We start from the raw sequence: 439202 nt of genomic DNA on the forward strand, positions 1-439202 counted from the left end.
ACCTCTTAATATTCTACTTGCGACTTGAACACTGAAGTGATTTTTGAAGAGGATTAACGTTTTCCACCATTTCCCCAAATGAGCTAGAGCTCATTCAGTGGTTTTAGAAAAGCAACAGGTTTAAAATAAACCAAAGGCAGTAGGTTTTAATATAGAAAGTATTTATACTGTATAACTCAGTGTTCCAAGACATCAGGGAGGCCATAAGTATAGACAGATTTTCAGAGGGAACACAGCTGTGGTAATTATTGAGGATGATGGGATATAAATTTGCCTCAGAAAGTTCCTGAGCCTCTGATCTCGGGAAACTGGGCAAGCATTACATGTAAAAGACATACTTTTTCCTAAGCAGCCTCTGCCAGCCGTGGTCAGAGAAAGACTATGGAACTCACCAGATTTTTGGCCAGTACTTTAGACAGTTTTCAAGTTATTTCTTTTGTAGCTGCGAATCTGGAAGAATTAAAACAAACAGTTCAAGTTAATGGAAATGGAGAGGCAATCTTCTTAGCTAAGCAACATGGAATAAAACTTCTAGAAGTGTGTTAGACAATTGAAATACATTAGTAATATATTAAAAAGGTACACAGGCACTTGAAAGCCAAGAGCTAAGTAAGTCCTTTGCTCTATTGCTTTGTATCAAGGTTGCAGCAATTAAAGAATGGGACCTGCTTACAGGTAAAGGCTGCAGGACTTCCACAAGGGAGAAAGCCATTGCACTGTGACCTTTCCTTTTGTTCATGAGGAAGTGAGAAGCTGGAGTCCTGACTGAATAACTGATGGCATTGCCCACAGTGTGCCTAAGGTAACTGGGGACTGAGTCAACATAGCATTTTCTTTCATCAGGCCCCACCACCTGTGGGCTCACCAAACCTCAGTTATAGCAGTTGTCTGTGGTGGGAACGCAAATGGAAATACAGCAGCTGTGGCATAAAATACCCTTGAAGAGAGAGGAGTTCATTCTAGAACAAAGTGCTTCTTTGTTCAAAGTTCAAGCTAGGATAACTTTAACCTCTTTGGTTGTGTGGGTATTCAAAGCTCATAGAGAGAAAAGAGTATCTAAATAAAAATATTTTTAATGCAAGAAAAGTGAATGCCGAGCATGCATCTGTACAATGAAATTTCCTCAGAAGAGAAATTCCCCCAAAGTCAAAACACCCTATGACTTCTCATGTTCTGCTGAATAAGATCCCATTTATTTCTGCAGTCTAGATTTCCTGGCATTAAGTGTTATCTGTGTGTCAGCAGAGAAGTCACTGGAGATGTTGCAGAATAACAAAGTATGAATGATGATAAGCATCTTCCATTTCAGCAGAAAAACATCAGTGCAATCCAGAGGCCAAGTGGAAATAACAAGAGGGTTTTGAAACAAGCACCAGGTGATAGTTGCAGCTAACCCTCCCAATCTCTGGTGTCATCCAATTCACCACAGGCTGGTAATGCAGATAGTGGAGAATCAGGTAAAATGCAGTGCACTAGATATGATAGTACAATGAATAGTCAGAGTTCCTCTGGCAACTCCACGGCCATTATACAGGTCTTAGTTTTAAACTTTGCATAACTTGCTTAAAAAGGTTCTTCTCAGGCCAAGACTTTCCTTGATCCAAAGACTTATATTATGTGAAATATGTGAGCTAGGACCTACATCCATATGAAAGTAACATTTTCTCACACAAGGGCCCTCATCTAGCTCTCACCAGATCAGTGAAAACTGAAGCAGGCCCTAAGCCACCAAGCAGACTTTGTACGCTTGTGTTAAGACTTAGGGAAAATGCGTTGTCTTCCTCTACAAAGCTTCCTCTTACAAAGCTTCCCTGCAGCTTGGAGCAGGGAACAAGGACATGGTGCTGGTAGGGCAACAGCAGAGAAACTGCAAGCAGGGCAGGCTCGTTTCATCCTAGCAATTCTACCTGACGTGTTCTATGGTTTTCTTTTCAACAGCATGAGTTCCTGCATAGAAAAACTCAGGAGACCAACACCTGCACATAGAAGTTCAGCTCTTAGGAGAGCTCGATAACTTTCTGAGGTGACCATCTGGCTCACTGACCATGGAGTGACCATCAGGTGACTAGACTGCTGTTTCAAATGCCTCAGTCAAGTGTTTGTAAGTAGATGAGATGAATCTGGACATACGCAGGCAGGCTTTCATGATGCTTACAGATCAGAATGAAATATAAAAATCAGTAGTAAAGTAAATGGATTGTAGTAAAAGCACATAGGCTTTGCAGAAATCTCTTCTCGGGCAGCTTGTTTGACAGCGCTTCTATTTCAAAGAATGCATGGAATGCATGGAGCTCTGCCTGGGGACAGGTGAGGGGCTAGCTGAGGACTTATGGATCAGGATTTGTGGGCAGACCAACATCTGTGGCACTGTAGTGGCTGTCTGCTGTAGACTGCCTGATCACGAAGAAGTAGACAAGGCTGTCTTCAGACAATTGGAAGAAGCTCCATGCTTGCAGGCCCTGGTCCTTTTGGGCAACTTGACCACCCTGACATCTGCTGGAGGGACAACACAGCAAGGCAAAAGCAATTGAGGAGGTTTCTGGAGTGCATTGATGACAACTTCCTAACATAGATGATTGAGAAGCCGATGAGGAGAAGCACTCTGCTGGACCTCATGCTTACAAACAAGGAGGAACTGGTCAGAGATGCACAAGTCGGGAGCAGCCTTGGCTGCAGTGACACTGAGATAGTGGAGTTCAGGATTCTGTGAGGAGGGAGCAGGGCAAAGAGCAGGATCACAACACTGGACTTAGGAGAGAAGATTTTGGCCGGTTCATGGACCTGCTTGGAAGAATCCATTGGAATATGGCCTTGGAGGAAAGAGGGGTCCAAGAGAGCTGGTTGATATTCAGGGATCACCTCCTCCAAGCTCAAGAACAGTTGATCCCAGCAAACAGCAAATCAAACATGGGCAGCAGGAAGCCTGCATGGCTGAACAAGGAGCTCCATGTAAAAAGGAAGTGTACAAGAGGTAGAAGCAGGAACTAATAACCCAAAAGGAATATGCAGACACTGTCTGAGCATGGAGGGATCAAGTGAGGAGAGCTGAGGCCCACCTGGAGTTGAAACTGGCGAGGGATGTGAAGGGCACAAAATGGGCTTCCGCAGGGACATTAGCAACAAAAGGAAGGCTAGGGAAAGTATGGGCCCACTGTTAAATGGGGCAGGGGCTCTAATGACAAAGGGCATGGAAAAGGCTGAGGTACTGAATGCCTTATTCACCCCTGTCTTTACTGGTAAAACCTGCCTTCAGGAATTCCAGGGTCCTGAGACCAGAGGGGAAGTCTGGAGCAATGAAGACTTTCCTGGGTGGAGGAGGATCAGGTTATGGAACACTTAATCAAACTGGACATACACAAGTCCATGGGCCCTGATGGGATGTATCCACAAGTGCTGAGGAAGCTGGCTGATGTCATTGCAAGGCCACTCTTAATCATCCTTGAAAGGCCATGGCAACTGGGAGAGGTTCCTAAGGACTGGAAGAGAGTAAATGTCACCCCTGTCTTTAAGAAGGACAAGAAGGAAGATCTGGGGAATGACAGGCTGGTTAGCCTCACCTCAGTGGCTGGGGAGGTAATGGAGCAACTATTCCTGGATACTGTTTCCAGACACATGAAGGACAGGAAGGTGATTGGGAGTAGTCAGCATGGATTTACAAAGGGGAATTCATGCTTAACCAACCTGATACCCTTTATGATGAGATGACTGGCTGAGTAGACAAGGTGAGAGTGGTGGGTGTTGTTTACCTTGACTTTGGTAAGGCTTTCAACACTTTCTCATATAACATCCTCACAGACAAGCTGATGAAGTATGGGCTAGGTAGGTGGTCAGTGAGGTGGACTGAAAACTGTCCAAACTGCTGGGCTCAGAGGATTGTGATCAGTGGCACAAAATCCAGCTGAGGGCCAGTCACTAGTGGTGTCCCCTAGGGGCCAGTATGGGCTCCAATACTGTTTATCATCTTCATTAATGACCTGGAAAATGGGACCAAATGCTACTTGTTCCCTCAGCATGTTTGTGGATAATACAAAACTGGGAGGAGTGGCTGATACACCAGAAGGCTGTGCTGCCATTCATGGGGATCTCGACAGGCTGGACAAATGGACAGGGAGGAACTTCATGAAGTTCAGCAAAGGGAAGTACAAAGTCCTGCACCTGGGCAGGAATAACCCCAAGCATCATTGAAAGCTTGGGGCTGACCTGCTGGAAAGCAGCTTTGCAGGAAAAGACCTGGTAGTTCTGGTGGACAAGTTGAACACAGGCCAGCAATGGGCCCTTGTGGCTCAGAAGGTCAGCGGTATCCTGGGGAGCATCAGGAAGAGTGTTACCAGCAGGTCAAGGGACGTGATCCTTCCCCTCTACTCAGCCCTGGTGAGGCTGCATCTGGAGTGTTGGGTCCAGTGTGAGGCTCCGCAGCACAACGGAGACATGGACCTGCTGGAGCAAGTCCAGCAAGGGCTACAAAGATGATTAAGGGATTGGAGCTCCTCTAGTATGAGGAGAGGCTGAGAGAGCTGGAACTGTTAGCCTGCAGAAGAGAAGGCTCAGGGGGATCTTATCAATGTGTATAAATATCTGAAGGGAGATTACAAAGAAGATGGAGCCAGACTCTTCTCAGTGGTGCCCAGTGACAGGACAAGAGGCACTGGACACAAACTGAAACATGAGAAATTCTGTCTGAACATAAGAAAACACTTCTTCACTGTGAGGTGGCTGAACACTGGACCAGGTTGCCCAGAGAGGCTGTGGACTCTCCATCCTTGGAGATATTAAAAACCTGACTGGACATGGTCCTGGGCAACCTGCTGGAGGTGACCCTGCTTGAGGTGTGTGTGTGGGGGGGGGGTTGGACAAGATGAAATCCAAAGGTCTCTTCTAACCCCAGCTATTCTGTGATTCAAAGCATATTCCCAGCCCATTCATTCCTACTGTATGTTTCCACCTGCTTGGTTTGTTCAGCTTAAAATAAAGAAAAAAAAGAGAGAAGCAAGAAATAATGTTAGCAGCACAGTAGATACTCTGCTGGGGTAAGTCCAGTAAGAATCATGTTTGCAGTTTTCCCAAAGCCAAAGTAATCTCTATTTGGGCAGTTAGGGCGAATGATATCTCTGCCAAATGCTTCTGTTTTTTTAAAATATTTGAAGAGACTGGATTCCAAAGAAATGAAATTGAATTGCATCTGCACCTGGAGTACATACACATGTGCTGGGGGCAGCAGTCAAACTGTGCGGAGTGTCTGCACATTAGGAAGGGTTTGGACATGGCTGCTAGAGTGTTGCATATCAGGCACATGGATATAAAGGAATAAGAAAGGAGTCCTTTCTTCTGTTTATGAGGGCAACAGAGGATCTGTAGCCTGAAATCACTGGTGTTTCTCAAGGCATTTTTTTGGCAGTAGTTATGAAACCTGCAGTGTTTCAGCAGTGTTTATTTCCTGGCAAGAGGCTGCTGATGAACTACACCCAGCAGAAATGGTTATGTTTTGTGAGATGTTTCTCCTTTTTCTGGACTGATGCTGAAGTGGGCTTAATACCATATGTGTTGTCAGTCCAAGTGTTCCCACTGATGTGAACAAAATATTTACAAGAGTAGGGGTAAGCGGAGATCGGAGCCTATTTTATATATATGAGGAAGACTGCAAATCAGAGAAGGAAAACAGGAATTTGGGAGGGATGAGAATTTATAAAAGCATACAGGAATGGCAAGAACACAGTCACATGTCAAAGATTGTGCCTGCCTCTTCCCTCGCCACAAACTTGACATCATGTCATTAAGGAATAGCTCTATCTGTTTTAGCAAAGATTGAAAAAAAGCCTTTAGAGGTTTGATGATAATGCATGCAGATTAACATCTTATTAAACACCTAGAGAGTTCACTAGAGTCAGACCTCTTTATAGACATTTCTATGCCATCCTAAAGAATTTTGGAGGAGAGGTGCCACAGACCTGCATGACCCAAAACTTCCATAGCAAAAGTATCCATATGGTATCTTCTAGTGTTTTCCTCAATGGTTTCCTTTTTTTCCTTTTTTCTATTCCTTTTCTATATTTTTCCAGTCCCTCAGGCTCAGAGGTGAAGGACCATCTCTTCCTGTCACATCTCTTAAAGAGTTCTTTAGTCCCTTTTGTCATTATCTATTCCAATCAGGGACAAAACCAGGTATCTGCTCCCATCTCCATGGGTTACATCACCAGGGTGGAAACCTCTAAATCCTTGCTATGGTCTCTATTGTGTAGACCAAACAATATTCTGCACTATGGTCTCTGAAATTACCTCATATAAAAGGAGGAGCTCTGTCCTGAGAGTCAGGGTTGTAGGTTCACCCCTTACAAACTTTTTCTTTATTCAGTTTGTTTGGCAAAAGAGCCAACACAAGGACTGTTTCTGGCTACAGTCCAAAAGCACAAGACAGCACGCAGAGGGACTTTTTGTTTTCCCAAAATGTCTGCTGAAGGTACGGGCAATCCCTGAGCAAGGCGATTTCATCACTAGTTAATTGCTGTTATTAATCTCTGTTAAGGTCAGCATTTCCAAAGAGATCAATCAGTGAAAAATTTCTGCTGACTTCAAAGAGAACAGAGTGCTAAACTCTTGAAAAGCTTGACCTAAACTGGGAGATTAAATGCTCAAATTAGCAATTTGATATCTTTTCTGAAAAGCTAATTTCAATAAGATGACACTATTGCTCCAGAAGAGACCTCACTTGTGACAGAACATACATTTGTGTACAGATGTACATGTGTATGCTCTACATTCCTCATCTACATCCTACAAAACAGGAACAGCTCCAGTGAGACGGTGCAGTCCAGGCTGAATAAGGCAGTAGCTGGGGGGCAATGGGACTGTGTTCTTATACCAAGAAGGCCATCAAAGATGCAGGATAAGCTTGGGGAGGAGGGGGAGAGAACCAAGAGAAAGAAAAAGTATTCTGGAAAGCATCTCAGAGAAGTTTCAAAGACAATTAGGAACAGAAGATCAAACAGAAATTGCTGTGGATTCCCCTGGGCTTTTTGCTGGAGAAAAAAGGGCTAAAACTGTACAATTTTTAGATGGGAGAAAGGTGTTGGGGAATCGCTTGAGGAACAGGGACACAGTCCTATGGAGATGCTTGTATAGGTGCTAGCTTGAGGAAAATTACAGAGGTTTTGAACTTTACTTGACCTTTAGTTACAGCACAGTGTAGGTAACAAACAGCACACCACTAACGGACAGGAGAAGTCCCTGGCAGTCGGCCAAGGGACTTGTCAGGAGGGCGTGTACAATTCTTATCCAATGGATGTGCGCCAAGTATGTAATCGAGAGTAGAATGAGCTATATAAACTGTGCTTGTTACCAATAAAGTTGAAGCTTGTTTATCACCCGTATTGGGTTGTCTCTTGCTTGCCTCGTCCGACCTACCCCAACAGAAAGGCCCAAGACTAAGCCTGTAGATTCTGAGGTGTAACATTGAGAAGGAGATTTCCTGCATGGTGTAGTCCATAGCTGGTAAGAGATCTGCTTTATTGTCTGCCCTGAGGGAGCCATGGACCTTGGACCCTGTGACACTGCCCTTTTCCCAGGATGTGTAGTGCCAGATCTTCTCATCAGGGTCTCTTGTGCAGGGTGTGGAGTACAGGTAGGGTGGGGGAAGGGGCCTTCTCTGCATCACGCCAGATATGAGCTAGAGCTGTGTTGGAGACTCACAAAGTCGCTAAGGCTGGAAGACGCCTCTGGAGGTCATCCAGTCCAATCCCACTGCTCAAGCAGGGTCACTTAGAGCAGGTTGCCCAGTACTGTGTCCAGATGGCTTTTGAATATCTCGAAGGACAGAGACTCTACAATCTCTCATGCAACCTGTTCCAGGGTTTGATATCCCTCACAGAAAAAAAGTTTTTTGTTATGTTTAAGTTGAATTTCCTGTCCATTTGAATAAAATGAGAGCTTCACTGCACTTATTTGTTGCTAAAGTCAAACAGGACCCTGGCTAGTGTAAAAGGCCAAGGTAATAATACCCGCCTATCAAATGACAAATTCTGTCTGAGATGGTATAGCAAAGGGAAAAGCCGTTATTCCTCAAGGGTGCATGCTCTCATGACAGGCTTGACAAATATAAATATTTGATAATAAATGAGCTGTCCATACCCACTCAATTGAATGCTATGTGGCACTTGTGAATTTAGTCATTTTCACCTGGTATTTAACGTTTTTCACCTTGTGGAAGATCTAATTTCACTGTGCTGTTGTGGAAACTGTAGTAGAAACAAAGCATATTCGTTATTGTACAATATCTGTTCTGCTGTAACATGGACATGGATCTCCAAATCGCAGGTAAATTACAAGATTTACAGTCTGAGATGAATTTTCAGTAGCCTGTGGATAACTAAGGTAGGATTAAGTCATTTTTCTGAGGCTGTAAATAGTGTCCTAGTGAATTAATTGTCTTTCATTACCACCTATTGATCAACATTTGATTTCTCAGAAATGAGTTTCACTTGACATCTTCATAAGTAGTACTTTTTTACACAAAAGGAGTTGAAGGTCTAGCTGTCATTTCTGGCACCAGATGTAAGGAAAGATTTAGGATTCCATTAGTAACAGTTTTTTTCCATATTCACCATTTGCCTTCTTAAACTTCCAGCATTATTGCTTGTGATTTGAGTTTTAGCTTTTTTTTTCCACTTGCTTTTTTGCTTTGTTAAATCTAATTTCTTAAACTGCAGTTCCGTATTTTCTGTGTTCTGGAGTTGAGTTAATTCAATTGCAATATTTTGACATTTTCTGGTTTTATTTCTTTTCAGACTGGATGAAACACTGGGTAATGTACTACTAGGACACAGTAGCGTGAGATGGCCCAGCTCATAAGCTATATGTTTTAAACCACTGAGACTGAATTTACTGGGTCTGAACAGCTTCTTTCTCACACCAAGGGGAAAATGTCAAGGTTTCTGTCAAGGGGAAAGAAGATGTATGGCTTTCCATGAAGTGATGAGTCCCTCCAGGGGTGAGACCCTCCAGAGTACAGATGTTGATATAAATCTTGTCCAAACTTCCTGCAAATTTCTAGTCTTAGAAATGGGACCTGAGATGTGATTAGGGACCAAGTTCCACTGCTGGCACTTCTTGCATTTTACCACAAACCTCACAAAGTTCATCTTCTGTCTTAACTTAAAATCTTAGCATTTATTTAAAATGCTTCAAAAGTCTCTAACTTCAGGGAGGGTGAAGAAAAATTGAAAACTGTGACCTGAAACACACACCTCCTGAAAGCTGGGGATCACAATGCAAATAAACTCCACAACAGAATAAATTAATATGTGCTGGTTTAGATTTCAGTTGTCGTATTATTTTGTCTCAGGCCTGATACATGATTTTTTTTCAATGACAAAGTTGTCAATAGCACTATCTCTTGCAGTGTTTCTAATATTTTTCCATATCAGAGGAGTCTGATTTTGGGATTGCATCCTGTTCCCATTTTAGACTTCCTATAGACCTGAATGGGCATTGAATCAAATCTGGAATACTTTTCTTTTACAGTCTAGAAATGGGGTGGGGAGAAAGGTCTAGACAGCTAAAGCATGTGGTAGCTGATCTCCCGTTGATATCAGTGGGAATTAAATGCTGACATATCAGGATCAATAGACACATAATTGAAGAAAAAAGCATACTTTCTCACAGTTTTAATTTTCTGTTGCTGAGCTATTCAGGGAACACATTAGTTTAATCAAGCTATTTTTCTCGTTCTTATAGTTCAGAGTTTTGCGAGCTCAGCTGGGACTGGCCTTGCTATGAAGAATGGGGGAGTGCTGCCTGGTCCCAGGGGAGCAGGAGCAGTTGTGCTGCCTTCAGTCTCCAGGGTGTCCAGAGAAGGCAAACAGTGTTCCTCAGCTGTCCTCACCTGTGACTGCAAGGTAACAAAGGCAGAACGCTTATTGCTTAAGATGTTCTTAAGGCACTCTTAAGAATGCATTTCTTGAAGTTTCATACAGTCTTGCTGCATCTGCACAAAGGATGAGAAGACTGCACATGCCCACTTGGTGAGTACACATAAGACCTTAGTGCAGCTTTTAATCCTTGATATCTTTGAACAACCCAACTATTACAAGAAAATGTGCTAATTAGATTTTGCATTTCTGCCTCAAGGTCTCTTGCTAGGGAATTAAGCTAAATAACTGAGCTAGAATAAAATCTGCTCAGTTCTGTTTAGAAACAGTAACAAGGGGTTGTGTTCAGTGAACAGATCTTCAGCTATGGGTAGAACCAGATCTTGTGAATGGTCTGGCCCTTTTCATCAGATAGCTGATGTTGCCATCCTTAAAGCGCTTCCAGGTTGGTCCTGGAAATGTGGTAGGTTCTGGTTTCGAATGGAGTTTTTTGCTAAGTTGGAGTCTATTCCACCTATTGTGCCTGTGGTACACAAGCTCTTCAATTCACCTCACAGACATCTGTGAGAATACTGTCATTGTCAAGCACTCTTTAGAGGCAACTGAGTGCAGCAGACATTGGGACTACATGTCCAAGCAGGAAAGAATAAATGAGCCATAAGGAAAATTCATTTGCAAGCTGTAACTGCTGTCAGTTATCATTGGGCTGAGAGCAGTACCTCCACATAAATGCTTCGCTGGTGAGAATAGCATAAGACAGAATGAAGGAAGGAGAACAAATCAGGCTGGCGTAAAGCTGTACCCTTTGGTCGTTTATAGAATTATTGTACGTGCTGTGCAATATCTTGCTACACTGCACTGAGCAATCATTTGCCCTTTGAATGTATTGAGTAATTGTCCGTGCTTTGTAATGCTGTTTGGGTAATTGCCTGCCTGTGCAATGGTTTATTGAACATCTGTCTTGTGATATTTTATTGAATAATTGCTTGACGGGTGTATTGTTTTACTGAATAGTTGGTTATTTTGCCTGGTGTTGCCTAGAACTATTTGTAGGTTTGAATGGGGCAAGCCTTTACAGGAGTGGGCTCTCTGGAGCCAGATCTCTACAAGTTTGTTCATTTCTTCATCCAGAGACTCTTTTATCCCATAGCAAACTTCACTGCCCTGCTGCTGGCACTACTGCTAGTATATTCTTCTTTGAGGGATGACTGTTTTGCGTGAGTCTTCACCCATTCACTTAAAGAAGCTGAGCCTGCTTTTTCTATGAACCTTCTGGAGTCACAAAGGAATTGCACTCATCAAGAAGCAGCTCATTATTATTCTATATTATTTTAGCATCTAGAGTCCTCACTTTTGGGGTCCAGTGCTTTACTGTGTAGGGCACTCACCACACATACGACAGACATATTTCCTGACTGGAACAAAGGGAAATTCAGAGCTATTTCTTTCATACCTCAGGTCTGTGGCAGGTAGCATGCAGTGCTGCCAAGACAGGGGTGTCATTCGTCACTTCCTATTAATTTAAGATACGATACATTTGAAATGGCAATATGCATTACAGGAAAGAAGTTTTTCAACTTTACTTTTAGAAAAAGAGCAGTCTTTTCTAAAATATGCTAACTACCACCCATGCAGCTGCATGTTGCTAAGTCCTTCTTGCTATTCTTTGTTACCCTCAGGGCTCTGGATAAAACTCAGCTTGATCCATTTATGTGTTATTTGCCTAGACAAATGCCCTGTTAAGTTTCAGTTGGATATATTCCTCTCCCTTGCTCCCTCTCTTTTCTGTTCCCTTTTAGTTAGTTGCAGTGATTCATTTCAGGGATAGCTCACCTCTAGTGATGATAAATACACAGAGATGCTTATATATTTCTGGCAAAATAAGGGCTGTAATAGGCAGCAGAGTACTAACGAGAAAATAGCTAACGATATATTTTGAGTGGTGATGAAGGGAAGCAGTCTGTCCACTGTCTGAGAAGTTCTATGCAGAAGTGTCCTCTGTTAGACCCATTGTGAAGCTGGAGTGCACGCTGCCTCAGATCTGAACTGATACATGGAACAGAAAGAACAGAGTTCCTACCTGATTTGGGGTTGTTGGTTATCCTCTACTCTCCAGGGAGAACAGCTGATGCTGTCTCTTGTGTAGATGGCTTAAGCAGGACCCATTTCACCTTCAAGAGTCTTGTAAAGAGCAATAGGTACGATGTAAGTATGCACTGTAAGTATTGCACTTGGCCCTAGCCTTGGTGGCATTGGAATATGATGCTGAAGGAGAGCTGGGGCAAGCATTCAAGGTTGGCTGGATAAGGCTCTACCTCTTTCTTTGTTCGAGGACAATCATAGTACGTGCTTGTCTGCGTCCTGCACTAATGGGAATGGAAGTAGCCATTAAACATAATTAAACAAACTCCTTTTGTGGCAGAAAGCAGCCAGAATACCTCTAGGAAAAGAAAAATCCTATCAGTATCTACACCTATAGCAGCCAGGTAACTTAAGGGAAACTGATATGCTATGAATGAGATACATTGGTTTATCCCGGGAACAGTGTAGCTAAATGCAAAAGTCAGTTCTTTTATGAACTGAAACAATTTCTTTCATCTTTAGTAGAATCAAGAAAACTAGCAGGAGTGCATGGACAGACAAGTCCAAAAGTTGCTAAAGGCCTGAAGGCAGAAAAGGGAGAAGATGCACAAGTTACATATGTTTCCTGGGAGACAGTGCCAGGCAATTCTGTCTTTCTTTCTAACCCGAAAAAACCTCCCCGATTAATGTTTTAAAAGTCCCACTGAAACACTATTGAATATTTTATCAGGTGAGGTGATTCTCTTTTATATTTTCCTGGTAAATATTTTATTTTGTTCACATGGATTCTGCAAGTGAGAGAGGTTCCTATATTTCTTCCCCATGTGTTATTGCTTGTATGAGCTGCCCCAGCTTTAGCTTTTGACAGTGGTGTGAAGGGGTAAATTCTCCAGTCTCTTGACAGCACCACTGAAGTGGGAGTTGGGAAACTCCGCCAGGCCACTGAGTCTTGTTCCTGCAAATATCAGCTTTAGAAACATCCCAGTTTATGGGATTTCAAACAATGCCCATGAAAGACTGCTGCCAATATCTCAGTCTAGTCCTTTATCCTGACCTTAACAGGAAAAGGAGAGAATTAATACAGTACCAGAATGTCCCCTGGCAAAATCCGTTAAGGTCTTTGCAGGTGAAATCCAACTTTTCTCCTGGAAAGTTTCAGTTAACTTCTATAAATTCTGCTTAATCCAAGATATTTAGAGTAAATCTGCAATGAGCCATTACTCAGGGGTATCTTGCAGTCTTTTTTTCCTGTGCCTGCCTGCCAGTTCTCACTTTGGGAAAGCTTTGATGCAGTCACTAGTTGCCATGTGGATGTTGCTTTGATCTTGACCACGCATATTCATGCAGCGCTTTATTTCTGTATTTTTACTTGCTTATGTTGATATTCTCCCTGATAACAGCTAGATGCATAAAATGGCATAAGCATTGCAATACTCAGTGTTTCAGTGTTAGATGTCTACTCTCTATGGGCATAAACAGACTCACAGACCCAAGTTAGTCCCCTCAGTGCTTCTATTATATGTAGGAGAGGTTAGGTGCAAAAAAAGGGCAGCCTGCCTGAGCTATTGGATGTGCTATCTGGCTCACCCATAGGTGAGAGGAGGATGGCTTAAGACTCACCCCTTTGGGCAAAGTAACTGCCATTCCCAGGCCCTAGTGGAGTACAGAAATCTGAGAGAGGTACTTAAGGCCGCTAGGCCGTATCCATCAGAGACTTCAGAATGGGATCCTAAACAGCCAGCCTGAGGGGCAGAAATGTGCATAATTGTCCTATCCCTCTCCCCTAAACATCTGTTCTGGCTTTAATGAGGAGCTCTCCAGCCATTCAGGATCTCTGAACCCTCTGCTATAGCTTGGTCCTTCAGCACTTACAGTACTCGTGCAGGAGAAGACCTAGCTGAATTTCATGGGATTCAAGCCCATATTTCTCATCATCTGGGCTCTGTCTTGCCCAGATGACCCTTGGCACATGTTCAGCCCTTTGTGCCTAGTCTGTGCCCTCCTACTGAAAAAAAGAAAAATAAAGAAAACCAACTCAACCCCCTGAAGATTTACTCAACCAACAGACAAAGGACTTCTGGTCTAAGACTACCTCCCTGTTTTTTCTAGTAGCTACTTCTTGTTAAAAGACTGCTAGAGGTAGGGACTCCATTCCCTTCATTCTGCTATAGATCAATGTTCCCTCTTGTGTTCTGCCTGACCACCTTATTCTCCTGAAAGGTGGGTTTGAATCCCCTCAGGCAGGAGAAGGAACTGAGACTGTCTCTCTCTCAGGCTGAGTGGGAGATTATAGGCTCTTCCAAAAGGGAATGCTTCTGCATCTTCCTTCCCCTCCATTTTTTAACAGAAAGTGGCAGCTGCCACTGTGTTGTACAAAGGTCTCACCTAGCAGTGTGCACTGAACACGCTCTGAGCATGTTAACCTGTCAGACTCAACAGGGTATTTAGGCAGAAAAACATTCAGTTTCTTCCCCTAGAAGACTAGGCACAGGCATGACTAGGTTCAGGCATGACACTGCCAAGGTGTTCCCACACCTGGGCAGAAGCAAGTTGGTCGGTGCCTGTGATATGAGCTTCAAGTGGAGCTCCTGCGCTGAGAGGCTTTGGGGGCCACCAGGTGGGAGAGGGCACTGCAGCTATGCGGTAGGAACGGATCTAATGCTAAAGCTCAGGTGGGATTTGGGGTTGTATTTTACAAGTGGCAAGACAGTATACAGTGGAGGTTTAGCGAGAAGTGGCTCAGAAGCAGAGCTTGGTGAGAAATGGCTCAGCAATGTTTATATCCTTAGTTTAGGAAATTAAAAATATTTTGTAATTATGAAGTACAAACTAAAGTTTTAGTGTAAAAAGATGAAGGAAAACAATGAAGATAAATTTACTGATACTCCTGAAGCTAATATGAAGTGCTGAAATATTCTATTCCTTTGAGATCTCAGAACTGTAATACAAAACTGTACAGAAAGGGGCTAGTAGAAAATAGAGCCATAATATTCCCTACACAGCTACTGTTTAAAAAGCTAATTAAAAAATGTGAGTGAAATGCAAGTCCCTTTGTCAGTATGAAAATAGATGGAAATATATTCAATGCATTTATGGCATAGGAAAGGTTTTATTTAATGTTATCTGGTCTTGGCCTTTAGATGAAATTTGCATTTCGTTTTCCAGTGCGTCTGTGAATGCTCTACTTCCTGTTCAAAAGCCTTTTTAAATCCTGAAGCATGCACGCGTTATTGAAATATTGACCATTTTATACTGCTGCTAAGAACTTTTTATGACTTTATAAAGTTAACTATTGTTCTGAAGTGAAATTTTGAATTTTGTATCCAGTGGAATTACACTGGGAATAGACTTGTTCAAAACTGAGACAATCCTATGCTATAATCTATCTGGGGAGAGTGTGTGTGCTCCTTCAGGAAGGTCCGTCATTATGTCCTGGGCTTTCCTGAGTTCATGTCAAGACATAGCCTAAAAAAAAAAAAAAAAATCTACCCCAGATTTTATATGTTGGGTACAGATTAGACTATGATAGGATGCTTGACGTTTTATTTTGTGATCCCTGTGCTGCTGAGATGTATTAAATAGTATCAGTCACTTATTCAAGACTCACATAAGAGAGAGAACTGAGGTTCTTGTTTTAGGTAGGTGGCCCAGACTTTCTGGGAAGTTATAGTCCATACCAAGAAAAAAACCTTGCCACCACACTCTGCTCCACACTGTCAGTTTTCCCAGTGGTCCGAGGGGACTAGCTTCTCACACAAGGTGCAAACCCTGACCTTTCATTTCAAATGCTAATGAAGGAATGAACAGCTTGCCCAATTCTAGCATCATTTTTTTCCAGATCACACATGTAAATTGTCTCACCTCAGCTCACTTGGTTGGGCTGGTATGTGATTGTTGACTTTGTACGGTTAACTAGCTGGCTAGTATTTTTGCACTTGGTATTTCACCTGTGTACCACATGCCTTCATGCAAATGGGTGAGACTGAGCAACCACTCCATGCCAGAATGAACCCAGAGAAGCGATAAAGGTCAGAAACACCCTGCTACCTGTCAGAGAACACTGTTTACAAAATAGCTACTCCATGTCTTAATGCCTTCTTCATAGGACTCCTATAAAACTTCTTCAAAGATGAGCCTAAGCTGAAATTTGTAACTCCCATAGATACTAAAACTCATAGACTTAGTAGTGATATTGGCTTTATGTCACATTGCAGTTCCCCATGCTGTGAATGTCAGTGCGCAACTCCATGTTTCACAAGGAGTAGTTCATTCCTTCATTCCTTCGTTTGTAATTTCTTCTTATTTTTTTACTCTGTCTCTCTCTCACTCTATCTTCTGTAGAGTTTAATAAACTTATTGACATCTTCACTTTAATGCCACCTTCTCATTTCACTGGTCTAACAAACATACTCAAGTTAAACTCAGAACAGTCATTCTCTTATTTAGCATGAAAACCAGCAAACTCTGCTTCAGATCTGAAGAAAGGCTTGCATTCCTTAAGCTTTTCTGCTTTTCCCCAATCTTATCAGTAGCAATGTCTTTTAATAAAAGATACTGACTGATTTATTAATCATTGGTTTTAGAAAGTGAGACGGCACGATCAGGACATCACAATGAGATTAGGTAGTGCATCTGCTCACACACAAAGTTAGCATTCTTTATAACTTGGTAGTCTCGGGTCTTTTAGTTTTCCTGCATTTTTGGAGCTATTCACACATTCATCTAGGATAGCCTCCTGAACACGTGTAGACACATGCAGGTGAACACACTACATGGTAATCATAGCATGCCTGTTCCATGCTCCTCCTCTTCATTTTTATGCCAAAGCCAGAGCAAATCAGAAGAAAGCTCAAACCCCTGAAAACCAGTGGCTGAATTATCTCCCAGCGGAAATAACAATGCATCATTCTGCAGCAGTCGTTTCAAGAGCTGTATGACACATTTATTAAAGCATTTTGAAATATCTTTTTCTATTCATCTGTGACCAAGATACATTACTCAGTTAAATAATGATCCTCAGTCCTCTTCAGAATTAGCAATTTGATAACCAGCATCATCAGTGCAATGAGGTTAGAGGACGGCTGTGTTAGACAACAGACTGCATCATCTACATTACGCTTGGGTTCACTCGCAGCTCATGAGAGGAAGAGAGGTGTTCTCTGTGTGGAGGCCTCAGTTCAGAATCCATCAGAAATTAAAATGAAAAGTTGCATAAAAATGTCAGAAATGAAATATTGTGCTGATAAGCTCAACTGAGTAGTGTCCAGAGAATTGCATAATGACTAATGCAGGTCAAGGAACAAGGGGAAAGAATCTCTATTTAATAAATGTAATCTGTGATTACACACTATTGATAGCCCTAATTGAATAACTTACTCAATACATATTCCTAGGACTCATCAGATTTATTTTCGCAAGAACGCATAAGCAGTATAGAGCTTATATATAAAGTCCCGCAAAGCTATTTACAAAATGTATTACTTGTCAGGGTAGTCATATTTGCTGAATAATGCAAGCATAATAATTTAACTATCCTGAGCAGGAAAAAGCAATTCAGTTGAAAAAGTTGTGCCATGTTTTTAAAGACATAGGAATATGCAGGCTTGTCACTAGTGTCACTAACAAAAGCCGCTTGGCAGAGAAGTCGTATTTAAATTGCAGTGGTTAAGGCTGCCCCTGTGCCGTTCCAAGACTGTCCCATGAAAGGACGACATAATGCAGTGCTTGCTACAGGACAAGGCCTAAGTTGCTTTTTCATGTGGGAAATTGTTTTCCACTCTGTCTTTAACTTGGAATAACTATACAGAACCTGACCACAGGAGGTATTAAAACAGTCAGCGTTGCCATAACCAGCAATCAGATGTCCCCCTGAGGGGGTAGGATTCACAGAGCTGAGTTAGGTGTTGCAATTCTCCATCAGTTGAATGGGGAAGATGCAGGTGGCTTGGGGTAGGCTTCATAAGACATGGCACACAGGTGGGCTGGGATAGCCATATTAACTAATCAGAAAAAAAATGAGAAGATGTGTCATATGGTGGGGACATCTGCTTTTTACATTAATGTCCCCCCAACTAGTTAGAGCCCTTGCCCAGGAGGTGAGGAAGATGGGTTCCCACCTTGCTTTGGCCAGAGAGGTTTGCCCACACATTTTCTGGTCCTGGGAAACACCTGATCTAACTGGCTGTGAGATGCTCCATCCTGCCTGTTGGCACAGGGCTAACAGGGTCAAAGGCAGAGGCCTCAGCTGGGTGGGTGAAGACCTGGGGGTGACCTTGAGTTATTTCTGGATTATATCCTATGGCTGTCTCATACATAAACAGACCAGGGAGCAGGGACTGATGCCAAGACATGTCCCTTCTAGTAGACATTTCATTGCTCCAACTGTGTTTACTGCTTTGCCCCAATCTAGTATATAAGAACCTGATATGGAATGGCTGCTCAACGCTATCTCCCATTTAATGTTTTTCATTTCAGTTGAATCAGCCTCATTTTGAGACTGACTTTCACCAGACAGTCCCTCTTGTAGTAGGTGCAGCCCTAATGAACTCCCTAAAATCTTTACATGGCACCAGTCTGAAAGTGATTTCTATCTTCCTCATCTTCTAAAGTTTTTGTCCGTCTTCTGAAAAAAACCCCACAGCCTTCCCCAAGCCCCTGATCCCTTCATCATGCCACTTCACTTTTGATTGTTCCAGTGGAGCATCTTCTATACCAGGATGAAAGATTAACAGGCATTAGCTCCACTCTTCCCTACATGTTTCACGTCCCTTCCCCTGACAGGCAGCATTGCATCCTGCACTTTGGGTTCTCCAGCAATCGGCCTGTCAATTCTTCCTTTTCTGGTGTGAATCCCTGCTCTTCTTCCATCTGCTCTGCCTTCTGCTCCCTTTCACAGTTGTCTCTATATTATCCCTGTCTCTGCTTAGCCTCCTCTCCTCCGCTATCTCTTCTTTTTGCTATCAAGCTTCTTTCAGCTGCCACGTCGGGGTTAATGTGCCTAGCACATCTTCTGCATCCTCTCTCTTATCACTGCCCTATCTTGGATCTCTATGGCTTAGCTTCTTCTCCTTGTGGCTTTTGTGCTACAGAAAAAAAACAAAACCAAACAACCTCCCGTGAAAATTCCTACTTGCAGTTGTCCATTCACTGCCTGCCTTCTGTTGAGCTTCAGCACATTGCTACCACTGACATAATTTTTTTTCTTGTTGCAGCTGACTGCACACTTGCTTGACTCTGCACATCTTGTCTCTCTGACGTGTCACCCTGCCCACAGACACTACAGGTTGTGTAACATCAAACATAAATTAGGAGAGGGAAAGGGGTTGTTGCTTCAATATCTACTGTTCCTTTTTCTGCTGTTTGATGCATGAGAAAATAACACATCCGAAGAACAATGTGCTGTTGGTGTTGGTTGCCAATCTGGAAAAACTACTCATGTTAATGAACTGCTGCTGTATTGGGAAAGTAGCAATGTTATCATTGGATGAAACTGTGCTAAGGTTTGTGGAGATATTTGGCTGGATTAGAACTAGGCCCTGTTGTAGCTGGGAAGAAATTAAGAAGTTAAGAAATTAAGAGTGAAAAAAAAACCAAGCAAACCCCCCAAAACTGCTCAGCACTGACACATGTTCTCCTTTTAAAGCTCAGAAGAGCTTTTCTAGTCATAGCACTATTTCACACGACACAGTGGCCCAGTACTAGCACTTAATTCCCCAAAGGGAATGGAGATTAGTTTATAACTAACAGGCATATGCATCCTTCCAAAAAATAGTGAACTATGATACCCATTTCTGACAATATGGAACGTGTTCACAGGCTCAGTGTTCTTAGCAGAGCTAAAAAAAATTTCAGTATATGTACAGGAAAAGGCAAGATACTACTAAAAAATGCACCTCATTCTCTCTACATTCAATTGCCCCCCTTTTAGAGTCACTGCAGAATAGACACCTGGCTAGTGACTCATTTTCAGGGGGAAGTGTGCGTAGTGTATCTAACATTATCTTCAGGAAAGGCTGAGTGAATCAATCATATCAATTATTTTTTGCTCGCTCACTCTCTCACTCTTCTCAGTCTTCCTCTCCCTCAGGAATCTGGCTGCTACACACACTTTACAATTGTATGGATGTTTTTCTAATGCCAACAATGTATATAGTCTGTATGTTTGTCATTGCTGATCCATGCAGTGTAGCAGAGCATCACTTACAGAGGGGAAAATCACAGCAGTAATAAAAAGCTGATTTCATTTTCTTCACACTTTCTCTTTATTAGTTTATTTTTCTCTTCCTCTGTTTCACTCCTTCCCATTTCTTTTTACACTGATGCAAAGTGTTCATACAAGAATACTTCACAGACAAAAAGAAACCCTGTTATGGCCACCACAGACAGTTTTTTCTCGACTGCCTCAGTTTTTCATTCTAATTGGACCATTCTTTGGTGTGCCTGGCTTTTTGCCCTTCCTTCAGTTATCTTTCTTGCTCCCTGCACTCTTGGCAGACTCCTTTCCCAGCAGCACATTCTAGAGCCTGTAGCAACATAAAGGTCCTTGAGATGGATGTAATTGTGCCCCATAAAAAGCAATATGAGAAACTGGGCCTGCATTCAGCATCTAAGATTGGCCAAGAAGTGACCAAGGGAGAGTTACAGAAGAAGATGGCTGTTATCTGTTGCTCTGACTGCTAGAAGGAAAGTGGGAAATGTGACTTCTGGACCCTGCAACCTCTTGTCTGGAGTAAGAAAGAGCAAAGCCAGCCAAGGTGGCATGCAGATCAGAATGGTGGATGTCCTACAGGAGACCTGGGCTTTCCATACCAATCTCACACTGGGGAGAAACTGTGCTGTGCCTGCACTTGAAGGCAGTCTATTGCCAGTCAGGATGGCTGTTAATCAAGAAACCTGTTGTCCTTTCGCTGGCAATGACATTGAAGTAAATTCCTGCTTCTTCACATGCTGTCTTATTTTCATGATTTTGGAATGAGTATGTAGTAAAATATATTCACCTGTGTACAGGAAAGCTCACCATGAAAAATGCAGTTAAGGCATTGCCTGCATATCATGTGATACAGACATAGTGTCAAGGATGGGTATCTTTTTCATTTTCATGTTGCACTGGAGTCTAAATGTCATGCTTTTGTCTGCATTACTAATAAGGACTACAAAGCTAAACAGAACGATGAGTCTCTGTGAGAAAGTCCATTTTTGCTGCAACCTGTGAACATCTGCAGTAAAACGATGAAGCAAGATACAAACCAAATATTAGTGTTACCACACTGTCAAAGGAGTGGATTTATGCAGGCAGTCCATTATAGGAGAATGGTGGGCTTATTCTTTAAGCTCTGAAAAACAGATTCAGGGTTGCCCGTGAACAAAGCCGCCTTGCGTCTCTGCTCTACCTCACTGAATTCATATCCCTGATTTTGGGGGAAACCCTCAATAGACAGCCTCCTTCTTTCCAGCCATAGCAAGTATGTGGCAACATCTGGGCCTAGCTCTGCGGCAGATGGCAGCTAATGCCTGGCTGGAGGGAGCCCAGGGAGCGGAGGCTGCTGGCAGCACGACCAGACCCGTGTTTGTGCTGGCAGCAGTCATGGAGCCATTTGCCGGTGCCTAGTGTCTCTGGCTGATTCCCAACATATATGTGGCAGCAGTTCATCCTCGTATGTCAGCCAAGCCCATTTTAATGAGGCTTCCCTGCTCTCACCTACCTTTACCTGCTCTACATTTGCTTTGAAGAACCTGTGTGATTGCTGCTGTAAGCATTAATTTTAAAAGGCCTCCTTAAAAGCCCATGGCTAGTGGGAGCCACAATTACTGCTTTGAAAATGTATTACGAAAGGGAGTGCAGCACTGGGCAACCACTTAGGTCAGTCTAACAAGGTGCAGCCTTTTAAATACTTCTGATACACACTGGGTAGGTTGCCATGCTTAACCTATTAATATTAGGCTATTAGGTAAGAATTAATAGAAGTAAGCAAGTATATTAATAGCCTTAGCAATTTTAAGGCATGGGATAGCCAGTCCCCTCTTTCTTTACTCTGCAATTGGCAGGGCTGTGTAATTCAGCCCCAGATTGTTGCTGGAGACCCTCTGCACCATATGTACATATAAATTATCCTTTCTTGGTGTCCTGTCGAGGTAGAGAAATAGTGGGGGATTCGGCTGTGTAGTTTGAATTTTGAATCATGTATCATCTTGATTTGACCAGTTGACGTATAGGGTTGAAATGGCTGGTGACTGCACCTGAAATTCCAGGTTCCCCAGTGGCGTTGCAGTTGCTGCTTCTCGTTGCTGAATTTGGAACATCCCCTTCTTTGCACTTGTGTATGCTTAGGTCCTGGTGGGGACTGAGATCTAAAGCAGCTGAAGTTCATTGCCAAGGGTTACCTCTTACTAAGCAAACCACAAATGATGTGTCAAAACCTTTTAAATCACTAATTTCAAGGAGAGAGGGATCATCACTAAAGTAGCTCCAGCTAATAGAACTTGTCAGTTAAAACTGTCCAAACCATGCCAGGTCTTACTTGAAAATATGCTTTATTATTATTCCTGAAAAAAAAATGTCTGAAATAGCTAGGATATATAAAAACAAATTAAAAAATGTCCCATGTGAAATCTCAGAGAAGGCAGGACCTTGCTCCACAAATCTCAGCAAAACTGTTCTGTTGGCTGTGGAGCCTCCACAAACTGTTACAAAGGAACCTTTTTGAATCTTAATTGATAATGGCTTTCTCATATCCTGGCATCCAGAAAGGAATTGTTCTCTCATATCCAAATGAGATGTTTCCTGAGGAGTCAAAGCACACTGTGAAAGAAATGGCAGTTAGAGAGTGAAGCCCATAATGGCAATAGCTCCATGTGTACATTAGTCTTGCAGCTGCAGAGAGAAGTTGTTTACTCATTACATTTTAACATCTGACCATACATTACTGCTACCATAATCTTTTTAACAAAGTTTTTAAACAAAACTTTATTTGCTGTAAATTGCTTTAGTTCCATAGGTTTGTGTGGAGCAGCACTGATTTATACATGCAAAAGTGTTTATATATCATTGTCACTACCCTTGTCTCATTTCACAGTCAGAAGGGATGTAACAGAGGTTGTCTTTTGTAAATCTGCCTGGTTTACAAGTGATATAATGGATATCAAATCAAAAGACTTACAGGCATGAATTACTCAGAGGTCATACATACTTCAAGTGCTGTTCTCTTTCAACAGATCACCTCCTACTTTATCCCCTTTGACCACTAATTGCAGAGAGTAGTTCTGAGTTAAATAACCTGCAGGGAAAGAATTATTTATAAAAGATTACAAGTATGTAGACTTTGATGAATTTTTTAATGCTGTATAGACAAGAACACTAAACCCTGGAAGAGGCGGTTGTGTCTTTAATTGCAGCTTGAAATGCATTTACTGTAATAGGTGACACAGGGTATCCCAAATATCAAATGTACAATATTCTTTTTGTACTTGGCTGAAACTAATGAAATCTTTGAAAATGCTGAGAGGCATACGCATGCAGAAATACCTTTGCCCTGAAACTGCGAGTCTATAGAGCGTTGCTGTGCACGTCTCATGTCACGTCCTTCCATCATGAGAAGTGGGTACCTGCGTGTATGCGTAAGCATACGTGTGCGTGCGCACATATGTGTGCATATGCTGGAGGGAAACGTCAGTTCAGACTTTTTCTTAGTTTTCCTGTGACTGAGATAAACTCTCCTCATCTCCTGCTGTTTCCTGTTAGTAGACTATCAGAGGGAGGATATTTATTGAATGCCAAATATAATTTCTTTTTTTTTTGTCCTTAAGGATATGTTTGTTGTGAAATTTAAGGAGGAGTTTTATCATCCACCAGAGCTAGAATTTTAGTTGGTATAAATTACCTTACAGCTACTGAGGTCTGTGGAGCTGCAGTGCAACAGATCCTGAGCTCTTTGGTATGGGGATGCAATGATGAAAAACTTACTTACATTGCAAGCTGGAAAAAAAGAAAAAGTGAGAGAGAGGGAGAGGGAAGAGTGAGGAATTTCTTTCCTTAGAGGCAAAAATAAGTGTCTCCAACATTAAACATTCTGAGGAATGAGGAAATATTTGCATAAGACTGAGTAGCTGATCTGAAAAAAATAAGCAGGGGAGCCTGTCCTCCTTCAGTAACCAGCTGAAAAGAGCAGAGATGGAGCGTGTGGAACTGATAACTGCGAGGGTTGTTCTGGGAGACCTCCTGTCAGATTAACCAGAGTGAAACATAGTTCAGTCTGCAGCTGCACAATCAGCTGTGGAGCTTGTTAGGATACCTCTCACGCTGAAAGACCTGTCACTCAGAAACAAGAGAAAGACAAGTTTTCTTGCAGGGTGCAGATGCAGGCACCACATGTATGATTCACTGAAGCTTAGAATTCCCCTGGCTTACCTGAAAACAAATTTTCAGGTGAATCTCAACAAATTTAAGAGTTTTGGAAGTTATACAAACTCAGAGTATAATATGGCTTCCTCTTAAAACTAGGCATTTGTGATGAATTCCATTTTGAGATGATAAGTAGAGCTGAGAAATGTTTTATGAAATTTTGTTTGAAAGAGTTGATCTTCTGTATCCAAAACTTTCTATGAGGAGGCATCAATTGAAGTAACTTTTCCACTGAAGTTTTGAAAAGAAAATGAGTTTTAAAGCTGTTTAATGTTTCAGTTCAACAGTGCTAGAATGTAAAAGTTGCAGGTTTTCCAAATGAAAAAGAAAAAAACCTTGAAATGTAGTTTACTTTAAGAAGTGGCTAGCACTTGAAACTTTCAAAATGATTTTTTTTTCGGTTGACCTTACATTGTTATTTTATTTGGGTTTTCACAGAATCACAGAATAGTTGGGGTTGGAAGGGACCTTCAGAGGTCATGTCATCCAAGCTGCTGCTCAGGCAGGGTCACCTAAAGCAGGTTGCCCAGGACCGTGTCCAGATGGCTTTGGAGTATCTCCCAGGATGGAGACTTAATCTCTCTGGGCTACCCAGTCCAGTGCTCAGTCAGCCTCACAGTAAAAATGTGTTTTCCCACATTCAAATGGACCTTCCTGTGTTTCAGGTTGTGCCCAGGGCCTCTTGTCCTGTCGCTGTGCACCCCTGAGAGGAGTCTGGCTCCACTGTCTTTACTGCCTCCCTTCCGGTATTCATACACATTGAGAAGATCCCCCCTGAGCCTTCTCTTCTGCAGCCTAAACAGTCCCAGCTCTCTCCACCTCTCCTCATATGACAGGTGCTCCGATCACTTAATCATTTTAGTAGTCTTTCACTGGACTCACTCATTAGTTCATTCAGTTCATTGAAAACTTTTAAGAGTTTGAGGTTTCATCTTATCTGTGTCGGAAACATTTTTGTTCATCCAGAAGCTCATGTAGAATGGGAAAAGTTCTTTATCTATTACTGCAGTTATTAGCCCATCTGTTAAATGAAACTCAGGGTTTGCCCCAGCAATTGGAAACTTACGGCTTGACAAAGCTCTTTAATACTTCTTATGCCTCTGTATCTTCCCTTTCCGTGAGTTAGAGAAACAGGCTCCATTACAAATGCAACCAACCTCTCCTAAGCATTAAAGAGCAAGAAAAGTCAGAGTTGTTGGACTGGTTTCATTTCTAAACTTACACCCTCAGATCTGTCTGGTAGATCCTCTGAGTAGCAGGTGGCATGGGTAAAACGTGTTTTCCATATGTTCTTCTATAAGCTGGACCCAGCAGAGTGATAGCTACATTTCTGAGTGTTTAGCCTTGACCTGTCCCACATCCATTCCCAGTTATATAATTTAACAAGTAATTACAGGAGGATGGTAGTTAGCCTTGAGTTCATTCTAGATGGAACAATCTCCCTGTTCCTGTGGGCATGTTTCCGTGTTTATGTGGCCAGTATTCGTACCCTTGGTTTGAAGCGATTGTATTCTTACCATGCCCTGATGAGCCTTTCCCATTGCCATTTTAGCCATGAAAGCTGGAAATAGCGAGTGTTGCAGGTGGTGAGCAGCAGGGTTTGATTAATCCAAATTCCATTTTAGCATTATTGTAAAAGGACGGGGCAAAAGGAATGCTCTGCAGCTGAGTGTCAAACGTACTTAGAAACACTGCAGCTATGGGGATGATGATGATATGGGTCATGCAGTAATTATTTCGAGCCAGGAATATAAAGTGAGACCATACCAGAGATTCGTCAGAGATCATTGCATTAACTCATGGTTATATAAGAGCTCAGTGAGAAGGCCACACTGTCAGGCAAGTTAAGTGACTTTTGCCCATTATTACACTAAAATTTCACTGGAACTGTGCGGACTTACAGGCTGTTAACATAATACATGGGATTGACATGAATTGGGGAATACTTCAGCATCACAAGATCATACCACCCTCCATGCAAGCAGAAAAGTAACTGCTGGCTGCAAATTATGGTATTGGAGTGAAAACAAGTATAAAATCCAGAGATAATGATGACTTTCAGAAATAACAATGACAATTTCATCATTTCCTCATTCCTATTTGCGACAAATTTGGTGGGTTTGGCCTTTTGGTATGGGTTTCTTTGCCAGACCAGTTTAATCCTGGATTTCTTATTCTTCTAGATCCTTTGGTCATTTGTGTCATAGCCTTGTAATTCCCTACAGTGCTCCTCTGCAGTAAGGAGGTTTCACTGGTGCCATCTCACAGGGGGCTGGGAGGAGGGCATGCCATTATTTAAAGGTGGAACAAGATATTCAACATGTATGTGAAACAGAGAACAAGATTTTATTTCTCTGGTGTATGAATTTTATGAATTTCATCTTTTCCATGGGTTAGAGGAAAATGGTAGAAGTAAGCTCCAAATAACACTGTTCATTTCTGCATTGTTTTGTCCAGAAACAACAGTATTGAAATTCTGTTACTGAAATGCTTCAGCTGAGTTTTAAAACTCACATACTTGCTGTGAAAACACACATACACTTGGGACCTAAAGCACTGGGACAGAATTTTGTCTAACTGCCGGAAGCTTAAAATTGTTTTAAAATGCACTCTTTTATAAAACTTTGTCCCATTTACCATCTGCAAAGTAATTCTATGAGCATAAACAACCCAAAATGTAATGGTCCTGCAAGCTCAGACGGAGGCCTGGAAATGCAAGGTTACAAAGTGTCCTAAGCCAGAAGAGACTCTTTGAAGAGAGTAACATTTGATGTAGTACTTGCAAGTGCTTCTGAAGGTGAGCACAAGCCAAGATAGTGTAACCTCAGCTGCCAAGACCGCATGCCCTGGATGTGAGGGTGATAAGACCACCGCTGGAAGGCAAGGAAGCACATGGCTGTATCTGCCCAAGCAAACAGGTCCTGGGCCCAGCAGGCGCGGTGGCACACTGTCACGTCTCACAGTTTTAGCCTGTGCTGGGCAGCATCTTGCAGAGGCTGCCATCACGTGTCTGAGGGGCTGTTCCTGACAGTCAGTCTGGATCAGGCCACCCTGTTTAGGGGTGGGCCTGGTGTGAGCCTGCTTGGGCCTTGGGGCAGCAGGCAGGCCGCGTGTTAATTTGTGCACCAGGTGAGACTTAGCCAGTGCATTCCTGCCCCTCATGGTCAGGGCTGGCATTCCTCCCAGGGCATTTTTCTTGTATTAAACATGTAAATTGTGCAAGTAAATGCAAAGAGGCTTGGGAATGCCGGGCAGCTTCAGGGCTTCACAGCAGTGGTGGGAACAGGAGGAAAAAGCTGTTCTGCAGGGGACATTTTCACTGGTGGCTGGCCTAGGTCTCCTCATGTTTCCTGGCAACGTTTGGCAAAGGCACCGCACAGTACTGAGCGGGTCCTCTTCTCTAAGCTGCCCTGTTCCCCATAGTGGAGTAGCCCTGTGCCCATGCCCTGCTGCCCTCCCATCTGCATTGACCAGGGCACTTTTGTGCAACACTGGTTGGGTGCAGATATTTCTTTCTGGGCTTATGTTTAGCTCCAGCTGTCGGTCAAGTGACTAAGCTGGAGAGCAGCTTGTGTACTGGCACAACACAGAGCAGCAACCAGCTTGTCTCTGTTCTACAGTATGATCTTTAAACAGCTTATTTTCATTTTGTTGGTAGCTCCTTTTCCCATTAATTGGTTCTAGAGGCACGTACTTTTGGCCGTCTGCACACGTGCTGTGAGAAGGAGAATGAAGAAGCTTTTAATGGGCACTATTATGCTTACCCTGTAATGTATTTTATGGACTTCTCTTCCCTTCCTCTTCCTCTTCAGCCCGGACTCAGTTTTAAAGCGGTCGCTTATATAGGACAGGAGTCCTGCAACGCGATCCCTGCCGCTCACTCCGACTCGCATTGTGCTGTGCTTGCACCCAAAGAGCACGTCGTGCTTCTGCAGACCAGCCTAACACTGGTGTCGCCCAGCACTTTGCCAGAATGTCTCAGTGATCCTCTAACGTAGGATCATTTCCTGCCCTTTTCACCCCAGCTGTGGAGCGTTTTTGAATCTTTAAAACCAAAATGGAGAAACACGGCGCCTGCCCCACCACCAGCGTGGCTGCAGTGCGCCCCAGTGAGCCAGGGAGTGGTTGTAGGGAGCAGGGAGAAGTGGCTGCAGGGGGTTAATCTCTTTCCCGGCACAGTTGTAGCTGAGAGGTGAAGTTAAATCAAACCCTGGTAGGTGTCAAGTCATTGACTGGGGCTCTTTATTCATAAACATGTATATGTATATCAAGTAGGAGCCCTGCCTGCTTCGCACGCAGCAAATAGGGAAGGAGGTGAGGACCTGATGACCGACAAACGTGGTCCACGAGCTACAGACCTGCTACATTAAAAGCAAAAAACTCCACTTCCTTGCCCTGCGGAAGCTGATATAACCTGGGAAGAGTCCTGCAAGAGCTCCCGTTTGGTGGAATTTTCCGCTGAGCGTGCACACATATGCATGCTCAGGGCCGCTGGGGTGCTGGCAGAATGGATGCAGGTACTCCAGAATGTGTGGCTGCCTCAACGCTTTAAAATACAGAAAAAACGGAAAAAATAAGGGAAGAATGATTTAAAAAAAAAAAAAAAAGCTCATGAAACCTGGCTATTGAAAATGTAAAATAGCATTTAGTCTGGGAGTGAATGGCAGAGTTTCACAAAAAGACTTTATCTGAAACCCAAGATACCAAGTTGAAATGGTGATTTCTGTTTTTATTTCAGCTGTTTGCAGTCATTAGCATTGATATAATGGTAAAACGACCCTTTTTGACGCTGTCAGCAAAGAGTGACACTTGAATTTCTCATTTTTCTGTGAGCCAACCAACTGGAGATCTCCTCCCTAGGGCAAGAGAAGGCACATGTACTGTCTGAGTGTACTGGGGCAAGATGTGCGCTGTGGAGGGGGCTGATCCTGAGGTCCCACTGCCCTGGCTGACCTGTCCGACTGAATCCCAGAGCTGCTAGAAAAAAAATAGTCACCACAGCTACTCCTTGATTCTTTGGCTGTGTTTTATAAATGATAACTACTTTTAGGTTTCTGACTCCATGTGGGTGTTAAGAGCTGTGAAACCCAGGTAGACAAGTATCTCCTTACTGAGTAAAGTATATGAACACCAGATGGAGGAAGGCAATAATATAATTCCTGTCCTTACCTATTGCCTGGAAAAATTGTTCCCTCCTTAACATGCTGACTTTTATAATCTCCATTTTAATTCTTTCTCAGGCATCGTAAGGCAAATCTAGGCCCACGGCTTGGTTCATAAATGTCTCTACGCAGCCAGGCACATCTTAGTGTATTGCAGCAGCTGCAGCATTTTTCTAGGCTCAGCCCTTATAAGAAGGTAAACTGGAATAAAAAAAGAAATAATTTTTATGACTTCACTATGCATGCACCTCTTTTTGCGCATTTTTCCAGGTCCATGCAGGGATACTCACAAGTTTGCTGTATCATTAGGGTCTCAGGTCCAGAGCCTCATTGCTGTATAGCCAGAAAACTATTTAATGGGAGCAGCCCAGCTCCCCCAGGACCCTGCTTACATCTTGTTGTGTAAGCCAGTATCCAGTACGACACTGGTCGTTTCCTGGCTTGCTAACCAGAGAAGCAGTAATAAAAAAAGTGATACTTGTGAAATGATGCATCTACCCCATTGTGCCCAAGTTTGACATGAGAAGGCAACTCCAAAGCTGAATTTCTTAAGGTAAGCCTTTAAAGCCATCTGTGCATGCAGAGAAGAAAGGTGGCAGAAGGGGACTGAACTTTACCATCTCCCATTGATGTCATCTTTGTTTCTGAAGAAAGGTCAGATTAACTAGGAGATGTTAAGTTTTAGTTTCCTAAAAAGTTTCCTGGCAGAGTGCTTCAAACATTTTTTTTTCTGTTCTTGCTGGTGTTTGGGAGCCCCAGCTCCCCCTTCCACTTTGCTATAGATTAAAAAAAAACAAAAACAAAAACAAAACATGCTACACTTTTCCCTTACTGTTTCCCTTGTTATTACCAGAGCTATAACACTTACTTTGAGTTCATTTTTCCTAGATTCATTGCTAAAAGCTCTAGAGATGACACATTATAGACAACAAAATCTCTGCTGTTTAGAGCCAATTTTGCATATTCAATTCTGTATGTGCAAAGATTTAAAAAACTGTGAGACTGATCTATAGATTATGAGATATAAGAAGGAAAAAAATAAAATTGGAGTCTTTAATTTGTATTCTGTTTCCCTTTTTTTACTCTTGGTGGAGAGAAAAAAGTGGGTTTTTCTTTTCCTGATTTCAGGGACCAGAATTATTTTTAATGAGAAAAATGGGATATTCATGTGATCCTAAGACATTAAAGTAGGGCTTTAATTAACGTCTATCTCTATATACCCATTTCCTTTTGTGAGATGTATATAAATATATATCTAGCTCGCATGATATAGAGATATATACTTTGTTATGCATTGATCTATCTCTATAACAAGATGCGCTGTGAAAATGTTATGGATTGGCAACACTTGATATTCATCATCCACTTAGAAACAAAAAAAGTATATTGTTCGGTGTCCATCTGGTAATGTGGGACTCATTATATTCAATCATTTTCAAGATGCTCTTAAACTGTTTCTTTCAGCAGATCTTTAAGCCCTTTATATAAAGAATGGCAGTAGAGCCTTCAGCCCCCTGCAACATGCCTGTAATTCTAATGTCACTGTCAAGGTCCTCAGCTTCCGTAGTCCCTACGTATTACAGAAGTAGGATCTATCAAAGTATAGATATGAAAGTAATACTGCAGGTATTTTAGAAGCACAGATTAGCCAGAGGAAGATTAATGGAATTTGACAGTGTGACATAAATGCCACTGCACGAGTACATCCATCACTAGGCTTTTTGTTATGTACTACTGTGAAGGAAACAGTCGCTGAAGGAAAATACCCTTGTGATGAATGTAATTTGGTAACAATTTACAAAACATGATAATGCACCTCCTTAATTCAAAGGCAGTTGACAGAGATATCTTGACATTTTTATTATGGGAGCTGTCAGGAGTAATCTGGAGGAGGAAAAGAGTCATATTGGAAAATGCCTACTTGTCTTCTGTAATCTGATAATCCAGTAGCAGGGTCAAGTCATTTTTTATGATGCAGCCTTTAATCATCTATCAATTACTACTTTTTATTACAGCCGAGCTGTTGAGATGTATAGAGATCGTCCTAGGGAGAAAATGAGTGGTTGGAGCACTGCTCTGAGTAGTGCTCTATTGCCGAAGAGCCAGCAAGTCCCATCTGCCACCACCACCCTCCTGTGAATGAAATGGCTGCAAAAAAAAAGGTGCTGAGCCAGTTACATGTAAGGCTAAAGATGTGGTTATGTCATAATGCATATCCATGAAAAAGGGGATGAAAATTGCATGGGAAGTTTTAATTGTGGCTTTTCCCAGTTTATAGCTGCCTGACTTGTAACAGTTCTATCTAGTTAGCTATGCTTATAGCTGTAGAAATACCTACATAAATATACATATATATGTATATATAGTGTATATTTGGACTAGGATTTTTTTCATACAGCTTACTGGCCCCTTGAGAAGTTCTGCCCCAGGTAGCAGAGAGCACTTTGTCCTGGAGCCACACATGATCCCTGGAACTGTTTTGGAGAGCTAAATAAAGAAATACAATCTTAATATCCCCAAAGTCAGGATTTCATAGCCCACCAGCCCCCCTAAGAAGCTGCAGTTCCCCCTTGACTTCATACAACAGATTCTGCTGTGCTCCCTGAAGGCTGTGCACTGTGTCTGGCTGCTCCTCAGTGGCCCCATTTTTCACCGTGGGTGGGTAGCTCTGGATGTTCATAGCACAGTGATGCCCTAACAGATCCTGCAGGCTAGTACTGCAGGGGTGCAGCAGGGTTTACAAAAAGGAGGTGAACCAAACCCAATGTTTTCACACCAAATGCAATGCTCTATATGGGACATTTCAGCCTAAAACAAAGATGCATAGAATGACCCTGCAAATAGGATTGGTGTAATTCAGAAAATGAAATTAATTTGTCAGGCCCTGGCTTTGCTTGTCACTTAACGTCACTGTAGTCTCTTTTCATCTTCAGTTCTTGCTCCTCTTGGTTATTTGCTATAAAGAGTTTTATTTAGAGAGAGAAATAAAAAGAAGAGTATATGCATCCATTATTTAATGATGGACAGTTTCATCCTGGGGGTAAATGGGCAAGAAGGATTCTGATGGCAGAGTGAAGTGAATTAAAGATTGGAAAATTTCCTAAATTTGGCTGGCAGTTTATGATCTAATTTGAATAGCTCTGATTTTAATGTCAGTGACTTCCTTCCTGCTCCATTGGTTTTATTTTTTATTTTTTCCTTTCAAATTCAATTGCTTGTGTATTAATTTTCGCACTTCTGAAGCCAGCATTGCTGCAAGATCTAATTTAGGGCCCATATTTCCTCTTTGGAAAATAAGAGACTATTTCATGAAGAGAAAGAAATATCGAGAATAATAGCATCTTTGAAATAACATGCTAGGAAGAGCATTTCTTTTCCAGGGCTTCTTAGGAGGGGGTACTGTCCTTACAGGAGATTTGCCTGAGTACAATTTTCAGACTCTCACTAGGCAGCATGAAAGGCCAGACAAGGCACTGCAGCGTTGCACAAGGGGTACAACTGTGATTAGGCCTGCCTGAGGCAATTTTACGCTGCTCCACCTCCTCGCTCGCTGATGGTTCAAAGAAAGAGGGGAATAGCCTGCATATAGCTCTGTTATAAGAGCAAATAAATTATAAGGGCTCAGAGATGAGTAAATACAGTGTGCTCTTCTGGGGAAGGTTACAGGTTTGTCTACAGAGGGTATGGATTCATCAGCGCATTTGTTTTCCAAGCAGAAGTCATTTTAGGCATAAAAATCAGGTGCCAAAAGTTTTCTGACCTGCTTTGAGCAGTGCATGCTGTCTGTCCGGAGTTGCTGTGCTGAGGCAGAAGAGCCGCACAGCTCTGGGGTGACTTTGCAGAAGCTGCGCCAGCTGCAGAGCTGCTGAGGCCCTCATGAACATGGGCCCAGGGGACATGGGATTATTACCCCACGAGTGAGCTGCTTTAATTCTCCTCCAAAATGTGCAGCCACTAGCAGGGAGCAGGGTTTGGGGCAAGCCGTGGGGCTGAGGCTCTTGCTGCGGAGCCCTTGTGCCCCTGCTGCGGGATGCTGAGCAGGGTGAACCAGCGCTGGAGACAGAGCTGCTTCACTTACCTGTCACCACTGGGCCTCTGCAGGACACAGGGGAGCTCCCATCCTACCCTGTGAAAATGTCTCTGGGCAATTGTGGATTAATGCTACTCAGTTCAGAAGGGCAAATATTGTTTGTCAAAATACTCAAGGAACTCCCTCTGGGGTCAGAGATTTCCATCAAGGCCATTTCTGGCAACAAAGTCAGGAACAAAAGCCCTTCCGAGCTGCCTGGGCACATTGGACTTCAGGTGCTGCTGCTCCCATTTCTGCCTCCAGTTTGTCCTGCTGCTTGGCCTAAAAGCACTGGGGTCTTGGCTCTGCCTTGTCACAGCTCCTGTTGCAGTATCATAAACCCCAGGGGGATTTAGGAGACAGCAGACCATATGTGTGCATAGGGATAGGTTGAGAGAGAATTTATTTTAAGGCCAATGCTTTATTTTCTGACAGTTCTGGGAGGCAATTCACACGCAGAAGTTATTCTTGAAGGGATGATGTTTGCGGAGCTGGGAACACTGACTCACTCCTGCCGTCCTCGCAGGCTCCAAGGCGTGATGCAGAGGTGAGGCAGGAGAAGGCAGTGAGCGATGTCTTGCTTTTGCTGTGATAGAAATATGGGTTGCTGTGTGAGTTGGCTCTTTTCCTGTAAACTTCCCGCATCAGATGGAAGACTGCAAATAGCAAATAGTTGGCTTCTGGTGCCTCAAACAGAAAGGCAGAGCTTTCATTCCCCTTGCTTTCAGACAATTGCCCAAAATATATTCAACCAGGCAGTCATCAGACAATTGCCCAAAATATATTCAACCAGGCAGTCATCAGGGGAAAGAAAGAAAGAAAGAAGAGATTGGTTGATTTTCACATGCTTTTGTCATATTAAATCAGCATGGTTAGAGTTACAAATGTCACCTTGAGACAAGTTGAGTCGAGACATATATACAAAGATATACCTATCGCCGACAAAGAGTTCTTTTGCTCTTTTCTGTAAATACCACATCTCAACTCCACTGCTGGATGGTATATCTGTGGATGGAAATGCTCTCAATATTTTCTGTGTGTCTCTTGATGCAAGTACTGGCCCATTGTCACTTTGCACCATTTTGAAGTAGCTCGGCTGAAATGAATGCAGTTACATTGGGATGCAGCTGTGTTTACAGCAGTGAACATGTGAAGAACTGCATTATTCACGCAGTGGAGGAAGGAGAAGTGAATTGGAAGAGCTATTTCCAAAGGTTTATGTTTTTCCCTTGCTTAAGTAAATTATAATTTTTACATATGCATACCAAAAAGGCAATTTCAATCTGTCTATGACTACAGGGAGACACATTTGCTGGAGTTATTTGGAAATATTTCAGATAATATTGGACACAGAGAAATAACATTCTAACACAAGTAGAAAAGGGATCAACCTGTAACAGTAATAAAGTCCTCTAATAATATCCTCACTGATGACTTAAACCTGAAAACTGGGGCTCCTTGAAATTTTTCTATCAAAAAGTTAGCATTTAAGTACAATCCGATTATTCATAAAGGTTATTATGCAGTGCAAATTATTCATAAAGCATACTCTGTCAAAATTTATGACCTCTCATCAAAATCCAGCCTGAATTTCTTTGTGTATTTGTCTGAAAACTAAAAAGTTGCATGTGGAAATATGATGATTCCTGGTAGCTGTCTGTTTAATGCCTCAAATCCCATTTTTGTTGGAGAGTTGGGTTACTCCACCAGACTAAATCTTTCGTATTGACTCCTGCAGGAGACAAGCTGAGGATGGAGAGAAACTTAACAAACCTGCCCTAGAGAAACCAAGTACTCTAAAGTAGTAAGTCTGAAGTATGTTTTTCTTTTCATTAGAAAGTTGATGAATCCTAAGCACATACACAGTGAATAAATGAAGACTAGCACAACACCAGAGATGCATAAAGAAGTGAGGAGAGTGTATCTTCCAGTGCTTAGCGTTATAAACTTAGCTAAAGGACACCTCAGCCTTTGCTGAAGAGTCATCAACCTACTACAGCTACTTTTCAAAAGGCAAGCTCCAAAGAAGGTTTCGGTGCATCTTCACACAGGAACCTCAGCATGAACAAGAGTTCAGTGTCAGAGGAATGATGTCTCAGGGTAGGACCATTCTTCTGTTTCACCGCTAGCAACAAAAAAGCCCTGGCAGACCCATGCAGAAAATTGTGTCATCCTTAGGATTCCCCCCCTCTCCAGCAGGTATCTCCAAATAGGCAAAGATCTCCAACTGCTTTACAGTGCTAGTAAGTCATCGCAGCCCCGCAGCAGCAAGCATCCTGGGCAACTGGTGCACAGGTTGCTCTGGCCTTAGCAACTAGTCTGTTTTATTCATCTGTGAATCAGTCCTTTGTTGCCTCCTGAAAGCATAAAAGTGGTATTAGAGCTTTGCCTTCACCTCACACATTTTAGAGCTCAGCTCAGCTCGACCATGATCTGAATATGTCTAATTTATCCAAAGAGTATTTACAGAGAGATTTTTAAATGCCAACAGAATTTAATGTATTCCAATACCACAACAGTGAAGAGTACTCTTGAATGGCATTTCAATGGGGTGGACCACTGCTGTATCATCTCTCTATCTATTTATGTGCCTACGCACACCCACATGCAACCATAGAGTAGTAGTCAATTTCTTATATTTCTAATGTGGCTTATACTTTACAGTTTATGAAAGGTAGGTTAATATTTGATCTTACATCAATAAATCTCACTATGCTAAATATATAAAGGTTATTCTGGAAAACTTGTCCTGTCACTGCCGATTTATTGTGATAGCTTGTAGTAGTACAAGTTTACAAGGAATATGAAGAATTTCACTGCACTTATGTGAAAATGTGAAGACAGAGATGGCAATCCTTGTTGCAGCTATTATATGTGATGTTACTGACACGTATTTGAAATATGTGACTTGTGAGTTTAAAATTCTCTCTTACAGATTTTATTTCACCATCATAGTAGTTGGATGGCATTGATTTTTTCCCTCTTCCTTTGCAATAGGGAGCTTATCTCAAGCTCTTTCATTTTGCTTGCCTTATTGATTTTCATGTTCACTTCATATGTTATCTCACCGGAAGCTAGTAGCGAATCTATGTGGCATCCTAAATATACACTGGGTATTAATCCTTCAGAAAGAGCCACTTACGGCTATCTCTATCAGAACACACTGAGTAGGTATTGTACACAGCTAAACATAAGATAATATCTTTTCCTCAACCCCACTGGGAGACCTGCGCAGGCTTTGAGCAGGTATATTTTTAAATGCTTGCCTTGATAATTGGGACTTACGAGGAAAACACTGGAGCAAGCTAAAGAGATCTCAGTGTGAGTCTTATATCTTAAGTTGTTCAATGTTTAGTGGCCCATTTCTCAATCTTCTGCTTATATGTCATGTGCCTTTCTTTCAACCTTTTTTTTTTTCTCTGTCATCTCTATCTGATAAGACTGAAAGCCTTTCAGGGCAAGGCTCTCTACTTACATTGCCCTTATTGCCTAGTTCTTAGCGGAAAGAGTCTCATTAAGACAGACAGGACACCTGCAATATAGATGACAGTAATATTAATTATGCAAAACAACCCCAGGTCAGCTTTGATTACAAATTTTTGTTATTTTTTCATTCCTGGTGTTCTTACGTCTTCAGGTAACATTAATACTTAATAGTTAGTTCATTCCCATAGATCCTAGCTGGCCTGCTGCAGTACATAAGGATATTAATATAGCTTTTTGCTAAACTGAGATGGGCCTACCTGAGGAAAGAGGACTTCTACATATGCTGCTTCAACCTACTCAGAGTAGGAACACGGGCAGCCAATTTCCACTTGAAGATGTTTTAAATGGGTAGTTGAGGAAAACGTAACACTGTCAATCATAAATACCCTAAGCTAACCAGCACCTTAGTGATAGAAATAGTATGTCAAATTCAGGGATTTCTTCTAAGAGATTTCACTTGCGTTAAACATTTACTTGGCTGAACAAAAATAGATGTATATGCTCATTTTTGGAGCTCTCCATTATGTGAGCAAGCACTTTAAGATGCATATATATAATGTCAGTGATTACTGACAATAGTTGTATGCCTCATTTTTTTGTAGGCCCACAAAAATTTCAGCCTGTTCCATGCTGAAAATAGGGCTCGGGCCCTTGTAGGGCAGAGACTCGTCAGGAAGGCCTCCACGGCCCTGGCACGCTGGACAGGGGAGTCTGCAAGTCTCTGGTTTGTGTCAGCTGTTTGTGTGCCCCAGGGGACACTGCACTGACCTTATTGCGTCTGGTCGCTCTCGCTACCAACTACAGGGCTCCTCGGCGGGATTAAAAGTGGATTTTTCAGCTATTGCATTGCCCGAGCAGCCTGCCTGGGAAAAGCCAGGTTCAGGGTACTTGAAAAGACCTCAAGGCTTGCAAAGGCTGAAAACACTCTCACTCCCATCTGACGCTCTAAGGGTCAGGCACCTAAAGGACCTTTCACAATCCTGAAAAAAATCATGAATTCACTGATAACCCCTGCAGGGCTTGCTTTGCCAGAAAACAGCTGCATTTTCTGTTCAAATGCCTCTTTCAGCTTGTCTGCTTCATTAGCGGATGCTGTCCTAAACACAGGACAGTTGGATTAAAATTCATGCCAAAGAGTACAGAAAATGAACTGCCAGCACAGAGCAAACATATGAAACCTGGATGAAAAACACTCCAGAAACAAAGAGCAGTGCAATGTCACTGCCAGGTGGTATTTGGCCTTGAAAAGGGTTCAGTTACCTGGGATTGCCTCCGAATTTCCCGACAAACCTTAAATAACACCAGCTCGAGAACCCAATTGGCTCCTTGGGAAGCTGCATGGGCTGGACTGGGCTGAGCAAAACCTCCTGGTGCCGCACAAGCAGCTGCAGCCCTGGCAGGGCTGGCCGTCCTGAGCAGGTCTGCCGGGCCCTGGAAGAGGAATCGGACGCCCACAAAACCTCAGAGCACGGACAAGAGACAGCAGCTTCACCAGGCCCTGCATCTCAGGCGAGTGGCAGCACAGGAGCAGGCTCCAAGGCTGTGGGAAAGACACAGCCCATCAGCATAGCTCACAGCAAAAAAGGCTTAAACTAGATCAGCCGTAGCCATAGGGCACTATAACTACAAGGAAAGGTATCTGGGTTTGATTTACATGCTGTACCTTGTGAAACTAGAGTATCTCCATGCTGTGAGTATCTCCATGCTGAGCCCCCAGGTATTTAGATTCATTCAAGAATTCATTCATTCAAGCAGGACTAAAAAGCTTACTGCCAAGCAGAAGCAAGCAAACAAAAAACCAGGATCTCCTGTACTTACTTGTCTGTACAGGCTGTTTTGACTTAAAAAACAAACAGAAAAACCCCAAGAGGCACCACAAGTCTTACAGACATTGCAAAAAAACTGTGGCAACATTTTAATTGCAATTTGGGCAACATTTGGGTTTGTTAGCTCTGCTGTGGATAAGTGAACAAATGGCTCATATGATTTTGAAAGATTTTTTTTTTTATCTACTCAGAAGCCCTTCTCTGTTTACAAGGCAGAGATTGTGACGCATTTGCCTTCCTCTTATTTGAGTGTATCTGTTATTCAAAGCTTCAATAAAGTTTCAACTTGAGGGTCTGACAGTAGTGTTGCCAGACCAGCAATCACCATACTTCACAGCTGTAAGAGTAATTCAATAGGCATCTTCTTTTATAGGGTGCTACAGGGAAATTTCAAAGCTCCTGTCATTTCAGAGGAGCTGACACCAATAGCCCTGCCACATGAATTTTGAAGACATTCATGAGCTAAACTTTGCGCTTGCAGTAAATTACCACCAGTGTTAAATGACCGCCTTGAAGTTCTTCCAGATGCTTGCATGAGATGGCTAATCAAAACTATCTTTGCTGAGCAATTAGTCCCCAGTCGTCTCTTAGGCAATTGCTTTGGCATGCTTAAAACTTCCAGTTGTACGATGTGCTTCCTGGCGACCTGAGCAGTGGCTAAGAAACTCGCCCCCACTCCGGTCCCGCTCCACTGCCTGCATTAGTGCCACTTCTGCCTGAACGAGCCCCTGAAAAGCATAGTTTTTACTGCCATCTAATGTCTACCCAGATGACATAATTTCCTGTTGCTGTAGTATATTAGACTAATGCTGTTAGAGCATTTGATACTTCTTAATCTAATTATCCAAAGCCAAGCACGTGGTCTGTGGCAGCCCGTGCAAGCCTCCTGCGCCGCCGCAGCTGCTCCCCGGCTGAATCCTGCTCGGCTCTTCGCGGTGTTACCCTGAGCTTGTGTTTCCCATGTTTCCCGCCAGTGCAGCTGGGGCTAAATGCACATATCATGTTTGCTCTGAAACCAGGGGTGGGCAGCGCTGCCACGCAGGGTCATTTTTGGCACTTTTTCATGCCGGGGACTGATGCTGCCTCGACGAGAGGGGCCGGGGCAGGCACACAATTTAAATGAAGATCAATGTGTTTTCATATATACACATATTATATATATATATATGCACATAAAAGCACTCAAAGAAAAAAAGAGAAAATACATGCAGCCCCATACTGTAAATACTCTCTTACTGAAAGTCTAGTTACTCATCCACAAATAACTCCCCAGGCCTAATAGTTGAAATAAATAAGTTACTTATACTACTAGGTTGAGTAAAACTATTCTGCTGCATTCCTCACTGCACCAGGGGATCTAAATTTTTTTTTTTTTTTTTTTTTGCATATGCTTTTCTTAATATTACATCCATCCCTCTAAAAAAGATTCTGGATTTCAATTAAATAGATGAAAACTGAGGTTGTTAAATGACAGTCACTGTGAGCTCAGCTTTTCCATGTTGCCATGTTGACTGACTACTTACTGGTGGGTTGACTGGTGGGGATGGGAGCCCATGCATCAAATGCCCATTTTTCTACCATAATATTTCTTCATTGTTACCAGACCAACTTTTTAAATTTGATATGCAGTACAAAAGCTGGCTCATCAGGCAGAAGAAAGATCAATGGTATTTATCGTGCAAGCCCTAGAATGAGGTCATGCAGGTCCCCTTCCAGATCTAATCTTCTCTCCCCTTTTTTATTAATGAACTCTGCAACCGAGATGGTTTTTTCAATCCCTTGGGCCTTGAGATGAAAGCCTTCATGGCCTCCGCCTATGCAAGAACATGAAAAATGCTTGATTTAATGCTAAAGAACAAATTCCTGGAGGTACAAGTTGCCGTACCATGCTCCCCAGAGAGAACACGCTTACTAAAACAGTTGCCTGTGCGGGTTTCAAAGCTGGATGCTGCTACTTTATGGGGGGAGCTGAAAATTGTATAACCCCCCTCTCTGCACGTAACAGTGGCTGGAGGCTGCAGCAGCAGTGACGACGCTGGGGAATAGTCAGTTTAGCCCCTTGCTGTCCTCTCCCCCTCTAGCCAGTAAATCCAGGCCTACATGGGGACACAAATTTTAACACGTGCCAATACCTGATGCCACTTTGCTGGCAGCACTGCAGCAGTGGCAAGGCACCTGCGGCTTTTGCCTGGCAGTAACCCCATGCAGGCAACTTTCTCAGCTGCAGTCGTTGCCGAACTGAGCTCATGGCAGACCGCACACTTGTCTCCACCAGCGTTTTGTTTCGAAGAGCAGGGTAGCTCACCAGCATCTGTTTGCCCCTTGATGAAACACACTATTTTTAACAACGAAGCTAAACTTGCAGGTAGGCAGGGGTTTGTGTGGCTAGGCCTTTTGAGAAGGGTGAAGAAGTAGAGTGGCACTTCAGTGCTCGGACAGAGAAACCGCCAAGAAGAAACCCGCTTTGGTCATTAGCCCACCGGACTGAGCAGCTATGCCACTGGCACCGTTGCTCTGAGAGCCAGGCTACGGCAGGGGTGAATTTGGCCCAAGAGCTGAAGATGGAAAGCTGCAGGCCCCCTGCCACAAGACGTTTTCTTTTCACTAACCGACCCACATGAGGTTAATGTGCAGAGTGCTATTAATCCTCCTACAAACAGATCATTTTTCAGTTCATTAAACATTATTGTTAAACTACTGGTATCTCTTCTTCAATTACTTGCCTCTGAGAAAAGCGGCTCACAACTAAAAAGGAACAGAACTAGCTGTTAAATTGTTTCTTCCTATGAGATTTCATGCTGTGCAGGATTATTTTTGTGGTTATTTGGTTTCTTTGGTGGAGGTGGATAGAGAAACTGATAGGGTTTGTCTACTCTGAAATATTTTGTTAATGTTGAAGTGATGGGTCCACTTGTCTCTCTTCCTCCAGGAATATAAGAACCCCAGCCCCATGCCTTTCCACCTAGTTCAGTGGTTCCCTAGCAGAGGTCTCTTGCAGACACACGAGGCCAGCATTTGCTTTAAGCCATGAGTCTGAATTTCAGACACCCGCACAGCATTGGGGTGCTGACAGGAGGTCTCTTCTGCACCCTGTTTTTTGCTGCTGGAGAGAGACAGTGGGGCAGGATTGAGGTTTGAAGGAGGTGGTAAAGGAAGAAGATGACCAGATGAATATTGTATTTCAGCAGACCTTTTCCAATCATGCCTCCAAAGGAAGGAAGAAAAAAATAAAATAAAATAAAAAAGGCTGCTGTTTCTGGTAAGAGAAGAGGGTATTGGGAAAAAGTTGGAGAGGGATGTCTAGGGCTGGCTAAGAAATGAAAAGGATCTTAGAAATTTGGTAAAATGAAAACATTTTTAGGCCCCACCAGTCAGGGATATTAAATGCATCTGGTTTTACTTGTAGAAGATATTTTCTCAGAAATTTGATCAAATTATGACTTTCAGATCCAGCCCATGGATACAATCCCCATGAAATGCCAATTTGTGGCCAGAGAACAGCTACGATGCCATGCAACCTCCATTTTTCCTCCAAACCAATAATTTGCAGACCTAATTTCTTTACTCACAAAAGAGCCGATCAAGAAATTCATTTCCAGCTAGGTCTCAATCACTCACAGTTATTTAAAGCAATGCCAGGGTCCTCAGGAGAACCCTTCAATTATGCAATACAAATCATTTCTGTCCTTCACTTGGAAGCACAGTATGAGTCTACGTGCTTTAGTGCTACTTTTCCCCCTAGTTATCAAAATTGCTATATGACTACAATTTTGGGGAAAAGGAATAACATTGATTTAGGTTTGTGTTACCGACTGTGGATCCGGTTTTGAAAACTTTCCTCAGTAATCTATCTTCAAGGCTGATGATTTGTAAAATAAAGTATAGGTGGCTTCCTCCTGAGATCAATGGAAAGACTCCAAAAGACAAGCTGATCCTGCCCTCTGTGCTTTCCAGTATTACAACTATCCCTGTAGGAGAATTTCCCTTCAGGGTCCCTGCTCACCCAGTCCATTGATCCCAAAGTCAGCTGCGGACCAGGCTCCTGCATGCAGTGACAATCTCCTGACGTCAGAACAGCAGCGGAGGCCAAATCGTAGCTGGTCTGTTTGGGTGAGATCTCTGTTAACTAACTTTAGCCAGCTGAATTTTATCCAACAAATCAGCTGGCAAGAGATACACCCTTCCAGAGAATAACCCAACCTGTTTTAGCAAGTGTTAAAATACCTGTCTGCCTTCAGCATTGAGTGAGGGAGCTTACACAAAATGCTTAGATGGCTAAAGTTAGATAAAATTGAATCCACCCAACATGTAAAAAGGCAGCACTTCCATTAAATTGACCCAAGCCACCATATAGAAATGGGCCTGCAATTCTTTCTGTCTGACATCTAGGTTGATGGGCTTTGTCCCTAAGTCTTGTGAGAGGTCTTTGCTGTGCTAGAGTTATATTTACAGCTTTAATCTTGACCAGAATGAAACTGATAAGGATTACACTCTGATCTGTCTGACCTGCAAACTGTTTGGCTTGGGATTCTGTATCTTGTAATCAATAAATCCCAGAATTAAGAGACATGTCTGCGTATCCTTGCTTCCTAGGGAACCTTTATGCCTTCCAAACAAACAAGCCAATTCCAATCATTTGTTTTCCTGAAATGGAAGGTAAGGATAGGATTAGGAGAGCTTTGGCTCAATATGGAAATATATTTAGGCACCTACAGTCCCACAGCAATCAATAGGTATTCAGGCACGTAAGAGCCTTGGTGGAGCCTATCCTTTAATAATATTGGCAGTTCCTAAAAGGTGCTCCAGAGCAGCTGGCTGGGCATATGGGCTGTATCCATTTCTGTGTGTGCACAGTTACCACTGAAGTCAGTGGGAGGGGACTGATTACTGAATTATGGTTTTGCCTGTGCTCCCCATGCCACATCTTAAATCATGCTGTGAGAAAGCCAGGTCCACCTAAAGCCAATGCCATCAAACCTGGAGGCTCTGAAATGAAGCTCTTAAACCCACATCCAGTGTTTACTTCTAAGCTATTTGGAGGGGGCAGGCAAGGGGATGGAGCGTGATGTTGTGTGATATATAGTACCACGGACTCCTGGTTTGTGTGGTGACGTCTAGTAGTGTGACTAGGAAGCTCAGCCCAGAAGTGCCTTGTAAGTCCTGAAAGTGACTCATAAGTTTCATTTCAGTGGCACCATATCATTAGCAGATTTTCCTGTGTCACAAAACAGTAGCTTCAGTTTCATGGGTTTATCAATAGATCAACTTTTTCCTTCTCTCTGAGGTAGCACGATGAGACTCTCCCTCACACGTTTGTGGGGAACAGCTAAATCTAAAGCTTTTGCTCTGTGTGCTTTCTTAGATGAGATTAGAACAAAACAACTCTTCAGGCTTCATCCAACCTCTGCAGAAGCAAGAATAGCCTCAGCAGTAGATCATTTTATAATATTTAGATGCATCTCATAAATGTCTGACTTCACCTGCAGTGTGAAAGGTAGGTGCGTGGCCCAAACTGTCAAGGATCCATGTAAGACTATTAAATTCTCCTAAATCTCTATTTAATATGATGCACTTCAAATAACGTATATGGAGGTTAAATCCTACTATAAAGCCACTCACCCAGAATTACCATTGTTTCCTAAGACCACTCTGAATGCAGCCAGGGTCAGCATCTGTGACTGACATGTTTTCTCCTGTTGGAGAAACAGTACTACTCCTCTTGGTTGTTTTCTTCTTCATTTTTCTTTTCAAACCTACCATTTTTGGCACCTTGCACTGGAAGTGGTTGGTGTTTCTGCCCTAGGAACAATTAGCTGCTGCCTGTTGGCCATGCAAAGGCAGCTGCCATTTCACAGAGCTATGGAGGAGGCCCCGATTGCCACATCCGAGAGTGATGTTACGCAGAATGGCCTGAACAACTATACCTGCTCACCAGCACCACAAGGAAGAGGCAATAAGGCATCTCAGCCAGAATAGGTGACCTTTCTTCAGGCCAGCATTTCAGCAGCAGCTGAAAATTTCCACAGTTATTCTTAATGAAATTAAAATACTCAGAACAACAGGAAAAACCTTTCAATACCTCCTTACACTGAGGAAAACACTATTGATTTAATTACGCCATAGGGCATTGGCAAGTTCTCCACATGTGAATTGAAGATGTTAGACTAGAGTTTGGATTTGAGCTAGTTCTTTAGTATGACTGGACAAATAGCAGCAGAAAGGCAGCTAAAAATCCAAGGTATTTTCTCCTGCTGGCTGTAGTCTCAGATCTTACTAATGCTGAGATGTCAGGGCCTTCAGCAGGAAAGCAACCCTTAGAGCTGCATTAGGATGTTTTCATGCAGCTTCCTTCTGCGGGGGCTGAATCAACCACATTTCTCTGGCAGGTGCACGAGAAGGGCCAATTGCTCTTCTGTTGTTGAGCCTAGGCTATACTCCTATACACCAGCCCCAGCAAAGAGAGGAAACTTATGTCTGTGCATCTTCAGGGTCTTGCCTGAAGTGCCTCAGACCAAGGCAGGTGCTAAGGCATAAAGGATGCATCAGAAAGAGAGAGATGCCTCTTCTGGGAAGCAGCACTTAAGCCTTTCAGACTAGTATTTTCAACTGCAAGTACTTACAAGCAGGAATTTTAATTCTGTGTTTCACAGTGCTACTCAACCATTTTGCCAGGAAAAGAAAAATAAAGTATTTTTCTCATAAGCAATTAGTTTTTGCTCTCACACACAATTTCTTGGTGCTAGAGCAGGGTGCAGACAGGAGGAAAAGAATGTGAAAATAAAAGAACAAACTCCTTCAGGCCTGGAAGCAAAAATAGGCTGGTGCACCTTTGCTGCACAGCATAACCTGCAGTCTTGTGAGCTGCATGAGATTGGGCCCTAAATCATCTCTGTCATCTGTCAGCTTTGGTGGTGTTTCCTATAGCTATGGATATCTGCCCGGTATAAATCGGACCAAAATCACTAATTGAATGAAATAAGCCACCAAACACAACAGGCAGCTGACAGTTTTCAAACATTTGCTCACTCTCAGCTATCAACAAAACCATGAAAGTCTCTGTTGTTTTTCACCATCCCCCCCCCCCCAAAAAAAAAAAACCCCAAAAACTTCCAGTGGAGCTTCTCAAGTCGAAAGCTGAGCATAGACTCAGTTGTGATATTCACTTTTTGCCTTGCAAGCCCCCATGGGCACAGTCATAAGGCAGAGGCAGGCTAACCAACACCTTGTGGAGGAAGGAGGACGATCTTCACACTGAGCTACTCTGAGATTGGCAGGAAAAGCCATGGCCACTTGTCTCTGAGCGAGCAGCAGGCAGTGAACAGTCTAGTCCCTTCCTGTGTGTAATGGACCCTAAAATCTAAGCAGGGTCTTGGCATCAGCCCAGAGCGGTTTCCTCCTCCCCACACTCCCAAATTAGGTCTCTCACTGATGTCATTAGGGCTGTATCCATTTGGTTTGGTTAAACAATGGCAGTGGTAACAATGAGCTAGAAAATTATAGAAATGAGCTAGATATGATAATGATAGCTGTGACAAGGAAAACTACAGAGGTGAGTTAGAAAACAATAGTGCATCCTACCATCAGCCCTGAGAACAGACATTGACATCCGGATGGTTGAACACATGCTAAGACAGTCCACGAGCATCTACAAATCCCAAGATGAGAGGTCAATATTCCTATATTGACCAGAAAATACAAATATACATACATTATTTTAGGAAAATGGGTTTTAAATTACCAACAAATTTCTTCAGAGACGCATCTTCCACATCTGTGCCATTTTCCATATGGCATTGATTGTGATCACGTGCCCACTGATCTGCATTAAGCTCGTTTGATGCAAGTTGATATAAGTGACCCCATTTGATGCAATTGGCTCCAGAGTTTCAGAAACTCCAATCTCATGGGCACAAAGTACTTTCTAATCTTGTAATTTTATCATGTCATTGCACTGCTGCTGTTTTACTCTTAAAATAAATAAAAAGGTTCAACTATAAGAGGGAGAGTTTCAGTTTTACAACACTCTCTTTATTTGCCTGAAGCCTGCTAAAGTCAACAGAAAGACAGCTACTTAACTTTTAACATTTACATACATACTTTTAACATTTGAATCAAGTGATGGATTAAAAATTACTCTTTATAAAACTTCAGTGCAGGAAAGAACAAGTTTCCTAAAAAAAACCCACCACCAACAAAAAAACACGCATTGACAAGTTTCATCCTTTCTTAGCAAAAATTCTAGAAGCAGTTTCCAACACTTGCTCTTTTTTCTCTTGAGAGTTTTAATAACAGTAGTTACAGTTTTGATCTTTTAGATGTTAAAAACTGGTCTCAGACTCCTTTCACGGACAAAATACCCACTGAAATCCAAAATATTGTGAGCATTGAAGGGCTCCATCTCCAGTGGGCTTCTTTGACCTCTTACAGCTGTGAGGCACAAGGTCCCCTGGGGATTGTCAGTACCCGACAGGGAGAGCATAGAGTGCCACTGGAAAGGATTAGCAGCCATACGAATTTCTGATCCCTGCAGAGACTTCCACTGCCATCTGTCATGGGTTTGACTGCTTCTTCAGTGCTGGGTCCTTAAAACTCTTTTCTGTAAAGGCCAGATCTCATGCACAGCCCCCAGCACAGTCACCCCCATTCCCTACACCAGCACTTCTCCAAGCCTGCAGACTTGGAGAGCTAAACTGAGAGAAAACAACTCCTTCCCCCCAAAAGCAAGTCGTCCCCTGCCAAGTCACTGCTCAGATGTGCTCGCTGTCAGCAACGGGGCAGTGTGAGCTGACACAAATGGGAGAGGCGCATGAAGGCAGGGCTGCTTTCCCATAGCACCTCACCCTTTGTGGATTTTCACCTGCTTTGACCCTCTGCAGCTGCCAGTGCCACCAGGAGACATCTGTCTCTCCTCTCAGGTGGTGCAGCCAAACTCTTCTCCCCACGTCTTCCATGGGGCGCTGCAGTAAACATGCATGAGCTAAAGGGCATCGATGGTACTGCACAGTAACCCTAGGGAAGGGGCATATCAAAGGACAGATTTCTCATCCTCTTCCTCTCAGGTTTTTAGGGTACAGCTGCACACAGGTTATACCTGTAACTACCTTGGGACTTAACCAAAAATCTTCCCCTCTGCATTCCCCCAGTCTAAATCTTAGTCTTTTTTTCTTCGCTTTAACATCACAAATTCTCAGCATATGCTGTCTTCCAGTGACATCTAGGGATACAGACTGGAAACAGCAACCCTACCAAATGGTAGGGTTTAAGCCTTATTAAAAACATTTAAAGCTGATAAAATAGGCCTGTTTGACAGACCAAATTTTTAAATTATGGAAAAACAAACAAACAAACCCAAAACCCAGAATTCCCCTGTCTCCCAGCAAAACCTTAAAAAAAATTCTGACAATTTGTATTCTTAATCTTTTGCTATAGTCTCATAAGTCAAGCTTATGTGTAATCTCTCAATAACTATCTGCGAAACTTCAATCACAGCACATACACTTCATGCAGTGGACACAAGACACCCAACAAGCCCATGCTTCAGCATACAACTGTAGTAAAGATCAAGGGAAAGGAATCTCACATTTCATGAAATGCACCAGAGAAAAGACACCAACTGACAGGAGGTTTTACTCTTGTACAGAGAATACAAACAGGATAAAAGCATTTCCATGAGGAACAGCAGCTCCATCCAGACAGCTTTATAGCTTGGCTTAAGGTCAGATGCAACCTCATGGTGCAGGAGCTGGAAGGAGTCATGCTCACACCGCTTGGAGCAACAGAGGTGAAAAATAAGCAAGCCCTGCTGCCGTGCCTCCTTTTCCTTACTGGAAGAGCAGACAGGATAGCTCCAGAGCACAGCCAAACAAGATCAGATAGAAAACGTGCTATGTACCCATGCAATAACTCACATCAAAGATGCAGGAAACATACAGGCTAGCTCCTTACCTTTTATGTGGACTGCACAATGACAGTCTGTTTATCCGCTCCAGATTTCCCCCTGTAAATTTAGCCTCTTGACTCTTCACAAGCCCCAAGAACAAAAGAATTCCCTAATTCCTGCACAGCCCTCCAGAGAATTAAAAAATAAAAATAAAGTACATCTTCAATGGCAGGAACATGGAATATATTCTCAGGAGAAGGAGACATCAAATTAAGAGAAGTGCTTGTGCACGTACCGGGGCTTGCATCTCCAAGACTGAAGTAGATTTAAACCTGCTTGCCTGAAAAATTAGCATGGAGAAGGAAGGGGGCGGGGGGGGGGGGGGGAGGGGACACAAACTCATGGTTTTCCAAGGTCTTTTGGCCAGATCCAAAGGAGCTGTGCCGGCTGAGGCCCAAATTTCAGTGAACAGGAAAATTCTGTAATGCCTACAGAAAACAGCTCACATTTCTGCACTGTAAATGTTTCTTTAAACTTGGCAGCTGTTAGTACCTTGCACTTTTCAAGCAGTACATTTTCTTTTCCTTTCTTAAACATTGATGGCTTCGTGGATGTACATTATTTTGGCTGCTACAAGCCCAGTTTTGAAACTATTTTTATATCCCACAAATAGAGCTTTTGAAAAAAAAAAAGTCAGTAGATGCTTTGCCAGCATCAGTACTAAAAGCTGTGACCCTGAAAATGCAGTTAGTATAATGGTAACAACTTCAGGCCAATTTCTCCAGACATATACTTGTGAAAGGACTGGAAAAAGGTCAACCCTTTTGCTCCCAGCGGCCACTTTGCCAGATCACTGAACTGCTTATAGAAAGCAGAAATTGCAAGTGGAATCTTTTGAGTCTGTTTTTACCATCTCTGCCATTTCCACTGTAAAGATGTACTGTTCACGAATTACAGCCCAGCGCGCAGAGCAAGTTGCAGGTGATCACAAGAACAGCGCCAGTTGCACCAGGCTTTGCAAAAGTTCACACAGCCTGGCCTGTGCCTTTTGCAGGAAGACAGTGCTCCTGACGGGATCATTTAGGGCATGGAAATAAACACAGCAAAAAAGACTCTTCTGGGCAGGAAATGACTTTTACAGTTCCTATTGTAACAGATGTCTCGATTTTAATGGTTTCTTTGCAGAAACATAAACACCACAAAACATCTAACTGTAGTGTTTTCTCATAGGGTCTCTTTATATCCAATTGATTCACATAAGCTTCCCTTTTAATGTCTTCCTCCTGAAACATACCTTAACAATCTGAATATTAGTAGTCTGAAATCAAACTAGAGCCAGCTAATAAAGACACTGGAAGCTAACAGATTAGAGATTACCTCCTATGGTTTAGAAGAGGGGGCTCACCAAGCAAACAGAACTGAGAACACAGCCTAGATGCAAAAATTGTCAAGTGACACATCCACTTCTTTGCATAACAGCATGCATAACCTTGGGACAGTTATATAAGCAGTATTGCTGTTTTAAGTGCATAGATGAGCACATCTCCCTTGCACTCCCACTGCCTGTGGCCTCACCCAGCAGTATGCAGCTGCTAGCAACATGGTGCTTTCTCTGTTGTATATAAAATCGTCTCCTCAGACGCAGTTTTTCTGGTGAATTTTGCCCTTACTGATATCTGAAGTTTACTTTTCTTTGTCATCTCCTCAGTGGACAACTTTGTAACTCCAACTCCCCTGAACAGGTTCATGCGTATTGTATCGGGGCTCTGCCCATCTCCCAAGTATGTCCAGTTTTCAGGGCCTCTTAGATCAGAGGAAGCACCATGTGAATGCAGTCATTCTTGCAGAGCACTCATATGATACACATCCAACAGTTCTGCATGAGCCAGGCAGTCCTACAAAGGACTACAAAAAAATTGATATCCTCACAGACATGTATGTCAACTCTGACAGTACAGAGTCAGGAGGTGTCTCAGAGCTGTATTAATCACAGCTCTAGGCTCCACATAGCATCTGCTACCAAAGTTATCTGGGGTTGTCTTCTGCCTGTATTCCAGCCTCTCATTAGCCCAGGAAATACAAATTTGGTTTGGCCAGATTGTCAGCATCTTGTCTGACTTTTCTTCTAGAATATATGATGTTAAAAAGCAATTCCTACATTTAAATTATTTTCCAAATGAAATGACAGATTTTAAAACAAGGTTGTAACAGTTCTTCTACAGTCATCACAGAATCTTGCAGTTGCAGAAGGTCCTGCTGTTTTGTTATGTCACTTGTTTATCTTTCCAAGTGTTATTGAATGACAACCTAGTTTCCCCATAACTTTATTCTAAGCCAACTCTGAAACTCACTTCTACTAGGAAGAATGAAACATCTTGAAGGCCCCAAGGGATGTCCCTCCTGTTGGTGCCCCAAGTATCCTTTAAAAATAGCTTAGCCATATGAATAGAGCAAGACAAAAGTGGGTGAGGATTTCAGTGTTCAGCTACTTTCAATGTATCACTATTCACAGTATTTTGTAGAAAGGAGAAGCCACTACTGAGCAACTGAAAATTTCTGCATGTCACCACCAAATAATTCCATCTTACGTCTGTTATGAAGGAAAATACTCTTGAGTATTCCCTATAATGACCTTCCTCATATTGAATTCTCATTCATATCAATTCTCTTGAATAATGCATGAATTCATTTTTAGCTTACTATTTGCTAAAGAAACCTGAAAATCAGTTTTATTTTGAATCTTCAAGTCCTAATCCAGATCTAGGCTTCCAGCTACAGCTGCTGTAGCACTGATAGGCATCAGTTTGCAGGGCTATCTTTTTCACCAGTGTTACCGAGTACAGATGTGTTGATACCACTAATGCTCATTATGGTATTCATAGAGATGTAGCCGATCACTGGGTATCCCCGTCAAATGAGTATCTGAATTTCCCTGTTCAGGAGTAGCTAAAGGCTGCTTCGTCTGCAATACTGGCTGCCCTTCAGTAGATTTTTTTTCCCGCAGGACTCTCGGGTATAGTCTGTTCTTAACCTTTTTTTTTTTTTTTTTTGCAGGACTGTTTCCATACATTTATGTCATTTGCTAGGTGCATGTGAAATAAGGACCTGCTAGTTCACATGCTGGACAGCAACTTAAGTCACCTCACTTCCACCTATTTCACAGGGTTGGCTGTCCCATCATTATACACAGGACTTGCAATCACCCTGCAGGAACAGCACTGTTTCCCTGTCTGATTTTGACAAGGACCACACAGTTAACAGCTAAAACCCTGTCTCGAGGAGCACGCCTATGCTACTTACAACCACACTGCAGAACTCAACTCCTGTAAACTTAAGAGACCTGTGCCACATTATGCTTTTTGCTACATAATCATAGCACAGATGGTTTAAAATGGAAAAACACATTTATTATATATATACACAGCTACTTCTATCAGATCCCAAATTAAATTTAGAAATGCGATATGATGCTTCACAGATGCAAGACATTCTAAAATAGCTGAGACACCAAACTTGAGCAAATAATACTGGCTTGATTTTAAAATACTGTGGGCTTTGCTCATTCAAGAGGTTAGATGATTCTCTTCTACCTAAAATTTCAGACCTCAAGGCAATAGTCATCATCGTGTTTTAGAGCTGTGATCATCTCAGAAGACATCACAGTATTCTTAAATCAGCTAATACAGTTTATGGCAGAAACTTAAAACAGCAAATGCAGCATTTCTTGGAAAAAAAAATCAGAAAGCTGATTACATGGGGTTCACATACATCGCCATTAAATACACCACTTTTATCCTCACCAAAAGAAAACCTTCCATAATAACTGCATAAAATTCCATTTGCTTTATAAAATATACATAAAACCAAATTGGTACAATTCATATAGGCATGAAGCATCTGTAAAGCAAATGCAAACTATTTCATTTTTCCCTTACTCATCTTAAGAACTTTTGATCTAACAATTCTAAAGTAACCCTCATGTTGCCACACATGGGACACACGTGTTCCTGTCTGAGTATGGATATACGCAGAGTTTTAGAATGAAGGCAGATTCTTAACACTTACACATGACCTTCTAAGACTTCCACTTCCCTAATGCTAGTGGCACAATAATTAGAAGCATATTCAGTGACACTGTAATCAAGACACTGAACATACCAGAAGTCCCATGTTTCTTTTTCTTTTTAAAACTGTGACACCAGTCACATACCTAATTTTACACAGCAAGATAAACTGTCAAGCCTCTTTTAAAAAAGCGCATAATACATGGATTCTGCACGCTACAGCTTTCAAGGAACATTAAAAAGAACTGCTGACTGGTACTCAAAGTGCATCTTCAGACCTATACTGTAAGACTGAGGAAAGTAAATTCTAGATAGCAGTACAGCAGATAAGGTCCTGTACAAAGTATATACACAGGGTATTGCACTGCAGTAAGGACACTGCCTAAATGATCTCTGCTTACTGGCAAGTTTGTAAATATGTCTCCATCTTTAGGGTAACAGCATACTGATAATCAGGATGGCAGAACAGGACAAAATGCAGAGCTCTGATGTTCTGTAATCATTTCTTGCTTCTCAAATATTTAAAGTTTAAGCTTCAACAGCTCTTCACAATTTTAATAATTTTTATAACAACATTTGATGCATTTAGAAGCTTAAATGCCAACCCCTGAAGGAAATTTAGTTAGAACAAAGGACTTTTAAATGGAGGGTAGAGGGAGGAAGAAAGGTTCAAGCAGAATGACTGTGGAGAAATGACTAGTTTAAGTAGTAAAAATTAATGGAATGCCATCTGAAATGAAGACTGACTCAGTAACACATGAGACTTGCTCATCATTCACTAATCTGCAATTCAAAAACCCACCAGCAGTACTCAGTTAATACTACCAGTGAAATAGGAGAATATACCACTTGTTTTCCCTCTTAGACAGGAAAAAAAAGTTTTACTTGAGAATGTTACTTTTTTGGCATTTGATAAAATGAAGACCACTAAGTGCTATATATCCCAAAGGATTAATCATTTTAATACCTATGGATCAGGCCCTAGGTAAACTTGTGGTACAATGATTTTATTCTGCTAATGTGCAAGACTAGCATTAGACTTTAATTCCATGGATTTGAATTCATCTGTGCTGACAGTTCACATTCTGCAATAGACTTTCCCCCCATCCTCCTGAACACGATACCTTAATATACTCTTTTCTGGAATACCCTTTCTCTGGAACAGTAAGATCAATAACATAGGAAGAATCAATGGAGACTGCAAGACAAAGAACAGACATTCGATTCTTATGGGTAGAATTCTTAGTTTAGACCAGCGAGAGTAAGAAATTGATGTATGAATGCTTTGTAATGCTCCCCTAATCACTGTTAGTGCCATAAAAGACTGTATCTGAATTCAGAAATGTAGAAGAGATTCAGATAAGATCTCTACAAGTTGATCATTACTGTTTTGAAAGGCAAGTCTCTGAACCTAAGTAGGGGCACTGCTAGCAGAAATACAGTCTTGCCTATTCTTGATGTCTACCTAGGTCACCATCAATTCCTTTTCTTTGAACAGGCTATTAAAAGCCTCAGCAGTAAAGAAATGTCTCTTTCTTCCTGTGAGAATGTGTGCTCTTGCAAGAAGTCTTTTAACATTTTCCACTACATTTTCCATTACGTTTTCCTAGCTCAGCATCTTCTGGATTTAGAGACAGTTTCAATGTCTGTCTCACATGGAAGATAGGAACTCCATGTTTCAGCAAATGGAGTCATTTTGTTCTGTAAGAGGATGTAGTCTAGTGAACAGATATCAGATGTCTACAGCTAACAAAAACTAGATGGAAAGCTTGGTAGAACAAACCTATTATAACTTTAGATAATACTGAATGAATAGTCTGACAGAAGAGTACGCTAAATTAACTTTTTGTTGTTATATCCAAACCCCATAACAAAACTTTCAGAATAACCATTAATCACAGTAAAACTTTTTACACCAAATTATTCCCATAATATTGAATTAGAGGCTGCAATGACATATGTACAAGAAACCTGTTAGTGCAGAGCCTGCTCCCTTTCTTACTTCCGCAGCTAACACTTAGAGCTAATTAAAGCAGTCTGCTTGCCAACATGAAACACAGTCATAGCAGAAGCCAACTTACGATCTTTCCCTTTCATTCAGTGACAGAAAGGATACAAAATCCTATGCACTCCCTTCAAGTGTTTTGGGAACACCATATGAGACCTAGATGTTTAGCATGTTCTTAGCAATAGTAGCTTTAAGGCCTTCAGCTTAGTTTAATCTTGCTATGTTTAGCACTAATATTTCAGTCACTGCAGTTCAGTTTAGAGGGAAGAGCCAGTTACTTAAAAACAATTAATGTCTTATCATGCTATTAAGATACACCTACACAAAAGATTTTAAAGCTCTAGTCTTACAGCTACAGCAGAAGATCACATCAAGCTCATGTACTTTTAATTAGCTAATACTTCATCACATAGACTTGACAGTTTGTTCAATGAGCAGTGAGCTACACTTGCCACAAAACATTTTGGATAATCTTTAGTAAGGCTGCTGTCCTAGTTTAAAACATGAGCTAAAGCATTTCAGATACCTCAGAAAATATAGGAATAAACTTTTATTTTTAAGCAGCAACACACAGTTTTAATACAACCCACACAGTTAAGTCAGGCGAAGAGCAGTAAACTGAACAATCAGCACTAAAACATTTCCATTGGAAATGCGTTAAAGTTCACAGTGTCTTCATTACCACCTTACTGCAGTTTTCTTATGTGTTTCTAGTCTACATACCACATGTTTCATGCAATCATGCAAATCTGAATCAAATTTTAAATGTTCAGGTAATAGGGAAGTCCATTCACTGCAAAGATTCATCTTCCACAAAAGAGCCAGCTTAGCTAAGTACAAATACTGCAGGATTCTTCATGAGAGTGTAAGTATTTTAGAAACCATGAACTTTCAGTTGTTCTTCCTTGACAATGCCAATCTAAAGGAAAAAAGCAACACAATTCAGTAAAGCTTGTAAGCTGATATCAAGTTACCAGAATCTTATGCTTTGATTAAAGAAATTTTAATATTGTAGTTATGGAATAAAGCAGTTTTCTAGTTTCCAAAATGCATTTGGGTCAAATAAAAGAATTCACTACACAACAAGGAAAATTCTTTCAGACATCTGACCTGTTACTTAGTCCTAGCACCTATTCTTTGATGATTTAAAACCTCAGTATCATGACTTACAGCAGTAAGCTAGTAGGTACTTTTGATAAAAGCCTCTTTCCTCTACAGTACTTTCAGTCTCAAAGTTATGATTTGCATCAATCACTTCATTTTACAGATGAAAAGCCTAACTTGCACTGCCAGAGAACAAATGATATGTTCCAGTAGGGCAAATACATTCCAAACCATTTTGATTCTTACTGCAGACTTACTCTCATTTAACAGTGCTGCAAGAGCCATTTTGCTTTTTGGCTGAAAATATAAAGAAATTATAGTAGACATCTTTAACAGATTAATTAACATCAGTGTCACCTGTCAATCTTTACTGCTTTCAGAGAGGTTTAGAATACTTCAAGGTATTTATCTGCAGTGCCTCACCTCCAAGAGGAATTGGCAGATGTTCTTCCTCTGGTCACCTTGAAGCTGGATAACTTCACCGTATTCAGGATGTTCAATCACAGTACCATTACAAGCAAATTTCTAGAGAAACATTCATATTGTAAGATATCTAATGTATGATTTTACTTAGTAAGCCTTTTCAGCAGAATTTTGTCACAGAAGCTGCTTATTAAAATTCTAAAACCAAGAAAGGCAAGGCTAGATCTATTCTATGCTAGTTTTGAGAGCAAATGGAACATATTTGGGGATGTGTAAAAACAAACTGATCTGCTGATAGTAAATCCAGTTGGGGCAAGATCAGCTACCATGCAGAAGTGACTGGCCAATACTCGATACAAGAATGGACAACAAAATCGTAAGATACAACAATTCAACAACACACTATTTTAAAATAGGAAGTAAATATGCTTTTATCTTGGCAGAACTCAAGATCTTTATTTCAACAGCAATCCAACTATAAGAGAACCAAAACACAGAAGAAATTCTACTTAAAGTTGATCTTATTCTTCACATCAATAATGCCAGACACCCATGAGATTTAAATGGAACACTTGGAATATATTTTTATTTACTGGCTCATTACAGGAAAGAAACATTTAGCCTTCTGGCAAAAATCACTGTCACTTGCACACTGACGAGTTTTGAGAAAAACAGGGAAGGGGGTCAACCTGAATATGAAAGTGATGGGCACTGGCAAGAAAGAAAAAAATATTTCTCCTCTTAAATTTAATAGGTATCATACTCCCTTATGTAGTATCTTTACTCTTAAATCAAAGTAACAACTTCACCTTTTTGAAGGCTTTCACAAGTTTCTTTTTGTCATAATCATCTGCAATTCCCTGAACAGTTGTTAGTGTCTTTCTTCCGTTTCGTTGCTGGATCCTTATATGAATGTAATCCTCAGTCCCCGCTGGGAGTAAGTCGTCACCCTTAGTTGCATCAGCAAAGGGGTCTGCAAGATGAAAAAAGTTGTATGTAATTCTCATAAAATATCCAAACTCAAAAACTAGCAGATAAGTTTCTCACTTCACTAAGGGCTTTAGGGGATAATCTTGCCATTTTTTTCCTGTTAAAAAAAAAACTGTTAAGATTACTTTTTTCTTCATTTGTATTAAGTCTAGCTAGCCTACTAATTCAGCCTATTAAGTATCTAGTTTCTTTAATAACTTATTGGAAATTCTGCTACAGTATTAATTTAAGCCTTCACTTTTTCTTACAAACCATAAATCCTGAAGCCCTGCACCTGAAAAAGTACTGTTTCCTAGACTAAAGTTATGCTCATTTCCAGCAGTGAGAATATTAAGTGCACATACGCTTGTAGCCCATCGTATGCATTTTAAGCAAAGTAAGGTTGGTATGGGGAGGGTATCTTTTATCAGATGAACTGATAACTACAGAAAAATAAAAAGGTCTTTCATATGCACTGCCTTATAGGTCCAAAACAGGAGTCTTGCACCATGATGACTACTGCACTATCAGCATTTAAGTTGTGGATGTATTCTTGGCTACTAAAGTAAACAAGACACAGCAACAGACACCAAGAGATGACAGAAGTTCTGTGTCAATCATCATCACTCTGCTAGGAGGTAGTTTCAGACAAGAATCATTATAATTCATTTATGCTTTGTCTACACAAAGTCCATTCTCTAATTCTTCCAAGCTTCAATTTTTCTAAAAGAGGTGTAACATGTAGACATTTACAAAGAAAGCATGGGTTTCCAGGTTATACTACTTATTTTCTATTCTCCACAAAAACACATTTAATTACGTATTTTATTTGGTAGGCCTACAAGCTTCCTGAACAGTAACTCCTTCAAATAAATCTTAAAGCATTAAGTGCTTTAAGTCAAGATTTTTATTTTTAACCTATCACTATTAATTCTGGATACTAATCAGCACGATATTAAAGAGACTGATTTTCAGAAAGAGTAAGTTCACCATTTTAAATGTATGCAATTTAAGATGTTCCAAATTTCCATCCAAAACTCAAATCTAAAAGCACAGATCAAGTTTTGACATCCACTTGAAACAAGTGCTGCAAAAAAAAATATAAAACTTGAGCAGGAATAGGAACAGAAGTAGTTCAGCAGACAGACTGCCCTAATAGAATCAAGAAATAGAAAAGCATGAAGGCATTAAGCAGCAAGAGGGTGCAAACACCACAAGAAAGAAAAGCAGCCTAGTTGGGGCAGATCAGCTCCACTTCTAGTGGGCATTTGTTAAAACATCCCAAATTTCACAGCTTGTAAGACAAACACTGATGGAAAATTTCACTCAAGGAAAGGATTAAAGGAAAAGCGGACTTGCACTTGACAGAGTTTAGGATTCTAGGTTGAGGTAAAGCTAGTGCATTAGGTGTCAATGTTGGATTACTTTAAACAAATCCTTTGGGTAGCACATTGCTAAGCATGGGACAAGTTCTCAAATCATAGTTACTACAACTTTCCCATACTGCTTATAGGTGCAGAAGATCAGAGTCAAAGCTGAGATCAAAAGCTTGGAAACATTATCCTTAAGAGTTACTTGCTCACTTCTGTTGCCTATAGATCAAGAAACATGGAGAACCACGGCCCAGTATGGTACAACTTCCTTGCTAATACAAGGCAAATGACCTACTAGCTATGTAGCTCAATCTGTAGAAATACTATCATTTGTAGGGCATAAATCAGGTTTTGGAGCAGTGGCTAATGATATAGATGAGGCAGTTTTGCAGCAGATCAACAAGCAAAGAGATTATTTACTGGGAATGGGGTAGTGAGGTGATTATTACTGTCCCTGACAGAGCAATATCAATCCTAGACCCCCTCACACACCAGAGGCTGCAACTGTGGGGCTGCAGAGTTGACAGAAAAGCCCAGCCTGGGGCCCTAACAGAGATTCAGGTGAAGGCTGCAGGCTGGAGGGGTCACAGTACTACACAGGGCAGCAGCTCCTACCAGAGGGGGAACTGAGAGGGAGATTATCCTCATATCAGATTTCCCTCTGCTGTATACACAACACACGTCCCCAGGCTGACAGCACAGGGTGAGCGATCAGGAGGACAAGGACGAGCTGACGGGGATCTCTTTACAGAAAAGCACAGGCAGGGCACGGGCTGGGAACATATCCCCCAATAACTGTTTCAGGGTCACCAGGGCAGGGAGGGGGTCCCCCAAAAAGGAGAGGGAAGGGCGAGTCGCGGGGAAGAAAAGGGGCAAGCAACAAGCCGGGACGGGCTTGGCGGGGGTTGACTCGCAGGAGGAGGGCGGCGGGGCGCCTCTTACCGAAGGACTGGAGGTTCTGGATAGATGACATGCGATTCTGCGGCGAGAGGCTGGAGCAGCGGGGAAAAGGCCGCGGATGGGTCCGCCCGGGTCACGTCTGCGGCGCTGCAATGCCAGTGCAGGGGGAGGGGAGGGCGGAGACACAGTGAGGGGAGGGATAACAAAAGCAGAGGGGGAAGGAGCTGAAAGGGAGAGAAAGAGAGAAGTAAAAGGAGAAGAAAGCTCAAAGGTGGAGAAAGGAGGAAGGAGAAGAAAAAAAAAAAAAGCGGTCAGATCCCCGCCCCCACCAGGCGCCCCCGCCCCGCAGCACACCGCCCCGCACTACCGCTAACGGGCAGCCGCCGCTGTCTCTCCTCGTAAAATGGCCGTTCGCCCGTGCCGTGCCAGGCACGTGATGGCCACCGCCGCCCCAGTGCTGCATCATGGGAAAGAGAGTCTCTTCCCGTCCCACGGCCATAGAGCACGCAGCGCCGCGCCGGCACGCGGGACTACAGAGCCCAGAGTGCACCGCGCCGCGCCCGCCCTCCCCCCGCCCTCCCCGGCAGCTGCTGCCCGCCGCCCGCGGCCGGCGTTGAGGCGGTTGGGTGCGGGTGGCGTCGGGGTGCTGCGGTTCGTTGTGTGTGGTCACAAATCCCCGCTTTCCCTGGGGAAGCATCAGGCGACTGGAAATTACTTACTCAGAAGCCTAGTTCCCCGCAGAAGCAGCCCCGAAGGCAGTGCGGGCACAGAGCTCGGGCCGGTGCCTCTGGAGGCCGCCCAGGCAGCGCGGCTGCCGGCCGGGTCGCTCCGCCGGCCCTGGAGAGGGCCCTGGAGAGGGCCCAGGCCTCGGCGAGGGCGGCCCGTCCGGTCCCCTCCCCGCTCATGTGCCTTCCCGCTGGCTGGTGCCCTTTCCTGGGCCTCCTGGGCCTTTCCAGTGCAGCTCCTGCCAACTGCTGCGCTGGCTTCCCAAGCTGATCTGAAATTGGGAGAGTGCATGTGCTTGCCCTTAGTCGTCCTCTTCCTTTCCCTTCTCTCCCCAGTTCAAACAAGCTGGGGGGAAAAAAAAAAAGGGCTTCCCTTACACCTGCCTCGCTGGACAAGATCCTGCTCAAAGCACAAGAATAAACTGGGGGGGAGGACAATCTGCAACATGCAAACCATCAGCGCCTCCCCATTTACAGGTAATTTTTCACTCACTGCCTTCCCTGCTAGACCTGCTAGCGTGGCAGAGCCGCCATGCTTTGGATGCTGGGGTATCCGCTGCGGCAGGCAGGCGGCGCACGGCAGGCACCTCTCTGGGAAGGGGCAGCCTCACCAGCGGTGACTGTCTGACTGACCATGGTGGAGAGGATGTGCACCCCTTTCATTTGGTACAATCTGTGGATCCTCATAAAATGGGAAGTCAAAAAATTTTGTTCATCATCATCTTCAAAAAAATCCTACAGTTCCCAGAAGCACATAGGAGGGAAGGGGATGTAAACAACCACCTTTTTACTTTGCTGTCAATCATTTTTCCACTGTTTGGAGTGGGGAGTGGACCACATTCCCCTGGAGTACTGAGGGGCTGTGGTGGGTGGCAATTTCACACTCCTTGTCACTGCCACCCAGTCCAAAGTATTTAGGCACTGTATAGGCAAAGCCAGCTGGACAGGTCTGGATGTCTGTGTGCAGCATACTGCCAGCTGCAAAGCAGCACACACCTGGATGAATTCCCTTATTCAATCAATAGCGTATGTCTATCACTGGAAACTCACAATCCTAAACTTCTGCTAACTACTTACACGTATGGAGAGCGTCAGTGTTGTTGGGGCTGCAAGGGTAAAGGTTTGCATTTAAACCTCCACCCTTAAAAAGATGTGTTTGTGCTGTAAAGCTTGCCAGTCCTCAGGAGGTGATTCATGGCTTTGCAGATATACAATAAGCTAGTTGCATTGGCACAACTGCCAGAGCATATATTTCCATTTTTTGGCTTTTATACTAAGCTTCAGCCTGCTTTAATCAAAGGGATATTTCTCCACTGTGCTCCAATGCCTGGATCAGCACTGCAGCAGGTTTATGAATGTCAGTGTGAATTGGTCTAAGAAAGTTCCTGCTCTTGGCAGCTTTTTGCAAGGAGGTTTTCATTTTCCCTTGGGGAAAACAGGGCAATTTGCCAAGGTACAAACCCTCCGCTTACCCTGTGCTACCATTGCTAATGATGCCTTTCCCTGCAGTGTGGATTGAATAGAGGAGTTGGCTAACTCTTTGCAGCTAGGCAGCTGCAAAGTGACAGAAAAGGCACTACTGGGAAAGTAGTGGAAGGATGGGGAGGCACTACTTACAAAGCTTGGGACAAACAGCTGCTTCAGTCACAGGGCATGCAACGATTTGGTCAATGTCTGTGGACTAAGGGCTCAGAGTGAGATACTGAGAGACCTTTTGGACAGTAACCCACCCGTAGCGTCATGTCCACCACGATGCCTTGAGCACCTCTTTCAGAGAACTTAACATTACTATTCAGTGTGGGGAGTTTGGGGCTCTGATGCATTTTTGCAAACTTTTCATCTCTCTGTAAATTTGTTGTTGTATCTTTTCCTCTCCCATTATCATCCCATGAAACTTTTTTTCTCTGCAATAAAGCAGATCTGTCACTCTTTTTTTTCCCCACAGCCACTAGTTTCTGTTACCTTGGCTGGGCCAGTACCACTGTCTGTGTGGGGTATTGTGATGAACTAGATCAGCAAACTGATTGTGTTAAAAAATAAAGGTTAAAAATCTCAGCTCCACTTCACTTATGTAAGGATAAAACAATCCTTCTGACACAAGCAAAGGGCTCAGTGGGAGGCTGGGGACTGGCCTGACCAAGGATAAGAGGACCTTGGGTCTCTTATCACAAAAACAAAGTCTGAGCTCATAGGTATAGGTATGTTCTCTGCTCACAGTGTCAGTCCTTGTGCTTTTTTTGAACCTTAGTACATCGTAAATGGTTTTGTACCTCTAGTTCTCACTGTGGTGTGAATCCGGGTCTACAGGCTTATTGTGCAGCTGTGGGATTTACTGTACAGTTTACAAACAAAAGAGGTTTGGTGTGTGGGAGACAACAAAGCTCCTTTATAAGTCAAGAAGATGTGACTTTGTTGTCTTTAAAATAAAATCAGAGCAAACAGTTCTTAAGTGCAAACCTTGACAACTGCAGAGGGAATGGAAACAAATCCTAATTGCACATCTTGGCATCCAATGCATAGCAATTAAAGTGAAGACTGTGGCAAGCATGCTTACTGTTTGCTAGGCAGCTTGGCTCGATGTCCACATCCATGGGAGTGGGATCTCTGAGACTGTGTCAATGTGAAGAGCTTTCTCTCAGCTGTCCTGGAGGGAGTTGCAGGTCTCGACATCCTTGTGTCTGTCGCTTAGGGCCGGCACAGTCTGTGTCAGCATCTTGCACCAAAACCTGGTAACTGGGTAGGCACAGGTGGCATCCTGCTGGAGGCAGGCTTCTCATGTTTTTTGCTCCTTTGAGGACTGTAAGTCCTTGTCCTGAGTCCTTCTCAGTGGTCATGGGCAGCCACTGCCGGGGCAATAGACCCAGGCAAGCCCTCGTCATGAGGGCTTCCTGCTGCACTGCCTGCCTGCAGAAGGGTCAAGCAGGCTTGGCATAGCTATAGCAGACAAAATAGGGAGGAGCAGGTAAAATACGCTTAAAAGCTGAGTGGTGGCAAGAGGTGTTGTCACTTGGGTACTAAGTTTCACCTTATGCCTAATCATTCTAGAGCCAAGGTTGGGGTTATCCTCATTCACTAACATCTGTTGGATTTCATTGTTAAAGCCCTGGATTGGGAATGATAATCTTGCCATTCCACAGCTGATGTATAACCTGGCAGTTATTGTGCAGGAAAAGAAGAGCATCATGTCTAATTACCTTGATCATGGCCTCAAGCTATTTAAGTGTAATAGTTGGAAGACCTGATTATGAATAGCAATTAGGGATCCCTGTGCTTGTCTTTTACTGTACCTCAGCTCATCTGTCATGCTGTATGTGAATCATTAAATGCAATTTGTGACTTGTTCAGGTGCAGGGATTAAATCTAGGGATTCATTATTGTGCAGGTGAAAAATATGACATCCTGGAGCCATAAAATACACTTTTGTGCAAAGCACCTGTATAATTCACAATCCACCTTTGCGAGTCTACTCTGAAGTACTTCAGCTGCCCTGTAGGAACAACGAGTAACCTGGACAGGTAGCAGAAATCTTATTCTTTCCAGAGAATCACTGCCTCAGAAATTTATGCTAGGAATACCAAGAGAAAGCTTTATGACAGGAGAGAACGAGCCACTCACATGGTAGGAGCTAAAGCCTTGCTTTAATTTAGGGCTCTATATGACATCTGTTCTTGCATGTCTACACACACATGCATGCCCTTGCCTTCAGCTTCTTCCAATCTTTTTAATACATACTGCAGCAATTATTTCCATGTGCAGCACCCTGATGTTGCAAGTTTTATTGCTTAGAAACCTTTGCAAAGCCAAAAGGTCTGTTTATTTAGTTAAGGACTGCTCATGTAGGCAGATCCCCTGGACCTGGTCTTGCTTTCTGCCGTAAGAGAACATGGCAGGCGCTTGTGCTGAACTGTCTGCTCTAACTGCCTGGAAACCTAGACAACTAGTGCTTGAAGCATGTGGTGTTCAGCGAGTTTCAGTTGCCTGACAAAGTGATTGTGCATGAAATCTCATCTATTCCATGAGCACATGCAAATGGCAAATAGCAACAGGAATTTCCATCCTGCATTCCAACAATACAATGACTATAAGTACAAATTCAGCTCCGCTCCAGTACCAGAAAAGTGCCTTTGCTGGCCTAATATTAGCAAACTTGAAAATAATGTCTCAGTGCTGGAATACCATGCTGAGTGCTGAGTGCTTGCAAGAGAGGGAAAGTATTTCCTTCCTCATTTTCTTCTTGAAATGTAATATCTTCCCTGCTTCTGCTGTGTGATCGTACCTACAATATCCAGCTGCATTTGGAAGCTACACATACCTAAATGCTGAGTGGAAGGCTGTCCTGTGGGCTTTCTGGCTGGGAGAATGAGTAGTGAAAATTTCAGAAGAAAAACTCTATCTGCACTATCAGCAGAATAGTTTTGACAATGCCTATAACCATGCCAAACTTGACTCATACTTGTTTTCCATCCAGGCGCTCCCTCTGTTGCAAAGCCTCTAGTGTGCTGGGAAAGGGCTGAGCTGGGGAAGAGTTGCTGCTGCCCATGCCTGAGCTGCCCAGCTGCTGATGAGTTGTTCCAGCAAGCATGTGCTTACTGGAGGAACTGGGCAGATCTGGAAGAGTGCTGGTGGTAAAAACCTAGATACCTAGTCTAACTTTGCAGAAGTCTGGATTACATACAGTTTGGTTTAGCTTCAGACACACTTTAAGATTTCAAGATAACTAAGTTTTCACTTGAAAACGGGGTGTGTGTGTGTGGGGGGGTGTTCATTTAGTGCCCTACAGTGAAGTACAGACCAAGAAGATAATTTCTGTTTTAACCACTAGATGGGCCTGTTTCTCAGAGAAAAACATGCTCCAAAATAAAGCCAGTGCTGTTTTTTTTTTCCTCTGGACTTGAATAATGTTAGTGGAGAATGGCTTTAATATAAAGGCACAGGTAATTACAGTCACGTGTAGTTGCTTGATTGACATGGTTTCCGGAATAGACTAAATGGAACTTTCTCATGAATCCTGCAAACTCAGTTAGTGCAACTGGGCCTCTTATCGATTATTGATAAAATATTTCCTAGTTGATGTCAGTTAAGAATGACTGTTTCCGGCTCCAGACAACACGAATGTCAGTGTTACCCATCCCTCTCATTCAAAAACAGGCAAAATCAGAATGGCAGTGTCTTATTTCTTCATTTCACACATAGACATCATGCTCTACATCAGTGCAGAAGGCTGGGCAGATTCACAGCTGGTGCACAGCATGGCATTTGTGAACTGTTCACATGCTAGTGTGTGAAACACTGAGAGTGGTGGGCTGGGAAAAAAATGCTTCTGTTTCTCCATCCAACTGCATTAAATGCCTCAGCTTTGATAGTTTTCACCTTCAAATTGTGGTTGGCTCCTTCCAACAAAAGAAATACAGAAAAAAAATGTTTCTGATTACTTACTGGAGTAGACCAGATTGTAGACTGTGGCATCAAAACTGTAGTTCCCTATTGTCTCTGCCACTCTGTTCCTCTATAGTAGACTCCCCAGACCTCAGCCTCTGAGGTCAGTCCAACCTCCAAGAGATACCTTCAGCTCCCCATTTCAACCATTCATCCTGCTCACCTGCCCAGGGACCTGCTCTCTCCTTAGCCTTTGGGAAACTGCTCTCCTTCCTGCAGCGCTTCACATCTGTGTTACTGTAGCCTTTCAAAGAATTTGCATCCCACAGTGTTTCCTTAGTCAGCCATTTCCTCTACTCCCACCGAGACACTTTGGCTAGCAGTGGGCTCAGCCCTGCTCCTGCTTCCATGAACCTATGCAGGCATTTTAAATGCAGGAGTTCTTGGTCATGTGTGGAGCAGGGATGTGACGGAGGACTGAGTTCTTGCTGTGGGAAGGGAGAGGGAAGGGAACAGGCCATCCCAGATGATCCAGGATCCCTGACAGCTCTCTCCCCTGTTCCTCGTAAGTCCAAACAGCTTTCACTTTTCTGTGCTGTGTGCGCTGCCTTGGTTTCCTCAGCCAAAGCATAAGGCTTGCTATGAATGCGATAACAAAATAAAATAAAATCGTGACTGCCTGAAAAGACCCTGAGAAGCCAGGGTGATTTATGTGAAGATTTCGAGTGCTATACATAGCACTTTGATAGCTCAATCATGGTCTAGCAGGAAGAAATGACACCTCACAGTAAATGAGAATGGAGTAAAATAGTACTTTGGTAAGAGAAATGCCTTATGAGGCTCATTTAAATAGACTGTCACATAGTTTAGTAGTGCTCATTGCTTAGACCTTTTTATAGTAGCCTTTCATTAAGACAGAAAGACTGAAAGTGAAAAAGAAAAAAAATAAGTACTTGAAACTGGTAAGTGGTGTGTCGGAACAAGCATATGGGCCTCCTTCTTCTTGCAGCAGGGGAGAGCTGGGGATGTCCTTGGCATAGGATTTTCTGGATGCTGAGAGTTTACACGAATTCAAGAAGCAACCATGGAAGAAAAAGTAGTCCATTAAGTCCAAAGACACATTTGGCTCAGGAATTCTGTGAACCACAAATCTCAGGGGCCTGCAGGAGTCGAATGCTGCCCTGTTTTTAGACTCTTCCCTAGATGTTCTCCACTGGCCACTGTCTTGAAGACAAGACACTGCAGTAGATGGACTTTTGGTCTGAATGAAGGCAGCTGGTTGTATTAGAGCATTAAATACTGGCTCCACTCATGATTATTTATTTTTGTTTGGCATGTTGCTTTGCAGGCAGCACTTACCAATGAACAAACCATATTAACATGAAGACATTGCACAGCTTTATTTTACATGGTAATTTTCATGTAGGTGGTAATCAGTGAAAATTATCCATGCTAATGAAAGGCTCACATTGCAGTGGCAGCAAAACTAGCATGAGTAAATAGGATGAGATTGGCTTTTACTTCTCTTTTAAGATGAGAGGATCACTTGACAAATCAGCCAGACAAGAAAGGGCCCTGCATATCTTGGGGAGAAAAAAGCCCTCACTCCAGCAATTGCATGCTAGAGATCAAGAAAGGATACCTACATTAGCTGGTCAAAATAAACATGGAGAGTAGTTGGGGGGGGAAAAATCTATGCTGCAAAGCCACAAAGGGTTTTACTTACTAAGAAGCCATCCTTTGCATGTGTATACATGCAATTAACGCAATGGAAGCACAGCCCCAGGCTGGCTCTTGGATGTGGATCAATTTTTAAGTAGGGAGTGCTCGTGGGGTTCAAAGGGAATATGCTAAAAGGAGGTTGCTGAAGAAAGCATGTATATACATTATTGATTGTGTCAGCTTTAGAGAGGCCTTTTGTGCTACCATGGACCTGAAGTGCTCTTAATATTTTGCCATTGTAATCTTAAGCAGGCTGAGTAAACTCTTGAGAACTTGGATGAGGAAGACACTTCGCTCTTACTGCATGGAAGCTGGAGAATGGAAGAACATTTTTCAGGCTTCTTCACCATTTGTGTTCATGTCTATGTCTGTGGAGGAACATACTACACACAAAGTAGAAATTTCTCTTAACCCCTATAACTAGTGATCTCCTTGCCCAGATGTTGGGAGGTCATCTACTTGGACGTGTGGATTGAGTAAGGGCATGGCAAGGCAAAATTTCAATCATGCTTCCTTGTACAGGCACCACGCAAATTGCCCCTTGGAAAAAAAAACCTGCTCATTTCTCTTGGGAGGTGGTTCCAGTGAAAAAGTGTCATTTTCACTGTGAAGGTTTTTTTCAACTAGAAGCATCTTTATTGGAAAACTGAGCAACAGATTTGCTGCAGAAATTCCACTTTGCTCTAGCAGAATTGCAGTATTCCTGTTCAGTCTCAGCTTATGGAGTCATGTCTTGGGGTCGAGTCACCTAAGTGCAGGTTTAAAAACCGTTTCTTCAGGCAGTCAGTCTCAGCAGGCACAGAGCACAACTCGGTGTCTGCACAGATCTCTGCAGCAGCACTGGTGGTCACCGGGCAGCCCGATAAAGAGTTGCATTTCTGCCACACCGCAGGATTGCAGTGAAACACCTGCCAGTTTGATTGCTGCCTCTCTGCAAAACATCCTGGTAAACATGCTCTTAGCTATTACAGCAGTGAGATCTGTAACAGCAAGGCTGGGATGGCACATTAGTCAGGAAACAGAGTTAAAAACAGCCTTGCTGAAGAGATGGCCGTCCTAGAAACAGGACTGTTTGAGGTATTGGCCTCATGCAGATAAAACTTTTCTCTGCCACAAAACTTCTAGGCATGCACTTCAATGTGCTGCTCACTCAGAAATGATTTGATAAGTTGCTATGGTGCTTAGCTGTGTTATGGCTTAAAACTTACGGCCTCACTTCAGCTGTACAAACCTCACACTTGATTAAGCGAGGATGCAAGTGCCGAATCGGGGCAGTGGCACACACGAACATCTCTGGTGACCTCCCTGGAGAGCCTGCTCCGCTCCTGGCTTCTCGCAAAGAGAAATACCCAGTGAGCAGTGTGGGACAGCAGGTTCCTCCTCTGATGAGGGGGACACAGGGCAAACGGGGGGTTGCTCAGTGCCCTCCCATCCTCTCTCATGCCGACAACGCAGCCTAGGGGCTCAGGGAGCCCACGGCTGGCTTGAACATCCATGTGCAGCATGGGCATGTTGTGGGTTGGGGCGCAGGCAGACAAGCACTGCCGTAACACAGGATCCCGAGCAAAACAGGGTGGTGGGATGCAGCCTGGCTGCTCCGGCTGTTGGCCCTCAGGGTTTCCCATCAAACATCTCATCTCTTTCTCTTGATGTCCCGTTGCTGGCACTGAGTGTCCCGTCTCTCTCCTCCCCCCCCACCCCGCCCCACTCCCTGCGGATATGCACTTTAGACAGAGCATCTCAGCTGGGCGATGTGGAGAGCCTGGCTCGCGTGCACGGGAGTGTCACAGCTGCTGCTGCTCCGGTCTGAGCCCCCGGGTGACAGGAATGGGGCAGCAGCCCCCTCCCCTCCAGTCTGGGGGGGGCTCAGTCAGGTGTCCTGCTGGAGCCCCCGTGCAATCCCTCAGTGCCACCTTCAGCTCTCGCACCCTGCCCTGATCAGTGTTTTTTTAATAAAGCTACAGGTCTCTTCTCCTCTCTTTTTTCCAATTTAAATTTTGCTCAGTAGCACTACTGACGTCCTCCTGGCCCACCTCTTGGCTCCCCCCCCCTTCAAGCCCACTTCCCTCGGCTATAAAAGGCGCTAGCCCCCAGCATCTGCCCTGGCTCTGCTGGGAGTAGCGGCTACCTGAGGAGCAGCCTCAGTGCAAATGGGTGAGTGACTCCCGCTAGCTGCTTCTGCGCTCAGCCTCACTCACTCTTGCTTTTTTTTCTTTCCCTTTCCCTTTCGGCTTTAGCTTTTTGCTTTTCTCCGTTAATGGACATAGCTGTGCTCCACTGCTTGTGCAGCCTTGGCGGCGAAGGCGAGGTGCCGAGGGATCGGAGCGAACCCCGCGGGCAGATTTGCACCACTGTAGCCGGCGCACGTGCAGGAGCTCGTGGCACGCGGCAGTGGTGCCTCTCGCGGCATGCAGCCCCTTACGAGCCTGGACCCGGGCCTGTGTTCACCCTGGAGCTGAGCTCTTGTGCAGGTTTCCAGCCAGGGCTCCCCTGCTGCAATTTAAAGGCTCTTTCCCATTTGGGACCAAGCGGAAAGGGGAAGGCAGTGGTGCCGGCTTCTTGCTGAGCTTCGGGAACAGGCTTGTTCCTGAAACTTTAAATTCTGTCAAGGTTTTTTGAAAGCAGTAAGCTTTTAAGGTTTTTGGTGATCATTTAATGGGAGAGTTGGAAACAGTGGTCAGGCAGAGTGACCGTCTGACTCCTGTTTTCTGAGTTTTCCCTTTGGACAAAGGCTGCGGGCTGCAGCCGGTCTGGGACCGAGGCGATCTCGGACCTCGCGACGAGGTGGAGCTGAAGTTAGAAGTGCTCAGCATCAGGCGGGGTCAACTTCGTGGCATTCACTGTGCCTCAGCTTCTCCCCACTCAAGCAGCAGTGGGACGGTTAGGAAGGAGGAGGAGGAAAAAGCCGGGAGGACAGGAGGTGCTGAGCCACCTGGCTATGAGGGATGGCTGGTTACTCACAGAGGTGCAGCGGGAGCCGTTTGCTTCACAGAAATCTCAGCCAGGTCAAGGGTCAGAACAAAAAAATTAATAAATAATGGCACTCTTCAAAGCGGCCTGAATCAGGCACAGGACCAGGAGGTGGAGACCGAGACACAGCACTGCTCAGGATAGAACTCGTGCTAAAAGCTTTTCCCACTGTTTCTATCAACAGCGAGCTCCAGGCAGGTTCTTCCTTTCTGTCACTCACTTCCCAGGGAAATAAGATACAAGCTGAGAACCTGACTGCAGCTGCGTACGCACAGGGGCGAGATTCCTCAGAACATTACCATTTTGTCTCTCTGAGTTTAAGGCTTTGCTAAACACAGAGTGACAAGAGATGCACACTAGTTTAAACTGAAGACTGAATTTATCCAATGCAGTTTTACATGCTGAGATCATTTAGGCCTGCTTGTCATGAGATAATTAAGGAGTTAGAAGAACTTAATTCACTGTTCCGTTAAAATTACCATTTAAAGTCACTTTCCTCTCAGCTGCCTGCTAAGTAACTGTCAGTGTGGAAAGAAAAAGAAAAAAACTTCACTGAATACCAGGCTTTGAGAGGTTTTTGACTTTGCATTTTGATGAAAGACATGAGCAGGTTCCCCGCGTGCGTTTGCTGCGCTGCCTGCACGGTGTGCTGGGGAGCGTCTTGAATCTAAAGCTCTTCGATCTGGCTCTGCCCGTACTGGAGGCTGGCTGAAGTTTTAGCAGTGCAGTGCCTAGGCAGCAAGGGGGGAGCATCCCCTCCTTACACAGGGAGACCCCTCTGCGCAGGCAGAGCCAAGAGCATCTCCTATAGCTCTGCAGCTGCACATCTGGCAGAAGCGATGCTTAAGCAACCATGGCTCCTACCCACTTCCACAGGCAGAGGCTCCAGGCTGTTGAACGCATTGCCAGACCTTGCGCACGCAGTGAGGTAGGCTGTCCTGGGGTTAAAGCTAGGAGGACTGATGAGAGGAAGGCTGGTCCAAGATGTCACAGAGACAGGAGGCATAGTGGGAACCAGTGTCCTGGATCCTTCAGCTCCTGGATCCTGCTTTCCAGAGCCGGCGCCCTCCTTTCTGCTCCCTGCAGTGTAGCTCTCCTTTTACAGCTCTTCTTTTGGGTGGGTTTTCTCATCAGGCCTCATCCAGAGCCATCTGCAGGATTGGGACATCTGTAAGTGGAAACCATACCTGGAAATTGTACTTTTGTGCACTGCCTGCAAAAGTGTGAGCTGCCATAGGAGGAACTTTCTCTTTCAGTAATCCTTTCTAATGCATTTAGTCGTAAAAAGATGTGTAAAATGCAGATGCTAAATATATTTTACAAGTGAAGAAAGGAAGACAGAGCTAAAACACACTTTGATGGCAAATGCAGATGACTACACAGAGTGCTCTGCAGTGTATGAACTCTGCATGCACAGATTAATCCCCACAACGTCTTTAGGGTGGGATCAGTGACTGAGTGACCCGCTCAGCACTGAACAGAAAGTCAGTGGCAACCACAGGGCCGGGACGCCTGCATCCTGCAGAGCCATGTCATGGGCTTTCACTGATGATGAGAATAAGCTTAAGCTGTGGACTTACCTCAGTAGGTGGTTCACTGCCTAGCCTTTGCCTTCACACAGATGTATGCAGGACATCCCCAGCACCAGTGTGTCACAGAATTTAGGCATGAAATGGCTTTGATATGAACATGCTCTTACAGCTGACACTTTCCTTTGCTGAGACCTTTAAATCATCTGTGCTTGCTTCTCTCCTCCCAGCCTTCCTCCACCACTGCACCATGTGGCCTGCGAGCTCGTGGACATTGTGTGCTCGGTGGTCGCCAAAGCACTTAAAGCTGGTCACCATCTACGTGCTGGTGCTCTTGGTGTTGCTCAGCTTTGCTTCAGGACAGAGCAGGCCATTTAAACATCAGATAGACAACAGAAGTAAGTATGAGCCTCCCCCACTACAACGTGGCAGACTCCCACGGGGAGACCTTGCAGGTTCCCACGCACCAAGGGGCTCCGGGGTCAGCTGGCAGGCAAACACCTGCAGCAAATCCCTGTGGATGTTTCTATGCTAAAAAGGTGGTGTGGGGTCATATTCTTCAACTTACACTTACAAGAGCTGTTTGTGCCATATGCAGACCTTGATCTCCATCTCGCAGCCTTCAATTAGCCAAAGGAGATACTGTCATTTTTGATAAATACATGAGAAGGTACTAAAGTACAAAAGGCCTGAGGTACTAAAGACACCTGAAGCAACTAATTTTAAGCTGTGTTCTGCAGACCTGTGGTGGTTCACAAAGTGCTTCTAAGGAGGTACAAAAAAGCAAGCACCAGTAGCTTGCATTCATTTTACAGAGATCTTCAGTTCAGACCATGAGTGGTCTGAAAGAAAAAATAGAAGTGGCTGAAAAACATCCATACTGGGAGAAACTGAGGCCAGCTAGATGTAGGACAATACTGTGTGTTCTGAACTAAAACTAACACACAATCCAAAAGGCTGTTCTGAAAAAATTTTTATCAGGAAATCTTGTCTTTCTCAAGGAGCAATGGCTGCTATTTGAATGTGGTATGGGAAAGATGTGGTTGTGGGGAGTAAGGTGCACGGGCTGTCCATGGCACATGTCTCCTCTGTCAAAGAGGACAAAAGAGCTGGAGAACCTCAGTTTTTAGGTATCAAAATGAAAGAAATGAAAGGGCTTGATTGTCAAGCAGGGCAGGGGAGTTAAGCACCGTGTGGAAACACCTACAAGATGCTTGCACAGTGCCCCACAAATTTTTGGAATGATATCTTACATTTATGGAGAAATTTACAGCCAAAGTCATTTTTTTTTTGTCTTTGGTAAAGCAGCAAATTGCACAGGGGAAAATCTTGCTGCCTTGCTTAGACTTTCGTATGACTTGAATGATGTATAATGTACTTCAATTGAAATCTATTCTTGTTCCTGGCATTCCACCTCCTTTGGGGGGTTTGGGCTTTTCTTAGGGTGTCAGCATCTCCAGCACTTCTGTAGATTCTCCCTGTCTTTTTGCATTAGCTATAGCTTAGTCTTTTAATACAAATATAATGCCTCTCCACACCTGCTCTAGAACTAAACTATGCCATAAGTCAAGTATAAGTGCACTTCAGATGCATTTTAAAAAAGTCATCCATATATAAAATAATTTTCTAACTAAAAAAAAAATTTAGCTAAAAAATTTAGCTTTTTAAGTTTCCCTCTCACACAGATACCCACTCTGCAATCCAGTGGATTTATTACCTTATAAAGGTAACATGTCTGGTGCATACAGTAGAAATGGAGGCTGGACAGGAGGAACTTCAGTTTTGCTCCCTGTACTGCCACTGCTCAAGCGTGCTGCGCCCTGGCAGGGTCTCTGGCTACATTAGAATTGCAGGTTGCGGCCCAGAGAGTTGAAAATTAATTTTGCATCTGAACCCTCTTTCTTTGGGCTCTGCACATGGCAAGCATCCCTCAAAGGCATCAAAAAGTTGTGTCTGGCTGCAGGCCTGCAGCCTTTCCCCTTGTTTTTTCTCCTGGGCTATGAATGACCCCTGTTGGACATCCTCAAAGTGTTCAGGAAATGCTGCCTATAAGTGCGGGAATAGATGCTTCACGGAGTGATTTGAATTTCAGGTCCTGAAATTGATCCTTTTTGGTATGTGGGACGTGGCGTTCGCCCCATCGGTCGGTTTGGGAAGAGGCAGCTGAGAAGCGGTCGTGGCAACTCAAGGCCTGTGAGCAGACGCCTGGATTTCATTCTGAATGCACTGTGGGAACAAAAAGTGTTGGATGACTGGTGATCCCTCCTCCCCGAGGCAGTGACCTAGCTCCTCTCTCTGAATTGCACCCTCCCCGGCACCTCACACCTCTAGTTCTGCTTTTGCCTAGCAATCCCGCGCTCCTTGTGCAAACGCCTTCAAAAAGAAACACATTCAGGGTAAAAGACAATGCATTGACACAAGCACTGAGTGCAACCATCCCTTATAAAAATGTTTTCTCCTCTCATCCCTCCCAATTCCTTCCCCAAGCCCTAATGATGCTGTGCACTGTAATGTTAGGTTTAGCCAAGAGCTAAACAGCTTTTGTGCTGGGATTTAAACTCTGCAGCATTAAGTGTATCATGAAACCTTCCTGTCATGTTTCAAAGCTAATGGTTGTTGGTATTTAAAAATAAAAAGCAATGGCTGGAAGAAAGAAAAAAGGCTCTAACTAATTTTTAGGGTACCTGCATTAACAGCATGAAATGCTGGTGCTCTGTGCGTGGTTTTCCTACAGATGGTTAACACCCCCTCACAGGAATGTAGTCCTGTACCACCTTCCTGTACAACTGGAGGGGTATATTAATGAACAGAAAGGAGTTTCTATCAAAGATATATATTTTATCCCTGATGAAGGGCAGAAAGTTAAAAAGCCATTGGCCGATCAAACTTGTTAGAGTAATTTTGTACTACTGCATGTAATCATGCACCACCATCCAAAAGGGTTAAGGGCCTAAACTACCTGATTCCCTTTAAAAAAATGTAATTGTTTATAACCACATTATCTGGTCAAGCTAAAGCTGCTTTCTGAAGATCATGAACAATGTACAATCCTACTGTATTAGTCCACATCAATAAGCCTGGAGTTGTGACTTAAAGTCCATGTTTGCCTTGCTGATTAACTTTGTTACAGTCATTTTATAAGAAGTATTATTTACAATCTTGATTAATAATTATTACCAGCTAGAATATTTGAATGCAGTTTAATCTGTGGCTTATATCCAAAAAAGATTGCTTATGATGTAGCTAATGAATGACAATTAAAGTCAGGCCATGAATTGTACTGCAGAAAACAAATTAGAACTAACTTCTATTTCTAGCTGTGTCTTGTTAGAATTACTACTAAAATTTAAGGGTGGTTGAATTAAGCATGGCAGATAATTTAATCCTTTTTTCTGTTTGTGAATGATCTGTCAGTAATGAGTGGATTTTTATTATAATAAGTTATTGTTAGTATTTATAACACAGGCTTCATCCTTTTCAGTAGGATAAATAGCTTGTAAGAAGAGATTTGAGATACCAGCTTGTTTGTAAGCCATTCTATTATCATTCACTATCTGCCTCACATGAAAGTGCTGCTGTTACGTTTTGACTGTAATACTGAAAATGGGAAAGAGTAAAGCAGAAACTTTGAGAAGTCAGAGAGAGTCAATGTAAAGAGTCCAACACTGGCAGTGCTGGTGGAGAGCCCTCCTCCCAGCTACGGCACCGTGAGATGTGGCCTTCCTTCACCACAGAGATCAGACACAACCCATCACATACCGGCACATCTGCGGTAACTACTGCGTTCAGGGTTTGCACCCCGAATACAATGTATCTGCTGAGCCAAAGTGGTATTTAAAACACATTAATTTAAATGAATGCCCCCTCATGTTGTAGAAATTATGTTGATTAAAAAAATATTCTGACTGGCATTAATCTCATGGGAATTTGGAAATTCTAGAATAAGGATTATCGGTAACCAGTTCTTACTCAGTTTATCACTTTGTAACAATCCCAGTGACAGTTACAGAAATTTTGCTTGTTAGAGGTTGTATTTAGCCCAACACACATAAAGGTTTGGAGAAGTCTAAACATCACACATTCTTCACTGGATCCCTCCCACGCCAACCGCAATAGACTTGGACTGAGTGCGTTTAGGTTTATTCCTCCCTTCAGCTAGCCAAGACCACTCTGCGGACTGCCCGACCTCCTGCGTTTTACAGGGAAGCGTTATTTGTGGGCAGGCAGGACCTGAAGGACCGCATGTGGCAACATGTTCTGCGTGTTTCCTGACTGAAATGCACATAAATCCAAACAACAGAGAATAACTTTTGTTTTTTCTTTATGAATCAAGTCCGTGAAAAGGCATTCTTTTCCATAAATTGCTTTACTCTCTTTTATAATTTCTCTTGACAATAATTCTTGGTGAGTATGCAGATAACAACAACAAGGCAAGCTTAATATTCACTCAGACTTAATCAAATAGATCATATAGTCTTCATTTTACCCATTAAAATATTTTCATTTATAAAAATTAATCTAAATATAAATATTAACACTAAAGATTGAAATCACTTGATGACAAAATAATTCTTTGTGTGCTATAACATATGCTTTTATGATTTTTTTAAAACAGTAAATTATATCTTTGCACATATTTGGCACAATAAACATTTGTAAAAATTCAAATGCCTTATAGCAGGTGGGATTTTTTTTTCTTTTTTTCTTTTTTTTGCAATGGCTACACAGGTACACATTTTTCTGTCAAAGACTGAGTATTTTAACATTGTAACACAATAATAGTTGCTTTTCATGCCTCTTATGGAAAACATCCTATTCCAAACTTTGTTTAAATCACACTAACAGAACAAAAGCCAAAGAGTTATTCTATTAAAATTAGTCATTTCTGCATTGATATTACATACACAATATTAGTTAATATTATTAGACGAATATGTAGACCAACCACCATTAATGACATTTCATAACACGCATACCTGCAAAAACCAAAACCTGGGATGTATTGTATACACACATGAGAAAAGTCAAGGGAGGAGGAGACTGAATAGCAAAAACTTACTAGGCATCCTACTCTGTTTAATCTCCTTTGCTGGATTGCATATATAAATAAAATCCATTTTTATAGGTATACATATGTTAAACAGAGTGGGCCGAATTCTGCCCTCACATCTGTGCAAACCAATTCAAGAGAACTAATGTTGTATGGGAGTAGGAGAAGGCATAATTTCACCCAGAACAAACATACTGGGTCACATTATTGGCAGATTGAAATTCATTGAGGAGATAGAGCAATGCTTTTGTATTGTACCTAGGAAGATGGCTGTATTTATTCTGACAGTTCCTTACATATAATTGGACACCAACATAGTGACAAGCTAAAATTGAAATGTGGCTGATAAATTTGTAACTGGAACTCTTTTTCCACCTTTCCCATCCAACCGATCCTTACCTGCCCCACCAAATCCCAGCCTGGTCAAGAAATTTGCCAGATTTTACTCATGTCCCTTCTCCACAGCCCCAAACTGCCAAGAGGTCTGCCCAGGTACAGGCACTTGATGGTCCTGTTTCCAGACTTGCCGAGTGCCACGGGGCTAGGTGTAGTGGTGCCGCGAGGCGGTGGGGGAAGATGGGGGCTGCTTCCCTGCCGCATGATAAAACACACAAACTCTACTAAGCAACATTCAGAGGCAGCACAGGGAAAGGACTGGCTCTCCTCATCCCCTGGTACCCATCACCCTCAGGAGAGCTCATCACCAATTCTGAAAATCAGGTTACTCTCTTCTCCCAAAAGGACTGAAAATTTGGAATAAACTATTTTGGAGTCAGTCAGAAATTTTTCAGTGTTTCCTATCTTGAAATTTCTGTATAATTTAGTAACCATCCTCAAAAAAAGACATGAGGTCAAACAGCTGTATCCTCAGGGCTCTCTAGGTAGGACTGGAAAAGGACAGAGACATCTCAATCGAGAGGGAGGTGTTCTCTGATCTAGAGCTCCTTAACGCTGAGGGGGGGAATTTGTCAGCTCATATCCCCCTTCATAGCACATTTCACATCAACCCAGTCTGCATTTGGGTACCGACTCTGCATTCAGTTTATAAGATACAGGATACACTGGCCTATCATCTCCTCTACCTTCCTCCTTTGCATTCCCTAGAGCAAAAAGCAACACAAATTGGCAAGATCCTCCCCAAAGAGGAGGAGGGGGACACTCTATAACTGAGTCTTCCCAAGGGCTTTCCAGAGTTTGGCTTACCTTTTAAAGCACTCAAAAGTGAAAAAAGAAATTTTATTAATCGCAATCCAACTCACAGTGGCTCAGTCACAGCGAGTGCACGTGACACCAGCGACAATCCCCAGCTACTCTATGTTGGCTACAGAGGAGCAGAGGAAAAGACATCCAGGCTGCATTTGCCTGAATTTGCCTCCTCCTCAGAAAAGGTAAGAAACAGCAGAGGGGAATCTCCTCCAGGTCACACCCACCCTACAATGACCAGCAAGTCTGCAGAGATCTAATCTACAATCATTTTACTTTTTCCAATCTTAAAGATTTGGTCAGACTTTATTCTGAACTATAGTGTAGTTGGGCGCTGCTAAGCAGATGCTGCTGCTGAAAATAACAAGACATGCAAAAGTGTTAGTTTTGCAACACTGTTCAGATGTGCCCAGATGCCAGGATTACAACTCAACAGACCTCTGGTTCCAACGTGCTGCTTACTATCAATTCACAGTGCAACACGACATTCATGTTCCCCTCTGCTGCCAATAGCTAGCTCTGGAGCTAGAACATCATCTCTGCCAAACGGACCCTCAGTGCACAGAGAAGTCTTTGCCTGCAAACCTCACCCTGCAAACTTCCTCAAAACTTCCACTGACTCCCGGGGATCAGAGTTAGGTACATTGGTTCTCCACGCCCACCGAGCAGCTGAAAAGCAGTGCTCACTGCACAGAGTTGTTCTTATTGCTCGATAAGACAGATGCCTACATGAATAGTAAGAGGCCAGCAAATATGGATCACAGGTCTGCTTTGTTCTTTCTTTTGTATGAAACATTGGCCTATAATTATGACTAAGCGTACAAAAACATACTGCAGTTTAAAGACGACATACTTTAGTACAATCGATGGGGAGAAAAAGTGCATCTTAAAATGTGGAGCCTTGCTTTTGAAACTCAGCATCCTTTCTAGAGTCTTGTGAGAACTTTAAGGCAGAGTTTCCATTAGCAGACCACAATGCTGAAGACTTGGACAGCTTTCTCAGTGAGGTATCCAAACGAAGCCCTGTAACTGAGGCATTGTGGGTTCTTGAGGGTCCATTTTCAGTTGGACATACACAATGGCTGTTAAGTAAAGGCACTCTAGTGTACAGCCTTAGGCAGTGTGTTATTGGCAGTAGAGATGTATTAGTTTAGTACATCACAGCAGATCCTACAGCAGGTTCCTAGAATGGGGAGGAACAGGAAAGAAAAAAAAAATTAGCAAAATAGAGTACAAGCTTCCTAAAGCTTCTGGAGAGCCAGGTTCTCCCTCTCCTCCACCTGCCGCCCCATATATCTAGCAGCAGAATGCTTTGAGAGATTCGGCTTTTTTGTTTATACCTCTACAGCTTCTCCAGAATAAATGATTCACAGTTGTATGGTGAAACCTATCTGTTCAAACCCTGCAGAGCCAATGCATGGCCTATCTACTCCTTAAATTTTACCTAGGCTTCCTTTGAACACTTCTCAAAAATTAGTGAGATTCAAGGTAAGTCTCACCTGCTCAGTTTACACTGTGCAGTTGGTACTGCAAGAGTCTTGGACAGAAGTCTGAATTGCAGGAGACTATTAATTTATTTTTTATTTTTTACATAAGGGTAATACGTTCCTGGAAACCTGGCCGCTGGGATACATTCATACAGGCTGACATTCATAAATTAGGGGTTAGACTGACAGTACATATAAACAACTTTCAGGAACACAGTGCTGCTATACTACAGTATATAGCCAGACAGCTTCCAGGACACTGGTCATATTTGTTCAGAGCTGGCTCAACAGTCAGTCTCTAATCTTTTTCTCCAAAGTATTAGGAGAAGTTTGTGAAGATGCTGAAATGTACCTCCCTACATAAATACTGCTGTATCTCTCCCTACTGCTTTTAATGGCAGTTTTAAAAACATTTGTTATGATTTTACCATTAAGTCCTTGGCAGTGCTTTTCCTCTCTTTAGCTCTTTGTGTTAGAGATCCTTGGAGCATAAAGTTTCTGTTAAATGTTCTAACAGTGGTTACTGAAGAACTATCTATTTTTTCACCTGGAAAAAATACAGAAAGGGAGATTTTTCACATCATAGATTGAAGAAAATGTAATGATACTCCTGAAGAGTCATGGCTTCTGGAGAGATAAAACTTCCCCTAGGATATGGGGAAAGCTGGATTTAATTTAAATGAAAAACAGCAGGCTGTGATACTCCCAATTTATTTTAGTTTGATGCCATGCCAATCCGTGGAGTTACACAAGAGTAACACTAGAGCAACGCAAGTTGAATCAGACCCTACAATTGCCAGAGAGAATGCACTGCAGGGTAAAAACAGAGCAAACATCAAAAAAAAAGAGCACTATATATTATAAAACCAACTCACAGCCATACCCTAACATACCAGGAGCACTGCTGAGCCAAATAATACAGACTGAATTCAGTGGGCATGTTCTTTATGAAAACCCCTATGGGTTGCAGAGAGTGGCAACTGTCTATCGCTAATTAACACAGTACAACTGCTTGGGTCTCACAATCTAACTCCAGACTCTCCAAAGCATCAGCTTAACTTTCGCAGGACAAGCATTCAGCATTTCTTGTTTGCTTTTCCCCAGCCTTCTGCTTCTGCTCCTAGTAATCTGCCACTGTCACAACCTCCACCGAAAGAGAAAGTGGGGATGCTTTTTAATGTGCCAGATGGGTATTTTATTTTATAAAAGTACAATGGGAAATGAGGAGGGTGGACACACTTAGGCTTGCTCTGTTCATTTTATAACTTAATCCTTCCACTACTTTGCTGAACCATACATTATATTGAAACGTTTAAAGAGAGACTGTGAAATAATGTACTTAACAACTTCAGTGCACCTTTTATTGGTGGAGCTGGAAGTTTTCTCCTCTGCTGTCTTGATGTGTCTATTGTATGCATCTGTAAACAACACACACACATTACTCAACTCCATTACAGAAAAAGAGGTAGGATTTCCCCGTATTTTTGAATACTACATAATGTTCTGGCACCTGGTTTGTTTGCTTTTGATCCCGTTTCCTTGTCAGGCGAACACATGGAGCCACGTTCAAGCCTGCAACAGTGAGAGCTGATATTCTGCTCTCAATATCTGAAATCTTCAAAGAAAATAAAAAAGAGAGACAGACAGATGGGGAGGGGAAAAAAGAAGTTTTAAAATTACTATAGATGCCACTACTAAAATATATCCCTTCCCCACTCAATTCCTCTTTAATAAAAAAATATAAACGGCTGATTTCTTCAGCACTTCTGACACTTTGCTTTCCTGTATTCTTTAGTCCTGATGTCAAAAGGGGTTTTATTTGTCAGTAAAGATGATCACCAATCAGACGGAGTAAAAGAACAATCTAACCTACCGTGTGACTTCAAGGAAGAAGCACTTTACTCCTTTTGAGGAAAAAAAGAAAGGAGGAAAGAAAGTCCCCACATCTGCCATCTCCCAAATACCTTTAGCTATGTAATTCCAAGCTTATTCAAGCAGGGTTGTTCAAAACCTACATTCAAAAATACCACTTGGTGGAACAGATTTGCTAATTCCCAATTATTTCCAAGTTTTCTGCACATACAAAATAGATCCTCTGTCACAAATCCAAAACTTTGATCTTAAATAATTATGCTATAATTTTGGTGTATGCGCAAATAAACACAAACATGCACAAAGGCATGCCACACTATATCAAAACACTCAATGGAAAACAAATTGCTAGGAAAAACAAAAGACCCAAGTAAATGAGCATTTTGGGAGAAAGTAGGCTGATGCTGACACCAGTGGAAACAGATGTTGCCAAAAAGGAAAGAACAGTCAGAAAAGCCAGACTTTAGCTGCACATATAACTTGACTCCTAATTTATGACACCTGAAGCTGTGCAAAAAGGCTTCAACTGAATCAGTTGTGTACCACCTTCTCTGTCATCTTCCTCTTGTATCTCAGGCCTGTCTCCTCCCTCACTCCTCACCCCCATTTACATACTTACCATAAAATACTAATTGAAATCAGTAAGATCTCCTTGACAGTTTGATAAGGCGTCTAGTTCTGCAATGCACTTCAGACATCAGGCTAGATTCTGAGATCTTTGCTCAGTCCTAAACTGAGCATGATCCCACTGAGTAAGACAAGCAGGTACTTTCCTGCTAAAAAAGCCTGGCACAAGGATGTCAGAGTGCCTCGCTTGGTGCAAACTGGTCAGTGAAGTCCTTGAGAGCGAGGGCATAGCAGTGTGTGGAGGTTGTTATGACCCTAAGGTCTGGCAACGTTGCCCCTTTCAACTTTGTGCACCACGTCAGGAAGTTCTCCTCTGAGCCTCAGACTTTCCCGGACCCACTAGAGAGACCCTGGATTGCAGCTCACATGAACAGTGTCCTTCCATTCAGGACAGGTACTCCTTAGCAGCTAAAGCCCCAGGGAGACTGGGAAGTGCTAGGTCTGTGCTTTGCTCAGTGGCTCGCTGGCCTTGGCCTTTATCAGTAGAACAATGACACCAACATTGGTTTCTTTTATAAAGTGCTCTAAAATCTGCTGATTAGAAGAACTACATAAAGCTGTATTTATTGTTGTGTCTAACAACAGCCACATGTATGACACAGAGCGCACCACATGATCCACCTGGGAGCAAGGAGCAGGTATAGTTTTAGGATTACAGTATTAGAATTGAATAGACTGTTTCATTCTCACGTCTGAAAACAAGCTTGGGGAAGAAACAAACAAATATAGTACGTAGGGCTGCGCTGAGTTACACAGCACAGTTAAGCTTTGCTCAGCTCCTGTTAGGCAGTCACATATCCTTGGATTATCAGTTCACTGCAGTACAAGAGAACATTGAAAATAAGTGTGCACAGACAAAACACAAGCGCTAGGCAAGACAGTGTGAAACCTGCAGGTAGGGAGGCAGCCACGGTCCTCACCTGAAGCTCTGCGTGATGAACCTGGGCGGCTGCTGTGGCCACCTGATCTTCCAGCTCGGCCAGCTCCGATTCTGCAGTAACACTGCTGATCTTCCGTGCTGCATCCTCCAGGCTGTTCAGGTGCCCCTCCAGACCATACACAGCGCCGGCTGTCAAGTACACCTGCAGGGCCAAGGCAGGGAGAGCTGTCAGTCAGATTTCTGCTTTGTATGCATGGAGGTTTGACCAGACTGCATCTTCCACGAGCATCTTCCACTACAATTCCAAAACAGAATTTTTCCAGATTCACCACCACCAAAAAAAAAGCTGAAAAGTTTGCTTAAGGGTTTTTTGATATTTAATTTCATAACAAAAAGTGAAAGTCTGCAAGGAGGAGCAATAGCTCACATCACATATAAATTTGTGTTTATTAAAACATGCTCTCAAGGTCCTCTGACAATCAAAATCTGTGTAGGAATAACTATACAGCAGCATATGGATACTAACATTTAATAGAGTAACTGCTTGCAAGTGTAGCACAGTGAACTCCCTCCCATCCCTCTCTCACTCAAATCTACAGCAGCCACAACCTTTCCATCTCTGGAAGCTTTGGAGTGAATCAGTGAAGGGTCCATAGACTGGACCAGATAAGAGAGAATAACACACCCCATAATTTAGAAATCTTTCCTAAAAACACACAACTCTCTCTCTTCAGTAACATTTTCACCCACCTACAATGCCTCTGATAGCTGCAGGTAGAGGGTTTGTTTCTCATATCCCAGTGTAATAATTTATGGTGCATTGTGTTCTATGGGTTTCTTTTATTTCATGAAGAAATCTAAAATACGCAGCTGGATGGAGGTCCACACTTTACAGAAGAGAGTAACTTACAAAACACTGGCCCTCAAGTGCTATGTTTAAAACCAACCCTGTGAAAATACTGCACATTCTGCCTATTTCTTAGATAGCCAAGAGACTGTTGTATGATGCTGGTAACAGGACAGTGGAAAGGAAATACAGATTCTGATTTTCCCCAGTGGCAGCCTCTCTTATTCTGGTAGCTGTAAAGACTGTGGTGCTACAAAGCTACTAAGGAATTAAATATATTCTGTGGCTAACTTCACGGTTCCAGGGGCAAGCAAACAGGATCTGAAGAAGATGCTTGAGTCTTCACTTCATGCACATTTCCCACTCAAGGCATTAGATCTGCCCATGACTCCTAGATGCTGCAGTCCTTGTAACAGTTCTTGAGATCATTTCTAGTCATGCTGTGACTTCATGGATCAAAAGCGATGGAGAACAACTAGAGTAAGATTTAACTCTTTCTTAATCACTTTTTATTATTTTTTGTTTTTATTATTTTTTCTTAATTGTTTACAAAAGATTTTTTGCTGTGCTTCAATCATTTCAGTGCATAAATTATATATATTTTTTCAAGTGCATGACTTTGCAAAGAAGCTAATGCACTACATCTAATATGAACTACCTCTCAGAAGAGGACAATCTTTAACTGCAAGGATAAAGTCCGTGAGAAATGTACCTAGAATGAATAAGTGACCTGATTTAATGTCTCTGTTGAAGTACCTGAGACACAAGTGGGCCTTATAATTAACATTCTGATTTAAATAAAAATTACTCCTTCCATTCATTTCAATGATACTTCTTTGCGGGGTCAGGGGCAGAGGTCTGAGAGGGGAAATGTTTGGGAGCAGACAAGGTTTGGAGGGGTAGGATGTGGGCTGGAAAGCAACCCAAGCAGGGCTCGGAGATCTGAGCTCAAAAAAGTGGGGGGTGAGAGAACCCTGGGAATCGCGGGGCAGGTGGGAGGTCTCTGGAGGACAGGCCCTGTGCCAGGAGGGCTTGCCATTGCCACAAGGTATCTCCCAAAAGGCCCCTAGCCTGGGGCTGTTGTGGGAGGGGATTTCTGCGACACAGACTGGTTTTAGCCAGGAAAAAGAGATTCCGGTTTGGAAAATTTTCAGGGGGCTAAAGGAGAACAGGATCTATTTTCGTGAATTGATCAGGATGTTATAATGGGACAGCCTGGATTCCTATGAGATCTTTAAAAGCTCCTAATGAAGGGAAAATCATCAAAATATAATCAGTTAAATGTGGAGAGACGAGAAAATCAAAAGTTACAAGTACACTGACTCCATTAAGTGGATGCATAAAAACTCCCAGTGAACAGTGACTTCTCTCAGTGATTCAGCATTAGATCTTCCCTTCTGATGACAGGTACTCCTGTGAAAGGATGGAAGATGTGAACATGGCCAAATGAATGTTTGTGTAATTCTACTTCTCCAGTCTGCTCTTTTTAAGAGGACAGCAGAGCGCTCTGGGTCCTGGGATGCCCAGCGCAGTATGGGCACATTGGGGAAGCGTGGGTGGAGGAAGAGCTCCTCTTTCTTGTCTAGGTGACTCAAGACCTGCTCTCTCTGCTTGTCCTTGCAATAATAAGGCTGTGCTGAGACTTGGAGATGTGTAGCTTCAACAAGGCATGGTGCAGCTGCAAAACTATTGAGATCCTAGGGGATTAAGTTAATTTTTAAGAGAGGGATTCTAAAATTACATATGAAACCAAACACATCCATCTCCTCTTTCCCCAAATGTTTTGAAGTACACATCTAAAGAAAAGGGATGAGCACTCCTTTAAAATAAGTATTCTTTGCTCTGTTTATGTATTTATTTTATTTAAATAACACAAAGTTAATTCTGAACATCCACTGATGCTGCCTAAACACCCTCCCGTTTCAGTCGCGCGCACACACACACACACTCGACAATTTCACACACTGAGTCACGTTCTTACGTTTTCTTCCAGTGTGGTGAGCTGCTCGTCGAGTCTGGCGGGGTCGGTCCCTAACGGGAATGTCCCCGTCCCGCTGTCGTGGAGGTCAGCTGGGAAATCACAGGGACCTGTGGACTCTGCTATCAGTTCCTCAGTGGCATTGATGACTTTTAGGACCTCTGTAGATATGTTGCAGAGAGAGACAGCAGAGTACTTCTGTTTTGTTACGAGAGTAGACAGGGAAAACAACAGCATTAAGTTAGCACAGGGGGGCAATATGCAAAATACCTTGCTTGTAGCTGTAGCTTTTAAACACGCTAAAACAGTACACCTAGCTAGCTGCCATGAATGGACACAAGAACTCTGTAACGAAAAGTGGCTGTGTTGGAATCTACTTCCCCTTTCCTGTCCTTTTTCCCATATGCACACTGATACAGCACCCAAAATAACATACACACACAGATCTCCCACAACACAATTTCTAGCAGACGGCTGAAATGATCAGGTTCAAATCTTATCCCAAATGAGCACAGACATACCCAGCTTTAAAATCAAAGTCAGCTAGATTTGTCTATTTTTGAAAAAGCATTTAAAACAGATTTTTAAAACACAATCTTCTTTTTTTTTGCATGGGCAGACAGATGTGGAACCATCCATCTCCGTATCTAGAGAAGCTACCAGATGGCAGCCACAGAAAAGAGAAAGCAATCTTCAGCAGCCCTATGAGAAGAGTAGTTTACAAAGATGCTTGCTATGAATTGACAGTCCCAAAAAAGAAAGGGCTATCATTTGTATTCTGAATGTTTTTGAATTTCAATTCAACATTTTAAAAATATTTATTAAATAAATTATTTCAAATAGCAAGGAAAAGCATGCAGCTTTATCCAGCCCTTCTCCCCAACCCTTTTTAACTCTAAATCTTATCAGTGTTCCTGATCTGTAAATTTTTATCAGTGGTCCTGATTCTGATGATTCTTACAAAGGCTTTAGGCTTCAGGACAACTGCTCTGCCAGCAATAAAATTTCATCTGAGGTACCCTCAGGCATCACATTCAACATCCAAACTAGACAGCTTGGAGATTGATCCCAAACTAGTTAAGTCAATAGAAATACTGTCACTGAATTCATGTGGAATATCTTCAATGCTGCTTTGCCTATAAGGAAGTGATGGAAAGCTCAAATATAAATTTAATTAATTCCCCAACCTGCAAATACTTATGCATGTGAATTAGGGGCCTATGCATGGGTAAATTTTTCCACAAACAAAATATCTGCAGAATCAAAACTGAGGAAACAGACAGTCTCTGGATTCTATACAGTAAATTTTGTAGTAAGGAAAAGTGTAACTGGCTAAAAATGTCTTTAAGAACAAAAGCCTATTATTTTAAAACTACATTAATCAATATGTCAGCTGGTCTACTTATAGTGGATATAGCAGAAATAAAGTTCCTTTGTTTCACAAAAACTCTAGTGGCTTTACCTGGAAAACCTCTTTTATCATATCTTTCCTGTATTTATCTGTTCATTTATATGATAGATAAGACTTTTACTGAAAAACTGCACTTCTTTGGCAGTGTGTGCTGAACAGTTGTAAACCGATACACGAAGGCATCTTATAGCACTGTTATTCCTTTGAATTACAAGAAATAATTAGATACATGAGATTAAAGAGAATGATAACAAAGCAAGTATAGTATGCTACAGCACACAGATCTTTAGCTTGTTACAAAAGCCAAATCAGTCCTGAGCAAGTAAGCATAGGACTCTGTTACCAAGAACAAATACTTGAACCCCATAAATAGCCTACTGTTTTTTCCATTTATTTTCACAAGTGCCAATTAGGTTAAAAACAGATCAATAATTTTATAGGATGGAGGCAGAAATCAATGTTACTTTGTTTTATTATTTGCTTTTACAAGTACCTATTTCTTATTCAGTTCTATGAGTAGTGACCAAAAAAGGATAGAGGCCAGACACTACATTGTTTTCATCATCTTTACTGATATATGTTCTGCATTTTAAGGAATTGTAGCCTGAATTTCGTGTTATTTCTTAAAAATTTGTATCCTTTAATGCTAATAACAGATTTCTAAAAAGGATTAACTTAAATTAGAAAAAGGTGCTCTTATCCCAGAATATGAGAATTCATATTGGCATTTATTACAGAACAGTTATCACAGAACAGGTTTTTCTTTTTCCTGGTAAAGTGTTCTGTGATAGGAAGCTTTATGAAATCAAAATTTCAAGGAAAATACTGTACCTCCTCAACATGTACCTGATTGGGGGGGGGGGGGGGGGGAAGAAGTTCAACAGGCAAGAAATACGATTTTTAGGATCTTCTAGAATTCTGACATAAGTCCTTAGTGGCAGATATTTGACTTTTAAAACCACGGATTCGCTTCACCCTGAATGTAGTACAAGGCAGCTAGATGAATGTTCATAAAGCATCTGCATCAATGAATGTATCTTGATCCTGGCCTGTTGGTATCTTTTCCTTGGATCAGAGTATACCTGAAAAGTAGACCTCCCCAAACTTAAGAGTAAAAGCAATATTTCAAAGGATTTAAATTTAAACTTTGTGAAAGCTTCCTGCTAAGGATATTTGGCACTTGGCTTTGCCCTGGCCTGTGTTTTACAGAGAAGCAAGAAGACATTAACGTCTGCCAAAGGGAGGCACAAAAACAACACGCGGGGAGTCTGGGGGTTCTTAAATTGGGTAAAATTGTCTACTCAATTAATGGTTTTGCATATATTTCTATCTGTTCTTTAGCAACTGTTAAAAGCTGTTCAAACAGCTCATGTTCCCGAAACATGTTCCGGTTTGCAAACTGAGTGGGGTGGAAAAATAATACTGGAGAAATAATTATTTAACATGTGTGAGAAAAAAACCTGTCCTGAAGTTTTTGTATGACAAGTACTTGTTCTGTGTTCATGGTGGGCCCCTAGGGCTTTTCCCCCAGCAGCTGCCAGAAAGAGGTGTTATCAGAGAGCCAAGCCACGCTAGGCATAAAGGGAAGATCCTGTGTGTGAATTCCTATCGGACATGGGGAGAGTGACCCCTAACCAGCCGTTTACACGGGTCCCAGAGCTGCAAACCTCAATGTGCAGAACAACAGTGTTTATGGCAGAGCCACAAGATCAATCTCCTTAAACGAACCAGCAAAAGAAAGAAGCAGACTAAAAGCTTCCCACAGCCCTCTCCCCTCCCCGCAACCACCCACGTCACACTTAGAAGTTATGAGGTTCTCTAAAAATTGCCTAAAATTCAGACACACGCACACCAAAATCATGCTGGTAGGTGGACATTTCAGATTGCTATAAAGGGCCCTCGGCTGTCTCATTTATCCTGCCCTTGCAGGAAAGGTCACTGTTAACACCTACAAGGGATTCAAAGAGACAGCTCTAATGCCTTGATGAAGTCTCACCCTCTGTCTTGCCAAGCAGTCAAAGAACTAATAAGGATGTGATTGACACACAAAGCAATCTCTATAACAAACATCTAGCGCAGTATAACTAAGCATAACCATTCTTCTGGAAACACTGGGATGCATCCTGATTTCAGTGATGCTAACGTACATCTGGCTTACCACCACCTGTCTCAAATGAAATCAGTGCAGCTGCTCCAAATCTGAATGTTTGCACTGGTTATTAGAATCTATTTCCCTACTGAATCTGAGACTAAGCGTTTAATGGAATAAGGAAAACATACTTTTTATGATAATTAGTGCTCATGCTTACAAAGACATTAAAGACACAAACAAAAGGGCATGCTCAATTTCTTGAGTTCTTTGTGGAAGAGTTTTAAAACTAATGAAAATATACATATACTGATATGCGTGCATGTATGTGTATATACAGAATATGATAAACACAGCATGTTGTGAGACATCTTTCCTGTCATTTCTATGTGTGTTTGGACTGACAAAGGATTCCTGTTTTGCTGAAGATAACATTTCAGTGGTCTAAGCTAGCTCTTAATGAACTTCAGCCATTTCCCTTCTCTTGAGCTGCCGCAGCTGGTATTTCTTTCGTTTTTATTAAGGGTGATACACTGAGACTGCTTTGTAGAACAGTATTTGCATCCTTGCACAAAAGCTAATGAGTAACAGAAATAAAGCAGGATGAGAAAACTGAAGCAACACAAGTGATCGGACTGCTGAGAGTGGGTGAGCAACATGTCCTTCTATGTATCCCAGCAGCCCACAACATCTCTGCATCAAGTTTCTGCTCATGAACATCATTTACTTTATGATGAATGTTCTTAATGCAGTTAAGTGACCCCAGAAGTCTTCTCCATCACTTGCACTATTTTTTTCTCCACATTTTACTCAGCCATTAGTATCTTCCCTTTTTGCTACCATAATATTATGCTATCATTAGGATCTATTAAACTGGCACTGGAGGCAGTGGCATGCTGTTCAATAGAGAACAGGTCACATCAATAGTCAGATCAAGAATTAGAGCAAGGGAAGTTTGCATCACTAGCAGCCCTGACAGCATTGACGTGTCCTTGATCACTTGTAGTACAATCGTTACTTGCTCCATTCTCAAGGCGCTGTATCATGCTCCCGGTGGCGTGCAGGTTTCTCAATCAATATCCCTCATCCTCTTCTTGTGGGGGCTTAGGGGAGGTTGGGGAGAAGTTTCTCTTTGCTTCTGGTTGATTCATCTTTTCAGAGTAACTGGACTGAATCCAGACTTGACGAAAACAACAGAAACCAAAACTGCTCTCCCACCACACAAACTTTGCACTGGACAGCTTTGAGAAGGCCCTGAAAAACCTATCAAAACTCCCTCTTCCGCACAGGTAAGCAAGATCTTGGCCACTGGCCAATTCACACTGTGGGACAAACAGAGCCATCAATGAAGAACCACCAACAGCAGTCTTCACTCTAGTCTTCGCATGACCTAAAACTGAGCCCTAACTGCTCTATACCACAGACACTGGGAAAGAAAGTTAACATTTGCCTTGATATCTGATGAAAGACAAGTCTACTCCGATAAACCATGGCACTGAGGAAGGACTCTACTGTGCAAGCTTGAGACTTGCCTTAAACATCAGTATCTTCATCTATGGGTGCTTGCTTAGAGAAAGCAAGCTATTGGCTTACAGAGTGAGCTCTTCTATAGATGTTGTCCGAAGTATGACATGGAGAGATGTAGTCTCTCTTTTCAATTATGCTAGATATTTCTCAACATTAGATTTTAACTAATGAATGCAATCCACTGTTCTAATGTAATTATAGATATTATCACTAATTATTTGTAACACTTGGTTTCTACAGACAAGTTTCCTACAATTATGAGGAAGGACTTTATTCTTTCAAGAGATGAAATAATATGGTCCAAGTTGGAAATGGAAATATTTCTTAAGTCTCAAAATCCACATGAGATTCTATAAATATATCTGTAATGGACATAGGCTTATGACATTGCACAAATAGAAAAATATTTTTTAAAAGATCATCCTTAAAGAAAACTAAGATCTAACAAGTGATTAAAATACAAACGATAAAACTTGACTCTGAGAGTAAGGAAGAAAAATAAAGCTGAGAGGGGGATTGTTTTCTTGAACTAATCACCAACCATTGACGCAAAAAAGTGGTTCTATTTTATGACTGAGAGAATCATACAAAATTAATTTGCTTACTCTTATATGAGAGATGTTAAAAATTTTAAAATACAAGGATGTTAAAAATTGTAAAATACAAGGTAAGCATTATCTGCTTGTGATGATTATTGAAAGCAGCCAAGAGAATGTGACCTGATATTTCCAAGAAAATACTCTGAGTTTGGGAACTCTGCTTGGGAAATGGGGAAACCTCAACATCACTTTATAGCATCTCTTACTATGTAAGAGATGTAAGAAAACACAAGACAAAATAAAGTGCTCTCACCTGCTGCAATACAGTAGATAAAAACTGCAGCTTTAAATGAAGATCAAAAGCCTTTTGTTTTTCCTAGATAGTGGGAAAGCAGTTAAATAGAAAGGCAGAAAAGATATGTTAACATCTACACAGGTTAACATTTATATAGGTTCAGACTTAGAATTTGGGGATGAACAGCAAGGATAAAGAAGCTCATAAAGTTTTGATATTACACACATTACTAAAATATTTAAAATAAAACAATGCCTAAGTGATTTTTGTTTGTGGGATTTAAAATAACAAATCTCATTAAAACAGACACTGCAAAATGACACGATATTTTTATGAAATGAAACAAATGAGAAATAATGATTTCCATCATCCCAAAACAAAGTGGCACTAGCAGTAGAAGTAGACTTCTGCAGCAGTGTGAAGAAAAAGAAGAGCCTGCTGTAGCTACAATTTTTCCCTCTACATGATTGCATTTTGGATACTGCATGTTTCCAGTCACAAAAGGGTCAGTACCTCACTTGTGCCACAGTCAGATGCTCATGTCAGAAACAGCTGGGCTGACTTAACATGTCTTGTGCCAAATCACTTCCTACTGTTTGCTGTCATCTCTCTCCTAGAGTTCACTGCTCCAAAAGGAACAAGTGAAACCCTTCATATTACCACTCTCCAGTGCCAAGTCAGCAGGCTTACCTTAATCCCTCTAATTTATTTAAGTCTATTTAAACTAAACTGACTGGTTTTGCCCTGAAGTAATGACACACCACAGTTACCCTGTTGGCTGTGCTGTGACAGAAGTAACATCCAGCTGAGAAGCAGCACTTTCTTGAAGCTCTTCCAGCTAGATCTGAAAGAGCTCATGTGTCACTGCCAAGTCTCTGGGCTGCTCATAAAAAAAAGACAAGATAATAACAACTTTTTTGTTACAGTCTCTATTTTCTTCCATTTTGTTTCAGCAGCATACACTATTATTTTTTGATTTTCTGCAACTGTATCTGTAAAATGGCTTTTACATTTACTTGCTAAGTAAATAAATCTTTGGTAAGAAGACAACTAAATGAGATTCCCATTTCATGCATGCTGGACAGGGTTGGCTTGGGCATGCATGGACTTGAGTATCGTATCTCAGATTAAATCTGAGTCTTGTTTACAAAGGTGTTGCATTCCCTATGTGAAGCCAGCTGAATATCTCACATTTTCTGCACCTTTCCAGGTGGATGCAGTGGGGGTTTGATCCAGTTGCTTAAACATAGACAGATGAGGTGCAGTTTGAAACAGCTCAAAGTATCTGAGGACTTCCAAACAGGGCTGTCATATATAACATGGGACCTGGGAGATATATGTTTCCTTCGGACCAGCAGCTTAAGGCCATGTGCGATACCCTAGGATATCTCAGACAGACTAGGCAGCCATACTTATGCAATGCTATTGAGCCCCAAAGGTATCAGAATTGGAGGAACACAAACATCATTGCTCATTTTTAAAAATAACTTTTTTTTTAATTTTTATGGTCTTAAAGCAACTGGATTTCTTGAAACCAAAGATTCGTATTTTGGCAAAATAAACCCAGGGCCAACTTAATTCTCCATAGTAAATACTAATAAATAATAGTAAATACTTGAGGGAAATCTATTGAATGGGATTTGTGTCCAGCAATTACTTAACTCTCAGTTTAAAACTGAACACATGCTTGAATGCTTGGCTGAATTGACAATATAAACTTTGGATCCATTAGCCCAGTATGAAGAATTAAATTTCATGCCTCTTTTAGAAAAACAAGCCATTGTTTCACCATCCTTGACCAAAATCCCTTTCCCCTATTGTCATTCAGTATCCTGTGGATAGATTAGCTGCAGTTCTTAAACGTTAAGGATCGTATTTTACAATGCTGCATATGTTCAGTTTTCAATTCTGAACTTCAGAAGGCTACCTAGATAATTAACATCTTAATAACAAAAGCCATGGCCTACCAAAATTCAAGAATGAGTGTCTTGCATATAAAAATGTGAAACAACATATATATACACATACACAAATATATCTTCTGAGTTTTGTCAGCCCAGGAAGATATGTCATTGTATTACACAGTTCAGTTTTCTTAGGATAACAGTAGCAATGTAAAAGGCTACTATACTATATAAAATCTCCTTGTTTAAGTGAGCTACGGGGTTCTAGCCCATTCGGGAACTTTTATTTAGTCATTTATGAGGCTTGCAGGCCTACAAAGCTGGATAGCATTTTGCTATAAAACCCTGCCCAGATGAACAAACCAACCAAAATTTTCAGGAGTTCCTCAGCAACATTTTCAGCTCAGGAAGTTGCAAGATAACAGTCAACAGAAACTACTACACCTTCTTGTGAGGACAGAGTATGCACTGGTACAAACTATTAACAGTTCATTAATAAACTATTAAGTAAAACGCAGTCAACAGGAGACATAAGCTCTCTCTCCTTGTAATGTTGCTGTTACAACACTGCAGCCATCCATACTGTGATGCTTTAACAGGTCTGTGAAACACAGGAGGGATCACCACCCTATGGATGTTCACTGCCATCAAGTAGCTTCGGACATCTACTTAATGGGCCATCTGCCTAAAAAGTAGAAAATAAGACTGAAACTGAGTGAAGCCACTCACTCACATTCACAAGAACAAATGTCTCCTGTTCCACAGCCTCTGGGTCCCTGGAAGAAGGAGCTATTCTTCAGCTACATAAAGGCCATAAGTGTATTTCTCTCCGGCAACCAAGTCCCATAAGCCCCCCCTTGCCTAATCATCCCTGATGGGCCCTAGCCACCATCTCCGTGACCAGCCGCCAGCACGGCCACCAACAAGCATGCCACACCAGGGAGCTGGCTAACTCTTCTGCTGAGGAAAAATGCACCCACACCCAGAGCTACAGGCTATTTCTCTCACTAAGGAGAGGTTCCAGTTAGATTTTCTAACAAATTTCAATCTCATCATACTGGTAGCCGAAATGTGCTGCTTTACCTGGTGAAAAATGGAGTAGTGAGTAAGATGTACTCTCTCAAAATAAAGAATACAGGCCTCTGGTGCAAATAAATACACATGAAGATGATACTGGTAGTTCACATTTGCCCCAAAACAAAGGTTTATAAAACCTAAGATGAGTAAAATGTTTCCAGAAAATGAAGGCATAAATATTTTATAGAATAATAGTATTCACACTATCAGGGGACTTGGATGTTTCACATAGGGAAGAGGACCTCACTGTGCTACTTAACAGACTTGCTTACAGGTTGTCATCCAGAAATTCATGTAATAAGACCAATAGAAAACTGAAGGATTTAAACATAGTATGACTAAGCCTGGGTTGTAAGATTTTCTGAACAGAGGTTCATGCATAAAAGGATTAAAGGAAATTCCTTAAGCAGACAGCAAGTCGAACACTGAGCATCAAGACAATGCAAAGAGGAGAGAAAATGAATGTTACTAGTGAAGTTTAACTCATTTGCTCATTTTCTTATCTTAAACAAAAAGCACAAAAATAGAAGCAAAAAGAGAAATGCAGGTAAAGCTTTAAAAATTATTTCTGTTTTCATGCTACATGGGTCAATTTAAAAAAAAGAATAGCCTCTGCAATTTTTGCAGATAACAATATCTCTATAATGTAGTTTATGATAAAGTGTTCACAATGATAGATTGTATTCAAACTGCCACATTTACTTAGATGCCACTGAAATTGCTTTCTAGAAAGTATTTCTGGAGTCTACTGTGAAATATAGTCCTAGCCTATTCATCTTCACAAAAATATTAAAGGAGACAAAGAGAAAAGAGAGCAAGAGCTAAATATATCCCATTTATCATGCTTGGCACTCTTATTATCGTTAAGAAACTCTCCAAGGGATTTACATTTTTCTTTTTTATTTAAGTATTTGGTTAGAGTTTTAGTGGAAAAAAATGGGGGAAAAATGTAAGGCTTAAGAACTGTGCAGATCACTGTGCTTAAAGTGAAAACCTACAAGATGTTTCACTATCACAAAAGTCGCACAATGTGATCATGGTTTGTTCACAGCAGAAACCTCGAGGGTCCAAGGCTAACTCCAGCCTCAACACACAGCTCTCTGTGGCCTTTCATGACACAGCAGAGACAGGTAGGCTTCTCAGGGAACTGCACACCCCTGAAAGACCATGAACTACTTCTGTAGCTTAATAAACACGAAAGATTTTCTATAAAACCAAGCCTGCTGTAAGCTTACATTCATTTGAGAGAGCTGCAAACCTCCATAAGACCATTTTAGGTGACCACAAACTTAGAAATGTCAAAAATGACTGCACTGAAGTCCTCAGGGTATTTAAGTCTAAGACACAAAATTAACCTGTGTTAATTAATACCCACCTAAATCTTCAGTAACCCACATAAAATGAATAACAAATTCAAAGATCAGCATTTTCAAATTTGTACCTTAAAGCTAGGCATATAACTATAAAGCTCAGCTTGAGGAGAAAAGAACTGAGAACACATAAATGCCCCACTTGAGCTAATTCTCCACTGAATACTTGGGGTGCGCCAATTCCTGCAGTGGATATAAATCTTAAAACAGCTAATGCCCCTTTTCAAGCACGAGCTCAACATGGGATTATATGAGATTCCCAGCTTCTATAAAAGAAAGGAGTCCAGACTTTGAAAGGTATAGACATGTCAGATTTTCATAAGCACTAGGTACCTAATTTCCAAGAAGATAGATGTTACTGGAAATCTTATCCTATGGCCAAGTGTACTGTAATTAGAAATTCCCAGTGACTTGAAGTTACTTATGTGTTCCAGAATAAAGCTTGAAAATAGGAGCACTAAAAGTTAGGGGGGAAAAAAAAGCAGCAAATAAAACTCATCAAGTGTACATCACTAAGCATACATATTGACTCTTAAGATAACCACTTGATTTTTGAGGACCTGATTCTTCCCTTCTGGGAAGCTGGGACTAGCAATACTGAGGATATTTTTAGCACACATTCCCTTTCCTGATTTGTCTTTGTGAAATAAAGTTTCTGAAAGAGCCCACTGTTAAAGTAAAGATGACTAAAATACAGTGTCTGATCTACTTTCAGAAGCTCAAAGCAGACTGTAGACACCTGAACTCTCATTCTAGTTCCCCAGAATTAGTGCTTGTGTATGCTCAATGTGAAACTTGATGCCCGGGTCAGAACTCTGGGTCTCTAGCTGAGAATGTTAAGTGCTAATATGAAAGATCAGTAATTCCCTAAACATGTATTCTTCAAAAAATGAGACATCTTAAAGAGGCATCAAATTGGGACATCCAGTTTTTGAGGCATCTGAAATCACCTGTTTCCTGAAAATACTGTTTTCTGTACTTATATCCATTGAGACACTTCATCTACTAATTTTAAAGTTATTGCATATGTTTTATGCATTTAGATAGCTCTTCATATTTTAGGTTACCGAAGCCACAACTGGCAACATACACTGTCATCTTCAGTATCTCATTGTAAGATGTTGGTCAGCCACCTTACCAAAGAGAAGCCACACGTCAGAAGATTTTAAATTGCTTTTAAGGACAACTGTCGAGAATAAGAATGAAAGTACACTGCTTGTTTCTCTATAGCTTGAACAAGTTCCACCATCAATTCCTCTGAAGCATGACCATGAATAGCATTGGGATATTTTGGTTTCTTTACTACAGACAGAAAGAATAAATACTGCAGCCACGAATGACTAAGACTCTTTTTTCCAACCAAGAACAATAAAGAATTAAGAACTCCGGGCATTTGCTTTTTTCTGGACAGGATATGTGTTTTATTTTTTTAAGCAGACAATCAATACTACTTTGTAGACTCATGAAAATGAATAAATACAACACAAACTACAGATTTGTCCCAATGGGTGGGAAATAATTCTGCATTTCGCATGTCTGGCACAATTCTTTTGAGAACATGATTCTGAGTGGCCTCCGGTCAGTCTATTCCTGGCACCTTTCTCAGGCACTTATCAAATGTCTGAAGCCTGGCTGTACGACAGGAAAATCTCACCTACCTAATATAACTGCTCAGCCCTAATACTGTCACCAGAGAGAGGTAGGAGTTTCCAAAGACCTGTGGAAGGAGAGCCAATCTGCTTATTTAAGTTTCCAAAGACCTGTGGAAGGAGAGCCAATCTGCTTATTTAAGCATTTCTTCTTTTCCACTGATTACACAATTGGGGAATTTCATCAAGTAGTTTTAAGCCAAAGATCTATCACCTCCATTCAGAAAAAGGGGAACCAGTTGGAAACATAAGAACAAGGAAGGAAGACAAAACAACAGCTACGTTAGTGTAACCATCTGCAGGTAAGAATACATATGAGCAAGGGGAGGGAGGTTTGAGGATACCCCTAGGAGGAGGTGGTTTGAAGCCATGTCCTCAGACTGTCTTAAGTAAGGGCACTCTCCATCCTTCCTGTAGAAAATGGGACATTCACCTTGGGCAGCAAAGTCAATTGGGTTTGGGTCCTTGCTTCCAGGAGGATTTCTGTCTCAGTAAGTGACAGTCTAATACAAGTTGTGCACACACATGACCAGTGCTGCCCCTTGCTAGTCAAGCACCCTTATCCTTCAGATCCACTTAGGCTTATTCTTGTCTGCTGTGTGCCTTGATTCACCTCTTGGTGTCTTGACTGCACAGCGGCTCTGCTTTGATGGGGAGTGTGGACAACACTCTAATGGGAAATCTGTTCTTCATCATTTGATGAAGAATATAAATGAATATAAAGAACTACTATACCAGAAGGTGGAAGCAGGATCAGTTGATCTAGGTCTATAGAGACACTGTCCAAGTGTGCAGGAACAGGGTCAGGAAAGCCAAAGCCCACCACAAGTGGAGTCTGATGAGGGAAGTGACGGGCAACAAGAAGGGCTTCTATAGGTGCATCATCAGCAAAAGGAAGGTGAGGGAAGACGTGGGCCCACTGCTGAATGGGGCAAGAGTAACACAGGACATGGGAAAGGCCAAGGTACTCAATGTCTTCTTCGCCTCAGTTTAGTGGCAAGATCGGCCCTTGGGAATCCCAGGCCTTTGAGACCAACAGCAAAGTCTGGAGCAATGAAGACAGACCCTCAACAGTGGAGGATCAGGTTAGAGAACATTTAAACAAAGTAGACACACATAAGTCCATGGAATCTAATGGGATGCACCCATGAGTGCTGAGGGAGCTGGCTGGTATCATTGTGAGGCCCTCTCGATTATCTTTGAAAGGTCATGGCAATTAGAGGGAAGTTCTTGAGGACTGGAAGAAAGCAAATGTCGCTCCTCTCTTCAAGAAGGGCAAGAAAGAAAATCCAGGAAACTACAAGCCAGTCAGCCTCACCTTAATTCTTGGGAAGTTGATGGAGCAAATCCCCCCAGAAGCCCTTTCCAAACATATTAAGGACAAGAAGGTGATCGGGTGTAGTCAGCGAGGGTTTACAAAGTGGAAATCATGCCTGACCAACCTGATAGCCTCCTATGATGAAATGACTACCTCAGCGGGCAAAAGGAAAGAAGCAAATGCCATTTATTTTGACTTCAACGAGGCTTTCGACACTGTTTCCCATAATATCCTTATAAACAAACTGAGGAAGTATGGACTAGATAAGTGGACAGTGAGGTAAACTGAAAACTGGCTCAACTGCTGGGCTCAAATGGCTGTGATCAGCAGCACAATGTCCAGCTGGACACCAGTCACTAGTGTCCCCCAGGGCTCAACACTGACCAATACTGTTTAACATCTTTATTAATGATCTGGATGATGGGACAGAGTGCACCCTCAGCAAGTTTGCAAACAATAGAGAACTGGGAGGAGTGACTGATACACCAGATGGGTGTGCTGCCATGGGCCAACAGAAATCTCATGAAGTTCAACAAAGGAAAGTGCAAAGTCCTACACCTGGGCAGGAATAACCCCATGCACCAGTACAGGCTGGAGGCTGAGCTGCTGGAAAAAGAGCTTGGCAGAAAAGGACCTAGGGGTCTTGGTGGCCAGTAAATTCTACATGACCAGCAATGAACCCTTATGGTTAAGAAGGCTAACAGCCTCCTGGTCTGCATCAGGAAGAGCACTCCTAGCAGGTCAAGGGAGGGGATCCCTCCTCTCTATTCAACACTGGTGAGACTACATCAGAAGTGCTGTGCCCAGTTCTGGACTCCCTGGTACAAGAAAGATGTGGACATACTGAAGCCAGTCCAGCAAAGGGCCACAGTGATGATTAACGAATTGGAGTGTCTATCTCATGATGAGAGGCTGAGAGTGCTACAATTGTTTAGCCTGGAGAAAAGGCAGCTCAGGGGGATCTTTTCAATGTCTATAAATATCTGATGCGGGGGAGAGTAAAGATGTCAGAGCTGGAGTCTTCTCTGTGGTGCCCAGTGAAAGGATAAGAAACAATGTGCACAAAGTGAAATACAGGAAATTCCATCTAAACATAAGAAAAAGTCTTTTCACTGTGAGGGTCACATAACAGGTTTTCATGAGCTAAGTTCACTGCTTTTGAGGAGGTTCTGGAGGCTCACAGAAAGGAAAACACAGGTTAATTGAAGTTTTACTCATGCAAGGGTGGCAGGCTCAGACCTAGTGTAAAGGACCTCATTTTTATTAAGCAACTATGTTTTATTTTCCAATCAAAAGTTTCTCTTTCTGGATTCTAGCTTTTACAGTGCTGACCCCACTCTTTTTTAATGACTACTTACCTTCTTTAACTCCTCGTGAATACTTTTGCCATTTTCATCTGAGGACAAACTCTCCTTCTGGTTCTCAGGATCTGTTTTAGGTTCTGACTCTTGTTCTTCACCAGAAGAGGTTTCCTTGTCACTCATTTTAGCAGCAAGCTGAAATAACCTGGATTTAAGCTCCTCTTCCATAGGGTCAGGCTTGATTTTATGATGCTGATCCTCACTGCTTATATCTGTTTCTGATAAGTCATCAAAATCCTGCACAGAAATTAGAAGAACTTATAATTACTGTATAGGTACAGAAAGGAAAGCAAAGAGCTTCCTAGAAAAGTATAGGTATGATTACTCTGCAGAGAATCTAGAAAGACACCACACTGTAAGCATGTCAACAAAAACAATCATGTCTTTGCAGAAGGCGGCCAGTAAACCCATACCTGCTGGATAATATTTATCATTTCTAGTTACTTTCACATTATGTAAAAAGGAAGTATCAAAATCATTATGTATCTGTGTGAAGCTAATAAAACAAAAGCCTAAATGGCATTTCTCATTACCAACACTGCATAGTCATCACTCTCAGTCGTGCACCAGAAAAAGAAACTAAAGTGTGGGAATGAAATAGCTTACCCATGGTGACCTGGCAGTTGTGCCCAACTTGCAGTTAAAAGCCATGCTCAAGTTCCCTGGTTGCTGGTCTTGAGCATTACCAGTGTTTTTCTTAAGGATTACTGGAAACTAGTCCAAAATGTCCACCTTATTAAGTGGACAAAAATGTCACACTTATTAAGTGCCTGTGCTTACCATTTTCAGTTTTCCCAGTGGATGTTTGCATAGCTGGATCCACTATGGTTACAATTATTGTCTAGATGCCTCCTTGAAACAAGTGCAGTCTTTAGGAGCACCTTCTTTTCTTACTTTTCAATCCTTAAAGGCAGGAAGTACTCAGAGTCTCATTTAACTATGGCGTTATAGGAAAAAGGAAAGGGTTATAGGAAAGGGTTTTACAGACCCAACCATGACAAGTCCCCTAGTTTGGAGACCAAACAGAAGAAAAAGCCAAATCCTTTCACAAGTCTGTTTGGTAGGTTGCCTGCCCAGCACTTAATGTGGAAAGAGGCTTTTTTTTTCAGCCCTCCCAGGAAATCTGAAAATATCAGATGGTTATACCAAAAACTAATGTCCAGATACATACCAACTTATTTTCTGGAGCTGTGCTGTCCACTTAGTACCCAATTTCCCTTGATTTCCTCTACAGTCAGTGGAGAGAGATAGGCATCTCCTTGAACAACCCAGTCCACCTATGGTGTTAACTGCTCCCTGGAAATGCTCTTCTCTCCCTGCCGACTGCTAAGAGAGAGCTTAGAATAATAAGGCACTTTGCTGCTTCAGTCAAGTGCATAAAGTAAGGTGCAATTAGGCTAGTTTTAAAGCAAAGAATTCTTTGAAACAGAACATAATTATGCAAAAACACCCAGGAGGAGGATGTAAAGAATCCAGTCTGGAGCCCAGAAGTAGTAATCACACTGCAGTAGGTCTAAGGAGAGGATTTGGAGCAATTCTTTGATAAGAAATAATTCTTACTTGTCTTACGCTCTCCTACGATGACAGGACCAGACACTGCTGGAGAGACTGAAAGCTGTGTTTTCTCTACCATTCTTTTGGAAACATATAAACAGCAGATTTGCTTTGTACGGCTACTTTGTCTGCAATCTCAGAATCAGTATTTACGGATGGACCAATTACCTCCAATTCTTATAGCAACTGGTAACCCTGACAATTTCCTCATAAATGTTGCCCATCAAGCTGCTCTTAATGGACTGACACATCATATTCTTAATGTCAATTTTCACTGATCATACAGTAAACTGTACTGTATTCTCCAGCACTCTCACAGCGATCTGGACAATTTTTGTCTGCAGTCACCTGTGAATCAATTACACAAATAAATTATTACTTTATACTTCACTTTCAGGATACTGAAGGCCCTTTTAGAAAAACAGGGTTTGAAAGTATATGATTAACTAGAATAAAAGGGGAGCCACAGGCTTATATTGAAATTTAAATTTTTCCCAAACAGAAAGCTTTTGCAGAATAAAAAGCCCTGTCACATCAACTTCCAAACTGTTCTGAATAAGATCAAGATCAAGACTTCAAATCAGTGTGTTTCCACTTGGATTTTATAATATGTTATGAGATGCTTTTAGATGCATTTAGAAGACTGGTGTCATTTTACTTTTTTAATTGAAAAATGTTGTCTATATTGTCACAATGGTGTTTCATCAAATCGTGCCAAAAGAAATGGTAAGAAATTTTTCAGACAGATCTTGCACTTCACTCAGCAATTCATTACAGCCTCCCCCAAATTTTGCAATGGATAATACTGGCATATTGATAGACTACGATAAAAATACAAAAGTTGTTGCTGAATGCATCAATTTGTACCCAGAAGAGAAACAACTGTAATTTATAGGACTTGCAAAATAGAGAGCATGGCTGGGAATGTCTAGGCAGAGGCAGAAAAAGTATGGTTTACCTTGGAGTTGAGTCTGCAAGGGAGAGAAGGCCATCCCATTCTATGTAGATATTTTGGGCAGATCAAATGTTTGTTATTCTTGTTTAAATAAGCCAGCAAATATGACTACAAAATCTAGTAGAGCAATGAGGAAGGCTGTAAGTTCAGAGATGCAAGTGTTCCCACACTGCCACCCCATCTGCTGCACCACGAAGTACTGACAAACAGCAAGAATTCACACACGATTCCTGTGGAGGCCTCCTATGCAGATCTGCTTAGCTTTTAAGTGCTTAGCAGCTGTATCAGAATAATGCACATGTACCATGCGCATTATATGTGCATGTGCACAATATGTGAATAATTATGCAAAGTACCACCAGTTACTGTAAGGAATCCACAGAGAGAATGGCAGAGGCACAACTCCTCTTGATCCTGAAAAGATATAGGTCTTCCAGATTACACACTACAACACCTATTAGGCTGATCTCTGCTGCTTGTACGCAAAGCTCTGTGAAATCACGTAGAGACCTTCAGCTGACTTGCCATGCATTTTGGATGAAGGCCTGGCAGGACAATGTAGCTAAATTGCCCAGCTTCAGCAAGATAAAAATGAGGATATAGTTTTATGAGGCAAGGTGAGATAATGTAACATCCCAGTGCTGCTGAAATGGAGCCATCCTGCACCCTTCCTTCCTTTCCTTGGCTGTAATGACTTATGTAGGCTCAGCAAAGGGGTCCAAGTGTGCCAGAGCAGACACAGGATGGGTATTGGACCATGCTGGAGGCAGGGGAAGGGAAGGCACAAAGGCAGATAGGAAGAAGATATTCCTCTTAGCGGCGGCAAACTACTACGTTACCTCAGCCACACGTGCAACCATTACCTGAAACATTCTCAATTCTAGCTTATGCTTTAATGCAGGTAGAGGAATTTTCCTAACTCACTACCATGGAAACTTGAAGAGCTTTTTGCTACATTTCCAACATAGTTGAAAGACATGAGTGGCCTTGGCATCCCTAGGCTTTTATTCTGCATTAGCTAAACTTGTGTTACGAATATATATCTTTTCCTGGGGGAGGACCCACCCCGAGGGAACCGAGTGTATTACAGCTGCATTCAGGTATGTCCATTAGCCAACTTTCTGCTTCCCAGCCTCCTTACAGTGAGCAGGTGGAGTATTTACATTCGCAAGACCCGTTAGCTCCTGCTTACATGCAGAGGTAATGATATACTGTAATGCTACACTGTGATTTTTGTTAGTGGTAGGTTGCTTGCCTTGTTGTCTTGAACTTTTTTGATGGTGGCAGTGAACTATTTGTGACAAGACGATACCTCTTTCATGAATTAATAGATTAAAAAAATGCATTAGAGTCCATGACAACAGATAATAAATACACTGAAAGGTACTATTATTATTTTTATATGCCTTATGTTATTTTTATATATAAGTTTAAGATGCTATCTTAAACTTCACTATTCTTGTTTACTGTTTGTGTTTTAGCTCCATCTGGCAAGTTTATGACATCTTTGTGTTTGTATAAATCATTGTCTAAGTTCTCATTTGCCTCTATCAGTAGCAAATAAAAATAACATCTGCAAACAAAAAGAAAGGGCCACCAGTGTAGCTGAAAACAGAGCTTCAACAAGGGCCTGGTAGAATAACACAGCCACAAGCCCAGTCTCACCGAAAGAAAATCAAGTGTTTCTAGCTCAAGGGTAAGCCCTTTGCAGGCAATGAAATAGGAAATACACTTTTCCCAGTGTACATTCTGCAAATCCTTGCATGCCTTGATAACTCAGTGTAATCCTAACAAAGAAAAAAGCTCCAAAATAAAGCAAAGTACTGGCTTGGAGGCCACAGAACCAAACCCATGTTATGCTAGAAAGCCTTGAGAGAAAGCACCATCCATATAGGAAACCGAGATTAGAAACTGCAGGCTTTAGAAGAAGATGGCACAAACTGTGAGGCTTGCAAGCAGTTCCTCAGTGAGAGCCAGTGCACTTTACAGGGATGCGATTTGCAGCAATTACACCCCAAGCGCCATCCCGTGGGGACTGGCAGTCTGACAGCAGTCACCTGCTGCCTGGCTGCAAGGCAGAAGGGGCAGCAAGACTGTAATTAACAGGAAGATCCTTTTCATAAAAGAAACAAGGTCATAATGAAGTAAGTGCCTTCCCCTGAAGCAATTAAGCAGCTCCACTTTCCATCCAAAATACAAGAATTACAGCTCCACTGAGCAACGTCTCCTTTCAAAAATATAGTGAGAGCCAAGATTTCTGCAGACACCGACTGGTGGCTTGAAGCTGCGCTTCTCAATTCAGATTCCATAGGAATATTAGTCTTCTATGTTATATATGTAATCCAGTTTTCAGAAACTTATTACAGTAGGACTTCAGTTTTATCAAGACAGTTTTCATGTCCACGTGCACTTGCTTCATGACTGCATTTACAGCGTTTCTATAGGTAACCCACTAAGGCAGGGTTATTCTTTTACCTACTATAAAGTGGTAAAAAGAGAAAACAACACATCTTGGTGTCTATTTTCTATTTTGAGCCTAAAATCTGTTTCAAAAATGCCACAGCGTTTTTCTAATCCAGGTACTGGATTGGATTTAGAAAAATCTAATTTTTAATAGAAATTCAATTGTGAGCTATAAAATGACTGCAATTGTTTCAGAATGTCACTGCTTACGATTCTCTAAATTTGAAGCAGGGAAGCTTTTAGACTGCAAGACTGAAATCCCATTCCACGATGCACATGAAAACACAGTGGTTAACAAATAATCATGTTATTACTGCAGTCCAGTAAAATAAGGAAAAAAGTATGCTTCTTCACAGCAATTTGCATATGACGAGTTGGGTCAGTTTCTGATGCCCTGATGCAACATGGTTTAGAAGAGCACTTTGCATGTTTTCAGGTAATTCTCTCTGTATAATCTCAGCATATGAAAATCTATGATTTATTTAAGACCTCACAAAGAAGCTTCCTTAAGTTTACGCTGCCTGCAACTTACCAGGAAGCGAGACTGTCATTTTGTACAAACTACTTATATGTTAGGCGCTCTCTGCTTCAGCCTCAATCATTTTACCAGGATCAATACATTACTGTGGAGATTATGTGAAACCTTGTCATCCCTTTTATCCTCATTTTTCTAAGCAGCATAAACAATGGCTGGTTAATTTATTATCATACCTCAAATCATATTCCCTATGCTCTGAATTCTTTTAATTGCTTTCTAAAATTTTACAATCCTAGCAACATTGTTGCTAGAAATTGTATGAGCCAGTCCACTCTTGCTCTGAGTAGTGCTTTACGTACAGGAGACTGGAATAACACTTCACTGAAGGTAGGCACCAACTGTCAAATCAGCGCGCTCGCTCGCTCTCTCTCTCTCTCTCTGTGTGTGTGTGTGTGTGTGTGTAAACACAGACTAAAGCAAACACACTTGTATTATTATGCATAAAATTCTTAGTTCTTCAGTAACTGGTATGCTTATCTTCTGTGCTGCAAGAGAATTTTAGTACTTCAGAAACACTAGTGTGATCTCTGCCTGTTTCACTGTCACTGAGGGAGCAGGAGAGCAGGAACAGCAGCAGAAATAGTCTCTTTTGGCCTAAATGGTAAAATGAAGGGGAAAACTGGTCAGAATCCCTACCCCTGCATTTTGAGCACAACAGAGAGGTATAAACAGCACTTAAGGTACAAGGCAACTCACAAGAGCACTGGAAAGGACAATCTCTTTTCTGCACCAGCTTGCATTTTGAAGTATGCACTGTAAGCTGCTGAAGGATGTAGTCAAGTATGTCTAGAAGCTCCCTGCCTCTCTGTATTCGCTACAGGAGGAACATCTCCAGGACCTTACCTGTGAGCTCTTTTCTGCTCTCTGCAGAGCAGCAGTAACTCAGAAGCCACAATAGGAACACAGACATGCATGCACACACAGAACATGGACAAATATGCAAAGGCATAAATGAAAATGTGGAAGTCCCTGTAGGAAGAATGGTCTTCCTGCATCCCTGGAAAGCTCTGTAATTCTGCCTGATGTTCTAAGAAGTCATTAATGGCCACTGATATGTCATTAGAGCATAGACCATACATAACTCCCCTTCAACAACTATAGTTCATAAATGTAAGAGGATATGACTAGAAATGAATCAGTACAGAGTGCCCACACCTATCTCCTAAGAGCAGGTGGAACAGATAAAGAATTAACAACAGTATACCCAGCATTAAAAACCTGCTGAAATCCTAGAATCCTAACCTTGACTTACAATCAGTTGTGTAGACATCTTTTTATCAGAGATATAGGCTAGCAGTCTAAGTAAAGAAAAATAATACCAGACATCCTAAAACACTCAGATGGCTTTAAGGACTAGATGAAGTTGCTTATAGACGGTGGCATGGGGAGCAGACAGCATTTATTTCCTTGCTTCAGACTCACTGTTACTCTACTACAGAAACGATCCTGCTACAGAATTTGAAAGTTAGCATATGGGAACGGGACGTGGACAAGGGGTTCCGTATTCTCCCTACCCAGATAGGTAATTACAGCTAGATGTGTGCTTGTAAGGCTAGAAAAGTTTTGTGGGTCAACTGGATCCCTTACATAATTTGAGTTCCAGACCTGAAGAAACTCTAAACTGAAAAGACTACTCTATTTTCTGGTTATCCCATACTTGTTGTTTAAAGCAAATGTTTGGGGTGTACTTTGCTGTCTGAAAGTTGTATGATGAATTTTTCCAAGTTAGAGCTGTTTTATTCTGCTGGAGGAAAAGTCTGCTTTCTAACAAACGACAATTATTTGAAATAAAGTTTGTAAACACTCATCCTCATACACAGTACTCATAATCAAGAGATCAATTAAAAGCAGATGTCACTTGGACCATATTTCAAAAACACCCCTTCCTGAATTTCTGCTCATTAGCTTTATCCCATACCAGAACATTTGCAAACAGCACAGAGTAGATTCCAAGCCAGGTGAGTTGTTTCTTATTTCAAGAAAAAGGAGAGGAGAAAAAAAAAAAGGTGATTACTCAATCCACCAACATTTGTTAGCTGTTTGCAAATTCTGACTTTCTTGTTTCAAGAACACTGTATTTTACAGCATTAACAATGTCACTGATCAGGTAGACGTGGCATATTTGAGAAAGAAGCAAAGACTGTTCATGGTATATGGAGCACTTTGCTTTTTCTTCTTCTCAGTTTTGAGACATAGGGGGATAAAGCTTGCAAGAACACTCCCTCCTCCTACTTCGGGTTCACATGTTACTGTCAGCACAGCTCAGCTGGTTTTGCCCAGCTTTTTCTGAAACCACATTCAGTAAAATCAAATGCAATTACCTGACTTGTGCTTAAACTCTTCTTGTTGGTTTTTGTGTGATTTTTTCCTTCACTTAATTCTTCAGAGATCATTTTGCTCTTTCTCCACCATCTTGATCTCTTTTCTAAATCATAGTGGACTTCTCCAGGCTCACTGCTGTCCGAATCCTCCAAGCTGGTTGCCTGTGGATTAAAATTCACGTCCAGCTCTCCATGGAAATGGTTTTTTTCCATTCTGGGCTTATCACCTTGAGTTCTGCTCTGCAGCCACAGAAGTTTGCTAGGTCCTTTCACTTCCTGGGAAGAGTTTACTGAAGATGTTTCAGAATCAGAGAACAGTGTCTCAGTATTTGTGTATAATCCAGAGGAAGGTGAGGTTACTGCCTGATATTGGTCATTGCCATAAACGCATTCAGTATTGTACTGGGAATCAGTATAATAAAAATCATCTGATAATCGCCGAGGTCTCCGACGCAGCTTGTTCAAGGCCACATTCCAGTCATAGTCATCCTCGCTGTCTGAGCCCATCTCATCATATGCAGACACAATGCTGGATTCATTCTCCAAAGCTTTGAATACTTGACTCTTTGGTTTAGCGAGCATTCGAGGACGAGGCAATGTGACGTTCTGCAAAGCTACCCAGTTTCCATCAGTGCTTTGAAAAACTGGAGGCGGATCTATGAAAATGAAATGAGAACAACCTCTTCAATTATCACTATGTTATCACAGCGTGAAAGGCTCATTTTCCTTGCCAGTTTCCAGTCAACCGGCCACAAATTGGAGGGTTCAACAAAAGCAATGAACAAATGTACGTGTTGCTGCTACATGAATTCTCTCATATTCTGAGCCATGCTGTCATACTCTTTTTTAAGAAGTCACCATTTACAAGTTATGGAGATGGCTATTTAAAACGTAAGAGTGTTTGGACCATGGCTTTGTTCTAAAAGGATTAGGAAAGGATGAGCTAACATCAATACACAGACATGTATAAATTCTATGTTTTGCAAATGTCTTCAATTCTGCATGCAGTTTCGGTCCCTCACCTTGAAAAGGAAAAATGAAAAAAGGATCCGAGAAGGGCAATAATGGATGAGCCAAGTTCTGGAACGGCTTCCATTTAAGAAAGGATTTAGTGAGCAAGAGCTCTGCAGGCTGGAGAAGAGAAGACTGAGACGCTACATGATAGATGAATGGCATAAATAGCATTGACAGGGGATCTCTTCCAGTGTAACTACTAGAGGTCATCAAATGAAACTAGTAAAACCTAGGTGCAAAACAAACAAAAGAAAGGAGGGGGGTGTAATGGGAACCAGACCTATGGAGCCTCTTGCCAAAGGATGTTACAGATGCTAGAAATTTGTCTTGGATAAAATGGAGATGGCTATGTATATGGAAGAGAAATCCACTGAGGACTGCTATATACAGAAAAACGCTTCCAGCTGAGGCAGTCCTTAAGCTGAAAGTGACTGGAGGTTGGGAGCATACTCAGAGGCAGCATACAATATACTTGCTCTTTCTTGTAATCGTTCCTAAGCACTTGCTTATGGCTATTGCTGCTGCTGTTGTTGTTGCAGTCTATATTAAATGGGCTTTTAGTCTGACCCAGCACAGTTGCTGTTATATTCTTAGACTTTTTCAGGGTGTTTTTTACAATTCTGAGAGAAAAAATATGCCACAAATATGGTCAAGAAGTGTTGTATAATTCACAGAATTTGCATTACTTGTAAACTAATTTTCCATTTCCAAATAAACTTGAAAAGTCTCTTAATTGGAAATGTGAATGTGTGATGTCTCTACCTCTCACAGCAGTTGAACAAATAAGCAATATTTACATTATTTACATATTATATATATACATATTATTTACAAGATTTACATAGTCATCTCGGCATGCTGAACCAGCTTCTGTCAGCTTACAGACTCCTTTCAGAGGCTCAATTAGCCATTTCTAAAACACTGTAGAAATACTAATTATAAACTATTAGTTTACTAAAATTGTAAACAGAACATTGCTATTTAAACATGGAAGAAGTAAAATCTGGATAGTGTTGTAGGTGACAAAGAAATATCACCTACATTACAAATACCTGAGCTCAAGAAAATGATTTTTTTTTTTTTGCTTGGAACTGTTTATGCAGAACACGAATATGAGGCAAGAAGTTGTGCTCTGAGTTTTGAAAAAAATGTCTGTGGAACACTACCTCCACCAAAACACCCACCTGAAAATAAAACGATAGTGAAATGGTAATTAAACATAGGAGCTGGGCAAGATTTAAAACAGTTCTTGTACTTTTTACTCATTTATGTCTGTTTGGCTTGTTTTCATTTGTCAAATTCACATCAATTCTAAGAACTTGGGAAAATGTGTTACTGAATTCATTCTTACTCCTGCTTAAAAAGAAATCAAATAGTAACAGTGTTCTTGTAGCAGTGACCAGCTAAGGAAATATGTGAGGTAAGGTGTGTGGGGAAAACTAATAACTCTTTATTTTAACAGCTGATATAGGAGAAAAAAGAAAAAAAGGAGACAAGCTTTTAGGTATGAGGAACTTCTGCTTGTTCACTTTTTCCAATTATACCCAGTAATTAAATATAGGATTACACATGAGAGAAAGACAAGCTTTTTCTAAAAACATTGCTTCTTTCAACAAAGCAAACACCTTTGGAAGACATAAATCTTCAACAGAAATTGAATTCAGCTCCACCACATTACACAAATGTAATGCAGTGGAGTTCCCCATCATTATACTTTCCTCTCTCCCAAATCATATCCCTTTATTTTGTTCAGCAACTACACAGAAGAATCAGTCAAACATCCTCAGCTAACTAAAGAAAGGACAGGATAGTAGTTGATCACATCTTGGTGGGCAAGCAGGGTGGAAATGAAAGTCATTGAAAACCTTATATCCAAAAAATTGAGTTAGTTTTATCTTAATTTCAAGTAATGTCAAACACTTCCTCATTTTCCAAAAACAGTACTTATATGAAAGAATGGATATTACACACAATTCTTTGGATACACATTATAATTTATATGTGTGAAAATGAGAATAAATTTAAGAAGTCTCACTATGCCTCTGTTGGTAAAGGGGGGAAAAAAGCTCAAATTCAGAACTTGGCTCTTGAGTCATCATTTAAATTAGTGTAACGTGTAATCAAAATGAACTGCGAACTTTTTCCTACATGACTAAAAGGCCCACTGATGTTACCACTCCAGACTCTTGCTTAAGGTTTCTTAGATTTTTCTGTATCCTAATATATCGCTACTTACTACTGCATAGGTGAGATCATGTTTATACATATTAACACAATCAGCTATTTAATATAGCTCAAAAGGCATCTCAATTTCCTCACAAATGTGGTTCTCAGATGAACAAGGCAAAGCAAATCCTCTGAGTAGAGCACCTGAAAGGAAAGTGGGTCAATTTGTGATTCTGCAATGGTTGAGCAATTGATAAGTACCAAATTGCTGAAGAGTTGACTTCAATGGGATTGAAGTGGGTGCTTAAATTTAAGCACCCAATTAACTTCTTTACTGAAAATAGGCCTTCGCCTAAAATGCTGCCCAGGAGAACAACACTTCTGACAGGAGGTTGTATGAGCAATTCACAATGTAATACATACTTAGTTAAGTCAGAATTTAGTACTATCGCATTATTCACCAAAGGGGGGTAGTCACACTGTCTCATTTGCAGCTTCCCACCTTGTCAATTAGCATTACAGATAAACTAATCTAATTGCTAGCTGCTGTTCAATGGGCAGTCCCACTCCCTGGTCCCAACTACACTCAACCATATATTCTGGTGACTTCTGTTTTGCCAGTGCCTAGTGAGTCAGCTGAGAGAGTTACACCACCAATAAACTCACTCGAAGTTTTCTGCTTGCTTAGCTTCCTCAACCGGTTTGCTACAGGGGTCAGATGGGCTCAACAGCTGGTACAAGAGACGGAACAAGAACAAGTAGCCCTGGTTATGGGAGGACAACAGCAGCAGGTAGGTCAGCTTTGCTATACCATGTCACTGCTGGAATGGGCAGTTCTGCCCTTTCCCTTGTGCCAACACAACCATTAGTGCAACTGTGGGGATAAAAACTAACTCTTCTGCATAGCAGTTGCTTGATGCTATACTCTTGTGACCTCATAAATATCAAGGCTAGAAGAAGAGAGGCAGCAGAGATGTGACCCACAAGAGCAGGATTCTCCCCCTTCTTCAATGACAGCCTGTACTTATGTCATCTAGAAGTAAGCAGGGAACTGCACTCTGTCCCAGGGTGCTGATTCTGGAAAAGGGTTGACTCATGAAGCTCTTCACTACCCATGGTCCACGGTCACAGGCATCTCTACCCCACACAAAGACAGAGGACACAGATCCAAGGGCACTGCTTGTCTGTGATGTTCCTATCCATAGAGATTCCTCACAGCTCTGCAGAAACAGCTGTTTGTAGGTTGGCACAGTACACTGCACTCGTGAATTCATCTGAGTTAAAAATAAAGGTACAAGGGGGAATCCTGAACTTGGATTCTTTCACTGTTCAGTTTACCATGTAAGCTGACAAGCAGATAACTCAGTGTTATCTGCAGATAGGTGAGGGTGACTGTGGGCAACTGCAAGCTCCTTCACTTGGATAGCAGATAACAAGCAACAATGTAGGCCCCCTGGCCTCTTGTGTCTTAGCAGCTCTGATGTGCATGCAAGTTACATGCCTAATGGTGACTAAAACTTCAAAATCAACTCCTCTAAGACCCAGTTTTTGAATCCTTACGTGGAAAAAAACAATGGCAGAGTAAGTAGTGACATAGCTCAATAAAACTGTGGTCACTTAGCATCACTGAATTCTCACAGACATTTGTACATGTGACACCTACAAACATGGAAGTCAGCAGAAATTTCCTGGAGAAGGGTCCTTGCTTTAAGTCTTATGTATTCCACAGGGGGCGAGAACCAAAAAAGAATAAAATTCATACTAGAAACATTTACTTGTTTCGTTTAGCCTGTCCACACTTTTCCAGCTGGGTAATGCAGACAGCTTGCGTTCCTTCTGTTTCCTGAATTGTCCTTTTTGCTGCCTCCAAAGAGCCTCAGTCACAGAAGATGCAGGGTCTAGACCTTTACTGGGCATGTCTTCACTAGCCAGGGAGAATGCAGACTGAGACCTCTGTGGGAATAAAAATCAGAGAGCATAATTTAAAAATAGAAACAACTAATTATTAAACTCTTTACCGTAATTAGCATGAATATTCAGTTACCCATGCAAGTGTGGGATCTGCCAGCATCAAGAGATGGAATTTAATGTGTTCAAAAGAATTGTTTTAGCACTAGATTGTTTATTTATGTGCATTTCTGATGCTATGCAAGGAGGTAGAAAATTTTTTGTACTATCAGGGGCCAGATGGAAAGAAGTAATTAAGGTGAAGTTGGTCTGAATATATATGGTGAGGACTGATATCTAACTGCACCAATTCAAGCTAGCCAGAAAGAGATCCCACTGTGGTGAGACATGATAATCTACTGTTGGCTCAATAGGCCATCCGTTGTAACAATTTTTGGAGGTTAAAAATTAGAAAAAAAGCAAACAAACAGCCTGTTCTACAGAAACAAACCTGCAACTCAACTGATTTTAATGCAGAATTCTTTTGTTTGCCAGGATATACATATTGCACAATATGCTGGGCAGTTTTACTTAATCTTGCTAATGAATTCAACAAATCCTACAACTGCATATCTATTTCCAATACTGTCACATTTCAAGCCAACTTGAGGTAAAATACTGTTGTGATTGGTTAATCAAGCCTGATCATTACTGTGGAGAAAGGGTTTTCCTCTGGATCCACACAGATAGGTCAGCCATTGTCCTTTTGACTTAGGCACGGGGGGGGGGGGGGGGGGGGGGGGGGGGAGACAAAGAGGTCATTAGCTGACCCAGTATCCAAGTTAAAAGTAAAATCATCAGCTTCGGACCTGAAATGTGAGACAGTCTAATGAATCAAAACCCAAACAAAGATATGAAGATCTACACATTCATTTTTCTGTCCTAAAATTAGATTCCTAAGCCTATACCTAAACATTTAAATTCGGCCAGATTTTCAAAAACTCTGAAAGCTGGCAGTGTCCTGCCAATTTCAGGAGAACTCACCTGTCATATCAGGGCACATGTTTAACTCTAGAAACTTGGCTACAGCAGCTTGACTGAAGTTTTAACATCTGACCGACAGTATTTTGCTGCAGCACAATCTTTTTTTTTTTTTTAATTAATAACTTTGCTTTTGATGACAATACATATCTATGCAACTTGAATGGCAAAACAGATCACTTTTTCAAATGACAATTTAGTTTTCTCCTATAAGTGCTTACCACTTAAAATGCTGCGTAGTCCTTCATTACCTCACTGGTAAGAGATTGCCTGTATACACCAGGGTTTCATTAAGAAGCATGCTTTCAAGTAGCTCAGTTTCTTTACAGAGGCCAAATTGGCACTCTCAGATCTTTGTATGTTTTAACTGATGTTCAAATTACAAATAATTAGCTAAAACAGTTAATCTCAAAAGGGCCAGTCTTTGCCTGCATCAGAGCACTGCTTTGTACTGTTCCAGATGTGGGAAATGATAACTTGACTTGAAGATATTTTCATGTTCCTTCATTTCACAGGACAGTATAAACACTGCTGGGAGTCCCCCTGGCCTGAAAGCAACACGCACACCACTTTTCTGGCTGCATCTCCTCCCAGCTGAAATGCTCCTGGGAGGACCAGCACACCATGCCAGAAGAATTAATTAACTACAAATCTTTCTGAAACCTTGGCTCAGCAGTGTAATTTCATAAACAGTTTCAGTAAAAAAGAAACACAACCACCCACCAGGGACTAGTCTGGCTTCTGAACTCTGGAGAAAAAGCCAGAATGATTGTCCTAAAATCAAACATTTTACATAACTGCCATGATCACATAACTTAGTTAATCCTGTCAATGCAAAGACACAGGTCCTAATGTGATGCATTGGACTCTTTGCTTTCAAATTCTGTGACAGGAACTACTGAAAACCAGCTTGTAGTATAGCCTAAGTTTATTCCAAGTGGTATTACATATTTACTTATATAACACAAAAGTGTTCAGTGTGTGATGTAATATGTGTAAGTTACAACACAAAACACTTACATAGTTAGATTACATCGAATAAAAAAAAAACTTTTAAATTCTTTTTTAAATTACAAATGCTGAATTCAATCTTCATGACTTTGGTGAATGTCACATTTTACTGTAATATCTGCTGCAGCGACAAATAATTGTCCCTTTGACAGAACTTTGTGCAGAGTCACTTTTACCTGCACGTTGGCTTCCCAGCCGAGAAGCCCCTTAGAACTAGCCAAGGAACGGGGTACTGAATCAACAGGAGGAATCCTTCAAATGAATTACATCCACTTCTACAAACTTCAGCTATAAACATAGGCTGTTTCAAACCTCAAACTAGACCTTTACCTGATCAAGATAATCTGAATATCTACTCAACTTTACTGTAGAAAGGTTAATAACTAAACACAATACAGACAGTTAAACACACTGTTTTGGTATACAAATTTGCTCCTTAAACTTTGATTTCATCCTGTTGTGTAATTTGGTGAAAGCCAGGATATATGAACGATATAAACAATTCTGCCACAAAGCTGCTGCCTGAACTATGCCAAGCTTTAACTCTGCTGTGGCTCACTTCACTTAGTTGTAAAGGAAGGACTACACAACTTCCCATCCTTATGCTCAGTTAGGTCCAATCCATGCTTGCCATTTACTCTGAAAACTTTGTGTTAAAGTTGTTACATACTGAAAGCAGCAAGTTGCTGTAGCTCTCACTGTTTACACAGTACCATGAATATTCCCCTAAGGCTCCTTCTTTGGCTATGTATAAGGCAGACACGGAGGGATAACAGATACTAGAGAACCCAGAAGAAGGAATATTCTACAGTTTAATCACTACTATCTATTTACCCTTATTACTTTAAGAATTGAATCATAAGAAGCTGAAAAAAGAATCAGGAAAAACTTAACTAGTGTGTTGAAAGGTAACCTGGGCTTAGACAGTGAAAGTAACGTTTTGCTTATTTATGTAAAATCTGTAGCTTTGACAACTTTTCTGGTGTTTTGTTTAAATGATAGCTTCTCACCTGCCTACTCACCATTTCATAAAAACCACAGGAAAGGTTGCATGACAGTAACGGCAGTTTCTGCAGTTAGCTTTCAACTAACTTGGGACCAGCTAACAGCTTAGCTATGACAATGCAGAATGCCACATGGGTGGCAAAACTCACTGGAGCGGCTCAGCAAACCCTGCCCTCAGACCTGTGCTTCTGCAGTGACACTGCTAATAGTACTGACAGAGCAAATTTAAAGTTGACTCAGATACATCTACACTGTAGGGCAGACATCCTTCAGACTGACTACTTCTACATGATAGCCTGAAGGATTTGAACAGGGAGAAGATTGGCACAAAGGGCTCAAAGGGACAAAAGGCACTGAAAAACAGGGAAGCACAGGAAAGACAATGTAGAAACAGTCCCATGTGGTATGGCAACATAGGATCTCAAAAAAATATACTGGAAGCTTGTCCCAGACAAGCTGATTCTTTTAAGTTGCGTGCTGAAACTTTAGGGTCCAGTCAGAGAGGAAGTTTACCACAGGTAAACCTGATAATTATACAAATAAGAAGGGTCAATACCTATTCCTGCACCAGGCTTGGGCAACAGAAGTATGCCCTCTGATGAGAACAAATCAGTGTACACTGACAGAGAGATGCTCATTTTTTTCAGAGCACAAAAGCAAATGTTTGTCTATGAGTTCATCTCTGATCTGTCACTGGCCTGACTGATGACTGTTACCTGAAGTGCAAATGACTCAAGATCTTGTTTCGTTTCCTTTGCAATTAACCGCAAAGATAAACTAGCAAGTAAGTCATTTGGTGTGGGTTATACAGCAAAAGCTCTAACCGAGGTTAGCACACTTGCACTAGCTTCAGCTCAGCTGGCATGGATAACTCAACAACTCTACAGCTACAGTTGCATGGGCTTTAATACGGCTACCAACTATGCTGCTGTCCTCACTGTCACTCTTACCTTGGCAGGCAGCAGTACGCATTCCCATGCTGCAGTCATGCCTCCTCTGTCACAGAGGTAAGAGCTCATCTCTAGATCCACAAGGGTCATTTTTCATAGAGGAAGCAAAACATTAGACATAAGGGAACAGACTTGAAGAGTGTACCTGAGGGCTCCATGTAGGTTCCCTATGCATGGATGCAGAGAGATCACAGAGGTCAGGCTAGCTACACCTATAGACTCTTGGATCAGCTGGCATCAGAACAAGGGGCAATTACTGCTTGGATGGAGAAACCATGGCCCTTAATCTTCATTAATTGCCTACAAACTTGAACAGCATGAAGATCTCATGTGTGAAGTATATCAGTGCAAACTTGACAAAAGGATTAGAATTCCCTGCTAGCCAACTTTTTCTAGTGATGCTGCAGTTTGATCTGTCATTACAAGCACCAATAGATGCTGATATTCAGATGTTTCGTCTTGGATTTTGTTCACTCTTGATTTCACCTTAGCATGAACCATGACCTATGACAAATATCTTGGAGGATGTTAGAATTTATTATTGCATTTGCTTACCTGAATTGCCCATCAATACATTCATTTTACAGCAAGCACTGCAGGGAAGATGAACGAACCCAGCACATTTGCCCAGACCATCCAAATACTACCACAGCCTAAACACAATTTTCAAAAGGAGGCAAGAATGTAGTAGCTTTGGTACCTACTTAGGAAGACATGAGAGGTCAAGATCCCTCCCCTTCCCCACAGCTAAAGCTACTGGCACCTTTTCTAACCAGAACTTCTGATTCTTCTGACAGCTAAAAAGCTGAGAATCAGCTGCTATTTCAGATGTACTTAGTTTCGATGAAGTACAAAGCTGCCCTGTACGTTTGCAGTCAGATGGATACTAAGGTACTGCAACTGTTGGTCACTGCAATAAATCACTACATCGGCAGATGGCACTGCAGCCAAGCAGGTCATTGAGCCATATGCCCCCCCCCCCCCCCAATCCTTCCTGGGAGGTATGCAGTACAGTACAGCACAGCCTGCAAAATATAGTTACAGTATCGATAAGCATTTCCAAAGACTTTGCTTAGATGAGCCTTTTCCCACTAAACCCATCCTACTGGCATCTGTCGTAAGGTGTTTGGTTCAAAAAGAAATTCTAGGCACATGATTATTCTCGATTTCTGATGTATAATTGTAACTGTCTTGCTGGAGAAAACTCGCTCTTCATCTTATACTGGGATAGCATTAAAAAGAAGGATTTTTCCATGTATACTCCTGTTTCACTGCTGGCCTGCAAAAAAATAATACGGCAATGTGGTTTCTGAAAATTAAAGAGGCAGTGAACAGAAAGTAATCCCATACGCCTCCTATCACTTAACGAATACAAATATTCCATCTCCTGAATGTCTATGTTGTAACATAATTTGAGAGTTCATGCTTTTGAACACTGAATAAATAAAAACAAAGTAAATAAGCTAATGCAAGAACAATGTTTTGTAAAAGACACTTAAGAATGTTAATCCTAAATTGATAATCTATGGATTAATTTATTTATCTTGGATAAATCTTTCATATATGTTCGAATATTCTTTAGAGAGAGAATATACCGATTTTCCTCTACATTGTTTCTCAAAAAACAGAAGTGTATCACCAATGGACAATTCCTCTTGGCTTCTAAATAGAAGCTCAAGTGGTAATCCAAAATATATCCCAGAAGCAAGTGACCGAACTCTACAAAGGCCATTCTGGATTGTGCATGCTTTTCTTCTCACTTCTCTCTCAGCTTCAGGTGGGACTGAGAGGCCTTGCTGCCCCATATGGTAGGACAGCTGCGAGGTCATCACTGCAGGAGCCCTTGCAAATGCCAGGACCGCCACAGTGGGGCTGCAAACAGGGAGGGCACCTTAGCATCTGGGCAGCAGCATGCTGTGGAAGCTCTGACCCATGGGGCAGCTGTTAACTTAGGCCTTGAAGACTATCTTGTTTATTTAAGGACGCAGCCTAGAATTGACAGCACATATAGAACTGACTTGGATGCAACCCTAAGCTTCCCTTCTCCTCAGCTGCAAATTGTAGGGCTATGCCTGTTGGTGGTGCAGCGAGAAAAATCTCACCCACTTCTCATCTGTGCTCTATAAATACAATCGATGCACAGACAGAACCAGCAGGTCCCACCCACCTAAGCCAATACAGTAGCAATCTCTAAACATCAACATCTAATGTATCCTTTGGTGAGTAAACTCCCACACCAGGAAGAAGACAGTACTAGCTTGAGAACAGTGCCATCCTGCCAGAGCATGTTTACCCCTGGAAGTGCTTTTTGCTCTGCTCAAACGTATGCAGTCCAGACATTTACCAGTGGGAGTGAAATATCGAGGGTTTCAAGCATCTGTTCCTTAGTTAATCTTGTATGTGGCAAAGTATCTGTTAGCATCCCTAAGGTTTCTGAAAAGGGGCAAGAACAGGCAGATGAATGGGAGATTTTCACATTCAATTGAAAGAAAACTCCCTTCTTTCATCCCCTGACTCAAACATGGTTAGGATGTCATTCCATCCTGAAATGCCACCTCTAGCAGCAGCATGCACTCAGGCATCAAGTGCTGTCTGTAAATGCTTGAGTAACAGACTGGGAGAAAGCAACATTAACTGCTCCATCCCCCTGCAAAAGCCTCAGGGCAGCCTCCTTCCATGGCCTGACCAAGCTGGCTGCTTGTTCACTAGTGACATGGACACAGCCTGGCTGTGCTTTAGGGGGGTTTACCATCCTTCTACCTGCCCCTCAGGTCCCTAAAAAAATCACTGCTGCTTCAAAAGGAGTTCCCAGGTAATGCTCAGTTAATCAGGAGGGGGTCTATCAGCAGTATGAATTACACAGGTGTGCAATCATATGTAGAGCCACATGTGGGTGTGGATTTGTTTTGATTTGGAGTGGATAGGCTGATCTTGAGGATCCAGAGCGTTATTGCAAGGAAGAGAGACAGGAAGTTTTTCCCCAGGAAACACACTGAGGCTGAGCATGCAAGTAGCTCTACATATTACCACATACAAGTATAACCCAAAGAGTTGATGGACTAATTTTTTTTAACTAATAAGCAGGCTACATACATGAAAATGCTATTGTTTTTTATGCAAGGAATTTGTAAGCTAGTAAATGAGGGATATTTAAATATTGGATCCAAAGGATGAGTGTAAGCATCCTTTTATTGTGCTTACAGAATCACAGAATGGTTGAGGTTGGAAGGGACCTCTGGATATCATACTTAGGTAGCTACCAAGTTACAAAAGTGCTAGGAGCAAAAAATACCTAGTTCAGTGTCATGGATGTATGTGAATAAGTCCATAAAAGTTGATGGTAAATCAACTGTTAAATACTTTGATAGGAATAAAGAGAAGATATAACAATGTAGTAGTTAAAGAGTGTCTTTGCAGGTACTCTTTATTAGTTTGATCGTTATTTCTCACCTGTTCCCACAGTGGCCCATCCTTTTTCCCTCCTCTTGAACTTTGAATTTTCTACTATACCTCTTCAAAAAACAAACAAACAGTGCAGATACTTTCCAGTTGCATAACATCTTCCATCCGAAGATACTGAGAGCTTTGTTAGTATCCTGTGATGAAAATATTACTGTATTATTTACAGATGAGAAAGCTGAGCAACTTAAGAGGCCAGATCCCTATTCTGGTGTAAAGCAATATGATTCTAAATCAGCAGTATTGTACTTCATTGGAAGAGTGCATGTGTATAAAAGGGTAGGGAAAGGAGGCGAGCTGGCATTTTCATCTCAAGTCTAATTGCAGCCTCACACATAAACTCACTTTTTCAAAAGAATACTCTTTACTGAATATGATTCTTCTTCTTTCATTAATTTCCAGGTTGCTCACAGCACTGAGCAACCTTTCATGTCCAGGTCTCATCCTTGTCTACAATATTATGATCAGCAGAGCACTCGCCCATCACAGACAATCACTGCATGTCCTACTCAAACACCTCCTTGACAGAGAGAGCTTTAAGTATTCTGTTTTTATTTGTTTCTTGCTGTGACAATATACACCATGATTTCATCTGAAAATAAAGCAGGATTTGTCAAGCAGCCTATCTCTGAGCATCACAGGTTTTAAATTAGAACTTAAAGCTTTGTAATACCCAGCACTGTGTTAAGATAGCATCATTAAAACAAAATAAATAAAGCTGAAATTGAAACAACAACATATCATCTAAATTCTTTCAAAATAAAATTGTAGGATGGCCATCTTCTTTTCTGTCCTCTTTTCTGTTCCCTCTCATGCCTTAAAAACTACCTTGGCTTGCTAGCAATAAGCATAATGCAGCTGAATTTAGGCCTGCATCTGTATGGTCATATAGCAAGCATCCTATACCATCCTTCATAATGGTCTAGAAAACTGTCTTCTTGGATGTTTGTCAAGTGCATGCACGGTGCTGTGTAACCAAGAATCAGTAATCTTCTGCTAGAGCTACAAAAACTTCAGAAGGACAATGCTGTCATGTTTAGTCTTGCATTGATTATTTAGCAGCCTGAAGCTTTAAAAAGCAATACTAATTGTCTGAGTCGGGATTGCCAGAAGCAGTTCTATTCTATCCTTGTACTGCAGTGGAATGAGGGATATCAAGCAGATTACTAGGGATATGGCTGTCTGGATCTGAAATGCACAAAGTGCCATATGGTCAGGTAATGCCAGATCACTTCTCCAAGGAGATGGAACTTTACACTGCATAAAAATAGTCTTCCACTGCACATCACAATCACACCAAGTCTAGCACATACTGTGAAAGATTGACTGGACACTGGTAGCTGGATGGTAAGGCTCTTGGTTCAGACTTTAAGATGTCTCTGTGATATTGGCACCAAAAATGTTGAATATTCCTGCCTGCACGGCTTTGCCATCTTTGGCTGCATTTGCTGGTAATGACAGGCTCAAATCCAGGAATCAGAAGGGAAGAAAAAAAGAAAGATTCCTTTATAAATATCCTAAACAGTTCCAGGACATGCAGGGAATTTTGCACCTGCAATGTCGGCAGGTTACAGCAAGATATGTAACCTAAAAAGTACTAAAAGGAAGGAAGATCTTCTCATTATAAATATGAAAAAAAGACCCATTATTTTCTAAAGTACCAAGTGCTTTTATCTATCAGAGTTTACTGTTCTTTCCCATTCTGTGCTAGGCTGTGCAGAGAAGAAGGTGCTGCTGTTGGCTTTTAATGGAAGAAAACAAGACAGTGACTAACCTACCAGAATCCCTCCGATGGGCTTCCTGGTAAGTACGCACCTGCCTCACTGGAACTAGGGGCACAACCCAGTACCATCTTGCAATATTCTGGTCCCAGCTCATGTATAAAAGCTAAAACCTCCATCTTCCATATGATGTGAGATATTTATTAATTGGACATAAATACAATGTTTCTGATTTAGAGTTGTTGACAAGTGATAGGTGGTGTCAGCTCGCATGCCCTTCCTACAGTGCCTCCCTCATTTGAAGCAGTTTTCCCACCGCATCATATGACTGCTAAATGGGATTCCTCCTCAAAAAGGTTCTCTTCAAATATTTGCTTGGGACAACCTACAAAGGCACAGAGCACCTGCACCTTGCAGTGATTTCCAAAGCAGTGTTGGACCTCAGGCTTGTGGAACTTTCTTTTTAAAACAAATCAAAGGAAAGGGAAAAAAAAAAGTAAATAACTCTCAGCATGTTGTGGACCTCATTATTAGTTTAACCAGTAAATTTCTCTTTCCCTTGAGATGCATCATAATGTGAATTTAATGAAAACCTCCTTTCCCTATATCCCTAGCTGTTTTAAATACTTTAAATTATGGATGAGCTTCTGTTTATATATGCAATCTTTTAGCTGTAAAATAAAGACCACTAATACAGCACTTAAAGCACACCAGGAAGTCTGCATTCCATCAGTGTATAAATGGGATATAATGTGCCAACTGGTCATTTGCTCTCAGTGGCAGTGACATACAGGATGGAAATGAATTGACAGAGGACAGAATCATCCATCCTTTGCTCTAAGCTCCTCCTTTCTTAACATCATACCTCCTTTGCATATCAATAATGAGAAACAGATGGCACCATCCATCCTTTTTTATGAGATGGGGAAATAGAATATTCAGCCTTGTATCAGCATTTTTAGCATGGGCAAGGGATCTTGAACAAACCTAAAAAACATAAAAAGACAGTATCTATAGCTAAGGCCACCCCATAACACTGCAGTTTAGCAGTCAATAATATATTTCAGGAAGACATAGGATTTTTTTTTTTGTTCTGTTAATATGGAGATCAATAGATCTGCTCCAATCAAGCAGGTCTCATGCAGTTGCTCTCTTGGCACTGTGCTGCCCGCAGTTTCTACAGCTCAAGCTCTTTGCGTATAGCAATTTACTTTTACACTACAAAGAGGTAGCTTAACTTGTTTAACAATCATTTCAAAGTGATTCCAGATGAGCGAGAGGTCTTGGAGAGCCTCTAGAGCCCACCTGAATTTTCTGGCTGATATGGATGAGCTGCACATAAATAGCAATGATTAGAAGAAAAATTGCTTGCCAGGAATAATCAGACAGTTATATTTTAGATTAGTAAAGCTCCCCCTTCCCCTCTCATTGTAAACAAGGGACATCGATAATACAAAGCAATGCAATAATAAAAACAAGTTTCTAATGTCCTGTTTTATAGCATGCAAAGTTACTAGCTTTATCATGCTTGCTAAACCTGATGTATTATCTTTTGCACAGAAGAGATACTGAATTATTTGCTGTAGGACAGATTTCCACTTTTACATTATGAAAATGTAACTGCTTTAAGATTTGCTGCCCTTACTTCCCTTTTTGTCTGCATGCCTTGCTTTTGTTAATCATGTTTCTGCTTCCCTTTGATTTAATCTGTCCTGCCTCTGCTTGTGCCAAGCAGTAATTTGTTTGCCAGATAACAAAGAAAGTCTTAAACAGAGAGAGCTCTATCTAAATAATCCTAATTGGGAAACTGGTCCATGTATATAACTCTGACCTCAGTAACAGTCAACTTGAGCTAACTTCGAAAGGAAAAATACTGTCCTGTACACTGTCCACAAAAACCTTAGTTATACTAGGAGCATCTGCCCTCATAACTCTGCTGCAAGAGCCCCCTTGTTAGTATGTGGCACACACTAACAGGAAAGGGTTTTTTATCATTATAGGCAGATCTCTGCGCAAATTAAGCCAACAAACACAGCTCAGCAGTAAGGTGCATACACAAAAATCAAGGGTTTGGGGTTTGTTGTACTGCAGCAACAAAAATTTGCTGTTACAAGCTTGGACTCAAAGTTCCAAAATCCACCTGGGAGAAGCAAGAAGCTTTTTCTGGGAAGGCCCAATGCCGCTGGCCCATGCCAATGGAAGCTTCCAGTTTCTGCAGAATTTAGGCTTTTGTCTTGGAAAATAAAAACATTGCAATACTTATCGCAGAAAAGGTAACTTTCTCAAATTATAAACGTAAGACAAACTGATGCAATTCAGCCCTCCAAAACAGCTGACAGACGCACGCTTACTATTCACAGTTGACTGAAAGCAAAAATGAAAGGAAAGCAAACTCAGCTAAGGACTTCAAGTCATTTCAGTGCTGTTGCTCAGAATCAAGCAGGCAGTAACTGCTCTGTGTTTGCTCTGCATGAATTGCCTTTTAGTACACTTGCCAGTAGACACTTTGTTAGAGCCTGTATGACTATATTTCTGTTAGGCTAATAGGTTAACATAACTGAAGCTGCGTTAGCTACTGGGGCAACTAGCTTTCCAAGGGTGTCCACTTATACTAAGAAAATTCTCTTCTATTCAAAACAAAGCAAAAGTAAACACATGCAAGGACAAAAACCAAACAATAAAAAGACCCTAGCAAAGCAAAATGCAGCACTGCAGAAACTGAATTTATTGAAAGGGTGAGAGAATCCAGAACACATGGCCAAATTCATTCATGTTCGTTAATGCACTATGGGAAGACAATCAGATCCAGCTCTGATGAATGTGGCAAAAAAACCCCGAACAGAGTGGAAAGTTCTTATAAAGTAGTGAACGCATCTGGATCTCTAGCGTTGACTGATGGCTGCGTAAGATCTGATGTTCACTGTGCCTGTTCCCACCTGTGCATGCCATTTTTCCTAAATATTTATAATAATTATATATAAGTATTTTCCATAAAGTCTACTACTTCCCAAACCAATGGAGAACCATTTCAGAACAGAATTTCAAAATGTGTTGGGTTCAAGTTTAATTCTCCAGATCAGAAGAACAACAAGCTCTTGAGGTAATAACTGAGGATTTGAACAGTGTGTTCCCCTAGGTCCTGACCTAAAAACACCAGGAAAAAACCTCGGTTAAATCAGAGACAAAATCAACTCTCTCTCTTGCAGCTGTTAAGTTCTACAAGCAAGTTGCCTAGGTGCTATAGAGCAAGGTGCTTAAACATGCTCACTCTGAGTTGTGATCGCTCAGAAAAAAACAGCAGCTTAAAGGCATTACTGCCACCAATTTGGAAATAGGCGGGGGAAGAGAATGTGTGTCCATATCTCAGCAGTTCCAGTCCACAGTCTAATATTCTGAGATAAATCTATTTTCACTGGCAGTGTAAGCCAGCAAACTAAGTTGGGAAGTGAGGCACAGCGCATATTCAATTCCAAAGGCTCTTCTCTGTGGCAGGGAGGGGTGCACTGGCACAGAAGCAGGACAATTTGAAGCAGCAGCTTAAACCACTGTAGCAAAATTCACTGGGACTCATCTGTCACTGTCCTCACACTCCAACTGTGAAATAGCCTATCCAAGCTTATAGCTTGTTTTCACTTCTTTTCCCTAGCCACTCTTCCTAAAATGTTACTAATGCAGCTTGTCAGATTTTCTTCCGCTTTATAGCAGGAGCTAAAGGCATTGTGCTGAGATAAAGTGAAAGAAGGAGGAAATACTCTTCAGTATAACACAAGACATAAGTGGTGCTCTACAGTTGTGTTTATTTTTTTGTTGTTGGTGGTGACTTTTCTTTAAGATGGCTAAGGAACAAAATGAACACATTAGAGAAATCTAATGCTATACAAAAAATGAAAAAAAACATTCAGCAAAAATCCAAATAAAAGCTAACTGAACATAAAAATTATTTTAAGGAATAGACCCTGAGGCATCAAGTCCTGTTAACATTCATATTAAGCAGCAAGACTGCCGGTAGCCTGACTAGTAAGAATTTAGCCCCCAACACAATCACCAGTACAATACAATGTCTGTGATGTACTTCCAAAGCCAATGATGTGCTACAGAAAGCATGCAACTGAGTGACATGCCTGTCCACACACAGGTTTAACACCAGTTTCCTGCAAGACTGTACATACCATTCCAGGAAGTGTACTCATACAGGATTCCAATCTTCTAGTTCTGTGCAGCAGAAAACATCAATAGTTGTGCTTAGTCACTCACCCATAATGTGTAAGACCCCCTGCGACTCCCTGGAAAAGTCAGCATACTCTGATCGGAGACAGCAACAGATGCCAGGCCACTGCTCCTGGATGGTGGCCATTCAAAGTCAGCTTCAGTCTGCTCAGTTTTGCTTTTCTGCTTCTTTATAATCTGTAAGATTGGGGAAAAAATGATACTTGGAAAATACTGTCTGAGCCATATGGAGCAAACTATATTAACTCTGTCTCAAGACAAACTGCCTGGGAAGAACATTTGAGTTTCCCTTTGCTTCTGCTCCAGTTCATGCAAGGATGATTCTGACAACCTGCAGGCATTTCTTCTCATCTGAAGTCACACTGCTTGCAAATGCATAAGCATTGATACAGTAAATCATAATAAATGCCTGTAGGAACATCAGAGCTGAATTAAATATATGTGGAAACCTGCTCCTACCAATAACACTTTAAACTTTAGCTGTATTTAAGTGTAAGAATTTTCTCAGATAAGCATGTTTGCAAAGAAACATAGAATACCGGATATGAGGGGAATTTCAAAGGCTCCCATGGCATCTGGACACATTCCCATTGAAAACAAAGAGGTCCTAAGCATCTAGGTGCTATTTTTGCCTTTGAAAATCTACACTGTCTTAAGAGAGAGAAGATCATATCGACTACTTATCTCCCTATATTAACAGATTGTTTCTTGCCACACATCATTTCCACAACTTTTCTGATTCCAATTTAAAATAGCTACAGAATATTATTCTATGTCATAAAAGACCTCATTGTTAGACAGCTTTTGACAAAAGTGGTAGCAATTCAACCTCAGCTGAGATGGCCTCTGCACTGTCAAAGACCTCATAAGAAGAATTAATCTTCTAACATCCCTGTTAAAAAGAAGGCAGATTATAACCCATTGAGCTGATACTCTTCTGGCTTTTCTTGATATCGTTATAAGCAACATGTTCTTTTCCTGGTGTGATGTCCACACATTGTTAAATACATTAAAACAGATGTGGTAATTAGCTTAATTCACATGGAAGGAGACAGACCAAGTAGATTGATCACCTTACTGATCACTAGAGCTCAGCAGCATTCTGTTCCTGCTCCTGTTTTGCCTTACTCCAGACTGTCTAGACAAACTCAAGGGGGTTTCATTCCCACTTGCCCCCCATTTCTGCACTGTGTCAGTGCCAACTGCCAGCTTTGCAGGGAGAAGAAGGAACTTTCCAGAAAAGGCTGCATAAATCAGACACACACAGAGTTCTGGGATCTTTTGGGTCTCTCTCATAGCATCACTATCGGAATCATATTTTAATCATCAGTGTTTTATTTGTAGTTGTTGTAGATGCCAGGGTTGGTAGAGTTGGTATGCTAAAGAGCCCTGCTCCTTTGCACTAGAAACTTTGTACCTTTGGGGAGAGAAGTACAGACATAAACTTCTAGAAAGCAGGAGCCTCTTCTTCCCAGTAAGTGCCTCATGGACCTGAGAGAGTGGCATCTCAGCTCTGAAGGCAGAGGCCATCAGTTTAGGCACTGGATTAAGGTTATTTATAGACTGATCTCTCTGTCAGATAGAGCTGATTAGGCCTAGACTGCGATAGTTAAAGTTGCAACCTATCATTTACTTTGTACTTCCACACTGGTGTCATTCTTTTACCTGTTAGCTAATACAGTCAGTCACCATACTATAGGACTGTGTTTTGGCCATTAAAACAAGCCATGGCAAAAACATGGAGCATACCTTCTGTACGATGGTTGTGGCCAGCTCTTCTATGAGGTCCTCCTTGTGTTCTTGCAAATAACAAGCCTCGTTCTGCTTGTCCTGCATGGAAATGGACATCTACAGATACTAAAATCACATTAAAATAGCCTTTCCACAAAAATGGTATAGATAAGGAAATGAGTAATATCTCCTGTTGGCAGGAAGAAATTACAGGTACTTACATTGCATGTCACTTTTTGAAATGCAACATGCATCTTGAACGCAAGTTCAAAAAACCCACACCACACCTGATAAAATCACTTTTAGGTGATGTATGAAAATAACCATTACTTCTTTATATTTTCTTTTATAGTTACTTGTCTTTCTGCCACTATTCAAATTAGAAGAAACAGAGTTGTTCTATACAAATCAACAAAATGTTTTAGAAAATGTTACCAGACTGTCACTGTAGGTCTCTGCCTTAGAAATAGCTTCTTCCACTGCTTCCTCTGCAACACGTAAGGCCACAGCAAGGGTATCCATCATGCTGTGTCCTGGATGAAGGACAAGATGAAATTACCGTGTTCATTATATACTTACATTTTGCAACATGAGCTGCAAAATTCAGATCTATACTCTGAACATACTTTCAGATCTGAGTAGTTCATAAGACTTTGGTATAGGCTGCTGCAGAGATTCGTCCCAGACCCAAATCCAGATTGTTCACGACAAAATTTAGTTCCTCAACCCATCATTACGCAAAATAATATAAACATCTTTAACAGAGAGGGTGTAATTTGTCTTAATTTATGTTTTACCTCTAATTGAAAAAGACAAATAACACTTCGGATATAAACATTTTTAATTTAAATATTATAGAATAAAATATGGTAATTCTATGCTGCTTATTTTAGAATCCAGCAAAACAGTTAGGAGACAATCATAACAGGAAAATTTGTAAGCTTCCTATAAACACCAACAGGGTCCAAGAAGAAGAATGAAAAAGAATACATTTATGAGCATAAGAGAGGAAGCAGGAGAGAAGAAACCAACACTGAACACATGGTAAAATAAATGAGCATTAGCTGGAATACTGAAGCAAGAAATCCCAGCCTGGTATATGTGAACACAAAGGACTTTCTTGTATTTTGCTCAAAGATTGTTGGGTCTGTGAACAAGACTTATCAGCACTCTAGGCTATTTGTCCAATCATTTCAACCACAGGAACTGGGTTTTAATCAAATGAGTTTTTAGCAGTGTACCTTCTGTCTGTCTGTAGAATGTAGAGTCACTGCCACAAATGCTTCCTTCATTTTCTAAGCTTCCTTCAAAAAAATCTCCTTCTGCTCAAAAAAGACAGTATAGCACATTAGTATAAGAAGTACCTGTTAACAGCAGAGAGATTATTAGATTAGAATATTCTCTCAAGATACGATGACACTACACAAAAAGAGGGATAACTGGAAAATTCCTACTAGCTTTTGTATAAAACATGATTGCAGCAGTTTTTGTACAAAACATGATTGCCTTTATACAAAAGACCTTGTATTCATTTTGGATGGAAAAAATTATTTGTACAGCAAAAGAGAGAGAGAGGAAGAAGCTACTAAAATATGAAATGTACATGGTGAGCATTAAGTGCAGGGAATTTGCTTTTAATATGACATTTGGCGTTGAAATAGATTGTATATTTTAAAGGGCAATGCTGTATAAAAAAGTCAAAATCCAGACGTATACTAGTATTTATCTTCCAATGGAACAAAAGGTTTATCCAACAGTCACACAGAGGGTAGAAAGTCAGCAGTGACATTTAGATCCATAGACCTTTCTTAGAAAGGTATCACAGACAGTGCATATGCTACTCCAACTTGTCATTGTATCATTCACAGTTCCATTTTAAGTACAAATGCAGTGCGACTATGACTGAAGTAAAGACAACACGTAATAGTAAAGTTCTGTAGGGTCCATCCTCTTAGTTTTTAATTCCATTGTCCCACTTCTGTCTTCACTGGAATTAGCATTTGTGCCTTTATGTATATTGGTTCTCAACTTTTAAGGAATCTTCTCTAGAAATATTAATTTGACACAGAGAAACCAAAAAGACTAACAAATCAGAATGTAATGCAGAGGTCACCTCTTTTACCTACAAGCTTTTAGGTCAACGTTCAAAAGAAACACTTAAAATTTTCACCCAGGATTACACGGTCTGTTTATCATCCTAGGTAACTTCAGAAAAAGACAAGCTAAAGACTACAGAAAAATTATAGTCTCTGTACAGATTTCAAAAGAATTACCTTAGGAAAGCATCTGGTCCAATAAAGCCAACAAAATCTCATGCTCAAAGATTAAGCTTATTGTACTTTGAGTAATCTAAGTTACCAACATGACACAAAATACTACTTCTTTTAACTTCTTTTGCATCACCAATTACTATTCTTATGGGTGATGCATCATAATACCATAGTTAAGGAAGAATTGTGTTTCTTTATTTAAAAAGGTGCCATCAATATTAAATCAATATCTGTTAACTATTTACAAACATCAGCACAAAAATAAGAAGTGGCCAGTTTTGCGATCCTTAAGCAAGGAAAACCCTAAAAGAGGACAATCTAAGTTCTGATCAGCTCAGACCTACAAAATGTATCGCACATTAACCAAATGCTGCTTCAAAGGCCATGGAAATGCTTTGCTTCAAGGGCAAAGGTTGAATGAAAAATTCTTTTCTCATTCATTAACTACTCAGAATAGTGATGAATTTTGGGATGCAGAACACAATAAAAACTGCAATTTACTTTATGGATTGAAGATAGCAGTTCTGCAGTATCAGTGGCATAATTAAGATTAAACACTCTTTGAACTGTTAAAACAGCTCTCTAGGCAATTCAGCTCTTTTTTCTCTCCACTATGGTATTTTTGAAAAGATACAACTTTAAAAAAATACTCTTTTGAAATAATCTCAGAATTTTCATTGTCTCATCTTGTGTGTTAAAGTGGATAAGCTAATAAGACATCAAAACAGTTGTACTTACCTATTATATCAGGACAAGCTCCGCTTTCCAGTCTGTGCTTCTTGTACAAGTTCTTCAGGACTTTGGCACTTCCAAAACATTTAAAGCGGCTCTTCACATTATTATAGTACCAATCCAGAGATTGGGTCCTTAGGAGTCTAAAGAGGAAAATACATGACATTTTGTAATAATTATGCAACAAATAAAACCAAACAGTTTACCACACTTTTGTTCAAAAAAGGTCCCTAAAACATTTACGTCTCAGAGCATAAATATATTAATTTCTGAATACTTTTTTTTACAGTTTTTACCTTACATATTTCTGGTGTACTGCGGCAAAATGTAAGAGGTAACTAATGAACAAATATCTACTTTGCACTACTCAAGGTTTTGTTTTGTTTTTGCAACTATCAAAATAGTTGCTCTCCCTTTTACGTTACAATGCCAACACTGTAACATTTGAAAGGTATAAACAAGCCTTTGGAACACCACATGAAAGTTTTATAAATAAGCTTTACACAGATTTATGGATAATATAGGACCATTAGCCCATTAATACACTTTGGAAAGAATTTTTTCACAAAATATTACCACCGCTCTTATTTGGGGAAAACAATGACTAGGACAAAGACCTGGAAGCAGAATGAAAAATGGGTAGACAACTTCTTTGTGGGGAGTACTTCAAACTGGAGTTTGGTCCCTTACTTTCAACACTAAGCATCACTTGCATCAGTAATACATCCTGCTTAATGTGTCCCCAAAGCTCATACACTTCTAGCAAGCCATAAGGTACCGTGAAGGTCTGTATTGTTTCCCACTTGGCACAGGGCTCTTGCTTCACCTCTGTTACTTTAGTAACTGGCAGTAGAGAATCCCTGCCTGATTTCCAGATTCCCAGCCACCAGGCACTTCCGAGTAACCCACAGCAGACCCATGTATTTCCGACAGAAGGTGTCACTTGAGAGGGGATCCTAGGGCTTCGACTATAAGTTAAAGCTGACTTGTCCAACAGCTTCCAGGGAGGAAAAAGGTTTGAATCAGTGAATATGATTTAATTCTGGGTGTTCTTTTCCCTGGTTGATCCCATTTGTTCCTCCGCACATTGCCAATGTAGTTTATTTTTTATTAATGACACATATACAGTACAGTGACCAAGATATTTTTATAAGACACAAAAGCATCTCATGTAAGACAGCATTTAGTATAGGCTGCAAAGATAGTCCCCCTTTGTAATAATTATTAAAATAGGCATCTTAAATCCAGAATCCTTGTGGAACTTGTCACATAATTAAGCAAAAAGCTGATTCTTAACACAGATTTTAGAAAACAAAAGGCTAAGGTTACTATCCAGTGTCAATATATTAACCTCTAAGATGTTACTAACAGGAGAGCATCTTCAGACTCAGGGAAATTCAGATGACCCATTTTTTAAATCTGCGGCCACAGGCAGAAAAAAACAAACAAAAAACCCCTGTAATCCTTAGATTTTTCTTCAGGGACTCTGGACTTTTCCTTTTAATGTGGAAAGTGAACGAAAACGCACAGTTTTCTTTAACATACATCATGTCACAAGAAAATAAAATCTCTTTTTGAGAGACTAACAACATAGTTTTCACTCAGCACTGAAGCTCTGGAGATATTTGGTAATAACCAAACACACTGACCCTGAGATTTCAATTAATGCTTCCAAACAGTCTCAGAATTTTTGGCAATTCGGTACACTGCTAAAAAGTAGTATCAACTTCATATAAAGCAAGAACATTACAGCCTAGTCTACTTCTCTGTCACCACTGGAAAGCGTCCAATAGCATATACCAGCAGTGGGAAATTAAAAAATAAAAACCAATGAAACACATCATATTCAAGCTGTGAACTCTTAAGGTTACATTAGTTGCGGCACTGAAGACAAAAGAAAAAGCATGCATGGAACAAAAGAGTATTTTTTCTGTAGGCTTTATCAGCGATTAGATGCAGGAGAGATGTTGCCTCTTTACTGTGTTTTTGCACAGTAATATCCTAAGCCTAAGTACAGACTCCAGGAGCCAGATTAGTCCTAGTGTCTACCATTCTACAAATACTACTAACATGCGACAAGGGCAAAAATCCTTTTTTTATGGAAAATATCCTTACAGACTGCACTGGTGCACCACTGATCTACACACCTGATGAAGCATGAGTTACAGGTGACAAAGCACAAACAATGGGAATCAGCGGATGGTTGAGGCTGGAAGGCACCTCTGGAGTTCATCTAGTCCAACCCCTCTGCTGAAGCAGGGTCACCTAGAGCAGATTGTCCAGGACCATGTCCAGATGGCTTTTGAATAACTCTAAGGACGGAGACTCCACAACCTCTCCGGGCAACCTGGTCCAGCGCTCAGTCAGCCTCACAGTAGAAAGGTGTTTTCTTATGTTCAGATGAACCTTCTGTGTTTCAGTTTGTGCCCAAACTGAAGGCATGTCTAGGTCTGTCTGTGAAGTAGAGGATTTCTAAATTTCTTCAACATTGCCACCAAGAAATTTTTTACAATGTCTGCTCAGGTCCTGACCAGCTGAACAAAGGTTCGTGGCAAGCACAGTGACGAATCTATGAATGAAGGTAATTTTCTCTCCAGACCTGCAGTTCTTAGGTATTTCGAGATTCTACCTACTTTGTGGGCAGGGAACTGGTTGCTGTCAAGGAAACTAGGTCAGAAAGGAACAAACAGTATATTTTCCCTTGCTGAATTTGATTCCCTTTTATCCATTCAGTTTCTGCAGTAAGGAGCGTAAGATTTCAGCCAACAGCATGGAGTCATGATCATTATGATGGATAAAACTCAGTTTGCCTGACTGGGTTGGAAGAGGCTAGCAGGAGGTATTAGGCAGGAACGATGCTGTTCTGCAGAAGGAACACAGTGTTCTAACCACACTGTCCACAAAATAGTATCATAGCACTGTTACCACTGGTGGACTTGCAGATTATGTGCCCTCGAATACATAGCTTTGGGGCTTTTAAGATCCCTATTAACTATCTTGGCATGTTTACCAAGCAACCTTGGCTCCACTAGCTCGAAACACCAAATCTTCTCTTCTTCTTGGAAGACAAATAGACTCAGTTCTTCTTATTATTCAGAGTAAGCGCCAAGATACCAAAGGGAGAAGGTCAGCTATCACTTTGTACCAACTGTATGAGTTAAAACGCTGACCTGGCAACTAGGGAAAAACAGTAGACAGGAACATTGCAAGCTTGCTTCCCAAAAATACAAAGTTTTCCTGGGCCTCATCCAGGCCTTTCCTGGGCCTGGGCTTTTATGAGAAGAAAAAACTAATAGCACTCTTCTCCTGAGGTGAGACAGTGCCTTACAACTACGATGGTTTTAGAGACAGGCTTTGTATTTGTAACGATAGTATTTTCTGCATGTGAACTTTGGGATAATACGAAGGATAGATATTATACATCTCAAAGCAACAACAAAAGAAGAGATGCTTGCCTCTGTGTACTAGGGAAACTGGTGAAAACACAAGGATTGGGACTTTTTAAAAAACTTCCTCAGTTCTGCAAGATTAACAATTTGTGGGTAATCTAATCATCTCATGCTTCTATGTTTTGAAGAGCTACCAACAACTCCAAATCTATGTTTCTGTCCTGCATATATTTTATAGCAGATTACAATGACTCTTGTAAAGCTTTATAGCCTCTTAACTTCCAAATAAGTCACAATGTCTCTGCTGCTTCTTCCTGTGGAGAAGGAATTTGGAAAAGAGAATAGTTTTCCATATAGATACTAAAATGAAGGGTCCAATCATGAGAGAAATAAGAACATTTTCTCCTTATTTCAAATTCCTTTAATATTGACCTGTATTTTAAGGCCGTATTCTGCAAAGGCAGTTCCATAAGTCTAGAATAATGAAAGACTATGTAACTGCTACTATTGAGTTGTTAAACTGAAACACTTTCCTTATTACCTGTAATAGAATGTGTGCAAATTCTCTCCATAAAATGAAGATTCACACTTAAAGGATACTAGTTGCATGCATTTTAAAGAAGCAGGAATGGTTGAAGCTATTTCTCTTTATTTCTGTGCCATAAAGACTGCTATGTCTCTATTTCTAACTAGCCTTAAATGCTAAGGACATTATTTATGTTACATAATATTGCCATAGAGTTGAGGCACATTATGGTTTGCTTCTGGTAATTTTTGCCTTACTAGAAAGTGTGAAAGCTAAGCAGACAGGTTTGGTTTAAGAACACAAAAAGTAAGTATTATAAAGCTCCAGTCCTTTTTTAGCACAGCACTGAGTTTGTCTCTAATCAAGTAGCACCATAAGAACAATGAGTAAGTTCAATCAAAAACTAAAAGCAGGAATATCCCATGCAGTTTTCACTACACTTCCCAACTGCAGCACCCAATACTCAATTCTTAGGTTTCTTCTCAGAAACAAAATCAGCTAGATGTGCTGGAGAGTGGGGGCATGAATAGAAAATCTCATTATAAGTGATGATCCCAGGAGGAACATGTGAAAGACTCCATTCATACATAATTACAAGCATTCACTACTCAGTACGCAGGAGGTTGTTTAGTGATTGATTTACCATTTTAATAATTTTTTCTTCAAAAAAAATTTGGAGGTTTTATTTGGTCTAAAGGCACCATGAAGCTTCTGCGCAAGATCTTCTCTAAAAGGTAGCACAAACTTAAACAAAGTCCATGACCTTAGTGACTACTCATAACACAAGTTAAACTACGAGGAAGCACTTTGTAACACTGCATTTTTTCCATGAACTTTGTGAGAGATTTTCTCCCCAAGTGATTGAGGAGAATACATCAGTTAGAGAAGCTTAACTGCAGCTCAGAAAGTCAGGAGGTGCTTCTGAAAATCTGAACTCTACTTGTGTTATGCACATGTCAGAGTGAATAGAAAAAATCACTTGGGAGTTTCCTTGCTCTTAACTTGCACTGGAACCTAAAGACTCATCTCCACCTTTCCATTCCTATTTCACCTTGTCTACCATAGCTCTGTGTCAATAGTTAGGCCTGTAAACTCTCCCAGTGCCTGAATATGCTCCCAAAATCAGAGCCACAAACTTTACCTGCACACAAACAATTGCTTGTACAAACATATGCCAAATAATTCATGCTTCTGAGCTCACCTTTATACACATTAGGCACAGCTTTAGACATGCATTTCATGTCACCCTGCTAGAGCCTCTAACATTTGTTCGAGGTAGACGGGTTCACTGGAGCCCTAGCTGCCAGCTGATTCTCCTGAGGTTCATCCTTCTCCCCTCATCCATAATCTTCTCCATCCTTTTACCTGCACCATGGAAATCATATCATAGGTTAACGACCCTATTGGTCACCTCACTGCAACCCCACTGATTCTGTCAATGGTCCACAGGGTGTTAAGATGTCAGAAAGCTTATTTTTATGGCACTTATGTACATAATGATACTGCAACAATCACATAATAATATCGTCAAATAACATTTTATTCTTCCTTTTGATGGGAGAAGGTGGTCCTACTACACTCAAATACTAGTTTCTTTTTTTAAAACTCATTCCTCTCCTCCTCTCCTAATTACTTCAGCACTACAACAGCATTTAACAGTAACAACAGACTTACAGGTTTGTTGTCATTTTCATTATAAACTCCCATTTTTAGTGGTTTTAGCTTAGTTGTGAAATGGTCCCCACGGTTTCTAATTTGTGAAACAGGAAATAATAAAACGAACCTAAAAGCAGACCCCTAATGTCAGTAATACAAAAGATCTTCATAAAACTACCTCTAAATATTCTTGAATGGGCTTCAGTACTACTCAGCCCTGAAAAGCAGACATACAGCAGCAATTTTTCAAACAACTGATGATCAGCTAGGAATGAATGAAGTTCACAAGAAACCAAATAAAACAGTTTCTGAATATAACTTCTATATAAAAAGAAAAGAAAAGAAAAGAAAAGAAAAGAAAAGGGTCTTTAAAAAGTGTTTCACTGTACTTCTCCTGCTGTACCTATGCACTCCAGAGGTCCGCCTGTAGCATATAGCATCAGGGCATGAAAGAGCTCCAGTAGGCGATTGACTGCATTCAGTCAGGAAGGGAGTTGCTTCATGTTCATGAACTTTTTTTTAAAAAAAAGCTTTTGTGGATGTGTCAACTTTTAAAATATTAAGTAATTAAGTAATCAATTTGAAAAAACATTAAAAGTTTAAATCTTCCATGGAAAAGCAATATCAGTATTTAGCTTTTGCTCCTTCAAAGCACTGTCAGGGCTCCTTGAACTGGTGGGAGGCTTGGCTGTGAGTGAAGAGATGGAGAGGCTGGGCCCAGGGGAAAGCTGCCTGCTGAGCTATCCAAGAGCTGGGGACACTGGCAGATGGGTCCCCTCCAAGCCAGACCTGCTTAGCCACGCCGCTATGCAGAGGGGTGCTGCAGTTAAATACTCGTCTTTAACCGTGACGTCCACCTTAGGTAGCTAAAAAGACCTCATGTGACTGATGCTGTAAGGACTGGCATCCTTGAAGTCCTGCCCCTCCAGGTAGCTGCATGTTGACCACAGCTCAGCTGAACTAGCGCAGTGTTGCCCATCACTGGTAGCTGCTCCAGACTGTGCCTGCTCAGCCACGCCAGCTGTCACAGACCCCTGGACACAGGCTCCCTCCTTAGGCTGCCCTCACAGAACAAAGTTCAAGATCCTTGTTTCTCTTTTTCCAGCACTAAGCGGCCTCAGCCCCGTGCCCAGAGAAACAATTATGAAGATTCAGCCTGTCACTTCTTATCTACCCATTTCCAGAGTAAAATTACTTCAAACTCAGCATCCTGAAATATTCTTTCTGGGCCAATAGAAATATTTGGTTTTTTCCTCAGACTGGTATTTTCCAGCTTGCAATATACTGCTGTAGGTAAATTGCTGAAGTAAAGAAATAATCACTGATTTCAGTGAAATCAAACATGCTTGCAGGTTAAAGAATGCAATTTCACTTTTTTTTCCTTAAGGATGAATCATAACTCTAGTACATAGACACAGCATTCATACATAATACCCTGTCAATGCTCAGTTTCCTAAAAATCTGACTTAAAAAAATGAATCATGGAAGTTCAGCCCCTTGAAACCCTGAGTATGAACTTCTACATATTCGGTTCTGGCCAAGCTCATGACATTCCACAGATGGGACTTACATTTCACTGATTTTTCTGTATATATCCATTGCTCATGAAGGCAACTTCGACGGCACTTTAAGAACAACAGCTCCTAAACATTTAGTCCAAAAGGCCACCATTAACTCTTTACAACACTTTCTACCCAAACTTTAGGTTGAAATCCTATTTATTTTCTTCTTAAAGAAATTCTGCAGCTCATGTTTGATATGGGAAGTGCTGCTCCAGAAAATCTAGTCCTCCAGTGATCCATAGCCTTCCTGCAGAGCAGCAAGGAAGCCTTTCCCTGCCTCCACGGCTAGCACGGGGTGTGAGGGTAGCTCCTGCTGGCTGATCAGGCCTCTCTAGTCGGCTTCCACACACTCTCGCCAGCTGTGCTACAGGATTTTACACTCTGGACCTGAGCTGGGTTTGCCAGCCCTGCGCAAAGGCTGACAAGCAGCATCGGATAGCGATAACATGGTAAGAGATCAGGCTTCATCTTTACACAGCAACAGCGGGCTGCATCCGGATCACACTGCTACACGTGCAAGCACAGCAGCCAGACCTGCAGAGGCACGTCACAGGGAAGGCTGGCGCGGTACAAAATGAACGCTGTGCCCCTTCCGACAGGGCTCTCCAAACTGGTCAGCAAAGTCCCAACAAGAGCAGAGGAGAGACCATTTGAAATCAGAGCATCTCTCCCAGAATGAAAGCTACCCAGCCCAGTGAAAACATCATTCGTCTTCTCTGTGAGGGGAACAAAACAAACGTCCATGTCCCTGCTAGTCAAATTTTTAGTTTTCTGTGCCAGTAGAAATGAATCCAGCCCGGTAACTGTACTGCGGTTCAGAGTATGCTTATTATTTCAGTGAGCTCAACCTGCAGTATTATACTATATAAGGCATTTCCTAAAAATACCCATTCTCCCAACCATTCAGTGAGAAATAATAAGCCTCCATTTATCTTGTCCTAGTTTTAGCTTTTAAATTCCAACATGGAGCCACATCTAAGAAATGATAAATCAAGGTTAGCATAGAAGAAAAGGAGGATAGTTTAACTTTATCTGCTGCTGAAAGAGAGCTGTATATACAACTCTCAAATTTGCTTACTTTGTTTCTTTTAACTTTGAATCTGTGGTCAAGAAGTTAGATGTGTGAGGAAGACAAAGCAGGTTTTGTACAGAAAACCCGGATATACTTTCAAAAAGGAATGTGTAACAAGTTCCAACTAATCCTGATTACTGAGGGAAATACGAAAGCTTCTATCACCTGGGATGTTTAAATCACGCCTAGATGACTTTCTAAAAAGATACACCATGGATTACTCAGTGTAGTATGGGCCAGAGCGCAGGAATCACTTGCTGTGGTACACACCAGGCCCCATTAAGCGATCATTATCCTGCCTGGCCTTAAAATATTTTACTGTCTCATAAAAATAAGATCATGAACCACACTAGTTCAGATAAAAGGTTCCTCTAGCCTCTGCATCCAGTGTTGGTCATTGGCAGATGCTAAGGAAGAGCTTACAGGAAACACACCAGTATGGAGTAACCCCTACCATCCCACCATCAACACGCTCTTGGCTTCCAGCAATTGCCGGCTCAGGACTCCCCATGCTTGACAGTACAATAGACTGTCCTCAAAAGACAGTTACTGATGGACTGATCCTCTATAAATCTGTCTAGCTTAAACCTAGGCATCCTTTTGGCTTCCACAAAGCCCCTTGACGACAGGTTCCTCAGTGACACACCACACAGAGGTGTGCTGCCTCTCTTCACGTCAGTGTCTACCACCTCTTTCCCTGGGTGTTCCGTATTTCCGCGTTATGAGCAACAGTGAGCAAACGTGCCCATTTAGCTCTTCTGTGACATGAATGTACTTTCTCTTTCTCTGCTTTTTTTTTTTTAATTAAATGCAGATCACAATGTAAGTTGCTTATTTTAAGGCTCTTCCCACCAGATTTTTCCTTTGAACAAGCCAGTGACACAAGCAGCACCTCTGCAGAGCTCCTGCAGCAGCATAAGCCACAGGCTGCTAGAGGTTTCTTCTACCCTGTTGCTAACTACAGGATTAGACAAGTTTCCAACATCTACTGTACATCAGCATTCCTACCACGGGACACTGCAGTAAAGCTACACAACATTAGCGTGCAAAACTGGAAAAAAGCTGTAGTGAAAATACTTGTATTGCAGAAAGGCTTAGGAAAGTCAGTATGTAATCTGCTGGCTTCAAAATGAAGTTAAAGTTCAGAGAGAATCACATTTCCCTCTACCAAGCAACATTTCAAAGTCTGCTAACAAAGAAAAAAAATAGTCTTAGATATGCAGTATGCAGAATCCACTAAAAATACTTTCTCCATATTCACAGACATTTATTTGTGCCCCAGATTTGTGACCCAGACTCCCAGTGGTAGCTTGACCACCTAATTTACACTAAAATAAACCATGAGATTGTTGATCTTTAAACATATAATTCAATCATTGGAAGAGAAAGTAATCAGAATGTAAAAAATCAGGAAGAAAATATCTATATCTACCTCTAACAGACTTCTTGAAATAAGAATGGAGGAGGTACAGGTACTCCTTTTATTAAGAAAACAACAGTTTTAACCTATGCTTTATTACAAAAAAAAGAAAAATAATCTGTTGTAATGTATAACCTCTATAAAAGCAAAAGCAACATTCATCAGACATCACATCTAGACTGCAGAAAAATGCCTGTGCGCATTTGCTGACATTACATGAAATGATTTAAACATTAGCTATATGCAGTAACAAATAACTTTATTAACATGGACTGAGTTTGCTCGGTGGTATATTATGACCTTCCAAAACTCTTGAGTTCTGCAAAGCTCAAGGCCATGATAAACAGGAAGCCTGGAGATGCAGCTGAGATGCATAGCCCTGCACATTTAGCTATTTACCTCTCTGGTGGTTCCCCTAACCCAGTCAGAATACTTAGGCCCACAAACTCTTCCTGAGAAATGTCAAACTTTACATATCACCTTTGGTTCAGATTTACACCCTTTCACCATTTACACCCATGCTGCCATCTAACAACAGATTTTCACTTACCTACCACTATGGGCATACACATCCATCACCACATTCCCCTTTTTCTTTGAGAGCCAGCTGCATACTTAACTTCCTTTTTATATAAAACTATTTGGGTCTTCTCTGAATCTTGCAGTCTTCCAGTTACATTTTCCCAGAATTAGACATTCTCTTTGACAGAAACTTTTTGCAACAAGATACCTCCCTTTGAAGATTTCTGCCAAGAGTAAGATTTGAACAAATGCTGGCTGGACATAGGTCAGGCTCAGTGGCTTTTGCACATCATCCCAAATCAGGCTAAAAAAGTTTTTTGGTTTCACTTGGGCACAAAGTCATCACTCTAATTTGCAAACGAAGGCTGTGAGTGTGAAGGGTTGATGAGGATCATTTTCAGGTCTGTTCCCTACAGAGGATAAGTGTCCTGGAGCAGCTGAGGAAAACGCTGAGACAACGCTGAGTATTCATCAGCGCTATGGTTTGGTCCTCCCGTAGGAAAACACACAGAAACGAGTGGAACATGTCAGCCTTTAACTCAGCTATTTTGCTCTTATTTTCCTTGTACGGTTGTATGTCAGGCATACCTGCCTCACAAGCGAATGCATTTTTGGCATATTAACCCTACGTGCTGCCCCAGGAAGCATGCTGTGTTATAGGGGAACTCAACTGGACTTTGCAGCAGTTGCAAAAGTCAATTTTAAAAAGAACTGGGTTTTCAAACGTCACTGCAGCAGAGTCAGTGCTTCACTGTAATTTACTTGACAGTAAATATAAGGGGTGAAAAGTAAATATAAGGGGTGAAATTACAACCATGGAGAGTCAATGGCAGTTTAAGCATTGACCTAAGTAGGGTCACGACGTCTCTTCAGGCATCTACTCTGCACCAGCAATGAAAGAAGTGAAAGACCTTATCCACTACAGTAGCTCAGCAAGAATGAATAAACTTTGGCCATGACAACACATTTATAAGGATGTCTGCCATGTCCTATAGCGATTAGTGGATATTCTTTCTCCATTTTTACTCTGAAAAGTGAGCATGACTGACTGATGCTTATTTAGAGCTGACATCTGAACCTTGCAGTTCAAAAGGCTGCATTGCATGGGAGCTTGCAAAGAGTGGAAGAAAGGGCAGTCCGGGTTATTACTGCTTTCCAGCCACTTTAGTAGACTGTGGGCCATGAAAAAAATGGGATTGTATAGATCCTGTGCCTCCTGCCGCTGCACAATTAGCAACACCCAGATCACTGCCAGCAGCTCTACAGCTAGCCTGCTCTTCACAGCTCCCAAAGCCATAGATTCATCCTAGGCCGTCCACTCCAGTGTTTCCCTACCCTAATGTTCAAGTTTTCTTAACGTTTAACCTGAATCTTCCTTGCTTCTATTTAAACAAGACAGCTTATGATTTTTGCCCCGTCCCTTCTATTTTTTTAAAGCTAAGCAATGCTGTTTCATCACACATCACGTTTTCTAGCCATCCGATCATTCCCATTGTTTTTTCCCGGGACGCTCCCCATCCCAAAGTGGTCCATATTTCTGTTTAAATACAGATCCCAGAACTGGTAAATTGAGGCCTTACTGGTTTTCTCTTAAGGAAGGCATATGTAACTACTGGGATGGGATTTATCACAGCACACACTCTATGGATGAGATTACGCTGAAATCAACAGTTATTCCACAGGGATATGAATCAAATCAGGCCCATGCAATACTTTGCCCATCAACATCTTGCTGAGACTTGCAGCTTAGAAACTGCCAGCTTCTCAAAGAGAAGGATCCTGTCAAACTAAGTCAAGGGTATTTTCACTCCACCTTTCTTTTTACTGACAATTACATGGATTACACTTTGAGAAACAAGGTTTAGAATATATCTCCTCACTAGCCGACAGATAACCCAATATTGCACCATAGACTAAAATGTCACTTTTGGAGAAAAAATCCAGGCACTCAACTGTTATACCTTCTTATCAGTGAGAAAATAGCACTCCAGGATAAGAAAAGCATGAAGTCTGTCATTCACAAGAAACCTTATGGCTCTATCTGTACCAATGCCATCCTACCTGCACAAAAAGCCCAGCTGTGTCCATTCTGCTCCTGCTCTCATTTCTAGAGCGATGTGCAGTGAACCCTAAGAGTAACTGTGGCCACTGTGAATTGTTTAGCGGCCAAAAATGGTCTGTAATTGTGACCCAAACTTTGTGTAAATGGAGCCCAACAACTGGGCACGTTCTTTTCTCCGCCCTTCTAGCGGTTTCATTTGATGCCTGGAAACCACTTCCCCACCATGCTGCCAACTATTTGCCTTTTAAGCCTTTCATTCAAATTCTTATCTTTTCACAGCTGAATAATATCACTTTTCAACCCAGATCAAAGATAAATAAGCAGAAACTGGATATCTGAAAGTAAACCAAAAGAAGTCCCAATATGAATGCTGTGTAAGGCTGGAACATTCTGATATTGGCAAAATGGAATAGTCCAGATTTTTTGCTTTGAAATGCTTTTTATGAGGATATTTTAAAATACTGGGTATATTCATGATATCTGCCTATGATTTATAGGATTTATTTTATGACATAAAAATCATAAATATACAAACAAAAATGTCAACACTGAAACAAACTATTCCCTTTTAATCAAGAGGAAACATTTCACTTTACCTGAACCCATTTTCTCCATAACTTTCATTTTATGTGAAATTTTGGGGATTTTTTTCTACCTTAATTTGCAGTAAAATACATTTTCAGCATCTCATTATTTTTCAGAGGGAAGAAATTTCATTTCCTGGTCATCTCAGACTGGATATTTTTTCAGGCAAATGTAAGAATTAATCAACACTGCATCATTACCAAATTTATGACACTCACATGCACACATCATCCTGAAGCAAAATACAAATAAACATGAATCAAAGCAAGTTATTATGGACACACTGAATACTGATATACTGTCTTTTACTGATATTTGTTTCTTCTTGCTACTCAGTAAATCACTGGATTTTTTACTTCAGATTTCTGAAATAAAACAGGGAGGAAAGAATAAAAATCCACATTGATAGTACCTCAAAATAAACACATATAGATGTTTTTCTTAAAAAAAAAAGAATAAAACCAAAAACCCCAATAACAGCTAGAGATATTCATAAATTCTCAACTGGATAGGCATTTCCATATTGTACTATTACAGTAAACACTAAGAATTTATCTTTTGTACTTATCCAGAGAAAGGAAGCAAAATTTGTAAAAAACTACTATAAATAAGCTTCAGAGTGCAGAAAACAACATCAAAACACTCTCAGGAAAATATGGTCATTGAACTTTTCATTAATGTTAATGAAATGAAAGTATTTTCAGTCAAAATATAACTGAACATGAATAGCTATGAATAAATGCACCTTTCAGTGACATGAGAAACGATTTCTATTACCATAGCAGATACTAAATGAAGCAACAGAACATAAAGCAACTTTGATTAGTTATTTAAATTACCTAAGTGAAGAATTTTCTTTCTGCAAATTTCATTTTTAATCCACAGATTCTTGAAAAACAGCTGAACAGAAAAAAAAGTGAGGTTGATGAAGCATAAATATTTTCACAAAAGCGATACCAACTCAGCTCCATTGGAAAAAAAATACCAGAGGATAAACCATGCAAATTAATTCTGTAATCCTGATTAGAAAAATACGCAGGGCTTTTAACGTAGAGCTCAAGAACACCAAAAAGACAGCAATCCTCTGCTTTAAGGTCTGTTTCTCTTCTTGTATCAGGAGAAAGCTGTGAACAAACAGTTGTGAAATGCCAGCAAAGATGAGAGAAATCCTCGCCATGTAAAATCAAAGAGAAAGCAAGGCTCATTTCAAGATTATTTTAAAAAAAGGATCCAAGCAAGCCAAAAACCTTAAAACTTGGCTGGGGAGTGAAGAGCTGCAATTTCAGTTGCTATCTTTCATATTGGTCATCTCGACCCACAAGCCTAACTTTTGCTAAACTGAGCTGTACAGTCGTCTTCTGGGAATAAGGCACCCAGTGACTCAACCACCCCCTTTCTGAGACCACATGTATTTGTAGCTTTGCAACTTCACAAGCCACAGAGCAGCTTAAGAAACCTATTGCTGAGCAGCAAACTACTGCATCGCAGCAGCTCTTCCCTGCACAGACCAAAGGCAAATAAGGACGGAGGCAAGGATATTTGATGGTGGGCCATGGTACTGTACACTGCCGTATGCCATGGAGCATCTTCAACGTACAGTGGGTCTTTCCTACCATTTAATGTCTGTTTTAACAGAAAACAAGCCTGCTGTATTTTGTGCTGTTTGTGAGTGGAGTTGTCTATGAGTAAGCCTTTAAACCACACAGGGCATGCTTTTTTTTTCTTAATCATTTATTTTTTCAACCCAGCTTGATAGTCACCACTTTTAAAATGTACTTTTTTTCCTCGGTATGGTTTTCCCTGTTGCACAGGCAATGCTTTTAGTTTAAAGCTTTACTGTACAAGCTGTCCAGCAGTCTGACAAAAGCTAAATTCCAGCTTATAGCTGAAAAGAGTAGGAAAAATTCCAAAGCCTTTACAAATTATACAAATGAGACTTTAATCCCAGCTGGCCTCGCTAACTGGGGCTTTACATCTGGGCACACACGCAAACATATTTTTCATAAGGATTTTCAGTTATTTGAAAAATGAAAAATATATAAAAAGATATTTCTGTAAATACTTATTGCAATAATACTATCGCGATAACAAAAAACAAACAGTCCTACAAACACAGATTAGCCAGACTGTCAGGGAAATACAGCTGTTGAACCCCCAAAGCTCTGAGCAGGACTGGTTTTTAAAAATAGATCTGCTGTCCAGAGCAGGATTCACTTCTCTGATGAACAGAAAGGTCCAGGCAATTCTCCTCTCATCTTCAGGGCAACCTTATTCTCACTGGCATGGGGGGGAGTATCCTCACAGGGCCACCCAATTGTGATAGGATGCAGAAATGCATGTGTGTTTGCTCCAAGTCTGATCATGACCAAGCAAAAAAAAATGGAGGGAACTACAAGAAACAGTATATGAACAGGGGAGGTGAAAACAGCGAGAAGCTGCAAAGCCGCCTCTCATGCAAGCAGAGGTGACAGTGTGCAACTAATCCCACAGTCCCTTAGTGCTGGCTTTCAACTGCTTGCAGTAAGTGGACTGCAGCCATCACAGTCCTGCTCAGCTACGCCCATAACGCTCACTCTAGAAGAGCCCCGACTTCACTCATAGAAGAAGAGCATGCCAAAGATTTTCCAGTTCCCACAAAACTGGGATGAAAATGAGGCACCCAAAGTGGATGTTACTTGACCAAGATGCTTCCTCTTGCTTTAACTGTGTGAGGTATCATTACAGCAGCTTTAAAGGTTTGGTTAAGGCAAACCCAAAGAGGCCATTTTTGAAGGATAAGGAAATCAAGTTAATTCTATTTAACACTGTTTCCAACTGTGCTGCTGAGGCCTAGGTGAATAAAGGGATTAAGGAAGACCTACTGCGTAACTAGGATGTTTTCAGTAGAACAATCTGGTAGCTTCATCTGATAGTGGCGGAGAAGGTCCCACTGCAGTAACAAGAATCATCATGCTCTCCTCTACATGGGCTGTGCATGGAGGCCACAGGGAGGGACAGGGGCCACCAGAAGCTAGTGGCAGTTTCCGAGACGTCGCTTACCCTCACCTCTCAAAGGGAACAGAACGTAGGTCTCTTCTCAGGCTGAACTCCTCCCATAAAAAGCGACTTGACTGCATTTTGGGCAAGTAATCACAGCTACTAGAATTTCCAGCTGACCAGACCGCTTGCACTGTGAACTGCTGACTGCGGACTGCCAAATGGCTACTGAGCCGAGAGAACCAGAGATAGATCGGTATATGCATCTCTCCTTCTGTTTATCTAAGGTGGAAGCCTCAAAGGAACAAATTAAAATGCTCTTTCTCTTTGCATATATGCAGTATTTCCATCACGGGGCTGTTGAGTAACTCCTGTGCTGACCCTGCTAGAGGAAGGTTTTTGCTATTCTTTTTTCTCCACTCTTCTTTTTCCTCAGGAAACATGGAGGTGGGATGAATTTGCTTGCATTGCTGAAGGTACGTTTGGAGAGCACTAGGACAGGCAATCAGGAGAAGGTGGTGCATTAAGAATGTCCTTGATGTACATGTCACTCCATTAACAGATCTTCTTTTAGGAGGTCAGAATACAAGAAACCACCAATCTTTGTCCAGCAGATCCCAAAATATGAAAAAGTCAATTACAAGAAATGCCAAAATATTATCACATAGCCTGTACCATTCTTTATTTGCCCTGATACAAAGACAGTGCAGGTTTTAGTGATTTCCATTACATACTCACCCAGAGAAAAATAACTTAATAACTGTTTCTTAAGGATGGCATTATGGATAGTGCACACATCCTGTTTTCATCCAAAAGGTGCAGAGCTTTGCAGTGAATTCACACAGAGACACCTCCCAACTTTCTTCTGGCCCACCATACAAAAGACCTCCAGTCAGGTCCCATGACAAGAGGAAGACGGGATGGTGGATACATGCATGTGGTATCCTGGGGCAGGCACACACTGGTTGCACGATGCAGAGGGACATGGCTTTTGCTGGGCAGTGTGCTTTCTTGAGCAGCTCTGGTGGATCACCAAACCGCATCTTGCCCAAGGTTCAAGAGGATTACAGCTCACTAAGCTGAAGGCACTTGGGTACTTGCAGGATTGCAGCATGGGAGCCACAGCACCACCAGCTTTCAGTGCACTAGACTGGATGGGTCTCAGAAAGGTTCAGGGTACTGTTCTTGCAGGAAATAGAATTATTTGACATTAAACAGTTAAGAAAAATAGACTATCGAGCTTTGTTTTCACATAAGGCAAAAGACAGTCTATTTTTTAAAGGATGTCAAACAAACATGCAGCTACGTGCTCAGGACAAGACGACAGGAGCATGGTAATCAGGAGCCTCAAAAATACAGAACTGTGCTACTAAAGGCTATAAAGTGCTAGCTAGCTCTTCCCAGGCATGTTTTTAAAATACTGCAAACATTTTCACTAACATAACTACTACACTGCAAGATAAGTTAAAGATTATTTTGGACCTAGAAAAACATGAAAAGAGTAATATAAAAAAGACACAAAACAGATTGGTCTTCAAGAAGACAGATTAGTCTATATGGAGTCAGATGGATGCATTAAATCTAGTAAGTGCGTAATGAAAAATGTAGTGACAAAAACAATTATCTTCTAGTTATGAAACACAAAATGTACACTGACTACTCAAGGGCATTTATCCTCGCTGCATTTTCTTTTTAATTGTCATGAACTTTCATTAAAAAATATATTCTTTTAAATTTTCTTCAGAAGTTCATTTTGAAAAGGTTAGAGAAACCTGAGGGAAGGGGGTAAAAAAACAAAAATCAGAAAAAAATAATCTGACTTGAATTTCGAGATGGAAAAAACAAACCCTTCTTTTCTCCCTGCCCCCAAAAGTAAGAGATTGTAACAATATAAAGCTATGGGAATATCTATTTACTTTCACTATATCAAAGGAAAACAATAAAAGGCTCAACATTCACGGACATTCAACTCCTAGAATGAGGCACAGCCTAAGTAATTAGAGTTTAGTACTGATGCTTTAAAATATTTGTATTTTATATGTCTAAAAATTAATCTGCAATAATAGTTAAATAAAGCAACCTAAGATCATGATATTAAATACTTCACAAGCTGCAACTATGGGATTAATTATAGAGTACACCTAAAAAAAAATTACATGTAGTGAACATGTAACAGATTCTCTGGAAAAAGTCTAAAAGCAGAGTTAACAAACAAGAACTTGCTTAATAAACAATAATGGAAGTATTTCTCAGATGAAGCCAACTACCAAATCCTATGATGTAATCTACTATCCACATCCTAACCTTTTGACAGATTAATTTCTTTAAGGGACAAAGGGCTAGAGCTCTACAGTAGGTGAAAAAGCTAATAAAAATGTTTTGAAATATATCCTATTACCTTGATTATCATATATATTTCATTACTCTCTACAATCAGTAAGTATAACCATATGTCATAGTTACGTAAAAATTACTTACTCATTAGCAATAATTCCATTACTCTAAAGAATCAGATCTTTGAAGGGAAGCTGACTAAAATATCAGTAAGTAAATACAGGAAACAGCCAAGTATCCTTTAAATCCATTTTGCAGGTGAAAAACTGAGGCAGCAAAAGACTTGCTTCTAGTTAGGTCAGAAATCTGGCATGCTGAGAAAGGAATTCATATATCCTGACTCTAAAACCTGTGTTTTGGTCTCAAGATGACTCCTTTCCCCTCTGAGACATAACAATTTGTCCCAAAACTCTGTTTTCATATCTGCAATTTGTTCAAATTAAATATTTTATATGAAAAGCTTAATGGCAATGAGAAAGGAAACCAACGCTCTCAACATTGTTAAGCATGAAGAAGTCTAAGATCAAAGGTTGGAGTAAGTTAGAGTGACAATGCCATCCGAATCCACTAGAGGAGCAGTGTATCTAAGCTTGGAAACATCCTGTAGCCAAGGATTTTGCAGATTGTTTCATTAAGATATATGGCATGAATTGTAAATGGCTGAATATCTAATAATAGATGAAAAACTTGAAACGCGATCATCTGCATTAAGCCCATTTAGCACTATTTCTAGTACAGCAGCTACATGGCTTTGCTCAGGTACTTACTGCAGAAGAAAGACACTCACATTTTACAACCAACGATCCACAAGTACAGTTCATATGATACATCTCAGCCAACTCCTGCTGTACGAATCCCTTTGTGTAAGCCTGTGTTCTCCTGTGGCCCAGCCACGGACTGGCTTTAGCCTCAGAGGATTTGGGATGACACAGAAACCTACATGCCCACTGCTACAGACTTCTTCACAGTTTCTCATGTTTCCTTGTTCAAAAAAGATCACAACTGTTGACAACGCAGTCAACAGGACTGCATTTTTGAGAATCACTTTTGGCGAATGTGATCAAAAACGTTCTGCATTCACATAGATGTCAAAGTTGCAGAAGTCGGGTCAGCTTAGCTGAATGCTTTTAGTTTTATTTCTTTTGGTCTATAAAAAAATTATCCCTCTAAGTTTTGGCACTTCCTAGGATAATCAGAAACACCACACAGTAAGAGGCAACAAGGGAAAAGGGAATAACTTCCTCATCTGACATCATCCTTGGAGCTAGCGTCTCTCTGTGAATCCACCTGTAGCATGCAAGTCTGTGTAAACCCTGTCCTGTTTGTAAGTCTTGCATTGATGCTGTTGCAAAGTAATACATCCACAAATTGCTGCCTATTCTGTAAAAACTTACCCTGAAAGTTAACATCAGGACTCCAATTTAACCTTCAAACATGCAAATTCAGAACAAACTAGCATCTGTAAGTCACTGGTCTATAAGCAGGGACATGAGGATAGCAAGACCACCAATAAAAAACAAATGATGGTACAGATGCTGTCATGTTGGGCCATACAGTACAGAAAGCAACTGGAATATCAACCTTCATTCTAAACAATCAAATTTTTTAAGATACCCATATCTTTATGCTACAAGGCATAGGGAGGGAGCATACAGCCACAGAGCACACCAGAGCTGCGGCGTGCATTGTACACCACCACCCTAAGACTGTAATAGGCTACGTAGGTGGCTTCGGAACTACACATTTCTTGCGTTCAAGACACCCCTGTTGGGTCTGCCAAGCCCAAAGTACTGCAGTCATTATCACAACATTTCAGCTGGGTTATGGCCAAATTACCCATCATTCAGGGTCTGTGCTACCGGTTACTTGGCACAACGATGAAACTTGGCAGAGGAAGATGCTTCTTCATGGGGAAGCTCACTGCTGTTAAGCAAATGTCTGATACCAAGGGAGCAATACGTTGCTGCCTTTGGAATGGAGTCACTTCAGTAGGAGGACAGGGAGGATGGGGAGAATAGTGAAAGCTTTTTTTCAACATTAAGTCTTCAAACACATCATAACCCAATTTGTACAGATGCCAGCCACTCCTTTTGGCAGAATACAAGATATCTTGTTGTATCCTACAGACAATTTATTGACTCTGATTAGCAATTTGGGAATTGAGAAAGAAAAAAAGAGAAATAAAAAAAGAGTGCACGGTGCCAGTTACTATAGTTGGACACATACGCATTTCTTTTATTTTTATGTAGCTGAACAATGGCTGCATACAGCTGTTTCCTTCAACAACAGCCATTGGTGAGCGTGGCTCCATATTATACTTGGCTTTGGTCAGGTAAATGCTTCATCTCTTTTCTATGCAAATGCCATCTGTGATTTCCAGAGCGGACGCCAACATGCAGCCCATCATGTGTTGCAGGTGAAACCATGCGTCAGGGAACAACTGGTTTCTGATTTTTCTTACTTTCTCTTACACTTTATGTTTCAACTTAACAGTAGCAACTTGGACATCTCGAAATATGTCAGACCCAAAAAACACATGCAGAACACTAACATGCACAAGCCAGCTATTCAGCTTGGCTTAAAACACTAATCATGTCTAAACGCACCAAGTTTCAGGATATTCAGATATGCTTCTCTTAAAGACCTCTTATTCTAGGATTTTCTTTTCTCTTTCTCATAGCAAATGAAAGAAACTGGTTGGTGTCAATACCCTAAATGACCATAAAAATGCCAAGGTATTTACACAGTCGTCATATTCTCCTCCATGAACCACCATGTTTATGCACTCCAGTTATTACATTCTCCACCACGAACCACAAAAACATTCCCACCACAAAATCCCTGAGATCCCACAGATATTGACAGATTAGATTTTTAAGATAAGAAAATCCAAGGCAAAAGAGAAAAGAATGCGAGGACTAAGCAAAGAAAAGTCAACATGGTAAGGAGCACATGTATTTATTTCTTTCCCTCTTAGCCAGGCCTCTTTCAAGGATCCTTAGACAAACAGTCCCAATGGCAGCTTTTCTGGGTTTTGCTCTGTATCTATGAGACTTTTCTTTTCAGCCTGACTTTTTGGTTATACTTACTCCTCCCAGGAATGAAGGTTGGCATTAATTTTTCTCAACCGCAGAAAACTGGTACTTCATCACCACTCTTCAGCAGGATAGCTGCATACAGGGGCTCACACGGCCGCCTGCAAACAGACTTTTGGCTAAATGGGAAGAAACAGCCAAAGTCGTATCGTCCTCAGCTGGCCTTTGTTTCTGGGAAATAAACTTCCAGCTTGTGGCTATGACTCTCTTCTGAGGCTTCCACCAAGCACTGCCTACCTGGGCTCAGGCATGAACTGTCATGTAGGGAGCTCGCTTCAGGATCTGAAATGGCTCCACAGATGCTCCTGCCTTTATCTGAGTCTTCAGATGGAAGATCTGGGCACAATTAAATCCTTGAGCTACATTTATAGAGCCAGGGTACCTAGGAACACTGCCTAAACTCTCCTGTGTATACTGCAGGCAATACACGCCTCATGAGATGAACACAGAAGGAATTCTTCCAGATGTGTTTTTGAACCTCTGCTCCCTTTACAGGTGATGGGTGGTGTGTGGGATGACAATTCCAGAAGTATGAATAAACGTACCTAACGGTACGAACACCCTGCTCAAAACAGTTTATGATCATCTTCACCATGGTCAGTGGTGACATCTACACCTGACTCAACGCCCTTCAATCCTTCCTCCTTGCTGTCTTCCCTGGCTAATGCCACACTACTCTCTGACACATGCAAGGGTATAAATAGAACAACTCTTCCCTCCTCCTACCACAGTCTTTCTTCTTTTCTCAAAACCTGTTTCTGGTAAAGATAGCTGGTCCTGGTTAAGTACAGATCACTTCAGCAACATAGGTGGCTATCAGACACTCATCCCTGCTAGAGCAACTTTTCATAATTTATTTCTCAACAAAAGCAAGTACATGTTAAATAGCTACCTTTAAAAGAAAAATGAAAAGGAGGAGAGACAGAGAACCGAAAACATGCAATGGCTTTGGTGAGAATTGCCATTAAAATGTCACAGACATCCATGAGAGTTCTCACACAGCACTAACGAGCACATTAAAAAACACAGAGAATACACAAGTGGTAAGAAGTTTAATTATACTTCTTAGAGTAACGATGCAAGTTTGCACTCTGAAAATATTGTACATTCCCAGTGAGAAATGACATTTGATTTCAAAACACTGACTTAGGACAGTCAGGCATGAATATATGGCTGCTAAATCATTAGCATCTCTTTTAGGAAGAAAGAGTTTCCAAGGGGCATGATATTTATACTGAAACATTCAAACATAAATGATCAGAGTAAGATTAGATACAGAGCATACACAAACCTTTAGCAATTAAAGAGGCTATACAATTAGTTTGTGCAGTTTCCCTCTTTCCTCCTAGCTTTTCCCTTCATGCTCTCCTAATAATCCTATTAGGGCAATTAGCCCTAGAGGCATGCTTTAGCGCTTCAGCCCCACTCAGGTTAGGATATCTGCTGGCCACTGCAGCCTCACCTCTTGGGCTAGATCACCATTTCTGGCATACACAGCCAGTAACAGGCAGTGGCTGGGCAGCATACAGCAACTGGGCAGCTATCCAATGGTCAGTTAGAACAGGCAGGCTGCCCATTTTGGCCAGTAAGTCTAGACTAGCCAGAGGGTACAAAAGCTCTCACTGGGCCTAGTAACCAAACAACGGTTAGGGACATGGCAAGAGCTGTGGTCTTGCGATAGGCAAAAGACAGAAGCCATGAGGCAGTACGGGAGGCATAAACACAGGCTAGGTTGCATTTGCTTGTCTGCAGTCAACTCACTTGAACCATGTATCTCCGCTCTATAAGATTTAACGTGAACCAAGTTGTAAATTTTCGCTATTTGTCAGTGTCACCACAAGCTACTGTGATGCACTAGAGCTATTACCAAGTACGGGAACATTACAAACATCCCTTCCCTTGAGGACAAAAGACAGTGAATGTCACCAACAGTCAAATAAGTCTTGTGAAATTTTACATTCTTCTATGTGGCTGTTTTAAAAGCTGTGTTACTATGCGAAAACCTTAGCTTTGTTTGGGAGAAAATAAAGAAAACAGGTTCACTGAACAAACAGAAATAAGATCTGAAAGTCTGACTGGAGGGGTGAAAAAAACACTCTGAAAGATCTGCAAACGCATTATTTCCTACAAATCTAAGGGTTTCCTTAGAGGCTCAAGTCATAATACTTAATGCCTGGTCTTCTTGTGGAATTAGTGCCAGAACCCAGAACCTTAGATTTTATTTATGCCCATGTTACAAAGCCAGGGTCAATCAGTCTGTGCTAGGCAGCATGGTACAGCAGCTAGACTTCTGGCACTTGAGAGAGCTTTTTTACCACCGGGGTGTGTTTTGTTTACCACTAGGTTATGCGCAGTGGGCAGCACAGGCATACCCTGGAAGGAAAGGCCAGAGGATTTCTAGAAGTCATTATCTGGAAGAGGATAGAAAGAGTTCGAGTTCCACCTGGATCTATTTCTGTTCCTGACAGCAAGACTAACATGGTCTCACTGATGGCATGGTATCGTGGTAAAAGCCTAACAAAGCTTCTGGAAACAAAAAGTGTCAGGGGGGTGAGAAAAGTGGTTTGGGCTACCTGTGCTCCACTTCTTCCTCCTCCCCTCACTATCATTGCTCTAACTCTTCTACAGTTTAGCTCAGAGGGGGTTCCCAAAATCCAAAATCCTCCTTCAAACCAAAATCCAGAATCCCTATTTGAAGTCTTATTCCTTTGCATTACACTCACTATGCCAAATTTATATCAACACTTCATCCCACCAACACCCCAAACGTAGCACACCCTAGTATAATTAAATGCCACCTCCCACCTTGGCTTCAAGAACTGATTTTTCTGCGTCTTCCTAGCTCTAACTTTACAGTTAGCGATATTCATCTACCACATTTGAAACCAAAATTAAAAGTGTGAAGGTTACCTGATTCCAGAAAGTTTTCTTCTCTTAAGGACCTACTTAAGTTTTTCTACTTAAGGTCTCAGACAATAATCAGCAGCTTTCTGTTCACGGTTAGTATGCTGGCATGAGAATGGACCAAGGGTGACCAAGGAAACCAGCTGCTTACTGTCCACATAAGATTTCCAAATGCACAGGCTGGAACAGAATGCCCTCCAGTATCTACATGTTGGCAATGATTGTGGGGGATGTAGGAAAAAGATATCTAATGCAGGTAGCAAAGAACAGAATAGATTTTATGTAAATTTTGCCCAACAGTTCTCCAAGTTAAAGTGGTTAAGAAAGCTGAAAGGGTAAAAGTCACAAAAATTTTCCTCGTTCTTTTTAGAGAAAGGTTGATTGACTGCACTTAGTACAGCACTGAACCTGTCAACTATAAAATGTTCGAAACATGCAACATAGAGATGTATGGGGATTATGGTATTTCAGAAGGTTTGAAATAAAAATTAGGTAGACATAGCATCTTTCAGAAGCTTTCTATGTAGAGATACCCTTGAATACTTGCTGAGACAAGAACTGTCCAGGAAAATAATGTGTATATCTATAGAATTAATCAAGAGAGGTCAGGGAGGAATCCCTGACCCCAAATCCAAAAGACACAGGCTGTGCTGCTTCAACACAGGACACACTGGCCTATATAACACACAGCTCTGGACTGTCTCTTGTTTATGTGGTGCTCCCGTGTGATCCTACAACAAAGTTATCCATGTTTGTGTGCTTTAGTGTTCAAGTATCTGAAACAAAACTTGTGCTGCAGCCCAGAACAGTTATTTTTTGTAGCACATATTAACTGACAGCACATGGAGGTGCTGGAGGTTGTAGAACCCTCTGATAGAGTGTTGGTGGACTGCATAAAGTGAAGGAAATCACAGTCGGTGCATATTTGGTCCATACCACCTTCTCAGAGAGGTTCTTGGGTGAATGGTACCACAAAGAGGAGAGCGCTGTCTGGAAGAGAGCTAGTTAGACTGCTCCACTCCAGCAGGGCAATGGAGCTATTCAGTAGCACAAGGCTATAGGTATACCACAAATCTGATACCACCTCCTCTTTTATTTAGCAGTGTAGACATACTCAGTGAGGATTTGGGTTCACATAAGCAAACAGCCAGAATCTCATCCAGTGAGATGTTCTTTTCACAAATTTTTAAGATGACAACACACTGATACTGTGTGCTGTCACACACAATATTTCCATATAAAGCTTTATTTTACTTATGAAACTATGAAGTCAATAAACTGAATAATAATAGTTCACATTCAAAAACCTATTTAGACATGTCATTGATAGCACAGAGGCAAACAGATTAATGATTGCCTCTATTTGTTAAATGCCATTTCTATGCTTTATGTCAAAGCTCAGCCAGACAGCTCAGAATAACATTAGGACCATTATTATTTCATGATATTTGATAGGAAGCAGTTTGTAGCACTAGCTTCTGAAATTAATTTCTAATTTCTCAGCTGACTCATTTGTAGAATTTGTCAGACACCTCTGGCTTAAATAATCATTAGTAGAGAAACAAAAGGTAGGGTGACTGGGTTTGTAAAATATAAATTGGGATCCTTGCTCATATGCAGGTCCAAGGAAGGTTAATGAGTCATAAAAATATCATAAGACCAAAGATGTTCTGTGTTTCAGAGAACTCTCTAACCTGGACACCAAAAGACTGCAGATATATGTAACAGATAATATTAAAGGGTTTATGTTTAATATGGACCTCAAGACCAAGAAACATGACCACAAGACTTGACACTCCTAAGTCTTGCATATCTGAGATAGCCTTGAAATGCCTTCTCAGGCTAATTCACCCTCAGATATGGGAAAAGCACAGAGATGGGAAGAACTTAACCAGATTTTATGTGATGAGTATAATAAAGAACTTCAGGCTAACTAAGCTTTCTGCTCCAGTTACTACAGTTTCAGCACAGTCAGAATTTAGATGTTTACCAGTTCATGGAATTTATACAGACAAAAATGAAATACTGAATTTGAAGTAGGATTATTGCACTACTGAAGAAAATTCTGAAAGCATTTTTTTGAAGACGCTTCTTACAACAGTTACAAACTGCTGTAGAAGAGACAAGAGGTATTCTGAAAAGACCCTACAAGATTTCTGTAGAAAACAACTCTATCTTTAAACTCTTTTGATTAAGAAAAAGGTATTTCTAATGTAAAATTGCTTCTTATACTGCCAACTTGTTCATGTTTTGCTCTTCACAAAGCTTGGTTAGTTGAAGTAGATGGATCAGTTTCATTTTTGGATAGAGCTGATTTCTAGAGTACTTAGGATTTATGGCCCAAACGAACACACACTTTCTCATTAGAAAGTAACACAGAATATCAGGAAGGAGGACAGCTCTAACAAGCACATAAAATAAGGTACATATAAGTTTATACTCTTTGTTCTGCCTTAACACCTTCGTTATCAGTGACACTGTTTCATATTTATCCTGGTGTTAGTATGATCAGAACTGGACTCCTAGAACTGCAAGATATTCTGATATTCCCCTGCCATATTATTTGTGAGAAGACACTGCAGTACATGTAAAATTCACTTCTTAGATTTTCTGTCAGAGTCTTCGATGAGTAATGACATGCAAGAAGCTGTTACTGAGGAAGGGAAAAGAGACCACCAAAACACAAATTCCAAGGGCTGCCAATAATGGAAGTCCCTGAGACTTTCTTAAGAAAACATGTTGAAATCTATGTCAGACCTGCAATTGAGGTACATGACTATTACTACTGCTTATAGTAGTATCGGTAATCCAGAAATAAGGGTGACGGTTACCCTTAGCTTTCAGTACAACAAAACCTAAAGAATTCTTTATCATATGGCACAACACCTTCTTTTTACTATTTAAAACATCCATTTATGAAGTCTTCATAATGCTAATCTTCAACTTACGTACAAGATAGGCAACATGACTTCTGGAGTGTTTGAAGAGAACTTTTCTGTTTCAAATGAAGCTGCCTCTGTATTAAAGTGATGATACTACCTATTTCTCCCTTGCTCTCACAGGCGTACTGCTTTTCTTCCCTTTTAGCCTCAGGCTTGCCTATTCTTCTCTTTTCCTCCCTTTCTTTTTACACCCACTAGATCTGAGTTCCCCTGAGGACCTAGTTCACAGTTATCAGCCAGCCAGTCTAGGTATGCAGCCTGCACATCAGTCAGACCATGCAGAAAGAAACCGCCATTTGTGTAACTGCGTAACATGACCCACCATGAGAAGCAAACTAGCCCAGGACCTGCGAAAGCAGTGGCGCCTCTGACTTCAGACAAACCCTTCAGGCACGGTTGAACCATGGGCCCGGGAAGCACAGCATCACTGACCAATGGCTCAGGCATGCTCAGGAGTGCCAATGGACAAGCTGGCAGGCACCAAGGCAAGACTCCAGCAGATCTGACAAATTCCACCAGGAAGAACCAGATGGGCTTCAGTGGAAATGTTGTGTTCCTTAACACTCTCCAGAGCTGGAATACCACAGGCAGACAATACAACAGGTTCTTCCATTTTACTGCTCATGTTGTGTATTTAGAGGGCATAAGTTAAGTGTGTTATTTCAGGAATAAAAGCATGTGATGCAGTGTGACCAGCAAGCCTTCAGCCATCATATTTAAACACTGCTACTGTTGTTTGTGGAGGACCTGAATCCCCCAGGTGACAGAGTTCCCATAAATTCATACGAGAGGAGAGATTCTAGGTTCTGCTGCACTGAGTGCTGCAGAGTGCTGCACAGGTGCACTACCTAATCTCTAAGTAAACTAGCAGATAAACCAATTATGTGCTTTTTAAACTTCCAAAATATGCATGTTTCAGCAGCATGAACACAAGCAGTTCCAAATGGCCAGTGTTGTTCAGGATCCACAGTGAAATCCTGCAGAAATATTTAAAGGACAGAGATGCTGAAAGGTAATAAAGATTTGGTTTTACATTAACCAATGTCCTACAACAGTGATGCACAAAAAGGGCCAAATTCTGGGGAATTGGGGCCCACTTATTCCATGACTCTATTCACCCACATTCAGAGTCCATGAGCTGAAGCAGAGCATAGCTTTTCTGGGATGATCAGCATCAGCACTGGCAGGACACCCATAATGCTTCATCCCGGCAGGGCTATGCTCATCTCAGTTTCTTGATTTGTGCACTGACATGCACAAGTATATTCACCCTAACACTGCTGATTTAATACATTTGTAAGTGTGGCATCAGAAAACTGGAAGAGACCTGGAAAGGTAATCCACATACTCATCTGTCCCAAACAGGACAACATACTCCCATCAGCAGTGGCACAGCAGGCCACTATTACACAAGAGAGAAGGAAACCCATGCTCTTTGACCCCTTCATCCATGCATTATCCAGACATCTGGCACTTGCCAAAGAAGTACTACCTCACTGGCCTGACAGGTGCTAAGAGAGAGGAAGAAGCAGAGAAGCAAGTGTGGCTGCTTGTGACCCTCCAGCTCGCAAACACTGCGCTGCCTCAGTGGGAGCCCAGCCAAGCCTTTCACCTGCTGTGTAATATTGCTGGCGTAGCAGAGGAAGGGCGGACAAGCAAATCTACTCAAAGTGAGTCAGGCAGGCAGAGTCTTTATCAAATGACTCAGAACAACAAGTGAGTAACAGGGATTATGAAAGTACAGACACTGTTCCATGAGGCCATTCGTATGACTTGTGTTCCCCAGTGACGCAAGAAGCAAATGAACTGAGGACTGTTGACAACGTACTACTCTTGTCTCACTGCCTGCAACACAATTTAGAGGATGCTTTCAGAGATAGGCTGAGCCAGACATAAAAAGTGACATGAGACAGCTGGGAAAGAAAGAAAAACCGTCTGTTGATTTTTTGGGGCATTTTTTTCCCCAGAGAAATGGAAACAAACTGATTGCTAACAGCTTATCAAATGGGGCTCATTCTTCAGTGGTACTGTTTATTCCCGTGGAGAACTAGAGAGGTTTTCTGCACGACTTTAATGCTGTCTGGAAGCGTAGCTTTTCAGAGCTCTGCATGCATCACCTGAGGTTGTGGCGTGTCTCTCTCCACCAGCCTGACGTGGACTGGCATGATCAGCAAGCAAAACACAGGCCAGTACTTTCCAAAGACCTCATAGTCATTACACAAACTTAAATAGCTATTATTCCTCCTAGCAGTGCAGCAGCTAAATGGGAACTGAACTCCTAGGGTCTGGCACCAGTATTTGGGGGCTGGTTTTAACATCCCTGCACATCACCCAGTCTCTATGCTAGGACAGTAATACTGACAGGGCCCAAGGCTTTTTTAGCACTTTTTGATCTGTAAATCTTGAACAATGTTGTGCATGTGCACAAAATCCTACCTCCATTTTACAGACAGGGGAAAAAAGACTATTAAGCACAGAGAGGCATGTTTTAAGAGTGGTAACTAAAATCTGTCATGCATGTGGCACACTCACTGGTCACATCAAAGGAATAAAGCCACCAAAACCCTCCAGGATTTCAATATATATTAGATGTCAGTTCACTTGCCTTCCATTTCTCATGTCTGACAAAACTAAGTTCCTCCAAATTCAAAATCATTTACAGTCAAGTGATACTGAGTGAGATATTGAGTGGCAAGAGATAGGGAGCAGATTATAAATAGTTCAGATCAAAAGATTTCTCAGGGGAGCAAACTGGCAACGTCACCATCTTCCAACATGGAACAGAACAAGGCCTATGAAGTGGTAAGCCCCACGCATCACTGACATACATAAAACCTTGTGGCACCTACTTTGTCTGGATGGAAATCTCTTCAGGAATGGATAGAGCTACTTCCAATATCTTGATTCTCCATCAAGAAGTCAGGAAGGAAGTTATGAGAGGGTGAGAGGTGCACAGCAAGTTCACATCTTTACATCGTGCTAACTCTCCTCCCCAGGAAAAACGCTGCTTCGGATGCAAGGTTTCCAATGAACTACGTGTCACCATGGTAAAATACTGGCAGATTTAGTACTCTCTAGCATGAAACCGTGCCAAATGAATGCCTCAATCTTTCCAACAGAGGTAAATTTTTGGATAAGGTCATCAAAGCAAGTTCATGAACACTTCTAGCCATTAAGGATCTCTTGGGACCCTACATAATAACCCAGACTGTTATATAATATGGGTATATAATAATATAGATTGCGTCTTCACTGAGTTCTAGATCAGGAAATGAAATCTAAGATCCCCAAAACACAGGCATTCTTGGATGGACAATTTGCCAAAATGTTCTTTTCATTCCACTTCATACAGTTTGATAGATTCCTTTTCATAAAATGTTTGTGTTTTATTTGTTATTTCATTAGTCTAAACAGAGGACATATCAGCTTTCTAAGCTACTTTCCCCAAAGAGACATGTTACTTTTCTTTTCATCAAGAAATGATAGTCAAAGTAGAGCAAAAGCTATAGCAGCAGCTTGAATAATACTGAAAACACAAGTATGCCACTCTTATTAGAAGCATTACTGTAAAGAAGTAAAAACCCACTCTTCTTCTGCCCTAATGGCAGAATCACATTTGCTTATAAACTGCAAATCTGTGTCCATCCCTGATGTGACAGTAAAAACCACCAAAAACCCCACAGCTTTACAGTAGATGGAAATTCTAGACCCTGCCCTCTCATTTAACAGGGGTTAATTAAAAAAACAAGAATACTTCCTTCCTCTCATGTTAACTACATTAAAGTTTATGAAATACTAAGAGGCAGCGGCCATACAGTTATCTGAAATAGAAACAGCATTCAATCCCACCTCTCTTTAAAACTTCTTTTTGTGATTTGGTTTTGTAGCTAATAAGATTCGTAGTGCTGGAATCTCAGCCTAGCTTTCTCCCTAAAACCACCTGTTTGTTACAGCATTTGTCTGAGCTCTGTCTTACTGCTCCTGTAACTTTTACAGTCTGGTTATGTTATTGAGCTACCATAACTCTGTGGATCAAGCAAGAACATTTGCTCAGGAACTTTTGGAGAAAACTAAATCTTGCTAACCAGGCAGGAAAATGGATGGAAATACCTCACCAAATCCTATGCAGGTTTTAAATTTGTTCAACCTGTTACAAGTGTCCCATGCTGCATCCATTGTGGAGTTATAAGCAGGTCTCCTGAACTCACAGAGAGGACAAGCACTACCTAGCAAGTCAGCCTTTCTTCTGAATTACCCAAACAACTTAGAAAAGCATTGCATAACATCACACAAATCTGCCCAGGGAACACTTCCAAACTTCATGCAACTTGAGTGTATATGAAGCAATGTTCCTGACACAAAAAGCACAGGACCAGCTTTAAGCTCTATTTGCTCCACTTTATGTTTCCTTCATTCCTCATTTTTCTTCTGTGTCTCTTTAAAAAAATTTATTCTCGGGCATATTGAAAGGGTATTAACCTATGCTCATCAGAAAGCAAATGTGCTCATAAATTGTTTCATGGAGCAAAATTCACTTTTGTCAATTACAAATTCTTCCTTTTCTGAATTATGCTGTCGAGTCCACTGGCCCCTGGAAACATCAAGCAAAATTGGAATCTATTGGTAAAGCAATTTTTGAAATAACTTCTTCCAGCAAAGCATCAGAGGTTTTTTTTAAAAAAAGTGCCCTCACCCAAGGCCCAACTTTCTCCTGCACTATCATCAAGTAGAAACACTGAAATCACATTACACTGATACAATACTACATAAAGACATGGAAGAGGACCAACACATCCAGTACACAATTTCTCTTACCAACACTGGGATATTGGTTCTTTTCAAATGCAAGAAAAAGCATTCTGAAGCGACAAACTACATCCCGGAGCCATTCATACTAATGCGTCACATCACATTTGCTTATCGTTGCCGGTATGATGAGCTCGTACTCTGAGCTGAAATGCCTATAGGCATTAATAACGAGAAAACCTTTAGAAAAGTATATACTGGCATAGAAAATTTAGAAGCAGTCTTTAAAGCTTTCTTTTGGACATAGTCTATTTTTTATTTTAAATTATTAAGTATTCTTCAACATACTTTCCCAGGCCTCTGAAACAGTCATCTCATTTTTCAATTCAAATTGGATTTTTTAAAAATAATACTTTTGAAAATGCAAAAATTATTTTGCAGGTATTGAAAAAGAATAAATTGTTACTAATGTCAAATGCTTTGGGGGTTTTCTGTTGTTCATTTTTTTCCAAAATGGACATTCCCTCTTCTATCATGTCTTCTGACACCCTATTTTTACCTTGTTACTGCTACACTATCAGAAAAGTGAAGAAGTGAAGATTTAAAATAAAAATGTTGGAGATGGGCAAAAGCCTTTCAAAATCTCTTTGGGTTGAAAAAGTTCCCTTTGCTTTCCAGTTTTCTGCAGTTAGGTTTTTACTTAAAAAAATGCAACTGTGATCGCTTGCTTTATGAAAGTAAAATATACTGTTCAGTAGTTTTCTTGTGTGCTCGTTTTGGAGATAGGTGAATTAACAATTTCCTAATGACTCTCAGATTTCTTTAGCTTTGCAGTTGAGGATCTGCAATTCATCTTTCTCAACATTTTTTTAAAACTTTTGAAAAAATGGCAAGTAAAATATAAGCTATCAAATAGTGTCACAACAAAGTATTAGTGTTTTTTCAGGGAAGCAGAAGGCCTTTCCCATATAGTCACTGACTGTTCAGAGACTCGTAGCATTTGGCTGTTAGCACGCACTTCCCATCATTCGCTCCAGATCAGCTCCCTAGGAGACTGGTGAACACTACCTTGCTATAACCTTGCCTTTAAAGTTCAAAACCCTACTTGGAGGCCCAGTTTATTTTATCCTTATGATTTTTAATCCCTTCTCAGGACCCAGCAGAATCATACACTTTCTCATAGTCTCTGTTGGATGAACAATTGAGAGTCAAGATTGATATGAACATTGCATTGCTGTGTACAGAAGCTAAAAATATGACTTTGAGAGGACTCAAGCTGAACCCTGTTACATTTGGTGCATTTTTCTTCTGTTAAGAGACCACACCATTTTGATGCAATATACAATTAAGCATGTGGAATGATTTTTTTTTTTGCCTCAAAGGATAAGCCACAGTCAAAAATTCAGAATAACAGTTGCACAGGTAAAAAGAACAATCACTCTTACATGAGATATCTGGCCTTCAGTAAACATACAGTCTAGAAACTTCAGTGCTTCACAGTCCAAAGACCATTAGCTGAAAACAGTGGTGTGTACGTTCTTTGAGTTTGTTGATGAGCTGGTGTTTGGTCCCCTCCTTTAGAGCATTTCAGACAGGCTGTTACTCAAGTCAGGAGAAGGGGCGCCAGCAAGCCTAGTATGGGTCGGGGAAGCAGATCCTGTGGAGGCTACAGCCATGGCTGGAGCGGGGAGCTCCGTGTCCACCGCCGAGTGCGCTGGAGAGCTGAAAGCCAGCGAGGAAGGAACCACAAGTGTGATGCCAACAGCCAACCACTTGTCTAGACAGTACCGACAGCCGTTTACCTCTCATGGTAAGCATGGCAAGAGAGCGAGAGATTTTTAGGTTAAGCTAAAAAGCACAAAAAAACTGACTCACTGGAAAGGTTGGTTTGCTCCCAACATGGGTATGTTATCCTGGGCAGGGTAACATCTGAACACCACAGCTGAGAGGAAGCTTCAGAATGCAGTCTGCTAAAAAAGACATATATATGTAAATAATTCTTTTTGCTGTTCTCTGAGTTCTGAGTTGGCATATTGACCAAATCTGGGCACTGCAATCATTTCAGCTATCCGTGTCTCAAGGGAAAATTTTTCATTTAGTTAAGGTCTAGACAATTAAAAAAATGACAAACTTCAAGGTTATTTATTCTTGTCCAAGAGAATAACAATTTAGCATTAGCGTACTTAACATGTGCAGGCCAAAGAGGTGGTTGGGAAATTCAATAATTGTAGTTAGATGTATGTAGCTCTTTTCATTAAAAGGATAAATCTAATAAATCACAGTTAACACTTTCTTTTTCTCGTTAAAAACAATTCATACACATTTAAATTTCTGTCTTGAAAAACAGGGGAGGGAAGGGAGGAAAAAGTAGGCTGCATTTAAAGAAGGATGAGCAGTAATATTTGTGCTGTTCTGACATTACCAACCACAATCTCAACAGGAATAAGTTAGAGTCAATTTAATGAATCTAATGAAACTCAACAGTTTACTCCAGTTGAGAACTTACCGTGATACATACAACATAGTAATAGGGACAGAGTGTGTCAGGAAAGCAGATTAAATTACATGCACGCAGCATCAGACATGAAAAAGCAGCATTATTTCTAATCTTGAACAATGACTTCCTCCAAATAAGTTCAAGTTGCGTTACAAAGGTGGGGAGCACTATTACTCCAGTTTTATAAAAGGGAAAACCAGGATACAGGTGGATTAAGGTGCATCTATGCAAGATTTTACAATGTCAAAATACAAACCCCATTTAACAGTCTGTATTAGCTCAATCAAGTTGCTTTTTAATACTTTTCACATTTTATTCCAACAGTGATTTTAATCTGCCTGGGTCCTTTAATTAAAAAACTAAAACCAAATGCCCTCAAATCTTTGTAATTAGCAAAAGAGAGAATTTTTTCTTGAGCAGAACTACTACTACTTTGTTGCACATTTCATGGTCTAAGAATATTGGAAAAATTTAAGACTGATTATAATTAGTATCCTATTTTGCCCAGATATTTTTTACTCTGCCTTTGAGATGGAATGGATTTTGCATTTTTGTTGTAAGCGATCATTATTTTTCTTAATACTTGGACACTGATGCTATCCACTTATATAGTACTGTTTAGGAGCCATATATAGCAACAAATACTTCTAAGCTATGCTTGTGACAAAAGCCATTAATTTTTACAGAATTCACTCTTCCATTGCCTAAATGAAATTAGTAGCTTATTGTTATTGCCTGCCTGCCCCTACACTTTCTGGAGGGGGAAAAAAATCCCTCCATTTACCAATGGAAAGCTCTTTAGAGGGATCAGAGTGACTAGAAACATAGTGCCTAAAAATACTCAACCCAGTTATTCTGCCAGTGCAAAGGAAATGTCAGCAGGGTCCTTGAGAGACTGCAAAATGAAAATCTATTTTCACATCATTCCTTTATGCTTTTTTACCTTTCCATCTACATAACCACATGTTGCATCTGGAATACAGCCCTCATCAGGCACTTTACAGTGCTAATGGTAAACATCTAAAGTCCCTACCTTGTACTTCTCAAGTCGGTGGGAGTTTTGCTGTGGACCACAGTGATGTAAAGTGAGGCCTTGAATAGGAACGTCAGACACAATGCTTTGTTTCTGGCTATGATCAAGCTCATCCTAACAGTAACTACTAAAACAACAGAAATGCTTTTGACTGTTCATTTACGATTAACTCTTCTTACACTGTGAAACAGTCTATTGGAATACATGAAGGCATTATCAAAATGGATTTGTGCCTAATCAGTAAGTTATATCACACCTAATCTGAGTGCAGAAGGGACCTTAGTGTTTGGCATCATTCATAAACTTCACTGCAGCAATGCAACAAAGCTAATTGTATTCCTGGCATCGTTCTTCAGCGATTGCTGTGAAAGTGCTTATTCGCCATTTCTTCAAATTTATTATCTAAGCTCTTATAAATGAAATTAATTAACAGCTTTTCATCTTGTCATCTATTGGGAAATGGCTATAATATACAAAATAAGATTTCATATCCAGCCAGCTGGATGGGTGGTGCTCCTTCACATTACACCATCAGAATGACTGCTTTCCTGTGTCTTTTTCTCATATAAGTAAAAAGAAGCACAAATAAGGCATGAGTAACTTTTGAGAGCAAAACAAGAAATAACTTTTTAGAGCATCAGGTTACATAATTACAGACTTTAATCTCCTTCTACTAAAGTTAGTGCAAATGTGTAGTGACTTCTTCAGAGCAGGATCAGGCCCAGAAGTCCAAATTCACTTCAGTGTGGAAATGTCAGCACTTGAAATCGAAAACTCTGTAATCTTTCCCTCTTCTCTTCAGAAACAAACCAGAAATTATACCCAGGAGCCTGCTAAAATCCTTAAGGATCCCTTCAGAGTAAAGGCTCAATGAGGAGATCTTTACACAGCAAACAGAGGCAAGGTAGAACCAGCCCTCAGCAGAGAACTGATTGAACTCTCTGTTGACCATGGGGGCACTATGCTCACATGCCACCAAGTGCGAAGGGCAGGCTCCTAATACTACTCAAGAGCTGCACAGATACTAAGCGAGGAAGAAATGAGTGTGTGGAAAGGAGTGCCCAGCACATGGCAAAACTGAGCCCCAAAGATACCTGTCCACACTCTATACCACAGCGAACTTCAAGGTCATTTCCACGGTAAATCTATGCCATAACTTACCCAACAATTGAATCTGGCCCCTCCATTTTTTGTATTATGCCGCTTTGTCTTTGCCTGGCAGCCTCCTCCTACCACTGTACTTCCCTTTTTGTTCTTTACTGCATTTAACATTCACCTGACAACTTAGACATCCAGAAAATATGTCAATGCATGCAATTAAAATATCTCAAAACACCTCTTACCGTGTACCTGCAGAAGTACTGGTAACACTGCAACAAAGACAATGTTTTTAGTCGTACCTGTTGCTACACCCTTATATTTAATTTCTTGCTTGAGAGAAATCCTGAATACCCAGCTGCATACTGTGCAAGCCACAGAAGTCAGAATAATACTCCGGTGGGTGTGCTAAGTACCATTTTACTAAAAAACTGGGGAAGAGAGTGAAGGAGGAGTCCCTGGCAGGTTGTTTCAAACTCCTATACCTTGCTTACAGCTCCCACCCAATTTGCATGGACACACACAAGCAGACCTCACGACTCCACTGCTAACCTGAGTATCTGGCATCTTTGAGCTCTGCCTGCATCTTGCCCGCAGTACGAGGCCTCAGCGGCTACGCAGGCAAGGCTGGTTTCCTGGTCTCTGCCTCAGCCTTCCACTCCTGCCGTGCACCCACCACACACATTCGCCCCTGAGATGTACCCTGGCCCTTCTAATGCAGGAAGCATTAGCAGGAATGGGTGAGATTTCTCATTACTCTCCAAGAAAAGGAGGCATTCAGGTCAGAAAACAAGTCTTCCCAAATCGTATATCAAGAGAGGATACTCCACACAAAGCTAAGTTAGTGAGAACACTGGGATCCCAGGGCTGGTGTCTAAAACCAAGAGATCTCTGCAGCTACTTTTTTCTACTGACAGCCACAGCTGCCCTGCCCATTGCTTCCAGCATTACAGATAATTACCAGTTATTCAGGTAGCCATATTTTCTATACACAAGTACACAGACTGATTGATGGGCACAGACAGTAGATCTTCTCCACAAGGCAAAAAGCAGAGATGGGAACAACTCAGCGGCAACAACGATCTCATGGTACACTCTGTAACAGCATGCACTGTACCAGCTTTGTCTAATGATACCTGCAGGAGAGACACTACATCCTTTAAAGCTGGTACCACTATGAGGGTGATAACAGAAGAACAGGATATGCTTCACTGTGACCCAAAGCAGCTCACTATTCCAGTACGCCTAACTTGTTTTTTTCCTACCCTGACACAGAAATAAATATACAAGAAATTGAACCTGCTGTGGCTGACAAGACAGAACATGGAAAAAAAACAGTTATTCTCTCATTATCTAAGCTTAAATATGGGCAGCGTAATAATGTTTCAGCCTCTGCTCACTTCAGAACTTGTAATTCTCTCTATGTTAGTGGGATAACATATCATTGCTCCATCGTCACAACACAGATGCTGTGATGCATCTGGTAAGACTTCACACTGACATTTGTAAACCCTGTGTTATGACTGCAGCAGCAGAAAACAGTGTTTAGTGTTAATGCTGCTTTCCTGGAATACATTTAAAAGGCATTAAGAGAGATCATCTCCACAAGTGCTACAGAATCTCTGTCAAAACACTGTCAAGACAAAAAATACATGCAATGCTGAAGGAAACATGTCCTATCTCAGTAACAAAGGACACCATGGATCGTCACAGCAGATCGTTAAATCAATCAGTAGTTTACTTTGCAACAGCGAGCTCTTAGCATTTCTGTTTGGCCAGGGAAACTACTGCTATGGTTGTGTTCACTCCCCTATGTAGCCACACAGCACTGCACTGCTTGGGGTTTCAGCAGTGCCAGGGACTGAGTAAACATTTTCATTAACTCATAAATTTAAAAAGTAACACTATTTTATTCACATAAGACTCTTTGTTGTCAAGGTTTTTTGTTTTACAGGTCTACATTTTGGGGCTAAGCTATTTGAAAAGATCTTTTAATATCATGTAGGGGTAAATCAAAACATCTTTAGGAAAAGCAAAGCTCCCCCTACCTAGTCCAGATAAACACTGTTAAGAAATACAATTGTCACAAGTTCAAAAAACTGAAACTTTAAATTTTTGTGATGTCATTCACTATACATTCTCTGCTTCTCAGCATCCATCTCCTATTACGATAGTGTAAGCTAATGCCAATTAAAATATGATTAAAATACATACTAATGCTATGATCGGACAGACTTGCATTGCAGGGACAGCGATGCACAACACACGGAATGAAGTCACCTCATTGTAATATCATGCAAGACAAAGATATGAGTATCACAAATACAAATGGTAAGAAATAAAGCAATAAGCAGATTTACCTGGAGTAGTTACTGTGTTCTATTCCTGCTCTGTTTCATGTTCCTCTCAGGATAATCACCCCTAAAGTGTATTTCCCACTTTGTACTAAGTATTTTATTCACGACATATGTGTTCTTCATTATTAAGTAAAGATTCGTAAGATTGTCAGACGGAGGAGATCTGGCAGAGGGAGGGGGGGACAGCAACCCTCATTCCCAGTTCCTGCAACTCAACTCTGGCGCTGCAGGTGGACAGCAGGGCTGTGCCAGGGAAGGCGCAGTGTATGCGGCTCCTCTCACGCAGCGCTTCCCTTCCCAGCAAACGCCGCTTGCTCTCAGAGGAGCAGCCTGTGGTAGAATAACAAGAAAATTTCTCAAGTGCTAGTGGAAGCGAAGGAGGGGGTGTGAGGCAAAGCAAGGGAGGAAAACGCTCAAGAAGCGGCTTCTCTCTACAGCTAAGGCAGGCTGTACATCCCCGCTTTGCAGGGGTCTTCTGAGGATAGACACACAAAAGATTTCAAGGCTGTGAGATACTATGTGAGACCTAACGCAGAGAGCTTGCTAAAATCGCCAAGGTTAGGAAATGCAAAATATTAAGTTTCCAATAGCAACATCAACACATCCCTGTTGCAGCTGCTGTAACGTGATGTACGTTTTGAGACAAACAGCAGTCTTGTGAGATAACAGCTTTGGCCTGAGGTCTAGCAGCAAAATCAGTCTTGCTCTACTATCTGCCCCCACGACTCACTTGCCACTTTTTTTTATTCTGAATTTACAAATACCATTTTCACTACTATACTTTTTAATATTGTCCCTCCTCTGATGCTGAAAAACCCTCACAGGTGCTTCGGCAGCTCTGCTTACAGCCCATTGCTGGATGGTAACTTCAGTGACCACACAGAAGAAAAGTTATTTTTCATGAACAAACCGTGAGCAAATCTACACAGAATGCATGAAGAAATAAAGAGAAAATCAGACTCTTTTTCTTTGTGGTCTGGGCCAGGCTCATCCAGCTCTCATGAAATTGGAGGGCAAACGATGTGTGGAGCCTCACACTTTATGCACGAGGGTCACTCACCCGCCATCGTCTCCTGTAGCTCCCTGACAGCTCTAGCAGCCGAGCTGATGCCCAGTGGGCAGCGCTGGTGTTTCCCTGCAGCCCCACGTGCCACAGCTACCTGCCTGGGCCTCGTGGCTGGTGGCCTAGCATGTCCCTGGGGCCTGATCCAAGGCATCCCCTTCCCCTCTTTTGAGTTAAATAACAGGAGGCTGAGAGTTCTGTTCTCACACACATATTGCTAATAGAAGGAAGACTTTCTTTAAAGGAACTCTAACAAGCTACTCCACAGGCTCTTATCCTTCCTCACTTGAATTATCCAGCTCTAAGTGATAGGAACCCACCATTTTAAAACATTACTTACAGTCAATTTTTGAAAAAACTACTATTCTGTTAATAGTATTTACAACAATATAATAATGACTATACTTTGTAGTCTAGTAATAATAGTTCTGCGAAGTTTCCCTCAGGGAGAATTTGTATCCTGATGTGGTTTATATATACTAATTCCTATGCAAATTAAGAACCCACTGACACATCCTATTATAATACTTGCCCATTTTGTACATGTATTTGGTGAAATCATCACACTCTCATTACGCTTTGGAAGAACATGTCCCCAGACCGTTTGGGAGGAGCACGCGTTGTTGCTACAGCAAGAAATGAGATCCGGATCCCTCGTGAGAGTGCTCTGGCAGGTGGGTGTTGTGCATGACTAAAATGGCATGGACAGTGGGTGGCAGCAGGTTATCATTTCTTTGCTGCCTTGTGTAATTAGCACCATAAACGCCAACCTTTCAGAAACTCATCAGAATTTAAGAAATCAAATAAACTGATGTATTTTTACTCATGCTGCAGTGTTGTGGCCTTTAAGATTCGTATTTTCTGTTCTAAAGAGCTGAGCATCAGAACTATTTTTAAAAGGGAAACCTGAGATTTCCATCACTGTGGAAACTGAAGCTTTAGGGGAAAACACAGTAAGATCCATAATAAAATCATGACTGTCAGCAACTTCATGTAACATGTAAAGAAGAAAACCCCAACAACATCATGTTGTCACCAAATACAAACTGTTGACAACTTGCCAGAAAGGAACAGCAAGTAATGCATGCTGGACTGGGAGTGCCATGTTAATGACTGATGGAGCCAGGCTGGGACACTGAATGAGAAAGGGGAAGGGGCTGGTGCTTGGGAGAGGAGAGAGACACTGTTCCTAGGCAGGCGCAAGCACCAGCCCAACAGACACTGCCATGTGTTCACTGCTCTGAAAGCGCCTGTGTCAGTGGGAGCTCTGTATCAAAAAGGCCAATGCAATTGCTGAAAGACTTTCAAAACAAGAACACTATTTTGAGGCTGAATGCACAGGCTTCTAACAAGTCAGCTGAAGGGAAAAGTCATTCACTCACAGGACTCTCATGCCACTTACCCTTCTGGCAGCCAGTTACTGGTGTGCACCCTGGTTTGCTTACTTCCATATGCAAAGCCAGTACATGGTTCCGAGTAGCCCTGAGCAAGGACAATAGCGTATATTCTGTCTACCCTTGACCTCCAGTGGATCTCCATCTCCATCAAACGCAAGGCTGCTGCCCATTGCTGACTCCAAGTGGCAACGGAGGTAGTGCGGCCAGGGCCACCAGAGCTCAGATGTTCCAAAATCTGTCATGCGGCTGCAGGCCCAAGCATGAGCTTACCTGACAGAGACACGCTCATGCTAGTCACAGGAGCAGCTGGCTGGCAGACCACGTGCCAGCTGAGCACATCTCACACCTGGGCCGCCCACACCAGCACAGGTCATGCCACGCTCCTGTGTGCGTGATGCCAGCATCACAGAGCAGAAACAACACTTGCATGAGTCTTGATCTAAGCACAAGAGACTTGATGGGTCTGATGCATCAGAAAGAAAAGACTTGTGGTTATATTTCCCTGTTGTACATTAACACAAGGGCCTGTAACAACCATCCTGTTGTGAAGATTAGGCTCCTTACATCTGTATATCAGAGATAAGTAGTAAAACTGATATGAATGATGATTGTTGCAGTGTTGGAGACCCCAAGGCCTCAGATGAGACCCAGAAAACTGTACAAACAGCAAGATGCATCCCTTGCCTGGAGGAGCTAATCATCTAAATGAAAAAGACAGACAGAGAGTTGGAAGGGAAGCAGAAGCACAGAGAGGTGAAAGCAATTTGCCCAAGGCCACCCAGCCAGGCAGTTAGAGAACCAAAAATAGAGGCTGACCCCTGCAACTGTCAGCCCATTTTTCCCTCCACTAGACTGAATGTCCTATGGTGGATGTGACATTAAATTGTTATTTCTGTTTCACTGCTGTCATTTTTAAAAATAAATCATGACGGTATGTCTCTCCACTGAGCTGCTTTAATCAAGGCCACACTATTACATTTAAAAACAACACTGCAAAAAACCTTGGCTAAGAGAAGAAAGCAAGAAAGCAAGGGCCCTGGGCACAGGGTTTGGAAAGCACATCATGATTATTAACAACCCTTCTGTTATTAAAGAAAAGGGTTACTGCAACTTCAAAAGCTCTCACAATTGATGCCTCTTCCAGAGCAAACTCTGGACAAGAAGTCCCCCTGATGAATGCTACTAACGTGAGACACCATTAGGAAATCAAGAAGAAGGGTAGAAGGGTTAAAAACACAGGGGGGTGATTTAGGATCCTAAGGATATGTCTGCCAGAGCTCTGAACCCAGCAGAGTAAATATTCCTGTGTAGAACTTTTCTGACGACTGAGCAAGATCCTGATTCCTTTGCACACCACTCCGAGCTGCAGTGCAGTTCTCCTTCAAAGCACAGGTTTTCATATCCCTTATATGTTGCTTTTGGGACAAAATATGGGATACGTTTTTTCTAAAACACCCATATCTATATTAAAAAAGACTGTGTTGGCATTACTTCAGGCATCAGAGATGCAAAACGGAGGGGCTTCCACCAGGGTGAACCTGAAGCAGGACTTTTTCAAAACCCCCTCATGAGCATATGACATAGTGTTTGAAGCCTTCAGCAGGAGAAACTGCCACACACGTACAAGTCTAGTGGAACAGAAGGAAGAATTCAATTACACGCATGCCAACACAAAGGCAAGACATTCTGGGTGCATCAGTATTCTATCTCATTCATTTCAGAACAAAAACATGGAATTCTTTAAATGATGTTTTTAAACAAGCGACTTTTCTTGTTATGTGTACAGCTTTTGGTCCCTCAGATCTGCCAGTGCTTCTGTACAAAAACAGCACAGTTTGCTTGCAATGACCTCTTTGCAATTTAAAAGCTACAATGAATGCACACGTATGGAAATATCTCATCATGGCTTCCTGGTGTGCTTTCCCTTTCTCTGTCACAAGCGGACTACAGAACTTGATGCCAGTCTTAAGACTCAAAAATGACAACTATTCCTTGTATTGGTAGTGCTAATTGCGTCCTTCTGATAGCTGCTTTGCATATTCCACCATTTCTAACCTTCTGGCACATTAACTGCACTCATTTACCACATTCCCAATGAAAGTCAAAATTCAAAAATTAACTCAAATTGAAGGCTACAGCTGTGACTTCATTACTAGAAAGCAGAGGGTTCTGCAGAAAGCAGAGCAATCACGTCTAGCACAAAACACCCCTGAAAAGGCAATGGAACAATACAATCTTAAAACATACTGCAATCTACTATTAATTCAGGAAAGATACAGCATCATTTTCAGAAACTGAAATATGTCAGAATACCATACTTAAAGTAACAGAAGGAAAGTACCTTAAATATTTTATTATTTACCATTGTTAAAAATGTTGTAACATCTTAAGCAATAAGGAAACAGATTTCAACACATTATTAAACAGTGATCCTTAGCACTTGCTCTACTCTTGAAAAAAGCATGAGGAATTTATTTTTTTAAACATCAAAAATGTCATTATTCCTAGTCTGACTTTATCCAGCATTCGATATGTCTATAATATGGATTTCTGTGCATCTACTTCTAGGATACTAAATATAAAATCTGTTTGAAGGTAAGTGGCAGAAACAGTTCCACAATCCCACATATCCACATTTCCAACTCTGTCTGGGAACGGAGTCCTTTCCAACAACACAAGAAGGCACAGAAGAATCTCAGAAGCTGTTATACAAAACATTTAAGCATATGATTGATTAACATTTCTTAAATGGAATTATCTACAGATAAAGACTTCACAGAATTGTGTGCATACGCTGTTCTGTATTTTGAGTAAGGAGCGTGTCTTCACATACATTTGGGTAACACCCATCAGCTCATGGGTGCTATAAGAAAACAATAATACACTAAGTATCACTGGTTGCAACTTCTTACATGAGTATCCTCTTATTTAACTCAGCAGGAGGATTAAAAAGTCTTATAGAAATTAGTTCTACTAACTTAAAAGCAGTACTGAAATATGGCTCTGAAAGAGTTATTTCAAGTGTTTAAGAGTTAGGATTGCGAGACTAGAGAAGGGATGTGGGACCTTCTGTTACTGTGGCAACCAAATAGTTACGAGTTTTCATTTCTTATTTGGACATTTTCTATTTCAGACAGACATCTGTAAGCAAAATGCCAAGATTCATACCTGCACATTGTGTTAGACAGCAGCAGAAAGATCTCCCCACTTGAAGAGTGTTTTTTCCAAAGGATTTTAGTCTATTTAAAAATAGATTGCATCTGATACAAGCTAAAATATTGACTTCATTATTACGATGATAGTGTTGGTAAATGAACAGGTCTTAATAAGATTCAGCAGTCAGGTACTAAAAACTGTGGCTATGGCAACACTAACTTCCTGTTGTACTCCTCACAGCACAGTGACATTTCAGAATATAACATTGTCAAACTAGAGTTAGAGAAACAAGCTCAGGGAATTTATGTAGCGCAAATCCCTTGGAACAATGACGACGACGACAAGAAGATGGCAAAGCTTAAAAAAAAGGATTTCCAAAAGAGCTTATGTTTCTACCACATATTGATAGTAAAGTAGGAAAACCAAAGTTCGGGCTTCCTGTCTGCATGTCCTAAAATTCACCATGTATTTTAAGTTGCACATGGATTTTAGTTCAGTGTGGTTCAAATCCTGAATATTTGCAGAACCCACTCTCTTTGCCATTTTCAGGTCAACCTGTTGATGTGAGCAAAAAATGCCATTAACAGAGACTTACCACAAAAAAGAACTACTCAATTTTGGTTCTCTCATACTACAAGGCAGAGTACTACACCTAGTCTATTAAAACATCGAGCACAGGAACATGCTTGCTCACATGAAAATATACTTCTTCAGGATTTCCAGAAATGCAGCATTTGGTTGGAATAGTAGCTTGCAACAAGACAAAACCACAGCTACATTAGGCAAAAATCCAACCTGCCAGCAAGATGGGAGCAATCTGGATGATTGGCTTAAGACTTGCCAGCACTAATTCTATTAGGTTTTTAACATAGTTAAGTATACTCTGTTCTGTCTGTAAGTGAACTGTTTTGCCTGATATCATAGGAGATTACTAAAGAGATGGTTACACCTGTATATTTTTCTACTAGAAGAAGAGAACTTATGCAAGCAGCAGTAGATTTTTCTATTTTCCTCTACACAAACTTCTGTGTAGGAACTATCAATACTTGTTCTATTAAGTAACTCTGCCTACAGTAAAATTAAGTGCAATATCTTTGAGGATGGAAGAAGGTAAAACTTTTCAATAGGTGATATGCATCATGGATAGGAAAACTGCGCGGGCAAACAACAAAAGGCTCTTACAAAGATAACTTGTCTTAAGGAAGACAAAGCAAAGTTTAACTTGTAAACTCATCATAGAAAAGCAACTTTAATTTGACATTAGAATCAGAGCAACCATAAAGACAGACAACGAAGGACAGAAGTTAGATGGATAAATGCTGATGTTCTACGTATCATTCAAATTAATTATTTTTTTCCAGTAACCTATGTTAGCAACTGATACCCTAAAAGATTGGTTAACTGCACTGAGTCTTCTTGTCCCAAGAGAAGTATCAGATGTAAACCAAGGGTGTAAGAACACAGAGCAGGACTGTTACAATTTTGAGGTGACCATCTATGTTTGTACTAGTAGAACTGTACATGGTGCTGAAGATCGATCTTCTAAGTGCAATTTTTAAAGAGACCTTTAAGAAAAAGAATTCAAAGGATTTTCTTTATATATCTCTAGAACCACAGACCTCCTTTGCATTTAAACTCTCAAATCCAGTAGGCCCAAAATAATGAACAAACATGTCTCCAAGTTGAAGAAAGACAGTTTGGACAGCATGTCAGATCATTTTTAAAAGTCTCATAAGTTGTACATTCATTGAATCAAAATCACTCCCTTGGGACTAGAAAGAGTAATAATATACAATTATGTTGAAAACGTTACATTAACCAACACTAACATGAAGTTTCCATGTTAGCGCATGTAACTTATGAAAGGACTTTCAGAATGTGTATAGTACCATTTTTTTAAAAAAATTATATAAAAATATATATTCACACACATATATGTTAATTATTATTTTAAATCATTATATAACTATTCTATAAAAATGAAGCAATTAAAAATCTGTTAATACATCTCACATTAGGATAGTATTCATCTTGTGTTATTGTGCTCTTTGATCAACATCCTTAGAAAAGGTTATGAAAATTTTCCCTGCAAACCTGAAGAAAATCAGCACTACAATTTACTACTGCATCTCTGGTAGTATGCCTGTAGGACGCCTGTCAGTCTCAGGCAGCAGAAGAGCCCTGCTGTTCCCAGCAACAAGAAAGCAAAGAAGAGGTGCTATCCCCTGCACAGAGAAGCCTGCAGTCTGTCAGCATGGGGAAAAATCTGAGACAAAAGCTGAATTTGCTGAACTACTGAAGCCTGTAAGAATATTCTCAACTTGGAGCACATGGATGGCTCCATGGAAGTGGAGGCTCCAGACATTACTCTGTTAAGTCTGTGGCAAATTCAGTGGAGCCAGAACTTCCTGCCTCACAGACCGATGCTGCAGATACAAGATTTTGTACCTGTATATAAACTCACTTCCAAATGGGAAAGAAAACCTTCGCACTAGTATTTTTTAAAAAATAGTGACATATCCCTTTACAGGCATGAAAGGTGGATGTTTTTATAGAATATATCTAATAATCCTCTGGAATCCAGCAAGATGAATAAATCCATGATACCCACTGATGTTAATGAAAGCAAGGGAAAAAAAGTGCTCAGAACTGAAACAACAGTCTTGCTTCCTGCTGTCTTCGAGCACCTGCTGGTTTCTTAATGCTTTGAAATGAAACCACCTTGCAAAAACTGACAGAATTATAACACAATGTAGTATGGCTGCAAGGCAATATGGCATCATCATAGGCGTCTCCCTTGCAGAAACTATCTACTGAAATGCAGAGAAAGATAAACATACCCTGTAATGCAATTATCTTCTAAGCATAAAAGGGACAAAATGATCAGCAAAAAAGATTTATTAGCACCAGCTATGAAATTACACAAATAAATGAAACTACTCAAGTATTAGTTAGTTATAGGAAGTGTGCTTCAAATAAGTTACCTATGGGGTTGTCAGGGGGTGTGCAGGTAAGGTCCAAAGCATACTGCAGACAGGTTTGTAACTTATTGTTAAGTTTAGCTGAAACACATCTATCCGTCATTCATTACTTTAATAAACTTGAACTCCTCTGAAATAAATGTGCTGTTCTGGAAATCTGCCTTAGTTGGAACATTTTGAAAAAAATATGAAAGTGGCTCCGCAATTTCTAAGAATGAAGCTAATGAACATGCTTTTCCCATACTTGAAAAACTTAATCTGGCAATCCTCTCTTTAAGATACTTAGCTCTTGTATGCAGTGGAGGACAACACTGAAACAGACACAGGGAAGTTTGTATGCTCCCATGAAAACGCACAAAATCTGGCAAAGTACATGGTTTTGAGAAACCACAGTACAGTTCACAGGAGACTAAGTAGAGCTGCGCAACTCAGTTTTTCCCCAGTTCCACCCAAAGTCCTCCACACATATGCTGTGAGTATGTCACACTGGTGGAAAATCAAACACTTTGCTAACACGCTCTGGGTCAAAAAAAGTACAAACTGCAGGAGAACTGGGCGCTCACTACAGCACGCGCTCTTGCGGAGCCAGCAGTGGAGCCTGAGTCATCTGCTGTTGACAGATCTCTGGGAAACAAAGTGACAAAGTGTCCCGCTTTCTTCTCACGCTGCTTCCCAAAGGATAACAACCTACTATGACTCTTGCCTCAAGTGCCAAAGTTATGCAGGGTTTGCGGAAACATGCTGACCTTGCTAAAGACACTTGTAGGTCTCTCAGTCTAGTGGCACATGAGGAAGACTTTTTTCTTTTTTTTTTCTCCATATATAGACTACCAAAGCTGTGAATCCTGTTCAGGAATATAAGCTGGTTCTCCAGGGCAGTTTTGGCTTATTGACTATGTTCTTTCCAGCTTCTGAAACAAATGAAGCAAGTGTTTTATTCACTAGGTAGTCCTTTTTTTTTTATTCCCACAGTGGGAGCATACTAAGGCAGACGTGCTGTGGATAAACCAGTACAAAACTACAAATTCAAAAACTTCATAATGAATTATCTCTTCATAGACAGCCTTCATAATCATTGCATTGCATAATTTTCATGTGCTCACTTCCAGAACTTAAATGCTCTTTAAATAGCTTTGTGTGTCAGTGAGATAGGGCATTAGCTCATCTTTAAACAATCCCAATGATTTTCTCTTTTGTAGCCTTCAAGTTTCTATAGAATGTTATACATATTTTAAAAAGACAGAAAAGTGAAAAGATAACTAGATCACTATTCATGCAAAGAATAAAACTGTATTAGCTGATAAAATATAATGCCAATAAAAGTATTCAAGAGCACCAAGATCCATCTCAACTGTATCTTTTCTTTCTCAGTAATAACCAACTATTATATTTCAAGGTAAAGAAAGGATAAAGAGAAAAGTGAAATCTTACCATGGAAATGTTTGACAGCAAAGACGAATGGAAGGCCTCCACAAAAATGGGTCAAGTTTTAAATAGCAGGTATCTAGTTTAAGTACAGGAAAGAAAGTAATAGCTCTGGAAAATGTATTTAAGTTCCTCTCTACATACAGTTACTTGCCTGCGCATTTGCATTTAGTTTTCTTAATCTCTGAACTTCCATTTACAGGCTGAGATTCCAATTATTTTACTGGGCAATAAATCGCCAAAATTGCTTCCGGATGTAATTTCAACTCCTGGTTCTAACTTTTTGGACCTATTGTAGGCTATTACAGCATTGCAGTTGAGAGCCTGTATCGGTAAACGCCTATAAAAAAAATTACAAATTTGTGCCAGCTATGCCAAACCCAGGAAACAAAAAGGTCAACTTACACCTGAAAGAGATACAGCTACCTTAAGATATGTTACTGCAAAGCAGAATTACTGAAACCACACCATTACGGTGAATGCAAAAGGTTTGCAATTTCAGGTTAGATTTACAAGATTTTTAAAGAACATTTTATTTTTCATTCCCACAGTATTAAGACAGCAAAAGTTATGCTTCATTTGGGAATACTACACGAACATGCCTATCCTGACCACGCCAGGGACAGTCTAAACGAAAGGTCACTGTCTTCCCAACAGGGGGGCCTAGATTTATGCCCTTTGAGAGACTGGTGAGCAATGCCTACTTTTAAAGAGGACAGTCCTACTGAATGTAAGAGTACTTGGAAGTCATTTTGGGAGAAAGAGAAGATTTTAAGAGTTTGTGACAGTGAAATATTATGTTTTAGTTCCTCTGCTGAGAAAGAGCTGTCAATTATAGAGAACAGCAGAAAAACGATGACATTCTCCAAACGTAACAATTGCAAAAGCTTTCCGTGATTTAGCAAACGGGCAGGCTGAACACTCTGCATTGTTCTGTCATTACTTCATATAATGAACAGAAATGATTTTGAAATCACATTAAATTCAAATCAATCACGATACTTATAAAATTTCAGAATATTTACTTCAAATCCCTAAATATATTTGGTAATCCTAGAAGTAATATGAAGTACTCCTCTTGTGTAACAAAGTACTTGAAGCTCAACTTCAAATGTTAAATTCATTTTAACTCCAATTATGGAAGCACAAACAGTACTGGCATAATAACATCAAGTAACATTTCACAGATGATGTTAATGAATATTTATTTACATAAACTAAAACAGGACCACATGATCACATTAGATATCTGAATGCTGACTCTGAAAGGCAGATTTGGTTTCTTAGTGTTTTTCCATTCCTCTGAGAGCACCACTGTGGTTTTTTAAAAATTCCAAATTGCAATTTTTTGTGTTCTTCTTGTAATGAGGCAAAATAGACTGTAAATATGTTGAAAAGCCATTTAGACAGCAAAGGCTTTGTCTAAGCTAGTTAAAAGGCTACGGGTATTTTGTAACCTAACTTTTAATGTAAACTTATGGGAACAGGAACAACCAAAAACTGAGATAACGTAAAAGCAGAAAGCTTCATAACACTCCCTCATAGGAGTAAGTGTATTACAACTTTGAAAAATTATTTTTTGTTTGCAAAACACACAGACTAGCTTAGCAATTTGTTTTAAAAAAGTAAAAGTGACAGGATACAGCTCCCTGTCACAGGAAAAAACAAAGCTTATTCAAGTTTTCATGTCAGTTTGAATTAACTTAGCTTTAGACCCACCAGGGTCCCATGATGCTCCCCCTTTTTTAATTATTAGTCATAAAAGCAGCACTCTCTTAGTAAATCCCAACAGCAGGGATAATGGCAAAATCATTTTACTTTCTGCAAACTCTGAAAGCAGCAACTGCTACGTTTATTCTTAGGGCAACGGTCAGATTTGAGATGATTCTGCAGAAGCATCTGAGACAACTATTCAGCAAGAATTAAAAGCAGAAGAGACCTATGAGATCTGCATCTGAAGGGAAGCATTTTTCCATTTGAAACTGTACCCTGCCAGTGGGCTTCAATTCTGAGGCTTTAAAGATTTGGGCTCTGGTTTTCAGCACCACAGCACACATGACTCCTTCGGAGAAGACGGCGCGTTAGTGAAAGCCAGTCATTTTAAATGAGGAAAGGGGAGGATTTTCTGCTTGTCTTAATTCCCCCCCCCAAATTTGATTTTTAGATAAACAACCAGTACCTTGCAGTTCTGAGGGGATTAACAAAACTCACAAGAGAAAAGCAGCCAAGCTACTTAGCACTTTAGTTTTGCTAGAACCTTTGCCACTGCAGGAAAAGGCATTTTATGCTAGAGGAAACCTTCCCAAAACCATGGCACAGTTGTGCCTTCCTGTTTGGTTTAACAGGAACTTCTCCCTGCTGAGGCAATTCTCACTAGCCAAGTCCCACTTGAAACATCTTTGAAAGAAGCTGATTTTCTGCCCCACCAGAGATTGCTTTCTCCTGTAAGAAATAAATAATGGGATTTGGGCCGTTCTGGCCATACTGTTTAAATAACAATTTCCTTACCACCCAGAGAACCTTTAAACAATGTCCCAGATCTTACAAATGAATGGCTTGATCCATTTTGCTATGTGACTTTATTTTCCATAGATTGTAATAGTGAAAGCAGTAACGCGCAGGACAGAACACTTTGGATATATGCTAGTTCACTGTATTTCTGCAAATCATGCTAAATGGAAATGACTTACAGAGTCCTGACTCACTTAAATACAGCTCTTCTTATTCCTGCCCCCAGCTCCCTGATGCATCATCTCTGTAAACTTCTCCAGCTGATCCCCAGAGAAAGGACAGGAGATGTTGCTATTTGTGTTAGCATGCCTGTAGCCATTTGTATGAACAGAATTGGCTATGATTTAAGAAACACAAGGGACCAGGTTACTCATAAAAAAATCTCGTTAGAATAGAATATTAATAGTTTATGTATCAGTTGTCCAATTTTAACCAAATCAGCTACTTCAGTCACAAATCTTAACTGGACTGTTAATTAGGATTGTATGATAAACATCATCTGTGTGATAACTGGGAAGAACACCAGTTTTAGATTTTGTCTCACTATTAAAAACATTATTAAGACCATGAAATCCAGTATCTAAAGACAGCTACTATGGAGGAGGTGTTTCCCATCAGTAAACGCATGGCTTTATTTTTGTTGATTTTTTTCTGATCGCAAGCACATTTTCCATCTGCTGTGCTATCAACTAAGAGAATTTACCAGAGAGCTCGCCTCAGATTTCACTTGCCAGTCGTTTGGACAGGAAAGGCTGCTTTTCCTGCTGGGCTCTCTGAGGTTCAATTGCACTGCCTCTACCATCGAAAAATACATTGTTGCAATAACAGCAGTAATGATTAGCTATTAAAAGTACATGTTCTGTTTGGGTCTGATGGCAGAAGCCCCAGGTCTATGCTCCACTGTTGCCCGATATTACAGCACACAAGGGAAGCAATTCTAAGCTGTCTTGATGCCTTTTCTGGCCCAACCTACGGGGTTATCCAACCCACCAGTGAAACAAGTAACTTAAGCTTTCTGCCTTGAAACAACCTTCTCCAAATTCATATTCTGCCAGGCTGCAGAGCACACATGGAAACAGAGTAAGGCTAACAGAGGAAGGTACACTGGTGATATCCTGCTTCTGATTGATTAGACTCTGTACTGATCCTTACAGAGGACAGAGAAGAAGAAAGGCTTTAAAATGTCTTACTTAGCTAGGTGGCATATCTGTGATTCTTTGCTAAGATACGGTGAAATTATCAGAGCCCAGGCCTCCCAAAACCTTGATTTTTTATATGGAGCTTCTCACATCTATCTTTTCTTTCTTTTTTTTAATCAGACACTCCAGGTCTATATGACCTCAAGTAAAACAATATTTACACAAAGCCCACATCAACATCCTTTTATCAAGGTAGGGATAATGATCTCTCTCTCGTAATGGAGCAAAAAAGCCAAAGGCAGGGTGACTTCCTCAACACCAGATGGTGAACAAGTTATGAATAGGAAAAGGAATCCAGGTCCACATCCGATTTCGCCACCTAATGAAGTCTGTCACCTACAGAGTAATAAAAAAATTATTTACTGCATGGACCATAAATAAATTTAATTATCTACAAGCCTTTCCATATACCTGTTATATAAGACATGGAAAGACATGAAGAAAATACTGTTCTCTGTACCAGAAACACTGTATTCATTCTCTATCTTATGTATACTAAAGCTGGGATTTGATTTGAAGCTCTTCTGCCCTTCATAAACCATCCAAAGTACACATTTGAAATGTACAGAATCAGCATCAGCAGTCATTCAGTAAAATGGAAGTGTCCAAATAATTTTGGAAGCCATGATGACGCCTTTATAACTTAAATGAAAAGTGTGCAAATATTAGACAGCTCCTGAGATTCAGCACAAATCAGAAGCCATGGTCTTGCTTTGTCCATCGGATTGCATAAATTCACTTCCTATTTTAAAAAGTAATTCTGAGAACTAAGACTTTTCAGCTTAAGTGATGCTGGGACAGCAGCTTTCTTTGCAATACAGAAAGAGTAAAAGGATTTACACTGTATTTATGTGCCTTTTAAAATATGGAAATGTACATTTTAACTGAAAAAAAACAGAATCTTTTTGTGACAAGAATTAACAGAGACTATGCAGTTTTAACCTTAGTCTTAGCAAAGACTAAACTCTGCCTACTGAAACGTACCCAGTTATGCACAGTGAGAGAGTTTGGAACTGGTGTTAATTCATATTTGTATTCTACTAGCACCTATCAGCTGTACCCAGGATTCAGAAGGAATTTAGAAGCAGCCCTTCCATGAGAAGCTCTGTACTAAACATACTCAAGAATTATCTTCATCATCACCTATTCTATTCCACCAGTAAGGAACAAAGGCATGCACAGGTTGACTCAGCTGCCCTCAGCCAGACATGATCTGAAGGCAAGCTGGGAGCCAAGTCCTAACTTCCAGAATTTCCAGGCAGTAATTCCATCACATCATTCTTTAACAGCAGTAATTGATGCATCTGAGCAATTGCAACTGTGGGTACAACTGTGGGATGGACACTGCCAATCTCAGCCCAAGCCTTCAAGAGTTTACATATATGCTCATTTAACACAATGTCCAGTGTCTCTTTGAAAGTCAGCAGATCTGAAAACAAGCACTCAAAAGAACCTGCATGGCTGGACTCCTGGCTATCTCAGATGAAAGAGGATATCTATCCTGCAACCCCTTAACTTATCTCACTTCCAGATAATTTTAGGAGCTATTCCTGTAGCTAATCCAGGCTGATCACCAGAGAAGTTTATTTGGCATCCATTAGTTCTACTATCAAAACACAGTGAGCTCAGCAAAGTGTACAGTCTCAGATTTATCTCTGAATTTTTTCTCAGACTCTTGTTTTGCAAAGAAGAGTTATGAGAAAGTTTTGGGTATTCAGTTTTCAGGTGGCTACAGTCACCTCCTAAATAGCACAGAGTACATGGCCATTTTTGTATTCCATATGAGACACAGGCTACCAGCTCAGCTGTAACACAACAGTCCAAGAACTGGGCCCCAGCCATCTCCCATAGTCTTCCTGTAGCCATACTGCTGAGGTATGGACTGCATTACATATAACATGGGTGGAAGCCTAGCTGGACAACTGGGCTGAAAGGGCTGTGATCAGCAGTACAAAGTCCATTTGGCAGCCAGTTACCAGTGGTGTCCCTCAGGGACTCATAATTGGGCCAACACTGTTTAATGCTTTCATTAATGATTTGGACAATAGGACAGAGTGCACTCTCAGCCAGTTTGCAGACAAAACTGAGGGAGCAGTCAATACGCTGGATGGCAGGGCTGCTGTTCAGAGGGACCTCAACAGGCTAGAGAAATGGGCTGACAAGAATCTCATGAAATTCAACAACAGCAAGTGCAAGGGCTTGCGTCTGGGATGGAATAACCCCCTGCAACATCACAGGCTGAGGACACGGTGGGCTAGAAAGTAGCTTTGCGGAAAAGGACTTGGGGATCCTGGTAAACAAGTTGAACACAAGTCAGCAGTGTGTCCTGGCAGCAAAGAAGGCCAACTACTTTCTGGGCTGAATTAGCGAAAGTGGAGCCAGCAGGTTGAGGAAAGCAGCTCTTCCCCTCTGTTTAGCACTTAAGAGATCACACCTGGAGTTGTGCCCAGTTTTGGGCTCCTCATTACCAGAAAGACATTGATGTACTGGAGTGAGTCCAGGGGAGGGCCACCAAGATAGCTGGGGAGCTGAAGCACATGACACACGAGGAGAGGCTGAGAAAGCTGGGCTTGTCCAGCTGTAGGGAAAGGCTTGGGGGGGTCAAACTGCTGTCTACAACTACCTAATGGGAGGTGTAGAGAAGACAGCGCCAGACTCTTCTCAGAGGTGCACAGCGATGGGACAAAAGGCAGTGGATACAAGTTAAAACACAGGAAATTCTGATTAGATACAAGGAAACATTTTTTCACCATGAGGATGGTCAAACACTGTGACAGAGGCCCTGAGAGACTGTGGGATCTCCATCCTTGGAGATACTCAAAACCCAAATAGACTTTGCCCTGAGCAACCTGCTCTATCTGGTCCTGCTTTGAAAAGAGGCTTGCACTACAGATACCCAGAGGTCCCTTCCAACCTGAATTATTCTTTGATCTTGTCATCAGAGACCATCCTAAAGAGCAGGCTAAAATGAAAATGCTGCATCCCTTCCTAGGGGCAAAACCAAAACCTGCTAACAATGTTTTACTTACACTTGACCTTCAAGATGGCTCAGCTTTCAACAGTGCTAGCTTTACCAGCCCTGGATAATCTATTGTGCAACACTTGCTTTGTTTCACTTTGAACATGCCTCATCACCATGGACCTACCTGGGCACTGGGCTGCCCCAGTTGCCACCTCCAGCCTGCCCTGCTGCCTCGCTTGGGGGCTGTAGGACAGGCCCCAACTGGCGAGGCCCCTATCCTGTTGGCCCAGGGAGCCCCCATAGCTCCTGACTCTCTGTCCTATAGGGAGCAGCTGGCCTTTGCTATGCCCTGACAAACATATAAGGAGGAATAAAATGTAACTTTTCTTGGCTGGTTGTCCTCCTATTGCAATTTTTTTTTTTTAACTGTTAAGGAAACAGGCATATTCTAAAATCATAGTTAGCTAGATACAAACTAGAGTTCTGGTTTTGCTAGGAGAGGTTATAATAAGTAAGTATTGGAATACGGTAGTATGTGGCACCTGTCAGGCAGGTACCTGTCAACCAATTTGCAAATTATATACTGGAAATGTTGTTCAAGATCCTAAGCATTATTCTCCAGTGTTACCAACCTTTTATGGATATGTGCTGTTTAACTGCCAGTCAGAAATTATGTTGACATGTTACATAACTATTTTTTCAATCTCCTTTCACTATATTTTATCACTATTTCTCTTGCCAGAACCTTCTTTGGCAGTAAGTGGGACACTGTTAAACATTTAACAGAATTATTTCCTGCTAAATATGAATGCCTTGGGATTTCCAAAGCACGGGAGACAGAGGCATTCAAAATGTAGTTCACAGTGAGCACTTCCTTGCATTACAACACCCTACAAGTTCTTTTTTTTTTTTTTTCAGGACAATTTCCAAAAGCATTCCTTGTCAGATGTATTCTTTGTCAGATGTATGCAGTGCTGTCACTGAAAGAGGCTTGGGTACCTGTGAGTTTGCAGGCTTGGGGAAACAAGTCATAAAATCCTTCCTTGCCTCTAAGAGGTATTAATTCACTTATCTTGCCAGAGATCCAAAGTGCTTTTGACAACTGCAACTAGCTGAGACACCGAGAATCTAAGAAGTCCCCTAGGTTATGAAGCACAGCAAACACATCAGCGAGAGCAGTCACAACTGTGACTACTGACACAATTTCTACCATCCTTTACAGTGATTTCTTCTATCACACAAACATTTATTCAAGTTTCCACACTCCAGTTTCTATTCCACATGCCACTGCATTGACCAGCCTGCAAAAACCAGGAGCACAGAGCCTGATGCCATCAGCAAATTGAAGACACTGTGAACTATGCTGTCTTAACTACCCAATTAACCTCACATATGCCCTCAGAATCTGATGGATGATGGAACAGAATATTCCTTAATTGAATGAACTCAGTCACCAGTAATTATCCTCTAGGAGCGTGAAGAAAAGAGAAGGAAGCCCCGCTCAAGCTGAGGCCTGGAGAAGCACCTCTCAGTCTTCACATCAATGGGCAGAGACAGAGATGAGATCGAAAAGAATAAATATTGACATCTAACTTCCATATATTGCCAAGGGACATCACTCACCAAATTACACCAAGAAGCTTTATAACATACTAAATTTCAAATCAAAATGACCAAGGCAGACTCTGTTAGATATAGCGGCAAAGGCCATCTCGCTACCTTACAAAAATTACTTCCACAAAGAGGAAGAATTCAGCTGAGGAAGCAAAATCACCTGTGCCCCAAAACAGCCCCCAGAGAATGGGATTAACAAAACAACCAACTTCTGAATGCATTAATGATTCCCGGTTGGCACTCCACAAGCAAGAGACAAAATTCCAGCCACAAACTACACTGTGCTCATTCCCTGAAACTCAGCAGTTTTAAGTATTTTGGGAGGCTGTGGACAGAACAAAAGGCAAAACAGCTGTTAGATACAGGGAAACTCACTCATCTGTCTGATTTGGAGGAAAGGTTTGAACTTCAGCTCCTGTATTTCAGGCAACTGAACTGTGATCTCTCAAAGGCTCCTCTTCAAAATTTCTATGTTGGACCTCATCACTTCCCAGTCAAAACAAGTATGTGCCTGTAAAGAATCTCCAGTTTTATTAAATCAGCTTTCTGATGAAAACTTTTCACCAAAGAAATTCCCAAGCATGCTATAAATCCAATGTTAGTCTGAAAATGAACTTTCACTAGTCCGCTCTTGCTATGATCAAACAGCAGATTCAAATAGATTAACTACTTCACTCAAAAGGGTTTGTTTTTAGGTTTTTTTTTTTTTTTTTTTTTTTTTAGCACTATGTCAATATCCAGTCTTCCTTTCTGAAACTGCTTCTGCAAAGAAATGATACAACAACCTGAAATTAGTGGAGATTTAAACTCCAAAGCAACTTTAGGTCACAAATGGTTCCCACTTTAAATTAAAGTGATTTTATCTACAGATACAGAGTAAATACAAAAGCTGTGTGGTAGCTCCCAAGCAGAAATGAAAAAGATGTTGCCCTGGATGGCTCTAGCTGCACAAGCTGCAGATGTGACATAGGGTAGGAAAGGTTATCACATGTTCTTCTGGCGCAGGTAACTTGGGCTGGTATTACCAGCTTCTTTCTCGATCCACAAGCGTTGAGTCATACTTTGAAAGCGGAGGGGGTGGAGAGTACGATAAGCATAATTAACTCTCCAGCCAGGCCCCGGCACCCATATCTGGAGAAAGGCTTCAAAAAAGCCTGGGAGCAGAAAAGATAAGCTGCTACAAACCAGGACAAGAAAGCCATTTTCTTCATTTTGTATACAGATTTAGAGAACAGTCCTTGTCTTTGGCAGAAAGACAAGGCAATGGCTTTCTCCACTACTCTTTTTCTCCAGGTCACGGAATCAGGACGAGTTACTGCCTTCCTTCCAAAATATGTGAGTATGCACAATATGCACAGTCTCACAGATTCTTATTAAAGATACTAAGCAGTAAGTGCTTCACTATCTATTTCAAGTGAGAGATGTGTCTGAAGAATAAGAGCATTGAGGGATTTATTTATTGGTGTGGTTAAGCTTTTTAAAATTGACAAATTAAATTCCCACTTTAACTTCTGTGGTAACACAAGAGCCTTTTAAGAGGATACTACCCTTGATTGCAGAGCACATTAGCTAGAGGAAAGACACACATTTATTACTGCCGTTCACAGCTAGTGGCTACAAGTCTGGAGGATTTCCAATTTTATCGCCAAGAGAAAAAACACCTATACTAACCACAGCATTTATAATGCTTTCTAAGAGTATCCACACATAATTGGGCAGCTGTTCACAGTTAACAGGATAAATCTTTTGGAGGAAAATACACTAAGGGGCCATAGAAGGCCTCTGATTCTACAGAAGGGGATAAAAATAATAGGATTTAGCACAAAAAAAATAGTAATTACTTGTGGTCTGTGGAAATAACCTTTGCATACAGCTATGACAGAGACAGAGGAGCATACAATACAGAAATAGTCTTCTCTCCTTGCGAGGAGTGCGGAGGAGTTAAAGGCATGTGGTACTCAGCAGATGCTGCATTCTGCAGTGGGAAGACGCTTCCTGGCCTGCCAGGTTTCCCCTCTTGACACGCAGCTCTACGTTCACAGCAGGCCCCACAAACCGTTACTAACCCAGCATTTCCAAGGCCAGGCTTTGCAATTAAAACAACAGAAGACCACGCACACAGTGTCCCTGCAGAACTCCTGCAGCACAGTCTGCCCACCGACTGTATTCTTAGGGTTCATAATATCATTATCAGCTGGTGCAAGTACTGATTTCTGCCTTTTATCAAAGCTTGGTGGTTGCAAAAATAAAGCATGAGAAAACCTGAAGGCTCAGCAAATGCATACAGGAGAAACAAGTACATCAAATCAATCAGTAATCTTTCATATCTATCATTTAAAACTGCTCAATGTAACTGAAAATTAGTTCTCCTCTGTCTAAAGGCTACCTTAAGAGTGCTAATCGCAGCAGGACTTTTTGCATTATTATGTATTTTATGATACAAAAGAAGTGATAAAGCATAATAAACATGTTTTTTTCCCCACTTTAAAAATAATTAAACATAGTTGTCATTTAACAGAGACCAAAAAAAAAATCCAGTGCAATGAAAACACTACGATACTCTGACTCAACACAAAATGGAACATTTTGAAACATTCTAGGTAAGAAGCTTCAATAAGTATTAGCTTTTCTTAACAGCCCATTTTTTAGAAATTATGTTAGCAGTAGTTACAATGTAATGTTAAGAAAAATGAACTATGAAAAAAACCTAGAAGAAACGTTTTTTCTACTCAAAACAAAAATTACTAAATTAATTTTTAAAACCTTGCAATCTTTTTTCCAGGGGAACTTTCATGGAAACTAACTAAATGATGTTTTTTAAAAAAAAGTTTAACGGCTTTTTCAGATTAACATGTTTTGAAAAACATTTCCCAACAAACAATATGCTAAGAACATTTCAGAAATCCAACACAGAGAGGAAAAACATGAATCAGAAACCAAGGTCCTGCAAGGTAAGTTAACATAATGTAGTCCTGAAGAGGAGGAGGAAAGGCTGGGGAGGAAGAAATGCTGGTGCTTGATGGCGCTGGGGAATCACACAGCATGCTCCAAGGCTAACGGATAGTCCAACATTGCTGGGAGAGCTCAGGAGGGAGACAGCTGGGGTTGAAATGCCTGGACAGCAACCCTCTCCTCCTGATTTTTACAAGTCTGCCTGATTGAAGAGCTCCTGCTCTGAAGCACAGTATCCTGCATTCTGGCTAACGTTAACACGGGACTAAGCCCACATGCTCTCCCTCTCAGGATAATGTAAAGAGACCTGAGACCTTCTGCCAGGCATCAGAGAAACACACAGCAGGGGGAGAGAAAAAGAGGAAGAAGAGGACATCCAGAGAGGTGGACCAGATTCCACAACTACCCGGCCAGGGTGCGATTAGTACAATCATCAGTGCTAAATGTTGCCTTGGTTTCCTTGTAAAGCTTCTGTAGGAGAGGGGTCATCAGAAAGGCAAACTTCATCCTCTCTGTCAACCAAGAAAACACTACCACAACACACAGGAATGACCATCCTGCTCAGGGAAGGACTGAACTGGTCCAGGAGCAACTGTCTCAATATGAAAGCACGTGAAAACTGCAAACTATTGGTAAGCCAGTATGAAAGGGAAAACTCACTTTCCTCTCCAGGTCAGAAGAGAGCAGAAGAGTCTAGCCAGGTTAAACACCTCATGCAGATTTAAAATAAGAATAGTGATACTATTCCTGCGACAGATTAGTTGTAATGGACTCACTTCAGGCAGAATCCCTGTATTAATAAGGAACACATTAACTGGGTCATTAAACTCAAAAACAAATAAAGGTACAAGCATTATGGAGTCAAGCAAACAGTCAGAACAACACACTAGCATTTGACATAATTTTTTTTTCTTTTTCTTCTTTTTTGCTCCTTGGCTTGCAATTCTTTACTACTTTGTAAATACTTTACCATTTGCAAATTTGAGCACTCTAGTTAGGTATTGCTGTATCTTATTCAACCATTCCTAAGCTCACATCTTTCCCAACTCTCACCAATCCCATCTATGGCTGTCACGGCCCACAGCCCTCCCAGGCTACTCTGGAACAGCAGTCAGCTGCAGAGAAAGGTATGTGAAATCCCCACTACAGAATACATGCATGGGAAATTCTTCTCTAACCTCTGCCTAATATTTAGTGTTTACTATCTCAGCTAGTGTAAGGGGTGATGTTCTCACTTGCCACGTAAGTTCCCACTCTTAAAATAAAAAGGAATCTTTTGTATTTTATTATGTTTCCACTCATCACCTTTTAGCTTCATTGAAAGTCCCTCAGTTTTTGCCTAACTAGAGAAGTCCAGTCTATAATATTTATATTCTTTATTATGTGGAGAAACTGTATTACATCCCTTCTTATTACTCTCCTCTGAGTTAAGTAATCACAATGTTTTGCACATTATTTACATAATATTTATTAGTGCCAGGGAAAATACTCTGTAACTTCTCTTACACTGGGGACAAACACAGGCAAAGGTTTTTATATACATATAGAATCTATATATTCAATATATACATGAATATATATATTATATATATACAGTATGTGTATATATATTGAAAATAACATTGAGATATTGTATCTCATTCATCTTCCGTAAGAATTCAAGCACTTATTTTTCTGTGATATTGCAATACATGAAGCAAAGTTTTAAGTAAGCTGATTGCAGCAAAACTTCTTCTATAATAACAGTACATTAATAATACTTAGCACTTTACAGCTATAACATTTAACTTTTCCACCACTGACCTCCAAGAGCTCAGCATCATTAACTCTATCCTGCACATGGGAAAACTTGAAACATGGAAACTTCCCCAAGGTCATTCAGCAGTCAGCCTAATAATAGCTAAAACTGGAATCTAGATCTCCTAAAACACAGATTGGTCTTCTAGGCACTCAGCCACCCACCCACTTCTCAGGCTAGTCAAAGCTAGAAAAGATCACCCAATTAGCACTTCTATTTAGCCATTTTGATAGACCCCTCTTTTCCTGCTCTCTTCTTCAATTCCATTTTTGGATACTTTTCTTCAAACTGAGTGAAGCACTGTGGTCTGTTGTGTGTTATGCAAGTACAGCTTTATTCTGTCTAGCAGAATTGAAATTTTTCACAGTGCATACTTTAGAAATAATTAAGACAAATCAGGATAGCAAAGAAAAAGAAAAAGAAAAAAATCAACAGAGATCACTCTACCAAAGAAACCAGCTTGTATGTTTTTCTCTTGCACTTTTTTTTTCCCCACAAAGCCAGGGAACAACCGACTAAACCAAACATTGTGGGCTACCCTGTGCCTGGCTCCTGTGCAAAATCCAAGAGCTTGCCCTTGTTGCTCTTGGGTACTGTAAGCAAAAGTCTGTGGGGCCTGTGGTCTGCCCTGGTGCTTCCACAAGTTCCCAGAAGGCATATGAACCCTACCATATGGTGATAAAGAGATGGGATGGAAAACAGAAAGATGATGGTGGGACGAGGAGAATAAAGTAGTAGGCATTTTTGGAAGGAATTGCATCTATTTCTACAAGAACATAAAGCTGAGGAAAATGACTGTCATCGCTATTTGCTTAAAAGTAGTAAATCTTTTAGCAAATAGTAGTAAATTTTTTAAGTATGACATGAATGGTATCATTCAGAGGACTTAAAAAAAAAAAAAAACATAAAAACAGAACAAAACCCTTATCAGTCCAGTGAGGATAACATGTACGTGGCAGAGCTAAAAAAATATCTTCTCTGCTATTTCACATAGCATAGCAAGTGAATATTTCCATCCAATTCCATCTCAGGAGAAGGAAAAATACACATTTCCTGACATCCGCATTACAAAGTCACAGCTTTCAAATTCTGTACAAGTTCTCTCGAATGTCAGACAAGGACCTCATGCAGCAGAGAGATGCAGCTCTCATACAGGTACACACAAAGCTCCAAGCTATGGTTCAATTAGACTGTCTAGAAGATATTTCAACTTCCTTTTACTGGATGGGTGATTCTGCTTGAATGCGAAAGAAGATTGCTAACCAGCATTACATCTTAATTAGCTTCCCACAGCCAAATCATGAAACGAACTGTTTTGCTACAGCTGAATGCATCAACAAAAAATACAAGGTCCAGTTATTAACTAGGACTATTTCTTTTTCTCAAATACCATCTAAAGGGTTTGCCAATTTTGGGAGTGGGGGAGTTGCATAAACATTTTGATTTTCAATTCCAACTGTAAACTACCATCGAAAGCTAAGCTTGGACACCATTTTTTCTTTTAAATTGGTCACAGGAAATCACTACTATGAATCATCTTGCAGTTGCAAATGAAGGCCCAGGCCAAAACTTCCCTGTGCTTTGCCAGTCACTACTCATATATACAATCCTAAATATTGGGGCAAAAGGGAAAAGGAGGTGGTAGACTGTAGAGGCAAAAGATAGTGTGCACTCAACATCAGCTTTCCACTTGGCAGCACCCACCTAGTTTAGGTTGTGGAATGTTTTAACTCATGGGATGAGGAAACTTCTGCGAGCCCCAAAATCAAAGCTTCATTCAGCCCCGACAATGAGAAAAATTATGGTCACTTTGGAGTTACTCCAAAGATAGTAAATAAAGAAGTATTATCATTTCTATTCTATGCAGATGAAGCAACTTTTGCCAGCAATTCTTGCTGCAGAACATCAGAGATGAAACTTCCAGAAAATGCATGTGGTTTTTGTACTTCACCTCAGCAGGTATTTTCCTTTCCATAAAACTCTTCTATAATGACATAATGATTTGAACACATCGCCTCAGAGCAAACAGCAGAGATGCACAAAGCAAACAAACCTATGACTGACTGTAAATTAGGCCTCCACTACACAGTTAACCATGGCAGGCTTGTGAGCTCATGCACTGAGGTGAGCTTTGGCCTAGAGTGAGCACTGCCCCAGCCGTGCCTTCATTTCATTTCTCCACTTGTGCACCTGTGTTTTAGCCTATGTATGTTCTCTAATTCTGTATGCTAAGACTTCTCAGGTTCTTCTCCAGTTAACTGTGTGGCCAGCAGAACTGGCCTGGCTTTTCGGGTAATTGTCAGAAGGGAAATGCAGCACAATGAGCCTCGGACAGACTTGGACTGCGCCATCACTGCAAGTGGTCTCCGAGCTGACCTGCAGCAGAGCTCTCCCTCCCAGCTCCTCCAGTACTGTAGCTCAAGTCTCCTGAACTCAAGTCAGAAGTTTTCCTGTAGAGATCGTAAAGAGCTTTAAGCCAAAACTTGCATAAACTAAGCAGAGGAAATGTACCCTTTTTCAAGCTATACACATATCAGCTTTACTGCCTTTCAGCAAAAAAGCAGTTTGTTTTGTTGACATTAAAGCCCAATACAGTGAATAGGTTCTTCAAACAAAACCACCTGAAGTATAGAGATTTTATTTAGGAACTGTTCCTGAGGCTGGCAAAGCTCTAGCCTAGTTGAGGGGTGTTCTGTCTGCCCACAACATAGATTTTTATTTTCTGTTGCAACTTTCATGTTATCAAAAGCTGTGCTCCAAATAGAACATTACATTAGTGTTAATCACAATACACATTAGTCAGAGACAAATGTACTGCATGCCGCAGGTAGACTAGACCTTGATAAATTGTCTTCAGTTCTCACTGTAATGTACATTAAAGAAAATCTAATTCACATGCTCATTTTCAACTTCCAGTAAGACAATTACATTTGCTACTTATGCAAATTGCTAACAGCCTAATTAGAACCTTATCTTTCAACCAGGCACCACAATAAGTTCAAAAGAAAATGTTGTAAAGAACGTTCAAAAATAACTGGATTGAAAGTCTATGAAGATATAAATACAATATTCTCTCACTTTCTTTTTTTAAAGCAGCAATCAAATTAGTGTAGCAAGTTTGTCCAATATCGGGAATATGAAAAACAAAGAAGCAGTTCTCTTCATTAACATTTAAATAAATCTGTGCTGCAAACAACCCTGGTGACAATTTTTGTGACCCATTTTGAACAGCTGAGACTATTACTTAGACTTCATGAAGTCTGAGTTTATGCAGCATGGCTGTGTTTTTCTTCAATCGACATTATTAAGGAGAAAAAGAATTGGTACTTGGGTCTGTGTCTCTTAATAACTGTCTTTTACAAAGGACCAAAACCAACAAAGCCGCTTTTCTTAAGCAGAACAGTAACTTTCTGCAGACCAAGTAATGCCACCATACTCAAAACTTGGTTCAGGGAGCTAAGCAAAAGGCCGCTAGGTGACAAACTCTCATCATCTGAGTGAGGGCTTTGACAACAACTGAGAGAATCGCACAGCAGATGGATATGAAGGCATTAAAGGACTAGGTGTACACACTCCCACTCAGAACAGAAATAGAGATCTTCTGATACGGCAATGGTGAGTCCAGAGAAGGGAATCTAAAATGCTGGAGGATTCAGGCCCAATAATCATGAAAAAGCTGAGGTGGTCAGCCAGAGGCTTCTATGCCGTATTGTGGATGGATCTGTACACACCCCTCCTACACTACAGAAGTAAAAAGTGGCTGGTTTAGAAATCATCTGCAAAAATATGCATCTTACTGGCTTACACTAAGTTTTTTTAGTACAAGTGTTAAACTGGAAAGCAGAGTATCACAAGCAGGGTGCTCTGGGAGATGGCTCCTTGGGCTTTGGAAAAGAAAGACAGGGAGAGACCTTGGCCTGAGGGTATCACACAAATGGAAAGCTTGCCCTATTTCTAAAGGCCCCCTATATGACACCAAGAGTGTTAATGCAGAGGAACTGTGCCTGGAGTCTACTCAGAGGCAAGAGCACTTAGGATTTACAGTCTGCGGCAAGCTGCCCAAACACATGATCTTATGAGTGTCTAACAGGGAGACACTGTGCAAAGATTTAGAAGAGCTGAAAATGCACTATATAAAAATTGAAAACTTGAAATGAATAATATACAATTTTATCATAACACACTAAGAAATTAAGAAGATACATACAAGAGAGAAAAAAACCCCAGAATGTTAATAAAGGTGTCCAGGGGTGAATCTAAAACAAAACATTTTTGGAGACTATAAAACTGAAAAACGGGAAGTGAAGGAAGGTTCTTAAGTTCCCTGAGCTGAAGAGCTATACAGGCATAGCTATAAACACATTTCAGAGTAATAAGATTCTGTAATGAGCTGAATCTTGCAATATTTAAAAGATGCATTATAACAAAAGATGTGCTTTAAAAGGAGTGTTTTTCCTCCTACAAACACCAAAATTCTCATTGGCTTATAGATAAGCTTACTGCTTTTGGAAGAAACAAGGGCTTTAACCTCATACACTCTTTGGCCCAATTTCCCACAAACATTCTGTGCTTCAAACACTGACTTGCATATTTGCTCTCCAATGAATGTTTAATGTAAATCTCTGCCTTGGAAGATGAAAACAAAATTCCACAGAACAGATGTCTCCATTAGGGTCAGGCCCTGAGCAACCAACTCACACCACAGATTTTCTTCAGTGTCAAGATCACCTTGGTGCAGGAACCTACTAGGAAACCACTTACAATCTGTAAAAGTTGCTGCTGCTATTTTGGGGGAAGATAATGGGGAATAAGAGCCACAATGAGGTCTACAGAGATGGGTACAGCTCCCAGAAATGTTTTAACTCTGAATCCAAGTGATGGTTACATGATGTATTACTTTCAAAAATATTTAACCATTGTCAAGTCATTGGTTCTTAGGCTCTCAGATCACAAAGGAACTTTTTAGTATTTCACGATGTGCAATTAAACACAAGGTATTTAAGTAATTCAACGAATTAGATTCTCAAGTTCTAATGCATTAGGTGAACCATCTTTACAAAGGTAATTTATGCTGAGAATGCTTTATAGCCTTTTCTACAATAACAAACTCCTTCTGACACCACAGAACTGGTTGACATATTCCAAATACATATCAAGAATGAAACTTAGGATTATTCCAGCTCTGTTCTAAAACAGAACTGAAGAATACAAGCAGATCACTGCGGGAAGTCTGAACTGTAAGTGTTGATACTTTCTTTGTCTGTTAGACAAAGTTCTTTTTACAGCATTAAACAGCATTAATTAAGCATAAATATATAGGGACAGGAAAAAAAAAAAAGCAAACAATCTGAAAATGCAGTTCTTTCTGAGGTATTTCTAGCTTGGTATCTGTTGTGTGGTAAGATTTGCAGAGAAGCAGCAGCCAAACAAAGAACCACCTCCACTATGTGTGCTGTCCCACAAAAGGAAAAAATAAAAGACACATAAGAAAAAGAGGACCTGGGGATGGGTGGGAGGACATAGTCCATGCTCCATCTGAGGAATAAGTCACTGAGAAAGGGACAGGAACTGAGAGCAACTGTGGTATTGCCCCTGTGTTTTTTCCTGCAAGAAATGCTGAGTGCTAGTGTAAATAATAATAATAATAATAATCATAATAATAAAAACAATAATAATAATTGCTCAGCAGCCTCTGAGGAATCCCAGGCCCTGCCTCCCTTACAGAGTTTTGCAGTTGCACAGTCCAATCAATAAACCAGATCACAAAATAGTTAGCAACCATGTCTGTAATTTATTCACTGAAAAATTACTCAGGTTTAGTCTCAGGCCTCATAAATAAACTGTTTATAACTGAGTAACAAGTGGGTGACTATGAGGGCTACATGGGATTGTGGGAAAAGCACCATCTCTTCAAGGGCCAAAATAGCAGCATTTTCATAATACAGCTAAAGATTTTGCTTCTGAAATTAAATTCTTCTGAGACTTTTTTTTTTTTTTTTGCTGAGTCAACAAATAACTACAGTAAGTGCCGTTCATCAGCATCCGCAAACCTGGCTGCCTGTTCTGCTGCCCGTATGGGTGAACTCAGGAGACGCGGAAGAAAGAAGTGTAATTTGAAATGGCTGAATGACTGAAGTAGAAGTGAACACTGGCTCTGTAGCTCTCCATGCTGCTGAGAAAGATAATCCTGTAATTCCACAAGCTCCTCACTGATGAGGGGAAGATTTTTCCAGGCAAAAGGCAGAGAAGCAGCAGACGCCCTGGGGGATGCACCTCCCTTTGGGGCCCAAAGGCTGGCAGTTGGAAATGGCACAGGTACTGCTGCCTTCTCTGAAGTTGGGACTTCACTCCTAAAAAGTGAGGATTGACTTATTTGTAAAACATTTTAAAACTTTTTTGTCTTGTTTTGTTATCAACAACCCCAAAAGCCAGACATTTCTCTCTACTTAGTAGTGTTTTTGCTTTACATGCTTTAAATGTGTGCTCTCTATTGCACCAGTGTCCCAGCAAAAATCACCCTAGGAAACACACAGAGGCTATGTCCAGTTTGTCCAGCTATGCTGAAAACAGTTGTGCTATTCTGAATGCACACACTAACCACCAGAAGAAGGACAAAAATATATTTAGGAGCAGAAGAAACAAGCAACACCATCGCGGGCCAGGTACTCTTAGTTTTTTGACACAGCACAGCTCACATGTCCTTTCTGCGCAGTTTCCACTGGAGGGGAGATGGATGGCGATGTTTCTCCCAACCTCGAGCTACCTGCTCCAGCTGGATCCTGCTGACCTCCATGGGGTTTCAAAAAGCACAGCCTTTCTAGCTCTCTCCATCCCTCAGCAAGGAAGAAGCCATGTGGGTCAGGCGCAGAACCAAAGACTGTTGCTGGAAGGTAGAATACCTCTCTTGGAGTTGTTTGAAAGCTGCTGCAAATTACTTATACCTTAAAACCATTTTCCCAAATGTCTGGCCAGCATTCCTCTGCATGATGCAGCCCATCCCCGAGCATGTCAGGGCACCATGCGTGATCACAGCAGCTCCGTTTTCAAGAGCTAGTTTTCAGTCACATAGCTCTTAAAAGCAGCAATGAATTTTCAGTTCAGATTACTATCTAGTAATCTGATTAATCTTCAGTCTCGCAGTCAAGAGAACACACATGCATTCTATTTTAAAGTAAGTTCACAAAAAAGTAGCCTTTAAATTCTCTTTCAACTGCCTCCTTTCATGACCTGGCTACACTGCCTGAACCATACTGTATAAAAGGCATGAAACAAATACATTCCCATCAAAGACAGTCTTTCAGTCTTTGTGAAGTACTCCAATTGTGAAATGAAATACTTAGCCAAATATCCTTGTACTTTGTAAATATCTTGTAAAGTACTCCAGGCATTAACTAAACCCTTATTCAGCAGCTCCAGAGGGGAAAAACATTTTAAAATATACCACAGAACAGCTGCAACCTTTGGTATGCACAAGGCAGCCTGTACTCCAACGTTGCACTTAGTTCTGGTGAGTAAAGTTATTTGAACACTGCTGCCTCAAGGCTGCTGGAAAACTAACACAAATTTGAGGTCTCAGGCTATATCCTACTAGAATGATGTCAAATTTGTCAGAAAGAATCAGCAGTTCGGAGTAAATGTAGCCAATGTCTAAACAAGCATGAAGAGAATGCATCTTGCTGCTACAGAGTGCTCTCCATCAAAATTGTGCAGGGGTGGTGTCATTCCTTTCTTGTAGAGACTACTTGATGACCCTTTAAGTTGCATTAATATCAGTGAGGTTTCTGCACAGCTGGAAAAGTTATGTCATCCTCCATCGTTTTGTAGAAACTGGTTTATTGTTCTAAGTGGAGTGTCAGTGAATAGGTCTACACAATGTGTGTCCATTTAGCTTCACCACTTGTCCATCACAATAGGAAAAGTACAACCACAATAATGAAAGAAAAACAACCAAAACATGCATAAGGTATTACTGGTTTGATTTTAGCAAGTTAAATGAGATTGCTCCTGCAATCCTTATTCATATGAGTAACCTTAATAATATTAATGTCAACTGTGTTTGCAATTCTGCTCCTAGTCAAAACTAAGAAGCTCAGAACTAGAACACGTGACCATCTAAAAGTAAATTTAAGATGATCTACCTGAGATCCCTATGATTTTGAGGCCCTGTGTCAATGGGCACACACTTAATTTACAGATAGTATGTAAAAGCTTAAAATTCAAGTGAGTGTTGCTCAGAAGCAAGTGGGACCAATGAGTGTTTGGTGAGCCCAGGAATATCGTACAGGGTTGGAAAGGAACTGGGCTGTTATCTTTATCCTCTTTTACCACCAAATGGGAAGACTGAGAATACACAACCATCTTTCTCACATTTGGTTGGCTGCATTACTCAGAAATGTTAGAAATCAAACTATGAGCAACCAGGCTATTTCACTGACTCTGCTTGTCTGAGTAAAAAGCCTCAATGAGTACTATGCTACCACAGCTAAGAGTGCTTTTGGTACTTGGCCTGCAATGCAGACAGGAATGATAATCAGAGTCATCCTCCAGGGAGTAAGCCCTTTGTTGTTGTTGTTGTGTGCTGCTTGGATTATCTTTGTTTTTCCGGTGCTATCTTTAAACGTGTTGCCTATGTTAGCCTTAAAAGGGTGAGACAGTAAATCACTCTGATACCCTCTGCAAATAAGAGGCCTGGCAGCATTTTCTCAACAGAAGTTAAGAAATGTAACAGGTTGCACTGCTATTTTGAACAGTTATTTGCCAAAATAAACCCAAAGCATCCCCACCAGTAAACCTGCCATTTAGAAAAGCACTCCAAAAAACATTCACAGCTGGATGACTTATTCACTAATATTCTTCCTTCCCCTCCCCACACATCAGCAGGATTTGCTGAAAAATGATTAACTGCCTTATAACCACCTGTGCTCAGGTTACATTAGCAACCTAGATATTTAACAAGATCACAGCCCTGTACAAACTAAGTCCAATTACTCTTTGCTGATTCATCAGTCCAACTAAAGAACTTGGTAATGCAACAGGTAACCAAACACTCGAGGAACAAATGAACACCTGCATAAACAGGTACTTCATGTCTTATCTTGCCAGTGTCAACTACTGACAGAGGGAAAAACTCAGGTCAGGCCACAGCTGCTTTACACGAGGCAGTTGAACAATACACTCCTACCTTGCCTGCTGGCAGACACTGCAAATCCAAGCCTTCTCCTTCTTCTGGTAAGAACTGCAGCTCTTGCAGATGTTGTACTTGCAATCTTGGCACTGTCGCTTGCTGTTGATAAGAAACGTGAAAGGGGAACAGCAGCGAATACAGCAGTGCTCGTTGAACTTCTGCTGCTTGGAAAGGATGCTGCACTTGTTACCTTCTTCATCCAACTTCTGCTTCATTTCACTAGAACAAAAATATAAAGAAAATTTCATTTGGAAATCTTCTCTTTGCCTCTCTCCATATCATCATGTCATACTGTTAAAATAACTTTTGTGGATGTGAAACAAATGTCAGAAATATGTATTCGAAGTCCAGAACTGGGAAGCAAAAGCTCCTATATTCCTTTGAGTCACACTTGGCCAAGCCATTTAAACTGTACTATGAGCTAAAGCAAATAATCTCCCTTCATCCACCTCCACCAACACAACCCTCAAGACAGCCTCTGCTCCATGTATTCCAGCTATACAAGGTGATAGTATTTGAGAATTCGTGGCTACTTCCAGAACATTTTACAAATCAAAAATCAGTCCATGAAAGTGAAAAGGCTTGGTGCATAGCAATAAAAATACTCTGGATCAATTAAGTAGTTTTGTAAACAAAAGTTCTATATTTGTTTTGTTCTGATTCACAAGGTCATGTTATTCATAAATAGCTCCAGTTTTGTCAGGGAATTTAATATGTTTCATTTCAGAGAGATTTGGGTGTTGTACTAAGTCAAGAGCCAAATGATGATTGTGAAAGTGTCTGTGGACTCCAAAAGCTTTCTGAATTTTTGAAGAAATGCTCATTTATTCAAAAAATTTATATCAGAAGTGCAGTATTCACTAATTTGCAATCTCCCATTTTACAGTGTTTTTGTTGTTTTGAAAATTAGGCAGTGTATTCCACATTATGAGTAAGAAAAAATAGTCATAATGAATATATCTGGCATGTACAACCAGTATACACATTAAGAGAGGGGAAAAAAATCAGGATTCATGAAAAACATGCTAGACAAAGTACAGAACAATACTGTGCACATACATACCTTAATTTTTTTTTGTATAATAGAATTAGTGGTGGCTACCTCAATATTTCTAGCAGCTGGTAAAAAGCATTTATAAGACCAATGACACAAAAGTCTTCAAAAAGATTGAAGGTACCCCAAGAGACAGATTAAGCTGCAGGAAGACGGAGTCACAACATGCTGACTTTCACTTAAAGTAATGCTCAAGTATCTCGCTATAGAAAAAAATTATATATATTAAGAAATACATGCTTATTGAATACTTTTTCAGAAACTGGCCCAAGATCATCTACAAACATCATTATCGGCCAAGCTTGGAATGTTAAAAAGGACAATGTTACTGGGCTATACATCTCATTTAACATTTCTGCCTCAGATTAATAACTCAAAATAAAAATAGTCTATTCTGTAAAAACCTGACAAGTCAGTTCTAAACCTCATGTCTAGAAGGCAATTAAAGTGGTGATCTAAAGCATGTAATTTCTAAACTCACATATACAACATATTTAGCCTGTTCTAGACATACACCTTTTATAAATTTAAAACTTCAAAAAAAAAAGTATTTTTTGTTGCATGTCCTCAATACAAGGTGGTTTAACTTAGACCAGCTGCTCAAAACCAAGCAGACACTCTTTAGAGTTTCACAGATAAGGTCTTTTTTTTTTTAAGCACTTATGCCCAGATGGCAAAACTTATTTATTTCTGCAGGTTTTTAATAGAAAAGTTTAAGGTAAAAAAGGTAAGAAATTAACACTCATGAGAAGAAAAGTCTGAATTATCAAAGTCAAATCAGTTTCCTCATGTAAACTGACAGAACTATCCCACAGATTTAATTGGACCATTACACTCATTTGTCTCATTCCCATTCCTCCATGCTCTTCACAGCAAGGTAATGCCTGCACAGGCTTTCTAGGGCAAGGGGAGAAATGGGCAGCTCCCCTCTGTTCACAGCGCTCTTCCTGCTCCCCAGCAAAGTGGTGGGAAAGTGCAGTACTTCTGCACCAGAGGCCAGGCGGGGACCCTGGGTCCCAGGACAGAAGCTGGGGAGGTGAGGGCTACATGAGATGAGGAACATCCGTGGCATGGAGAAGAAGGGTTAGCACTCTGATATGCTATAATTTTTACAGCAAGGTGCAGACCCCAAGCAGCAGATGCTGGCCTCCCTGTAAGAAGAGAAGAGCTGAGGAGTCAAGGTCAGAAGGAACAGTGAGAGAAGAGGAAGATTTTTGTCCACATGCATAGCTCTTTATTAATCTCCCAGAATTAGCAGCACTTCAATATTTGGTAGCATCAGCCTGCAAAATCAATATGGGCATGCTCAGTGGCATTCTGAAGCCTCATTAAGGCTCTTAAGCACTCCAGCAAGACAGACCATGGAAGCAAAGCCACCTATAAAGGCACTACAGTGATGCTTGCACAGTATAAAAGCAGGCAGTTGCATTCACAACAGAGCTAGTAAAGCCTAATATCTAGAAAAAGCGGTATCAGTATAAGCATTAATTACATCTCTCTCCTCTATCCAGCTGCCAACGTTCATTAAAGTTGTAGAACTTTAACATCTTTAAAGCATCTGCCTCACTGTCAAACAGGGCTAAAATTGGCCAACGGATTCAGAAAGTCAATAGGATTAGGGTTGGGCAGGCAGGCAGAAAGTGTGACAGAAAAAGCCTCATTTCCACAGGAAACCAGGGAGAACAGAAAAGAAAGCAAAGCACATCCCTCCAGTGGCTGTAACAAATTCAGTCCCTCATGTGCTACCCACTAAAGGCTATTCTAGCATCTGTCAGGAGTCAAACGGCAAAGGGGACTGTCAACAGGACTTGTCAATTGAAGTCAAAAGGCTACTCTCCACACACTTTCCTTGAAAGTAAAACATATGTTTCACATGAAGGTGAAGAACTACAGCACACAGGTAGACAACTAATCTGTCTATTTTGTGAAAGATGCATACTCAAAGGGATGAGTAGGCTCTGGGTGAAATCCTACACTACTGAAGAAAACTTGATTTCCCTGTGACTTTAGCAGGATAATTGCTGTGAGCAGGTCGGTTAATGCAAGCTTTGATCTCAATACAATGAGAAAATCTGTACCATTGGAATTCAGGAGGCACAAGGTGAACTTCAATGTACCCCAAGTTTCAGAGTCTCAGTCTTTACCTTCAGGATGTTCAAATGGCTTTGTGCAAGGAGACTGTAACAAGTGTCCAAGAAAAGGACCAAGAACAACAACGCTGATCCTCTCACACACTGAAACTTGCTTGCAGAAGGATAAAGCTCACCTGTGCAGGAGCTGGCTGTTTCTAAGAGGCAGGTCAGGAACCACGTGGCCATCAAAAACATCCCTCATTCCTGCCCATGCAACATCATTTTTCTCAACAAAACAGAAATGTGGAAGGGACAGAGAAAAGAGAGAAAATATTTGTGTACCTATTTGCCTCAGCATTCCCCAAAGAAGTAATGGAATATATTTATAGGTATATAATATGTGCACAAATAAAACAAGCAACCAAAAAAAGACTCCACACAAAATTCCACTTCTGGGGAAAGATGCAAGAGCAGGAACCACAAATGACAGAATTTATTCACATCACTTAAGTCACAACTGAAGGCACTCAGCTATGGTTATGTATAACATAATAATAACAAGAATCTGTGGAGAAGAGAACCCCTGCTGTTTGAATGAATCTAAAATTGGATTTAATTTTCTCTTTCGAGTGACTGCATTTCACTGATTGCTTTTAAATACGAAATAAGAAAAGATACCCAACATGTCTGTCACCAAGACTAAATCTGTCTGAGAATATTTTCTTGAATTATAAGCTCCAAAAAATACAGGTGTGTATTCAGATTTTCAGAGACTTGTAACTAATTAACCTGTGACAGTTTGCATAATAAATACGTAATTAATTTAAGTCAATGTGTGGGGCGGAAGATTCCTTCTGGCATATAAACCCCACACAAAGTCAAGTCAGGAATACTTTTTAGCAGAGTACTTTGGATCTAGTTCTTGCTATTACATTCGGAGGGCAAAAAGTCATCTTCTCCTCTTCACTTTCTACACCTTTTTCTTTTTCTTTTTCTTTTTTTTTTGGAAAGGTTTCATTATCATGGTTCATTTCTATGGAATGTCTTGAAGGGTTTTAACCAACTTTGTGAGAAGCAGTCAAATTTGCTGCTTTGTAACAGTAGTTTATGAACAACAGGGTAGGTTAGGTATCATGTTATGCTGAACATGTACTTTAGAGCACATTACAAGGCAGGATGTTGCCGAAATGCAGCAGGTAAGTCGAGCAGACACGCGATGTGTCTCACCACATGACTGCTGTTCAATAGTTGGGCCACAGCCTCTCTAAAATACCTTATCTGATAAAGTCATCTTTGGATTTTGTGGATGAGCAGTCCCTGTTGTTTCTATAAATAACAACACTGCTTCATACTTGTAAATGCAGGAAGGAAATAATTGGACAATCGAAGTGACAGGATTGTTTCCTTGGTCTTCACTGCCACTGATTTTCAGAGTAATTTGTCCAAAGTCACCAGCTTTTTACAAGCTTCACTTTATCTGCTGTACAACAGCTGTAACAGTGAAACTAACAGTAACAACAACAAACTTGTTTGGTGTAAAGAAATACATAAATATATACAGAACACTTTTACAGTACCTTTCATTTAGTGACCATATAGTCATCTCCACTGCTGCGGGTCTTGAAGCAACATATTTAGAATTAATATTCATAGAAAACACTCCTCTGCCTTGTGTTTCACCACAACACCTGATTGCCTTATCCAAAGACAACTTTGATCCAAGTCACTGATATAACACCCAGCTAATCAAGTTCCTAAGTATGAGCAAGTATGGGAAGATTTATTCAGTGCAGGGTTGTAATATCTAACGCTTTATTTGTGTTCTGAAGTGGACAGGTCTATTCTAGAGGGTTTCAACAGGCCTGAAGCATTTCACCTCTGTGATTATAGAGCCTCCGCTCAAAAAATACACTGATTATTTCAAACATAATTCTTCAACATTTGCCTGAACAATGCTTTCTCCCCTAAATATATATATATAAAACAATTGGTTATTATATATAATTGCAACACCTCCCAAATATGGAAATACAAGCTTGTGTGAGAACAGCCTTTCTGGCTTTTCCCCCAAACCCTCTTTTATAAAAATTAGGTATATTTTAACTGGTGGTGTGATCAGGATGTTTGTTGTTTCTCTGAGCTGCAGTCTGATATTCACACACCTCAGCTGCTGCAATTATTCTCAGTTTTAACAAATGAAATAGAAATCCTAGATGGTCCCATACACTTTCCCCAAAGAGGTACTACTGAGATTACATACTTACAGGCAGGGGACAGGTGGAGCCATAACCTTGAATTGCAAAGTTAACAGTACTATACAAGTTGGCAGCTTGCCATGGTAAGATAATACCGTGGGTTTTTAAAAAAGCTGGAAGGAAGCCTATGATATGCTCACGAAACAGGTTAAATCAAAACAACAAAAAACAGTCATTGCTGCATCTATACACCTAGGATGATCAAACTCTAGGCCTGTCTTTTGGGGGCTACAGTGCAAAAAAAGTTCATAAAACAGCAGTACTGTGGACATGGACAGCTTTATCACAATATAAAACCAAGAAAATCTGTTTTTGATGGAACGAGATCAACAATTACTGGTGGAAACCTGACACTGGGCTTGACTTGCCCAGTGATTTGAGTAACGGAGCTATCATGCCTTTTTCCTCCAACAGATCAGCAGTTAAGATGTTTGCCTGGGACGTGGGAGATTAATTCAGGTCTCTGATCTGTTTGAGGAGACTTAACCTCTTAACTTTCTCACTACCACCACCTTCCTAGACATCAGGTTGAAGGGTCCCCTCAGGAGTTATTCTCCTCTTTTGGACTGTTCCATTTTATGTAAATTATTTACAGATATTCACTGGAGCACAGAGCCAGACAGAACCATAACCAAGTGGCTAAGGCACTCACAGGGCTAGGACACCTTGCTTTAGTCTTGCTTTAAGAAACATTCAGGTTTTTTCCTACAGATTGTGGTACATCACCAATGGTTAGCACACTCTTCTGAGAGGTGGAAGATGAGGATGTGTTATGGATGTACTGGTGTTTTACTCAAGATTCCAGTTTTAGGAAGGCTCTCCAAGAACCCCTTAAAAGTAGCCTCATGTAGAAACATTTAAGGGAAAGCAGTGGGACCAACGCTACTTGCAGCAGCAGAGGCAGTCCTTCAAAAAGCAGTAACATCTATTAGTCAGCTACAACACCGCAAGTACAGCTCAAAGACAGAGTGCAAATAAGCAAGTCCATGTGCCAGGCTCTCCTGAAGCCTTCCTTGGCCTCTTTGTGGGAACGTCTCCAACTACTGGGCTGCATCTGGGCTTATATTCACCTCACACCAGTCTCTGTTTCAGACTGGCACCTGCCTGTTTAAAGGCAAGGTCCAGCTGGTGAGGTTTTCATTTCTTCTGTCACTTTCCTGGGTGATAACTCAAGCGGACAAATACAGTTTTACCAATTATTTAATCATTGTTTATCTTTCCCAATACAGAGTAGATGTTAAACCCATTCTACTCTCCCTATGAAAAAATGCACAGAAAAACAGGAAAATGGAAGGATAATGCTCATAAGAGTTACAAAAAAACCAAAAAATCAAAAAAACCCAAATCCTGTAACCTTAACTTCTCTCTCCTGCTGAACAGAGCAACACTGCTTTGACCACAAGTTATCAAAGAAAGCTTGAGACTTCTTCCTGCCACTTGGCACTGGAGCCTTTTGTCTATCATGTATCTAGCATACACTGCAAAATGCCTTTTGTAGGAGTGCAGTTTTCTGCTCAGCTCTATAACTGGTTGTCTCTCTTCATTGCATTGTTCGCACCATCTCACCTCCTAGACCAGACTCTGAGAAGTCCATGAAGATCACTGATTTGTTTTAAAACCGTGTTTATTCTTATTTTCTCCTTCCTATACAAGCTACTGATACATTTCACTTAGCATGAGATCTGGATCTATATAATCTAGGGAGCAGCTACACAAGTTTTGATGCGCCTGTTCCCACCCTTTCCAGAAAGCCATCTTAGTCAGTCCTACTTTGTATTTTTCCACTCCCACAGTCAGCTCATGCCTGGTCTGCTAAGACAGTATTTTCCTTGAGGGGATCCACATTCCTGTTGAATCAGCTGAAAATACAAGTTCTATCAATGTCCCCTGAGATACAGTGCTGGAGGACAAAAGGCCCTTACTGTTCCCAGATCAAAAGTCTGATCCCCTTAGTCCTGATGGTCAGACGTGCCTCAGACGCTGGGGTGGTGCTAGAGCTCCTGTAATCCATGCAGACCACCTATTCCATTTTGGCCGGCAAAATGCAGAGAGCTCACAGGCTGCCGGCTGGAAATTCTCTCCCATTCAGAGGTTCCTAATTTCATGTTCAAGTTCTCAAACTGGTATTACCAAAAGCAGTTCCTACTTCTACCCTCACTTCCTCCCTTTTTCCCCTAGAGGTAGACAACCAGATTAGCGCAAGGCAGCTGAATTTAGTGAAAATATGCACTGGAAAGTTTACAGCCCCTCTCCAATCTCTCCACAACAGTTAACTAGCAAGAGATGCCAAGGAGAGCTTCTCAGCATTTCATCACTTCCATCGTCTCTATGCCACGAAGTGCACTGTGCAAACAATGGTGAAGCTATATGCTGACAGGGTCAAATATTTTTTTCACCCTGCCATATACAGTGAGAACCAAATTCTCTCAAGCAGGCATATGCCCCCATCATTATTTACTCTCCTGCAAGGGTTCAGTGCTCGTTTCTTTTGGCTAACTCTTCTTCTAAGGCAGTTTATTCTTCCCCATCAGGATGAGCATCTAGCGTGACTCCTTGATCCCCTCTGACCCTGGCAGTGTTACACCATCACCACAGACCTTTGATTCCTCTTATGCTTGGCTAAATCATCCCTGATGAAACTCTGTAAGCCTCTCTTTTAAGAGTGGAGCACAGGTTAGTACTGTGCCCCTTCACAGCAAACACCAAGTTGATTTACCATCTTAAAAGGATAGCTTTCTTTAAGCTCTTATCTAGGCACAGTCACAATTGTGCCGCATGTGGTATATTTAACACTTGGTATGTCTATTAGTATTCTACACATAGCTATTATGTCAAAAAGCCACGTTAGTACATATGCAAACACACTGCCTACAGTTGGGGACCTTTCAAGGAACACACACCACTTTAATCTGCACACACGGTATTGATCCAGCAGCACTAGCTGAGTTGCAGGGGTGCACCACAAATGCAAAAAAAAAAAAAAAAAGAAAAAGTAACAACATCAGGAAAACCCAAAGTAAAACAAGAAAAACACTAAGCCTTCTTGGGGATGGGGAGGGGGCATGCAAGCACAAAAAACACTCACAAATAGTTACAAGTAAGCCACTTGTGTCAAAATCAGGAAGATGAATATTTCACAATTCAATTACTCCAACTGTAGTTTCATTCTCTTACCTACTATCTCTCTAGCATTTCATAAGGGTTTTTTTGATGATTTTGTCCCATCAATCCCTCAACCTACCAACCATATACTCACCCAGTAAGTGGTTAGCCTCCATTGCAGCAAGGGCACACTGCTTTCAACTCACTGTCCGCTAGGACTCCCAGGTCCTTTTCTGCAGAGCTGATCCCCAGACAGCCGGCCCAAAACTTGTACTACTACATGGGGTTGTTCCATCCCAAATACAGGATTTAACATTTGTCTTTTCAGAAGATTCCTGTCAGTCCATTTCTCCAGCCTGTCAACATCCCTCTGAACTGCAGCCCTGCCTGCCAGTGTGTCAACCACTACATCCAATCCAGTGGCATTTGTAGACTTGAGGAAGGCACGTTGCATCTTGCTGTCCAGGGCATTAACAAAAGCATTAAATCATATCGACCACACTATCAGTCCCTGAAGAACACTGCTTGTAATAAGCTGCTTGTTAGATTTCGAACCACTGGCCACTACTCTCTGAGCCTAGTGGTCGAGCCAGTTTTTCATCCACTTTGTAATTTCATCCATCCAGACTTTATCGCCCCAATCTGGCTACAAAATTATAAGCTTTGATTAATTTTTTTCTACCATTTTATAACAGCTTCCTGTTACGTTAGACACATGTAAAACATTATGTTGTACTAGTGTATGAAACATCCTGGTAACCTAACACCAACAAACCATTACAGTTTTACCATCTTTATTAAATTCCTTCCCCGTTTTTTTTTTATTTTCACATTCGCCACAGTGATTTATACTTATATAATCATTTAATACATTCCTCTCTCCATTTCCTCTCAATGAATGTCATTTTGCTCTCCCTGAAGCATATTCCTCACTGCTGGTCTGGTATCTTTCTATAACACACCGGTGTTTCTTCCATCTTCCTAGTAAACTCTACTATAATTTTATTTTATCTTTGAATGTCATCCCCAAATCATCTCCAGAAGTATCCAGAAGTCTACAGAATCGCACTGAAGTCAACAGTATCCACACCCACTTACAACAAGAAGTTTATTTGATCTGATAAATTTCATAGCCTGACAGCTATCTATCCCCTACCACCTATTAGAGTTATCCTGCATCTTAAGCACTCAGACCATAGTTCTGTAAGTCTCTCAAAAGCATTATTTCTGTATTGGTCACTATCTATATCTACTACTTTGCAACTCAGGATAGCGCATTTCTCACAGATCTAATCCTGTCTTTTTTCCCCTTAGTTGTACCAAGCGAAAAAATTAGTTTAACAGAGTTTCATTCTTAGGTCCAACCAGTTTTAAAGGACTGAAAACTGAACTCCTAGCTATACTGACGACCTCCTATTCCTGAGTACTTAACTGTACATTCAAGATCAATCGAGGAAAGTAAAGTATTCAACAAATATTGGTAGAGTTGTAGACTAAAGTGATGTCCATTTTAAGCAACAGAACAAAAACATTTAGTGAAAATAATTTTAAAAATCTATATACTTGTCTATTATCTTTATGTATGATATGCCCTTTCTTGATGGTGTCAGAGAGTCTTTCCTTTTGGAGACATCCAATTTTATGTCTGTATCAACTTGAACAACATTAACACAGAAACACCCCTACCACATTAAATAGTACTTCCCCCAGTGCTTCTTTCACAGTGCCAACTGGCTTGACCTTATAAAACAAGATTCATTGCCTGGTCAGTGTACAGTAGTAGAATAACTCAGACATTATCTCTGAAAAACCCTAAGTATTCACTGTGAGGTACAACTAGGAAGAGGAAACTCTGATGGATGACTCCAGTATGACAGACCTACAAAGATTTGCGCTAGAATCAATGTTGTTACTGCTTTACTATTATTTACTTCCCCCAGCATGAGAAAGTGAAGGGAGCCCTCCTTGGCCCTTCACATGGAACATGGAATAGAATACGCTGGCTAAGGAAGTGGTCTGTACAGCGTGAGAAATCATAACATCAGAGGATTGTGCATGTGCTGCCCTAAAATACAACACAAAGTCACTCCTCCCACTTTGCATACAGACGAGGTGAGAACTACTTCATACGTGAGGCCTTCTACCTGATCAGGTTGGCTTCCAAGATTCCCCAGTGCTGAATACTGCCTGCCCTTGAGAGCAGCTGCACCTCCAGAATCCAGCCAGGCTGGCTCACCAAGCGTTCCCATCTTCTCCACAAACACAGGGAAGCACACAACCCAACACAGACAGATCTGCACAGTGTCATCCCACACCAAAGTCCACACAATATTTCTCCACATCCTGCAACAAACACATGAGTCCTAATATGCCATAAGAAGAAAGCAGAAGGTGTTTGCCAAATATATCAGGCCATCCTTGTAACAGGGGGTGTTTTTAGGTGAAACTTCTATGTGATCCTAGGAAACACCTAGGCTTACACTGTATAAAGTGGCGAGAAAAGAGAAAGAAGAAGAAAAGAGAAAGAAGAAGAAAAGAGAAAAAGAGCATCAAAGCAAGACGTCCTCACTAACTTGGTCTCAGAATGAATTCCTTCTGGACCCCATTCCTTACCTCAGCATTTTCAATAGGTCCGCATGTGCATAACTCCAAAAGTCCATTTCCCTAGCCCAGCTCATCTTCATGTTTCCCATGCTCCTTATGCATAGTAAATACTGTTCTTGGATACATGACAGATTCTGCAATTCAAATAGCTCAAAAAATTGCAAACCACGCAATTCCAAATACTCAACACAATAAAGGTCAAGAAATACCAGTTTGCTATTTTCAGTAAATTTAAGCCTAAAAACAATGATTTTCCTAAGTACAGAAATCATTTGCAATATTCATGACTTTTTTGGTTTGTTTTTTAAAGACAAAGACTTATAAGCTAAAAATCACAACATGCCTCTACTGAGTACAAGACAATATTTTGGCAGACAAAAGAATCTGGTTTCCCGGAATGCATTTTATATTTAACATGACTTGTTACCCTGGTGGGTTTTACATTGACAATGTTTGCACTTTCTAGAAGCAATATCATGTTACATACTACAAAATAGACAAATCTCTGCAAAGAAGCAGGAAAATATTGGTAGCACCTCCACCTCCCAATTGCACACATAATCAAGGTAGTCCTTTAAAAGGTATCAGCGTATGCTATTGCTATAGTAACACAAGTATTTAACAAAGACTCGATCTTCATTTAACATTGTTAAAATATTTCAGATTTCTCACAGTTAATGCTCTTAACTTAATCTAGAAGCTTTTATCATGGGAATGTTTCTGCAAATTTAACAGCATAGTGTTATTTTAACATATAAAGGAATATACAGTAATGAAATGAACGCAAATCAGCAGGCAACTGCAAATAATACAAAAAGCTATGAATCTGGTAAATTTAGTTAGAAAATAATGGTCTTTAGTTTGCAGCTGCACTTATAGTCACATTTATTTAGCTTTAATCTGCATATGTGTGTGAGCATACAAATATATACATATAGACAGACTGCATTATTCAATTACCCTTGCAAATGAAGGCTGGAAATCTCACCCACATAGTACCCTCCATACGCCTTCTCCATGGAAATATATTACTAAATACTGTCCTTGAAAAGAAGATTCAGCTGTAGAAGAGGAAACAGAGCCAGGTTAAAAGACCAGGCCAAAATAAATTAAAACCATCTGGACAGATGCTCTCACAGCTGCACATATTCCAATAATTGATCCTCAACCCTTGAAAGTGTGTATCACTCAGAGCACAGACAGCTATATACAGCAGAGTTTCCCACCGAGGAGAAAGGACATAGGGAACATCAGAGATCTGGATTTTTCACTCCTCCTCTGGGCCCATGTGTGCCCTCTGCTTCTTCCCAATTAGGTATCTATCAGTCTGAAGTACAGTCAGAGCTGCAGACTTTTGGTCACTGGTAAAAAAATTGAAATAACCCACAAGTTTTGGAATAACTGAAATTCACCTAATTCAGCAACTGGAATTCAGATATATTTTTAGATAAATAATTGGGCAATATATGGAAAAGTCAAAATGATTCTTCAGAGACTTTAAAGTAATATATTTTGAATTTTTAAAATGGCACATTCTGCTTTGAAAGTGACTTTTCCTAATAAAGGAGTTGCAAATGCCTTTTTTTTTCCTTCTCAGATCTGCAGTAGATACTGCCATTCAGACATCTGATGCCTCTTTTCTTCCCTTCTGTCCCTCATTCCTTTTTCCTCTCCATAAGCAGCAGATGGAATGCAGAAGAGAGATCTCACTTGTGTGGAGCTTATGGCACTGTCAGACCACAGACTTCGTTCGTGTATTGAGCACAGACCCTCTGGCTACATCTGCATTAGCAGATAATTCAGCACACTGTGAGCAGATCAGCAGACTGAACTTGACAGTGCAGAAGACCTACACCTACAGAATACATGCTTCAAGAGGTTTGCTTCAAGCAAGGCTTAGTCCAAGATCCTGGACCACATATTCTCACCTTGCACATGGTTTGAAGCTGTCTCAAGGTGTGATTAATTGGTTCAGAGACTTATCTCCTCTGTGGAGAAAGTATGTAACCAAACAGAGCACATTCAGCAAGCACCAGGAGAAAGCTTTGGTCTAGTTTCTTCCAAAAGGAATCTAGCTTGCGCACACCAAAGACAGCCTGTTAGCTAAAACATGGTGTGATAAATGAAGATGAGTAGATTTGCATCAAAACTGTACTACTGCGCTGAATTGAAATGTTAACTTAAATGTAGTCATAGGCAACTAGAGGTCTGCAACAGCACGGTCTACTGAGCTTGGACAACTATTGCAATAGCTGCAAGATACGTAGCCATGGTTTGCTCACAGCAAAGTTTTGTATGTTTCTATATCTATCTTGCTGACAGTTAACAGCAATGCATGATGCTGATTTATAAAGATCTATATGAAGCAAAAAGCTTCTGATTAGGAATTTTCAATCTTCCTTTAAAATTATTCAGAAATGCACAAGACTTGCTCATGGGCTTTCAAAAATTTTCCTTGTAACAGCATTTTAAGTTCAATGTATCGTACACACACTTCATTTCAAGATATGTTCTGGACTGTCTTAGTTAAAACTCAGCATACTAAACCACTACAAGTAGAATCCTAATTTGCATCAGTTAGTTTGAAACACCTTTGAACACAACTGATTTAATTCTCCATATCATTGCACCAGTTTATGCCGGTGTTACTCCAAGAATTCCATCAAAGTTGTGGTACAGCAAGACACAAACGGTGTAATGGAATAAGGAATCAAAAACTATTTATTTTGTAATTACAGCCTGAAACATTACCAGAGACAGTCAGACTGTAAGCTTTTATTTAGTACTAGAAAGTGTGTACATAGTAAACCAGGGATTTTCTCAGGAAAAAACAACAGTCATTTTCACAGACTTTGCTGCTGCCTTGCAAACGTTTGTGTTTCAGTCAACACTTTCTTCCCCCACCATTCTTTCAAATTAAACGAATGCTTTACCAGGTCACCTTCCTCCTCGGTAAACGTGGTTCAGAGCTACCTACTAGGTTCAGCTGCTGGACTAGACAAACAGGCATAGGCCTTCTCCTAAATCCCATTCTGTAGAGTAGCACTGATGCACAGTCACCCGAGGGACAGATCAAATCTGCCTCTGATGCACGACTGCCAGTGATTTATACATAAGCACATCAAAAGGAGAACTTTTGGTTTAAAAGCAGAACAGTCAGAGGTCCATGATAAAAAAAACAAATGAGAGTAATATGAAGCTCTAATCTTTCAAAAAAAAAAAAAAAAAAAAAGTACAAAGCATAGGCATCACCATAAATGCAGGACCTCAAACTCACATAATTTAGTGGTCACAAAGGAATAGCTCTGTAACTGAAATATCTGTTAATTAATAACAACGGATGAAGTGCATATAATTAAGCTCCAAATGGAGAAAGTTTCTCCAATGGGGACCATAACACAATAATTCTTATTAATTTAGTTCTGGCACTGATGAAATAACATTTTTTTTCTTTTTTTTTTTTTAATAACTGAATTACTTAGTTTAGTTCCATACAATTAGTTGCAAGTATGTGAAAAGGCTAAGGAGTGACCAGCTTGATACTCAGGGAGTAAGGCAAAAGCAAGCAGAGATCTCCCTCAAAAATGTAGTAAAATGCCTATGCATTTAATTGAGATTTTACTGCTGAGAGAAGGGAAAAGGCATGACTATGTTTTCCATAAATATTGCATAACTGTGGAGATGCTTTCCATTTCAAATGTGTCTCTTACCCTCTCAACAGTTGGATTCAGGTGCAGGGGGGTAAGAGTTTAGCAGAGCACATTTTTTTGCACAATGTTCAGTCAGAAAAAGAGCAAGAAAGTAAGCTTCTTTTATTAAAAAGTGAGGGTTATGGAAGGTAACAGAAGACCCAGAGACACAATATTTATTCCTTCAGTGACATGGACATCAGAAACAAAAGGGTTGCTGTAATTCAGGCACTGATGCTTTGGCTACAGGTTGAATGCAAGTCTGTTGTCTTGACACTGCTTTACAGCATCAGAATGGGTTAGGTTTTCTTCCTTCCAACCCTCTAAACATTTATATTTTTCCTTCCTTTCCTTAAAAACCAATTGCAACTCATTTTTAGTTTGTTTGTTCACTTTGTAGACTGCCACACTTTCACAGTACCTTTATATATATCCTGGCTATAGCACAAATATCCTGGAAAAGGATAAAGTTGAAGTCAATGGATAACAGTTGACATAGAAGGCCAAAAGTAGGCCACAAGAACCAAAAGCCAAGTATCCCCACAAGCAGAGGCTAAAGAGGCAATCGATCAAGTGTTAGCTGTCGGCACATCCAATCAGCAGCCACTTCTATTCAGCCAAAAGTAAGAAAAATCGAGGCAAATACTTAGATAGCAATATGATTTTTTTTCACATATATGGCTATAATAATTTTTTACCCAATTCTGTACTGTATTCCTCGGCATCTTTCAAACAACCACTGTAGGCCAAGGTTGCAAATATCAGTTACTACTGCAACATGTATAAATCAGACATACAGAAAAGGAGTACTTTAGCATTTACTGCAAAACACAAAAATACCCTAAAAATCTTGACTGTCAGCCAGTTATTTTTATTGAGAAAAACAATTGCACAAATTCCTGCCTGAAGCAAATGGCAATTACACGAAATATTTTTGAGAGCTATAAAACACAAACTGGAACTCACAGGTACTTAAAATCAAGTACTCTCCCCTTGAGCAAAAAAAGAAAAGATTTAAAGGAATTCAGTAAACTGGTTATATCTGTGTAACTACGAAAGCAGAGAAAACAAGCTCAGAGAATGATCGATACTTAATAAATCAAAGCAAAGGTTTACTTAAAAAAAAAAAGAGCTGCCTTGAGAAGAGCTATTGATTTATAAAAAACATTATTCGAAACCAACATCCAACTCAGACATAGCATTTTTCTTTTTATTATCATTGATAAAAATGCACACGTGCCCTGTAGAACAGTCAAGGATGGAGAAGGTTGCTTTAGCTGAGAGATTTCCCTCTTGCATGAAACACTGAAGTGGCACAGATTACCTTGATTACAGTTCATTTTCTCAACAGTGCCACCAACACAGTACCTCTGTGTCCAAGAAGTACTAAAAACACTTTACATAAATAGTTAAGTTTCCTAGAACTCTCTTGATTTCTTGTCATTTATTTTATTCTTGTTGGAGAAGCTGTCTTCTGCTGACTGCAAATCTCCGCAAGGGACGCAGAAGGTCTTCAATGATAAACAGAGATCACTATTCGTGTTACTCAATCACATTTATCTGCTGAGAGAGACTGCAGAAACCAGGTTCATGCTAAAAACGCCTACTAGAAATTCACAGGCCATGTGGATTGGTCTGTCTTATGATTCAGCACCGCTGACTGCAGAAAGGAAATGCGAGAGCTTTATGGCACATCCATGCACCTGTACACACTCATGTCCAAAATAAATAAATAAAGCTCTAGAATAAAGTACTAGCTTGCCTAACACCAGCACGCGCTACAAAGCCAAGGATCTCAAAACACAACATATAATGATGTCCAAGAGAGAAGAATGAGTATTTGATGACTAGCCTTCACCACTGAATCTTGATCTTACCAGCTCCAAAGTAGCATCAGGATGGCAAACTCAAAGATGCTCAGCTTACTAGAGTTAAAATAAAATAGTTCAGGAGCAGCAAGAGGGCACAAATGCTAGATTTGTAATGGAGATATGAAGCCAAGAGGAAGTGAGGAATGAAACAGGGTTAAATACAGCCACATCCAGAGCTCTCCTTCCTCCAGTACCAGTATAATCATCTCTCTACAAGTTCTCCTACATTTTAAGGATGAGCAGACTCCCAGAACCACCAGGAATCCTGACCCTAATCAAAAACAGTTGCTGAAAATGAGAAATGAGCCTAACTTGTGCTCTAAATATGGACTAGACTCTGAAGTCATCATCTCTACTACAGTCACATAAACCAGAGCCCTCAGAGACCAAAAAATCTGACGCTGCAGGGCATTCTGTTTTACATGATGCTATGTAACAGTTGACTGAAACACAGTTTTGCCAAGCCCCTAGTCAGGGCACTGTTGTATCCCAGCCACTACTGCATCTGTCTTGCACATGGACATAAGCCAAGATGGCTTGGGGCAATGTGATAACAGATGTAGGAAACAAAGCGCTGCCTGTGAAACTAGCCCTGAAAACCCTGAAAAACACTTGGTGCATTTGTTCGCGTTGAGCACTGTGATGCTGCATCTCCGTACTAACAGTATCCAAGCTAGCTAGCTGAAAGGTAAGACAGATCTTTGAGTTAAAGGGATTCCTAAACCCCACAAGCTATGAGGCATTATACAGAAAAGAGGACGCATGTATGGAGAGACAGAACAGTTAACAGTCTCAATAAGGCTGAAGTTTTCACGTATGTAAGAAATGTCAAGGAAATAATTACAGAGGCCCAAGCTCTGAGATGAGTGCAATCCTCAATTAATCACAGAGTAACTCTAAGAAAAACACTTTGGCACTTCACCTATGGTAGCCTGCTTGAAAAACAAAACAACCAAACAGATCAGGTGGCCTGCATTATAGGTATGCTATAATCTAACTGAAGTGTTATCTTCCTCATTAATATTAAAATAACTAATTTTTACTCAAATCCTTGTTATTTACTTACTCATTACTACAGCTATGTGTCAACATAAATAGTTACATGTGTACGTATTGAACCATCCCTTTTATCCACCACATCTAATTTAAGCAGGATAGGTAAGATTTGGGTTCCTCAATTATGGGATATAGAATGAAAGCTGCATTAAAGGAGCTTGGTTTTAAGGGATGGCTTAATCCTCCTTGAAAATCAGGTCCCCTAAAATAAAATTCTCTCTTTCGCTCAAAGCATATACACTAAATTTGAGAGATCCAAAAGTATGGGTCAAGTAGAGCTTCAATACTCTGTACTGTTAACCAGTAAAATATCAGCTATTGTCACATACCATTAAAATGGCTTATATTCAACATACTGTATTTTACCCACAATATTTGCTTTTTTTCCTATCTTAAATGAATGAAATATTACAAGTATCAAAATAAAAGGAAATGTTGTGCTGAAGTAAACTTCATTTTCTTTAAACTGCTTCTACTGTGCACAGCTGAGAAGTATCTTCAAAGTCTTTCCCAAAGTCTTCAATGACTTGAACCTCTTCAAAATCCTAAATGATAAAATATTTATTTACAATAGGGCAGAAATCCCCCAATTTATTATTTAATCAGAAGAACACAAAGAGAATTTTGTAGAATATCACAGAAACAGACGCAGTAAGAAAAGCAGTAAGTTATGTAAATTGCATAAACATTTTAAAATATGTCTCATATGCCTGTACATTGTTTGTATCCAATTATAATAACCAAAAACCCAACTAAACCCCTGAGAGCATGCAAGTATTTTATCTAAGGAAATCTTGCGATGTGTTCAACAGAGCACAAATGGCTCAGCTTTTAACTTCATGGTTTATGCTACTAGAGAAATATTCAACAAAAATAAAAACGTCACCTAATTGTACTTAGGGCCCTGATCTTCACTTCTAAGACTGATGGCAGCTTTGCTGTTCCCTGCAATAAGAGCACAATTCAGGCTATTCAGAGTCACCCACAACACTTTGCTGCAAAAGAAGGTGACCTAATATGAGTGGTGTCAGCAAAAGATTCACTTATTCTTTAATATGACATAACACATTAGATATGGCAAGCATGAAAGAAGGTAAAAATAATATTTTAATTAGCATCTTGGATATTTCTAAGAGGTCTGTGGTATCTCAGTGTTAATTATACCAGGACATACTATTATATCAAGCCATAGAAAACGTATCTTTCAGGCTAATTACATAATTCAGAAACTCAGGCTATGAAAGTTCCCTTCAAGTCAGTAAAAAAATTCACCTTGAGCCCACAGGAATATCTGTCTTCAACTTGGACATGAATTCATATTAAAATACACCATTTAGGATTCGACATTTTCCTAAGGATTTTCTTCCCAGAGCTCCAAAACTTCTACTTGATTAACAACTGCCTTGCAGTTTCTTTACTTTCCCCTAATGCCCTGCATGTTTGCAGATCAGCAGCTGACAGTATATATGCCTTAACAATGCTAAACAAAAATAAAAAATAAATTAGTCCTGTCGTTGAAGCAATACTAGCAAGGATTCAAATGTGTATTTAGAACCAGATATTTGACAAAATCACCTTTTACTCCCCTATTCTTTTGCTGTACCATATGGGGCCAGGCTCATTACAGAACCTAACAAGAGCATACAGCTTTAGGGAGCGATGGAGGGGCAGAGCGTTGAATTGTCACTCAGAAGCACCAGATCTGACATTAAAATTCAAAAAATTTCAAAGTGATACAATACTGATGTCAAAAGTATTTTTCCTGAAAGACAGATCAAGTGGACATTGTGCCTTCCCAACAGCTCAAGCATACAGCTTCCTGCTGTTTCTCTACTCACTAAAGCAAGTGGAACTCAAAGGGAGAAGCTTCTTTAACTGTTATTACATAGTATCACAGTGACTTGCTATTACTTGTCTTCCCTCCACATCTCTTCCTGTTTTTCTACTTTGGCTAATATAGTAATTCATACCATAATTGATACAAGCAACGACTACACAACTGTTCTCATGTGGAGCTTCATGCTGAAACATCTGAATAGGAAGTCATGGCAACTGATGTATTTCTGCAAGCATCAGTATTGCTTAGGAGATATTTGCCCATTAACATTTACCTCATCTTAAAATAGGCCAACCTAAACTGCAATGATTTCCATTTTATTTCACATTTCCATGTGTTGCTAACAGAAAAAGAACCACATAGGTCTCATTACAGTATTGCCCTCTGGAAATAAACTTCACATGTGCAAAATGCTCATTAACTCAACTACTGCACCACACAGACTGCCTCTGTTGCATTTTTCATCCATAACAATTTTAAACCTGATTTCCAATGACTATCCCACATTTTAAGTCATTTAGAAGCAGCAAAGTTCTGGCATTTTTTTTTTAAATAGAAATTAATCTCGGATTCCCCAAAATCATGTTTTTTTTTTTTTTTAATTTCCACTTACCTTTTTCAGCAAAATTCTCAACCTCAGTTAATTAAAAATTGTCTGTTTCCCTTTAAAAAAGCTTTCTGTCAATCTTGTAAGTATCAGTGCATTGCATTTTATTGACTAGGGAGCACCTTGTATTATCAATTATCTGCCAGCAACACAAGAATTCATCCCCATACCGCAAAGGTGCCAGAGCATCTAGCATAGCAATTTATTGTAAAAAATCAATATTGTTCTGAGATAAACCATACTTTTTCCATGCAAGCCCCAATCCATTCTTCTAAAGCATGTGACATACAGACTACTGATTTACAGTACATTGTGGTCTTACTGCTGTTATTCAATAATGTTATAATTTTCCCCTTTTTGTGGATGTCTAAGTGTCTCTCAGAATTTTCACATGTACTGAACCTCAGAGTCTTTTAAACCTCCTAAAAATGAATTTGTCTAATTGTTATTTTTGGTGAACTGTTTAAACAATTATCTCAAGAGCTTCTCCATTCAGCCTTCACTCAAAATCCAATCCCAGAATTAAGTTTCACCCATCTCATTCTTTTGAAATGCACATAATCAAAACCTCCTATCACCATTACAATAGTATCTCAAGGCTGTATCCTGTGCTGTCTCTAATAGACTTTGAAGCTTACAGATATATTCACTACCTCTCACTCTGATTAGTGTACCTCCCCTTTCCTATTCTTAGTATTGCTTCCTCTTTATTTTCATATCTTTCAGTTCAGTCACTAACAGCTGTAAAGTGATGGATTCAGCCTTGGAAAGTAAATATAGGAACAGCCATGAGGGACTATGGTCCTTCTAACACTTGTGTTTTTTGACCAGATGGCTAGCGATCACTGGAACATGGAATGTTTATTTCTAATTTTCCTCCCTGCTCCCACCTGTAGAAACATTCTTATTCTTTAAAGAGTGAAACTTATTACTGTAAAAACATTCTTATTCTTTAAAGAGTGAAACTTATTACTGTAACTCCTTAAATCCATAAAAACGTTTTAAAGTTTTGGAATATTTTACTTGTCTATTTCTCCTAAAATCTTGCTAAATCTGAATGTCAAAATTATCTGGAACAATGAATTCCATAGCCTAGCCATGCAAAAAGTATTTGCAATTATTTATTGTAAATTTGATGATGGTACAGTTGTTATTAAAAATGAAATGCAAGAGGGCTTCATTCTATACCATACAATATTTTCTACAAACCTACTGCTTCCTCTCGTCTCTTCCATAATGACAAATATTTTTATTTTTCTCATGTTTCTTTTAATATGAAAGCTGCTAATGAAAGCTCTCATAATTATATATGAATTCCTTTTCCAATTAGTAGGAATGACTATTTTAGACAAGAAGGCACCTCCAATTTGCACAATGGAATTACAAGGCCATCAGTGTTATCGTCCATTCTAATTCCTGCATACTTCAGACTTACCTACGCTGCATGGGTAGAGTTTTTACTGAGGCAGCCAGGGTTCCTTCTCCTACCCAGCTGTTTTCCCTGGTTTCTCAAACTCAGTATGGCATACAGTCTACATTTTTCTATCCAGCTGGCATTGCCTAACATCTGTCCAAAACAAAAAGGAAAAAGGAGGGGGAAAGGGAGGGGGAAAGAAAAAGAACACCATTCCCAATCCACCATCAGAGCTTGAAATAAAAGACTTTACCTGCATCCTTCCAGGCACCTTTGACTTTAGTTAATTAAATCCTTTTATGCCTTCTAAACATTTTGCCATCTATTTCCAAATCATTAACAACCCAAAGAAAAGAAGCTTTTTAATATAAAGTCCCACATGCCTCTAGCCAAAGTTGAAAATTCATTGGTTGTTCCTTTGCCTTTATTTCAACTAGTTTCTAATCTATAGCAACTCTTCATTTCTAACATCCTGGTAACATCATGCCTTTACTTGATCTTTTTAAAAGGGATTTTTTCAAAAGCTTTTTGGAAATCAAAAGAAATTAATCCTATGGAGCTATGCAGAGCAAATAACAAAATGTCAAGAGTCAAGACTAGAAACTTACCCTGACACCTGGAAGAGTTTCCTTTCTGCATTTATAGCATATGTTAAGCCTGTATTTTAGATGTTTTAATGAACATTCCTGGATTTACCTAAATCATAACAAAATTCTGCATTTCATTACTAATACAACACTGGAGAACTAGATAGTTCTGTTCTTTCTTCATTTGCTACATGGAGATGACAACATTCACACAACTCCTCTGTAAAACACCATCACATCTTCAAGTGAAATGTGCTACATGAGACACATTACAGATGCCTTTAATTTGTTCTTTGTTGCTAATTGCATCAAAATTTGAAAACACACTTTACTTTAAACATAAGATAAGATGTTTCCAAATCTATTATCATTTCTTATTTTCAGGTACAATTTAGTAACTAATGGCTAATATTATAAATAACTAAAAACATTTTTTACTACATTAACAGAACAACAGCATTCAAGCACTCTTCAAAACAACAGAAACATATATAAAACACACTGCAAACTTGTGAAAAATCAGAACATGAATGCCATATATGCCAATTACATCTGAGTTCCGCAGCATGTCAAAATATTTTGCTGGAAATCAGGAAGGCAAGAGGAAGATAAAAGATATCTCCTGAACCAAGAATATCCTCATCACACTTTCTTTTGACCTTACTATTCAGATATTCCTAAACAAAACTTTATCTCCCTCAAAATCAAAGATGACAAACTTCTTTTCCATGTACATTTAAGCTTCCATTGGAAAAAATTTTGCCATCAAAACATATTTTAAAAGATTACTTTAAACTTCAGAAGCCCCATTTTGGGCTTCTGTGTGTAGCTATGATTTTGTATTTGTATAAATTCCTATTTGTGATCTCAAGACACAGTCATGACCTTTGAACATCTACTAAGCAACACTAGCTACTAGTATTTCATTAAAGCAGCAGGACATGCATGTTTTAATAGTCTCCCTAAGAATGACATCTACGCAAAACCTTGCTGAAGTTAGTGAAAGACTCCAGATGGATCCAAAAATCTTTCAGGTGAGGCTCAGCCTGGGACTCAAAGACTTACACTAAAACATAACATTGCTTAATGTATGCTATTTGAATTAAAATATTTTCCATGATGGATTGCATTCTCCCTATCAAAACATTTATGATGCTGATAACTGTGTTTGTTGCTTTTCCTTTTCTTAAAATTAACAAGACAAAACTCTATTTCTTCTTAGAAAAAAGGTCTCTAAGACCTTTTTGGTCTTTGGTGCAAAATGGAATTTTAATACTCAGTGGGGCAAGCCTCCCTCTAAATGTTAAGGAGAAGAAGTACAATAACCTTCCTTTACACTACCGCAACAGAGACATCAGACACATAGTCTTGGAAGTAAAATGGTTTATTCACAAGTCAAGACCATCCAAAAACTGGATATCAAGAACTGTGGGCAAATCCTAAATTTGAACCGTCTCAATCTCAGCCTTGATGAAAAAAATCACCAATAGCTGTGTGGGAAACTACTTCCCAACATTAAAGGTCAGAAAAATCATTTCCATGTGGCCATCAGACTGCAATGTACACTACTGAGACCATATCTGAAAAAAGAAAAAGCACAAGCAAAGCTCACTAATGTGCCAAACAAAATCAATATCTCACATTTGCAGAGCACTCATCGCAGATGCTTTTCATGGTGTTTCACCAATATTGATTAAACCACTAATCACATAAACATACTGATTATATTTAAAAGTAGAATGTAAGTAGAACTATTTGTATGCACCTTCTGAAAACATATATGCAGTCTGACAAAGAAGTGTGGAACAAACATGTAGCCTTAAGCAACAAGGTAAATGTGCCTGTGCTGTGTGGCAGATAGTTTAAGATTAAATTGCAAAATGATCCATCAAGTCATAGATTCATCTCTTCTTCAGCTCAAGACATTTCCAAGTATTTGATCCAAACAGCTCTGGTGATCATCCTTCACCGCTTGAGAATTTTGGATACTGTGGAAAAGGACGGGTGCGTTTGCATGCCCAGTCATACAGAACTGGCCTTATCGCTAGCAGTGGGAAGGTTGCTCACAGTTCCCAGGGCAATGTAAAACACTACAACCCCTTTGAACTGTCCCACAACTCTTTTAGAGATTGCAGTCAACAGTTTGAGAAGTGCTGCCCCCAGTCTATTCTGTCTCCTTGTACGAAAGCCATTCTGCATCTTTCCTCATACTTGTTGCCCTTTTTGGGGCATTTTTTAGTTCTATCAGTCTTCTCTAAGCAGAGTTACCAGCACTGCCCATACTGGTCAAGATGAGGGTATACTATGAAGTTACAAAGCAACATAGAAGTGTTTTCTGAGTCCTAATTTTTTTATTTCTTTCACAGTAACTCTTAAATGTTCCACTTGTATTTTGATCACAACCAACCGCTAAGTTTGTGTGCAAAAAGATGTTAATGTTAGTGATGCCAAGGTCTCTTTTCTCAATGGACCCCTTCTGCTGTGTATGCATATTTTTGGCTATATATTACACAGAGTAACATTCAATTGCTATGTGTGTTAGTGTATTATGTATACACATACATACACACACACACACACACAAATTCTGAATTAATCAACATTTAATCTAACTCGCTCCTTTGCTGCCCAGTCATTAAGGATCAGAAGTCTTTGTGCAACTTTTCTCACTCAGTCCTGGATACAATTTTTCAGAATAATTTTGTCTATTCATTCAACTTGATCATAGCATTATTTATTCTTTTTCCATTATTAATGACAGTTTCTAAAGGAAATCCATAATAACCTCATACTAAGGAAAGTGATTTAGTACTACTTTAGTCCCTGCCCCATTTTTTTAGTAAGTAATTAATCCATGAAATAAATCCCTCTTATTGCTCAACAGTTTAGTTTCCTCAAGAGCCTCCAGTGAGGAACTCATCAAAAGCCTTTTGAAATGCAAGTGCAGTACAACAACTTGATCATCCTAATCCACACGCTTCTCCGCTCCTTCAGGGCTCTTTACTCAATCTGCAAGGAGTGACTCCTCAAGTATTGACTCCTCTCCAGTACTAGTGGCACAAATATGATTATCTTCTTTATTAACTTTGGCATTCATTCACCACAGAAGTCGGACTTCCTGGTCTGTAATTTTACCATTCCTGCATTCCCTTTTAGAAAATAGCATCACATATCAAAACTATGAATTCTCCTAATACCAAGAACAGTTTAAGAGACAGTTTTCTATCATAGTTCAACATTTCATTTTTGAGTTCCTTTGGAACCTGTGAGGAACTGCCATCTGGTCCTGGAGATTGATTTCTGTTCCTTTTACTGATTTGGTCTAAAAGCTATTCTTGTCACTTCCAATTAAGGCAGACCCTCGCACAGTGAGAGAGACTCATGTGACAACTGCTCTAAACTCTTCTAAAAAAAAGTCAACACAAAACATTTATTTTGCATTCATTAACTAGCTTTATCTTCCTGGAGTCCTCCTTTTCCATCTCCCTCTTTAAACAGTAGACTCACTAGAAGACTCTCTGGAAAGCTTCCTGCTTTGATATCTCCACAAGAAATCTTCATTTGCATTTATTAATTATTCTGCCCACCTTTTTAAGAAGTGTTTAGTGCTCCTAATTCACAAGCAAGTTCCATCTCCTATGTTATGTAAAACCAAAAGAAGTGATCAAAATGGATTCCTGGTTGGCTCCACAAGGAAACTTTGCTTTCATTTCAAATCATAGTAAAAGGTTACTCCTCCTCCTTCCCTGCATGTTTGGATGACCAAAGAAACAGTATTAACAGTCTCACTAATACCATTTGAATTGAAACAAATGGGATAATTTGGAGATGTAAACTATTATTTCAACTTTTCTGCAAATTCAGGCAAACATTACTGAATTGGTGAGGTTCACAACACGTTTTCCATAGCTCACTCCGTAAAGCAGCTAGATTTGTTTTTCCCATAAAAAGTATGAACAACTGAAGCTGTGTCTAAGTGTTTTGCTCAGTTTTTCACAACCTAAGCGGACATGCCAAGTACTGTAGGAAATTCTCATCTGAAAGTAATCACATTCCAATAAAATGCCAAAAATATTTCAGAAATAAGTAATTTACCATCACTATTGCTGATAAGAGAAGGGTACCATCATCTACACAGGAGCTGTCAAACAACTGACTGGAATAAAACATGACCATGTATTTGGGCAACATCTTGAAGTCTTCCAGAATCTACGGTAAGATGAGTAATAGCAATAATGAACAATGCATTGCTGTTTTTTCATTTCTGAGTAATTCACTTTAGAACTCATTAGGCTATTTCAAATTGTTGTAAATGGGATGCAGAGCTGCTGCCACCTCTTCTTCTTCTTTTTTTTTTAAACCCCAGATTCCTGACTGCAGCCTGTAGTTAGGCAATACTATGAAAGCAGATGCCTCTGGTTTCCAAGAATAGTTTTATTGAGTGCCTCCATTACAATCAAATAAGCAAGAACACAGGCATTCTTGTAAATGACACACTGCTATTTCTTCTTTATTATTTCACCTGTAAACTTGATTATTTCACCAATAAACCTCATTAACAGAGGTCCTGTACAACACCAAGAAAATAAAGACTGCAAGTAATACTTTACTTGTGCTCAATTGTGTACTGTAATGTTCTGCTACATTACCCTCCGCAGAAAATTAAGTTACATGCTTACTCTATGAATTTTCTCACCTGCCAAAACTGGAAAGAAGGCTGTTATATGACATAAGTTAATTTATATGAAAGGTTATCATTAAGCACAGATTGGCAAAAGACATTGTAATTTTACTGGCTTTCACTCGCAAAAGAAAACAGCAACAATATATATCATTACTAATATTTTATGACTTATTTCAGTAATAAATTTTCTTTTTGCACTTGCAAGCAGGCAACACAAATGTCTAATTTAACTGTTAAATTTTGGGTGAAAATTCAGCTGTGATACTAATTTCCATTAATCCAATACATTATATTTTGGACTGATTTACTGTAATGCTATAGAACACTTTCTGCCACCAGAATGGATTGAAAAACTTTTGTTAGAAAACCTCCAACAGACCTATAGTGTATACAACATCTCATCAAACTGAAAAGGAGCCAGGAGCCTTGCGAGTGATGTGAGCTCTAAATGAAAACCCTCAGATCACCCTCTATACCAGGATCATCTACCTGAATCTACCTGAGCTGCACTCAAAGAAAGAATTGAAAAGCAAGTTCAACACACAAATAGGACTATCCTTCCTGAGCCTAAGCTCTTCCATCTCATATCTATCCAACTGAGCCTCTTTATGCCAAGGAACACTTGGCAAGATAACAACAAAACCACCTTTAGGCTATTTTTATCTCTGTTCTGTGCAGGAAATGTCAACTTCCATCACTTTTGCAAAATAGAGACGCTGAAAAGAATGTTGGTTTCCCATCTCCCTCACAATTATGCTATTTAACAATTCATAATGGTGAAGTACATATAGTATAAAAAAAAAGGGCAAATTAACAATCCTACCACTGCGACATACCACATATAAAATTCTTACATGATAACGAAGTGAATCAAACTAGAAATATATAAGTCTTAGTTGCAAGAGTCTGGGTATTCTTACAAAAGGCAGAAAGAACCGCATGTGGCACATCAGAACAGAACTGCTTTCATTTGACCGGTATGTAAAATTACATGAGGGCCAGTATACGGACCAGACAGAAACAGCAGCTTCCAAGAAGTTGTCAAATATTTTGACAAAATTTACTCAGGGCTTCTCCTTTCTAAATGGATAGTTCTTTGGAGAATTGATGCTAGGACATGGCACATAATCAGTGAAAATGAAAACTGTTTCTCAACTGTATTTTCGAATTTTTCATTTTAACAGAGCAGGTTTCAAGTGTGCAATAAACAGCTCCACCTACTGTCCCAAAAGCAAAAAAAGCATTTCCCAAATCTTCATTTCCAGGCTGCAGGAAGCAGAACAGGTCTCTCACATCCTCGCATCCAATCTGCCCTTTTGTAATGAAGGGCTATACCTGAAAAACCTCAATCTCAAAGCAAAAAGGACTAGAGGACTGACAGATCATGCAATCTCCCACTCTGCAGGTCTTCAGATCTCCTTCAGGCAACTGACAGGCCACCCCAGCCTGGAAAAGCAGGAAAAAGCTACTGAGCAATGGACTTTTGCACCCCACGCCTGCAGCAGGAGCTTGCCAGAGGAGGGAGAGACGCTCCCCTGCAGGCCCTAGCTCCTTGACATCTTGTAAAGATGGCAGCATCTCACTACCAGAGATGAAAATAAATCTGCTTGAAAAATATTGAAGTGCTACCTACACCAAATCAAAGCTTGATGCAGTTTGTTAAGAAATTTTCTGAATTTTGATATTTAAGCTTCCTGAGTGCAAGAGGGAGTGTTTTCAAAAGGAGAAAGCGACAGTCAGCTTCAGCTCTCGCCTTCTGTGTGACATGAGCAGTAACACAGTACCAAACCCTATGAAATCAAAGGTAAAAAACTCATTTAATCAGCCCCTAGGGCTTTCACAGTAGCTCAGCTGTTTTCACAGAATCACAGAATGGTTCAGGTTGGAAGGGAACTCTGGAGATCATCTAGTCCAACCCCCCTGCGCAAGAAGGGTCACCTAGAGCACGTTGCATGGGATTGTGTCCAGGAGGGTTTTGAATATCTCCAAGGAAGGAGACTCCACAACCTCTCTGGGCAACCTGTTCCAGTGCTCTGTCACCCTCACAGTAAAGACGTTTTTCCTCATATCAAGATGGAACTGCCTGTGTTTCAGTTTGTGCCCGTTGCCTCTTGCCCTGTCGCTGGGCACCACGGAGAAGAGTCTGGCCCCATCCTCTTAACACCCTCCCTTTAGATATTTGTATACATTGATAAGATCCACTCCCAGTCTTCTCTTCTCCAGGCTAAACAGGCCCAGCTCTCTCAGTCTTTCCTCATAGGAAAGATGCTCCAGTCCCCTAATCATCTTCATAGCCCTGTGCGGGACTCTCTCCAGTCGTGCCATGTCTCTCTTATACTGGGAGCCCAGAACTGGACAGAGTACTCCACTGTGGCCTCACCAGGGCTGAGTAGAGAGGGAGGATCACCTCCCTCGACCTGCTGGCAACACTCTTCCTAATGCATCCCAGGGTGCCATTGGCGTTTTTGGCCACAAGGGCACATCGCTGGCTCATGGTTAACTTGTTGTCCACCAGAACTCCCAGGTCCTTCTCCGCAGAGCTGCTTTCCAGCAAGTCAACCCCCAGGCTGTCCTGGTGCATGGGGTTATTCCTCCCTAGGTGCAAGACCCTGCACTTGCCTTTGTTGAAGATGCATTGGTCAGACTTTTACTCATACCAAATTATCTGAGTGAAATTCTCCTTATAAACAATCAGTTAAAAATGGAAACGAAGGAATGACTGTACTTTTTTTCCTTTGAAGTATCAGAAAGATACTACAGCAATGGGATACTTAGAAAAATATGACTCAAGATCTTTGAGACTGTGTCCCAAACTATGGTCTGTAACTCACAAGACTCCTCAAAGTGTCTCCAAGCAAGGAAAAATAATGGTGTTTATTTAACATAATGTTTTTAAAAACAGAAAGTTTCCTATTTTAAGTAATCAATGACTTAACATATCCAAAATTAACACAGATGCTACTTACATGCTGTCTTACGGTCCCATTTCTGCAAGTACAGTTCACTCATAACTCCTACTCTAATCAGCAGGCTTAATTTAAGCCCTTTGAAAAATCAGAGCTACTAACAGGTTTGTGAAAAAAGCAAAGCACTACTTGTGTGGCTGGCTATTTGGGAAACAACATGAATGCTGCCAGAACACTACAACAAAGCAGACTCATTACCAATTATCACCGCAGGACAGGATGATGCCACTAGATTTGACTGTTAAGAAGGAAAAAATACCCTTCATGCAGAAGAGAAAAAAAAACCTAACCCTGAAATGACTGAAAAGTTTGCTTCTTTTTCCTTAAATCACGTAAGACTAGGATGATTCAAATAAATTACACTGAAGTTAATCTTGCTGAGAGTAACTTTTGCTGAAATGGCAGCCAGTTGACATGAAGAGTCATAAATCAAATACACCTAATAAAGGCAAGAGTTCTGCTGCGAATTTTAGAATATCCCAGCTTAATTTGCTTTCACTGGGCTATGCTGCAGGAATGACATTAAAGCAGAGAGGTTTGCAGAGCAGAAGTCACAGTAGCAGCGCATGGCTTTTCTTTGAAACAGTTCAGCTGCCTTCCCCCAAAGCCTTAGGTTAGATCATCATCAGTCAAGATTACTTTACTCTGATTTGCAGTACTTCTACAAATGTCATCTCCCAAATATCAAGTTATCAAAATGCAAGACTTATAGCCTACAACACAAACATACAATGAATCTGCCAAGATCCTTATCCTAGCAATACTTCTCTGTCTCGCTTTCACTAGAGAGACTGCTTTACCTTCTAAATTTAGGATCTGTCACTATATCAAGTAGATGGCACTACAAGCTTTGGCTAACAATGGAGCATATAATCAGTAAGAGTATATTCCAAAAGTAGTATAGCTTAAAAAGGAAGCATAAGCCATAAACCATAACCTAACTCTTCCAGGGAAAAGCAGGAACACCTTCTCAGCTTTTGCAAGGGAACCTAGCCAGACTGGTAAGTACAATTACTGGCAGCACACTGCTGCCTAGACGGACTTTCAAGAACAGAAGCTGCAGGATTAAGACAGCCATTTTTTCCTATATACAGACCCATCCAACAAAAAGGAAAACCTTTTCCAGGAGGAGGAGAAGGAATTTATATTGCATTATTCTGATTGCATTATTTTGATATAATGCTATACTGGACACAGTTTGCTTTGTTCTAGAATATGTGGTTTCATAACATCTTCTGTTCTCCTCCATTACTAGAACAGTATATGGGAATGTCTCCATTTCAAAAAAGCTGCTACTCTTCCCGAGCAGCGTAAACACGGCTGGCCAAAGCCCAGTCTTGCCACAAGAACTGTCCCACCTTAAGTAATGCCTTGCTGCAACAGCACTTTCTTTGCTTGCTATCATCTAGTCTTTGTCAAACACACTGAGACGCAAAAGAACCAAGCATGTGGGTAGGTGGAGGCTACCACTACAAACCTTACTTTATATTCATAAACACTACACTGACAGGATTTCACATGACTGACTTTAACAACAACTTAGATAGCACCATCCATGCAGCCAGGGCAGCACAAAACCCACCAGGAAGCTACGTCAATAAATGCTTCAGTGCCTAACTTAGCTAAATTCCACATGATTTCTGCTGCTTTGCAAAGGGATACCTGAACTAGTTTTAACTTTGGGCACTATCTGATGTGGTTTGATTGCAGTGAAGATGTACAGTTTTCCCACTCCATCTCTTGATATGATTTATTTCCATGTCCAACGAGATAAAAAACCTATGCCTATTCACTCATATATGATGCTTAATATTTGTGTCACTGACTGCTGCTAGATATTCAGTATATTCAGCTCCGAGAAAAATACAGTTGAACACACAGATCTAAGGTATACAGGAAAGGTGCGTTTGCTACTTGGACTGAAACATTTATGCAGGAGATCTCCAAGCCACTGTGTCTGTGATAACGTTCCCTTAATACATGCCACAAATTTATAAACTATAGTTTCTGCTCCTGCAGAGGAAGCAAATGAGCTGTCCTCCTTTGGGAGAGGACAGTCAGAACAGGTCAACAGCTGTGAGCACACTGTATCAGTGTCCACCAAGACAGCTCACACAGTCTGTCTCTTAACAGCCCTTTGAACCCTGTTGTAAATGCAATCCCAGGCAAATCAAGTATCACTGTAATAAAACATCCATTACAACTAAAACCAGTGTTAGCAATCTGTACTTTGACTATCTCTCAGTTTGAATAAACTGGGTAAATCCTGATTTTGTTAGTCATGGATAAACAAGGTAAATCCTATATTTCTTTAAAAGGATAAAATGTAAAATCCTCACAGACGCTGAGTGTCTAAAAGTCATCGATATAACATACAGTCTGACTCGCGCAACACCCTTAAAAATTGAATGATTATTCTGTTTTCTGTAATGTCCTCTCTTGCTCAGTAGAATAAAATAAGTAGAGATGCCTTAACACTGAATTAAAGTTGGTGCTCTATAAAAGATTTTTATATAATTTTATGACACAGAGCATGCTATCATATTGTAAAGCAGATTTAGTGTTTACACCTATTATAGAATTTTATTCTTATCTATTATAATGTGATTAACTGCATATTTGTAACATTGTCAAACAATTGAAAAATATATTGTAAGACAACAAATGTGAGGGAAAGAAAGAAAAGATACACAGCACCAACAATGGGCATTAAAAACTTGGTTCATTATTGACATCTTTATCATGAAGAAACATGATGAAAGCTCCCTTGTACTCAAAAAGTAGGAAAAGCTGTTCAGATGCCAAGCCTTAAGGGCTCTATATGTCTTTACCATCTAGATATCCTGAGTTTATTAGATTCCTCTAGATTAGAGGAAAAAAAAGAAGTTCATAGCTTATCCTCAAAGTCATGCCTTCTGTCTCCATCTTTTTTTTCTTTTTCTTCTCTAAGTCCAGGCCTTTGTATTCATTTACAAGTCTAAGTTCAACATAAACTATAGAACCAAAACCACATCATGGGTAGAGCACTCTGGCTGCATCTAGGCTTGCATCGTAAGAGGGGCCACACTGCAGGGTAACCAGCTGTCCAGATTAGGTCACTGGAGCATGAGGAGGAATTTTTCCAGGCTTCCTGAACATGAGAATCACTCCTGGGTTCCTCAGTAAAAGCATAACCCCTCTCTCCCCGAATTCCTTACATGTAAGATGCAGGTATTTTATAAAGATGACTAAATTCATTAAACTGATACACAGACACTATGGGGATTCAGGCCATTAGAGTATTTGAGCTAAAAACTGAGATGAGTAATGCATTTTTGATAGATTTAAATTAATCTTCCTTGCACTTCTTCCATGTTACTTATATTCTTCCTCATGTTAGAGTTTAGATAAAAGCACATCCTTGGAATAACTCAAATTATAAAGAAAAAATAAATAGGACAAGCTTTCCACACTCTCCATTTGTAACTCAAGAAAATCAGTATGAAGAGAAAGATGTCCAGTCTGATCAGTAATTCACAGCGTTATTTCATGTTGCTAGAAAGACATCTGGTGAAACTAGGATCTATTTTAGACTAAAATTCCTGCTAACAAGCAATGCTCTGGACTATTTCCCCCTGTAGCTTTATTTCCCATCTGGCATGGCTGACATGAGATGGGACATTCATATTTTGCACATTGTATTTGCAGATCTCAAGCAGCTTTATATGGGCCAGTGCTCTCATGCTCTCCTCTAGCATCAGAGAACAGAAGTCCCATGAAGACTCGGCATTCACACATGATTCGCAGCGAACCTGCAATGCAACATGAACACAAAGAGCACAACTCTGACCAAGTGGGAAACACGAACAGATGACAGATGATGAGCAGCCCAGAAAAAAAGGGGGAAAGCCCAACAGCTTCCATCTCCTTGATTTTAAGGCTACTCCTTTAGGTACTCCTTCCAGTTGGGATGCATGTTCTACCACAGCAGGACTCTGACTAATTAACTGCTTGTTTAGTAGGAACAACCGTGGCTAGGCTGAATTAGGAAAGAATGTTTTCCCACGAAACACAGATTGTCAAAGGCCTCATACTTTGTTCTTCTCTTCTTCTGCTCCCTCCCACCACCAGAGAGGACACTTAAGTGTGGGAATTAATGTACATTCCTGTAACCTAGTCAATAAAAAAGGTGTCTACCAGGAGTAAATGCTAAAGCTATCTCCTAGAGGACAGTACCTGAGGAGGAAAAAACACACACACACACACACAAACACACACACACACACCTCACCTCTTTTCCCAGTCAGGACTTCAATCCTTTCTCCCTACCTTACCTTCCAAAGAGGGAGTGTACAAGGGATTCAAAAGGACGAGCATAAATCTCTGGCTAGACTAAACCGTTTATCAACCCTTGCAGTTAAAGGTTGTCAGTGAAGTTGTGACCTGTTGTTTAAACACATCCCTTCTTTGTTCTCAATCATACAACTGCTCTGATCAAATATTTGCACCTATTAAGAATTTGGCAAGGACCTCAGTTACAATCTTGGAACACTGAGTACATGAATAAATGACCAAGAAGAATTTTAAAGTCTAATGACTCACATGAAACTGCATCTAAATTCTGCATAGTATTATTTTATTCAGCAGCAGTTCTCCAAGAAAACACATGCATGCAAAAATGATGCAAGATGTTAAGTATTTTATAAAAAAGGCCTTGAATACATAAAAATATTTTCTTTTTTATTTTTATATAAAATAGAGGATACTTTAAAAACCAGATCCATTCTGACTTTCAAAATGTTCCTCATCTGGAAGAAAAGAAGTCTGTGTTGTAAGACAGATGGAGATACTCGGTACATATTCATCGCTGAAAGTTCCTTTAAATAGCCAGTTGAACAACAAGGTCCATTAAACCTTGGCCTGGGTTAAACAAACTAATCCATGGACTGGCCTCTCCCAGGCAGTTACTAACAATCTCCCTGACTAACGAGCACCTTGATATTATGAAATGCCATCACCTTATGAAATAAACATGAGTTATATCATATCAGTATGTTTCAGAATACAATGAAATACTACTTGTACTTCACAGATTAATTAAACAGTAAGAAAAGATGAGGTCACACTTCTCTTTCTTACAGAGGTTAGATGAAAGAAAAGAGTTATTTGGTGCTGGATACCTTAGAAATATCCATATGGCTAACTTTCCATATCAGGACATTTTATTACCTGGAACCTTGCCTGCAATTATGGCAAACTTACGGCAGAGAGAATATTAATATGAAGTTAAGGCCATACTTTGGTACTGCTTTTTCTTTACACTATCTGAGTGCTTTGTATTCACCCACATATTTACTTTTTTAATATGATTGATTTTACTCAAAATTCAAAACATGGAATTTGAAAGAGCTTTTTATTATTAATTGCCTCAGTTATCTTCAGTGTCCTATTTCTTGTCCTTTATCCTGCTAAAAGAACAGGTGACTAACAAGTGCTGTGAGCAACTGAGGGATCTCCAGGCAGATGAGATATTTTTGTGACACACTGAAACACAGAAATTTCTACTTTTTGAAGACATATGTGACAGGTAACTGGCCAGTCACCCTAGGCTATGCATTAAGAGTTATTGCAAATTGGGCAGGGAAGGGTCTCCATGAGATCGATTCGTCCATATACCACTGCCACCAGGGCAGAATCACTTATGTCTACATAGCTGCTAGCACATATTTCTTTATTCTTAAACACCTCTAGAGATGGAGATCCTGAAGTCTTCATAGGTAAGCATTACAGGCTTCATTATCCTCAGTGTTTAAGGGTTCCTCTCCAGGTCTACCTTTGCTCTAATTTAAATCCATTAATTCATATTCTGTCACCAGTAGTTTATCCCCTCTCTTCTTTCAACAGTCTTTTTGCATCTTCAGTCTAGGTAATGTGTATCAGCCCATATGAGTGAGCTTGCAGGACCTCTGAAGAATAATACCTGTAAAGTATTGCAGACTCTTTTTCTTTAGTGCATACCATATTTTACTTCAGTTATTTAAATGAGGTTTCTCTGTGTTACAGGGCCGTTGTTCAATAAGCATTCAGGGTAACAGCTATATGAGTTGTACATCTATTGAAAGACAGCTCCCATTTCTTGCACAGTGCATCAGAAATGTTCAAAAGGGGAGGACATGAAAGGGCATGGGAAGACCGCAAATGCTCATGTTTTCTAATCCAATTCACTTTGGCCTTCTTTCTTTACTCCACCTATTCTGCACGTGACAGTTAAGATCATTCATCCTTTTCAGAGAAATTCATTCATAGTCTTTCATGTCTAAGAGTCAGGTAGAACAAGAACTTTATGCTTACCTTAAAAAGCTGTGCGAGAAGTAGCTTGTATGATGCCTTATGAGATATAATGAATTCAGTTTGAATAGGGAACAAATCACTTTCCATACTTCCTCTGCAAGTATCACAACCAGATCCATAACAGAGAAGTCTTATCACATGCAACCCCCTATGCCTTCTGCGCCCTGCTTGGTAAAGTATACAATGAAAGGGAAATGCACTATAAATAGTTTGAGTCCACTTGTTTTCCATCCAAAGGCTAGCAGTACATAATAAACAGCTTAATGAGGTTGGAATTAGGACAACTTAACCTCATGGTTGCAAACACCCATTACACACACCTCACTTCAACAACAAGGCTAACCTTTTTAAAGCAAGACAAATGTGGACATGAGACGTCCTACTAAGAATTACTTAATGTAATATTTCTGACAAAATGAAAAACTATGTAAGAAAGGATTTTGCAGTCCAACAAATCTTTCTACAACTAGACTTCATTATTTCTGCCATTCTACCACACCAACCATGAAATTAGCCTTTGTCCTGTTTTTATGCAGTCTAAGGATATTGCTTTCCACTTTGAACTATGCACCCCACTGAGTGACTCATTTGATCAACCTTTGAGCACAGGATGAAAACATCCCCTGAAATCATCACACAAATTGAATTCTTCTGAAGCAAGTTTATCCAAGCTGAAATCATAAAATACAGAAGAGAATATACAGAAATACAGAAATATACAGAAAAACAGAAAGCTCTAATTAAAAGAGGAGGTAAATGTGAAAGCCTTGTATGAAGCAGAAAGCAGTTCAGAGATAACAAACTGCAGAAGACTACCAGTAAGGCACCAAAGTCTGCTGTGGAAACAAACGCCAGGTGAAAATCGATACAACCAAATCACTACAAGTCAGTGACGTGCTATCTATCTTATTGTGATGGAGTCCTCACAACTACCTTCAATTTTAAATAATCAGGAGTAGTAGTTCAACATTTCTCTAAAGCTCTGAATTTCTACTCAGACAAAATGTCCATTGACTTAAGAATTTTCAGGACAGGCTGTAATATCTTATCTAATTAAAAGAAAACAAAACAAAACCAATGAAGATGCATCTACGTTACATTACTACATTCATCCACAGTCTAAAAATCTCTTTAGGACAGGGACCATCTTTTGCTCTGTCCTGACTGGGACTTTAAATGAAACTGCATTACAGGTAAATGAATAAACAAAGGCATAATCTCTGCCTAGGGTGTTCAGAACATAGATGTTCCTAAAAGAACAATTAGAATGTAATACAAAAATACAGAGCCTGCAAGAAAAGAAGTTAGGCTGCACATGGACTGAACGACTTCCTTTTACTCGCCCAGTTCTGGTTAACAACGAATTGAAAATTCTTATTAAAAATAATTAAAATTCAGAACAGTTTAGAGTCAGAAATAGAAAAGATATATAATAGGAAGTTGCAATCTATTACATTTTACTCTAGAAGACATTAACTCAGCCGACTGACTGAGTTCAGGTTATTCTTATTTCCATTGCATCCAAATATCCTAAGAAAGATTCCTCTTCTGCCAAAAAAAGCGAGAGAAAACAGAGTAATTATAATTAACTGCATTTTTCTATGGGATGGATTCTTCCCCCCCATCTCAAAAAACAAACCTCAAAAAACCAAAAATTAATATAATAGAATAGCACATCTTAACAGCAGAGTAAAATATTACTGCCTAAATAATAGCAGAATTTGGGATTTGTTTGTATTTTGTTTGCTTTAAAATAACCCAGTATTGTTTCCCATATCCCGGAAATACATGTATCAGCTCCAGCATATATGTCTCAGCTCCAAAACACCACTGAAGACACAGTATGTATTAAATAATCACAGTAATAATGTCAGTAAACAACAGCATGTCCTTGTTTGACAAGCATGTAGGCATTTTTCTTTGTCTTTAAAACACAATGTAAGCTGTAGCAAATCACTCACACACAGAGAAATGCATGTATTATGCATAACATCTAGATATATCAGTATGCAAAATCACTTTCCAAATTACATTGCTTTCACAACTCTTACACTCGCAGTCCTGTGCTGAATGGCCTCATAACGTTTAAATTGAGAAATCTGGTCACCCAAATACCAAACACATAGCTCCGTGAACTCAGAATACATGTATTCTTAACAGCTGCACCTTTTTGCAGTGTAAACTGGTACAGGGGTTGATAACCTAATCAAGTAGTAATTGGGGACTGACTGTGCTATAGATTGTGCTCTCTATTTATTCCTGTATAACAACAACTGGAGTAGACTCTCTCAAATTCTATTTTACAAAGCATCTTGTGAGCTTCAAACTTCTTTCATTTCAGACTGCTCAGATAAAAAGACAGAAAATTTTCATTTAAATACCAACAACCACTTTGAGGATAGAATCTCTCCCTCTTCCCCCCTGCCCCGCTCTCCTCCAAAAAAAAAAAGCAACACATTTTCAAGAAACGCCATTCTATACTTTTAACAAAAAGAAATAAACCTTAGAACTTGCATTAATCATGTCCCAGACACAGTTTTAGAGTGTTCCTTTATTAAATATCTCACAAGTATACACATACAACATCATCTTTTTTCCTCAAAAAATTCTACTTTTAATAAAAGCATCTTCTTTTAATAAAAATATCGTCTAACACTTGCTCTCTGGCTATTTTGAGCCAACACGCACAACGACAGAGCTTGTTTCCATATAAATCAGCAGAAAAACAACAGCATCTGGGGAAGAATATAAATCTTTTAGAGAAATAAGCTTTTTGCTATTACTTGCTTCAAAGGACTATTAAAAAGGTTATATTTATATAATCAAACAACCAGTGAGTCAAAAAAAAAAAGTTCCAGCTACATTTATGAGGACATACAAGTGTGGAAATTTGACTATAACAAAAGGCAAGGTTTTTCTGCCAATCCCCCTATATTCATATACTAGAATGCTGCTTAGAGAAGTACACTATGTATTTATTACTTATTCAGGATGGTGCACATTTTTCTCCAGTATCAATTAGGACAGCAATCAGATTAGCGGCCCACACTGGATAAAAACTAGAAAAGAGGTCTACTGGGGCAGGGCTTAAGGACATAACTAAAACAGCGTCAAGCCTTGCTAAGTTTCCCTTTCTTTCCCCAGTAAGAAGCCTTCCCTCGGCAGCGTAACCCACCTTGCTTGGGAGTCAGACTTCTGAATGAAACGTTCAGATCAGCTCTTTACTGAGATGCCATGCCTCAGTGTAGGATACTTAACACGGCTCCCACTGGGCGTCCTGGCTAGCTTTTCTCTGATGCCTGCCCCTTCCAGATCTGCACTTCGAGACACTTTCTTGCCTGAGAACTTTATCTTTTCTCCATGTTGAAAAGCTCACCCAGTCATCTTCAAAAGGCTTTCCTGAATAAACGCGGGCCGCCCTTGGGCTGCATCACCTTTTTTAGTTTCAGTTTCCATCTATGAAAATGGGGACAGGGGCACTTTCCTACCTCATCTTGGTCATCAAGGGGATGAAGATCAAAGGCTGGTCAGGCTCTCCAGCACTATAGTGACATGCACTTTAGTAAGGTGGTGGACACCCCATTCACAGTCATATCCTATCAGATTACCTCAGGACTGAGAGGCAATTACGTTAAAGGGGAGGCAGAACGTAAAATTACTTTAAAGGCAAATTCATACAATGGCAGGACCAATCTTAAAAAAAGGAAACCTAATTGAACTCTTCTGGATCAAAAGCAAAGTGGTAACGTTCAATAATATATAAAGAACAAAGACAGAAACTGTGACATTTTCATTTTCCTGATCTTTTTTTGTGTTTAGCCATAGTGTATATGCTTCTTGCTCCATCGCATACTATTACTGTGGAAAGGCTGATCCTATGTTGACATGCTTAGCATTAGAGCTCTCTGCACTCAAAATAAAGGTGTCACTGTGTTTTGCTGTATCACGTAACACTGCAGTGTCTTCATCCTTTTGAACACATTATGTACATACACGTGAACCCTACCTCCCCCCAGATCAACATGGAATATCATTCAGTGATGCATACATATGAAGCAGCTTTGATTTTTCATTGAAATCTTCCATTCCTTGCATAATGAATAATTTATACTTTTTCACATGCGATATTGACCTACTTACCTTTGCTGACTGGTATTGCAGAAAAAGACCATTGAGTCAGAATACTGATTACTACATTAGATATTCAGCATCCTTGTACTCCACAAAAATTATGAAAGATTATCACCGTCATTAGTCCATTTACTTATTACTGAAAATGTGTTGGACTTCGTACAAATGTTATTTTAATAAGGCAAACAAGATAATTCTAATTTGAGCAACTATCTTGTCCCATGTTCTAGGACTTTTACTTTGAGAAAAAAATGGAAATTTCCATTATGCTCAATAATGTGTTCTTATATACTTTAGATTATGATTAGATCTTGCCTTTTTGTTTTGTTCAGACAACATAGTCTGCAATGAAAACATTGCTCTACGTTGCCATTCTTTTAGAAATTCTTGAAAGAGAGCTGGCTTGGAGGATATGACACATACTGTCAATGTAAGCATCAAGGAAGATACACAAGAAGTGATTTCATATGAAAGAGAATAAGGTCAGGATTTCTGTGAATATTTAATTTGAAGTTATTTTCCTAAACTAACATAACATCAGCTCAGTTTGGGACATCTCACTTTGAATGTTCTCTAAACATCTACCAAAGGTGATGACTCCCCTTGAAAGGGGAAAACAGAGACAAGATAATGTACAGGTCCTGGATAACACAAGAACGAAGTCGGCTGTAAAAAATGAAGGCAAAGATTCTTCTAGAACTGCAATTTCACTTCTCTGTTTGCCATTAATAAGTCATATTTGCTTCCTACAACAGAAAAATTCCAAAATACCTAATTATATAGAAGTTACTTACATCTTTAACTCAGAAAAAAGCTATGGATATCTAATTATGCATATTCAACAGTGCTGGCCTATTAGGCACATAATATGCATTTTTTTTAATTGCCTGACTACAATTTCAGTCTCCTGGGTAATCAAAAAACATGAAAAACACACAGCTGAAATATACATTTACCTGAGAAAAGAGAATTGTTACTTATAAAAATATTGCAGATTCTTCACAACATTTGCCTAGTTATACTATTGCCCCTTTGCACTACAGTTAGCCACCATAAAACTTAGTGATTTAGGGAGCAACAGTGAAATGTTCCAAGTTTTGAAATTCAAATTTATTAACTTTTTTTTTATTCTGTTGATTCTCTTAATTCATAAAGCTGTGTCCCATTGTGAGCTGCCCAGAAAAGACTGTTTGAAACTGTCTACTATCGCATCCAATATTCATACCTATTATTAAATCACATACATTTTGTTAGTTTTAAAACCTTACCCAATATTGTGAATCTCATCCTTCAATTTTTTGCTAGACTGTTAAATCCTCAACTGCAGTTTCCACCTTGTTTCCTCAGCTCTAGTCCTATCCTGTGCAGGCTGTAGTTCAGTCTTCAAATCAAAGTTGAATTCCATTCTTTTCTTAAAGTACTCATGTGAAAAACTTTATGTATAAAAAAACCCCTATGGAGCTAAAGAAAAACAACCCTGGTCCCATGCATGGAAGCTGGTGCAGAGCAGCTGGGGAGAACTGCTCCCGACCCCATGGATCCCCCTGGGCTGAGCTGGCTCAGGTGCAGGTAAGAGAAGGTGAAAAGGCTGAGGCTGCTGGCCAGCAGCTGCTGCTTAGGGCACGTAAAGAGGCCCTGCACTCCCAGAGAGATCAGCAGTTGCTCAGCAGCCGTCCTGGAGCAACGGACTGTAAGGCTGTAAGAGCAGCTTAGGTGAGCCATTACATTTTGGCTCTGTTTCAGCTGACTAGATCTAAGAAGGGAGTGACAGAGCTAAGCTGATTTTCACCTTCGTGCCCCTCAGTAAGGGGCATGTGCACAGTAACAGTCTCTCCCCTACCAAAAGTTGAGCATGTAACCCCAGGTGTGGGACTAACACCCTAATCTCTGCAAAAACCCCAGCATGAGACCCAGTGAGCAGTACAGCAGCCTAAGCAGGTGGCCCCACAGCAGCTCCTGCTGCGATAGCCCGAGAGCCCCCTGCTCATCCCGAAAGCCGTTGGCCAAGGCTACTACAGCCACCAGGCTCGACCCCCAGCTTGCACAGGAAGCAACACACTGCCAGGCTCTGCAGCAGCCACCCAGTGCTGGGCTTCCTCCCAAAGTCTGCCAGCAGACTTGCCCCTAATGCACACTAAGCATTACTGCTACTCAGATATCCAAGACTGCCATAACCCACAGTAATGAAAAGCAGGACCAAGATTTGACCAAGAATCTATAGCCTGAAGTCCTTTCACACTGTCTCATACCTCAAAAAACAGAACAGACAGTACATTCAAGACCTCGTTGCAGCCCTGATACAAGTTTCTTAATCCAGTGTATCTAGTGATATAGCTAAGCACCTCTGAAGGCTTGGAGCAAGCTAATAGCCATGAGACACCTCCTTGAATAAAATACCTTGTTTAAATTTAGACCACTGAATTCTGGTGATTGATACAGAAATCCTATGGGCTAACTTAGAAAAATACAGCTTGATATTGCTTTTCATGAGGATTTTCAACATACGGTGTGTTTTGTATAACTTAGAGCATGCATTATCTCTGGCATTGAGGCCTTTCATGATTAGGGACATGCTGTGCTGGGCGCTATACAAATGTACAGTAAGAAACAGCAACTGTGCCAGTAAGTTGTCTTGTCTGCTCTGTCTAGTTAGGCAAAACACCAAGGAACAAAGAGGAGAATTAACTTGCCAGATCACACAACTGTTTGGTAACAGAGGCCACAATGTTCTTCTAACTCTCCCAAGACCAAAACTGCCCCATTTCTGGGTCACATTGTCCCCTTCTCACAAAGATTAACTTCCCCAAGGAAAGCACATTATGAATGAAATTAATAGGGGCACAGAACACAAATCTTGTAAGTACTTTGAAGTTTAGCAGTATTTGGCAAGAAGTTGGGATCTTGTGGCCCCAGTGATTTTTTCCTTAATGAAAAAAGTTTATTTCAGCTTCTGCCTGTGTCCTTATCTTTAAATCTAACGAGGAAGCAGCTCCTTTGCTGCTGCTTTCCAAGTCTCTTTGATCTTATGATTACTTATCTGCTAGTTGCCTACCATTATGTAGAGTCAGAGTATACTGATGCTAGATAGCTCCAAGTACACTATGTACCCAGGAATAAAGAGCAGCTACTCTTTCTACTCTCTTGGAAGTGGTTCAGAAGCTTGGGAGGGAGATGCGGGATATACAAAGTTGTCCCAAGATGATTCCACACTTGCAACATGCCCTGCACAGCCCTAAATCACGTGGGGATGCACAAGGAAAAAAACAAGCAAGAATTTCAACTAAAACACTGAATACTGCTACCCTAGATCCCATCTTCTTTTGTATCATTTCTAGTTTGGAGGCACCCGCAAGATCCAAGACCCGTTCTTCTCATTTTGGTATCTCTCCCTGTATGTGTCAGCTGAAAAATAAACCAGAAAAGTAGAAAGGATTTTTTTTTTAAATTCTCTCCATTATTTATTTTGGGCTCCATTATGCAAACAGTCCAAGACCCAGCATTAGTACTTGTTGTAACTCTAGGAAAAGGCAGGAAGCAGCAAGAAATCAAGGTCGTGACATTCTCACAGCAGTCAGCAATTTTCTAAGCATAAGAATGAAATACCCACAGCTTCACAAACTAGACACACAACCTTAAAGAAATCACATCAGGGGAACTGAAAATTAATAGCATTTATATTAAACTTAAATACTTGCGTGGGTATCAGCTCTGTCTGTTGACAAATCAGGGTGCTTAATTCCTCAGTGTCAGTGACCATGGCCACCTTGTAGAAATTTAAGTTCAGAATGCCATGTTGCCTCTGCTACAGCAAAACAGGGCTATTCAGCCACCAATTGCAGGGTCCCAACTAGCACAATGCCTGCAATAAGTCCCACCTGGAAAAATTATCTATATAATATATGCACATATGTACACATGGATGTGTACGTATACACAAGTGATCCAAACTTCATCAAATTAAAAGTGCGCTGCTCTCAACTATTTTAAGTAGATGCTCTGGACTGTGCAGAGATAGGCTGGTGGTACCAGTCGCCCTTACCAAACACACACCTCATTAACTTTGAGTCTACCCCATAGCTCACAGGGAAAAACACCGGGGAGGACAGATGCCTTGCCAATAACATGCCTGAACTATCTCCCCACAAAGCTTACTGCTGCACTGCAGTGTGAGAGATTTTCAATCATAATGAACAAAAACAGCTCCTTTCTGTCTGTCTTTACCTCTACGCCCATGACAAATGCAGAATCTCCCCATGCCTTCCCTTTTAAAGATTTCTGCTCCTTTTGGCCTTTGCCTTATTAATTTGCCAGTTCACATTCTTTGAGTTGTATCACACACTTGTGAAGAAATGAGAGACTATATCACCACTGAATATATCTATGTATTAGGGCGTAGGGAAAGGTAATAAAGAAATATTCACTACTTTTTATTCAAATCACTGTATCTGCCTTATATTCATTGCAGACTCACATTTCATTATTTTTTCTCTAAATCGAGCTGATGATACCCCTGCCCTTCACTGATGTGTTCCCAAGACCTTTAAGAGAAAAGTTGCTATACAGAAAATACGGAGTGATAAATTCTCTCTTTATTAGCACAGCAACTATTGATCTCAGACCTAAATTAAATCCCTGAAAATACTTAATTTCCTAGTAAAATCAAAATTACTTTCTTTCCCTCCCTATCCACATTAATAAGAATACTCAGTACTGCTCAAGTTCAGTTCCATTTAGAACAAAACCTAAAGGACACCATAACTGTTTCACATAGTTATGGGGAAAGATTTTAATCAAACCATGTTGCTAGAGTTAGAAAACATTAAAATAATATTGATTCCTAAATTATTAATGTAAAAGCTCAACACAACTTGGGTCTTCGCCCATTGCACTTCTGTATTAGAAAGCAAGGACACAAAAAACATTAAAGGACACCAAAATGTTAAGGAATACTGTTGGACCTATTTTGGCATAAAGGTTTGCAAAAGTAATCAAAGTTTTTTCAAAACAGATTGACAAAATATTTCCTGATTTTTCTTTTTCTAGTTTCAATAGGATGGTATTGGTGGGTGGAGGGAGATGGGAAGGGGAAGACATTTCCCTGCTGCATGACCCAGACAATGCCAAATTGTCCTGACTCAAAAAAAATCTGAAAATTACAATGACTACTCTCATCTTAGATAAAGAAAGCAGATGTCTGCAAAGTTAAAACAGGCATGAGCTGTAAAAAGAAGCAATTTTGGAATTCTTTCAGCTTTAATAATCTTTATACCACTATGCTCCTCTATGTTTCATATCTCAGAAACAAATTCAGAACAAATTGAAAAATTAAGCACTAATTTTCAAAATACCAATTATTCTACTATCAGGGGAGTTGGATTAACATATTTTACATAATAACATAAAGGGAGAAGTGTTATGAGCCAAAAATCCAAGGGAAAGTTAGCTTTTATTTCCTGATATATAGGCACCGAGTATCATACCACAAATTCTTACATTCTAAACTTGGCTGCGTCTCTTTTCCTTCTGTATCTATAATGTACCAGGTTTCTAAAGGAGGATTATTTGTGATGCTTTCATTAGTAAGGACACAAATTTAGATACACTGGAAATCTGAGATTCAGAATATACACAACTTCATAAGAACTGCTGTTCAGGACCTTGAAAAGAAAGCTGTATATAAAAATAGATCTAAAAGACAGGGAAAACTGAGGCCACTTCTGTAAATAATCTGTGCTATAATTGCTCTGTACACACAAATGCACATTTAAAACGGTGGAAAAAGTACGCTTTGGCCTGCTGCATCCAGTTGCTTCAAGCATTTATTAACACTAGCACTTTTGAAGACCAAAACATAGCATTATTATTATAATGCAGCTCTCAAGTGCGTATTTGGCACTCTGTCCCACACACCATGGAAAACACAATGCTCTGGACAATGGAAGTTTCAAAGCAATGAATGCACAGAAAGGTCAGTCTGGTGCCTCGGGCTAAGCCTTGGCCACCAGAGGAGGCAGCCTGCCCTCCAGAAAGCTCCTGGGTGAGGTAAAAAAAGATCTTTGGTGCCTCATTGTTATTTAGGACCTTCCTTCACACCAGTTTTGGCGTTTGAAGACTACATAGCCTAGGTAATCTGAGCTCTGGTGTTTCACACTTTAATTTTTTCAGAAGTACTGTTAAGGTGAGGAGACACCAAATGCTAGTCACTCTTTTCTAGGGTCAAATTTTAGTTAGATCAACACGGTCACTCGATCACTAATAGCAACTGTCTGTGGTGACAGAAACCCCCATTTCAGTGGAGCACTGTCTTAAAAGCGGCTTCAACTATCCACAAAACTGCACTGTCAGGCTTGGCACTTCAAACTCACTTAGACACTTAACTCTCAAAGAAATCAGTAAAAGTAAGGAATGTAAATACCTTCTTAGGCATGGGACCAATTCATTTGCCCAGGCTCACTTAGTGAAGTTTATACAGCAAAACTCAAATTCAGCTCTGATCACAGGACTCTCCATCTTTCCTATTAGAAACATTAGCATAAAACAGGTTGGACAAAACTGATGTAGGGATTGAGGAGTTTTTTCAGAGAGTGAGGAACACAGGACTAATGGCTTCAGTTTGTAGGACCTCCCATACTACCTCACTAAGTAATTTTAGTATCTCTCATTTGAGCGAGTGAGACGATGTAATTGGTTTACAAAGCACACGCTTCAGTGGCAGGCAACTCTGCTTCTAACCACAAAAAGAAATTGTGGCAATAGTTTCACTATTTCACTACGTCCTGTTTAAGGTCAATTAATCAACAGCAAGATCCAACCTAGTCAGCCAGCCTCATGTAATATATGATAACCACATCTGCCAGAAAAAAAAGCAGTTTATACAAGATTTTATTAAAACAAGAGCAAACTCTAAATTTTTCAGTGAGCTTTAAAAAAAAGCTGCTCATTGATCTCTTTATGAAAAACTTTTGAGCTACATATTTAGATGTCCTTTTCAAAAGATTAAAAATAAAGAAGAATTAATCTAGTTTGAATAGTCTTGACAAAACAATGGATGTAGATGCAAAAATAACTGGATAACCATAGACAAAGAGGAGCTATCCACTGGTCAAAATGGAAAGATGTATCAAGTGGTAAGAGGTTCCAGTCAGTCTTTTAATTAATGACTCTGAAGAAAGACTATGCTTACTTGCAGATAACAAAGGAGGCCAGAAAAAATTCAAAATGATTTAGAAAATTGGAAAATAGTCTGAAAAGAAACCTTTGTGAAATTCAATAAAGGACAAACACAAGCTTATACACTCATGCAGAGAGAATCAACTGCACGAATACAAGATGGAGAACAACAGTTGGGCAGTAGGGTCTTTAGGAAAGAATTCTTTTAGGAAAGGATGATGAGCTGAGTGCAAATCAACAATGTTTTCGATACTGTTGCAAAAAAAGTAAAGCATGTTAAAGTGTGATGTACTGAAAGCCTAACAGCCTGAAAGACACACAAAATCATCTTTCACCCTGCTTTACATAGATAAGGCCTTAGCTGGGCTATTTAGCCCCAGGTTAGGTACTGTTTTTCAGGAATCCAGGGACCAGCTGCATCGAGTCCACAGCAGCAACCAGAATGACCTGAGATCTAGAAATAATGAATATAAGGAAAAAACCTACAGAAGAAAAATTAAGTCTAGAGAAGAGTGTTTTCCCAAGATCCCTCCTGAGTCCATTCACCTTTCTTAGAATGAAGTGCTCACAATATGCATTTGGGATGGTTCTAAAAGGCTAAGAGTGGTAAGCAGTTGCGGGGACTGGGGGGAACGACCCAAAAACAAAGAAAAAAATAAAGGAAATTAAGGAGGCTCCTAATCCAAGGAGATTGCCACCTGCCAGTAACCCTTTCCCATTTAAAATGAGGAAAGGAAACGCTTTCATACCAACTATTACACATCGCCTTTCACAGCAGTTGTGGCCGCAGCAGCATATATATACAGATGAGGTCTCTTAGGCCCCAAACCACCTCAGTCTCCAAAAGGTTTGCCCAACTCCAGGAATTAATCCCACGTGGGAAACTGCTGACAGCCAGGGCATTCTGAGAGGTATCACCTGACCCAGCTTTAGCAGCCCACGTTGCTAGAGAACCATCATATCCCGCACAGCATTTGCCTGCTGAACAGTTCCTGGAAACACGAATGCACACAGTACAGTGGCACAGTCTAAAAGTGCTACAGCGGGGTTTGAAACAAAAAATTAGAAAGGTCACAATAACCATCCCAAGACATAGTTGGAATAAAGCTTCTTAACCCTTCAAATGGCCACCTTCAACCTCCATCTCCTCACTGGAAGCAGAGAATTATTAAAAATAACAGGAGTTATTTATCAAATAAGATCCACAGTATTGGATTTTGGCCAAACTACACTATGCGAAGGACTAGAGCAAAGGGTGAGCAAACTGGCTGTTTGCCTCCTTGCAGCTCCAAGCATCATTTACAGCAACTACAGATGGCTGTAAGTTACAGAAGCTTGGAGTAAGGTAGCTACCTAATCTATTAGCTACTGAGAGCTGATTCATTCTTGGTAACATTTCAACCACCAAGGATACTCCTAGATTTAAGTCACTTGCCACAGCAGCTTTGAAACAGAGAGGAATACCCAGGTGGACAACCATTCAAGATACCAAAGGCCCCCCAGCTCTCTCCAAAGTCACTGGAGCTGCAACTACTTGGTAGAAAACATACCAAGACATTGGTGGGATTCTTCTCCTCTAGGAAAGTGAGCAGTTTATAAAATGCAAGCACTGTTGTTAATCCTATAGCTAGAAGCATGACAGCTCCCTACCTTGAGATCCATATTAAAAGATTCCTGTTGTGATCATGACACTTGAGACAGATGAGCTTTGTTGCCCTTGGAGCCCCTGTGGATAACTTGGGCTCAGGGGCTGGCTTTAGAAAGATCACGGATAGAAAAAAGAAAAAAGCATTGAAAATTTTTGCATCTGATGAGGGCAAATATCAGTGATTTCACTGGGTTCATCAGGTTTCCAGGCCTTGACTGCATGCTTAAGTAGATACTTGCATTGACTTCAGGTCACTTTTGTACTGTACAAAGTATAACTTCTCTGCTGCATATACCAAAATAAACCATACATATTTCAGAAGCATCATAAAAGAGTATTCAGATGCCTATGGGAAAAAAAAGTTAGAAATATCAAGTAAATACCTAAGACTTGCACGTATTTCATGACATTAGCAACTGCTGCTTTAAAAACTAGTCGATTTATAATGTAGTCAATAACTTACATGCCAGATTGGTCCAAGCTGACTCCATTACTAAATCATTATTACTAATGTCTTTCCTAAACTACGAAGTGAATGGCAATGAAAAGAGTAATATCCGTTTAACCCTGCAAGGAATATTCATGTCTATTATGGCTTTGAAGTATAGTTGGGTCAGATATTTATTTCCAGAAACTTCTATTTGAAATAGTTTGGGTACTTCATTTATTTTTTAAAAAATTAGTTTTATATGCTTATTAACTTAAGGCTACACGGTCACCTTTTCCAGAAAAAAAAAAAAATCCAAAACTTATTATTATTCTTTCAAGGCATACTGGTCAACATACATATTCTCTCATATATATATATTGATCATATAGCACATGAAATGAATCGTTATCTAAAAAAAATGAAGTAGCTTTTTCCTTTTTTTTCCATAGGCTTTGAACAGTTAAATGCTTAGAAGTACTTTTAAAGAAGTGCAAGAACTTATGAAATGTACTGTGAAATAAACACGTTCATTCCTTGATAAATAACAGGTCTGTGACTTCGAATAGATGGCAATTCAGAATCAGATCACACATCCAAACACATCTCATCACAATTTTTTTTTTCTCAAGTACATCCTGAAAGTATATCATTTCCCAGAGAGAAGGAAATGGAACTGCGGAATGATCGTTCCCTCCCCGATCCTGTCTTTTCATTGCCAAGGAAGGACTCAAACAACACTCACAGATTTAAGATATCTGAGGAGTCTTCCCCTAATAGCATTATCAGCCATATGCTGACCTCTGCACCAGGGTGATTTTCTTCTCCAGCTTTCAAACATAAGTACCTAAGTAAAGTCCACCTGACTTAAAAATTAGCACTTGAGTATCCAAGCTCTATGACTCTGAGGACAAAGATTTAGCAGATAAGAAAAATAAACCATCTTACTACTACAGGCAATGTTTCAGACTGAGAAATGATTGGTAAGTTATGTTCAATTTGTTGTCTCTGTTATCAGAAAAGCCAAACCTTGCAGTTGCCTCTCATGTCCTTCAAAAAACCTACATAGACTAAAACTAAATAGTGATAAATAAAAGTCATATTTACATTTGAAAAATAACCACTATTTTGAAACAGCAACAAAAGAAGTTTATTACTTGCATTTCAGAACACTAAGAACACAGAGACATTGCAAACTAATAGGAACCCAGGCTCCCTTATGCTGGCCATAAGATTTTTCCTCCTTTTCAAACTGCATGCTGTAGAATTTATATGCATTTTTATTTCATTTCAGACACTTTGCATTCAATATTCCTAAGTGGTACAAGGTACTGTTGGTCAGCTTCATGCATATATTAATCAATAATCCTAGACAGTCTAACTCAGAGTATTTTAAAGGTTATATTCTGGACCCCTTAAAATATTTCCAGATATCAAAATATGCATGACTTCCAGGATGAATGAACTCATCACTAAAAATTCTTTCACACTGTGAATGGCTGTAAAAATGTTTATTTCAGTTTATTTAATAATCCTGTGTTTGTAGATGAAGGGAAAATTATATTTGTTTAGATGTATTTTTCCTACCCATTCACTGTTCTCTTTGTAGTAATAAAACCTATCACTACTTCAAACCAGATATATGAAGTGTACTAGACGAAGTTACAGGTGAAAGAAAACAAAATCAAAACTATTTCATTATATACTGAAAAGATAAATTACAGGTGAATTAAAACTGTCAGACTAGGCTTTACCTTTCATTGGAATAGCTGTATTCAGAAATTTGTATTTTGCTGCACTTTGGTTTGTCTTGCAGTCTGCAGACGTCAAATACCTTCAGATAAATAATGTAGTCAATTTAATGAAACACTTGTACTTAATTAGAAGGATTTAACTGAGACACAGAAGAAGATTTGTCTTGGAAGACAGGCACATTTTAAAAATAGTCTAGGCTCAACTCTAATGAATCAAATAATAAAAATTCAGCACAATACAGTAATAAGTCTGTGCTATTTCATCTTTCTCTCTTGCATTATTCTCTAGTGAGCAACACTGGAAGTCTCCCTTGAAAATACCAGGACCTAAAGTATATCCATTAGGAAGCTATTGCTTTTGTGCACAATAAGCAGGTTTTTTTGAAAAATAGAATAAGCTATTTCACTTGAACTGCTTTATTCTCACATGCCTTTTCCTTAATAAATTAACCCCCCCACACACATGATTTCTACCCATTACTGTTGGGGTTTTAGAAAAATGATGGTACTAGTAATACCAGCTTCCATACTCTTAATTTCTGCTAATTCTTGTCTTTACCTCTTTTCTCCAGTTCCAACACAACTGTGAAGCATTTTAAAAAAGTACCCATCCCGCATTCATTGACCTGTATGTTACAAATTTGTCCGCAGTGGTTTATATTTGGGGGTTGGAAAGACCAGAATGTTGAATGAGCTCATTTCTATCTCTCTGCATGTATAAAGCCCAAAACAAAAGAGGGTTGTAATCTGCTGCGGACTTTTGGATCAGCAGTGGTAATAAAATACTGATCATCTGTATTGATTATGAAGGGTTAGAAAGACACTATTCTTCTCTCCAGGATTTTTGCAATACAGGTATACACTGGGAACTGCTGCTCAAAGAAAATAAAAGAGGAAAAGGATATGATCACTGGAAAAAGGATTTTTTCAAAATAAATTGATAAGATTTTAAAACAATATTGAGACTATTGCATTGACAATTATTGTAATGAGATAATAATGTTTTGTAGGAACAAAAGTGTCAGAGTCAACAAATTATAGGCAAGCATGAAATAGATACATAGTCCAGAAGTCAAAAATATATCCATAGGATGCATGACAAGCTACATGTAACACAACACTCCAACCCTTTAGACCTTTACCTGAAAAGGTAAAAGACGCAACAGGTAGGCCACAGGACAAATACAGAAGAGATCATATCTGGGATCCATGCTATAGCAGGAAACAGAAGATTCCTGTCTGATCTTGGGAGTCAGATATCCAGTCTGCAGACAGAAATGATAAAACAGGAAACCACAGGAAAACACTCCTTCCTGAAAAGGGCTCTGACTCTTAGTGTAATTCTGACCTGGACAAATTGTAGCTGTCCCCATTGCTCCTCAGAAGTAAAACCTTCCAACTGCTTCCCACATTCTTCCCAGAAATCATATGATGCATTAGAAGAAAAATAAACATGACAAGTCAAAGGAATCATGTAAGATTTGATCTGGAGATGACCAAAAGGGGACTAATGCCTTAGATACATAATATAGAAAATACAAAGACAAAAATTTTGCTTATTTCCCTTTTAGGAGCAAGAGCAAATCAAAATACCCAGAGCCTCTGATTCAGAGCAGCAGGCCAACCACTCTGGGAGGAAATGCGCAGCACACTTGTTACAAGATAGAAAAGATGTAAGAAATGAAGTCTGGCATAACTGGCAGAGTCACAAGGGGAATGAATCTTAGTTAATCATGTCAATAAGTAAGGGGAGCTATTACTGGAGACTTTGAAAATGAAGGACAAGGAATCTGACTTGAGTGAACCTGAAGAACGGAAACCAATGAAGGAAGCAATAAGCCACACAAGCAGCTGAAAGCCTGAAGCATGTGCGGCAAGAGGCATCAAGACTGGACAGATGAAATCACAATATATGCAATGACTATGGCACAGCCTACAGTTTGGAAGGCAGCCAGAAAAGAGAGGCCATGTGTGGCAACTCAACCATTTGACATCATGTGTCAATATTTTTTGATATAGCCCAGAGGCCAGGACCTCTGAGCAAGTAGCAGCCAAGGATGACACTCAAGTAACAGAGCCAAAGTGATGCGGTAGGATGATGAGTTAATCCCTTGCAATCAAGAAGGGAGGTAGCACAGGAGTCAGGGCTAGCAAGCCTTAGGAGCACTATTTTAGCTACAAATAGATAGTTAGATTCCCACAAACATTTGGCAGAGAGGTGGGCTGAAGCTGGAGTTGGGCCAAAAAGAAAAGCGGTCTACAGTAGAGTTAAATCACTGCATTACCAATAAAAAGACAGTAATCCTATGATAAAGCATACAGAAGCAAAGATCAACAAATAGTTCTTACAGAATTCCCCAGAAAAGATGGAACCAGCACTGGAAAAAGAAAAATCCTCCAAAGCAAGTGCTTAAAAGGCGCTTAGGAAAAGAAAACTAGGATAAGGCAGTTGCTCTTCACTTCCCTCTGGCTAAGATTTCACGAAAATGAAGAATTTTCTCTGGCTCTGAATTCTACTGCAAAGGAAAAGTAGTTCAATTGTGGAAGATCAGTCAATCAATACAGTAACCCTGTAGGTCTATTATTTAAGTTCTGTTTTTCATGTTTCTCTGCATTCTTAGTATATTGTGGACTTTTAGAGTGACCATATTCACCAGTATAACTAAAAACTACTGGGGCAGGAGAACATGGCAGAGATCAGGGATAGTTGGAGCTTTTTGCATTAGGGAGATATAGGAGGCAGCATGGTAAATGGATAAATACCCCGCAATTTATCAAACAGTGAAAGAGCTAAAAAGGCTCCACAATAATTTGTCAACTTTTCAAGTGAAGATTTGAGAACCCTTGAATAGGTCATGACTATTTGACAATGATGTTACTCTATAGTAGTAAAACAAAGAAAACCAAGTAACCCTACATCTCCAAGAATCTCTACATCTGAACATTTATTTGCTGTTCTTCTAAACAAAAAAACAACAACAAAGCCAGTCCCTACCAGCTTGAAGTGCATGTAAAAAGAACAGGCACAAAATGACCACATTAAAAAAGCTTTCTCTATTCAAGATTTTAGTTCTAGAACGAAAAATCAATCTTAACACTAAATTTTTCCTGTGGGTTTCAATATTTTATCAGATTAAAAGTGGTATGAAAAAAATTTACAAGACACGAAGTAACAGTTATAGGAAGGGCTTGCAATAACAATTAAGAGAAAGACCTCTTTTTTTTTCTTACAAAGGAAAACAGCTTGACTCCCATCCAAAAAACCGTTTTTTATATTACATTTACAAACGCTAATGAACAGAAGCAGGACAACTTTACAGCCGACATTACTTGAGAATCTCTGTTCAGGTAAACCACATGAAAATTAACCCTCCCCAAATATATCATGTTTAATGCATCCATTTATGTATCGTATTAAACAAGCATGCACAGATCTCAGAGTTTGTGTTTATACCATATCTCAGCTTCAGAAAAAGTCAGGGCAAAGAAAGTGCTCAGAGCCAACAGAATTGGGTTTGACTGCTCACCACATGTTGGCAAACATAAAGCTATCTATCCTGTAGGAGTCAGAGAACAATTAAGTGTCCAGATGCCCATTCAATTCCTATGCTCTGGCAAGCCTGATCACTCCCACTGTTTGCTACACATATTTCCACAGAGCCCTGGGCTAGGACGAACAACTTGCATCAAGACAGGTCACTGAGCAAAGGGCAACTACTTCGTCATTGGCAATTACATCTGAATTTGAACTTGTAATCTCAAGGTGAAAAATTTCATATCCTGTCACCAATGCATTAAAATAATTAATTTCTTCAAACACAGGCAAGCTAATGTAAATAGCAATGGCTGGGGAAACAAAAAAAGTTGTGAATAAAGCAGTCTACATAGTCAGTGCCACAAGATTTCTGACGCACTGCATTGTATCTTTCAGTGTTCTGTTCCTGTCATTAATATTCTTGTGATATCTCTTGCTCTCACCTTAAGGTTAACTGATGATGTATGCATCCCCTCTTCTTCAGCTTGAAAGACTACAGAGGAAATATGCCTCACGTATTTTGCTAATTATTACAAAGTACAATCCTGCCCAATTAAAGTGAGTTTTTCAAATTGTTGTACAGCTTAATTAGTGGCAATTTAATTCTCTGTCACTCGTTTCATCCTTAAAAAGTGACAAATCCATATATTTTTCTAAATTTTTATTTTCTGCAATTAATTTTAATCAAGCAGTGTTCCTCATTAGAAGATGTTTTATGTAATTAAATTCCCCAAAACTGTGCGAACATGACATATATTTGTATACATATACATGTTACTGTCCTTTTTTTCTACCACATTACATATAGTATTACAACAGGATGTTACCTTTTAATTTTAGTGTTTTCATGGCATTTTTCTGGAGTGTAACTTCACATAGCCATTTAACACTGCTGTGTGGCATTTACTAACAGAATCTATTTAGAAGCTTAAAAACCCAGTATTTCTTAGACTGGATTGCAAGCTCCTCTTATAGCAACTCTACCAATACCGCAATAAAGACTACTGCCTTTAGATGTTACCACAGCCATAGCAATTACAAGAACATTTATATGTCTGCTGCGAGAAAGTATGGACAGAGAACATGGAATCTTTATTTTTATTTTGAAGTCCTACAGAGCCATCTTGACCATGCAGAAGAATTTAGTATAAATTACTTTTTGAAATAAAAATTTAATGGCAGCTTGTCAGCTAAACAAAACTTAAGAATAACGGCATGATATAATACTATGCTGAATTAAGTTACTCTTTTCTGTCATTAGAACCTCAGAATGTTTTATAGAACAGTCATACCTATTCTATTATTTTATAATACAAGATCATTAAACACTTTCCTAGCTAAACAGAAAAACTACATTCCTTGAGATATCTATAGGAGTAACTAAGAAAATAGAGTATCACTGCTTATAATTCTAACTCCCCCAAAAACAAACACCATGACAGTATAAGTTATACCTATATACATTAAATTTATTTTCTATGTGTAAAATACTGCAATTAGTCTCTTTATTCCTAACTGATTTTAAAATTTGGAAAATTATTTATTTTAGCTAAATTGGGACAACATTCATAAGAGGACCAGTAAATTTCCACCAGTAGAGTCAATGATGATTCATAGGATATGTGAAAAAAATTTCCCTCCACTTGTACACATTAAACAGCACCACAGTGTGCACAAAAGGTAGTCACTGCAAAAGGCAGCATAATCCCAAGACAGGCTGTGTTGAAAAGTGTCTGAATATCTAACATTCCCTTGTCCAGAAGTGATCTGGATCTGTCTGCATTTACTAGATTTTTACACAAGAGTTTTTCTTAGGCTGCAGTATTTTTAACGTGGCTTCCTAAGTATCATACTGTCTGTCTGTCTGCTAACCCCCAAGAGTTAGACCGCCTCTGAGAGGACATTAGTTTTGTTTAAGCAAAAGGGAAAGTTCAGCTATTGTGCAGCTGGCTGGGTAAGGGGTAGGTCAGGCAGCAGGCACACACTAGCACACAGACAGCCCCAGGCCAGCCCCCACCAGCGCTGCTTCTTGCCCAGTGGCCATTAGGGATCAAGTTGGGACCTGGAGTTGCTGGGGCAGAGAGGAGGTAAAGCAGGCTTCCACTGTCCACAAAGCAACTTCTTAACACTCTGATGTGATGTTAGGGGAGGTTGTTTTAATGCTGTTTTTAACTGCATATAGTATTGAATGAACCGGAATAAATGGATGTAGAAAGCAGGGCAGTCAGCCTCAAAATACACTCACCGTGGCCTTCCGTTACTGTGGGCAGTACTGCTGTTCTGCTCTCCCAACCACATTTCCCATCACGTGTCAACAAGGCAGAGAAGGGTTATCACGGCTTAAAGTGGCACACTGTGCTTTATATTATTAAGCACCTTATCTTGATATGCACACATTCCCTCTACTAGCACAATGGTCAAAAAGACTTAAGTAATCAGCCAGGCACCATACAGCTCAAAGGAGCTTGTTTCCCATGCAGAAAAATGCCTGAATCCAAAGTAATAAATTTTTAGGTTGTTTCTTCCCTAGTTCCTAATTTTACACACTTTCATGGCCTTATCCTGTTCCTTTTGAAGAAGCATTCATCCCAAGGGGAAAAGCAAGCTCAAAGACCTCTGTAAAAAGACTATCAAAAGACTAACTCATGTTAGCAACCTTAAAGCAACAATTTCTGCAATTTCTGTAGACAGCAAACTCAAGTAGGCTGGAGAAGAAAAGAATTCAAATATTTATCTCATCACTCATTCCAGCACCTATGAAGTTCATAAAACATTAACCACGGATAACAAACTGTTTTCACTAAATGTAACGAAAAGCAAATCACAAATGCGTGCATGTATGCGCACATGCACACACACACACAAACAAGCATTCAGCGCAGAAAGTAACATGGTGTTTTTTCAGAATGAGATGCTGCCAAACAAACATCAGCTCAATATCACAGCCTGAATAGATCCTGAATGCAGTAAAAAAACTGCAGCCTCGAAAAAATGTTCATTATAGTGCATGCGGCACAGTTTCAAAACAAAAACACTTTTTGTTGTCAATAGCAGTCTGCACTGACATCAGCTAGAGAAGCAATAAGAAATAAAATGGAAGTTTTGAATTTCATAAGAACACTGGAGAATATTCGGACATTGCAGAAAACAAGTAATCTGCATTCACTAAATATCAAAATATTAATTCATTTGGTACTGTAAACCTGGGAGAAATGTTTTCTGTGAACTTTTAAAACAAATGGACGCCAGCAGAGAATTTGCCAAGCAAATTCTAAATAACCGCTCTTCAGAACTGACACTAATGAATTTCCACAATTACTGTGGAAACATCGCCCTTCTTTTTTTTTGTAAACAGCATTTTGTATGCTGCAGAACTAATTCAGTTTGCAAGAAAATACTTATCTGAAAGTGTTTTTTTAATTATGTCGTCTACTGCTCATGTCTTTATTTTCTGCCATGAAAATATTCCTAGATATTTCACATCATGCATGAAACAAACAGGTTTAAAATACATTCCAAGAATACATCCCTTATTGTGCTTATTCATCTTTTTGCAATTTCCTTCCATTTCCATAATTTAGGCTGCTCTAATCTATGCCATCTGCCAACAGCCAAAGGTAACTATCCCAGCTATCATACAGCTACCTAATTCTCCAAACACTGTCACACTAGGGACACCATGCATTGATGGGCCAACTAAACTGGCCCAGCGGGGTAACGGAAAGCCAGATTAGCACAGGCAGTTACATAGTTCAACGCAGCTGACTCATGAGTTGTTATACTGGAAATACAGGTAAATTTGTCTAATTTGCTACAGAACCGAGAGTATTTGCTTGGGAAATGCTGGTTAACAGAGCTAAATTCATTTTCTACCCTCAGTGATTTTGTGGCAAATCCCAACTTCATGAGAGTATCTATCAGTAACATGACAAAGGAATGTCGCAAGTTTTTGTTGTTGTGGTTGTCAGCTTTTGTTTTCCTTTTTTTTTTTTTTTTTTTTTAACCTCCCCCTTTTAAGGGTAAGAGAAGGGGTTCACAACTAGCTAGCATCTGCTAAATCCTAAAGCTTGGGACTTCTCATCCCCCATCCACCCCTTCTCTCTTTTGGGCTTCTGTTGAAAGAAGTTTAAGCTAGCTAACCAAGATAGTTTCCTCCTTGCAATACTGCTGCAAGTCAACAGCCCCCCAAAAACCTGCTAAAATCAGTGTCTTAAGCAGTTCATTGGCAACACAAACTTGCCAAGTCTTGGCAAGCAGAGACTAATGAGAGTCTATGCTATGCACTTGCCTTTAACACTGATCATGGCCTGCAGAAATGGGTGCTGTTTGCTGTCTTTGTCCTTCCTTTCCGTGTGTTCCTCTCTTTGGGTTTTTAAGCGAGCAAGACTGTTCTCCAAACAGCAGCAGCAAGTCACTCTACCCCTTGATGGGTAATTTTTATCCTTTCCTCCAAAAAGCATCAGTTAATGTCTGTAATAACTAAACACAGGGATTTTCATTATATGATACAGAAGTAACTAAATGTCAGTATCACAAAAGATTTAAGTGTATTTTTTCCTTCTTTAAACAAAAGGTTACAAAGGTTTTTTCCCTAGCAGTGATTGCTTATTGTACGACCAAGGAGACTGAGGTCTCAGTACTCTGACACTTGTTTAACAACCAAACCTTGCAGAGCTATAAAATAGTGTTAAACACCTTGCCCTTTTGGATCCTATTTTTTCCATTTAAATTCAACACAACATAATGCAACCTAGTTCCAAAGGTGAAGTCTTTGAAGTCATGAAGAATGGGTACTGAATGAACTTACCAGAAAATCATTACAACTCTTTGCCTTCCATTGTACAAAAACAAAGTCTTCTAAGATCCCAAACTACAGGGCTATAACCAGCACAACGGTAAACTCAGCTCAGGAGTATTAAAATTCACGTAGCAGCTCAGGAAAGCATGCTCTTGGATGCAATTATTTTACACACGTGCAAACTTGTATTAAAGCTGAGAAAGAAAAAGCATTTCCATATTCTAGAAAACACCAAATTCTGTTTTGGCGCCAGTGTGAAATGAAAGTCAGAAATTTCAAATTATCCACAGAAGGGGGGAAAAAACCATCTGGAGAACTCTTCTACAGTTGCCAGCTCTGAAAACCACAAGTTGGCAGTAGTCTAATGGACAGATTGCTAAGGATGGGAAAGACAGGTAAATATGCCAGACAGTTTCCTGTCTCTTAAGGCAGGGAGACAGGAGAGAACATTACCCCATACTGTCAGACCTGTACCAACATCTAACACTCTGAGGAACATGACAATTTTGAAGAATTACAAAAGTCCAGCTAAAAAAAAAAAAAAAAAAAACTATCAGAATTCACCAATCAGGTCTAGACAAATTATTCTAAACCTGAGATAATGCTAAAGTGTGATAGAGAGTAAAATATGTTATTCTAGTGCTAACAGGGTCTTTTTAAACTAAGATTCGAGCCAAGCATTAGTGCACTTTGTTTCTTCTCTTTTAGAAGAAGAGGGCAAAGTAGCTCCATTATTTGTGTTTAACCACTCCTTTAAACACACACATTCTATTTATAATTCCCATGCTTAAATATAGTGCACTGATTTCAAGTAACACAGGATAACAACTGAAAGTTTATTTTTGAAAAATCAATAGAGCCTATAAACTCACCATCAGAGTACCTCTTAAACACAGTTTTGCTGAATGATAGTGAACAAGACTTCCAGTTTGTTTGTATCCATCATGGCCCTTCCAGTGCTCTCCAGTTACAGCATAGCTAAGAGCTCAGCAGAGCAAAGAGCAAGTCCCCAGGGGGGCACACAAAGATAGGGAGAAGGAGAAAGGACAAAATCCTAACCAGGGGGAATTTATAACATCATGTTTCTAGTCAGCTGATGCCATCTGCATCTCTCTCCTCTTTGACTCCCTCCCTTCTACAGTATTTCATCATCCAGTCTTTTCAGGGAGGGTCTTTCCTCTCAGCTGTACCATCACAACAGTGATGTTTGTCATCTCACCTTTGCGAGAACAACAATAGATATGGTTCCCTATTCCCATGAAGTGATTTTGAAGATGCTGCGGCTTCTGGAGTTCTTATTTGTATTTCGGATGCTATTGCCCCGAAAGGGAGCAGATAACAACATAAACAAAACCTGAGTTTTCTGCTGCACAGAACAGCTCCAACTTGTCTCTAGCTGCCAACAGGAGCAGCAGGCCTCTGCTTAGCCCAGGTCCTTCACTCAGGACCTTTCTCGTCAAGGGTTCCCAGATTCCCTCAGTACTGCTTGAGGCAGGTGTGTGAAGGCACTGGGCACCACTTTCTCTTGAAAAGGGAGAAAGCAGGCTCAGCTTTCAGATGACCCCATACATAGTTCTGCTAGGCCCTCTCTGAACACACAGTCATCCTTTTTCTCCACCAGTACCATTTTTAGCTGCTAATGCCTTTTTCCTTAGTAAGAATAATTCCCTCACTGCTTAAAAGGCGCAGGACAGTTTCTTATTCTCATGCTTCACATACATTATGACTCACTGGCATCCCCATGGGCTCATTCTGGTAAAAAGTGTATACAATCTGATCCATGCTGTTCAACATGTAATGCACACCGATAACACTGACATCCTGAATGCGCTACATACTAAAAGAAATACGCATAACTAATGGTGGGGCAGGGGGAGAAAGCCCCAACTAAGATCACTTTTGTAAACATAAATTCTGTCACCACTCTTTTCAAGAGATCTTGATGATTGTTATAGCTTTGAATAATTTTTTAAACAGCCTCACTGTTCACTTGGCCTGCTCTCCAAATAAGAACCAGACGTACTGAAGTGAAAACAAACAACAAATAAATCTAAACACTATATGTTCCATATCTCAATTGAAAACATCAGCTGCAATAAGCCTGTTTCACAATTCAATCATTAATTTAACAATGATATGATCAATTTTGGTCTTAGTTAAATATCCTCATATATCCACACATCATCATCTCTGAAGAGCATCACAGGCTGTCTGCGTATGGAGATCATGAAACAGGAGCCCATCTGAATGCTGGGCATGTAAAAGCATTACTGATCTTCCATCACCATAATAGCATATAAATGCTTCCCATTATCAGAGTAAAAGATGTTTGTAACTAAACCAAGGTGAGGCTGTATGTGGTGAAGTAGGAAAATGAAGACACTGGGTACCCTACAGGTCCACTTCATAACTCTGCACATCCAGCACGACAGCACCCCTCTCACAGATGGGCTGGCTCCTCCTGAGGGGTGATGGAGGACACTAAATTCCCTTTAGGTCCATCCAATTTAATTGGGAAGATGAATTTTACACCACAAGATCACCAACTACTTGCTCTTTTAACAGAGAGGCTCCACACCAAACCAGTGCTTCAATACGTCCTCTCTGCTCCTTGCTCCTCAGCCCTCCTGAAGCAGCATGGTTCTCCTGCACGACTTCTGGCTCCCCCACCACCATGTGCAGCTACAGCAGGAACTGCCCCTCGCGAAGCCCCTATGCCAAGGCGCAGCCCACACGGCACTCAAGGTCACAGTGGACAGAACAGGGGGAGCCAAGACTAAAGATCACACGCGGGGAATGCCGATTCCCTACATTACGAGAAGTGAAGTTACACCAAAAAGGTGGGCCCCGCTGTGGGCAGAGGGGTAATTTAAAGAATGAGTCCAGTTCCACAGCTTGCTTCTCTCAAACTGTAAGATTATTGGACTTAACATTCAATGTATTCTTCTGAAAAGAATACTGTTGTCAAGTGATCGTAATTCATATTTCAATAGGTATGGATAAATATTAATAAAGGGGTTGAAAAAACAAAGACAGAACTACTGCTAGTGTCAGTTTTCAACCTGAGAAATATTGATAGTTATGACAATCTGTGACTGAGCGAAAGGGTCAAATAACTTCCTAGCAAAGAGTTTTGTTACTTCTCAGCGAGGTGAGCTACAATTGGAGGAAGGAAATGCTTAGGCATGACATTTCACGAGTTAGAAGTTGTTCCTGTAAGGCAGAAGAACAGTACAATTCAAAACAAAGAAAAGCACGTACAATTACAGGTCAAAAAGTTGAAAACATTAAGGGCAAACATTAAGGGAAAAACTGAAAACATTAACAAAATACCAAAAACAACTAGGACAATCCTACATACATAGAGAGCAAAAGGAGAAAAACTAATGTAGTTGAAATATGGCTGGGCATTAAAACAGTAGGCTAAAGGGACTTTACTGAGTACTGAAATAGTCTTTTTTTTCTTTTAGGAAGTAAGTATGCAGTACTAAGTTGAAAAAGGAGAAACAAAAGACATTTGCCATCTTTTTGAAAAGCATTCACACTTAATGACTATTCTTTGGAAAGCCAGGGGGCTAGGTAATAAAAATCAGGGGTTCTTTAAACAAGACTATTTTAATTGTTCTCAAAATACCAATGCTACATTCATTTATTAAAAAGATTTATCAGTGCAGAGTTTCACCATCAGACTATTTAAGGACTACAGGGCATATATTGAAGGTTTCGGGAAGAGCGGAATGAAAATAAATACAAAATAGTTCAGGCCTACTAATAGAAAAAGGTTTAACTGTGAGATGTTGACATATATTAAGGAGAGTGCAGATCCTCCTGCTGTCTGACACAGTAACAATTTTTTATATCTGGTATAAAGGCTAAGTGATTCACACACACACATCCCTACTTATTACTGTTTCCTTTAATTCTCCAAAATAGTCTTCTGGTATTTCCAAACAGGCGAGTCAATGAGGCTCTCTTTCCATTTCCTTCTCTCATTTAGCTCCCCAGTTTAGCTCAAGTAACTCATCTAACAATGTTCCAGTAAATATCAGCTGAGACACTCAAAACTAAAATGACCACTTGGAAATACACTGAGGTAAGTCATGCTATGTGGAAAACAAAACAATATCAAACAGAGACAGTCTAGACTTCAGACTAGACTAAGGCTCTTTTTGAAGAAAACATGCAAACAAAGCAAAGGACATCTCAGTTTTTACCAGCTTACAGCTTGCCATAAATATGGATCTACTAATATGGTACAACTGTGCAAAACTGTAAGAAATCCTTACAATTACAGATGTCAAGAACATGCAGATTTCCTCAAGGGCTAGGCCGTATATCCAGAAGAGGGACTAACCAATTTAAATGTTTGCAAAACTTGAAAGGTAAAGTTTACGAAAGTAAGATTATATAAAAGTACACTACTGACACAACGGTTTCCAAAAAGATTTTAAAAAAACAGTAAAGAAACATTTGGCCTTTTACGCAAATACTATAATGTCCATACTGCCACTGAGAGTATGGCGTTATTAAAAGAACCAGGTACGGAAACAAATCTGCATCTAAATAAGTGTTTTTCTTTTGATTAAACTACAGAGCTACGAGTACCGTACATAAACCTGTTAGCTTAAATGATATTATTTAAATTTACAGTGGCCCTGTGAACAAGAAAGATGGCCTGTTCTCACATGAAAATACAACACAGAAGAGGCTGCAATGGTTCCTTAAGTCCAGGATCTTATTGCTAACAGCAGCTGACACCAGATGCTTCGGAAGAGAATAACAGACAGGACAGATGCAGACTTATGTTTACAACGGTAAATCTTCCCAGACCCTGGTGACTAGTCATTTGGTCTTCAGCTATAGTCAACAGACTGAGCATCGTCTTCAGCAGCCACCAGTGGTTGTAGTCTACAGGAATTCCTCCTGTTTGTTTTCAACATTTATATTTTCGGTCTTCACATTTGTTTCAAAATTTGCTTATTTGAACCATGGTGACTTCCACAATTTGGTTATTAGAACAGCCAGTGAAACAGCAGAGGTGAAGAAGGAAAGACGTATTTGGGCGCACAGGACCTTTTTCAGACTATTTTGTTTTTAATAACTATCTCTTGGTCTAATAAAGGTCATCCTCTCTTCCTAGAAACCCTAAATTCTTTTTTCCTTAGACAATCTTGGCTACACTACTAACACAATTTGATTATGGACTCTATGAAAGAGAATATACTTTTGTTTGTTTTCTCATTTGCTCTTTTTCAACAACGTGCTTCCTCCTATTTAACTGTGTACCCTGACTCACAACACTAATGTGAAATGATGAATATTGAATGCTATATTCACATTCTTTATACTACGCAGGATATATTAAAAAAAAAAAACCTCTATTCGAACTTCGCCATCATAGTTGTTTCTTTTCTAAGCTGAAGAGCATTAATCCATTTAGTCTCCTAAAATGGAAAGTATTCCATACCTTTGATCAACACTGCCCCTTTCCTGTACATTTACTACTGCTAGAATATTTTAAAGATTGGGTAAGTGTAGCATTAGAGAAGTGCATTTAGTATTGGCAAGTGGCTGAGGTACATATTTATACATTAGTACAAATCATGTTCTCTGATTTGTTCTCTATCGCTTTCCCAATAAATTCTCAACATCTTTTTAGATTTTTGACCACCGAGTACACCGAAGCAATTTCTAAGACATTATCTTAAGTCCTTCTTTATCAGCAACAGCTAACTTACAGCCTGTCACTATCTTAAAGGTTAAGGATTTTTCCTCTTCACCACGTACATTACTTGGAACTTACCAATATTTAATTTCATCTCCATTTAATTACTAAAACACAAGTCCCTCAGCAGTTTTCGTATTTGCTTTAGACTTGCAGGACTCTTTCTCCATAACGAAAAGCTGACAAAGTATTGTAACCTTATGCCTTCAGTGCAGGAAATTCTCTTGATTTCTTCAGACACACACTGATGAAAAATATGTAATTTAGCTGTGCTGCAATCACATTACCCTCCAGGAATGCCTCCTCTTTATCCTAATTATCAGCTTTGTTGACTCCCTGGCAGACTTGTTTCTTGCTTATCATGTATTCAAAAGTGGTTTTATTATTAGCTGTTATGCACTTAGGAGGTTGGTCTTGAAAATCTTTTTTGGCCTTTGTTACTGTGGTTTTGCAGTTAAAATGTCAGAGTTTAAGTTATTTTTTATTTTCTTCAGCAGACATGACTTTCAATTTTTGAAGGCTGTCTTTTTATTTGTAATAGATCTTTGATTCTGCTTTTTAATGCCTTTTTTTGATCTTTACAAATTTTTTCTTTTAATTGGTGAGATACATTTACTTGGGTCTCCACCTTTCAATATTCTTCATACTCTTCATCCTGCCTCCAAGGATTTTACCCTTTCAGCTATTCCTTTTTTTTTTTTTAATTAAAATCATTTTTGTAACTCAAAAACTGGACTAAAAAGACAAGAAGTAACTCGAAGGAGGTACAGCAGTGTGCCACCAACTCCTTGGCTGAAATTGCTATGCAAACAAGAAAAGCTCTTCTGCATTCAGCAGCCATCATTATTCTGTTTCAGCACAGTAATACATAAGATCCAGTCTAAAAAAATTCAGGAACACTTCTCAGTTGATGATGTAACTGCAAAGACAAAACTTGCTTAGTCTTGCTGCTCAATGCAAGTTAAACATAATTCTCTGCTCATACCGGTCCAACAACTCTAAGATTATATACAGACTTGACTTAATGTAAAGTGTTTCAGACTACTGAAAATTTCAAGCACCAATATTTTTTTCAAAAATATTTTATGTTGTGTTTTACTACATCTACAGCTAAGTTTGGTAAGTCACTCCCTCAAAAGCCCAGAAAAACTTAGTAAGCTACTGGAAAACTGAAAATCATTATGGGGAAAACAACAAACATAAATATGCCAAACATATATATGTTTGGTAGTGTTTTTTGGAACCATGTACTACTCTTTTTATTTTATCAAGTCCACATAAGCTCTATTTCTAAATCTCACATTTACATCAAAACTTTTAGCTCATTCACCTTTCTTACTCCTGCTCCTCCAGTAATCTCCAAGACTAGTAGCTTTGTCCCAGAAACTCCATCCAGATACTGGCCTGGCATAAATAGTCCAAATAGTTCTCTTAAATCATAAGAGACAGAGCTGCCAAAGGATAGTTCCTTGGACATTCTCAGTGGAAACCTACCTTCCCCCCCCTCCACTTTTCTGCCAACAAAAGATAAGTCACATAAATTAGAAGAATTCAATATACAAAGGCAGCTAATTAAGCAAGAAATAACAAAACCAACAGAAAACAAGCATACGCAATCTAAATCCAAGGAATCCATTTTAACTTTCTTCAGAAACCTGTGATTGCAGTACATATCCTAGACACTTTATGCATTTGTTTTTCAGGATGAATTGCTGCAATTCAGCCTCCTATAGATGATCATTTACATTTTGAGAAAATTGGTTATAGGCATTTTATATATATATATATATATATATATATATATATATATGCAAGAAAGCTGCTTGAGCTAAAAAGCTGGAGTTCAATAAAGGAAAGAAAAACAGTATAGACTGCTCGTCAATGTTACAGTACTGTAAGTGCAAGGTATCACTGAAACATCTTTTAAAATTGTTTTATATAAAGTAAAACTACTATATAAAAACTTTTATGTAAAAAACTTTTATATAAAAGTAACTACTAACACCAAAATAATTAGGTCTAAAAGCTCCTTCTAATAATGCTTTGAATCATGCGAACATTTTTCACAACTAGGTGCTGTGCAGAGGATTGTACAGTCATGTGCAGAAGATTGTATCATACTGGAAGCGATCAGGAATGGATGGATTTGTAAGAAACAATGATCCTGCTTTTATGTGAAGGATGTTATCATATTTTTCAAGTACTTTTCAGAATGCAGCAGCAGGAATCTTCCACTGTCGTAAATATTTTATTGATTTGTTTTTTGTTAATAATTTCAAAAAGCACAAAACAAAACAAAAATAGACAGAGGGTAACATGGACATACCAATACTGAAAAGCTCCTACTAACTAAGAAAGCCAAACTTTATTGAACACTACACCTCTGCCAGCAGCTCACTACAAGTTCAGATAGTGCTATGCCTACAGAGATGCCCCTTAATTTAATGGTCTTGTAACAGCATGTAGCATAGTAGCACACGAGGATCCAGTGGCAAGAGTTTTGCCACTTCTATCCTTAGATGTGCGATCCAAAAGAATCAATTATTCATCTGAATCAAAGGCACCTGAATCTCAGCCTACAACAGAACTAGTGTCCAAGTAATAGCTTAAATGGGAAGGCCCTAACATTAAAAGGGCCTAATACTCTAGGTCCTTTTTGAGCTTTGTCTTTGTCTTCTGAAGGCTATTAGGAAGTTTAGTAATAAAGGCTCTTTGAGTAAGGGACTGCCTTTTTGTCTTTATAATACTAAAACTTAAAATATAAAAACCTTTGGAGACTGTCATTAAGAAATACTTGACAAGTACTGAGGCCTGTCTGTTCTATCCCAGCCCTCGCTTCCCTCCCCGCCGCCAAGTACATTTTTCTTTGAAACCCTCAATAAAAGGTAAAAAGGGCAAATTGAGATTTAGATTCTTTTTCCTCTGTCATTTTCATACCTCACAAGGTCACTTAGTAAGTAAGGACCTTTCCTCATAGACTGTCTCCCCATATTGTCACTCCTGAAAAATCAGCCATACTGTCCACTCACACAAAGGAACTTCATTGTGTCAGTGTGACTGACTTTTCAGAGGTGCACAGCACTGGTCATTCCTGTCAAGCCTAATGGCACTGACCAGTATCCCCTTCTTCCAAGCAAGAAAAAACAGAACCCCACATGAGGTTGGGGCACTGCTGCAGGTAAATTGCAACTGACCGAAAGGTCATCAGGAAATTCTTCACAATCTGCAAGAAAGAGCACCATCAGCTTACATCATTTATTAGCTATCACGTACAAAAGTGAACTTTAGACCTTGAAATAAATGGGACATGCACAAAGCCTTTAAGAAACATCAGTTGAGTAAGTAAGTGCCATTGCAATTTATCTTTTTCAGAATGAAACTGCCCTCTAAATTGCGGACAAAGTGATCAAACTTCAGTAATCTTATTAAATGTGGAGCTGTAGTTCACATCAATACACTGCTCTTTAGAGCCTGACCCAATATACACAGATTGGGGGAGGTCTGAGGAACAACACTAATTAAAATGGATTCAAGTATGTTTCACAATTCCTTTTAGCAGCAATGAGGTAGCAATTCTCCACTTTCTTACTATGTTTTAGTATTAAATATGAATCACGGTGGTTAATAAACTCTAGCAAGGTTAATTAGTAAGGTAATAGCAATGGAATATGGACATGCCATGGGACAGTTGTTACCTACCGCAAAATAGAGAATAAGATAGCCATTAAAAACTTAAGGGCAGACAAAGACCAGATGGTTTTCTGAATGAGCGAACCTGAACTGGACAAATGTAGTGCAAAGAAAAATCTTTAGTAACTTAATAATTCCAATGCATCAATTTTCATGTTAAACTGAATCTAAATGAAACTAACCACAGTGCGCAGTTCTGAATATCATACTTCATTCCAATCTAAATTTAAAGAGCTGCCAGTTATTAACCTTTTATTGAATAAAAATACAGAAACAAATAATTGAAAGCATCTTCCATGATGCACTGTCGTGATGAAATTCCAACAATCCACTTCAAGAGCCCAATCAGAAAAGGGAGAACTATGATCCTGTAAGTTTGTACTCTGCTAAGGAAGTCTGAAGGGCATGAGGCATTCAACCTGCAAAGCTTTTGGAGCAGCCCCACAACAGACCTAGTGGATGGCTTCATGTGAAGTGAACTCCTAATTCAATTTGACAATCCAGAACATGTTGCTTAGGGTCAAACCCAACAGCTCTAGCATCCATCTTTATTTGCATACAATCCTACAGCTGCCGATCACAATGCCCAAGGTTTTTAGGGGGGAAAAAAATTATGAACATTTCTGAAACCACAGATTGTGTGCAACTCATGGTTTTGCACCTGTCCTGAACAGGACAGCACTTACGCGATCCATCTCTTCACTGAATTACTGCCATACCCTGGGTCTGTCACACAGGCACCGTGCACCTTCAAGTCTCAGTGAATGAATTAGAGCTAGGGACACTTAGCACCTCTCTCAATCTACCTCTTAATGAGGCAGGAAGAGGTAGCATCCCTGGCTTCATTTAGTGAGCACAATGCTTGGAAAAGATGATGGCAAGAAAACTGTTCCCAATGAAATTCATATATACTTCAAATTAAAAACAAATTAGAACCTTTACTTAAAAAAAATCATCACAGGATGTCATATTTGCATGGTTAAACAAGTGTCAGAAAACACACAAGTTCATACAGAATGTATTAATTATTACATTAAGGAGGCAGCTTCTCATTACATTAACTTGTTCTATGGCTTCAAGATGCTCTTGAAATCATCTCTCACAGACAGTCTTGACCGTCAGGGTATTTTTTTGACTCCTGAAGCAGATACTTCTAGTATGAAGCTTTCTCTATTTTCCATGCCATTTTCAGGAGCTATTGCTATAAGAAGTCTGAGGAAATTCTGTTCCAGGACAGAGTAATATATACATACAACCACCAAGACATCAGTTCCCAACATTCCTTATTTTTAAAAAAATTGGTTTAAGCCTATACTTACAGATTAGCTGAGGGACTTCAGAACAAAGTGCAGTGACATAAACTAAATGACTAAATGACTAAAACAGTGTAGACACCATCTAGTCTAGTGCCATTCAGTTTTATATCTAAACCTTGGGGTTTTGTTTCTTTCCATTTCATTAGCTTCCAGATAACAGGAAACATGGCATATAAGAGAAACTACACTATAAAACAAAATTATCCAGTTTCTAATATACAGTACTATGTAAACAGTCTTTTGTGCAATCAAATTCTAAAGATTCATATGAATTCATATTACAGTTTAAAGACACCACAATGTACAGAGACAGTGTTGACGGATATTAACAAAAAGTGATCTATCAACCTTGTGTAGGCTCTAGAAACTATTTATGCTCAAAAATATTCTAACAAGTTCCAGCTAAAGAATATTTTTTCTTTCAACTTTTTCTGTCTTTTTACCTCCTAGTCCTTGCCATTATCAGATCAAAGGTCCCCTACAAGTATCTGAGAAAGAAACCTCCACCTCTCGGATTGGCTAACCACCTCACACTGTCCTCATTTAACCACCTGAATGCTTTCCAACATCTAGAAATTAGAAGGACAAGAGGCATTTTGTATTACAGAAGTGGCACTAGCTCCTTTAAAAAACATTTAGCCTAACACAAGGAGAAAACCTACATTATCAGAGCTATTGTTCGTGACCAGTGCTCCACGAACATGAAGAGCTGAGTATATTTTTCTATGTTATCTGAAGAGAATTATCTTTAATAAAATCAATCTGGCCCTTATGAATAATACATACCACCCTCAGACAGCCCCAGAGAACAGCTACTCACTGAAAAATCACTGGGGGGTGGGAGCCACATTCTTACTCAACAGATCTGCATTCTGATACTTTTAGTCAGAAGGATATCCATTCACTTTTATATATTAAAACACGCCTCCCCCCCCCCAAAAAAAAAAAACCCACACTGTTAGCGTTCTTGCCAAACCAGCACTGCCAAGAAGGAGCACAAGCCAACATGCTGCACTCCTGCTGTCAGAGCTACTCTGCACACCCTTCGAGTGGCAACGCCACTACCACCCCAGCTAGTCAAACGCCCAGGGGAGTGGGGTTTCTGCAGGACACTGGGCTCAAACCAGCCCTCACCTGGCTATTCCTCCACCACAGGAGCAACTGGCCAGAAGCGTCTGGAAAACAAGACAAAAAGATCTGAAGGAGCTCACAAACAAGTAGGCTTGACTTGAGCTCTGGAAACATATTTGGCCACAGCAAAGATTAAAAGTTCAGTATTTGAAACCAAGGGGAATGAAACCCACTCAGTGCAAAGGTAGATAGCAGCTGCACCCAAAGCAACTACCCTGGGGATTATACTACCTTTGAGATAAACTGGGCTGTTGTTGCATTTTTATAAAGGGCTTAACAACTTGGTAAAAAAAAAAGTTGAAGAAACATAGATAACCAAAGATTCATTACTCCTGTGGCCTTCATCTAATGAGGCTGAAGTTTAAAAAAAAAAATAAGTGACAGAGATAATAGGGCTACTGGATCTCTATGAAGGTTAAATGCCCATCAAATAAATTACTGCACCTCTGCCTGCTGTGAATTACTGCAGTGCTCACTTCAGTTTACTGGAAAGATTACAAAATTACTTTGACAGTTTTTGTTATCCTTTTAAGGCATCTCCAAAACATTATGACAAAATGAAAGGTTCAAAGTCTAGTTCAGGAGCTATGAAGGAAATTTAACTATTGGTCAGCGAAAACTATTCCAGCTCCAAATGCTAATTATTCTTAACAGAGATACTCTCACCAAAGCCAACAGCTTTGCAGAGAAGCTGTCCCAAGCAGATTTTAAAGGAACAAGATATCTACTTATGGACAGCCTGTCACTTGTAATATATCTATTCTGAAAGCAGGATCTGGATGCCTCAGGTTTACAGGCATCAGTTAAGCACTATATGTCAAGCCCAGAGAACACTGTACTTGAAAGCTATTAGCTTAGGGCGGAGGCTGTCAAACATAGAAGATAAGACAGCCCTGAAAGCGTTAACATTTTATCAATATTTAGGAGTAAACAATGCTGTAACCCAGCTGGGAGTGAACTTGTGGGTGTATGTGCCAGTAACTACAACTTCAATCCTTAGTAACAATATGGAAAACATAATACATAAAAATATATTAAACAGAAGTATAAATAACATGAAGCTTGGATACATTTTATTCACATGCACATATATATGCAGTTTCCCTTTTGAAAGGAATAAGACAGTTCATAGATGGTAAAGGACAGGTTCAATAGAATGACCAACTTCAGTTGTGAAAAGTCTGAGAAAAATCTCATTTGGATCAGAGATATCCATGCATAAAGACATACAGCAAGAGATACAGCATCTTAGAATTTTAGACTTCTTATAATACACAGGGAAGGATATGTTTCTAAGACCTGCTCCATTTACCATTTTCATGATTTAGCAAACGAGTAAGACAGCATCTAAATGAAGTAAAGGTATTAAAACTGAAAGACATTATTCAATAAGCAAATTCTTGAATGGGAGATGATGTAAGAAGTCATCGTGACAGCTAAATAAAACAGACCTAAAAAGGGCAGCAAAACAGACAGAGCAGAATGACACTCAGCTTGAAGTCAATCAAAAAACCTCCACGAACAAGCAAAAGAAAACACCCGCAGCTTTTATGGTTAACCCCAGCTTTTGTCTCAACTCTTCTAGATATTACCAGCTAAACAGACAGGACATTCCAGAGGGATAAATCCAAAGCTTTGTGCACAACACTAACCTGACTTGCCTTGTTTGCTCTTTGATAGCCTAGCACAGGAAGAGTTACTCGTCCTTCTTCACCCATTATCTCAAAGATAAACTGTTCTGGCTTGACAAGCTCTATGCTTCTGCCAGAAGCCTCCATTCTAACATTTCTTTTTTATTGGGTGTTCCTAATTTGGAGAGTGGCAATGTAAGTAAAAAATACCTGTTCATAAATGATTTCACTAAAATAAAAACAAAGCTGATAGTTTATTGACATATTTAACATATAAAGAAAAACCCCCAAAGCATTGGGCCCTTTGTTACAACGTGTAAACAGCATCAGCCAAGAAAGCAACAGTAGTTCTCTTATGCTCTGCTGAGAAGGGTGCACATAGGATTAAAACTGTCAAATCTCCAAGATTACATAGTTTCAGAGAGCCTACATCCCCAAGATTAAACTTTCGGCTTTTATTAATACTGCAAACTGCAAATGGAAGAACAAAGTTCTGTTAAACCAGATACATAGGCTTATTTCAAGAAATGTCAAAGCTCTAACTCAAATCCATGAGGCTAAAGAAATGCTCCCAGCAAGATTGAGACTGGAGCCTAGGTCACCATGCCCAACTAATCCCTTGCTAAGAAGAGGTCTCCACTTTGCTACACAGTCTTTGTACTCAGCTGGACAATGCTGGTTTTCTCAAATCTAATACATGTTTAGCTCAGCTTGCAATTCTGTTAAAAAAAGGATCAGGGTGCTTGGAGTGGCTCTCAGCTTCTTCTCTATCTATTGTAATCCCATCCAGTTTCAAATTGCTGTATAAGGGGTCAGTAACTGGACAGGAGACCTCCAAGGAACAGCACAGAGCAGAGATAAGCAGGGCTGCCAGTTGCAGAGTATGATCAAAGAGACAAAAACAGATCAGTTCCTCTGCCCCACTCTCCTCTGAAGCAGGACAAAACTTAAGACTATTTCACATTGGTACAGAAAACATGAAAGCTAACAGAACAGCCAACTTCAAAATGAGATGCAACACAACTTACACTGTATTTGAGCTGCCATCAGGCTATAGTAAGAAAGGCAGACCTAGGTCATGGATGGGCTCCAACCACTTCCTTTCTGCTTCTTGACTTGTGCCAAAAAGCACAGGAAAGAGGAGCTGTAATTCTTCACATGAGCAAGCAAGACAGGAAGAGAGAGACAGACAGCACACATACGCAAATCACAAACAGGTAAAAATTAGAAATACAGTGTAAACATGACTCCTCTGAAGAACTTAGTTGTAGACTGTGAGATCAGCTGAGAGAGAGGGCAGAGCAGGCAGCACTGCTGTGGTAACAATCATTTTATGGAAATAAGAGCAGTTACAGACATTTCAAAAGTGTGAAAGCTGCATTCGTCCTGTGAAATAATGTACTGCAATAGCTATGAAACTCTCCCATAACACTCTTTACAGGAAGAGGCACTGCTAGAAATCTGGTTAAAAAAATTAGCTGCTGGATGGGGAAAAACAAATGGCATACTGTCTACTCAAATTAGGCTTATTTCCCCAAAACAAAGCAACCCTTTTAAACTCCCTCTGATCAATGCCTCTGACACCTATAGTCCCACACATACTACTAAGCCTATTCCATGGGATTTTATAGGTATTAAATAACCCTGAAATATTCTGCATTTATCCCTGCCAGTATGTGTGACTCATGTTTCAAAGAGGGCATTGTAAAAATATACTTGGCAGCTTAATATATTGGACCCAATATATCACTGCACTACTTTAGTTTTACTCCAAGATAAATCCATTAAATTAAAAGGCTTTCCTCATATGCTGTAAAGGTCTGTCCTTCCAGTTCAATGAATTCACAGGTATCATAATCTTAATCATATTAAAGGAATCAGAGGTCTGAATACACTGCTTACAGTAATAAACATTTTTTAAAAACCAGCCACATTTTACTGTGTACATTCAGAAGAGACAAGTTCACTTTTATTAAATCAAAAATAGATTATTTAAACCAATGACACATTTGTAGTTCTTCAAGAACAAGTTAATACAAATATGAAATAGGAAGCTTACATTACACTTTTATATTCTGCAAGTGTTTATGAAAGATGACGGAAAGACTCCTAGAAAGCAAAGGCTTATTTGCCCAAGGAACACGTCCAATAACACACAGCTCTGAATACTCCAAGGAACAGACAAAACAACGGAGAATACTACTCTAACTTTAAAAGGAAGATTGGTAACTCTTGCCTATCAGAAAGCAAATAAAAAGAATTTTGTATCTATCATTTTAACCAGAGGGCTTTGAGAGTTGACTCGCTCAATGGCAGGTTGTATTTTTAATATCCAGATTGACAACACTGAGTGATTTAGCTTCTCCCTTCCATCCAATTTGAAGGAACACCATTTACACAAAAGCAAATAGTTGGTTCTCACTTGCATAGCCCTTTTTTTGTAGGTGCACTGCACACGTTTTTCTTAAAACTGCATCTGTGCTGCAGCACACTAGGAAGCACAACAGCTCTGTTTGAGGCCAGAAGCAATCTAGTCGAATTTGTTCTGCCTGGGAGCTAGACAGCCCTGCAGACACAGACATGCTGCATTTAGCTGGCTGTAGGTCAGTTTGGTGGCACCTGGAACTAGTGTAGACTTACTGACTGCTGTCTCAGCTAGCTTTACTGCCCAGGGCAGTTATTCCCTAAGCAAGGGATACAAGCAAAAGCATGCCGATGGGCTTAAAACTATCACCTACATTTTCCACTCACTGAAACTGTCAAATTGGTCTGTAGGGACAAAGAAAGCCTCGAAAGGATGTCGGAGAGCACCTAGCAGTCAACACAAGGAAGGCCTCTTTTCTAAAAGTGTTCTCCACTTCCCATCACTAGGGAGAGACAGGCAGGAAACAGGCAAGCTCTCCCATCTCTTCATTATTTAGAATCTTTTCCCCAGGTATTTTATGATCTTTTGATCTCTCTAGTGTTCAGGGTTACTGAAACAATTCCAGACCACCTGGCAAGAAGTACAGAAAGATGTGTTTGAGTGAATCAAGATTTGTCTCTGGAACAGTGTTTTGGCATAGTAGGTATAAAGAGGAGAGAGTGAGAAACCAACCAAGTTGGAAAATTCATCATGGCAATACTTAACGAGCATTCAAGTGAATGTGTACGTCCTGCAAGAACAGTAAGGGAATTTTAGCTACCATATACGGAGCTGCAAACTATTTCTTTGTATAAGCAGATGAACTTCTTCGGACATTCATCTGGTAGTGAGGATAAAGACTTCAGACATCTGAAGTTTCTTTCACATTCTTTCCCTCTCCTTCTCTCTTCAGATAAGCAATAAAGTTTTACAATACTATACCCCAGACAGATAAATAACCTTATACACATTTACAGAGGAAAACAGTTACACAAAGATGCTGAAAAACTGCTCCAAGGTCAGATGCCAATACAATGACTACACTGCATTGCTGTATTTTGCAAGCAAAAAAGAAGCAAATTTGTTCTGGAGTAAATAAAAAGTTATAGCGGACCATAGATACAACTATTACATTTGTCCAAATCACATTTGTCCAAATCACAAATGTAGAAAACCTTCAACTGCAAACAGAGAGGAGAAGGCAGAAATGTCACCCTTACCTACTGGAGCAGGGGGGTGGGGTGGGGTGGGCAGGCAAGGGGGAGGAGGAGAAGTACACTCTCCAGTGGTTTAAAAAAAAAAAAAAAATTCTTCCCTTACTACTTTACAAAAGTCAAATATAGGATAATTAATTTTCTTTTGTAGCCTAAATTTAATCATACAGTAAAGATGTTTCATGTGATCAAACGAGAAACTCCTACAGCACTTGCAACCACAACATTTGCAACTTTCTCTACAGCAATTTACTGCGCAGTATATAGATACATGTCTTATTCTGGAGTGTGAGTAATATTCCCAATCATAGTACATACATCAGTGTTAAGAAAAAATATTCCATTAAAAACAAAAGGCTAAGTTTTACATACTTGTTTACCAAAGCCTTGTGATGAGTTCAGAAATAAAAGCCATCCAAAATATTTACAGTACAAACTGCAATCTGTCAGATGTGCCTTGTCATTAATTTTTTTTCCCCTCATTGCAAGACAAATGTTAGCAGGCAAAGTGCTTCAATGCTTACTTTACTGTTACCGTTTTAACAGCAGCTTCACCTTCTGCAACCAAAGCTAGTGGCAGATAACCCATCAACACTAACGGAAACAAGCTAAAGCAGAGGAAATTGTGTATTGTCCAGTACATATATATTTCTAATCAACTGAAATCTGCTTTTCAAATGATGATTTAATCTTTACTCATTAACATGCAACTGACAATTGTAAATGGATGGACAAAATACAACTCAAGTAGCTAAACAATTACAATTTTCTCTAAATGAGGGAAAGATTTAAGTCCCTAGTTATAGACAAAATGTTTCCTATGAAAGGCTTATTTTAACTAACAGATACAGAAAATGATATCTGATTTCTATTTAACCCAGGCAAAGTGAAAACATTTTAAGAAAACTCATTTTAAAAGGGTTCAAATAAAAGGTTCTGTATGTCTAAAATTTTAATTATAGAGGTGTTAGTGCATCAGGCATGGGTTCATGATGTGATGATTCCAGAAACATTAACCTCAACTGAAATATAACTCTCCTCTATTTTTTTTAAGCTGCAGACTCACTCCCACTGCATGTTGACAGTCATACTTGTTTGATGAAAATAAGCATATAACTTCTTATTTCCCAGAAGCCCTGATGACACAACAGTGCTAAATTGAAATACAGATGCTTTTATTACTCTTTGTGCAATATCTTTCAAAATACAGATGCTTTTATTACTCTTTGTGCAATATCTTTCAAAAAATCTAATTCCTCACAATCATGCAACCTTACTAGTAATGAAAAGGCTGTACAAGTGACACCATTTCACTAATAATGCAGGGATTTAAAAGGGTAGTGAGGCACAAAATTGAAAGAACTCAGCTCTACTTTTGCAGCAGCAGTCAAGTCTGTAGAGCTACCAGTAAGCGGACAGGGAACTCATCTAATAAGAGATCACCACGGAACAGTAAATAGGAGACTTCACCTAATGCCAGGCATACCTGCTGCACCCTGCAGCATCTTGGTCAAAGGCTTTTAAATTATATCCCTCTCTTCCCCAACGTGGGGCATCACACAGGACAGCTTCAAGACTCCATCTTGTATTATATATGGAGACACACAGGCACTCATTTCAGTGACACGAGCGCATGTTTTCTCCCCCAACCACACACTTCATAAGCCAGGAAATGGCAGGATGCTGAAGTACCCCAACACAAGCCCAGTACAAAGATGAGCTTCCTGCAGCTGCAGTGCTCAATACCAACAGTGGGCACCACTGCAATGCCAATGACAACCAGATTCTGGTCCACATGAAACAGCAGACTTTGCTGCTTTTAATGGTGGCTGTTGACCATATGAATTTCCTCTACCAGAGCCTCACTGTGTCAGGCTCCCTTTCCAGCAAGTTTTTTTTGTGTAATTCCACAAGGTTTTACAAAAATCATTAGGGCAAGCAGATACCCTGCCGAACGATTCTTGCCAGGAAAGCAGTCAGCTTTTTATTAATCTACCATCAGCGAAACTCCAAGCTTTGTTTAAAAAGAATCATTATGTTGCTTTTACTGAAGTCAATAATGCGCAAATGGTAATTATATAACACAAGTGTTCCACAATAAGCAATCTGTGTGGTTTATTATGGCCATAGAAGCAGAATATTTACTGCCTCAACCTCCAAAACTGTGGCAAGATGTAGCAATCTTCTAAACATTTGCTTACCTATTAAAACAAACCTTAAATTTTATTTTTCTGGGAAGCACATCATGTGTGAGCAAATCAAATGAGGGAATAATAGTAGCTCATAACCCAGGTAGGAAGATGAACCCTTAGCAGGATTTAAAGCTTTGCTAAGCAGCAAAATATTGAAAACAAAGAAGGAGGAGGAGTTGGGGGGGGAAGAAAAAAAAAGAAGAATCTTATGATATGCATGCCTACATATGTATAGTTACATCTGTTCAGCACTAGAATACAAACAGCCTCCTCTGAAACCTCACTCTAGAGAAATGAAGATTCCTAAAATCCAAATCTTCCAAAACATTTATAAAATGTATCACAACACATTGATTTTTGAGAATAATCTACATATGACTATATGATGAAATACAATAGGCAAATCATCTCATGATCATGTGTTTCAGGCTTATTTTTAATCCAGCTTTCTAATGTACATTCTTATCATTGGTACGCAGAATATTTTAAATGGAAGTAACAGTGGAAATAAACCAGTAATAGCTATTACACAACCAAAGGTTTATTGTTTACATGGAAAAAGGCCCTGTTCCATTCCTCTCAGACAGTTACCTCAGCTAAGTCAGAACAGCTCATTAGAAAGACAATGACAGTAATATGGGCCCTTCTTAAATGGATTTCAAGATTACTATACAGTTTTTGCTCTGCGGAGGGCTAAGGAGCACTACTGGCCAATCTGCAGGAGATGTGAAGGAACCAAAGATATTATTTACTGAGCCTTTCATTAAATGCCTAGTGTTTCCAGGGCAGATCAGGCCCTTCACCATCAATAAGGCATCAGAATTTTTCTATTCCTTAAGTAAAACACTTAAGAGATGAGAAAGAGGGGTCTGGGAAGTTTTTAATATCCTCAAATTTTTCTTCTGCATTCCCAAATACAAAGGGTAAACAAAAATCCCAACTATAAATTGGTTTAACGTATATTCAAACATAAGGTATCTGGTGATGTTTTACTCATAATATGGCAGCATTGAAATGTAACTGCTGCTAACACGTGACATATTTTCTAGTCATAAATATCTGTGGAGGATTTATGTTTACTTTTCTAAGGTTGGCAGCATACCAAAAAAAAAAGTTTGCTATTTCTGTCAACCAATTTTTGAGTGCGTCACAAAAACTGATATCCATTAGCATCTCTACCATAAGCTAATTCAGTCACAGTTTTACTACATTAGGCACCTAAAATGTTTGGTGGGAAGTAGGATCAGATTCCAAAATGCAGTAGCTTAAATGCCTAAGGCTCTTTAAGTTGATGTGCCTCCCTGTCTGTTTTTAACTATTCAGAAAGACAGAGGCCAAGTCCCATCTTTAAATCCTCTGTGCTAACTACTGTTACCTGAAGTGAAAGCATTCGTTTGGGAGTGAAGAAAAACTCAATACTGAAGAGGAATTTTATCCAAGAAAAGCTAACTGAACTAGATTCATAAACCATACCAGAGGCAGCCAAATCATGAAAACAGATATGCAAGACAAAATGAATATGAACTGTTGGTTTCACCAGATGACAGCAGCTTCTAAAATGTCTTTTTTTCTCCTCCTTCCCCATCTTTCTTCCCAAACTCCCTTGCCTCAAATAACCCCAATCACTATTACAAAGTGTTGTAAAATGCTGAAGCAAACAAAATCAAAGGTAATCCCACCACAATAAGCAAATTAAATGTGGAGACATCAAAGAGATGCCTGAAACCTCCTGCCAAATTTCTAAGAGGTTACTCTTCTGTAGCCAACAGCAAGCATCAGGATTAGGAGATTATTTCACTGAGTGAAGAAAGCATCATAGCTGTTTCCAAAATATCTGCCTGTTCACATACACTACAATTATGCATTGCTTATTTACTCACCACATTAATCATCACTGCTAAAGCACCAATCCCTGCAATACTAAGATTTATATATATATATATATGTGTGTGTGTGTGTGTGTGCGTATATATATATATACATACACACACACATACATATATATATATGTGTGTGTGTATATATATATTAAAAAAAAAAAAAAAAAAAAGAAGAAGATCACCATTTCTACTCAAGGGGAGGACACCAGACAGTCACACTCTCCTTTGGCAACATTATCCTCTTTGTGAACTTATTCAAAGCAGGTGTTGCTTGCCAGGACTGCTTGAGTGGAAAAGCATTTTAATGTAGGAATTCCCAAGCCAATAGTCTCCCGCCACACTGCTTAACTGCTGAATCCTAAGAGTTCCAACTTCCATCCCTAGCACAAATGACTGATGCATCAGAGGCATATCCTACTTAACCAATGCAGCTACAGCATACTGCAGGGAAAGCAGGCAAATGGACAATTTTGAAATGACCCAAGTTGCCACAAAAAGTGCCAATGTCAGAGCCAAACCAGGGGCAGGTAGGTCAAAACTGAGTACTCCTGAGCAGCCTACAAAATGAATGTCTGTTTGCAGAAGATGAAGAAGTTGCTGTCCTTTCTTTCATGAAACTGAGTCCTAGAGTTGATTAAATGAGCTGCCACATCTTTTTACACTACCCATGGGCAGAAAGACTTCGCTTTTAAGTGACTGGAACTGCTTCCTGGACCAATTAAAGACAAGCAAGTTTGAGAGAACCTCTGGTCAGCTAAACACTGTTAGGGCTTCATGGACTGTAGTAAAGACTAGCATGATGTTTTGTTTGATTTGAGAAGTGATCTCCTCCTGTGCTACTAATACTTTGATTCTGTACTCATTTTTATTCTGAATGGAGCAAGGGGGAAAAAAAAACAGCTTAGGAGTTTGACAAGTGTAAAGAATTTAAAGACTGTCCCTTCTCAGACCCACCGCAAAAACATTTAAAGGACATTTTTCAGCAGTTACTTACAGACAACTGATGCAATCTAAGCCAGAAAAATCTGTCATAGTTGGCTGATAGAACTGTCATCCAAACAACTGAGCGTTTTATTATTACGCTATTATTAATGCAATCTAAATGTTCACTCTCTCTGAAACTGGGCCACTTGGAGATAAGCTAGTTTTTCAAATCCCAAGTTGGCATCTTTAGAGAGCTCAAAATCTAACCCACATTAACACAGTACAACAAGAAGAACATATGTTTGACTTGCTATAAATCTTATTCCCATGGCTGTCTTCCACAACTGTCACCCACTCTGGCACTCTAAAAGAGAAACTTTGCCAGTGTGGTTGTGCTGATTAGATGAAATTATATACAATACTAGCAATCAAAGTCTAAAGGGAAAAAAGAAAGAAAAGTCCACATGATGGAAGGAAAAACAATGATCGGGCTACCGTAATTTGCCTTTTGAGACACAGACAATCCACCAGTCCTGGGCTGATGTATATAAACTGCTCAGGAGTTCCTTTCTGAACTTAAATCCACTATTATTTTTACCAGACTCACAGCCTTAAAACCCAGTTATTCATTACTACCTGTGAACAGACAGTTGTTTGTTTTATGTCAGCAATAAAGAACTGTTCTGAAGAACTGGAATGGGCAGAATATGAAAGAGAATATGACATTCATAGTAATTTTTAATCAATTCACAGTAAAATTAGATTTTTGTCATATATATGACCAGTTATCCATATCTGAAACACAGACCTCACATTTTACTATTATGCACTAAATGCAGCTACCTGTAATATCAAAACACTGATAAATCAACAGACAATGTTTATAAAGCACATACAAGCTTCAAATGATATGCTGCAATACAGAACAGACTTCCTTACTTTTGACAGTATTATTTAGATTATGGCCTTCTATCTAACAAGAGATACTGCACAGCTGTCATCAGTATGACCATTTTCCTCTTAATCCACAATCCTTTTCAGTAAAATTTTCAAGAGATGTCACGTGACATCTTGCCATCAATTGCATAGGCATCAATTCAAAAGACAGTTTCATTCTTTTGGGTGACCAAGGCAATGGAAGACTGCCACAGAATTACCTCCCAGATGACTGAAGTCTGGATAAAACAGAGTCTTACAAACAAAGTCTTTAAAACTAATCATATTTTTAGAATGCCAGCTAGAAGCACACATGTATTTTATTTTCCTATACACATAATTAAAAAAAAATTAAGGAAAAAAATCAGTAAGGAAAAAAAGTAAAAAAACTAATCACCTCCAGAAGGTTCAAGAACTATACAAAGGCCATAGGACCACTGCAGAAATACTAAGGAACTGTCCTCCTGTTAATGAACAAGTCTTGTATCCAAATATAATGGTCCCCTCCCTCAGTGTTATGTTCAGAGCAGAAATGAAAAGCCCTGATGCATTGATGAGAATCAAGAGAAAAAGTAGGACATGCCACCAGCACATCAGCCAACCTCACTGACAGCGTCACAGCAGCCAGGAGAGATATTGGAGAGACTTTTCTTCTGTCAAGTCTCAGCCAACAAAATGTTTTTGCAGCATACAACTCTAAATCACACTTCCTCAAGCAGGCTTCTCTAATTGCTCCTTAATTTAAAGATTTTTTTGATTGAGAAACAAATGGCGAATTTTGATGCTCTGTTTCCAAACTATTTCACTTCAAACATGCTTGACAAAAGTCAGCTAGGTTTCCAGACTATCCTATAATGGAGAAAGCATTGAGGAATCAGAACACCATTTACATCTTATAACCTTCAATATTTACTAGCCAAATTATAATCTGAGCAGCAGCAAGAACCACAACTAATTTGCCACAGGGCTGTAGCAGGTTTGCATCTCTGTAATACATTGAAGAACTGCATTAATGCAAACCTGTAATTTCTGAAGATACTAGTCCTGTTGTAAGCCAGCTTTATAAAGAGATTTATGTATTTTTCTTCATGATGTCTAAATACCAGTCAAAATGTATAATAAATGATGTCACCCATTCTAATTTTTAATAGGTATAATAGAGCAAAAGGGAAAAAAAGTATATTTGAGTTCAGCTTCTTTCAAGAAAGCTTCATAGAAATCATAACTAGCAGAAGAATCAAAGGATTAAAGCAATAAAGGAAGAGAGGTACAACCAATTGTCATATTGACCAATTATAATTCATTCCAAACAAACAAACAAATGAACAGGCACTTACATAGAAAGTCATTTTATCATGTAATCTAGTGTGCAGTTCAGCAAAACACACCACCACTAACCTCAGAGTCAAATATACACCATCTACAAATACGGGCAACAGTAGAAGAACAGACTACCCCAAATCCAATTACAGGGTAAAAATATTACTTTGTAGCAACCGCCCATATGTATGCTCCTACCCCAAGGCAAACATGAGCCTCCTAACCCCTCAATGGTAAATTGTAATTACCTCACATTTATCAAAAAGTAGGAGCACAAACTTAAGTAGTACCCATTACAACAATAACCTGGTATCTAACTTGCATGGAACCCTTAGCTGAGAAATAGATGCAAAATTTAATGTATTAAACTACCTTTCCCCCCATTCCCTCTCATTATTTTTTAACTATTTTCACAAAGGTGACATAAGCGAATCCATTTTATTTAGCATGTGACCAAGTGTACCTACTGTTAGAAAGTGTCTCCAAAAACACACAAACATTTCTGAAACAACATTTTGAAAGTGCTGACAAAGTGTTTTGACATCTTTGAATTTCTCCATGTAACACACCCCTTTTCCATTGGCTGAAAATATCCACCAATTTCATTTAGAAAGAAAAAAGCTGAAAGTTTTACCATTTGTCAAAGAAAGCTCAGCCAGTTCTAAGATATACTTCTTACCTGAGCATGCTCTTCCCTTCCAAAAGTTGTCTTGTGTTGCTTTGAACTCACTGTAAGCACAGAACATGCTTTTAAACACAGAAGTCAAGCTCCCTTCTAGTTTGCACACTGTGGCATTTCTGGAAAGTGGGCAGATCATAGCGTATAACAGTCCAGTTTGGAAAGAGGCAGAATGACGAAGAATCCAGCGCAAGTTTTATGAACATTAAACTGATAGAATAGCTTCCTTTCCATGACACAGGCTCTTAGATTCAGGACAGTTTTTAGACGGCTCGTATCACATTTGGCACTGCCCATTACTCTGGTTTAGCGTCAAGAAACTGGACATGACAATTAAGAGATCTAAAGAATTTCACGGATGAAATGTTAGATGAATACAAACTCACAACTGTGATTTTTTAGAATTCACTTTGACCTCTGCTGATTCAGCAGTTTGAGGCAGATCCTATGACACACTCCCTAAGCTTCAACATGGTGAACAGTGACAGAAAAAATTCATTTTGCTCTCTCCAGTATTGCAGCCTTATCTTTTTTTTAACTGTCCTTTCCACACACTGATCATTTTTGGCTATGCAGATTCTCTGACAGGCTTCCGGCTCCTAACAGGTTTCAGAAAGAAAGTATTAACAAGTATTCAACATGCACCTGTCCATAGTCAAAAATGCTGGCAGCAGCAAACAGCCCTGCACTGACTTCAGTGCATGAAGGCAACTCAACTTCATGGCAGTCCTTTTCCACTTTGCCATCTTCTGGTGATGCTTCTTACAGCTGTTCTTGGTCCTGCTCTCAGTGAAGGGCGCACAAATTAGCCACACAAAACGCCTGCACATCTCCATGAAGAACAGAACAAATTCTTTATGTCCCCAAAATAAGAAAAATTAATAAAAATCAAAAAAGAATAAAAATAAATATAGGCAAAGACTACCCTTGATTTGACCCATTTTTTTCCTCTTTAATGAAAGATCAGTGAATCCAGTTTCCAAGCAATTTTATATTCCATAAAATTATTATTTGTCTCTGAAATAACACAGTAGGGCTTTTTAAGAACAGTTACTATTTTGTAGGTAAAAGCAGAACAGTCTTTCATAAATGCATACTTTTAAGTTTTCATAAGGCATGTTTATAAAGTCAAACGTCTAGAAAAACGCTTCCTTTAAATTACAAGTCATGTTTCAAATTGACAAACTTCAGAACGACGAGCAGTATCTCTGATTTTCTTGAAAACCAAGGTTGAAAATACTTAAGATAGGAAGTCATGCAGCTTCAGACAGATCCACAAATGGACTGATGCAACCAAGGACATTGTATAACATGTTGCGATAGAAACTCACACTAAAACCATTCCCTTCTGGCACCAAAAAATGCATCTTAAATACAATACTGTCCATCCAGAACTGTGAGACTTGGCATATACCACTACTTCTTAGTGAATGTTGTATGGAAATCTATTTAGAGCATCCATGTATTGTCAAATTTAATAAGAAGAACAAGGCACAAATAAATTACATTATGTAGCATTCGTTTACATGTTTGTTTACAAGTTTTACTGTAACTTGGGAAAGTAAATACAAATTGTAATACTACAGTAACACCTGAATAGAGAAACAGACACTTAAGTTAGACTTGGGTCCTGCCTATACAGCAACTGTAAGTTAGGGAACATTGGTAAAAGATCCTGACTCTTAAAATTCCCTAAGCTAGTTAAAACTACGGTCCTCCAAAAAAGCCACGGACTTTGTACAGCCTAGTGACCGAAATCTTCATGCAGAACATCAGTTACAGCCACTTTAATCACTTCCGTAATTGCAATAATCCCTATTTGAACACAAGAGTGCAAGAACAGCTGACAGAAGTCGTAAAAACCAAGCCCATGAACTTAGAGTATCCAGGAGGCGAGTCACACAGTCCACAGTATCAATTTGGCTTTTCCAGTTTTGAATTTAAACCACACTGGCCAAGTATTGATACCTTGCCCAGAACTTTCTCCTCAGGAGTGAGATCCTGAAATTCAGCTGTCCAGGACCTGACACTTGTCCTGTCTTTCCCATTCTCCCCAACAACAGATTCCCAGAGAGCCACCTTTGCAGGCAATACTGCTTACAATTTTCATCTTCAGAAGCATCAGATTCTGAATCAGATACTCATGTTTCACCTTTAACAATTTTAGCCTTTACTTCAGCTAGAGCCTTGTCTGCCCTGCCCTTAGAAAGCTTTAACAGAGATCCTACAGCTTCCCCAGCAACCTCTTCTACCAACTGTGCATCAGCACTTTCCCCATATCAGTGCATGAACATTTGTAAGTTTTTTAATGAACTAAATGATAGCACACTGAGTTCTATCAAAGAAGTTTCAGATAATTTAATACTGAGTAACATAGTTAACATGATTGGTATCTTGTTTTTTCAAAGTTGAAGCACTTTCCCTTCAAAAGGTGCTTAAGATTTTTAACATTTTCAGCAACTATTTTCAGCATGACAGTAGTCCTTGCAGCATGTACCACCAAGCACCAACTGAGCACAATTGTACAGACAGGAGTCCATACGCAAGAGAACATCCCTTCCTCCCACTGCTGGACTACTCAGGTGAGAGGATTACTCCTGCAAGTCACATTTAACAGATTAGACTCTTCATATGGATGTCCGAGATTAAATATTGATTTTATGTTATGCCTATTCATTAACGCTAGGCATGCTCACTCTTCTGAGTGAAACTATGACTATTAATTTGAATAGTCATAACCTATGACAAAGACCACATTAAGCTTGCAATAAATTTTATGTTTCTGCAACACCACGTCACTTTCTTTACTAACTAGATATACTGTGCAAGACTTGCATGGTCTGAGGGTATGTGGGATGTACTTCAGCTGGGTCTCCCACAGCCTGTTCAGTATTGAAGGTGTTACCTGGGGACATTTCTTTCTTTACAAGTTTCTCTAATATTCACTAAAATTAGGCTTTTTCCTTCTTGCACCTTTTCGTAAACATGATTCTCATGTTTTTTCACGTTTGGTTCACCAATATTTTCTCTCAGCTGAGGCTGTATTTGTAAACACATTTAAAGCAGAAGCCAAATTCATGTCTGGAATTACCCATATTGAAACACTTGGTGCAAAACTCAAGAATGACAGTTACGAGAATGAGTATTTGCAAAATGACTGTTGCTGAGCAGTCCTGACCAGACTTTCCCTATAGCACCCATATGGCATTGAGATAACAAGTATACTCACAGTGGGCTCCACTGAAGTCAAGGAAAAAGATAAAGGTGCACAGAATCAGTTTAGAGGAATCTAAGCCTAAATTGGTCTTTGCAAGTACTCTGGTCTTTGATCCTCAGGTAAAATAAAACTGGACCCAAACCTGTAACTTAAAAAGCTAGAAGTTCTTTGCTATCAATGCTAGACACTTTCCAATATACTACTTTATCGCTTGTAAAGCATAAGCTAGGTCCTTCCACATAGTCAACTGCAATCACCTCCTCTGTTCATAGTTAGGGCAGGGAGCAATGCTGAATCAGCAGGACCTACACATCATCATTGTACCAGGCCCCACACTTGTGTTAGAGCAGGGAGTTTGGGACAAATTACAGGCAGAACAGATGTGGACTCAACTAAACACAGCTGCATGTTACATTACTACATTGTATGATTACTGGAATGCCTGCTTCCTTACATAACCCCCCCAAACAACATTATTTGAAAGCAAGCAACACACTTTCAGAATGACATTTATTGAAATTAATGACAAATAACATTTTCTAAAAGCATTTAAAGCATATCCTCCTTACCGACTCTGAAGCCACCCAGCTTTTTTGAAGAATTCATCCAGGTCACTGTTTTTTTGACAGGCAACTTTGATTCTTTACAGCAAAATTTGTGATGCTATATTAATAAAAATGTCTTGATCTTAACTTTATTAGTCAACCTGATCTCCAAGATACAGTGATACTGCCCTAGATATACTTTAACCTTGTCTTATAAACCAAAGCAAAAGAGTTAATCACATTCATAGATTTCACACAGATGTGAGGATCACTGTCACTGAAGTGGCAAAATAACATATTAAGTGGAAACTAAGAATCTGATGAGTGATTTGTTACACTCAAAAATAAATTTACATAAACGAATATTAAGCTTATGACAGCTCAGCACAGCCTTGCACTGAAGTACGCAGCTGTGCTAACTTGGGAACAGCAAAGAGCATACTCCCTCAGAGCAGCAGTACGCCACTCCAAGCCTTTTATCACAGGCATCAGGACAGCCCGTAAAGTGCTGATCATTCTCCTTAGCACCGTGTCACCTTGCTCTCAGGACTAACAGGCGGAAAAGGGAAAAGTTGCATGTTACCACCTCCTTCTCTGGTCTCCTCAAGGAGTTAATGAGCAGGCACAGGAGCCAGAGCTGTGCCTGGCTGCTACAAAAATCAGAGCGATGGAGAGGAACGCTCTTTGTGCTTTCCTCGCACTGTTCACTGGGTTGAAGAACAGGCAGACCCACGTTATGAAATCATTTCAGGAAACAAAGTACTGATAAGAAGTTCATCCGCTGCAACTCTGTGGAACAGATGAGACTAACTTCCCATTCCTTTCTCCCCAGGAAAACAGCCGTGAAACTGCTTCAGCCTGGGAGGTGAGGGGAAAAGGGGAGCACAAGGACAGTTGTTTTGTTTTGAAGGTAGTTGACACAAGCCTGCTATAGGAAGGTGGAACAGGAACTAGTATGCAGATTCAACAAGCAGCTATTTACCCAAATGTCTGACTTGGCATTTTGGCAGTTTGATGTGAGACACAAACATTTCTGCAAACAGAGGTTGGGAGGACTTTACATTTCATCCATCACAAGATCCATGAGACATACTTGTGCATACGCTGAAGCCTACTGTGATATGACAAGAAGTGTATAACCGGTTTCTGGGTTTTGTCAGGTATGAGGCGGTACTTCCTAAAAAGCCTCTTCATGAGCCAACTTATGCTCCAGTGAGCTATGACACAACAGGAACAGAAAGAATAAAGAGCAGGTAAAGACAACAATGTTCATTTAAAAATTGTTTCATCCTCTTCTGCACTAGGCTTTGTCCTAGTACCTCACCAATTTTCTGGTGAAAAGAAAAACCAGAACAGCCACAGCGTAGAAGGCCTTCCACTGAGCATGAATGCACACTTTTTTTCCTGCAAATAAAACAATCCTGGAGATAGTTTTTGATCACAGATGACTGTTTTATTTTCCTTTACCACAACTGAAAGTGCAAATGCATAAATAAAGACCTCTAAGATGATCTTCCCCAACAAGATACCAAAGACACATCAGACAAGACAGTGACATGTCCTGGCTGGGGGTGACAGTGGATGTTTAGACTCATAACACTCCCCTCATGTTGTTCCAGTGAGCCTACATAGCTAGATTAAATGAATAACGCATTATGACCACACATTCACGTGGTATAGAAAGGTCAATAAGTTTTCCTTGTAAATGTATTTTCCCAGGTGATTAAGAACAGTGGATTAAACAAAATAAAACCATTCTCACTGATGAAGAAACATTTTCCATTCTTCCCCAGTGCAGGTTTTTAAGATTCACCATTAGCATATCACCATAGAAATAGCTGATTCAGCATTCACTCAATATGGCAATGGAAAATTATTAGCCAGTGGCTATAGGAAGACAGGAATAAGCGGCTTAGGCCATAGCCTCCTAAAGTAAAATAGCTGCTGGAAGGTTCCTGCCCAACACAACCCAGCAGCCCTTTCTATGTCTGCCTCTTTCCCTTCCTTCCTTTGCAGTTGTTCTGAATGTTAGAGTCAGTATTAGCACAGTCACCCTTTAACTCGTCCGCACAGCTGAAACAGAGCTAGTTAGGAACCTCTACAAGCAGTAAGATGACATTAATCATTCTCTCTGTAAAATGACCACTCCACTAACATTTAAAACATCCTGACTTCACAGCACTCCTGACCTGATCAAATGAACTAGAACATTTATAGAGTAGTAACAGTAAAAACATAACAAAAGGGAGAATTGATTTTGGCCACAGCTGGGGATGTTGAAGGCACAGTGGCAAATCTGTAAAGTCTGGAAAGCCAAATACACTGGTAGCAAGTAGAAACAAGTACAAGGCAGGAATCTCTTCTACACATTTACAGATTTAAGGAGGCCTTTCTCACAAACATGCATTAAGCCTCATAAATCCTTACAAGCTCTGCTGTGCCATTTCTTTAAAAAAAGAAATTGTAGATATAACAAAAGATTATACATAGCAAAATATTAAAGTTCAACCCTCAAAACAGTCCAGCCTTCCCCAGTGCTGCCATTTTGCAGATGCATGAAGCCTGAAATTAAAAAAAAAATAAAATCTCCATAAAAACACACAAGCCAATGACCATACCCAGCTAATCTGCTCTGAAAGCAAATTAGGACAAGTAATGTCCTGGTAGCCCATGGGCAGCCTGCAGAGCTTCTGTGGCAGAGGTGAAGTACGCAAGGCCAGAACACTAGTCTAGTTCTGAGCATGCATGCTGAGCAACTCAAATGGAGCACCTTTATAGCTGTACCACATCTGCCTGGTTTGCCCAGTTTGACTGATTCACAGAAAACAAAGCCCATCTATTAACAAGTCTGAGTTGTAATTTTAGCCTCAGTGACTCTGAATGATTACACTAACATTGGAGTAAATAAAAACATAACACTACTGCCAAAGAACAGAACCAACACATAATCAAATAAAAGATTATGGGTGAACAAGCAACAAAGAACAGTAAATATTATTAATGTGATACCAGGCAGAGCCACAGCAAAAAAACAAACTGCACAGATATGAAGCAGCCAGGCATAACAAATTAACCACACTAACCACTAAGTATAACTAATTACATATAGTTATCTTATAGCTATATTGTTTTTTTTTACCAGGCTAATTGTTTCACAAAAAAGTGAATTCTCTTCTCAAGAAGAGAATTATGGACCTGTCTGGTAACACTAACATAAACTGGGGAGAAACGTTTGAATCAGAACCACTGTTGAAGACACTCACTGCACAGATGTACAAGACAGCTTTGCAGCAGAAAATACAAAAGATGAGCATGGCTTCTTCCACATGTTACATTTCGTTTCAGAATTTACCTAGTTCTCATGTAAGGGATGACAAAACCACATTACCGTGAAGAGAGCATTAGTGTGTATGGAAGTTTTATTCATAAATATTTAAAAAGAATTCAAGAAAAGTCCTTGACTTTTTTTTTTTTCATACACAATTTTAAAAGAGTACAGTAGCATTACATCTCTTTTCAAAGGATACATCAATCCAAGCTTTCACAGTAGCTAAATTGCTACCTATGGTATATGAAGGTCACACATTTCACTAAGAACAGATATACGGAACTACCCAGGCAAGAATACAGAACTTCCTCCATACATTTATTACGTCATTTTATTTACAGCATTTGGAAATATAAATTAACATTCAACCAATTGAAATGTTGTAAGAGACATAGGTCTTTTATGTTTAGCTCTGGAATGGTTGTCCATTTTATTTTCCTATCTTAAACACATTTGTTAGGAGAGAAGATACTTTTCTACTTCTTGTATGTTTCTGAACTCTTAATCTTCCACTGCCAAAGTGAAATTGAAGTCAACCCCTTACAGTCCTCTTAGCCTTGCATTTTTCTCCTGACATAGTGGAAATCATCTCCCATATTACCTTAAGCAGTTCTTGATCTTTAGAAATAATTGTTATTAATGGAAACAATCCCAGAGAGAGAGATGTCTGAGGAAACAGCTACTTAAATTGGGGGGAGGGGTGTGTAAATAAATAAATATTATCTATGGTACAAAGAACTACACAGAAACTCTCTTATAATACAGTATCACATGTGAAAGCTTTAATAAGTTCCACGTAAGGTCTAAAGTTGGTACCTGAAATCAACTGCAAGAACAAAAAACCCTCACCTTCAGATGGAACTTTTCATTTTAGTAACTGGAGTCTAATATAAAATATGTATGCCCATTTATTCTTTCAAAAATACATTTAAAACTTTGACAATACTTATAAAGTGAAACTATACTGTAGACTTTCAGTTGATAACTTCCTAGAAAACCAATGCAGTAAAGCCAAGAACATGGAAGGAGACATAGTAACTACTCTGCTTTCTTAAAGGCTGAAAAATCAAATCTTTGTTGTAGCAAGGTGGAAAATTTGTTCCCAAAAGAAATTAATATTACACAGTAAGACAGAAAAATGTGTTGCTACATCCTTCCATTTAACTATTTTTTCAAAAAAATAATATGATGTAGCCTTGATAAAAAACAGTCATAACTTTCAAGTCAGAAGTAAACTTCAAGCTTCATTTCATGATCTTCAAGATCATTAAGATTAGTTAAATTCATATCTTAAATATCAACGTGTACTTCAGAACTTTGACTGTCAGTACCATTCATTATGAGAAGCACTTTGTTCTAAAATACTTTAATACTTGCAAAAGACATGAACTACACTCAAAAGAAAAAAATTACATCCTCGGATATGGTTGGGCTGAGTCCCTGTGTTCCTGCCTTTCCAGCATTTCATAAATATGTAATCGTTAAATTATTACTAAGTCTCATGGACAACTTCAGCAGCAGATGATGAGACACAAACACCTACAGAAAACATACTTAACAGGCTTTTTGAGCCCTTTTTTTTTTTTTTTTGGGGGGGGGGGGGGGAAGTGACCTACAACTTCCTCCTCCTGTCACTATAGGAACTAGTTCTATAGCATGGCAATTGCTGGGGCATCTCACCTAACTGTGGTATATTTGCTCCAGTCGGATACAACCAGCCACACACAGCCTCTCTAAGTTGCCTCTAGAATCTCTTTGTTCTTGATAGTCCTTCACAACAAAACCATCAGCTTAACCCATTGCAAAACAGAAAAAAAAAATTCTTATGAGCGCCATCCGCACCCAGTCTTCTCTCCCTGCAGCAAGTCTGTACTATCAATACAAAGCAAAAACTTGCACAACATGCTGAAAATGAATTAAGGCTATACAGCAAGTCTTCCTTCTTGTTGCTAATGTTCCAAGAAGTTTCGGAAAATAGTAATAGAAAACAATTGTTGACAAAAACAGGATTCCCCTTAGTTCCCCACTGCAGATTTTTACAGACAGAGCGCACAAGCATTTATTTCAGTCATCTTACTGTTTTGCTGAATTCAGCTTGATGCTAAGTGATAAAGAAACAAGTATCATGTGTGATGGTAAGAGAATGTGCATTCAGCAATTACAGATAGGGACTTCTGGGTTGTTTCTGTCTGCAACCATTTTCTACAGAGATGACTGACAGCAAAGTTAACTTCTCAATAAAATGGATAATGTGACCCATTGTTTATTTTGAGGGAAAGAGGAGGAAGTGACTAGGCTCAATTCTTCACCTTGAAATGTCTGCATATAGGCAGGCAGAGTCTCTGAATAAAAGGAATTGACTACGTATAGCAAACAAATAATTCTCTGAACATGAACAAAAGTTTACGTTCAAGACAACTGCTGCCTAGCCATCCCAACAGACATGCACAGATGCTGAAGGGACCATTGTTGTGATTTAGGTCAGGACAGAGTAAACACACACATGAATTACTATGCAATAACTGGGTCTGCATGAAGGAGTTTGACATTTATTGCCTCTGTGAAGGAGTAATAGTTAATGCATAGAACAATATGAAGTTATAGAAACATGGTTAACTCTGCTTCCCCTTTCTTTCCCAACAGGAGCGGCAGTTGTCAGTAGTCAGGAGCAGAAGAGCGTTAAGCACGTTGGGTTGGGCCAGGAGAGCTTGCTCCCAGGTGTCCCTGGAGGTCCTCCACGATCAGGCATCCCCAAAGATACGAGTCATGCCAACCCCCTTTGGGCTGAGATGGATGATGCTTGAGGTGGACAGCATCTTTCAGACTGTTTGACCGTTACTGGTTGGTGGGCTGCTCTGAGCTGCTGGTCATTGATTAGTGTAGCGAGCTGCTGGGCTAATATTCTTGTAAAAGTTTAGTTCTGCTATTTCTGCCACATAGACTTCCCCCCCTCCCCCCCCAACAACTGTCTAATTGTGCTTTACCTAACAAGTTACATCCCTAACAACTACAGGACAACATATCAAAGATCAGATTGTGGGCCTCTGACACCAGCCTAATTATTTGAGTTATGTCAGCTCAGCAGGCCAAGACAACCATGTTCTCCAGTTTCCCCGATAATCACTTTGTTATAACCCAAGATGGCCAGCATTTCTGATCATGTTTTTATCTTACCTCAGCCTTTCTTCTTCTTTCTTACGGAGGCTGAAATCTCGCTGAACAACCTGAAGCACATGCTCTGCTTCTTCATCGGTCAAGCCAGAAAGATCCAGTTTTCTCCCCATTATATCTTCTATCTCGGATACCAAAAGCTAGGCGAATATCTGAAATCACAAAGGTCAACAAAACGCAAAATAAATCAGAGGCACTTATATTTTTCCCAAGCACGTCTAAATCACAGGAAAACCATTTAAACGGAAAGAGCTTGCTGCCATAAATATCAGAGAAGAAAATCATTCACTGCAAAATTATTTCTGAAGTGCCATGTGTTGAAAGCATAGTCATCCTCAATTTTAAAAAGAAATGCAAAATATGTTTGTAATTATATTAATTTATACTTGTGATATTAAATTATATTGAGGGAACACCTCAAAGTTGCCCTCAACAAGAAATACATAAAAATGACTACATTGAAATTAGATTTAGAAATTTTGTAAGATTCTATGCCATAAGTTAGTCAAATGAGTAAGTTTCCTCCTTTCTGTGATTGAAAGATGGAAGAGAAAAAGTAGCACTCAATATTATGAATGCATGAACTGAAGGTACTGCAATGTACGAACTAGAGCTTGATCTATTTATTTCATGAATGAATTGCCATCAATTTGTTCCAATTTTTTTCCTGGTGATTTTTATTAGTTTTGTTGAATGCTGGTAACTTCAGCTATCAGTGTTAATTTCTGTAATTCTATATATATAATTATCTGGGCAACTATAAACATGTCTATCTCCACACTAAATTAGTTTCAGAAACAGCACAGTCTTTGCAGCTCTTATGAGCTCTCAGCAATATATATATAATCCTTAAGAACAGTCAGAAGTTCTTACACTATACAAAAGAGGCAACTATTATTGCCTTTTTATCCATTATGGGTGTAAAGTGGATGAGGCTACGTAAAATACATGAGCTGCTTATCTCTAAGCAATACTGCTAAACCTGTGACATGCAATTAAGTGTTCCAAGGAGTATAGCAAACAATAAAAGTATGAAAAAGTTTAAGTTTCACTCTAATTTTCCAAATAAGACAACTCACCAGCTACTAAGATTGGAGGTAGGGGGAGGGGGCAAGTCATTTGTTTGTTTTTACAGTATTTCCTTCCCCCAAACATTTAGTTGCAACTTTTGCAACAAAACAAACAAGGAGTATTGCTCTCTCCCCTCCCCCCCCCCCCCCCATTTTGGTTAGGCTATCACTGAAGTTTAGAATTCACCCTTCACTCAACAAAACAACACTTCAACAAAAACAAACAGATGGGACGGAAGTGAAAGTGAAATCAAGATGACAAGTTCCCCCACACACACCCTCCCCCAAGTGAGACAGATGCTCTACATGCATTCAGCTACCAAAGGTCACACTGGAAGCGTATGCTCTGGCTTAGCTCTTCAGGTCTACTATGGAAGCAGAACATAACCAATGAGTTAAAGTCTACGAAAAAGTATTTCAAAAAATAAAGTTAACAACTTTTGTAGGAAAAAGTGCCATAGAAATAAAGGACTATCTAGTCCCTTCTTCACTAATCCCACTTGCGTGGCCAAAGAGTACGTTAAAGTTTGGCTAAAATACAGTCAAGAATAGTTACAAAAATTTTGAGATACACGTCTGCCCTGAAATTTTCACCAGAACATCACAAAATACTCCATTGTCCTCTCATCTGAGGTCCTTATACCAACGCCTCGCTGGACACTGGCAAGCACAAGAAGCTGGCGGGGTGAGCTTACCAAGGTTGTGTGTCCACACTGCAGCTCAAAGACAGAACATGTAGTTGTGCTCTGGGACACATTCTTCCCTTTGGTCTGCAGGATACCCACGCAGCTCTTCCCACGGGAAGCACTTCAGTATGAAGTTTGACTCTGACTTTCCAAAAAGCATGGAAGTGCTTCACTAAAGAAAAGATGCATTGGCAGCTCCACACAGGGCAGTAAGCAAGACATTTCCAGTCAATTTTTTTTCCACACCAATGGAAACAGTGGAAAATGGGGAAAAAAAAGTAGGATATAAAGGTATTTTTAAGCAATTGCCATAGACATTAGGAAGAGACTCCCGCCCTACTGTAGGGCTACAGCTGTGTGAGACACAAAATGTTGAGGATACTTGGAGATCAAAGATGCCATTCAAATTCTTCTTCTTCAGCATCAAGTTAACAACTATAATTAGCACTGTCATAACAAGCTTTCCCTTCAGGTCTTCATCATAATCTTTTTGGAAACTGTCAAAATTAATACTGCTTTTTCATATATACAATCTGTGGGTCTATCCGTAAAGAAAAATGTCCCTTTGATTCAGCAGCCACAGCTGATTGTGAGCATATATTACAAGGGGGATTTTAGCCCTAAATCCTCTCACCAAGGCAGCCCCACTGCCTATGTTTTTTAGTCAGTTAGTGAAGACTAAATATCAAGTATACTTAAAGAGTCAGAAGCTACTATAAAGTTTTGACTTTCATACATTATACACAGAATATATTTTATGTACACATGCGCACACAATACTATATGTAATTTTATAGATATAGTCTAATATGAACTCTCAGTCTATATCTGTCAATATTTCATTAACCTCTAAGGAATTCATTTTTTTCAGGATTTAATTTTTCTTCACACTATTACAACACCTCTGATCCAGATGTATCACAGCCGTTTATAAATATTTACGCATGATGCCTCAAATGTCTTTTTCCAGTAGATTCACATTATGCATACTGGAAATATGCAATGGCAAATCCTCTAGAGCAAGTGTAGCAAGTTACATAGAAAAATTTGAGAGATGCCAAAACAGTTTCTAAAACAAAAATTACTTGGGGCCTTAACTGAAATAACTTATTCACAGCAGACTCTTCAGATGTTCACCTTCATGAGTAATACTTTTTTGCTAAATCTCAAATTTAATGCAAAATTTAAGCTTTCAAAGTCATTACAAAGAATAATATCATTCCCTAGAAAACTTCTGCTCAACAAATTAACATATTGTAACAGGACAGCCTAGGCTTACAGTATATGATCAGGTATTGCTTAAGTAATATTCTAATCTTAATATTTCTTACAGTCTGTCTTAAATGCAATTAAAACTTCCACACTGAAAACATTCACTGAATTTGACCCTCTCAATAATCCACATCTTAAGACCTAACAAAATGAAAGGTTTTTCAAGAACAGATATCACTTGTCTGCATTTTGTAACAGTCAAGAGGACAAATATCGGAAATCAAGGCAAGTAGTCCATTTCCTAGTCACTCTTACAATAGATAAGCTGCTTAAAGTGTTAAAGTAACAATTAACACTTAAAACAGATCTTATGTTTGACAAAGAGAAGCCACATTATAAAGTTAGTTAGTTATGCACATGGTATCACTAAATATTGTACAATACAGACCTCTTTAGTTTAATGCTAGAATGAAGAAGTTAGATACACGTTTACACACAGACCCACAGAAATCCCTCAACAACAGAGACTGTTCTTTGACAATGGAGAGAAAAATGTCACAGTGATCGAGTTCCTCTCTTATGGATATTCACTATTCTCTCTCTTTCTATTCTTATTTTCTGCTCTTTGTCATGCACAGATTGCTTCATCCCATCCACAAGTCCATTTACCTGAAATTGCGTATACTGCATTTCAATCCAGGCTAAAAGTCTGCTTAAAAAAGCTTCAGGAGAAGTCCATAGTGGTACACAAAATTCTGCTGTATGCTCAATTTTTGTTACAAAATCATTTCAGAACATTGGCAGGGTAAAGAAGACAACGGGATATGAGGTATATAATAACCCACAGTGTTTGTCTGCACATGTAATTGTATTTGTGTAATCAGACTTACGATTTTATATTGACCAAGATCAGACTGTAAGTCAGGTTGCATATATTTCTTTAATAGAGGAAAAAAAATCTGACTTCATTAAATGAACATAAGTCAGTTAAGAAAAACTTAGGATGAACCATACTGGTGCATCTCCAGCAGAATTTGAACTCACTTAACAAAAAGACAGCTTTGTATATCACCAAGATAGAAAGCCCTTTTTAAAATCATAAATTTCAAAATACATACTTTTCTTTCACCAGCTTTCACAACAAACTGATTGTCTGATCTGACATTCCTAAAAAAATAGCCTTAGTTATTTTTAAAAAGTGGGGGTAACATACTTTTCCAGGTACAAAACTAAGATTATATGGGTTGGAGGAAGTATATCAACATTAAAAAGGCCCAGGGCTGACATGCTCATTGCTTTTAAAAGTCAGGTGGGAAGAAAAGCTCGCAGGCTTACTATACCTTCTTAAGTAACAGAGAAGGGCACAAGTGCTATGTCACAGAGCTCTCTCTGGACCTTTTTCAACTATTGCCGAAAGATATTTTCTTCTCTCAGACTGCTTAGCCTGTCTCCCCCCAAACATAAATGAAGAAAGGACAGGGGCATCTTCATTATTTGGCTGAATAAAAGGATAAGCAGCAGTTGCACAGAGAAGTACTTATAAGCCTCAGTCACAGATTACATGGCACTCTACGTTCATATTGCCAGAAATCAATGAAAGGCTGAGGCTGGAAGGCATCTCTAGAGATCATCTAGTCCAATCCCTGCTCAAGCAAGGTCACCTAGAGCAGGCTCTCCTGTAGCGCTTGGTTTTGAGGACATGGTAGGATTAGAAGGAATATCATTCTCCTATTCTACTTGTCCCAATACCCCTGCTCCTCCAGGCTATAAAAGAAAGTTTGGGAAGGAATGGCTTCTGTTTTTCTCTTGAAAGCTCCCTGCATCTTCTCAGCTATAACATGTCCTAGGTTTCCAGTGTTTGTTCAGGAAGGAATCTGGTTCTTTCAGACTAGAGCTGAAAGCTGATCAGAAGTCACCTTTTAAAAAAGATGCCTTCCTCTTCAGTCCTTCAGCACTGTTAACCTGTAACTTAGTTAAGCCATATTCTTGATCTTTTCTTTGGATTTTTTTTATGCTAGCCACTCACAGTGATCTAACTATCTGTTAGTTTATTTGGGAAGAAATAGGAGTCTGGAATAGATCCCGCCAATCCCTTGGCACTGCAGACAAGAATATCCTACAACACTTCTCGTTTATGAGCAATTTTTATTGAAATTTCATCCATTTCCATAATGCACTATCATCTTGGCTTTAAATATAAGTTATTGCTGCTCCCAGGTATTAATAAAATTGATACATGAGGAGTCACAATCAAACTCCTTCAATCCAGATATTTGCAATTGAAATATTTCATTTAAAAAAAAAAAAAACTCTTCACTTGAACATTCTCAGCTTTATAGTGACTAAACTAAACTCCAGAGCTTTTCTACTCTGTTCAGCAACTCTACTACTTATTTTCCAGGTAGACAACTGAGAAAAAACCTCTAATAAATATATTCTCAATTCTGTGACCAAGCAACCAATCTTTATTTTCTTCAATAGACTGTCAGAATCTAAATAGTCATACCCCATCTCTATTTTCATTATAGTTTGGCATTATATCAGCTTCCACAAAAGTCTTATATTACCATAAGAAATTCTTTGTATAATCGTATATGTATTAAAAGGGAAAAATTATAGTAATTTTTCCAAGCCAGAATAACACAAGTACTTTGTTCATGGTGGAGCTCCTTCACAACAGCTCATATTTTAAAAGAAAGTTTTGTTTAATGAATGTCCTGAATAAGTAATTACATTAGTAATTAAATTACCAGCACAAGGCCCTTTTACTAAATTTATTTTCAATATAAAAAACCGTCACACACTTTATCTGGTGACAAAAATAAGCTGTAAGTGTTGAACGTGAAAAGGAACTCTTGTGTTCTGGTTTATCTCAGCACACTTGATCAAAACAAATTTGAGCCAAAAGAAAACACTGACATGACATTACTGTCCAAACTCATTTCCACAACAGCTACTATGTCATGATATCTCAAAAGAAGCATAATTAAGAATGGTCATCTTAATTCTTTTTTAAACTCTGAGAAATTGTAGATGCTGCAGTAAACAGCATTGTGGATATTCTTCCCTTTTCACTGGAAATTAACAAATACCCCAAAATGAGAAGGAAAAAGCATACTCATGAGAAATACAAAGCTACCTCTTCAGATTAACAGCCCCACTGACTTTAATATAAGGATCTGTATCTGGTGTGCCATGTCTTAAATAAGATGTAAAGCAAAGATCTCATGAAAGAACATATTAGTTTTTGTGCCCAAACCAACTTTAACTGAAATTTACTGCACATACATCTTGCTCTACAACCAAAACAGAAAATACTGTCCTTTTAGCCTTGCACTAACCTTATGTGAGATTTGTTTACAGAACTCAATAGCTTGCAAGTTCCTGAACAAAATTAGTTTTGTTTTATTGAGGAGGTGAAAGAAACCGTGAAGTTCATTTGGTTCCCTCTGGAAGAAATGTTCCATATTAATGCAAGTTATTACAATAACCATGCATACCTTGTCTAGATGAGTGCCAAGATACACTATAATGGTAGGAATTCTAAATTTTGAAGGACAAAGGCAAGCACTGCATGTTTTTGATTTTTTAGCCTATATAGGAAATTAACAGAAATACATTAGCGTTACTACTGAGTCTGAAAAAGCAGAAGTGTGAAACTTCTACTAAAACCACATTTTATTTTGTTGAAAATTGAGGTCAGCAGTAAATTCCCCCCCCCCCCCAAAAAAAAAAAGAAGAATGACATCTCCCACCTAAAAATGGCACTCTTCCAGAGACAGAACATAGCATATGAAAAAAGGTTCTAGGTTTTAGAAACAGTTTATTTAAATGACAAAGATGTTTTACTGGAAAAGATTAAAGATTAAGTTGGAGGACTTCATTTCTGTCATCTACCTTCAATAGATAAAAACAAATACCATTTTTAAAAAAAGGCTTCAAAATAAATCATGACCATTTTATACCTATATATCAGGTCTACCAACTGATACACAAGCATATATCCCAGTGGAAGTTCAAGATGTGATGTAAAACCCACATCCTTTGCCCAAAATGATCTTCTCGATGAAAACAGCATATTCCTAATGAAAGACTGTTACAGAATTTCACCCTACAGCTGCTAAAGATCATGGGTCTTTTGGTGTATGTTAACATGTATTTCACTGTCATTGGCTTGTTAGTTCCTGTATAATCTCATTTTACTTCAGTCTCTTCTTCCATCTTCACTTTTCATGTTTTTATAGTGCTGAACTGGGCAAATCACGTTCAGCTCTTTATTTTCTCTATTTAGTAGTAACTGTCTCATAAAAGAACGTATCGTAGGAAATGATCAATCTGTCAGTATTCTGACTGCATAAGGCCGATTTACTTTCCAGCTGTCTCCCTCATTCCAGGGAGAGAAAGACAAAATCACAGCAGTAGTGCACTGATACACAACTGTATCTTGGATGACTGGCCTCTTCACCACATGACTTCAATCTAAAGCATGAAATTCAGCTTATTAGTGTAATGGGCAGTCAACAACCCAAGGCAAATCACTGCAGGTCAGGGAGAAAGCCAGTACGTGGAGTTAGAGCATGCAATCGATCATGAAGGATCTGACCCAACCAGGCATTTGCAAGTTTACAAGCACAAGATTACAGCAAGAAAAGCAGGCCTCTTAACTGTTTTTCCCCTCCTCCACCTTCCTATCGAAAAAACAACAACAACAGAAACACACAAACCACTACACAACTGGCAAACAAGTCTTCACATTGGACTTTGTAAGCTTGAGCGAACATACAGAAAATACTAAACAAAAAGCTCATCCATTCCTACCCCTCTCCTGAGCATTAGCTCTGAGCAGGGACTGCAAGAATGCCTTTATCCACCTGTGCTGGACTACATATGCCACATCCTTCTCCCAAGACATCTGTCAGTCCTGGCATTTCACAATCAACAGCCCTGAAATGAGCTACACAGATTGAGGGGACATGAAAGAAACAGAAACTGCCATTGATTCTCTGAAGGAACGGAGAAGGACTTGGTATCTCAGTTTAAAAGGAGGACAGAGGAGAAGGGAACACTCACTTCAACTGTATAACAGTCTAATAACTAATACACTGACATCCAGAAAGTAGAAGGCTCAGGTTCAATGCCATGTTGAACCTGGGAAGGCTCCCCCTTTCCAGAAGGGTATGTATCTACTCTGTTTAGGTTAGGTTAAGTAGAAGCATTTTCCACCCTGTACGCTTTCTGGCACTCTGCAGAAGGGAATAGTGAATTCATGGACCAAGAAGACGACATGAGAGAACACTACTCAGAATATTCCTGAAGTGTGGCAGACCTGTTTCAGATGTCTACATCCCATTTTCTGTATGGCCTGAAGAAACTGAACCACACAGCAGCTCCAATACACTACATGAGTTGACTAGCAGCATTTTGGTAAATATGTGTTTCAAAGTTAAATGCCTTCTCTAGTACTACAGCAGTCTCTGTTTGCAGGAACAGCTACAGAGGAGCTAGGCTAGGGAGAGAAGTCAAAGTAACAAACAACCCCACAGATCAGCCAAGATAGTTCTTGCAAGGTCAAGATGCCAAAGCATCATTACTGCTATAAAGCAGTGGTAAGATTTCTCATCTGAGTTACGCATACTTTTAATTCGGGGAAGAAAACACTGAAGGAAGGTCGAAGCTTTTGTAAAACCTAAAACAGCTCTGGAAGTACTTCACATTTTACGTCTGCATAGAGATTTAGTTTTGCATTTTAATAATACAGGCAAAAAGGCATGATTAATTATTAAAAATCTCATCATAACTTGAAAGCCATACTGTAATCAACCCATAAAAACTACAAAAGTACACAGGTAAGTGTATTGCTTGGCTGCTACCAAATCATCTATAAAATAAAATCCATGCAATATGCAAACACACCACAAGCATACTTAAAATATCCTACTTCACAGGACACAGTAAAATGGATTCTTCCCCCACAACAATGTATGTTACATTAATTGACACCCTACATTCCTCTTACTAAAAATTAATCATGATATCCTAAAAATTTGATCCAAAAATTAATTTTAACTGAGAGAATCCTTCTGCAGAGCTAGAACAGAATCAGAAATCTGGATTTTAGAGGTAAGAATATGATTGCAACAGCAGTTGCCACAATGAGGCAGTATTCTCTAGTAGTGCCAGATGTGAGAACAAATTTAATACAGTAAATCGTTGCTAATTCAGACCACGGACAGGAAGACCCACTGCAAATTACTGAATTTTACAGATTAGCAAGTAAATGAACAAAATAAAAGAAAACAAGAATAATGTCAGAAGACTGTGCTTTCCACATTCACTCTGACAACTGCAAAGTGCTTCTAATTCTGATTTATGCTAGAGTAAGCAAGAATCATAAGAGATATAATAGTGAAGAGTGACATCTGTGAAGCCACGTGTCCCAGTTCACTGAGACTTAATGATGAGCTGCAGTTGGTTGACACAAAACTTGCACACCACGCATAGAAAAAAGGCTTCAGAAGCAGGTAGTCTTTGAATTTTTGGATGAATATTTGTTAAGAGATATAAAACAAAAGTAAAACAGAGCCAGAGTGCTGTATCTAAAGCCTTCAAGAGCCAAACTGGGGGCAGGGTTAGTCTGTCAGGTTGACAACTGAATGGATTAATTTGTTCCCACAAATTTGACACTGGGACTGACTCCACACCATGCCTAGAAGAGGCTTTGGGCCTGGGCTTGGCTACTTTTCCACATTCACAGGGCACAACACGGAGCAAATCTGAGCCCTGGCCAGCAGACATAAACCTGTAGTTCTGGATCTTAAGCTTATACAAACAAGGAACATGCAAGCACTAGACACAGTAAGGCACTTTCTGGAGTTCAAAGGCAGGCTTCACTGTCAGGTTTTGACTTCTGGCTCACTGATATTTGGCTCCAAACTAGAGCAGCTCCAGAGCTCCTTTAGTTTAAACTAGAGAACCAAAGTAGTCCATCCTGTTACAGATTTAGAGAACCAATCAGATACCACAGGGACACCTTTATTCCCCATCCTTTTTTGGGGTCCTACACTAAATACTATTTGGCTGAGCTTAACAATCAAGTTATTACACCATCATCTTTAGGAACTAGTTAGGACTCTTTTATATCTGATTAACTTTTTTTTAGCAGTTCACTTTAATAGGGCCTGCTCTCAAAATTTTAAGCAACATTATCAGCAGACTGAAATAGCATGCTTCTTTGATGGACTGATATGAATAAGAATACCAGCTTTTTAGATGGCAAAAAAGAAAATCTGGTTTTCAGTCCTCTGTATAAGCTTCTCCTAATTTTCACATATCCAGTATCCCTCATAGGCCTTGTGGACCTGGACACAACATTGACATCAACTTGTCAATTGAATGCACAATCTCAGTTATTTTCCATCTATCATAACTACATAGATGACATATTTCCACGGAGCAGATGCAGCTCAGTTACCATGACCCTGTGAACCACATGTGGGAAACCTGAGTCCACAGTATTTCATCCATTACTTCCCCTCTTTTTTTGATCTGTGATACTAACTTAGGACAGAAGTCTGGAGCCTCATCATTAAATGCTTAGAGAGAAGGAAAAAATTCAGACCAACTTTCCTCTAGACATGAACTGGTTTCTTCTTATTTGGTACTCGATCCATGACATTTGTGCCTGCATTGATGAAAATACAGACAAATTTTGGTCTTGTGGAATTCAAATGTTTCACTGCCATTTAGACTGAGCGCAGCTGAGGTTGTAAAAACAAACATCACTAGAATATGCCCTTTAGAATCCTCCCCAAAGCTCTTTGTTTTTAAAAGATACTGCATGAATCAAAGTGACACTAAGATTCAATTTAAATCCTACTCATAGTCTGTCATACAACTGTCAAAGCACTTATGATAGCTGGATACAAGTGCTGAGATAACATCCAGAAAGCCACACCAAGCACCCCTGGGGATGACAAAGAAGGGGAAGAGAGGGCCAGTCCTTCTTAGGAAAAAAAGGAATCCTCTTGCGAGATTAATGATGGTTAGAAAAATAAGTACATTGCAACTCAAGACATGTTAGTTGCATCTCTGTCAACAGCACTTAAGTTGTAGACTGAACATCCATGCATCAGCAATTAATGATGATGGGACAAACCAGCAGTTTTCTATTTGGAATGCACTGTGGCACAACATCCTGCCCATACAGCCCAAAAGAGACAGCAGAAAACCACATTAACATGGCCTGCTGTGTCAGAAGTGATGCTTAATAAGCAGAGCAAAGAAGCTCTTCTTGTATTAGTTTCAGAAGAGATAAAATACTGTCATTGCAACAGCAGAACAGAAAGCTTATTCCTCAAGTTGTAAATATGTTTTTCTTTTTTTCCTTTCCAGAAGGAAAACAACAGATTATGTACCATCTTCCTCCAAGGACAGAAAGCTGGTTTACAACTGAAGACCAACATACCATTCTGTATGGGGAGTGGGGGGCAACGGGACTGTTGTTTAAAAAAAAAAAAAATTAAGAAGATTTCAGGCTGTTGCCTGGCTTCAAGATTCATTAAAATCAGTGGGAATGCCACAGACTTTAGCAGGCTTTGAATGAGGCTCTGTACTTCAGATTGCTATCACAAGAAGAGACTACATCTCATTTTCTACAGTATATTAACTCAGTTCCCTTTTAAACAGACCTGATCCAGAAACTAAGACTGCATTAAGTCAGTTACCTGTTTATTTTTCCCTGTCAATAAGCAATACATGTTGCAAGGAAGAGTCTAGGAAGACATGATTTTTGGAAGGACAAGCCAGACAACTTCTGCATAGCAGAATTTGAGCTTGGGTCTTCACCAGACCCAAGCTTCACCAGACTCTCCCTTCCTGCCTGCCAGCACCAGCAAAACTCAGAAAGAGTTCTTAATTGATTACCATGAGTCAACTAAAGACAATGTCACTGAAAGTGTCACATTTTCAAGATTAATCTCCGCAGTGGTTTGTTCCTCCACTTCTGTAGGTAATATTTTATTTGGAGGTGTACTTTGCCTTGAAGAATCCAAAATTAATTTCCCACAATAATCTTTTATATCTTAAAACTGCCAGGAGACAGTAATAACTGCAGCAATTAGAAAACCAGACACAAATGTCAGTTTCTCTTACATGATCACCTGTAGGTAAATAAAGCATATAGATAACAGGAGGTAACAAGGTCTTGTTTCTTTTAACCAGATCAGGGAGTAATGGACCAGTAAATATCTGCAAGATCAATGCTGGTTAATATGACATTCTTTCAAAAAAGATAAATAAATAAATAAAAGAAGAATTTCAGCTGAAAAACAGCTCTGCTGTTGAAACAATGCATATCATATTGGCCTGGAAATTTAATATGTTCCTGTTCTCAGAAGAGTACCCGCAAGACTGAGATTTCAATAACGCTGACATTAGCTTTTGACCAGTCAAGCCACTGTGGTCCTTCTAAGCCAATTTTGTTAGGTGGTTCATTAAACTGTTTTTCACAACAGTGTTTTTATATTTTTAGGACGTAAGATCTAAGATGATGTTCACTTGCTGAAAATGCAGTTTTAAAAAAACGCAGCATAGTATTTTTCTATAAACATTCTTCAAAAAAGAGGATAATACTTAAATTTCTACTGAAAATGAAAGGCAAAGTGATAACAAACAGGTCACAACCAGTAGCCTTCACCATATGAAAGGCAGATCTTGCGAGTGTATCAGCCACATAAAAGGGGTCAAAGTAAGACTTCCTCTTAGGTCTGTGTAGATTCACATAAAGTTTGGAGATATGCATCTTTGCCCAGTCTTGAAAAGAGATACATAAAACTAAACTATAGCTTGAAATCTTACCAAATTACATTGTATTTAGCCCTTCTACAAAATTCAAGTTCTTTGATAATATGAGCAACGAGATGGTTTGCTTCCTTCCACACCAAAGTATAATACAGTTTATCTTTCTCTTCCCTTGAGCCCAATAAGCTTCTTTTGGAACAAAGAAACATCATTGGGAGAGGTTTAAAGAACACTTTAAACGTTATTTTCTGGGTTCACAAGTAAACCAGAAGCCTCTAATATCTCTAAGAATCTACTTAGTTACTAACCTACCTGGATCCAAACGGAAGGTGAACAAAATACTCTGTGGAACGGTGCATTAGTGCACTCAAACACATTAGAAGTTTTCTTAAAGAGAAAAACTCTCCCTATGGTTCTCATGGATCTCCATCTGACTAGTTTCTTTCAACTTGTCCAACTTTCCAAGGGCAAGTTAAAGTGGTTTACACTGCCAAGCTGCAGTTTCTAATCTGATCACAGTAGGGCATATTAATGTTGGCAGCAACACAAAGGAGTTGTATTTTCATATAGATGTACTGTTTATGCACAGTAGTGTATTTGTCATATACTGCTTTTCTTCAGTACCAGCCATGCATGGTTTAGGGATTTTTGTTTTGTTTAAGTACAAGTTTTTCAAGTGTTCTGTTTACTGCAGACATTAAGCAAGAAGGATGAATTCCCACACTCAGGTACACCTGATATATCCCAAAAAGGCTGGTTTAGCAATCTATTGTGAGCACACTCTGCTGTATCCATCACATTAGAGTGGAAGCAAGAATCCAAATCAGGAAAAGAAGCAAAAGTTTTAGCCTTAGTTTTGTTCTGCTCTAAAGTGTCATCTTGTATCACTCCTAGAGAACACTGGTTAGGATGAAGACAGTCTGTAAAAAAAGCATTAAACTGTCTGAAAGGACGGCTTTGTGTAACAATGATCAGAAACAGTTTCAAGATGTAAGTGCTGTCATAGGGGACAACGCTCTTCTTGAAGTATTCCTCATTGTGGGGGGGCGGGGGGGGATGGGGTGAAATTGGCTCTGGGAGTTTTCACATGCAATTAATACGTCCCAACTGTTGTAAATTGTACTTTCCTGATCATAACTGATATATGCATTGTAATAAGCTATCTGACAAATTCCAGAGGAAGGCTGTAGAATTGCTGCATATTTTTTTCGACACTTAGGCATAAGGCATCAGTACACATGCTCTGATACAATCCAGTACCTGAATAATAATGGTTAAAGCGGCAATTTGAGGGATTAGTTACAAGGTACAGCATCTTGTGTTTTACAGGGCTCTTTTCACTTTCTCCAGATAGAGGTGGTCAGCAAGAATTACTGTTTGACGGTTGCTTGCAGGGGCAGAGTCAGTGGTCTCACTGCAACTCACAGAGAATTGCTACCACAACTAATACACAATGAAAAGAAAAAAAAAAAAAAAAACCCTTCCACCTTGATAACGCTTCTTTCAAAGCCACAAAAGCGTACCGTAATATTAATATGCAAACTGAACTCTCTTTCCCCTCTCTAACCTTCCAGAAAAGGACTGTCAGAAAAATAAGGAAAAACCTCTATTTCCAAAATCCTTATTGTACCTGTTTAAAAAAAAAAACAAACCCAGGCTCCATGGACAGCTATCCACATTTTCAGAAATACAGGAAAGAGTATAACAGTAGATATAAAGCAAAAAAAAACAAGTCACTATAGGCTGCTAGATACAGTTAACATGCCTGAAAACATGCTTTGAAAGGGACGCACATGCACTCTAAGGCATTTTGTGATCTAATTTGGTTACACTAATTTAAAATACAACGCAAACCACAGCATACAACTCAGTCCTACTTAATTAGATTTCCTAAGACAAGTCAGTCTCAACCATATGGTATTTTCCCCAGTAGTTACAATAAACTGACCTTGATACTAGGAAAACGCATGCTCTTCCGTACGAAGAATAAATTAGAAGACCAGAGCCGTGTGATGTTCGCACGGAAAGGAGGCAGAGGCAGCGCCACGGATACGCTATACCGAAACCTTCAGCGTTCCCAGAGAAGTTAATCGAGAGTGAAACACTCCATTAGAAAAAAAAAATAATAATAAAGCACTGCAGGGACAGGGTTTGAACAACCAGCCTGTTTGCAGAAAGCTACCGAGCTATCCAGGCACCTGGCTAGAAATTAACATAAGCCTAGTACTTCCCGAGGAAGGCATCAAGTCCGTGGGATGTCGCGACCTGCCTCAGCCCCCCGCGCCGCTGTCCCCAGGGGCGGGCGGAGGTCGAGGCCGCCAACGGCCGCGGGACACGGCGCCCGCAGCCCGCCCGGCGCCGGCCCGCCCGCCAGACGCACGCCCCTCCCGCCGCCCGGGGGAGCGGGGCGGGCGCGGGGCCCGCCGCGGGGCTGCCCCGGGCTCGCCCGCCACACGACCGAGCCCAGACCGGCCCCCGGACGGGGCGCTGCGGCGGGGGCCCTGCCGCAGCCACCCCCAGCACGGCGGCGCGGCAGCCGCGGGCCCCGCCGCGGGTGACACCTCCCCCCGCCGCTGCCACCGCCCCAGCCCAGCGGCGGGCGGCGGCCGCGCCCCCGGGCCGTACTCACCCCCGGCCGAAGGCGAGGGCTGCACCAAAATGGAAGGCGGGCAACAACTTCCCCGCGCTGGGGGAGACGGGCAGAGCCACCGCCGGCCGCCGCGGCCGAGCCCGCCCGCCCGCTGCTCATTCAGGGCAGGGGGGCTGCGGCCGGCCCCTGCCCGCGGCCGGCCACCTGCGACGAGCCGGCGGGCACAGGTGCTCGTGCTCCGCACTGGCCGGCACCAGGCGGCAGCCCAGAGGCGAGTCTTGTTTTGTCTCGTCTCGTCTCGTCCTGCCCGCTCCGCGCCTCTCCTCCTCGCCGGACGCGCCACCGCGCTGCTGCGGTGCCGGCAGCGGCGGCAGCTCCCGCCGCGCCCCCCGCCGCGCACCGGCACCTGGCCGGGCGCCGCCGGCCAATCGGGGCGGAGGGGGTGGGGGGGGGCGGTGCGCGCGGGCTGGCGTCGCCACGCGCACGCCGGGACTCGCTCGCTCGCTCGCGGGGGGTGTGGGGGAGGTGCGCGGTTCTCCTGCTATTGCTGCGTAGTCAGGCCGGGAGGGATGGCGGTGCCGGCACCGCCAGACACGCGAGCCCCGCCGCAGTGGAGCGGAGAATCGGGCCCGACCCGGCCCCGGGAGCCCCCGGGTGCTGGTGCAGCAGCGGTGGAGAGCTGCGTCACGGCCTCGCATGTCGAGCAGCCGTTGGGGCTCGGGCGGCCGTTGGCTGTTAGCGCAACAAAGCTGGCCGGAGAGAAAACCCTGAAATCGTGTTTTTTTAATTATTATTTTTATTTTCCCGTTTTGTTTTTCTAGCAAGTGGTATGAAGAGGGGCCCAGACGTTTATCACTGTATCGGTCCTCTTCCTCATGGCACTGCTGTGGCAAGTCAATCAGAGTATGTCCCTGTTAGTTTAAGCAGCCTGGAGGAAAGGATCGTTGCAGGTTCAGGGGAGGCTGCAGATGGGAGAAAAGACTCTTCAAAAACTGTCTGGCCCCATCTATTTTAGTTAGTCACCTGGATGACATAGGCTATAAGTGCTGCTTATGGAATGGATCTGTGACGGACCCTGCAGTCTCAAACTGCTGCGGCAGTAGTAAGGGTTAATTTGCTGCATCATTAGACAGGTGCTGATCCAATTACTATGCCTTTACATGTTTAAATATTTGTAAATCCTTAGTGCTCATTCCTAAGAAAGCATTTGGTGTGCCAAATCCTCGCCTTTATGTATTGCCTACATAGAGGCAATAACAAGGATCCCTCCAACTCTGGAGCATGCCCACGAGTCAGCAGTGGTGATGGCCGGGCTATGGCTTAGTATGGTGTCTCGAAGGATACCTGATAATGTCACAAACATACATTCAAAATGTTTACAAAGCAGTACTGGCGGCTCATCCATGATCAAAATGCTTGTTCTCCAAATAAAGCAGAGAAACATAGATGCTGCCAGGCGATGCTTGTTTGAGTGTTATGGTGGATACCATATGCAGGCCATGTGTGGAGGTGTCTTCTAAAGGAAAAGGAGACCAGTTGGTACAAACTGACAAGAATTAGTGCCATATGGATTCAGAGCACTGGATAATCATAATGAAGGTGTGGCCTGGTCATTCATCACATAATCAGTGAGTCACTGCTGTAATTTGACCATGCTTTTTATACATCCTGTATCATTGCAGATTGTACTGTATCAGACTAATTAGTTTTCCTACAGTGTTATTTTTCTTCCCTGTTTTTCATGCTTGTTTAACTTTATTTTAAAATAGTTGCAGCTGCTCACTGTAAGGTACATTTTTATTTGATCTCAGTTGAAGTGCTTTGTCAAGACAGACGTATTCAGTAAATCTTGGCAGATTTTCAAGGAAAATATTTTCTAGGAGAATATTTTTGTTTACGTTAATTTTATGATATTACAAATAAAATACTTTATCAAACATTTGCTTCTATGCTAAACTACACTTGTCCATGTTAGTAAAATGGGTACCAATCTGTGAGACAGACACCAAATTTATTTTGGAAGTGCATGTAAAAAAAAGATTTACTAAGTATTCTCCATCAAATTGTTTTGTATTTCCCAAACAGACACATACCCAAATACGTATTTGGGTATTTCCTAAATAGAAAAACTTATTACTTCTTTAAATAAAAACTACAGAAAGACCCAATCATCTTTAACAGCGGCATTTTTCAAGTGCAACATGACATGGCAACAAATCAGCAACTGACTAAAACTAAAGGTCACTCATTGCCTGTATTAGAAGAGTAATCAATAACATGCTCCCAGCATTTTTAATGATTGAAGAAATACCTGAGCAGAAATCAATCTTCAGTCTTCTCGCTGAATTAGTGAAAGAACAATATGTTTTAAAAACAGCCATCAATATGAATTAAATATGATGTTTATGATTACACAACCATCAGATCAAACAGGTAGAATTGTGACATCACTCCCCACACTCAAGTTAATAAGCTAATATCAGGTTGAATTCAGAAATAATTTTTTACCCTGGCTTCAATACTGTGCAGTTAGGTAAACTGAGGGTTTTTTTAACCTTTCTCTGTGATATTTCATATTCAGCTCTGCTGGAGACAAAATTTTGGACTGTAGGCTCATTTGTTCCATACCAGTATAGTAATTGGTATGTTTTTACTATGCAACATTACTCCATGGGAAAGGTATTAACTTATAACACACTTAAAACAGCCATTAGCAACTGAAAAAGTGCAACAAGGAGAGGGAAAAGAGAAAATGCACAAGTGACGAAGGGTAATAGCCTCGGGGGTAGTACACTGCACTTTTATATTTGTCTGCATTTCAGATCTGGTGGATATCCTGTCTGTGGTCATCTGATATTTTTTTAGTGTCCCACTTCAAAAGAAATCAACTTCTCTTTGCATCAGTAGTGAGTATTTTCTGATGCATGTCATTCACAGTAAAAAAGAAAAAAAATCAATGACTGAAATCTCTTTTTCATCCCTACAGGCAAAGTCGTAAGGCACTGATGGGCAAAAGAGGTATGCCAGACTTAAAATCTGCTTAAAATCTGCTTAAAATCCCTAAAATCATATATGATGCCCCTTAGCAGCCATTAAATAATTAAAAGGAGTATCTAATAAGGAAGTAGAATGAACAGAAGTCTAGATGATAGAATCTCTACAGCCAAAGATGAGGCCCAGGTGGTAGCACAGGGATTTTTGCCAAGTGGGCAAAATGTGCCCGACCCCCTTCCCACCTGGTATGATTGACTTAAGGAACCAAGAAGAGTAGAAGTAGGAGAGAGGCCAGAGCCTGCAGATTGCAAAGAGGAGCAGGCGCAGAGGGATATGAGGGATATCAGAAATAGTGAGGTGGTTGTCAGGGAAAGGGGAGTGCTCTTTATGTTACTTCCTATGCCTCTGAAATTCACAATCCTCCTTACATGCACAGTAGGGTTACATTAAGCTGCAGGCCATGTAATTTTTTTTGGTGGTAATAACCTCAGTGTGGAGAGAACTAAAAAAGAAGTCAAACATCCAATATGCATCTGTAGTACAGCAACCACTCTGCTGCATGGCGCGAAATAAGCTATAGTATGGAAAAATGCTGTAGAAGATAGATAGCATATGTAATAATAATGGGGTGCAGGACAAGAAAATAGGTGTTTTATTGGTGGTGAGTTTCTCTTGTCACAACAGCCTTTTTCATAAAGAAAAAAAGGTAAACGTAGGCTGAAGGAAGCAGGTGGTTTTTGCTTGGAAATCTCAGAGCTAAATTCAGTGGTGCCACAGCATCGGCTTTAGCTGCCCACAGATACGGGGCAGCAGTGGCCAATGTGTGACTCCTGCGTCTGTCCCTGCGCTGCCCATGCGACCAGCAGGCTGCCCTCATACACAGACTGCAGGACAGGCTGAGAGCTGAGTAGAGGGAGCTGGCAAACCTACTGGGCTGGCGGGAGCCTGCCTTAGCCAGGCAGCATGCGGCTTGGCTGCATGTGAAGCCATCCCATTCCTCTCTGTCCTCAGTATTCATGGAACAAGGCTTGGGGCCATCAGGAAGACTTTGGAGTGTGGTCAGGAGTTTTGGTCATCCTTTGGATGTGTAAGATGATCACAAAACCTGCAGATAAGTAGGCTTAGATGGAAATAAAATTCACACTGATTTCATATCCCTCAGAGAATGTATAGTGGGATGTAGAGGGAGGGTGTTAGCAAACGCATTCAGTCACAGCGGATTATGTAAAGGACTTCGCTGACAATCAGAGTACTCCAGAAGCGCAGGAAGCTCTCTTTTCTGTAACAAATTAAATAAATGCAAGGAGTTTTGCAAAACAAAACACTATGTCTAAACTGGAGGACCAAGGAGCTCTAGCTCCAGGATCCAGGTCCATAAGGTTGCCCAGTCCCTCCTGGGAAGGAGAGCTGGCTGCTCTTGCCGCCTCCTTCCTGCACCTCTGGTGTTGGAGAAGTCTGGCAGGCTGGAGGGCCCTTCTGGGGACAGCCAGCCCCATCCAGTGGCCAGGCAGATGACTACCACCTTCACAGGAACTTTCCTGATTCTCATTCGTTTCAGTGAGATAGGAACTAGGCTTCTGGCCTTCAGTCTCACATATTAGCCTATCTCCTGTATGTAATAAGAAAGAGGGTCCCAACTTTGTAAAGAAAGCTTCCTGAGCGTCTCAACCTTCTTGACAAAAGTAGATTTTCTTAGGCAGTCAGAGTAATGAAATTGGACATGCAGATTTGGACAGTACCTGTTAGAAAGACACAAGTAACTGTTAGCCACAGGGACCAGTTATGAATTTCTTTCAGCCTGTTGCTATCTCAGGGTGGAAAATAAAGATGGTAACAAGTAATCAAGTCTTTCTTGCTTTCAACAGATCTGTTAAGACCTCAGTCTATTTCCATAAAATTTAGAGAACAATAATTTGATAATAACAATTTGCAATTCATTGTAACCTTTTACCTTAGGGTCTCAAAGAACTTCATAAATACTAACTAATTTATTCTATAAAGTGTGTATACAACATGGTGTATAATGATAATTCAGTTGAAACGGTTAAGTAAGTAATTCATAGCCTATAAGCAAATAGGAAAGAAGTGAAAGAGCTGAGAATAATGGCCAAATTGTTAATAGTATATAATATGTATAGCATTCAATTTGATATGACACTTTACTAATTTTTCTCCAGAAATTTCAGTAGTCATGTTCCCTGCCTCCTAGGCCACACAGTGTAAGCAAGTTTGACAGATGTTAAGTGTGAAAAGAGAAAAAGGGAAAGGTGAGAGAAGATAGAACTAGGATTATATACATGTTAGTGAAGAAGACAGCTTGAAGAAGTTTTGCTATTTTACTAGCAGCAAAACTTAGGTGCACTAGTAATTTGAAAAGAAACAAATGTATCAAAGTCTCAGAATTGGGGTGGGTGTAAAACACCTGCAGACAAACTGTAACTGATGCAGTGAAATGATTCGTTGTGACTAGGTAGTGGGTTGGGGTTTTTTTAAGGTCGGGTGAATGGGAACAAGGGGCATATGAGCTAGTACAAGAGAGGGCAGAGCAGAAAAAAGGGATGGTAAGAGCTACCCATGATTAGTGGGAAGAATAATCAGAACAGAGGAAGAAAAGTTTCAAAAGAGACCGTGATGCTGGCTTTTCCACTGCTACTGCAGATTTTGCCTCATTCATGTAGGGTGTATAAATGAAAGCTTGAAGGTGTCTGAAGGAGCTGCTTGCAGAGCAATTACGAATTTTAGTACTTTTCCCTTACACCTGACAGCAAATGCATGTAGATGAAGACAAGATTCAGCTCTAATACTTCCGCAGGTAAAAAAGTTCTTAAAAAGGCACAGTGAGTTCTTCAATTTCCCTGAAAAATGAACTTTGTTTTGTGACACTGGCTGAGATACACAAGGGAAATGTCCTTCATCCTCAGAGGGGTTTTTTTTTTTAATTATCAATTTTTTTCTCCAATTAGCCCTACCTTTCATGCAATAATTCCCTCTTGCTCCAAGACAATCCAAAGACAAGCAGCAGCACAAGGGATGTGATAAACAGAAGTTTTTCTTTAGTGCTTTATTTATATCCTGTGCAAAGCAGTGCTGAGGGTGTGGTACTGTCTTTTATATTATTGAGTGCTGCTCTGTTCTTTACAAATAAGAAAATGAGAAAAAACTTCATGATTTCCTCTCGTAGGAGAGGAATAAGAAAAAACATTCAAGTCTCCAGCTAAAGAGGAAAATGTTCGTGTTAAATCAGCTTTGACTTCACAGGTTCAAACACTAAGTATACAGGAGCCAGCGTCAGTTTAGCTCTCGTTTGCACGTTTTCAGTGGTACTTTCTTTCAGCTTTTTTCAAGTTCTTTCTATCAGTATCAATCAGTGACTGTGAAGTTTTGGTTTTAAAACAATGTACTTTACCTGCAGTTGCTTGTAGAGCTACTATCTTTTGGTTTTACTGGTTCAGGTCCTTTAGTAGTGCCAAAAATTGCCAATTTGCTTTTAAACGTAACTTCACTTAAGACCTTTGATCCCCAGAGCCAGACTACATTCAAGTAGATTATTTTTCAAAGAAACATCAATTAAACGCTGTTCTTATTCAAATAAATGGAGCTTTTTCATTATTTGAAATTATTAAATTTTAAATTTTAGAAGCTGTCATCATCCCAAGTGCTGTGGGTTAAAGCTGATGAATGAAGGTGATGTTGTTAGAGGTTTTTTTCCCTTATAGTAACTGTATGCAGACAAACTATCCTCAGATGCAAAGAGTATACATTATATAATCCTCTGCTTATATTTTATGAGCAAAATCACAGCAATAGTGTAATGAATCCTCATGAAGAGAGTCTTAAAAATCTTATGCCATACAAAAACAATTCCCTTAAGCAAGATTAGGCAAAATAAAAACACTTTATATTAACATATTATATTTTAGTACACCTTGAATAGGGTAATTTTGAAGAATTATTTTTTGAAAGAAAACCTAATCTTGAAAATATTTTTTTTATGAGAACCAGGTCAGCAGAACTAGCTAAGCAGAGTTTTCCAACCTTTTATTTGAGCATTATAGAATATAACCACTTCTCAAATACACCAAACAGTCAAGTTTACTCACTTTTTTTCCTTTCCCTTAGATCATTGTATGGAAATAGTCATGTAAATTTTTATCCACACAAGTATTTACACATTCCTGAAACTTTTATGCAGACATCTTGAAGTCCCTATTTCTTTGATATTCATCTATTTCAAATCAGTACCACATGACTAAGGAAAAAATGGATGTGGTGAACAGCAAAAATGCCCAGTGACGGTGGGACAAGCTCTTTGCAAGTAACACACAACCTAGTTCATAAACATTTCAGAGCCAGAGAAACAGACTATATTAATTAGATACCTCGACCAGCAGCAAGATTTACATAGGTGGGGTAATAACAGATGTTGTGAGAAACTGTCTTCACAATGTGTCCATGAGAGATGATTATTAAAATAAAAAATATCAAGCAAAAATTATTTCTGTGATGACTTTTTCATCAGGTTAGTTTCTCTGTCCCCTAAACAAAAGTTCTGAGACAAACACATGGTAGGGATAGTTATGGCAATTAAAATAAGGCTGCATGCCAACACCCCTTTTCAGAAAAGAAGGGAGTCAAAGTATTATGAAAGTAGATGTGTCAGATGCTGGCACATCTAATCAAATTATTGTTAGACATACTCTTGCAAAACCTCTCACATGCCATGATTAAGCTGAGTACCCTTTGAGCTAAGTTCTGTAGCTCTAGTTCCGTAGAAAATACACTGTGTTTGTTTCAAAGAGCTTAACCTATGAATGTTCTAATTCCCCTCCCTGTATTTTGTATAATCAGTTTGTTCCTTGATGTTTTCCCACGCACCAAGTAAAATTCTTCTTATTTAACTTACCCCAGAAATCTGAAATAGCATGGAACGTACTGGAGCAGGATTATATTTGTCACAAGCTGCTGAAATGATTGTGTGGCTTTATGCAAATCAAATCCTCTAGGGATTGTCCCAAATCTACATAAAGTTCCTGTTGTTTTATATCTGCCTTAGGACCTCACATAAGCTGTTACACATACCATATTGTTTTAAAGGTACTTTGTCTGACAAGACCATGTCACTTATTTCACCTTAGCTAATCCTTATTGTGGGCTCCACACACTGCACAAATGCATTATTGTGCAAGACCAGAATCAGTTCTGCATGGCCTATTCTTTACCCCTTTTAGCCCAAATCTGCCAAAATTAACAACATCTCTATTGCAAACTAGATTTCATCAGTTTCTCATTTTTATAATTTATTTGAGAGCCACCTTTCCAGTCTGGAAACTGGAGCATTTCAGCACTTCAGTACATCAGAAATAAATGAAGTATGCCCCCTTCCTCTGCTCAGCTCTTAAACTAACTGGGTGTGACATTCTAGACAAATATTTATATACTGAACTTTATTTCCTTATGCAAGTTCCTGTGAATGTATGAAAATATAGTCACTGGGATTTTAAAGTCTAAAATACCTCCATCTTCTAATTAATAAGAATTTAAGGGGAGAGACTAGTCCCTAATTGTACAGCTCAAACTGTTTATTTTTCTATGGGTGCCAATTATTATGGTTCTCCTCAGTGGTATCTCTGCCATAGGCCATGGGATAATGAAGAAAGCTGTGTAAATAGTACAAAGACAGTATCTGTGCATCCTTAATAAAATCATTAAAACAATTACAGATGATTTGTACTGAAGTAGGGTCTAGCTTAGAGAATTTGTTAGTCTAAAGGCTTTGCACAGGCAGTCTGCGATATCAGGAATAGAAGGCCCTGCAGCCAAGTCTTAGTCCAACGGTCTTTCTCATAGAATCACCATTTCTTCTTCGACATCCAGTTTAGAGGTCCTCGGTTGTTTTCTTGGAGATGTTCTTATGAGGGATTATTCTGATGTCTTGGCTGTTTGCCGGGGAGGCAACCTTATGACTAGGAAGATGCCCATGTTCACGTCAGCACTGACAGACTCGTTGCCCTCGGAGGCTCTCAGAGAGGGCAAGCATTGAACCCTAACTGTAAAACAAATATGAATATTCAAAAGAACATTTATTAGTTTAAATTAACTTAGGCACCAGCATGGCCGTAAGTGGCAACCCATCATGAATGACTTTTCTGGGCTGTTGAATTTTCCTGCACTAGTGTGCTGTGCATTTGCTGTCCCTCAACATGTAACAAGTTGTGGTTGTCTGGATCTTCCCTGAACACACATCCCTTTAAATCAGGCCTCCATCAATACGTGCAATCAAGCTATAGAGCTTGATTGCTTGATAGCTTGATCTGCGGAACAGTTGATGGCCCACAACTCCTACTGGAAACTCCAGTCCTTTCTATTTCAGTGCTGCTGATTCTGTAACTTTATGTACCCATATCTGAATAGTGAAGCTGGAGTGGTCGTGCTGTGGAATTTGAAATAAAACCCCACACTCCTGTTCCCAAGTCTGGTGCAGAAAAGTGAGGAGTTTCCTCTCCCTCATTTAAACTGCCTCAGGTGAAGGTCATTAATTTTTCCTTTTTTTTGAAAGTGTTGTGGAATGTAATCCTTGAAAAAACAAAACCACTATGATTACGTACTACTATGGCAAAAGAGAAGAGAGGAGATGATATGGTTTCCACAGCAACTATTAGTGGTGAGCCAGTGTACATCGTAAGTATTATGTGACTTCATTACTTCTAAACTATTCTATGCTCTACATTAAACAACATTAATGGGAATAGATCCATTTACAGATTTAATACCAAATCCCACTTGATGTATTCATGCAAATAGCTTTACTGCAAGCTATAGCTCTTTCAAAAGAAAAAAACAGAACAGCAAATAAATTGTCAGACCAATGTGGCTGTAAGACTTCAGCTTTTATATCTGATGTTCATTTATTTCACTTGCAGCAATAATGCCCTTTCTTGAAATTTAATCTTAACCTTTACTGGACACATAAACAAATAAAAAAAAAGATGCCATATCAAGTACCAAACAATGAAAAGTGCTCTATCCTTGAAGGCATTATCAGGCTCTTCACTTAGTGGAAGGGCATATTTTGCGAATGGAGAAGTAAATTGGCACTGCAAATGGGATATGCAGAGAAGATTCAGGATCCCTGTAGCCCCTAGATAAAGATTTACTGAGAGGTTAGGTTCTGTGGATGGAATGATGGTGAGGATAAAGATGAATTCTAGATAAGGAGCAGGAAAAAAATACATAGGATTTTACCAGATGCATGAATAATAAAAGTAAAATTCCTTGAATTTGTAGAAAAGGTCTAGCCCAGGAGTGGGTTTTCTGCATTAGCTTCTCTGGAGCCAGCTCCAGGACCTGAACAGCCTTTCCTACTTATAGAGAAAATTGCAAAGGGCCAGCCACACCCACTCATGGAAGCTGATCTTTCAAACTTAGGACAAATCTGCAGCTCAGGAAAGGGCAAAAGGCTAATAACAGATTATGTATATTGATGGATTGTGCTCTGTGGTTAATGGAGGGATCTGTTCTCCTGACCTTCTGTGGAACATTCAGTATTCTAGGCCATAGGATCCTTCTGGCCAGGTTAAGAAAGGTCTGTAGATTTTAGGATAATTTCTAAAATTTTTTAAATCCTTTCTTGAAAGGTTGTGGCTAATATAACACCTCAGCCAAGGTACCCCTCATATATCGAGATATAGACCAATTAGTTGTCTTCACAGACATACTCAGTATCTCTTTAAAGTCACTAAATGAACAGCTAGGATGACATAAACTCAGATTTCATTTTCCTATCTCTGTTTATACAGCGCCCAATATGTTATGAGAGGTGGTACTGTTATAATAAGTGATGGGAGAGAAATAAAAGTGATTCCCTTAGGAAGAAAATGAACTCATGCCTCTGCAACTTCTCTTAGTGTGGCTGCATTTATTACTTTGCAGTGTTACTATTCAAGTATACGATTACTTGAATTTATTGTTTAAAGTAAAAATTATGTGAATGGTTGATTTTACCAGAAAAAAGAACAAAACAATAGTGAAATGGTCCAGGGGTTAGTTGAGATCAGTTCACAAGTGAAGGACATCTAGCAGAAGCTGAACCAAAGAAAGACAAAATCATGAAGGTGATGGGGGGAAAAAAAATCTCTACAAACCACTTTCAAGAGTTGTCAGCAACAGTGAATTCTCATTTTTCAGGAGTCACATGCCCATTTTTGGTGAGATCATACTGTCGTTTAGGAGCTGTCTCCGATTGTTCCCTGATATTTAACTACAACAACACCCCTTTGGCTCCAACCTCCCTTTGGCTAGGATTCTCCATGCCAACCCAGTGAACAATATTCTGGTTTTGTTTTAGAAACTCCAAGAGCAACAGAGGCTGCAGTGCAGTTCTTTAGCCCTACAGGCTGCCACGAGCACATCACGTGTCCTCTTCACATGTTGCCTATGATGGAATGGTGAACCAAGTTCATAGTCATAGTCCTTTCTTCCAGGTGCCTAATGACCCCAGCACAGCACATCCAAGATCTGCTTTGTGGTTCTGGGCTGGACTGCAAGGCCAACTTTATTTCTCTGAAACTCCCCAACTGCTCACAGTTCTGCTGGCTGGAGACAGAGCTTATCACTCACATGTGGAGCCAATTCTTAGAGGACCAACAAAGTCAAAATCTAAATGCATTCTGTTATAAAAACACATTGCTCTCTTCAAATTTTTCCCATTTATTTAAAATAAATGCAGTAAGACCCAAACACTTCACGGTGCATTCCATAGACACCCAGGGAGAGAATGAACTGCACATGGGAAATGTTAGTCACATCATTTACTGTTCTACAGGAAAATAAGAAGAAACTGTATGATGGAAACAATCTCTGAATTTTTATGGGGGAGACTTTTAGAAACACTAGAACCAACATGGTGAGTCTCAGTCACCCAAGTAACTCTTCAGGTGTGACTACTGCCATTCCTTGTCTTCCAGGTTCTGACTGTGGGAATTGTTCTGCCTCTCCCTGCCTATACCATGCCATATGTATTATGGATGAGACTGATAATTTCAAGGTAGAAATTATTTTCTGAGGAAAAATGAACTTTCCAATTTTTTTTTAATTTTTTCGACTACCATTCAGATATATACTTAATCACTCAAACACATTACGTGATATAAAAAAAGTTAATCATTCAAAAATTATATTAATTGCTTATTATTTTGTATAAAAAAGCACTGTCACATTAACATAATGTCATACTAACATAATGCTTCTCTTCATTTTCCCCCTCTTCTTTCAGAGCAGCCAATCAGCTGACACCAAGTCAGATATCATGTTGATGGAAATGGCAGAAGAACACAAGAAATCGTCTTCCTTCACCCGAACGGTCTCCTGTGACGTTACATCTTATACATCCAGAAAATTAACTTGTTTGAGTTGCAGCAAGTTCATTTTTTATGTATTTCATATGTACAAGTATTTTCTTGTTACTTACCAGAATATTCCAAGAGCAGTTTTCAGCTATCAATGGCTAAAACTCTGCTGAAATTAAATCCTCCCTTTTTTTCCCTGTCGAAATAGGAAAATATAACATATACTTGCTATTCATTTGCTTTTTCAAGTAATAATGGACAACAGCAAGGAATCCAGCAGCAAACTGAACAACAGTTCTTGCACTCTTATTATGGTGATAAATTAGATTTTTTTTCCACAATAAATCTTTATGAAATCCACTGATTTATGTCTTTGGCCTGCTTTCTCCCTCTACTGGTCTGAATCAGAATCTTTCCCGCAGGAAGTTTCAAGATCTTTCATATTAAAATTTGACCTTTGTGTCTGTAATACAGCGAAGAAAACACGATGCCCCTAGAGCACATTTTTTGCAGTACTAATGAATCATGTGCCAGTGTAGTTCATGAACAAATTACAAAGACAATACATGTCTTCATTGCTTTGGCCATGTTTATGCTGTTTCTTCTTAAAATACCTCCCCTCTACAGGGATTTGAACTTGATTAGTCACATGATAGCGTGAGAGTTAATCATAAATCCATGATTAATATGTCATCCTGATCCTGCTTCAAGTGGTGAATAGAGTTACTGTTTGAAGTTTGCTCTTTGCTAAGCAAAATGGAACACATGAACTAAAAAAAGGTGGGGGACAATTGTCATTTTAAACACATCATAATGCAAAAACATCACAAGGTCTCTGAGGTTTGGAGTTTCATGCTCAGTAGACACCAGGCTAGATGAAGGCTGCATTCAAGGGACATTGTTGCTGTTTTCCTCCTCCCTGCTTCCAGTCATGCTTCCCTCTCCTTGGGCAGCCAAATAGTGAGCTAGTTCAAGAAACTGATCTGGCCAAACCTGTCTTCCTATACACCTCTAGAAACATTATTTTTTAGCCAGCAACTTGCATTTCAGTCAGGTTAAGTTGAAAGTGAATCATAGCCTGATGATCTGAAACCTCCAGGTTCTGTGTTTTTCCTTAATATAGCCTTAATTTAACCTACCACATTGCCCGCACTCCAGTGTGGGAGTCAGAAGGAGTAAGTCACACTGTTTGTCATCTTTGCTTTGGGCCTAGGAAAGTCCTTTTATATACAGTGTCCACACACCCCTAAGTGTGCTGGCACTGAAGCATGCCTACCTGCTTTGCTGGATCAAGCAAACGCATACTTCTGTAGCACACATGGGAATGGGCCGACCCAGAATGTGCTCAAATGAAACGTATCCTGGAAATCCGTCTTAATTTTGATCGCTTCCTCTAAGCTGGGGAAGGAATATTGATTTGTGTGACTCGTTGACAAGATTTTACCTCACTGCATGCAGCTGCCCAAGGTTTGTGTTATGGCCCTCCTCCATGCACAGAAAGCTGACAAGATGATTTCCTTCAGTGCTAGGCTCTCCAGAGGCCAGCCTGGCTGGCTGCTGCTCCACAGCCAGCACCTGCAGGCAGTTACAACGGTGATGCACATTTCCACTATGCTGGGTTGCTGAGGTTTTTATTCTTGCAGCAAGAATCCACTGGATTTAAACCTGCGTTTGCATAAGCAGCAGATCAGGGAAAACAGACAGAGCCTCAGAGACAGCAGGGAAAGTTTTGCAAGTCTAGGCACATCATAGATCTATTTGTATTGAGAGTCCAGATTCATTTTTGCACTGCAGATTTGTTTTGCTGTTATCGGTGCAACCTCAGCAGACCACGTTGTTCAGGATCTATAAAATTAATGCTATTTTTTTCACCACAGCCAGGCAGCCTGCTGCTTTGAGTGCAGAAGAAGGGCGCGGGCGGAGAAAAAAGAGGGATTACCAAAAGTAAATGTAAAAATCCCCAGCCTTTAAGCACCATTAGGCTTGATGGCAATGTGAAATGTTTGCTAAGGAGCTCTGAGAGAAGGAAGAAGAGGAGCAGCTACTTGACAGTGTGTAAAAGAATATAACCTTGCTGTCAGAGGAGGAGAGACTGTTAAGACAGAAGGAGAAAGAAGCTAAGCTCAGCGTCAGGGATGGCTGAGCAAGTGCTTAAAGCTAATCACAATTCAGAAAGGTATCCAGGAGCTCTGAGGCAGGAGGAAAAAAAAAAAGTCCACAACCACATGGCTAAGGAAAGGATAGTCACACTCTGGAAGCAACCCCACAAGGAGCAAAATGAGGTCGTAAAAAACCCAAGTCTTGATGCCAATATTTCACACACTTTTATTGCTGGGTCTTCCTGGCCTCTTAAAAGACACAAATGGGTAAACATGCTAAATGTGCCTGGTCTTTGGGTCAGACTCTGGTCCCAATGCCAAGGCACGAGTGAGGGGGCCAGCGCCGTGCCATGCGGAAGCATGTGTGCACCTGCACCCCACAGCACCCACTGCAGCAGTGCAGCCCCAGGGCAATCACAACCCAGCCAGCCAGATATTTCTCACTTTAGCTGTGGTACCTTAGGTGTAGCACCCATGCAGTGGAGCTGGGACATGTTTCTTTCCTTCAGGAGCCTGCAGGAGGCAGGGCTGGGGTTGTATCCTGCTATTGAGCTGCAGCACTCCTTTATCATTTGCAGAGATTGAGATTTTCATTTCCATGTCACAAAGGAGTTGAGGGATTTTATGTCCCGCACATTTAACTGGTAAATGTAAGTCTCTGTCATGGCATTAAACAGAGTTAATTAAACCTGAAGGGCAGAAACTGCCCCCTCCTGATTTCAGGTGGGCCAGAATCTCACCTCCCAGCTGTATGGTAATATGTACCCACACTGAGGCTGTCTGGGCTGAGTTAAAAATCAGTATTTGAGAGTTTTTTGAAAACCATTAGAAAAATCCCTATGTTCTTTCTCCCTACTTATTTTGAAGAAAATAGTGACATGTCCTAACAAAGTGCCCAGACTGTATAAGGAGACATTTAGCTTCCTGTTCCGTCTAAAACATTTGATCTTGCATCATCCATGCCTGCATCTTAGGACAAAACAGGTGAACAAGAAAGCAAGAGGAGCAGGCTCTGCTTTCCCGAGATCCCCTGTAAATGGAGCAGTTTCTCAGAAGGGGAAGTAGTCACTTGTGAGGAAGGGACATGGCTTTGCCATGGCAGAGGTCAGAAGAGAAGAGAATTGCAATAGTTGCCAAATGCTTCTTTATCCACCTGGACAATTAGGCCAAGTCTTTGGTTTCTAGACAAGTGCTGGCTGCACTGAAGCACCTGGTGGTGTTTGTGTGCTCCTGATTATGGCTGAACAGAGCAACTGGGAAAAAAATGGCCCCCACTCCTGGGGCGCATGCCCACATGGCATGTCTGGTCAGGAATCAACTGGAAGAGGGTAAGGGAACCATCAGCAGGGCTGGCAGTGTCCAGGGGAAGGACAAGCCGAGTGTCTGGGAGTGAGAGGAGCAGGGAATCACTAAGCCACAGGACCAGTAATTGCGAGCACTGCTCAAAGAGGGCCTGAAACACAAACCTGGCATATGACAAAAAACACCCAGAGCTTCCTACTTGGCTGCTATTTGCTCATTTCTCTTCTTCCAACTAGAGATGTATAATCCCGCCAGTTTAATACCCTCTTTGATTTTTGATGGCTGAAGAACTCACATCCTCCCACCAACTTTACTTGCTATTGTCATTTTGTAGCTTAGCCCAGATTAACTCCCTATGGGCCCTGCACGCCTCCAGCCTGGACCACTGGCAGGTTGCTCAGCTTTTATGCCCATCTAGCCATGACTTTCCATGACATCTGCACTGGTGTCAGATGGGCATAACAAACTGGTGAATCAAATCCATTATTCATATCCATGTGCTCCTGCAATAGAGTAGGTGCTGAGCCAAAACCATCCTTTATGGACCAGATCCTCTGCAATTCAGAGCCAGACCCAACCCTAACAATTTACTATTTACGCCTTGTATGCTAGTCTTCCCAGCTGTCTGAACGCATTTCTGCCTCTCCTCTCCCAGTCTTCTCCAACTTGTCTTTCTTTTGGAAATTTCCCTAACACAATACTAAGCAGAATCGAACAGTCTGGAAAAAAAAAAAAAAAGAAAAAGAAAAAAAAAAAGAAAAGAAAGAAAGAAAGAAAGAAAGCAGGGGGAGGAGGAAATAAAACGGATCCCATTTCAGAGCATGGCTTAAAACTGCTCCCTATCAGAACCTGACAGTGCACATGTCATGTCTACTGTCTGCTTACTTCTTGAATTCTTTCTACAAGTTATTCTAGTCAGAAGAAAATAAAAGTGATGAGCAACACTGACATGTACATGCTCTGACGAGAGAAAGGGCAAAGTCCTCTGTGAAGATTTAAAAATAGATGTGCTGTAAAGGGTACAGAAAGGTACACTACGAATTTCTTTCCCCCACAAGCAGCTTCTGTAGGCACTTTGAATTCTGGTAGTGTCACCGCACGATTTACTGTATGTATTTAACTAGGATGGCAAGACACATTGCTATGCAACTGTCAAAATGCAAGGATTTCATGGTTTGGGATCATTATCTAATCCACTCCTCCAATTTAAAAAAAAATAGAGCTTTTGCCTTAATCACTTACACAGTTTCCTGATGTTTCTGCAATAGAAAACTTAACGTATGATCAGTTACTGCAGATCAATTTGATGTATGATAAATTAAGATCTGGAAACACAGTGAGGATGTGTTGGTATTTGGCTGGGCATTTTCCCCTTTCAAACCATCCTTCTAAGCTTCCTGTAGGTACTGCTATAGTATATACATTTCTGATGTTTTTATTGACTTCTTCCTTTAAATTATAGGACAGTGCACAATAACACAAACTTTTCGACTGACCAAGCATGCAATTAACAAAGAATTTATGCATTTTGTCTGCAGTTTTCTTCAGCAGCAGTTTTTGCAGCCTTGGCTGGGCAAGAAAGATCAGGATTGCCAAGACAGTTGTAATTAATTGTGAGTTGTTCCTATTCCCTCTAAAGGTTGTTGAAAAGAAATTATATTCTCAACTCTGCCTACTAAGCAAAAGGCACTCACAATTATATGTAGATGATATCCCATCCATTTAATTAAGTTTTTATCAAGGGTTAGTAGAAGGCTGTACAAGGCCAATTAAATTTTTTATTGGGATTAAGACACAGACAATTGTTGTGATAGGAATTCAATAACATTCTATTTAGATATTTATTTTGCAATGAAAATACATCAGTGTAAAATGCAAAATATGCCATTTACCAAGCACTCAACTAATGCATACTAAAAATGAGAAATACACCCAGGAAATTAAGGGTGTTACTTAGAAAATACACACCAGATTCAGTAATTCCTAATAGACACCAGTGGATTCTACTATAAAGGGAATTTGGATTTCAGCACCTGAATCCTAGGCTACAAAATAAGAACTAGTTTACTGAAAAACTCCTACCAGTGCATTCATTGAAAAGATCAACAGCAATATTCTTTCCAGGACTTGGGCAGTCCTGCACCAATTTACACAGCACTGAAATTGGCTTACCTGCATACCATATCCAGCTCCACAGCTGGGTTTCTTTTAATGGTTTTCAGGTTTATTAATGTGATGCTACTTTTTTAAAGTAGTAGACATATTGTCTTACTAAGCAATTTATGGCTTATTTTAGATTTGGTTGCAAAAAAATGATGACCAGGCATTCAAAATACAAAAGCAATCAAACTTTCTGAAAATAATAAGCAGGACTGACATGGTCATATAATAATTATGTTCTTGCTTTAAGAGCAATTATATTTCATTGGGCCCTCTCTAGGTTGTGTTTTGTGTTCAGTTCTTCAGTAAACTCTAATGAAAGAAGACATATAGTGTGTTATACAGGCCTGATGCCTTCCTTACCCATGGATAGGTGCAGGGTATTAGTGGAGTTAAGCTAGTTTAAGTAAAGGAGACTTTTTCTATTCAGGTGCAATACACAGCCCTGGAAGAAAGAAATGAATTCTCCTTACCTGCCTCATGTTAAAAGGAATTACAACCTGCAGTGCTGGAGAACAGCAGATGCCAGCTGGAAAAGGAAATGAATGATTCCTAGCGTTGATTAGTCTATTGTTATCAGAGCTCAGAAAAACGAATATTTCTATAGAGCTTTACAGGAGATGTACAAAGACACTCGAGATGTGTCTGCACTAACTCTAATGGACAGCCCCCATTCTTCCCCCTCCCCCAAACTACCAAAAATGAAATGAAAATTCTAACAAAATATTCAGAGAAATGCAATTATCACTGGGAAAAATAATCATCCCCACATGCTGTTGTAATAGGACAGGGATTCCTTCCACCTCTTAAAACTTCAGACATCAACTGAGCAAAGTAAATGAATGTAGTGTCCTCAGCTCAGTCAGCTTCTATTTACGGAATGAAACATTGACATTATTTTTGCTCAGAGACACTCACTATCCAGAAGAAACATGGCATTGCACACCACAAGCCAGTACCATAATGGATCTGGTAAAGGAAATAAAATTATCCAGTGCTGAAACTAGTGCTATTTATTCATTTTACATAAGCATGAAGAACAGAAAGCCTTTCTAGAAACAATTCTTAGCCAGAATGCCTTCAGCATCACATTTTTTTCCCTAGCTACATTTGCCTCTTGCTTTGCACTTTTCCTTGATAAACTTCTTGTTGTTACTCACAGGCATTTTAATAACCAAATATTATTGAACATACTTTCCCTAAAAATGTAACCATAAATTCCCAGTTTAATCTATTATGTAGTTTATTTTCGCTGCAGGAACATACATCCCTTTTATCTATCTCCCGAGTCATGCCTTTATAAATTTCTCTTTCCCTCCTTCACTCCTTCGGAGAAGCTTAACCACCCACAGGTTATATTTTTCCTACAGGAACACCATTCTGCTGCTTGTTCAGTTGTGATTGATTCTATCTAGGCAGAGACCTTTTTTTAATAAGGAGATTTTCAGTGCCTCAAAATCTAAGCATACAGCACTGGGTACAGTATTTCTCTCTCACCATGCTGCTGTCTGCACTGTTCCTCTTCGTTCTCCTTCGGAGAGAGAACACTATTTGTTCAGAAGGCATCCAGTGGGGTGGTTTGTATGTTTTTCTCCCCAAAACCCATCTTTTAGCCAGTGCTTCAGAGAGCTCCTTGGTGCCAAAGCAGGCACTGTCTCTCATCTATTCATAGAGTCTATGTGGAGCAGCCAGGCACTTTCCAGCATTTAGGCTTCTCAGCTCTAGGTCCCAAGAAGCAATCACCACACATTAAGCAGCCCAGGCCACCTCCTTCACATCTCTCCTGGAGTAACATTTGCAATGACACTCTAGCAAAGTTCCTCACGCAGATGTTACTTTGCTTCTAGGGTACGCAGAAGTATGCACTTGAACCGACTTGTCAGTCTTAAATCAAATAAACATGTTTCTTTTCTCCCAAGCACACATTAAAACATAGCTCCAGCAAAAAGGAAGACAAAAAGAAAGGGGGAAAAAAAGAAAAAAAATAAAAGAACAGTCTTGTGCCAATGCCTAATGATGTTCAGAGGGGCAGAGGACTGTGGGCACACAGAAGCCCAAGGGAAGCACCTTTCAAAATCACTGCGTTGCTGCTCCTCTGAGAGATTAGCTAGTCAGAGTGAGAACGGGAGAGGGTGCTTCACCTGGCGTATCTGGAGGTGTTTCCACAGGCTTTTGCTCTGTGCCTTCCCTTTTCCTAAAGAAGCAGTGAATAAGGAGAGCAGAGACCCAGAGGCACAGAAGGAGCTGCTTGTGCATGGGATGTCCCCAAACCTATGGAAATTGTCTCTCTCCTTGGGAAAACCTCTCCTGCCAGATGGGTCAATGCTTTAAGTTTCACTCCAGTTATTTTGGTCATTTAATTTTGCTTATCCCAGAACTGTAGGTTCCTTTAATTGGCAGGATGCTGTAAATCCAATTAGCATTTCCTTGTGAGTTTACTGCTCACATGAAGTGCTTTGCTGGCAATCCTGACTGTCCTATGGGGAGCAGACACACGGCACAAGCAATGAGAGTTTCCTGATGCTGCCCAGACATCTTGCCCTTGTTCTAGATGGGGACATCTGTGGAGTCGATGGGGTATTTGAGCTCCAGTGTCCATTTAATAATTGTAGACTCCAAACTAAAAGGTGAGGCTGAGGGTTTTCTCTTACCTGTAAATCTCTGTTGCACGTCTGGGATGTGAATTTCTAGTTTGTGTGATACAAGGTTGTTTGTCAGAGCTCCCAGTGACTTGGAGTGCTCAAGGGCTCTTCAGACCTTCTTCAGCACCTGCAGATCTCCAGTTTTGTTTACCCGTGAAGACAGTCACTGCCTGTACAGTGTACCTATGGTGCCTGAGTTAAAAGCCCCATCACACTATGTGATTCACATATATATTGTCATAGACAGAGGAGCCGTCATAGAAAAAACTAGGGGTGTGAGAAAGCAGGGTTGCATTATGTAGCCCTGTAGCAGTCCTCAGGAACTTGTCAGACTCTGCCTGGCCTTGTCTTGGCCCACGTGGAGATCCATTTTCGCTTGTAATGGTAATTACCTAAGGACCAGGTAGTCATTACCTACCTGCTTAGTGTTATAATATGATGTGGTGTAACAGCTATTGTTATACGAATTCTTTTTTTTTTTAACTAGTAGACAGTGATAATATTTAGTTATTTTGTGTATATGAACTGTCTGTGACCATAGAATATGATACAGCATTGAGAAGTAAAGGCATAGGATGATAGAAGGGGCTCTGATAGTACAGGCACGGGATGATACTGGAGGCCCTGGGGCTGTTTATAGTTAGTGACTCATCAGTGGTCCATTCCTGGTCATCAGAAAAATGTAACCTTGGAATCTGGGCAAATCCGGTTTAGGGAGTAACAAAGAGAACAAAGAACAAGTATCCAACCTACATGAAACACACCACATGTAGTAAATTTGGATGTATGGTAGACATGCAGACCAGTGAAGAAAGGGAAAGGTACAGAGTATGCTAGGGAACATATGAAAATGACCCCAACACAAGGATCCTAAAGCAAGGAGGAGGAAAGCATCATCAACAACATATTCCTCCAGGCAAAGGACTTGGCATGCTGAGGACACAACATAGATCTCTCCAGACTGAAACTATCAACGCTAAAATCCAGAGGGGCCATGGAAAGGTGCACATAACCCTGGAGAAAGGAGCAGATGCCAGAGAGCTGTTGCACATATAATTTTGACAAATCATTCTGCAACCTAGGTGCACCATGTGGGCAACAATTACTTAGTTTTATAGACAGGGAAAACAGGTGCATGAACCATTTCAGATGACTTGCTTGAAGTCACAGGGGCAATGTCAGTCAGGAAATATTCCTTGTGCTTTTGAATGCCAGTCCAGTTCCTTAAACACAAGAGCATCTTTTTCCACACCACTCAACCTTAGTTTTGCATTCCCTCTGCCCCCCAAAAGCTTAAATAATGTTTTCAACCTTTCTTCCTCCAAACTTTCCCTATCATCCTGAATTTCACAGGAAAGCAGATCTAGAATGAGATCTGGATTTAGCAATGTGAGAGACACTTTCTGTACTGGGTCATGTGAAAACCTGAATCCAAATATCCCATCTGCAAATGAATTCAGATTTAAATCAGACGACTGAAACAAGTCTCCCATTACAGCATGTTTCAGAATGTTTCTGTCACCTTGTTTCAAGGAAGACCAGTGTGCAAAGCAACGCCTAAGAGTTGAGTAAATGAACTATGAAGAAACAGGAACAGTAAACAGTGTTCTGTATAAAATCACTCTAATGTGAGGTTAGTGCTCCATATTTAAATGAAACAGTAGATGCAGATGGCTCTCTAAATTTTTAACTGAGTGTTCACCTGTAATAGCTTTAACCACAGCTTCGGTCTTGGAGCACTTACAGTTCCTTGCTTTCCCTGAACTGTAAAACACTCACATAACCTCATGTGTGAAGTAACAGCAGATGCTTCTTCCAACATGCTCCAAACCAGTGTCCACACTTTGGGCTGATCAAACAGTTCAGCGGTGCACAGCTGTGGGAGGGGAGCTTTGGGGTTGGGACAAGGCCTTTCTGTGTACCCTCTCAAAGGACTGCACACAATAAACATTGAGGGCACAAGCATGAAACAGATCATTGTGACTGATTCAACTTCTGCCCTAAGGCCTACCTGTAACTGCCACACTTCTGCTCCTGGAGGAGAGAATTAGTGACCATGGCCTTTTAGGGGTCAAGGCTTATTCTCATGTGCTTTCCATTGCACAAGCTTGTTTTCTGCCAGAGAAGACCACTGCCTAACAGCTCTGATGATCTGGGAACAAAATGGTCACTTCATGTCTCACATTGCAATATCAGGCTAACATAATAATCAGCCTCTCACTCTAAAACTCACTATTCAGAAGGGCTATCTATTTCTTTACTTAAAGTGAACTATGCAGAAGAGCTTAATGTATGGTTTCTATGGAAACAAATGACTTGCACAGTCTTGGTGGACCCAAGTCTGTTCTAAATCCTAGAAGCTAAAAGTTTGGCTGTATTAGGCCAGGCATCAGCCATGTGAGTGGACACAATGTCTTCCATCTGTGCCACAGCCTTAAACCTTAGCCTCGCAACATCATTTCTCATGCTATTTTTCTTATGTGAAAGACACAATATGTGCTCTCCCATGCAAAGAAGAAAGAAGAGCTGTTGGATTAACCATCAGAAACTCAAATTGGCCTGAAGGAGTCTGTGTGTTTCTGTAAAGTCAGTTTCCATTGTCATGAGCAGCGATTTATCTAGATGTTGTGCAACCACTAGCACAAAATACAGTGGAGGTGGCTGGTGCCTCTCCCCAGATTGTAGAGAATGTTTTTTATACTACTATCCTTCTTCCTACCTCCTCTTTAAAATACTCCCCATTCCTTCAGATGGATTGATCCCTTTACTGGTTCAGCTCTCAGCTGAAGGGAAGAGGTTCGCTTCCCAAATGTGCAATGACAGCACACTCCCATTTAGTTTCTTGGAGTAAATCTGCTCTACAACAAGCAGTTACACTATTCTCCCAGGATTGGGCTGTTGCCAGCTACTTCACCAGCTGCCTGCCGATGCATGTCATTGCAGCCTGGAAGGTAAGGACTTCCCCAGCCAACAGCTTTCCCCCCAGGTCTCCAGCCAACACAGGGCAGCAACATTTGAAGGCCAACCTAACGTGATTTTTCCTGAGGGTGAAAGTGCAACTGGAGCAACCTGGGGAATAACAAGCTGCACTGGTGGTGGGGTTCAGCCCTGGGAACTGATCATCACCAGCGCAGCTGCAGCAGGGCAACTGTCCGGCCCAGCCTGGACATTGCAATGAGAGCTCACTGCACATTAAAATTAAATAGGTGACTAGGTTCGAAAAAGCTAACCAAAGGGCTTCAGTAGAAAATGTGTTGTTTTGCAGTCACTTTTTCCTAGGTTATGTTGTAAATCAGCTGTTACTTTACGATAAATAAGAGGCATATTCTCCATCTTGTCTGTACAGGTTTGCAAGAATGCCATGTTCGTTCACTATTCTAAGTGCTGACAGATGAAGCTTTTTTGATCTAAACCTTGCAATTTTTAGCAAAACCTGCAAAACCTAAAAATTCAAACTGCCCTGAGTTTAAAATGCAATATTTACTTCATTAAAAAAACATAAGAGCAGGTGACCCTGGTTAGAGCAGAGCTCTGACCAGTCCAGGAACCTGTCTGGACAGTTGGCTCATAGTGGATGCTTAAGAAAGGCTACAAGAAAAGAGCAAACATCTGGTGAGCTACATTAACTCAGGTCAGCTGTTTAAATGGACCAATAATTAATTGTAAACATTTATTTTTCAAAAGGGTAGAAATGAAGGGGTAGATATCAAACATGCTACTGTAACAAAACAGAACGTGTGCATTCATCATTCTGGAGGAAATCACAATGCTACTTGCAAAAAAGGTATACGTGAGCCTGGCACAACTAATGACTGCTTTAAAATTAAGCCTAGACTGAGGTCCAAATAGAGTTACAACATGTCTTCATAGGTTGCCAAATAAGTGTAAATTACATACATGTTTGAAGCCAGCTGGGTCTTAAGTGCTTTTCTGTACCTGCACCATTTTAGGATTAAAGAAAGCCTCTCCCTGCTTCTGGAAACAAGTCTCCCCTGGCAGTTTGCAGAGTTTTTGCAGAGTCCAGGTCAACGAGACTGCTCACAAACTTGCAATGACAGGCATCACAAAGTGACAGATACGTTCAGCATGATTTGACTTGGATTTCATGTCGTTTTTCCCTCCTGCTGTGTCTTAGGTCCACAGTGCTCTCATGTTTAATGGTTATAGATGTGCAGCATGCTACAGCTGGTTAGAGACAGTAGTCCCATCTGGAGAAAACTTTGTTTTCATAGCAGCTCCAAAAGCACTGCATGCTACTGTCAGCACAAGGCTCCAGTGCTACAAGGTGCTTGCTGTGAGCAGTCACTGTATCCAAAACACCATCCCAGGGATTTCAGTGGGAGTTGTGGGAAAGCGTAAAGGAGTGCTCTTCTCACCCACACATAAAATTCACACATAACATAGTAGCTAGAGTGTCCCTATAGCTGATCAAGAGAGAGGAGGGCTCTTCCAGAGAGCCATTCTCAGTGGCAGCACCTTATAGCCTTGCTATAGGCTCTATCACAGGATCTAGGTGCTCTTGGGGTAAACCTGGTGTCTCTACACTCACACATCGGGAGGAGCTGGAGCAGTTTAGTCAGTTGTCTTTGCCAGTTATTTGAAGTTAGCTGGTATGAATATTCCCCAGTCCCCATAATGCCCATGCACATCTCTCCATGTTCAGGGTCTTACGGCATTTACACAGGAGCAACAACATTTGCTGCAGAAAATTGCTCTCTCTCATTTTGCAATGGCAGAAAAAAGAAGGAAGTGTTGCTTTGCATTTCTAATTTCTCTGATATGAGGGGAATGCAGTGTAACTTCAAATTAGCTGTGAAAAATCTGAAATTATATTCCTGTTAAATTAAATGGTCCAAACAACATTTTCTACCTGGAAACTTTAATGAGGGAATAATGAAATCACTATGCACAAACAAACAACCCTGAAATCTTTCATTAATATACGCTTACACATAGTGACACTCAGTAAGAGATGGAAAAGGAAAGCCTTGCAGTTTAGGTAAGAGCATCACAGTAAAGACTGACCTGTTCACTTCTTTGCTCTTTTTTATTTAATTTATTCTATCAATTTCTAGAATTTACAAAGCTATGAAAAGTCCTTACCCAAGAGTGGGATAAAAACCCAAAATCTTTTCTGAAGCAGACTTTCCTCAAATGGACAAATAAGAAGTTTTGAAATGTTCAGTCTTTAACACTGGATATTTCCACTCCTTTTTGTAGTGTGGACTTAACCAATACCTCACCCACAGATTTGATGCGGTTCTTCAGTAAAGACTATTTATAAAACCCTTTAAAACCCTTTAAACCCTGGACAAAGTCTTTGTGGCAAAAAACTCTCCAGAGATAATTGCTATCATACTCTTAAGAAACAGGTGGTTATTTTTTAGAAAATTACACTTCAACTCATACTTTTACATAAAATTATCATTTGTTCCAACTTCATTTTCCACAGTATATGGAAAAATACAGTGTTCTTGGGATAGCAAAATATATACTAGCACTTACCCATGCTCAGCTTAGATAAAATATAAATAAAAACACTAGAGATGCATATAAATAAGACGTCTAATTATCTGTATCACATTTAGAATATGTATTTTACCTATGCAAGGTCTTACTAGATTTTTCTAACCCAGCTAAGATCTGACCAACTTTTAGAGCACAATACTTGAAGAGTATAATATTCTACATTCCTTTTAGCTAGCAGTGAAGCCAGAGTAGATGGCTGCCCCTAGAAACTCTTTGGTGAATTCTTACACAGAAGAAGAAGTGGAAAGTTGTGAGGCTTTTCCTAGTCCAGAAAGGGCTGTTTCCTCTCCAGATAATTCCTTAATGATCTGTGAACATTGGGGCTTATAGCAATACTGCTGAAGAGCAGATCTTTTTCTTACGAATTGGCAAGGCTGGCTTAAACAGCAGATGGGTAAAATATAAAAATAATTGGAAGGAAAGCAATATCTCATTCCACTGGTCCCCCACAATCTTTTTCCTGTCTCACACACACCTACACTTTTCCAGTCACATGCTGAATGCCGTATTCAGTAGGATCTAGGAGCACCAAGTGCTTCCCATGAAATGTACCCGATAATTTGCTCTGTAGTGATCCTTCCTTCACTGGCTTTAGTTAAGAGAGGATATTTTTTATTTAGCTAGGTTTCTAGGAGCAGCTAAGCTCTTCAGAGAGCTTCTAAGTGTTACTGATACAACACACAGGATGGGCTGCAAACTAGGGGGAAAACCCTTATGATGTGGATGCAGACAGGCTCTGGCAGGTTCGCTACCCTATGCCCACTTTCCAGCTCCTCCAGCAAAGTCACACATACTTGAGCCTCAGGGGACAAAGCTATTCTAATTATGTCTGTCTTAAATAGCAAATCCTCTTTCCAGCCTATTTTTATGATTGTCACATTTTCTATATGGCTGACCTTTTCCTCTCCTGGGCTTTCTATCTGACTTGGCATGGGGAAAAGTAAAGTCCAGGTTTTGGAGGCAGGAGGTGCAGCAGTTCTGTGATAGTATATGCTGTGGAAATGCAGCCCAGCCACTCTTTTCAGGCCCCTGATTATAGGGCTAGATTGGGAGTATGCCTGGCAGACCAATGTGATGGGATGGCACAATCAAAGCCTGAGAGAAACTGGTGCAAACAGACACATTAAATTGTTAAGTATCCTTTACAAACCTCACAGATGATCAGCTTATTGCAGGAGCAGTCTGCTAACTGACAGAAAACTATCAAAACAGTCATTAGACACTCACAAACAAAATAAGCTGCATGATTTTTTCCTTAAACTCCCAGCACTGCATGAAATATGCCATGTCTCATGTTGTGCTAGATAATGGTTTAAAAATCACCACTGCTTAGGTAGTGATTTGGACCATGCTGGTACTCTCTGGTATTTCCCCTGAAGATCAAGATGAACACGTTTTTCAGTGGTTCCCCTGAGAAACCTCCTGTAGTGAAGGTTCCTCAGAGAACCTCAGGGATTCCTCAGAGAGAGCTTCTGCTTATCAAATAGTCCCATGGCTTCTGTGCAGGAAATTAAGACATCCACAAATTCTGGCTTTAATTGGATTATTGTAATAAAAGTTGCAATGCTAAGGCCTTGGACCATTCATTCTATGCTTTCAGACTCCATGACCACACATTGAAAGGTGCCCTTTTTTCCACCTTCCTGCTACCATTTTTCAAAGGTATCATTTTAGTTTCATTTTCCAAATCAGAAGCTACCACTAGAATAACAGTTAAGAGTTTAATTTTCATAGTGGCCTATACTATCAGTGACAGATTATGGAAGAACAAATATATCCAAAGGCATTTTTCTAAGAAGTAAATCTTTCAAGTTTGCCAAATTCTGAGGACTTTTTTCCCTACAGCACAGAAGGGAGTTAAATCTTGATTTCCCGTGCCCCTGGATGAGTGCCCAAACCCCTGGGCCGTTCATACCCAAGCAGTTCTGTAAATAAAGTATTTCATTTCCTTCGCCTTGATGTCAAGTGCCTGAAAACAAACAACCTCTTTCTGGGGAGAGCAGTGTGTTTTGCTAGACACGGAACACATTTTTATGACTTCCATTTCAGTGAAATCCTCTCACTCGCATCCAAGTTTTAAAGTTGGGTTTGATCCAGATGGAATTTTCTATTATTTTTGCTTCATCGGCTAACAACGCAAAGCCCCACAAAATCCCTCACCTCAGCATTTGGGTACCTGGTCAGCTTTGCTGTGTGTTTTCCTTTCCTTGGTGGGGCTCAGCACCACAACCAGCCACAAGCTACCAGAACAAGGTTGCTGTTAGTCGTTCAGGGAGATAGAGCCAAACACCTTTTTCTTGCACTAAAAAGCTGCTCAGAGAGAAAGTCAATTTTCTAAAACAGTCACTTATCTAAAATAGTCACTTTTCTTTTTCTCCTCTTCCAAACGGAAGGGAAGGCCTCTGTGTTTGAGCTTTCTTGGCGTGCGCGGTGATTAGCAAGCGCTGGGGCAGTTGTTGGCAGCCTACGCGATGGGGACAGCTGGATCCAAGCAAGTGCTCCGGAGCCTGCGCCACAGCCCAGGCAGCCTGGGTGCCCTGTCATTTCCAGGGGTCCCAGCGGCAGGGTGGCCCTGGACTGTGGGAATGCAGAGGCTGAGCTCTCCCACAGCCTGCAAAAACCAGCAGGCCATCCGAACCACCTCCAAGACCAACCTGCTTCCCCAAGACATTACAGGACCGACCAAGCCTTTTTTTTTGGAATATTTGCAAGCACTCTCCTTTAGGCTACACTGGAGAAGCAAGCATGGGTATAACCTCTTGGTTTTGTGTAATGATGAAAATAGGTTGACATCAAAATGGCAACACATTTAAAGAAGTTTACATTCATTCCAAATATGCAGGTTTCCAAGTTACAAGCATTTTTTCTTTTTTCTTGTTTAAAAAATGCCACATAGAAATAATTCCATGACTTGTAAAAATAAGACATAAAATGTAAAATATTATTACCATTAAAAAGCTGATGTAGGTGTACCACCATTTCCATTACACCCTGATCACCAATCATTCAGTCATTCCAAACTCGGACTGCTGTAGCTAGTTCTGATGTCCGGCAGACAGAAGTTTACCCAAATATTTACTACAGATAGGTACAGTTAAATACTTGTTTGCACTTTTTGACAACTGTGCAGATACATAAGTAACTCTGCATCCCTAGTATTGCCAGCCCAGGCTGTAATGTCTACTGTTCGCATTTCTTCACCTTTTCCTGTAAAATACTTATTTTACAAAACTTAAATATGGTAAGTTTCAATGATTCTGGCTAAAATTTTGAAAACAGCTTGCCTGAAGGAAAGTAGGAAAAGTTTCAGCTAAAATTTCTCATCCATTCCCCAGAGTGATGCTAGGGGGAAGTATTTTGGTTTGTCCATTCCCCTAAAAAGTTGTAGTTTTTCTTGCTTTAGAGTAATGTAATAAAGAGAAAGGAGGTGCATGCCAGATGTGTGCTTCTCTGGTTTACTCTGATATTTCCAAAAACTTAGATAATTGATTTTGCCATGATAAGTATTTTTGGTTACTTAGTCTTTCTGAAAACCTTAAATTAAACATACTCACATTAAAAAAGAGCATCAGAGAAAATGAGACCCTTGCAGAGGCACTGAAAAGTCATCAAGCACAAACATGTCCTTGCATATGCTGCATTATCACACCTGATGGATGTCCTTTGTGATACTCCCCAATTGTGCAATCCCATTTTATTATAAAATACAATGTCTTGCAGTTTATTAACAAATTCTAGCTATGTGTATAACCTGTAATTATACGTCAGACTCTATGCATACATTACTTTCCCTTTCCTGGCAGCCCAGAGCTGTTCTCATTTTTAATGCAAATGCTTTATGCTGCTGGGCAGTGATGCATTCTCTTAGTCTGCTTTTTTAAGAAAAGAAGATACAAAGCAGTCTTATCTTTCTGTGCCCACATAATTACTTAGAATCCAGTGGACAATCTCAACCAAATCTATGGAGAAGGAGATGTCTCAAAGCCCATGAAGCCGTGTGGATGGGTGGAGGGGGCTGAGCTGGAGCGAGACGGGAGAGAGGCAGCAGAGCACGTCCAGCGCAAGAAAGGCGAGCACAACGCGGCTGCTGTCCTGCGCACTGGCGGCGTAGCCTTCTGCCTGATCAACACTTATCTCTGCTGAGATTCTCAGGAGAAAGAGCAGGAGACAAGAGATACAAACCTATAGGAAATCAGGCTTTCTTGGATCTCTTACTAACAGAGCAGCTTAAATTGCTGCGGGGTAATCATTATGCTGTTGTAATAGGAAGAATCAAAAGGGCACGCAAAGCTTTCTGAAGCCTTTGATTATTACAGCTGTTTAAATCTGAGTGAATCACTTCTATTTTCCACGAGCTAGGTATTTTGATATGCATAATCTCATCCTTGAGCTTTAGTGAGAGTTGGCTACTCTTCAGCTATCAGCCACGGATCATGCATTTCTCTTTTCACTTTCTCTCTGGAGGTAGATGTCATCTCAGGAAAAATACATATGGACCTTAGAGGGTTGAAAGCTGTCCAGCAGAAATACAGCATTTGCAAAACTTGCTAGCTGAAGGAAGAGAGAAACCATAATAAGCTGATTTCCAAGTCCTTGCATTTTTTTCCCCTCAGCTGCAGGTAGTGAAAAAATCTTTTCTAGGAGAGCTAAGAGCTTGAGAAAATTAACAAGAGGTGAGAGGCAGCATAAAAAAGAGTGAAAATTTTTCTCATCTACTCAAGAATGAATAAAAAACAGAAAAGATCAGGTAAGAGGTCTAGAATGAAAAAAAATCTACATACAGCCACCTGCCAAATGCAGGACTGTTTAGTGTTATCTTAATGTACACCCTCCTCATGGCACTGGTCCAGTCCCATGCGGCTCTGGAGCAAGACACGTACGCAAAAGCATTAACTTTGGACCCAATTTACTCCTGCTGGCCAGAAGCAGAGGGCCACAGGACCAGCGGTCAGTGACTCCAGCCCGCTGCAAATGTCAGCAGCCTGGTACAGGGCGCTTGGCACGGCAGCCCTGGCACTCCTGGGCACTGCGCCTCCGAGGTGCTTCCTCACCACCTCCTAACCACTTGAAGCCCTTCACAGTACAAAACCAACCTAAAAAGGCATGGGGGAAGGGAGATTATTTTCTCATCTTTCATCTGTCACAGTCTGCTGTGTCAAAGCACAGAGGGGGCAACTAATTGCACCACAGCAACCCCAGTGCAGTGTGCCCCATCACTCATCTTTACCTGCAGGGCACACTGTGGTTTCTGAGACCAGTGAAGAGGACATCTGCTTGCTCTGCATAGAGAATGCATACCAAAAGTCCGGATTAGGCACCAGTAGATATCCTGGAGTGAACAAAATGCAAATACATTTCCAGTTTTCTTAGGCTGCATCAGACTTGTGGCTCCTAAAATAAAAAACTTAATAAGAACATACTCTCGGCAGTGCACTCAAGGTGTCCCCTCCCTGGTTCTACTGGTATTTTGCTATCACAACACTTTCCTAGAAACATTCAAATGGTTGAAGAAACACCACAATAGGGGGTTGTATTCAGGGTTAGAATATGGGATGTGCTGCAGATTATTCCACATCAGGTGCAGATTATTCACCTGTGCTACCCCAAATTGTAGCATAACTTCTGAGAGAGGTAATTAATTTGTAAATTCTTATTTGGATTTGATTGACGTAAGGAACCTCTCTTGCTGGAGAACTGAACATTATTTTTTGATATTTCTGGATAGTACCAAGTGAATTTTCATTTGCTAGACACTGACAGCAAAATAAAAGAGTTGAAAATTACATTGCAATTCTACCAGCCTAGTTACAGAAGGAACCATTGTGTATAATGCAGCTAGTACAGTTATCATTGCCTGTTTATGTCATAGGATCACAGGATAATTCAGGCTGGAAGAGACTTCCAGAGGTCATCCAGTCCAAGCTCCCGCTCAAAGCAGGGTGAGCTATGGGATCACACCAGATTGCTCAGGGCTTTATCCAATCTGGTCGCAAAAGCCTCCAAGGATGGAGATGGCATAACCTCTCTGGCAACCCACTCCAATGTTTGGCAGTTCCCTTCCCTGCAGGACTTGTGTCTGTCCCCTGCAGTTTCTCCTCAGCTGGTCCCCACCTTATCACCCATGAGTCAAGGTAGGGGCCCCGCTTCTGACATGCATTTCTTGGCAGCCCACCTTCAATCTTGGACCCAGCACACCCATGGGATATGTCCTGGATGCCTGCTAACCAAGGTACAAGCCAGTAAGCTGCCTAGCTCCCTACCACTCTTAATGACCCCTTCCTAGTGAAGGCAAAAGCATGTCTGCCATCAGAAACCAAAGGATGTACCCTGTCTTGGCCAGATAACTTGAATTCCAGGTATGATGTGTCAATGTGTGATTTCTGATCATCCCTATATGTATCTCACTATGTTGAGGGGCAACTCCTAATTTATTAGTTCATATTTAGCAAAGCCCACAGGCTTGACTTCACTTTTGCAAATGCAAATAAAAGTGTGTCCAGGCAGTCTGGAGGTGGGAAGGTGGATCTTAACTTCATAAGATCTTCTGTACCCAATAGTGCCATGTGAATTGGGGAAGAGAGCCATGAAGGGCTCTCCCTGAGCCTGCCTTCTCTTCCCAAGCTGAGCTGTGGTCTTTTCCCAGAAATCTTTAGGGTAGCACACCTCCTACCTGAACTGATGAGTCCACACTATGACATGGTTATGCTCTGAAATCCTTGCCTGTGAGCAAAGCTTCATGGTTTCTTGGAGGTGTTGTTGGCTTTTCCCACTGTTGGTCCATTAGGTCTCACACACTGAGAGACTCAGAATTTCTTCCGACCTCTGCTATGAGTCCATTAACAACAGACATTTTTGTGGTGCCACACAGCAAGCACTCCTCTGTGCTGAAGCCCAACACAATGACAGCTGTCAGCCATCTGACAAAAGAGCCCTCACACATGGCCACTTCCCAGACATGTTATCAGAGCCTTCCTGCACTTTTTCACAGTGGTTTGAGAGGCAGCAACTATTGAGCTAATTTTCATCTCTACACAGATCTCGAGCAAAAAATGACATCACCATATGACACAACATGAAATATTCTGATGCAGTAGAGTCAGAGTTGCCTACATCTACTAAAGTGGGAGTCTAAAATAGAAAAACTGCAAAATTATTTTCAATATTAAACTAGAATGCTGAATCAGATTGAGGAAGTCAGCCTATTACAGCTCAAAATTGGATATGCTTACCTCCTTATATTTCCCTCTGGGGCTAAAACAGTAGTTTCTTGCTAATGAAATTGCTGAGATTTAATATTATTTAATATATATGCACACATACACACTGAACTGAACAAGGGAAAAAAGAAGTAAAGAAAGCGTGGTGACTCAAGAAAGAGTTGTGATTTTTGAGACAACTATTTCCAGGCCTCTGGTTTGGATTTGCTTTGTTTATTTTCCCCCAGAAAGCTCTGGTCTCCTTCATTAAATTACATCAAGTATCTTGAATTTGATAATCAAAATCTTAAACATCCTCAGTCTCTTGTGCACCTTGAAATTCTTGGTCTTCATGTAAAGAGCATTTGTTAGCTGATGATGTCTGGACTTATCTAAATCTCAGCACCCTTCAACCAGTTTGTATTGTCCTGAGAGGCATAAGCCAGGATTGCACAATTAGTGCAAACCTTCCTAATCTAGCTGCAGGGAAGTTTCCTCATTAGGAGAGTATGTAGACATGAGAAACTGGCCAGCTACCCCTGTTGTCTTCCCTTCCCGTTAAAGCCAAAGATGTTTTTACCAACAGAGCTCTGGAAGAGTTTTTTTAAAAAACTGAGATTTTATTGCCATGTTCGAAGGCCCACAAGAACTCTGGGATATACTCAACTGGACCAGAAAAGCAAATGAGCATTACATCAACATTCACGAAAAAAATGACATGTTTAACTGCCAGTCCCAACCCTTCATAATTCTGGACTTGATTTAATCATCTGAGCCAATGGTTTCAGGGCCAAATTAAATGACAAAGGTGACAGAAGGGTCCATCACAGCTTCTCTAAATAGAACAAATTGTCCTGACCTGTCACAGTAAATCAGGATGAAGGCTTTAGGCCTAGAAATATAGCCATAAAGATCAAATGGGGATGAAGGTAGGGGAGAATTAATATATATTTAATCCCAGGCACTCTACTGTGACAAGACCTTTAAAATTTGATTCCTAAAGTTATTTGAGGTAGTTTTAGGGACAAAATGAAGGAGTAGGCTTCAGAGACTCCCATGGCTCTGCCACGTGTCCCAGAGTCTTAGGGCAGAAGCCACGCAATGGTCACGAGACCAGTGGCTGTCTCACCTCTGCCCTGTCTTCACCAGCAGCAATGTCCCTGGAGCTGGAGGATGGCAGTGCAACCTCAGGACACTACTGACCCAGGACAACGCCATGGTGGCCCTGCAGCCAGCGAGGCTCTGCCTACCACCCGCACGACATGCTCCTTGCCCCCCATCACCTCACCTGATGCCATAACCAGTGATGCTGAGGAGATGCAGAAACTTAAAGGGGCTGCGCAAGAAATTCAAGAAGGGAATGGTGCGTTAAATGCTGCCACCCTTATTGGTGAAATATTCAGGTCACTGCTTTAGGATGTAGGCATGCTGACTTCAGATCTCCTCAGGATTAGGGCTGTTTTATCCTGCCTCTCCGAAGTTCCCTCGCTTGGGGGACATGGGCTGGATGTCTCAGATCTTCCTGTCCTTCTTGCTAGTCTTTTTGCAAACCGCTTTTTTTCTCTAACTCCAGCTAGCACATTTTAATGTTTACAAGAAGTCCCAATCCTATTAACAAATAACAATAAAAAGACTGATGTCAATGTTCGGAAAGCTATCTCTGTGCCCATGGACAGTAACCTCAGCAGCTCACTGAACAAGAACTTTGTAATTATCATCCAGACAAGATGAGTTGACATCAAAGGCACAGAGCTCAAATCCACAGCGTGTCATATTTATGTAAATAGCAGAATAAAATAATCATCAGCAATTCTGAGAGGCAAGGAGGAGTGGGATAGCTTGGGGCTCCAAGTGCTGGCAAGACATCTAGAAACCTCACAACTAGAAGCAGCGAACATCAAAGTGCCATGAGAAGGATAGGTTTGGGTTCTCCAATTGCTTCATATCTCATTGAACATGACATTTCTGCTTCAATGTTTTTGAGTATTGGAGGCAAAGTCCCCCTGGGCTAAAGGTTAAAGGAACTGACAGCTGGAAAACTCAGTTGCTGAGAGACAGAGCTTCTGAGATAGGTGCGGGGACTGCCCAAAACCCAATGGGCTGAGCAAGGGCTAGGACATGAGACTAAGGCCACTTGGAGCACAGATATTTAGCAGAGCAAGTCTCTGGAGCTCTTTCATGCTCATTTATCCCCACTCTTCTAATGTGCAGCTTCTGAGATACCATCTTTCAGGCTTTTTTTTTAAAAAAACTTTCTCCACTTCAGTGCAGTTTCCTTACTGCAGCCCCCACCTGTAGCAAACACACAGGGGGAACTGAATGCCAATGATTCAAATGCTTCAGCACCATCTTTACCCAGGGAAGGTTATCACAGCCTCCTTTCCACTTTTGCAAAAAGTTTAAGCAGAAATGTGCACTCAGATTTGGTGAAGACTTGTTCTGCCTGAATAGAAACCATATTGTCTTTTGATAAATGCAAATCGAACAGCTGTGTGCCCTCTGCATGACTGTCACAGACAGCTTTTGGTGTTGAGGACCCTTTCTCCACACCACACAAACACTCTTCTCACCCTCACTTTTCCTCTTCAATTGCCTTTTGGATACTGCTTCTCTTGCTCACTCTACCAAAGAAGAGCCGTAGCGTCATCCATTAAAGAGTCAGGAGGAGAATTAGCTGTTCCCATTTAACACTTTCCAGAAGTTTGCTTATGGCAGAAGTGGACAGGGATGCTTATGTCCTGCCCTTGCTTTTTGCTCATTAAAGACAAGAAATGAGACACTTTTTTTCTGTGCAAGCCAACTTAAACAATACTAGTCTTCTGGATTTATGGTTGAGTGAGCAAGAGCAGAATATGGCTTCAGAAGTCAAACATGCTGACCTCATGCCCACAAAGTCAATTTAGTCACATATTGCTGCCCAGGAGTCCTACTAATCCTGCCAATCCTGCTATCTTACTTCTGAGCCTCACTACAGAAAAAACTAAATTGACATGTGTAAAAACATGCAGTAATGCAATTCAGCTCTGGAAACTCTATGGCCAATTTGCACATTTTCAAAACTATGTTACCATCATTTAGCATCTAGTTATTTACATCCTCGAGGGAAAGTTTTTATTGGAATAGAGTGAAGGTATTTATGTTTTAAAAGGCAAAAGAATAAATGACCCAACTAATAGTTCATAAAATGATCTTCCCAGCTTGCCTTGAATGATACTTCAAAAATAATATAATGGAAAAAGAATTACAGGACCTTGATCAAACATGATGCTTCAGGGCTAAGCAACCTCATTTTCCTGCATGCAGATATGGTTCATTCAGTCCCACAGGATTTCATACTACATGAAGACATCAGTATTTTCTGCAGAATTAAGCAAAGCAATTAAATAGCTACTCTACTGATGCACTGTAGAAAAATACAATTTGAAAGGATCATTTCGTAGGGACATCTAATCTTTCCCTATTCAAGGATCCGCTAGATTTACAGTACACCTGCCATGAATGAATACTTCCCTCTGCAAAGTCTGGGTTGCTATAGGGGCACTGCCACACCTCAACCAGGCTTTAAAATTCCTTTGCGTATGGTGTTTCTCTTTGCAGGAATGTAGAGTGAAGTAATGAAGACCCAAACCACTTCCCTTTTCAACCATTTGTTAGGGAACAGCAACAACAAAGTCGTTTAACAAAACAAGAGCAAGCAAAATCACTCACATGTAGTCTGACAATCTCATCTGTGAAGAAGCAGCAGGTTTGGTTACTTCTAAGGTCCCGATATAAGGAAGTTGCTCTCCAGCGAACTAGGGTCACCCATGGACTTAAGAGAAATGGCAGTGCAGCCTATTCGAATGTGCTGCACAGTGACATATGGTGTCATGGAGAAGGTGCAATATGGCAGAGAGAGAAAATGAACAGATCCTCCAGAAACCCCCCTGCTTGCTATGTCTAATCCTGGTCTCAAAGCACACATACATGGCATGCAAAAGAGGTAGCAACAGAAATTCACAGGTGTGTCAGCATATGGATGTGGTGTAGACCTTCTCCCTGTTGACTTGGTAGCGTTTTTGCGACCATGCCCAGCAATCAGACCTTTGCCCGTCTGTGGTGGGATGCCCTGTGGACAGGGACAGAGAAGCTGGCTTGGTCTGTTGCATGCAGTGCAGGCTGAATGCAGATAGCCTATACACAGAGGAGTCATGCATTTAATTCTGCTTACCTCAGTGGCATTAAGCTCAGAGGGGAAGATAGTTAATATTTATGAGCAGTGACTCTTTCTACAGCAAAAAGCCTAGGTGGACAGTTTTATTAAGTCTGACTGGCCACTGATTCTATATCTGTTCAGATAAACTGAGCTTCCCCCAAACTGAAAAGTTATGATGATGCAAAACCAATGTCCAGCATTTCTGAACTCTTTATCTGGTGGTTCTGTCCCTGCTAGAACTGGCATGATGAGACTTCCACTTACTTACCTGTCATGCGCTGAGGTTATTATAGCTTCACAGTTCATGGAGTAGTTAAATTACTCTCCCAGGGTCACATAACTCATCTTTGTCAGAGCTGGGAAGGGAAGCCAAGTACTCTCATTGCTACCCAGACTCCTGGCTCAAATAGCTTGTGTTTCCTGGTACTTTACTAGCTTCTACTGGGAGAAATGTAAGAGCATTTCATCCTGCATCATATGCAGGAAAGGAAGCAGAAATTTGAATAGTTGCCATCTGCTGGAGTTTCTTTGATTTATTGCTTGCCAGCCTCAGCTGAAGATCAAACATGCTATGGAGAGAAACATTTCCTTAGGTGGTTGTACTGTACATATCTCTGCTCAATGCCAAACTGAGTCACAGGGACATAAGAAGAGAACATTCCCTTTTTTCACCAGAATAATTTATACCTTTAATTCAGTAGTTACAACCGAACACCTGAAAGGTATTGTTGCTTCTGTCCACTGGCAGCAATTTTTCATTTAGCTAGCATCCAATTCACAATTGAATAAAACAATTACACTTTGTAGTTCCTTGTCTGGCTTATTTTATTTTTATCAGAAAGGAACTCTGTATCCATTAGAAGCATATCCCTATTTTTCTTCAAAAAGTCACACAGACAACAGTAATTGTATGGCATTTCACCCCATCTGTCCACATTTTTAGAAGTTTTGCACTACATGTATTTTCATTTCCTCTTCAAGTCCAAAGCCATATAATTCTTCAGATAATTAATACTACTGTTTCCTTCAGATTATATAATTATTTCCCATGTCTATCTCACTGTCTCTTTGTTTGCAGGTTTAACATTGATTAAACACAAAGTACTATGCCACTGCTAACTTTACTTCAAAGAGGGATTTTTACGCTAGGACAAATGAAAAAAAAAAAAGAACAGCACAAATATCTGTACATAATTTACTTTTCCATTAATTTTCTCTATACCCTTAACCTCTTTAGTATTACTAGAGATCTTTTGTTTTTCAGTTAACTCTGTTCCTTTGCACCCAGATTCATCTTTGGCTCAGATCCGAAGTACTGGTGATAGCTGATAGAGGTAATTCATGGACCTAAAGGACACTTTCTGGCAGACTTCTACCCAGAAGAGTAGTGTATGCCCTACCAAACAGAGAAAAAAAATTCAGGTTTTGGATCACGAAATACTAAAAAAATTTGCTGTTTTTGTGTGTTCTCTTTCAGTCTAGAATGAGAAATTGTTACTTCCAAAACAAATAATAAAAGGCAGCAATAATAAAATTTATGAGAAGAGCCTATAAATTGATGGTTCTATAAAAAAGTAAGGTTAATTCTTAATCAATTCTCAGCCAGAAACTGTCTGCCACTATGCTTTTTTTTTTTTTTTTTTTTTTTTTTTTTTTTTAATCACATGAAAATACAATATGTGGCTGTATATCACTTGTAGAGTGGTCAATGTTTTCACCAGCATATATGAAATAAAGCTCTCAGACATATAGCCTGAAGTTGCTGCTCAGCTCTCAGGCTTCAGAGGCATTGGGTAAGCCCAGGGCTGCCGGGTGCTGCAGCACTGCAGAGATTCCTGCACTCTGGCAAGCTGCAGCTCTCACACCTTCGTGAACCACATTAGTAACCCAGCAGGTGGGCCAGGCTCTCACATTGGCCTCCAAGATAGCAGAGATGAGTGCAGTGAGGTGGGGGCTGGCTTTTCTTGCCCCTGGGCTGTCAGCTATGCCTTGAAGGAGAACCCATTCTCCTTTGCATTAAACTGCTTTTCAGCAATGAGGCAAATCTGCAGGACACTGATGCCAGGTTACTTCCCATCTGCCCCACTGAAATGCCATTGGCCATTTTGCTAGGAACCATGCTAATGCAGAACGCAAAGAGAGCTCCTGTCCGGGAATATGCTAAGAAATAACATATCAGTATGAAGATGGAAGGATGGTGGTCCAGATGATAACCAAAAATCTTGGTACCCAGCAGATTAACTGTTGGCAGTTTCAGTTATCTTACACGTTGTAATCAGAGTGGAAGGGAGATTTGCTCATGGAGGGATTAGAAAGATGATGCTGATTATGGTTTTTAAGTGGTGCAAAACCAAAATGGTGCAGGCAACTCCAAAAATGCTACACGCTTGTCATCCTTCAGCTGGGACAGTTAAGAAAACTCAGCTCTTACTGCTCAAGACACTCATCTAAAGCAACGATCTTTGAAATCAACAGCAAGCTTCCAACTGATTTCAGTGGACCAAAAGAAGAGACTCGAACTGCACGTCCTACCAAACAGAATCTGAACCCAAATATCTTTGAGTCCAATCCCAGCTTCTGTCTTGTTTTTCTTGGCTGCATCCTCTCACTACATTTCATCATCTTTGGGGAAAAAAAATGACACATCATTTCCCACTGTTCTTACATCCCCAGTACTTTCAAGAGAGTTTGATTTATTGTATTCAATATATTAACTACACTGGAAACACAGTGCTTCTCACCTTCAAAATCAGGCCCTACAACAAGAGTGAAACAACTCCAGAAGGAGCCTCAGGAAAAAAATATTCGACCCCATCTTTCAATGAATACCCTCCATATTGCATTCTCTCCTCCAAAATAATTTCAGGGCAGCAATGTCATCATTTTGTGTCCAGCCAAACACAACAGTGACAAACCTGTCTGGGATAAGAGATAAACTTAAGAAGCCAAGGCAAACCCTAGAATCCATTCTTTCTTAGTCCTTGCCTTAGATTTCCATTTTCTCTGGCAGATTTAAACTTATTGTGAATGATTACAAATAATTTGTAATAATAATACTCAATAATCTCAGTGTTAAATTCCCAGGAGGAAATATGGGAGGACTACAGGAAAGATGAGGGTAATGCATGGGTGACCAGCTGTGAGCTGTCCACATCACACATGTACAAGCTAATTCAAAATTCTGAAAGAAATTCTGATCGAAGTACAAATTTTTGCTGTTTTAAACATTATAACTAAATCATCATTTTTAATCTTTTTTGAAGTGGGAAAGTGTTGTCACTTCATATCTTTCTTGTTTTGTGCAGATTTCTAGTAGAAATGGCTCTGGGATGTTAATGTTTGCATTTGTATTCACTCTGCAAACAGATAAAATCTTCACCTCCTATGAATATTTATTCTATAAAAATTCAGACAACATTTGTTACTTGCAGGCCAACAATTGCAATCATTTATTGACCAGAAGAGCTATTGCAACTGGAGTTTGCTCAAATATATATAGTTGAGTAAATATATATATACATGTATATATATATGTATGTTTGTATGTATGTATGCATGTATGTATACTTGGGGGTGTATGTGTTGTGTGTGCAAATATTACTGCTGCAGGCCTGTAATGGATTAGCTTTACTTTTTCCCGGTAAGCCTATGCTGACAGCCTTTGATTTCAGCCCTAGGACTGCCTGCAGTAGGGAAGCCCTACCTTCTCCCACAGCTAAACTCTGCTGCTGAGCTGTCAAAAAGCAGACATGACTTTAGTTTGTGTTAGCAACCCATAGCTATCAGCAAAACAACTGAATTACATGTCTTAAGATATCATCATTTACTGTAATTTGACAAGCTGAATTTTTCCCAGATGTGGCAAGGTGTCCAAAGCATTCTGGATGTCACCTGGATCACTGGGAGCTGATGGGCTTTGGATAGCATAAAATACAGAAGTACAGGCTGGTAAAGGAGCTGACAAAGGATAAGCCAAATGCTATTATTATGCATCAGCAGAAGCATTTCCAGAAGGAATAGGAAGCTATTAATGCTACTGTACAAGCTATTGCTGCTGCCTCATTGAGGCTACAGTCCACATCCCTGGACATCTTGAGATGTCTGAGACAGAGAACTCAAATCAAGTTGGAATAAAAGCTATGAAGATAACAAATGGAGACATTTTTGTTGGTGAACGAAAAGATCTTGGTTAACCTGGCCTAGGAAATGGAAGGCTGAGGGAAAACATCCTAGCTGCTTTTAATATGGAGTTTGGCCAGAGAGAACAGTTTGATATGGTTGCCTGCAACACTACAGGACAAGAAGCTGTGGTCCCAGCAGTCCCTTCCAGTCCTCTATTCCTGTATTTAAAGCCCTGTGGTTCTGGAGTATCCAAACGAAGCAGTAACTCAGTGACAAAAGTAATTGATTCTCGAATATGAAAAGATGAATGCGAACACTGAGCTATGTTGGAAGCAATGCTTTCTTCTCAGAACCTCACTCTTCTGCTTGCAAATGTCAAAGATTTCAAGGATGATACAAAAGATGTTGGTGGGAAAGGACTCCCCCCAGCCTGCTGACTGCCTGAGTACAGAGAAACCCTAAGTACAAATTCACAGGATAATACATTATTCAGACACAAAATGCAGCTCCACTAATAAACTTTTTAACATCAAAAGCCAATGTTACTAGTAGACTACAATTCATTGTGATTAGACCGCAATTTTCTTGTGATGTGATTCACTTAAAAAAAGATAAAAAAATCAATCCTGTTTTCCAGGATGGATAAGTTTGTTCCCTTTTTGCAAACCTTGTGGTGAATTCTAGCAGAACAGGTGAAGACCAAAGAACAAGAAAACAAATACTTCTTAATTATCAGGTGCAACATGATCCCTCCATCTCCAGACTGGCTATATCAGAGCATTAGGCCACATTCCCTGATTAGCAGAGACATGGACAGCTACCAATTCCTGGGTCCCAGTCCTGTGATGTCTGAGTGCAATCCATCATTGCTCGATGGGATGGAGCTGCTCTGGTCACATGCAGAAGATTCTTCGTGAGCAGATGGTGGGGAAGTGCTACCTGAAGAAGCTGGAACAGAAAACATCACTGGCAAATCCCCCTAGAGAGGACTTTGAAGGCCAGTGCAGCTGGGATGAATTCGTGGTTGTTATTTATGTGAGGGACTGCAGTGACATAAGGGAACCAGCTCTCCTGAGCTAACCAAGTGCTCTCTTCCTGTGGCTTAGGATCTGCACTCCTGTATATGTGAGTGGTCTCAAGGGTTGATCTTTTTATATGAAGATGCAAAGAAGGTGACAAGAGAAGGAAATCTATCACAGCTACCAACGAGCACGAGAGAAAAAAAGAGCGCTTGGGGAACCAGGGACAGAGCGACTACTTAGGTTTCCTTTCAATGACTAACTCCTTTTCATAACTATGAGCTGTGAGTAATGGCTTTATCAGCAATAATAACTGCCATTAGTTTTTTAGCTCCTCTTGGCCTTCCATTGGATCCAGTGTTTGAACATCTTCAGGAATATTCGGATTTTGCTGTGTCCAATGTGCATAGCACCATATGCTGTGTGTAGTTACGTTTATTAATTTACTTGGAAAAAGGTATTCTCAAAAGAAGCAATAGTTGCCAGTTTCTTTTCCCAGTGAAAAGAGGAAAGAAAAGGCCAGAAGTGACATTATTTCATGGTATTGCTGCTCTCTTTCCCTATTAGCTAGATCCCCACAATTCACAATGTATAGATTTCTTCAAGACAGGTAAATGTGCCACTGTAGACCAATTTTATTAATATTTCTAGAACCAAAGTAAACAAATGAATATTTAAAGATTTAGTTTTGATGTATTGCTATTTCCAAATGTTGCTGTAAGCAGAAATGTCTGTATTTCTTATTGTCAATACATTATCCGCTTGGATCCAACAGGGACAGCAGAGACCACAACTAGGCCTGAAATTCACTTTGTTAAGTGTTCTACTTGTCAAATAACATATTATTTGAAATATCAAATGAGACACTAGCTGCTCAAAAGAGCTTCCTCCATGAATCAAGAAGGGTAAACAGATGGGACCCAGAGAGCCTGACATATGTGTAGCCCATTTATTGCCTTAAGAATACTTTACTTTCGAATAACCCATCTTTTGCTGCAAAACGTGCTCTTTGGAGTCCACTGCTATAGCTCCAGAAGAAGCAGAACAGCTGATACCTCCCTGAGCCCATGAAGGGAAACACAACAAGCGCTTGGCAACCATGAGTCAGAGCGTAGTCTGAGAAGAGGGTGAAGTCCTGAGAAAAGCAGAAATTTCAGATTTGAGAGAGGAAGCATTTGACTAGTCCAAGAGGGCCAGAGGTGAACAGTGACTAAGAAATCTCCATTCTCCATGAGATACTGCTCCAATGGCTTTCCAGATTCCTCTAAACATCAATTGCCTCCTTTTTACCTTTCTGCATTACCATAATATCATAATGGGCCCTCTCATTAAAAGAGCTTTTTTTCTTTTTGTCCAAAGACGAAAATGTTTATTCTGCAAGCCTTCATGTCAGTGCTCTTTCCTTATTCTGTTATGTCCAGATTAAGAGATTGACAGGGTAAATTGTTAAGGTTGCTTGCAAGCTTTATAATATTTGAACATCTGAGTTTTCAAGAACTAAGTTTGAAGCATGAGAAGTTCTTGCTACTTGTTAAACAAGTCTAGGTGACTGCTTATCTATCTAGCCTTTTGCAACTATTTTGCACCAAAGGGAGGAACTTTGTATTGCTTTTGGGATGTGTATATCATTGTGCTCGTGAGACCCTTGCCTCCATTTTTGGCCCTTATTAATTAATTAATTTAAATCAGTGAGTTTAATGATTACAAAAGGTTTCCACCAATAATGAGGGAAAACGAACCTGTAGACTTTTCTCTACACTGGTCTTGCTAGTGTGTTCCAACACTGCTCTATGAGGGAGCTTTTCTTGGCAGGAGGCAAAGGGAAGAGGAAGGAGAGGTATTCCACACTTTGGCCTGTCTCTTTAATCTGCTGAGAAATCAAGATTTATTGCTGATCTTGTTTACAAGGACAGAGCAATAGAGTTGCCAGCAGCAAGTATGGGCATAGAGGAGTTCTTGTCACAAGGGGCTGAAAGCTGTTGTGTGATTCTAGTTATCCCATTGAACTAGCTCACCTGGCCAACAGCATGTCAGAGATGAAAATCCAGACAGAGGCTTGAAGACACACTAACACAGTTCTGCTAACGCAACTGGCATCTTGGCTGTTTGTAGGAAAACAGGCTTAGCTGGAAACTCAACAAGATGCTGGTTTCCACTCCTCAGCCCAGCCTGGTGAGAGGAATTCCCATTTTAATATTAATTTTTCATCTGTGCTTTACAAAGTTTGACAGCAGTAGTCCTTCATCAGAAAACTCACTTCCTGGCTTCTTAATAAACTTTCCACCCCACTCAGACCACCAAGAGGATATCACCAAGATGTGGATCATTCTTGCAAATCACCTCACGGAATCATCAATATGAAGATGATTTCTCCTACCAATTTCTCTCTACAAATTTCTCCTTCAGTGAGCTCTAATTGTAGCTCTACTGTTCATAATTAGGCTGCATAGCTACCCAGTGAAGAACAACTGGACATTGTGTTCAAGGGGTCAAACAGAAGCAAAGAAGAGTTTCTCCACAACCAAGCTCTTTCCTCATTCTCTCCCTTGTGCTACCATATTGCAGAACAGTTCTCTGTCAGTGTAGCAGGAGAAGGCTAGAGAAAGGGTGGTGGGACTACTCCATTTGGTACTGGAAGATGGGAACATAGCAAATATTTCCTTTTCCAGGCATATAATTTGTGCTAAGATCAAGGCTCCCTAAAGTGAAATAGTTCCAATTACACAACTCTTGGCTTTAAGAAGGCTGCACAGTGACTGGTTATTATAGTTCCTGTAAGAAAAACACAACTGCTATTTTGTCAGGTCCCCCAAGGCACATTTAGGTCAATTGGAAAGCACCAGTGTAAGAAACTACCTAGATAGCAAAACTGAAAAGAAAGTGATACTTTTTTCTGTACACATCTTCTTTTTTATTCTCTTTGCCTATATATCAGCAGATAATGGGTTGAGTCTTTGGTATGGCCTTAGTATAGCCCACGTGTGGGTGTTGTGCTGTGTCTGGCAGCCACCAGAGATGCAGAACTCTTGTCTAAACATCATGTATCCAAAAAGGATTTTCTGGAATATTTTGCTCTACAGAGAATCTAGTGCTTTAATCGCACTTCTAATCACCTTTTATTTATTACCTTTAGATACTCTTTTGGGATCTTGAACACAGGACAAGGTGAAACTGTATGTTCAATACCAGAATTGTCACTTTTGTATGCATAGTTTCAGGACATGGATAAGTAGTTAGTGGGACAGGGAATCAAGAAAGCCAGCGTAGCAACATTACAAGCAAAATAAAGTGTTTCAATGGCTGTTTTACCTGCCTTAGCTGAGCCTTGATACACTCAGGGCCTTCTTTCAGGAAAACATTTGCAAAGTCTTACATCATCTGAAAACATTCTGTACTGTAGCTTGTGCTATGAAAATAGTGGTGGATTGCAAAATTCTGGGAAAATGTTTTTAATGCAATCAGGAGATGATGAATTAGGATTTCACTGGAGCCCAAAAATGCTGCCAGGCAAGGCTTATGATTCAGGCCAAAAACAAGTTAATCCCTATTTTTAGATAGATACTTCTAGCGCTAGCAGGCTTTTCTGGGTTTAGGGCAGAAGTTCAGATTCAAGTTGCCATTGGGGGTTAAAGATGAAATGAGGTTGCTCTCTGAGAAGAGTGAAGAAGAGCCATCCTGGATTTGTGGGTTTTACAGGTGTTGCTCAGCTACAGTTACAACTGTGATAGGTCTGGCATGGCAAAGGCTGGTGAGCCTGGGAGCACAAGACAGGCAGAGGGCAGGCTGTGCAGCTTACATGTCACCTAGCCTAGCTCTAAGTCTCCTTCCATTTGGGAATTGCATTTGAGAGGAAGCCTAACATTAGCCTCAACCCTTTGAAGCCTGTCATCTCCATCCTATAACCTAGAAAGTGCTTACTGGAGGAAAGTGCTTCATTAAGGCTGCACTAACCTTAACCCGGTCATCTGGACCTTACAATGAGCACCAAAGCTGACTGTAAGGAAGCAGCCCTTGTTGCTCCCAGCCTAAGCATGGTGACGAAAGCTCTTTAAGTCCTCATAAGCCAAGTAATAACTGGGAAGCAGCCCAAGATGGTAGAAGTGCTGTACCTAGGGCAATAAGGTGGGTACTGATCACAGCCCTGCTTTAGCCCATCACCTCCTTCCTACCAGGAGCCTTTCTCCAGGTATAGCCCTGGCATCTGTATGCTTCTCTTCTGTACGGACACCCAGCCTACCCTAGCAAAAACTTCTGATCTGAAGCCCAAATGCCACGCACTTCCAATCCCAAACTTAATCCTAAAATCAGTCATAGGACCCATGTCAGACAGAACCATACCTTGGAAAGTGCCTCTACTGCCTTGAATGCAGCTGACCAGGAACTTTCAATTCCTCACTGGCCCTTTTGAGTTAAACCTTAGCCTAATCCTAACTTTTGCTCAGTCTTTCAGATCTCTTTGGACCCCAAGCTAAGCATGAAAAGAAAGCTTCCAACTAAGTCAGGTTTGAACCTAGTCAGGCAAAATCTTGCTATTGAAGATTGAAGACTTTCTGCTGTAACTTAACCTTAGCCTCATCTTACCTGTCATTGCCATGTTAGAACTAGAAAGAAAATTACTAATGTACCCAGCCTAATTATATCCAAAACCACTTTTCTCCCACTCTACTGGCGTGGATTCCAGCCTGAAGCCCAACCTTATTTTTGGACATGTTCCAACCAAAGCTTTATGGATAAAGCCTTGGCCAGCACCAGCCCTAAATCTAGCTGCCCACTTCACCTGATCCAAAGTCTAATCTCAAATGCTTCTGTCACTGGAACTCGAAACCAGTTCACAAACCTAGATCTAATAGTAGCACTGGTTTTAAAGATCCTGTTCTCATTTGAAGTAGGGATTAGTGTAGTATAAGGAGACGTTTCTGGGCTAAGCTTTAGTTCTAGAATTAGCCAAGAATCTATAGCAGAGGTCTTCTGGTCTGAATGAAGACTAGGGCTATGCATGTCACGAGGTAAAAGTTTGGGCTGTGAGGTCTGACAGTTTCATGCAGTGCTGCTGGACAGGTGCTTGAGGAGGTAGCTGTGATAGCATTTTCCTGCATCATCTTGGCATGATGCCCCTGCTATACCCGGAAAGATCTGACCAGTATTCCTGCTTCACCTATCCCATGCCTTTCACTGATGCCCATGTTTCTGAGCTAGTAAGTACACAGGCATGCCTTCCCCTTCATGAGTTTCTAAGCTGGTTAAAAAGGATATCATCTAAAAATTGATTTAAGGGAACAATAAGGAAGTATCTGACTCACTGGTAGGCTGACAAACCTTGGGAAGGTTTTCTCTCGAGAACTGAAATTCCTAGTTTAGTTTCTTGCCAATTGAAATTAGTGCCAGCTGTAATTGCCCATGCATCATTGATCCAGCTCTGTGCTGTGGCCACTTGGGTGTATCTGGCCTGTTTTAGCCATTGTGGTTTTCTTTTGTTAAGTATCAAATGGCTTTTATATTGTCTAGCAATGCACTGCATATCACTGAGAAAGGCTCTGGAACCTAGAGCTAGTGAGTGTCTACAATCATGTCTTCTTCTTTTCTTTCCTTTTCTTTTCTTTTTTTTTTTAACATCTGAGCTATTTTTGAGGTGAACAGAGGACTGAATCCTATAATGTCTTCCTTCCTGTGAATACTCTACTTATCTGATTACTGAATATTGCAATAAATTATGCCCCTACAATAATTTTAAATAACCTGCTAGAGATGCAGCATAAAAAAGGGACCATGATTACTACAGCAAGATTACAACAAAAGAACTTTTACTTACAAGGTATTTCCTAGTCTTTTTGCACAAGTTTTTGCATGAGTAGAACATTATTATCCATATAGTTTCATTATCCACTTTTCAAAGATAAAATATACACATCTACACCAGAAACAAACTTCTGCAGAGGTTTATACCTTCTACCTCATGCTATGGCTGGAAGTAAGCAGGGCAGAAAGATAGGTTGAACTTATTATGTGGTACCTGGTAGAACTGGGGCTAGTTCATCTGATCTGTTCTTGCACTTCTCTATTTTGATCTCAGATGATACTGAAATCCCTTTTCCTCTTGCTGCCTCCTAAAGGCAAGGTGGGATAAAACTATAGATTTACACTGGGATAAGCATGTTTTGTTCACACATACTACAATCCAAAGTGCTTTATCCAAAAATGCATCTAGTTGTCTAATAACTATCACAATCAGTGGGCATCATGTCCCTAAATGCCATTGTGCATCTGGCTCATCCATCTACCCTTTATTTGAGGAAATTCATTGAGTACTACAACAAGCAGTTTTGTACCCTGCTCTCTGCTCCTTCTTCATTCTTGCAACTGTGACCCCCTCTGTCACCTAGGGCAGCATGTTTTTAGCTGTACTATGGTTTATGAATTGTAACAAAAAGAAATTACACACAGACTGTGGGCTCCCTGGTAAATGAAGGAGACAAAGCTGGAAATCCAGCTGCTTTGTCTCTGTTGGCTTCTAGTTGCATCTGTTTTCTTTAACAAACACTTCTTGTTTAAGACAAATTGCAAATCCATACAACATGGGATTTATCCTTGGGAGCTTGGACCTGCCATATATTGCTGTAAGTTTCCATTGAAATTAACATTCAAAATAGAAAACAAGCCATCAGAGATGGATTAAATCCATATGGTACCAGAAAGCTGATACTGTCTTGATTTTAAGTTTCCACAGTTGAAGGTGCCTGGTCTACCAAAGTTAGAAAGGACCAGTATTCAACCTAGGTCTTCATGTGTAACAATCCTCTTTTCGGTCCCCAGAAGTCATACATTCAGATGTATGTGATGCTCTGCTCATGACTGCAGCGCTGTCCCACCCCCCAAGGCATGCCAACCTCATGGGTGAGACAACAGCAAAGAGGCCCTGTGCAACCAAGCTCACCACCATGAGGCTGTACAAGGTGGTTAAAGGCACCATATCGTCCTGTTTATGATCCAACTCAAGTCTGAAAGCATTACATCTGTGCTTGTGTGACATTGCACAGAGCTGCCACAAGGTTAGAGCTACTCATGAGTAGCACTACACAGCTTCTGAGATGTTGCTGGTACATCTTACATCGTTCAACATTGTACTGTGTGACATTACCACATAGGGGGGAAGCTACCTGAGGAATCTCTGCATAAAAGCATATGTCTCCAGAAACACCTCACATGGCATTCAAGCTCCCTCGCCAGGGCCCAACAACACTCTTGCAAGAGAGGCAAAGAGCAGCATAGGTGTGAGTTCAAATATGTCTATTTTAAATAGACGATTAAAAAAGATCACTTACAAACTTCAAATAGAAGAAAGGTCAACTTCACTGGATAAAATGGCTGCTACAAACATTTCATCCATCACCCCCATGAAAATCTTTTCTTAGACTTTTAGCAGTACTTGTAAACTTTGTCCTGTTTTGTGATGTTAAAACGGTTATGAGTCTTCCTTACTAATTACTGAAGATCTAAGAAAACTGAAAAGACAAGCCAAAAATATCAGGTGCTTGGAAAGTTAAACTCTGCAGAGCAATAAAGAAATTAGATGAGTGTTTCTATTTATGATTTTAATTATTATGAATTAATTCAGCTGCATCCTGATAAACGGTAATTGTCTTGCCTTAATCTAGAAAGGCATAAGCTTGCCCATCCCAAGAAGATACTACTGACTGTGGAGAGCAGAGAGAATGCAGGAATGTGAATTCAAAACTCAGTTTAAGGCAGCTGGAGACAAATCATCATAAATCTGATCCTCATGACTGTGTATCTCAGTGAGCATCTGGGCATTCCCACCCTTTCCATGAAGTCCGATACCCCTAGGAAGCTTTCAGAGCTCCACTGTCATGCTGCAGGATGAGAAGAGGTCAAGAAAATTATGTCAAACAAATGTATGTCCATATAAATTACAGAGTAAAACCCACAACAATATCCTTTTCATAGAAGCATGATGATTCGGACTGCCAGAAACCAGCGTCACTGGTAATGCTTATCTCTCAAAGCAGTTCTATGTATCAATTTATATTTCAGGCCCTGTCTTGCAATTAAATTTCTAGAGATCAGCTTAAACTGGCTGTTTCCCACTCCCTCCCCCTTTCCAATTCTCTGTCCTCTAAGATTAACAAAAACTCCTCTGTGCCAGCAAAGTAATCACACTACAAAACTGAACTGTTCATTAAAGCTGCAGTACACTACAACTGCCATTAAAAACTTAATACTGCTGTTTTCTGTTGTTAATTTTATGGTTCTATCTGCTGTAGTCTCTTGTCAAAGTATATGCAACATCACAATAAATACCTTGATAAATCTGAATTGTCATAGATATCAGCATGCTACAAGCTTATGGTGTGTTATGACACCTGAGTCCTTATGCGGCGGCTCTTTGGGGTCTACAATGTGCTAATTCTCAAAAACTCTGGCCCATGCAAGATTCCTGAATGCACTCCTGGAGTGTCCCAGCCTATGTTAACTGATGCTTTGCCGCAGAGGATGAGCAGAGAAAATTTTCACTGTGCAGAGATGCAGCTGTAGTTCTGGCTTTAGCAGCGACCTTGCCAATGCCCTCTCTTGCTGTCCACCTGCTCTCTTCTGGCTTCTCCTTCCCCCTGTGGAGGAATGTTCCCTGGAAATTCATCACCTTAGCTCCTCAAGAGAGACATATATTTTTTTAATTTAAAATGCCTACCATTTTTTTTCCAGGAATACCTGGAATTTTCAACCAGACCCATATTTCAATCTTCTTCTGCAAAGGTAACACTGTTGAGCAAGAGAAAACCTGTCCTTGCCCTTTGTACAGAACCAAGACGTAGCCTGTGTTTATACAGAAATAACGAGAACTTTTCATAGTGTGGGACAACTGGGACAAAAATATGGTCTGCTTCTTATCTGCCTGCCACTGTATAGGCAACAACTGAGTTCCTTTGCCCTAGTACAGCAGCAGAAGGGTACACTTTACATGGTACCCTGCTCCCAGAGATCTAATTTCCCATTCAACAGAGAAACAAAACCAGGAAGCAAAACTGCAACCCTTAAACACAATAAGAATATGTGCCATCTCAAGGGCTGACTAGATTCCCGAAGGAGTCTACAAAAAAATGCAGCAATCCTATCAATAAAACTCTGCAGATACTGAGTCAGCTATTGCATTAAACACTGGAAGAAGGCCTCAGGCTTAGGCACCTCTGACACGGAACTGAATTATGCATGACATTAAACATACAAAAGACACCCTATCCTCCAAACCTTGCTGCATGAAGAACTCCTTTATATAGCTTAAATGGTGTAATAAGATCTTAACCTGAGGGTAGCAGAGCTTTGAACTTGTCTTCTGTAAGAGGCACCTTGGCTAGCATAGGCAGCGATCTTGCCTTGGTGAAGTCACTGAAGCCAGAGCATTGCTCTGGGACACTCCAACAGGTCCTGCTCTCTCCCCGAAGCGCAGGAGATGTATCAAAGGCACAGCAGTAGGTACAGCACTGGAGACTCATCCCTCTTCTTAGGAGCGGTGGGAAATCATCAGGACTCGGGCAAACTCAATAGTGCTCCAGGAAAAGCATCTGCCATATCATTTAAAGCACCATCTTGTCTCCCACCACTCCTGACCTAAATGCACAAAGAGAAGACAGAATGAAACTCACTTTTCTATAGCATGCAGATCCTCAAGCTCTGCTTACAAAATAATTGTGTTAATAATCTTATAGCTCTTTTGCTCACATAGTAGAGAATAGCAAATCCACCCAAGCTTTCAGATCTGAAATAGTTTCCTGCACTCGACTGCTCTGATTAAAAATATGTTGACAGTACTCATGCATTACCAGCAACATTTACTGCTAAACAGAGCACTTTTCTTTGCACAGTCTAGCTGTGTACTTTGCATATTACAACTGTATGTGACATACTAAGTAGTGTAATGTCATAGCTCTATCTATTAACCATAGTCATCCACTTAGCTTGCTCAAAACATTCGGTTTTAAAATCTAACCCTCACCACAGGGGTATTTTTTGTGTTTCATCCATAGGAATAGCAGCATCTCTGAAATATTTTGCTCTCATCTACATACTGTCTTTTTCAGCCTTACCAAATGCTTTGGATCCTGAACAAGGAGTCCAGGACTCATCAAAGAGGTTTTTTTCCACCCTTAACAGCAAGATTATAACAGGCTCCTTCTGCTTGCACTAGGTAATGGCATGTTAAGATACACATTAGCTTCAGTAGTGCTCTCATCCAGATTGCATCTCTGCCTTCAGCCTAGCCACCCACACGCTCACAGTCTTCCTGGGACTCTGTGGAGAGGCCTTGGCAAGTGAATTGCTTCTTCTTGGAGATTCTGCTCTGATGCTGAAGCAGTATTTAGCTCCCTGCTCACTGTTGGACACAAGGGTCTCCAGGGTCCTGCTATCTGTACAAGTGCCTGGAGCAGGAAATGGGAATAGTCAACTAACAACTCTGCAAGGACCGAAGGGACACGTGTATGTGACAAACCCTGGCCTCGGGGTGAAAGCTAAACTGATTCTGTGTGAGAGCCTGTGAATGTAAATCAGCCCACTCTGATGGGAGAAACATTACAGATGGAAAACAGAGATTATTCTTGTAATGCTGGGGCTGTCCCCTGGGCTCAGGAGTGGAGGTGTGAGGAGGTGCTGAAGCTCTTGTTTTGATACTATGGTTATACTGCAGAAAGGAAAGTCAGAACGATGCAAAAAGCACATGGCAACAGGGTGACTGGGGTGGACCTCTCCCCACCAGTCTAACTTCAGCTTTCTCATCCTCTGTGTTTTATTCTTTCCCTGGGAAAAAGCTGTTTCTTTTGGTGATTTTTTTTTCCACTCAGATGTCTATCCAAAAAAGGATCAGCAAAGCAACACTCTTAGGCTTTTCCTATTCAAATTTATGTGAGTTCATATACTCATTAGCTGTGCATGCACTGTATGTGCTATGAAAGAAACCAGAAGCAAACTAGTTGACTTGCTTTCATTCCTTGTGCACATGCATGTATTTTACATTTTTATATAATGACCTTCTTCAGATAACTGCTACCACACAGAAGTAAGATCTGGAGCCAAAATACCCTTCTGTTATCACTGGCAGACTAGCTATGCAAAGGAACTAACAGCTGCATACTACATTTCTTCAAAATTTGTAGGCTGCTATTAAACCAGCCCTGTCATGGTGTGGGTGGCTAAAAGTTTAGGGCTTTCCTTATTTATTTTTATTGCTTCAAACTTTGTAGATTCATTTTCACTCTTCTTTGGGGAGCCACATTTTAAATCTCTCTTGAGGCGTGACACAGCACTAGAATCATTCTTTTTTAGCAAGACAATAACTTCTCTCCTGACTGTGCTCTTCCTTTTCTTCTCACCAGCACACACTCTCACCTCCTTTTCCCTGCCTACACAATGAATTTTTTCAGGTTTGCTTTGATGCTCTTACTCTAGATAGGGGTACGCAAAGACTCAGGCACAGTAACTCTGAATCTGAAGTTGTTTGGTGACTACTGCAAGGACTGCTAATGTGTTGGCTTCTGTAGAACTCAGTGAGAGCAAGTTTTCCTTACTGATGTCCCTCAGTTTTCTGTGTGAATCTTTCAAAACATTGTTAGCTCTGAAAGTCTTCAGCCCAAGGAGACCTATGAGTAGTTGCACGTGGTAGATGACATCTCCTACCTAAGGGTTAAGCAGTATTTAAGGGCATCTACATAGGTGCTGTCCCAAGGTAGTGACAAGATCCTTCTCTAGATACCTATAGACCTGGGAACAGTAATCTGCTAATAGCTCTTACCAACAGTAAGTTATTATCTTCTTCCTTCCTCTGGCCTGCCCTCCTCCCACACCTTTGTGTACAGGTTGTGCCAGTCAGGACGTATGAGAGAGAAATATAGGAAAGGGGCTCTGCCTGTTCCTCACCATCCCTCCTTACTCCCCTTCCATGCTGGTGCAGCCCAGAAGAGCTCACTAGTCGTACCATGTTTGCTGTCCTCTCAGACACCCCTGTCCTGGGGATTTTGAGAAGATAGCCTAGGCTGGGGAAACAGGGAGCATATCTCTCACTCTTCCACGTGGCCCTGATGGGGTGACGTAGGGTCAAGTCATGATCTTAGCTCTAACTCTTCTCTAAATGACACTGAGTTCAGATTCTTTAAAAATCCAAATGTGGCCAAGGGGAAATATTTCATTTTTGCTGTTAAGTAACTCAAGGCAGATCCCCCCAAAATTTTGCTGATCAACCATTTTCCAAGATCGCTTATGGTTTTGGGTGCCCAGCTTCAAGCAATTTTAAAGGGGCTGATTTTCAGAATGGGCTTGGTACCCAGCTCCCTCTGAAAATCATGCTCTTTCAACTGTCTTTTAGCAAGAAAGATATAAAACCACCCAACCTTACTAGTGTTTTTAAAATCTTGATCTTGGTGCCCACTCTGTCCCCAAACAAGATGCTTAGAGGGCCAGACTGTTTCTAAAACAGACCATGAACCATGACAGCATGCACCGCTGCAGAAGATACAGAGTTCAGTGCCCTGGAGACTAGAAACCGTTACTTACTGATAGCCCAGCTTTAGCAGAGGAAGCAGGAAAAGGTTGTTTCACAAAATAGGCGTATCATAAAACATGCCACTTCGACCACCGTGAAATCAGTCCGTAAGTGGATGAAAAGATCTTGAGACACAGCTCCACTGACCAGCTGGGGTCCAGCACTTCGTTTTTGATCTTGTAGTGGCTATGTGACTTTTGGACATGAAATATTCCTGAGCAGCATGCCTCTTTTCATCAGCAGGATGATTTATTTCTTAATAGGAGCACATGTTCACTTGCTTAGGTGTTGTCTTCGATGCATCTCTCCCAACCAGAGTACCAGTTAAGATAACAGTTATTTGAGACAGATGCTTGAACATAAGAAAAACAATGTATTTCCTCCAGATCATCAAATTCCAATTAATGGTAGCAAAGTCTGGACATTTCTGGTCTTTATCTGAACCAACCCAGTGACTATGGTGAAAAAACCCCATAACATATTATCATAGTAATCTGGAGCTTGTTTTTTCCCCACCCCAAGGGAATCACATCTGAGCTTCCAATATGTTTTAAAGTTCGACTGATCTAAAAATGGTCACGATCAACACCAAGATTTTAGAGAAATCACTAAAAGCCTTTCTAGGGCTGCACATAGTATTAAGAGCTGTTCTCTTTGTTTAAACTCTGTTGATGAATATGACTCAGCCCTTTTCCCTGAGGCCATTTCAGAGTTTTGTTTCTTGTCAGTGTTGAGGGACATACTGCCTATCAGTCTGGTCTGGTTTGTTTATGGATGGGCTGTTTGGATTGACTTTATAAAGAACAGACTCACATGGGTAACTGGGCAGAAAAATCATGAGCCTGTGCTCTGCCCAAGTCCTGTGCCAGCCAGAAATACCAGCCAACCCAGTGCCAAACCGGAAATCATGTGGCTGTGTCAGCGTGACACCAAGCTCAAATGCTCTTTTCATGAAGGTTTGACTTCCAGAGCCTATCATAAGGCAGCTGGATATTGCTTACCTTGAATTTAACAAGGCCTTTGACACTGTCTCCCATAGCGTCCTTACAGCCAAACTGGTGTGGTATCGACTGGATAAGTTGACTATAAGGTGGGTGGAAACCTGGCTGGATTACCAGACTCAAAAGGTTGTTACCAGCAGGAATAAAATCCAACTGGCAACCCACTGCTAACAGAGTCCCTTGGGGACTGCTACTTGGACAAAATATTGTTTATCACCTGTGTTAATGACCAGAACAGGAGGGAAGAGTGTACTCTCAACAAGTTCACAAATGACACCAAACTGAGTGAGCGGTTGATACACTGGTGGGTCAGACTGCTATTCAGAGGGACCTTGACAGGCTGGAGATATGGGCTGATGGGAACCTTATGAAGTTCAACAAAAGCAAATGCAAAGTCCTGCGTCTGGGGTGGAACAGCCCCTGCAATAACACAGGCTGGCAGCCAGCTGGCTCAGGAGCAGTTCTGTAGAAAGTGACCTGGGGGTCCTGGTGGCCAATGAGTTGAACACGAGCCAGCAGTGTGCCCTGGAAGCACTGAAGACCGAAAATACTGCATTAGTAGTGGCACAGCCAGCAGGCTGAGGGAAATGCTTGTTCCCCTCTATTCAGCATATATGTAGCTGAATCTGGAGTACTGTAACCAAGTTTGGGCTCCCAGTACAAAAAAGAACATGGATATTCAGGAGCGAGTCCAGTGAAGGACTGTACAAGGCATCGAGGAGAACTGCCTTCTGTGGCCGAGCACATGAAAACTTGAAAAATCATGCAGGAAGCGTGACTTCCCATGTGCAGGCAAAGCGGACGTGGCAAGCATAGCTCTGTAAAAAACAAGGGCAGTAAACTGGGCTATGGATGTGACTTCCTATACTTCTCAGTAAGTGGAACAAAGATATACAGGAGGAGAGGGAGCAGTATGGCACTGCAATCCATGTCCTTTACCAAGTGCTTACCTTGAGCTCGCTCAACAGAGGCTTCCCTTCCTTGCCTTCTTGCAAGGCTGCGAAGTGACCTAGCTCACAAGTGTCTCTTGCAGGTACAGTCTGCTCCAGCAGTAGAAAGAAATGTCTGTGCATGAGATTTTTGTGAGGGCTCAAGCCCCTGCTGCCTTCCATAGTGTGCTACCCAGTTTGAGGATCACATCTCCAGCGCCTTTTTCAGTTCATCAAAAAAGGCACAAGTTTTCTATTGAAATTTTGAGATGACCAAAGCTCAATATAGAGACTGACAAGATGTGAGCTCGACAGGTAACACGTTAACAAAGACTTTTATCCGGGGATACACAAGTGGACTAATAAACATATATATGCTAGCCCATGGCACATCAAGTTATCTCACACCTAAAAGGCTGTGAACACGGGACAGCACAGCACCATGAAGTCCCCACCACAACTAGTATTTCTTTCCTAATCCAAAAGGTTGAGATCACTGAAAACATTCAATCTTTTAAATTTATGACTGTATAATTTTCTTTCTGCTCCTCTTTAAACCTCAGGATTGAGCCACTTTTACTGATGGCTTCAGTACACCTCTCACTTTGTGACTCCTCTGGAAACACAAGTCGAACAACAGTACATCACTCTGTTGTTTATTGCTATCAGTTTAAAATGCTTCCATTATTTTTCAGGGAACTCTTTTACAACCTCTTCCTCTCTCTGAATAACGATTTGTTTGGCTCATTGCTTGTGAAATCACTTACCATACCAAACATATTACTTCAAAGCAGTGTTAAAATGTACTCTGTTATTATTAACACTAACATACATTGAGAGCTGTATTTACGTAAGCAGTTGGATAAGGCTTAACTATATATGCTTTTGTGCAGAAATCAGATTGTGGTATGGAAAGATACTCTATTTTGCCTTCTGAATAACTGAATATTTGGCTGTAGATGAAATGCAGTTTTGTTTTATAACCATGTATTACTAATTATTGGACTTGTCAATGCCTATTTCACTGGAGGTAGGAATATGAATACATTCATGTTTACTGGTGCTTTATAGGGAATTACAGGTCATGCTAACATCTATGAATTAAGTTTATTTTTGAATTAATTCCTATAAACACAAACAACCATATAGAAATTTCTCAGTTAAAATATCTGACATAGAAATATACAGAAACCTTCTCACTTAAAAAAAGAAAGGCATTTTGAAATTATTTTACAGCTGAAGTTACAACTGTAGCTGCTGAAAGACTCTCACCTTTCCTGTAATGACTGTGATTTCTCTCTCCAGTCAAAGTGCACCCCATGCCTTTACCACTTCATAGTCTCCCTAGTCTGCTCCAGCCCCATTTTTGTTTTCTAGCATCATATTTCTGTTTCAGCTTCAGTCCTCTTCTTTTCCACTTCTAAATTCCCTCTCTCTAGCCCTCTTTGCCTTTCAGATTTACAACACTGCCCACAGCTGGGATTTTTCCCTGCCACGCTCTAAGTGAGCTAGTAGTGGCTCACCCTTGCACTGCAAGCAAGTGGCAATAGTGCAGGTGCTGGAGATTTAGAGAACGAAGCCCACAGAAAGGTTCAGGTGAAAAAGATAAGAAGCTAATGAAATGCCACAGAGATGGAGAGGTAAAAATAAGTCTTGTAGGTGTAAATGATGTGTGGCACAGTGAAAATACCAGTGTTGAAAGATCTCTACACTGTGGTGTCCAGTGCTGTTAAACCTTTCACTTCTGGGGGTGAAGGTCACTGCTTATTGTTTATAATTAATGCCTATACTGCTGTAACACCTTTGAGCGCTCATGGTGAACAGCAGCCTCTTCATGCTGAGCCAAAAGCCTGTCTCTGCCTCAAAGAGCTCATTATAATGTAAGCTTGAGACAAGAGAGGGACAGTTGGGTATCACAAGAAGCAAGGAGGCACTTAACACACACTGGTCCCCTCCCAGCAAGCTTCTCTTACCAAGATGCTTGCAAAAGCAAAGGGAGATCTTCTGGAAGTATTTTTAAAAAGTTGGCTTTGTCATCATTTTCATGGATTTTTTTTTCCTTCTTCCCTCTGCTCTCCAGTATGATGCATGGGAGAAAGTGAAAAAGAGTTTGAAAGTTTGGCAAATGAGCAATAGAGGCTGGTGCCTTCAGCCAAGAGGAGCTTGAGGTCCTTGAGTCACAGCGACCCCAAAACCAGACCCACTCAGAGAACCTCCTATGCCAATAGCCAGAGCCTCCAGCAAGGATGAACAACAGATCCCTGCTTTGGGAGGAGACATTTCTTCCTGAAAAAGTGGGGGCATCCTTCCCCCTCTCAGAAGGAAAATGGTCCAGACTACATTTCTTTCCTCTAGCCAAGTAAATAAGGAAAAGACAACTCTCACATATTCAGTGCAATCCTTGATGCCCACAGAAAGCTCCAAGGATGCTCGAGCTCTGGGCTTTGTTATGCATCTCCTTATCACACTAAATCTCCTCAACGACTCCAAAGAAGTCAATATTGGGTTAATATTTATTACTTCAGCATGTTCACTAAAGAAATGCAGATAAGGGTTTCTCTGCAGCTCTAGGTACCAGAGCAAAGATTTCAGTGTTCTCAATGTGAAAAATACAGCAATAGCATCCAGACAGGCTTTTATTTTAATAATAATTATTTTTCCCTGTCTTTCATTCTTCCTGCTGATTTTCATCCCTTCCTCTCAGGTCAAGATCCCAGTCAAAGCACAGAGTTAGACTCTCTCATATTTCCTTTTGCCGACTCCAAAGTTAGGAAAGCTTCAGAAGGTCGAAGGGAAAAACATGAAGGAGAAACGTGAAGAAGAAGGAGAAGGAAAAAAAACCCCACAGAACAACCTAGTATTACTCCTTTTATATTGGAGTTAATGAAGGAAAGGAAAAGGAGGAGGCACACAGGAGTTTCGCTTTTGATGATAACCTACAGGTAAAAAATAAATAAATAAAAGGCAGTTACTCATTTTGAAACAATTCTGAGAGGAATTTTTTTACTACTCCTAAGGGAACATGCCTATGCTCCTTGTGTTTTAGTTTAGTGCACCAAGTGCTGACCTAAAGTGCATGGATATAGGTGTGGCTGGAGTTCATGGGGACTACGAAAATCCTTTGCTCTGTGAATTGCTACTGCTGCAAAACCACATCTATGCTTCCATAGAATTAAAAAAAAAGAAAAACACAAACAGGAAGCATATGAGACAGAGTAGCCTAGTGAGAGTCACTTTCACAGCCCAAGAAGCAGCGATTTTTGCAGGAGCATTAAATTTGGAGTCTTTCACAGGCAATGAGGGAAGGGGTCAGGGTAAGAAGTTGGTGAAACACAAGCTGTTTGCTGTATTCACACGGAAGGTGTTAACCATGCTCTTCCTCCTCCTGTTGTTCTTGCTGCCACGACTTCCACGCTCTCCTGACTCGCCACCTCCCACTGGCAGACGACTGTAGGGCTGCAAGTCTTGCGGGGTCTCTGCAGCATTGCACTCCCTGGTGCCGCAGCAGTAGGAAGGAAACGTAGGTGGGGAGTAAACAGGGACCTTGCCAAAATAAAAACTACACAAAATAAAAAACCACCCGGCACCAGAATAGCCTCACCTGATTTAAGGAAACCCCAGATGATGGTCGTTTCCCAGCTACTGTTAGCTGAAGTGTGAGGGAAAGGCATTCAGCCATAAGCACCTTGTTTTTGCAGAGCTACACTAATGTTCATATTCAGAAAGAAGCTCCTGAGTGTCCAGGCAAGAAAACTGCATCTTGTATTGTAGTGGGGTAGGTTTGAAAAGTATCTTTAAAACCAGAAGGAAACAAGTGGTAGAGAACTGCTGCTGCAGTTTAGAACAATTTCAAATGTCTGAAGACAATCGATATATTCCTTCTTTTTAAAATAGAGGAAGAGGAGGAAGGAGGGAGGAAGCACTTCTAGGAGATCTCAACACAGGGAGAAAACTAGATCTTTTTCACTATGGATCAGACTACAGCTGGCTAAATAAGTGCACATGTCCCTGCTTAGAAGGCTAGCAGCAGCCTCCAGTAAGTGGCTTTTGTCACTGGGAAGGCAATTACTTTTTAGGACATGTATCTGTCTTGGCCAAGAAGATTATTTCCGGTGCCCAAAGGGCATAACAGATAGACTCAAGCACAAAGAAAAAGCCATAGATGGAACACTGTGATGTGGTAAAAAGATTTTACAGGAATTTGGGAGACTGCAGAACTCGCGAGGAGCAAAGCCACCACTGAGCTATGAAAGTTAACTCAAATGAATGTCATTAAATTACATGCACCATACCAGCACACAGATCATCCTCCTGCACATTTTAAATGCCATATTACTGACTATCTGGGGCATGCTTTGCTGTTGCTAGTTTTCTTTGCAGTGATTTGTGTGACAGCCCTGCCAGCTTGGCTCAGGATGATTTTTTTCCCCACATAATCACAGATGCAAGGCAGGCAGGAAGGGACCTCCAAGGGTCTCTAATCCAATTCCCTGCTCAATGCAGGGTCAACTAGAGCAGGTTGCTCAGCATGTCAAGTCCAGTTGAATTTTGAACATCTCCAAGGAGGACACTCCAGGTATGTAGCAAAATGGGGATTAAATCAACCCCCAGAGGAAAACTGGTTCTCTTGGGAACCCTAGTAATGAAATCCAGAAATATAGGACAGGTTGAGATGTGGGACCTGAGGCAAAGATGTGGAGATTACAACAAAAGCTAAATTAATAAAATGATAATCTCTGATTTGAAGTATAGAATCCATGAATGTCGTAAAGAATATGTTAAAATGACACTGAGGAAAGTTATTCAGAAATGCTAAATTTAGCCTGAAGAGTCTGGTCTTCCTCACATACCCTTACAACCAGTGGAAAGCAGTGGGCAACATATAAACAAAATCAGCTCTCTGTGTTATTCCATAATTATCTTCACATCACTGGGAAATCATTATAATACATGTTATTGTATATAAATATCAGTGCACTAAACATAAAATGTGTTAGAGAAGAACAAACCTAAAACTTTTAAATGTATCAGCTCAAAAAATGGATTTTTACTATAAATACTAAATGGAACATCTGCAGTTGAGTGAATATCTCTTTGCCATTTCTCATGGTGCTCCTTTTTCCATAACTGGAGTAAATATTTCATAGCAGTAAAGCTAAATTCTTGTTCTTAATAATTGGTTTTGCTCAGATTTAGAGGAAAATCTATTTTCAAAGTCAGAACGAGCACGTTGCTCTTCAATCCAAAAGTTCAACAGAGTTATAAATAATGGAGAAGCACTCTGAGAATCAACCTCAGACAGTCCCAGCTACTGCAGGTGCTCTGCTTCCATTACAGGAACCTCCCCAAAACCTCTTCTCCAGCTCCTCAAGTCTCTATAATCCTGCAGTTACAGCTTGTTTATCAATGCTCACAATAAGACAGCTGCTCTCAGGAACATCTGCAGTTGAGTGAATATCTCTTTGCCATTTCTCATGGTGCTCCTTTTTCCATAACTGGAGTAAATATTTCATAGCAGTAAAGCTAAATTCTTGTTCTTAATAATTGGTTTTGCTCAGATTTAGAGGAAAATCTATTTTCAAAGTCAGAACGAGCACGTTGCTCTTCAATCCAAAAGTTCAACAGAGTTATAAATAATGGAGAAGCACTCTGAGAATCAACCTCAGACAGTCCCAGCTACTGCAGGTGCTCTGCTTCCATTACAGGAACCTCCCCAAAACCTCTTCTCCAGCTCCTCAAGTCTCTATAATCCTGCAGTTACAGCTTGTTTATCAATGCTCACAATAAGACAGCTGCTCTCATCTGCTTCAGATCAGGGCAAGAGAAAACAAAACAAAACAAAATGGTTAAGTAGGAGTCAAAGGTTTCCAAACAAAATCTTCAGCGTGCCTTTGACAAGACTACTGGCATCCATGCTTTTTTTAAAAGATAGAAATCTATTAATTAGAGATGGAAGAAGGTCCTCAGGACTATATCTTCACAGAAGAATATGCTGATACATGATGCTAGAGAGAAGAGAGTGTTGCCTACTGATGATGAACAGCCCCTGAAACAGCCCCTGAAACAGCCTGTTGGGGTTTACTTTGCACTTTGGTCTTGAAAAAGCTTGGACTCTCACCTGTGATGGCCAAGGTAGGGGTCGCCCCTTTCTCATACCAGTGCTGATTGTATCAGTGGCTTATCCCTAAGAGCAGCTCTGATTCCTGAACAGGTCTATCTCCTTGAGTACTAAAGAGCCCAGAGCTCAAGCTCTGATGGCTGTCACCCTCATAAGTCAATAATGTAATTTGCAGCCAGCTTCCCATTAGTGCACAGTAGCTTATTGCCTGCAAATAGGTAACAAAAGATCGGAAGCAAAATCAGAAGCAGAGACCTGAGAGAAAAACTCAAGCACTCCTCCCTGTAGGAAAAATTCTGAAAAAATGGCAGTCTTTGCCCTAGAAAAAGAGCATCTGACAGATGATACAGGGTGGCTACTATAAATATGTCATGCAATGTCAGGAAGAAGTTAGGGATCAATGTGATCAAATAATCAAAGAGGAAAGAAGATAATAATGGTCTTACAAGAAGAAAACAGTCTATCTGGACAAAGGAGGCCCTGAGTGCAAAATAATAAAAGGTGGAACATGGTGGTTATTCTGTAGTGAGGCAATGCTTCCAATCTCATTACTTCATTACTTAGCTAGATGGGCATGTTCAGATGTAACTGGCTCCATTATAATAATGCTCTCCTAAAGGTTTTAATTCAACTTCAATGAAAAGTCCCTGTAAATTAGAATCTGGCTGTAAGTAATCCTTAGAGATTCAGGGATGCCTGCAGGTAATTATTTCTGTTTCTGATTAAAGGATAGTTTCCACATTCATTTTTAGATAGTTTGGGGCTACTCAGTTAAAGTCCACACCAAAAATAGAATTCCACCATTTTGGTAGTCTCGTTTTGTTTAAATAACAATTAGCCTTCTGCAGCACCCAAAGGGGACTGAATCAGCTGCTGTACAATCTACACGGCCAGGGTAACGGCAGCGCTGGAATTGTTTTGCCATTGCTTAGGGATGCTCATTGTAGGCAACTGCACTTCTGCAGCTGTGTGGTCGAAAGGCTAGTCAATGTATATAGCCAATCTCCCTCTGTGTCTATAGGTATTCATATTCTTCCAGGTGTATTAGACTAATTGTCAACTGGCTACCCAAATCCATTTTCTATTTTCTTAGTATGAGCACCCATGGGAAGACTGAGATTAGATTACCCACAGCAGCATTGCGTGCCAATGTTATTAATAAATGTAGTCGGTTCTCTACAGGCATCATTCTTTTTATCCTTATAACGTGATATTCAATATACCTCCACTATGTGAATGATTTATGTAAGGAAAAGGATAGAAATCTGACACTGTTCTTAAAATCAATGACACAATAGTTGCATTTAGTGGTATTTCACTATAAAGCTGCAGCTCTCAGGGTACTCACAGTTCAAGGAACATGTCAGTCACTTCTCAAGAATACATATGAATGAGTGATGTTTTGAGGAAAGCCAGGATCACAGAAGATGCATGAAAACTACTAGACAGACTCCTTGCCATATTGCAAGACACTTGTCTGAACCCCCAAACTTTGGAATTCTGTCCAGAGGTAAAATTTAGCAGTGTTACCAACGGGGTGCCACAAGCACTCTCTGCCTACCTCAAAAGATAGCTCTACATCAAAATGATTGGCCATCCAACACATCATTCATCATTCTCAGGCAACCCAGAGCTCTTCCTGGCCATAAAATGCTTTGTAAACCTCATCTTCCTCTCCATCAGAAATCAGCACTATATTTCAGAGGATATTATCTGTTTCCAGGAGGGCCTTGTAGGCCACCAAGAAGGAACGAAGGCAGAGGAGGCTGCAGACATGCTTTCCTTTCTCTTGTGGAGCAGCCTGGGAGAACAGAAAACCCTGAAGACAAGGCATGTGCAGAAGAAAACCTGTCTCTTCAGTAACCTACATGCCAGCATCTTATTCCCACCCACTCACTTCCCAGAGGGTCTGAGCAATCTCCGTGACATTTCTGCCTGGGGCAGGGCTGTGTCTTCAACAGCCCACCAAGAATGGGGACATTTTAAACCAAAAAAACTTGTTTCATAACTCCCATAGAACAATGATACACACCCTCACTCCACCCCTCATTTTTTCTATCTTCCCTTTTAAGCTGTTCATCCTTATGTTCTGCTACCACAGCCATTTAAGATAAAACTGTAATTAGCTATCCTACTAGCAAACCTTTCAATACATCACCTTCAGTGTAGGCAGATGATGAACACTGATAAAATTTACTGTAGCCCTACTCATTACTCAACCAAGGCTGTCTGCACCTCCCCAAAATAGAATGTAATGTTTGCTTGTCGCCTGCTGTAGCACAAACTACTTTTAAGAGAAGACAACACCTTTTTAATAGAAAATAAGCACAGCTTTTCATTTATCATCAGCAAGAGTAATAATAACAACTACTGACCTGTGACCACAAATGCACTCTTTTACAGACTCGGAGAAAAGCAATTAAAATCTCAGGCAGCCAAATATAACAGGCAAACTACAAAGACATGTAAATTGGAATAAGTAAGGGAGTCTTTTGAAAGAGCATGAGTTTAGCACCAGGGGAGGAGATGAGTAAATACACACTTCTTTACATTCCACTGAATTATGCGACAGGTTTCATAACCCCTCCTTGTCACACTAATTTGATTTAAACGTTATCCTTCACAAAGCTATAAAATCACAGGGTTTAAAAAGCAGGCCTTGAAATATTAGTGGAAATATAGCTGAGGAAGAGAAGTCACAAATAAAGCCAAGACTACCCTGTCAGGTTCCTTTTTAAAAGGTTTCAGCCAGAGTATATGTCACTGTGCAACTCTTTGCTCCCATTCACATCTTTAAGCTGCTGTGGACTCTGTCTACTTGTGAGTTTTGATATCCCTCATTTCCGGGAGTAGAGTCATTTCAAGGCAGGTTTCAGAGCAGCATTCAGCAGTGCACTTAAGCACAACACTGAGGCTTTTCACGGAGGAAATATTTCATTTTTGTTCCTTCTTAAATTCAATCCTGTGAAGTCAGTTATTCAGATTAATGGTACAGTTTAAATCAGAGTACTCTGCGAATGAAGCTCTAAGCAGCCAAAATCGGGCAGCCAATCTCCCTCTTCTACGGCCAGGCTCTGGACACAGCTGTAAGCATCTCGCACCACAGACATCCTTCCCAAATGGCACGTCCGGGCATCACGGCAGTGACTTGGATGGAAAGAGTGGGTCTGTGGGGATTTTATAAAAGGTCTGATGTGCGGGGGGAGCAATCACAGCCCGGGGCCCCCTTTCTCACTCCTGCTTCTCTGCCCCAGAGGAGGGGTCCCTAGAGCCAGTGTGGGGAGCTGGGGAGACCCCAGGGCTGTGGGGTGCCGGGTCCACTCCATGCCACGTGCTGGCTCCTCTCCCGGGATGCAAGAACCAGGGGAGGTGAACAGAGACAAATGCAGGGGCTGGGTTTGCCCCCAGGGCAGATATCTCTTAGGGCACGTACAATATCTGCTTGTGCAACAATTTGGTCTTATAAACCAAAAATCTGCCTTCCTCACTGACTTCATCAGCTGCAGGCAGCAGATCTTGCAACCCAAACTTAACAAAAACCAGCTATGTTGCCAAACTCCATAAATTAACCTTAATGCTCAATGTCCTGAAAGTTTTGCCATGTTGGAGAGCAGAGTGCCATGCTGGCATGGCTGATGTTGCTCTCTGCCTTACCTGCTTCTTTGATTACTGCCAGCTAATGTCTCTTAAAATCTTTACCACTGGTCTTTCTGTTAAGTCATGCAGCACTGCATTATCATCCAACAAGCAACAGGTGGAGGAGAAATAAGAAAAAAGAAAAAAACGTGAGTTGCCGATGAATGGCGGAAGAGCCCCACCCGAGCTTCTCCCAGCAAAACTGCTTTCAGCCAACTAAATTCTGATGCCAAGGCCAGGAGCTGCAGGAGCCCAGCAGCTTTTGCACAACCAGGCACCGAGCCTACAGCACCCGTGCAAAGCCAAGGCCTTGAATGGCCTCCACCAGCTCTCCCATCACACCAGGGGTTTTCAGGTGGGCTGGGGGGATGGTGCAAGGGGTGCGTGGGCTGCTCCCTGTTCCCCCAGCTGGGGAAGGTGGCATGTGCCCATGGCTTCAGCTCACAGGAGCTGAAGGTCCAAAACCTGCGAGAAAGCCCCCAGCTCGACTGCAGACCTGTTCTCTCCAACTTCCCCCCTCACGCTCTGCTCAGATGACAGGCGTTTTTTTCCTCTTTATGTTTTGGCACGGCTCCTGAATACTGAAAAGATATCACTGGGCACTTGCCCAGCCAGTCGCTTTCTCAGTATTAATTCAGATTTTAGATACCCAGTGCAGCATCTTTGGGCTGCTTACAGGATGGCTGACTCACCAGATGCACAAAATCAGAGGGGAAAAAAAGGAAAAATGCAGAAAACACAGCCCAGAGTAAGAAAACACTGCCTTTGGAGGGAAGGCTTGTTTGATTTCACCCATTTGTCATCTCTTGTTCTAAAGACAAAGTGGGCAGACATTTTTGGTTCTAGCCTCTACAATAATAATAATAATAACAATAACAACAACAACAGCAGCAGGAAAACAAGTGTTTCTAGGCTAAAGAAAGCAAATAGCAACACTCCTTACACTATGTTAGATAAGAATGAAGCAAGTGGATATTTATGATCTTCAGATGTCACATTAGTGGACAGAAATGATAAAATGGTTTCATGCTTCTTGTAGCAACTTTGAAGCTAGAATCATGTTATAAATTGATAAAATTGTTCCCAGTTTGCTAATAACAGGCAAATCAATTTTATATAAATAAGTTTAAAAATGACAATCTAAGTGGATTTAAGAAAGTTCATTGTCTTCCTTGTAACTGATATCAAATAAACTCAACTTTGTCCCTTTGCAGCTGTGACGAAAATCCCATCAAAATTCAGTTGACAGAATGTCAAGCTGTAGCGTAAGCTACGAGTGTTAAATAAATTGATTTGTCTTAAACAATTATCAAGATCAGATTTGTCAGTCCCATTTGCACATAAAAGTCTGCCATATTTCAGATCACTCACTGAGCGTTAAGAGGCTTCTGCTCTTACGACACTTCAGGCTAACATTATTCTTTACTTTGGGAAGAATCACTTTCTATCGTGTTCCTGCTCTTAGCATTTGGCCCTTTTACAGACTAAGCCTCTCTTTGCCTTTAAGGGAAGGTAGTGTATTTTTTTGTAAATACTGCCTGGATCCCTGGATGAGCTGGAGACCTCAGCGAACATCTCTGAAGCCTGGCTGTGGCCACGCTTCCACTGTAGTAAACCTCCTGGTGCTTGCCTGCCAGCTTGGGCGACTCGCGCTGGGACTGTTTAGGAGGGTTTCTCTACTTAGAGCTGAATTGCAGGACTAAAGTGAAAACAAGAGCTTGGCAAAAAATAAACTAAAATCATGCAAATCATTTATTTGCTTCAGAAAAGAAAGCTAGGAACTGCAAGGGGATTTACAGCCACAAAACAGAGAAAGTCACAACCCACTTATTCTATACTGTCAGGATTAAAGGAGTAAAGTGTGTTAGAAGAGCAGGCTCAGTTTCCAGCTCCGTGCCAAGGGGTAGGACAGAGTGCACCTTCCTCTGCACCAAGGATGTGCCTAACTGCAGCGCTGTACTGAATTCCCAGATGAGTAGGTCTTGTCCTCTCCTGTTAGCACTGTTTGAACTCATATGACATGAGGAACAGGGAAAGAGAGCTCGACTATCACTGAAGGACATCTGAGATTCAAGTCTGTGCTTGAATTTGGTCTCTATTTCCACTCTTCTGTTTTGCCTGAAGATGCCAGACTAGAATGGAAAATTTTGTTTGAGAATCAAAGGAAATGCTTCATGCAACTTGAAATGAAAAATGTTACTAATATCATATTTACATAGCTCTGATAAAATCCGAGTGAAGACAGACCAACTTAAAATGGATTTGAGTTCAAAGCAGGAGGGAGCATTCAGTGCAGAAAGAGCATATGAAAATGGAGGCACTCTTGTGGTTATCTCCATTCTCAGCATCTGAGTTTAATGCCTTTATGCTTCCTCAGCCTCCCCTGTGATTTTGTACAGTTAATTTGTTCTGTGCACAGATTCTCCATCTGCGGATGGGAACCCTCTTTCTCCCAAGCCTCAGCCATTCTCACCTATCTAGGTTGTGATTTGTGTTTTCCAAAGTTTGGAAGACCTCTCCTGGCATTATTATGATGTTTTTAAGGTACACAGCACCAAGCACAACAGTTCTCTGATGTTAATTGGGAGGCTCTAAGAAGAGAAAAAAGGTATTTTAAATATATTTTCTGAAAATAAAAGCCATTGCCCTCAGGGACGGCACTGGTACTTCCAGGCTTGCCAGAGATCCCAGAGAGGATGGTCCAGCGCTACCCTGGGACCACGGTATATCCTGGAGTGTTGTGAGCAAAGCAGCAAGTGCCGACTCACTCAGAGATTCAGTGCCCGTTTCTGGGCTCCACTCAGTTTTCCTCTTAGGTTTGTATTTCAGCTTTAAAAAAGTCTTTGGGCAACGTGATGAGAACTGCAGGGAAGCTCCTTTCCCTCTGCCACTGACTGTATTACATTTTAATACTGGCTGTGCAGTTCTTTCTGAGCCTGTAATGTTGTTCTTTCATTTGTTCAAAACAAGGTTACAACAGAAATTAATAGTAGTTTGACAGGGTGCAGAGATGCTTAGAAGATAGCATAATTTTACCTGTGCTGAACGTGAGCACTGAAACCTTATAGATATATTGAGAGAAAGAATATGTATACACATGCATATTGAAAAACTGGAATCTCAGAACAGGAATGCTGAAGAGACAATTTGTTTCCAGTATGACTGCTCTTTGTCTGCCAAATAAGATTAATAGTGAATTGGTGCATAACACAGGAAATACATCAATTGTCAGCACATCACAATACTCCTTGGACACCCTATTTTTGGTAAACTTGTTCTTTTAAACACCACTCTTCAGATAATTGGATACTCATCCAGAAGTTATCTTTCTCAATCCACTGATTCACTAGGAGAAGGAAAAGAGTTAATTATTTCCCAGTTTTACTTGGAAATAAAATTACAATGAGCAGCATGAATCTAAAACATATTAGCTATGGTAGGAAAAAGGATTTAACATAGCATTTTAAAAGCGGTTTGCCTATTTTAGGTCTTTGCAGAAAGCGTTATGCGATGCAAACTCCTAAAATAGGCAGACTGCTTTTTAATTTTGTTTTATTTAAGCCTGTCTTCTAAACATCTGCGTGCTGATGTGAGATGAATATCTAAACTAGTAATAACTGCAGCTAGATATTATATAAAATGATTCATACCTTATCGTTACCCAGAGCTTTTTGTCCCAAAAGGATTGCACTGAATTTACAAGCCATGACTGAAATACAGTACATAAAAATGCAATGCTCCATCCATCACTGAAGTGCAGAACCAGTTCAGACATGAAACATGACAGTTGTTTAGCGGCAACAATACACCAGAGTTTAAGACAATAACTTATTAAATCCCGTTATTGAGATTTGGATGGGCAGAATGTCATGGAAAGGAAACTTCCTATTTTTTCCCCTTCTCAAAGGCAAATAAACTACTGAGAAAGAGTGCTACAAGTGGTCAAGAGCTCAATTAAAATTTTTAACCTGAGAATTTGATTTTTTAAAAATCAAGTTGAATCAGCTTGAAAGGTCTAACCTGTAATAGCTGTGATACTTAGCAGCCATGGCTGCAGCTCATTTCTCTGCACTCCTGAGCCTTGCCCATGCTCCATATGGGGGGCCCTACCTAATCTTGGGACTTGGATATGAGGTAAGGATTGGCCCCAAAATGCTCAGGAAGGCAACAAATTGTTCCCAAGCCAAGAGCATTTGGAAACTGGGATTGAGAGGCTATCACACAGCACGCTTATGTCCTAGGAGCTGAGCACACTTCAGCAGAACCAGAGCCAACAATCCACCGGACAAAGGGAAATAGAAACCAAGCAGCTTTAGATTTATTTTCCAGTATTATTCAAGGTCAATCACAATAACTGACACTGTGAGTAGAGTTAGCGTGACAAATGAAGAGGCAGTGAGAACAGAAGACAAGCTACCAAATAAGCACAGAGATTTCTATTGATTTATTGCTACAAGAGATCCAGTGATGGACAGCCCTGCAACTTTACATACTCAAGAGCAGGTACGCCTAGGCAAGTATGGCACACAGCTCTCAAGCAGGCTCCTTAGCATGAGGCTCCAACAGCAGTAAATCTGCATCTGTACAACACAGTTGACTGCACATTCGGCTGCTCCTCATGCCAAATGACATCCTGACGGTGACTGGCCAGTTAGCACTATTCCCCGCAAGGAGCAAGAAACAGGTCTTTGTGACTTGAATACTGTGCCTGCTTAACCACTTCAAGCCACTGGCTGTGTGAATGTTCCTAGTAAAAGCACATGAAAACATCCTTCTTCTACATCCCTTATTACCTGCATTAAATTTTTTTTTGTTTTGCACTCTTGGATCACCAGCAACATGCAGGTGGCAGAGAGCACACTGAGCCTTCAGCAAGTAGTAAGGGCCAAAAGCCCTTGATTTCTACTCACCCTAACTTATTTATATAAACCTGTCTTCTAAATCAACTTTCATAGGATTAAAGCATGATTAGATTAAGAAATGTTACCATTGCACAGGGTGCCAATCTCCCCTGGACCTCATCTCAGGCTCTGGAGCTGAAGTCTGAAGCATTTTTCCATGAAGCAGCACGGCATTTTAAGGCATTTCTGGGGGATTTTGAGCACAAGTTAAGCTACCTGTACACATATAGTCTGTGCGTATGCGCTAGACATAGACATACGGAGACAAGTACCAGTCCCATACTAGAATCACACTGTTTTATCTACAGGAAGCAGTTGCCATCTAAATACTGAATAGGGCCAGCTATTAATTCCTGCATTTTTAAAGGAAGAGATGTTTGAAGGACATCACCTAAAAAAGCAGTCTCACATTGCTTTTACTGTACCTTAGGCACAGTCAGTTCTTTTCCCCCAGGGCATCTCTTGGGTGTAATCTGACAGGCATTCCCATTTCTAGTTTGAGCTGAGCCATGGTAAGTGACAGCACGAGCGCTGATAATCTGCTAAAGTGGAGCTGCAGACACAGACCTTGCTCTGACTGAAGTTAAGGTGACATAAGGCAATATTACCTACATGCCTATTTCTTCAGCTGCCCATCAGCACTCTTCCCATTTCCTTCCCTAGCATAAGTACTGGAGTAATTGCTACCTTCAGTTCTTCAATCAAAATCATCCACATCACCCCATCCTAAGAAGTTACTAAGAAGTATCAGCTGCGCTGCTGTAACTGTGAATGTTTCTAGCCTGTTGCAGTTGCCAGGATTGTAGTTCAAGATAATATATCTATATACATGCTTCTGCTTTCTTGACAGGCTAAGAGGTGCATGAGGCCAGTTACTGCAGCACAACTGAAAAACTGTAGCTCCTTAGATACAGTCATTCAGTCACTCGGTAGCTTCTGGACACGTCCTTGGGCTGAATAGGAGCACACTTCAGTTGAATCAAAATAAAACTTTGACTGATTTTAGAGTGGCCACATAGGCTTTCATATTGATTTAGTTCAACATGGCATGTGCAGTAGGTCTGGTCTATGTAAAACACAATTTTTTAATTTAATTTTAATTTTAATTCAATTTTAAGTTTAATTCAATTTGCAACTGGTATGATTCTAAATTGATGAAATTCCTCTGTGCATACATATGTCTTCTTAAATCTGCGGAATCTAGTGTGACAGTTTTAACTGTCAGTTCAGCACTGTGGATTTGGGGGAGATGTTGAAGTGATTGTACAGTTTAGACTAACCACACAGCTAGACTATTCAAAGGTTTAAGTAATTTGGCATATTTACTCAGGATTAATGAAATATGGTTATAGTCAGAGAGCCCCCAAATTTCTCTCAGGCTTGGAAACAGATTCACAAGAGGTGGAATTTGCAGGGGTGATTGACACACCAGTCAATCATCTTCCAGATCAAAAGCAGAAAAATATCAGTTCTTATTGAAGTTCGCTTCCTTTATTATTACAGGCGTTTGCAGATTTAGGATCATGAATGTATCTACAATACAGAAGACCTGCCTCTAGCAATCATCTTATGCTGTGCTATGCTGCCACACACAATTAGGGCTGCTCCTTCAACATGTTAGACAGGTGTACTTCTTTCCCAGAATTATTTTTCATCTGACAGCAAAGTGAAAGAAATGGGAAAAGACAAACTGAGACAGCAGCTAAAGCAACTGGGAGAATTCACAGTGCCTGAGAAAGCGAAGAAGATGAAGAAGATGAACCATAAGGTAAAGGATGAGAAAGACACCTAATTCAAACCTCAGAAAACTCAAGAGTGGCTTTTTCCAAATGTGATCGAGAGCGGGTGCAGGGCACGTAACTGCATCCCGTGAGGTGTTCAGAGCTGCTCCTGCAGGGCGCCCAGCATCTCTCCACTGGGAGAAGGGGATGGGGATGGAGAAGGCTGGAGAAGGCCAGTCATGGCAGCGATAAGACCCTGCACACAGCCCAGGAGGCTCTTACACCTCCCATTAAGCCTAAAACACTTCTTCCTCCAGGACAGCGTAAAGGCTCTCCGTGTTTCTGCTATCACTGCAGATAAACCACTTTCCCACTCTCCTTGCTGTGCTGTTGTGCTCCAGTGGACCAACATCAGCAATATTTGATGCTTAGGTGACATTCTCCAGAGGCAGAGCTGGGAAAATAATCTAGTGGCTTCCCCCATCTCAGCAGTGTGCCTGTAGGAGCCGGTAGCGTGACACCACAGGCGAAGTTGTGCAAAGAAAAAAGCTGTTCTGGGGTAGTTAGGGAAAGCAAACTCTGTTCCCTAACAAGAAGAGAGAAGGGGCCTGAGTATGCCACTGCAGAAAAATTGGTTTCACAAGTGTGTGTAGACTGGAGAGCCATCATTATTTTGCAGGTTTCTCCTAATATCAACAAACTGGTTAGATTTATAATCTCTCAGATTTGTATTTGTTTTCCAAATGAAAGAACACAGATTAAGGAGATGTCTTGCTTCCGCCCCTTAAACATTTTAAATACCAGCGGTGTAACGCAAGAGGTGTGCAACATACAAATAAGGATCTCATTTATGATTTTAACAGCTAAAATACCCATCTCTTTCCTTTGCATGAATGAGCTGCATGAATTTACACATTCAAATACCACATATCTGAGAAACAGGCCAAGAGAGCAAGCCATCTGGCATCTAAAAAATATTGTGACAAATCTGACACTCTGTCCAGATTTTTATAAATTGCTTCCCACAACTCAAACAAACAGAGTAAAGGTCATTGAAAAGGGAAAAATGCATATTGTGCCTGGTTTGTTTCCTTATGCTTTATGTTGGCTTGAGAATGTGAGACATTTTATTTTTGCATTTGGGGGAGGAGGGCAAACATGAGGTTGTTGGGAAAGAAAGAGGGGCTTTGCTTTAGAAATTGAAAGCAACTTCATCCAGTCTTCCCTGTGAAACTGTTGGTAATCAGGGAACCAGCAGAAGCCCTGAGTATGCAACCTGAGTGACTGAGACAAGACTTGCTTCTTATTCAGGCTATTATTCATTTTTGTTAGCATCTATTTAACTTCACCACTTTTTTTTTTTTTTTAAGAGATACCATCACTCTTACTTCCCTATGAAAATCTCAGTGCCATACGCAGAAGCATCAGTAGTATTACTGGCATAAAAATATTTTTAAAATGAGAGGCTGGACTTGGCCTAATTACAAGTGAAAAGATATTTCCTTTTCAGGCCTTCTAAATAAATTTCAAGGAGGTAAAAGAAAGGCACAAACATTCTTAGCCACTTAAAACACCTTCATCATCATATTCACAGAGGAGCAGTTGGTGATCATCTCTATGGGGTTTCCTCACTATCGGCTCAAAAGGAAGTCTAGCAATGAGAGTGCAGCTCCAATGAAGCTTTTTCAGGCACTGCTAGCTATAATGGTATTTTTCAGAGAGATCCTGCAAGCTCTTGTATGTCACTATATCTTTCCATAATTTAATGGCTAGGTTGATGCAGATGTCAATGACTGAATGCAAGCCCTGAGATCAAGTACTGCAAATCTGGATTTTAAGCCTTCTCGTGTATTAAGCCAGCCAGTGCAGTAGGTAATATCCTAATGTTAATAGCCTCTTTCCCCACACCATTCCACCTCTAAAAAATATCTGGCAAGATTTCCTGTTGGTCATTTTACAGGAGAAAAGATCAAAAATATACAAACAGAGCAAAATATTCTGAAATAGCACATTGTCGGGGAAGGAGGGGAGGATTTCAACAGCTTCTAACATTACTGCAGAGCAAAGGTTCTCTTCCTCTCATTGCCTTGGACAAGATCCAGGCTTGAAAGTCTAGATGGAAAGTTTTACTTACCAGTTTCAAGAAACAGAAATGCATCAGCTGTTTGGCAGACTGGCCTCCTGATCAAAGCTGGATTCTTGCACAGTGCCTTTTATAGGCAAAGTGCCATATCACTGCCCTGAGTGCTGGCCCCATATTTCCAGAGCTCATGGCCTGGATTCGAATTTTAAGTGAGCTGGAGACCTTTACATGTGGCACAGCTGCTGTTTCAGTGTACTTTCAGATATGAAAGTATAAACTACGCTGTTCATTTAAACAAAAATTTTAGGTGAGCAGTTTAGTGAGACTAAAAAGGGATTTGCCATTTAGAGCATGAAGTCATCCATATTTTTATTAATAAAGGAGGAATATACTTATTATAAGGAATAGAAGTGACAATATGTAAGAGCACAACTCAAATACTAACAGAGTGGCTTGGGAAGACATTTCTTCTATGCACCTCCAGTGAAGCATTTTCTCCAGAGTTTCTAGCTCATGCTTTAGAAACATCATGTTCAAGCTATTGTTGGAAATGAGATACTGAATTAGATGAACCACTGATCCAGTAAGGTGATTTCTGAATGCCTAGGTTCACCTCTCTTCTCTTGTTCTATCATTTTCCATAAGCATTGTAATCCAATAATACCAGTTTAGCTTCCAATTTAGGAGTTGCACATGCATTTTCACCACTTGCATGCAAGAAAAGGGATTAGAACTGTTTTAAAATGTCCTTTGCTGTAACAGAATCAAAAAAGTGATTAGTGATCCTTGCAAATGCCAAAATTAACTAGTATATCATTGCCTGAGGCATTTCCTATCTTTACTCATCAGCAGGCAAATAAAGATGTTGTAGTCAGTGCTTTTTTAATTAATGTTTTCTGGCTTCCAAATGAAAGTTTGTTGATCTGTTTGGTCTTAAACAAACAAACAAAAAAACCTTCCAAATGTTGAGACAAATAATTGAGTCGTATTTACTTAATTGCTGAGTATAGAATCAACTACTCCCATCTTGGCTAGCTCTTCAGAAAGGCAGCTTTCTAGAAAGATATATGCTTTTGGATACGGATATGGAGCACCCGATGACAAATAGGCATATGCACTCTCCTGAATTTAACAAAAATCTAGATTTCCGTGATCTGCTGCCTTCCATTAAAAAAAACATATTCCTTCAACCCTGAATTCCTTCAAGCCCCTCTCCCATGGAAACATGAGAAAATGAATTGGTTATCTGAATCAAAAGGTTTGGGAAAAAGGTGCTTAATGTGGGTTAAAGAAAAGCCTTTAGGTTAAACATTATATTAAAATCCTTTATATGTAAAAATAAAGGGGCATCTATAGAAGTTACAGAATACTTTGTGGCAAAATAGACTCATGGGATTGAATCTGATGTATTTCCCATGCAATGCAGGTTCTCACTCTGTTCTGCCTCCCTGTGATGATTCAGGGTTCTGTCATCTATATACTCTAGAAAAGTTTTATAGTATGTTATGCCAATGAGAAATTTTAAATGTGAGCATTGTGCCTTGGGCCAGCCACTCCTGCACTTAACCCAGCAAAATAGAAGAGACTAGCACAGTGATGGGCTACTGTCCAAACGTGACGAGAGTAACATGATTAGATATCATGACAGGAGGAAAAAAACTCTCAGCATGATTAGCTGTCATGACAGAAGGAAAAAAACCTTTCACTCACAGGTTTTGAACATGACCAAAGGGTAGACATATTATGTGCTTACATATGAGTATGGCTTCAGGCAGCATGTCCATAATCAGGTAAAGCAGAGGGATGAAAAGCAAGTAAACACTCCCAGCCTGGTGCAGGCAGCTTTTGGATACCCTGGTAAGAGATTCCCACTGTAAATCCTGACACACACAAGTGGGTGAGCAGAAAAGGTTGGATTTCCCTCCCTGTAAATTAGCGGGGCAGAGTGGATTTTAGTATGACGACAAAAGTGCTGTCATCCAGTTGTTAAGACATTGCATGAAGACCTGATGCTGACCTTAGCACTCTGCAGGAAGGCAGAGTTTCCATTTATATCCTTGTCTATTCAGACTGCAAACTTGTCAGGAAAAGGGCTGTCTTCTTCAATGTGGTAAGTGCTGTCTGATCACAGCATGCTCCAGGCCTGTGCTCACCTTGGACTCTTTGACATAAGAGCATCTAAGAAACCCTGTTCTAGGCTGACTAGCATTGAATCCAGATGTTGGTTAAATGCACTACAGCACATAGTGTGTACAGTGAAGGGGATTTTGATGCACCACAGCATATTTATTGTTAGGTCTATTATTTATATGCTGGTACTATCTACTAAGCACTTAAGATGGACCATGTAGAAGGGGGACTATGTAGTTCTCCATGAGCAGCTCACTTGGATGCAGTCACTGTTCCTGCTGTGGCTGCAGGTACTATTTTCCTAGCTTTGGGAGGTCTGCACTAATGTGTGTACTCTCCAGCAAGGCCACGAGCAGAGATATACCTCAAAGAATGTTGATTATCTCAGGAGTTTTTCTGTCAGAGCAAACAACCTGCTGAGTTTTTAGCCCTCAAGACTGAACTAAAATCTAATAATGAGAAGCTTAGGTGAAAAAAAAAGTTCATATTACTACAGACAAGGACCTCGGGTGGCAAAGAAAATGAATGAATAATAGTCTGTTTAGCTTGAACTATCTATGGAGATGTCATTTATCAATAGATAATGCAATTTATTCCTCTGACATTTGCCAGTGACTCTCAAGAGCTTTGATAACAAGATCTGTACTGCCAGACTCTAATTTTGTTTAAAGTTTGTTCGCTTAGTAGAAGTGCTCAGGAGAAGAGTTCAGCTCTTATTTCTAATTTGAGAAACCTTTGTTAAACATTACCAGTAAAATACTGAAGTTATTTCATTGAGGTGATCTTGGATATAGAAGGATGGACAAGTGTAAGAGAGAATTTGCTTCTTTTTTGTTTCATTTTTCCTTTCCTCCTTCTACAAGGATTTTATCCTTTGTACACACCCTGAAAACAACTTTCTTGCCACTATATATATTTCAGATGATAATGAACCTATATCTGTGAACAACAGAAATCAATTACTAACATGCATATTACATGCACATCTGTATGTGGACATACAGAGCATGGAGGACAGAGCTAAAAAGCTGCTGAGAAGTTGCTGGCTGCATCCAGCTCATATGCCCTCTCTGGAGCAACCAAAAAAATGTGATCATGTGGGAACCAGCCTGATCTTCTACCCACAGGAGAGAGAAATATAAAAGAGAAAATGAAATGAGAACTCTCATTTCAGAGAGAAATATAATTTACTGTGCAATAAAGGAGTGAGGAAAAGAAGGGTTTGGTATTGCTTGTTTTCATCAAAGCCGCAAAAAAGTCAAGGAGTCAACCAACCAATCTACATTTGCATCTCAGCTTCAAACTCTAAGATCTAAGTCGCAGAGCTGAATTTCACAAAGAGTCAATTCAAAGTACCCCAAATCACAAATTTTGCAGCCTGAGCACACCCTTTATTTGTTTGACAGAGATAGAAATTATGATAGGGTTGCAGAGTTGGTAAAGCCACACACAAAGTTGTCAAGTAAAAATCCTGAAGTATTTTTCAATGTTATAATCCCTTACATTTTCTCATCACCTTGCGATATAGCCATACATTAAACAATTTGAAGTTGTTCAGGTTGTAATAAATATTACATCAATGTTGTATGGTTACTGTACCTGGATTTGACACACCAAACCAAGGTCTACTCTGTTACCCAAGTCCACAGTTCATCCTGAAGTTGCAGGTGGAGGCAGAGTTGGTCCCCTTTATGTGCGACTTACTAGGGCAATTAAAATAATGAGCAGAGGAAAAGTATATGCCAGTATTATACCTCTGTAACTAGTGTTGTTTTCGTTTCTATGAATTATGAATTTCTATAAAACATACACAAATCAAGGCTGGGCCTTAAGAGCTTTCTCATTCCCTTTTCTTTGTAAGATGAGACGATGTCATTTTCTAGCAGATCAAAAGCATGCTTTTCATGGCTAACAAAAGTGTTCAGCAGGACCAGCAAAGGATTGCTTTGGGAAACAGCGAAGTCAGTGACCAGATAAAATGCAATTTTATTTGTTGTGGCAAGGAAACATGCAGTGTTGGCCCTATATAAAGATATTCCAACTCACTTAGAAAAATTCAACAGAGCTTTTTAAAAGCAGTTGCTGAAATATGGCCAGCAGTGGAGAGGAGGATGGGGAGCAGCCACCAACTCCATTATGCTGGTGAGTGCTTGGAGCAGAGGCATCCAATAAAGTACTGCTGCTCCAGAACAAAAAGAAACGTTTCCAAGTTTACACAGGGCACATATTGCAGCGTGGCTGATGCTTCAGCAGAGATGATCACAAGCATAAGAGAACTGAAATGAGCCTTTGGTGAAGTCTGTGTTTGAAGAAGTGTTTCTGAGCTATTCAAGTTGGGAGGTGCTGGCATAGAAACATGAATTGCAATGTGAGAAGAGCCCTTGTCTGACATCTCATCTCCATCAGAAAGTGGAACTCCAGAAAAACATGTTTCCACACAGTGCGTCATCAACCTGAAGCTCTCCAGTTGTATTCATTGCATTTTATGGTGTCATTTGATACATATGGAAGGGACATTTTAAAAATCTAAAGAGTAAACAATTTTATTGAGGAAAGAAGAGGAAGAGATGATCTGGAATCTCTCTGTTTAAAGAAAATTCCTTCTGGCAACATTTATTACAGTACAGTCCTGCACTTTGGAAGTCTCTTCATTTTACTTTAAAGAACATTTTGATCCATCTGCACTAGAGACAGCAGATGGCTAGATCGCTATACTCAGGGGAGTTAAACCCAGGCCCATTGAATCCTGTTCTGTAATACAGCAGAGAGGGCTGCAGTTCCAATGGCTTTTTTTTACAATGAATCCCCTTATTTTTTATTTTCCTTGCATTGATGAGAGGCCAAAAGAAGAAACTTGGGCACACTGACAATGTATATTCAAAATTTAAACAAGAAGATAATGCCTACCCCAAAGACCTTGTGCTCTTCAAACCAATGTAGAGAGGTTTCTGCAAAACTATGTTAAATATAAGAAGATATGCTTCCTACAGCAGCATCTTCACACAACACTGATTCCCACAGCCCATTCAAAGACAGCCAGAAAGCAGCTCAGTCGCTGGCCCAGCTTTTACCCCTTGCCTGGAGGCAGTTCTCCAGCACAGAGACCAGCTCAGATCTCCTCACTATGCTGGGACCTCTGTATTGCCTCAGGGAAGGCAGGTGTCTGTGGAAAATTTGCTACTGTAGGAAGGATGATATTCCCCCCACACACTGTATTTTTGGCCAAGAGTGGAGTGTCATACATTCAGCCCATCACAGGCATCCAGCAGTGCAGTGAATTTCTTCCGAGTCCTTTAATCTATTTCAAAGGATAAAACCACTCGTACAAGGAGCCAGTTCAGCTGTGATAATGATTCCTGCATGGCACAGTTTAGTATTTAACAGACATATCGCCATCTGCTCTGGCTTTAAACAATAAAATCAGAGACAAGGGAACCAGCAGCTGCAATCATTCAAAAAGCTAGAGACAGAGGAAGGAGGTGAGTGAATATATGCAGTACATGTGTACAAAATGATTGCAAGGGAAAGTTTCTCAAGGTACTCTGCAAGAGAGAGATTATCGCTATGTTCTGTATTCAGCACAGCATGTATCCGTCTTATTCTTTCTTATGTTTTAGACATAAACCAGTGGGGGAGAGGAGGGAATAGAGCTCTGTGCAGAGACAGTGAATCCCCGTCAATGCTGGTTTCTTCATAGGAAACAGAAATTCACAGCAAGACCTTTTTCTGGTACTGGAGAGATGGTAAGACTAAATGCAGTGGGGAGAACCACATTTTTCTGCACGGGCTGCAGGGGGGTTTGGGTTGGAGCTGGGGTGTATTTCTTGCTAGATGGAAGGTCTGCATTTTCAACAGTGCACATCTTTGCCAGCAATGCAGCACCCAGAGGCAGTGATGCTTCTGGAATCAAGGGAAATACATTGAATAGACATAAGTTACAGCTGCAGTAAAGTCACAGGCAGTCTGTATTCCTTTTCGGCACCTTTTTTAAGACAAGTTCTCTGCCAGCAAGCTAAAGCAATAATTTGACTATTTTCACCAGCTCTGGTGCAGAATGTCTTTAGTCAAACAGCTATAGCCTGGGCTGGAAACTTACTTGCACTTGAAAGGGTAAAATTATGTTTTAGAATATTTTTCTAAGGAAAATTTTTAAGTTCAATAAAAACTACCCAAACAAATGATAAATCTCTTCAAATGTGCATAAGAGCATAACAATAAAAGAGGCTATAAAGATACGAGACAGAAGAACTAAGATTTTGGGTCTGATTTTATGCTTGTCATTTTTATACCTTACTCCAATGACACCTGTCAAAATCAGGAACAACAAACTACTGTCAGGAGAGTTAAACCCATACTAAACAAACACCTGGAATCAGGCTTAATTTTTAATATCTGACACATTCAGTATTCCTATTTAAAAAAAAAAAATTCTACTGAGAATTGAAAACTTTGCCAGGTACTTCAGAGGAATACTATGAGGATACTAGCAGAAGGGATACCAAGATCACCTCATGTCTTCAAGAGCAGCTATGAATGGAATTGGATAAAATATCCAACAGGCAAAAAAAAATCAGCCTTCTAAACTAAAAAAACAAAAGAATTCTCTTTTGTGTATACTGCGCTCTGAGCAATACAGTGCGAGTAAGAGGAGTCACTATACAACCCTCAGTACAGTACAGAAACCTCAAAATAAAGTCTTATTCTCCATTTGCCTAAATTGAGGTAACAGTACTGAAGGCCGTACAGCCAAGCATATTTGTGCTAACAAAGAAGATCAAAGTGTCAGCTTTGATTTTATTAATAACAATCTGGAACACTACAGAAATTTCAGAAGCTTCTTCTCTCAACTTGACTGTCTCAGACACTTCCCTTTAGGATTCTTGCTTTCTTAATTCTTTCTGCATTTTCTCTAGGCAATTCTCCCTGCCTCCTTGCCTACACCCAGGTTTAATGAACAGTGGCTTCAGTCACTGCAAGCCACAGGAGAGGAATCCCCCACCTGCCTGATAGAGATTATCATAAACGATATGCTGTGTGTATCCCCATTACGTATAAATTTGAAGATCAGAAAAGCTGCGTGCCAATTTGCTGTGTGCTGCTACAGAGCTCTGTCTAGTGCAAATCCAGATGCTCAATATTAGATTCTGACAAGACAGTCCAGTCATGTAGTATACATGTATATTAAGCATACATTCTCAGAATAGGATGCATTTCTTCCACTGTTTGTCTTATCTTGAAGCTTTTTCTCTTTGTTCATTTTACTTTGGAAGCCAGGAAGGGAAGCCAACAGGGGAAGACAGCTTCAGTAAGACGTTCTAGGGACTCTGTAACTGTTAGGGCCATGGGGAAACAGCTGAGAAATAAGATGAATTAGAAGATGAGAAAAGTCATGTTAAAAATTATGCAAGTTGAGCTAATGCACTGGAAAACTACATTTAACGGTGATAAACACTGGAAGAACTAGTATAAAATTATACCGATTATCAGCAGCATCTGAGGTAGCAAAATCTGAGCTGGATTTTTTTACCACAGCTTTTGTAGATGTAATAATCTTTCCATGCGAGTAGCTTGCCTAAGGTGGTCGCCAAAATGAAACTTGGATAGCACAGTATCAGTTTTGTCTGGACATCTGCTACTGCTGCTCTTATTTACATGTTGCTGGTGATTTTTTGCCTTGTTTGCTGTAAACATTATTGTTATTGAAGGTTAGAAACATGTGTGTCACGCCTATAGAACTAAACAGTGAAAAAAATGGAGCTGGTGGCTAACACTTTGAAACAAGCAATGACATCAGCTATTTAAATTCTAGATGTTGCCAAAAACTAGAATATTGGTAAAATAAGATGTGGCCTTCTCAATCCAGAGATGTGAAACAAGACTCAGGATATATAAACCAGTTTCATTTGCATGCTTTCTTTATGCAGTGTTATCAGAACAGAAGGAAGACTTGTACTGATTAGCCAAGATAAAGCAATTGATATGCTCCTGCAAAGACTGCTTATTCTGTCATACGGAGAATAAAATACACCACTGAAGTACATTTTCTTGCCATGTGACGTGAAATGATTAACAAAGTAGAGCTCATTTGAATACTGAATAGATTGGGACACCGCATATCTTAATGTGGCATTGCCAAAGAAATAGTCACTCTCTGTTATACTGTGCCCTGGCTTGGGACAATGCTGACAGACCTGTGGAAGCCATGAGAAGTATAATGAGTTCACTGAAGAATCAGAGAATCACAGAGTGGCTGAGGTTGGAAGGCCCCTCTGGAGTTCGTTTCGTCCAACTCCCCCTGCTCCAGCAAGGTCACCTAGAGCAGGTTGCCCAGGGCCGTGTCCAGATGGCTTTGGAATATCCGCCAGGATGGAGACTCCACAACCTCTCTGGACAACCTGGTCCAGTGCTCAGTCACCCTCACAATAAAAAAGTGTTTTCTTATGTTCAGACAGAATTTCCTGTGTTTCAGGTTGTGCCCAATGCCTCTTGTCCTGTCACTGGCCACCCCTGAGGAGAGCCTAGTTCCACTATCTTTACTCCCTCCCTTCAGGTATTCATACACATTCATAAGATCCCCCCTGAGCCTTCTCTTCTGCAGCTTAAACAGTCCCAGACCTCTTAGCCTTTTCTCATACGAGAGATCCCTGAATTATCTTTATGGGCCCCTTCGCTGGACTTGCTCCAGAAGCCTCTCTCTCTTATACTGGGGAGCCCAGCACTGGACCCAGCACTCCAGATGTGGCCTCACCAGCAATGAGCAGAGGGGAAGGATCATCTCCCTCAACCTGCTGCCAATGCTCTGCCTAATGCAGCCCAGGACACCGTTGGCCTTCTTTGCTGCAGGGGCTCATTGCTGGCCCATGTCGAACTTGTTGGCCACCAGGATCCACAGGTCCCTCTCCACAGAGCCGCTTTCCAGCAGGTCAGCTCCCAGCCTGTACTGGTGCATGAAGTTATTCCTGCCCAGGGGCAGAACTCTGAACTTCCCTTTATTTATCTGCATGAGGTTTCTCTTCGCCCCTTTCTCCAGCCTGTTGAGGTCCCTCTGAATGGCAGCACAACCTTCTGGTGTATCAGCCACTCCTCCCAATTTTCTATCATCAGCAAACTTGCTGGGGGTGCATTTTGCCCCATCATCCAGGTCACTGATGAAGTGAACAGCGGTGGGATACACCGCTAGTTATTGGCCTCCAGCTAGACTTTGTGTCACTGATCACAACCCTCTAAGCTTGTCTGTTCAGCCAGTTTTCAATCCACCTCACTGTCTGCTCATCTAGCCTGTACTTCATCAGCTTGTCTATGAGCATGTTACGGGACACTGTGTTGAAAGCCTTGATGAAGTCAAGGTAGACAACATCCACCGCTCTCCCCTCATCTATCCAGCCAGTCATTTCACCATAGAAGGCTATCAGGTTGGTTAAGCATGATTTCCCCTTTGTGAATCCACACTGACTATTCCTGATCACCTTCTTTTCCTTCATGGACCTGGAAATGGTATCCAGGATTAGTTGCTCCATCACCTTCCCAAGGATGAAGGTGAGGCTGACCAGCCTGTAGTTCCCCTGGGTCTTCCATCTTGCTCTTTTTGAAGACTGGAGGGACATTTTCTTTCTTCCACCTCTCCTGATTGCCATAACCTTTTCAAGATGATTGAGAGTGGCTTTGCAATGAATGACACCAGCCAGCTCCTTTAGCACTTAGGGATGTATCCCATCAGAGACCACGGACTTACGCATGTCTAGTAAGAGGTATCATGCAATGCCATGAGGAACAAGCAGAGTACGGCCTGCTTGCCAGTTCAGCAACTGGTATCAGCAATGCCAGTACCAGCTCTTCTGCATCACGGCTGAGTCCTGCCTACCTCCCACCCGGAGAAGTCGCCTATAAGCAAGTGTACTATATTCCAGTTTTGACCTGAGAACAGTGCAGTTCTGAACACTGTGTGCTGGTCCCAACAAGCTGGGGCTTGAGCTTGCCAAAGCAGCCAGCACCTTGAGGCGGTGCTGTCATAGGATGTGTCCATAGCATAAGCTAGACCTGCTCCATTTCTTCTTTAAAAAGGACACAGCAGAAACATTTTAAACTCTGACTCTTTAAAGCTTGGTCTTACTTGAACACAGGTGATCATGTTAGGACAAGGCAACTCTTAAAAGAAACTCAGAACTCCTGGGAGAGACAGGTTATGCCCTTACAGGGTGGGAGGTTTCTCCCAGTTTTGAACTCTAGTCTAAGCTAGCAATTAGTGGCTTTCAGGGCGAACAAATGCTACGGTCTTCTCTGGGTTGCTGGGAAACTATCTTTCTTCCCATTCCCTTTGCGGGCCTGTTTCCTGCAGTAGGCACGGCCTCTGCACCCCCCAGTGCCTCCCAGCCCGTGCCATGCTGCTGGTTTCTCAGCTTCCCTCCTGCACCTAGGAGTTTCTGCAGACAAGCCAGCATCTCTGCTTGGGGAAAGGAGCTGTCCCTCCCTCCGGCCTGTCCCCCTCACCCGGACTCCAGCACAACACAGCCAACAAACTGCTGCCTAGCTACACTCAGCTCAGCTAAACCGCAAGTAAACAAATTAACAGTTATTCCATCTGCCTGGGGATATTCACACAGATTAGCAAGGCTAATAGCCCTAGGCTCCCTCCCAGTGAAGGGAGAGAAGCTTCTTTTTGACTGTGTCATGGAAAAACTAAGTCAGCACTTTCTGCTGACCTTCATGCATGATTTCAAGAGAATTCAAAGAACACACCCTGTGGAAAAAAACCTTTTTGTAACCTTAAACAAAAAAAGAAAAACAACTAGCAAACTTCATTCACAATCTTTATTATGCTTTATTTTACTTCTCTTCCAGTACTGATATAAAGTTAAGTGTAATGAATTTACGAGTCTCACTAGACTGTGGAGCGCTGAGGTTACCTGCAGAAGGGAATCTGTACATAGACATGAATTCAGAGCAAGGGAAATTTCATCTAGGAGTGGGGCTGTTCTTTTATTATCTATATTACTAATGTAAAATTATCCTATTGCATATAAAGCAAACATATCTATTTGGTTATTTGTGATCAGTCTTCAATGCCACAGCCTCTGGCATGTCTGAGATGTCTGCGTGGTGGCAACCTTGAATCCTACCTCAGACATACCTATTTCTCTCTGTTGACTAGAAATGAAGCCAAAGACGACCAGTTCAGACATAAACATCAACACGGTAGGTATCTAAACTTAGAGAAATGAACTCTGTCTATAGCATCCTACAACGGCCTTACAATATACCTCAAACACTTCCAAATTTAAATGCATTATCTGCTCATGGTTCATTTAATTGGGGGAGCAGATAGGGTGTTAGTTAATTCCTAGTGTTTAGAGACTCTTTTTGACCAATAAATACGTAAAACTTCAGTATCATATTTCACAAAAATAGAGGCACCACCGACAAGAAAGGTTTGTCATTAAGAATATAGTTATCTTTTCTAAGCTACTACTTGGTAAGGGTTACCATAGGTAAACCAAATCCATGGATACAGAGGTTTTTCAGAAGCATCATTAGATTTTGCCAAGTAAAGTGGTGTCAGTAACTGAAATTTTGGATCATAAATTTGATGGGTGGGAGGAAAACTGGGAAGTTAGAGTTCACAAACTGAATAAGCATTGTGTCTCCCAGCAAAAATAACGAGGGGAGAACTCCGTTCTGAAGAGTAAGTGCTGCTCCTGGAAAGCAGAAAGGAAGACAATTTGAAACTAATAACTTCATGATGAACAGCCTGTTCTGGAAAACAAAAACTGCAAAGCAAATAAAGACTGGCTTTCAGAATATGTCAAAAATGATGCTCAATAACCTCCAAAATGCTTGCTTGCTCTTACAGGATATGGTATCAGAAGGAAAAACAGACAAAAAGTAAAATTAAACCTGTAAACATAGAAGATTGATATCTTCAGGAATCTGTGAGGAAAAAGCCTACAAACTGCAAGGAAAAGCAAGATGTACACAGTAATGGTGACGGGATTTGACAACTAAGCACAACTGAGAGCTGGTAAGAAGTTTCCTTTACTGTAAATATACACCTGCATATGCATTAAGGCAAGATTAAGAGACTGCCACTCTTGATAAGTGACTTGATAAGGTGGGCAATGCAAATGCCCAACATACTAGGCGAATAAGCAGTTTACTCCTAGCAATTCCTTCTGGAAAGGGATAAAGAGAATAAAATAAGAAATACACAATATATATTGAAATATGCAATATATACTGAATTACTCAAAAATACCTCAAAATACTTTTTACTTCTGTAATGATCACATAAATGCAGCCATGTAAAATGCATACCTCTTTCTCTCTTGGAGAGTAAGTGAGCTACAGCAAGTCAAGGGCAATTGCTCCTGGCCATGTCTCTGCCAGGAGAGGGGAGCACCCTGCCTCAAGTCAAATATGCCCAGATATATGCCCAGGTACTCTTCCCATTCCTGGGGAAGGAGACAGCAGAGGGAAGCAGATGCTGATGCTGCCTGCTGCAACCTTACGCATGTATTCACTGTAATTTCACAGCAAAGGGGCCAGTGCACGCTTGCCCGTGGTGCTGGATTCCCGTGACTGTCGCCTCTCAGCACTCCCAATGAGAGCTGCTCCCCAGGAGGCAGAAAAACATCTGTCTAATTGTCAATGTTTTACTGAACTTGTAACAAACCAAGGAGGAGCGCAAGAGGAGAATGGTGCTTTAATCAAGAGAAGATTTGCAGCCAGGCAGGGTGTACGCATACCTTCCCAAGGAAGAGGTCGTAGAAGGAAGGACTAATGTACAGGGCACCATTTTTTTCTTTTCGGGGATATGCAGCAATATCTTTGTGGATGCAACACAAGGGCACATCAGGGAAATTTCAGACCCAGACATGAAATACCCAAACTACAATTTAGAGTTATTTGATCTTCCTTTCTAGTAGAAACTCTTTTGTATGAGCATAAAAATATTCCTAAGAGAAATTACTACTCAGAGGCACCAATGTAGAACTTAACTGTCCAGAGCAATTTTCACATCACATTGAAATGACAGCTGATTTAAAACGTCTATTAGAAAATTCACCCCCCCCCCTTTTTTTAAGCATGAGTTCTGTAAAGTAAATCTTGTCTTATGAAAAAAGCCAAAGGGGACATGGAGAAGAATTTCAAAAGTAATGAATGATTTTGGATGCCTCCAGTTCTCAGGTACGAAGTTTGAAATACCTTAAAAGGAAACTGAATGATTTTTTTAAAAAGGATTTTAATATGTCCTTTGTGGAAATCAGGTTCCTTTACAGGTTTTCAAGTTGAGAATCTAAAAGTCAGTCCTTTACAATAAAATTTCTAGTATTGATTCTGTCTGAAGAATGGTTAAAAGATGCCACTTAGCAACTCTCTGAAACTGCAGCTTCACTTAAAGCAGATGTAAGAACAATGATTAACTTTTGGCTCACTTCCAAACTTGCAGTTACATTAATGGCAGAAAACATCTATTCTGCAGACCAAAGGACTAAGATCTAGGGCTATAACCCTAGTTATATGCAGACTCCAGCAGATATTTGGATATTTTTCTGTGATTGATCTGACAAATTATAGTCCCGTAGGTGAAAGTGAGGGTTGCCTGATCCAAAACCTTTGATTCTAGGGAGCAACAAGTACCAAAATTAGAAATTTTTGATTGAAGCCAACATGTAGCTTTCAGCAACTGCTGTCACTGCGGCAAAATCAAAGATTAGATCCAAAGTGGTGGAAAAGCAGACTGAAAGCAATTACAGAAGTTTTCTAAACTGGAGAAGCCTTAAGAAGCATCCAGGCGTGGATATAATGCAAGCTGCCTTTGTCTGAAATTTTATTTCAAGAGAGCATTATGCTTCAACTTCATAGTACCCTGAAGTCATACACCCTTTCAAACCAAGAGGCATTAGCTTTTATTTCAGGAGGCTCCAGGAAAAAAAAAAGCTTTCAAACCTTGCACTTCCTATTATCCACTCTCCTTTATGCATTGCCTTTCCCCCCTGACACAGCCCATGACGGTGAGGGACTCTTGTTCTTCCCCTGACCACGTGCCCAGCCCTCTGCATGAAGTGCCACGACTCCGCCAGCCAGGAAGCGCCTGGTCGTAGCTACCCTGCTCTGTGCCAAAAGCCAGCTGCCAGGCAAAGGCAGCGGTAGTAAAAGATTTGATGCTTCGGGCTGGCTTTCCCTCCAGCCTACAGCTCTGAAAAATCAAGACACATCTGTTTCCTGAAAGGCAGCTAGAGCTGTTCTGAGATAAGAACACTTCTCTTGGACTGAAATAGAGATATCTCCGCATGAGTCATAAGGTACTTTGAATGCAAGCTGCACCAAAAGGGCACGGAAAACTGCCAGTTTTCAAGAGTAACACAAAACCAGTGTCATCCAAACTAAAGCGAGGGTGAGATATGGGGCAGGAGCCAATCTCTAGAGGTGGCCAACGCATCCCATCCAACCCCCCAGGATGCAGGTGAGCATGAAGTGATCCAGGCTGAGCAGACCCAAAGGACACGATGGCCTGAAAAGCAGCATGGCTTGCCAAGGCACCCCATGGACCTGGACCACAGCCAAAGCAAACACCACAGGCTGCACCAAAATTTGGCTCCCTGTCCTTTCAATGGGAGGGTTCAGGAGGTTCCCCTCTCTTCCAGCAAAACAATAGCCTAGACAACACGGATGTGTCCCATGAGGACTCCACCCTCCAAAAAGTTAATATAATCCAATTTCCAGCAGCACACATATGTGCATGTCCCCATCCACAGGAAGCCAGAGAGTGATGTTTTTGGAGCTGACCACAGGGCTAGATGTTTAACAGGCATGAACATCACTGACAGCGGCACAAGGGATTTTTCAGCAGTTATCAGCAACCATAAACTCCATTAAGAATTCTTTCAGTAGGGCTTTTTGTCCTTGATCATGGAAGTGCTTTAAAAAATCCAGCTGGCACATCTAAATCTCCAAGCCAGGTGTAAAAATCACAGCCATTACTCTTTGCTCCAAAGGTCTGAGAATCTAGAGCTAGCTATCATGTGCAAGGTAAAAGATTCACTTCTGATATGGAATTAAATAAGTACATGAGATTACATGTGCCAAGAAAAAAAATAAATGCAAAACAAAATATCAAAATGTAATCACATCAGCAAGTTGCCCTAATGTGAAAAATTCAACAAGTCATCCTAGACTTCAGCTAATGTTATTACATCTCCAAAATTAGCATAATAATATTTCACAGCTCCAGTAGCCTCCAGTTAGTTTAACTACTAGTGCTACTTAGTTCCAGGAGTCTTGTCAAGAAGCTGTGATATTTTGTTTTCTCATCACTATCGACATGATGGGCACCATCACCAAATTGGTCTCATTTTCTGCTCTCAACCTGAGATGGCTTGTTTGGGACTACAGCCTCTGACACTCAATATAGACTACTATAAGATGCATGCAATGCTTTACAATAACTTCAGCTGATCATTGCCAGGTCATTGGAATAATACTGTCCTCCAAAAAAATCAGAGTGACTGCAGAAATAAAGCACAGTTGTTGTGCTGGGCATAATGGTGAAGGTTTTGTTTTGTGCATGCTTCATCTCAGAGGTGCATGTCAAGATGCAAGAGCATACAGATAGCAGATCAGATAGTCACGGAGCCAACAAGAGGTGATGAAATTTTAAATTTGGTTTTGGTACATATTGAGGCAACTCTAAAAGAGCTGCTTGTGGAAAATAGTGTCGGATGGAGCAATCCTGGGCTGGTTGTGTTTAAAGAATCAAAGAGACAAATAAGAGTCATTTTGTGGATACAGCTTACAAAGGCTAACATGGAGAAATAAAAATAATTTCTGGAAAAACAAGTCTTCTAGGCTGAAAAGCTCAGAGACTTTGAAATGCAGGAGACTTGCAATTTCCATAAGTACAAGAAAAAAAAAAGTCATGTTTGGAGTTTTAATTCAAAGCCATGGGAGAAAGCTGTAGGGAAGGGAGAGCCATTGGCATGCTAGAAGTGAGGATGGGGTTTAAAGGCTAAAGAGATTAAAGCAAATGTAGATGCCACCCCAAAACTATGTCAAGATTCTTTGCCTCTTTCCATCCAGGACAATCATGTTAGACAGAGGAAAAGACAGCACAGCTATTGGGAAAAACTGACAGGTTTTAAGTCTAGTATGAAGGACTTTTAATAAATCCATCTTGTGGGGTTGTGTGGCACTACACAGAAAACAGCAAACACAGTTACATTACTTCAGAAAGGGAGGAGGAAAGTCCTGAGGACAACCCTGAGATTTGATAGTCTGGCCTCACTAGCATGCAAGTGTTCAGAACAAAGTTGGGAAGAAAGGAGAAACTAAAGACACAGAAGTAAAAGGGAACAATATTCAGCACATATTTACCCAATTCCAGTCATGTCAGACTAGTCTTATGTCTTTCTTTCATGAGAAAACTTATTTTCTAGACAAAGGTAAATTGCATCTATCGGGACTTTGTTAAATCACTATGGAGAATTACTACATAAACTGAGGAAAATGATACATGAAATTTCAAGCGGTTAAAGTGACTGCAAGCAGCTGGGTTGAAAAAAGGTTTCATTAGGCCAGAGGAAGATTATAAGCTTAATTCATTACACATCAATCTTTTGAATTTTTATATTCATATTCATTAGCATTTTCATTAATTACATTGACATCTTGGTAGGAAATGTGCTGATGACACAAAGTGAGGACTCACTGTTAGCAAAGTTAACAATAAAAAAAAATCATGTAAGAAGAACTGGATAACCTTGAAGACAGGAATAATGGAAATGTCACAGAATTCAATTCTAAAAAGTGCTAGATCTTAAATTCTGTAGTAAACTAGGACCTCCCTAGCTGGATACTAGAATGAGTAGGGAATGGGGAACCATTTTACAATTGCCAACTAAAAGCTTAGTTTGCTCTACCTGGTAAAACATGACTGGGCATACAACTGGTCTCTAAAAAGAAGGGAGATAAACAACAGGTAAGAAACGCAAGGTTAGCCTTAGCAGCACACATGAGCATGAACTGGCAAGGGATAAATTTAACTTGGAAATTACAACAGTGAAGTTTTGCAGCAACATGCAAAAGAAACAGAGGCTTCTTAACTTCACTATCGCATTTTCAAACTTATGACCTTTATGTCATCTCTAAATGTTCTACAAATCTGCATTAATAAGTGCTGTAACCACGCACAGGTCATCAGAGATGAAGTTGATTGCAGGCATCTGCAGACTCCAATTTCCCCTTTACCACCTGGTTGTTAAGGTTTTTCTTTAGCATATTTCTTTCAGGGGGGCCGGATTATATGTGTGAAGATATGGTACTTCTAAAAGTGAATCTGGCTTAAATTATGGTGGGGATCATTCAGTGTGGTTGTTTGCAACAGCCTAGGCTCAGACCTGAGGCTGTAGAAGGTCCTGCTTTACCCAGTAACTGAAACTGCAAGCAGTTGTCACAACATTTTTAGGTCACAAGAGGAAAGGAAACACATACGAATGGCTGTACTGTGTGGGACCAAAGGTCCATCCAGACCTGTATGGTGTTTTCACCAGCAAGTGCCCGAAGATGAGTGGAAGAACAAAGCAAGGGTATAGAAATGTTTTGCTGCATACTGTCTTGGGGATCAAGGGTTGAGGTACTTTCTAAACCAGAGGTGATAATCTCATGCCCTCATTGGATTCACTGCTCCTACTGTCAAGCTGAAAAAAGACACTGAACATAGTCTCTGTCTTACAGAAGGACAAAATCATTTTGGATTCAGAGTCTCAGGACCCTACACTGTGACTTCCCACACCATTTTTTTCCTCTTTTCTCTAAAGCTTTTTCTCACAGATTCTCTTAGCAGAAATTTGGGAAATTCCTATCCTTAACTGTGCCACTCAATGCTATATAGTCACTCGACTGCCTCTGTAATGCTTCCATGAGCAAGAATATTAGTAAGTGAAAATAAGCTGTCCTCTTTGATGAGGTACAATCGGCTTTCCATATACAGCAAAATCAGGGTTCAGACAAAGGCACATCGAGGTTCAAACAGTCCTAAATACATAGCTAATTCATGTAGTAATGCATGAAGATCACATGCAGCTATGAAGTAACAAGCCCTTGATAGCACTGAGTTTTTACTGGGAACCTCACTGCACCCCAGTGTGAGATAGCAGCATAGAAAACTACTCAAGACTATTCTGCAAGTGCATAACTCATTTTCTATACCAATATACACTGCAATATGCAAAGCTGAAATACATTTCAAAGAAAAACACTGTTGTTTTACTAGATACAGACACACTATATGCCAGCGCTGTTCTGTAATAAAATAAATCATTCAAATTGCTGACTTCCCAGGCCAACACACCTTTGATTTCCTTGACTGTGTCCTGGCCAGTTCTCTCATTAACTTAGCTCCATTCTCTGCCAAAGTTTAGATGTGAATTTCTCTAATTTACAGCAAAGTACTTGCAAGCTTGGTATTGACTCCTCTCAGTAGGAAGACCAGCAATCACCTTCATTTAGAGACTGTAACATGGCTTTGAAGTGAGCAGTCACTGGGAATGTAGCAAATAAGAGGGAAACCAAATTTAATTACCTCCAGAAACAAAGTCTACTCAAAAAAATGACTTTTTGCTAACAATCAAGAGGAAAGAGAAGGTAGATCTTTAGTAAATAAAGCATAAGGGAAACTGCAAAACCATTTTAGAGCAAGGCAGGCACATATTCATCATGTACACAGTAAACAGGCTCAATAACAGGAATTTCTATGAATTTCAAGTAGGCGAAAAGGTTCTGCAGCAAGTGACTAGAGTAACAGAGTTCATCCATCAAAACCTCAATTGTTTCCAGTTATGCAGGAGGAGGTACAGTTTAAGTACAGACCGTTGCTTGCTTCACGTCAGCTTTATGCCTTTTGTGTCAGAGGGTTTGTTTGTTTTTTGGTAAACTTGACAGCTTCTGTATCAGTACATTAGCAAAAAAGACATTCTTCAAAGAGCGTGTACTGGGGGAACTGCCAGCAAGGCCTGCTACAGCAAGAGCTGAGGTTAATACATCAGACATTCACTGGGGGAGGCTTTCAGGAAGCTGGAAGTAGGCATAAAACCACAAATAACCAACAAGGGAAAGATATTCTTAACAGAAGACTGGAGACAGAAATCACAAAAGGGATCAGAGATCCTCATCTCCTGTGAGACAGGATCAGAGCAGGTCTTGGCTTTGGCTATATTCTATTCAATGTGTTTGTTTGGGCCTATCTTTTTCCCCCAGAGAGAACGAGCAACCCACTCCTGGTGACGTCCAGGTAGGAGCAGGGGAATGGAAGAGGGTTATGGTCTGCACTTAACAAGTTCCATCCTCATCCAGACTGGTGTTTTGTGAAAATAGCAATTATCATGACTCGTGATTTTCATCACTGGTGCAGCAAAATTACAAATGCCTATTTATTTTGTGTGTGCCTTACACTGAATTACATATTAGATTGAGTTATACCATTTTATTAAAAAAAAAAAATTCATGCTCCCACACATTTGAGAATCCTAAGCATTCAGTTTCTAGAAACTTATCAAGTCCTTGGAAGCCAGGCTAAAATCACTAAAAACAATAGGACACATTTCAACTGACAGCCCCATCAGACAAAGGAAAATAATGAATGTGGACTCTTTGTGACTCTAATGAATACGGAAGTCAGATGCTGGAGAAGGCACCAGCAGATGGACCCCTGTCACTACTGGGAGGGAGCTGGGGACAGCATATAATATTTTCATTGAGTGGGGCTGGAAAGCCATATTTAATCAGTGGGAACGCTCAAATTCATTCTGAAATAATCCAGTGAATAAATCCAGTAAGGTAGAAAAAGGGCTTTTGCTTCTATTCACTGGTCTGGAAAAAGCTGATTCCTGGGCTAGCTTTGCCTCTCCAGGACAAAAGAAGCCATTTAAAGTCACCACTAACTTTAAAGGGCTTTTAAAGATTCTCAGCTAGTGTAAATCTGCATCAGGGGACCTTTGCTGACTGAGACCAGGTAAGTGCTCGTCTCACGAAGCATTTGACCAGTCTTTAGTGGGTTGCGCAAGGGAAGAATCAGGACTGAGCTTGCTTTGAGGCATTGGAGCACCAATCCATTAAATTACTTAAAACTATGACTAATTCTACTGCTTGAAGTTAGACTCTAATTCACAAGCTTTGACAGTTCCTGGGTCTTATGAATTTCCCCTAACACTGTAAAATAAGCGGACAGCAATGTATTTTGGTATCACACTTAGTACCACCATTACACACTCAGTGCAAGGCCACTTCTCTTGTCTGAATGCTTTAAGGATAACCAGTCTTACACATTCGGAGTTTAATAAGTTTAACAAATTTAAGAAGCTCGAAGCAAACTTGCTGGATGCTGCTAGTGAATCTATTACATCTGTATACCCAAAATAAATGGCTAAACCAAACTGCATAATGCATAGGGTAAAAAACTGTGATCAGTATGCACTAAGACACATAATGACTGTTCATATAAAATTCTTGCATGCCTGGGACATCTTGGGAAAACAACTGATTGGAAGATGCGTGATGATGCCATTTCTTGCCATTTTTAGAGGTCTGCATGTCTTGACGCCTATGCCTGCACTGTACAATAATCAGATTGCATCAAATGGTTCTAACAGCACTGAGATTCCAGGTCTTGACATCTGTGTTCCTCAAACTCCCCATGGATACGATAACATATAAACAAGAAAATCTGTTCCCCCTTGCAAAAAAAAAGAAAGTTATTTTGATAATGCAGATGACCCCTATATGAGATACTGCAGTCAGGGGGCAGGGGACAACCACAACAAAAAAAGTAAAACAGTGTAAACAAGCTGGTGATGGTTGGCAGGAGGGGAAACCAAGTTCTTTTCCAAATATTTTGCTTGTTTCTTCTCAGGTTGTTGATTTTGATAATTTTGTAAACTGCAGAGATTAAAAGGATCCCTGCGGTTCCCAGGTGTGAAAGGTCAGCACTACTGAAAGTAGCTGAGGCAGGGAACATTCATGACCTATATCCTGTCATCATTAAATCATTTCGCTGCATACGTCAAATTACTAAACACACAAATATTTCCATACAAATCATTGTATCTTTCTATTCACATTTTTAGCACAAACACACAAAACATACGCAGGAATTACATGGAGCTCTTTCAGGCTTCCCAAAAAGAATCAAAGAAGGAAATTCAAGATGAGAAAGAGCTAACTCATAACCTGGGATGTAACTGAGCAGTCAGATCAGCAGCTTGAATTTGTAAACAACCAAAAACAATGGTTCGAAGCAGTGTGAATCACCTCTGCTCGTCTCAGTGGGGCATTAGCTCCATTCCCAGTAACGATCACCTAAAGTGTTAGCACTGTGAATTATTTCATTGCTGACCAAAGTGTGTAATAAGTGGAAGAAGAAAAGAAAAATCCATGGCCTCCTTGGAACAAATATCTTCTTTCGGCATCATGATAACTGAGCAATACCACCTCCCACACTATTTCCAGAACATCAGCGAGCCATGCCTGCAGCTCCATGGGCTGGAACCAGTGAAAAAGCTGGCTCATCATTTCCCAAAGAAATTCCTCCATGGGGAGGCATTCAAAATTATAGGTAGTTGCACATTACCATGAATGCCTATGTCTAACATTTCACAACTCAGTAGCCACTATGTTCCTCAAGCATTTGGAGACAGAGAAAGAATAAAAAACATTTATATATATATCTTTACTGATATTAGCAATCCTTACTCATGCAGTGGTCCTGTTGATATGTAGGTTACTGTTAAGCAGATAGACTTCACTGCCCTAAAGTAAAGGCAGGAGTTACAGGATTAAGCCTTCAATGTGGCAGGATAAAGCCTCCATCTATTTAAAATTAAGGCATAACATTAATATATCACTTCACAGGGTCTGAGAGCAGCAGAGACCAACAGAGTATCCACATGGAGATTTTGTTTTGTTGCAGAATTCATCATATCTTCCCTCAGAAAAAACCCACAACACAAAAAGGCCCGAACTCCAAACACACAGTGGAGGTTTTAGGCAATTATTGATTTTGCTATTCAAGTAGAAAGAGTAGTTCCCATGGCAACAAGCCTATCACTCCCTATGTACAGTATCACTTGCTCTCATAAAATGAGTTTTTAAATAAATACACACACACACACACACACATTCACAGGGCTGCCCCTCAGAGCACATTTTCCTTTCAATTCACCCTGATATAAGCGATGACCTGCCGCATGCCTGACTGCTTGAAAATACACCCAGGGCTTTCCCTGCCTCCTCGCACAGGGAGCTGCAGTGGCGGCCCGGGGGATGCACCGTGGCACCCAGAGCGGTGCTGGGGCTCATGCTGGGGAGCCCAGTCTGCCCTGCATGGACCAAAGTCCACAGCCTTCATCTTGATTCTGAGCACACCAGGTTGAACCACTCCAGCAAAATGCTTTTTTCCCCCCCCCCTCTCCTCTTAAGGATTAGTTTTCTGCGATTTTAATGATTCTTGCTGTGCAACCCGCTGAATGCTCCAAAGCTGCGTGAGACAAGTTGTGCTGGGAACTCCCCGTGCTGTTACCGGCTGGGTCCCCGATGTAACCCCATTCCTGTAGCACCAACACAATGCAGGGGCAGGGACACCCCCCCATTTTTTCTTATTCATGCCACATTAAACCTGGTGTTGGTGAGAAGCAACAGCATTTGCACTATTTCTTCCTATATCTTTCTATGCCTAACATCAATTAGGAAGGAATTAACATTACAAAATTTGAAAAAGGATATCACACCACCACAGAAAAATATGACAGCTCCGATGAAAAAAGTCAACTACTTCTGATACCTGCATCACTTAAATAACATCCTAGCAGCACAGGCTAGCACCATAGGAGCTGCAAATCAGCATAGCTCCCCCTTGTTTCAGTAGAAGTGAAGCAGAGTTGTGAGGGCCTGATGAGCGAGCTGTGTGTCTTGGGAAAACAAACCTCTCAGAAAAATAGGAGACAGCGCGTCATCTTGGCACGACCCACAGGGCACCACTCCAGGAAATCGGAGGCATGCCACAACCCCCATCGCAGGCAAATAGCTGGCATGTGATTCAGCTTCATCTCTGCCGAGAGGCCCGCTCCACACCAAGAAACACTGCTGGCCCGAAGGGAGGAAGGGGCCATAATACGCACTAGCAAGTAGTATCGCTGAGCCGCAGCCCCACACAGCTGGTGGGGGAAGTAACACTCATGTGCTCAAGCTGGAAGGAAAAAAAAAAAAGTATGAACAGAAGCAAGCTCGCTGATTTGGCTCAGACGTTAAAAATAAAAACTAGTCCAACAGACAGAGAAGATGCGAGACTTTCCCTCTAGAAATTAACTATTAATGGAGATAAAATGGGAAACAATTGGGAAGGGATGGAGAAAAGGTGCAGCTCTGCCTCAGAGGTGGCTTTCTTTGCTTCTGGCTACGCCAAGAAGGAAAATCCACATACACACACAGAAATGCACATTCATGAGCAAGATCTTTCGGCTGAATTTTGGTCTCCTAGTAGAGTTACATGGGGCATAAGCTATTCCCAAGTCCTTTACTCTCACAGCTCCAGGCCCATGAAGCACAGCCTTGTGCAGCTTGGTCAGGGTCATTAATATCCACTGCTTGAGCAGGACTTGGAATCCCAGCTAGCTTTTTAGGTTGCCCTTTCTGAGGAGTTTGTAAGTCAGCTTTCTGCTATACACCACATTCACCAGTTTGGACAGGAGAAAGGAGAGGGGTGTACACAAGCTTGATAATTCGTTAGCCCTGTGGGCAGGCATGGAGGTGAGGAAGGGGCACCTCAAAGACAGGCCATCACAAGTGTTCTCCAGAGCCTGGGGATGCCTCAAGCCAGGCCTGGAGAAAAGAGATGAAGATGTCTTCTGGGAGATCTTGGAGGAAATCAAGGAGAGAATTAAAATGAGGGAGATCAGACAAGCCTTGACTTGGAAGAACTAAAAGTGTTAAACTGGAAAAAGAAGTGGATAGGCTGAGGAGAAGAATAAATATTAAAAGGAACAGCAGGATCAGTTGGAAGAACTTGAAATGAAAAGCAAAAACAGAGAGATTATAATGTGGAGCCCAGAGAGATGCAAAATAAGACCGATTAAGATGTTAATGAAGCGGGTGAGGGGGGGAGTCTTCACGAGATGCCAGATAGGAGAGAAGAAGATGTGAGGAGTTAAATCTGGTCACAAAGCTGGGAAGGGCAGCCAAGCAAGGGACTAAGGGATAAGCAGATATAATACAAAGCTAGCAAGCAGACAGAGGTCAGACTCAGATAGGAAATTATCATAGGAGTCAATTGTTTCATTGGTTGGAAACGGTGGCAATGCCTACGGTAAGTGTTATGGGCATAAGCTGGGGCTATCGTCCATCAGAGGGTGAGAAGAGATTGGTGGCAGGGAGCTGGCTGGAGCTCAGCCTGGAGCAGTGCAATTTTAGGGAGCGCAGTGCCTTGGGCATCTGGAGCAGGCTTGATCCTGGCAGTCCATCCAGAGATTATTACATAAGTTAAAATAACTTCTTGGGGAAATATGTTTTGTGCAGACCAGAACTGGATGACAAGGCTATTTGGTTCCTGACTTACCTCTCTACCCTTACAATATATACAGGAAAATGGGAAGGGAAGCAAAAACATTTTCACTTAAATTTTACCGTAAGTTAAGAATGTTTGCTTAACACACATCTGCCAAGACATCACTCATCAGATGAAAGCTGGGAGAGACCAGTTTTTAATAGCTATCTTGTTTTCTGAGTACATTCAAGACAGAACCTAGACACTCTGAAACAAGATTTTTCTTCAGCTCATATCTTTCTGGCCATTCTTAGCTTTCAGGCTGGAAAACAAGTGTTTGGGTATGTCTTCCTGTCTTCAGGATTTGCTTGGCTGAATCTTATTTCTGAAGTACCCATTGTTCAGCTTATTTTTCTTGTAGTTGTATGGGGGGTTTCTTGACTGCATTTAAAAATAACAGAAAAATGAAATCTTGAGTTGAAAAGGGAAAAAAAACAACAAAAAAACTCTTTATCTGCAGCCTTTTTCTAGCTGCACATCATGACTTTTTTGTTTTTCTCTGCAAGGGTCCAAGTCTGTAAATTCCCACTCATACAGGCCAACATCTATTTCACAGAGACAACTGATACGAGAGCACTAACAAGTATGATGCAAACCAAAGGGTGATTTAGGGTGGGATTTGTAGTATATCAGTCAGACCACACTTCAGCAAAGCAAGACAAAACTGGCTTGCCATTATTAACTTTCATTTCGGTCAGATATATATTCTGTCCTCCTGGAACTTGATAGAATGATTAATAATAACACAGGAAGGAGAGTCACTGATATTTTATATCATACACTGCTTATCATTTAATACTCATGATTACTAGCAAAACTGCTTATTTTCCCCCAAGGCATAGAAACTTCAGGTTCTTGCTCTTTTTGCTTCCTTTCCACCTTCTGACTCCTACTGATCTTCACGGAATTGAAAGCTGTGCATCACCTCCCAGCATCAGGCTACACAGAGGTATAAAAGAGGAAAGAGAAAATTACTTTCTAGCTTTCTTGCAGCAAGATGCTTCGATAGGAATAACCATACTTTTCAATATCTACTTCTGGATCTGCCCAGAGTAGCTAATAATTAGGAATCTAAAATAAATTCTTTGGGAACACCTTTGGGCACCAAGGTGCTCCACACTAAAGGTTCTACCTTTTTATCTCCATCACAGCACAGCCTGCTGATGGCCACTGTCATGGAAACAGAGCTGTGTAAGATAGATAGCCATTTACCAGAATGCTGTCAAAAAATTTGATACAGCCCATGAATGAATAACACAAACCTTCTGCCTGAGAATATGATCACTGTATTGTTCCCTGCAGAAAAAGCCGTGGCATGGAATTTTTTGACATTACTGCTGAACAAGATCAGGATGGAATAGAAATGATGCCCTTGGCATCTTGTACAAGGCCATGTAAACATCAGAAGGTCTCTTTTGCATGTCCATTGCTTTATTTATGCCTTTATAGCATAGAGTCATGAAAGACTCTTATGTACAAATCAGTGTTCCACAATCATATCCATTAGGATAAAAAGGAGGAAAAAAAGTAGAATTTCTTTCTGTTTAATATAAGAATAGAAGGGGGGTGAAAGACTCCTTTCCTGTCGACATTTTATCATTCTATGAATTAGTCATGATGGTCCAATTATCTTTAAATATGTACAGTGCAACCTTTTAAGTAGACTAATTTATGAGCTTGTTTCATGGCCCTCTGCATCAATTTACCACTTAATCTTAAATTAAAGGACTGAATTTTTCTTGGTGAGGTGGAACTTGAGGACATAATGGCAGAAGAGTGTGAAAGGAACATTTTCTCTTTCCTGTGATAAGACCGTGATGATCCTGTTGTGTGCCATGGAGAAAAATTGGCCACCTTGAGTGCAAAGACTCAAAAAGAATTTGATTGTCTCCCATATTAAATCAAAGAATAAGAATTAAGGATGAGAGAGGGATTAAAATTTAAAATTATGGTGTTCTCCAGAGCTGCTCTAGATCTACTCCATTGTTAAAATCAGCAGAATTTGGCCCAAAGTGCCACTATACCATGGGGATGCTACATAGTTCACATGACAGGTAGCTTGGTGACTTAATCCAGGACATTGTTAGCAAAATAAGAGAGATTATATTAAACAAAACAAAAAAAACCGCAAAACAACAACACACCTACTACCAAGTAATCTAGGACCTCACATTTAAAAAGGGCCAAAAGTAGTCCTCCCGAAACAGAGAGGAGTTGCGCGTACTTACGTAGGCTGCTGGCATGCTGACGCTGCTGCTTGCGGTGGCTGGTTTGCAGGGGATTTTTCACCTGCAGCAGCACATGGCTCCAAGTGAGTTCATGTGTAGCTCAGTGCCATCAGCTTACATAATTTTGGGCTAATGCAGTTCAGCTTCCAAATTTATCCACAACTTTTTCTTTGTAGGCATAGAAAGATTCTGTCCAAATCAGGTCTAGATAAAAACCCCATACACTTGCAGAGGAACACGGTCTCTTACAAAATTTCAGTGACAGCAGGCTTAATCTAGCCAAATTCAGACTAAAAGAGAAATTTTTTTTACACTGATCTGTGAAACAAGTTGGCTGGCAATTTGCTTGATTCCTCGTTATTCAAACTCCTTAGCTTTTCAGAAGAGAAATACCTGAGTTCAGCCAAAATTTTGAAGCATGAATTAATAAGTAAAATGAAATTCTGTGGTGCATGTGACAGGGAAAGCCAGATCCAAGGACTGTAACAATTCTTCTGACCCTTACCTGTACTGATCCCTGCCTGTTTGAGGGTCAAGATGAGGACCTCTGCAGGAAGAAGATTCCTATGTGTACAATGCCCTCAGTCCCAAGCTGCAATGAGGAGCCATCTGTAAAATGCTCTAATAGCACTTTTGCTTGCTCAGCAGCTCCCTGTTCATACATATTAATTTATGACATCCCAATCATCAAAACCTATTGTTCCTTAGTGGTCAGGGAGCTGTGCAGAGTCAGGACTTACGCCATTTCCACAGAGCCTATATTTAAAATTTATCATATGCTACATTTATGCAGGTTTCCAGAAAAATGCCCAGCTTTTTCAATGGTTCATAGATATTGCTCTTTTTTTGGAATATGCAACCAGATACACTTAGGTGCCTGTACTAATGAACACCTTAGAAACTTCTCTTTTAACCATTGATCAGAGAAAGAAAAATCTTCTAATACTTCATCTGAAAATAGAAGTCAGATTACAAGAAGAAGCATTCAAAATCCAAGAATGAGTTGCTTCTGACATTAACCATAAAAGGAAGAGGACCTTAGGCATAGACACACCTTTCTGGACTTCATATTCAAAATTTTGTGAGGGATATTTTTTGGACATCATTGACCAATGACCATACTTAAGAAACAGATATACGTAATGGTGTAGCAATATGGCCCAAGATGAACAAACAGATGCTCTCTTGGCATCTCCCAGAGGCAGGCAACTTTGGTTTTAACAGCTGAAAAAGCAGTTAACTGTAAGCTGTCGCCAGGTGTTAGGAAGTAAGTGGGATTCTCAGGAACTTTCCATCAAGGAGGAAAACCACACAGCTTCTTCGGTAGCCTCTAGATTCAGCAGGGTAACAAACTTCTCTCGGGACATTGATATTAAAAGTGTCAGGAGCAAAAGGTGGAGGCTTTTGCTAAGTACAGCCAAGAACAGTCATTTAAAAGAAATAGTATAAGTAAAAGCATCGTTTCGTTCACTATATAAAACACAGGGAAGTAGTACAGGTTGATGCATGCCAGAATGCTAGTAAGAGGGAAAAAAACAATCCTGTGTAACTGGAAGTTCAGAGACCTGTCAAAAATATGTTTTGTGTCTGCAATATTTGTTTAAATTCATGAGTCTTTTCTTCTTGTAATTTAAATCCATGGGGATTTTTCATCCTCAAGAACCTAATTAAACTATACAGTGCGTTTTGTTAGCTAATAGGAAGCCTCTTCCTTTTACAAGATGATGAAAAATCCCATGAAAGCTAGACCATCATAAGCAAATATTGTGTATACAATGCTGATGTGGCCAGTATATGGCCATATACATATATATACCTGTATAAATATACACATAAATATGCACACACACACACATTCTGTGGATATATATACACACACACACACACACACACCCCTAGGTATCATCGAATACACACAACCAGCATTTCTGTAGTGTTTCCAGGCTTTCATAGCAGAGTGTTTAATTTTCAGTTTCCATCCAATAGAGATGATGTTTATTTTCCACTCAGTTCACTCTGATCGTTTCTTTCCCCTCTCACCCCCCACAGTTCCTCCAGCAGAAATAAACCAAAAACCTTGCTTGGTCTAAAATAATCATTTTTAAGCTAAAAGCAACACCATCCAGTTGGAAGTGTTCACTGCAGAGCAGAACTAGAGTGCAGCTGTTCTGGAGATGCTCTTGCAGGCAGGTGTGCAGGCACATCCAATATGGAGCTATGACATCCCTGGCAATGGAGGAGTAAGTATTTACGCAATAAACAGGAGGAGAATTCTGGATCTCATGTGCTTGAATACAAGTAAAACCAGAGAATATGAATCCTTAGCCATATGAGTTTGGAAGGAAAAAATGCAAATAGAGGGACCGACTTTATTGTTGTCCCCTTCCCTCTGAAGGGGGCTTCAACTCCAGCGCCAACAGAGTCATGCGACCCCCTGTGCAACCTCTGAGCTGAGTAAGCTCCCCAGCGAGCATCACTTTTTGACATTAGAAGCTCAGAGCTAATTCACTCCATGATTTTCTACGATGCTTTTGTCCCTGTGTGTGAGCAACATCGTGTTTCAAAATCTGCACTGCTTGCTTTTGCTGTGCATGACCTTGAACATCTAATTATAAGTAGCCCGTAGCTTAGCCCTGAGCTCAGCATCCAGACAAAGGCCAGCATACAATTAGTGCTCTTGGGAACTCTGCTTATTGCAGAAGAGCAGCCTGCAATCTTCCTCTTACTCCCTTGCAGATACAGGAGCTAGTGTAGATCAGTGTCAACCATTGACAGTAATAGAGTTGCACCTCTTTATCCAGGCTTCAAAGAGCAGTCTAAATCAGACTATACCATCTGTATGGCTGAGATAAGTAGTAGGATGAAGTGGGATTTTAAAAAGCCCTAGTCCTTCCAAGATGTAGTGATGGACTATGATACATGGTACAGAAAGACATCTACACAGTTGGCAGCTGAATGTCTTTGCTTAGGTTAGTTTTATTTTTCTGGAAATCTTGCATCTGATTATGACCAGTCTCTCTAGCTTAGCTCAGTGGGCCTGACTGTTAAGCCTGGTTTTAACTTTCACATGCCTTGGCTACTCTGACTGCAAGGCCAACCTCCTAAATCTCCTCTGAGATGCTTTTGTTACCATCCCTGCAGGCCCTCTACCATCCCCTTCTCTCCCAGTGCATCAAGCATAACCCTCCTGCCCTGCCTTTCCAAGCAGTCAGCCTTGCCCTCCCGTCATCCCCAAATGGACATCACCATGGGATCAGAGAGGAGACTGTGCATATCAAAATCTAGCGTGATCCCTTCCTTCCCTCAGCCAAGTCTTCCCTTGTACAAGGCAGTATCTGTTATGTTTATCAAGCCACACAACCTCAGCTCTCCACCACACCACTTTCAGAAAAGGTAAATGCACCCTCATAGTGGCTGAGGGGGTCAAGAACTGAGGCTACTCCTTTGAATCAGCTGTGTACATACTCCTGCTCCTCTGCAGCACAGCTAGCTTGCCTCAGCCATCCCTTACGTCCTGCCTTTCGATTCAAATCCCTTTCGGGCAGACATTTTCTGATCTGCTCCCGGCACAGCGCCTTTCCAGCCTGCTTGGTTTCTCAGTACTGTAACAGCAGAAGAGTGCTGATGATGCTAGTATTAGTAGAAAGCATAAAAAGTCTGTGCATTAAGGTCCACGCCTCAACCATGCCATTTTTGTATTATTTTTACAGCACACACAGATATGAACATGGGTACACATCTTCAATATCTGGTCTTTCTGTGGCCTAATATGCAAAACCTGCACATAACAGAAAAGAAATTGTGTACCTTTTCACCCTATAGACTGTTTGCAAACACTTGGGGGTGGAGGGAGAGAAAAACAGGATATAGCAAAAATCTTTCCAATAATTTCCTCTTTTCTCTCTGCAGCCTGAAAGTGTTATTTGAAACTTCTCTCCGGAGAAAAAGACGTATCTCCATTCAATGCATGATCACAAGTAAAGTTTTTCTCCACTGAAAACAAGAAAGGCACCTAACAGAGCATGCTAGACAGCAGATATTTTGAAGTATGGGATACAATAGTTATTCCTATTTCATTCTAAAAACACAACATTGCAGAGAAGCAATATCACAAATACTCCTTCCGTAGTAAATTGGAAGAACAGCCAGATAGCTAGTTTAACATTCAACACCTCAGCCAGAGAAATGAGGCTCTGAATTTCTGCTCACCGTGTTGAAAGAAGACAGATGTCAGACACCGGCCGCATTAGAGGCAACAGCAACGACCCAGCGTTATTCCTGTCCAGCTGGCTAACAGAAACCCACATGCTCACTGTTGAGACCTAGATGCTACAACCAACAGCCTGCACATAGCCCTTGTACCCAAGCGGCATAAGGGCAGCAAACCAGTCTTCAGCTCTTCTCTGCCTTGGGGAATAAAGGGACTTCTCTGCCTTTCATGGTGTTGGGAAGCAAATTTACTGATGCTTGTCAGGCATGCAAATATTGCAGTGGTATTACAGTGCCTAGACCAAGAACTAATACTCTAAGCTTTCTGGTCCTCATACAAAGCTAGAACCCCCCCTCCCCCCAATATTACACCTGTACTTAAATTCTGGCTGGAAGGCTTGATCATAGTTTTCCCTAGTATTGACAAAAGGAATTAGCCAAATTATGGACTGGAATATATTATAGTGATATACTGATGATACCGGTTGAAATCACTGATGTTATTCTGGATTCAAGCCAGCACAACTCTACCCAACTCTGACCAACATTTCTAAAGTATGGTCATTTGTGTGAACACATTAATAACAAAGCAAGGCAGCATGGATATCTAAGGATATGGTTATGACCAGGTTTCTGAGACTGAACAGCAACGACCATGCTCTTCTGCTGTTTGGTCCAGCAAGTTCATTTATACTCTTTGAGCCATTTGGCCTCAGCTGTGTCTTCACACTTGCATATGAATCACAAAATTATTTTCTCACATGCACAGTGTACATACCTACAGCAAGTAATTTTCAATAACTCAGAACAATAACATCTATCTTATGTGTTTATGCGAGTCTTGAGAAGGATTTCCAGTGTTTCACATCACAGTGAGTTGGTCATATGTGTGCCAGTTATGGCATTGAGGGCACCTGTTGAAACTCAACGGCAACTGCTTTCCAGGCACTAAGCTATCTGGGAGATAGAGCTGTGGTAGATGACAGGGCACTTGGTTTTGAGGTACCAACAGCAGCTGGAGGATGCAAGCTGCCAGCATGCATGCAGACCCAGAAATCTTAGTCTCCCAAAACAAATGGATTTCACAGCTATGAGACTTTGAGGAGGTCTGTGGCGCTCAGTGGTTTGGGAGTCCAAGCACTGCTGCCCACAAGCGCTTGGTGAGGCTCCTCGGGGAAGGTGGCTCAACAGGGCTGGGGGGAAACACACCACCGGAGGCACCTGTGTAGGCATAAACTCTGGTGCCTGTGTAAAACCAGCTACATATCAGGTCAAAAAATCAGTTACCAAACTCCTTGGTGCATACGCATATTACTCCCATTGCTTATCTCCACTGGAAAGTTTTCTAGAAGTTTGCATTGTTCTAATGGACTTCTTTTCAGACATTTAATTTAGTGTTTTTGAGGGACAAGCAATGGGTACAAGTAAGACTCTGATTAGATTATGAAACTCAGGATTTTGCTCGATTAACAGATAACAACAAAACAACTTTGAGATATATGCTTTTTAGCATCCTCAAATCAGTACTGTATATAAAAATAACTGACTATATTAGAATGCCCTATCCAAAATGGACTACAGATGACTGGTGATTATAAAGACAGACTACCTCCTACCATCTACGCTTTCTCTGGAAAGCATAAATAGCATCTCTCTCTTCTTACTTTACTAAATGTAATGTGTTGAAAACTGGTGTCTGAAATCATGACTGTGAAACATCCTATACTGATATATATTATGACTGAAGTGTCCTGCTTACCTGTAGGCAGATACAGCATAGAGAGCATCCATTCATCACTCACAGCACGGTTCTCCCTGAATTATCCCACCTTAACTCAAAGGAGACGCATCATTTTCCAAACCCATTCCCTCCCAAGGTGCTGAGACTGCCAGCAGATGCCAATCAATGCCAGCTCGTGATGGAAAATGAATTGATAGTCACAAGAGTTATCTAAACCCCTCTGAAGTTAAATGCAGTCTGCATTGACCTTACTCGCGTGTGAGTCAGGTGTCAGATTAATACAGAATAAATCAGTAGACATCAGCAGAAGATTAGGTTACCAGCCCTAAGATTATATTTGATGTTTTGTAATAAGAAGTAAAACCTGGCCTTCAGGTATACATCCTCAATAGTCTTCAAATCACAATACACCTGCATTCCAGCTACCAATATAGCTCTGCTGGCCAAAGACTCATTTTGAAGAAAAGAAAGTTAAAACAAAACAAAACAAAACAAAAAACCACCTCACAGTGAAATGTTCCAGGCAACCTGCAGTGATTGCCCTCCCACATCTCCCATCGCTGAAAGACTCCAAGATGTTTGCATTTCACCCAGATACAAGCTAAGCCAGACTTTTCACATCTTGAATTCCTTCAGAAAACAGAATCTCCTTCCTTTGCATGGCCTCTGGGGCTAAGAGAAATTAGATCCAAAGGTCTAAAAGCAACAGCTCATAACTAATGTCCCACGCTGCCTGGTGCCTCAGCTGACCCCACTGCTCTGAAGACTGTCCAACGGCCCTCAGACACCATGTTATTTTCCTACTGATTTCACATAGTTTCACAAATGTCAATTGCATTCCATGTCTTTTAAAAGAAATACTACAAAAACACACTTGTTTTCATTCACTTACGCCTTGGGACTCTAGCTTCCTCTGCAGTGTGTGCCGGAGCTTGATCAATGGTGGGAAATGTCATCTGTTATCTCCAGGGACTACAGAGAAGCACAAGCACAAAGCACTGTTTTGCACGGACTTGGCAAAATGGTAGGCCAAATCTTTGGGCAGTGTGAATCAGCATAGCTCCTTCGATTTCAGAGAGGTTTTACTGAGATTAACCCCTGGTGTAAAATCAGAGGATATTTATTTAAAAAACAAAGCACCCTCCCTCCATCTGCTGAAACACAGACTGTAGATATTTAAAGGAATCCATTTAAAAGACACTTGCAATTCAATGTAGAAATGGAGGCAACAGAAGAATATGTGATCAACACAACATAACTACTTGGCCATTACCCCCAGGCCCAACTCTCCACAGCTTCTCAGTTTCCTCAGTGCCTGGGCCCCCTCTCGTCAGCTCCAAGCCCAGTCTTCAGGACACGCACTTTTAGGCTGGGTAGGGAATTCTCTGTCAAAATTTTATCTCCTTACAGAAGCACTAGAATTTTTAATAAAACTGTTGTTATACAAGTTTCTTCACTCTGGCTGACTGCAGAAGAGGGTGAAGCAACCCAGTGGTCACAGATTTCACCTGGGTTCACGTCTATCACTTGTTGGGCAACTCTCCCTACCCCATACATCCAGGTCTGTACCTAATTCACTTCACATTCAATTAACAGAAGCGGAGCAGCTGCAATACAAGACTGAGGGACAGAAACTCATTCTCAGAGAAGTTAGGACACTTGCCTACAGTAAAAGTGTTAGAAGTGTCTTTAAGCCCTGATCTCCACGATTCAGAGCAGAACCTGGGTTTCCTACATCCCAAACAAATCCTACACACTAAATACTGTCTATCTTAGCAAGGGGACTCTGTCAGGGCACCTAGCCTGCCCCCACAGATACATATGCTCTGACCTTGGGGGCACAAGAATTTGCAAAGCCCTTGAACAGGCTGTGGAGGGCAGCCCCCTTGGGAGCAGCACTGGCAGGCCACACCACAGACAGGCTCAGAACCACATTTAACGAATAGCACAGACACATCCTCAAGGGTCCTCATTCAATATCTATTCTCTGTCAAGAAGGCAACAGCTTGTTCCCTGGATTACTGTTTGAGCTGCAGTGACTTTTGGATATTTCACCTGCCCAAAGAAAATAAGGGGCCCATTGACTGTTACATGCCTCCCACTGCAGTCAGTCCATTGAGGATATAGCCGAGAGCTACAACAAGCCTAAGGTGCTTGCAATTTCAGCTCAAGCTACAGAAATATCCACTTTAAGTCACCGCTGTTGTCGCTGAAGATGCTGGCCACCACAAGAGAGTCAAGAGCAGAGACAGGCATGGACTATTCCACTCCTGGCTCTGGCACAAGACAGTACTTCCATTTGTTTGCCATGGTTTCTCTCCAGCCATGGTCAGTGATTGCTAATATTCGTGTTTCCCAAAGAAATTTTGGTTCTACCTAGTTTGTGTTCTCACCCTGCTCTATTCTGCAGGGAAAAAATCTTAATAATGGTGTTATGAATTTCTGGGCTAACAGATTATTATTTCATAAGCATGGGAATTTGGCTCTGCTTAAAAACCTCGAGCAGAAGGAACGTATTTTATTCAATGCACAGCATCAAAAGAAAAAGATGATTTAGCTGGTCAAACACTACACAAAGGCACTGAGTGGCTGATCATCTCAACCACGCGACAATGTACAAATCTTTATGTTAAAAACAGCCTCATGAAACCAAAGGTAAAAACTGCAAATAGCAGTAAATATTGATAAAGCACAAATCTGGGAATGAGAAGCCTGAAGTTCTCCCCACACTGACCTTCTGGAGGACACAGTTTAATGTACTTCAGACTCAGTTTCCCTGTAATGAAACAAGAATAAAGCTAGATTTCTCCTGGAGCAAAACTCACTTATTTCCCTGTGGAAATACAAAAGAGCAGAACGGCAGCATTCTGGTAACAAAATACCGCACACTGGAAAATATTTTAGCATAACTTAACAAGATAAAAGCTCAAGTGTTAGTGCCCCTCTTGGGTTTGCCTAAGTTTAGCAGGTCAAAACGAAGGCCTTTCAAATCCCTTTCGTAGGCATAAAAGCATGAGTTTCAGAGAAATCTCTTTAAATTTCCAAAAAGCCAGAGAAAACAAACAGTCTAGTGCTCAGGGGAGACAGAAAATGTTCAGGCTGGAAAAAGAAGCTACAATCAGAATTTCTCTCTCTTTCACAGGGAGAATGCTAACATACTTTTTAAAAAAAGAATTAAAGGAGGGATTTTGGAGCCTTTTCAGTCTAAGGGTTTAGACTAAACAGTCTAAATAGAAGAAACAGAAGTAAGTATTGCCAGCATAACCCCAGCCTGCTTCAGCTGCTTGAAGATCATCATCTGTTCCAAACAGTAACTCAGCCCAAGATCGGGGAAAAGGCTGCTTGCACACACCTACATTCATGTTTTGTTTCTAATCAAAAAATCCAGTTTCACTAGAAAATTTAAAGCCACATGTACTCCAGCTCAGTTTTAGTTTTGATGCGGGATTGTCCTAAATCAAAAAAATGAATCTTCCTGAAGATGAAGTCCAAGTAAATATTTGTAAACAAGAAAGAATATGAACATCTTACTGCTCTAGCCATAGAGTAGAATAGACATGCAGATATGTTTTACTTGACAGTAGTTACATATACACTTAAAGTTGGACATAAGTTCCAAAACACCCACTGTTTGGCATTAATGTGTCCATATTTGGCTTTCTGCCTCAACACGAATATTTTAAAAGATTTCTTAAAGCTGAACATTTGCTTAACAAATCACTATGAAATGATGAAATTCAACATACTCATAGTTATATTCCTACAAACAAAACCTTTGCTTTCAACTCATTACAGCTGACCAAGTAGATACACTATTTTAAATCTCTGCCTTCCTCTTCTCCTAGCCCTCAATACTTACTAGTAGGTTTTGACCTACATTAGTTCAATCCAGTGTGTACAGCATGCACGCACACACAACGCACAGTAAAAGCTCTAACACAGAACCTATGGCCAAAGTAATACAATCAAGGTAATACCACTGACAGATCTTCAGCTTTAAATTTCCGGACGTTTGGCAGATTTTTTCTAGTTAACAGGAACAACATCCCAATTATTTTTGTGTATTTACAAACACAAGGGTGTAAACTTGTACAATGCAATGATGGTATAAAAATGACACAGTCCATTCTATCAGTTCTTCAGGGAAAGGGGTTTTTTTCCTCTTTTCCCCAGAAATGGAGTACAACCTCCTGTGTGATCTTTAGGCAGGTTACTTCTATGCAAATTGTTAATGTATGAGGCATCCCGTTCCACAAGTTTCATTGTTCTAATGTGCTAAGGCATTTAAATGTAGACACTTAAGTACTGCTGGTCTTCTAAATCAGTGGCAATTAGGCACCCAAAATACCTTTTAGTAATGAGTGTAATGCCTTTGCATATCAGAAGAACTATAACTCAGGACTAACAGTCATTCCAGGACCATGATAAAGCCTATTAAGAACACCATTAGGGTACTTTGAACAAAACATTAAGTATGTGTATATATATGTATGTATATATACACATATGCACATACATATATATGTGCATATATATACACATACACACAGAATAATAGTAAGAAACAACCCTCTTCTTGCATCTCTAAGCAGAAAGAGCTTTTTCACAAAACATCAAAAGAGAATGAATGCACTAGAAGATATTCGGCTACGTTATTTAAAGTCCAGATAAGAGCAGTAACTTTTCATAGACTAATTATATCATCAACCTATCCTAGAACAGTAAAGGATAGACCCTTATCAATCATTATATTTTCTAAGGCAGTTTTTAATAATACACAGATATTATTAAATGGAAATAAATAACTCTTCAAAAGCAAGATCTATACATAACTCATCAGGCTTTTTCTTCCTTTGCCACTTACTAGGATTTAGTTTGTTGATAAATCGAACCAACAAAAATTTCCATTGAACTCAGGGAATGTTTTGCGACAAATGAGAGCCTGACAAGGTTTGCCTAACAGTGCTTGAGACATGCTGGCCTTTTGTCTTGAGATCTAATAACATAATGAAATAGTAGTGCATTCAAGGAAAGAAACATGATAAAGACAAAACCAAGACATTTAGGGAGACAGTCCAGAACTTCTTCAGAGCTACGAGGACTTGAATCACTTCTAAAATAGGTTCTCACATTATCAATAGAATTATACCTGAAACAATAGGGTAACATTATTTGCCCTGAGTGCTGTAAGAGACCCAAGCTCTGCCAAATTTCTGAAACTATACCCAATATAAAGCTTTTACGTGGCATGGATTGATCAGTTTGATTATTTAGCTGTTCAAAAATAACTCCCTGCACACTTGCATAACTTTAACATTATATCTAAATACTTTGCTATTATTATACTGTATTACTGACCTCAGATCCCAGCCTCAATTTCTATCTTCATGGCTCACAGTGCTCAGCTGTGATTAATACCTCATCACCTAGCCCTACTGGGAGACAACAAAGTTATTTCCTTCCAACCCATCCCCTAGTGATTTGGGGCTTTTCCTAAAGATATTTGTGGTAAGTGACTTTACAAATTCTGTGCTAATAGTCTTAAGAGATTTAGGAGACCTGTTTCTGTTACACAGTGGGAATCCCAACCCTGTCTGTATGCTGTTAAACACCGAGGACACAAACCAAGAAGAAAGAAAAGACAGCCTGAAATAGCAAGAAGTCTAGTAATTGTTCTTAAAAAAAAAAAAAAAAAAAAAAAAAAAAAAAAAAAACAGAGAGAGAGAATATAAAAGTCTTCTACTAAGGATTTACACAATATGAGAATAATATTACAAAAGGTCTGGCCTGTCAGTACACATATAATTTTGGACATGATGAATTTTTAAGTCAATAAAACCCTCTCTTTTGCTTTCTTTACTTGTGTTCTGGTTTTTTAAGGTTTTTTCTCCAATTCTACCTGGATGCTAACAAAACTTTAGAACAGAAGCTGCCCGAGGCTGGTGCCCACATTGGTCACACCTGCATCGAGGAGCCTTGTAGCACTGTGCTCCACTTAAACAAGGAGTGCAACATCCCTCCTCCAGGACTGCTTATAGTCCCACCTAACATGAGGTGACAGAGCAGAAGATAAAGATTTCGGAAGGTTTTAATAAAAATTATCAGATAAGGCTGACTCCACTAGAGCCACCCTAAGGCATGTTGCCAGCTCGCTTGGCACTTCTGTAACAGCTGCCCCTGACTGCCTGGCCCTGCAGAGGCCTCCCAGATGATCTCACCATGTCTAACAGCTGGCACCAGCAAGGATCAAAGGACCTCTGAGCTGCTTTGCATAAACTGGCAGAACTTGCACCAGCCCCAAAGAGAAGCAAACACCAGGCCTGTGTCCTTTACACACTTCTGGATACAGGGCATGTGTTATGGTCAGAGACATGAGCACTGTAACATAAAGAAATCAAAATGACCAAAGCTGGCCATAGAGTGTTTCTAGTTTTCTCCAAAAGACCAGGAAGAAAGTGGAGATGAGCTATCTCCCATTCTAGCGCTCCTGCAGATATTGTGCAGCCCAAGAGAGGAGATGCCCTTGCTGCTTTCGGTGCTGCATTCTCACCCCTGCCTGGCAGCACCCACAGGAGAAGTCATGATGGCCAGAGAAATGTCATCTCAGCAGCTGACAAGAGCTGGTGAGTGACCAGGGAGAAACGCAGACAAACATTTGCTCCAAGCTGATACATCATTTTAGCTCTGGTAAGAGCTGCAGGCCTACTTGCTCATGCCTTGCCAACCTTGTCAAGGAGGAAGCTGCCATGACAAGAGTCCCCAAGACGATGAAGCTTTCAGGAGGAACGGAATCCAGGCACTTCTGCCTGCCCAGGTAGTGCTCACAGAAGAAGAGTCTGTGTGTTTGAAAGCTTTTGCTTGCTTTGAGGGGCTGTCCTATCAGGGAATTGTAAAGGGTAATATAGGAATGGTGAAAATCACTTATATCAAACACTTGAACAGCAAGAGTAACATCTCCTGAGAATGTGGTGGTCTGATGATCATTTGCATTAAGTTTAATTCCCTTTAAAACATTTGTAAAAATAAATGTGAATTAAAACTTGTTTTACCTTCATCACAGCCCGAAGTACTGACTGTTAACAGCTGAGTAGTTTGCTCTGCATAGTCCAGTGATGTCCTTGTGCCCCTCTGAGAGAAGGGGACTCAAGATCAATATCTGCAAAAGACTACTGGACTCCCAAAATGAGAGGTAGCACTCGGTCACCAGGATCCAAAGATCCAATGGAAGAACTGCTGTGCCTGGGGTGAGCATGGCAATTCAGTACTAATCCCAGGCAACTTTAAAGGCTGACTTGTAAGGTTCTCCTGCTGGCAATTGCATAGCTGAGCCAAAGACCAACCTGAGAGAAGACTAGTACTGATCCAGCCAGCTTCCAGGGTGTGTTAAATGAGACTGTGTTTCATTTAAGTGCTTGAGGTACACAATATTCTTGACTTTTCTTTAACCTACAGTCACAGAAAGGACAAAGAAATGGTTAGATAGCTGGCAAGGCCTGGACCATAGCCAGGCTGGTCTTGCGACCCAATGCAGGGAACTCATGTTTTGGGCACATATATTTGAGTTACAGGACTGAATCAGACTCTCAGCTTTTGTTTAAAAGGAGGAGCAACAAATCAGCTTCACAGCTGCTTGTTTTGGGAGAAAAGCTTAAAAAATGTGCTGTGAAAAGACACATTCTTCTCCTTTTTCAAAGACTAGAGACGCCAAGACCAGCAATAAAATCTGAATGTGGGGTGCCCAGCTCAGCCACCCACACTGACACATGCCAGCTACTGGAGGCAGAAACCTCTTTCGACCATCTCTGGCTTTTTTTCAGAGTAGAAAATAGCCTCTGTGACCCCATCTCTGCCCCCATCTGTTCAGGAAGGAGGGGATCTGTGTCATTGGCATTGGCACTGAAATGAGGTCCCCAGCTCTGTGGAAATCCTATCAGGTGTCCAAGATGAGAAGTCACCTGATGATGTTCTGTGAAGATCTGTTCTGAAATGCGGTGACCCTGCACAAAAACATGGACTGCTTTGTAAAGAGAAGGGATGATCTCTCAGCACCCCTGCCATTGCCCCCACAAACTGGGCCAAGCTGAAATCAGGGCTGCCAAGGGGATTGAGGGTGGCATATGCTAGCTGGCCCCGTCACCACACTGGTGGAGGCTGGGTGATGGCTTAGCACTCTGCATGGCAGAGGACCGCTCTCTGCCTGCTCTGTGTGTCTGAGCATTGCTGGATAATGCATGTGTCAGGCATCACACCAAAGACACGGACTGACCACTGGACTGCCAAATGCCACATTCCATTCATAGTGGGATTTTAAGAGAGATCACCTAGTGAAATTGGCCTCTAAGACACCCAAGTACTTATGGTTAATAGTTTGGTGCATGTCCTCTGGCGAAGGGGGTAGTCTGACACAGCTAACAGAGAGGAATGCAAAAATTCTTTCTAAGCCTAAGGTGTGGTAGGTGCATGAAGCATAAATGTTACCTTGCCTGAAACCTGAACAAAACCTTCCTTGTGCTGAGCAGACTGAGGCCTGTTACAGCCACAGCGTGAGGGGGAGATGGAGCCATCGGCTGCTTCCTGGTCCTAGCCATCCTTGTTGTACAATGGCTATGGCTGAGTTGGGCTGATCTTTAAAATCTGCTGGGTGAGGGACAATCATGCTTCCAGCGGGCAGAGGGGTAATAAGTTTACAGTAGTCACATAGGGTCTGAAGCGCTATTTAGGAGACACAGGCATCTCAGGGAGCTGCAAATCCCCCATAAATATGTGAGAAGTGGCAGACACTGGCTAGCAAAGGCTTGCTGAGAAGCACTGGCTGGAATCCAGAGGGATAGAAAAGAGTGGGGAAGGACCAGAGGAGAGAAAACAGAAGGTAAAAATTCCTTCTGGGCTCTTTCTGTTGTGCATGCTAAATTACCACTGAATACCGCACCATTCCTAGCACATTTCTGCTGGTGCCAGCCCCTCAGAGCACCCTGGTGTAGCTGGGGTGGTGGTTAGAGCAGGATCTGGTACGCTGCCTTTGAACACTGTTCAGATAAGCCTGAAGTGCTAAGTCCTTCAGCTGTTGGTTGCTTAGCATGCTAGGAAATGTTTATCATCTATTTCCCTTGGGCATCTATCTCCCTTCAAGCAATTGCCATTTTAGCCCCTCAAAGGAGCAGAAGTTCAGGGCTCTTCCAACAATGGGAAATCCTGATGCTGAAATAAAAGTTCAAAAGAAAAGAAGCTGCTGCAGATGGTGGAAGGGAGGGCCTAGAGGTTTGGGGGCTAAGTGGTGACATTTTATATGAGCGCAGGTTGAGCTCAAAGGTTTGAATCAAGATATAATCACATAAGCCATAAATCTGCTCTGATTAGTTCTCTTTCAGGTACTTTTCAAAAAGATTTTCATTGCAGTCCTTGCCCAAAATTTTTCCCAGATTTCCCAACAGCTACTCGGTATCTTTTTTGGCATTCTTACTTTCTATAGGCAGTCACCCTGTTTGGAGAGAAGTTACTAAAACTCCCCTACAGAGAGCCACACGGCAGTGAATATGAGAATCAGGGCCTCAAAATCATTCAAGCCGAGTGCAAAATTGTATTTGGCTCTTTTAAAGGATAAACAAGTAGCTGGCCCAGGGAGCTGTAACAGAGAGGAGAGCATCATCAGATAGGAGAGTTATGCCTCCCCTTCTTTCTCACTTTTGTGAGTTTGGCCCTTCCCTTCTTTTGCTTTTTTTACAAGTTCTCAATGGGAAATCATTTTAATTCAATGATATCTCATATACGAAAACCCAAAACCTTGGGTTTTTTTTTATGTTTGAATGAGAAAATCCTCAGTTTTAAATTGCAGATTGTGTTTAACCAAAGTGGCCTTTTTTCCATTCAGCTTTTCAGTTTGACAGCCACAATGAAGAGCCAGTTATCACACAGCGCTGATCAGAGCTCCAGCCCTGCAGGATTGCTGGAGCATGGAGGTGTGCACAGCAAGCATATTCTCTTAATAAACTGGGTATAGCACCACTGGAATCTCTGGGGTGTGAAATTCAGTGGTGCTTTTCAAATCCTGATACCAGTCTCTAGAAACACCCATGGGGATTATGACAAACAAAAAAAGGAATTTTTTTTTTAATGTAACTTTGTAATTCAGCAGCATGTCTGGTCTGTCACACCAGATTTCTTTCTGAATCAGATGCTAATGAAACCTCTGCTGACTAAGTAATGAGACAGAAAGCAGACACAGCATGAAGGAAAAAAAATAAATATACATTTCACACAGGACAAAACCTCATTCCTTTAAAAACTGTGCCACCACTGCCAGAAGACACAGTAAATCTTCTGAAATGGAGCTATTTGCTATGCAAAGTGGCTGCCGCCAGAGGGAGGTCCCATTGCACTACAACCGGGCTCGCTCACTGCTGCTGGTGACCAGGCTCGGCTGCATGGAGTACCACCACCCATTTCATCCCTCTACCGTGAAAGCCTCCTTAGAGACTCCTTTGTGTTTCTCCTTTCTGTATCTCAGGCCCATCTTGCATATGAAGAATGCCTCCTAAAAGCCTGGCTGCCTGAAATGCTCTCCCATCCCCTACCACTTCAGTGCATCTCTTCCCTGGCTATGGAAAAGGAGCCGTCCAGGGACCAGGAGGACCTGGGCCCTCCTCAGTGGTTTAAGATTTACAGGGAGGGCCTACAGACAGGATCATCTCTGCTGATTTAGCTGTCAAAGAAGATAATTCGACACTCTTTGCTCTTCCACTGTGAACCAGACTGAAACGACCCAATTACTCCTGGGCATTAGCCACTACACAAGGGCTAGAAGACTGCATGTACACTGCATGTCACCATTGGCCTGGGCCAAATTTGAACTAGCTAAGAATATATTAGCAGCATATTACATGCAAGCCATGCTACTCTCTTAGGAACAGAAGAGAGGTACAACTCTTTTAAGTAATATTGATTCATCACTCAGGGAGTAAGAGACTGAGGCAAAGGTGGAAGCAGGTTACTGTAGCATGGTATAAATGTTCTAGAGACTCACTTAAAATACCTAATCGTTGTATTTCTCTCCCCCAGACAAATTGCTTCTGTTATGTCTTAGATCACCCTCATGCTGTGTGAGTACTATGCACTGTTTTGATGCTAGTTTTATTCTGCATTTTAATCTATCTAAAAATATAGCTCAAGCACCTAAGAAAAAAATAATTCAAAGCATTCCAGTAAGATGACATTGCATTTCTAATAATGGTACATAAGTGTGTTGTTTCATTTTTCCAATATAAATCTACTGTTCACAAGTTTTTGAAATAATTTTAAACAGAGATCCTAGTTCTGACTTCCAGTCCTCACCCAACTTCTTGCCTCTTGGTTTCAGGCACAGAGAGAGACCTTCACGATACTTATCATTCTGAAAATGTTTACGGAGAGACCCTCAAATTATGGTGCACCACTGAGCCAGGGATCTAGCAGAAGCTTTAGGATTTTTTGACACAAACTCATGGCTGGAAAAACTTGTCAGAGCCACGTGGAAGTTGCTAAAGCATTAGGAGCTTGTAGCATCAGAAGTTCTGGCTTGTGCAGATGGAGGCAGAGTTCCTCAGGGAGCTTTGTGCTGTTTTGGGAAGAGGTAAAAAGCACGCAAGACCCTCTTGCCAGGATTAGATTGGCAGGCAGGTTTCCCTCAGTCTTTATATATAAAAAGTACTTATTTTTCAGGAAAAGGGATTCTAGACAAAAGTGAAGGAAAATTAAAATAGGGTTACACTCTTTCCCGAAGAAATCCCCTCAGATCCAGGAAGAAAGAAGGTGAAATCCAGTAGCAACAAGCCCTCTGCCTCTGTTCAACTCCAGTTCGAAGAAGGAGAAATAAAGTGGTTCTTCTCTTGATCTTCTCATACTGCTTCACTGCTGGCCTTTTGGGGTACCTTGAAAAAAACTGAGGGGACCACACGGGAATTTCTCATCCAGACCTGCGCCAAGCAGATGCGTAAGGTGGGAAGGGTGCCCACTATAAATGTTCCTTTCCTAGAAACCCCCTTACTCCAGAATTCATGCACAAAAAAATGCCTTCTTTTGGGTTTCCATGTACATTCTTTGAACAACAGGTTCTTCATATAAATCCTTCAAAGAAAATCATTCTCCACATGAAGTCCTGCATGACTATGTTGGCCCTAGAGTTTGCTTTCCATTCTTTAGAAGATCTGCCCAGAAATTTTCATTGCTTTAAAAGTTCCCCTATTCTCTCTTCTTGTCCTTAGAAGCTTCATGACCATCTTCATTTTTGGACTTCATTAACTCTTCAGAAAGGGAATGTTCCGTCAGAAAAAAGCTCAGGCCTTGTGAAGCCTCTGTTCCCTGGTAAGAGTGTGGGTGATAGGTAGAGGTTTCCCTGGTTAGAAAATCAAACTGGTTGTCCCAACGCCACTTAGTAACTCACACAGTATCAGGACCACCAGGCTGTAAAGCACACCGCTTTTCAGATGAATGAGAGCTTTCTGCTCTCAAAGCCTGTCCTCAACAAGGCCAGCCGATGGGGATGGATGATACAGAAGAATTGTAAGCAATCTGAACAGCATGGCTGCCAAGTGCCTAAATGTGTTGTTTGGGAGTACCTACAGGCTTATGCTCATGTAGATTCAGGACTACCCTAACCTGAGACACAGAGTCAATGAAAATGGCAGCAAGCAGGCAGACACATGCTTGTGTTTTGCCCTAAGTTGGGGTCTTAATAATTGCAATGTTTCCTACATGGGCGCTGCTAAAGGAGCACTCTTTTTTCACATAGCTGGACAATATAAGCATCAATTCAAAAAAAAAAAAAATTATTACCAGCTCCTACATGGTATGAAATGGAAGACTGAAAAGCTGTGTCCTGTGACAGATCTACGTTCAAAGATATCTCTCCAAACTGGCATTGCTCCATGATCTGCCAGTACACATCTTTCCTCCTTTTTTGGTTTATTTTTTCCTGACAAGCCACCTGAATTAGCATCCCTTTGACAGTAATTGTTCTTCAGCTAAAATACAGTCTAACAGAATGCACGGAGCTTGTTCTTCTTCTTCCTGGGAAACTCTCAGCTACTCACTGAGACACAAGATGAGCAAATGCCAAAACTCAGAACACTATGAAATAATACCAGGAAAGAGATGAAAACAGTGATGGCTGTGTCTCATAGAACCTCATCCTCCTCACCTCAGCTTGGGATTATTCAAATAAAGGTTATTTCCAAAGGCACAGCATGAGCTGCAAAGAACTGAATTCGGCATCCTGAAAACCCTAAGCTCCCTCTGTATGAGAGCTGGAGCATTATTTTCAGAAACTGCAAAAAGCTGAGAAATTTCTTTGCCAGATTATATCCAATTAATGAGACTGTCTACCCACATATTTACAGTGAACACTACTGATGAGTCCTTACTTACTGAATGTTTCCATGTTGTTGTATCAGAGGTCACTCCAGCCTGTTGCACTTAAGTACCTAGACACATTGCTGCATTTCAGAGATTACATGAGGATGAGGAAAACCTCTGTATACATATGTGCTCAGGTAAACATGTAGGCCATGTTGAATTTCCACAGTTTAGTCAAAATTTATTTTGCCAAATAAACCCAGATTTTGATCCAAAACCAGACTGGACCACGGATGAGCTGGATCCAGTTTTATCAAGCATGTCTAAGAGATCCTAGAAAAGGCAATTACATCCATTTCCAAAAACATGTAGATTTCTCTAACAGTCAGACATAGCTGAGTTAATGTTGGGAACCGATCTCTAAATGTCTGTCTCAAATATATCATTAGAATTGGCTCTAGCAATTTACAACTTCTAAGCCCTCATCAAAATATCCATACACACGTCACGTATTATTGTTATTACTGAAAAACCTTCTCAAGTAAAGATTACTTATAGATGAGATGAATATTGAATAAATGTAATCCATGGATTAATTAGCTAAAGCTCTATGTTAATCAGAAAGCAAGAAAGGAAACACTATCTCATTAAACATTTAGAAGCATGTTGTATGCGCTTCCAGGATTCAGTTACCCTCTCTTCATAACACAACTGCTTTTTATTTAACACTTGGAGGTGTGTGAGAAATCTAATGTCCTAGCATGTTAAAACGTGAAACTGTCAAATTATATTGCTTTAGTTATCAGCATGAGGAGAAACAAAATAAATAGTATAAGAGAGAAAAAAATTACCATTAGCACTCTATAAATTGCTCACACTCTGTACACAAAGTCTGACATTTACATAAGTAATAGCTCGATCCATGATTGTGCATTACTTATTCATATCTTGTGTGGAATAACTCAGAGGCAAAAGACTAATCCATTAATCCCCCTGGCCCATAATCCTAAGAAATCATAAATGCTGCAAGACACTTTATCCTCTTAGGAAAACCAAACTCTTAAGCTAAGGATGATAGCATATTTGGTGCCGAAGAATGGCAGTATTTCCCCATTGTACAAGCACATTTTACAAGCAGGTCAGTACTGCACAGAGCTATTTTGGGATCTGTTGTCTGTGATACACATGTACACACACAGACACGGCAAGTCCTCGTGTGTAACCTCTCTCAGAGCACACGTGATGTCTCATTGCTCTCTCAGGCCTGCCATTCTTGGGGTTTGTTGCAACATTTTTGTATATGATTCCTTTAACAAAACCGCTTCTACCTTAAAAAAAAGATGGGTGTCAAAAGAATGTGAAATGAAGTACATTTTTCCTACCTCAAATACAGCATTTTATAGAATAGCACAACTTAATTTTTCTGATTCAATAGTTCAAACTCACATTAAAAAAACTTGTTTTTAGTATTTCTCTTTTTGACCAACTCTCGTTGGTGTCCAGCCTCCCTGAAATGCACTACAAATGCAGGATCACACTGGCAAAAATAGCATAGAGGTAAAGTGAGATCTCCATCAGCCTGATTCTGGGGAAAACTACAGATCTCTAACTACAGATTCATGACAAGCAAACAAGGCTAGCAAGTCTGTTGTTTGGCCTAACCACATAGGTCTTTCTGATAAATCTCAGCTTGTATGGTATCACTTCATTTCACAAACTCCCATCTCTCTGAGGCTCCACAGGCTCCCTTGCCCAGCCTGTCTTCTGGATTATACTATCCGGCGCTGCCTAGTCATCATCCAGCCTCTTCTGAAAGCTTTGATCGCTATGTTTCTGCTCTACAGACTTCTCAGTTATACAAACCATTTCCCTGTCAGTCCCCTAAGATTAGGGAAGGAGGCACAGGTCACCTGTCTGGTGGTTTTTGACTTGCAGCAGTAACAGGGTTGGCTGCTGGTTGGCACAGGTAGGTCTGGGACAGCTGAGGTGCCGTTGTCCTATGGTGCGGTCCCAAACCTGGGCATGACACCCAGTGAGAGCTTGTCAGGGAAAAACGGTGATCTCCCCCCACACACAGGACATGTTCCACAAGGGACAAAGATCCCGAGGCTTTTATCATTCTTCTGCGGCTGCAAATCAGCCATAGGTGGACCATTGTTTCTGGAGGAGGAAGACAGCATCAGTTGGGGTTAGTTATTTTGTTTATGCTGCTCTTGTGGCTCTAAGGCAAAGTGAGCAGTAGGTGATATGAAAAGGGTTCTGCTATATATAATGCCAAATCTGAAAGACAATGCAGAGATTCCTCCCTAAGGAATTCCTCCCTCCTATGTGATCCAGTCCAATGAAGCTGGTGGTGCAAAGCATAATAATCTCTACTTATGAAAGAGGAAAATGCTTCCACCCAGCCTGTAAGAGTGCAATTTTGTCATCATCAGTTTTATTACTTTTTATAATGTAGGTGCAGGGGAGAAAAGTGGTATCCACAGAGAGCTTATTGCAAATACTTGCAACCATGAAACAGCCATACTGATGCATTGCCTCAGGAGCACTGTGTTTTACAGCTAGCATTCCTGTTCTTTCCTATATGCTGGGATCCCTCAATTATCAACTTCTCTTAAGGTCCAGTGTGATCTCACGTCCACTGTGTGAGGCCACAGATTTCCTCTGAGTTTGTTGTTTCCATGATGACTGTGACTGCCATGAAAAAAATCAAAACCTTGCCACCACCTCTGTGAACTGGAGTCCAGGTTATAAAATCAAGGACAGGCATCTTGGCTCACAGCAGGAGGAACAGCCTGGCCTCATATTTTGACATATTGGCACACTGTGAGGTGTGGGACAAGAGAAGGTGTACAAACACATGCACTCTAAGGGAAAGAAAGCTCTCTGGGCAAGATGGACCCCAGGAATTGCTGCTATTCTGGGAGACGATATATTTCCAGGGAATGAGGTACACGGATCTCAAAGACACAGCAAAGCAGATCAAAATGAATCTGTATTCCACCTTCCCCCTCACTTTTCAAAATCATATCAGTATCTGTGGGTATGCCAAGTCACACAAGCAGGCCTAGAGCCTGCAGCTCTCTCAGCTACAGTTTAGATAATGAATGAATTTCTGACTGTGACAAGCTGGAAACCATGATGCTCAACTCGCTCCTTCTCAAAGTATTTTTAACACCTCCCACAATGGGACATTCACAGGAGTGTACTCAGGGCATGTAAACAATGTCTAGGTATGCCTTTGGTGAAGAAAAAGGGTGCATTGCAGCACGAGCACTGCCAACACAGAGAACGGTGTTGCAGAGAGTGCGGTAGGCACCCCTACCCCTCTTGCCTCTTATTCTGAATGGACTGCCAGTTCCCAAATATCTGGCTTTCATTTAACAAGGAAAAATGAAGTCCTTAGCTCCTTTGTTTGGGAAAGAGATGCTTAGGCCTGAGGCCTGATGCAACTGAAGTAACCTGCAGAAAACCTGGTCCAGTAGCTCCAACTGCTGTGAACTGATCTGTTTTGCGCGGAGAGGTATTAATCCAACAGCATAGTGATTGCATTTTGAACAATTTTTCAACTTATCATGTTGACATATAACATTATAGGTGAATCCTGTTCACTGGAAAGACATTCAAAGACTGCTACCCCGTCGTTGGCCCCAGTCAGACCCACTGGTGCAGGATACACAATACCAATGCCCTGTGTAGTGAACTTGTAGGCTTAGAGGTGTTAATAATGTATGTGCACACAACATGCATTATATATTTAGCTCAGGCAAGCTGAGCTAAAGTCAAAGGTAGATCAAACAGTCCATGGGATTCGACTTTAAATAGTTGAGAGGTTTATTTGGACTAAAAGTCAGTGAGCAAAAAGAGAGTCTCCCATTCAGGCTGGCATCTCCTCATGTGCTGCATCCAACCCAGAGCAAGTGTCCCACGCAATAGTGTTCACACTACTCACTGCAGCAATGCTCATCCCTTGCTTTTCAAATCAGTTTCCTTAACAGTCCTCTCTTTTGGGAGGGAAGGGAGGAATTAACACTCTCCCTGCCAACACTTGTAAGAAAGTCTTTGTGTATTGTCACCATGCCAAGACCCCCAAGAGAATGAATGCCAGCGTTAGCCTGGGGTAAAGGTACACCACGGCCTTCAGAGACAGGGTGACTATATACTTGCCTCTTCAGAAACTGTGTGCAATCTTCATGCCTGCAGGTAAAACCCTGCATCATGGATGTATCAACTCCAAGAGAAAGCTAAAGCTCTCCTCTTTGATCCCCATCGAAGCCTTCTTCTGAGGCTTGCCAGTGGGGCAGATGCCGCAGTTTCTAACCCATGGATTACTCAGACAAAACTGTTGTCAGGGGAAGCTTGGTCCAACAGAAGACTGCAAGCTACAGAAGGCAATACAATGCTTTGTGGTACTAAAGCACCTTCCAGCTGAGTATCTCACATTAATTAAGTAAGCCTTAGAGCACCAGAATGAAAATCTATCCCATTTTACCAGCAGGTACAATGAGTATGCAAAAGTCACGCAGAACAGGAGGAGCAAGGGACAGGGACAGTGTCCCAACTCCTGACTCCTTGCTGCATCTATTAGCCCATGAGTCCCCTGCCAAGGACACACATGGAGGACAAAAGCTGACCCACAGCCATGCCTGAGAGGCACTGCACTGAGAAGTTTAATATAAAGTGTGGAAGAAGAATGACTAGTAGGGTTACACAGATTGACGCAGGTCAG

The 439202-nt window shown here is 40.6% G+C and overlaps 2 protein-coding genes and 2 long non-coding RNA genes across 9 annotated transcripts; 1 reads left to right on the forward strand and 3 right to left on the reverse strand.

The window, feature by feature from the left end:
• The first annotated feature begins 7354 nt into the window (after window positions 1-7354).
• On the forward strand, window positions 7355-41541 carry LOC112979667 (uncharacterized). Its single transcript, XR_003258242.2, has 7 exons — window positions 7355-7485; window positions 8778-8980; window positions 9727-9887; window positions 31517-31663; window positions 34006-34117; window positions 35309-35374; window positions 37659-41541. It is a non-coding gene; the product is annotated as an uncharacterized LOC112979667 (long non-coding RNA).
• Window positions 41542-55369: 13828 nt separating this feature from the next.
• EIF1B (eukaryotic translation initiation factor 1B) lies at window positions 55370-60075 on the reverse strand. 3 transcript variants are annotated; one of them, XM_064506441.1, is made up of 5 exons: window positions 59971-60075; window positions 59646-59750; window positions 57171-57334; window positions 56362-56463; window positions 55370-55753 (listed from the first exon to the last, which is right to left on the reverse strand). In XM_064506441.1, the coding sequence occupies exons 2-5, from the start codon at window positions 59674-59676 to the stop codon at window positions 55709-55711; spliced, it is 342 nt and encodes a 113-aa protein (XP_064362511.1). In that variant the 5' UTR covers window positions 59677-59750; window positions 59971-60075; the 3' UTR covers window positions 55370-55708. The 3 variants fall into 3 exon arrangements, with proteins under 3 accessions (XP_064362511.1, XP_025949827.1, XP_025949826.1); XM_026094042.2 differs by having other exon boundaries at window positions 59646-59827; window positions 59971-60061; XM_026094041.2 differs by lacking the exon at window positions 59971-60075 and having other exon boundaries at window positions 59646-59913.
• Window positions 60076-76229: 16154 nt separating this feature from the next.
• MYRIP (myosin VIIA and Rab interacting protein) lies at window positions 76230-313114 on the reverse strand. 4 transcript variants are annotated; one of them, XM_026094089.2, is made up of 17 exons: window positions 312762-313114; window positions 297370-297518; window positions 202470-202691; window positions 131461-131597; window positions 129694-129774; window positions 128888-128985; window positions 128471-128551; window positions 126749-126898; window positions 113196-113373; window positions 108241-108896; window positions 100407-100646; window positions 85873-86067; window positions 83085-83246; window positions 81176-81280; window positions 81023-81083; window positions 80094-80212; window positions 76230-79361 (listed from the first exon to the last, which is right to left on the reverse strand). In XM_026094089.2, exons 2-17 carry the CDS (start codon window positions 297477-297479, stop codon window positions 79329-79331), a joined length of 2628 nt encoding a protein of 875 aa, XP_025949874.1. In that variant the 5' UTR covers window positions 297480-297518; window positions 312762-313114; the 3' UTR covers window positions 76230-79328. The 4 variants fall into 4 exon arrangements, with proteins under 4 accessions (XP_025949874.1, XP_064362512.1, XP_064362513.1 ...); XM_064506442.1 differs by lacking the exon at window positions 312762-313114 and adding an exon at window positions 312081-312405; XM_064506443.1 differs by lacking the exon at window positions 81176-81280.
• A 6623-nt stretch (window positions 313115-319737) lies between these two features.
• LOC135327298 (uncharacterized) lies at window positions 319738-325233 on the reverse strand. Its single transcript, XR_010387401.1, has 2 exons — window positions 325183-325233; window positions 319738-321763 (listed from the first exon to the last, which is right to left on the reverse strand). It is a non-coding gene; the product is annotated as an uncharacterized LOC135327298 (long non-coding RNA).
• Between the last annotated feature and the right edge of the window lie 113969 nt (window positions 325234-439202).

This window comes from Dromaius novaehollandiae, chromosome 2 (genome assembly GCF_036370855.1).
Source record: "Dromaius novaehollandiae isolate bDroNov1 chromosome 2, bDroNov1.hap1, whole genome shotgun sequence".
NCBI lineage: Eukaryota > Metazoa > Chordata > Aves > Casuariiformes > Dromaiidae > Dromaius > Dromaius novaehollandiae.

What these genes read in the sequence shown, in the direction of transcription:
- EIF1B (XM_064506441.1), bottom strand. Translation starts at nt 59,676, where the DNA reads ATGTCATCTATCCAGAACCTCCAGTCCTTCG. An exon ending in TTGTGAAAGCCTTCAAAAAG is followed by an intron (nt 56,464 to 57,170) that starts GTGAAGTTGTTA and finishes ATGTTTCTCTAG; the next exon opens with AAATTTGCTTGTAATGGTAC. An exon ending in TCTGCCAATTCCTCTTGGAG is followed by an intron (nt 55,754 to 56,361) that starts GTGAGGCACTGC and finishes TTTTTCCTTTAG; the next exon opens with ATTGGCATTGTCAAGGAAGA.
- MYRIP (XM_026094089.2), bottom strand. Translation starts at nt 297,479, where the DNA reads ATGGGGAGAAAACTGGATCTTTCTGGCTTGACCGATGAAGAAGCAGAG. An exon ending in AGACCTACAGTGACAGTCTG is followed by an intron (nt 128,552 to 128,887) that starts GTAACATTTTCT and finishes ATTTCCATGCAG; the next exon opens with GACAAGCAGAACGAGGCTTG. An exon ending in CCACAACCATCGTACAGAAG is followed by an intron (nt 126,899 to 128,470) that starts GTATGCTCCATG and finishes CCAATCTTACAG; the next exon opens with ATTATAAAGAAGCAGAAAAG.